General features: G+C 48.5%; 9 protein-coding genes and 2 long non-coding RNA genes across 28 annotated transcripts; 7 read left to right on the forward strand and 4 right to left on the reverse strand.

The window, feature by feature from the left end:
- Window positions 1-652: 652 nt before the first annotated feature.
- On the forward strand, window positions 653-34,399 carry CTBP2 (C-terminal binding protein 2). Its single transcript, XM_032490688.1, is given in 10 exon segments — window positions 653-1,399; window positions 1,401-2,340; window positions 20,787-20,941; window positions 21,298-21,442; window positions 26,268-26,474; window positions 28,997-29,211; window positions 29,790-29,920; window positions 30,454-30,581; window positions 31,013-31,130; window positions 32,930-34,399. Coding segments are annotated over 10 exon segments (2,952 nt in total). The 5' UTR covers window positions 653-667; the 3' UTR covers window positions 33,111-34,399.
- Window positions 34,400-34,603: 204 nt separating this feature from the next.
- Window positions 34,604-89,341, reverse strand: ZRANB1 (zinc finger RANBP2-type containing 1). Of its 3 annotated transcripts, XM_032490689.1 has the most exons (11): window positions 89,210-89,328; window positions 71,454-71,628; window positions 69,340-70,190; window positions 48,393-48,580; window positions 44,312-44,465; window positions 42,143-42,214; window positions 41,450-41,648; window positions 40,765-40,885; window positions 39,374-39,503; window positions 39,049-39,278; window positions 34,604-37,809 (listed from the first exon to the last, which is right to left on the reverse strand). In XM_032490689.1, the coding sequence occupies exons 2-11, from the start codon at window positions 71,492-71,494 to the stop codon at window positions 37,591-37,593; spliced, it is 2,205 nt and encodes a 734-aa protein (XP_032346580.1). In that variant the 5' UTR covers window positions 71,495-71,628; window positions 89,210-89,328; the 3' UTR covers window positions 34,604-37,590. The 3 variants fall into 3 exon arrangements, with proteins under 3 accessions (XP_032346580.1, XP_032346581.1, XP_032346582.1); XM_032490690.1 differs by lacking the exon at window positions 71,454-71,628 and having other exon boundaries at window positions 89,210-89,341; XM_032490691.1 differs by lacking the exons at window positions 71,454-71,628; window positions 89,210-89,328 and adding an exon at window positions 54,213-54,335 and having other exon boundaries at window positions 69,340-69,477.
- A 29,194-nt stretch (window positions 89,342-118,535) lies between these two features.
- LOC116666936 lies at window positions 118,536-121,417 on the forward strand. Its single transcript, XR_004323739.1, has 3 exons — window positions 118,536-118,661; window positions 119,057-119,140; window positions 121,235-121,417. It is a non-coding gene; the product is annotated as an uncharacterized LOC116666936 (long non-coding RNA).
- A 17,772-nt stretch (window positions 121,418-139,189) lies between these two features.
- ABRAXAS2 (abraxas 2, BRISC complex subunit) lies at window positions 139,190-162,496 on the reverse strand. Its single transcript, XM_006188727.3, is given in 11 exon segments — window positions 139,190-141,264; window positions 141,266-141,357; window positions 143,261-143,360; window positions 143,362-143,376; window positions 144,981-145,065; window positions 145,600-145,719; window positions 146,551-146,741; window positions 152,289-152,355; window positions 154,715-154,751; window positions 158,555-158,645; window positions 162,373-162,496. Coding segments are annotated over 11 exon segments (1,293 nt in total). The 5' UTR covers window positions 162,490-162,496; the 3' UTR covers window positions 139,190-140,886.
- Window positions 162,497-166,135: 3,639 nt separating this feature from the next.
- On the forward strand, window positions 166,136-181,565 carry EEF1AKMT2 (EEF1A lysine methyltransferase 2). 2 transcript variants are annotated; one of them, XM_006188740.3, is made up of 6 exons: window positions 166,136-166,293; window positions 167,410-167,475; window positions 167,973-168,087; window positions 174,723-174,830; window positions 177,020-177,236; window positions 181,167-181,565. In XM_006188740.3, the coding sequence occupies exons 1-6, from the start codon at window positions 166,184-166,186 to the stop codon at window positions 181,259-181,261; spliced, it is 711 nt and encodes a 236-aa protein (XP_006188802.1). In that variant the 5' UTR covers window positions 166,136-166,183; the 3' UTR covers window positions 181,262-181,565. The 2 variants fall into 2 exon arrangements, with proteins under 2 accessions (XP_006188802.1, XP_032346584.1); XM_032490693.1 differs by having other exon boundaries at window positions 166,218-166,293; window positions 167,973-168,091.
- Window positions 181,566-194,786: 13,221 nt separating this feature from the next.
- FAM53B (family with sequence similarity 53 member B) lies at window positions 194,787-305,363 on the forward strand. 4 transcript variants are annotated; one of them, XM_032490696.1, is made up of 6 exons: window positions 194,806-195,056; window positions 228,016-228,100; window positions 229,065-229,323; window positions 238,186-238,240; window positions 251,491-252,269; window positions 301,252-305,363. In XM_032490696.1, exons 3-6 carry the CDS (start codon window positions 229,246-229,248, stop codon window positions 301,612-301,614), a joined length of 1,275 nt encoding a protein of 424 aa, XP_032346587.1. In that variant the 5' UTR covers window positions 194,806-195,056; window positions 228,016-228,100; window positions 229,065-229,245; the 3' UTR covers window positions 301,615-305,363. The 4 variants fall into 4 exon arrangements, with proteins under 4 accessions (XP_032346589.1, XP_032346587.1, XP_032346586.1 ...); XM_032490698.1 differs by lacking the exons at window positions 228,016-228,100; window positions 301,252-305,363 and adding an exon at window positions 257,575-258,196 and having other exon boundaries at window positions 194,787-195,056; XM_032490695.1 differs by lacking the exon at window positions 228,016-228,100.
- On the reverse strand, window positions 209,707-232,378 carry LOC116666941. The gene is made up of 3 exons (XR_004323743.1): window positions 229,615-232,378; window positions 210,794-210,807; window positions 209,707-209,716 (listed from the first exon to the last, which is right to left on the reverse strand). It is a non-coding gene; the product is annotated as an uncharacterized LOC116666941 (long non-coding RNA).
- A 3,386-nt stretch (window positions 305,364-308,749) lies between the features above and the next one.
- On the reverse strand, window positions 308,750-433,965 carry LHPP (phospholysine phosphohistidine inorganic pyrophosphate phosphatase). 4 transcript variants are annotated; one of them, XR_004323742.1, is made up of 8 exons: window positions 433,772-433,965; window positions 416,348-416,535; window positions 412,717-412,870; window positions 405,949-406,012; window positions 404,946-405,038; window positions 391,795-391,886; window positions 366,978-367,174; window positions 308,750-310,109 (listed from the first exon to the last, which is right to left on the reverse strand). XR_004323742.1 is itself a non-coding variant. In XM_032490700.1 (7 exons), the coding sequence occupies exons 1-7, from the start codon at window positions 433,894-433,896 to the stop codon at window positions 310,013-310,015; spliced, it is 813 nt and encodes a 270-aa protein (XP_032346591.1). In that variant the 5' UTR covers window positions 433,897-433,962; the 3' UTR covers window positions 308,750-310,012. The 4 variants fall into 4 exon arrangements, 1 of the variants encoding a protein (XP_032346591.1); XR_004323741.1 differs by lacking the exon at window positions 366,978-367,174 and having other exon boundaries at window positions 308,750-308,963; window positions 309,292-310,109; window positions 433,772-433,962; XR_004323740.1 differs by lacking the exon at window positions 366,978-367,174 and having other exon boundaries at window positions 308,750-309,134; window positions 309,292-310,109; window positions 433,772-433,962.
- Window positions 433,966-446,180: 12,215 nt separating this feature from the next.
- NKX1-2 (NK1 homeobox 2) lies at window positions 446,181-450,393 on the forward strand. The gene is made up of 2 exons (XM_032490699.1): window positions 446,181-446,394; window positions 448,051-450,393. Exons 1-2 carry the CDS (start codon window positions 446,181-446,183, stop codon window positions 448,773-448,775), a joined length of 939 nt encoding a protein of 312 aa, XP_032346590.1. The 3' UTR covers window positions 448,776-450,393.
- Window positions 450,394-466,758: 16,365 nt separating this feature from the next.
- Window positions 466,759-484,116, forward strand: OAT (ornithine aminotransferase). The gene is given in 13 exon segments (XM_032490694.1): window positions 466,759-466,851; window positions 467,936-467,997; window positions 471,260-471,331; window positions 472,897-473,124; window positions 475,829-475,998; window positions 476,000-476,054; window positions 476,156-476,251; window positions 478,288-478,415; window positions 479,085-479,207; window positions 479,854-479,982; window positions 480,884-480,997; window positions 481,775-481,919; window positions 483,037-484,116. Coding segments are annotated over 10 exon segments (1,320 nt in total). The 5' UTR covers window positions 466,759-466,851; window positions 467,936-467,997; window positions 471,260-471,331; window positions 472,897-472,925; the 3' UTR covers window positions 483,198-484,116.
- A 5,447-nt stretch (window positions 484,117-489,563) lies between these two features.
- On the forward strand, window positions 489,564-505,657 carry LOC116666942. 9 transcript variants are annotated; one of them, XM_032490703.1, is made up of 5 exons: window positions 489,570-489,692; window positions 499,117-499,343; window positions 500,745-500,908; window positions 503,389-503,464; window positions 505,365-505,657. In XM_032490703.1, exons 1-5 carry the CDS (start codon window positions 489,584-489,586, stop codon window positions 505,398-505,400), a joined length of 612 nt encoding a protein of 203 aa, XP_032346594.1. In that variant the 5' UTR covers window positions 489,570-489,583; the 3' UTR covers window positions 505,401-505,657. The 9 variants fall into 9 exon arrangements, 5 of the variants coding, with proteins under 5 accessions (XP_032346594.1, XP_032346592.1, XP_032346593.1 ...); XM_032490701.1 differs by lacking the exon at window positions 505,365-505,657 and adding an exon at window positions 503,783-504,032; XM_032490702.1 differs by lacking the exon at window positions 505,365-505,657 and adding an exon at window positions 503,864-504,032.
- Window positions 505,658-573,902: the final 68,245 nt, after the last annotated feature.

Raw genomic sequence — 573,902 nt, forward strand, 5'->3', positions numbered from 1 at the left:
TTAATTTGTTCTTAGCCGTGTGCAGTGGATTAACTTCATCAGGGTGGATTAAGATTGAATTGACATTAAAACAGTCTTTTTCTTGTTTTCCTCCTGTCACTTTTAGGCAATTGGGGGCAGGGGGTGGGGGCACCTTCGGGAGAGGGAGGCAGCGCTCATCCAAAAAGTACCCTGGTGAGGACGAGGGAGATAAGCCGTAGCTTCAGTGTGAAAATAATTCCCAGCTGCAGGTCGGGAGGCCTGGATGGAGCCCACAGCCGGCTTCATCAGTCTAACGAGATGTCACATGGAACAAAAGCTTTAGGGGTTTTATTTAGCTCCTAATCCGCACGCTGAGAGAGCAGAGGTCCGTGTGAGTGCACCAGCCGGGAGGGGGGCCTGGCGGGCTGGATGCAGCCTTCTTTCTGGGACTGAGCCGTAAAGAAAAGACCTGGTGCTACCGTTGGAGAGTGAGGCAAAGTTACCGTGAGTGTTGTGTTTTGTCTACTAAGGTTTCGGAGGATTAATAATTTAGGCCATACTTTGAAACAGAAAAACCCCAGTTGGTTGTTCCTGCTGTCTTGGAAGGGTTAGAATACAGCCAGGTCTGGTTTTGATGTATGTAATTGAAGATTTATAAAGAAAAGCTTCCTCCTCTGCTTCGGCCACTTTTTTTTTTTTTTTTCCAATGCCGGTTCCCAGCAGGCATATAAATATTGGCCGATCTCAGAGCTGGGATGCTGCCGGGTGGTACGAGGGCCCCTGGGAGATCGCTGAGGCTCCAGGGAGGAGGAGCTCCCTGACAGATGGAGGCGGAGAGGGACCTTGGTCCGAGCAGCTGAACCCCGGGCTTCAGGATGTCACCATGCCAGGGGCTGCAGGGCCCTGCCTCTACCGGGAGGCCCTCTACAGCTCCATGGCCGGAAGGAAGAGCTCCGTTCCTGACTTCACCTTTTACGACAGCAGACAGGCGGCGATGTCAGCTCGCGGAGCCCTGCTACCGCGGGATTACTACAGTGATCCAGCTGGAGCCACCCGGGTGCCCAGAGAGCCTCGGCACCATCGCAACCTGGGAGTCAGCCAGCCACTGCCCGGTTATGGAGCACTGGGCAGCAGGATGACGTGGGATCCAGTGCAAGGCCGGGTCCCTGCCCTGCAGGACACCGGTCACCTGTACCGGGATCCCGGTGGTAAAACGATCCCTCAGGGGCAGCGATCGCAGAGCAGGGCCTCGTCGCCCGCGCGGTACACAGGGGAGCCGGCCGACAGCAGGTACGGGGTGGAGGCGCCCGTCTACCCCGCCAGTCAGGTCTACAACCACGTGGGCGAGAGATCTGTGGATTCTGCCCCTGCCAGGCAGGCAGCCCCCACCTGCCTGGTCGTGGACCCCAGCATGGCTGCTGCCTCCGGGGTTGGCACAGGGGGCAGCTCCAGGCACCCTGAACCGAGGCTACGGGCCTGCCCAGGAGAGTGTCCACCCCAGGATGGCTTACGAGAATTGTGAGGCCGACCTGTCCGCCTTCCAGGGGCCTGGCGGCGGCAGGAGGAGTGTGATGCCTGAGTTCCTGGCCTTCCTGCGGGCGGAGGGCGTGGCAGAGGCCACGCTGGTGGCCCTGCTGCAGCAGGGCTTCGACTCCCCAGCCGTCCTGGCCACGATGGAGGATGCCGACATCAAGTGCGTGGCGCCCAACCTCGGCCAGGCACGCGTCCTGAGCCGCCTGGCCAGCAGCTGCAGGACGGAGATGCAGCTGCGCCGGCAGGGCCGGACACGCTCTAGCAGCTTCAGCCACCGGAGCGAGCTTCACGGTGACTTGTCTGCTCTGGGTGCCCCGGCCTTGCCGCCCCAGCCGGTGGGACCCTTGCAGGCGGCGTCCCCTCGGACTGGAGACCCGGCTCGCCGCCCCTCCAGTGCGCCATCCCAGCACCTCCTGGAGACAGCTACCTACTCTGCCCCGGGGGTGGGCACCCAAGCCCCCCACTTTCCGTCCAACTCTGGGTACAGCTCTCCCACTCCGTGTGCCCTGACAGCGCGGCTGGGCCCCACGTACCTGCCGCAGGCCGGAGTGCCCTTGACTAACCCGGGCCCTGCCGCGCCACTTCACCCAGGCCCCAGAACAGCCTATTCCACCGCATACACGGTGCCCATGGAACTGCTGAAGCGGGAGCGCGGCGTGGCCGCGTCCCCCCTGCCCAGCCCCCACGGCAGCCCCCAGCTCCTGCGGAAGACTGGTGTCCCCGCGGAGCCCTCCACCCTGCCGTCAGCCAGCCAGAGCCTGCACTCGCCCCACTCGCCCTACCAGAAGGTGGCCCGGCGGACGGGGGCTCCCATCATCGTGTCCACCATGCTTGCACCGGAACCAAGTAATGCACCCCTCCCTGCCTTTCCCTGCTTGGGGCGTTGAGGGGACGGTGGGGGCAGGGGCTTGAGCACAGGACAGTGAGTCCTTACATTCTTGTTGCTCTCTGGCCAAGCCTAGAGAGACCAGACCCACACCCCAACTCGCTCACACATACACACACACTCCGCCATCAGGGCACGTGGCCAACTGCCGAGGATTCTCTTGGGTGGAGCAGATTTGCAGTTCAGGCTGACCCACTGGGATGACCTTGCCTTGCCTTTCTCAAATTGAGCTCAAGTTGATTTGTGGGGTTCCCTTCATGGTGAGGACACAACCGTGTTTATGGGAGAAACCCAGAAATCATTCAGAGCGGGATAACACCCTCGGTTCCTGAGGGGTGGCGTTTGCAGTTCACCTTTGCTGGCTTTGGAGAAGGTGGGCTCCGCATCCAATGCCTCCCGTAACCTGGGCATCGTTCACTTGCCATTAGAAGTGTGTCACCGGGTGGAAACTATCGTGTAGGCTCTGAAGGATCTCCACGGTGTCGGAGGTAGGACTGATCCCTGCAGAGCTGAGAACGGGTGTGCTTCCAGACTTGTGTGTTAAACAAAGCAAGATGTTGAAATCCCTTAGAACTCCCTGTTTCAAAAACAGACTTAGTCTCGCATATTGGAAAACACAGTCGGAAATTGTGCTTACTTGTAGGGAAGAACATACTTCCAAGTTGAGGAAAGGGAGCCATCCTCGCTGATTGTCTTCAAAATGTGAGACAAGTATAATTGAATGCATAATTGAATGCATTCATTTATAATTGAATGTGTTTTCTTGGGCATTTGGATAAAGTTCCAGGTGGACATCTTCTGAGCAGCATTGAAGAATTTTTATTTCAACTCTAGAATCTTTACTGGCGATTTAAGCTGTAAACTGGGTTTCTCCTCTTTCCCATTGCCTCCCCAAAATGACTTAGAAAACGGAATCCTTTTCAAATGAATTTTTTTTCCCTAGATAACTAGCAGTACGGGGTAGAGATAGTGGGATGAAAATTGTGGTGAAGATAAGATGTACCTTTTTGAAGATACCCCTTCAATTGTGGGTGGGGACTGGGGGCCTGATCTCGCAGTCCTGAGATGCTGCGTCTGTTGCACTGGTGGAGCGATGATGATTTGGTTACTGATAATCTGCAGTGGCCGTTGGTGCTTTGCAAATTGACCTCCACACAGATTTCTTATCTCCAAAAGGAGACTGACTGGTTGGATTTTTCTGTTGTCTCTCACTGTAGATTCTGGTTTTGTCTCATATGAGAATTTTTTTTTAAGTCTTATAAAATTTTATTTTCTTTTTTTTAATCATTGTGTGACAGGAGAAAAGTAAGATAATGCTTCCCAGGGCCTGCGCCTTCTTCCTCACAGACAAACATTCTTTCTTTGCAACCAACTGATTTGCATGGCGATGACATTTGTTGCTTCAGTAATTTCATCTGATAATGGCCGGGCTGGCAAAGCGGATCTGAAAACATATTCCTTAATTATGTGTTGCTAAGCAACGGGAGGGTTTGGTCATAATCACAGAAAGATTATCTCCGCACTGAAGTCCTGGAAAGGTTTTGCTGAAGGAGGACCTGTTAAATTGCCTTATTTTCTTCTTTTTCTGTTTATTTTGCACTGCCTTCTAACAAAAACAGTCACTGTTATTTGGGCATAGGGTGAAGGGATAGTATTTAAGTTGTTTGCAGTGTGATTGTTAACACACGGTTTTGCAGACCAAGGGATATTGATTTTTGTTTCATTTGCATGGCAGCAAGCCAGTGCCAAGGAAGTCTGCAGTTGGAAGTCTGCCAGCAAATAAATTTCTCTGTCAACCGATCTATCCTGGAGCAGGGGCTCTCCCCAGTCCTCATACCTTCGGTGTGTCATGATAGCCCTCCCCCCCATAGCAGTGTGTCCAGGACTGGGGAGGGGTGGGGTAGGAGCTAGGCTTCCCCGGAAGCTTTCAGCCTGTGTACAGGGCATTTTGTGTGGCAGGCTTCGTAAAATTAGCAGCCTGATTGGGATCTGTTGGAACCTACAGTCACGCTCTGGGCCGTTGTTTTGCCCCCAAGATGATAACATTTGCGTTGAAGGAAAGCACCACAGACCTCAGATCTAGAAACCTGAAGCTCCCGGGGGCAGCCCCACCACCTTGGCTGCTGAGCTGAGCTGAAACGGGAGCTGGCGATCTCTAAATCTAGATCAAGCCACTACGGTCGTTTGTGGCACAACCAGGATGAATAAATCTTCATTCTGGTCTTCATTTAACTCATGTTTCCCTCTGGTCTGGAGGGGTAGGGATGTCCTGTGACTCTCTCCCCTCTCCCTTTGGAGGGGTGAGCTGAGTGTTTGCAGCAGGTTGGTTGGTGGTTTTTAAGTGCCTGTTTTTATGTGCTTTGGATATTTTAATTTTTTTAAAAATATTTTTTATACAATTTTTAGAGGTAACTTTTCCATTTACAGTTTTACAAAGTATTAGCTATATTCTCCACGTTGTACAAAACATCTTTGAAAGTGGGTATTTTAATTTATCTTTGCTTTTCTCGGTCCATGAACGGCTTCACCTTGGTTGGCTTTATTGGTGTAAATCACAGGCTCCTGTTTGCCGTTCTGTGGAACGGGCAGCGGAGGGTGCCCAGGTGAGGAGAGGCCCCGGTGCAGCCCCCGGCCATGCGGGATTAATGGGGTCACACGTCAGGCCCGCGTGAGCGGCGGCCCCTGGCGGAGCTGCTGCCTGCGGCACAAGCTGCAGAACCTTCTGGCAGTGGCTGTAACCGGCGACGCCCCTCCCCCACATCACATGGTGTCGACCACGGCCCAGGATTTGCTGTTGCCCGCATCGTCCAACGTGTGCCAGATGCAGCAGGATGCATCCTGCAAACGGCAGTGCTGCAGCTCATGGTTGTCGTCGTCGTCGTCCCCCCCACCCCCCAATGCAGCAATGCCCAAGTGCTGTGGGGTGCTCCGCAGAGGAGCAGACCCTGCGCCCAGAGCTTCAAATGTGAGAAATGCAGCCCCAGCCCACTCTCTCTGGGCCTTTTCTGTTTTCTGCCAGGCACTTTTCTGGATGCAACTCCATTGATTAAGTACATTTGTGACCTGCAACTAGTTGCCGGGGTCACTGCCCAAAGACCCTTCAGCACAGGACAGGGTGTCCGTGCTCAGCTTTCACTGGGGCTGTAGGAGAGGCTGGTGGTGTCACAGTGTTCATCTGTCACCAGAACTGGTCACTCAAGTGGCAGAACTTGATGTGGTGCTAACATCGTGGGACTGGTTTCCAACACTGCGGGTGGACACGCCAGGTCTCCTATAGGAAGTCCCATCAGAATCAGAATAGAGGATCATTTGTGTTGGGCCCACGCACACCTGGTGATTCCTCCCAGGTTCTTGATTTTGTTGGAAGGACCCTCTGCACGTGTAGATCTGTGCTGGAGAACGGGGGTCCAGACGATTCACTGGTTTTGAGGGTGATGACCCTCAAACCATCAGCCTGGAGGAGGCCACCCTGAGGCCCCAAAGCCAACTGATCCCACCCATTCCCCTGCCTCCAAAGCAAAGGCCGCCCGAGAAAGGTGGGCTCAGCCAGCCCCCTCCGTGTCAGTATCCAGGAACTGGTGTTGGGACCGTGCGCCTGAGCTGGCCCTACAGAGCCGGGGGGTGGTGACACCACCTCTTCTGGTGAAGAGCATTACGTTGTCAAGATCATGCAGCCTGGCTGGGGAGACGTGTAAAGGAAGGAGGACCGCAGGACAGGGTTCCTGAGCATCGCTCCCCCCTCCCCCGCTGTGTTCCAAGCCTTGGGTCAGGTGTTTGCCGCTCACGGGCAGGTGCACCCCAGCCTGGTCTTCAGGTGCTTTTACACCCCGCCCCCATTCATACATAAAAGGACAGTTGCTAGGACATAAAACAAGGGCCTGGGTAGGGACACGTGTTGGGGAGCCGCAGCACGTTGTGGTCAGGCCAAGGGCAAGGACACTGCCCAGACCAGCTCAGGGGTGATTGTGTGTGTTTGGGGTGGGGGTGGGGGGCAATGTGGCCAGTGAGGGCCGCTAAGGTTCTGGTGGCTGTCGCCCTGTGACTCCCTGGGCGTCTCCCAGGCTTCCTTGCGGAGTGACGTGTACCTCTGCGGTCAGGAAATCCTGGCCTCGTGGAGCTGGAAGGGGGCTCACCCCAGCAGGACTCTCCTCCAGCTCTGGCCGAGGCCCTTCGCCCCCTCAGCCTCCCTTCCACATCGAGCTCTGGGGAGGAGCAGAGTACTTCCAGGGGGCTGACAGCTAGGCCATTCCAAGTCAAACACCTGAAGCAAGCCCAAGGTCAGTAGAATCGACAGGCTTTTGTCTTGCTTTTGTGCTTGGTTGGTCTCCGGGGCTGGCGCGGGTGAGTGGGTTTGGAGGCAGACTTTGCTCTTTGGGTCACTGTGCTCCTGTTCAGGGCGCCCCCTCGGCGGGGCCTGCTTCCACCCTCGTCATTGTCTCTTGGCCACTTCTCAGGCACTGGGCCTGGGGCTGGACTTACCCTGCAGCTGTGTCCCTCAGCCACCTCCTCTGACCTTCTGGGTGTGGACTTGGCCCTGCTGTGCCTGCTAGGGCGGAGGGACCAGTCATAGTGAAGCCTGATGGCCCGTTCACTGAACCAGGGGTCTGGGCATTTCTGTAAACTCACCTCTTCTATCTCCCCCTCCCCCCTCCGCCCCAGCTCAGACCCCCTCTGCAGGGGAGGGGTGTCGGTGATTGTACGAGGAGTGTGGTCTGTGGGGAGGGTTTGAACCGCAAGTTCTGTGCCTAATGAGCTGGCAACCCCCCACCCCTTTACCCCCTGGTGAAATGGACTCCTGGCCACTCGCAGGGCTCCGAGGTCACTGTGGGTTTTCTTCTGCCCAGTGCGGTGTGAGCCCCAGAGAAGGGCATTAGTGAAACTAGTCCTTGCTTTCCTGCAGGTTAGTTCAAGGGAACTCGTCTGTGTCCTCCCGGGGGAAGCTGGGGCCAAGGCTACTGCTGGACGGTGGCCAGCTGTGCCTGAGTTCCAGTCACCTGACCCTCTCCGTGGGTCCTGGGCAGGCCCCCAGCTGCCCAGCACAGGCTGGACACGCCTTCTCGTCTCTAGATGAGCATGTGTCATCCAGGTGTAGAAAGCAGCTCCACGTAAAAAGAGTGGGGCTTCGTCCACCAGGGCCTCCCCGGCCGCTGCCTTCGGGAAGTAGCCGTTGGGCATGGGTTTGGTTTCTAGATAATAGTCTTGTATCTGATCTCCTCCCGGTCTCAAGCTCCTCCAGGGGTGACCGCCTCTGAAATCTTTAAAAGACGTGGCAGTCTCGTCCCCGGTGCCAGTCAGATTCCAGGAAGATCGCAGAGCAGGGGTCACAGGTGGCTGAGTCCAGTCCAGAGAGGAGCCTCAGTGCGGTTCTCTGGCCGAGACAAGGCGAAGCCGATGCTCCTTCACCACGTTACCCTCTCACGCGCCTCTCGCTCTTGAGTGTCCAGTGTGTCGTCCCCCTCTCTGGGGTTCTCCAGCTCACCTTCTACTGGGTGGGCCGAGGGGCTCGGGAACCAGCACCCTAAGTCCTCACTGGCTCTTGGTATCAGACACCTGGTTTGCAGGTATTTTCTCATTCTCCGATTGCCGTTTCACTTTCTGGATGTTGTCCTTGAAGCACAGGGGGTTTTAATTTTGATGAAGTGCTGTTTATTCCCCGCCTCCCCCGGGTGCGTGTGGTTTTGATGCCATCATCCAGGGTCATGAAGATTTGTGCCTCTGTTTTCTTCCTAAGAGTGTTGTGGTATTAGCTCTTTTTTCTTTTTTTAAGGAGGTACTGGGGATCGAACCCAGGACCTTGTCCGTGCTGAGCAAGTGCTCTGCCACTGAGCTACACTCACCCCGCCCCTAAGTGTTAGCTCTTACATTTAGGTTCTTGAACCATCCTGAGCTGACTTGAATGTGGGTGAGGTGGAGGGGTGGGTTCTACTTTGTGCAGACACCCAGTTACCCCAGCACTGTTGGCTTTGCTGTCGGGGAGCTACGCTGGATGAAGAAATTGAGACATAACCTTGTAAGGAAGATTGATAATTTTTAAAAAATCGAAAACCAGCGAATTAATATGGAAGATTTTCAGGTGCTTAGAACCTGTTTCTTGGCCTCCAGGATTATATGAGGCAAGAATTCTAAAGTGATTTCACAGGTTCTTTCCTAAGACAAGATTTTTTTTTTTTAAGTTTGTGAAAGGGAAGTAATGCTTTCATCCATAACTGCTCAGCCCACGTTGGCAACACGGACCCGCGGTGCCATTAAGTCCACGTGCTGCTCCTGGGTGTGTTGCCCCCCCGCACCCCCCACGCCCTGGAGGCTGGCTCACACAAAGGACTTTTTTAGTTGTGTTCCATATAAAGGAGAAAAAAAGAAAAACAAGACTGTTCACTTTTCCTCGCTCCTTTCTGCTCAAGGAGCAGAAAGGTACAAGGCAGTTAAATTTAGCCAAACAGTGGTGCTCAGCAAATGAATAAAACACCCTTTGCCAAATTGTTAAGAGAGCCTGAAATCAAACCTGTAAACGCTCGTCCCCACCGAGAGGGTGGGTGATTCCTGGGGATGTGTGCTGCCGAGAGTGCTTGAGAACTGATCGCAGGAAGGGTTTGCAAACGTGAATGGAACAACTCCTTCTCTAAATGTGGGAGAGCTGGGTGAGAAAACTCCTGGGTGGAGTTTGTACTAGTAAATAAGGTCTCAGGGCTGCGCTCCTGGGGACGGGAGGAGAAGCACAACTCTCTTGGGCGCTTGTGCTCCACACGCAGGGGTGTGACGTGGTGGTGGGGCCGGTGGGGAGTGAGTCCCCCCAGTACGGACTTCACAGGAAAACGTCGCCCCCAGCAGGGCGGGGGGGCTCCAGGCCCCCCTGCCCCTGCTGTGCCTCTTGCCCTCTGCCAGGACCGGGGTTAGAGGGGCCGAGAGTGAATCCAGGGCTTACCCAGCCCAATAAGTGATAGTAAATGGCACCGTTCTGTAGAATTTGACCAGGATTATCCCATGTGAATTCCCAGGAAGCATCTCACCCTCACCCTTTCATTTTAAGATGAAAAAATCTGAGGCTCAGAGAGGTTAGCACTCTTCCCCAGGTCACACAGTAGGGCAGGGACTTCAAGCCCGCCTGTCTGACTCCAAACTTTTGCTTGGTCGCTGTGTCATGATGAACCAGTGAGCACAGCACGCTAAGACAGCATGGGAAATTCTACAATGGTAGAAAGTTGGGGAAGGGGATGCCAGCCGGATCTGGAAGCCTAGGTCCTTGTCAGCAAGAGGAAGTAAAGTGGGCGATTTCAGAGCAGGAGTCCCGAGGTCTCCAAGGCTCACTTCCCCAAGTGTGACATTGGGGTGATGGGCCCCACTCACCCCCCAGAAAGCTCCAAGGACCACATCACCTGGGCGGGCAGGCTTTGCACATCTGCATGTGTGGCTCCAAGGGCACCTACTGGTGCTTGCCTGTCCCCAGCTGGTGCCCTGCAGGGCTGCACAGGGACCCATGCTGCTCTGCTCTAGAGCCAATCCCCTTTCCTCTGTACTGTGCTACCTTCTGGGAGAGTCAAGGAAATTAATTCTTCCATGTGATTAAATGGAATGTAAAATGTTCTTTGATCCTAAGAGGATTTAAGGCTGGCTATCAGGAAGGGCTCTAACACACACACGGGTAAAGCTGAGTAAATGAAAAAGTAAGCACAGGAAAAGATGAAACTGGGTGATAGGGCCAGAATATGGAGAGCACTCCTATGCATGAGGACAAGTGGGAATTTCACCCTGAGCTTCCTAGCAACCAAAGTAAAGAGGGAACTGAGATCACTTGAAAGGCTCACATTTGTACCTAAGATGGGACCAATGAACCCATCTCTTAGGAAAAAAACTTTTTCTGAGCAGTCGGGAGCGGAATTTCTCCTGCCCTTGACCAGATGTCCAAAGAGTCGGCATCAACTCTAGATTTACAGTGTTACCTCCCCATGGTGCCCCAACTGCCCCTTCCTGTTCACAGGCTTCACTACCTAGTGGCAGCTTCCTGCCTGTCTCTCAGTGTGTTAAGATTTTTACTAGGGCCTCATCCATTGGAAGTTGCTAAGCTCGCAGGCACAAGTTTGGAGCCCGGCTGGGCTTCCTCTGCAGCTGGCAGCTGACTTCCTCTCCCGGGTGTCTGCTACTTCCTCAGTCCAGCCCCCAGTGGGCATTGCCAAGTCCCGGGGACGTGGCAATTCTTCCCAGTTGCAGGGGCTCTGTCTGGAAGGTTGAATGCTGTCACCAGCAGCAGACAGCGTTGACCAGTCCGTCCCCTCTCCGTCTGCAGTGCTTAAAGCTGACCTCTCAACCTAACCAGCTTCCCTGCTGGGATTTTTCTATTAGATGCTTTTTCTTTGAGGGAATAAATATGACTTTGTGATGGGTTCTGGTGTTTTCCTGTGAACTGGGCTTTGAGCCTGGAATACTTTAGAAGTTGTTAGTTTTTTGTTTTTTTTTTTAAAGTCATAGAGGAAAAGAGCAGGGCGGGGCCGTCCGACCAGCTGTCGTGCTTGGGAAAATTAGCTTCCTGGCTGCTCTGGGGCCTGAGGGCAGCGCACTTGGCCTCCGGCCCACCGGACAGCAAGCCTGTTAGAGGGTCCTTAAGAATCACTTTCCTTTTGGGTTTTAGGGCCACGTGAACAACTGAACTAGCTGCAAGCCTCGGCCTGCCTGTCTCCATCCCGGCTTGGTGGGTGCCGCAGCCAAGAAGCAGGGCGATGTTCGGTTTTTCGGGGCCCTTGGCCCAGGCAATACAGTCAGGAAAGTAAGCCTGGGTCTGCCAGGCTCTCCACGGCCCTTTAGCGGGGAGGGCATGTCGTCTGTTCCTCGGGGCCGCTGGTGGAGTCGGTCCATCTGATTCCAGGGGACAAGCCAACCACAGGGGCCGCAACCCAGGAGCGCCCCCTGGGCGCTGAGCCCTCCTAGTGACACGTCCGCTGTGGCCCCAGCAGGACCTTGGCCAGGTGAGCCCACAGGGCAGCGTTGTTCCACAGCTGCTCCAGGTTCACAGGACCCCAGGCACCTGCCCTGCTGGCTGCTGCTGCTTCTGGGGGTTTGGCAGGAACGGCCCTTCCAGGCACCAAGAAGAGTGGGTGTCCTCTGCCTGGCTGCAGTCCCTCCAGGGGTTTCCCTGGCCTCTCTATCCCGACTGTGTCAAAGCCCATCCGCTGGGTGCCAGGCCCATCTACACACTCGCCTGGAGCGGGGTCGGGGCAGGTGATTCATGCCGTTAGTGGGCTGACCGCGGTGTCCTGCCCGACGTGGGCATGCAGCGCCTGCCTTGAGACTGGTGAGGGTGACGGGGCACGGACACTCAAGACCAGGAGCCACCCTGGAAAGGGCCCGTCCAGTGCAGCAGGGCAGGGGCATCTGGACTTGGAGACGGCCAGCACGTGAGTGTCTAAGAGAGTATCGTGTACAAGTGATAAATGGTTCTTGGTTTTGTCTTTAGGCTCCGTTGGGAAAAGGAAGAGCATCTGTCACTTTGCTCTGTTCAGTCCCGGGGTAGTGTGGGCACTGTGCAGTTCAGGCTGCCGGGACAGGTTCCCTGCGTTCCTCTAACAGACTGGTTCAAACAACAACGAATCCTTGTCTTTCTGGAGGTGCAGAAGGTGTGCTTTTTTTTTTTTTTTTTTTTTTTTTTAAACTAGATGATGTGCTTCCCCCAAGTCTAGACCTCTGCTCCACTGCAGGAGCTACCTCGCATGTGTGCACATGCGTGTGCACAGACACACAGTTAGCAGTGGTCACCTGGCAAGCGCCGAGTGTGGAGGGGACAGTAGCCTGGGCACTCGGGAGCCTGTGAGCCTCCTGCTTGGGCAACTCTCCGTCCAGCTGTTACCTGAGCTACAAGGGAGGTGCTGAGTGCGTGGCACTTGAAGGGCCATGACTCACTAAGACCCATGTTTTATTTAAGACTAATCCACTTACCAAGGTGTTCCCATGGCCCGAGCCTCCAGCTGACTGTGCAGAGGACAGTAAAATTTAAGCCACTGAAGAGTGGCTTAAAACCAGACCCCCTGGAGCACACTCAGCTAAGTGTAGGGCGCCCCCAACAGCCCAGCCCCTGGGTGCGTAGAGGGCCTGGTGAGACCAGATTTGCCCAGACTTGTGTTTTTTCTTAATAGCTTTATTGAGATGTAACCCAGACGCCTATGCCCTTCACCTCCCAACGTGCCAGTGCGGTGGTGTTTAGTACACTGACAGCTCAGTGGAGGAGCCCGACTTTGGGAGACCAGACAGCATTCAAGCTGCTGATGGTCCTAGTGTAAGGGGAGGGCTGGATGCGCCATGATCGTGCTGAGCTTTCTTCCTGCCCGGCTGTACCGCTCACCACGAGGGAGCACGCGAGCGATGCCTGCGCGGGCATGCTCCGGAGCTAACTTGGGTTCTGTTCCGGACCAGCGCCCTGAAGTGAGTGTCGCAGATAAAGCAAGTCCTGAATTTTCTGGTTTCCCAGTGCGTGTTCAAGTTATGTTGACACCATATTGTAGTCCGTTGAGCATGCAATAATAGCATTATGTCTTTTAAAAAAAAATACATACCAGGGTCGGGGTATAGCTCAGTGGTAGAGTGCATGCTTGGCATGCATGAGGTCCAGGGTTCAATCCCCAGGGCCTCCGTTGCGGGGGCAGGGGGGCATGGAATACACACTTTAATTATAAAATAATGCTTTGGGGGAAATGGTGCCAACAGATGTACTCCGTGCAGGGTGTCACAAACCTTCCATTTGTTTAGAAAGAAAAGAGCACGGTATCTGTGAAGCGCACTACCACAAGGTCTGCCTGGTGCACACAGCGGTGGCACAGACATCGCTTTCTTTAGAACGTATTTCACCTCTTTTATTCCCAGCATAGGACAGCAGGCCAGGTTGTTCTGTCTTGTTCGTTAGTCCTGCTGCTTTTCTAGAATGTGGCTTGGAGACTAGCCCTCAGTCAGGGTCGAGTGAAATCATTTTCTGCCGGGCAAGGCTCTAGATGGCTTGGTGTGGTGACGCTGCAGAGCTCAGGTTAGCTGGCCTGTGCTCACTCCTCAGGCGCCCCACGGACCCTGTCCCCCGCCCGGGCTTTGGTGCCCTACCTGCAGAACAAAGAAAGCTCCCTTCCGGAGAAGGGGAGATGACACAGGGCTCCCAGTGACCAGATCATAAAATCTAGCATCAGATAGGGGTTCTAAGGTGTTCCAGGGGAGACGTCTGAGAGCTACGGGTCACAGGTGGTTGCGGGACAGTGCCAGGCACAGCCGAGCCCCTTGCTGTGAGGAGGTGGGTGTGAACCGGGAAACCCGCCACAGGGTCCAGCCCCACTCTGAGGCTTCTCTCCCCTTCCTCCCCAGAAGCCCACCCTTTTCAGCAGAACAGACAGCAGTCCTGGAGCGACTGCGGAGGCCCAGCTGCACACTGAGGGCTGCTCCTGGCTTGGGGAAGCGTCTCTGCGTCCTTCCCCTGGGGCATCCCTTCGTCTCTCTGCTTCTTCCCAGGCTCACAGTGTTGGTGTAATGTGTGGGACGTTGACCTTCACCTTCCTTTACCCTCCAAGAGGGGATTGGGCTCACGTAAGCATGGCCAGCAGATTTTAACGAGCCTTGTAGGGCGGCCTTCTGAGCATTGGGGTCAACGGGGACTTTAAGGCCAAGAGTGCTGGGATCAATTAGTGATGCCTGCCATGAGCACAGGAGGAGAAAAGTGGTGGTTCATTTGTATTCCTCATCCAGGTTTGCTTTACTTTCTCCTCTTCTTCAGTCCTGAATACACCAAGGTTCGTTATGGCCATTCAGCGTCAGCCTGAATTGAATTTTGAGATGTTCCAATTTAACTTATAGTTGACTTCCGCATCTTGTCCTGATTCAAACTGACTTGGTGTTCCTGATTTTGAGGCACCTGGAGGAAAGCTATTTCTTCCATAAGCCAGATTCCCTGTGTGTTTAGAGCTACCTGAGGGAGTGACCACACCTGGTTCCTCTCTGGGTCCCTAGAACCAGGCCCAGTGCCCACATGTCAGAGTTTGGCAGTAAGGAACTGGAAAGGAGTGAGGACAGATCGGACCTTAGGGTCCACTTTGGAGAGGGCAGCCTCAGCAGCCAAAAGCCATGGGCCAGTGTCCACCTCAGTGCCTGCCCTTTACTCCTGCCTCAGCCAGGAGCACGCTGTGATTTTTATCTAGCAAGACCTAAAGCCAGAAAGCGCTCTCGGTCCTGAGCGCCCAGGCTGTAGGTGCATCGTTCCCGGGTCATCACCTCCATCCAGAGCTGTTTCTGCCCAGGATCTTGAGCCGGCCAGAAAGGACGTGCCTCCACGCTGCTCAGGGCAGGATACAGGGAGGAGGATGCCTCTTGGGGGCGTTGGGGTGCTTGTTGGGTGCAAAACGAGGCAATCTGAGAAGGATCGGGTTCTCTGCTGTACAAGGAGCACACGCATCTCTGCGCACAGCCAAGTTTCCAAAATCAAACTGGCCCGGCAGCATCCGAGGCCAGCCTGGAGGTGTGGGAAGGATGTGGACACAGCTCCCTCGTCCTGGGAGAGCTGCAGGGACACTGCAGAGAAAAGCTTGTTTTCCAGATGAAGAGGCAGATAGTAATATGGAAAGAAAGGCGAGATCTCCAATGGTAACGACATTTTTTTTTTTAAACCTTAAAATAGTGCCAGGCTTAGCAGCACATGTTTGATTACGAATCACTGCCTTGCAGCCGCCCTCTGACCCAGGCCAACCCGAAAGGTGAGGGGAGCTCCTGTGGGGGTGGGCACCTCCCGGGATATCCAGGGACAGTCACTGCCTTTGCTCACTTTCCAGATCTGCTTTCTGAATAAACTCCAGCCAACTGCCGAACATTTGTTGTTGACAGTTTAGAACAGTTTTTATAACGTGGATAAACATGTTTACAAAGCAAGGGAGGCCTCTCACCTCGACACAAAGCTCTGCGGCCTCCTTTTCCAGACAGGGTTCTGCCACCCCGGGCCCCGGCTGGACGGGTGGACCCTGCAACAGAAGTGTGTTTGCGAGTTTAAAGCCGAGTCTCAGAGAGGGGCTCCTGGTTTATGCCCCAAGGTCAGCATCTGATTCCCCGTTTGGCTCCAGTCGTAAGTTTCAGCTTCCAATTGTGGGGCTGCAGGCCTGGGAACTAGGCCGCTTCTCAGACCCCCAGTCTGATTCTGCGTCTAGCCTTCGAGAGATCGGGGCTGCTGAGTCCAGAAACTAAGGGTTAGGCCATGCTGTGTGGCGGGAAGTGGCCTTTTAATTGGGGAGCAGCTGCATTTAAGGGGAAGCTGTTCTTGGTGGGGTGGGAGACGTGACCAGAGCCTTGTAAAGTGGTCCAGGCTAGAGACCTGCAGATGCGGGGCTGCTGAGGCCCTGCCCCGCCCAACCCGGCCCCCTGGGCAGTGTGGGCTGTGCCTCCCGCCCCCACCCTGGCCACCTGCACGTGAGGAAGGGATTTAGGTGTGCTGCCTTCTCCCTCCAGACACCTTGCAGGCCCTGGGGGCTGTGACCCAGTTGGTTGATTGCTCCAGAGCGTCCTGCTGAGAATGCAGGGCAGTGCATTTTTGTCTTCGGTCTTTCTGAGGCCTGCATGGGTCTCCTGTCTGTAGACCTTTCCAGGTCCTTGTTCTGATGTCAGCTGTCAAGACAACTGTTGTGCCAACCAGAGAACCCCAGCAACTGCCTTTGGGACCCAGAGGCTCCCTGCTGCATCCCACCTGCAAGACTGTGTTCTCTGACCCCTGAGCAGCAGTGCATTTGGGCTGCTTGGCAGGTCCTTTGCCCTCAGGGTCCCAGCCCCATGTGTGCATCCTGTGGGGCCCTCAGGGGGCAGCCCCACCATACTTGGCCATCCCCTGCCCGGTGAGCAGGGCAGTGACCCTCACAGGCGGGGCCGTCAACCCTCCCTACCTGTGACTGTTACCCCGCGGTCCTGGCCAGTCTAGCGTTGGGGTTTTGAGGCTGCTGCGGTGTTGGGATGCTTCATAAAATCTGCTCGGTTGTTAAAAGGGGCTTCTCTGCCCCCTGGGTCAAACACCATTATTGCAGCCACTGTCCTTTGGGGTAAAACTGCTCAATTCCTGAAATTCGGAAGCAGCAAAATCATGTCCCTGAGACAGTTCGCTTCTTGAGTTTCAACAGAAACCATCTCAGACCTTGGGAAATGATGTGTGGTTCTGTGGAGAAGGTGTCGACTGAGCTCACACAGTGTCCGGAAAGGTCACAGGGCGGCTCTGCGTGCCCGGACCACATCACCCATTTGGCTGCTGCAGCCCCGTTGGCCTGTGTCCCCTGGGCAAGGAGCAGCTCCCGCAGAGAAATCTGGTGCTGCCATCCAAGTAAGGTGGCATCAAGGTCGGGTGGCTAGAAAGCTACCAGTGTCCTCCCTGGGGACCTCCTCTTTCCAATTCGTGAGGCCTTTGGGCTTGACATCCCCTGGACCACTGGCCACTCTTAAACAAAACTCTAGCAACTCAGCTTGGTGTTTTCTTTGTTTTCCACTGAGGGTCTCTTAATTTCACAAGTACTTGGGTGCAGCTGCAGCTCTAAGCAATACGAGGCCCGGGGGCAAGTGTCAGAGCCGGGCTCGAGCTGGGGCACTGCACCTCGGCTTGTGCAGAGGCAAGCCTGAAACCAAGCAGGTAATTGGCGCCAGGGGAGTCGCCTGTGTTTTCTGCCCTGCAAAGTTAACGCTGGACAGGCTGTCCGAAGCCGTGCACCGATACAGTTCTGTGATGTGCCTGCTTGCAGCTGCAACGGTTCTAAAATGGATAGAACAAGTTCATCAGTGGGAAGGGAGGCTGTACAAAGGGAACGGTCATTCTGACCAGAGGGCCACCAAGACCCTCTGACCCTCATCAGCAGTTGCTTCCACAGACTCAGCTGGGTCCCCGGTGCTGTGTAATTGTTCCCCTTTTGTTCCTTGGTGTGGGATGTGGTCACTGGGAGCTTGTCTCCCTAACTGCAAAATGGGAATGAGAGCAACACTGATTGAGTCCTGGCAGTCTTGAGTTCTGTGGAGTTTGTTCCTTGGGGCTGTGCTGTGTCTAGTAGTTAGTAGCCTAGCTTTTGATAACAAACCCCAGTTCTTAGTGAATTCTTGTTAAACATTGTGTCTTGCCTTTCTCCCCTAAATTCTCCTGACCATAGAAGGAATAGAGCACCCCCTCCAACCTGGGGAGCCAGCCCCCGAGTTGGCACCCCGTTTTCCGTGGTCTCTTTTAAAGGGCCACTTGCCATCTTAATCCATAATGTATCAGTTGTATCCTAATAGACTTAAAATTGTTCATATTAGCGGAGGCATTGAAGGGTATGTTGATTAATGTGAGGTGAGATAAAATGTCTAATTGCAGCATCACCTTCCTGGCATTTCCCGGGGTCTTCTGGGACCCTCTGCCTCTGACTCCAGTGAGACCACAGGGACAGATGAGGGTGCTGGGCATGGTGGCTGAATTCACCTGGATTCCAAGATGTGTGGGTGGGTGGGTCCCTTCTGGGACTGAGGGAGCGTGTGTGATAGCACAGCCCCTTTCTTTATAGAAGCGAACCTTGGCATTGGCTGGCTAAGCTGTCTCAGCCTCAGTACTGGGGTCTCATGTGGCCCCTCAGAGCCCGTCCTCAGCAGCCTTACACTGTGGTCTCTGCCCCTCATGCAAGACACCTGTGAGTCTCATCTGCTCCCACCCCCCCCCCCCACCCATCTGTCCCCACTCAGCATCCTTCCCCAGCCCGAGCAGCCCGAGCAGCATGATCCCTGCCACATCTCGTTTCCTGCCTCACCATAAAGAGCTTACAGTCGGTACCCAAGCCTGGGGCCTCCGTGGGGAAGCCTGTGGGTCTCGTGGACCGGCCTCAGCGGCGTTCTGCGTGCCCAGCTGGAACGAGGGCAAAGGGTGGGTTTCGCCAAAGAAAAAGGCGACCCAAGTCGGGGAGGGAGGCGATCGCTAGGCAACCTGGAGTTTGTTTCCCAGGTAACGAGATGCGTGCGTTGATGCTGTAGATGGACATGTTGTGGTGACGGCCCCTCCGCTTCTCCAGATGCCTGCCTTGTGCCCACTGTCGTTTTCCTCTGTGGTTGCTTTTTAATTAACAACTCAGATTTCTAGTCGTGGGTGAACTTTGCAAACATTGTCTGATTAACCCTCTTGCTAGGACCCCCAGGAGTGAAGTCAGGGTGTTCTTCACCCTATGGGAGGGACAGCCTGGGGCAAGTGAGTGTGTCTGCCCACACAGTCACCTTGGGCTTCATAGTGGGTGTGGGGAGAGGAGGAAGACTCTGGCGGAGAGAACGGGTCCTTCATGGTCATCGTGGCAGAAGGGGAAGAAGTAGGAGCTCCCGTGTGTGGACACTGAGTTGGCACCTGCTGCCCCACTTTGCAGCCTCTTCCTCCCGTGAAGTACTTTCCACCTTATTCCTCTGTTTCCTTGTCTGTCAAAGAGGATGGCAGTGTTTTCTCGTGGTGAAGCGAGAGGGTGTAGCGCTCCATGTGAAGTGACTGCTCCCCCACTTCCTGTGCTGGGGGCTTAGGAGGGGGGCCTCCAGGGGTCCTGTCTGAAGACATCACCCTTGGTCTTTGGGGAACCTTTTCCCCATTTGCACACAGCACTTCACCCTCTCGTGGACCTGTCAGTTGGGCAGAGGGATGCTAGCAAGGGACCCCAGTAAACAAACAGCCTTGATGCCGTGTTCCTCGCCTTCTGTGTGGGTTGAGAACTAGTGAGGACGTGGGTAGAGGAGCCCTATTCCTGCTCGGGACAGAGGATGTTGGGGCTCCCTGTCACCTGGAGTCCCCAGTTTGGGGACCCGGGTCCTGAGGAGGCAGTAGGAATTCAGCTGCCCCTCACAGGCTTGGAGGGACTGTCATCACCTGCGAGCCCCAGCCCAGAGGTGGCCTGCTCCCCCAGCCGCCCTTGCCCGTTCTTCTGAGACCAGGACAAAAAAGCGTTTTCTCTGCTCCGCATTCAAAGAGATGATTGTCCCACGATGCTGCAGCTGAGTCGCGGGAGTGCCGCTCCGGGCAGCGGGCGTGCGGGTGCGCAGGGGCCTACCCCTCCGCGGGCATCGCTAATGGGAACGTGCCCACAGCTCCAGACTGGGGGTGGGGGGAATGGGGGTCCCTCTTTCAGCTTCTGTCCCCAGTGTGTGGCTGACTGGGTTGTGAACTCGGGCAGTTCTGGGCTGGGAGGCGGAGGCCCCGCAGATGAGCAGCCGGGTTATCAGCTCCTCTTTGGCCCGTGGGAGCCCGATCAAGCCTGGGGGCCACGGCGGCCACCAGAGAAGAGGACGAGTAGGTTCCGTGCGGGAGGAAGGACACAAGATGGGCCGAGCCCCGCCCTGGTACAGTGGCCACGATCGGGGTGTATTTGAACATCTGACAGCTGTCCTGTTCTGACTTGTAATTTGTGACGTCAGAGACACTTCTGATTCAATGAGAAAATGGGAGTTGCCCTGTCCCGGCCAACTCGGTGTTGCACTGTCTCCAGAAGTCCAGGGTGGTTCTCACGTGCCCAGGGGGTGGATCATGGTGATTCGACATTGGGGCCAAAATCTGAGACCTTCCAGTGTGAACTTGAAAGGAATGGTTTTCTTAGAAAATGCTGCTTCCCGGTCACCGAGGATGAGCAGCCCGGGGCTCAGGCTGCTTCCGGGCCCCTGTGCGCACCTCGCGGTGGGTCCACGTGTCAGGGCAGACGCGCTGCCCTCCTTGTTTGGGCTGGAGACCTCGCAGCCACGCTGTCTGCACTGAGGCAGCCCCTCCCCCCCAGAACTAGACGTGAACTGCCCCTGGCTGGTCTCGGTAGCTGACAAGCGGTGCTAGTCGTGGTCCTTTGAGAACTTCCATTTGCTCTTTGAGACCCCAGCAAGCCCCTTGCCCTCAGACACACTCACCTTCACAGCTGCCTCAGACTGGCTCCTCACCTGGCCCAGGTGAGGGGGCGCCTGTTCCCCAGGGGTTTCCTCCAGGGAGCCCCCGTGGGATGCTGCCACCTTGTCTTGTCCCTGCCTTTTCATTTTAGCCCCTCGTGCCTGTCTGGAGGGCAGTGGGGACAGCTGGGGACGGAGGCACAGCGGTGGGGCCGAGGGGAGCCTGCTTCGGCTTCAGGCAGCCGTGGGCCAGGCCCCCTCGGGTACCTGCAAGGTCTCTGGGCCTTAGTGGTCTCGGGGCGGACGGGCGGCCACTGTGCTGCCCTGGTGGCAGGAGCAGTTGGGCGCGATGGGACTCCTGGGCCTGAGTCCCAGATGGCAGCAGAGCTAGAACCCCGGCGCTTCCCAGTGGGCTGCATGTGTGGCCACGTACGGAGGCCCAGCAGACCGCACCGTAGCCTTGTCCCAGAGCTGTCCCAGGAGGAGGTGTGTGGATGGTGGGGTGGCAGTACCTCACTGCAGGTGGGGGGCAGTCCACTCTGCACACCCACCGCTTCCTCCTCCCTCCTCACAGGTATCCGCCCCCAGATCATGAACGGCCCCCTGCACCCCCGCCCCCTGGTGGCGCTGCTCGACGGCAGAGACTGCACCGTAGAGATGCCGATCCTGAAGGACCTGGCCACCGTGGCCTTCTGTGACGCACAGTCCACCCAGGAGATCCACGAGAAGGTGGGCCTCTCCCCGCCTGCCGGGCCTGGTCCCCCCCGGTCAGGTGGCAGCATTTGGCATCCAGCAAGCACGTGCTTGGTGCCGCCGCTGCCCTGACACTGCCCCTCTTTCTATCCTCAGGTCTCTGCTGGCCAGTCCCTCTCACCAGTTAGCCTTCCCTGACCACGCCCCCCCTCCCCCTCCCCCTTGTACCACCCAGAGTCACCAGCGAGCCCCCAGAGCACAACCAGGGGCCACCCACCTGGGGGAAGCTGTCAACACAGACAATGGCCTAGCTGGTTTTTGTCCTGCTGAAATCTGTGCCAGGTTCAACGGCGTGGGGGCCTCCAACCTGCACTCTCTCCACCTTGTCACAGGTTTTAAACGAGGCTGTCGGCGCCATGATGTACCACACCATCACCCTCACCAGGGAGGACCTGGAGAAGTTCAAGGCCTTGAGAGTAATCGTGCGGATAGGCAGCGGCTACGACAACGTGGACATCAAGGCGGCAGGCGAGCTCGGTGAGTGCCCAGCAGGTGCCTGGTGGGTGCCTGGCGGGGCGGGGGGCAGGGGTCAGCCCGAGCAGAGAACAGAGACCACGCAGTGCTGGCTTCTGGCTGTAGGAAGGTGCCTGCTTCCAGGGGGCATCTTGCCAGGCACACCTCCAAATAGTCCTGCTGAGTTTGGAGGTCCTACCTTGGTGCCTGTGCAGCTGGGCTGGGTGGTCTCACTTGGGGAGGACCTGAGGCTAGATGAGCCATGGGCCCATCGCTGCAGAGGGGATGGTGTGAGTAGCCACACACCTGTGTTGGCCGGCCCGGACCCATCACCCTGAAATTACCCGTGCTGGGTACACAGCTCCAGGTTCCCAGGGCGGGAGGAGGCCCCATGTCTGGGTCTCCTTCAGTCCTGGGATGGAGCCATCCCCTCAAGGGCTGCCATCCACACAGGAACCTTCCCAAGGTCGTGCCAGTGTTGGCGGACCACCGCCCAGCACCTCCTGCCCAGCCCTTGCCACCACCCCAAGGCAGGGCTCCCAGCTGCTTTCCACACCTCTGGTTGCCAGCACCCTGAGAGAGGGCCTTGGCGTGGTGGCCTCCCTGTCCCGGCACCTGGTGTGGACTCTGAGTGCAAGGTGCCTTTGCAGGGGCAGCAGGGGCCAAGCTTCGATAGGAAAGGTCCCCAGGCTGCTGTTCTGTCTTTGGAGGGGCCAAGAACGTCCTTCTAGACAAGCCCCTCTCTGGTCACCATCCTTGCTCTGATTTTGAAATAGCTAGTCCTGCCCCCTGCACCTGGTGTGGAGGGCTGTGGTCTGCCCGGTGCCCTGAAGCCATGAGGCTGATAAGAGGGGCGGCAAAATGGCTGGGAACCCAGGCCTTTATGCCCCGGCCTGCCCCACCCCTAGTCAGCTCCTCAGCCCTGGGGCTCCAGGGGCAGGCTTGGGTATGCAGTGCCTTGCACGGTCAGCTCAGCATCACGCCTGAGCTCGGGCATCGACAAGCGTGTGACCTGACAGTTCTGGCCACAGCCCACAGACACCTGCCTGCTGCCTCTTCAGCCGCAGGAACCCCGCTGGGCTTTGGCTCCTTCCTGAGGTCCCAGCCTAGGGGATGGACTGAGGGGCAGGGATTTGTGTTAGAGGTCTGTCTGTTCCCTGCCTTGCACTGGGGCCGTGCTCACGTACGTGAGCTGCAGGGTGAGTCTTGTGAGCACAAGCAGGATGGGGAGCCGGGGCCATGGTGGGGCCTTTTCTAAGTGGTGCTGAGTCCGGTCTGGTTCTTGGTGATTGGGGCCCGGCTGCTCTGCGAAGTGGCAGGTGGTCTGGGAACGTGGCTGCAGCAGGTTGGGGTTGCCCCCTAGGGGGTGGGGGGTGGTCATTGCCCCGAGGGTGCTGTTCCTCCCCTCCCCCATCCTGGAAGTGGGGAGCTGTGCAGCAGGTGGCTCAGGTTGATCCCAGTTTTTCTGGGTGCCCCCCTCAGCCAGACCCCATCATGTCAGCCCCACCAGGGGTCGTCTGGCCCTGTACGAGAGAAGGGGTCACACTGGATTCCAGACTCATTACGGGGTCTGGGGTAGTGGTGGCTCCCTACGTCCAGCCCTAGCCTCTGCTTCCAGCCCCGGCATCACTCTGAGCCCCTCTTTGTTGCCACAAAGAAACTTCGGAGGACGTGAGTCTTCAGAAGCATGTCTAATATAAACTAAAATTTTCTATTTTTTCCTGGCACCGAAAGAATGTTTTTGTTTGAAAACAAATGTTCTTTGTGCTCTTGAGCTGAAATCCCACGTTCCAGCAGAGACGGAGAATGTGGCTTGAGCACCAAGAGACTCTCTGGTCCTTTCCCTTCACACACCTCCCGTCCCCACAGCATCTGCCCCTTGCGACACCCCAGCCTGCGGTGTTTGTGACATCGGACTTCCTTCCCGGGACCCCACCACTTCTCTCTAGGGAAGGATGGGAGGTGCTGGCAAGTGAAACTTCCTGTCTCTGCAGTTGCAGAAGCCGAACCCGCAGGCAGGGGCTGGGCCCGGGTCAAGGAGGCCGGGTTCCCAGAGTCCACCCACAGAGGACAGCCAGTTTTGAAAGATGTAAACGGCAAGTCTGCGGTGGCCTTTTCACTGACTCTGTTCCAGTCTGATAAGGAAGCTGTTTGGGGGACATCTGCTGGGCCATTTTGAAGAGCAGTTTTCAAATGTGGACTCTGTAGAAGGAAAGTGGGTGTCTGTCTGTCCAGCCATCCTTGGTCTCCAAATGCCCTTCGCAGCTCGTTCGGTCGGCTGATCCGTAACGAGGACAGAAGAGCAGGCGACTCAGGGCTCTGCCCCTCCTGACGAGGTCCGGGCCCGGGCTGTGTGGCCCAGGCGGGCAGCTCCCCTCCAGCGCACGTGGGCCGTTCATGAAGCCATCGGGGCCCAGGGCCACCTGCCGCGGGTGAGGACGATGCCTGGGCTGGTAGAGGATTACCCTGTCTGTGATGTGACCCCAAGGCCCAGGAAGAAGCAGCGGGAGGTGGAAGGTGCTAGAGAGAGCCAGGGCCCAGGACACGGGCTGAGCATTCTCGCTCTGTGAGCCTTTCGCATTAGTCTGCTGTCCAGTCTGGTCCAGTTCAGAAGGCGTTGGAGCAAAGAGCAAAAGCGTGGACTGAGAGGAAAAGCAACTCGGCTGTTGGGTATGGACCTTGGGGTCCATGCGGGCTGCAGCGCTGCTCTGCGAGCGCTGGCAGCTGGTCCTGATGGTATTTGGGGAATCACCTTGAAAGTATGAAGACTGAATAGGAACCCCCTTCGGCAGGGTGGGCTGGCCTCTGGCGTTTCTGCCATCAGGGAGGAGGTCCCAAAGGAGGCCGGCAGCGCCCCTCCCAGTCCTTGTTTCCCAAGCCCGGGTACCCGCTCTCCCAGACCTTGGTCTCAGGCTCCCCACACAGAGCCAGGAGCTAAATTTAAAACCTCTAGTGTGAGTGATGTCTCCACTCAGTTCCTCATCTGCTGGGTGGGCTGATCGACACTTCATCTCATGGCCCCGAGGATTCTTTCATTGGCTTCATCGCGTCTTGTCCTGCCTCCCAGGCGCCACCAGTCCCCTGGGCCCAGGCAGTTGGCTGTGTCTGCAGTAGACGGTCCACACTCGGCTGTCCTACTGGTGGACCTTCCCCATGGGAACAGATGGATCCCCATGGGGGAACGAAAATTGTCCCAACTGCCAGAAGATTTTCTTAAACCTCTGGTGTCTGCCTGCATCTGTCTAGTGATCCCGAGATTTCTAGTCTAGCCCCGATTCTGTGCTTGGTGATTTCAAAGCAAGTGGGTGTTCGTAAGATGATTGACCTCCAGCTCATGGAAAGTTTGTCCACCTGGATCTCAGACACTACCCCCTGGCCCGTGGCTGTGGCCAGGTGGGGCCGGGGGGGCGCTGTGCTGGAGGAGCTTGCCCTCTGAGAGCTGTCTGTCCTCCTGAGGGTGGCCCTGGGACTCTGTGCCTCTGGGCACCTCGTAAGGGGGACGGTGCAGCTCCTAGAAGGGATGCTCCGCACGGTTGGTCTGGTTTTCTGTCCAGGGAGCTGCAGGTGATCTCTGCCCCGACCCCTGCCCTGAGAAGACAGTGGAATGCAGGGCTGCCTTACAGGTGGCCTGGCCCTGCGTCCCTGGGTGTCTCTCCCTGGGTCCCAAACCTGGGATTAAGAGGGAGCCTTGTGAGCCGGGCCACCACACTGCCTGGACAGCAACGTCCCTCAGAAAGTTGCTTGACTGGCAAACCAAATTGCCCCCGCCATGCAGCCCCATCCCTGGTGAGGGGCTAGCTAGACCTAGGCGTGGTGGGCAGCAGGAGGGGACTGTCCCCAGCCCGGCCCTCTGTGTGCCCACCCCTCCCACATCTGGCAAGCATTCCCATCCCTCCCTAAAACACCCCCCCACTGAGGAAGGTCAGCGCCCGGGCCTTTCCTGCCTGAGACTTGGACCAGTTCTCCCTGCAGCCCCTCGGCTTCAGGCCCCTGTTCCTCACACAGCCGGAGGGCTCATCTCCACCAGCTGCTCTCAGCCCTAAAGTCCCTTTCAAAAAGCAGGGCAGGTACCCTGTCTGCTCTGTGTTCTTTCTTCCTGAGCAGGATGGTGATTAGGGCTGGATTCAGACATCAGCTCCATGCTGTGCAGCCCACGGGCCCATGTTGGGGTGAAGGTGTTAGCTTCTAAATTTTCTCATTCTTTTAAAAAACAAGCAATGACATATTTATTGCATTAGACTCTTAAAATACCATAAAACACTTAAAATACCATAAAACAAAGAGCCAGTCTCTGTTACCCCAGCCCCACCCTGTGGGGAGGACCCCAGACGGTGCATCTCAAGGAGTCTCTGGGCTTCTGGACCCCATGGCCTGTCAGGGGGGAGCCCTGTACACTGGCCTCCCGCCACTCCAGGACTGAACGTTGGGGTTCACAGGTTTACAGCTTTCCTGGCACTGGGTGTGGGTGGTGGTCAGAGCTGGCCGCCTCCCCACTCCAGTTGCCCTCTGCTTGCTTCGCAGAGAATGGGGTCCGGAAGCACTGGGTGGGCAGGACATGGGGTCAGTGGGAGGCTGGGGGCTGAGCCACACGTTGTTGTTTGGGAGGGATGTTGGGGCTCGAGGCCCCTGAGCATCAGAGTCAGAGGGTCTGTGTCCCCCTGGTGACAAGCAGGCGTCTGGTGATAAGGGACCCTGACCTGCCCAGGGCCACACCTGCAGTTAGTGGCCGAGTGGGCTCATTCTGCCCCGTCCCCCGTCCCTCGTCCCTCAGCTGCGTGGACTGGGAGCCCTGGAGCTTCCCCTAGAACTCCAGGGGATTCTCATCCCGTCTTCGCCCTTGTGTTTCCAGGGATCGCCGTGTGCAACATCCCGTCCGCAGCAGTGGAGGAGACGGCCGACTCCACCATCTGCCACATCCTCAATCTCTACCGGCGGAACACGTGGCTGTACCAGGCGCTGCGGGAAGGCACGCGGGTACAGAGCGTCGAGCAGATCCGGGAGGTGGCGTCGGGAGCAGCCCGCATCCGTGGGGAGACGCTGGGCCTCATTGGCTTCGGTACGTGCAGCTGCTCCGCCCCGTCCCCCCACACCCCCGGGGCTGCTGCAGGGACCCCTCAGGGGCAGCAGACCCCACCCAGTCCTGCCCCAGAGGAGCGCAGGGATGGCCTGACCGGGGAGGTTGGGTTTTGCATTAGAGGAGGGCTAATGCCCCCCGCCGAGCTACATGGGGTGGGAGGTCGGAGGTCCAGACTGATCAGCGAAATCACCTAGAGGTGGGATCTGGGCTGCTTTTGGAAGAATGGGTCTGGTGTGGCTGGGTAGAGGGGATGCAGAAGGAGGGCCTGCCCAGTGCCCGGGCAGAGGGGGAGGGGCAGGGCGTGTAGAGGTGTGTGGTGGAGAAACAAGCAGGCTGGGGGCTGAGCGGTGACCTGGGCAGTACCTGGAGGCCCTCATATGCTGGGTGGGGGTGGCAGCAGGGAGTCACTGAAGAATTTTGAGCCAGCGGTGGCTTGGTCAGGCCATCACCTTGGAAAGCTCACCCGAGGGGAGGGGGCAAGTAGAGGTCTCCTTGGATTCGGCTGTTGTCCACATGAGACTCAGCTGGCGACCCTGGGAGGGCCTTGGGCAGCTTACCCAGGAGGTGAGCCGGGTGGAAAGCAGCCTGATGGCGCGGCTGTGGACAGCACGGGGGTTGAGTCGAGCCCCAACACTGCAAACAGGAGGGGGCCTTGCTTGTTGGTGCCGGATCTCAGCCCCCCTTTACCAGCTCTGTGACCTTGAGTGAAGTCCGCAGCCTCTCTCTGCCTCAGTTTCCCAGTCTGTAAATTGGGGGCCACATGGAGTGAGTTGCGACTGCTGGGCTTGGCTTCCAGGAGGCTCCTCAGCTGTCACTCAGCCCTTTGCTTGAGCTCTGTTTCCAGTTACCTGAGGGGCAGGACTGCTGGGATGGCCACAGGGCCGCCGCTTCCCCCACCGAGTCCCTGATCCAGAGGCCGGGTGCCTGCTTGAACAGGCAGGAGCTGGACTCCTTCCAGGAACGCACATCTTTCCAACACCCAGGTCTGAGCTGTAGAACCCAGGTTTCAGGAATGATCATATGTGGGAAGCTAATCTTTTAAATCTTTTTACGAAAGAGTCTGTCTTCATATTTCTGGAGTGGACGATACAAAATAACTAAGAAATGCCGGTGCTCTTTGAGCCACAGCGCCCTCTGCTGGTGCTCACCAGACCCCCTGCTGCTCTGGGAAGCGGTTCTCGGAGATGGTTCTTAGAACATCGTGCGTGCCTGAGCCCCTGCCCGGCCCCGGGGGCCTCTGGCCAGGATGCAGAGACTCAAGTTGTGCGTGGCTGGGCCACGTGGCAGAACACGTTTCCACGGCTTCTGGTGGCAGCCACTCACTGCGAGTCCTTGGTCCCGAATATCAAGCACATCAGAGGAGGGTCTTTAGTCACTGCCGTTCTTCCTGCCCTGTCCCCGTCTGTTGTGCTTGCCCTCCGCAGTGTGTGGCTGTAGTCCCTGGTTCACTGTGTCCAAGTGGTGACACTGAAGAGGGATGACATGAGGGGTAATGACCCGCTGGTGACCCTGCAGCTGTTCCTCTGGATCAGAATGGCCTTAATAAACTTTTGCCTCCAAACTCAGGCAGTTGTCTTGGTCCTGCCCAATCAGGTCACAGTTCAGTAGGAGGGCGAGATGGTCCACCAGCAGGCACCTGGTGTGGGCTTCCTTTGGGGAGGTGCCTCTTCCCTTAGTCCCTTCTTCCCCCACTGCACATTGGAGCAATGGTTTTAAATAAAGATTTATTCTGTGTACGTCCCAAATCAGCCCATTCAAGCATTACTCAAACCACCTTGTGTTCAAGCTGAAAATTGCTCTGGGATCAGTGGACTTTCACAAATGACGGCCACTTGGGAGTCGGGAAGGCCTTCATGTCCTGTTAGGTGACATCACTCTCTAACTTGCTGGAGGCCCGGCCACACTCCATGCAGGCTCAGAGCCCCGCCTCTCAGCCAGACTGCAGTGCTGTTTCCATCATTCTGCCCCTCACGAGCAAACCCAGTGGTAATTATGCAGGAGAACAGTCCCTGTTAGATGCTGAGAGCAATAGAGAGGCGAAGCCCAGGTTAGGGAGACAGCTGTATGAACAAAGCAGGGAATGGATCAGTACAAGTCGGGTGACACTGGTGATGTTTGGGAGCGGGGGCAGCGGGGACAGGCACGAGGACTTCACTGGCATGCTCTCTCTAGTTGTGTTTATGTTTGAAAATGTACGTAATAGGAATTTAAGGGGAAAAGACGCTGGTAGCAAGCACAGGAAGCACTCTGCAGTGGTCACCCGGGAAGCTTGTCCCCCGACCCCACGCTTCCGCCCCAGTAACCCGGGGAGAAGTGCTGGCCTTGGGTGTCACCAAGCTTTGGGCACCCGGTTCCTCCTGCAGCTGCCACCAGCTGGGTCCAGCTGCCAGTGGGGACGGCTAGCGCGGGCTCCAGTTCCCAGAAATAATGAAGGCAGCAGGGCCGGGGCCAGGGTGCTGCGAGGACAGGCTTGCTTACCTGGACGCTCTCTTTCTGCACAGGTCGCACGGGGCAGGCGGTCGCTGTTCGAGCCAAGGCCTTCGGATTCAGCGTCATATTTTATGACCCCTACTTGCAGGACGGGATAGAGCGGTCCCTGGGCGTCCAGAGGGTCTACACCCTGCAGGACTTACTGTATCAGAGCGACTGCGTCTCCTTGCACTGCAATCTCAACGAACATAACCACCACCTCATCAACGACTTTACCATAAAGCAGGTAAATTGAAAGCACATGTTTTTGCTTGTACTGTTTGTCTGCTGAGGGGGAGGTAATTAGGTTTCTTCATTGATTTCCACTTGGAGGAGGTACCGGGGATTGAACCCAGGACCTCTTGGGTGCTGAGCATGTGTTCTACCAAAAGCAGGTAAATTGAAATAGATGGGCTCAGACCCTGGAAACTTCTGTCCAAATGGAAGGGGGATGGGAAATGGGCCATGGACAGACACACCAATGAGGAGGGAAGAAAGTCCCTGAGACATCAGTGAGGAGCTGGGTGAGGCCACCTCCTTGGGGTGGGCCATGGTGAGCAGGGAGGGACAGGGAGCTGGCCCAGGACCCAGCAGGTCACAGCTCCAGCCTTCCCACCTTGTGGCCCCCTCTCAGGATCTCAGGAGCTGACCCCTGGCCTCCAGCTGTCCTGAGACTCTGCCCTCCCTTCCCCCCCGACCTGCTGCACATGCATTAAATAGCCAGACCCACCAGCCTCCACTGGCCCGCGGCTCCACCCCCACCCCCACCCCGCGCCTCCCGATGCAGTAGCATCGGTTTAACCAGCTTCTCTTTCTGCCTCGCAGATGAGGCAAGGAGCATTTCTAGTGAACGCGGCCCGCGGCGGACTGGTGGACGAGAAAGCCTTAGCCCAAGCCCTCAAGGAAGGCCGGATACGAGGGGCGGCCCTCGACGTGCACGAGTCGGAGCCTTTCAGGTGGGTTTGATGAGGTGGCCAAGACGTGTGTAGTCGCAGCTCAAGACTTGCATGGGAACTTACAGGACCCACCTCTACTCCTGACCCCCTACTTTGAACTTGGGCACCTTCCCAGACAAACAGGTCTAGGATATGAAACTGGAGGCAAAGTTTACAGCCTCCGTAAGGGTTGTGCTGTTTTCTAACTAACTGTAAAAGGGCTAAAAGTTCCCCAGAGATCATCAGAACAGGGAGAGGCAGGAAATGGTGGTGGAGCGGAGCAGGATTTGTCTGTACCCTGGACTGTGTGTCCTGGTTGGAGGCCAGGTGGTCGGCCCCCCATAGAATTGTTCCTTCTGAGTCCCTGATTTCTCCTGACGCTAGTTACAGAGCAGCTTTAGAGCATATCCTTAGAGTCCCAGCCCTGCACAAGCCCCTCCAGCGTGTCTGTGGCTAACACCCCCCACGTCCAAAAGCTCCTTTTTGAGGAGGAAGACGGGGAGTGAAGTGCATTCACCTTTTCTCATTTACCGTGTTTTCATACATTCATCTAGCTTTGCTCAGGGTCCCTTGAAAGATGCACCGAATCTCATTTGTACGCCCCACACGGCCTGGTATAGTGAGCAAGCCTCCCTGGAGATGAGGGAGGCCGCTGCCACGGAGATCCGTCGGGCAATCACAGGTGAGCCCTCCTGCTGCCCTGCGGCCTCCTCTAGTCCTGCTCACAGACTCACGCAACGGGTTCCGGGGGCTTTGTCTTTAGGGGTCACGCTGATTAAATTTTGAATGAGTCAGACCCTGTTTATTTCAGAGGAAACCAATTCCCTTTTGTATTAGCCAATGGACGTTTTGCAAACTGTGGGAGGAGGATGAGCCTGGGGAGGGGAGAGGGGGGTGCTCCTTTCTGTCTGCTTGAAGGCAGTGCTGCTCCGGCCCTGGAACAGTTCAAATTTTGTGGAAATCTAAGAGCCCACCTCTCCTATTAAGAGTAAGAGACTTGATTATGAGACCTGTTTTGCAGCTTGTCCCTCCAGTGGCAGCTAAGTATAATATCTTAAGTCAGTGGGACCTTAAAAAAATACATGTGATCTAATTTCAATCATCTTATTCCAGGTCGCATCCCAGAAAGCTTAAGAAACTGTGTGAACAAGGAATTCTTCGTCACAACAGCTCCCTGGTCAGTAATAGATCAGCAAGCAATCCATCCAGAGCTCAATGGTGCCACGTACAGGTGAGGAGAGGAATGGGCTCCGCCCAGCTGAGCCCAGAGGGAGGGATGAGAGGGGACAGCAAGCCAGCCTGGGCACTGAGGAAAACCCAGCCCTCAGTCTTCTCTGTGGGAGCTGCATACATTTCATGCCTGAATTCCACGGAACACACGGAACTTTCGAGACAAAGCCAAGAACTAGAATTCCAATGGAGCGGGGGGGATTGTGCATTCCCCAACGGGTCTGAACACCGCGAGGAATCGCCCTTTCCAAAGCCACTCCCAAACCAGAGGGTTTCTAGGTGAAAGGGTACAGAGAAGACCACCAAGGAAAAGGGCCCGATTTTGCTTTCTGACTCAAATCTTCTGCACAAGGGAAGTATCCCGGCCCAAGTGCCCGGTCGTTTGGCTGGGAGCGGGTCCTTGCACAAGCCTGTGTCTTCATGAAGCAGAAAGTTTGACAGTGGGGATGTGACGGAGGATTTGAGTGTGACTGAGGCAAGAGAATCTGCACTGGGGACATGAGCCAGGACCCCTCGGAAGGGACCAGGGTTGTGTTTGTGGTGGTTTTGTATGGTTCTCTTGCCCCAGCATGGCGGGTTCCTCCAGCATAAAGGAGAGAAGCTGCAGCCCAGAATCCCAGAAGGAAAGCCGTTTTGCTTATCTGACCCGGGGCTGCCCCAGCACTCACATGCTGAGCCCAATCATTCTCTCGTGGGGCCGGGCCTGGGCACTGCAGGATGTAGACTAGCAGCCCTGGCCCCCGCCCACCAGAGGCCAGTATCAGCCTCCACTCCCAACCGTGACAACCAAAAATGTCTTCAGACTTTGCCTAAGATTCCGTTTTGAACCACTGCTCTAACCACAGAGAACGGGGGGACTTTGTGTAATAGGACCCACTTATAAGCATTTTCAAGCATCACTTGAGCCCATCACAGCACCAGACCGGATTCCCATTCATTCATGTTGGTGGTCTTTAATTATTCCTTCAGACTGAGCAAGGCTCCCTGGCCCCTTGGCATACTGCTTGTGCTTGAGAGGCAGCTCACAGGGACCCCTATCCATCAGCCCTCCTAGGCAGTCCCTGAGATTTCTGACCAGTGTCACTGTAGGTCGGGGGTGGGGGGAGCACAGCTTCCACAGGGAGGGACTGTCCTCTTTACCAAAAGTGTGAAGGGATAAATAAATTCGAGAGTAGAAGACTTAATCCTAAATTACCTAAAGTATGTTTCATCCTCAGAAAAATGTTTATCCTGAATCACATTAGTGCATAATGTACGTACACACACACACCCCAACTCATGCCTGAAACGAGATGAGCCCACATTCAGGTGCCCTCCAGGCGTCTGTCCTCAGAGGGCAGACATCCAGCCCATCACAAGCTCACCAGTGCCCCTGCTGCCCGGTCCCCTTTCCCATCTCGGGCTGTAACTAACCAGCCTAGGACATCACATGGTACCAAAGAGTACTTCGTGCTGTCAGGAAGTTATTAAATCCATTGATATAACTGATGAATACTTACTCAGGCAACCAGAAAACGTGGGGTCTATTTTGCACAAAAAATGTTCTAAATGCAACACAGTTTGCACAGGCGTAATTAGTATGGGCTGTTCCTATTGTCTGAAAGCTACAAAATTAGTGTTTTGATTGAACTAGTAGATTGGCTTTGCTGTTTATGAATTTGACGTCAATATTTAAATTCTTTGTGTAGATTTCTCCTTGACAAACTGTCCCATTAAAAAAGATCACAAGCGGGCAAAGTCAAGAGCCTGGCAATTTCTGGCCCTGGACTTAACTGTTCCCTTCTCTTGTGTGCTCCCTAGATACCCGCCAGGCATTGTGGGCGTGGCTCCGGGAGGACTTCCTGCAGCCATGGAAGGGATCATTCCCGGAGGCATCCCGGTGACCCACAACCTCCCCACAGTGGCACATCCTTCCCAAGCTCCCTCTCCCAACCAGCCCACAAAACACGGGGACAATCGAGAGCACCCCAACGAGCAATAGCAGAGGAGGATGAAAGGTAATCACTTAGATACACCTGGGACCAAGAGACAGTGAAAAATAGATGAACTAAGAGAAAAGGAATTTGACAGCCTTTTTAACTGATTCTGGACATATGCATCATTGACGTTGCAGTGTTAAAACTACAAGAGCTAGAAGCCGAGACGTGGGAAAACTGAAGATGGCGTCTGCTTACGGAAGCGCTGAAAAAGACTAGGACGTGATTTATTAACGACCAACTTCTGTTATTGTGTGTTAAGTTTTTCATCTGTGCATCAAATCACAAAGAATAAATAGATCTTTTTCCTTTATCAGTCCCTTGGGCACAGCAGGTCCTGAACACCTTGCTCTAGAATGTTGCATCAAGAGTTCTAAACATCAAAATAAAAAATATTAAGAGGAAATCCCCATCCTATGACTCTAGTCCCTTCGGTCCACGGGGGCTGGTTACCTCTTTTGCTGATAGGAAGAGTAAATGACTACGGAATGGGGAGAAGACTGTCTGCCGTGTGAGACGACCAAGAGCACAGGCCTGGAGACAGTACCAGCTCCCATGCAGAGAAGTCGCTCCCACCTGAACTGCACACCGAGCGGGCAAGTTGGCTGTGAGTTCAGTAATACCCTCTGATGATGCAAAAAAAAAAAAAAAAAGTATTAAGTTTCACAAGCTGTTTGTACTCAAATATATTTTCTCAGTTTCAGATCCTCAGCTATTTTATTGAGTGGAAAGTCTTGAACTGAAAGGGTTCAAGAATAATGTTGCATTTCCTTATGTCTCAGGAAACACTTTTTATGGTAACTTGTCAGATTGTCTATGAACAAACCCACTTTTTTAGACATTATTGATAAAGTCTTCTTTTCTTCACGTGATATTTTATACAAGAACACTTCAGGTGTGTTATTAGATGTGACTGATTTTAACAAATCCTATTAGATTTGTATCAACTAGTTACATGTTATATTCATAGTCTTTTGTGAATCATCGCCTTTTTGTTTAAAAGATGGCCTATTTTGAGCCTTTGTATAGGTACATTCCTGTTTTTGTGACAAAAAAAAAACCTTTAAAATTGTCCCGAACAGAAAAATAATGGCTATCAGAAATATGTTTTGTTTTAGTGTGAGTTACCGTTACTGTATTTGTTTATTGTAAAGGTGGACATTTAGCGTTCAGTGCAGTTTTCAATAAAAAGTAATAAAAATTTCTGTTAAGTTTTGAAATTCAAGTACATCTCACTAATGTAAAAGTTCTCTACTTGAGATGTTTAAAGGCAACTGCATTTTCAATTTCCCAATTTCCAGTTCTTGTTATTCCAAGGGTCAACGATTAACAAGACTTTCCTATCTGCCTAATCCATAACCAGACTCGAGTGCTGACAATTACTTCATGTGAGTTTAATTGAAAAATCAAAAACTTCACGTAAGTCCATCCTTAACAAAATCATGCCATCCTTAAGATGAACTAGTGGGTTAGAACTAAGTCACTTCAAGAAACAAAATTGGTCAAGTTTTGATTTTAATTTACCCAAAAGCAAAATTACCTGGCTCAAGCATCAATGCAGGAAGGGACGTGAATTTCAATTTTTTTAAATGATATTATTTACAAAGAACTGTTGCAAAATAATTAACATCAGCCATTTCCATATGTTAAGAACTTTCAGTTGATTTAATGGATCCTCCTTTTTAAATAGCATTCAACCCCTTACCACTAGTGACAGCTGCAAATACCAGTTAAGCCCAACAATTCCAGGTCCAGAACTCCTTTAGTCACCACCCCCTCTTCCAATTAGGAAAAAAAAAGTTCATGGCAACTTAAAGCATCAACCTCCTCATCTTAAGGTGGTGGTCCCATCCCCCCCTCCCATGAAAATTACATGAAGATCACTGCACTTGTATGGTCATGGAGCACGTGGTTACTGACCTGTCACTCCAGGGAGCAGAGCGGGAGGTTCATTATCACCTTCATAACCACCTGACAAACAGCAATCCACGAGGGGCTGACACACACGAAAAGGAGACCCCAACCACCTTACACAGCAGGATTCCCTGAACACACATTCTGTCTGGGACACGACAAGCCTAAGAATCAGAAACAAAAATGTAGGTCCAAATCCACAGTGCGCCTGGGTTTTAATTAGAACAGAAAACACCACACCGTAGTCTCCCTAGAAAACCACGAAGTTCAGGTAGTCCTGTCCAGAGCCAACCACGAGACACACAGTATCAGTCACCCCGTCACGTACAGTCTGAGAAGGGGCTGCACACTCTAGCTTGGGACAACAACTATGGCTGTTTGCTTGATAGTTCAAGAGCTTCACACAGCATTGACTCACCCCCAGATCTGGCTTTCACCAGCCAATCTGCTGTGAAGACCATTTAAAGCCCCATCCCTGTCTGGAGCCTAGGAAACGGAGTCATACAGTTCTTTCCCACAGGGAAGAATGCTGTACCTGTTAAACTAGGTGTGGTCAGGGTCGCTGATCCATAAATAAGTAACGAGGCACCTCAGGGGAAGCACCGCTCAGCAAGACACAACACACAGAGCCTAAACACCGAGCCTGCAGCTTTCTGGCCACCACGGACTGATGGAGACCCTCGCAACTAGACGCTTTTCCCTCAAACACTGCTCTTTGGCTTCTTGAATTGGGAGGGTAGTTTCTGCTTAACAGCAACTAGTACAGGATGAGGATGTCTGGCCACTGAGAATCCTTCCTACATGTGGAGAAAAGTTTATACGGGTGCTATATGCTATGCTAGGTAGTCAAGGTGACAGCGTTCTAAAAACTTGATTAATTACTGTCCAAAATGAAAGCAAAGAATTGACAGAGTCAATTTGTAAGAAAACATTAACCACTTGGAACAGTAATGTATACCATTATTATAATGTATCAAAATTCACTTATATGGAATCAAATTGCAAATTTTTTCCTGCAAATGTTAGCATGCAGCAAAAGCGATCCTTTCATCCTGGGAACACCTTTCAATGTTCACAGAGGGAAGAAAGAACTAAAAACATGACATCTCACAGGCATTTTTCTGTTTTTAGTATTCCAGCATCAAATCTGAAGTTGTGCACGTTTCAATACCATCTAAACAGAACTTAGAAGCAGCAGCAAATATGTAAAGGTTTTCACAGCCTTTTCATCAGAGGGAAGAAAAGAGTGTGTGAGTGTGTGTGTGTGTGTCTTCAAATTCCTTGCCACACCAATAGTCTACAAAGTGCTTATCAGGACACGAAGTCTTTTTGTGTTCCTGAGATAGGTCTGAAATTTTTACCCAGTATTCAATGTATACCTGAAGTGGTCAAATACTTTATAGAAAGTTTTCTACCTAAGATTATAGTTTTAACTTTAAATAAGAATGGCCACAATTAACCAACATGCAAAAATTCTCAGACTACTCACTGAGAATTCATTATACGATGCACTTACCACCTTACTGCATTCTTAAATCTTTATTCTGTACTGAACTGATATTCCCAATTAGCCCAAGCAAAGGCATCCCTTTCTAACACGATTTGCTTAAAGCAGAGTTGATGATAAAAGACAGAATCCAAAGACCCTCCCTCTGCATGGCAACTTGGGAGTTGTCATAGGGTCAAGTGAGCAAATTTCACACGATTGATTCATTCAGTTGCAAGTGGGCCCGCTCCCCAAGCGCTAATTTACATCCACAGAGTAACTCCTCATGACGAGCCTGCTGCCAGAGTAAGGCAGAAGAACCCTCACTTTAAGGGCACTCTTCCAAACAAATAAATACAAATACTGAAAAGGGGCATATCAAACTTTAAAAAGACAAACTAGCAGAAACCAAAACCCTTTCCAAAACAAGGGAACGATGTCCATGTGAAGTTCACTCAAAAAAAATCCTTGCTTTACTTACAATTTGTTCCTTAAAGATTTGATTTTATTTTATTGGGCATGACAGGAACTAAATTATTAATAAAATAAAAGCTTGTTTTTATTTTTACGTTTTGTTGTGGATAATTTGTACAAAAAGTTTCCAAATCTCTAACAAGCTCTAGTGAGACTTAATGTAAAATGGATCTTTTAAGATGGAAGTAGAAGGCCGGGTTCTACTTAAAAAAGAGCATCTCAAAGGAACAAAGTCACCTGCCATGTGCTTTTGGAGGTGCCCATGCTGGAAGCAACTTCTCAATAATATGAAGATGCTGGTACAACTTTTCCTATTACACAACTTCTTACACAACCACATGCGTTACATTTATAGACAGATTTACAATTTGGAAGGAAAAAAGTTCTGTCTTAATAAAATTAGTTTTTACAAACTGTAGTCCAAACAAAGTTTTCTGTCTCCTCACACAGCAGATGCATAACCTCCAGTGGGTGTGGATCAGAAAAAAACTCTTCCGAGCAGATCCTGCCAGTCGCTTCATCCCACGCCCCGCGCTCTGCCTGGAGCACCACACTAACGTTGGGGTCACCACAGAGCTGATATCTTGGTCTTCTGCTCTTTGATTTTTTTTTCATTCATCTTCATCATCTTCATCTTCCTCTCCATCAGACAGGGATGTACAAGGCCGGATCTGTCGGTAGCGGTCGAGCCATTTTTCTACCATTTGCGTGACCAGGGGGTGATTTCGCCGCCGAGAGCTTTTCTGCATGGCAACAAGAACTCCCCCCTCAGTCACACAGCAGTCCAGCCACTCCCTGAGCAGTTTTTCTTGCTGTTCCTCATTACCTAGCTTTTAGAGGAATGTGAAGAAAAGGGGAAATAATACAACAGATCAGAAACTGGGTAGGAAAAATGTAACAGAAACCTACAGCTGGTACGATTACTAATGAAAAGGCCAGAGCAACATACTGTTTCAACATGGTTTCAACCTCTCGTCAATTTTATGATTAAAACCCAGTTTCCTATGGTTAAATAGGAAAAAACATAAATGGGAAAATTTGCAGAAAAACCTAGAGGGAAGAACAGTCCAGTAATAAGTTAATTTGTTTGATACAATAGCAAAAAGCAAATGTTATCTAATAAGCTGATCCTGGCAAAGAAAAAGCTAGGAAGAAAATTCCAGCTTCAAACAGGACAAGGTAAGTTTACTCAGAAAGTTATGTATAGTCTGAAGTTACAAAAATTATGGTCTATGAATTTTTTCCTTTATGTCATGGTTATAAAATTTCATAATAATTACTGGTATATTAAATAAAAGACCAATAATTTTCTAAGAATGTGGGTTTTCTGAGAGTGTTCTTTCACACATCCTCACCACGCCCCCTGCCTGGTCCACACCACCCCCCTGCACCCACACGACCTGTACCTGGCATTCTGCTCCCGCTCCCGCCACCGCCACCGCCCAGGCATCTGGTCTCAGCTAAGCAGCCAGTGCTCCTCTTCTGGGGAAACTGGCTGCGGGCTCCCCGGCTCACCCGCAATAAAAGCAGCACCGCTGGGGAGCCCCCGCCACCCCTCAGCCTCCCTCCCCCCTTGCCCAGTCCCCATCCCCACACTGGCCTTGCACTTCCCTCTACCTAGAACTCTCTTCCCACAGATTCTGCAAGACTCCCTCCTCTTTCAGGTCTCAATTCCTCTCATCCTCAGCGATGCCTCACTTTGCCACCCTACGTAAATCACAAACCCCATGGTCCCCTGATCCCCCTCCCTGCTTCCCCCTCATCTTTTCACTTTTTCTCCTCAGCACTAATCACTACCCGAGGGCAAGGACTTTGGTCTTCACTTCACTGCTGTATCTCCACACAACACACCCCACACAGCAGTTCTGAAAGGGTAAATTTCAAAGTCTGACCCATATTTACAGAAAGTGACAAATTTTTTTTTAACATTTGGAAGTGACAATTACTACAACCAAGTTCACAATTTGAAGTGACAGTGCAGACACTACCACGCCTGAAAGACACACCAGACAGGGCCCTGGGGCAGCGCTGCCCCCTGAAGTGGGCAACAGGAGCAACGGGCTGCTCACCTCCTGAGCAGAAAGGAAGTGCACGTGGAGTAACTTCCTTTCACTGTCAACCAGAGGCAGAAACGTGATGGTGACATCGTCGTCGGTGTTCAAGTTAGCACCAGCACCTCGGTTACCATAGCCATCATTCTCCATGGCAACCAAAGCAGAGAAGTGGCCCCTTGTATAGCCCAGAGCAATCGGACTTTTCCAACAAAAACTCTGTTCCCACAACAAAGGCAAATAAACACCTGGAAAGAAGGAAGAATGGGATTTCAGGACATGGCTGCAATGTGCACTAAAAAAATAAACAAAAAACTTCCAAACACTCATGAGAATGGCTTACCTTGAAACCGAGTATATCCTAAAGTTTCTCCCCGGAAACTTTTATAATATTTCACTCCATAAACTATAATTGGTCGTCTAAGAATATGTGCAAGTACAAAAATGTGAGTCTGTTCCAAACTTGCTCCAGGCTACGCAGAACAAAATAAAAGAAAGCAAATTCTCTTTAGAAGATTTATCACCACTCTGGAAGGCTGCTGTGTGCAACACAGTGCAACCCTCCTTCAGTACATCTCAGCTCATTAAAATAATATACTACTACTATTGTCAAGCTAAAGCAGCATTTGATTCCTCAAATAGCAAAGTCCAATGAAAGCAAACTGAAACATTTACGTACAGGTATCCTTTACTACCCAAACTCAAGAACTGAGCGGGTGTAGTTAAATCAATCTTAATCTCAGGTTCAAGAGATTGAGACAGCGAAGGGAGTTTGGTTTATACAACTGTCTTCTAGTTAAGTTACCTGTGAAAGTACTACCTACAACAAGGTCCTCTCAGAGTAAAAAGATTTATTTCGTATGAACATAACGGCTGCAAATTGCTCTGTCAGCTGACACAAGGACACTCAACAGGCCCCCTTCTCCCACAACGACTTTGAGAGCACCTTTTCAGAGGTACGTCTCAGATGTAGAACAGTCACTGAACCCTGCCCGCATGGCCCAAAGACAGAAGGCACTTCCTTCACAGGGCACTAGTGAGTTACAGTGCTTTCTGCAAAGAAAAGGAGTGGTTTGTCGTGCATATATTTGAACTTTACAGTTTAGTACATTAATACGCTTCACAAAATAAAACTAGCATGGGTCTGAGGGACAACCCTACACAATTAATTTATAAAAGCTCGTTCCCAGGTTAGCTAAGCACTCCTGCCCACGGCACCTCCTCCAGCATCTCCTCCGCAGCCTGCAACATGACACAGTCTCGCTACCAGGGAGCCTTATGAAGAGCACACCCTGACCGTCAGGGCCTCAGCTCGGCACCAGCACAGGACAGCCCACCCCAGCTCAGTGACTCTGGGGAGGTGCCCCTTGGACACTGAATGGCAGCTAACCTGTGGGCAGGTAGAACAGGTATAAGGCCACCTTTCTGAGAGGAAAAATATTTCTTCAGATTGCTCTTCAATTAAGTGCTTAGAACCATCAAGTACAATTTTCAATTTTGACAGCTTTTTAATCACTTAACATGAGAAACACACAGCCCTCTCTGTTCTGCAGTGAGGATGTGCCTCCGGTCACACAGCTGAAAGACTGCAGTCACAGCCAGAACCCGGGCAGGGGGCCCGAGTCAAGCACTCTTGCCTTCCTACCACACAGCCTCCAGCATGGTCTTCGCAAGTCAAGGGATTCAGACCACGAGCCTTTCTTTTCTCACAGAAGCCGCAAGAAGAGCTCTTACCTGACTAGCAAGAGAGAGTATAAATGCCCAGTCTTCTTGCCACTGCTCTTCTCTCAGGGAAAAATGTAAACCGAAGCTCTGAGAATACCAGGATTCCCAATCTTTCCAACGAGTATAAAACCTGAAAAGCAAGATAGTAAACAAGGAAGCCTTTTATAAACAGCACATTTAATGTTCCAGTCATGTATTTAACGTGGTCTTTAAGCAATTCACATGAGAAGATTAACATTTTATTAATTTCACCTGGCTTGCAGTATATTTTTCAAATTAAAATTAGCCTCCATTCTGCAGGCAGACATCTTTTAACACATCCTCAGACACAATCTGATTCACCACCCATCAATTTTCATCAAAACTTTAAACACTAGTAATGAGAACAGTTGATTTCAATTGGTTACTATTGGTTTACAAATTAAAAAGAAAAGCACACAAAAGCAACTAAGACGTTGGGTAAAATCAAAGACACTGCATTTCTCCATTAATGATACTATTTTATTTCTATTTTAAAGCTCAACAAAAATATGTAAAAACCATTGAGATGCTTAAAGTGTCTCAATGTCCGAAGTCAAAGTTGTCTCCCCCCAGCTGCCACAGAAAATGTAGCAGACGAAAAGCATCCCACCACTGTAAGGCAATGATTCGGCCAGCGTGCTCCTGGATTCAAAAGGGAAGGATGCCAGCTCACCAATGGGAACAGTCATGCAGGCTGTCATGCAGGGCTTTCCGAAGCACCGAGTCCTTGTCATAAATGCCCCAGGTGGCTTGTAGTACTGAATCAAGTAAGCAGTCTCCTGCAGTCCGGTTCCAAAGTGCATACAGTCGACTATCCAAACGTGTAGCCAATTCCAAGGACCAGTTTATAATTGGAGATTCTTCTTCTAACTCTATGAGTAATTTAAATAACATGTTCATTTTTATGCCTCTACAATTAAGAAATATTCAGTGAAGAAATAACCTATCCTCTAGATGTTAACAGGTTTATATGTAATTTACTAATAAAGACCTAAATAATTCCGATCAACTGAAATATAAACCTTGAGTAGCTGAAACATCTTGAGGCTCTAAAATAATTTACTGAACTCTTAAATTCCTTATAATTTATTTTCTCGGAATGTTTAATATGAAAATATACTCATTCTAGAACAGGAAATAGAAAACCAAGGTTTAAAAACTTTTATACTGTCCTTGTTTGTTCACTCTCACAGGAGATGTGAATGAGCATTTTTAACAGCACACTATTCTTAAAAACTTTACATTTTCTATTTAAAGTAAAAATAAAACATGTTGACCATACACCAAACTACTTCAAACCTTCCAAAGCAAAGCAAAAAGTTTATTGAAATCAATCAAAGTTAAATTATACTAATTCCATGCTTACCTTTTTGAACATCTCTATCAAGCACCTCATCAAATAATTTTTCTTGGACTGATGGAGGCAAGTCTTCAATATCTACAAAGAAAAATCAGATTTAAAAGATCTTCTCATGTCTTATAACAAAAAAATTTGATACCAGCATCTAACAGTAACTTCCTCTAAAACAACACCCTTTCCACTGAAGGCTGTCAAATAGCTTCTTTTAAAAAATATGCATGTATATTTTGTGTGTGTGTAAAATATTTCCTTTCTGTACTTCATTATCAAAACTGTGATCCATCCAAAAATAATGAAAAGAGATCAATAATTATGCATAGCTATCACCAAAAAGAGAGAACAGATGTTGACAAGAATGCAAAGAAAAGGAAACTCTAGTGCACTACTGGTGGGAACTATAAACTGGTACAGCCACTGTGGAAAACAGTATGGAGGATCCGCAAAAAATTAAAGTAAAACTATCATATGATCTAGCAATCCCACTTCTTGGCGTATTGCCACAGGAAATGAAAACAGGATATCAAAGATATCTGTACCATCATGTTTATTGCAGCATTACTCACAATAGCCAATACACGGAAACAACCTAAGTGTCTATCAATGGATGAATAATGAAAGGTAGATGTGATCTATCTATACAATGCAGTATTATTAAGCCACGAGAAAAAAGAAAATCCTGCCTTTGCAACAATACGGAAGGGCCTTGAAAACATCACGCTGAGTGACATAAGCTCAACAGAGAAAGACAACTATTACATGGCATCACCTACACGTGGAATCTTAAAAAAAAAGTGGTTGGCAAGGGTGGTGGGATAGGGAGAAACAGGTAAGGGTACAAACTACAGGCTGAGGATCTAACGTGAAACATGGGGACAAGTCAGTAACACCGTAGTGTACAAATGAAATTCGCTAAAAGAACAGAAAAATGTTCTCACCTCCATCAATCAATCAATCAATCACTCAAGCAATTGGATGAATAAATGAATGTGAGGTGATGGATGTGTTAAGTAACTACATGGGGGAAAATCCTTTCACAATGTATGTGTGAATCAAATCACCATGACGCATACTTTAAATATGTTACAATTTTCTATGTCACTGATAACTCAATAAAGTTGATATAAAAGCAAAAACAGAACAGGGCTATCTGATATTCAACAACAAACACATTTTTGTCTGTTCCTCTTCCCCCCACACTCTCAACCTCTGCTCAGACTTATTCATTTCAAACTTTAGAATCCTCTTATAAAAGTTAATTCATTTTGGTACACAGATCCCTATTTTTGTCATCTTCCTCAAATTCTCTATGCTGTATTCAGTTTACTAATTGAGTGGTCCAGATTAAGAAGTTACCCTTACTAAAAATGTTTTTAACTGCGAAACCAATTCAAAATAAAAATCTAGTCATCATTTGGGGTATTAAATTTAAATACATAAAGTGCATTTCAAATTAAATTTGATTCTAAAAGTCTTAGCTGTTATTTCCTACCATTTGTAAATATCCCTTTTACATCTGAATATAAAAAAGTCCCAAACACTCAGAACCAAAATGTAAGTTTTATTTAGAAACTTTTGGTGTTGGGTCCATTTATTCAATGCTAACGGATGAAAAAACATCCTGGAAGACATTTCCACTTGTCATGGAATTTAAAAATGAAAAGTTGACTCACAGATACAGTAGAAATTGAAATAATGAGAAAGAAAGTAATAACATTTTCAAAACAATGCCAGTATCTCTGATTCAAATAACTTGACTACCCATAAAAAAATCTATGTTCTGATATTATCTTCTAGTATCAGGTAACCAACGGTTCTCTAATTTAAAAACAACAGACACACATGAAAAGAAAAAGAAAAAAAGCAGACTGATATTCTAAAAAAAAAAAAAAAAAAGGAAAAAGAAAAAAAGAAATGGGTAAAATATTTTCTTCTTCTTTGATATCTGAGACCCACAAAGAAGTCAGTTACTATCCACTGTGTTCCTCTCAGATCTAAAACATTAGTTTATGAATGGCCCTTGGACTGGTCACCCCCAGTATAAATAGGATAATCAAGTAATTTAAGATCCACACATAATACCTAAGGTATCTGTTTTTTAACAGAAAAATTTTCATTCAGACATAAAAAATTTATAATAAAGTGGAAATTTATTTTCACACTGAGATTCGGAGTTACCTGCTGGCAATGTAAATGTTACAAGGTCAGTCAGAAAATAGCAAGCGAAATCGCCCTTTCTCTGATGGAGAGAGGCAGCTATCTCCCGCCGGATCTGCTCTGTCAGTTCAGGACACACCATTGCCGGGATACACTTTGCAGCTTGTTGAGACACCTTAAATACAAAACAAACTTTCCTCTACATCTCAGTTATCATCAGTGCAAGCAGAAAACAACAGTATTTAGAAGAAATGACCAAAGTTTCCCAGTAACTCAAGGTGTTACTGTTTTAAATAGATGAATGAGGTATTGGGTGTTAGCCCCTCAACAGTGTACCTGTCAGTACAATTTTCCCATAAAAGAGCAATAAAAATGCTTTACCCTCTGGACTCAGTAATTCTACTTTTTAGTGGAGTTTATCCCAAGGAAATATACAAAGATAAAAATTTATGTAAAACAAAGTTGTTCACAAAGGTTCATCATAGAAGGGGAACGGAGAACGGAAAACTAAGTAAGAATAGTCATCATCATATCCCCAATTAAAAACATTTTTAAACAGGGAATTCCAGCTCATGGAAAAAGAGGAAAGTACAAACCACCCTTCTGCTCTGTTAAGAATATGTCAAGTACCCTGACTTAGAATAAAGAAAGCATGATATCTTTACAGGGTTTGTTCCCAGTGACCTCAAATCCCTCTGCCGTATTTGTTATAATGACGAATTTTTTTTTTAAAAAGCACTTGGCTTCTCCAAGTGTAGGACAGACAACAAACCTCTGAAGTAGTACAACCCGACAGGAATGAAATCTGAGCACTGGTGTCGTGAGCACTACAGAGAACCTCCAAGCCAGACCTTTCCTGTCCTTTTTAAGTAATGAATACAACAAATGATGTGAAGATATTTATCTTAAATATAAGATAATATTTTGATTCTGAAATCAAAGTTGAGAGGAATTGAGTCTGGTGTGACCTCAGTGAGCCAGTCAGCTCTGTTCTCTGCTGTCCCTACAGACTGCAGCCACTCACCTGAATGACTTTCCTGAATGCAGACTTCCAAACTGCTATTAAGGTAAGTAAACAGTGTTTCAAAAACCCTGCATACCCAACACAACCATCAGACATGCTATTCTGAAAACCCCTACACAAAAATTCAATTCTCCTAAATTTACTGGCCAAGATTACCACTAACAATGAAATTATCACCACATCTTAACTCCATGAACCCAATCTAAGCAACACTGAAATTATGGAAAGCCAAATATTAAATATTTTTAGAATATAACTATTTCTCAAGTAACAGCGTTAAAATGGAATCCAAAAGTAAATTTAAAAACAGTTTATTCCAATCTGCTACCCCTCAGCCCCTTTCCAAAAATGTGGGAAAGATTTTTTTTTCAAAAACAACTTGGACTAAAACCCAAAACTGCAAACACCGCAAGAGAAACCTTACAGCCAGTGAATGGTCTTTAAGTTTCCTCCTTCCCCCACCATCCTCACGCATACACCTCTCATCTTCCAGTATTTTCAACCCCACCACCTCCTTAGACTACTGGTTCTTAACTTAGGGCCTATGAACTTGGGAAAGGGGTCCATGAACTAGAATAGGAATTTCAATTAAATTTAAATCCTTCCATTTTCACTAACCTCTTGACTATATTTAAAATGCTGTTTCTTATACATCAGAAGTTTATATTTTGATAACTATATTTCAATACAATCTCCTTGTATGCATAAAATAATAAAGTGGAAATTTATTTTTTATTTTATGCATTTAAAAATAGTATTTTGAATTTTATGCATTTAAAAACTTTATTTTATGCATTTAAAAACAGTATTTTGAAAAGTCCGTAGTTCCATCAAACAGGGTCCATGATCTAAAATTCAACTGAAATCCTTGCCCCAGATACATATTTCCAAAACGTAATGTTCTCTTGTTCTTATCCCCAAAGTACTAGGCTCTGTGCCCTTTCTACAAACACATCTCTTAGCCCAGACTCGTACTCTCTTCCTTCCTATCTCCCTACTGGCCCCTTCAGTTCTGTTCTTTGGAGAGCCTACTCCACTGAAACTAAATTCCATCACCAATTTCATTCCTTGCCTAGAACAAGCCTCCTTTCCACCTCCCCATGTTGTACCAGGGTTGGTCTATGTGCCCCATTAGAATATGGCAAGAATGACGGTATATCATTTCCTAAATTAGGCTGTATACAAAAAACACTGCAGCTTCCACTGGAATCACTCTCATACACCCTCCCTCTCTTGGATCACCAGCTCGAGGGAAACCAACCGCCACATCACAAGGAGTTCTGCAGAGGGCCTAGGCGACCAGGATTTGAAACTTCCTGCCAACAACCACATGAGTGTACTTGGAACCAGATCCTCTAGCCCCAGTCGAGCCTTCTAACAACTGTAGCCCTGACAGTTTGTAACCTCATGAGATCTTGAGCCAAAATCACTCAGCTAAGCTGCTCCTGGATTCCTTACCCTCAGAAACTATAAGGTAACAAGGGTCTGCTGTTTTAAGCTGCTAAGTTTTGAGGGGATTTGTTACACAGCAGTAAATAATAAATACACTGGCGTTCTATTGTCTTCCTGTTGCTAGTCCCCAGAATGCTCTTAGGAGGCAGTGACTTATGCCAGCCCTTCCAGAACCTTCTCATAGTCCTCTTACCTGATAAGGGGAACCTGTGTATACCCTAAAGACTTGAGCCTTGGTTCACAGCTGCCTTCTCTCTCATCTCTGGCTACCACCAGCAACTATAACTCCACATGCTGTCTCTTCCAATTCACAACTGGGCATCACAACATTAACGCAGCAAGACCTCAGACACTACAGAAGCTGCCTCTGACCGCTCCATCTCACGTTCCAGAACTCTGGTCCCTCTCATCGCACGGCTGCTTTTCAAACAGTCCCCTTCTCCCTTACAGTCAGTAAGTCTGCCCTTTCTTTTCAGTACAGCTAGACAGCTAGTCTCTCAAGCCCTCCCCTTCCTGAGTCTACCAGGTGCCCCTGGCTACACTGGACTCCTAGCAAACTAAACACAATGGCTAGCCAGCTCAATCATGCTTTCATCTTGCCTTCATAACTCTTAATCCCCCCTCACTTCGTATATAAATGTTCTCAGATACTGGTGAAGTTGAATATGCAAATAAGTATACGCAGAAGATGTATACTGACCAAACCAGATTTGAATCCACAATTGATCTAACTCTCTGCACTTTTACCCTATTTCTCTTATCATTAAAAATTACCTGGCTGATACAATCACATCCTGAATGGACTCACTGCAATCTCTTAACATTTGTAACACCGATCTTATTTAACCCAGAAAGCCTAGAATCAACTTTGACCCCTATTTCACCATTACGCTGCATATCCAATCTATCCACTTAATTCTGACTACACCACCAGCATCTCTCTCAAACCAGCCCACTTCTTTCCTTTTCCACTGCCACCACTGTGCCCGCAGGACTCCTGCCAGCACCACCGCCGCGATCTCCTAAACCATCTTGCCCCTCTCTTTAATTCCCAGCAGCCAAAACACTCTGAACTTGTCACTTTCCTGCCCCTCTACCTAACCCCTTTCAAAGCCTTTTTACTGCCTTTAGCTAAAATGTTACATGCTGTGGGTCAGAAGGTAAGATACCTCAAAACTTGTTCTCAAGCTCTCCCCACAACCTCTGGCACGTACATCTACGAAAGCACGCTCTACAGAATTACTGTACCTGTTTCCCACCTTTTCTGTAGACTCAGAGACGGAGGAGCCAACTGAATTCACAACTATTGTTCTTTTTTGCACAGTGCCTCACACACAGTCGATACTCAATAAATGTTAGTTGAATGAATAAATGAATGACAGATATGTCCCAGTTTTTTTTAATCAAACATATAAATCAAATATTGTGGCAAAATGCCTTGTTTTAAAAACATATACTTCTAAAAATTATATACTTTTGTTGAAGTCTCTTAAGTTTAATGTCATTTTTACAAGAGGATAGAAGAATCAAAAACATACAAGAACTGAGAAACATTATATCAAAATGAAAACTAAAGAACAAATTTCCTTCACATAAAAGAATGTTTAATCAAAATGCCACACTCACCTCTGTAAGCAATATTGCTAGCATGTCCTGCCTCTGAAAACGGATAGCCAGATGCACCAGAGTGTAGCCAACGTCAAAGGCAGAAGGACGGTTCAGCAAGCGCACTTCATCCGCCGTGAGCTGACGGGCGATGTCTCCTCCTGATGATTTGTACGCTTCTATAGCAGCTAAATCACCTTCTACAACCCCTAGGACAAGCACCAAGACAAAAAAATATTTAATTCAATGGTTCTTCAAAAATCATACACCTGTAGCATTCACTCTAAACTCTGATTCTCTGTGCTTCCTGGATCCCGAGCCATCATTTAAATGTCCTAAAGAACATAAGGAAAATTAGAGAGGGTTCCTCTCCCTTTCATTTCTTTCCAGAACCAGAACTGCCTAGTTAGGCACTTACCATCACATCAGTGCTGGCTCCAAGCTCTTGGTGAGGTTTAGAGAAATTATCAGAACATATAATTGAATCAAAGATCAATAATCTAGCAGTATGAGCAACTAGACTTCACAAGAGACACGAAGCCCTGCTCTGACCCCGCTCTGCAGAAAGCAAGCGGACAGGGGTGTGCCTCCTGCTGGTGCTGGGCTACTTGTGCCCCCTACACTGCATTTTTAAAGGGGCATCAAAACAAATGCGGAGACTTCCATACTGCTGTTTTGTTAGCTTTGAAGCAATTTAGGGCAGTTAAAACCATTTTTAATGTAAGTAAAAGTTAGCAATATTTTGATTTCAGAATTTCTCTTAGCCAAGACTTCCTTATGCCCACTATTATTAATACAGTAAAACTTAAACTATATGATTTTGAACAAAAGTATGCTAAAATAAAACTTTATAAACCAGTTGGGGAGTAGAGATGTAAAACAAGTATTTTTTCCCAAATCTATAACGAACTTTCTGTTCCTACTGTTATTCATCTTCACACAAATTAATGTTAGGTTAAGACAATAATTCTATTTACTAAACAGTACAGTACATCTATGAATAATAAATAGCCTTGGGGAAAAAAATGAAAGTGTAGGTTAGCTTTAAATTTACCACAAATAGTTAAACACACACACACACACCCCCGACTGTAGGACCGACTCATTTTAAGTGTTTCCTAAATTACATCAAGAAAAATCTGTTACAAAAAATGGTAATACTAGCTTAAAGTTACTGTACTTTAAAAAAAGTATTTTTAATTGCTATTAATTCTGATTTAGGAATTAGATATATAGGAGCTATTCCTTAGAGTACAACAGACTGGAAAATGCGACAACCCCCACCCCATTACTAAAAGTAGCAAAGCATTAAAATGATAATTCCCATGTGCACCAAATACCCACGGCAGGCACAGCGACATGCCCGGCAACGTAAGAAACACAAAGACAGTAAAAACATGATTCCTATACTCAAAACCGTCCTTTTTCATCACATTCGTGAGCTATAAACTCTGGGGTCAAAGATTCCTTCTGCAAATCTAGATCCTGTCCCCAGAAAAATGAATCCCTGTCCCTGAAGCATGTATTTTTCAGGTTAAGAACCCATGATTTCAAATGAGAATACCTTCTTTTTAGAAAATTTTACTTACAAAGCAGGGTAGGGCTAACAGAGTCCTCAATATACTGAGACACCTAAGGACAACTGCAGTCCCCACCTCCAGTACATAAAGACTTCAGCACACCATGATGAGGTATCGTGCCCTGGAGAAGCCATCAGGGCTAAATGTAATATGGCTGGCATGAGACAAGGGAGGCGAATCTTCTTAAAAAGGCAAGTCTTAAGAATAGACACAAAATATTACTTGAAATGAAAACAAATCTATGGTCAAAGAGCCAAGTACACAAAGAAATCTAAAATTTCTGCTTAACTTTTAATTTTTTTCTAAGTGTTAAAAAAAGTTCTTTTTTTAATTGAAGTATAATTGCTGTACAGTATTATGTAAGTTACAGGTATACCACAGAGTGATTCACAATTTCTGAAGGCTGTACTCCACTTACAGCTATTGTAAAATATTGGCTATATTTCCTGTGTTGTACAGTATATCCTTATAGCTTATATTATACCCAATAGTTTTTTAAATTTTTATAACCATTTTTTAAATTGAAGTATAGTTAATTTACAATGTTGTGTTTCTGCTTAACTTGTTTTAATCAACAGATGAGAATAATCTAGTAAAGCTCGTAACTTTCTGAATAATTTAATGTTTATTTTTTTTAGAACTGAGCATGCCCTATTCCATTTCTTTTTGTGTATACAGTATATCCTTATGAAAGCAACTACTTTCCACTTCAGTCCTATCAAAACTATGACTATCTCCAGGTGCATGCACTATCACCTCACCTTTAGTTTTCAGCTTTAATCCAAAAATACGTATTTATAAAATTTCTTTGTATGACGTAAGAAATATTCTAAGCCCTTCCAAAGGCAACCCAAGGACCAAAAACTCTGCCCAATTTACCTAAAAGATAAAGAGGGAGACCTGCACAGCACGTGTATACGCGCACGTGTTCATGTGTGGGTGCGTACATGTAAATTTTTTGTTTCCCAAAGATAAAGATGACGTAATCTAAAGCCAAACATCAACTAACTTCATTTCTGGTTATAGAAAAGGGAGATCTTCCAAATTCCTGTCTTCACTATTTTTCGCTAACTCATCACATAGCTGAATCTCATCTTACAAATATCTGCTTAAGAATTCACTTCCTGGGGGAGGATATAGCTCAAGTGGTAGAGCACATGCTAGTATGCAACAAGGTCCTGGGTTCATCCAGTACCCCCCTAAAAATAAATAAATAAACCTAGTTACCTCGCCTGCTAAATAAAAATTTTTTTAAATAATTCATTACCTCTGCAATGCTTCTGAAGGATTCCTGTAATTAGAAGCTAATTAGTGCAACCAAAGGTGGGGAGGAGTCCAGACCAAACAGCACAACAAAGTTAGCAACTGTGCCTTGGAACTACGGTTTCCAGTTTGCTTTCAAACTAAGTGTGTTTAATACATACAGAACTTCTAATGATGAATTACATGGTATGTGAATTTTATCTCAATAAAGCTGGTATATATGCACACAAAATGGATTTCTATTAGGCCTAATCCCAGATATCAAAAACAATCATTTTCCCTAACCATAAGCTCTTCATTAAACTGCAAATAGGGAGTGCTGCCCACCCCTCGCATGGAATATACACAGGAGGGCAGAAAACGAGAGTGAACTAAACAGTCTGTTCTCTATTCTTCACAGCATATAAAACTCCAAACCTTCCAGAACATGAAAAACACAAATTTAAAGTGATGCAAGGGGGAAATTTACAACCAAGAATTCTCCATCCAGCAAGGCTCTCATTCAGACTTGATGGAGAAATCAAAAGCTTCACAGATAAACAAAAGCTAAAAGATTTCAGCACCACCAAACCAGCATTACAACTAATGTTAAAGGACCTTCTCTAGTCATCAAACCATAAGAAAAAAGAAGAAAAAGAAAAAAAAAAAATCTACGAAAGATTGCTTTGGCTGTTCAGGGTCTTTTGTGGTTCCTTATAAATTGTGGAATCGTTTGTTCTAGCTAGTTCTGTGAGGAATGTCACTGAGTATTTTGATGGGGGTTGCATTGGATCTGTGGATTGCTTTGGGTAGTGTGGCCATTCTGATAGTGTTAATTCTTCCAGTTCAAGAGCACAAGAAATCTTTCCATTTCTTTGTGTCATTTCGGTTTTCAGAGTATAGGTAACCTCCTTGGTTAAGTTAATGTCTAGGTATTTTGTTGTTTTTGATGTAATGGGAATGTCTCTGCCAATTATAAAATTCTGGTTTTTGAAGTGAAAAAAAAAATGAAGGGCCACAAATGGCAAAAAATAACCTTTTTTATAGGTGCGTTGTATTTCATTACATAAATATACATGTGCTGCATCTCCATTGTTTATTCAGCTGTTGGTGTGCACTTGGGATGCTTCCATATCTTGGCGATTATAAATAATGATGCTGTTAATAGCAGGGTGTATGTATCTTTTTGAGTTAATTTTTATTTTGATTGGCTTTACTCCTTTGGTAACTATGTAAGTTTAAAAAGCTAAAGCTCTTATGTTCTTAGAAACAATGAACAGTACATATATGTAAATTAAAAAATACATGTGCAGAAAAAAAAAGATCAAGCCATGAAGGACACAGAAGAAACTTAAAAGACATATTACTAAATGAAAGAAGCCAGTCTGAAAAGGCTACAAACTGTATGATTCCAACCAAATGACATTCTGGAAAAGGCACAGCTACAGAAACAATAAAAAGACCATGGTTTCCAGTAGTCTGGGGAGGGGGGGGGAGAATGAATAGATGGAGCACAAGGGATTTTAGGGGCAATGAAATTACTCTGTATGATACTACAGTGGCTACATGTCATTATGCGTTTGTCAAAACCCATAGAATGTGCAACATCAAGAGTAAACCCTGATGCAAACTATGGCCTTTGGTTGATGATAATGTGCCCGTGTTGGTTCACTGATTGTACCAAGTACGCCACACTGATGAGGGATGTTGAGGGTAGGGGAGTATGTATGTGTGGGTGGGGAGGGCTATGGGCAAACTCTGTATTTTCTGCTCAATTCTGTTGTGAACCTGAAACTGCTCTAAAAGAAATAAGACTATTAAACACACACACACACACAAATTTATAGGGACAAAATAATACTTTTAAAAGTTTATTGTCTAATGATTTTGGGAATATATAATTCCATTCTTTTCATTAAGCATAAATAAGAGTTCAGAGTTTCAGTTACTGTTGAGTTTTCAGCTATGAAGATGAGTAAATTTACTACAAATCAAATTTCATAAGAATGTCACTGTGAACTGTCCAGATTTTTGTTGTATCTCTGTTACATACTGCTCAAGGGGAGCTAGTGATTAAAGTTTCTTCACAGGTGGGTTTTCATTGCAAACACAGTATTTAATGGATCTGGCCTATACTGAACCATTTTAGCTACAACATGTTTTCTACTTGGGGGGCGGCGGGGGGGAGTATTAGATTATACGCAAAATAACTTAGAAAATGTCTTTGAGTTCTTCACTTTACATTACATTTTTACCACCTTTTAATAATAGTAGGTAAAAGGAAAGCAAGAAGGTAAAAGGGTTGGTAGGTAGGAAAAGAGTAAATAAATCTAAGTGGTAAAACATCACTTAATAATGTAACAAAGACCAGGAAAAAAAAAACCAGAAAAGTTCCAGCAGAAGAGAAAGAGGTGATGTACGTATGCTTCTAGGTTACTGACATCTCACACTATCTCCAAGAGTAACTGAAGCATCTTTCTCTTTACACATTTTTGGAAAATTTAACAAACGTATGTAGTATCCATTCTGTCCCTTCCTCCTCCATCCCATGAAGGCAAATTAAAAAGACAGCCGAAGACATTCTGAGAAAATTAACTTTATAAAACTAACCTGCAGTATCATTATATATTCAAAACTGACTGAATGAAATACACAACTAGCTAAGTAGCGGTATATACAGATAAAGGAAAGTTAATAAACTTTTAAAAACATGAAGACTTAAGAGTAAATGAAGTTGAAAAAAAAAAAAAAAAAAGCTCATATTGTTCTGTAAGTTGGGCCAGAAATAGAACTTAATGTATTTTGAAGCCACAGGTCACAACTCACTAGGGACTTCACAGCTACTATGGAACTCCGTTGGTTAGAGTATGGAGCTGGCTCATAGATATTTAGAAAACAGACTTATTTTTTCCCCCATGTATGGCACAGTTTTCAAAGTTTTGCCTTATTTTGACATAAAATCATAACGTAACTAACTTTGAAAAGAATGCCAAATGGTAAAAAAAAAGCCAGGACTTACCTGAGCCCACATGGGCCAGCTCAACACTACCCTGGAGTTCTATGGTAGCTGTGACATCACAGCATGGTATATTGCTGTGGGGTCAGGGTGGACTTGGAGTCAGCTGGCACAATTTCAGGAGCCCTTAAAGAGAAAAGTTAGTTTTAAGTGGTAATGTTCAGAATGTCCTTTTCCATGGTCAGTAGAAAGATGCAGGTGTGCCTGGCTACGATGTCTGGGTAGTTCTCCTCTACTCAGAGTTTAATTAATTAAACTGGTTTTGCATATTCAAGAAGAAACTACACCGCCCAGCAATACTTTTCCTTCGTACTCTTAACCACATGGCTGTACTTTAATGACGAACCTGGCTTACTCACAGCAATCTCTTTCAATACTCAACGTGAGATGCTTTTTAAATAAAATGACCTCAATATTTCTAAGTACATCTTAAGTAGACATAAACTCAATGAAAATCTCAAAAACAGTTTAAGCAGACCAAACAAATCACCTCCGAGATGCATTTTTCACATAATAACCAATGGCAACAAGTTAAAATCTATCATTTCTATTCCTACAATAGTGCTATTGAACAATAACCTTTCCAAAAACCAAGAGATGAAAATCACAAATTGGAAATAAATTCATCATCTAATCTAGAGTTTATCAAGATGAGTTTCTATTCAATTCATTCAGTAAACTCACTCCATTATAAAAACAACCTCTTTAGAAAAACAAAAGATTCAAATAGGGAAGTCAAAATAATCTCTAATTAAGGGCTTTACATTTCTATAATTAATCATGACAAACTAGGCCAAATTATACCTGCAGCTCTTACCTCTCCTTACATCTCTGATCAGATTAACACCTGAACTGCTGTGGAAATATAAATCCCCAAAGTCATGAAAAAACACCTGAACTGACAGATACCTGCGTAAGAAAGGTCATCTTGTCATTCGGAAGTTACCGCTGAAAGCACAATGGAAGGATATAAAGGAACGTGCCACAAAGTAATCTTCGGGAAGGTGGTTAGAGATGAGGACCAACGTTAATGGGTTAAAAATGAATGTAATTTAAATTACAAAGGTTACTTAAAATATCGCCAAAAAGTCAACTGAAGTGATATAAGTTAAGGTTTTTAAAAATCTGAGGTTCCAGTCAAAATACTGTATATGTCGAAACCACATTCGGCACTGAAATCAAGTCCTCAAAGGTTTTCCGACTTCAAGTAAAAATTTCATCTTCTATACTGTCAATGTATCATGGCTGAATTTGAAACTAAATTTTAGACTTTTAGAATTATACTATTTAAGCCTGGGGCAGAGGGACTGAATAGTCTAGCCACTCTCTTTCACAAGTGAGAAAATTAGAGGGTAGATGAGCATTTTAAGAGGGGCAGAGGCAGTGGGGGGGAACAGATAAAAGCAAAACCTCTCACGACATGACTTTATACTATTACTATTACATCCATATAACTCTTCTTCTAGCCAAAAAATCCCGACAGAATTAAAACAGAGAATCATCAAATTGGAAGAGATATTTCAAAGTCCATCATGATAAGATCCTCAAGTAGAAGCACAAAACAAGAAAGTCCTTGTAACTTGCTACTGCAAAACAAGGTTCTACAGCTTCAGTAAATGTTCGTGGCCCCACAACTATCCACATAAACTGCACGGTCAGTTTTCCCCCACACAAGTTTCAGGCCCATATATCCAACAACCCATTAGACATCCTCACTGTGTATCGCGTCTAACACTGAGCTTCATGTCTTCTATGTTTAGGGAAAATGACACTGCTATCCAGCCCAGGCATCCAAACAAAAACCTGCCTATCTTTTTTAACTTCTTCTCCCCTCAGCCCCAATATCAGTTCTTTTAAGTTTTCCCCATCCTATCTTTGTTAAGCCTTTCTCCAATACATCTCCTTTACCCCAGTCTCCGCTGCCTCGACCTAAGGTCAAGACTGCACCCTTTCACACCTGGATCGAAGTTATCTCCTCCTAGATGGTCTGCTCACCTCCAGGGCTGCACTCTCCCAGTGTCGCCTCCAGGCTATGGCCAGAGCAAGCTCCCTAAACTACAAATCAGATTAAGGCAGTCTCCTTCCAAGTGTTTACCACTGCTCTTACATTAAGAGCTAAAATCCTTAACCAGATTAACAGGCCTAGGAAGGTCCAGGCCACCCTGCAGCTTCTCTCTCACAGCTCACACCCTACACTCCAACTCTACTAACTTCTTGCACTTACAGGACCATGATCTCTTGCTGCTGCGTTCTTAAACAAATACACTTCCCTCTTGACTCTTCCCTTTTCTCTCTAAGGTTTTGGCTTAGATGTCACTTCTTCCTGAAAGCGCTCTCCAAATCTCCGAAAGAGATTAAGGTAAACAGTCCTCCTCTAGCACCCCACACTTCATATCCTCAACTTATCACACTGTATAGACTTGTTAAATTATTTCTTCACCAGACCACAAGTTCAATGAGAGCCACGGATTCTTTTACGGTGCTTGGGAGCACACTCAGTTGTGTGAATGCATAAATGAAGGGATGAACAAATAAGGAAAATGTGAAAATAAAAACAATTTTGCAAAGCAAGGGGACGGTGAACCAAGATGTACATTTGCCTTATGAGATTTTAAGATATCTAATAAAGCCATAGTTATTTAAGCAAAAGTGTGATACTGACATAAAAAACAAACATCAAAATAAAGAGCCTCAAAACAAATGAAGCAGAATGATTTTATGTATGACAGAACCACCCAAGTCAATGAGGAAAGAAATTACCTAATAAATAGTATCAATGGAAATTATTTGGAAAAATATTTTAATCCTTTGTTCAATCCAAAAAACTATGAAAGACAAAGTAAAGTGTTATAATTCTCCCCACAGAAAAAGGGAAAGAAAATTTGCAACAAACATGACTGGTACAAACTTTCAATACATGTATTATTTATATTCATATAGACTTCATATAACTTGATAAAATCACCAAAAATGGACAAAAGATATAAATCAACAATTCACAGACAAAAAATTCAAATGACTAATTAAATGAGACAGCTTGCCTCCCTTAAAAACAAATGTAAGCAAAGATACAGCTACACAGATACTCTGTTATACTGATTATGAGAATGTAACTGGTACAGGCCGTCTAGGCAGCAATTTACCAATATGGATAAAATACCCTTTAACATGTTTATATCATTTGATCCTATTATCCCATTTCTGGGAACCTAAGAAAATCATTAGAAATGCTGACAATTTTGTTCATCAAAACACTATCAGAATAAAAAATTTTCAAATAACCCAGAGGCCAATAATAAGGAATAGGTTAACTTAAAGGATGGCAACTCAATGTCATATTACACATTTTTAAAAGATGAAAATAATTTTAATTACTTCAAAATTCAACAACAAAAAAGAAAGTATAATTTATTTCAATTACATAAAAATAAATGTAAAAAACTGAAAATACAAAAAAATGAGAGATTTCCTCTAGATAGTGATACTATAAACTATTTTTTTTGGTAGTTTTTCTTACCTCTGACATACTCTACAATGAGTATGCTCTGCTTTTATCATTTAAAAATGAACTAAACTCTCATGTTACAGGAAGTCAGTATATAATGCCAAATCTGATAAAACAAGAAATACTGTTATGTCCATCAACAAATGAATTGATAAACAAAATGTGGTATATAAATAAAATGGAATATCATTCAAACTTTAAAAAGGGGAAGGAAATTCAGAAGTATGTTACAACACGGATAAACCTTGAAAACATGACACTAAATGAAATAAATAAGCAGTCACAAAAGGACAAACACTGTATAATTCCACTTATATAAGGTACTTAGAGTAGTCAAATTCAAAACAGAAACTAGAATGGTCGTTGCCAGGAGCTGGGAAAGGTGGAATGGGGAGTTATTGTTACTGTGTACAGTTTCAGTTTTGTAAGATGGAAAAGGTTCTGGAGATAAATGGTAGTGATGGCTGCAAAGCAATGCGAATATACCAAAGCTACTGGACTGTACACTTAAAAATAGTTAAGATGGCCAATTTTGTTACATGTATTTTACCACAGCTAAAATAAACCTTTAAAAAAGGAAAAAGCAGTAAAAGGACATTATTCAGAGATACTAGAGGTCCTGCTTTAGGAGCAGTAGTGCAGTGCTCCTCCCTCCCTGCAAAAAGAAAAATGTTTAAATTTCATCTAATCACATCTAAATTGAGGCTTAGTCTGTAAAACAAATGGCCTGGCTTCTGGTGTTGTTAATGTCATGAAGAGCAAATGAAAAAACAAAAATAAAAACAAAAACCACCTGTGGCACTGTTTAGATTAGAGGATATTAAACAGACAAATAACTAAATAAAATGTATAATCCTTGACTGAATAGGGTTAGAGCAATATTACTGACACTATAGGTGAAACTGAATATAGACTCCAAATGTTAGACCATCTGGATAATTATACTGCATGATTACGTAGGGAAATATGTTTTTAGGACATAAAATGCTGAAGTATTTACTTAGGAGCAAAATGTCATGATACCTGCAGCTAACTCTCAAGTGATTCAGGAAAAACTCATACAGAAAGACACAGACAAATAGAGACAGAGCATGCAAATACTGCAAACTGCTAACAGTTGGAAAATCTAGGTCAAAGGCATTTGGTGTTCAATGTATTTTTATGTTTTCACCTTTGTCTAACAACAAACATTAGTTTTTTTTTAATTTATTTATTTTAAAAAAAATTTTTGGTGGGGGAGGGAGGTAATTCGGTTTATTTATTTTAGAAGAGGTACTGGGGATTGAACCCAGGACCTCATGCATGCTAAGTATGTGCTCTGCCACTTGAGCTATACCCTCCCCCAGGTGTTCAATGTATTCTATCTAACTTTTCTATAGGTTTTTAAATTTCTCAGAATGAAAGGTTGATGAGGAAGAACATCTCTGCACAGCAGCACTGAAGGTGGAGATTAGAAAAAGAAACTTGCTTTTCTTTATGAACTCTTTATAACCGCTTGATTCTTACAACCATATGCAAAGTTTAATAAATGTTTAGTTATTTCATGGTAAACTAAAGTTTTCTATTGTATAAACACATCTTTTTACACTTAGTATTTAAACAATACTTTTGGATTTCATAATTCAATGTGTTCATTTATTATAGTGCTTTTAAAAAATGAAAGCCTTTACTAAATCAATGATGCATATTCAAACTTAGTATCATGCAGTCAAGAATCACCAGGTACATTCCCTTTCTCAGCCTAGGAGGCACATTATTAGTTGGCAGGCCTGTGTAATCAATCATTCCTAAAAGCCAGGAATTAGGTCTCAGACAGACTAAAGGCAACCAGAACACTGCCAGAGCTCTATTTCAGGCTCACTGCCATCCATTTGCCTTGACACACTCGTCCCTGGAAGATTTTTTTTACCCCAGGTGTCAGGAAGCTCTTTCAAAAGTCAGACTGAACCAGCCAGGGAAAATAAAATGTGTGTGTATTACCTACAGATTAGAATTTCTTATTGCTGTGAAATAACCACAATATACTTAAAAACCAAGACATAAAATACTATTTTAAATCCAGAGTTCCAAAAGCATAAGGAAATCCTTTGAAACTTGAAGAAAATCAAGACAGAAACCAGCTGAAGATAATACTCCTTTCACAGTGCTAAAAATAATTCTACTACCACCTGTAATATCAACTACCTTGGAGAGGAAGGAGATCCACAACCAAGAATGTGTATGGAGTGAAAAGACACCACAGTTTTCATAGCTACACACACACATCCCACGTAAGAGTATCACACAAAGCTAACCAAGGACATACAAGGCATTGCCAGCATTCTAGCAGCTTACTTTCCTTTTATGGATGCAGTGCCAGAGACTTGCTGCAAGGAGTCTGCATATATTTTGGATTCTATTAAAAGCTCTTAATAGAATATTTCAACTCAAACCATTTTTGTTTTAAAAAAATATTTAAAAAATGCAATCATTTTAAATGTGAAAGACTGAAAAGCAGTTTTTTTCAGGCTCTGCAAACATTCATCTGTAAAGCAATGTATTACAGGAAAGGGGACATTAAGAGCACCTTTCAGTAGAATGGTCTGGTGTCGATATAAAATTGAGTTCTTAATAAAAACAAAATAGTCCATTAGCATCCTGGAATAAACCCAGCATTGAAAAAATAACCATAACTTAAAATAAACCTATCAAAGCAGTTAACAGATTCATTAGCTTCCTCTAACCTCCCAGAAGGTGATCTCTAAAATAAATATTAGAACATAGATCTGCTACTGGGCTACCAACTCGGAAGCGGTGATTTTGAGAAGCAATTCCACAGGGCAGGAAAAATTCTAAAAATGGAGAATAGACCGTCCAAATAGCTGCGGTATACCAAATACAGGTAAACACAAGCAAAGCAAACAGAACAACTACTAGAGAAATGCCATACAAAAACTCAAGTTCAAATAATGTGACCTAGCCACAGAATGCTGAGGAATATTAGCAAGTAACAGATTACCCTGAGACACAGCAATCAACTTCATATAGGCATACATACTTAGCTGACCTGGAAAAAAGGACTGAAAGTATCAGTATTTATAGGTATCAGATATCATTCAAAAGTTCCAGTAACAGTACTCCTTTCCACAATATCAAGCAAAAAATACACTATGAATAAGAAATATTAGTCTTCATCTACTGTTCCTGGCACATTACCCTTGTAGTTTCCTATATAAGCTGTAAAAGCATCTTCTGTTGTAATATTTAGTTTTGTTCCTAGTTCCTAAATAGCTCCAGGATGGTGAAGATGAAATAGGAGTTATTTATGTTATTCATAAAACAGCAAGCCTCTTTCAACTGCCTGAGTTTATGTTAATGAAGTGACTTTTGGAAAGCCCCTAAGGATGGAAGCTCGTTGCCTGAGGAACCAACCCTGTGTCCAGAGGCTTGGAACCTCTGGGGAGGGGAGAGGGGCTGGAGGCTGACACAATCACCAGTGCCCAGTGATTTAATCTATCTTGCCTCCATAAAAATCCCCAATATGGGATTTGGATAGCTTCCAGATCAGTGAACATGTGGAGGTACTGGGAGAGTGGCAGCCAAGAGAGGGCATGGGAAGCCCCTTCCTTTGCCCTGTGCATCTCTTCTACCTGGCTCTTCCTGGGTTATATCATTTTATAATAAACCAGTTATCTAGTAAGTAAAATGTTTTCTGTGAATCCTTATAACAAACTAATTGAAGGAGGAGGTTGCAGGAACCTACAATTTACAGCTGATAATCAGAAACACAGGTGACAACCTGGACTAGCCAACTGACATCTGAAGGGGCAGGGGAGACAGTCTTGTGAAACTGAGTCCTTACTCTGCAAGATCTGATGCTATCTCCAGGTAGACAGTGTCAGAATTGAGTTAAATTGTGGGACACCTAGCTGGTGTCTGGAGAATCTGAGAATTGCTTGGCTTCGGAATCTGCCCCCATCCACTCCCATATTCACACACATTTGGTGGCCGTTAGTGCTATGAATGTAGTGCAAGGCTAGAGACACACAGAAGTAAGTTTTCCCTTACAAACAACTTATAATCATCTTTGTCCAGAAACAGATTAATAACATGGCTACATCATATTCAGCAAGTCAGTAATCCTCTCTATGCCTCAACTTCCCTCATTATATAACAAAACAGTGACTCCTGTTTACTCACTGAATCAGCGAAGGTTAAGTTAAATTTTTCTGAAATTGTCATAGATGCTACAAGATGCTATCTGTAATTTTTTTAATGTTATCTGTATTAATTTCCTATTGCTGCTTCTAACAAGTTACTGTAAATTTAGGCTTAAAACAATACAATTTTTTATCTTAAAATTGGGAAAGGTCATTAGTTCCACATGGGTCTGACTGGGCTAAGATCAAAGTATGCTCCATGGGGAGGCGCTAGGGGACCCTTGTCATTTCTACCTTCTAGATGTTGCCCACATTCCTTAGCTCATGACCTCGAATCACTAAAACCTCTGCTTCTCCTTTGTGACCCTCATCCTCCCATCTCTTTCACTTACAAAGAACCACATGACTACACTGGGCCCACTTAGATAATCTGGATAATCTCTCCATCTCAAGGTCCTTAACTACATCTACAAAATCCCTTTTGCCATGTAAAGTAGCATATTCACAGATTATGGGAATTAGGATTTAGACATCTTGGAGGGCCAGAGTATGTCATTCTGCCTGCCACACTATTTAAATCAGCCATGTAAATCAGAGAATACCCAACGAAGGTGGGGAGAGGCACCTATAAGGAAGTCAAGTACTGGGCAAGAAAATAATACAAATTTGGAGATTAACTCATCATTAATAATTCACTTCTCAAGATACCTAATGTTTTGTGTTTTCAGATAAATCATCAATAAAATACCTGTGGAGTAATTAATAATTTTTAAGGCTAAGGAGTACTTACTGAACTAGAAAATAGAAGCCTCTATTTTTTTCTTTACAATAATTTATATCCTAAGTCTCCTCTAAAGCTAAAACGTCAGCCACAAAGATGTCTGAATAAATGGATAAAGTCACTATTGTGTCTTATGTCAAGGATTTCTTTTTGTTTTGATGTGGTAATTTTCTTGGTATAAATCACCCTATTATCATTCCAGTGTACAGTACTACCATTTCTCAAAAACTAATCTTACATGACCTTTTCTTGCACTGAAGTTAATTTAATTTTGTTTGGGTTATTGTACAACACTCCTTTCATCTGACCAGACACTGTATCTCAAAACTAGGAATTAGAAAAGTCATCGTAGAAGATTACAAACTGCAACCGATTTGTTTTTTCAGATGCAATACTGTGATTTATAGGAAACATCATTCAGATGACCAAATATATATATATATATTTGGTTTTCATCCCCAGTTCTTGGCTCAAAGCTCCCCAAAAATCCTTAAAATTTCCTGAGTGATAAAAGCAGTAGGATAATATTTGGTCTCTGGTCCTTAGTCCCTGAAAGCATTTCAGGGGAGGTGACTTCTGGATCCCACCCAAGGATGGGGGCTAGTTGCCAGGGGGGGCCAGCCCCTTCATAGGGCAGGAACTTTCAGTCCCACGCCTTTCCCCACCTAGACCTCTAGGGAGGGGAGAGGGGCTGGAGGTGGAATCAATTGCCAGTGGCCAATGATTTATGTGATGAGGCCTCCATAAAAACCCAAAAGGACAGGATTTGGAGGGCTTCCAGGCTGGTTAAGATCTGAAGAGAGTGGCACTTGGAAAGAGCATCATGGAAGCTCCATGCCCTTTCCCCACACCTTGGCCCTCTACATCTCTTCCATCTGGATGTCCATCTGTATCTTTTATCATATCTTTTTATAATAAACTGGTAATCCAGTAAATAAATTTTTTCTCTTAGAGTTATGTGAGGTGTTCTAGCAAATTAATCAAACCCAAAGTGTGAATCTCTGACGTATAGCCAGTTGGTCAGAAGCACACAACCTGGGCTTTGCAACTGGTTTCTAAACTGGATGGAAATCTTCTGGGACTGAGCCTCTTCAGCTGGGGAATCTGATTCTATCTCTGGGTAGACAGTATCAGAATTGACTTGAATTCTCAGACACCCTGCTGGCCTTTGAGAACTGGTTGTTGGTGTGGAGAAGCCCATCCCCCCCCTACACACACACACACACACACACACACACACACACACACACACACTGTTGTGTTGGAACTGGGTCTGGGAACGCTTTTTCAGAGAAAGAAAAATAACACTAATACAACCTTAATGGTTTACTTCCTTGAGAAAAACCATCCATAATTTTTAACACCAATACCAAAATAAATATCTAAAATTGAAAATATCTAAAAATGTAATAAGCCTATATATTGCTAATTTTTGTTAAAAATGAAAAAGTATTACTGAAACCAAATAGACAAATACATTCTGACATATTTAATAGTGTGCAAGTTTTAGGTATTTCTACAGCTATATCTGACACTCTAGAGAAGACAGGTATATTTGACACTGAATACAGGTTTCCAGCAGGGGGGCCAAAATACAACTGGCATCAATACAGAAAATAACTGCCACAAATAATAAATTTTCAACACAAGTTATTAGAGGGGGGGAGAGCAAATGTAACATATTTTTGCAGACAACTTGCAAGAAAAATTTAATTCTAATAAATTTCCTATGTTTTCAAAATCTTAAATTTTTAGACACACCAAAGTTTTGCTCAATAATAAGGCTACAACCCTCATGATGCCATTTCAACATGTTTCTTGATAACAAGGTTCTGGGTTAGCTCCCATGACAGTGATTCTCAACATGGTACACAAGAACACACTGGAGGTCATCCCAAAGCTAGGGAGCAATGGGAGATGGTAATGATGTGTATGTAAGGCCACTGCATGAGGCAACTGAACATTTCAGCAACAAAATTCCAGTTCCAACATGTACTTATTATACAAGCATGATTCTCTTCCCCCTATGCCTTCAATACCACTCCCCTCCCACCGTCCCCAATATCAAGTCCTCCCCAGCTTCATCAGCAGGGTCACTAGACAAGCTAACCATAAGAAACACACAAGACGAAATGCCAAGTAGGCAGCAACAGGTCCAGTGACAATTGAATAAAAATTTTTCGAGTAAAATTGGATGATTTTTTTATACATTCATCAAATTATCAAATATTCATCAGTAAAGGAAGAAAGATGGAGAAATTAAATGTAAAGAGATTTGACTTCAGACTTTCTATATCCATAGACTGCCTCCTGATAAAGTGACACCTCTCTACTCTTTCCAATAAAACCCAATCAGACCTACTGGACCTACTTTCTCTGGCTTCACCTGACAGAAGTCAAGCTGGCTCCCAATGGGTTGAGCCCCGGATAGTCTGTAAGGAGAAAAATACAGAAAACTAGAATTCAGGAGAGAAGCAAAAAGGTCTATTTGTAGAAATATCTATTTGTCCAGATTCCAGTTTCCACAAAAGTTTATTTGTTGATTAATTAAACAAAAATCTGAACACCTGCTATGTGCCAGGCACTGTTCTGGGTATTAGGAAGATACAGCTGTAGAAAAAAAAGACAAAATTCCTGGCCTTCATAAAGCTTAAATTCTAAGAGACAGACAGACATACAAAAAGTGATTTCTGTTAAGAGTATTAGAAGGGGACTACTGCTGTGAAAAAAATTAAAATTGGGGGAAGGGGCACAGGACAGGGCTCAAATTTGAGATGTAGCAGTCAGAGAAGACTCACTGAGAAGGTAATGTGTGAGAAAAGACCTGAAGGAAGTAAATTAGCTAATCCCATCACCTACTGGAAACAACAAGTATAAAGTCTTGAATCTTATCTGCAGATGAGAAAGGTAACTAGAGTGGCTGGAGTGAAAGAGTGAGGCTGAAAGCAAAAGATGACGTCAGAGGAAAACTGTGTGTGAGTGTGCATGTGCATGTGTGTGCACGCGCGCCCCTGTAAATAAAAATGGGGAAAGGGGGTACGGGACATAGAGCAGAGAGCACCTATAAAATTGGCTTTTCCTCTGAGCAACACAAGGAATCACTGGGGGATTCTGAGCAGTTTTAGAAGAGCAGCCCCTACGCGGAGAACAGTGTGTAAAGGAGGACAAGGACAAAGGGGATCGTGGCATGGACCAGAGCGGTGAGAGGTGGCCAGATTCTGAATATATTTTGAAGACAGAGCCAGTAAGAATGGAGTGTTAAGAGAAAAAGAGGAATATCAAGGATGACCAAGGCTTTGCGCACAGCAAGTAAAACAGTAACTTGTGAATATGAAAATGAATATACGTATGTTCATGTATGACTGAAGCATTATGCTGTACACCATAAACTGGCACACTGTAAACCGACTAATTTTAATAAAAATACACATATACAAAAATGATAACTTGCCATAGACAAAGATGAAGGAGTGAGAGAACAGATTTGAGAAGAGACCTGTTCAGTTGTAGCCTGAGTTTGAAATGAGTTTGAAATACTAATATCCAAGGGAAGATGTTGTACAGACAACTGGATATAAAAGTCTATGGTTCAGGAATACAAGAAGTTATTACACACATTTAATTTGGGATTCTTATCTGGCCCTGGATCTTGGGGTCATAAATTTAAATGTTCTTCTAAAGAGTAACTGATTCAATACAACAGCGAAACTAAAGTGGTGTGTTAGGTAGTGCTGCCCTATTCTCTAGGGACATAGCATTTATCCAGACTATGATTTGTGCCAACATGACCTCCCAGAAAATAACCTGGCACCACGCTGTAGACATTCCAGAGACAACTGCACACGTAAATTCACACCTCTGCCTTTACTGTTTTGGCTCCCCTTCCCAGATCCCACTTTTATTGGTGTCAGGTTTTGGCACTGCTGTCCCCAACGTCCTCTCACCACATAAGATAATACGACTTTTGTGAAACTTATACCCAGCAGTCATGTAAAAGATACTTGCTTAAAAATGTTGAAGCTTTATCTTACTTTCGCCTCCTCAATACTGAATCTTCCTCATTCCCATTTTACTAGCTACAAAGCTGGCCTGAGGTTAAGATTTTTTTTCTCAATTTCAAATAGGAAACTCTCACATTTCATACTTAGTGTATATACTTTGGGGATGATTTTTTTAGTACACGTGCTGCCAAAGTGAGCACTGAGATGGTTTTTTTTTAATGTCTAACATAAATAAACCATAATATACCACATCTAATGAAACCTGGAGCACATAAGGCAGGCAGAAAGGAGAAGTAAAGATTAATTTTCAATATATGTGGGCTTCTGTTAGTTAAGCAAATATAATATAAACAACTAAAACAAAGTTTTTAACATATCTCAGTGATGTTTACAAATCAGGATGTAACTACTCAATAAAGACAGGTCCGTTATCTTTCATACAACAGTCCAGAACCATGTTATGTAGTGCACAGTCAAAAATATTTGCTAACAGGAAAGACATAATCCACATTACCAAGAATCAAATACAATCAATCCTTGGCCCTAAGAACCTAAAACTCTGGAGTATATGGGAACAGGGACTTAATGACAAAAACTGTTCTGCAAATGAAACAGGCCAAATCTAATACTGGTCCTGCTAAGAGGAGTTCTTGTTCAGCTATTAACATGCAGAGAGGTACAAGAATGATTATTCAAAAGAAGCAGATATATGGAAAGTAACAGCAGCACCAAGAAGACAGGTAGTCACAGACAAGAAGTAACAGGCATAAAGACAAAGTTATATTGATCAATCTAACTCGCGTGTGTCAAAGAGAAAAAATATTTCAAATCAGGGGTTCTTATCATAAGATCTACTAACTTCAACAAACAGTGAACCTCTGATTCCTGAAAGATTCTATGACCCCAAAAGAGGTTAAGAATCACTGCAATGTAGTTCTTACCATCTATAAACTTACACATACTAAACACCACTTTGTAGTAAATGAATACATAGTACACTACTGCCTGCAAAAATGATTCTAAGAGTGTTCCAAAAGGCATACAGGTAATTAAAGGACAATCACACCCAGATACAAAAGATCACATAACGTAAGATTCCATTTATATGGAGTATCTAGAATAGGTATATCCACTGAAACAGAAAGCAGACTAGTGACTATCAGGGACTCAGGGTAGGAGAGAATGTGGAGTAAGTGCTTAAATGGGTACAGGGTTTCCTTTTGGGGTGATGAAAATGTTTCAGAACTAAACACGATGGTGGTTATGTAATACTGTGACTGCACTTAAATGTCACTGAATTGTTCACTTTCAAAATGGTGAATTTTATGTTATGTGAATTTGTCCTCAATTTTTAAAAATTTGTAATAAACAAACCCTTTTGTATCTCCTGCTTTAAAAAAAAAAAGACATTCACACCATATGTGGTACCCCAATTTGGGGAGAGAGGAAAAATATCAGTGGGATGTAATGGTACAACACAGCAAAGACAGCTCAGCGCACTTTCATCCCTTGTCCTCAGAATAGGAGGAAACTGGAGCTAACAGTTACTAAGTGCCTACTGTGTTTGGTGTTCAGAAATCAACTGGGACATTTTTTTTTCTGCCAGGACAAAACTAAAATAAAAAACTGAGATTTCTTGAAATCTACTCTTAAGACTTGCAGTTTCATATAGTTATGTATTCCATATTCTTAGGGCTATATTCAGGGAGCTAAACAAAAGGAATTAGCACTAGAAAAAACATATACATACAGCTAAACTATGTTTAAGAGTTAGCTGTTGTTCCATACAATATTTAACTTTAATAGTCACTCAAAATTTTCTTTACAAAATTGAATGTCAAAGCAAGCACCCCATCCAAATAATTTAAATCATACAATCCAAATAGCTAATGTACTAAGAAAGAAAGAAAGAAAGAAAGAGAGAAAGAGAGAAAGAGAGAAAGAGAGAAAGAAAGAAAGAAAGAAAGAAAGAAAGAAAGAAAGAAAGAAAGAGAGTCAAATAACTGCTTTTGTGAATTACATCACAAATAATTAACTCACAATGTCAGTAACTGGAGAAAACCCTGCTCTCACATAACATGTCTCTGTCCCTTAACAGCTCTGAGCCAGTAACTGGGACCAATATCCAGAATTTCCTTAGGAATGCACTAAAACACAAAACACACAAATCATAATTTGTACTATGGAATCAGCTGGCCACGTGAAATCAGTTTCATTAAGTTTGCAAATATTCACTACATGACATTCATGCTAAATTAACATGAATATTTTCAAGGTCAATATTATGTTGGTTCAACTTCTTGGAGTCACACATTTTTGTGATATTTTTAACATCTGACTAAAGCATCTATCATCACAAGATGCTCATACTGTTTGCAAACACTCTGAAGCAGCAGCTGGTGTTCCTCAGTCACTTGTTGTAATAAACAGAGTAGCAGTTTTAAACTCCAGGTATATATTTTACTACTGATATGTAAAAATTTTGCTTTAACTTAAAAGTGTTTCTCCCTAAAGATGGAGAGACACATGCACAACGAAATGGGAGGCAATTTAGGACAAAGTTATGACAAGATCAGAAATAGATTCTTACGCATGCATACTGGGAGGATAACGATCATGCTGAATGAACTAAATGCTAAATAATACTGACCCTCCTTGTACCTTGTATCTTCTCCCATCCCATTCAGAAAATGCAAAAACTTACCCACACAAGCACTGAGGAATAGCCAATCAGTCTTTTTCATTCTGTTTTTAATTTGTTTTAGTTTTTTGAAGTCCACTTCAAGTTCCTCCTTGCTGCCAACAGCACCAGCCAATTCAATCCTCTGAAAATCCATTTTCATCTCAGAGTCCCGTTTCGTAGTAGGTGGTGATCTTCTTTGGCTGTTACCACTGCTACAGCTTCCTCTCCATCGAGCCCTGTCTTGCTCATTTATTATTGAAGAAGCCTCTTCAGTCTCTGCCAACTCGATTGCTTCAATATTATTAGGTCTGGGATGATCGCAAACAACACATTTTTTAGCCTTGGCCCAGTTTTCATATGTGCAAATAGAACAAGTCCAATGCTGGGTCCTTGTGTTCAGTTTATTTCGATCATTGTATTCCTCGCACGGATCAACAGAAAAAGCAACTGGTCTTGAACCAGATCCTGAGGATTGAGGAGATTCTGTGGGACTCCTGGTCCTACGCTGGGATAAGCACTGAGTGCATCTGATTGCTCTTGGCCAGTTCAAATATGTGCACATGTGGCATGACCATTTATTTGCATTTTCTATGCTGTACGAAGACTTAACCCTTGGTCGTGCACTAGAGTCTGGACATATCAAAGGACTACTGCCCCCTTCGGTGCTGGAAGGATCCCAATCTCTACCAACATCACTTGAACCACTTTTAAATGGATCTTCTGTAATAATTGTTCCACTAGGTCTTTGGGCACGGCACATAGTACACTTGATTGCAGATGGCCAGTTTTCATACGTACAATATTCACAAGCCCACTTGATTCCACGTTCTGACATTGTGCACTTCTTGAAGTGAGTTATGTCAGGCAGGAAGCTATAAATAATTAGGACATGGTTATTAAAACAGTAACTACGTAATCTCACCTCTGAAAATATGTCCAAAATATAAAAGTACCCTTCAACTTATAAAACATCAATTTCTCAAAAGATGCAAGGAACATTTCATACTGAACTACTCTTTTCTTAAAATTTCCGGAGATAAGTTCTCAAAGAAAAATCTTAGACCTGGGGATTTAATGAAAAACTATACTTTAGAGTGCAAGAGATAGGTAGAAGATAAAGGGAGGTTTGTTCCAAGAGGAAAGGCAGTTAAATCAGGAAGGCTCTAATAGAAACATTTAATTTCAGCCAGGTCATCATCATCAATTTAGAAAAATAACCAATAGTTTAAAAAGATTCGCAGGGAAAGGACAAAACACAAATCAAACATCTTAAACACATAATCATCCTAAAATTATGAGCAACATAGATGATTATGCTATCTAGGGAGAGTATCACAATGTTTGATTCCCTAAAGAACTCAGAAGATCAAACAAAGTCAATTCTTAATTCTATCATTCTTGCTAAGGGAGAAAAGCAGCCTGAAAGTGCTAATTATCCACTGCTTTTAATGAGCACAAGTAGCTTACAATTAACAAAGTAACACTGTGAAATAGGGATAAAGTTCCTTGATGGCCTATATCCTCAAAATCTCGTCCTGTCTAGAGTACGAAAAATAAAAACTGCACATCACCTATACTTGGGGCAAACAATCGACGGAACTAGCATAATCACTCCAATATAATTTTGAATATTTATACTCAAAATACTCAATATTTAAAATGTACTAAAAATTCAATGCATATTAAAAATGTATTCACTATTTAAAAGGCTCCTAAGAGCCACCCTGGGCTTTACTAAGACTACACTACAATGAATACTTTAACATTTAATGACAACTAATTTATAATGAAGCAACTTACATAGCAAATTTAATAACGGTTTTATTTAATGGCTTCAATTTAGACACTGGCCACTAAAGTAAGACTCCATTTTCTTAAATCCCTTCTCAACTGAATTAGTATCATCCTGCTATCTGTACTCAGAAAAGTGAAAGAAATCCTAGGCAGAGGAATAGAAGCTTTTCCTTCTCTTCCTCAGGGATTTTTCCTGAACCTGGAAAGCAGAATCTTTCACTTTGTAAGTGTATAATTAGGTCCTTGCTTACCAAGTCCTCTGTTTATAGTGTAAACTGTGTTAAGAGGACAAACTATAAGAAAGGCTACTGTTTAATAGCTAAAATAAAAATCACACTTACTAAGATTTTAGTTTCCATGCTATAACCTCCACCTTGCACATGTTAGAATAAAAGTAAAGTTTATAAATCAGACCAAAGACCAGATTCAGGCTTCATGCTGGCTCAGATTCTGACTTCCTCAGGAGGTACTGCAAAACGTGGTAAGTGGTGCTGTATAACTGTGAATAGCTTATTCCTGTAAAGGAGACCAAAACTGGATTTCACTTGAAGCCTGCTACTTTATCCAAAAGTATTTATTTTTTTTAAAAGGCTTTATTTTAATAAATTCTCTATTTTAACTCTACTCATTTATTTTAATAGTGGACTACTATATTTGGAATTTTAATTTAACACAGCAATAAAATTAGTTAACTGATTTGGCTGGTCAATCAGAGATAGGAAAGGCATTTTTCCCTAAAACCTTAAACATATGTGTATATGCACTAATATCATCATTAATATTAACTTGGTAGGACTAATAAGTCAATTTCTACCTGTATTACTTGTTATTACTGAAAGGGGAAAGGTGGTATAAGCCAAGTAAATAGAAAAAGCAAAAAACATTGCTTGTATTTAGCTTTGAAATATTTTTCTCCTTCAGCAACTGTATTTTCTTCTAACCAGGTAATTTATATTTATCTTGCTTAGATTTTTAAATTTAGTTTGTGCGCCCTGATTACACATAATCTGACAGCAATCCAAAAGTGTGCTGAAGGGCAAAGACTATAATAAACGCATCCATAAAATGCACAACTGAGATTTAATGGCAACTTTCATATTCAATAGGCAGTTTCTTCCTTTAGCTTCTCAGAAATGAAATATAAATAAATTACCTGCTCATGCTATTAGAAATTAAAATAAGTAAAAACTTATCATGACAAGAACAAATGACATAATGAACATATTCAGGGCTATACTACAAGTAATTTCAATATTTAACTTAAAATACTGACATTCAGAAATTCATGCTTGCTTTCTTATATCTTACTTTGATGTAGGTTCAACTAAACACTTTGTGGCCTTACATTATCTTAGCTAATCTTCATGGAATTACTGTGCCAGCATAACCTAGTTAAGTGAAGGTCTGACCAAAAAAACAAGCAGAAAAAAAAAAAAAAAATCCTGCCACTGAAAAATAAAGAATCACTGTCATACATGCCTGGTAAATACCCTACCCTTCCCCCCACCAAAAAAAAAAAAAAAAATCCAGGTAGCTAAGCAATATCAAAATCAAGCTCAAGTGTTTTAAGGTAAGTGCATTGTAAGGGGGGAGGGTACAGCTCAAGTGGTAGAGTGCATGCCTGGCATGCACAAGGTCCTGGGTTCAATCCCCAGTACCTCCTCCTAAATAAATAAACCTAATTACCTCCCTCCCACAACCAAAAAAAGAAAAAAAAAAAGAAAAGATAAATGCATTATATTCAATAATGATGTATGTAGTATCCACTCAATTGGGAAATTGAGACTTCGCAGGAATACTGTTTTTCATAACTGAAAGCTAAAATTCACTGAAGGGGATTATCTGAGAGAGCCATCTTCACGTATGGTAATTACTAAATGGAATGGAAGAGTAAAGATAACATCAATTATGTGATTTTGCATTATTGAGATGAAATTAACACTAAGTACACTTTTTCTATCAGATGTCAAAACATCCGAAAAACATGAAATTTTTAACAGCAACCAGCTTTGAGTTAATATTATACACAAAAATAAAACTGTTACCAAGTATCTTGCAAATTAACACACATTCTTACACCCAAGTAAATTTAACTTATAAGTCTAATTTTTCATAAAATACAGATTTCCAAATTCTATCCAGTGAATCGTATTTCAATTATTCAATACACAAAGCAACAATAAAACCTGTAAATATGAATCTTCTTTAAGGGGAACTAGACACAACTATTACTCTTAAAACAAATTATTTCATGGTTCAAATGCAATATTCCTTGGTTCAACTGCAATACCAGCAGTTGCGATCTTGTAGACCAAAAAGTCCATGAATCTATTTGCACATCAAGCTCTACTTGTAGACAGACTGAGTAACATCTCCAAGTATATCAGCCACTTTCCAGTATTAAATTCACAACTGCTTTGGATTATATACTTCCCAGTTCAAACAACAAAGACACAGGTATTACAGTGTTTGGATTGATAGCTGGGGAAAGGGAAAGGTTCATAATGGAATATTTTTTATATCTGCATGCTTAATAATGAACTCTTTAGGCCGTATTTATGAAACATTACTAAACACTGTAGAAGAAACGTATCTATATTTAAGTCAATTCCTCAAAATTACAGCTATACTACAAATTCCTTCAACGACCTACTAAAACCCTCTGGAGAACTAAAGAATGATCCTCACCAAGTAAAAACTCCTTAAGAAACAAATTGAGAAAAACTCAACTGCCAGTTAGTGTCAAATGGCAAGAAGTTATCCAAAGGAAGGACTGGTATCTCTGAGGTTTTGTATTAGCTTTATTAATATGTCTGTATTTAGTAATACATTAACTTATTAATACAAATTGTTGATATAAATATTAAACAACATAAATCTGTGGAGATTTACAAATGCTCAGAAAGCATCTTAAGGGAATCATGATGAAAGCTAAAACCAGAAGGATATTCCAAGCATGCTGAATTTTCAGATTCTATTAAAATACTACAAGTTAATTCTGAGCTGTAATATTTATATAAATAAAAAGTACTGCACTTAACTCTTAAGCCAAAAATCCCACATAGTCATTTCCTCTTTTCTCCTCAGCATCTTTCTGTATCACTGTCTTCCTCACACCAGTCAACTGAAAAAACAACTGGTCTTGAGGATAATGGTGAACCCTGTATCTACAAACCTACCTCATTTCAGGGCTCCAATAGCTTATCACATCTTACATTAAACCTCTTATCTCCCTCCCACAACAAACCCCTACCCTGACTTCTCCAGTTTCCATTAAGGACACCATTAATACTCCTGCACGCAGCACAGAAACTCAGGCTCATCTTGAATTCTGCCTTCTCCCCAAAGATTCTCTCTAATGGTTTCTGTCCAATCAGCTCTTTTCTTTCCATTTCAGCTGCCATCAACCTTTTCTCAGCTCAGGTCAGTACTACTGTAATAGCCTCCTAAGCGCCTTCCCTTTCTAAATCCATCCAACTCACCGCTACCAGAATAATCCTCCTAATAACAAGTTCCTCCTTCTAAAGCTCTGCTGTTAACAGTACAAACTTTCAACTCTTTCCCGTCACAGAAACACAGCACACACACCCTAGGCTCATTTGTGTACCACCACCCCTCCCTGATACACACATGAAGGCCTTAGAAACAAGCACAACAGACACATATCCTCACTTCTGGCATATCCTACCCATTCTTTAAGACTCAGTTCAAATCTCATTTCTCTTGTGAAGTTTTTTTCAAATCACTTGAAGTACACTCCAAGCAACCACACTTCTACTGACATCTGGCACTTACTGTATCAACTCCTGAGGCTAGCTTCTAAACCACTGATTTGTGTGTTTTCCCTGTATAATTTCCTCCCCTCAGTTTTCAATCAGGTAGTCAAGCTTACAAAAACTCTGGCTCAGGGATTCTAGTGGCATGGAATGTGGACCAGCCCTAAATTTAGTGTAACTCAGAGAAGAGACCACACCAAGTGACCTGAACAAAATAAACACTGGAGCTCTTGAGCCACCTCAGGCAAAAAGGAGAAATTCTAGAGGACAGGGTCCATTCTTATGGCACGATCTCTTTGCCACTAATAACTAGGTGACAAGCCATAGGCACTCATGAACTGGTTAACTATGCAAGTCCTGCAGTATCAAGGACACTAGTCTGCAAACTTTTGTGATCATTAAATATCCACTGAAAGTACTAAATCTCTGTGAAATTATGTGTAGATAATCAAGAATCAATAGGTCTCAAAAACATGCTGACTGTCCTCCCACTCACCGATCGCTGTTATCTCTGTTATCTGTATCTAACAAAGAAATCTGAACTAAACATACTTGCTAAGGCCCTTTCCCAGGAATGTGTAGGCAAGATGGACATAATAAATCTAGTTAAAATAGTTAAATAACTATCGTAGTGAACTTGGCCTTATTGGCACTATGCCTTAATTAACTAAGGCAATTACCAGTACAACCAATACATCTAATGTCATTCCAACCAAACCTAAGTCCTTAAAAATAACACAGAACATAAAGTTTATATTTCAGTAAGCCAACATTACATTAATTAGGAAAAACTGTAAGAAAAGTTACAATGCTAATGGTTTTCCTTTTAAACCACTGGATAATTAGCAATCCACTGATTAGAATGAAAAAGATATACCGACACAAATCTCACACGAAACAACAGTAACGCTCTTTTTAAAAAATCTATCTTCTAGTCATTTCAAAAGGAATTCTAACTCTTTACATATTAAGGCTTTATCTGTAATTTGGCCAACTTCCCTCTGTATGCTTCAGTTCCTAGACAATACCAAGAAAGGAAGGAGGAGTAATAAATTCATATATACATATATGTATGTACATACACAATATGTGTGTATGTGTGTGTGCAAATAACCAGATAAAATATTTTCCTTCTGCTCAGGACACCTGCAATTTAAATAGATGAAAGATGACTACAGTTTTCTCAAACACAGATGGAAGTGGGGAGATTATCTCCAAGAGTGCATATCAACCCAGCATTTAAAATACAACAACTGTTGCAAGAGCTGTGAACATACTATCTCATTCAGAATTTGATTCCTTTCCTTACCTTATCCATTCTCTGTTCACACTGAACAGATCAGTCCCAATTAACAATATCCACAGGAACTGAGAATCACTACTAAACCTAGCCCAACTAAAGGCGATCATTTACTGTGCACTGTTATGTTATCTGCGTGACAGAAGAAGGAGGTGTTCAAAACTTTTAATCAGTGAGTTCTGATATAAAAGAAAGAAAAGAATTGAAAAGCAGAGAGAACCAAATGAATGAAATATTCCAAGGCAAAACCAACTCAGAGCTAGTATCTTGTCCAAAAACATCTCTTTCCCAACACAATTTTGTTCAAGATTGTCATTTTGCCTTACTTCCAATCATAAAAGTTATCTAAATAAAACACTTACTTTATAAATATAAGATATTTATGAACAGTATTTATTAATAATGTGAAGTCATTCAGTTGGATCACTTTTCTAATAATTCCTACTGTGATGAATAACAGGAAAATGGGGTGGGGCTTTTGTGAGTTGGATTTTCACTGCAGGGACAGAGAACAAATAGAGGCAAAGGTTTAGCAAAGAACAACTTGGCAAGGAATGCCACAGACAGCAGTAAGCTGAAGGGACTGCTTACCCAACCATTAGAGGTGGATGAATATCTAGGTGAACTTCACCTATTTCACAATTTTGCCAGGGTCAGCCTTATCCAACTTAGAAAACAGCTAAAAATTAAGGATTTACTATATGCCAGACATTGTTCTAGGCACTGTACATATACGTAACTAACCATCAGAACCCTATGAAACAGGTACTATTACCACCAATTTTAAAGATTGGAAACAGGAAAAGAGAAGTGGAGTAACTTGCCTGAAGTCACAAAGCTACTAAGCGGCAGAGCCAAGATTTGAACCGGGGCATTCTGGCTCTGAAGTCTGTACAATACTGATGATGTAATAAATGTACATTTATACTGCAGCCCATGGTCACCTACTGCCATTATCCAGAATTTGGATTATTCGTAAACTACACTGAGTTTGACTGACTAATCTCTTGCCAGATGACTAATGACAAACAATATTTAAACAAGCAAACTTAAAAAAAACACATCAACACACATTTTGCTCAAATTTTAGCTTTTTAAAATTGAGTAATATCTTTCCAAAGCTTATCTAGATTGAGAACCATTGCAAAATGCCTAAAAAGTAAGCAGGACCCAGAAAAGTTATTTATAAAATAAGATATACTCAATTTTACATCTAAAATTGAGTGAAAAAGACAACTTGAAGTATTCACCACGGTTTGAGACAATAAAATATCTTAAGTATTTTTTAAAATTTCTTTTAGGGGGCAGGTAATTAGGTTGGTTTGTTTGTTTTTAACGGCAGTACTGGGGACTGAACCCAGGACCTTTGCATGGTAAGCACGCACTCTACCTCTGAGCTATACCCTCCCCCAAAATACCTTAAGTATTTTTAATTTTGGAGGCAATTCCTCTGGAAGAAAATATTAATAAAAATCAGTTTGACTTCTCTTAAACCAATACACTAATCCAGATTACTAAAGAAACCACAGCACGTCAATTAAAATAACAGAAAGCCTTTCATTTCCATTCAGACAACTGAAAAAGGGAAAAGTCTCCCCATATGACAGGTGTGTGTATAAATTACACTAAATATACAAGGCCTTGTTTTGGGGGGGGGGGGAGAGTGATTAGGTTTATTTATTTATTTATTTATTTTTAATGGAGCTACTGGGGATTGAACCTAGCACCTCATGCATGCTAAGCATGTGCTCTACCACTTGAGCTATACCCTCCCCCGCGCATGGCCTTGTTTTATAGGAAAACAAAGAGTGACTGTAAGATAGTAAACAAGTAATTTTTCTCTTAGAGCTTCAATTTTCTCATCTGCGAAAAAATGAATGAGTTAATAAACAAGATGAGCTCCAGAAGCTCCACCTCGAATACTGAACTCCAACTCGCAGTCTCACATTTTTCTATGTAAAGACTCACTTTAAAATCGTTTATTAAATTTATTTTGCAAATGCTCTATTTCCAAAGACAATGAAAACATTTTTTAACTTTTCCCTGTTCCATTTGTGACAAGTACTGATAATTTTAAAATATATACTAAAGTTAATGATCGCTTAATAGAGCTAAGCATTTAACACAACATTGTAAAATGACTATAACTCAATAAAAAGTTAAAAAAACAGATCTAAGCAGTATCAAAATCCTATTTTTGAAATAAAGCTTTCATACATACATACATCATACCACTTATGAATTATGTGTGCCAAATAATAATAGGTGTCAATTTTGAATGTGATCGAGCTTTCAGATCTAACTACCAGTTTACAGGATCACAGGGGACAGAGGCACAAACTGATTCCATGGAGATGCAATCAGCAAATCCCTATGGGTTTCTGTGTGTGTGCGTGCGTGTGTGTGTATGTGTGTGTTAAAATTAACATACATGTTAAAAATTAATTTGAACACTGATTTGATATTAGAAGCTATTAAAAATATAAGGCGTGGTTAACAGTATGGTACGTATGCCTTTTCAAGAGTTCTCTTAAGACATACATATTGAATTATTTACAGTGTTATGTCTTGAATTTCCTTTAAAATAATCCATTGGGAAGAAGAAGGAATATAAATGAAACAAGACTAGCCATGTGTTGATAACTGGGTGATGGATACACGAGAACTCATTCTCTTAGTCCCTCTCTCTCTCCCTCTCCCTCCTTCTCTCTCTCTCTCTCTACATATGTTTGAAATTTTTCATAACAAGAATTTTTTAAAGTATATCAAGAAGGTAACAAATGCTGTTCTAGACTAAGAATTAAGGCTTACATTGCTAAGACTGGAAAAGGAGCAGGAAGCAGTATACTATATATTGTTAAGATTGCTTCTCAAAATTTGGTCCAGGGCCCTGTGATATTCTATGAACTGTTTACTAATCTGTAGAGAAATTGAGAGTAAGCACTTACAAACTTTTATAGGAATTTTACAGAATAATTTTATGACTGTTGAATCTACTAAAAAAAATCTGCGCTTGTGTTCGAGAAGCAATGTTAAAACACTGAAAAACTTATGAACATAGCTTCTCTCTACGACTTGCAGGTACAGTTCATAAAAGAGAGGAAATACCTCAAAATATGAACCAAAGTTTATTTCAGACTAAACTTGCAGATGATTATCACACTTCAGAAAACTAAGAGACTTAAACCAAAGTGATAAAAATCTGTCTTTTCAATGTTTCTCATGATCACAGATGCAAAAACCCTCAACAAAATATTAGCAAATCAAATTCAACAAAAGAATTACACACCACAACCAAACAGGGTTTATTCCAGATGTACAAGGCTAAGGCTAGTTCAATGTTCAAAAATCAATTAACAGAATCCATCATATCAATAGGCTAAAGAAAAAAAAAATCACATGATCACCTGAATACATGCAGAAAAGGTATCTCACAAAATGTAATGCATGATTCAAAAAAAAAGAAAAACCTCTCAGCAGGCTTCAGGGGAACCATCTCAATGTGACAAAGAGCATGTCAGAAATTAGAATCCTTCCAGCTAGTATCAGTAATAAAGCAAAGATGTCCCCTCTCACCACTCCTTTTACATGTCAAAGTGGAAATTCTAACTAATGCTGTAAAACAAGGGGAAAAAAAAAGAAGACAGATTGGGAAGGAAAAAAAATCAAACTGTCTTTACTCGCAGAGACATGATTGTCTATGTAGAAAACCCAAAAGAACTGACAAAACTCCTACAGCTAATATGTGATTATAACAAGGCTGCAGGACACAGTTAATATAAATAAGTCAATTGCTTTCCTATATACCAGCAATGAACAAATGGAATTTGAAATTAAAAACATAGCACCATTTACATTATCACCCCCCAAACTGAATTACTCAAGTATAAATCTAACAAAATATGTACAAGATCTATATGAGGAAAACTATAAAACTCTGATGAAAGAAATCCAAGAACTAAATAAATGGAGAGCTACTCTATATTCATGAATAGGAAGTCCTAATATTACAAAAATCTGAATTCTCCCCAACTTAATCAAAAGATTCAATGCAACCCCAATCAAAATTCCAGCGAGTTATTTTGTGGGTATAAACAAAATGATTCTACAGTTTATATGGAGAGGTTAATACCCAGAATAACTAACATACTACTGAAGAAGGGGAAGAATAGTCAGAGGACTGACTACTCTGACTTCCAGACTTACTACACAGCTACAGTAATCAAGACATTGTGTGGTACAGGCTAAACAAACAGATCCATGGGATAGAACAGAGTCCAGAAATAGACAAACATATACAGAATCAACTGATATTTGACAAAGATGTAAAGGCAATACAATTGAGAAAACAGTCTTTTCAAAAAATGGTGCTGAAACAACTGGACATCTACATGTAAAAAATGGCTCTAAACACGGACCTCATACCTTTCACAAAAATTAACCCAAAATGGATCACAGAACTAAATGTAAAATGCAGAACCATAAAATTCCTAGAAGATAACACAAAAAGAAATCTAGATGACCTTAGCTATGCCAGTAATTTTTTAGGTAAAACACCAAAGATGTGATTCATGAAAGAAATATTTGATAAACTAGATTTGTTAACATTAAAAATTTCTGTTCTACAAAGACACCGTCAAGAGGATGGCAAGTCAAAAATTAAGTGAAAATACTTGCAAAAGAAGTATCTGATAAAGGACCATATCCAAACTATACAAAGAACTCCTGAAAGTCAACAGTAAGAAAACAAACAGCCCAATTAAAATATGGGCAAAGACCTGAACAGACACTTCATCAAAGAAGATATACAGATGGCAAATGAGCATGTGAAAAGATGCACAACACTGTACCGCATTAGGGAATTGCAAGTTAAAAAAGCAATGAGACACCACTACACATTCATTAGACTGGCCAAAATCCAGAACACTGACAATATCAAATGCTGACAAGGATACAGAGCAACAAGAATTCTCATTCACTGCTGACAGGAATGTAAAAGTGGTATAACCAAGTTAGAAGTAGATTTTGGCAGTTTTTTTTAAAAACTAAACATATTCTTACTATATGACCCAGCACTTGTGCATCTTGGTATTTACCTGAAGGAGTTGAAAATTTATGTCATGAAAAAAAACCTGCATGTAGATATTTACAGCAGCTTTACTCATAACTGCCAAAACTTGCAAACAACCACAGTTCAGTAGGTAAATGGATGAATAAACTGTAATACATCCAGACACACCATTCAGCACTAAAAAGAAACAACCTATCAAAGCCATGAAAAGACATGGAGGAAACTTAAATGCATATTACTAAGTGAAAGAAGCCAATCTGAAACGGCTATATGCAACATTCCGGAAAAGGCAAAACTATGGAGAAAATGAAAAGGTCAGTAGTTGCCAGGAGTTAGAGGGGAAGGAAGGGTGAACAGGCAGAGCACAGAGGATTTTTAGGGCAGTGAAACTCTTTTGTATGATATGATAATGGTGGGTATGTGTCATTATACATTTGTCAAAACCCATAAAATATACCACACCAAAAGTGAACCTTAATGTAAACTATGGACTCTGGTTGATAATTACCTGTCATGGTATTCATCAAGGTAACAAATGAACCACTCTGTTGCAGGATGTTGATAGTGGGAGAGGTTATGCATGGGTGGAGGGAAGGGGTAAAAGAGATCTCTGAACTTCCTGCTCATTTTGCTGTGAACCTAAACTGCTCTAAAAAATCAAGTCTATGATTAAAAATCTGCTTCTTAACAATGTTTTTTATTCACTAATATTCAAGAAACATTTTCTTTAAAACAAACAAACAAACAAAAAACCTATCAGTTCTCAAAGAATGATGGAAGTTTTTAAAAGGACATGGGAACTTTGGGTGTGAACCTAAAACTGTTCCAAAAAAATAAAATAAAATCTGTAATACAGTCATACTTATCATTTTAAATTAAGGAAAAAAAAATGCAGAAATTAGCAAAAAGGGCTCCCACTGGCCAAATCTGGATCAATTCAAGCATCCACATAAGTAACAGTAAAGGATTTTAAAGGACTGAATAAAGCAAAAATCCGTAAGTCTACACACATTGATAAACACACAAATAATGGAGAACACTTTCCTTACAATAGAAATCCAACTAATACATGTGAAAATATCAGACATGCCATATTAAGAGACTTTCTACAAAATTACTAGTCCTATATTCTTCAAGAACACCAATATCATGAAAAACAAGGACTTTGTTGTTCCAATTAAAAGAGCTTATAAAAAACATGGCAACATACTGCAACTCATGATCTGAGATCTTTTGTCTTTATAAGGAACAGTAATGGAACAACTGACAAAATTTAAGTAAGATTTATAGAATCTTATTCTTACAAAAACTAATCATGAAATGTTAATTTCCTGATTTTGATAATTGTATTGTGGTTATGTAAGAGAAAGCCCTTGTTTTGAGGGAATACACACTGAAATATTTAGAGATTAAGGGGTATCAAGTCTGCAACTTACTATTAAACAGTTCTAGGGGGAAAAATGTATTTGTATTTATATATATCAATATCTCTACACTAGAATATAAATACAAGTAACAGAGACTTTGTCTTGTTTGTAGGAGTATCTCAACATCTAGTACAACTGCTTTCTAAAATACTTAACAACGAATAAGCCATTACTAAATGTTTTAACTCAGTAGCCTGTCTAACAGTATTTTATGTAATCTAGTTCTTGAAAACCCTAAACAACCTCAGCACATGGCAAAAGCCCAACAATTATTAACTTAATTTGCTGAATGGATTTCTATAAAAACACCTTCAGATTTTAAACTTTATACAAACATCCTCAGCATATCTCCCTACACAGACAGACACACACAGACACACACACACACACACACACACACACGGAGAGAGAGAGAGAAAACGCTTCCCTCTTCCCATCTGTAATGATGATCCACAATGAAGAGGATCACTCCTCCTCTCCAATTCCCAGCCCCTTGACAACACCTGCTCTAGGGGAAAATGAGGATCATGGCCTGGAGAAGGAATAAGGCACTCATAACCAGGTGCTAGGAGTGCCTTTCCAACCACATCTGCATCTTTAGCCGTACTGTACTGTCTGCTCTGCCTTATATACGACATATAATTTTCACATCTCCATGCCTTCACTTACGTGACTGCTTCTGCAGAGGATGTTCTCCCATTCTCACCTTGGTTTATATACCTGGAAACCTGTTACTCCTTCCAGAAGAACTAGCTCCAACGTTGCCACCTCTGTAAAGCCCTTCTTGACCCAATCCTAATCGTGTGCTAAATTAATTCAGTCGTTTCTTCACCACTTCATAGTACATAGTTTAGTGGATTATGGTTTGTTTCTAACCATCAATCGTGAAAAATTCACTTTTATGTCTCTATAAACACTGTTATCCAAGAGTTGCTCGCTAATCATTTAGTCAATAAAAAGCAATTTAATATTCTACTGGTGTCAAAGGATAGTATTTCAAGCAAAGATCAGTCAAAAATAGTTCTGCAAACTGCTATAGTTTCCCAGTTTAAAAGCAAACTTCAGCTTTACCAAATACCAAAAAATGAAGTTAGTTACCCATCCCAACCAGAAAAGGGTTTAGAATTGGCTTGTTAAAAATCCCAGAAGTGTCTTGCCTTCAGAATTCCAATCACAAGAGTACTGCTGCAACGTAATGTGCAACACTAAGTAGAAATCCTTTTCTTCATGGGCAAAGAAAGGATAATTTCTTCATACATCCAGCAAATGCTGTATTGCAATAAAATAGTTGAGCATAAGTATGTTGTTAAAGCTAATTAAATTTCAGCAAATGGTGCTGGGACAACTAGATAGCCATCTGCAAAACAATTAAGTTGGACCCCTACCTTATACTAAGTACAAAACTTAACTCAAAATTATCAAAGGTCTGTAAGTAAGAGGTAAAACTGTAAAAATTCTTATAAAAAAACACAGATGCAAATCTTCACCTTGGATTAGACAATGGCTTCTTAGAGATGACACCAAAAGCACAAGTGACAAAAGACAACAGATAAATTGGACTACATTAAAATTAAAACCTTTTGTGCTTCAAACGATGCCATCAAGAAAGTGAAAAGATGACCCACAGGATAGGAAAAAATATTTGCAAGTCATTTATCTGATTTGTATCCAGAATATATAAAGAACTCTTACAACCCAACACTAAAAAGGCAAATAACGCAATTGAAAAATGGGCAAAGGATCGGAACAGACATTTCTCTAAAGATATACAAATAGCCAATAAGCACATGAAAAGATACTCAATGCCAGTAGGCCCTGGGGAAATGCAAATAAAAACTAGGTGATGCCACTTCACTAAGATGGCTACAATAAAAAAAAACAAGTGTTGATATGAGGATATAGAGAAATGGAACCCTCATACCTTGCTGGTAGAAATGTAAATGGTGCAACCACTTTGGAAAATAGTCTGTAAGTTCCTCAAAGGTTAAACACAGAGTTACCATATGACCCAACAATTCCACTTCTAGGCATATATCCAAGAGAAATGAAAACTCATGTCCACACAGAAGCTTGTACACAAATGTTCACAGCAGCACATTTCATAAAAGCCAAAAAGTGGAAACTACCTGTCCATCAATTAGTGAATAAAAATTAACAAAATGTGGTATATATCCATATATAGAATATTATTTACCCAAAAATAGGAATGAAGTACTGATACATGCTATAACACAGCCAAAACTTGAACATGCTATGCTAAGTGAACAGACACAATAGGTCATATACTAAAACTTCCAAAAAGCAAAACCTGAATTTACATGTATCGACAACTATTTACATGGCATTTATACTGCAGTAGGTATTACAAGTAATCTAGAAATTAAATTATTTATATAGTATACAGGAGGACGTGCATAGATTATGTGCAAATATCACGCCATTTTATGTAAGATACTTGAGCATCCCTGGATTTTAGTATCTGAGGGGGTCCTGGAACCAATCCTTCACAGGTACCAAGAGACAACTGTATTGTATGATTCCATTTGTACAAAAAGTGCAAAACAGGCAAATCCATAGGGACAGAAAGATTAGTGGTTGCCAGGAACTGGGGCAAAGGGGGAATGACTTCTCATGGATGGTACAGGGTCTCTTTTTCAGGTGATGATAATGGTGATGGTTACACAACTCTGTGAATATACTAAAAACCAATGAACTGTATACTTTAAAAGAGCAAATTTTATGTTATATGAAATAAACCTCAATTAAACTGTCATTTTTTAAAATTAAGTTAAGAAAAAACTGGAAAGATACGCAACTGATTTCCAACAATGCCTCATCCATTCCAGTACTTTTTATTTATGTGAATTCAACCCGCATAAAAATCTGACTTGCCAAAATGTAAAAAATAAAAAACCAAAATTGTGCTGTGAGAAGGGGTTGGACAATTTACCCTCAATAAAGGAAAGTAGCTTTTCATTACTAAAAAGTTAAACTCACTAGGCAGCTGAAAATTTGTTAATTTTATATTCAATTTACCTGACCAATCTCCCATTTTAAAATTCACACTAATGGCTCTTGTCAAAAATTTCATCTTAACCAAAATACCACCTCTCCCAGAAAGCAAAGAATGTTTACTGATTCAGATTTCTCAAATGGTGAAATTACTGGTGTAATTCTATGAGAATGTCTCTTATAAATGCAAGTAGCCTAAGTAAAAATGTTTAGCATTTCCGAAAATTAAACTGATTTTCACTTCCATTAAGCTAAAAAGGTTTCTGATGCTTAAAAAGAAAAGGGTTTCATGTAAACCACTTTCTAAAAATCAGTCAATTTCAAGAGAAAAAATATTCTGGTGAACTGGAGGAAAAGCACAAGTTCCCATAGACGCAGTGGATAAATCAAGATGGTTTACTGCCAAGAGACTATGTATCCATCAAACATTAGGCCTCCCACTCTGACACACAACAGAAACACACACACCTATTTTCCAACTACATCAGCAACCACCCATGTACTACATAATTACATGCATTATCCTTGATACACAAAAATCCTGTAGACTAGCCTGTTTGTGTTTTCTTCCAACAGTGTTGACAGGTAGCAGTGAATCACACATTTTCCTGAGTCTCATCTACCTCATGATCAATGACACATGCTGCCAACATCTGAGGTTAAGGATGCAAACAGACTACGGATTATTTTCTCCTGCCCATGATGCTAAATGTTACCTATGGAATTAATACAAATATGGAATAATCATCTTAGTGTCACTAGTATCAAAGTCAAACTGAAGTAAAACTGTCCCAGACTCAAATCAGAAGTAAACTACAGACCTACGGTACTTGTATTTATTTGAAATAAGACATGATCATTATCAAAATGTTGAGCATCCTCTACAGAAAAAGAACCACTCTCATAACAGATATAAACATACAGACCAAAAAAAAGTTTTTGAGACATCCCCACTTTCAAATATTTTGTCTCATAAAATCATCAAAGTCCCAGAAACTCCAATACTTACAGTACAAACTGCATATTCTAGAATATCTCTATAACCAAAAATACTTTGTCAGACCATGTATCCATATTTTCAGTGCTGAATATACAGTCTTCATAGATACAGGGTTTAGAGTTCATACCCATTCCTCAAAGGTCCCAAAACTAGTAACTGGGAAGCAGAACAAAACATAAAAAGATAAACTGAAAGCCAGGATAGCATATGCTAAGGAAAAAAAAAAGTCCTAACACAAGAAAGAGGTGAACAGACCCCTTGTGGTTGAAGTAGTCAAAAAGGCTTCTCAAGAGACAGGACTCAACTGGACCCAGAGTACAGAGAGTATCCAGAAGAAGGTTTCAAACAGAAATAAAGGCACAAACAATGGCCAAGGGGAGGGACTTCACAGAACAACAAACATTAGTATGGCTGAAACTAAAGATTCACAAATAGAAGAAATAAGAGTTAAGAATGAAGAATGGATCAGGGCCAGATTACAGAGAAACCTGAAAACCAGACCAAGGAGCTTAAATTTTACTTTGCATGTAACAAGGAGTGTTTTCAAAGTTTTTACTTTGTGATGTGAGAAGGTGAGTGTTAAAACGTGCAAGATATTATTCACCCAAAGCATTAGCAGAGCACAAATATTTCTGATGAAACACCGCATCACTGGGAGAAAACGTGTTCGAAGCCCAGGCACAAGAGCTTATTATTAGGAAAGGAGGAAAGCAAGGAGCAATACTCAAATAATAACACTGAGCCAAGTTAAATAAAAAGCTACAGTGGTCTACTTTTGCAGCTCCCATTTAGTTTCCATCTATCATAAAAGCAATGCAAGTATAAAGCACATTGAACAGTTCTCAGTGTATCAATAACACACATGAAGTAATTTAACTCCAATATTGTACAACTGGATCATAAGTTCCAGAACTATAATAATCTTCAGACTTTAAATGTAATAATCCATAACCCTTATAGTGTACAGAGACCTTAAGCTTAAAATATACTACCATGAATGAGTCCATCATACTAACCCAAGCACATTTCAGAGTAAATAAATGGGTGTCTCAGTGCTCTGAAGCATTAATAAAAGGTGTTGAAATATCAACAGAAATAAAAATCCCTCATGACATTCAAATAATATCTTCCCCAAAGACTAAAATGTGCCATCACTGTCCTCTTAGTCCCCCTAATAGCCCTATAAAAACAATGTCATGAAATTTTTAAGTATAAGGAAGTGACTGCAAACCTTGTTATAAGATCCAAACATCAAGGGGAAAGCAGGGTTCCAAAGTTCTTTAGAATTATTTCATTTAATTAATAATACTAATAACCAGGAGAAGAGATTTCACAAACGTAGTTTAGATGACTTTCCCAAGGCCCTTGGCACAAGCTAAGATCAAAATTCCTTATGGTTTCTCCTGGCCAATGGTTTTAACACTGAGTCATCCATGTTTGATCAAAACATGGGTACCCCTGAGGTCGCACAAGTGATAAAGAAGTCAACTAAAAAAGAGACCACTCATTATATAACGTTTCAAAGAGCTAAAGATTTCTCTCCAACTGTGTTTCTCAAACACTATTTTTGTACAATAAATTTATTGACAACAATATAAATAGATCATACGCGGGGGAAGCAAACCAAAATAATGGGGAGAGGGGACGGCGTTTAACCTGATAGTCTACGGAGGAATGGAAAAGGGGAATCAATTAACTGAAATACGAAATTCTCAGCAAGAAAGTTTCAAAACACCAGTGTATCTCAAAGATGATGGACCGGTTCAAACTTCCAGACTAAACCTAAACTGCTGGTCCCTTGTACTTAATGCCAAGTATTCATTACAGATCTTTTGTCTGTGAAATGACACACACCAAGCCACAGCGGATAAAATAACAGATACTTGCACTGAACAATCGTTATTGCAAGCGAGGGGTAGACAATCTTTCCACTAGTTCCAGCTCTTCCCCCCTCCCCAGTCCCACTCTCATCGCCCCCCATCTTTATTTTCTTAGACAGAAAAAGCAACAACGAGAGGCCACCCAAGGAGGTGGAGAGGAAGCAGCCAAGGGACCGAAATACAAGTTTGGAGACCAGCACCAACTTGTGGCAATGGACCCAAGTATTTAGGGCCTATTACAGAGTGGGAGCAAACACCCACTCACCCACCCGTAGGTGGCAGGAAAGAAGTTGGGAGGGGGGAGCAGAAGGGGTGAATGTGGCGGAAAAGAGGTGGCAGGGCAGGCGCCGCGTCAAGCCGAGGCTGATCGATGGTCCGTAAACAAGCCGGGCGGACCCACCCTCGCACAGCCCCGGGCCTGTCCCCGCACCCGGAAAGCCCAAGATGGAAGCGCGGCGGGGCCAGACCATGCCCCCTCCCCTCTCCTCGCCTGCGACGCCGCCCTGGGGGGCGCGGGCGGGCGGCCCGGGAGACCCAGGGGCCTGGGCGCCGGCTGGGAGCGAGGGGCCAGGCAGGCCGCGGCGGGGCCGCGAGAGGCCTGCAACGGGGCGCCCTCCCTGGGCCCGGTTACCTGGCGGTGGCGGCGGCTCCTCCTCCTCCAGCTCCTGCTCCTCCTCCCCGTCCGAGGCTCGGAGCCCGGCGGCCGCGGCGGCGGCGGCGACTCCCCGAGCAGCCCGCGGTGACGAGCCGAGCCCGGCCCCTCTCCGCCTCCCTCCGCGCCGCCGCCCGCCCCGCAGCTGCCGCCTCCGCCCTCTCCCCTCAGTCAGGACATGGTCTCCACGGGCCCGCGCGCTGCTCCCGGCTGCCGGAGGCGGGGGCAGAGGGGCGGAGAGCAGACGCGGAGGCGGGGGGACGCCGGGGGGAAGGGGGAGAGAGGAAGGGGGACGATCTCGGATGCTGCGGGTTCCTAATGGCGGCGGTGAGGGGCCCCGAAGCCAAATAAACCCTACGGCAGACAGCACAACGTCAAGGCCGGACCCCGCCGCTCGCCGCACTGTCATTGGCCCCGAGGCCGCCAGCGGAGCAGCCAATGGGCGGCCGCCTCTTTCCAGGCGCAGAAGGCGGGCCGCGGAAGGGTGACGTCACACCGGCGCCCGGCCCCGATTGTGAGGCGGCCGCGCGTGCCCGCCCCCACGCCCCGCCCCCTGTGCGGCGGCGATCGGCCGGCGGGGGCTGCGGGACTTCTGCGCCGTGCGGGGGATGCCGGGAGGTGACGGGGCGGCGCGGCGTGCGGAGGGCAGCGGGACGCAGAGCGGGTGGCTTGGAGGGCGTTCTCGCGGCTGCGCAACGCGCGGTGTGTCCTCTGCCACTGATTCACCAGATTTCCAAGTCAACCCCCAAGTCTCACGTCTCCCAAGTGAAGTTCTTAGTGATGTTCTGCCTCACTTTTTCTTACACAGTTTCAAACTCTTGATACGACACCAGGGAAGATAAATGTTTAGGTAGTGATAGTTTAATTTTTATATATCTGTTTTATTTACAATGTCTGTTTTTTATTCTTGCCTTCGATACGGCTATCCATTGGTATGTGTGTATGTGTATATTTATAATGTATATATTACATCATATATATATGCATAATGAAAAGCCATGGAGTTGTATGCCAGTTATATCTCTATAAAATTAAATTTTTTGAAAAAGTCTTGAAGTCTTTGCTTTTCGCTCTCTCCTACTACTTCTAGCTCTAGTTTGGTGTGAACTCAGTTTTCTTAAGGTTGCCTTTTCTGTAAATTGTAAATGTAAGGAAGAGGATAAATTAACAGCCGTGGAAAAATACTGCCGGGAGAATTCCCAGAGCCCAAGTTCTAAAAAAGAATATGTTATATGGTGATGCGTTTTGTATATTTTTATACTGTAAATATAGCCAAATAGTCTAAGTCATTTAGTCATTTACTAAAACTTCATACATATGTCATTTTTTCCAACTAGACAGCTTTGCTTTTCCCAGTGAAATTTTGCCTTGCATATTTCATACTTCAGATTTTATTTCAGGAGTTTGAATAACTATAAAATGCAGCAACTCTTTAAAAACTGTAAGCCTTCACTATGTCCACTGAAGAATAAAATCTGTATTGTTTCCTCTCACCAACAACCTCTTTCATAATTGTTGGTATATTTTATCTTTGCAGCCATTCCTGTGATGTAGAGATTCGTAGATCGCCTCTTCCCAGAATAACATTATTTGCTCAAGGACTCATCAGTAAACTGAGTTTAAACTGCAACACTCATTTGCCTACAAAACTTAATATGCATTCTCAAACATACAATTAACACAATTGTTGTTAGATTTTATCTAATTGTAGATAAAATTAAACGACGTTATTATGTAAGAACAAATGGCTCCACCAACATTTCACTTTGAAAATATTTTAAGAGCCTCTAAGAACCTCCAGCCTCCCCCTCCTGAACTTCAGCTGCAAAGCGTCTCACCTACAATTTAGCAAGAACTGTAGGATTAGGTGTTTTTGTTTAGTTTGACTTGCAGTTCATTTTGTTAAGGAAAGGGGATATTGTTTGAGTAAGCTTATTAACTCTTCACTTAGTTTAGCAAACTTTAAAGTACCATGTGCCAGGGAGTAACGAGCACACACGAATGAGTAAGACAGTCTGTGTTTGAGGAAACTACAGCATAGGAAAGAGGGCAAGACAAAAATAACTATAATTATAATATAAGGTAGAATGTGCTAAATAAATTCAGATGAAAATCATCTTGCAATTGAGAGGAAGAGCACATCCAAAAATGACTCTGTCAAAGCTGAAAAAGTACTTGATACCAGGCAAAGTGGTTCTCAGCCCTGGCTACGCATTAGGATTACCTGAGGAGCTTTCCAAAATACACACATCTGGGCCCCACCCAGACCTGCGAAACCATCCCCAAGAGGAGGGCTTTGTTTTAAATACACTCCCCAGGTGATTATAATGTGCAGCCAACCACAACATTACCCTAGCCCCATGGTTTGCAGATGTGGAAACTAATGCCCAGAGACTGTAAGTGACTTAGCAAAAGCCAGACCATCTAGGTCTAAAATTAGAACACAAAGCTCTTGATTCCCCAGTCAAATCTCCTTTCCATCACACCACATTTGAGTAAAAAGGATGTCGGAAATACAGCAGACAGCACTGTCACAATGAAGGAGCTGATCTGTGCTGTTTGGCATAGAGATTAAATTATGAACCCTCCTTACATATATTCTGAGAAATAGTTGATTTGGGGAAAGATGTAGCCACCGTTAAAAAAAAAAGTTCTTTTTCTCAGAACCCTTGTACCAAAGTGTAGGGACATTATAGATTTGTTGACAATTGGTTGGTTTTGAGTTTTATTTTAGGTGTTTTTCAAACTACCTAAAGAAGATAAAATTCCATTTTACTTTTCCTGCCTTGTTATGAAGATCTTGAATGCCAAATCATGGGTCTGTACTTAACTTCTTTACTAACAGAAAACCATGGAAAATTTTCAAGCCAGAAAGTGCCATTACTTACACCTTAACCTGGAATGCCCATGGAACAAACTAGGGTAGAACTAAACAGGGACAGAGAAACCAATGAAGAGTCAAGGACTTAAAACCAAACTAGCTATGGAAATGGAAAGGAGGAGACAGAGCTAGAAGTGAAATAAGGTCACAGTAGGACGTTCAGGTTTTGCCAAGGTCTGAATCTGGGACAGGAAAGAATCAAAAGTCAGAGTCAAGGGACATTAGGCTGTACACCCTGAAATTGACACATTGTAACTGACTATACTTCAATTAAAAAAATAAACCAAATTCAGTCAAAACACAGGAGAGGAACTAGATAAGAGATGTTGCCCACTAGACCAGGTGTGCAGAGAAGCTGGGCTCAAGAGGAGACAGGTAGTAAGCAGGGGAAATGCTGAAAATTTGATAGGCTGGCACTGGAGATGAACATCAGGGAGTCATCTTCAGTAGAAGTTCCTTTTGGAGCCCACAGGAGTTGGAAGGAGAAACTACCAAAGGAAGAGAAAAAGATCAGTCAGAAAGATAGGAGATGAAAAGGTATTCTGGAAGCTGAGAGCGTGGTGAGCCTCAAGAACATGGTAATAAACAATGTCAGATTCCACAGCCTTAGGAATTAGAACAGAGAAAAGGTCACTGATTTTTGACAAACAAGAGCCTTAGTGACCTTCCAGAGAACAGCTTCTCAGTAGGATGATGGGGCTAGAAGCCAGATTTCAAAAGCTGAAGGCATGTGTGGGCATTGAAGCAGTGATTATGGACCAGTCCAAGATGTCTGGCAATGAAAAGGAGGGAGGAGATAGAAGAGTAGACACAGGGAGTAACAAGAATGAGGAAATGGTTTTGTTTTCTTTTACATCTTTTTTTAAATGAGCTTATCTAACCACTTTTGTAAACAAGGAGAGAAGATGGAGAGGAAAAACAAAAAAAAAGGGTCCAAATTCAGGAGGGAGGTGATCCAGAGCAGACTGATGTGTCTTAGCTTGGGGGCGGTGGGGAGTGGGAAGAGGGTATTTTCTTTCCCAGAAACAAGAGAAAAGGAAGATGTGAAAAATAGAGCTGCAGAGAAATTCTGATGGGAGAGACAGATGATGGAGCAGACTCCTACCCTTTCTCCTCTTGGGAGGAATCACGAGGTCTGGGGGCTGGGAGCTGGAGGAGACCAGAGGGACTGTGGGACAAAAGTTGTGGCGAAGCAAACCAAGAAGAGCAAAAGAAGTCACTTTTTCCAAAAAGGTTCAGCAGCCCAGAGTCAGGCCTAGAACAAGGGGGCCAGACGGCAGAGGCAGCCGAGAGGTGGACGTTTCCAAATCAGGAAAGTTAAAGACACTTTGCTGAAGGAAGTGGCAGCAGGGCTAACTTGCTCCGGGTCTGTTGGAGAAATCTGTGCTCTTATGAAGCAAGTTGTACAAAATTGGTGAGCTTCCGTCAGAAGAAATGCTAGAAAGTTCAATTGTTACAAGAACAAATTCTCAGCTTTATTGCAGGAAATGTCAGTTCTATAAACTACAAAATATCCTCCACTTACTGTACGTGATTATACACGATCTCTCAGTGGAAAAACCTCTTTGCAGTAGAAAATGCAATATAATAATGTTGCCTGATCCATTCTCATGCAATAAATGCCACTGTTTTGTGGAATATAGGATCCTCCTGTGACTTTTCTGGATACCAACCCAACTGCAAATCTCCCTAGGACAAAATCTCTCATGAAAGGACCAAGTATGGGTGTTAGGTATCAGACTACAGCTCACTTGGCTTATCCAGGTCCTGGTCTGTGCTAGGACTGGTCTCATCCGGATGGGTAGGAATTTGTGCTCATAGTAACAAGATCACCCTACATCTAGATTAAAAATTGTCATAAACCTTCCACTAGGTGTCCTGTAAACTAGAGTTGCTGAGTTATGAGAGAATTGTTGAAATTCTATTGAGTCCTTTTAAGAAGTCTGGAGACATCAACTCTCTGAAACAACTTCACTTCTGTTATTCTCTGGTCCTAGAGAAGTTTTGTAAGAGGCAACGCTATGAAGTGGCAAGAACATGAACTTTGGAGTCAAACAGACCAGAGTTTAAATGCTGCTCTGCCACCTAGCCATCCTCTGAGTTCCAGTTTCCTCATCTGAGAAATGTAGGGTAATATTTCCCTAGCAGTTAACTGAAGAGTCCGTGAAATAAGAGGTGACAAGCCCTGGCAATAATCATAAGTTCATTTCCCTGCTTCTGTTTCACTTAATTCAGATGTTTGTTGAGGAAATACTCTATGGTAGGCACTGTGCTGAGTGCTGGCTGTGCAGACCAAAGAAAAAGTGGGGGGCTGTCTCTGCAGCAAGGGGCTAACAGTCTAGTGGGGGATGGTTCTTAACCTGGAGTCCCCATGCCCTCTATGGGTCTGTGACCTCAGATGGGGAGAAAATAGATCTTTATTTCCAATAACTTTGAACTGAAATGTAGTATTTAAATCAATTATCAATGCATTCAACAAACCACAGAAGTATTAACAGACCTGGTGACTTTGGCACTGACAGAAATCACATCTCTTAGACCACACTATAATTGTAGCTATCTCAAGATAAGATTTATGCTCATCAGGACTGCAAAATCATGGTGGACGTTAGACCTGCCACTAACCTGTTATTTGAAAGTACTTAAATTAATATTATAGATTTTCTTAATATTTTGATAACTGTATTCAATTCAGTTGGTCTCTTTATCATCTCATTTATTTCACACATTTAAAAAATTATTCTGAAGTTACCATCACACACACACACACACACACACACACACATACACACACAAAAGCTGAGACCCTAATCTAATTAGTGGACAGTTCAATTTTCTATGTCTCAGGACAGAAAGGTGAACTTCATGTAAAATAATCAGATTACTAATATTGCCATATAGAGCACAGAGCAGCAAGTGATGCAAGTCCCTTGGAAAGCAGGAATGGGAAGTAAAGGGCGTGTTTTACAGGTGACTATGATTTGCTGAGCAAGGTGAGAAGAGAAAAAGAGGCAGGAAATTGTTCAAAAGTTGGGTGACTCAGTGAGGGAAAAGATGCATCTCAATTAGGAAAGGCTGAAAAATTGAAAAGCTGGACTGATACCCAGTCAACCTCGAATATGCTTCAGTCTAACCCCATGTGAACAACCTCAGAGTTTTTTGTTTATTGTTTTTATAAACAAACCTCTTCCTATTTCAGTGCTGACGTGTGCTCCACCACCACCCCCAACACACACTCACAAACTCTCTCACCCACAGGAAAAAAAAAAATTCTGATGTAGAATCTAATACTTCATTACATGTCTTGTTATATAATGCTCCTGGAATTGAAAATATTCTGCCATTTTGCCAAACACTAACATGATATATAATCTAAAAAGTTAGGAATGCCACCATATTTTTCATTCTTTTCCTTCCAATCATTTCAAAGACCACACAGTCTAAAAACATTTCAAAATATTTGGAAGTATTCATGATGTCATTCAAGTATTTCTCAGATTAATTAGAGTGAATCATACAAATGATTTCATTTGCTGCAAAAACAGTATGTTAATTCAAATTGTGGACAATTGTATGGTGGCTTCACAGCAAGAGGAAACCATGAAGTTCACAGTAGTTTGTTACTTTCAAGGTGGAAGATTTATTGTAGCTATAAATTTAAAATGTAGAAGCCAAATGTTAAAAGGGGACTAGTCAGACAGAAACATAGTTTTATGAGCGATACAAAATTATTCAGTTGTTCCACAGTAAGGAGTAAAGCATGGATTATTCAACTAAGTGAACTCATTGGCTGCTAGGATTTGTACATTACCCAGAGCTTTCACAGCTCTAGCTATGAATGGAAAGTGCCGTCTTTCTATTTTAGACATTTTGACTGATTCACTAATGTATCCTGAGCACTTAGGATGGCCCTTGGCACATACAAGTGCTCGAGAAATATTTATCAAATGAATTAAATCACTTTGCTTTCTTGGTTTTATACCTCAGGATCTTTTCAAGCACCATCATTCTAGTTCAGTAACCAAACGCATTTAAATTTTGCTCAAGAACCGAGAATAGTTTGATACTTCCTTTTGATTCTTCTTTTGGTTTGTAATTTATATATCTTGTGAAGAATTTCAAATGTCAAGTCTTATACATGAATGCTGATGAAAATTATATCTAACACTTACATTGACTTTTGCATTTAGCAGTCTTTAAAAAGAAAGAGATTTCATGAAATTTCATGAAATTTTTCCAGGGCTTGACGGGTTTCAGGAGAGCATGGATGCCTTGAAATTGTAGAAGAAAATCCTCTGATGGCTTATAACCTCTGGAGAGAGAGGGTCTGTAGCTTTCATCAATTCTCTAAAGGCAGTCATGACTCAAAAAAGGTTAAAAACCACTGTTTCAGACTACATCTTGTAATTTTTTTTTAGGCAACAACAGTAATCTGTCTTTAAGATATTTAAATTTTCAAAGCACTTTTCTATCCACTACCTCATTGTAGCCATGTCAGTTTTTTCAGGCAGGTGTTGTCGCCAATGATGGAAGGGAAAGCCGAGGAACAAAGAAGTTACAGGACTTTCTTTTTAGGAATTAGAACACAGATCTGAATGTCAGTATCATAACCCAGTGACCCTTCCCCCAGGCTTTTCCATCTACCTAGCCGGGACCCAGAAGACACACAACTTACAGACATTTCTATAAAAGATGTGTGGATTAAGCCTAAATATCAATGCCTTCTCTAATTTTAAGATTTGTTTTTCAAGAAGCAGTCCTTGCTAACAGAATTTATCAGACAATCACAAGTTACTGGCCTCACCAAACTTGTGAAATAAGAGGCAACCATTCCAATTATGGGGAAAAAGAGAAATAGCGTAAGTAGCCAACTAGAGGCCAAACTCACTTAGTGATGAACCTGAAAAAGGAGTGGGTTCGAAATGAATTTCTCACCCAACATTTTAGGCCAGGTGATTAGCATCAGTTTTAGAGCACTTTGTTTCAGGAGCTTTGCCCGAGTTCCCTTGAACTGTTAGAGTCGGCACTCAGGGCGGTAACGGGGTCAGGAAGCAAGCAGGTAAGGGAATTAGCAGGTGGGTCTGGGAAGGAAGATGCTGCAGGATTTGGGCCCACTCAGTACCACATTCATCTGACCCTGGGCCACGGTGGTAAGACCACCACTCAACACACCTCTGGGAGCTCTAGCAAGATGTCAGCAGCCTATCTTGAGAACTGGGTAAAGTGTACCGATACCTTGCAGAACTACCTCCTTCCTCTTCTATATTGTGTGAGAATGTAAACAGTTTACAACTCCAGTAGAGAAAAACAAACAGCAGGGAAAGCTTAAATGGTCCAGGGCCTTGCTTTACATTCTACTTGTGATGAAAACATCTCCAAAAACAAGTCAGAGGCAAAATAACCACTATCTCCATTATTAGAGGTTGTCATTAGAAGACCTGCATATCAGTATCCCAGGCAGAAATACATAGCACCCACCAATGGGAAAATCAAAATTCTTTACACAGGTGTAGGCAGTGTGGAAGAAAATCAACAAGGATGGTGAAACAGCCCTGAGTTGGCAGTAACTGCGAGCCGTTACCAAATCCTGGAGAGAGAGCAGTTGTTGCAGGGAAGGCCACCTGGCAGGAGCTGTGGCTTTGCTAGAGAACAAGCCAGAGTAAATATCCTAACCCCTCTCCTCCCTCCAGTCTCTGCCAGGGCCTCCCATTGGCCAAATCAAACTGACCATCAGGCTAGAGAGCCACTGATGTAGTCCTTGCAGGTCAGTCAGCCCCGGGGGCACAGAGCAAGGGGAGAGCAGGTCTGGAGAGACAAACGGAGGCTCTCCAGCCAACAGCAACTCCAGCCGAGCAAACTCAAAAAATGGATATTTCCAGAGCTTTACTTGGAGGAAACCACGCTTGCCACTTTGTATCCCTTTGTCTAAGCAAAGATTGTTCCACCCAAAGATAATGTATTTTGAGAACATATGAAGTTTCCTTTTTCTACTACAGCATGTTTTTACGCTATAAAAAATAATTATACTAGTCCATTGTACAGCTAAAACTCAGAAAAGATGGATGTCAGAGGCGGCACAGAAGCATTCCAGTAAAATAATGAAGAGTCATCAAGAAAAACCTTCCTAAAGCAATAGGAAAAGAAGCTTAAGTCCATAAACATAGGTTATCTCTTCAGCACTGTCTCCTGGGAATGAAATGATTTATTACAAAAGGGAAGATTTATTGGAGCCTAGATTGAATTTAATGCCAGTCATCTTCGTACGTTAAACATTAAACTGTATTTCCACAGCTGGGGGATATAACAGACTTTTCTTTCATGATTTTGTCGTAGAGTATAGCTCTGAGTCTGCAGGATTTCCATCACTGAAATCAGGATTAGAGACAAGGACTCTTATATTATTAAGTAGGAAAGAATTATGTAAAAAAGCCAGCTCTAACTCAGAGATAAATCTATTTTAATAAAGCAGAGAGAGTCACAAATGACGTGTAGTTTGGTGTTAACATAATATTCTCAAAAGCTTCTCTAATTATAAAGGAAAACCCCCCACAAATAAAAAATTAGCAGTTTAATCCCTGGGTCACCATGCACAAAGGAAAGCTGACATCATCGTGGCCCAGAGCCGTTGGAACTGAAGCATGACGCTTTTCTTGTGTTGCTATGCTGGCAGACAATGTCTGTCATCATTCGAAAGATGGAAAATGAGTCTTTAAGAGGAAGGCGTACTCTTGCTCAAGAGCCAAGAAAATAGACCTCTTTTTTTTTTTTTTTAAGCAAAAATACATTACCTTTCCATCAGAAAGCGACTCATACTGTACAAAAACTGCCTGAGCAGATAGTGCATTGTGGCCTGGGTCAACAAGGGAAAGATGCTTCTTTGTTGGCAATTATTTTCAACAGGAAAGAAAAATGTAAGATGTCCATTTGGAAATGTTTTCTTTAAGAGTGCAGAACTTAAACTCTTACCATGACAATGAACCTGTTACTATTATTTCCTTTTTCAAATGCATGTTTGAAAAATTATTTTGTCAAAAAAAAGGAAGAAAAAAGAAAAAAATCATTTTGTCCTAAAAAGCACAACAGTGAAATCTTCTTTCAATTGACTGCTTATCTGTGCAATTCCAGGTGAAATGGCATATAATCCAGCAATCCCACTGCTGGACATATACCCAGAGGGAACCTTAATTCAAAAAGACACCTGCACCCCAGTGTTTATAGCAGCACTATTTACAATAGCCAAGACATGAAACAACCTAAATGTCTATCAACAGATGACTGAATAAAGAAACTGGGGTATATTTATACAATGGAATACTACTCAGCCACAAAAAATAAAATAATGCCATTTGCAGCAACATGGATGGACCTGGCGATTGTCATTCTAAGTGAAGTAAGCCAGAAAGAGAAAGAAAAATACCATATGATATCACTTATATGTGGAATCTAATTTAAAAAAAGACAAACGAACTTATTTACAAAACAGAAACAGACTCACAGACATAGAAAACAAACTTATGGTTACCAGAGAGGGGAAAAGGGTGAGAAGCAATAAATTGGGAGCTCAATATTTGCAGATACTAATATATATAAAATAGGTAAACAAAAAGTTTATACTGTATAGCACAGGGAACTATATTCAATGTCTTGTAGTAACTTATGGTGGAAAAGAATATGAAAACAAACATATGTATGTTCATGTATGACTGAAGCATTATGCTGTACACCAGAAATTGATACAACATTGTAAACTGACTATACTTCAATAAAAATGTATGTGTGTGTGTATATATATGTATATATACCAAAGCAGGTGAAATGGTAGACTATTGAAGAAATGTATACAAAAATAAAGATGACAGAATCTAATTCCCCATTGGAGTTTTTCATCTGAACTTTAACAAGTTAGAATGAGAACATTTTAAAATGTAGTTTCTCAAGGCCCTAGGAATTACGTATTGATTTTTTCCCCTAAGATTCATAGCCTTCATTAACTTAAAAAGAAAGTGAAGCTGGTGAGTGTGGCAGAACTTGCTAGAAACTCTTCCCAACATCCACTCTCCTCTCCCTCCCAAGCAACAAAACATCAGTTTCTAACAAAACTATCACCCAGCTCAATACATTTACTGATATTCCAAGTCTCTGTTACAGGTAGGTGTGGCCGTGTGACCAAGTTCTGGCCCATAATGTTTCATATACATATGGAACAACAACAACAACAACAAAAAAGTGGAAGTGTTGTGAGCGATTTATGACAGTTTTCCTTAAAAGGCAGGGAATGGGCCATTCTGCTCACCCTATCTTCCGTCCTAGAGTCTGAATGTGATGGCTGGAGCTCCCGTAGCCATCCTGGACCAGGACGTAATTTTGAGGATGGTAGAACAGAAGGTTGGGAACCTGCAGCCCTGATGATACCCCGGAGCCACTGCACAGGTCATGCATGGACTGCGTTCCCCTCAGACATCTTGCATGCAGGAAAGATACATCTGTCTTATTTAAGCCACTGTTATTTGGGGATTTTCTTTTTCAAATACCCTGATAACGTAATACTCCTTTTCCTGATGTGGAGGATTCGCTCTTCCTTTCTCTTCTTCCTGTAGTTTTACATTTTTATTACTTAATACTTTTGTGAGAAAAAACCCTGTAGAACAACTAAAAGAATGAGTGGGAAAACAATCACTGCAGGAAGTGTTTAATCTTCAGAAGATGCCAAAGATAACTTTCCCAAGTCTCTAAAAATATGACAATCAATGAAGTATCTGCTTCGAAGGAAATTAAATTCATAAACACTTCAGAAAAAAAAAGATTTCTAACCAGCATATTTTTAATATGACATTTCCAATGTTTAAAACAACTTTTACTAAAATTGGATGTTATGCAGGCAAATTTTGACTGAAAAGATGGTGTTGTACAATAACTCAGAAATCCTCAGGGCTCTGATCAGCCCTTAGGTAGCATTTACAAGGAAGAGAATTCGGAGCAAAGGACGAATGTGCTACCTGGTGAGGTGACCTGCTTAAATGTCACTTTCCCAAACCCCAACATCAAAAATTCTCCCTCGTCCCCTGTCAGTGCCACCCCCACTGACACTCTCTCCCTCTTTAACTTTTCTTCTTGGCACCTGCCACTAACATTCCAAAGTACATATACATATATTTTTAAATTTTTGTATCTTATTCATTGCCTCTCTCCTGTGCCAGAAGATTTGCTTCTTGAGGGCAGGGATCTTTTTTGGTATTTATAACCCTTATACCTAGTAGACTGCCTGGCCCATAGGATTTGCTCAATAAATACACAGTGTGCCAGAAAGAGCAGGACTGTGAAACAAACCTCTCTGTCTGGACTGTAAGCAGACTGTAGCCCCCATGGTGGGCAGAACATCTACAGCTCCAGCCCAGGGAAGGTTCAGCCTCGAGGAGGCCTGATGGCCCGGGAGCTGCCTGACCCCAGGGCCAGCTGCCAGGTGTGCAACCAGGCAATCGCCCAGGGTCATGCACTCAGGAGACCCCACACTTGGGGTCAGGTGCTCCAAGGTTGCTTGCTGTCTTGAATTTAATTTATTTTATCTTTGAAGTTGTGTTTTGTAAGTGAAGTTTGATGAGTCAAGGGAGTGTGCACCAGGGACTCAGAGCCTGGGTTCACCCAGGGTCTCAGTTCTGACTGCCTTCCTGACTCCCCAGGATTGGGGCTCAGCCACCCACTCCCTTGTGTTCCCCAGTGACAGCTGCTGCCCTCTCTCTGGGCAGAGTCCTGAGGTCGGGTATCCAGGTGAGCCACATACACCCTGTGTGCCAAGTCATCAGGCAAGACCCCAGGTGACACTAGGATATTGGGTTCACCCCACAAAAATCCCCATGCTCGAGAGAACATGACATTAGGTAGCAAATAAAGAACACCGGGTGGAGAAATCTCAGGCAAAGAAAGGAAAGGCTTGTCTCTAGGTTTCCAACAAGGAGCCCACATTTTCATGCTACCCGGTGCCCTACAAATTATGTAGCTGACTGCACCTGGCACAGAGGTGAAATGGGCCAAGGAAGAGACTCTACCCTGGACCTGTGTCCAAGCTTGTCCAGCCTTGCTGCAGGAGTGCCAGGTTCTCCTAGATGCCCTTGAGGCACTGCCCACCCCACCCCCACAGGTGTTTACCAGGGGATGCTGAGCACAGGAAACAGCCACTAAGCCCTTTCTGGTCCCTGTATCAAGTCAAGAGGCCCGTCCACCATCCATGCCTCAAGCTCACCTTGATGCTCTTTTGAACCAGGCTGGGTCTAGATGTAAATGCCTGGAGGCAGTGGTGTGCAGGTAAATGTGTAACAACCAGCTCTCTGGGGATGGGAGCCTTGGTTTGTAATGTTTGCTGATTGCCGTGGTATAAATATTCCCACCAGGGCCAATTCTGAGCCATCAGTATATGATAACCGGTTGGCAAAATTCTTGAAAATTTAACAATTGGCTCTCATAAGCTAACACAAGCAGGCTGCTGCACATTACTGCTCGGAGGGAAGAGGAAAGAGAACTCGCTGTGATTTCATCTATAACCTGGAACAATATGAACACATAATTCACAGGAAAAGCCCTGAAGGACAGGCAAATTCAAAAAATATGCTCAAAGTGATTAGGATCATGCGAATGAAAACAAAGAGGAAATAGGCCACTTTAAAAAAATCGGATTGATAAAATTGTTCAATCTCAAGTTTCAGAAAGATACACAACTTGAGGGAAATGTCATTTTGTTCAGACACTTTGGAGAGCAACTTGAGAATACCCAGTAAAACGTCCTTGTACGTAAGCCCAGCGGTTCCTCTCCTGGCTTAGCTGAGCACAGTTCCCACGTGTGTTCAGGGGCGTTCACTACAGGATTATAATCATGAGCCCCGACCCAGCATCCAGCTTCAACAGTTATCAACTCATGGCCAGTCTTGTTTCATTTCAGCTTTATCCCCATCTGCTTCTCTGTTTTCCAGACTATTTTGAAGTTAATCCCAGACATCATATCATTTTATCCATAAATATTTCTGTATCTCTAAAAGTTTAAAAAAAAACAACAAAGAAAAGGCCTGGAGTGGGCTTTTATTGGATATGAGGAAAGAAATCCCAGCAGAGTAACTAGGGAAGGGTGGATAAAAAGGCAAAGTTATTTTTATGAGCCCTCTGGAGTTTGGTTACTTTAAAAGTAATGTTTCAAGTGCATTCCCTGAGGAAATTGTCCCTGTTCCCTACCAGATACAGCAGGCTGAAGGGACAGCCTTCTGGTGCTTGGCAGATTTTGAGGTCAAATGGAATCTGCACTAGCTGATCAGCTTAGTGGATAATAAACTAAGAATTGACATTTGCACCATACTTAACAAACGTCCAATGCCTGGGTTGGCTCATGTTACCATGTTTCCCTTGAATATTCACTTCATCATCATTATTTGAAAATATGTGCCTGATCAGTTATACCCAGTAAATAAAAATACCAAATGTGCAAATAACCACAAGACATCTCTAAAATGTCAGTGGCCTTTGATTGCTAAATTCATTCCCAGGTCTAAAATTTTGTCTCAGTGTCATATTTCATACTGTTCAAGTCATGCTAACAGCAATGATTTTTTCCAGGTGGTTTACCAACACTAATCGATATAATCCCCCTTTCCAAGTTGCTGCTTTGGTCTGTGCTTTGTGGACGGACCTTTAGAATTTTGTTTTAATCTGAAAATAAATCGGCCAGAGATTGTAAAGTAGAAAAGGAAAAATATGAGGCACTTTTACATTTTAAGGGATGCTGTATCAAAATCTTAGTAAACTGCTCCATATTTAGTTTTAGTTAAGTGCTAGAAAACATCCAGAATACAACAAAGGACGTTATCAACCCATGGAACGCAGTTCCGTAATTCTTACACACTTACCGTAATTCCCCCAAATTGTTCCCTCACTCACTTTCATTCAGTAAGAATCATTACCGACTCATGAGATTTTAAGCAGGAAGCAGCTGGTGGGGCGGGCGGAAGAAAGAAAGTGCAAAATAAAACAAGTGATTGACTGGATTTTTTTTCCCCCTGATTTCTGATAAGACGTTCTGAAAGCACAAGGATCTGGCTAGTTTTTCAGTTGTGGTGGGTCAGCGCCTCACCCTGAGGCCTGTGCTGGTCCCAGATTGAACCTCCATCGAGAGCCATGGCAAGGCTGAAACATGAAATGAAAAACTGGGATGGAACATCCTTAGAGGATGAACGTCAGCTGGGAGCAAGACGGGCAGAGCTGTGGCATCCACGTCGGCAGAGCGAGCGGCAGGATCCTCAGCCACCTCTCCCAGCCACGCCTCTAGCCGGTCAGCAACCTTGTGACTTTCCTCTCGCGGTAATCTGTGACTCTGGCCCCACTTTTATAAGCCCCAGGAACTTCTCTTTATTGATGCATTTAGTTTACTTATAAAGACAGTTGTTTTATTTCAAAATGTTATCGTTGCATTTAAAGCCAGGAGAAAATCTTATATTTTATAGAAATTGATGCTTGTCATTTACCCTGGCGCCTCTCTTGGGGGTGGGGAATGGGACTGCTCCTGGTAGGATGGCTCTCCCTTCCCGGTTTCTGCCTGGGCAGCGACGGTCAGGAGCCCGGACTCTGACTGCCCGACACCATCTTATGATATTGAGCCAGATGTTGTGTCGAGCAGCCTCTGTTTACTCAGCTGTAAACGGAATACCAATGCACCCACCTTGTAGGGCTGTGGTGAAGACCCCGTGGGAAGATGCATGTCACTCTACCTTAGCAGCGTGACGGAGAAGCTAAGCACTGGAGGGACTGTGCCTCAGAGAAGCTCCGTCTTTTCTTCCTCAAGCCCAGACTCCTCCCCAAATGCCTCTGCCAGAGGGCCAACCAGCCACTCCTCTCTAAGCCTCTTTTATAAAATAAGTGGGTTAGACAAGATCATAGATAAATTCCCTTTCAGGCATAAAATTCTATCAACTCCTTGTGAAATGACTGGCCTACCACAGGGGAAGGAGGAAAGGAGCGCACAGCCTCTGAGCTGCCCGGCGCGCCAGCGCTGTGTGAGTGGAGCCCCCGCGCCCCCGCCGCCAGCACAGTCCGCGGATGCGGAATCTGAGCACTGGGAGGCTCTGCTGGGCCTGACCTTCAGGCAAAGCCGGCAGGGAGAAAGTCCTGTATTCTGAAATGAGAGGAGCGTTCTAGGCAATCACGGCATCAGTCTTCTCCTACAAGAGAAATGGTTAGTGTCTCAGAAAGTTTTCTTAAATTCAGTTTGTTGACTGCTCTGAACTTGTCTTCAAAGGATAAAGCTTGCCCTTCTCTACCCCAGCGGTCTGAGGGACAGGGACAGGTTGTATGTAGGCAGCAGTAGCCATGGAAATAAACCATCCTCGGAGCTGCGCGTCATCTGAGATTCCTGGAGAATCTCAGGAGGCCGAATGCCCACAGGCCTCTCTTCCCAACAAGATCCTAGGAGCCCAGTTCTCCTGAAGCTGTCCCTTCTGCTCAGCCAGGGTCCTGCTCTCCAGTGCTGTCCTAGTGGCCTTAGGGTGCAGTGGTTGCCGTCTGTTACTATTTGCATGTGGTTTCTTTTCAAAGAAAGAAAGAAGGAAGCAAGGGAGGGAGGAAGGGAAGGAGGGAGGGAGGGAGGAAGGATTTAGCACAGGACCTGGGACCCAGCAGGTGCTCCCTTGTACCTGTCACTCCACCCTCTGCAGGGAAGAGAGGGGTCTTTCCCAGACAGTACATGTTAACACCCAGGCAGGAGGGGCCCCTTCCATGTGCCTGATACATGACAAACACACACGCAAAGGCCGTGGATTACAGGGTCCCATGAGTGTTCAGCGCCAGCGCTGCACAGGTGGTACCTGCAAATGTCCACATCCAGGACTAACACTTGTCAGGGCTCAAGGAAAGATTTCTCCACAATTCCTGGCCTCTGTCCTTGGGCCCAAGGTGTCTGTGTCTAATCACCCTGGAGACTTGTGGCTGGGCTGCTATCAACATCGGAGACGGGCTGCTATCAACATCGCAGACAGACTGCTTCCCAGGATTCGGCCAGGGGGAGATCTTAGGTAAGAGAAGGACAGATAGACCAATTTGCCAAATCCTGACATAGCATAATTGTAGTAGATTCTTATACAGAGAAGCATCTCTTCCCAGTAGTTCTATGTGCCATTTTTTCCCTTCCCTTCATGTTCTGATTCGAGACTGGAAGGTATTCACAAAGGAGTACAGTTTTCACAACAGTTTCACATGGGAGCCAAGGAACACTGCAATGTTACACAATTCATATTATTCTCAAATGTGTCTGTAAGTAGATCTCGTTGTAATAGGTGTGAAGCATCATGCCAGTTATTCACTCCGTTACTCTCTGGATCAAGATATTGCTTTAAGAGGTGGGGAAAACTGCAATCCAAGTGATAACAATTTATATGGTAAAATTCAACATGCTGTTATATTTCCTGCACTAGAGACAATTTGTCACATATCAGAGTCAAGCACTATAATGGGGTTGCATATAAATCCATGACTCATTTCTGAGTCTAAATATGGCTTTAATAATTTTACTGACAATTCTGGTTGCTGTTGCTTCAACCGACTCAAGTTTCTCCCAACTGAAATTAATAAGAAAAAAACTATCTAAGACCTACAGTGACTCAATAAAAGTTGTCTATTTCAGCATTGCTATCAATAGAACACAAACTAGCCGAACATGTTGCCTGTAACAACATAAATCGTGACTTTGCTGAAATGCAGGAAAGAAACATAAATATAGTGGCACAAATATAGGGATGATTTATGAGTTGTATGTGTCTTCACTACTCACACAAACATCACCAGCCCATTCACAAGGCACCTTGACATTCACGACAATAATTAAAGTCAGTTGCCTTTGACATTTTGCTGAAAACAAAAGCTCACAAATAGATGTATCTTATTGCTTTCTCATTACAAAGATGTATTTGTCGGGGTAGGAGGATAGAACATATTTCTATATATCAGTCTGGAGATTTGATTAATGATTTTTCAAATGCCATGTGGACACATGGCACGTGGGCCTCCATGCCCACTCCTGCCCTGGGCCCTCCAGTGGTGGGGGAGGCTCTGTTTGTCCAGGCCTCCATTTTCGGCACATGCAGAAAATGAGGGGGACAGCGCCATTCTAAATCACAAGGGCTCTGATGGCATCTCTATGGGAGGCACCCCTTTCTTTGGTCAGGGGCAGGAAGAGCTACAAGAGCCCACCCCTGGGGACACAGAGGGCAGACACCACGCCCCAGAAGACGCATTGTTTCTGTTAGTCCCTCTCTTCCCTCTGAGTCTTTGTACAAGTCACTCCAAGGCCCTGGTTACTGGCCCTGGGTCTTAAGAAAGAGTTGGGCCAGGAATTGGCCAATGAGGGGCTGGCCAGAGCTAGGAGGAGCATCCTGGAGGGGTGTAGGGGGTATGATACCAGGGAGGGCCAAAGTGGAGTAAGTGGATGGGGAAGTCCAAGTAAACATACTCCGGGACCTGCCCAAAGGAGATGCTAGGGGGACCTGACACTCTGCAAGCCTCAGCAGCACGAGCAAGGGTGTCCTGGGCTGGGGATCGGGGAGCCAGGAGAGGACCTGGCTGGAGAGGCTCACAAGAGCACTAAACCTAGACACGGCCCTGGGGCCATCTAACTCAGGCTTTGGTTGGAATTCTAAGGGTTCAGATCTGCTCAGCAGGCATGAAGCATCCCGTTCAATCACCCTTGGCTAGGGGTGAGATCATTGAAGCAGACAATGAGCATGTCATGTAAATACGGGGCCACTTCTTTTTCTTTAGGCTTCAGGCTCAGGGTTTAAATCCCCAGGTGTTGTGCAAAACGGGTTGCCAATATACATATACAGCTACCTAGCTCCACCTCCTTGAACAGGGCCTTGTGGCCATGAGGGTGACCCAATGAGTTCATAAGAAGTGTGTCTGTGACAAATGGCTGTCATTAACAGGTGACAATGCATCCTTGGAGATTCACGGTCACCAGCCCCAAATCCGGAGGGACTTCTCAGCTGACTCCCAGCAGCAGTAGTTCGTAAATGCAATGAAAGACCAAGGCCAGAAAAAGGGCAACATCTGGCAGCTTGGAATTCAGCATCCTTTTACCAAATGGGTTATTTAGCTGTTTTAACAATTGATTATAACTCAGTCAGTTGACAAGAGTCAAGAGTGTAATCATATTAGAATCCGAAGCTGATACAAACCACCAAATCACAGCTCAGACGTCACTGAGCAGTCCTGATCTACACGTGACTAAAATCTACACACGACACATCATCCTCTCTCTCAGGCTCCAGCGAAATCGCAGGATTTCAGCATTTCCAGGCCATTTTCAGCTCCATGGCAACCCAGACTGCACAACACATGAGAGCATCTGGAGATGCTAAACCCCGAGCCTGAGGCCAGAAGAAAAAGAAGTGGCTGTAGCACTTCGATGACAAGCTCATTCACTGAAGGAATTAAATTTTAAAATGTAAGATACAAAGGCTTGATGAATTATTGACTTGACAGTTCTCTCTCATAGATTTCAGAAGAGGAGACAAAAGGGAACTAACTCTGCCTCTCGTCTTCATTTTGACCAATGGGAGGGACTGACACATGGCAGAAAAGAAACAGCATCACCACCCTCTTGAAAGAGAAAGAGAGAGAGAGAGACAGAGATAGAGACAGAGCCACTGCAGGGTGGCCAAAGACACAAGGTCAGGCCCCGGATGTTTATCCTGGGTCCTTAAAAAGGCAACTTTTAAAAGGTGGAGAGAAAAGGTGCATGTGTCTCCAGGGTCTGGAAGATTCTGACTTCTGCTCCTACATCCTTCCCACGAAGAAGAGTGATGGAGTCCAAACGCAACAAGGCCACACCAGGTCTGGAAGCTGAGAGCCGCTGCCAGGAGGAAGGGGCGGAGGAGGTCAGAGGGTTACGGTGAGGCTGTGTGCCTAGGCCTCGTCAGTTTTGGGGCCACTGCGGGGCAGAGGGGAACCGCAGCAGTCTGCCCCGAGCTGCCAGCCAGAAGGTGCTCCACTCCTCACATCATCTCTCTTCCCTGGGCCTGGGTGCCTCTGGCCTTTCACCCCGCAGCTCCTGCCACTGCCTTCCCGTTCTCTGTCATCACTGGGTGACCTGGAACCCATGCTTCCTACATCCCTCCAGGCTGTGGCTCTTTGAGGCTCTGGCACCTGCTGCTGTCACTATTGTGAGTCCCAGAGGTCACGGAGAAGGAGACCCAAGGCAGTGTTAGTATTACTGTGGTTGTGTTTTCCAATGTGTTGATGATTGTAAAGTTTGTCCCCATCGGGTTGGTACACTAATAACTCCGATCCTGTCCATACACAAGGCTCAGGCTCCCTCAAAGCCCCTGCTGCTCCCCTCTTGTCTGCCCAGGGCATGATTACACACTCCACCTCTGACCTTTGGACTTCATCTGGTTCTCTGAATTCGCCCCAGATTGACTCTCTTGCTAGCCTCTTCCAGCTGATGACGTGTCAGAAAGATTATCTGACTTCCCTCTGTGCCATTTCCCCACTACCCTGCTTTCAGACTGCCTTCTAGGGTCCAGGGGGGCAGCCCGTCCAACCCTGGTTTCTCAGGGACCACCCCCTGCTTCCCTGGGAGGAGAAAATCTAACAAAGCTAATATTTATTTCTTTCAGAAGACCTGGAAAATACAGGAAGGAATAAAGAAAATTCAAATTCCCCTTCTACCCTAAACCAAGAGAGACAATCACAGATAACATTTTAAGGAATTTCCAGAAATGTATTATTTGAATATATCATTATTGAAGTTGGTGTGTATGTGCGTGTGTGTATTTATGTATATATTTTACTCACATTTATCATTTCCCTATATAATTATATATGTATGTAAGTGTGTGTGCACAGAACATACAAATTCCTTGAAGGCATCTTATTAAAAAAGTATATAAGATTCTGTTTTATGAACATACCGTAGGCTAGCCATTCCCCTACTGCTGGACCTTTAGGTGGTTTCTGAACTTCACTATTGTTTGGAAGAAAGATTATCTACATCCTCTCCCATGTCCTTGTCTGGACATTCACAGCAGGGAGGCTACACAGAGCTCTCTCTCCACCCCCAGCACCGCCACACAGAGAAGGAGTGGCTAATCTCACTGCCAGGGTTTGACCCTAATCTGGATCGAGGTTTTACCAGCAGTCGGGGTGACCGAGCCTCCCAAGCAGGCAATTCTTCTTTCACAGCCTGGTTCCAACCTGGAGGGGCATCTTGTCTGTGCTGCTCCACCCCGTCCCTGATGGAAAGACATCTGCCACTGTCATGGTCATTGGGTAGTTGCCGGGAGGAGGGACATCAAGTTGGTCCTACCTTATCTAGTCCCGTATCTGGATTTGACAGAGAGGGAAGAGGCCTCCTTCACCACAGGCCTAGACAAGATATTAGCAGAAAGCTCTGCTTTGGGGTTATAGGCTGATTGCCTAGAGGAGTCATTGAACAAAATGTTTTCAAAAAATTTAACACACACACACATATATAAAATTATGTATGGAAATGATAAATGTGAATGAGGAAAAGCAGCATATATACACACATACACCCCCCTCTCCAGGTCCTTACCACTCAGAAACAACAGTGAACATCTTTGTGCTAAAATCTCCCTCCAGAGCTCAATTTTAAATGTACTTTATCGGCACACAAACACTGTGTTTATGACTCTGCTCGGTCAGTGCGTCCACCCCTTGCCCTCTGGACAGCCCGATGGGCAGCAGGATGTCACAGAAATGAACACAGAATCTGGAATCAGGTTCCCGAGATGGTTGGCAGCAACACCGCCTACTCCCTGTGACTTATACAAGCCATGTAATGCCTCTGTGCTTCAGTTTCCTCACCTGTAAAATATAAATGAAGGTCATGATGACATCTGCCAGGCCTCCTACACGTCATGGGGTTGTAATGAGAAGCAAACGAGATCCCAGACGTGAGAAATTCTGTATGGGTGAGCCACAGGGCAAGCGTTGCTCTGCGTCAAAAGAAAGCATTTCATATGTTTTTCTCTATTTTAGCTCCGAACTTTGGTCTCTTGGAAAAGTGTAAAATGACTCAACACAAAGGGAAAGAAGTCCAAAAGCCAAGATGAAGAATTGTTCCCCTTTAATTCATAGGACAATGGGAACTACATAGTTACATATGAGGACACTTAATAAACAGAATTGAAAAGCCCTGTGTTTTCCTAATCTTCACAATCGCTAACCTGCTCTTGGCCATTCTTGATTATTAAGTCGCCATTTCCTGATAAATCATTTTGCCACATGCGCCCTAACTTTGATTTACCACAAATAACCGGCTACTTAGCACAGCACAGGGAACCATGTTCAGTATTTTGTAGCAGCTTACGGTGAAAAAGAATATGAAAACAAATATGTGTACATTCATGTATGACTGAAGCGTTGTGCTGTGCACCAGAAATGGACACAACATTGTAAACTGACTAGACTTCAATCACAAAAGTTAAAAAAAAAAAAAAAGGCTACACCCCTGTATTTCACATATGAAAAACGAGTCAGACGAACACTCTTAGTCTTCTGGCTGATGGTCTGGGATGGGTGGGGTTCTTTCTTCTTCCATCAAGTCTATTTTGATGGTTTTGCCAAAAAAGTACAAGAGGAGCAGCCTTGCAGTCTCAGGTCTTATTCAACAAAGAATTCTTTTTGAAAAGTCAGTTGTAAATGTCTTCTTCAGACAAAACGCAGGGACGACGGTCATTGCCATTTCAGTGGAACTTGTATTTAGATGATCCTGTACCCGGGCCTGCCACGCTCATTTCTTTTCATTCATTAACAACAAACATTGCTGAGCCATCCACGCCCAGCCCTCGAGGCCCTTGGGGTCCGGATAGCACCCACGTTGCAGAGTAAGTGGGTGCATGAAGGAGGGGGGCCCGTGGGCTGTGAAGTCCTTGTCCAGCGAGGCTCCTCAGAGGAAGGACAATTGAGCTGAGTTTTGAAGGGTAAGTAATAGGAGGCTGGAGGGATTTCTGGTACTTTCTTTCTTTTATTGAAGTATTGTTGATTTACAATATTATATTAGTTTCAGGTGTATGACATAGTGATTCAATATTTTTATAGATTATACTCCATTTAAAGTTATAAAATATTGGCTATATTCACTGTGCTGTACAATATATCCTTGAAGCTTGTTTATTTTATGCACAGTAGTTTGTTCCTCTTAATCTCCTACCCCCATCTTGCCTCTACCCTCTTCCCTTTCCCCACTTCCCCCCCCCCCAATTTGTTCTCTGTATCTGTGAGTCTGTTTCTGTTTTGTTATACTCATTCATTTTCTTTTTTAGGTTCCACATATAAGTGACATCTTCACTATTTGTCTTTCTCTATCTGACTTACTTCACTTAGTATAATACCCTCTAGGTCTATCCCATGTTGCTGCAAATGGCAAAATTTCATTCTTTTTATGGCTAAGTAATATTCCATTGTATATAACTATACCACATCTTCTTTATCCATTTATCTGTTGATGCACACAGGTTGCTTCCATATCTTGGCTATTGTAAATAATGCTGCTATGAATATTGGGGTGCATCTGTCTTTTTAAATTAGTGGGTTTTCTTTTTCAGATAAATGAGGTTGCTTTAATAGCTGTGTAAATAAAACACAGAGGAAAGCAGCCCAAGGTGGAGATTCCACATAAGTTTCTGTGCCTACATGATCACCAGCCCCAGAATTCTGTTCTCAGCAGCAAGGGAGTGGAAAGAGTCAAGTGGGCAGTGCTGAGCGGGAAACCTGTCCTACAGGTCCCACTGGATGGGAGGGCTGGCTGGAAGTGACCAGGAAGCTTTGTGCCAGGACTTCCTGGAGGCAGGGAGCTGCGGTGAGGTCCTGCTGTGCCCGTCCCAGGATTGAGGCAGGAGGTGGAAGTGCTCCATCTCTACCGAAGCCCCACTAAACAGTCCTGGTTCAGGCCTGGTACACAGCAGGTGCTCAAGAATTTTTTGAGGTCCACATTAACATTACTATTCAGACAAGAGAAATTTCCATGCCATATGCTACTTCCAAGAAATTTCATACAATCTTTTGAGGACAAAGCAAGATTTTTTTTTCCCCAACACTCTGAAAATGAATTTTGAAACAAGGACATAAAAGATTCAGTAATGTTGCGATAATATTTTACAACTCAGGGGGCAAGCCTTGCATTTTAAAATCCTGCTAGATTTGCCATATAATAATAGAAGAACAATCAGGGCATCATGTAAGTTTGTTCTTTGTTAAGCAAGTGAAAGATAGAAAGAAGACTTCTGGGTTGAAATGGTGGATTGAACATACGCATCTAACTTCCCTGCCTCCTGAAATCTACCATAAAAGGATTAAACCAACAAACAAAAACAAAAATAGGAACCAACAAGGACGAAGAGAACAGGAGAGAAAAACAGCACCAACATTTCAACTGGAAATCAGATGAGGTGGTGGTGACTGATTTAGAAGACCCAAGGAAGCCAGTTCCTAGACCAGCAGTGAGGAAAGCTGGGAGCCCTCAGTTTACACACAGAACCTTGAAGAGGCACAGGAGCTGACTACCCAGGGCTTCTGGACCTGGAGGTGGAAGGTGTGCTAAAATGAGGAGGGCTGGGTGGAAGCTATTTGATAATCACTTGGATTCCTAGATGCCCTCCCTGTGTGACAGCCCCACCTCCAGCCCCATCTTGGTAAAAACAATGTATCTAAACTGGGGGATGCCAGGCATGGTTGAGGGTGTGGGCACCATGCCAAATGCATGTGAGTATCAGATGTGATCCCAACAGCCCTTGCCTCCTGCTGTGCTCCACAGAGGCTGACAGCCAGGCTGTTTTTCTCTAGCAGGAGATGGAAAGACTATGTCCTGGGGATTCTGGCTAGCCATGAGGAAGTGTCTCTAGTTATGGACAACAGGAGTTCCCCCATACGTGCTCCATCTGATTATCCTACAGAGGGACATAACGTCAGTAAGTCCCATTCATGTGCAGAGTGTCCAATAAAGTTTTTAGTTCCCATTTCATAATTATGACTAGACAAACAAGGATTATTTAACATCCAAGAAAACAGATTATCTGAGGACACCAAAAGAAACAGAGAAAAAGAATTTGGTAGAAACAAAGACTATGTAGAGAAAAGAAAATTAAACTAAAGGAAAAAGCTATCAATGAGAGATAAGAGAAGACGTTGCCTTAGGAAACAAGAATTGGATGTTATGAAAAAGTTATATCCTGAGAACAAAACCTCTTGAAAACATGGGTGTAGCAATAAAAACACAACAGAGTTCTAGCAATGCAGTAAGGCTAGAAAAAGAGGTAAAAGCCATAGAGATAAAAAGGAAAAAAAATGTATTTGTAGAAAGCATGATTGTTTACATAGAAATTCATAAGCAATCGATAAAAATATTATAATAAATTAATTTAAACAAGAATACAAGGACAAGATACAAAAAATAATTGCATTTCCATACACTAGCAACAAATAAATTTAAAAACTTTTAAATAATACACACAAAAAAGGGCAAAAGATCTCAATAGACACCTTACCAAGGATGATGTACAGGTAGCAAATAAGCGAATGAAGAGTTGCTCAACATTATGCCTTATTAGGGAATTGCAGATTCAAATGATGAAATGCCACTACACATCTATTAGAATGACTGAAACCCAGAGCACTGACACCACCAAATGCTGGTGAGAGTGTGGAGCTGCTGGAACTCTTGTTGCTGGCGAGAAAGCAAAATAGTCCAGCCTCTTTGGGAGACAGTTTGGTAGTTTCTTGCAAACCTAAATATGCTTTTACCGTACAGTCCAGCAACCACAATCCTTGTAATTTACCCCAAGGAGTTGAAAACTTATGTCCACACAAAATACTTAATGACTGCAAAGGGGAAATCAGTAAATTTACAGTGAAGAAACCCAGCAGATACCACTTCAGCCAAGTGAACAAGGTTAACATAACACCGTGGGCTCGCGATGCACCAGAAGCTACCTCGCTCCTCAGTCTAATCAGGAGAAAACACCAGACAAATCCAAGCTGAGGGACATTCTACAAAATATCTGATCAGCACTCATTAAAAGTGTCAAGGGCATGAAAAACAAGGAAAGACTGAGGAACGATCACAGATGGGAAGAGAGACCAAGGAGACAAGACAACTAAATACAAAGAGGAGTCCTGAACTGGATCTTGGACCAGAAAAAGGACGTTAGTGGAAAAACTGGTGAAACACGAATTAACTTCAGTACTTTAGTTGATAGTATGTACCACGCTTAACTCTTAGTTTTGATAATGGTACTATGGTTATGTAAGAGGTTAATATGAGAAGAGTCTGGGTGACGGGAACATGGAAATTGGATTACCTCTGCAACTCTTCTGTAAGACTTCAGCTCTCTCAAAATAAGGCTTTTTAAAAAAGGTGTTTGTATTCTCTTTTCTGCGAACTGTCTGCTCACGTACACTCACTTTTTAAGTTTGGGTTTTTTTCCCTTTACATCAAAATTTCTAGGAATTCTTTCGTACATTAGGGAAAATGGGCTTTTGTCCTATGTGCTGCCTTTTTCCTGTCATTTACCTCTGATTTTGTTTCTGGTAAGTTTTAAGGCAAAAAAATTATTTCCTTTTTATATGGACAAATTGATTAGCCTTTCCTTTATGGTTTCTGTCTCATGTCTAGAAAGTTCTTTCCCACTTGGAAAATTTCCTTCTAATATTTTTATGGGGTTTTTTGGGTTTTTTTTTTTTTTTTTTTTTTGACATTTAAACCTTTTGTCCTTCTGGAATTTACTTTGGGATTTTTTTTTTTTTGACTATCTAGTTTTTTCAATATTTTTACTAAATTATATACCTTTTTTTCTCACTGATTTGAAATACTACCTATATTATGTACATAATCATTGTCGATGCTGATTTTTTAAAAATTAGACAAACTGCTTCTGAGGCTTCGGTGAGTAAATATCCAAGAATAACCAGAAACATTCAGAGAAGGAAGTATTATGGAGGTAGAACTAACCCAACCGGGTATTAAAGTGTGTTATAAAGTTACTAGTAATTCTGAAAACTTGTTTCCTAGGCTGTGAGCTCATTAACCGCAGGACTGATTCATCTGTGTGCCTAGCACAGCCCTGGTGAGAGCAGGGAATTGATGTTTGTTGAATAACTAACTGACTGACTAAATGAATGAAGAGATTAGGAGAGATGAAAGAAACAATGTTGTTGACAGCCTACTGTGTCTCAGGTGCTTTACATTTGTGTTCTCCTTTTACCTCCATTTTTTACCCTGAGTCTACTCCTGAGCAAACAGGCTCATTATAGTCAGACCAGGACACTCAGCTGATGATAGGGTGGAGCTAAGATTTGGCCTGGACAGATGGCTCCCTGAGCTCCCAGAGCCTTGGAGAGGCATCACCTGCCGCTTGCCCAAGGGGGCCAGTTCCTCTAGCCTGGCCCAGGCCTAACGGAGCCAGTGCTTGTCTGGGGCTGGGTCTGCACCTCCAGACTGGCTGCCCACCCTGCTACAGAGTCTGACTTGGGCCAAGTCCCAGCTCTGCTGACAGGGGCTGGACCCTGGCCCAGGAGTCTGAGCCCAGCTGTCAAGGGGACCATGCCCCAGGGGGCACCCAGGAATTTCTGTGGCTGCACCGGAGCCTCATGAGTCAGTCCTGGAAGCCACAAGACACCAGGTCTCAGATGGGCATGGACCAGGGGCCGGGCAGGTGTGGTTCTAACCCAAGCCCAGCTTCTGTGAGTCTCCAGTAAACCCTGAACCTCCCTGAGCCTTGTCTATACAGCGGGGATGTTTTCCTTTATTGAGCTAAAATTTACAAACTGTGAAATGCACAGACTTTAGCACAATTCAATGAGTTTTGCCAAAGTATAACCAAAACCCAAATCAAGACATAGAACATTTCCATAAGTCCAGTGAATTCTCTCAGTAAATTCCCCGACGTTCAACCCCTTAGGCACTCATTGTCACCAGAGACTAATTTTGCCTTCTTGGGCTTCCTATTAATGGAAGCCTAGAATACACACTTTTCCGCGTCTGGCTTCTTTCTACAGAGTATTTTTGAGACTCATCCACAGTGTTGCAAGCCTGCATCAGCCCTTCATTCCTTCTGAGTCATACCTGCTGTTGTCTGGACAAACCACTCACATTCATGCATCCACCCATCTATGGATGGTTGGGTTGTTCCTAGTTGGTATGATTATGATAAAGGTGCTAAGAGCATTTTTGTTTAAGTTTTGGTGGATGTATATATCCTTTTCTTGCAAGTTAATACTTTTGTGCCACAGAAACACTCTGCTTGTGTCTCCTCTGAGAAAGTGTGCTGCTGGAGGTCCAGGTGGCCAACACCCCAGCACCATCCCTCGGGACCCACCTCCCCTAGCTGCTCCCAGCCAGTGACTGAGCACAGAAGAGGGAGGCAATTTGCATCTGCCCATTCCTGCAGGATGCAGGATGTCCCCCTGGGAGCTGGGGCTCAGGGACTTTAGGGACTTTAGGGACTCTTCTAAAGCTGTGCCAAGAGCTGAGGCTCTTCCGAGCTCTTCTGGGATGCACTGTGTCCCCCCAAATCCATGTGTTGAAGTCCTAGCCCCCAGGACCTCAGAATGCAACTGTATTTGAAGATAGAGCTGTTAAAAAGGTTTAAATTAAAATAACGTAATTGGCATGGGCCCTAATCCAATCTAACTGATGTCCTTCTAAGAAGAGGAGATTACGGCCCAGAGATGCATGCACAAAGAGAAAGGACCAGGTGAGGCCACAGAGAGAAGGTGGCCCGTGCAAGCCAAGCTCGAGAGAGGCCTCAAAAGAAAACCAAACTGCCAACATGTTGATTGGGGACTTGTAGCCTCCAGGACTGTGAGCAAACAGATTTCTGTTGTTCAGCCCACAGTCTGTGGCATTTTGTCCTGGCAGCCCAAGCAGACCAAGACACTACCCAACCTTCCTCCTGGCCCTTCCCTGGGCTCAACACTGAGGGCTCCCCACCCTCCAGCTCCCTCCCCCGCATCCTGCCCACGCATTTTCTCCCATCACTCTCTGTGTGTCTGACCCTGCCCCAGGTCTGCTTCTGGTGTCTGGCACAACCTGGGTTATGCATTACCCACATTTTGGGAAGGTCAAGGAATGAGGCCATGCCTGGCACAGGGTGGGTCCTCTACCTGGCAGGGTCAGCTGGGATTCTGGTCTAGCCGGGCAGGGAGGTGGTGTACGAGGCTCCTTTGCAGCCTGGAGGTGAGGCCAGATCCTTCCTCTCTTGCTGAGGCAATGCTGCCCTGGAAGGAGCAGGAACTCCCTGATTCGGGGGCAGCCGTCGGGGTCTCCTCCCCTCAGCCTGGGACTTGCCCCAGCAGCAGGCGAGAGCAGCAATTGCAGAGCAGGCAAGGGCCTCAGAGGAGTCTCTGGAACGTGGAGAAACTGAGGCCAGGGTCAGGGCTCTGTGATGGAGGTCATCGGGCACACAGGCCTTCACGTGTTCCTCAACGGGCCCAGCCTTGGCCGACATGAGGCAGAAATAACACCCCCAGTGGCACTGCTCACCTGAGTTTGAGGTGGCCCTGCAGGTATGTGAGCTCTGGAGGCTGCGTTCAGCTCCATGCCCACCACCACGCTGCTTGAGCTGGGCCTCACCCCCACCAGCCATGTCCTTTAAGGCTCAGGGGAGCCAGTCCCCAAGCAGGAAGGTGATGCTGTGGGTGGGAGATGCTCAGCAGATGCTGCAGGGCTGGCTCAGGGATTCTCCGAGCTGCCATTGGGAGAGAAAGGTGGAGAAGCAGAGGCTTCCCCCAGAGGGAAGCCGGGGTCAGAGGCATTGCTGTCAAGAGTGAGGAGCGCAGGGCAGGCAGGAGGGGCGAGGTCTGAGGGGCTTTAATGGGAGAGAGAGAGAGGAAGGAAGGGAGGAGGAGGGAGGAAGAGAGGGAGGAACTTAGACACTGACAAATCATCTTGCTCTTTACAGGTTATGAAACACTTTCCCACACATTAGCTTTCTGATCTCACAACCACCCTGTGAAGAAGACAGACAATCACCCCTCATTAGCAGGTAAGAAACTGGGGATCTGGGGGGAAAGGTTTGGCAGCCCGTATGGGTCATCTCAGGTCCTCGAACTCCAGCCTCCAGCCTGTCCAGCTTCTAACCAGGCCTCTGTCACACACGCCGGCGCCCCCACCCACAGCGGGCTCTTCTCACCGCCACGGGCTGGTTGGGAGCCGCTAGTCCCCACTGTCCACGTTTACTGGCCTTGCTTCAAAATGCTCATGTTCTGGGCTGACCCCAGCTTTACAGAGGAGCCCAAAACACCAAAAGCATCAAGGAAGTTCTGACATTTCTGAGAGAAGAGTTTGCTCCTAGCATCCTCCAGCCCCTACCCCAGGGTGACCGTGTTTCCAGGGCTGTGGCCCCGCATCTCACGCCAGGCCATTTGTTCAGTCATTCCTCTTGAGACCTCACTAGGCACCAGGCATTTTGCTAGACCCCAGGAACCTGTGGTGACCAAGACCAGCTGGACAGAATAAAGGAGCTGGGCCCACAGCCCAGGCCCAGGGCTAACGCAGAGCCCCCGCCCACTGGGCCATCCTCTCCAGACTGTACAGCTGACACTTGAACAACACGGATTTGAGTTGCACGGGCCCACTTATGTGCAGATTTTATTCGATAAATACATCGGAAAATTCTCTGGAGATTTGTGACCATTTGAAAAACTCACAAATACCAAAAAAATTAAGAATAAGTTAGCTATGTGGTAAATGCATAAAATACATGTAGATCTGGTCTAGCCTTACCTTGGCATAAGGTAAGTGAGTTTTTTTTCTTTATTAAAAAATTTTTCCTTCGTTCCAGTTTTATTGAGATATAATTGACATACAGAGCTGTATACTTTTTGAGGTGGGGTAGGTAATTAGGTGTTTTGTTTATTTTCTGAATGGAGATACTGGGGATTAAACCCCAGACTTCATGCTTGCTAGGCACGCACTCTACCTCTGAGCTGCACCTTCTCTACCATGATATTTAATATAGAATTAATAATGTGTTAGTTTTCTTACTGTTTTATAACTTGGCTTTCCAAGAATTTCCTTATCATGCAATCTGCCTTTCTTGTAGTTGAAGAAACTGTTTACCAGCCTATTGTCTCAGGTAAGTGGTTTAAAAAAAAAGGTTTAAAAAACAATATTTCCAATACTGTATTATGAATAGCACTGTAATACTGGATGCCATGAAAATTTGTTTGTTTCTTTTTTTAAACATAGATGAAAATATTCTCATCAAAATATTAGCAAACAAAATTCACTAATACATTAAAAGGATCACACACCATGAGTAAGTGGTATTTATTCCACGGATGTAAAGATGGTTCAATATCTATAGATCAAACAATGGGATACACCACATTAACAAAATGAAGGATAAAAATCATGATCATCTCAACAGATGCAGAAAAAAACATTTGACAAAATTCAAACTCCATTTATGATAAAAAAAAAAGAATCTCAACAAAGTGGGTATAGAAGGAACATGCCTCAAAATAATAAAGGCCATGTAAGACAAGCTCACAGCTAGCATCGCGCTCCATGGTGGAAAGCTGGAAGCTCTCCCTCTCAGATCAGGAACAAGACAAGGAGGCTTACTCTTGACATTAATTCAACATTGCATTGGAAGTCCTAGCTAGAGCAGTTAGGCATTCAAAAGAGAAGAGGATGCCATAAAAATTATATAACGATTCATTCATTAACGTATGGGCCAGGCTACCGTGACACAATCACATTGATTACACTAGGCGGCCACAGAGCATCCATATTACTGCTTCTCATTATCAGTGCAGGAATCGTTATACCTGTAAATAAATGTGAATTTCCTTTTCACATTATCTTTTCATTTTGGGGGGGAGGTAATTCAGTTTTAATTAATTCATTCATTTTTTTAGTGGAGGTACTGGGGATTGAATCCAGGACCTAATGCATGCTAAGCATGGTCTCTACCACTGAGCTAGACCCTCCCCACCTTTATCTTTTCATTTTTGATGTCTAGTATCAATAGCTCCTTAGGCACTCTCTCCCCAGTGTTTGGTCCTTCAGCCTCTGATGTGAATGGGGGGGGTGACATCATTTCTGAGGGACCCTTAAGTCCGATTTTCTCCAGCTCCAGGTGCCTGAGCCCCACATGCCCATCATGTTGGAAGCTGAGTTTGACCATGTGGCATCATCCATCTGCCCAGGATGCTCAGGCACAAAGCAGGATGCCAGCCTGCTCAGGAAGGACAGAAGGACAAGGCAGCCACACATCTCCAGCTGGAATTTCCTCTCATGCTTGTTCTGTGGTCACGGAGTAAAAACACTCCATTTTGAAGGTAAGGTCTTCACTCAATCAATATTTTCACAGTTGTTGGGGACGGTATCCATGTGTGAGCTTCAAGGCGACCATTAACCACTGACATCGACCACGTAAACTGGGGCCCCCCCAACTAACGAAGAAGTTAATTCCACTGCTATTTCAGCAGCTGACTAACCGGGCTAATAGGGGGCATGTGGTCACATCATGACTCTCGACACCAAGGAGCCCTATGTCTAGAATAACAGGCTGTAAGGAAATGTGTGAGCATTGTAACAGCCAGAGTTTGGGAAGAATCTAGAAGGGATTTTCTTCTACCTTTTTGAATTTTCAAAATTTAGTGCATATGTATTACTTTTCTTATGAAAAGTTCGAAGCAATACTCTGCCCTGTATGATGTTAGAAACACAATTTTCCAACTGTTCTTTTATCTCTATATCCCACCAGTGTTTGGTTGATGGGGTTATTAACCCACTAGTCATACCACATTTGTTTCATTTGCTAGTGTTCTTAAGGAAATGTTCTTAAAGTCCTTGGCTTTCATTTAGTCGTTTTGAAAAGCTTCATTTATCAAAATGACACACGTCTATTATAAAAAAAATAATAAAGAAACGTTCCAGGAAGAATGGGGAAATTGTCCAAATTCCTATACCCAGAGATAATCTCAGTGATCATTTTGGTGAATATCTTTGGTTTGCACAAACCCAGTCATTTTTCAATTGATTTTATTACATTTTTAGTGAATTATTTCTTGAACTAGTTATACATTCATAAGGTTCAAAATCAAATTTCAAAATATGCAAATGGATATACATATGTGCAAAAACTGAAAAGTGCATCTTCCTTACCAATGGATTTTGTTGCATTTTGGTAAATATGTAGATACACCTGGTTCTTTGGAAGGCAGGACCATATTCCATGGTATGGAGGTACTATAATTTATTGAACGCATCCTGGCTAAAAGATGTTTTGCCGAAATAATTTCACTCCTTTCACTCTGAAAGCACACACCACATGAGGAGCTTTCTGAAGTACACCATCAAGGCCTTTGCTTTGAAACTGGCCTGAATGAGACCCTCACCCTGTCCATGTCCTGCCCTCCTTGGCTTCATCAAGCCCAGCCTTGTGCATTTCAATGAAACACTATCTTTTGTAGGACCTTGATATCTGCTTTCCAGTTTTGCACAATGTTTGAGTAATAACTTGGCAAGAAGGAAAACTTCATCATCTACACACATCAAAGAGTTCTTTTCTCTCTCAATGTCTTGCCTCCCCATGAGGTTAAGGCCCTTACAAGGCAAATCCAATGAGCCGCACCTCTCACTGGTCTCACAGATGGTAAGATGTACACCTGTATTTTGCAAGTCCGAGACAAACTGAATGGGAAAAAAAAATCCATTTGGGCCTGGGGTGCTTGAAATTGTTCAGACACCTAGCACATTAGTAACAATCTTTTTTGGACTGTTGGCTCCCTTCGTTCAGAAGAGTAGTCACTGGCATGTGATGTTGTGGCTTTGACCTTTCTTCAGCACCCCCACCCCCGGAAGCAGCAATCTTGAGTCCGTTTCCTTGGCTAAATATTTCTCCCTCTCTTCCTCAAGGGCACGTGTATCCACACACATTTGTATTTGAGGGCCTGGACCGGATTGATTGTGGTTTGGAAAGATCAAATTTAAAAAAAAAAAACGATAATTGCACATCAAAGGTTCCTTGAACTTTCTGGAGCTGATAGAAGAGCTGAAGGGGCCTTGGATACCAGACAAGGTCTCCCGTGTGGCAGGCACAGGAGAGGTGCCCTCGGGTCCAAGTGCAGGACCAAGGGCAGGGATGGAGCTGAGTAAGTGCCTGGCGGAGAGACAGGAGGTGGCAACCACACGTCCACATCTGCTGACACTGGTGATGTGTGATGTGCCCACGCTCTCACCACTCACACTTCCTGTCCACGCGAGGGGCATTTTCCAGAGCAAGCTCCTCCAGAGTCACAGGGAGGACAGCGCACAGGTAACCGGCCCTTTTCAGGAGGAACTGGATATTCAGGGAATTAGTCATTGTTATTCATCACAGGTTGAACCAGGAACCAGGTTCCCTGCCCACCTTTTCTGAAGGCAGTGAAACAGAAGTCAGGACACATCCGGGCTTGGGGAGGGAGTTCACGCTGTTTTGGGGAAGGCTGTTTCCCAGCTTGGATCAGCTGGTATTTCTCAGGATGGCCCCATGACTTTAAAGAAATGGCAGAGTGACTCAGGCTACAGGTTTAGAGCTAAGCCACCCGAGTTCTAGTCCTGGTTCCACCCACCACTTAGAAGTCCTGTAGCCTAAGTTCATGCCAGTTAATTAATCTCTCGGTTTCCTTCACTGTACAGAGAGCTGACAATAGTAGCTTCCTCCTAGGCTGGTCTGAAGGTTAAATGAGAAAACTGCATGCCCTACAAGGCCGACTGTCCATAAGGGCTTGACAGATGTCTGCCATGGTTCTTACCCTGAGCATGCCACCAGGGACTGACCAGACTGGTCATTACCACATGCCAGGGATGAAGCGCGCAAGAGATCTCAAGTTTAGATGTGCTGTTCCTGCAGATGCCGGAAGTCAGAACCAGAGGGCCTTGGCGGTCAGCTGGCCAGGAGTTCAGAAGAGATCGAAGAGTTTCAAAGGTTAACAGACCAAAGAGCCCTCCGGGGCTCCTGATGGGTGGCCAGGCTAGTAGACAACAACGCTAGTCCAGTCCCCTCCCTGCACAGCTGGGGGATGGAGGTGCAGGGCAGGCAGGGGCTGGTCCGAGGGCCCACAGCCAGCTGATGCTCAGGCTGGGGCTACAGTCTGGTCCTCAGAGCCCCCAGGTCTCTTCTTCCCCAGGGGCGTCCTGCAGCCATGAGGCCACGTGGGAAGACCAACAAGGATGCCTCGTGTCCTTCGAAGCATTTTTTTAACCCAAAAGGTAGAAGAGAGTATTTCCCGCCAGTATACTTAAACACTTTCCTGTAAAAAAAAGCAAGCCTCATGATGTTCAGATGCACCTGAATCTGAGTGGGAGGTGAGCCTTGCACAGAGGATCCACTGGTTGCTGGGCTGCGCAGAGACCTGTTGAATTTAGAGGATTATTTCTCTTCAAATCAGGAGGATGTGTGCTCAGCCGTCTGTTTAAGAATTCGCTTATTTTCAGAGGATAAATATCAGCCTGTCGTTTTGAAAGGGAACATATGGGCATCAAATGACCATCATTTGCTTTTAACAACAGACACGTGTTAATGAATATGTAAATATCCAGAGGTGAGGCTGGGAAAGCTTGGCCGTCACTGGGCAGGATTTTGTAGTATTTTTTGTACGAGGACCAGATGGCATTTGGACTTCCAGAGACTGAGGGTCAGAGGAGTAGTCTCTACCCCTCTCTCCTCATCCTCCAGGGGCAGCCCCAGGGAGGGGCTCTGTTGTCTGACTTCTGTGCTCGTGGGCCTCCCTGGAAGGGAGGGTTAAGAGGACACACACAGGCTTCCGTGTTGGGATGATTCCTCCCACGTGGCCTCGGCCAAGTGGGCCTCGTTGTCATCACCATGGGGTGTGGGTGATGCCATCGATGTGACGCCTGTCAGGTGCCCAGGGCCAGACAGAACAGGGGACATGCCAGGAGTGACAACAGCTGCGGTCACTCAGGCCTGGACTCCACCCACCGGCGTGCCCTGGTTTAGGGCTGGGATGCTGGCTCACTGCCATGCTGTGCTCTAAAAAAGGGAATGGAGTGTCAGGCCACAGCCGCAGAGTGGCCAGGGCCGGAAATAGAGCCTGTTTGCCACCCTGTCATTACTGGCCCAAGTCTTCCCCCGAAGCCTGGACCGAGGTGCCCGGGAGCCCCGCCTGCCTCAGTGGGCTGCATACGTGAATGGCCATGCCAACTGCTCGTTACAGCACCAGGTGAGCTCCTAACTATACCAGTGGCCCCAGCCCCACTCCAGACCAGGGAGATTCGCACCCCGGCGCTGGGGCCTGGTGTTGTTACAGCTAACACTCCCTGAGGATTAATATAGAGTGCAGCCAGGGTGGAGAACCATTGATAAACGTCCTTTCATGGAATTGATAGTTTGGATTCACAAATCCAAGGCCAAATGCTTTCAGGTGTGAATTTGGTGCCGCTGAGCCAACTAGCTCCATCCCTGCCACGGGGCCAAGTTACAGACTGTTTCACAAAGGCAGGACTTCAAGGCTCAGCCAGCAGGCCCTGCACTGCCTTAGACTGGAAGAGGTTGGGCACTTGCCCAGGATTCTGTTTTGGGTCAGAGGTCAAGCCTTACCTGGGCTGTGATCCTGGTAGGGCTGCCTTACACGTGCCCACAGGCCGTCCCTAAAAGGGTCCTGGTTCAACAGCACGCCTGCCCATGGCCTGAGAAGGGCAGCCCATTGCAGGATGGGACCAGCCTCATTCTGGCAGCTGGGCCAGCCAGGCCTCAGCCCTTACAGGTCTTTGGTGGTCTGGAAAATGCTGAGGATTGAGGTGTAGTGATTTTAACAATTTCATTATCATCCGTTTCTTGAAGGCTGCCTTAGAGTCTAACCAGTCCTACCTACTTCACATGCATTGGGCAAATTCTAGTTCCCACAGCATCCCAGCGAGGCAGGGGGTATGGTCCCTATTTCACAGATAAAGAAATAAGCTTGGTAGCTAGCTCAAGGTCTTACCGAGAGTAAGATTGCTAAGACACAATTCATTCCCTAGTCTGATGGGCCCAGTTGCTCCTGATCCTTCTGCCAAACCACCCTGCCCCCTGCTCCGCGTGTGGGCCCGAGACCACTGGGTAGCGAGCCCACTGCCCAGACTTGCATCTTGTCGGGACAAGTGAAGCTGGGATTCAAGTTCTTCACGTTTCATTTTTTCAGCCACTTGCAGCAAAGCTCAGTCTAAGAGATGGTCAGAGAATTCTGCTTCCAGCTCAAAGGCAGTAGCGTTTTTCCCACTGGAAACAACTAGAAAAACTGGGCAAAACCGACACACACAGACACACACACATACACACTCCAGGTCCATCTGGTTTCACCAGAGAATTCTTTCAAACAATGTAGGAAGACATGACTCCAGTCTGGCACAAACTCTTCCAGAAAATAGAAATACATGAAACACTGCCCAACTCATCTTGTAAAGCCAACATAACCTTGATTCCAAACCTGATAAGGACATTACAAGAAAGGAAAATTACGAAGGAATCTTTCATGAACACTGACGCAAAATCCCTTAGCAAAATATTAGCAAGCTAAATCGAGTGATATATGAAAAGGATAATGCCAGACAAGAAAGTTTATGCTACAAATGAAAGATCGTTTCAACATTAAAAAAGATCAATGTATTGTACTCCATTAAACTAAATAAGGGGTAAAATCACACACATTTAATAAAATTCAATCTTTATTCACAGTAATAAAAACTCTCAGAAAACTAGGATTAGAAGGTTATAGGAAGGTAAGAAAACCTCTTCAATCTGATGGAATATCTGCAAAAAAAGCACCTTAGTAAATGTGAAATGTTGAAAGCTCTCTCCCCGAGTTCAGGAACAAACTCAGGATGTATCCTACCAACGCTTCTACTTAGCATTAGCATTACCTGGAGGTACAGGCAAGAGCGAAAGGTAGGAGGAGTAACAGGTATGCAGGATGGAAGGGAAGAAATATGACAGTCATTATTCACAGGAAGCATGATTGTGTGCATAGAAAATCAAAAAACCTGTAGACAAACTCTTAGAATTAATAAGAGATTTAGCAAGATTGCCGAATACAAGGTCAGTATCAACAAAAATCAGTTGTATTTCAGTACACTAGTGACAAACCAGTAGAAATAAAATTCATAAATACTACTATTTATAATATTATGTGTGCAAGCACACCTCCCACACACACCCCCCACATCAAATGCCTTGGAATAAAACTAATGAAAGATAGGCGAGATGTCTACACAGAACGTTGTCAGTGTTGCAAGAAATGAATAAAGCCCTAAATAAATGGATGGGTGCATCTGGCTTGTGGAGTAGGAGACTCAGTATTGTAAAGATGTCAGCTCTTTCCAACTGATCCATAGGATCAAGGTGACCAAAATCCCAGCAAGATTTTGGGGGGGATGTGAATTCTAAAGTTTAAATGGAAGCGCAAAGAGCCAAGAATGGCCAAGAAGGACAAAGCTTAAGGATCTACACTACCAGATATCAACTGTGAAAACAGACGAAAATTCAGACACACTACATGCATTTGACTTATGACAAACAAATGTGACAATGGGATGTTATGGGGAAAAGATTATTTTTTATTACTGGTGCTGAGTCCATGGGTTATTCATAGAGAAAAGATAAATTTTGACCCTTAGGCCATATAACATATAAAAAGCTTTGACCCTTACTTCACACCACAGGCAAAAACCAAAATATGAAAAGTAAAACAATAAAGCTTCTAGAAGAAAACTCAGCAAAAACTTTTCATGGCATTGTGATAGGTAAAGTTTTCTTAAACCAGATGCGAAAAGCACTTAACCAAAGAGGAAAACAATTGGTAAATTGGATTAAATTAAAAATTTAAATTTCTGTTCAGCAAAAACACCTTTAAGAGAGAAAAAGAATAAGCCATTAAGCTGGAAAAAGAAGATAGATGGTTGCATATATGTGTGTATATGCATGCATACCACACACACATATATTTTTACTGCGTGTCTGGGATATATATGAACTCTTACAAATCAAAAAGAAAAAGGCAAACAACAGAACAGAAAAATGGGCTCAGACAATAACTTCAGAAAAGACGTTATTCGAATGGCCCACAGACACAGAGAATCATGCTCAAACTCACTAGTTTGGAGGCAGCGAATTTCAAACCACAATGATTGCCACTCACACTAACCACAAGGGCTAAAATGTTTTAAACTGACAATAGCAAGTCTGGGGTGAGGGTGGGGCTCCTAGAACTCTCATACTTGGCTGCTGGGAATATGAATTGGGATGACAACACTCAAAAATTGTTGGCTGTATCTACCAGAGCTGAACAATTACAGACTCCATAACTAGCAATTCTCTCAGATACGTACCCAAAAGAAATGTGGATGTAGGTCTACCAAAACACATGATGAGGGTGTTCCGATCTGCATTATTTGCACACCACCCCCGAGAAAACTCTCCAGCACCCATCCACAGTTAGACAGTTGCTGCCCTCAACAACGTGGATGAATCTTACAAATATAACGTTGAATAGACAGGCTTATAAACACACAAAGTTAATGTATGGTAAATTAGCTTATGGTGTCAGCTTTGGCGGCTCTAACAGAACACCATAGACCGGATGGTTTATAAACAATGGAAATGTACTGCTCACAGTTCTGGAGCCTGGAAGTCTGAGATCAGGGTGCCAGCATGGTCAGGTTCTGCTGAGGATCCTCTTCCTGGTTTGCAAGCGCTCTCATGTCTCCTCTTATATAAGGACCCTAATTCCATCACAAGGTTTCCACCCTCATGACCTAATCTAACCCTAATCATCTCCCAAAGGCCCCACCTCCAACTACTATGCCATTGAGGATTAGAGTTTCAACATACGCATTTTGAGAGGACACAAACATCCAGTCCATAACGGTGAGGGGTCAGGAGAGTAGGCGTAGTGGCTGAGAGGGGCATTCTAAGGTGCATTTTTTTAAAAAATTGGGGTATAATTGACATATGACATTCTATTAGTTTCAGGTGTACATCATGATTCACTATCTGTACCTACTGGAAAATGATCACCACAATCTGAGTAGTTCTTTGTGCTGATTTCATAGGAACATTTGCTTTTGAAAATTCAGCAATCCATACATTTATAATGGTGTCCTTTTCTGTATGTATGTTACACTTTGATAAAAAATTTACTCAAACAATAGAGAAGGGAAGGGGGAAGAGGGAGGGGGTGGAGAATAAAAAAAGAGAGAGGGAGGAAGGAGAGAAGATGCCACTTCCCCCAACCACCAAGGAAATGGGGCGACAATTGGTCCCACCAGGTCTCCAGGAGCCTGGAGCACAATTTCCCAGCATCGGCAAAGCACACTCAGGCTGGATTTGGTCGGGAACAGATGGCTGGAGAAAGGTGCCAGCGATCTCGCACCATCCCCCTTCTCCTGAGGGCTTGGATGTCACTCAGCCTCACTCGTCACTCCATGCCCACTCTCCCTGGGTGGGTGGAGATTTGAATGCCAAACTCCGGATAAAGAGCGGGGATTAATTTGATCCTCCACCTGCGTACCTCTGAGTGGGCAGGCCTAGGGAACGGGCAGGTGGGCTGTGTGCGTGAGCTGCAGAGATGTGGCTGACCTCCACCTTGATCCTACCCTTCCTGTCCAAGCTGGGGCAGGGAAGGCAGGTGCGGGTCCGGAATGGGGTCACCGAGATCGCCGCTGCCCAGGGGAGGTGCCCTGATCCCTGCCCAGCTCTGGCCCGCCCACATCTGTGGTGCCAGGACACCACAAAGGGCATTGCAGGCCCAGCCGAGGACAGCCAAGCTTCCTGTGCAGGGTGCCAAACCCCACGGGGGCTCCCGAGTGAATGCTCCAGCCTGTTCTTTGTTTCCTTCAATCTGGGACAAATGTTGCCTGAGCTGATCTCTTACCGAGCTGACATTCTGAGCCTGCGATGGTCTGAAGCAGACACAGCTGAAAGAGGAGGCAGGAGGCCTGGTTACTCTGCTGCTTTCACTGGCTTTGTGGCCTGGGGCCCATCACAGGGCTGCCCTTGCCTCAGTCCCCTCTTTAGGACACAAGGGGTTAGTGTTTTGTGCTGCCCAACATGGTAGCCATATATTGGCATGTGGCTGTTTAACTCTAAATTCAAATTAGTTAAAACTAAATAAATAGAAAAACCCAGTTTTTTTGGAGGGGGGCAGGTAATTAGGTTTATTTATTCATGATTTATTTTTAATGGAGGTACTGGGGATTGAACCCAGGACCTTGTGCACGCTAAGCATGCACTCTACCATTGAGCTATGCCCTCCCCCTCCAAAACCCCCAAAACTCAGCTCTTCCATCGTGCTAGCCCACAATGTGGCTAGTGGCCACTATATTGGACAGTGCAGATGCAGAACATTTTCATTATCACACAAAGTTCTACTGGGCAGTGCTGGGCTAGACCAGTCTGTGGTTTCATGACCTTTTTTTTATTACCCAAAGACCAATGTAGTCAACAGATAAACTGAGAAAGAGGCAACCAGAGCCCCCTGAGGGTCTTCGTATCTCATTGTGTCTCCCAGACTCTTCCATGGGGGCCCCCATCTGTGGAAATGCTCCCAGCACCAGTGCATGCTGATGTATTATCTGCAAACCTGCATGTCTGGGATGAAGACGTAGTTTGAGACAACTTTAGTCACAGGTTATCAGTATCTGTTGCCTTTGGGGCTTTGTTTTCAGGATCTCATATACTCTGACTTAATCCTCCTAAAAACCTTGTGAAAAAGCTGTTACCTTTTATCTCTACCTACAGATGAGGCTCAGAGAGGTTGAGTAACTTGATCAGGGCACATAGTTAAGGAATTCAAATACCAGGTGATCCTGATTCCAAAGACCACCTCATGGTGCTGTTTTAAGGTACTTTCCAGGCCTAGGAGAGGTGACCAGAAAGCCCCTGAGGTCACTGCTCCATAGGAGGGGTCTCCATCACCACCACACAGGGAATGAGTTTGTGCAGCAAGTCTCAGTGCTTCCCTGGGCCAGTTGGTGTGCTGGGGGAAGGGGGCTCAGGAGAGAAGCCAGGACTGCATGGACGGGAATCCTTCCAGCTGGACCAGAGCTGATGGCCTGGACAGATGGTGGGGGAAGCCGAGGGGAAGGCAGAGAGGGTGCCTCTGTTCCAAAAGGAACAAGAATGCAAGGGTCACTCTTGAAGAACACCATGTGACAGGCGAGTTGGTCCTGATTACCTGGCGGACCCCGACTGGCAAAAAACATCCCATGGAGGCAGGACTGGTCTGTTCACTCTCCCATCCCACCCTATGCCCAGTGGATTTCTCACCTTTGGTTTTTCTTTAACTGATGTCACTGTTCATCAAGGCACGCTCATTTCTTCTTATCTATACAGCCTACCAGTGGATACATTCAATGTAGAGTTTTACTAGCCCTGATTGGCCCGGGATGTTACCAGGCTTTGCAATTTCCCCCCGGGAGGAACAGGCTGTTAAAGTAGGCTGGGAAAATCACCAGGGATTTTGATCCTACAAAATCACCAGCCCATAAATACCATTTAGATCCTTGAGTTCAGTTTAGAGACCAGTGGTAGGGGGAGCAAACATCTTGAGAAGTTTCCAAATGTGGGAATTTCAGCGCTAAAACCGGGAAGTCCTGGCAAACCAGGATGAATTAGCCAACCGAATTAGTGGCAACCCTCCAGGAACTACTCACCTTCTCTTTCCCAATGCTGCTGGTCCCAGGGGACTTCAGCACCTGACGGCACTTGGAGAACTGTCAGTGACGGGCCCCTGGGCTTGGCATGCAGGCTGTACTGCCACCAGTGTAGCCGGAAATGCCCACCTGGGAGCTCGGAACCTCTCAACAACGTGCAGTGGCTGAAACAGGAGCAGAAGGATGGGATCGCCAGCCACCGAGTAAGAGAGGCTGGCTTGGGAATAGGAGGCCCTGTGCTTCTGTTTTGAGAGGATCCGGAAATACTCTTTGACCTCGGGTGGAAAAGGGACGAGGAGAAAGCCCTCAGGTAGACTGTGTCCCCGGTTGAGTGGAAGATGTTTCATCTTTCTCACCTCTGGAAGGGAATCTGCTCTGGGTTTTGACCAGAAGAAACCTAAGTTAGAATAGCATTCCTCTAAATAACGGAGGCAGGGGCAGGTGGGGGGGGGTGCTTACTGGGGTAGTAATGCGGATTTTCTGGGGGCAGTGCATAACAGTTCACAAAGACCTGTCTTGAATCCTCTCAGGTAATTCTCATGACAACCCTGTTGGGTTGGGTATCTGTATCAGCCCATTCTAAAGGTGAGTAAACTGAGGCTCAGAAGGTTGCATAGCTAAGTGATGGGACCCAGTACACCAGTAACTTGCTCCATGTGTGGTTTCTGGCCTCCTAAAACCAAGACCCCATCCTCACATATCTCCCTCAAGATGGACATCCCTCTGTGGGCATCTTGTGACCTCTAGACCAGCTCCCATGCACTATGAGGAAAGCATCCATGTTCCAGCCACAGTGGGCCTCACCTGCCACAATTTCCTCCCTTGCATACTCAGTCCCAAAACTACTGGTCACCTGGATTAATAAACTCTGGTACCTCTAGACAATTAATGAACTCTGATACCCTCTAGGGGTCTTGGGGGACCTCTGTTGGGTGCTTTCTGGTGCTTTTTGGAATTCTAGACTGGAAATTCCTTGAAAGTTGTATATTAGCAAGGATTTTATAGTTGCAAGGAATAAAAACTAACCTTTTCTAACTTTGGCAAGAAAACAGGATGCACTGGGAAGATTCAGGGCTGGGCTGGGCAGGAGCTAGGACATCTCCAGGAATCTCAAGAGAAGGAAAACCTCGAGGCCTCTCTCCAGCTATGGCCACCAGGTGACTCACCAGCCACCTTCCAACTCTGTACATCTCTACTCAAGACAAATTTCTAGATTGGCCTAGTTTCGGTCATGTGCCCATCGCCGTGATTGGGGTGTCCTCTGAGAGCCCTTCTAGGACCACAGGGAAGGGGAGGGGGCAGGAAACAACATGTCCACTAACAGAGGGACTCTGTCTGGTGCACCTAACTCTGCCTGACACGGCAGATGCTCAAGCAGTTGTAGATTCACACACATGAATGTGTGACTGCACAAAAATTAATAAAATTTAGCCACCTTATGTGACATTCTGACAAAATATTTTCAAGACAGTTGATAGTAGAGAAGTTGACTATATAAAAACTTTTCTATGATAAAAGCAAGAAAAATTCCAAAGGTAGGCGATTTGGGTTTAGCTGAGAGAGATTCCAGTGTCCAGAGCAAGTTGTTAATGATAAAAGTGATTCTCTACTTAGACGGTGTGTCACCCAACCGCTATTAGTTTGGCAAGAAAACCACTGGAAAAGTTTGATGCAATTTCTAAGTCAGATGATGGGTCAGATCATGGCCCAGACAGGGGCGCCATTTAGCTAGTGACAGATGTGCCAAACAAAAGATCACACTGACGATTTCTAAACATCAAAAAATAATTTGGAAATTGTTGGAATAATGGGGTGAATAATTTATATGACGATATGTACCCCTTCGTTTCATATATGTGAAGTATCTTTATATATCTTAGGTTATTTTAAGAATAAAAGAAAATACATTAATTGTTGATTTTATATTTATTCATATTCCATGTCAGTCATTGAATATTTTTAATATCATCCTGCCTGTGAAACAGTGAAGTAGGCATTATCACCAGCCCTGTTTTATTTTTATTTTCCCCCAGCTTTTTATTATGTAAATTTTCAAACAGACAGAAAAGTAGAAGGAATACTACAACAGACACTCAGATACCCATCCCCTAGGTTCAGTAGCTGCTACCCTTTGCCATATCGTCTTTCTCTGTATATGTGGTTTTTGAGCCATTTGAACGCGAGTTGTAGACATCATGACTTTTCACCCCTAAACATACAGCCTGTATTTGCTAAAATCCAGGCGATTCTCTCACATAGCCATAACATCATAATTGTGCCTAAGAAAACTCACAATAATTCTCTAGTATCATCTAGCCCTGTCCCTATTCAAATTTCCCCTAATGTATAGTATTTTTCAAAGTCAAAGCCAATCGAGGTTGCTGTGTTTCTATAATCTCTTTTAGTCAGAATGGTCCTTCCACCCTTTTTTTTCCCCCACCATGGCACTGACTGTTTTGAAGAAAGGAGGCCAATCACCTTGTAGAATGTCCCACGCTCTGGATCTGTCTGATTGCTTCCTCGTGATATTGTTTAACTTGATCTCATGTATTTCTTGTAAACTGGAAGTTAGACTTAAAGACTTGATTTGATTCAGTTAGAAAATGAGTAAGAATACTTCATAGGTGACATGCACTCATAACCAGGAGGCCCAAGATGACATTCTGGGTCCCTGTTAGTGGTGTTAAGATTAGTCACTTGATTAACAGGTGATAGTGAGATCTTGCCACTGTAAACAAAGATTTTGGAGACAACCAAGGACATTGGAACATGTGCAAAGTACTTGATAATATTAAGGAATTATGAATTTCATTAGGGGTAATAACGATGTGATTATGTAAGAAAATGCCCTTATTTTTTAGATATACACACAGAAGTATTTACGAATTGGCAAAAGGATGAGATGTTGGAGGTATATTTCAAAAGAACATGGCAATAATTACTTTTAAAAAAGCGGTAGGTTAAGCAAGGGTGTCAAATTGATAATCCTTGAAGGTGAGGGAGGAAAACAGTGCTTCATGTTATTCTATTTTGTGTATCTTTAAAACGTTCATGTTAAAAAAAAGAGAGAGAAAAAAATAAAAAAGAATGAGTGAATGATTTGGAGATGGTGAAGTCAAACACAGCTAAACCCTGAATATGTGTTGGCAACTAGTCCAAACCCAAATCCCATAATTACTGATGGCGACTTCACAGCACACCAAGCACGTGCCAGCGCAGCCAACTTTGTAAAACAGATCACAATATTTTCACAACTCATTTAAAGGGTAAAATACTTTTCTGCTATCTTAACTTTCTAAGTTCACTCACACTCGTTTGCCCAAGTGAAAGTTTATAAATTATTTTCCGAAACGGCTGAAGGACGAACTTTAAAACAGCAGCTGTTTCTAAACGGTAGCACCTTTCTGTCCTGCTGCTGGAGACAGTTGCGGGAGCCACTTTGGAAGCTTTGCCTTCACATGTGGTGGGAGAACCCCATCCTGGCCTTGGAGGAAAACACCATCAGTGCTAAAAACTCATGGGACTGCTTTCCTGGCCTTGTAGGTTTCTCCAGGGGACTTAGCACGACTCTCTTCAAGATGGCCTTGGCCTCTCAGGGCACTTTACCTGGGAAGATGTTAAAATGAGATCTGGCCAGCTATCATGTAATTGCTTCCGTGAGGCTTTACAGTTTACAAAGGCTTTTTAAAATGTTTCTCAGCTATTCTCTTAACCACCCCGCAGGGCAAGCAGCATCACCCATGAGTCCATTTTACAGATAAGATAATGGAGGCCCTGAAGGGAAATCTGGCTCTCAGTCATCTATCTTGCTCTAGGCTCAGCTGAGCTTGGGCCTACCCTTGGGCACTGGGTAATGGTCCCAACAGGCCTAGGCAGGAAACTGTCAGGAAGCGTTTCATAACAAGGACAGTTTAAAGAAGTCAAAATTTTTACTAGTAACCTCTCAGATGATAATCTCTGTCTTCTTGCCTAATTCTTCAAGAATTAGTGTATCTCTGGTCAGTTTTATTGGATCCCCCTCCTTCATTCAACATTCAAGCAACAATTATTTATTGACACCCACTCTTCACCAGGCCTGTGCTGGTGCCGGGAATTCTGAGATGCCTGAGTCCTTCTCCTGCCCTCGAGGGCCTCATGTCCTACTGTCAAGTCAGACACATGACCTGTAACTCCCTATAATGTGCTGAGTGCTATGCCAATGTATGTGCAAGATGCCAGACAGAGGTTTGGAGAAGGTACTCAGGTTGTGTAGTCCTTCCAGGTGAGTCAGAAAGGTTTCCTAAAGGATGTGACATTTGAGCTGGGCCTTAAATAATACATAGATTGAGAAGATGCAGAACTTTTTAAGGATTCAAGCTGCATAAAATCAGCCTCAACTGTCCGTCTCACTGTGCCAGGGATCTACCGTGGACTCACTACAGTCATCCCTCAGTATCTCAACCCCTCCCCACTTATACCAAAACCCAAGGATGCTCAAGTCCCTAATAAAATGGTAGTGTTTGCATATAACCTTTGCACATCCTCCTCTATACTTTATTTATTTAATTAATTTTTTTGAAGGGAGGAGGTAATCGGATTGATTTATTTGATGGAGGTACTGAGGATTGAACCCAGGACCTCATGCATGCTAAGCATGCACTCTGCCACGGAGCTATAACGTCCCCTCTCCCCTATACTTTAAATCATCTCTAGATTACTTATAATACCTAATCCAATGTAAATACTATGTAAATAGTTGCCAGTGCATGGCAAATTCAAGTGTGGCTTTTTTATTTCCAGATTTTTTTTAGAACTTTCTAGAAATTTTTTTTCTGAATATTTTCAATCTGAGATTGGTTGAATCCACAGATGCAGAATTCGCAGATATGGAGGGCCAACGGTATCTCTAGAGAGTGGTACTTATCGTCCCCAAATTTCTCCAACATACCCATACTCAAACTGTCTGAAAGGTGTTTTGGATGATCCACATTTTAGTACAGCTAAGCCACATCTGTTTGTAATCAGTCAAGATGAATGACTAACAGCCCCGAGCTCTATAAAGCAGTGCCCACAATTGGTTGGCCACAGCAAAAGTCCCAAGCAAGCATATATTTGTTTTGGAATCAAACACCTCGTGGACTTGTTTTTATGTGGACTGGACTATCAAGGGTCTACCCCTCCTAACACCTAACACAATCTAAGGCTCCCGGAGTAGGGAGGGCACCCTGTTAAGAATAACAGCAAGCAGGGACACATGAATGTCAGAGTCATCTTCAAGACCAAGGAAATCATTCTTACATTTTGAGACTCCAAAAATCCCATTTTGTAGTGAGCACTGATGCCTTAGAGAAATAGCATTAGTGATTGCTTCAGTTTGGAACCACTTTCAATCTCAGAAAGCATTTCTTAAATGCTTCTTGGAAATTTAGGAAATGGATTCTGAACTAAGAAAGTTGGAATTGGCTCTAGGTTTATTAGGGGAAAAAAATCAGTGTCAATGCGAAACAAAGTGTAAGTACATGACTTCATCTGGAAATAAAATAAAAGTTGGATGCAGGGAAGTTAGCAGCATCAACAAGGCTGATCTTACATTGGCCACAAGTCTAAAAAAACTGATGTGTGGTGGTGACGAGACCCAGAGAACCGAGCGTTTCCAGAGTCACCTCGAGGGTGGTGGGTGTGAAATAATTCATGTAGCCAATGACCCAACATCTCTGAAGTCTTTTGTTACACACTTATTACAGAAATATTAGAAAATGCAAAAAAGTGAAGGATGGAAGAATTGCCATGATCTAGGGTCAACGATGATACCACTTCAGTGAATCTGTCTAGATTGTTTTCTATCAACAGGAATATTATAATACACATTTTTTCCCACCACAAAAATCAGATCATACTTTACATACTATCTGGAAACGTGGCTTTCTTCATGTGGTATCTAGAAATCGTCTTTCCATGTCAAGAAATCTTTCTGACTTCTGCCCCAACATTTTTAGTAGCTGCAGACTATTTCTTCTGTGTGAGTACCAAAACTTAACCATCCCAGTATCATTAGCATTCATTTCCAGTTTTTCGCTATTAAAAAATGCTGTAATGAACTGCTTTTTGCTAAATCTACACCAACAGAAGGCCACTTCCAAGTGCTACACTCTGGACCCCTGGGCAGCATATCGGGACATCTCCCTGTGGATGTTCCAAAGCCTCACTGCTAGAGGGCGCCCCTCCCCCAACCTCTAGGGATCAGCGCAGCCCCAGAGTAAACCCAATTTGGATGGACCCTGTGTCCTGACTCTCCTGTCTTACTTACAGTATCACAAAAATCACTGTAAGAAAGAAGGCAGTTAAGTTCCAGAGCTTTTCCCAAATCTGTTTGTCATAAAGTTGAAAAGTAAACATTTTCCATTATTTATTAGCACCACATTTGCAGAACCGGTTGCCTTCAGGCACTCTGTCTAGCAGAATTAAGGTTTGCTGTGGGAATGGATGAGGCAGAACCTTGTAACAGAGTGAAGATTTTAGTAACTGAAATGAAATCTACAGTCAAGGCAAATCAGACCCAGAACACAGTTAATAACCATTACTTCTTTCTATTGTATTTTAATTTTATTATTAAATTTTATTTTACTATTTAATTTTATTCTTTTTTTTAACCTCCTTAAAATACAGATTCAGAAGACGGTCAAGTTAAATCTTTTTATTAAAGCAGTTATGGTCACTGCCCTACAGTGTCTAGAATTTTAAAATATATATCCTTAGGGTTTGAATGTTTGGGGACGAGATTTCTGTTTTTACTTCTCCAGAAAGACCAAGTACAACATGTTACTAAGCACTTCCAGACTTCTAAGTAAGTTAAGAGAATCCAGTCTTCTTTTCTCTAAATTAGTTGGAGATACAAAGCAGGATCCTAAAAGGCTACAACCCACGTTTTAAAATCCTGGTAAACAGACTATCACCTTGGATTCTGGAAGAGATACAGCACTCAACTAGAACGGCCCTCGCAGAATTCAGGACATACTTGTTAGCCAGCAGACGCTCATTCTGAAGCAATTCCGTAATTCCAAAGGCACTCTAAGGGCACCCAATTCTACAATATCTCAATCCTTAGGTGATTCAGGCTAAGGAGACTCTTCAAACAAGATCAGTGCTTATGTGAAAGGTACCTTTTGGGGACTAAGATTCCATTTTACACTCAACTGACACTCAGTTCTCTTGGTAACTTGATATTCAACACATTCTTGAAAACAGAAACGTTTTAGTAAATTGTTTTCTTGGATTTTCCCTGAAACCAGCGTGACAAAAAAAAAAACAAAACCTGTATGGAGATGAGTTTTCACACCTTTTGACTAAGAACTGCCAGAATGAGTAAACTGAGGCAAGACCTTGTCGGGTGTTGAGACAGACATTAAAACAATGGTACCATGATTAAATAAGTTTTTATTGTCACATTTAACTGCTTTGTCAGATATACATTGTAGGTTTCGGTATGGCATAAAAATAAAAATATTTTCCTGAATGTCAAAATCTGAACAGAAGAGATGGCAATGGCACTTAAAAAAAAATTAAATTCACACTGGTGCTGAAGCCGCTAGAAGGTAGCTGATAAAAACGGGAACACATTAGCAGATAAAGTGGTCTGCAACATTTCAAATCAAATGGCAGTGGTCTAAGGCCAACAGAACTGGAGAGCAGGAAGGTCCAGACCCCACAGAGCAGACGTCTGAGAATGGCAGTTTGAGCGCTCCATTTCCAGTCAGACTAAACTTCTCTCCTACAAAATGAAACCACTGTTTCAAAACCTGGATTTTAAGCCTCTTGAACAACTTCCTTCTTCCTACAGGTTTTAACTAGTCCAAAGGAAAGGCAGTCATACTCCAAAGTATTAACTTCATGGGCTGACCTCCTCATAAATGCGGGGAAGGGATGGGGGGCTTGTCATTTCCAAACCAGGAACATACCACACTCAAGAATGTCTTCAGTGGTTTCACACATTCTGGGCAAAACTAGAAAACAAGCAGTAATTAAATAAAAATGTAAGTGCACCCCAACAGTCTTTACACATTCTGCAGCTATCTTCCAAATGGCAACTTGAAAAAAAAAAAAAAAAAAGTATGGTGATTCAGATTTAAAACGAATCTTTACTCACCATGAGATTCCCAGTTCATTAAATGTCTTTCTTCTGCAAATAAAACTAACACTAGGATTTGTCAGAAGATCTAAACGGGTTATATTCCTTATGTATGAACTTGGCTAAATCCACTGTGTCTGGAATCTGTTCATCATAAAACTCAGGTCTGGAACATAACTCCTTTCTGTCACCCACTGCTGTGTGTCCTTCATTTAAGACTCCAGAACAGAGACCATAAATGTGGCCAGTGCAACATAGCAGTCACTGTAGTTCCCCAAAAGAAAAATAAGTCATTTATTTCATGACATACTTATTTGGATGATTACTTACTGGTAATTAGTATTTCTACATTTTTTTTTTTTAAAGGCAACCATTTTAAGTGACAATACATATCAGGCTAGTAGAAAAAAGTTGAAACAAAGCCCTCTCTTTTGATCTCACAAAGCCATGCAGACAAAAGAAGGTACCTCTGATTTGCTCCAATCAGGCTTCTTGGAATTATCAAAATTTCTTTTCTGGCAAAGACGAATTTGGCTCATCATAGAAAGAAGGTTCTTTGAAGGCTGCTGCTAAACTAGTTTCCCTTTGAAAAAGTAAATTTCAAGGCATGACAGTGCAAGAGGTAAGGTTCTGATTTATAGAACGTTTATAGACTAATTGTGCTTAGTCTCTAAATTCCAATTTATTTTAAAGAACAGAAACTACGTTGATAAGTTTATCTTTGCCTAAATTTACCAGTACATCCACGAATCGCACCAGAATTAGGACAATTTGATTATCTTAATGATTCTGTCTTGAAACCTACACACTGCGTCCACAGGCGAGGGCCCGCGGGTGTGAGGCTCCCACAAGTTCTGTGCCCAAGGACTCTCATCTTGGGAGTCCAGGGGTCGGAGAAAGCCATTCTCCCCCCAGATCAAGTCCTCAAAAAACTCCCAATAAGCGATTAAGAAAAACAGTGCTAAGTGGAGAGTTTCTTTGTTTAGTTAAATCTGGGAGGTCTGAGTGTTCCTGGAGCCCCCGTCCGGATGTGCCATGGGTCGAGAATCCCTCGAATGTGAGTACTCGCTATTAGAGGGCTCTGTAGGGTCAATCAAATTTTCATAATCACTGTCGTCTGATTCCTCCGCGCTGTCTCCAGCTGCTGCTTGGGAAGGAGGAGGGTCTGCCCCACTTCCAGGATACTTCAGTCCGGCACTGGTGGAAGCGTAACTGGAGGAGCCCACGGCTTGAGGTCGAGGCATAAAGACACTAGTTTCCATGCGAGAATGGCTCAAAGTACTTTCTTGATTATTTGGGTGAAGATCAGAATAAGGCGGAGGAGGATCAGAGGCTTCTGCATCTCCGAGTGTACTTCTTCCCTCCAGCTGCGAACCCAGGATAGGGCATCCGAGGGCTGAAGGCCGGTTCCAAACTCTCAGACGTCATCTGTCTGCTCATCATTGCCTGCTGCAATCCTGGGTGAAAATATGAAGAAAACTGTCACACTCTCTGTATTTTCACAGCTTTGCATTTCACTACATTAAATGGTCAACCTGACTTCTGGAAAACAGCAACAACGCAGTGAAATTTATTGTTATTATTAATTATTTACTTTTGCATAGTACTTCATAATTGACAAAAGACTTTTCGATACATTAATTCATTTAAGCCTCAAAGCAGGCCTCTGAAGTATTATTGTCTTCCTTATTAATATTGTTGCTTCCATTATACACAGAACCAGAGTTCAGGAAGAGTACGTGCCTTCACTAAGAGGACAGCGAGAAGTGGGGGCCCTGACACTCATAACACAGGTCTGTTAGCTCCAAACCTGGCGCTAGTTCCCTCACCTGCTGTGCACTGTGCTCAAAGACTGCGGGGACAGAAGGATAAAACAGTCCTTACCACCCTTGATGGTCATCTGAATGTGAGTTTTTCCTCGACAGGCCTCACATCAAAAGACATACTTCTTGACAACTGCCTGTCACAATATTCTTAAACATCTCTTTCTCCTTAAAAGTTCAAAGCCCTATGTTAAATAGCCAGTTTTCCAGTTTTTAGGCCGTAATTTTACTGCATTTTTTTGGTGGTAAACTTGAAATAGCCCCATATCTATGAGTCTATGGCCTTTAAATTGTTTTTAACTACATTTTAAAAATATCATAAAAATGATACTCACGTACAAAATTTAGAAAAGAAAAAAGTAAACAAAAGTCATCCACAATTCTATCATCCACATAACACTGTTAAAATTTTGGTGAAAATAGCACAAGATTTGGGGTTTAAAGATGTAACTTTAGGTATCAGGCTCCCCAGTTTTTCCGAATTCCAGTTTTATTATCCACCCTTGAGTGTGTGTTTGTGTGTACAAGTATTTTAAACAGAGCAGAGATCATATGTTTATACCATTTTATATCCTAGTGTTTTTGTATAAGGCTATATATTATCTCGTGTCATTAAAAATTCACTTCAGTGGCTGCACAGTATTCCATAATATAGATACACCAAAATGTACTCAATTATCCTGTTGCTGTTTATTCAACTGCTCTAACAGGTTGTTTCCAAGATTTTGGAATTATAAAGTTGTGATTAACTAACTTTCTTATGCATAAATCCCTATCTGCATTTCTGATTATTTCTAGAAAAATGTTAACAGTAGAAATGAATCAGACATCATTTACCTGGAAATATAAACTACATCTTAATTGGTTTGCAAATATTCCTATTAAATGAGAAAAGGTCGGTTATACCCTTATCTCTTTTACACTTGATATTATTTGCCATACATTTTATAGATTTTACTTACAAATGTTAAATCTGGTGGCATTACAGCAAATGTGTCTGTTACCATGCTGGAATTCATATAACAGACTCTCGGGCCTAATTCTTACTCAACCAGCTGGTTCCTTAATTTAACGGTATCCAGTCATCCACCCCAAATCAGACAGTTAAAGCCTTCACTGGGACCCTGCTTACGAATCAAACATAAAATTAAAATAGAATTTTCAGTAGCTCTTTTGTTTGGCTCTAATGAACACAGGACACAGTTCCTACCTGCTGGGCGTGCCAGGGTTAACCTAATGAGAAATGTCACATCCACTGTAAATAGATCTTACCACTTCTTGGGATTTATTCTAACTTGCTTCAGCCTTTCTACCCTTTGGTCTTCTTTTTCTTCCAGTTGCAGAGACTTGAGAGAGATACCATGAAGAACAGTACTTCTCTTCTGGAAAAGCCTACAGACAAGTGAATGCTCTCTCCCAAAAAGCCTCACCCAGGGCTTGATGAGTGTAGAAGAAGTCACATAATTTATCGTATAATTTGATGTTTAAAACCAGACATTTCCCTGATACTGAATGGTAAAATTAATAGGAAACTTACTTCTTTCTTGTTCCTTTTCATTCTTTCTCTGGGTAATTTGTCTTCTTAATTTGTTCACTTCTGCCTGACAGGATTCAACAACTCGCTCGCTCTTTTCTACAGTCTGCACACACTGCCTGAGGGAAAAATGACAACAAGAACAATTAGTTTCAAATCCAAGTACGAGGCATCTCATGAGACAGCATCGGTCACAACCCTAGGAAGAGCCCGGAGACTTTATCAGGTAAGAAAGCAGACACCTAAGGCAGATCAAAACCACGAGGGTCCAAGAGACCAGTATTACTGTTATCCATGAACTGCTTTCTTAATTTTGTTAAGATGATTATGCTATTTAGGGAACACATTCTTCAAAGAGGAGGGTAAGATGGGAAAGACTGCATCTCTCCCCTTGCTGACTCATCTTTACTGACATGAAAAGGGAATATCTGACACCAGTCTAGTGTGGGGGGACGAACAAAATACAGGAATGAGAATCTTTCAACTTTTATTTATAATCAACAATCAAAAATCAGATGACATAAAGTTTTTTTTTTAACAGAAACTATTTCTAATTAGGGAAAGTTGAAAAAGAAAATAAGCTTCAAAGTCAAGATTTAATAAAAGGTAACTATTTGAGACCATATCAATGCAATTTAACCATTCCTATCAGGGCACTGATATGATATTGGTGTTTGCAGGACAGGCCTTATTCGACAGGCAATGAATGTGTAAGAGCCACTTTGAAGCCTGCCAGACAGTGCCGACAGTCTGAAAATAGCATGGTCATGAATTCAGGACAAAAAGCTGTTTTTCACCGCACGTTCCTCCCATAGCAGAAATACCAGACACCGCCGGCAAGGAGGCCTGGTCACAGCGAGTGAGGCTGTATGGAGTCCCTTCTGCGGCTACAGTGTACCGTGACCCTAACTGGGAACACTAACACTGGAAACTGCCCTCTGCGCGCTTTCTTCTTCGCCCCAGGCTGACCTCCGTCTGCTCTCCTCTTCCTCAGTAGCTGCCTTCATCCCTCTCTACTCCTTGGGGCTGTGCTCCTCACGCGAGGCTTTCTCCAGGCCTGGGACAGCTTCTTCAGCTCCACTGCTTTCCTTCTCGTCCTCAAAGGCTCTTTTGTTCTTAGGGCTTTACAGCAAATGACTCCTAAGAGTAACTTCGGGGGTGATGAAAAGAACGTGGGAAAGTCCTGCTAGCACCTAGTTCAGGACCTGGCTTGCAGGAGATGTTTCCATAAATATTTGTTGCATGAATGGCTAGGAATGAACAGGCTCCGCTGCATCCTCCCACTTGGGGGAGGCAGGCTGGGGGCAGGGTGAGTGAACTGGAATTAGGAAGCAGAGCGTTACGGGTGCCTCTGGGTGCGGTCTCCACTTAGAGCACAACTTAAGAGCATGGCTGTGTTCTCAGCAGTCCTTCTTTAAACTCAGAAATACACTTCCTTAGAAAAGACACTATCATTAAAGAGGTCACGAGTATTTGAGTATTTAAAATACTGATATTAATACTGGACCTCAGAGTCTCAACTTCAGGCACGCAATGAGGGAGACAGGCTTTTGTAGGCTGGCATGAGTAACTACCCCACACATCTGATACTATTTTGGGAAAGCACATTCTGCTTTTTGGACCACAATTCATTTGTCAGTTGGGAGATGATTAAAAATTAAAGTACAATTAAAAGCATTTGGGCAATATAAATAAGAGGAAAATTAATAAACAAATCAGTTACCTGCACTTTCTCCTGAAGTGCATTATAAACCTGATAAATCGCCCTGATGTCTTTCATTACTCCATCCTTGTCAAAAAAGTCAGTACTAGAAGACAGACAAAAAAAGATTCACAAAGTGATTAGAACTGCCACGAACTGGAAGACACTTTCTCATCATTTCTACCTTAATCTTAATGCTACAACTCCAAGGTGACAGCGTTTCAGCAATAATGCCCAGACCCCTAGAATTACAGGAGAAAAATAAAAGAGAACCCAAGTTACCAAGACAACTGAAAAATAATTTAAATTTTTATTTTTTCCTAGTTTGCTCTGAACATTTTCAGTGACCACAGTAAGCTTTTAGATCCTCAGAAATACACATACCCTATCGAAACTTTTGTATCTACTGCAAAAAGAAAAAAATTGTGGTAAATGATTAAAAAAGTAAGTACGGGTAAAAGTAAACTTCCTCTCAGTAGGCGTTAAGATTTTGACGCACAGTGGTGGTGGGCTAGAGAATCACCTTGCTGCATTTTTCAGTGTTAATCATATCAAACGACTTCGCACTTCTCTACAGACCTTTTAAATACTGTTAACAAAAGAAAGGAAAAAAAAACATTTATTTTACCTTTCAACTTACCCATGTTCTTTAATAACTTTGGCATAACTCTGAGAAGTATTTGGCACTGAAGACACTTTATACTCTTGCTGGCTAGTGTTGCCTAGATTGGGAATAGCAAGGGATATCCTTTGATTATACCTGTGGGGAGGATTGAGAGAGATCATGTTAAAAGCACTGCTCTGCTAGAAGGACAGGTCTTGGCAATAGGAGTCTGAGCCCCCACACTGGTGAACTAGTAACAGGTCTCATGGAGCACCTACTTCCACACCCACCCAGGGATACATGAATTAGCAATTTTCTCCCCTGCCTTAAAGTAGAAACTTAACTGTAAACTCCTTGAGGGCAGAGGTAATGTCCGATGCATCTTTTTAATCTCCACAGCAACTGACAGAGTGCTGAGGAAGTTTTAAGTGCTCAAGGACCTACTGATTAGTGAAATCTCACAAATGGCTATTTAACAATTAATAATTATTTTCACTGATGGTGATTTAATTTATTCTACTATGAGTACATTTCTGGGGGGAACCCTTTCTGTTGTTTACAGACACCATGATTTTTTTTTTCTTTAACAAGTTCACAATGCAAAACCCTCATTAACCAGTAGGTGGATCAGTTTTACAATTTTGTCTTTGAAATCTATGTTTTAAAATTACAATCAGACTTTGAGAGCAATAAAACTGTATTTCTACATAATGTATTATGGAGAAGCAAATGACAAATTTCCAGCTGTTTACTTCTATAAGAACTGATGCGTAATTAACATCTTGCTAATACCTCTTGATTCAAAAACAATTTAAATTATGTAACTGACAGGAAAATGCCTACTCTAACCACAAAGAAAACTAGCTAAAGGAGAAAAACACTTTTCTTTAAAGATGCTATAAAATGTACGTTTTCCAAGTCATAAATCTCAGTTACTTGTATCTGCATCTTTCGTTTACGTGAGGCTGGTGGGAATGCTTTCCTTACCTTCGATTTGGTCTAAAGAGAACATATTCTAAAGCGTGAGTGGAATTGTTGGCGGTGGAGATGAAGCTGAAGAGAAGGAATACGAGGTCAGGCACCCCGAGGATGCGCGTCAGCTGCTTATGGATAACCTGCTCTCTGTAAGACATCTGCTGCTGCGTGTTTCGCCGGAATCTGTACCACCCGATAACTTTCTACAACAAAAACAGAAGGAAAAAAAGTATTAAAGGTTGCGTGAAATCTTACAAATTTAATTCTGAACGCAGCCACACAAACACCTGTACACAAATGTTCGTAGTAGATTTATGTGCGATAGCTCAAAACTGAAAACGACCTAATTGTCCATCAATGGGCGAATGGATAAATAAACCATGGGGTATCCACACAGTGGAATCCTGCTCGGTAATAAAAAAGAACAAATTACTGACATATACGACACGGATGGATTCCAGAATAATTATGCTGAGTGAAAGAAGCCAGACCAAAAATAATAATAAGGGCATGTGCTATAGGATTCTATTTCACATAAAATTCTAGAAAATGAAAGGAAATCTATAAGTGACATAAAGCAGTGGCTGCCCAGGGAGAGGAGAGAAGGAGGAGCTAAGAAAAGGGCATGAGGAGACTTCTGCAGTGATAGGTGTGTTCATTATCTTATTTTGATGATGGCTTCATGCATGTAGATATATATCAAAATGTATCAAAGGTCTAAATATACGCAGTTTATCACATGTCAGTTACACCTCAATACAACAGTTTGTAAAGTTTCGCTTTGTCAGCTCTGACTGCAGCATACTTAATTGGTCAGCAAATTAAACTGACATGCACTTTGGAAGAGTACCTTTCACAGTGTGATCTGCTGGACATCTGGAAGACAGATGATGTAAGAGACATCTGGGAGTTCGCTACAGTGCTCCTGGGCCCCACCCACACCTGCAGAATCAGAATCTCTAAGGGTAGAGCCAGGAATCTGAATTTAAGATAAGTTCTCAAGTTTCTTCCCAATGCACATTGAAGTTTGAAAATCTCCATTGTAGAGATAATTAATTTTATCCTTTATAAGAAGAATAATCTTCATATAGCTTCTTTCTTGCCCCCAGCTGGCTATTACAAATATTTTTACTAATTGTCACAACAACCCTGGGAGATGGGTAATGTTTTCTCCACTGAGTTCATATCTCATGCAAGGAACTACAGGGAGCAAAGAAACAGTTCCTGCCCTTAGGGAGTGCTACTGAGAATAAAGCAATTATATTAAAGCAATTAATTCTGATATTCTTTAAATATAAAGAAAACCCAAACATTTCTGACAGTGTAACTCTTTTTTTCAAAAGAGATGTTTCGTCCAAAGTCACAGAGCTAATGAGTGACAGCCAAAATCTGGAACCTGTCTGCCTGTCTTTTTCCACGGTACTCAATAACTTTAACATTCCACATTATTCACACAATGGTGGTCATGAAAGAGTGAAAAGCAGTTTTACTTAAAAAAAAAAGTGAGTAAAATTATCAAGTGGCTAGAGTTGCTAATGTCAAAGAACATGGCTTATTTCACACGGGGTCTCAGCACTCTCTATTTTATGTTGGATTAGCTCCTCTGCGGGACTTGACGCATCTCAGACCCACGGCATCCCTGCAGAGGCCTGAGCAGCACTCAGCACATGGGCTGTTCTTATGAAATACTTACTGATTAACAGAATCCTGCAAGTGGCTGCTGGATGAGTACTAACGCTTTTCATTTATGCTGATTCTAATTGTTTCATTCCATTTGTATTTTGTGAGAAGTGGTGGGGGGGCTATAAATTTATTTTGGATATCAACTGATAGTAATCAACTTACTCATTTGCTATTGGCTAAAAAGATAAACCCCTTCATTCTGATCAATGAAAGATGAGATGCCAAAATAACTCATATTGGTGACATCCATGATTTTACCTTTTAGAGCTAGCAAGCTGGTTGCAAGACCACTGAGAAACTAGGTCACTGATGTGGAAGACCACACTTTTGATAGCTGTGTTTGGGCCATGATAAAAAATTATGAATATCTTTCCTTAAAACCTTATTTCTGCTGAAGTTTCAGACAATATTTCACAAAGACTTTCCACTCTACTCTGCGCTAGACATTCACTTACATTTTCTGGAGCCAAAGCAATTATCCCCAATACTGGGCACATTTGTCATGTTTAGGTTGTGTTCTTTTTGGCCTCATGATGGTATGAAGATGGCAGTATGTTTATCATTATCATTTCAGAGCAGATGCTTCCAAGAAGGCAGAAATTCTCCTCTCACTTGCTTTTTTGGCCTTAGCTCAAAATCCGAGGCTCATCAAAACTTCATAAACTCAATAAGGATTCTGCCAGAGCAGTAACTGAGCACACAACCACGCTGCACCTACTAGGGGATTTTCATAGCAAAAACATTAGCCTCTATTTTAAGCCTTAAAAAAAAAAATTCTTTCAGCAATGTTGTGCAGTTTCTATATTTAGGAGCCACACATTTTTTAGTAAACATATTTCTATGTATTTTATATATTACTATTGTGACAAAAATCTTTATTAGCTTGCATTTTCTAATGGATAATTCTAAGACTCAAGGAACTTTTAAAATTATTATGTGCTTATTTTATAAGAGTTCAACTTACTAAACTTTTGTTCAATTCTTAGGATTTTGAATTAAAGATTAGATTTGAAGCCTGACTAGCAAAGAGTCAATTTTTGAAGTTTCCATCAGTACTTTCTTAATAGTCTTTTTTTTTTTTTTTTTTTTTGGTTAAGTGGAGGTACTGGGGACTGAACCCAGGGCCCTGTGCATGCTAAGCATGCCTCTACCACTGAACTATACCTTCCCACTTCCATCAGTACTTTCTTGGAGAGTTAAGAATAACTAAAAATATTTTTATATATCAGATACTGTTTAAAGTACACATGTATTTTTAAGCCTAACATTTTAAATGCAACTTTGTAGGTAGTACCATAACCCTTCGGAGGTGAAGATACAATTTTGTACCATTCCTGGGGGAAAAACCCCAAACTAGAAACAACTATAAAGCTTTTCAGTCTGAATGCTATATATCATCGTTGCTATGGGGCCAAGAATTTGGATTTTGAAAAAAACCCTTAACAAGTTTATATTATGTATAAAGTGCCACAGGAAACACAATGAATGTAAAATACGGTCCCTGCCTTTACCAAATACCATGGAAAATAAAATAATTTCCAAGTCAACTGAGGCAACAAATTCCTATCTTTAATTGCAAAGGAAAATATAAACATTCGTTTAAGCACAAAGGTCTACAAAATTAAGACTGTAGATCAACTTTTAACTGTTTTGAGAATCCTGGCCCCAGGAAAAGCAAAGTTCACTCCAGTTAACAACCTACCACTGGTCTTCTGTGTCTCAAAACAGAAAACCCAATTTTAAAATCCCCAAATTGATTTGGAAATGTGTCCCTATCACCTACTGAAAACACTACATAGTAGAGTCCTTTTCTTTCTCAGTTTATTTTCAACGTCAAATACAAGTTTAAAACCCTCATCATGTGCAGTCTCCCCTCAGCAGCAGCATCTCTGCTCCACTTCCCAGAGTCCCTGGTTGGTTTCCTTCCAGATCTTTTTCTGTACATGTAAACACTCATTCAGACGTTTGTTTTTACAAAACTAGGTTCAAATTACAATACTATTCTTTTCACTTAACTTCAAGATCTTTTTATGTCACATTACATGCGAATCACCCTCTCTTTTTAACGGCTGTTTCATATCCCATAGTATGGAGGTACCAATTTAATTTATACAACCACCCCCAACTGGTGGACATTTAGATTGCTCTCAAAATTCTCACTATTAAGCAAAGATGCAACAACATCTTTGTATGCTGAATTAAGAGGCCAGACTGCTGGGTTTAAATCTTGGCATGAACACTACCTGCTGGCAACCTTAAGCAAGTTACTTATCCTTAGTTGCCTCAGCTGTAAAATGGGGATGATGGTAACAGCCATTTACCTCACAGGCTGTTACAAGGATTAAATGTGTCAATACGTGGAAGGTGCTTAGAACATGGCCTGGCACAGAGTTAAAGTGTTCAATAATGCCAGCTTTTCATCTTTGTGCCTAGATGCAATTATTTACTTGGGCCAGATTCCTAGAGATGAAACTGCATATTTAAAATTCTGTTATTGCAAAACTCTCCCCTTAAATGTCTGTGTCAACATACATTCCACCAACTATAGCTTCCCCATTTCCTGTGACCTTGCCAACACTGGATATAGAAATCCTTTTATACTTTTGCCAATCTAATGGGCAAAAAACCAGTATTATGTTTTGATTTACATTTCCTGATTGAAGATGAACACCTTTCCATTTACTTCTTGGCCATTTGTGGATTTCTTTTCTCTTTTCATAGTCTTTATTCATTTTTCTCACTTTAAAGTTTTTTTCATTTATTATAAAAATATTTCCTGGTACTTTTACTATGTAGTGAGTGCTCTAGACAACTGTGTTTCAGTAAGAATTCTCATGGAATAAATTTTAGTTTTACGAAGTATAATAAAGGTTCATTATCTAAAATATGAAACTAAATGGAATGAGGAGGTGAGGTGGTGGTTGGGGGAGGAAGATGGACTAAGACGCCAGAATATATGCTGCAGGCGAGTCACTGAAAATGAGAGAGCTCGACCGTCGCCTGTGGCTCCTCTAACCCACTTTCGCAGTTGGGCAGGTGACTAGGTTAGACTCTCTGCCAATATCGAGCATGTCCTGAGCTTGTTATCATCTGAAAAGCCATTTGTCCTTTCCTCAAACCTACCCCTCACACTTCCCAGTTTTCCTTTTATCTTACCCGCGTCTCTTTCTGCCTTTCCGCCCGACAGCGGTGCTGGGGGAGTACACTGGAAAGGCTGCTGACCTGCTCTAACTGCACTCAACTTCTGACACCTTAGCAGTCCCACGCTGCCAGGATTATTTTTATGCACAGGTAATCTTTGAAAAGCTTTTTTATAATACATGCTTCTAACAAAGGCATTTTGTTTTCGTTTGACAAGTTGAAAACTTTCATTGGTACTTTTTTCCCCTCAAGTGATGTTTTAGTAACCAATCTATTTTTCTGGGATTACTACACCAAGGTGAAAAAGTAAAACCCTCACATAGTACAACAGAGTAAATTATAAATGAGACCATCAGATGATGGTGCAGCAATAAAACTTTGCTTCACTGTCAGTTCTGTTCAGACTTGCTTCCCAACCACAATCAGAACATCATATGCATGTGTTGACAGAAATAATAAACACATGACCTTTTGGAAAAGCATCTATATTCAACATTAATTGAACTTGAAAGAGTAACATATCCAAAGATATTTAACTGCAACTTACATTTTTTAGAAGTATTTTCCTGATTATAAAATTAATGCATGTATATTAAATATTGGCAAAATTATTTTTTTAATTACAAAATAGTAAGATAGAACCACCCAGAATCAACTCAACTATTGGTATCTTTCTGGATTATAGTTGTTTTTTTTTACTTCTGATTTTTACATAATGGAATCATATGTCTAAATTTTGTTCTATTGCTATACTGTACACATTGTGTCATATCCACAATTTACCTTTAAAATCTACTTAAGTTAACAGAACTCTTATATTAACATCAAATCACATTGTTTCATCTTATATTCCTTTCTGATTTTAAGTTAGGGTAATAAGATAAGGAGTGATTTCCAAATCAGACTGGGCGACAAACAGAACGTACCTTTCTCCGATCTTTAAGAATCCTGTCCAAACTCTCTTCATTAACTTTGCTTGCATAGTCATAAAAACTGTTTTTTTTAAAGAGAAAAAAAATATTTTATTAAAATTACATAGTACTTTTACATGAATATGGTTAGCAACATGTGTCTATGGATCATCTAACCCTAAAAGTTGGTACTAAAGATGTAATTGTTTCTCTTCGATAGATATATAAAGAGAAATCAATTTAAATGCCTTAGTGATATGAGGCATCTTTTGTGTCAAAGAATACTCAAGAGACTGCTACATTCAAAGCAAGCAATTATGAAACGTGTGGTTTCAAATGGATGTGACATCTTTTCTTTGTTTCTAAGTATCAATTACCTATGGAAAAAAAACACAGAAGCTCATTTTCTGAGAAATGAAGAAGGGAAATGAGTATTTGTTGAATCCTTAATAAGACACTCAGCTGCACGCTTCCTCATGTCAATTCCTTTCATTCTTGCCTAATGCTGGGAGGTAAGTACCAGTTCAGCCCAACAAGTCAAGACGTTTTATTCCCAGATAAAGATACTGAGGTTAAGTGACTTGCCCCAAATCATAGAGCTGGTAGATGGAAGAGCTGGGATGTGAAGCCAGGTCTGGCTAGTTTCAAACTGAATGCACTTCACCCCTAAAAGAGACCAGTCTGCCCAGGATGCTGTGGTGAGCAGTCTGGGCATAACGATGTGTGGGCTTCTCTACCACTGGTCATGGTTTTAGGAATGCCACCCTTTCTCCCCTCCCCCTAACACCAGAAGTCCAGGTCTTCTAAGGCAGGCAGGAGTTCACGATATAGTAAAAACACTGAATTAGGAGCCAGGAGATACCAGCTCCAGCTCAGTTCTGCTCCTCACTGTGTGATTTTAGGCAAGTCACTTTAACCTATCTGGCCTCCATTTCCTGTTTTGCAAAATAAAATTTGGAGTAGACAGAAGATTTCTAAAATTTCTTCCAGCTCTCAGAATTATCAGTCTATGATTTGAATTACAAGTTTATGAGTCTATGTTCTGGTACTACTTTGCTGACAGTATTTTAAGGAACCCCTCAGAAGGACAAGGCGGGGTATGCCTAGCAAAGCTTTGAATAGTCAGGGCCAAACAGGACCCTCTCGTGAACCAAAGGCTGTGTGTGGGACCAGGGCCTGACTCATTTCATTTGCTCTGAGATTCTTTTCAAATGAACTGCTGGTTCCTTGTTTCATTTCCTGCTCCTCTTTTTAGTTGTGTGTAAATCTAAGAGAGAGGAGGTTCTAAGCTACCCTGAGGCTTTGTTCACAGACAGCGGTCTTGCATGGTGACAATCCTCTGAAATAATGGGTAAGTGTGTGCGGGAGGGATGGGGGTTAGGTGGATGGCGAACATGACATAAGTCCCCAGGGGTTCTTGGGTGCAAGGGGGCTGGGTGTTCGGGGCAGCTGAGAGTGAGAGAGGGGTCAAGGTAAAAGCTGCAGGGAACACACAGCAGGAACAGCCAGGCACAAGGGGTTGGCAGGTGTTAAAGAAGGAAGTGCTGACCAGGAACGCTGAGTTGAACTAGCACGGGCAGCACTGCAAGGGAAGCCCTGGCCTGGATTTTGGGGAAGCAGAAGAATAGGACATCGGAGTTTTCAGAAACACAAGAGTTGAAATCATCACACCAGCCATCAGGTGGAAGGGCTTGGGGCTGAGAGTGAAGACAGAGGCTGGACTTGCGGTTTGGGGAGCAGAAGTCCAGTGTGTGGGAGACACTGGCTTTTTTCTTCCTCGCTGTTTGCCCTCCGTATGTTCTCTGTCATTTGCTCTCTCCCTCTGAATGTGTCTCCTCCCCTTTCTTTCTCTTTCTGTCCTTCAGTTGGTCATAATATGCAACTGGTGTGTATTAACCACAAAAAAGTAAGTTTCATGTTCCCTTTCCTGAAGTTTTAAAGTTGAACACTGAACATTTTTGTTTTTTGTTTGTTTGGGGGTTTTTTGGTGGGGAGGACATAATTAGGTTTATTTTTTATTTTTTTAATGGAGGTACTGGGGATTGAACCCAGGATTTCATGCATGCTAGGCATGTACTCTACCACTCAGCTATACCCTCCCCCCCTACAACACTGAACACTTTTTATTCCTTTTAAAAACATTAACTATTTTCATCTGTATGTATCCGTGATTAACTTCCTTCTCTACGGTTGAAGAGCCCTTGTTAGGGAAGCTGGCAGAGACTTCCATTCTAAACTACTGAGGCCAAGATCTACACTGTCCCCCCACCCTCTTCCTAACTTAACACAGTGCCACATACACAATAAATGAGTGAATTTGGATGCCCTCAGTTATACTTCTAACTTTATAGCTATAATCATATACTGGTCCAAATTCACTAGTTTTTAATCAATTAATCTTTTAATAAGGACAAAAAGCTACAAAGAACAATGTGGCTTACCTAAAAAGTTTTGAACAAGGCTGATGATTATGAATTTCTGTAATTAGAAAGAAGAAATACATCTCAGTTAGTCATGTAAGATACACACAACTATAAAATAGCTCAGGATTAAAAAAAAACTTTAACCAAAATTTCAGACAATAAAAAGACAGTTTTCCTCTCCCAAACAGTACGTGCACTAGTGGAGGCAGTGTGTCTTTTTGACACTTAAACTCAGGGACGCATTCTCAGAACAAAGTAAACTGGAGAATGAGCATTCTGTTTCCATTTGTCCATGTGTGATGAGCACGCATCTGAAAGCTTTTATTCAGGAACATGCGCTACTCTGTGCCCTTATTCAATCTTACCTATTTAAACAAAGCCTAAGAGAAAAAAGTAACCACTGACTGGAAGCTATTAATCAAGGTGGGTAAAAGCTGTGAGCACAGTTCGGGGAGAGGAGGGCCTTAACCACCCTGCTGCCATCAGTAACCTGCCAACGACACAGGACAACTGGGCAAGGTGTTTTTAAGTGGAAGGGAGGAAAATCTCCAAGTTTATTAACCCTTTCAAAGATTTTCAGCACTAAGGGAAACAGTCATTTATAAGGCAGATCCTAATGGCTCTGAAAAGACTTCTGTGATTAACCATACTGAACAATGTCTTCAAGTCATCAGGGGGCTTAGGGTCTGGGTGGCTTTATAAGACTATGAAACTAATTAACCACGCAAATCTATTATTAACATTCTTCTAGACAGTGACTGTTGTCACCTGCTGTTTATAAAGCCACAGCCACAGAGTTCTAGCTGCAACTGTAGCTCAATTAAAATGAAACCACCACTCTGAAGGTCATGAGGCCGGGCCCATTAGCTTCTGTCCTGATGTCAGTGCTGCCAAAACGCACGCAGAAATGCCAATTCTTTCACAGGAAAGAAAAGTTCATGTGCCTGGTATAACTGCGGACACAGGGATGCAAATAAAATCTCATCTAGAAATAGTTCTTTCTTTTATCATCAAAGATGGTACAGTACACCATCATAAGTTATTTCAGAGATACTGTTAGTGAAGTAATTAAAATGCGGAACGTTTGTAGTAAAAACGATAGAGTTCAGGGAAAAGGCAAAAAAAAAAAAATCCCCCATCTTCAACTTTAAAGGAAAGAATATTTTGCTTAAGAAAATCCCTAGAGTAAATTCTGAGCTTTGCATACACACTCCTGTCATCAATCCGCCGCAGCGGGCTTCTTCCATGATTTACACCCTGGATTAGAGGCACACTGCAGATACGCTCTAGATACCATGCGGTATTTTCTAAAGGAAGTTAAAGCTTTCCTGTACATGATTTTTGCAATACCTAACAAAGCACTCCGTGGACAAAACAGGGTGACGGTCTCAAACACGAAAAGCTGCAGACTGGAAGGAAGCTGGCGGGCACGGCAGCTGCCAGGTAGGTTTCTGGAGGCAGGCGGAGACGGGGCAGCCTTGTAGGGGATTCTAGAGTGTTCTCTTCCTGCAGAGCTCGTCCACACGGTAGACGCCTCTTCCTGTACATGTGCCGTCTCTGCAGTCATTTCTCTAGAAATCCCACTGGGACACACTGCTGGGCTTGCTCATCCTGCCGGTGGGTGAGCTTCACAGCTCCCGTGCCGCTCCCTTCCGCGCATGGCCCCGTTAACTAAGGGAGCGCTTCTGCTGCTGCCTCCGCCCTGCCACTGCCAGCACTAAGGGCGGACAGCGCCGCTTAAAGTGAGCACAGCTTTAAAAACTAATACGTATTCAAAACAAGAGGCAGATACTTCGTGCTCAAAATGTGATATTCTATGCAAAGCCCTCCTTGCTATATAGTCAGGTAGGGTGTCTGTGCATGGATTCAGACATTTTCACCAAATGAGAAATTTGGCCAATTTATTTTATTGAGAACACTTTATTCTGGAGGTTAAGCTATGCCAGAAAATTTCTTCACACTGGTGGTATGGAATCACAGCACGTTACCTAATGTTTGGCCTTTCAATCCAGGTTTTCCAGAGGCCCTGGTTTACATTTTCTAATATGCATTTATTTTTAAAAGAAGAATATTACAGTGATAACAATACATTTATGATAATACTAGCAAATACTTTGTTCATGAGATCCATGATGGTTTCAAACAATGAACTAAATGTAGCTAATAAATTAAACACTGAACAGCAAAAGATGGTTGTCATGGCACTGTGCTAGCTGGGACCTCTACTGATTGGTGATTCCCCGTATCTACAGTCCCATGGAAACTGGCATTTACTGCAAGATCTCAAAGGTTTATGAATCAAAGATACGGTATACTATGCTGGAGAATTTGCATTACTTTACCATTACTATTTCTTTAAAGATAAATGGCCAAAACACTCATCAGAAGTGCTACTTCTGTGATCATGCCAGGCAAGAGAGCTCTTTCTTGCATGGTTTGCTGTCAGGTGTATCTGGCATTTTAGCCTTCATATCCCAAACTGCTTTTGAAAACCCAAGGGCAAACAATAAATAACTGCGCAAATGGCCAAAGAAATCTAATTTTCTATTTTAGGACTTTAAAGAGTTAAGCAAAATAAGACACAAAAACAAAACCTCAATGGAAGAATAGCTATACACAGTATGTCAAGTGCCAAGTATTTATATAACAAGCCAATATTGTGGGGAGTGGTTTTTAGAGTTCTGGGCCTGTGGGAAACAGCTGTCCCTCATTTTGCCCCAATCCTGAGCACCTCAGTCCCTTCCCCTGGCCCCTGACCCCAGCACTAGAGGGCTGTGGGGACAGGCTGAGACTGATGATCCGGCCTCAGCACAACCGAACCTGCCACAAACCACTCACCTTCAATCATTCTGTTTCCGTCACACAGGAACACGCCAGACTCCCTGCATGTTTTACGCGCTTTGCTCTGTGATCTCCTGAACTTACCGCCCACTTGCCCTAAGTTCACCTCCTTCGTGGCATCTCTACTGATTTAACCCACTAGTAGTTTTTTTTCTCAAACTCATGAGATTCTCTGTTTCCTCCTTACAGCTCTCATTGTGCACTCTGGCGTTTTCTCTGCTCCTCTCATCCTCGCCCTAGTCCTGGAAGGCAGGAAGGATCCGGAAACCCTTCTCACCGCCAGCAAATGCCTCGCACCACGGACGTCCTTCCATAATTGTTGGCTGCATGAATGAGTGAAATGTCCCTTGCTTTGCTTTGAGCGTCAGGATATGCTGTTTGATGATACGCTCAAGGTGCAGCTGAAAGGACTACGACCCCTATTTATTAAGAGGAGACTGATCCAAAGAGAGTGGATGCATCTACAAATATTCCTTCATTTTCCCCAGCAACCTCCCCCAAAACCAACTGTTCGGCTTATTTCTTGGAAGGCTGGGGAGGGTTAACAAACATCTCACATAAACAAGCATAAACATCTCTGCCGGAGCCCTCCAGGAAGGACCAGCACAGCACAGTCTTTCATTACAGTACGAGGTGATGCTGACAATGGGCAGAGCCCAGGGTGCAGACGTGAAGTCCACGGTGGTTGTGGAGACAATCAGCACAGCACCGCATGGCAACCAGCCGGGCTGGCCCCCTAGTGGGTGAGGGGCAGCTTCACCGAACACCTCAACTTCCAGCCACGCACTGTGAGTTTACACGGACTTACAAAAACATGTCCTATCATTTAGTAATGCAAATCATCGGCACTATGATTTGAGTGGCTTTCTATGTACTCTTTTAATCTATTATTAGATTAAAAATCAAAGGCCAAAATTAATTAAAAATTAATGAAAATAATTAAAAATTAAGGGCCAAAGAACAAAACAAGCAGCATATACATGAGAAGAGTATTTCTAAGGCCAGTGATAAACTCACCAATTACTTGCAGAAATTCTGTGTTGCTGATTTGGGAGTCACTGATGCTGAAGGTTTCCTCTTGTCTTACCTCTCCCAGCAAAAATCCTTCCTAAAAGTAATAAATGAAAATAGTTGTGACTAAAAGTAAAAATGACTTTTACTGGAATTAAGAGGAATTGAGGACATAATAATTTTAACAATAATCCAAATAAGCTTGCCATGTACTATTCCATAAGCCAACAAGTAAGACTAAAGCAATTTGAGATATAGCTATTAACTGGATTATTCCAAAAAAGGATTCTATGACAGGATGAAATATTATTTTAATCCCTTCCCCCAAAACTCTGGTTTTTTTGAAGTGAAAATAAGAAGAGTAAATTCATCACCTAAATCCTACTAAATGTAACAACCAATGTTAAAAAAGTTTAGAAAGCAGAAATATTCCAAGGCTGTTTTCTTAAAGCAGCATGTAATTTATTTCTCCTTGTTATAAAATCACTGCTAATGACAAAAGGATAAAGAAGTTAATACAATGCACAATTAATTGCTCTTGTATAGGCTGGTATGGGAGCTTAGGATCTCATCAAATAAATTTCTTATCACTCACATGAAAGTTTTCTCTCATAAATGCAGTGGTTAACTGACTTACACCCCTGGAGGACACACACCACTACCATCAAGTCTGGATTACTCAGCAGCATACAACCTACTGTTTGAGTACTTGCTGCAGTGTTCACCACAAGCACAGTTGGAGAACATACACTCTAAGTGTCAAAATAACTTCCCTGCAGGTGGTGAACTAATAGGCTGTCCTGGACTCCCCTTCCCGGAATATCCACGTGACTTACTCCTTCCCTCCATCCAGCTCTTCACTCTTCTGGCACTTATCAGAGAGCCCTTCCCTGGCCAGTGTAACAGAAACAGAGCATGCCAGACACGCTGTTCCCTTCACCCTGCATCCCTTTTCTTCTTTGTCTTCTCACTATCTGCCATGTTACATATTCATATGTATTGACAAATGCCTACTCCCAGTAAGATATACGCTCCATGAAAGCAGGGACCCTGTGCTTGTTCACTGTGTATCTCAGCACCCAGCACATGAGGTGTCAAATAAATGCTGGTCGAATACATTTGTTGAAACAATGTCCTTTCTATTCTAGGTTGACCCTTCGAATCAATGAAAGAAGTTTCCTTGTTTAAAAACATTCCCAGTTGGAATCAGTGGGAGTGAGGAGGGAGAGACAGATGCTTTACAGCATAGCTTTGTATTGGATTAGGGGTGTGGATTATCCTAACATCCCAAATACCATGTACAGGGCATCTCTCAAATGTGAGTAATATATAGATCCCCTTAAAAAAAAATTCTCTCAGACTCAGAGTGTCCATGACTACTAGTCTTGAAAAACACTGACTAAAGAGGCTTGTTTTATCCTATGGAAGTCTTTCAATTATGAGTTCTCACTACAAAAGCCAAGCTTTGTCTTTGTAACAGGTTAAAAAAATTTTTTAATCAATGTGAAAAATACAATTTAAGATTCCTACAGAACTTTAGACTTCAAGAACATAACTACACCTAACTACCTCCCTCCCTCCTACTAAAAAACAGAAGGAAAAAAAAAAGAACATATCTACAGATTCCTAGTGTTGATTAGTTCAAGGTTGTCAGATTTAGCAAACAAAAATGCAGGACACCCAGAAAAATTTGAATTTCAGATAAACAATGGATAATTTTTATGTAATAAATGGGATATACTTATACTGAAAAATAATTTACTACTTCTGAAATTCCAATTTTTCTGGGTGCCCTATATTTTATCTGGCAACCCTACCACAAGCCTCAGTTTGAAAAAGTCAACAGTGACATCAAGACATTCCAAAGCCAAGGAAAACATAAATGTTTATTTATCTACTGGTCTGGATTATCTGGGCTACTGTTACTTTATAACTGCAGGCAAGCTATGGTGTGTAGGCTAAATCCAGTCTAATGCCTGTTATTGTATGGGATTACAAGCTAAGACTCATTTCTACACTTTTAAATTGTTGAAGAAAAAATAAAAAATAGGAATAATATTTCATGACAAGTGAAAATTAGATGAAATTAAAATTTTCAGTGTCCATCAATAAAGTTTTGTTGCAAACAGTCATCCTAATTTATTGTCTATGGCTGCTTTCTCCCTACGACAGCAGAGCTGAGTAGTTGCTAATGAGACCACACGGCTCACGAAGCCTAAAACATTTACTGAATGACCCTTTACAGAAAAAGTTTGCTAACTCCAGCTCTACTGAAGAATGAGTGGTTTTAAACGAATTCTTGCCAAGACAAAACAAGAATGTACTACAAAAACTAAGTTTGGTTCTTCAGCTTCAAAATATATGAAATTAAAATTAAAGTATTCCACTTCTATAACTGTAGCAGGGTTACTATAAACAGGTATTTTCGTGTAAGATACAAGTTGCAAACTACTACCATTGGTGAAAATTTCTATGAAGTCTAGCACCATGCCTGGAACAGCATAGATAGTAAAGAGTCATCTCTTGAATTAAATTAATAGCAATCTAAGTAACATGGCGATCTCAACGCAGTTTGTAAAAAAAAAGATCCATTTCAACAGGTTGCTTATTCTTACAGTAATTTTACCTTATACACAAACTGTGACATTAGTAGGCACTCCAAGAACTAGAGAGGTTAAAAAGCATTATTGAAACCATATTTAATACTTCCATGGGGCACCAGGAGTATCACAAACCACCTATACATGAACTGCATTACATTATTAAATAGCTGGCTGCAGTATCAAAGGCCTTAGTATCCAGAGACAGGAGCTGCCACTGGAAAAACCCATGCTGTGCATATTCGTATCATTAATCTCTACCGTCAAACTGAAGAGATGAAAGGTGCCATCCAACTTACTAATGGAATCACCTATGAAATCAGTTTTTATTAATGGACTTTAAGATTGCAGACATCAAACCACATCCAGTTCCTTCTTCTGCAGTGTATCATTTTGCTTTGTAATGACAACCACAACACCCTCCCCACGTTTATTTAATGACTTTGAATAATCACTACTAAAATCATTGAAAACAATCCCTCAATTTAGTGGGCAAATACTTAAAAATAAAAATTACCTAGTTTCACAAACAATTTCCATCCAGAGGCCAATAACATTAAAAATGCATTTCCTATCACTCATACGCAGGCCTGTCACTTCCCTATTTCACTGCGACTAGTTCCGTGGTGTTAGAACATTCGCCAAAGAATTAAACATGCAACTTCAAGGCAAGTAGACCCCACACCTAACACTCCGGGTTACATTCTCCATTTTCCACGAGGCGAAGAAAACACAGGATCGAATCTAAAAGTATGAATAGTGACAGCCATGGTTTCCCTTGTCGCACCCCACAACAACCTGTCAGACCAGCGGGCGCGGCTGGGTGCCTCGGCTCGCAGGCTAAAGCCGGGTCACTCGACTCCTTCCCGACCCCGGACGCCCCTCACAACTCTAAAAGCCTGACTCTTAGGGAGGGGCAGGCGCTCGGTTTCCACTAAGCGACTCCTGACACTACCGGCGGCCGGCCGGGAAAGCTTTGCTACATAGGAGGCTGCTGTCTCGGGACGGACAGGCGGCGGAAGGCACCGACCAAGGGGGCCCATCTCGGGGGCGAAGAAGCCCCGGGCAGCAGGGGTTCGCCGGGGGCGGGAGCCTCCTGGGTCACCAGTTCCTCAGGCCAGCCCGAGGGGCGAGCCGCGAGTGATCCCGGCTTGGCCGCAGGCGCGGGCCTGAGACCGAGGCTGTAGGCCCCCCAGCAGCCGCGGCGGGGGGCCCAGCACCTACGTGGTCGGCGTTGCTGTTGGCGCTGTGGAAACACACAGCGCTGAAGGTGTAGCCCGAAATGGAAGCCGCCATGATGGAAATCTCCAACTCCCCCATCATGCCCCGCGGAGGGTACATAGCCTTCCGGCTGGCCCTGCCCCTTGGCATCCTGGGAAATGAAGTCTTCGGAGGGTGAGGTCAAGGGGCCTGAGCGCCTGGGAGACCAGAGATCAGAATCGATCCCAGCACTGTACCCTCCGCTTGGGTCTCAAGCGCAGCACATCCCAGACACTGCCTCTTCTCTACAGCTCTTTGTAGTTCCCCAAACAGGTTTTTCTCTCGACAACCGAGACTTTTAGTATTAAAAGCCAGCATTTGCCATGTTCAAGGATAAAAGGATGTGATTTCAATTTTTACTTGACCACTCTGGCTTTAGTGTAGAGAAAACAGTGCCTGGAAGGGAGAGCAGGAAAGGGAGGCTATCCCAAATAATCCAGAAGTTGGATGACAGTGGTTTGGAGGTGGTTAGCAGTGAGATGGTGGTAGCAATGGAGGTATTAAGAAGCAATTGGTTTCTGGGTACAAAAGAAGACAAATTTAATGAAAAATCATGGAAAGAAGATAAAAACAACAAATAATAATAACATAAATAATAAATAACAGGGAAGATGAACTACAACCAGCTTCAGGGAAAAACAGTAATCTTTCTAATCATTATTCTTCAATTTGTTCAGTCTTTCAGGTTCAAAACTGGGCTTTTAATCTCTCACAAAGCTCTTTCTGTCACACTTTTCCCAAGCTCACCAAACAACTGTATTCTGACAGCAGCACAGGCCAACAACCTTGGAATATTCTCGATGTTTTCCTTTGATCAGTCGGCACAGTCTTCAAAATATATCCAGAATCCTACAACTCACCACCACCAGCACACATATCACAGTGGTGCAAGCCATCATCACAGCCCCTAACTCAAGGGGTTTGAACTGGAGGCAATTTTGCAGCTTGGGACATTTTGCAAAATTGAGACATTTTTGGATGACACGACTAGGGGAGGGTCCTACTGGTTTTTTACTGGTTACGGGCCAAGGATGCTGCTAAACATCCTACAATGTACAGGACATCCCCTTACCACAAAGAATAATCCCACCCAAAATGTCAATTAAATGAGGTTGAGAAGCCCTATCTATATCCCCACTTCTGCCTTTAACCCTTTCCCTGCCAAGTCTATCCTCAACATACTAGCCAAAATGGTCATGCCAAAGCTTAAATTTAAATCATGTTGCTTTTTGGTCAAATCCCAAAACTTACAATGACCTAACTCCTTTGTTTCCTGCTGCTGTCCCCTTTGTTCACTCTGCTACAGCTACACTAGTCTTCTTTCTGCTTCCTGGATATCCCTATCTTGTTCTACCGCAGGCATTTTGGACTCACAGTTCCTTTTGCCTGGAACACTCTTCTCCCGGAAAGCTGCAAGGTTTACTCCATTATCTCTGCTCTAGATGTGGTGATGTGCAACCCAGACCTCCCCTTGCAGGACTGACTGAATTATTATCCCTGCTGCTGGGGAGGTTGTCCTCTCCTGGAATTATTCTTAGTGGAAGAGAGTCTCATTGCCCAAGGTCAATCCTCCTTTTCTGAGCAAACAAGCATTCAATGTCGGGTCAGTGTAGGTGAACAAAGGCCCAGATCCTGCAATCCAACTTGGGAAAATTCCAAAGGATCATCCCAGCTTCACAGTGCCCTGTCAGGGGAGTGGGTGTTAGCTAAGGCTCTGCTGTGATGGTCCCCCAGCCTCACAACTTCCTCTAATTCTGCTTCTTTCTCTTTCACAACAGGTGGTGATCTTGAGAGCACTCCCTAATAAATTTCTTTCATGTTCATCTCATTCTTACACTCTGCTTCCCTGGGGACATACCTTGTGACAAACTCTTTCAGGTTTTCACTCACCCTCTCAGAGAAACCTTCTCTTATGACCCAAACCAGGATTGCCTGGAACTTGATTGTTGTTTTACCAATTGCGAAGCATTTGAGAACTCTTGAAAGCATGGTTTCAGAGAAGTTGTAGGTGAGCAGGGTTCCAGGCTGCAGGGATGCACAGAGTGAGAGGGACACAGGCAACGCAGGGTACTCTCGGAGCCTCCCTCTGCCTCATGTAACAGGCACCTGGTGGGAGGGACTGTGTTACTTGGCACATTCCAGCTTCTCCCTGGTGATGGGCAGTTCTGTTGGGATCAAGCTTCTTCACACCCCTCCCTGCCCCAAGAATCTGTTACCCTGGGTAATCAGAGGTGGTGCCCCACACCGCCTTCAGGACTAAACAGCCAGAGCAATCTTGGAACCAGAGAAGGAACTCTGTATAAACTGTGGTTTTTTTCCAGGGCTCCATACCAACAACTGTTTATAGCATTCATCACACACAGCAAAATCAGCTTAAGTGTTGGCAAGACATCAGATTGAAGACGGCTTTATCTTTCATGGGTGCTTCTTAATGAGAAGCTAAAACTTTTTAATACCTATTCAGTCACATTCAAGCTACTCTCTCAAGCATCGAGTCTAGAAAAGATCAAAACAACCATTTGCTCAGGGCAGCACTAATTGGCTGTGGCATCCGCTGGTTTTATTACTCTGTAATAAGGTTACTTACGCACTTTCTTGAGTTCTTTAATCACCATACACATAGATTCCCATCTGTCTTTTACCGTATTCTATCACCAGCAGTTGCCTGAAGATCTTGGAACATCTTGCATCAGAGGAGATGCATATGCGGTCCTAATCGGGGTTTCTGTGCTCTGGAAAGGCAACTGTTGATGCTGGTTACCTCCAGGGACTTGTTACTGGGCTTGTCTGCCATGTCAACGGAAACGTGGCCTAGGAAACAGACGTTTTCGTTGGAAGGCAGCCTTGCTGGGGGCCTTTGAGATGCTTGCCTAGGGCATTGGACTACCAGTATTTCATTGCCACTACAGAAGTCCCCCTAGACCTTTGATGGATAAGATCTCTGGCATTATGCCGCAGAACATCCAATATCAGTCCCACCAGGCAGCGTATGCATTTTAGGCTCACAGGTTGGAAGCAATCTATTTCCTGTGAGGTGCAGGTGAGGAAATTGAAGCACACAGAGCTTAGGAGTCTCGGACAGGGCCAGGTGTCTGGTTAGGGGCAGAGCTGAGACCGGCTCTTTCTTCCCACTTAGCACTCAGATACCTGTGATTGGCCTACTGGGGAGGGCGCAGGGTGTGTAGGGCATTCATTTCACCGGGCATAAATTTTCTTGTCCACTTGTGACATCAAATCAGAAGAGGCTAGAGTGCTATTTTCAAGGCAGAATGCCAGCCACAAATGGAATTACCCTTCGGCAGGGAAGCCAAGTAATGCGATGAACTGTCCCAGCCATTTCTCAGATCTGCTCGCAACGTGGCGAGATGAGGTGATCTGTACACTTGGGTTCAGCAGTATAGGCTTAGGTACTTAGTGTGGCTCCCCCACCGCTAGCCTTTTTCCAAAATACAATACCTTGAAGAGTCCCTTAAAAACGGTAGTTCCCAAATACAGTGGCAGTTCGAGGAAGGGAGTGCATCTGACGCTGGCTGGAGGGAGACTGGGGACCAAGGCGAGGCCCGGCCCCGCCCACGCCTGGGCTTAGGACCTGGGACTCGCGACCCGGGACCAAAGCGGCGCCGGGAGAAGCGCAGAAAGACTGTGGACCCCAGCAGGGGCCGGGAGCAGTAGAGAGGGCGGCCTCCCGCCTCCTAGAGGCGCCAGCCCGTCCGTCCGCTCTGCCCGCGCTTCATCTCTATGACGGTCCCAACGGCCGTCCGGGGCGCTGAGCGCGATGAGCGAAGGCGCGGACCACGGCGGCGGAGCTGGGGCCGCGGCGTGGTCCCGAGGGGGCAGTCCCGGAGGGGATGGTTTCGCCCCGTCGGCGCTGGGGACCCGCGAGCAGTGAGTGTAGGGCAGGGAAGGGTGAGCGGCGCTGCCCGGACTGGGCCCCGGGAGGGGACGGTGGGATGGGGCCCCGGGGGTCGCGAAAGATGGAGGAAGCCCAGGGGGCGTGACGAGAGGAAGCCTAAAGGGACGCCTTGGGAAAGGGTCCGGGCGAGCGTAGGGATGGAATCCCGAGGGACCACGCTGGGGGCGGTAAAGAGGTATTTCAAGGGGTTGGCGTCTAAGGGGCTCGTGGGTTGCGGGACGGGCTCTAAAGCTCTTGGGGACGCTTTTTAGGGGGCTTGAACCTTTGGGGAAAGGGAGAGGAAGGGCTGACCAATAGGGCTGGTGGGCAAGAGTAGGAGGCCGGAGGAGACCTGTCCGGCAGGGATCTAAAAAAGGATAAGGGGATGAGGACCGAGACGTGGAAGCTGGAAGCGGGGGAGTGGGAAGATGGCCTCAGGAGGAAGCAAGGAGATAGTGGGCATCTTGGGGTAGGAGAAAGTGATTTGACCTAAGGCAGACGCTCAGTAATTATTTAATGGATTAAAAGATGGGTGAATGAATGACTGGGGAAAGGTAAGGATGAGAGATAACTTGGAGGGGTGAGGGGGAGCAGAGATTCTAGAGAGCTGAAATAGGAAGAGAAGGCAATTGATGGGGGAGGGAGAACTGTCCCTAAAAGGAGTAAGTCTTAAACGTAAAACTTAACCCTTTAACGAGAGCTTATCTTTGGTGAATTCCGTGAGTAACCACCTAATTGGTAGAAAATCCTTGTGTTTGCATATTTTAGACTGAAATGCGCTGTAATGATACTACGACTGTATAGTCAAGTTTTGGACTTGTGTTTGGGACTTAGGCATCCTTGGACAGATACTTCTTTGTATTTTTTAAGCTAAAACATATAGCATTTTAAATATCAGGCATTGTTGTAAGTGCTTTACATGTATAAATTTACTGTCTTTCATTCTTTTAACACAGGGATGTTAAAGAGATTGAGCTATGTGCTCAACTTATCAACACTAATGTTTTAAATTTCTGTGGTAACTGTCCCAATAATGTATTAGAAATATACACTTAATTCATAATACGGTTTAATTCACTAATTTGCTTTGCATTTGATTATTTTTATAGTTGGGATGCTGTCTATGAGAGAGAACTGCAAACCTTCCAAGAATATGGGGATACAGGAGAAATCTGGTGAGTTAGAAAAAGTAGTAAGATTATGATCCAGAAGATTGTGTTAAGTGTGTGTGTCTTTCAAGTGCTTACCCTAGAGAAAGCCTGACAATCTTGGGAACCTTGGGCTGATTCTGGCATTAGTGGTAGATTTAAAGAATCTCTCTCTTTTAATGGCCCAGATTTAAATTTGTTGACAGTATTAGGAAATTACCCTTACCCTATAATTGTCCTTTTTTAATAAGCAGTGCAGTTTTGAGCCACCAGCATGTACAAGTGTCAATGCTGTTGTAGATAAACATTGATAAGTAACATACCAGCCTTATCTGTTTTATTCTTGGGGGTGTTTTCTCTTAAATAATAGTGGCGATGCAGATTAACCGGTTACATATATTACTTCTTACTGTCAAAAAAGACTTAATCGAGCATACTGAATAAGCTCCTTAAGTGGAATATAGTTGTAACCTTTGTTCTATATCTCTCTCTTGTTTGATTAACTGATTCTCTGTTTCTAATAGGTTTGGAGAAGAGAGTATGGCTCGACTAATAAGGTGGATGCAAAATCACAAGATTCCATTGGATGCTTCAGTGCTTGATATTGGAACTGGAAATGGTGTTTTCCTGGTTGAACTTGTTGGTACTTTTAGTATTCATGTGTTACAGCCAAATTTAAAAATGAAGTTAAGAAAAATCTTGCAATTGAGGCTACTAGGCATTAAATCTAAAGTAGTAAAGCAGTCATATCACGTACGTTGAGAAGTCACATGGTACAAAGGGGAGGCTGCATGGATTGTGGGAAAGCACTAAGTGAGAAGCCAGGGGCTCTGAGTCCTAGTCTTGGACCTTCTTGCTATATCCTCGACCTTGAGCAAGCCTCTCTTTGTTTCCTGGGCTTCAGTTCTTTCCTAAAGATTTTGACTAGGTGATCTCTATTGGTTTCTTCTAGCTCAAAACTCCGGAAATCTGTATGTATAAAAGGAAGATGGTTTTTGCACTTCCACTAGGACATATATCCCTTTCCTTAGGTGAGCATATGGTTTGGAGAGTGTTTTGCATATGGTTTGGGAAGAGCATTTTGCCTGTAGTCTATTCACTGCTGTGCCAAGTGCTGTGGAGGAAATGTAAGCCTTAGGCTTCATCCTAGATGGTTTTACTGTTTTAATTTGTAAGGATATATACATAACGGTGAAATATATTAAGTGACTGTCACAGTGCCAAGCCTTGTGCTAGGCATTGGCAATAAGAAAATTCAGATCTTGTGCTTGATTTGTTGACAGTACAGTAGAGAATAGACTGATATAGACATTAATAGCTAATGCATATTTTGGTGCGTGCGCTAATAGATATACTGAGTGTTGGAAGGGGAGTGATTAACTTTGGGAGAGAGGAATAGGAAGGGTTTTGGAGAAGCTAATATCCAAGCTGGGTGGAAATTGTGTTGAGTGTGGGTAGAGTATAAAAAGAGAGAATTTCAAGAAATGGAATCAAATATCTAAAGGCATGAAACAGCATAACATGTACTGGCCCTATAATTTGGTAAATTAGAGTATAAAGTGTGTGCAGGGGATAAAATGAGGATTAAGTTAAAGATAGGAGCTGTATACACAGGCCATGCCTAAGAGCTTAGATTTTACTTTTAGGCTCTGGGGAGCCACTGAGTAGTGTGAAAGCAGTGGAATATGGTTAGAAAAAATTCCAACAAACTTTTTTGAAACATTGAGGTGTAGCATATGTACATTAAAGTGTGCAAATCAAGAGTATGGTTCGCTGAGTTACCACGAAGTGAACACACCTATGTTACCCTAATCATGAAGTAGAATATTACAGAGCCTAGAAACCCCCCTGAACTCCTTGCTGATCCTCCCAGAATCCCCGCCTCCTTCCTTTCAAGGTGACTGGTGTCCACCAGCCTGGAGAAGCTTTAGCATTGTAGATTAATCTGCCTGTTTGAAGTCTTCAGTAATAATAAAGCAAATCAATAACTCAGTAATAATAAATCAAAGTCTTCAGTACTTGTTCTTTCTGGTTCTTTCACACAACATTCTGTGATAGTCACTCATCTTGTTGCACATAGCAGTGCATTTTTGTTGCAGTATGTGATTCTTTTATATGATTACACCAGTTTTATTTATTCAGTCTTCTGTTTACCTGTAGATTTTTTTTGGATTTTAATAGCTTACTTGTAGAGGCTAATGATGTATCTTTTGAGACTAATAATTTAACTATAGATTGTTTTACATTTTCTGCATATGTAATTATGCAAACTGAATAATGGTAGTTTTATTTCTCACTTTCTAATCCTTTGTAACGTTTCTCCCCTTATTGCACTGTTTGGGACTTTTGGGAGAAGGTTTAAAAGAAGTGATGACAGAAGGCATTCTTTCTTTTCTCCTCTTCAGAGAATGCATTCAGTGTTACACTCTTAGGTTTGATGTTACCTTGTAAATTAGTTTTTTGGTAGATACCTCTGTTACCAGACTAAGGAAGTTTCCTCCTGTTCCTCCTTTGCTAAGGGTATGTGTGTGTGTGTGTTGTTATTGTTGCTTATCAAATGTTTCTCCTGTGTCTATTAAGATAATCATAAGAATTTTGTCCTTTAGTCTATTTGTGTAGGTGAATTACAGTGATCATTTTCAAATATTAAGTGCATTTCTGGAATAAACCCAACTTATATATGTTTATTGGGTTCAGTTTGTTAATATTTTGTTTAGGATTTTTGCAGCTTTGTCCATGAGGAAGATTGTCCTGTAATTTTGCTTTCTTGTCGGGTTTTGATATCAGGTTATGCTGGCATCATTAAATGAGAAAGATTTTGAAAGAGTTTGTTAACAGTTGTTGTTTTTCCTTCCTCAAATGTTTGGTAGAATTCCCTGGTGAAGTCACTTTGGGAACTTTTTTCTTTTGTGATGTGAACTTATTAAATAAAGTATAATATGTATATAGAAAAGTGAACTAGTCCTAAGTGTACAGTTTTTACAAGCTTTGTGTAACTCACTGACCTGATCAAGAAGTAAAATGTGATTAACACCATAGAGGAAGCCCCCTTGTGCCCTCTCCCACTCATTGCCTTCTGAAGGTAACTACTATATTGACTTCTATCATCATAAGTTAGGCTGTTTTTGGTATTAGCTGTACTGGTTTCTAATTGTGGTTTTAATTAGCATTTCCCTAATGACTAATGATGCTGAGAACCTTTTCATGTACTTATTAGCCATCTGAATATCTTTGGTGAAATGTGTGTTCAAATCTTTGGCCTATTTTTAAATTGGGTTGCATGTTTATGTATTAAGATTTGAGGATTCTTTATGTATTGTGGATATGAATTCCTTGTTATGTGATTTGCAAAAGTTTTCTCTCATTCTTTGGCTTGTTTTTTTCATTCTCTTTAACATGTATCTTTTGAAGAGCAGAAGTATTACTTTTTTCTTATATGGATTGTGCTTTTGTTGTCACATTAAAGAACTCATTGCTTAACCCAAGATCACATAGGTCTATACTCTATATTTTCCTCTGAAAATGGTAAAGTTTTGCATTTTAGATTTAGAGTTATTATTTGTTTTGAATTAGGTTTTGTAGAAGGTTTGAGATACTGGTTGGGGTTAATTTTTTTTTTTTTTTTTTTTGGCACTTGAATGTTGAATTGTTCCATCTGTCATTTGTTAAAAAGATTATCCTTTCTCCATTTCGTTGAGCTTTGCCTCTTTTTGACTTGGTGTAAATGGTATGTATCACTGGGTATGCACTTAATTTTTTTAATATGGCTTCTTTTACTGAACATGGATTTGTGAGGCTTATCCACGTTCTTTCACGTTGTGTGTAGCACTAGATTGCTTCATTTCATTGTGGTTAGTACCATACTATATGAAAATACCACAGTTTTATTTATTGATTTAGTCATTCATTCATTTATTCATTCATTCTCCTGTTGATGGACATTAGCTCATTTCCAGTATTGGGTTATTATGAATACTGCCAAAGAATTTTCCAAATTGGTTGTACTGGTTTGCACTCCTACTGGCAGTGTGTGAGAATTCTGGTTTCTCCATGTCCTGGCCAACCCCTGCTCTTTTCAGCTGATCCAATTTCAGTGATTCTGGTAGATGTGTAGTGGTATCTTAAGACTTTATTCTCATTTCCCTGCTGACTAAGGATGTTGAGCATGTTTCCATATGCTTTTTTGGCTATTCTTTTTTGTGATATGCTGTTCAAGTTTTTGCTTGTTTATAAATTGGGTTGCCTTTCTTTTTCTTACTGATTTGTAGGAGTTCTTTGTATATTCTGTTTATATAACCTTTGTATCACAAATACCTTCATCTAGTGTGTGGCTTGTCTTTTCACTTTCATAATAGTATCTTTTGATGAACAGAAGTTCTTTAATTTTACTAAAGTTTAATATATCATTTAAAAATGATTAGTGCTTTTGAATATTGTAAAGTAAATCTGCCTATCCAGAGTCATGGAGATATTTTCTTATGTGTTCTTTTAGAAGCTTTATTGTTTTCCTTTTCACATTTAGGTCTCAGTTACTGTGTATGTTGTGAGGTAGAAGTCGAGGTTTATTTTTTTCCCTATGAATATCCAGATAACCCAGCACCATTTATTGAAATATCCATCCTTTTCCCCACTGCACTGTAGTGGTACCTCTGTCATAAGTCAAGTAATGGTGTATGTTTGGGTCTCTTTCTGGATCCTCTATTTTATTCCTTTGGGTCTGTTTATCGTTATGCCAATGACATGTTGTCTCAATTAGTGCAGTTTTATAAATCTTCATGTTTGGTTAATGTACTTTCTCCAACTTTGCTCTCTTTTCCACTGCTGTCTTGGATGTTGTTAGTTAGCTCTCTGTATATTTATTTAAATTTTAGAATCATCCTATCACTTTTCAGGAAAAAAAACCCTCTGATTTTGATTAAGATTGCATTGAATTTATAGATCAATTCAAGGAGTATTTACATCTTACAACATTGAGTCTCTGAATCCATGAACATAATGTATTCTTCCATTTATTTAGTTCTTAATTTTCTCTCAGTAGTATTTTATAGTTTTCTCTGTAGAGATCTTATATATCTTTTCTTGATTGATTCCTAGATTTTTTATTGTTGTAGTTCTTATTTTTATGCTTTTAAAATTTCATTTTCTAATAGTTTATTGCTGGTATATAGAAGTACAACAGATTTTTATATATATATTTTTAACAGATTTTTATATTGATCTTGTTTCCAGTAATTCACATATTAATTCTAATAGTTTATTTCTATTCTTTTGTGTTTTCTATATAGACTGTAGTATCATACATATGTAAATAGTAGTTGTATTTCTTCTATTCCATTCTTAATACTCTGTTTATTAAAATGCTTTGTACTCTCAAGGTCAGTGTTGAATAGAAATCGTGAAGGCAGGTAGCCTTGTAACACTGCCTGTTATAAGAGGAAAGCTTCTGATATTTCACAGTTAAATGTGATGTTAACCCTAGGTTTTTATAGATAATCTTTATCAGATTGAGGATGTTCCTTTCTAGTTTGTTAAAAAGTTTTTAATCATAATGGGTGTTGAATTTAATCATTTGCTTTCTTGGATATCCACTGAGATGATCAGATGATTTTTCTTCTTGATTCTTTTAGAGTTGATTGATTTTGGGGGGAGGGGGGCTCAGTTTTTTAAATGACTTCTTTTTTACTTTTAGTTATCTTTCATTATGTAGAATTATTACAGTTCGACTGCACATACACATTATATTGCATGTATATACGTATATACAGTATACTGCACTTTTTTTAGTTTACATATATGTACTAATTATTGTTTCTAAGAATAGAGTAGATCTTTGACTTTTTAAACTTACATAGTTATCAAAGGAATAAAGCCAACTTCAAAATAAGGATCAACAGAATGCAGTAATCCAGTCATAAAGGACAGTCAAATGTGCTTACACATTCAAGAAATCAAAGTAATAGTTCATTTGTGTCATTAATGTTGTTACTGTTATTTAGATTCTTCATATAAATGATGCCTTATGGCATTTTTCTTTCTCTTTCTGGCCCACTTTGCTTAGAATGACAATTTTCAGGTCCATCCAATTGAGGCAAATGGCATTATTTATTCTTTTTTTTTATGGCTGAGTAGTGTTCCATTGTATATATGTACCACATCTTCTTTATCCAGTCATCTGTTGATGGACATTTGGGTTGTTTCTCTGTCTTGGCTAGCATAAATAGTGCTGCTATGAACATTGGGGTGCATGTATCTTTTTGAATTATATGTTTCTCTGGGTGTATGCCCAGGAATGGAGTGGGATTGCTGGATCATATGGTAAGACTATTTTTAGTTTTTTACAGAAACTATACTGTCCTCCATAGTGGCTGCACCAATCTACACTCCCACCATTAGTGTAGGAGGGTTCCTTTTTCTCCACATCCTCTCCAGCATTTATCATTTGTAGACTTTTTAGGGATGGCCATTCTGGTTGGTGTGAGGTGATACCTCACTGTAGTTTTTGATTTGCATTTCTCTAACAGTTAGTGATGTTGAGCATCTTTTCATGTGCTTGTTGGCCATCTGTCTGTCTTCTTTGGAGAGATGTCTGTTTAGGTCTTCTGCCCATTTTTTGATTGGGTTGCTTCTTTTTTTGACATTAAGGTGTATGAGCTGTTTGTATATTTTGGAAATTAGTTCCCTTGTTGGTCGAATCAATTGCAAATATTTTCTCCCATTCTGCCTCGGCAGGTTTTTTAGAGATCTGTTGGAATGTATGAAATATTTCAAAAGCAAAAAATGTGTAGTGGTTAGTAATCACATGGCTAGTGGAGAATTGCAAGATTTAAATTACACTGAAGGAAAAATTTTAAAATCAAGAACTTATTACATGTGCATTTATTTAACTTATTCATTTAACTTAATTGTTTTAAGTAAAATGTATGACAGATTATATATGAATTAGAGCGTATCAACATCAGCAGATTTTAATACTACATTTTTTGCTTTAGGGCAGAAATATACATATGTTCTCACTGTCTTTGAGAAAATGAATTTTCTTTTGAAAAAGAAATCAAATGTTATAAAAGCAAATGAATTGTCACACTATACAATTTAAACTTTCAGTTTCTATTTAGATTCTACAGTAAAACTTAAACATTGTAGATTATTGGATGGTATATGTCATTTGATATATTTAAAGCAGCTGCAGTTCCAAAGGAGTATTACAATTCACAGTTAAAACGGTAATTAAAACTTCTAAAAACTAAAGTATAAAATTATTTCTCTGTCTCTAGGCAAAATTTGGTTTCTCTAATATTGCTGGAATTGATTACTCTCCTTCTGCAATACAGCTCTCTGGGAGTATAATAGAGAAAGAAGGTTTATGTAACATTAAGTTGAAGGTAACTATAGTAACTTACTTTTATTTATAATAAAAGTTACAAAGTTTAAATGTTTCTGAAATATATAATTTGCTGACATCTTTGAGCTCATATAAATTAAGGATCAATCATAAATAAACCAAAATGATACATTTTTTAAATAACTGTATTAAAATTTTCAGTTTAGTCAGTTTGGGGAAGTTTTCTTTTCTTTCTTGTGTGCAAGTGTGTTCATTCTGTCTCTCTCTGGCTCTCTCTCATTTGCAAACACACAAATAATAGCCAACTTTAGATTAACTAGATCAAAAAGTTATGAATGTGTAAACCGGTATACTGCCACCAAAGCACTTAGTGTACTTTTGTGCCCTTGATCTGTGACGCTTCTGTCACGCTTCTTTCCCATCTCGGTTAGTGACACCACTGTTGATTCATGTGTTGAACTAATCCCAAATACAAGGAGTCATCCTTGATTCTTTTCTTTCCTTAAATCCTGTATCCAGTTTTATTGGTTTTATCTTCAGAATATATCAGGAATGTGATCATTCACTGATATTTCCACTACTACCTCCCAGATCCAAGCCACCATCATTTCCTGCCTAGATGACTATAGTAGCCACTTACTTGGCCTTCCCGTTTCCACTCTTGCCACCCTGCTGTCCATTACCACAGGGCAGCCAGAGTGATTTTTTAAAATATAAATCAGCTTGTGTCACTTCCTTGCTAACCAGCCTCCAAGGGCTTCCCTTGCATTCAGAATGAATCTGAACCCCCACCCAGTCTTACAAAACCCCTCATTTCTTACCTCTTTCCTTCTGTGTCACCAATGCTCCAGTCACACTGGCTTGCTTTCTGCTCCTGATACATGTCACCCTATTTTTTTCCAGTCTTTATACCTGCTGCTCTCTGCCTAGAATGTTCTTGCCCCAGATCTTAGCTTGTTTGGCTCGTCATTCAGATCTCTGCTCAAATATCACCTTCTTGAAGAGGTCTTTCCTGACAAACTTTTCCAGAAACATTCCTCTGCCTAATCACTCACTGTCTTCATTACTCTGGTTTTATTTTCTTCATAGCACTTTGTCTGAAATAATTTGATTAGTTTATTTATTGTTTGCCTCTCCTTTTAGAGAATATAACATATATTCTCATACAGGGACCTTTTCTGTTTTGTTTGCAGTTATATTAGGGCCTGAAAAGTTCCTGCATGTAATAGGAGTCTATGAAATATTTGTTGAATACATGAATACTTGTATAAAGGCATTTAGGATAAGAACTTCTCCAAACTCGACTCTTAAGAGTGGTAGTCATTATTTTGCTTCAGGTATAATGAATATTTGGATGTGAGGCAGGGGTAGGAAACCTATGTTCAAATGTATGTAAACATACAATCCACACTTTTAAGTCAGACAATAAGAGATTTTTAGATAGAGATTTTTATGATTTTTTTAAGTTTATATGAATAATCACGAGCTAACTGCTTAATTACTTTTTTAAAGTAGCTTTCAGAATTAAGTTCATTGGCAAATTATTTTGAATATTTTGTGGAATTGAGGCAGATCACTATTTCAAATGCTTAGTTACTGAAGTTACTGAAAATGGATGAGATGCTGACATATGACTTTCAAAATCTGAAGTGCATGATAATTATAAAGTTAAGTAATTGCAGTGTAAATAATCCTTTAATTTCTTAAGCTTTGTGCCATGTATCCATTAGTTGCTTCCTAAGCTACTGAGTCAAGGCAGAAGAACTTTTGATTTACCGTGTTTATTTTAGGTCACACAACTAGTAATATCAGCTAAAAATCATCTTATGTCCAGTGACCTGTTTGAGTTCCAGTTTTTTTTTTTTTTTTCAGTTTAAAAAATAGTCAAATATTCTATTGTTCAACAGAAATAACTTTTTCATAAGCCCGACTTGTGTGCTCCATTACGTGCTGGTATTATTAGGCAATACACCTGGCTTTGATTTGTTTCCAAATTTGTAGAGATTTAGAATGTCCAGGAAACACTGTCAGTCTCACTAATCTTAGCTTTAATGATCTTGGAATGAAGCACATAAAAGTTGGCTATAAAATTGAAACTATGTTTATTCTATATAAAATGCCATCATAGTTAGTTGGTCCTTTTATCTATAACTTTTTACAGATTGTCACTTAAATTCAGTACAGATTGTGTGTGAATTGTTCTCACAGAGACATTGATTTTTTATATAGGTAGAAGACTTTTTGAATCCTTCCACAGAGCTGTCTGGATTTCATATTTGTATTGACAAAGGGACTTTTGATGCCATAAGCCTTAATCCTGACAATGCAGTTGAGAAGAGGAAGCAGTATGTGAAATCTCTCTCCAGGGTGTTGAAAGTAAAAGGCTTTTTTCTAATAACCTCATGTAATTGGACCAAGGAAGAGTTGCTAAATGAATTCAGTGAAGGTAAATGGCTGTATGTTGTTTAAATGTGTGTTTACCTCAGATTTAATGCACTTAAATAGTTTTTTTTTATTGGTGTTACGGAGTTTTACTTTTCTATTTGTGGGATTTGTCAGCTTTTCTTCTTTGTTAATAACCATGGTAATACTTTTAACTGTATATGCAAAGAACAAAGAAATAATATTGGTTGAGATCCAGAGTCCTTTTTAAAATTTTCCAAGAAATCCTGGCAGTTAAGTACTAAAATTTATGATCCTGTAAAAATCAAGTTCTTTATTTAAGATGTTTAATCTATTATTTAGAGAATCAAGCAAAGAAAAGCACATATATTGTGCTTCTGACTTCAATATACTGTTATACTGGTGATTAGTAATAATAGTAATCATAATAATGCAGATGGTAGTAATGTTTTTTAAAGTCTTGTAGGATGAGAGTTTTAATTTTATAGCTACTTTGTCTTGCCTAGTGGTGATTTATTTTAGGATTTGTCTTCTTATTTTCAGTGAATATAGAACAATTCTTTTTTAACATTGCACAGAAATAAAACGTAGGAACTTGATAGAAGAAGTACTGCCTACTAATTTTTGAGGAAGTCTCTGCTTTTTGCAAGATTTTGGTGCCAAGACAGGATCCTTTTTTGCCCCATTAGCAAAGTATAATTAGTGCTGTGTCTCCTAAGCGGGGGTCTTGTGAGAATTGAGAATCTAACCTAAACACAAATATTTTGAGTTCTTTGGCAGACTGTTCCTTGTATGTTTTAAGGATCATTTTTACCTATCACTTTATTCATGCTCATGCAGTACACAGGCATTTCTGAGAAAGTACCATGAGAATCTATAACTAGATATTTGCTTATTCTTCCTGAGACTCCTTTTCCGATTAGTATTAAGTTTGTTAAAGGAATGGGAGGAATTTTCAGAGTGGTATGTTAACAAATGATATGGTACTAAATTTGTGGTTAAATTTTGAACCTCAGTTGTCACAAGCTAATGTGAAATGAATTTATAACTATATTGCACGCACTTTATCTTAGAGTTTGTTTTCTTTTTGGTAGTAAGGGAATAGGCAATAGGAGGGAGAACACTTAACACATGTCCTTTTGTGTGCATTCAATAGCTTTGGCAGCTGATATAATGTAAAACCTAAAGTGTTTGAGACCTGAAACGTGAGCTTGTGGCTTCATTACTGTTGCCTCTGGAAAACAAGAATTATGTGTGATTTATTGTCTTTTATTTCATGCCATTAGTTTTATTATCTTTTATGTTAAATTTGCTTCCTTTAGAACTATTGAGGCTCCATATCAATAGTCTTTCTTCTTGCAGCTTGACAGTTTTAATAAATGCTCAGAGTTCCACTGTGTAGGGCAAGTTCCTTTCCTGGTTTTAAAATACAGGTGTTCTCTTTTACCCCTGGAACCACCAGACAAAAACATATTTGTCTGTCTTTGATAATGAGGAACAGACTTCAGCCTGGTAAAAAGTGCTTAAAAATGTGTCTGTGTCTGAGAACTACTTAACTTATATTCAGTTTTAGAGCTTAATGTAGAATTTAGGTAAGTGAAATGTTACAAGAGGAATTATTAAAGAAATAATTATATAAAATTGAAGACATTTATAGGCATGTTTCTCTTAGAAACTGGTTTTTGGAGTTAGATACAGGACAGTAAGAGAATACACTGCCACACACCACTGCTGAGGGCTTGTCATTAGCTTTTTAGATTGGCTTCTCTGGTCCTTTTTGCAGAGAATAAAGCTTGCTTCACTAATCTTTTAAGATTCTTTGCTTCTTTCCTTATTTGAAATGTAAATGTTCATAAATCTGTTGAAATGAATCTTTCATTTTTCCTTTGTAGCCCTATTTATATAAATATTTTGTGTCATCATTTGTTTTGGTGAGGATTACTTGAATCATTTGCCACATACTAGGATATTCTAATTTGATGTCCAAGGAACTTGACTTTCTTATAACCAGTGAATTAAAAAAAACCAAAAACCCCAAACCTATCTTACTACAAAAGTAATCCAGATTCATTATGAAAAAAATTTTAAATATCAGTTACCCCAACACATAAGCATATAGATTAAAATAATTAAAATTTAATAATCACTTTTAACATTTTGATGTATATATACTGAAATATAATAATTTAAATTCTTGAGGATTAGTCCAGGGATTTAAAAGATTAGTCCTAGAAAATTCAGACAGCTCTATTTTCTCTTGAAAATTTTTATTATAAAATATTTTAAGCATATGTAAAATTTCATAAAAAAATATAGGTGTATACCCATGTACCCGCCACAGTGGCTCCATTTTTTTTTAACAGCTTTATTGTGGTATGGTTCCTGTACAGTAAACTACACATATTTCAAATGTACAATTTGATGAATTTTGATAGATGTATACACCAATGAAACCACTACCACAATCAAGATAGCTAACATTTCCATCGTTCCCCAAGAGGTGCAACTTTCGAATTATCAATTTATCCCTTCCCACCCACTTCAGCCTTGGGTAACCATAAGTTTGTTCTGTATGTCTGTGAGTCTGTTCCATTTTTGTAGATATGTTCATTTGTGTCCTTTTTTTTTTTTTTTAAGATTAGTGGCTCCATTTTTTAGCACCAACATATATCATGTTATTTAAAAGGCTTGGCCTTCTTTGGGAAAGTTATGATCAGTTTTTAATGAGCATTATAATATTTAGTTATAAAGATTTGGTGAAATTTAAGAATATGAATTATGAAACAAAATATAAAAGACCAATTGATACAGTAATGTCTGTTCTTTTAAGCATTTTTGTTTACAAGAGTTATTTGAGCTCAGGCTCAAGGCATGGAAACTTAGAAAATGGAGACACCTTTTCCCCCAAAAGAAAAATAATTCTCCCAAACTAATAAATAGTTCCATTACTGAGGGAAAACCATGGTTAACTAAGAGTGACCTTCTACCCTCATTTGTCTTATTTTTTTAAAAACAAAATTATAAAATATTAAATTTCCATTCTGTTTTATAGTTTAAGAGAACATCACGTTTCTGCATTTTGATCTTCACAGAATCTCTGAGTTAGATAGGGGCATTGATGCCTGTAACCTCCTTGCACAGACACTGAGGATCCTGGTTAAGGTAAATTGACCAGCATATCTTTCACCTAGTAAGTGGTAGAACTGGGGCTTGAACCCAGCATTTCTGAATCCATTTTAGTTAAAAAAAAAAAAAAGTCACCCTATGCTGCTTTCAAAGTTACTACTTCCTTGTCCCCAAGTTCGGTTTAGTTTGGGTCTTGATCTTTGGTTACAAATTCTTTTTTATTGTGGTAAAATATACATAACATAAAATTTACCACTTAGCCATTTTTAAGTGTATAGATATGTGGCATTGAATACATCTTCCTTGTGCAACCATCTTCTCCAACCGTCTCCAGGACTTTTTCATTTTTATTTCCATGTTATTTGACCTTTCTGTATTAAGCGCTTTTATGTGTGTGATATGGATTAATTGAGTTACTGCATATAAAGCACTCAAAACAGTGCCTGATCCATGGTAAGACCTTAACACATGATAGCTGCTTCCTACAACTAGAGGTAAAGGAGGCCAGTGGAGAAGACACAGAGTTGAAGGGATGATAAGCAGGAAGTGGAGGAAATGGGGGGTAGATGGAAAACCTCTTTTCTTCAATTTGATTTTGTGTGTTCCTTGTTCATTTTATAGTGTTTTTGGGTGTATACACATACTGTGTACACATATAGTAGAATTGAAAAATTGTAAAGTGAGATTTAGTCACAATTTAGAGTTTGGAATTACATTGTTTTATACAAGGTTCGAAAGTACATTGTCATTCCCCCTGCCCCAAAAGTACGTTGTACGTTGTTAATACAAATATCCCGTAACTGTGGGATTCTGACCCTAATAAAAGTATTTTAATTTTGTCTGACAGGATTTGAACTCTTCGAAGAGCTGCCAACACCCAGGTTCAGCTTTGGGGGCAGATCTGGAAACAGTGTGGCGGCACTGGTTTTCCAAAAAACATGAGACTTTCTATTGGACAAATTCAGTTAGCTTTTTAAAGAAGCTCCACATCAAAGTAAACCTGACACAGAAAATGCAAGTGCAAACAAATGTTTAGTAAGTACCCAGGATGCACGTGTTGAATAGATACAGTGGGTTGGTGAAAAAAAATCATGAGTGTAAGTGGTTGGGTTTTTGAGATCAACAAAGAATACTTTAAAATTTTCTTTTGTATTTGAGATGTAAATTTTTTTTTTCTGATTTAAAAAAAATTTCTGTAACTTCTGAACAGTTAAAAACTTTAAAGCAGTAAATGAATTTACAGAAAGCATGTATTCTTGATTTTTGTGCCTTGGTAAAGTTGAATTGAATATAGCTATTCGTGACGATTTGACCAAGCTATTCCAGGGCCAGAAATAATAAGCCAAACAACATTCTTAAGGTTTTATTAGACTATTAGAAAACATAATAAGTATAAAATTTTGGGTTGAATGGTGAGTTTTTAAAAAAGTTGTTTAATACCTAAGGAAATCCCCTAGCCTTTATGTATATAATTAAACAAAGTCAGATAAATGTATCAGTTGATTAAGAAATATTTATTGAGCTTGTATTTTGTGGCTGAAGGTCTTCTGCAAACTGTGAGGGATAAATAGGCAGTAGAATGTAAAGCAGCTAAGAGTTACTGTTAAAAGCTGGCACTCTGTTAAGTTGTATTGTCTTACAAAGTCATTGAATCCCCTCAATATCTCCTTGAGGCATGTATTCCTTGTTCCTGTTTCTGTACATTGGATGGCTAGTCAGAATGGAGTCAGGATTCTTCTCTGGGTCTGACTCCAAAACCTATTCTCTCCGCCTGGCATATCTGCCTTCCAGGTGTAAGTCTCTGCCTTTATGGCACTTAACTGTTTAATTGGGAACTAGGGCTGGTACGTAGAAAATTGTGTTAGAGAAGTTGGGCAGTTATTTTTAGGAGCTCTGCAGCTCTTTCTTAGTGACTGTTGATCTGTGGACTGTGAGAACAGTGAAACATCCTTCATTACTTTTCACCATCTCCCTACTTGTCTTAGAAGACTTGCCTAATCAAGAACTGAATTGTGCCATTCCGTGAATAGTGGTTTAAGTTTTATATATATATACACACACACCTTCAGGAATATGGGGACGAAGATGTTCTAGTTAGGGCCTGATTAGCAAAAGAGAAATAGTTTATTTAATGTTTTTGAAAAGATAAGGTTTATTAATACTTAATGCTATTTTGTATTTTGGCTAGTATTTTAATATTGAAGTCACAATACAGGTTTTTTAAAAAGTGATACAATTTTTATGATTTTCAGCTTTGGGGGCCTGTTGGGTTTAAAAACGAACAGAATTTTTGTTTGTTTGGCAAATGTTACTCCTGTACTGAGTAAATCTAGCATTCATCCTTTTTCTTTTCATTTTTGCCCCAGAGCTGGGCAGGGGGAGAAGGGTGGTTTGATTTAGATCAACATTAATCAACCATTAAGATTATTCTCTGCCTTGCACAAGTTAACTGAAGGCGTTTACATAAACTTTCAGCACAAATTACATTTTTGGAAAAGCTTTAATTTTTAACATGTAAAAAGTGAAAAATTATTTTAAAATATATGTGATTTAAATGTGTAAAATTATAGATTTTATAAACTGGACTTGGGGTCTTAAACTATAGAAACATATAGTTTTATAATTTATTGAAGAGATCTTGTCTTTGTTGTTTTTTCGCATTAATATTTATTGATTTTAATGATTTTTTTCTCTTGTGGTTTGTTTGTTTTTTTTTAATGAAGGGGAGGTAACTGGGTTTATTTATTTATATTTGGAGAAGGTACTAGAGATTGAACCCAGGACCTCGTGCATGCTAAGCATGCCCTCTACCGCTTGAGCTATATACCCAACTCCCTCAATATTTGTTGATTTTAAATATGGTGATACTGTTTAAGTACATTTTTAGAATTCTGAGTTGTTTAAGTATATGCTATTTATTTATTGAAGTATAGTCAGTTACAATGTGTCAGTTTCTGGTGTATAGCACAGTGTCCCAGTCATGCATATACACATATATATTCATTTTCATATTCTCTTTCAGTATATGCTATTTTAAGGCATCAATGGGACAGAATAGGCTTTCTGTGCACCCAGACTGAGACATTGGATTTGATTCACTGATGGCTTGGAGTGGGCCTCTGTTGAGAAGCTCCTTGAGTTACTATTGTGGGCGTATGTGTGTTCCATTTGTAAAGATGTAGGACTTTCGATGGGGAATCATGGAGCTGTCGATAAAGTTAGGAAAAGAGAGTTGCCATTTCTTCTTACCAGGTTTAATCCTGCTGGAAGCCAGCCTCTCGGAGGTTGAAATCAGAACAAGTGGAAGGCAGAAAAATGCTAACAATAAATTATTAGTATTTTCAAATAATACTGTACTTTAAAAATCAGGGTGATAAGTATCCCCAAGTTACTGAAACAAGTCATAAATACATATTATTAAACTTAGTTTTGTTAGGTCATATAAATATGTGGGTAACTGTGAAATTATGCAGTTATAAAAGGACCAGTTAAGTTATGTAGTGAATGCTGTTTTATCTGGAATAAGAAGCTGGAATTGCAATTTTATTTCATCAAAAGACACCCTTATTTTGAGGAAACTTGTTTGAAATGCAAACGAGATTTTTCTGTGGAGCCTGCACAGAATTGTTGCTTTTCATTATGATGTTGTTGCTGCATAACAGGCCACTTCTGTGTGTAGGAAGCGCGTGTGCAAGTCCAAAGGGATCTGAGGCCTGAATGGGTGAGTTACACCAATTAAAAAAATAGAAAGTTTTCAGAGCATTTTGTTTTAAGCCAGGTGCACACTTTGAAGTTGCTTTTTGGGACTGGCATTTTTGCATTTGAGAATCAAACCTGACACTACTCTTGACAGCTTGACTAAAGCCATTTTAAAATAAGTAGCAAAAAAAAGTACAAACTGTCCTTGAATGATTTTTTTCCCATTGTAGTAGCAACAACTTTGCCTTTCTTCATCAGTGATATGCATGCAGTTTTCTATTTATTTTGGAGAAAGAAGGGAGCTAAACATATATGAAGGATTTTTAGTCTTTGTATGAATAATGCATTTCAATTCACTTACTATTTATTTTTAAATTTCTGTGATACTGTAATGCAGTACTATATGTCAACTTTAATTCATGTTCATCCGGAGTAGAATAGAAACCTTAATTTGAAGGAACCTATATGACTAAGTTTTATATGACTTTGAAATAATTTCTCTTAAATTGATATGCAAAGAAATACAGTATTCCTGCTCATGTGAATTGACTTTGACTTGTGTTCTCTTAAATAATTTTGTTTTATATATTTGTAATGTGTGTGTATCTGGTAGCCTACAATGAAACTACATATAAACGTGAAAAATTATTTGCTCTCTATGTCAACATTCTACTGCTGTGGGGAGACCTGCGTTTGATTTCCTATTTTTAGCACTGTAAGCTAGAAGGGACAGCCTTCTGCTTTGAGAGCAAGAGACCAAGTGTCTTGTGTTCCACTGTAGTAACCTCTTTAGCTCATTGTGTGTGTGTGTGTGTGTGTGTGTGTGTGTGTAGGGTCGGTGTTGCTGGGGTTTGAGTGGAATCTGAAAGGAGTCTTGTCTGGTACACCTCACTGGAGGGATACTGCCTGTGACCTAGACTTTGTGGGAGATGAGAAGCGTGGTAGGTTGAAGGACAATTGCATAGTGGGAACAAAATTAGGAAGCCCTGTCATTTCTGTTGGTTAGGCAGAAAACAGAGATGTCCTCAAAAGAAGGGGGAGCACATGAGCATGTTTTATTAACAGTTAATGGAAGAAAATTAATGCTAATTTATTCTTCATACATACCATGCAATTTGTTAGAAAAGTAAAAGAATAGTTTGAAATTCTTTGGTCAATTGATGGATTCCTATGTTAGGGGCATAGAAATGAAACTCAACATTAAGCAGACAAATACCCCCAAGCCCACAGGCTATGTAAATGCTGAATAAAACTAGCTCTACAATGGAACCCTGAAAAGCGAGGGGTAAGAAGCCTAATGAATGATTGAATATGACCTTAGCAAAATCCCTGGAGTGTTGTTGAAAGATCATTCATTTCCAGCTTAGATGTCAAGATGGGCTCCAGTAACCAGAAAAAAAAGAGAGCTTGAGTCGGTACTTACTGAGTTTTAAAAATCTTTACAACACAGTGCATTAGACTAATCATTAAAAGGGCTTTTCTAACTGCATTTTGAGCTGTCACTGTATGGACCTGTGGTTTAGGCTCAGGGAAAACAAATTAAAAAGATAGGAATAAATCTCAAGACATGACTATCAATATCCTGCTTTTATGGAGTAAAACTTCAAAAACTGGGATGTAGAGGCTGGCAGAATGTACTTTTGTCTTGCTGATACCATTGTAAAACTTACAACCAAGAGATTTGCAAATTATTTGCCTAGTTTATTGGAGGAAGATATATTAAAAAAAGAAACCAAACTACTTTTTTCATTTTTAAGTGGCCCATTCTGAAGAAATGATAAATTCTTCTATATTATATTTTAAAATACTTATTGTTATTACTGCATCAGGCAATGATAAGTATGTTAGTGAGTGATTTTTACTGTGCATGCTATCTAGAAGCTTTTTAAAAAAAGTGAATCCAGCATTTGTTTTCTCAAATACCAAAAAATTTACACATGAGTCAGTCAATTAGCATATCCTGGAGATTATCTGAGGGACTTAGAGAGAAATATGAAAATACTCTGGTTGAATAAGAGGACCATGAAATGTATCTATCACTTGTCATTAGCATACTTAGAGATGAAGCGGTTTATCATCCTGTGATTACAGCAGAGTGGAAGCGCCACTGGGCTAGTTGTGGTTCCCCTGCTGCTGCCATCCTTACCTCTTCAAAGACGGAATAGCCAGGGTGAGGAGGCTAAATGTGGAAGAGAGTGGGTGCTGCCAGTTCACATTTTTCTCCTAACCCCTCCTCTAATATGAAAATGTCAGTCCTTTGTTCCCATCTAATTTTAGTACATCCTGGCTAAAAAAATGCTAGGATGATTTCCAACCGTGGAACTTGGAGGGGCGGGGTGGGAGAGGGGAGGAGTGGAGGAAAGAGCAGTTTACATTCCACATCCGTCTGCCTTTCTCTGACAGCATCTAGCCCCTGTTCTGTTGATTTTCATGATGAAATTAATTTAGATGCACTGGAGCAGTGCCAATTAGGTTTTCCTTCCATGTCCTTAACAAGAAGTCTAGTTGGAGTCTGAATGGGGAAAATCATAATATGGTATTTAATAAAACATACTGGGCTGAATTAAAGAGCTGTATGCAAGTTTTGGAAGAAAGGCCTGAAATTGTGAGTGAAAACGACATGTGTTATTTATAAATAAAACCTTTGAGGTCCATTTGTGATTCAGTGAAACTGCTTTTTTGCTGGTTTTTGAATGAGAATAATATTTGTTGATTTTTGAGACCCAGGCATTAGCAAAGCGCACAAGCCGTAACTGCTTTATTCCCTCTAGGACCCCGGACGGTCCAGGAGGGAAGCTCTGATTCCTGAAGGGAGCCAGCTGGGTCAAATCATTGAAAATATACTTCGTTCAAGAGAGAGGACACAATTCCATATGGCTTTGTAGTTGGAAGTGCCAATTGTTGTGGTTATTTAATTAAAAAGTATTTAACTGGATTAAACTATGAGGGGCATTTCATACACCAGACCTCACTGTGAAATAAGCCTGTTCTTTCCAAAAGTTTGTTCACTTAGTGAGGTGAGGTTTTTCTCTTGGAATCTTTGTATGATAAAAATACTACCTAGCCAGAAATAAGAGAGATCATTTTGTTAAGTCCATTTGATTAATGAGCTAATTGGCAACAAATGCAGTATCAGTTTATTTTCTGAACTTGAAATTTAATTTGTTTGGGGCTTTTTCATTTTATAGTATCTGATAATTTGTCTTTAAAATCTATTAAGTAATAGAATAAATATCAGAAATGCTTTTTTTAATACTAAATTTTGGAGAAAAAAATTATTGGAACCTAGGCAAGTCACTTTCCTTTCCTGGGCTTCAGTTTTCCTCTGTGAAACTGGGGTGCTCAGTAGGTGATAAAATTCTTCTCTACCCCTGTATTAGTCAGCTTGGGCTGCCATAGACTGGGTGGCTCAAACAACAGAAGTTTATTTTTCATAGTCTGAAGAATGGGAATTCCAAGATCAAGGGGCTGGCAAGATAGGTTTCATTCTGAGGTCTCTTCTCTTGGCTTGTAGGCAGCTGCCATCTCCCGTACGTTCATATGTTCTCTTTGAGCGTTCTAGTCAGGAGAGAGTGTGGGTGTGTAAGCAAACTCCCTTGTGTCTCTTATAAAGCTCTTGAGTGTCTCTTTTTGTAAGAGCACTAATCCCATCATAAGGGCCCCACCCTCAGGACTTCATCTATTATCTCCCAAAGGCCCCATCTCCAAATACTATTACTTTGGGTGTTAGGGCTTCAACGTAGTAAATTTCTGGGGGACACAGTCAGTCCATAGTAACTTCTGAAATTGATCTGAGTTTTAGAGAATAGCCTACAAAACAGATTTCCACTATATTTGGGGAGTTTAAATACTCTATTAGCTAAATATCAATTATTAGGTTACTTTATGATTCTTTTAAACCAAGGTATCCATGTATATGAAAAAAATATGTACGTATAATAAAACATTTGAAGCAATCGTGAGTGTTTTTCAGTCTAAAAAAATCTTTATACATTCGTGCGTTTGATAAACTTTAGATTTGAGTATTGTCTCTGATACATATTTGATAATTCAATTTGTATTAATTTGGCCATAGAAATGTTTTATATAAAAAACTCAGAAATTTACATCTAATTGTTTAGTTCCACTTTAATTTTATATAAAATTATGAAGGATCTCCCTAATTTGATTCTTCCCTACCCCCAGACACACACACTACACACTCACAGATGACCCAAATTACGACTTGAAAGGCCCAGGGCTTTGAGATTTCTACCTTCTCATGTTACTCTGAGTCCCAGGCTTGCATGTAGGACGTGGGTCTGCCCTTCTTATGTCTTGTACCTCTTTGGGCTACTGTCAGTCTGTCCTATCCCCTCACTGAAACTGAAGTACTTTAAACGTGCTAGCCAAGTGCCTACTGTATAGTGATACTCATTGCAAGCTGGCTTCCCTCCAGTACATTTCTTTGAAGCAGTTTGATCTAGTGGAGAGAAAAGCAGTTGTGTAGACTCCACGTAAGAGGGTTCCGAATAGTAAATGAGAAAAATAAATGTAGATCACCTTAGCATGATTCCTAGCATACACCAGTGCCAAATAAATATTCTTTTCTCCAAGGAAACCTTCCCATTGGAGCTAGTAAATTGAATTGTTCAGGATTTTGACACTCAGTGCTATCTAGTAAATGTATTCAGTTCCATTGTAAGGCATTTGTATTCCAGGAGTGATTAGATGAGTGAAGAGAGGAGGATGAGTAAGAGGGAAAGTTTGGAATTGGTGGGCCTTTAGAAACTTCTTAAAAAATCACACTGTGTAGCTCCTTCTTCTTTAATCTCTAGCTGGGCTGATGCTGAAAGCACCTTTTAATTTAGTTAAGAAATGAGGACCAGATGATATAATGCTGGATTTTCACGAAATGTCCTTTATGATATGTTTCAGCAGAATCTAAGAATACCCCTCAGGTTTAAGATCATTATCTGTTTAAGAGGTAATTATTTAGTAATAAATGTAGGTATAATGGGGAAAATGTTAATGTGGACGCATTTGAATTGAAAACAAATGGTCAAGGATATGGTGCACCTTCCTTCATTAGGTCTGAACGCCAAGGCATTGTTTCCAGTGATGACTCACAAGGGAACTGAGAGAGATCCCCCAGATCACCATGCCTCAGGTTTAATGAGTTATTGAGTTGGATTTGGGTCTTGTATTTAACAAGCTGTGGGCAAAGATTTTATCACTGATTTTCACCTTGAATCATCTAGATTTGATTTCTTTAATCATGTTCATTTTCCTTGCTGTAAGTTGAGTTAACAGTACCATTCACAGTGGCATTTTAAAATTTGATGTTGGGTAATGCTGTAAGTAGTTTATCTGAGTCAGCCTTGGTTTATACTAGAACTGACAGTATAGTATGTAAAGTACAGTGAATCAGTTGTTTATGCTAGCTTAGTAAACACTTGGTTTTCAGATTTGTTTATTTAACCTTTTTACTGATGGTTAAGTGAATATCTCAGTGCTTGGAGTGCTTAGTACAACTGTAGAAATGCTGGCCAGAGCAGTGTGACTTTCTCTAGGTAACTATCCTCAAAGAGCTTAAGTGTTTGAACCATTTAAAAAAAGTTCTACAGAGATGAGGTCAATATAATATGATGTACATCATCAGGACAGAACATAGTCAAAGCGTCACTACTTTCTATTAGGTAGTTGAACAGTACAGTGGTTGAATAACTTCGTTTTAATCAAGGTTTTTATTTTTGTTTTGTTTCCATGTGAAACTTAAAAGGAGATGTAAAGTAATATTTAAATAGCAAGCCAGCATCTCATTCATATCAGTTCTTTTCTGTTTCAGGTCAGCTGAATGGGGATGCTAGGACAAAACAAGCTATGCTGGTCCCTCTTACAAACAGTAATGGGTTTCATAAAACAAAATATCTTTGCTTTTGGTTAATATAGGAGATTGGCAAAATGTGGAGGAGAGTGAAGAAATTCACAGGCTAATGTAGGAAGTAGGGCAAATGTTCTTTTCATACTGCTCCCAGGGATGTTCTACATTGGAGCCAGAGACTCATTTTTTTTTTTTCCTTGATATTTTAAATCCAAAGAATTCAGTCTTCAGATTGGCTATTTAAACCTTGTGAAATCCCAAACTCTAGCTAGTTTCAGCTTCCCCTATACCTAATGAAAATGAAATTCACTTATTTTAATTTTTATGGGAAATAAGCAGGATGGTGGTAGCTTTGAGCATATCATGAGGGATGAGTTAAAAATAGATTTTTCTTGAGGCAGTGACTTATATGGCAGATAGTTAATAGAAAAATTAAGTTTGGGGCTTATATCTCAAATGCTAAATCTGAATTCCACAAAAGAATATTTAAGAAAAAAAATTGATACGGTTTTCATTTGAAGATGATAACATAAACATTTGGTCTGAGTGTACTGTTGAAATATTTTCTATATTAAATCAGTGTACAGCAATATGAAAATACTGTAACTTGTTTTTAGCTATGTTTTTGGTGGAATAACTGAGGCAAACTAGGTTACAGGTGACTAACCATGTTATAGTGATACTAGTTAGAGTCTCCTTCAGCTAAGATCATCAGTAGATCAGGGAAAGGCCAGGAATTGATTATGCTTTTGAATCTTGGTATTAAAATAGTAAAAATAGGTCTGGGAAGTTTTACACGTCGGTAACTTTGAACGTAGATAGACTTCACTACATTACATTATTTTTGCTTACTTACCATGTATAAACTTTTCAATGTCTTTTTTCATGCTTGAGTTTTCTTTTAGCACATGACACCAATGGCTACTATTAACTTTGCAAAGAAAAAGTAATACCAAATTAAAATAAGTTTTAACTGTTGCTCTGTTCTTTTTAGCTTACTTTACGCAGAGCTCTTCCATCCAGTGAGTTGCAAGCGTGACATTTGCTGTGTTTTCAGCACCTGCCAACTTGGAAACCAGGGTTTGTGCTCAGGACTTAGGCTTACAACCCACACTTTGTGGTGCACAATGCCGTCCCAGCTGGCATGCTTCGTACCTCAATGGTGCTAGACGTTCGGTTACAAAGCTGTGCAGATTCACATGCACTGATTTCAATAGGCATTCCCCTTCAAGCTGCTTTCAACTCTCATTTTGTATCAAAGGAGTTAGATTGGTATCATTAAATTCACCACTGTGCTTATTTTTCAATGAAAATAAATACATTTTATTTAGCTCTTGAATCAAAAAATAACTGTCTTCAAGAACCAAAGTGCCTCCTAAAAAAGGTGTGTGTCTAGATATGGGAGATAGGTTTATGTATCTTTATCTGTATGAAATTTCAGCCAGAGCTAGAACTCATTTTCATCATTGGAAGGGTTTCAGAGAAAAGATAACAAGAATAGAAAGGAAAGAACAGAAGGATTAGCGTGTCATAACATGCTTATGAGTTAGAGCCGTTAGTTGTAGCTAGATCATAGGTGTGGGAACAATTATAGAACTTATTTTTCTGAATAAGATCTGCATAAGAAAATTGCCCCCATAATAGGTTTGGGTGTTTGGCTTCTATCTATAACCAAAAACTTCCCAAATTTTTCGAAGAAGTGTATTTTGCTAACTTGTTTTCAGGAGCCAGTCTGAAAATGCGTCAGGTGGACTTGGTGATCTGTCTTCCCATCATCTATTATAAGCAATTTTAAAAGGTTCTGCTTTTAAAAAAGATCTTTTCATATGTAGAAAGGACAGTGTGAAATGTGAATGACTGGCTTTTAATACAAGAGTTGTGACAAAGAGGCAGTGGCTTTTGGAAGCTGAATAAAGGGGTTAATACACATGCATCTGCATGCTGCTGTTGGGTCCAACGTATAACATGTTTGAGGTTTGTTTCACTCACATTGTTAGTCTGAAAAGAATGTTATTCCCAGAGACAAACCGGTTTACCATTTTTCAGTGGTGAGCTCTTTTTACAGTCATAGTTACAGATAGATTTGATGGGGAAAACTGAACAATGTTGATTGGTACTTGCTCAAACTTCAAAGCTTAGCTCCTTGTTGTTTGAACATCGTATTTATCTGGTTCTAAAAGCACGAAAATAAAACACCCACTAACTACCAAGGACATTGCTTAGTGCATATCAAAACCCAATCTTTACCCTCCTCTGCACAGGAATGCTTAGGTGAATACTTATATTAGCTTGTTGATACAAGTTATAGTTGGTTACACCCTTTCTTAATAAAATACACCCTTACTCTCTCCTGTTGCTTAAGAGCTTTAAACTTGGAATGGGGGAACTCTCTAGTATAGAATGATACTCAGTTTCTATCTCCCAGGCAATGTTGAGTGGATGTGTGGCACCTACCATACACACAGGCATTCCCTCATTTGGTAGTTCTGCTTTGAGGGGAGCCCGGAGAGCCAGTATTGCTGTGTTTTCTCCCTGGGTTTCATATATTGGTCTTGGAGTGAGACTGTATGTAATCCCTACATTTTCTATTTCCCAGGATGTTCTGTGGCTTAACTGGGTTAGTGTTGGTCCATGATAACGGGAAAGTTACAAGTGATCATTTTTGGATTATTTATGGATTTATTCCTAAATTAGCCTATGAATTTGCATTTAGGTATCTGGTTGTGCTCTAAATCTGGTTTTGATTTAGTTTTGACCTTTTAGGATTGAACAAAGGTAGACAGCTTAGCTTCTCCTTCCCACAGTTGCAGCTTACATTGTTTTAAATCCAGAGTTGGACTGAGTTCATATTTACTTTTCTGAATTGAGCGACTCTAATATACAGCCTTTTGGGTAGGACTTTTTTTTTTTTAATAATAAAGAACTATGTAGGATAGCCCTAAAAAGTGGAAGTCTGTTATATGTATAGGACTTACTATTACGTAATGTGGGAAGGCCCATAGTATGGAAGGTTAAGTGACACAGTCCTCAGTGTATGTATTTTTAGCCTTTGGACATTCAAATCAAGTAAATGAGAAATAGCTGTTTGTTGGTTAGTAGCACAGCTCCTAAACCAGGTATTTTAGTTCTGTATACTTTCAAGAAAGCCTCAGAACCAGAAAAACAGGCTGCTTTAGGTTGGAAAGGAGGCGTTACAGCAAAGGAGGTCGCCATAACCACAATCCTTGGAGTTTTGTGAGACTAAAATCATCCTGAAAGCAACAAGAATAATGGTTGCAATAATTGTTTCTAGGCTTGGGACCCCTGCATTTTGTTTTTTAAGTTGACCTGATGAACTAGTAATTGCAGGAATAAACTGAATATTTGCCAGCAGGAGTCACTCTAGGCCTCGTAATAAAAAGTAGATTAAACTATATCCTTAAAGCTCTCAAAGGCTGAGGTGACACTGATAAGATGGCATCAGGGCATTGTGGCAGCATTCTTAAGTTATCCCTCACACCTTTCTTTGTTCAGTCTAGGAAGGCTTGGTTCTTGCTCTTTGCAAAATTGGCCTTTGATAAATTTTCTTAAAGCAGTGTTTATGGATAAGGAAATCAGTACCTTAGTATTCTGCACATTCGCTCATTTTGGCTTTTTAGGCTGAATTGATTATATCCAACATCATCTACTTGAGTGAATGGGACTCACATCCTTTTGGTTGTTGTACATCCTAATCTTGCAGGAGAAATCACTGGAGGAGCTGTAGTTAGTGCGAAAGGAGATGTTAGCTTGTGGTTTTCTGAAAAAGAATGGGTTCAGTGTGATGAGAAACTGAAATATTTTAGCAATAGCCATGAAATATAATAGTTTCCCAAGTGCACACAAGCTCAAGAAGTTAATTGTTCATTTACGTTTGATACTGGGATTGAAACATTGGATTAAAACCAATTAAATGTTCCTAGAAGCAATAGAAAAAGTTTCCTGATTTATGAATAGAACCATTCAAATGGCGCAGACACAATCCATGTAAAGTAATGAGGTGTTTTGTTTTTTTGGCAAAGGAGAACACAAAACAGGCATAGGGAGTTCTTTTTCAAAAACCTCTTTAAAAATCTCTTTTTGGATACAAGGTCAATAAAATAACATATACCAGTAGGAAGGAGTAATGGGAAATCTGGGGCTTCACTTCACAAGGAAAACAATCCCCCTCCCCCAGGTGAGCAGCACAATGAAAATACTCTGCTTATTCTATCAGGGTTACATTCCTGAACTTAAGTCAACATCCTAAGTTACAGAACTAAACATGCTCTGCTTCTGCTTAGCAACCACAAATCCTTCCTTCACCAGTTGCATATATTTTGGATGTGGCTTCCGAAGTACACATTCCTTTATTTCGCTCAGCGCCCCGCGTCGGAAAACAGCGCTTTATTTTCCCAAAGTGTGACAACACTAACACGGTCCCCCCCTCCCCTGCTGCCCAGCACGCCACTGAAATGATCGTTTCTTTAAAACCTCAAAACCCTAACAACCCGGAAGCTGGACGTCTGAAGTCCACGCGGCCCGGGGTTTTCATCCCGGCCCGTGCAGGGGGCGGGGGGAGGCGGCCGCGGGGTCCCTGGCTCCCGGCCTGGGCAGCGGCGGCGGGGGCGCGGCCCGGGCCCGGGGCCGCTTCCCGCGTTCCGGGGCCTCGCAGGCGCGAGCTCGGCGAGCGGCGCGCGGCTCGGCTCGCAGGACGCCCTCTAGCCCCGCCGGCGGCGCGCCGCGACCCCCCCACTCCCCGCCCACCGGCGGCTGCGCGCACTGCACACTCGCCCGCCGCTGCCGCCGCCGCCGCACGCCGCCCGGCTCCTGCACGCCGCCGCCGCCGCCGCCGCCGCCGCGCCGAGCGCCGGGGCCCGCGACGCCGCCCGCAGAGCGCCGGACCGAGCGACACGCAGCCGCGGTCGGGCGGCCCCGCGGCGGCGGCGGGCGCGGCAGGCGCAGGGGGCCTGGCCCGGCCGGTTAAAGGGACGAGTTGCAAACAGTTCAGGAAGTGACAAGTCGATTTCCTCCTCCCTGGGAGCCGCTCGGTACAAAGCGCTCGGCGCCGGCAGGAGAGCGTGCGCGCGGCGGACGCGCGGCGGGCAGCCCGGACGACTTGGCGAGCGCCGGCAGCGACGGCGCGGAGTCCGCGCCCGGAGCGCCCAGCCGCGCACAGTAAGCGACCCCGGGCTGGGCGGCGGCGGTGGCGACCGGGAGGCCAGTCCCGAGCGGAGGTCCCTGCTGTGTGCGCCTTGGCCACCCGCTGGAGGGATCCCGGCTCGCGTGTGTGCTGGGCTTGCCCTTTTTTATTTTTATGTTGCTGGTTTCCTTTTTTTCCTGCCTTGCTTCTCGTTGGGTCGGGTGTTTTCTCCGGGCGCTGAGTGTCGCCACTGGTGCAGGCGTGAGACTTGTCAGAGCGCAGCCAGGGGAACGAACCAGCCCGGCCCCTGCGGAAAACTCTGCGCTTCCCGGGGCGGGCACGGGGACTGCTGCGCCCGGGGGGTGTCCCTCTCTCCACGTCTCAACTTGAGCCCTGGCTCGCGGCAGTGGCGAAGGCGCCGAGCCCCGGGACCCGGGCGTCCCCGCTCGCCCCAAAGTTCCCACAACGTTTGCAGACAACTCTTTTGTTCGCGGAAGTTTGCGTTCGCCACCCCCGGGATGCGGGCACGCAGCGGTAGGCTCCGTGGCTGCTGGACCGGCCGGGGCAGTCACGTTGCGGTTGAGAGGGCGCTCTATTCCGGGCGCGGGAAGCCCCCGGGGTGGCCGAGGTGGGGGCTTGCGGAAAGGGGCGCGGGGGTGGGGGCGCCGGCGTGGCTTTTGCACATGGCGAGAAGGGTTGTCCGGCACGGGCACACCGGTGGAGTCACATTTTTGCCAATCCTTGATTTGCAAGCCCGTGGGATTCGGCTTCCCCGCTCGGGCTTTCTTTTGGTGGTGCGGGGACGAAGAAGGGGAAGGACGTCCAGAGTCCGAGGAAGGCCCTAGGTTTGCATTGCCCCAAGTGGCTTCTGGGGCAACCCCCAGTTCCCCACCCTCGCCCGCAGACTTGGGGAACAATGCTTGTGGCTCCGGATAGGGCGGCGGAGCACCAGTGAGTCTCCAGAGCCGGCTTGCTCGTGTCCCTCGCCCCCGGACGCCCCCTGAAGTCAGGCTCCCTCCATCTGACCGCCCGGGTTCATTAACACGTACTGTACTTCGTACGATGGTGAACAAAGAACAGCTCTTTGTAGCATTTGATGAATGGGATTCTGCCTCCTATAGGCCACACTCTGAGTCTTCCATACGTTAGTCTCCGGACTCGGTGGTGTTGGGCAAGTGGCCCCCGCGGTGGGCTGCATTCCGGGCCGGGACCCTGGGCAGGGTATTTGTGCCGCTGCCGCCGCCTCCACGCTCGCCTTGCCGAGAGCGGCTGCAGATGGAGCCAGGCTGACGGTTGTTCAACAGAAACAAATGTTTGTTGAATTGTTGGATGGTGGAGACAAGGGACTGTTTTCTATTGACTGCTGCAGGAGTTGGAATGGCATTGTTTATTGGCCTCAGAAGCCAGGCAAGCGTCTTGTGCTGCTTACAACATATTAGCAGACTTCCAAATGACATACTAGCATATGTGTTCCCAGCAGTTCCCACCGGCTGGAAGGGGGATCCCTCCTTGCTCCAAATCTTGGACTCTGGGTTAAAAGATGCCACCAGGTTTGAGGACTTGGGAAGGAATGGAGTTAGTGGACTGGATGAAACTCACTGTTCCTGACTTGGCCAGGTTTTGGTTTCATTTTAATTTATCCAATTAACAGTAACTTGTCTCAGTTACAGTTTTGATACTGAATTGCAGATATGTAATCCCCGCCCCCCCGCCCCCTTTTCCTTAGCTATGGACAACTAGATAAACAGAAAACAGCTACTTGTCCCAGATGATAGGCCGATGTTAGTGGGAGACGGTTTGGGTCTTAAGTTCAGGATTGGTAGCCCTTGACCCTGTGTCTGTCCTTGGTGAGGGTCTGGATGCTGACGGCCATGCTGCAGACCTAGGAGCCTGGGAATCCAGCTCCCAGGGCGCTGTTCCAGTCCAGAAAATGAAGGAGAGGCATGAGGTAGGTCTGTGTCTTTCTCCCAAACGCCCCATCCAGAGAACAAAGTGGTTTTAAGACCAGTTCAAAAAATTTTGCCCAAGGACTTCTTTTCCCCTGAGAAGGTGATACTGCTGTATAGCCATTTTAACATTGAAGACAAGTTGTAAATGAAAGCTAGCAATGCAGTTGCTGCAGAAGTGGACTTGAATGTCCAGAGGCTGGCAAGTAGAGCATTCCACTGTTTTGATTGATGATGTTTTTAGTCAGTTTCTCCCGTCTGTTTTCAACATATTAGGGTATGTTGCACGTAGTAGCATTTTGGAAGTTTACAAAATTCTTTGGAAGAGAGCTTCAAGATACCTTACTATAATCGTGATGGCTACACTTAATTGACATTTTATGGGAGGCCCTGTTGTTACTTCTTAGACTCTTTCTCACCACTCCTCTTAGTCTTTTTTTCCCCTGTTGATTCCTTCATGATTGCCTGGCCTCTCCATCTCCCCAGTTCTGTAAGAGCCTAGTGGGCTGGGTGTCCCTTAAGTGGGTTCAGGGAGCAGGCACATGACCCATGATCGAAGCTCAGGAAAGGCCAGCCAGCTCTCCTCCCCTGCAGGAGGCTGGAGTGGAGAAAGCCTTGTGTAAAATCTGGGAGCTGGCAGCAGAGGACGCCTCGGAGCAATCTGGTTCTGGTTTATCTTTGCATTGCTCTTTAAAAAAAAAGCACACCCTTCTTACCCACTGCTTGATACAGTGGGACCTTGAGACTGAGCCGTGGACCCACTGTTGGATTGTTCAGTTGATGTTTCATCCAGGCAGTGTGACTTTTGCATTGCATGCTCTGCGGAAAACTTTGTTCTTGCCCTTAAAAAAAAAAAAAAAGACTGAAATAAGCAAATACTCAGATCAGCACAACCCCCATCATTACCACCACTACACACACCTCTCTGATGTGTAATAAAAGAAACCTGCAGGCATAATTTGTTATGTAATATGCTGATAATACAAGTTTCGGTTTTAGATGGAAACCAGATGTGGAGGGGCTCTCTCTAATTGATCCAGCAATGAGGACACTTTAGTAGATTAGCTAGCCCTTGCAAACTCCAAAGGTGATTTTTTTTTTTTTTTTTTGACTTGAGGGGAGGAATCTCAAACCCAGGGCTTTTTTGGGGTTTTTGCCTCTCAGCTTCTCCCTTTGCTGCAGCTGTCCTTTTTGTCAGACTCTTCCTCTCTTGAAAGAACCGGTTTGTTGCCAACATGAAGCACATGGCCGGGTCTGGCAGGGCTCAGCTCAGCTTGACTCTGCTGGGCTCCAATGCTCCTCGCCTCGACCAGCTGCTGTCCTGCCCTCCACCCTACAAAACAGGGCCTGGCCAAGGGACTTGGGTGCTGTGAAAATGTTGACTGGTTTCCCTCAACTCCTTTCTGAAATGTCTGATCATCCAGGGAGGGTTGCTGTTTAAACTTGCCCAATGAATAAACTTTCCAAAATCATTGACTCTCCTTCTCTGATTAATTTCTATGTTTGTTTCCTGCCTAACTTTACGAGGGTTCTTTCTACACGACTGAGTCACCTTTATTATGGCCCAAGGTCGGGGACTGCACTGTAATAGCTGACCCCATTAACAGCAGTTTCATTGCGTGCCGGGATGTGAACTTTGGAAACAAACCCAGAGGCTTAGATATGCTGATGTGCCCGGAGACTTGCTTAGAAATTTTTTGTTTTAGCGCAGTTTACATTAACATGATTAATGACCGCGCCACTGAAAAGTCTATATTCAAAAGCAATTTACCGTTCCCTAGGGTTCTTCTTATGGTGAAGTAATTTTCTTTGCCAAACAACTTTGTTTTAAGGTAACTTCTTCTTTGATGTTTAATCCAAACCTCCTGTGCACACAGTTTTGGATCAAGGTTTGGACTTCAAAAATTGTGGGTTGTGGTTTTGGTGGTGCCTGTCTTAACCCTCCTGAACTCTGGTCAGGGGGCACCCAGATTCTCGTCTTAAGAAAGTTCTCGGAGACTCTGAGCCGCAGCAGAGTTAGTGTCATGCTGGTCAGGATGGGAGGAAATCTTCCAGAGGAAACTTGGCTTCAGGGTGCCTTGGAGGAAGGATGCGGGGAGGCTGGAGCGGAGGACAAGTTTTTTTTTTTTTTTTTTTTTTTCCCTTGCAGCGACTGGAGATACTTGAGCTTTTTCAAAAAACAGAGACGTCTTTGCTGCAGCTGCCTCCTCCTCCTCCTTCTTTTTCCTCATCTTCTTTTTTTGTTAAGTGTGGGTTGATTGAGAGGGGAAATGCTGATGGGTGGGTCTGAAAGCAGCCTTAGGAACCCGAGAAAATAAAAACACATTTGAAGGACTCTGGAAGATTTTGCATTTCAAAGGGTCTACCTTGTAGAATTTCACATCACGTCAGGGGTTACGGAGAAGTGTGACAGGCACCCTGCTTCCTTACGGTTCTCCTCTCTTGCTGGGGGGGGGGGGGCTGCACGGGAAGCTGCCTTTTGCAGGGGGGATGGGGGCAGCTCGGCCAGGCGGGGCAGGAATATCACAGAAAACAGCACCCCTTAGGTGTCTGCAGTCCCTGGATGGACTTTCCATGGGGCCTCTCAGGAAGTTAACGCAAATCATGTCAGTAAACAGCCCGTTTGACCCCAGAATGCAGGGGCAGGCCAACTCCTGGCTGCTCTTGCTCTGTTCGCTCTCCCATGAAACAAAGAAACAGCTTCTTCTCCTGGGCTGGTATAATGTGAAGATCCCAAGATCCAGGACCAAGAAAAGTTGGGTGCAGCAAGATTTCACTGAAATGAGCATGGACCATTCAAAGAAGAACAGGAGTTGGTTGCTGAAGGCTCACCCTTGGCAGTGGGCTTTGCATGCAGTCTAATTCTCAAAGTAGTCCTGCAGTTAAATCTGAAGAAACTGAGGCTCAGAGAGGCCAAATAACTGGCCCAAGGCCACACAGCTGGAAGCCAGAGCAGCTGGGAGCTCTTATTCAGGTCTGTCTTCAGAGCATGCTTGCTCTCATACACCATGCTATGGGTTGGTGTGTTCTTAAGACAGCGGCACTAGGTTCTGTTTTATCTCAAAGCATAAATTTTGTTTAGTCTTGTTAACACCACAGGGAAACTTAGAAATTTTAACTGCCTCTTTCCCTTGCCCCTCCTTTTCCTACAGCCTTTTTTTTCCCCCCTTTAAAGGAGTGATTGGATTCTGTATGTACCATAGGACCAAAGGCAGTGCCTCACTTGGGAAGACTGAAATGTTTTGCTTCATCCTTGCAGAAGACAGATTCACAAGAAAATATAATTATTCCCAGTGACCTTCTGGGGGAAATGGGAAATAAATCTGGCAGCTCACTAGAAGCATCACCATCTATTCACATCCCATTTTCCATTCAAAGAGACTGTTACAAGGGTTTCCAGCATTTTTTTTCTCTTTTGCATTTGTAATTCAGATGTCTTAAAGTAAATCATTTTGTGGTGCTTGCCACCCCAGGTTTGTACAATATCACATTTTGTTTACATGCCTAAAGTAATCAAATAACTAAACACAATTGCACATCCTCCACCGTGTGGGCCCTTGGTCCACCCCAGCCAGGGCCGGGCAGAGGTCCTGCATTCTGTCTCAGACGGATGGCTCTTTGCAGGTTGATCCTGGTTTGCGTGTGGGGGTGGGAGCTGGGGGTGGGGTGAGGATACCCGTCTCCAGCAAGGCCTGCCCGGCTGAGTCTGCTGCCCTTTCTGCTCCTAAAGAGTTTGTGAGAGAGGGCTGGGACCCCACGCACCGAGTCTTTAGAATCCACCTCAGTGGTTCTCAGCCTTGGCTGCATATTAGAATCACCTGAAGAAGTTAGGAAAAAAAAATCTGGATGCCCAGACAGCATTTAGGACCAGTTACACCAGAATCTGGAAGAGAAGGGGGAGGACTCAGCATTGGTGTTTTTTTAAGCTTCTCAGTTGGTTCTGTGGTGCACCTGAGACTGAGGAATGAGGGCTTAAATAGACAGACCCCACGTATACCTCGCTTCCCTTAGCAGGGGATTAGGGACCTTCCTGTTCAGGAGTGGAATAAACCTATTGGAATTTTCCACTGCTGCCATGTCTCAGTGAAGGAGGATCTGAAAAGTACCCACCCCTGGGCGAAGTGCCTGCTGCCCACATCATCCAGGTAGTTCCTGTTTCTGCTGGGCCAGGTCGTGAGTGCACCTCCCTGCACAGGACTCGGTACAGCCCCTCTGAGCCACCTTCTCTCTGGGACGAAGAGGGCAGGTTTAACTCAGTCTGTTGTCTCAGGGTAGTGCTCAGGCAGGCCCAGCATCCGAACCATCCTCCTGGTCTTTTCACCTTCTTGTTCCTTCTGGAGGTTTGGCACATGGTACCCCTTGGGGGCTCGGGGAGGGAGGATGCGGTTTGGATCCGGGTTGTGTCTTGGTGATTCTCAGTGGGCTTTGGCCCTCTTCACCTCGGCTTGCAGTCAGTGTCATGCTGTCAGCCACCTGGCTGTACCTAACGGCTGGGAACTTGTCCTCCTACATACTTGGGCCCACGCTTCGTAGAATTATGTTTAGGAAGGCCAGGTGCCGCGGAGAGCAAGAGCTGCTGTGGCCTGCTGATGTGATCTTACAGAAGAGAAATCCCACCCCAAGAGATGCGGTGACGTTCCCAAGGTCACAGGTTCAGCACACAGAGGGACCAGAACCTGCGTCTCCTGGGTCCCCTGCTGGAATGCTGCCTTCTCTCCTGTGAGACAGTCCTTGGTTGCAGGACAGCACGCTGTAGCCCAGACCTGTAGGCGGTGTGGTCGTTGTTCAGAATTCTTCCCCCTAGTGAGACACGCCTTTGCTCTTGGTCGACTTTAACAGTCCATCCCATACTTCCTCCCACGCTGCCTTCACAGCAGGAATCACTTAGGTTGCTGCAAGTGTAGGCTCCCTGAACCCTCAGCCAGGGAAACTGAGTCCTGGTGGAAAGGGCTGAAACCTTGAGCTGGATGGAAAAGGGTTTTGGTCACTTTGGCGAAGTCCGTCTGCTCTCCTGCGCGTTAGTGGTGGCGGGTAAATAAGGGCTCTTTCTCCTGTGCTCGGAGTTGGTTTGGGACCAAATGAGGTGGGGGAGAGGGGGCTGTGATTCCTGCATTCACTGAGCAGACATTGACTGGGCACCTACTGGGTGTCCCTCGTGGAGCCGGCCACTTTACTTCGTTAGTTCCTGTAATCCTCAGCGCAGTCCACGGCCGAGGGACTAGCTCCATCTATTGCTGAGAACACTGCTGCTCAGAGAAATTACTCGCCTCGGGTGAGAGGGACAGTGAGGTTTCAGCTCTTTCTGGCCGGCCTCGGGCCTGTGTTCTTTCCGCCACACCAGGCTTCCTTTTGGTCCAGTGGCTGCCCCAGTGCGGTGGAGGCGCAGTTCCTGCTGTAAGCAGGGGGCGTCGTCCGGGGGTGGGCCCTGGCAATTACTGACTGAGCACCACACTGCTACTTCCCAGAGGGGCTTGGTGGCCAGGCGGCAGAGCCCGCTGTGGGGGAGCCTGCGGGGCCCTGGAGAGCAGGGTCTGTCTGGGGTCTCCCTGGGTCCCGGCAGTTTGAGCAGCACCCTGGGTAGAGGAGGTTCCTCATGCGGGTTCCGGCGCTGCTGCCTGTCCGTCCTCCACCCTAAGGAGGCCGCCCTCCTTCCCGGCTGCCCTCTGGCTGGAGTGCCCTGACGGACAAGGCCCAGCTGGGAGAGGCCTCGGCTGCGCCTGGAATTCCCCTCGCTCTGGCATTCATGTTGGCCAGGGGCCTGGGAGTGAAGGGAGCTTCCATCTGCTGGCTGAGAGCAGCCTCTCTGCATGTTTGGAGGTGGAAGGGCAACGTCCTCTGCAGTCGGCTGCCTCCGCGCTCTGGGTGAGGAGTGGGGCCGGGGGGACCCGGGTGTCTGTGGGGTATGGAAGACAGGGCCCCTCTGTGGCCTGGTCCTGGGAGCCCCCCTCCTGCCAAGGCCCCGTAGCCGTCAAGTGATGGGGCTCCCCAGGTGTCGGGCAGCGAGCACGCTACTACTCACTTGCTGGACCTCATTTGCTGTGTGACCCTCTGGGCCTTGAGTTTCTCGTCTTGCCAGCCCTGCCTCCCCCATAGTCTTAGGAGGATCAGGTAAGAGCCTGTCTGAGAAGCTCCTTGTGCAGGGTGCGGTGCCCCTGGGATGTGAGCTGGGAGACATGAGCCGGACTGGACGGGCAGAAGTTCTGCGAGGCAGTCCAGGGCAGGCAGCCTGCCCGTAAGAGAAGAACCACAGAGGAGCTTTGGGCAGAGTGGAGGTGAAACCCACGTCTGTGTCATTGAGGGCAAGGGCAGCATTCAGCTCTGGCATTAGCACCTGGGTTCAAATCCCCAGTCTGCCCTCCACCGACCATTCGCCCTTAGGCAGTTGACTGCTTCTCCCACCTGGGCCCCCTCATCTGGACTCTGGTCATGCTGACAGCACCCAGGCCATGGGTTTGGGGCACCAAGCGAGACCATAGGTGGCGACACTTAGAGCCCAGTGAATGTTGGTGTGCAGCCTGCGGCAGGCGCGTGCTATTCGGGAGGAGGATGGAGGGCTGAGAGTTCGAGGGGAAGGACCAGGGCAACTGTCCTCATGGCCCCAGTGAACAAGAGAATGCAGGGACAGAGCAGAGGGGCCTGAAATGTGAAGGGGGCTTGGCTGGACAAGTTAGACTGGGGCAGGTGGAGCCTTCCTTCATCCAGCATTCTCTGTTCTCAGATGTCTTATGATTGGAGGCAGGGAGGGTTGAAAGCATGTGTTACAGTTTAGTTTGCAGTGTGTATCTTTAACAAGAGTTAAGACTGGTGAAATCTTTTAAGCTTTCTCTTTAGGAAACAAAATCTCTGTTTACCAAAATTGACTTAATTTGGTCCTAAACATAGAAAATTAAATGCATCCAGGTGTCATGATGTGGCCTCAAAATCTTGGCTCTGCTCTCGACAACTTCTGTGAACAGATTCTTTAGAAACTCAGTGGTCGCGCACCTATCTGAACTGAGTGGGAGATCTAGTTACTGCCTTTAAGATTCTTTTTCGATTCTGCAGCTGATGTCTTTATTTCGTTTTGCCCCTTTTGAGTTGGCGAGTGGCCTTTCACAACTGCGATCAGCATCCTCCTGGTGCAGGTTATGTGGCCCAGCCTGGCCACCTTTCACCAGCTCCTGGGGTGTGATTCCGCTGCCTCTGGACCCCTCTGCCACCTGGACATAGCAGCAGTTTCTCCAGGAGCAAGAGCTCATCTAAGCTCATCAAAGCTTTTGAAACGAGCTCGTGCCTGGGATGATGGAGGAAAGGGCCTGTCCCCTCCCCAGTGGTTGCTGGCTTCTCTTGGCCCAGGCCAGTGATTCCTGAGTCTCCACTCCCTGTGTCTTCTGAGCATCACCCCTCGTCAGCCCCAGCTGGGCGTCCTGTGGGGTGAATAGGGTGGACAGTCTTGACATGAGAGATTACCTGCTATGCTTTGGGCAGCTCTGGGGGACACTCCTTCGTCCAGGGGTGCAAAGACTCTGTATTATTTACTGGGTCCTGGGTGGGTACCCTGACTCCAGGCTGCAGCAGCCCCCTCCCCTCCGAGGCTGGCCCAGGTGGTTAGGGCTGGCTTTACAGTGCTCTCTCCAGACGACCCGCCGAGGTGGCTGGGTTTGAGTAGGCTTAACACAGACCCTCTTCTTGGATGTCACGGAGCTTGGTGACTGAGGGGCTGTGTGAGGGAGGTAACCAAGGTATCTGGGCTGCCTCCGGTCTTGGTGGATGTGACAGAACTCATCTTCCTTGCCCTCTGTGCCTCTTCAGATATGTCACTGTTTCTATGGTGACCCCAGAGCACTCAGCCATGCTGGTGGTCCCCCAGGCACAATCCAGTTCAGTCTGTCTGGTAAGCGCCTACTAATTGTGCCAGGCCCTGAAGAATTCAGAGACGAGGAAACCAAATCCCTGTCCTTGAGGAGCTTGTAGGCTGGCATCGTGGACGCTCAGACTGCATCTGTTTTGTTCCGTTCCTGCCATGTGCCAGACACAGTGTAGTAAGTGTAACGGAGGTGTGGGTACCCAGGGTGCTGGTGAGTTCACAGTCCCGTGGGAGTCACAGGAGGGGCACTTAAACCAGCCAGAGGAGGAGGGCTGCGAAGGCTTCCCGAGTCTTGAAGCATGAGCAGGAGTTTAGAGAGACACAGAACTGGGAGGAGGAGATGTTCCAGACCAGGCCCCACAGCACCAGACGGTCGCAGGTGGTGGAGGATAACCAGGCTCAAGGTTAAGAGTGCTGATGGGCTGGCAGCTCGGCTGGTCCAGGTAAGGACGGCAGTGGGTGCTGGACAAAGGAGTCCAGACTTTATCCCCGAGGGCTGGGAGCTGGGGAGCTGCATGCTGATGCTTGCACTTTTGAAGGCCCAGCACTTAGGGAGCGGTAGTGCAGAGGGCGGGTTGGAGCAGAGACCTCGGAGACCACAGAGTGACCCAGGAGAGGGGTGGTGAGCTGGGGCAGGGCCAGGGCCAAAGTGGGGACTGGACGGTTGGTTGGTCACCAGCTGGACACTGCTGAGGAAGGAGGAGGAGAAGGGAACTATCTTCTCCAGCGGCCCTTACTAGGGGCCACCTTCCGGGGAGACTTCTCAGGGGCCCCATCCTTTGACCTTGGAGTGACCTTGGAGAGCAAAAGACTAGCTCCCTACACGTGGAGTTTTCATCAGATACCATCTACTTGGCCAGAGGGATGTGCTCTTTGTTTATCTTAGTTGAAGCTCTTTCTTTCAGAGGGGGCACTTTGGATTCCCAAGAGATTCCGGTTTCTTGCCTGTGCCGGCCCCAGAACTAAAGAAATCAAAACGAAGAAAAGCTTTTGGCATTGCATGAGTTGGAAAAGTCTAATTCGGTGTAAAACTGCCTTTTTTTTTTAACCCCTCTTAAAGGAAAAGAAAGTCACCATGCTGGTGTGATTGAAAAAGGAGTCTGGGTGCCCTGTGGGCTTAGGTGTAGCATGTTCTCACTGGTGTTCTCAAAGGGTGTGGGAGCCGCTGACACAAACACGCGAGAATGTTCTGCCTCGATCACCTGACTCCTGGCTCCTGGCGTTCCTGCGGACTGCACACCCTCAGATGCCAGCCCAGATTCCAGGCCCCGTTGACTGTGTGGCATGTGACTCCAGCTCAGAGGAAGCTAATGAAGGAAAATAATGAACCTACGAGGCTGGGCGGTTCAGCAGCCCTCTCGGCTTTTGGGGTGTCTTTACTGAGCCCTGTGGGGTTTGGCTCGGCAGCATTTAGTCTTGAGGAGAGAAGTTAGTAAGTAAGTAAGCTGCATGTGGCTGTGAGTTTGGCTGTCAGCCTCCTGTTCATCTGATTCCCAGGGAGGTTAGCAAACGCCCTCACCTACTGGAAGGAGAAGTAAAAGATCGGGCCTGGCTGAGGCTAAACAGGCCGGAAGGTGAGCTGCAGACTGAGTGGAAGAGCTGTATCCAGGGCCGGGGGCCCAGACCCGGGCTGTCAGATGCCTGGGCTCCTGAGGGCGTGCAGTGGATGGTCTGTCCACAGGTGAATGGGTTCTAATTTGCTTTATTAAAAAAATCAAGTTTTTTTAAACTTGTGTGAGGTTTGGGCACGTCCTCGAGTGCTATAGAAGGGCAGAATCTGGGACAGGACTGAAGACAGTTGGAAAAAGCCTGAGAGGCAGAGAGACTAGGGCAAGGAACCAGGAAGCGGGAACCCTGGGTTCTAGTCCTGCCACTTTATTGCATTTGACTTTGACCCAGCCACTTCTCCATAGACTGGGAATAATCGTGCCCACTTCACAGGAGAGGGAGGAAGCAATAGGATAGCGTTAAGTCTGAGCACCCAGTATGTGTCCACTTTTGCCCGCACGTGCTTCTTGAACGCCCACTCTGTGTTGGCCTTGTGCTAAGTGCAGCCTCCCACTTAATCCTTATAACCACCTTGAGAAGTGGGTACAAGGATTGTTCCCTTTTTCTAGATGAAGAAATTGAGGTTTAATAAGATGAAGATGCCCAAGGTCATCCAACTGGTGGCCAGTAGTCCTGAGATTTGAACTTCAGCTCTGTACTCTATATCAGGGTTGGCAAACTAAGGCCTCGGGACAAATCTGGCCCATGGCCTGTCCCTATAAATAAAGTTTTATTGGCACACTGCCATGCCTGATTGTGTATGTAGTGGCTGTGGCTACCTTCGTGCCACAACAGCAGAGCTGAGCAGTGGTGACAGAGACCATACGGTCTACAAAGCCTGCAGGATTTACTGCCTGGTTCTTTATGGAAAGAATGTGCTGACCCCTCCTCTGCAAGGCTGCTCTGTACTCTGGACCTGTGCTGTCTGACATGGTAGCCATTAGCCACATGTTACTGTCTAAATGTTTTCTCCCAGCTTTACTGAGGGATAACTGACACAATTTGGATTATTTAAATTTAAAGCAAAATGGAATTTAAAATTCAGTTCTTCACTTGCACTGGCCACTCGTCACTTGCACAGTAGCTGTGCATGGCTCCTCGCTGTCCCGTTGGACAGCGCAGATACAAAACTTAGCTAGCGTCACTGGACGTTCTGTGGGGCAGAAATGCGCTAGACTGTCTCTCAGTGTGTGGAAGATCCAAATCTGGGGAAACCAAAAGTGTAGAGGAGGCATTCCAGAGAAAGAAAGGATATCACTTTCCTGGCCCCAAAACACAGAATTGAAAATGAGTTCATTGACTCAGAGGTGATGGAGAAATGTGTGACTTGACAGGGAGCCTGGGTCTAGAGTGAAGAAGCTGCCCCCAGACCCTCTGTGTGCCCGTGGGTAAGCCACCCGCCTTGCGCAGGCCACAGTCCCCAAATGCAGGGTACCAGTTGCTACCCTCAGCCCTGCTGCTCTCCAGCTCCAGCCTGTGGCCCCAGCTCCTCTCCCCTGGCTCACCTGAGCTGGTGGCCTACATCAGCTCTGCTGGGCCCAGCACTCCCCCTCCCCACCACGTGAAATCCAAACTTCCGTGTATTCAGATCATGCTCTGTTCTGGACCATCTGGACCCGATGGGTTGTACCACTGTTCCTACCGTGCTGGAATGGAAACATTTTTGTTTTGATGAAATGGCCGTGTTTTCCATGGGCAGCAGATAAGGAACTAGTTTATTCATTCAGAATGGTGGCTACTGTGTGGCGTGAGGAAGGAAGACGAGTTCCAGGCCCCTCAGCTCGCTGACATCACGTGGCTTTCTCCTTAAAGTGCCATCAGCTGTGACACTGAGGTAGTTGCCCAGCTTGGAGTGGGCTGGACTGTAGCGCTTGTCTTGCTTGGTTCCAATATTATCTGAATAGGAATCTCTTTGGAAGCTAATGGGGGTGAGGTCATTTTGAGGTGTGAGGCGAATGTGGAGAACATGGATTTGAATTCTGTTCCTTGGGTCTGTCAGTGCATCAGTGCCGGAACCACCTGCCCCCCGTTAGTGCCTGCTGGACTCCGAGTGTGGAGGGAAGCTGCCTGGCTGTTTACCGCTGGGCCGTCCTGGGCTGGGCTGGCTGCATTAGTGAGATGCTGTGTTTTGTCAGGGGTCTGGTCCACTCCTGCTCTTGGGAACGGCTGGGCCTGTCCATGTTGGGTTTAAATGGGTGCAGTCTGCACAAATCTCCCCATCTTAGACAGTGCCACTCCCTGTACAATCAGGATGAAAACATTTCCAAAATGCAAGACTAAGATATCAGGAGGAGCTTTCAGGACCTTGGGCAAGAGTATAACAAAGAGAAAACCAGATAATCCCTGGTGGATTTAGCCATAGGACAGTTGCATGAAAGAAGTGCTTGGTAAGGAGGAAGCTGGAATTCTGAGCACTCACACAGAGAGGTGTGTTTTTTTTTTTTTTTTCCACTCTTGCTTTAAAAAGGAAAAGGAAAGCCCTAGAAGCCCAGACTTGATTGCCTGCCCCCCTGTTTCTCTGCTTGCCTCTAGCAGCCACTCCCAGAATGGGCTCCTGTGTCTGCCTCGGGTAGCCAGTGGAGGGCTGAGGTCACGGCAGAGTGGGGTCCTAACAGGCAAGAGCCTGGCTTGGACTCCAGTTCATCTGTTCCGAATCCCATCTCTCCTCAGTGCCCGGTGTTACCGCCATCGTGGACCATGCTGCCATTTGAAAGAGGAATCTCTTACTCCCTGGTTGGGCTCCCCACTCACATTTTCATCATGGCCTGTGGGCAGAGAAGTAGGTTGCTCTGTGGGTTGACATTTACGAAAACCTGCTTCACGGAGCTTTCCCTTTGAATCTGTTGTTATGGTACAAGAAGTCTTCGTTTGTCCGAGCGGTTCTGAAATAAAAGGCAGGAAACCCCCCTCTCACTTCGATATCTTGCATAGAAGTCATCAAAACAGAATCCTGTGTTCTGTGCAGGAGTTGTGATTGAGGAAGCAGCTGTTCTGTTCACGATGACCCAACCAAAGCCAGCCATCTGTAGGCGTCAGGGATCCAGAATTGTCTGTTCCATCTGCTGGGTTTACTTGCATTTGTTTAAAGTATTTGGCATAGAAACTCCTTCCTTCCCGAACATCACACCGTGGGAGAGGCTCAAGGAGAGCTTCCCTGGTGAGGGCAGGGCGGACCCCAGGCCCTCCTCTGCTCCCAGGAATACTGCAGCTCACCCTATAGAGTAAGTGCATGCCAGGCAGAGAAATGAAGCAGGTCACCCATCTCTCCAAGTGTGTGCGTGGGAAGGCAGGCCTCCACTGTTTGGGATTGGGAGTGTCACAGCACTGCTTTGATGTGCTCAGGGTTTCAGACTGTCTGTGTTTTCTGGTGCTTTTTAGGCCTCCAGAATGAGCCAGGAGATGGACAGATGGACATGGGTGACTGTAGGGTGCTCAGGACAAGGAAATCCACACGGCTCTTCAAACCAAGATGAAAATGCAGTTGTCCAGGTGATTTCAGAGAGCGAATAGTCAGCATCCATTAGACACGAGGTTGTACACTCACACTTTGGGGGCCAGATGTGGTCTTCAGGCAAGATTGGTTTGACCCCCATGATACTTTATGCATTTTTGCATCTCTTGACAACATTTAAAAACCAGGATTGTACAAAGAAGTCGAGATTTTCAGCTTTCCTTGACACATCAGAAGGTCTTGACTGTCATCCTGGGCCCTCCTTCGCACATCGCCGCCCCGTGTTAGGCACCCACCCTGTGGGGCACGCCCTCTGCTTGGCATCACAGTTCCCACCCAGCATGCTTCACCCATTTGTGTTCCCTGCTTGGCTGTGGAAGGCGTTTGAGTTTGAGGCCACAGGAGTGGACGAGGCGTTAGGAAGGCAGAGTCAGGCTTTCTGGCCCTCCGGGTTGCGTGGTGCAAGGTGGGCAGCTGCCGGTGGAGAGCCCTGCGCTCACGGTCATTCCCTCCATGATCCTGTTGTCCCACCTATAGGGAAACCCACAGAGAAACGCCGGACTCAGAGCAGGGGACATGCTTTGTTCATCTCCGCGGAGGGTTCCCCTTGCTGCCCCCACTATCACCGCTGACACAAGGCTCGCAGTCAGCTCTGCAAACACGGCCCTCGACTCTCAGAAGCCGGTCTTAGCCCAAGGTCCCTTCTACCCGCAGGTTCACTCCGGTTGCCCTGCGATGCCGAGCGACCTGGGGGCTCCCTTTGTCTCCCCAACCCCCATAAAGTCACTCAGGTGCTCCACCCAGTTTAATCTTTTTAATCTAAAATCATTTCAATGATTTTAATGGATGCTGCAGAATTTTTTTTTAAACAAAGGTTTAACCTCTACATTATCTTGACAGGCAGGCTGGCTGCCATGTATCAAGTACATAACTTCTGCTGGCGGTAGAAGGAGAAGAATTTCTTAGGGTGAATGAGAACACGCTTTTCAGATCTCCTAGCTGCTTCTTGTCGACAGAGACACAGTGAAGCAAGTGGAAGTAAAGAAAAGAGCCTCCAGATGGCAATTTATTTTTTTTTCAGGAATTGAGTTTTTCTTCTCATATTCCTCCAAGTGTTTAATACCAATCACCCATTTCCTTCTTTTTTATTTTTATTTTTTGCTCAACCCCGTTTTTCCCTCCTCTTCTAATTCTCACACATTTCACTACCTGGTCAACCTTTGGGCAGCTTTGTCATTCCGGATTCTTTGCTGAATTAGAGGAATGTGGGCCAGAAGTCCCATTGCCTGAAAGCCCTTCTGCCCCCTCCCCCGCCCCGCCCTGATCTGCAGCAGAAATGTGGCATCCTTGTCTGCGTGCTCCTCCCCTGCCAGCCAGGCCATTCCGACCCTGGGGGCTTTGTCCAGCCCTGATTCTGCTGGGCCAGAGCTCCTGAGAAGGGGCCCTAAGGCCCTGACCATGCTGGTGTTCTTGAGTGCATTCCAGGACTGCTGGGAACTCCTTAAGGACAAGCACTAGGTCATCTTTTTCTAGATCCCCAGGTGCTGGCCTGGGTGACGTGCTGGGGGTGGGGCCTAGGCCTTCCACCCCTTTCTGACTTTATGGCCTTTTGCAAGAGACTCAACCTTGATGGACCCCTGTTTTTCCATCAAAGCCGGGAGCAAAATTGTACTTCCAAGTATCAGGGTTCCAGGTACCAAATCCATTGAAGCATTGTTTTTCAGACTTTCAGGAGCACCAGAATCACCTGGAGGGCTTGTCAAAACGCTGAGTACTAGACCCCTACTCACAGAGCCTCTGATTCAGTCAGTGTGGGGTGGCGAGTGGAACCTTGCATTTCTAACAAGTTCCCAGGTGAGACTTTGCTGCTGGTCAGGGGACCACACTTTGCGAACCGCTGCACTAAAACCACATTGTTAAAGCAGGTGCCAGATGCGCCAGTGTTTACCCCAGCAGGGGTGTGGGTCCCCGCCAAGGACTTGAATGCCTCCCCTGCCTGTGAGCCTGACCTCCCTTTTAATTTTCCCCACTGTGAATAGGCGCACACTTACAAAGCTTAGTATCTTACCTTCTGGGAAACTTCGCCTGTCATCCAAAGATGGTTCATTTTCCATTCGCTGTGGGCCAAAAGACTGTGTCCCCTCCCCAGATTCGTATGTTGAAACCTAATGCCCAAAGTGACGGTATTAGGAGGTGTGGCCTTTGGGGGTGACTAAGTCATGAGGGTGGAGCCCTCGTGAATGGGATTAGTGCCCTGATGAGAGGGACCCCAGAAAGAGCCCTCGCCCCTTCCACCATGTGAGGACACAGGGAGAAGATGACTGTCAGTGAGGAAGAGGCCATCAAGCCCAAGACCATGATCTTGGACTTCGCCGTCTCCAGGACTCCAAGAAAGACGCGTCATTTATGAGCAGGGCAGTTGGTGGTGTTTGTTAAAGCAGCCCAGCAGACGCGGACACCAGCTGTTTTTATGGAAGCTGTCTTGTCTTCAGACTCTGATTGCAGTAGCTGGAGAAACATTTACTTCCTACCTTTAGGTAATTCTTTTTCTAACCCACTGTCTGCCCCTGCCTCCATCCCCCCTTAATCTGGACCCTGGATATCAGAGGAGGCAACATTGATGTTTGTGAGCTTGAACTTTGGTTTCCCAGATAGATTTATTTTACCCATTCTCGCCAAAGAAAGGCCCCAGGTGGGCTGGGCTGACATCTGGCAGGGAGACGCTGGGCGGCCTGCCTCCCCTCGGGCAGCTTGTTCCCCTCGTGGTGCCTGTGCTCTCTGGGTGCTTCCCGAGACTTTCCACGTGTCAGTCTGAGGCTGAGGTGCCCTTTGACTCAGGCGTCCTGAAATCAGTGTCCCCATAGTGGCGGGAACTGGGGTGCTGACAATGCCCAGAATCAAATGCCCTGTCCCTTCTTTCTCTGACCTGCCAAGAGACGAGCCCAGCTTGGGCTTCGGGAAGTGAAGGAGTGAGCCCTTGTCCCAGCTGGGCAGCTGGGGCCCAGAGCTCAGAAGTGAGGTGCCCGAGTCCACAGGGTCAGCCAGAGGGTGCACACATCCGAGCTGTCAGTGGTGGGTGACTGCCTGCAAAGATGGATTTCATCTCATTTTTGGTTTTCAGTTGTCCAGAGTGGACCTGAAGTCACTGCTTGTCTCATGTCTTGAGCTTAAGATGGAATAGCTGGGAGGTGATGGCCGTCAGTGGTTTTGCCCAGCTTTGCAGTTTTCCTTGCAGTTTTGTTTTGTAAAGGAGTGTCCTCTCTTCCACTCCCGCTCCTTGAAAACTAGGGGACAATAAAGCAGTCATGGTTTTGAATGCAGCATTTCTGTGGTGTTTTTCTGACTCCGTTCTTGTTGCCCCCGTCCTCTGCCGTCCCCAGGCCCAGTCCCCGGCGGCTGAAGCACATTGTGCTTTCATAGCCACACCAGCACGTGGTGAGCGCGTGCTGGGCACATGCCCTGATCACATATTTGTAACTCGGGAGTCCGAGACGATCGTGACATTCTCGTGTGGGGCTGGACATGGCCACTCCCCCTTCCCAAGAGGGAACATAATTACTGTATTGTCTGTTGGCATTCTGGGTTAGCAGCATGAGTCAGAGCCGGGGCTCCTGGGCCACTGGGAGATAGAAATAACTGTTTGCGGCTGTGTACCTTTATGCTGCCGTTTTAGGAAGGGCGTGGTTTGGGACACCCTGTCAGGATCCCCTGGGTCGCCTGGGTTGTTCAGCTGAGTAAACCACCAGCCTGTTCCCTCATGGCTCAGCTTGCTGGCCTGGTGTTATTGCTGGCAGAGGGGAGAGCAGGACAGGTGTGGTAGGGCAGAGCCCTGAGAGCTAGGGAGGAGCCGGGTGAGGTGCGGCTGGGCTGGAATAGGCCTGAGGCCGCCCTGTGTGGCGGAGCCCCCACCCGCTGGGCCTTGTGAGGGGTGAAGTTGGACAGGTGTCCAATTGGGTGGCCTGGGGTTGCTTTTACCCGAAGCTGGGAAGAAGTCTTCACCTCCTGGCCCCCAGCCTGCTGGGGTGTTGGACACATCGCCGATTGACTTCCTCTTGGGATTCCCTTATCCTGTCTCTGATTGTTGAACTCCTATCTGTCCGGAAAGCCCGACACTCATACCACCTCCTCTAGGATGCCTCCCCAGATCTTTACCTCCCTACTTGGGATTATAGCTCCCTCCTGTCCTCTGGCACATGTCCTCTCCTCACACTTACTGTGCCTTGTGTGTACCTGTTTGAACACTTGGTGGTTTGTGTGAACTTGGTGGGATCATCTGCCTTCCTTCCTCAGTCCCTGACACAGCCAGCCCCGGGAGTGCTGGCCTAGGTGGCGGGGGTGGGGTGGGGACGGGACTCTGACACCATGAGGAAACAATGACGAGGGAAACAGCACAGGGTGTGTACAGGGTCCACCTGCTGCATCAGAGTCTCTGAGAAGATACCCTCTGTTCACGTGCACATTTGACTTCTCTCGGATGATACTGTCCCTGGACCCTCCTTGCTCATCATGCAGGCTGCCGGATCCTCGGGCCTCCTTGTTCTCAGGGAACACTGGCCCACGGGGTTGCTGCAGAGGCCCGGCTGCCTGCAGGTGCTGCCTCCCAGCCAGCCCCGAGTGCAGCCCGGCACTTCCTCCTAAAATCAGAACTTGGGAAACAAAACCTTAGGGAAGGACCCTGGATCGAGGTTTTCCTGGGATTGGGTGTGTGAAAGGCTGGCTACCCGGCTGCCCAAGGAGCCTCTGCTGAGTATTTGCAAGTTTCCAGGAGGTGTGAGCGCTATCAGATACATTGATTTTGCACCGACCCCAGTTTCTGCTTGTGCTCTGCTGCTGTGGAACCCAGACAGCTCTGAGCCCAGCCCCTCTGTGGACCAGGAGTTAACGACACAATTTTGATAGCTGTGGGAAACCCCACAAGCAAGAGAGGTTTCAGTAGTTTTTGGCATCCAGAAAGTCGAGACCTGACTTAATGTAACGAATGTACTTTTTGGTTCAGCAAACATTCCCTGAGCTGTTTTTTTGTGCCAGGTCCCGGGACTCAGGGGACCGTGGTTAGGTTCGTGCCCTCCCGAAGCTCACAGTCTGTGGGGGAGACAGACACACTGCCAGTTCATTTCATGCTTCTCTGATTCACGCTCTGTGGTGTGGATGAGGCCTTCCTGGAGGAGGAGGCCCCCCCCCAGCTGAAGGTAGTTAGCTCAGCTGGAGGCTCAGGAGGCTGAGAGGGGAGCAGCGGGAAGCAGGGAGCAAGTTCTAGCCAGGAGGACGAGCGTGAGCAGAGGTCTGGACACACGGAATACACGGGGCGTCTGGCGAAGTACAGGCGGTGTGTGTGTGTTTAACTTTTAAGAGCAGGCAGTATAGGCACTTGGTGCAAACTCAGCTGTGAAAATTAACTCCCCCGTCCCTGTCCCCCAGCTACACTGCTCTTTCCCTCTCTGGAAGAACACCTGTTTCCATTTGTTTGTCTTTTCTCCTAGAGATAGTCCATTCATCTGCAAGCACATCTAAATATATGTAATTTGATTAAAAAATTTATATTTTTTTTTGCAAAGGATTTTAAAATGAACACAATGGTATTCCTTGAAGACCCTGTTCTCACCTCTGTTTTTAGCCACCTACTTCCTCTCCCTGAAGACCTTTGATGTTAAGTTTCTTTTGTGTCCTTCCAGAGACTTCTATAGTATTACTACATTTATTTAGTTTTACCCAATAGGAGCTTACTATGTCCACTGTCTGTCTTTGCTTCTTCCACTTAACAGTAGACTGGAAGATGGTATCGTTTTGGTACATACACTTGATAGTCTTTGAGAAAGCTGCATTTTGTCCTTTGTGTGGCTGTCTGGGCAGTTTGTTGTCCTGTCCTTACTTAGGCACTAAAGTTGCTTTCCGTCTTAGCTGTGCCGAAGGTGCGCGTTTATTTGCACATGAGCAGGACTGTCTGTGGGGCAGATTCATTAGGCATTTGAAGTTCACACAGTTTGAGGGGAGAGCCGCCAGGGTGGCAGTAGAATGGCACAGAGATGTTTGGCCCAGTTATTTTTTTGGCTTGCTCTCTGCAGAAGTTGACTTGTTCCTCTTTGTGAAAGGCAAGCAACTTTTAAATTGGGTTCTGCTGAGAGCTTTGGAGAGAAACTGTTTTGCTCTGTTGCTGCCTCCTGTCACTGACCCCTCTGCAAAAGGGGACCCACTGTGGGCTCGAGAAATGCCAGTCACCCAGGGGCGTGGTCAGCATTGCTCAGAGGGACGCCCCTTGGGCACCGGTGCCAGGCCTCCTCCCACGCACGGTGGCCGGGCGAGGCCAGCGCAGGGGCGGAGAAGCAGCCTGCCCCGTCTTCTGGGGCCTGGTGGACCTGGATGACACTTCCGGACACTTGCCAGTCTTTGTGCTTCATAAACATCATGGTTCTAGTAAATGTTTTGTTGGTTTATTAATGATTTGTGTGAACAAGAATCTGCTTAGGAAGAGAACCCTCCGAGAGGTGAGAGGGGGAGACCCTAGCAGAGCTTTGCACCCACCCTACTCAAGTTGTGATGCCTGTTGTGGAAGTGTCAAAGGCCCAGTTACGTTATCATGCTGTTTGTCTTTTAAAATGTACTCTGTCTTGTAGTGCACTTTATTTTACTGATGCATTAGTTAATAATTCTTCCTTCCTTGGGCGGAGAGCCTGTGGCTTACATGTTTTTGTCTTCAGTGCCTGCCACCATCCCTGCAGGCAGGAGGTAATCATTGGATGTGGGCTTGTGAATGAATGAGCACAACTCTTGTCCCATCAGGCTTTTCAGGGATGCCAGCCTGCTGTTGACCCTTCACGCAGAGCACCTCAAACTTGGTTTTGGTGTCCAAATACTGACCTTTGACCAGTACCTGTTACGTTTCATCCATTCTGATCTTGTCCCCGTAACTTACTCTGCTTTTTTAATAAAACTTTATTATTGTTACTTATAACTCTGAGATGGTTGATGATTGGTGCCCCCTCCCCTGGGCTCACCCCTGGCTGAAGAGTCAAGTGCTGCTCGTTTTTCGTGAGCTTTCCTGCTCTTGTACGTTTGACAGCTTCTCCAGATGAGCCTCCTGACCAGGTGAGTCCCCTTCGATGGGAGGCGAAGGCCAACCCGCGGGTGGATTTGGGAGGTGCTCTGAGGCCTGGCTGTAGAGATTCGCTGCTGACTTAGTGAAATGAGCTTCCTGAGAGCAAGACAAGCCTGTACCAAAACCTGGCTCTGACGGCTGCACGGGGACTATGATAATAACAGGACAGCAGCGGCCGCCGTGGGCATGTTTGATGGTATTTCAGGGTCTTGGGTGTGTTGTGGACAAACAGTGGAGTGAACCTGTTTCTTCTGGGGCCTGGGCCATTTCTGAATGAGGAAGATGCATGCTCACTTGTGGAAGCTGGGCTCTCTCTCTCTCAAGGCTCTTTGAGTCTTGCTTAGAGCTGTCAGGATACCCAGGGACGGCTCTGGAAGAGTTCAGCAGGGCTCTTACCTTTCCTTTGAGCTGGGTGAATCTGGTTGGCCGCGTCATTTCCTATTTAGCCCCCTCGAGATCTTTGCTCTGAGCAGCAGGAGGCCCGGGGTTGTCATATCCAGAGTGCTTAGAAGGAAGTGGAGATGGTTTGCAAATGAGGCGCCCCTCCCTTCTCCCGCCTCCACGCCCTGCCAAAAAATAAAGCAGGCGCCCAAGACACAATAAGCAGCTGCTCCCCCAAGCTCCTTCTGTTCATCCCATGGCCAGTTCTAAGTAATTCAGAGCAGAATCCCTGGGCTTCACTTTGAATTAGGACCTCAGGGAAGCCCTTCTTACAGGAGCCTCTTTCTCTTCCTAAAGAATCAGCAGTCTGGGGCTGTTGTGGTCCTTCTGCAGACAGATGGCTGTTGTTACACAAACAGTGGCTGCCTCGCCACGGCACTGCCACTGATGGCCAGAGTCCTCTTTGTAGAGTGTCCTGCCCATTGGAAGCCCCCTGAGAAGTACCAGCGAGGTGGCTTTGCGAACTTGACTGAGGGGTGCCGTGGGGTTCGGGTGCGCCTGCTGTTATGACAGACCTGTCTGGCGGCAGAGTGCCTCCGAAGAGCTGTGTGTTGGCAGACGACGGCATTCTTGAACGTGTGGCAGAGCTTGCAGTGGGAAGGGGGTGGGGTGGGGGGAGAAGCCTAATGTAGCTTGGTTAGCCTGTCCAGTGCACCTCTGCACCAGACCCTGTAAGACAGGTTGGGAGAAACGACTCGGTTGGATCAGGAGGGTGAAGTCGTCCTGGTGTGTGAGCTGAGGTCAGCCAGGGTGTGACCTCTGAGTGAGTGGCAGATGGGAAACCTGGTTCTCCTGTCCCTAACTGTTCCTGCAGAGCTCTTGTCCCCTCCTGCGTCACCTCCAGTGTGCCAGTGTGATACTGTTTGGGGCCACCAGCCTCCAGGCCCCTGAGATAAAGAGATGGCTGCCCTCCCAGCTGTGTCCCAGGTGCCAGCTGCTGAGAGATTATGTCCCCTCTGTGTGGCGGCCTGGGGGTTCGCTGAGATCAGCCCTGGTCTGGGGGTCTGGGGAGAGGGGTTGGAACAGCAACACTTCTCCTGCCCGAGGAGCTTCCGGATCCAGCTGGCGTGGATGTGGGCGTGTAGCCTGGGCTGGGGGTGGATCGTCTTGCAGGAGGAAGAGGAGGTCGCTGTCTGTGGGCCCTAAAAGTCCATAAACATTTTGGAAAGGAAGAGGATATTCTTGTTTCAGGAGGGAGGAGGTGAAAGTGTGAAACCTGGTGAGTGACTAACTTGCTGGCCTTCCAAGAAACTCCTTAATTCAGAATGTTGTTTACGTTGCCGAAAGACACCAAGGTGCCCCTGTGTGCTTGAGGAATGATCTGGGAAGATGCACTTGTACAAACACCCCCAATTTGCCTCCAGAGGTATGTAAGGGGGGGCAACCCCACCTCCCCGACCCCGGAACCCAGGTGTTACCTGTCCCCAGAGAACAGCAGGGTGGCTTCCTGCTCCCCGCTCGGCTGTACAGAAGGTCACAGCTAAGGCTCCCGGTGCAGCGACTGACACTTTAGTCTTTACTGTCATCCGGTTTCCTGGGACCTTGAACTCTGCAGGTCTGTCTGAGCAGGACCGGGAAGGCTGGCAGACACACGGCCGCCAGAGCAGTTGCTCCAGGACGGGCGTCCTCAGCTCTCCTCATCCTCTCTGACCTCACACGTCACCTTCAGGTCACCTTCAGATCCATCACCGAGTCTCAGGCTCACTCGAGTTCCCATTTGCATGTCACAGGTGAGGACACTGAGGCTGGGAGAGGCAGCCCCACCTGGCCTGAGCCTGCAGCTGGTGTGTGGCTGCCCGTGGACGCTCATGAGGCAAACAGAGCCCATCTGTCCTGGCCTTCCACTTGTCAGGTGAGGGAACCAGGGCCCAGAGACGGGAAGTGACTTGTCAGACGGGCCAGAACCCGTGTTTCCTGAGTCCTGCTCTCTGCACACAGGCCACCCTGCCTCTTGTTTGGCCTTCTACATTTTCATTTTTGGTTTTTCTTTAACCCCACTTCTCTTTGGGGTTTGAATCATGTTTTGATTAAACTCACTGTGCTGTAAGTAGGTCTGACTGAAGGACACGTCATGGGCGTCTTAGGCTAAGTGGCTTAGCCTTTCAGTAGATTATCTCTGGGGCCCTGCCGTGTCTCCCATCCTCTGTTCTCTGCCCTCCTCTCCCTCACCCTGGTTTGGAGAAGGCGGTGTCTAGTCTGTGCTCAGTAAGTACCGGTCCTCCTCCCCTCCCTACCCCCGTCCTTCGTTTCCTTCCTTTTGCGTTAGCTCAGCAAGTTCTTGTCCGTGGTGCGCTCTTCTTTCGGAGTCTTTGGTGGGTGAAAACGACGGGAACGGTAGCGAGAATTGCGGGAGTGCTGATAGGAACCTCGCCTGTCAGTTACTTCTCGTTGATAAATGAGCTCTTGACAAGTCATGCATGCAGTTGGCTTCAGTTTCAAGAAGCAACACAGGCTGTCTCGTTCCCATGTTCAGATTTGTTTTGGCTCTGGGTCTCAGCACTTTCATGTCCCTGAATAATGTCCTTCCTCCCCCTCCTCTTGAAATGTTATTTGCTTAAAGAAACAGAAGACCCCTCCGACACTGTGAGAGTGACTGTGTGAAGTCCCAGGGCACAGAGTCCCAGTTTGGTTCAGCAGCTCATTTTACTGTTTTGTTTTGTTTCCCTCCATTAAGAACATCTTACAAGGGAGCCTGGGCCACTTTGTTCAGCCCAGGGCACAGGGTGGGTCCCTTTCTAGCCAGGTAATGTGACTGCCAGTCCTTCCCTGAGTTTGGGCCTGACCTGAAGGTCTAGTCCAGGGAACGTCTGTTCGTCCTAGTTACTGAAGAAAACACCGCCAAGGATGCACCTTACTCGGGGTGGGGGCCAGCGGGTGGGGTGAGCGCACCTCCTCTAAGCACAGCAGGGGCTTTATTCTTACAGCAAGAATGTATTGCACCCTCCAGAGTCCAATGCAGCCACGCGTCAGCTGTGTGACTTTAACCAGGTCATGTGCCTCTCTGAGCCTAGTTTCCTCACTTGTCACACGCAAACGGGAACCCGAGCGAGCCTGAGGCTCGGTAATGGATTTGACTGTCCAGCAGCCACACCTGGTGCTTGGAGGATGACAGGCTCATTCCCTGCCCACTCCCAGCAGCTCTTGCTGGAGCTGTGGAGACATGATCTCTTAGCCAGTTTGCAAGCACTTAACAAGGGCCTGCTGTCTGCTGGAAACTGTGCTCACCTGAGGACTTAAGTACCTCTAGGCACCTCTTCAGGTGCTCTGCCTTACTGTCTTGACTCCCTTAACTTACCTACTTAACTGTAAGTATTTGATTGCTCAGTTAAACTGACCAAACGCTGAAGCACAGATGCTAGATTTGCAACGCACCCCTTCTCTCCAAGCTGCCCCTGCGGCACCTCGGGCCACACCTCAACCTCCTGGACGTAACACTGCACTTGGGGTTCCACAGGCAGGGAGTGGGGAGGCGAGACGGTGGGAGTGAAACATAATGTCGCTGCTTTCCGTCCCTAAGGGTGAGGGTGGGCAGCCGGGCGCCATGTGAGGAGAAGTGCTTTCCAGGAAAGCCAGGGTGCTCCCAGGCCGGGGGGAGAGGCACTGGCTTCCTACTACATCAGCCAGAATCTGCATCCATCGGCCCCCGTCTCCCTGGGCCTAGGCCTCCCGCTGCCCCTCCACCGTGGCCCACCCTATCCTTCTCTGCAAGTCCATTCCCAGGGTGTTCACGGGGAGCCCTCCACACGTGTAGTCTGGGTGTGGACCTGCCTCAGTCCTCTGGTCACTGCCTGTTCCCTGAGTCAATGACAAAAACGGGGGCGAGCACTGGACTCGAGGTCCAGAAGTCACGCTTCCATTCCCAGCTCAGCCCGGACGAGCTGCGGCACCCTGGATGAGCTGTTTAACTATGCTCCGCGTCATGATAGGATAGCAGTTATCCTTGTTCTGCCCACCTTGAGTGGAAAGTTAAGGTTGGTAAGACGGGGCACCTTAAGAAATGCCTGGAGGTACTGAAGTCCTCAGGTGAGCACAGTTCCCAGCAGAGCTTAGGCCCTTGTTAAGTGCTTGCAAACTGGCTAACAGATCGTATCTTCGCAGCTCCAGCAGGAGCTGCTGGGCGGGGGCAGGGAACATGCTTGTGAATCCTACAAGCACCTCACTGGGGTGTGGCTGCTGGACAGTCAAGTCCATTACTGAATCTCAGGCTCACTCGGGATCTCGTTTGCGTGTGACAGGTGAGGAAACCAGGCTCGCAGGGGGGAATGGCCTGGCTAAAGCCACACAGCTGATGTGTGTAAGATCCTTATGACAAAGTCTACAGATCCTGGCGTAGAAGCGTTAGTGGTCAAGACAAAGACTTTGGGACTCAGCAGATGTGGCCTGAGCCCTCGTTTTACCCTTCACAGCTGGGCGACCTTGGGCCTGGGCCTCCGCTTGCCCCCCGTAAAGCGGAGTGACAGTCACAGGGATGCTCTGAGGGTATGGTCCCCACAGGGCCTGGCACTGCTGCTGTGACCAGTCTTTTGCTCGTGCTTGTTGTCAAGTAGACTCCATGCCACCCGTTACCTCTGCAAATAAGAAGATCCTAGGAAAGTGGTGAACAAAAATGTGTTATTTCATTTTCTGGGTACTGCCTCTCTTCTGGGGTTTCCTTAAATCAGTAGGGTTTGGTATTGAGCATGTCCATGGTGTTCAACTGTTGACTTTTAAGAGGTTTCATTTGTCTGTTTCTCTGCCGGTGTATTGAAGGTGGTGAAGGCAGAGCCGTCTTTGTTCGGTGAACTTTTAGTAGGACCTGAAGACTCGGGAACCTGGGCTGAGGGTGTTAGTTTAAAGGTTCCACTGCAGTCTGGGAAACACATTCTCTGGGCATGTCCTCTTACTGAAACTCCAGACTCTCTTTCCAATATCAACTCGGTCTGGGAAAATATGGGCTCTTGATAAAGTTCCTAGGCAGCGTTTAACTTTTATCCTTTAAACTCAGATGACTTAGCTGTACAAACAGCAAGCAAAAGGCGTCCCGAGGCAGATTAAATTGCCTTTTCTTGGCAGATATGAACCTTGACTCCCGACCACAGGGTTCCTCTCTCCTCCCCACCCTTCTCTGGGTTTGTCACAGGACCTGGCAGGACGCAGCATGACCCACCGAGAGATGCACTTCCCCAAATGTTCAATCAGTTTGCTTCTAGATCCTGCCCACAGATTGCGTCGGTCACACCAACAGCTGAAGTTATGAAAGTTTCAAAGTGCATACGGCCTTCCCGAAGACCTTGTAGGATTGCTGTTTCCCTCCCATTTCCTTTGCTTAATGGGAGGGGGAAATGGAAGCTCTGAAAGGAATGGCTTGCTCGCGCCATCAGGAAAATCACTGTCAGTGGCCAAGGTTATGTTTAGGTTTTGCTCTGGGTCCTGCGTTTGGGGTGATGAGATGTTCTTCTGCTATAAAACTAACTTGTACAAGTAGTAAACACAGGATAAGGATATTAAAAGGAGGAAACGTTTAATTGCCGGGGCAATTTCCAGTGTGGTCAGTTTCTTTTTAAGGGGTAGCTCTTCCAGATGCATTACAGAAGCATTTGGTAAATTCCTATAATCTTCTTAAGAGTTATATAGAATTTTAGACTTTACAACACTTTTCTGCATATGTAAAGTCATTTAGTGTGCACCAGGCAGGTTTCCCATTTGCCAGATACAAAGAGTCTCGACCACAGTGATATCAGACAGCTGGGTTCAAGGGCTGCAGACGAATGAAGGCACATTGGAGACGGCAGAGCAAGAACAAGATAGGAAGGACTCGTGTGAGAAAGTTGTCCCCTGTCCCTGCAGTGGTCTGAGGAAGCAGACCTGGGTTCAGATCTTGCCCTCACCCCTGCTAGCTGTAGGACCTTGGGCAAATGCTTGATTTATTTTCTTGGAGCCTCAGTCTTCTCATCTGGAAAATGGCAATACTACTAACGACAATGTGTGCTTACAGGAATTGGAGAGATGAAATGAGAAGAGCCCATAGTTGGTGCTCAGGGAGGTGGGAGGTAGAGGCTGGGAGTGCAGCTGGGTGGAGGCTCGAGGGGGCGGAGTGTCAGGGGGTGGATGGAGGCCTTTCGCTGACTGCGGGCAGTGTCACTTTGCACCCCTCAACCATCTGTCTGGGCCCTCCCACCCTGCAGGCCTGGCTCTGGGCACAGTGCTGAGATGCTCATGCTGTCATTGGGCAGACATACCCCTGGGGTAAGGACTGGGGCTGTGGACAGGGCCCTCTGCCACCACGTCTGCACCCAGGGGCTATGAAGGTATCAGGGGGTTAGGGTCACTGGTCAGTAGAAAGTCTGACTTTGCCTTTTGCTCTTCCAATGGAAGTCCTAGGGAGGATGAGCCACTGAGTGGGCTCCTGGCTCACAGCCGGGGAGCGTGTGTGCCCTGAATAGGCTGGACACCTGCTGAGGGGAGACCCTTGCCGAGCCCTCCTCCAGCAGACAGCAGGCACCTAGATGTGTGTGGAGGCCGAGCGGGGACCCTCTGTCTGCCATCAGCGCTGAGCAGGGATCTCAGTGGAGAGGTGGGAGGTAAATTCGAGGACCGGGAAGTGACAAGGTTTAAACAGACGCCAGGGAGACTGCCGTTGTGGAGGGATGATGTTGGCAGGCAGAGATGCTGAGCACAGTGGCTTCTTGTGCAAAGGGGAGTGGATGCTGGCGTCTGGGGCCTCCTGTGTGCTGAGCTCTTTGTACACATTTTCTTACCGCCGTCTCCCAGCAGTCCCCAGAGCGAAGGTGTTCTCTCTGTCATTTTAAAGATGAGGAAGCCAAAGTCAGGCGACTTTCAAAGTGACATCGAAGCTGCCCAATGCCTTCGGACGTGTCCTTGCCCCACCTTGCACGTGGGCTTGTGGGTACAGACAGCGCCTTGAGGGCTTTTAAAAATAAATTGTATATGTGTGTGCGGTACAGTTCACTCTTCGGTGTTTAGTTCTGTTGAGTTTTGACAAATGCGTAGATGGAGTGTGCTTCTTAAATTCAAAATTTTTACACAGAAATTTTTTTCTGTGTCTTTAATTTTGTATCTATATAAGATGACAGACTACACTTACTGTGGTCGTCATTTCATGATGTGTGTGCGTCGGGTTGTCACGCTGCACACCTTGAACTTACACAGTGCTGTGTCAGTTATGTCTCAGCAAAACTGGAAGAAAAATTAAAAGAAAATTTGAGGTTGTTATAAATTCACACAAAGACAGTGGTTGTAAGAAATAATAGAAATCCTGTGTACCGTTTACTCAGGGTCCCTCAACAGTAACATGTTGCAAAACCGTAGTATGAATGACGAGCAGGAAATTGACACTGATGCAGATACAGAACATTTCCATCTCCTCGAGGCTCCCTGCTGCTGCCTTTTCCTAACCACGCCCTCCTCCCTCCCACTCCCGTACCCCCATCCCAATCCCCCAGCCACTACTCGTCTCGTCTTCCTTTCTATAATTTTGTCACTTCAAAAATGCCATGTAAATGGAATAATGCAATAATTAACCTTTGGGGATTGGGATTTTTCTCTCAGCATAATTCCTTGGAGATGCATCCAAGTAGGTACCAACAGTTCATCCCTTTCTACTGCTGAGGAGTGTTCCATGGTGTGCTTGTTCCGCAATTTGTTTAGCCAGTCATCCGTTGAGGGACATCTGGGTTGTTTCCTGGTTTTGGCTGTTATGAATAAAGCTGTTATGAACATTCATGTGCAGGTTTTTGTGTGAACATAAGTTTGCGTTGCTCTGGGATAAATGCCAAGGCGTGTGCTTGCTGGGTTGTACGGTAGTTGCTTGTGGGGCATTGAAGGATGTGTTTGGGATGGAGAAGCAGGTGGGGTTGGGGGTCTTGCTGCAGATGGGCCCGGATGGGACGTACAGGCCTGGGGGCTCATCCCTGACACCCTGGGTGTGTTGCTTCACCTGCCTGTGAAATGGGGATAATTGAACCTGTCATGTAACTCATGCATATGAAGGTACACAGTAGGTGCTCAGTAGATGGAAACAGTTGTTAATATGAGTTAAGAGAAGACCCACCAGGCCAGGGCAGAGTCTGTGCCCCAGAGGTGGCCTCAGGAGGCCATTACCTTGCTGCTGGTGGGCTCTGGGGCCTCCTTTTTCCCTTGGGCAGAGCTGTGCACTCAGTTGTCCCTCAAAGGCCGAGTTCCTGGCTTCTCCCTGAGAAGTCCCTGGCCCCGTTCTCAGACTGGGCTGTGAGTCTCTGGACGTGCACTGGCATTCCCCAGTGAGCCTGGCCAGGCCCATGCCATGGATCAAAGGAATCCCAGGGAATTCCAGATAGTGCCAGGTTCTGCTGGTCTGGATTTGCCTCACAGGGTCTGGGAATGTGCCCAGATCATTTCAGATGTTGCTATGATTTAGCCTAATTCCAGAAACGTGTGCAGCTCTTGCTGTAGTCAAGGCCCTGTGCTAGGTGTTGCAAAGGGTTCGGAAAAAATCAGTCTTTCAACAGATCGACGCAGCCAAATCCAGCTCTTTGGGGAGCCTGCTGTGGCCTCATGGTCAAGTCTCCATTTAGTCTGGCATTCAGAGCCTTTGGTCTGGTGGGAATCTGTCTTTTGAGCCCCTTGTCCGGCTGCTGCCCCCTTTCCACGTGCCCTGGGTGTCCACCACCAGTGTGGTAACTGCCCCCCGACGCCGTGTTCAGGCCGGGCCGCCATGCTTTGCTCACTCTTCCCGCTGCCTGGTGCCTCTTCCTTTCCTGCTGCAATCTTGCCTAGTTTCTTTTTAATAAAAAGGTGTCGCAGGCACTGGTTGAAATACTCGCACAGCGTGTGCGGGCAGTGAAGCTGTACCGTCAAGGTGCCTCGTCCCGCTGCAGGGCCACGCGGCTGTGGGGCCACGCGGTACTGCCTTCTTGCTGTTTTCATATACAGTGTATCTTGGAGAGTTTTGTGTCTGTACCATTAGAATCCCCTCAATAAAACCGTGGTGTGGGTGGTGTGGTATTTACCTAGCTACACCAGGGTTTCTGTAACCAGTCCCCTCTTGATGGCCATCCAGGTTGCCGCCACTCCTGGGCCCTTACAGGCAGCGCTGCGTGTTGTTGGCCCCTGTGCAAAGGGGTCTGTTTGCCATTCAGCTCCAGTGCCCTCCTCCTGTCTGCCTTTGGCAGCTGTGGTGCCTGCACTCACAGTGCTCTTTCCATGACTCCTGAGGACAGGAATTAGTGGCAGACCGTCTTCCTCCTTCTAGTGCCTGCCATGTTTGCTGACCCCCAGTTCCCGGGAGCGCATGGTGCCCCAGTATTCACCGGCCTCAGCGCCCTGGCCTTTTGTAGGGGTAGGGCAGGGGCAGAGCTGTGAGAGCTGGGTCTCCTGCACCACTTCCTCTGTTTGGCTTCATGCTTGGTACACAGCAGCTGCATCAGATGGACTAATGTGTTTCCATGGTGATAGACTTCCATGGCATCATTCTTACTGGTTCTTACTGGCTGCCTACTGTTTCACCAGAGGCTTGGGCCGTAATATAGCTAGTCCCTTCTTGATGGAATTTAGTTTTGGAAAGTTTTGGTGGAATTTTCCTTTTAAAAAATTTGAGAGGACAGATGCCTGGGTGTCCATTGCTGAGAAAAGATGGGGGCCCATGGGCTCCCCTGTGACACTAGTGACAGTCACTACTGTTGACTGAGTACTTCTTCAGATGAGCCAGGCTTCTCCCTGAGCCAAGGGCCAGAGCTTGGTTTCCATAGGGTACAGTCAGCTGAGGCAGGCACTGCGGTCCCTATTCTGTGGAGAGGGAAGCCGAGGTTCAGAGAGTAACAAGCAACTTGGCAAAGGTCACTCGGACAAGACGTTTTAAGAGCTGGGATTCCAACTCAGGTGTGCTCGACTCAGGGCCTGAGCTTGTAACCACGAGCCCTCCTGCCTATTAGGGAAGAAGGGGGTAGGAGGAGGGCAGGTCACCCCCGGGCCTTGGGGCAATGGCTGGCCGCCCCAAAACTGAATCAAGGTTGCACCCAGAGGGAAGACGGCTGCCATCAGGCCTCGCCTCTGTCTCTGAGCGGCACAAAGGGTCCCTTTGAAGAGAGAGTCCACAAGCGCCCCTCGGGGCACTGTCCCGCTCGCATGGCCCAGCCCCGCTCCTGAGCCAAACGTCCAGGGGGCTGGCGAGCATTCCTGGCTCAGCTTTCTGGCCAGACTCGGAGGAGTGATCTGAAATTCTTTGCTGGGGCAGATCATACTTGGTCAGAACGTGTCACTTCTATATTGATGTGGCTTTGAAGCTCTGCAGGTCTCCCAGTGTGACCTGGGAGCCTGTTGTCTCCACCGGGCCTCCCCCCTGAACAGTCAATCCTTTGAAAATGTATTGATTTTCCTCCTCCCCTTCCCTGCTTTTGCACTTTGGATGAACCTTGTTTTCGAAGAACAGTAGAAGGTAATTTTCCTGTGCTTGCCAGCTGGCCCGTAATTGAGCAATTTCAATAACACCCACTGTAAAGTCTAATTGAAGTAAACAGGAAAATATGATTTACAATCTGGACAGCAAGTAAATACCAGGGTGCAATTAATTTTTACACAGAGTAGCAGATTCTAGAACATTTTCCTGCACTGACCAGTTTGTTTTTAATTACAGGTTGGGAACGGCCTTTTTATTTAGTTTTTACTCTTATTATCATTACTTTTTACTTTTTAGGTTCCTTGGACCTATCTGGCTTTCTCTGCAGGCGTGACCACAGATGAGTGGGAAGGAAACAGGATCAGAGAGATTAATTTATAAGGTGTGATTTTCCCACCCTGAACTGACGGCCACACTCTTTGGGCGTCTGCTTGGTGGGAGATGATGGTAGATGAGGGAGATGCCCTGGGCTGTGTAGAATGATGGTACTGGTCACTCCTGGGAGCTCAGAGAGGTGTGCGCAGACCCTGCAAGGGCTGTGGCTTGGTTTGGCACATTCTGAGGAAGGGGACAGAGCTACAGAGGCCCCCAGTGTTGCAAATGTGTCATGGTGGAAACGTGGTGCTTCCAAGGATGGGAAATATGTGCCTTTAAATGGACCCTCCTGGTTCTTCCAGAAGCTTCTGTTCAGACCTGGGTGGACAGGAGCCACCTTGCTGGCTGCCGAGCTCTGACCCCTTGGGTTTTGACTGCAGGGTGAGCACATATCTGGCCTCAGCCAACCTTGGGTTGTCTGTAGAACCAGCTCAGTGTAAGAAGTCAGACAACTTGAGGACACTTTGGGGACAGCATACTGAGGAGCCCAGACCTGGAGATCTGTCATAAAGCTTCCACGTGCAGTTACTAACTACTACATATAAAAAAGATAAGCAGCAGGTTTCTACTGTACAGTGCAGGGAAATATATTCAATGCCTTGTAATAGCCTGTAATGAGAAATAATATGAAAAGGAATATTTATATACATATATAAGTGAATCACCGTGCTCTACACCAGAAATCAATGTAACATTGTAAACCCACTATACTTCAATAAAAAAATAAAAGCTCCATAAGGCTGAACTGAGATTCACTGTTGTGCACATCAGCACGTTGGCTTTAGGTTGGTGTAGGGGATGGTGACTCAGAAAAGGTGACTCTGGCCTTGGTGGCCCTCCCATGATGCTTCTCCAGGGGGAAGGCAGTTCTATTCCCAGCGGGGTCCCAGCGTGGAGGGGAGTGGGCTGCTCTCTCTGGGCCCTGGTCTTCCCCAGTCCTGAATCTCTTTGCCTTTCTTTTGTCTTTCCAGGGAGCTGACGACACGTGGCTGTTTCCTGGAAGAGCCCCACCCCGAGGGTGAGTGGCTGGGAAGGAGCTGCTTCTGCTGACGACGTCACCTGGAAGGCGCCCAGGAGGTCTACCCGAGTCTCCCGACCTGAAGATGGCTCGTGCCCACCCTGAGCTGGCGCCCAGCGCCTGAGGTCCTTACCATGGTGATGATCCTGAGTCAGAGCCTCGACAAGCAGGGAGCTGACCCCGTAGCATGCAGGACCTTCAACCCTGAGCTGGTAAGGACCCAGTGGGCCTCATTTCTCTGATGACCCTTTTGAGGCCCATTGTCCAGGTGGGGCTGTGGACTGAGCAAGCAGGTTAGCAGACCGAGTCCAGAGGGCCCACGAGCGGAGCTCTGTGAGACATGGCAGGTGGGGTGGTGGGGCTGGCGGGGCCAAGTCACCCAGGGCCTGGCTGTGTCCTCACAAGAAGGAAGTAGCCGGTACAGAGTGGAGTCCTCTGGTGAGCGAGGAGGGAAGGCCAGCGCCCTGGTAAATAACACCAAGCCACCCCTGTCGGGCTGAGACCGACATTCCTCCTGGTCTCCACCCGGTAAGGGAGGTGGTTTCCGGAAGCGGGGTGGTAACCGAGTTGGGGCTAAGATAAGGCCGTGCCTCCAGAGGGCGGTCAGAGTTAGAGCTGCCACCTCAGGAATGTCAAGAGTGGGAGATGATGGCGAAGAAGGTGTGGCCCGGTGGCCAGGGTGGTGACGGCCCCCACGGATGAGCTGGGTGCAGGGGCAGCCAGTCTGTACTTCTGGGACCGAGAACAAAGCGGCCTCTTAGCCCTCCTTCCAGCCTTGATTCCTCAGGAGCTAGTGGGCTGCCCTCCGAAGAGGGAACAGGGAGAAGTCCCACTTGGGCATTTTGCACGTGGGCTTAGTCCCCAGGACTCTCTGCCGCTTCTGTGTCAGGGATTCGTCGTCCAGGGTCACACTGCCTGGTGCCCCTGCTGGCTCCCCTCACAGCCCCTTATGGGAACCCACACAAGCACCTCGTGGGCTTCCTCCCCCGACCTCACACCAGCTTCCACACCAAGAGTGGGGTCTCAGGTCCTTGTAGGAGCTTGTGAAAGCCACCGAGACCTGTGTCCACCCTGCGGGCCTCACAGAGTGCCCTGGGTGTGTCAGGCCCTGGGCTGGAGGAACTCCAAAGATGAGCCAGGTCTCTGCCCATCGCTGCTTCCTTTCCAATTTGCATTGACTGTATATCTGTAATTAGATTCCCTCTCACCATCCCCACTGCTGCCACTCTGGTGCCACCTGCATCCTCTCTTGCCTGGATACTAATGGGAACTGGTCCCCTGCCTCTGCTCCTTTAGCCTGTTCTCCACCCAGCAGCCAGAGGGAATGCAAGTCAGACTGTCCCTCCCCTGCTCAGAACCTTCCACTGGCTTCCCATCTCTGGCTGAGCAAACACCAGAGCCCTTACTTGGAGGTAAAGGCCCGGTGTGCTCTGCCCCTGACACCACTCTGTTCTCTCTCTGCTCTGCCACTCACTTGGCTCAAGCCAGGCCGGCCTCCTTGCTCAAACGTGCCTCAGGGCATTTGCACTTCTTCCGTGGCCTGGAACACTCCACCTTAGCAGGGTCTCTCCCTCCCTCCCTTTCCATGGCCACCCGGCCTAAAATCTAATCCCACTACCACCCCCACCTCCATTCCTTGTGCACTCTGCGCTTTCCCCATCTCCTTTTCCCTCCAAGGCACTTAACCACTTTTCTGACATTTTGATCTTGTTTCTTGAGTGACTCCTGCACTGGAAGGTGAGCTCCACAAGGCAAGGACTTTGTCTCGTTTGCTTCTTGCTGAACACCTTGTGCCTGACCCTGGGCCTTGCACGTGGTGGGCGCAGGGACATTTGTGCAGCGAATGAGGGTGGGTTCCTGTAGCCCAGCTTGTTGGCTTGTCCTCGTTTTAGTCCCTTCTCTGCTGCTCAAGTTCATGGCTGGGAGGTGCCAGGATGAGTTGCTCTGTTTTCTGCTGTCTTGGTGTTTCCCTGGTGAAATTAGAGCGCTCCTGTAGAGCAGCTCTGACCAGAGCAGAATGGCTCTCAGGGGCGGACCTCCTGGAGCTCCCAAGGGAGGGTCCCTGTCTGGGTCCAGCTGTACTGGTGCCTTAGTTGCCGCCACTGAACTTGGTTCCATCTTGGGGCGGGCCTGGCCGGGGCTGGCCATGGAGCTGGTTCCAGGGCTCATGGGCCCATGGTCATCTGAGACAGGGCCTGAGCCCCTGCCAGGAGGAGGGTGGCCTCCCAGCCCTCACGGGGAAGGAAAATCATCTGCTCAGAAAAGAAAAGGAGAGAAAGCCAGGGGAAGCAAACTGTCCTTGAAGGGGGCTCTGGGGCTTGCCAGGCCAGGGTCTGCCTTTTCTTCCCACACGCCACCCCTCCCCTTCTTGGAAGGGCGTTTTCTGTCTTCCTCCTCCTCTTCCCATGCCTAGACTCCCAGATGGACAGGCCAGCTGTGGGACCAGCCACCTTTGGAGAGGAGCCTTCTTTGTCAGTCTGTGGGCATGTTCAGGTTGGCAGCACATCACAGGCCTGACCTGGTTCTGCTCACGGTGCAGGTGGAAGCAGAGCGTGGGCAGGCGTTGTCTGTATGGGGCCTGTAGAGGTCCCCCCCCCACCTCTCCTGCAGCCTCCCCCACCTGCTGAGGAGCAGGGATGCCTCTTTCTCTACCTGCTGTATAGACAGGAAACAGAGAGCCCAGGGGACGGACGGCCCAGGTCACACAGCTGGCGAGCAGGGTGCCAGGTTGCAGGCCTCCAGTGCAGGCCCTTGTCCACTCCACCGTGGCCCTCACGCACGCCCCCACCCGGCTCCTGAGGCTGCAGTCATCCCTGGACTCCGCTAGGCCTGGGGGAGAGGCACGGGCTGTAAACAACCAAAGAAAGACCCAAAATAAGATCAGCCTAGCGATGGCATCCACGAGTCAGAATGTAAGATGAACTGATTAGAGTTTGCTCCGAGCAGCCAACAAGGTTGAGAGGAAGATGGGGGTTTTGCTTCAGCTTCCTAAACTGGTAACGGCGTCCTTACGTAAATACCATCAAGATAATAACAGGAAAGATGGAAAAGCTTTTCTCTTTTGTTTTCGAACCAGACTAAGAAGATAACAGAAGTGGGGGGTTTAGATTAAAAAAGAAGTCTTGAATCACCGCAGGCCATTTTGAAATTATGGGAGCCGGCGGCCCCGCAGTGCAGACAGAGCCTCAAACTGTAGGTGAAGGTCACCTGGGGGCCCGGACGCACTGGGAGGGGAGAAACATGGATGCCCCCGGGCCCTGGCCACCCCTCCCACCCCCGCCTGCTGAGGGTCACTGTGATGGTTCTCTTGTTCTCCTTTTTCTAAAAACTAAGTGCCAGTGGCGACGTGACTGCCCTACTCCCGAGAGAGAGGTGGGAGGACAGAAGAGGGGCCGAAGAGCTCGGTCTCCCCGTCCCCCGGGGTGGGGGTGGTGCCCGGCCCCAGCTCGGCTTGCACAGCGCGTAGCGATGACTCTCGGTTCCCCTTTCCCCCACTCCACCCGGTCGCTTTCCTTTCCTCTGCCGAGCGGCTCTTCCTTCGAGTGTTCTAACATTAGCTGCTGCCGCTGGAAGGCAGCCCAGACTTTTGACCTCGGGAGCAGCGTTCCTCCGGCTCCTTCCCGCACACCCACGCTCAGGCCAAGAGCCCGTTCTCTCTCCCCACAGTGACCGTCTTCCCCGGCCAGGCCGACCTCCTCTGCCCGGAGGCTCCCGGCCCTCTCTACAGTCCAGAGACCAGCGGGAGTTGGGGGTGCTCTCCTCCAGGGCAGAGGGCAGGCTGCCTCACTTTCCTCAGCCTCGAGGTATTTCCGGCAAAAACAGATACCGGTTTTTGGAGCAGGTGCTTCCTTCCCTGCTTGTCAGATGAGGATGCCAAGGCTAAGTGACTTGCCCCACAGAAGAGTCAGTGACTGCATTAGGCTGGGCACCCGGGGTCTTCATCCTCCTGGTCACCCGGAGTTGGCATTGGGCTCAGCAGCCCCAGCCAGGATCCCTGGCCGGAATCCAGAAATGCGCAGAGTCCAAGGCAGTCTGATGCCTTTCCTCCAGCTAGCAGGGACACCAGGGCCCGCCCTGCCGTGGCTAACCCTGCAGCCCGGGGAGCCAGGGCCCCCACCCTATCTCCATCAACATCTTTGAGAGCCTCCACCCAAGGGTGCTCCTCCCTTCTCAGCTTCTCTTCTTGGGCCTGGCTCTCCCTTCTGCTTTCCATGGCTAAGGTCTCACCGTGTTCCCTTCCGGAGGCTGGGGAGCCCCACGTGTTCCCCTCAAGTGTGAGTGTGGCTTCATCTGCATGGCGCTCTGGTTCCCCATAACACACAGCAGGAGAAGGAAAGAGTGACACAATTGCTTTAGTCAGTAGTCTGCAGAAGAACGTTATGAAGAAGCGTGATTATGGCCAGAGATGAGCTCGGCCATTTTCTGTCTGAGCTAGTTCCTCATTAAATAATAACCCGAATTGTGTCTTTATTTAAGTCAGGGTTTCTTGTCTTAGTCAGACAGATGGTCCCTGAAACCTCAATTCGATTTCTAGCTCTTGCCTTTCCTATAGGAGATCTGATCCCAAAACCTTCTCGGGTGATCCAAGGAACCTGGGACACCAGGCTCTGCCATGGGGGAGGCTCAGGAAGCGAGCCTTCAGAGGGGGAGAAACGCCCAGGGGAGCTGTGCTCATTGTCCCGTCGCGCTGCAGACACCGCCAGGGCCTGGGCGTGCACTTGTGTGCGTACACTGCGTGTCTTGTGAAACCTCAGATGGTGAGAGTTTCCCTGGGGGCCTGTCAGGCCTCACCACATCGTCCACATGGTGATTGGCTCATCCTTCCCACAGTGGGTGCAGAGGGCTCGAAGGGTCAAAGAGTTGGCTGCAGAATGGCACAAACCAGTGGGAGTGAAACAGCTCTGGACAACCTGGAGTGGGAACCTCGGGGTTGGACCCAGGGAAACTTGCCAGCGGTCAGAGTGTGCCAGGGGCCTGACACCCTGGGGAGCTGTCGGTTACATGGTATTCTGGCCTGCCCACCATCCACCCAGCCTCAGAGTTGGGGCTCTGCAAGCAAGATAAAGGCTCTGTCCCATCGTTTTGTTTTTTTTTTTTTTCCCTTTAGCTACCCCAGCAGGAGGCAGAAAGCCCAGGGGAAGTAGTTGGCCCGTGATTATTTTAGGCCTTATGTTTGACCTGAAAAAGCTGCTGCTGTCCGATCAGTCAACATTTCTCCATAATTACTTTGATAGAATTTCTCTACACACTCCAATCATTTTTACTGAATTGAGCATCAGGAAGAGGACAAAGGAAAAGAGAGAGGAGAAAGGTGCGTTTTGAGTCCACTCTAGTATACATATCCTGGCAGGTTTTTTTTTTTTAGTATTTTTTTTTCTTAAGCAGATTTGACTTACACATTATATTTCCTCTTGGTACTGGAAGCCTCTGCCCAAAAATCACCTTGAGCGGCTGTATGGTGTTCCTTGGAGTAGCTGAGTCCTGGCCTTCACCATTAGCCTCTTGACATCCGGCACGAAATTGGCCAGGGTTCCTCAGTTATAAGCAGCAGAGACCATTTCCAGCTGATTTACGCCAACAGAGTATTCACTGGAGTGACAGAGAGAGCTATAGGCCTGGGAGAGTTGGTGAATAAAGCCCCAGGGAGGGCAGGGACAGGGCAGCTCGGAGGATCGTGGAGGCAGGGGCTCATGGCAGGCTTGGGGCCTCCCTGCTGGGTGAGCCTGCCCAGCACCCCCTTGGTTCAGGAGTCAGAGCTCCGGAGCGAGGAGTGCCTGGTTGGCCACACCCTTGCCCGTGCCTACCCTGTGCCGGCAGGGATGGAGGCACAGTCCCACCAAGATATGATCTGGTGGTGGAGAGGAGGAGTCCCAGTGCACAACTGGGGTGCAGTTAGCAGAAGAAGGGTGTGCATCACCAGACTGCAGTTTCACACGCTCAGCGAGGGGAGTGGGGCTCACCCAGGACAAGGGGCACGAGAAGGTGTTCCTTCAGGTCATGAGATTTTCGTGCGAGCGAGCGATCGCTGGTCTGCGCTCAGCCCTGGGTGCAGAGTCAGAGGCTGTGTGGGGAGCCCAGGCAGCTGGGGGTTCCATCTGGACTTTGGCTGGTGCTCTTCCCCCTTCTACACCAAGCTTGGACTTGGCATAAGCCCAATGACAACAGGTTCTGTCCAGTGAAAATCTGTTTCCGTTGGCCCTACACCTGCCGGACGTGTGGCAGCAAGAGCAAGACAGGCTTGGGCTGTCAGGTGGTCATAGCAGTCGGTCAGCAGATAGTCACAGGGCACCTGCTCTGTGTTGGGGATTACTGTGGACAGGACTGCACCCTCAAGAAGCTTGGTTTTGAGGGGAGCAGAGAATGACCCTAAGAATGAATGAACTGATAGTCACGGGGCAAGTGTTGAGCAAGACCCTATAGAGAAAAGCACGGATGGGGAGGGTGCTTTTCAGCCAGGATGGTCAGGGAAGGTCGCATGGAGGTCACATGATAGGAATGAGCTGCAGAACAAAAGCCCTGAGGCAGCAGCGACCTGGGCTGGTCCGTGAACTGTGTGAGTGAGGACAGGATGGATGAAAACTTGGCTCACGTGGGTCCAGTGGGCTGCGGGAAAGGGGCATAGCCCGATTCTATCCTGGTTGCTGTGGGAAGCTGGACGGTTGTAAGCAGAGTAGCCACGTGGGCTGGTCTCCCTGGGTCTGTGTGGAGGATGGAGGATGGGCTGGAGTGCAGGCGGGAGACCAGGTGTGGGGCTCATTTGGTTCCTCAGTGGAGGGTGGCGGAGCTTGAGCCGGGCAGTGAGGGGAGTGAGAAGCACTCACGTTCCGAGCGTGTGTTGTCCAACCCAGCGAGTGGGTCTCCGCAGATGCAGATAAGTTCTTGCTGGGTGAATGAACGAGTGAATACATGAGTGACTGAGGCTCGCCTCCGTGGGCACAGACCCCAGCATCCCTGATGCCCACTCACAGGCCTGCATTCCTGGGGAGGCCCCGAGGTGCACATCTGGGACCCGCTGGCTCTGTGGAAGCGAAGGCCAGTGAGCAGCGCTCCCCCGACAGTCAGCGGTCGGCTGGCCAGTTTGGAGGCCCACTCCTTCCTCGGTGGCCCTGCGTGTCTGTGCAGCCGGCGCGGGGCTCCTGCCTGCTCCAGCTCTCCTGCTTTCCCTGGCCCGGTCCTGGCTTGGTTTCTGTGGGCTCCCAGCCTGGGTAGCTTTCCTCTCCTCCGGGGTGGGCGGTGAGGGCTTTGGCTCCCAGTGGGTGTTTGCTCTGTGCCCTGTGCTCCTGCAGTGCTGGGGCCATCGCCCTCAGCCGGCCAGGCCCAACTCCTCTCTCTCTGAACCTTCCCCAGGCAGCGGGGCCTGCCTGGCTTCCACAGGTGGCACTGCAGGGTGTCAGAGCTCTGATTGTCACCCGCTTTCCATTCAGTGACTGTGGTGTGAGCTGGGAGGGTGACAGAGGCAGCCGTCTTTAACTCTTTCCTGATATTTCCCGGGTTGGCTGTAGATTGGATGGAATCCAGGCGGGAGACCTGTCCTGGAAACATAAGGATTGTTTTAAACCCAAGGAGGGTGGCAACTGGAGGAGGACTGCCCTTCCCCACTTCGCCCTCTGCTGTAAGTTCCTTCAAAACCAGCTCTGTTTCCCCCAGGAAGCCAGCCCTGACCTCCGGCACCCACCGCCCGGCTCATCACCCCTCTGGTCCCACTCTCTGTAGTGCAGTGGTTGGTCTGGGGACTGTGGCCTCTATGAAATGTGAGCTTCCTTAGGGCCAAGGTTGGGGTCTTTCCCCTCTGTGCTCCAGGCTGCTTAGTAAGGACCCTTAATAACCTGATTGAGTGAACACATAGCTGACCGAGGGCAAAGATCCCCAGCTGCCCCAGGGTGGGGGAGCCAGCGCCAGCGGCTTGCTACCCTCCTATCTGGGTGGGCCAGGTGCTCCTAGTCTGCCCCACCCTTCTCCTTCCAGGCCTGAAAGAGCCAGGGCTCGGCTTCCTGCCCAGGTCTTGGACTAGAAGCCTCGTATGTCCCTGCCACTTGGGGCTCCTCTCAGAAGTTAGAGCCCTGTGTGACCGGCTGACCCCCCTGGAGCTAAGAGCTTCTGTCACCATCCTGTGCTCAGCTCTACCCCCGCCTGCACGTGACTGCTCACCGGTACCTACGTGTTGGATGGATGAGTGAATGAGTGAGTGAGACCCTTCTCCCTGGGGCTCCGATGGACAGTCTCCTCCTCACCAGAGCTCAGGACACTCCTGTTGACCTGGCTTCAGCTCACGCAGGGAACCCTCGGAATGTTCCACGCTCAGGTTCCTATGTCGCCGTGGAGCAAGTGCCTGGACTTGGGCTTCTTCTGGCCTCCCTGGCTTTTCACCCAGTGGCCACAGTGTTCAGCTGAGGTTAGGTGTGGGGTCAGAGGGAGATGTGCAGTGTTTACAGTGGAAAGGGAAACCACTGGGGAGATACGGTGCCAAGGAGTTCAACAGCCATAGCTGTGTGTTGAGACCAAACATAACCTTTGAGTTTCTGTTTCAGTTTGAGAGGGTGCCTGGGGGGCCTCATAGCTGCACAGCAGCCTGCAGAGCGAGGGCCACCTTCTTGAGCTTTATCTGCACCAAGAAGGGAGAGCTGTTCTCTCTGTGTCTTGAAGGGAGGGCTCTCGGGGTGGCAGGTAGGCCACTGCCCTTCACTTGAGGCTCTTCCTGTCTCCATGGTCAGGGAGTCTCCCCTCTCCTCCTGGCCCAGGCGGTGGGGGGGGGAGGTGAACTGTTTACACCACATCTCCTCCTGCGCCCTCCTCCGCATCACTCACATGGAAAAATCCCCTGGTGGCAGAAGTCATGGGGCTTTCTTGTCTGTTTTTAAAGTCCATTAACTTGATGGACTCCATAACTCACCGGAGACTCCGGACAGAGAGTCCAGACCCAATTATGGGCAGATGTCTCTTTGAATACTGTTTTCTCCTTTCCCTAATCTGACGTTACCCCTTTAATTGTGACTTTAGCAAGGGATCAGTGCAGGGTCATGTGCAGACGTGCTTCTTATGACTTGAAGAGTGATAGCTTTTCTGGTTGTTTTCAGCACACGCCAAAGAAGATGAGTCAAGGAGCGACACTTTTCTCTTGTGGAATTATGGGTGAGTAACCGAGGTGGCTGTGAGCAGTCCTTTCCTAGTCCTTCCAGCAGGGCCTGAGTCCTCCAGGGGAGACGCTGAAAGCGTCTCTGGACACAGGCACAGAGCAGCCGTGGGGACGCTTCTGTGTGTTCAACTGCTTCGGTCCCAGTGGTGCTGGGCTGGCGCAGGGGGCTGCTGGGGCTGAGTGAGCGGCTGGGCACTGGCGTGCAGTTTACAAATGTAATTTCCAATAATGACGTTGAGAGTTTCTGTCTCATTATTAAAGTAATCATGTTCACTTTTTTTAATTCAGAAAATGCACCATAGTGGAAAGTATAAAATTGAAATCTCTCACAGCCCCAGTACCCAGTTGTAACCACTGTTAATGTCTTGGTGTGTTTTATGTTCTTTGTATTTTTTACATAGCCAAGTTCATGATGAACATATGATTATACAAAATTTTATATTAAAATTTTTTTTTCACTTAGTAATAATTACCATCATTTCCCCACAGCCTTAAAATTGCCTATTCCATGCATTTTAATGAGTGTGTGTGGCTACACTGTGTGGCTGATCGAGGATGTAGATAACGATGTAACTGTTTCTTGGTTGTTGGGTAGAAGGGCTGTTTTGTTTGCCCTTGTGATTAACAGTGACTAAGTGTCTGAATCTTGCTCTGCCTTTCGGATTATCCCTCAGGATAGTTCCCAGGAGTGGCATGGAGAGGCCGGAGGGCAGGAACGTTTTTAAGGCTCTTGCTTCGTGTTTCTGACGTGCTTTCCAGAAAGATTGTCTTGGTCCCCTGCTCCCACGCAAGTGTGAATTACCATTTTTTATAAGGGGCTGAAAAGATGACTGTATTGATTGCATTGATTTCTCCGAGCGCTGGAGGGTGGGGCAGTTTCTCCTTGTGCTGTCTCTCCCCGACTCCTGCCTCCTACCGGGACGCCTCACCAGATGAGTTTCTGGAATGTCTTCACTGAGGCAGAAGCCAGGCTTCCATGATGGGTCACCTCTGCGGGCTTTCAGATTTCACATTTGTCTCTGCAGGACCGTGTAGTCTCGGTAGCCAGCTGGCTTGGCCCTTTCCCTCTGGGCAAGGCGTTTTCTTTTTCTTCTTTAGACCCAGTTCCAGGGGATGTGGTGATGGGGGTGGAGCCGGGGGTGTCGCAGGGGGCATGGTGCTGTGCAGGGGCCCCATCCTGAAGGATCTCCTTGACTCTGCAGCTGCTTTGGGGGCGGGCAGGGGCTCCACTCACATGTGGGGAAACTGAGGCCCCAAGAGGTGAACACCCCCAAGGCCCCTTGGTGGGCAGAGTCGGGCCTAGGGCAGGTTAGAAGGACGGTTGTTTTCTTGTCACTCATAAACCACAGCTCCGTGGGAGAGCCCGGGCGGCCCTCTTGGTGCCACCTCCCAAAGGAAATGGGAACAGGGTGATCACTGGCCTTGGTTCACCCGTGCGACACACTTCTGAGGCCTGTCCCCACACCAGGCTTGACTGAACACCTCACTGGTGGTTAACGGCTTTTGACAAACCCTCAGCGACCCACCTACGTGGCCCAGAAGCCAGCCTCTTCGTCTGCTTCCTGGGCCAGACGCACAGTTGAGCTCCGGCTGGGCTGCCTTCCTTTGTCATGAGCAGGAAGGAGAGAGAGGCTCTGGGACAGCCTTTAGCTCTGAATCGGGCCAGACTAGTGACCCAGACGGTGGGGCTGCTGGTCTTTATTTCAAGGCTGTCCGTGCATTGGGCTTTCTTGGCCTTTGCACCAAGCGCATCATAATAAGTTGGAGCTCCTGTGGGTTTGTGATAGGCGGTGCTGGCGCTCACACAGCCATTCTGAACTACATACCTTTTCTAATCCTCAGTTTCCTCATCTGTAAAATGGCTCTTTGATAGTACCTGCCTCGTAGGCTTGCCATGCGGACTCTGTGAGACGTTCCTATGGAGGTTGGCACAGCTTGAGCTCCATAAATAATAGGTGGAGGAGAGGGCTGAGGCCTAAATTGAGAATCCTGCCCCTGCAAGAGGCCTCCGCGCCCAAAGGGACCACCTTGGTTTCCTTGGGGCGGGGGTGTAGGTGAGAGGGTCACTTTTAGGGGGCAGATCTTCAGGCCCAGGACTAAGGCAGAGGCCCTGGATGGAGGTACGTGGGGAGAGGTCTCTTCCGAGATTCCCAGCAGAGTGGATCTGAACCCACATAGCCCAGCGGCCTGCTTTCTGCTAGGGGGGCCTCTCCCTGGCTCAAGGTTTCCAGGATGACCTGTGCTGTTCTCCTCCAGGCTCCTGTTGGCAGGGGGCTCTTCAGGCAGGGCTCTGGAGCCTCCCTTGCCCGCAGGCTCTTCCCTTCTCCAGGGTCCTGTCTCCCTCCTGCTTTGCGGGCTGGCGCTGAGGCACTGCCAGAAGGAGGCTTGGCGGGGCAGCTGCACTGCTGGGGCGCTCTGTGCACTTACCCCCGCCTTCTCGGCTTCTCTCTCTCCTACGTGCTTGTCTTTCTGTTCTCGACCCCTGCTTGATTCGGGAGACCCTGCCCCATCTGACAGCATGCCCTACCAAGGCTTTTAGAAAAGCTCATCACGGTTCGTTCAGTGGCGTGTTCCGGTAGGTATTTACTGAGTACCTACTATGTGTCAGGCACTTGGGGCAGGGACGGAGTGAATCAGCCCCTGCCCTCAAGGGGGTTTCTGTCTAGTGGAGGAGAAAGACCAGGGAGCAGTGGATGAGGCCAACTTCCATGCTCCACGCCTGCAGCGGGGCCCTCAGAGCTGCGGCACGTCAGCCCGTCCTCCTGAACCTCAGTTTCCTCATCTGGCACAGTGCAGGTGTTTGTGGGATTTAAAGAGACAGCGGCACACAGGAGGTGCCAGCTCAGTCCCTCTCCCCTCCATTCCTTTCCTGCACTTGCTGAGGCGGGACTGTCAGTGGCCTGAGGCCTCCCCAGCCTATGTGCTGGTGGAAGCTCCGGGGGCTGCTCCGTCCCAGTGAGCCCGTGAATCGAGGTGCAACCTCTCCCTGCGTCATCCTGGGAGGGCATCTCAGCAGCGGCACCTCGTCTTAGTCGTGCCTACTTGTCAGTACCAGGGAAGAGGACACCCAGTGGGTCCAGGCAGACTTTTCAAGAGGCCTTTTTGGGCCATTCCAAGGCTGCACGATGCTCAGTGAAGATAAAATGTCCAAGTATTATAGTCACCAAAACCCCCTACCTGTCTCCTGAAGATAAAGGACTCTTTTCTGGCCCTGATCTGTGGAATTCTCCCGTGAGAGCTCGAGAGAGCTTGGCCCTGACTCGGTGCATTTCCCTCCTCAGCTCCCATGCAAGGGTCCTCAATGGACACTGGGCTTGAGTTGAAGTTTCGTAAATATTCTTTTGTTGTTGTTGTTGTTGTTGTTTTATAATTTATTTGATTAGGATCTTACATATTGCCATTGGGTGATAATGTCTTTCAAAACTGCACCCACTCACCCATTGTAAATATTCTTAAGAAAATCTGGGCAAGTGGGTTAGGGTGGGGAGTGCAGCGGCCTGTTTGCTTCCTCTTCAAAGGCCACCCTTGCAAGTAGCTCAGCCTCTTCTGCACCCACTGAGATAAAATGCTTTACAAGGCTCACAGCAATGTTCTGTCTTTAAGTACTTCATTCTCAGTTGTTGTGAGCCGGATTCCAGGCCCCTCCCCACTTTCGGCCCCACACCACCCCACCCAGTTTAGGAACTTGATACAAAAAGTGGTTTTGTTCTTTTCCAAAGTAGGGGGCAGAACAAAGGCAGCGGGAATTGCGGATGGGAGAAGCAGGCCAGAGCCGAGCCGGGCTGCTGGCCTGCCTGCTCTGCACCAGGGCTGACTGCTCCGGCTAGGCTGCCCGCCCAGCCTGGGCACCACAGCACTCCTTCTAGATTAGAGACGATGCTGTGCCTCTTGGCTTCCTTTCTCACCTCCCAGACCATCCTCAGCACACCTTCTGTGCTGAACCAGAATTTCCTCTGCAAGCAGCTTCTCTGGGGAAGAGCCTTGCACATGACCAATAATTGTGTTCTTTACACAGGAAACCTGGGTCAGGTGTCAGCTTCATGGGTGTGGCCCGCCCATTGGTCAGCTGGTCCAACAGGAGAACCAGTTCCCATTCCTGGCAGTGATTTTTAGTGGGTGCAGACGATCCCAGCTGTGCCTGAGAACCCTTCTGTGCTGGGGGAGGCAGGGGCTACACAGGGAATCCCCAGAGCATGGCTCCCTCCAGGTCCTCCACCACTTGCTGTGGGACATGCTTCTTCACGCTAACCCCGGGTCTCACGTGTACTAGGGGAATGATTTTTGGTGAAACAGGGCAGGTGAGGTGAGAGTGGCCTCCATTCACCACTCTTACGGGCTAATCTCACCCCTTAACTGGGTTCTGTGTTGCAGGGACACTGGACACTACACACTCCATTTTCCTCACCACTCAGGCTAAGAGAAGGCCTGGAAATCAGACAACATGTGAGAAAGTGCATGCAACACTGGTTGTTTCCAAAAGGCCACTAGGAAGAGTCGTGTAAATACAAGTCAGTGGACAGAGAACAAAACAAATCATATGCTCAAAAAAAAAAAAATTGGGTGGAAACCCATAATTACTTTAGGAGTTATGGTAATAAATTATTTATTAATGTAAATTATTTCACAGGCAAAGAACATAGAGGAAACTTGAGCAGAAGGATCATACATTATGTATAAAAAGGAATTGTAAAAATATTATAGCAGCCCTCCTTGTGACTCTCTGGTTCAGGTTTGTCAGCATTTTAATTATAAGCCTTTACTTTCTGTGTTTAATTACTTGGCTGTTAAAGTCGGCTCTGCACATTAAAGGGCTTTTCTTGGGGGGCATCCTCTGTATTAATTTCTACAGGGTAAACCAGTTGGCGGGGTTGAGCCGGGCAGGACGAAAAGATTTCAGTCTTTTCACTCCACCGCCGTTTGTCGCTGGAAGTGGGATGTGATCACACCACGTACGGAAAAGCCTGCTGTTCGGAGGCTGATCATTTTAGGTTTCCGAGAACAAGCAAACACGTGACTGAAACAAAATGAACGGCAGTGATAGCAGCCAGGCTGCTCAGGCCGAATTTCTGGCCTCGGCCGCTTTCTCCCGTCTCTCGGAGATGGCCGTCCTGCACATCATCATTGGGCCAGGGCCTCCTGTGAGAAACTGATTATTAACCAAAATGGGCTAGAGTGAGACTTGCTTTCATTTTTTAACGTATACCCATATACAAATGTGCATAGGTGTGATTTTTTTAACTTGCTTTTAATTACTTATTTATTTAGATTTATTGTGGTCATAGGTGTGACTTTTCCATCTCTAAAATAGGGCAAGATTTGTTCATACAGAGTGCTTCCCATTTTTTCTTGCACCATTGATTGGTTTTAGACAGTGTTTCTGAAATAAAGTGCAGAATGGAGGTAGGTGCAAAGTGTCGTTGGCACATGATGGCTGTTTACGGTGACAAGTGAAAAGGAAGCCTTCTCACCCAGGCTCGCCTGCCATGGGCTGGGGAGGGGGTCCTAGTGGTGCCAGAGGATAGGGAATGGCGGCTACCAGACTGGCCTTGGGCACCCCCGCTATGCTGCATCGCCAGCTTGCCTTCCACGTGGAGAAATGGTCGTCAGGAGGCAGCCTGGCCCAACTGCAAGGGCACGGCCTTGGGACTGCAGACTGCCTTTGCCCACTGTGTGTCCATAGGTGAGACATGGCGCTGTTTTGAAGCTCGGCTTCCCCACCAGTCACTCGGGGAGTGCTGTGACGCCCCGTGAGCTGAGAACTGTGCTTGGGATATCTGCTCATGCTCTTTCCCAGCTTCAGCAAGGATCCCAGTGGGGTGTAAGTTAATTAACGGTTAATGCGAATTTATTGACAGTTTCCTGAATAGCTCTCCCAGCTGCCAATTTTCTGATGTGTATAATGGCGCCCAGCTTTGCTGTGCATGTTGGTTTAGAGGTGGATGGCAGGCAGCTGCACATTTCCCATGCTCCGTGCGTGCCCGCGGCCCGGGTTGGAATCCGAAGGAGATGGATAAAACTGACCTTTCTGTCTCCTCAGAGTTTTTGTTGCCATTGTGAATACTAGCTTTTTCCTGTATATTTCTGAATGCCCCTGGAGGTCAGGGGTAGAGCAGGGAGTCTGTTCAGAGCTGAAAGGGCCCCAGTCTATGCTTCCTCAGATTGGGAGACTGAGGTCTACACTGCCAATGCTCAGTCTGGAGGGTTTTTTTTTTTTTTTTATACCTCTGTGCTGTCTGTTTGGGGATCCCACTGTGGGCATCTTTTTATAAGAGCAAAGACTTCGCAGAAGCATTGGTAGCTGACATGGGCCACCCCCACCCAGCTGGTGACAGCAGGACCCTGGCAAGTACTCTGAACTCACCAGGCTCTCGGGCTTCTCCCATAGCCCCTCGAGCCAGCCCTCCCTCAGTGGGGCCAGTGGAGTGTTCTCTCCAGCCATCCTAGACCCTTGTCCTCATGCCTTGGCTCAAGTGCTTGGTGTCCTGTGCTGCTGTCCCTGAACCCAAGATGCAGCTGGCATTTTATGATTTATTGCAGGTGAGAGGGCACAACCAGAGGCTGAACCTTCAGCAGGCAAGGCCCGGGAACCTTGTCTTCCTGACACAGCTGTGAACTGAGTCCCCACCCTGGTGATCCAGGAAAAGAGACACCCCTGTGGGCCAGGGGCTGTACAGTTCATTTCAAAGTAGATGATGCCATTGTGGGGCAGCTCACGTCATTGCCCTGTACGTTTTCCCACCTGCGTTCTTTTCGTAAGACCAGTGTAATAAAGCTGCCTTCAAACAGCCACCTCAGTGCTCTTGAGTTTCCCATTGAAAGGGCTGGTGAGCTTCTACCCCGAAATCGAGCATGGAGTCCTTGCAGCCCTGAGGCCGAGCTAGCAGAACCCAGCCCACAGGGCAGGGGAGGCAGACTGATGTCAGCACAAGGAGACAGGTGTGAAATCTAGGAGTGAGTCAGCCAGCCTCGATCTGGCTGGAGGCCTGCTGCCCTGGCCTGGGCGGCTGCAGGAGCCTTGCATCTCGGGTCTGTGCTTTAGGTGCTTAACCTTTTCTAGAAACCACATTCTGCTGTGGTTATGTCACCATAAGGCAGCCTCGAAACACAGCATAGAGAGATCCGAGGCTGTAAATCTCCTCCATCTTTTGAGCGTAAGAAAGCTTGTAGTCCACTCAGAATCTGGGCCCCTGGGAATTTCCCTTCAAGTTTGAGGGCAAAAATGGAAATAAGAACATTTGAGGTCAAATGCTATTTGTGCTCTTCTGGGCGTTTTCTTTCTTTGAGCTCTAGATCTGTGCACCCAGCAGCCTTCTGTTCCCCTTTAACCAAGGAGTCGCAGGACCAAAGCCTGTGAGTGCAGTCGGGGGATCTGAGTTCCTGTCCCCGCCTGTGTGGGTGTCGTCGGCTTCTCCTGTGTGCCCCAGGCCAGTAGAAGTCTTTCCAGAAACTTCAAGCTCAGACATGGAGCCTCAGCTTTGAGAGACCCCTTGGAGGTCATCTTGTCAGTCCATCTGTGAGAGACTAGATGGTGTGCATGTGATTTTTGTATATTTTTGCCAGGTTTTCTCTCTCCTTTGTAGTGAAAGCCCCGTGTGTGTTTATACTACACACACACACACACACACACACACACACACACACACACACTCAATCACTCTCTCTCTCTCCTGTGTATAATCTCAAACTTGTGAACTAGGCTCAGCAGGGAAGTGGAGAAACTCTGGTTGCTCCTGAAGGTTAATAAAGTAAGGGGGACTGCCTAGAACTTCTGGGGCTGATCCCAGTGTCCCTGGGCCATACCACGTCTGCCAGAGTCTTGGTGCTGGGAACCTCCCCGAGAAGCTGTAGGCCACAGCGTGTCTCACACTATCCCCTTCATGTAGACTCTTGGCTCTTCTCAGGCCTTTCCCACTCGCTCTCCAACCAGAACATACTGTGCAACCCACCGCCTCCTGTGAAAATGGACCTTGAGGTACCTGAAGGGCAGTTGTCCTTCTCCATAATTCTGCTTTGTGTTACTGGCCCCAGGCAAAACGAACACTACCTTTCAGTGGTGTTCTGAATCCAGATTTGTAGAGACTGGGATCGTCAGCGCTGCAGAAGCTTCCTGGTGTGGCTGGACGGTCTGATGGGGCTGCCACAGAGGTGTCTGAGGGCCCAGGCCCCTGTGTGGCCTGCAGTCCAGAGCAGTGGTTCTCAGCAACTTTGTGTTAAGATAACCTGGGGAGTTTATTAAAATGCAGGTTCTTCCCCCTAGAGATTCTGTTCATTAAGTCAGGGACTGGGCCTGGGACTCTGCATTTAGCTCCCCAGAGGCTACTCCTGCAGGTAGTCCCCAAACTGCACTTTTAGAAGCCCTCGTGCAGAACACACAGCCAGATTGGTACCTGCTTGTAGAAGGGCCGAGGCGCACCTACCCAGGCCTTCTCCAGTGTTGTCACACTGTGGCTACCGTCGCTGAGAGCTCGTTGTGTGTCCCCTCAGGCCCTGTGCCAGGCAGCCACTGGGTCCTCAGAGTAGCTCTGCAAGCTGATAGATGAAGAAACTGAGGCTCTGAGAGAGTCAGTAACTTTCAGAGCTGAGGCTCGAACCCAGGTCTGCACCCTTCCCACACCAGCGAGCCCTGCTCAGTGGACTCCCTGGGTCCACGGCCATTGTCACTTCTGAAGGAGTTATAGTTGTTTGTACAGAAGTGATGTTGAATGGAGGGGCGGGGGCGTCCGGTATCCTCTCCTCGGAGCCTTACCGGGGCCTTTTGTGCAGCGTGACGACGGGCCGAATGCTCAGGGCGGTTTGCCACTAAAAATGAGCTTCTATTCCTGTTTCTTTTGTCTGGTGACCTGACCCAACAAATCGCCTTCTGTTCCCTGAGTGAAGGGGGAAAACACAAGGGCTAAACATAGCCTCGATTGTTTTTACTTTTCATATATTGTACTTCTTGAAGCGATGAAGATAGAAACAATTAAAATATTCTCTGCCCCACAGGCAGACCAAGTGGCCACCTGGCTGGTGTTGACGCACAACAGCAGTGCTCCGTGTCGGGCAGTGTGTTGTGTTTTCAAAGGGTCTTAGACGTTGCTGTGCCGGCCAGTGCCCTGGCTAGTTCACACAGCCATCCATGGCTCCGGTGGGGCGGGGAGTTGAAGACACAGCCCAGGTTGGACCTGCCTGGCCAAGGAGTGATTACCTGTGCCAGGGGCAAGAGACAGGCAAGACCGAGTGAACCCCCACCGTCTGCTCTGTTGTTCTCCGCACTCGTCTTCACCTCCTTCCTCCCCCCACCCCCGCCTGAGGTCGGCTGTGTGCCAGGCTCGGTACTGGGTGCTGGAGAGTCATGTCGGGACTGTGTACTAGAACTTGTAGCTCAGTAGAAGAAGGAGACAAGTAAACAGATAATTAGGATTCAGTTAACACGAACCATATGATTGGAAGTCTAGGCAAAGGCTGGGGGTGCCCAAGGGCCTGTGTGTGAAGACATGTCTGCAGAGGAGGTGATGTTTGAGTTGGGTCTCAAATGGTGAGTAAGAGACTGGTAGAAGGATAAAGCAGGAGGATTATATTCCAGGCCTCTGCAAAGGGGTGAAGGCGAGAAGCACTGACATTTGAGGGGAAGCTGCAGACCCACTGCCGTGCTCATGTTTAACCCGTGGACTGAGTTGAGAACTGACTGTTTTAGTCCCCCCTACGACAGAGACATCTTATATACTAAGGTCATAGAGGCTTACTCTTTAAAACAGAGTGGAGTAGTTCCTGTAGGCAAGTAGGAACACTGATAGAATTAGCCCTCCGACCCCGGTCCCACTGGGATTTGATAGTTAACCTAAAAGCACGTTGAATACACAGCCCTCTGCACGTAGGCATCACCTGTGCTCCTTCCTCCAATCGATTTATTAAACTTCAGTTTCGCAAAGAATTGCTGGTGCAGAAGAGTCACTCTTCAGGACTGTGTACACAGAACCAGGAGGAGTGGCTTTATGGCCTCAGGCATTTTCAGGGATGATCGTGGCTCTGTCTGATTCTGGGCTGACTCTTGATGTCACGGCAGGTTGGGTGTACCTGGAGTGTAGGGCCTGTGGGGGGACCATGAGTAGGCGGGGATCTGGATGCCAGGATGAAATGTCTGCATTTTTTTGAGGGGGCAATGAGAAGCTGCGGGAGGGGATGGACCACGACCTCAGAAAGTTCTCTGGCTGCAGAAAGGAGTTGGGACTGGAGTAGGGAGGCCCAAGGGGTCCAGTCAAGAAGCACCGAGATCACAAGATGGCCACTAGAGAGCGATGGCACTGCTGAATGAGGGAGACAGAACGTCCGTGCTTGTAAACTGGCTCCCAGTTGCCCCTTTGTTCTCCCTTTGTTCTCCCCTGGAGATGGGGAAGCTTCCAGGGCAGTGAAGTAAAAATGGAACAGAAAGTGGTACCTTCTGAGGGTGGGATCAATCTCTTAATTCCCCGGGTTTCCCAGGGCCTGGGAGAGAGACCTTCTCTAGTGGACTCCAGTTGGGAGTTGGGGCCCTCACTGCCCTTGGTTGGGTCCCCTGGTTCCTTCCTCAGTCGGCCACATTTGTGGCCCATCTGGCGCCTCAGTGCCTGGTCCAGAAGGAGAAGTTGGTGGCCAGCGTTGTTTGATGGGAACTTCCTGAAAGACCAAAAGAACAACCCCAGAGAAGGATGGTTGTGAGCCTGGCCCTGAGCCTGGCACAGCACCCGTGGGCTTGGTGGTCAGGTTCTCCACATAATTGTCCTCATAGAAAACACAGAAACTCTCGGGAACCAAAAAGAAAAATCAACCAGCTCTGGGCCGATCGGCCATGAACATTTAGGTTTATTTCCTTTCTGTCTTCCCACACAGCATATGTGTTTTACTAAATAAGAATCATGCTGTCTATACAGTTTTATATCCTGTTTCTTTACGCTTAGTATTACATCATTAACATTTCCTCACATCATTAATATTCTTTGAAGCTGCTTTTTTCATGCTCCATGTTATTCCTTGATACTTCATCTAACCAGCCCCCTACTGTGGGACATTTTAGTTGTGTTTACCATTTTGCTATCGCTCATATCATTTTGAAGAACATCATTAAACATAAATCTCCACTTTTTCTGAGGATAACTTTTCTTCTAAATCAGATAACAGAGTTGGTCGCAACTCATTCGATGTGGGTTTATATTTTTAAAATTTTTACTTTAGTATTACTTCAGTGTTTTAATTTAGTATTGTGTTAGTTTGCTGAACTTTCAACTGCTGGCAAGATACTCTTTTAAAAAAGAATGGCGAATATTCGAGGAGTAGTGGATAGTGAAGGCCTGTTTTGAACAACATAAATGCTATTTGCAAGAAGGTAACTTCTGGTAATGATTTGTCAAATTCAGTTGAAGGAGCACGTCTGGAGACTTGCCGTGCTCCAGGGCCTGGGAAGATTTCAGGGATGAGATGAATTGGACGTTTAGTGACAGACCTGCTTTGTTCCCAGCTGGCCTGCTGGGCTTGAGGCAAATCTCTCTCCTGCATCTCCAGCTTCTAAGGCCCTCCCGTGGGAACAGCCTCTGGACCACTCTTCCCATGTCCCCGGCCCAGGGTCCCGGCCCCCTCAGGCTCTGCGCGTCTCATGACTGCAGACGGCACAGGGCGCCCTGGAGGAAGGTGGTCACATGCAGCCCTGATTTGGCATTTCCTTGGGCTTGTGAATCTCCTTTTGGGCCTCATCGGTCACTCCCTTTGAACCTGTCATGTAGCTGCTGCTTGTGACACTCAGCCTGGGGTCGGTCCCTTGGGTGTGTCTCTCAGTGCCCTTGGAAAAGTGGCCACCGGTAGGGGAGCTGGTTCTGCAGTCCCAGCTGCTTGGAGCACTCGTGTGGGTGACGTCACAGGTTCCTGAGACATGGCTTGTCTTGCACGACTGGTCCCTGCCCTGAGGGCAGGGCCAGTGTCAGGCTCCCCTGTGGCTCCCTCGGTGCTGCAGTGAAGTGAAAACAGCTTGGACTTCGGGTTGGGCCAGTCCCTCATCATTTGTTAGCTGTGTGGCTCTGGGCCGCTTACTCAACCTCTCTGAGCCTCACTCGCCCCCTCTGGCAGTGATGGCAGCCACCCAGGGCGCCCCTGGTGGACGCACGGTAATTGCGGTGCTGAGAATCAGTATGCGTGACATACCTTCTGAATGTCATTTCAGGTTTCACTGCTCTCCTGCTACCGAGACTGACTCAAGTCATACTTCTCTCTGTATTCACATTTGCACCGTTTATAAATATGTATAGAATAGAAAAAAATCGAAACATGCTAATACGTTGATCTCTGGGAGCATGGCGTGTTTCTTAAGTTCGCTTTCGTATCATGAACTTGAATACAAGAACCATGTCAAATTTATCTTTGCTCGCCCAAAATGCTCAGCGTAGGAGAAAAACAATAAACAGTTATTGAATACGTCTCTAAAACAGAGGTTCCAAGTGCCGAGTCAGCTTTTCACAGCAGGGTGGGCTTATTTATTCCTGTGCTCAGGTCAAGACCCAGATAACGTAAGTTTAAATTGTTCCCTTAAGTCTTTGCAGCCCAAGGCTTGTCCCTGTAGATTTTAGCTGCTTTTTTCCTCTATTTTGGCAAGAAAGCAAGTGAATGCAAGGAAAGTCTTCAGTGATTGGCAGCTCTTGTTGGCTGCTGATGTTGTGGAGCATTTTGGTGGAGGGGACTTAAATCAAGGAAATACTCAGTTTCTGTTGTCAGCAAGTGTTTTCAAGATGGGCTTCAGATGAACTAACCTGGCAGCGCCTCCAGCCCCTAAAGTGCGGCAGAGTCGTCTTTGGTCATGGCCTTCCGCCAGGGCACCGAGTCCCAGCCCCAGAGCCCTGACACGGGAGGTCACCGACATGTCACCCGACTCTGCTGCCGGCTGGGTGGGGGGGGGGGTGGGACAAGTCAGTTTCCCTTCTAGAAAATGAGAAGCATTTTGGGTGAAAAATAGTGACGTGGACTTTCCTGGGAGGCAGGACGGTGCGTTGGAGAGAAAGCCGTGCCAGGCATCCTGGGCAGTGCTTGGATCCTAGGCCTTGCTCTGCGTCTAACTCAGCACCTGGGAACTCACGTCCCCGCTCTGGGCCTCAGTTTCTCATCTGTAAAGCGAGGTCGGCCTGGATGGCTTTTAAGGGCCTTTCCAGCTCTAAATTCCTGCTTAAGACGGGTTCTTGGTGAGGAGATAGGGGACTGGCATGAAGGCCTTCTCAAATCCTGTTTCTCTTTGTCATTTATGAACCAGAAAATGACAGATGGCGAGACCTGGACAGGAAGTGCCCTCTTCAGATTGACCAGCCGAGCGCCAGCATCTGGGAGTGCCTGCCTGAGAAGTGTCAGGACAGCGCTCTGTGGCACCGGGAGGCCGCCACCACCTGCGCGGTCACCAACCTGATCAAAGACCTCAGCCTCAGTGACCACAACGGAAACCCCTCCGCGCCCCCCAGCAAGCGCCAGTGCCGGTCACTGTCCTTCTCTGACGAGATGTCCAGCTGCCGAACATCATGGAGGCCCTTGGGGTCCAAAGTCTGGACGCCTGTGGAAAAGAGGCGCTGTTACAGTGGGGGCAGCGTCCAGCGCTATTCCAACGGCTTCAGCACCATGCAGCGGAGCTCCAGCTTCAGCCTCCCTTCCCGGGCCAACGTGCTCTCCTCGCCCTGTGACCAGACGGCCTTTCACCACCGATTCGGTGGTCAGCCCTGCCAAGGGGTGCCCGGCTCGGCCATCTGTGGGCAGGCGAGAGACATCTGGGGCCCTGACCCGAGCCTGGTGGGTGGGGGCCGGCTTGATATGCAACGGTCCCTCTCCTGCTCGCACGAGCAGTTCTCCTTCGCGGAGTACTGTCCACCCTCAGCCAACAGCACGCCTGCCTCAACGCCAGAGCTGGGGAGACGCTCTAGCGGGCTCTCCCGCAGCCGCTCCCAGCCGTGCGTCCTCAACCACAAGAAGGTCGGTGTGAAGCGGCGGCGCCCCGCAGAGGTGCAGGAGCCGAGGCCTTCCCTGGACCTTGCCAAGATGGCACAGGTGAGAGCCCCAGAAGGTGCTGAGAGGCGCTGCCGGTGCCTGTTGGAGCCTCTGCTGCTCCTGGCCCATCCCAGGCAAGTGCAGGGGGTCAGTTTCAGACACGCCCAGGAGTGGGTTAATTTCCTGCTTTTTAAAACCCTATTCCGAGAAAGAGAAAATCAAGCCCCACTTTGTAAAGGGTCTTTTTCTTTCCATTTAAAATCAGACCTGTTCTTTCCCTGTGAACCCAGCGCTAGTGGTGTAAAAGCGGACAGATGGGGACAGACAGGGCCTTGGGCAGACCAGCATCACCACACACTGGTTACCCCCTTCCTGGCAGTTCTCTGAAGCCTCTCTCCCAGGAACCTATCCCTGCAGCTGCCCCAAGAAGTGCTCGCACAGGCCGGGATGCAGTGTCACTTGGATTACGCTGATCCTGAGGTCAGGGCCCTGGGTGGTGGTTTTAGAGAGCGAGAAATGGTGGGAGGCACTTATTCTTTTGGTTAAACTGCCGAAAATGTGAGACCACCAAGAGGTTGTGATCACTGTCGTCAGTGGCACCTGTGTAATCATCCTCGCTGGTCACTATAGGTGAGGCCTCCGGCCACACGCCTCTGTCACATGCACTTTATCCTCAGTCTCGGACCCCTGCCTCCTGCTAACACTGATCTCAGGTACTGATTTGAATGAGGAACTTGGAGTTAATGCGCCACGATCAGGACAGTCTCCTCACCTGAGCGTTGCCTGTGTTTGGTTCTTTACTGGGGAATCCCAAGGATGAGAGCGTGTGATGGTGAGGCCCAGGGAGCAGGGCTGGCCCTTGTGGCTGTCCACCCAAGGACAGGTGGATATGGTGGGTAGAATGTGGCGCTCTGGGTCCTGTGTCCAGGAGGCCCTTAGGTGCTCAGGGCCACGGTTTGATTATCGTCCTTTCTAGTCTTGTTACATGAGCATCAGTCACGGCTGGGCTGGAGGGGCACGGAGGGCGGCTTGGTGAGAGGTTGGCCTTGCTCACGAGCACGTGCGCACATCTGGGCAAACAGGCTTGTCACGTCCACTCCTTTTCAGGTGGGCTCCACCACCTTCCTTCAGTGGCCAGTGCTTTTTTTCAGTCAGGCCTCCTTTTAGAATGAAAATATGGCTTCTGTCTATGGAGTTTCCTTCTCTTTCCTCTTGGTTTTCCTCCCAGCCTTGAGGTCCCCCCAGAAGAAGAGGTGCAGGTATCTCCAGTCTTGAGCACACCTGGCCCCTGAGTCCAGGCTTTCTGGCCACTTTGCTTAAGAGCCCAGGCCCTGGTCTGGGGCAGTCGGAGGACCAGCTGGTGGTGCTCCCGCCTCCCCTGGGCCGGTGGGGTTCGCCTAGGGAAGAGCCTGCAGGAGGACTGGGCAGACTCCACCCTCTGCCCTCATCTCCAGTTTCCCTTCCTTCTATCACATGGCTGCCCCAGGTGTATCCCTTGCTTTCCCCTGAGTGCTTGCCTAGCTAGACGGCGATTGAACACATTTCATGGACATTGGACAGGCGAGTGGAATTTTCCTTCTTGGAGAAATTTAAATAGGTAAAAAGGCTGGAGAGGTGACAGATTTGTTGACTTCTGAAAGGAAACCCAGAGTCTTGAGTTCTGGGTGCACGAGAAAGGGCTTCAGTTAAATTTTTAATGCTGAGCTTATTTTATTAGCTAATAAGCTAGATAGGTAATAAAAACAACTTACACGTGTTATTATATTTTACTAGCCGCAAGTTGGAATAACACCCCTGGCATCACTGGAGACATTTCCCGTCCTCACTTGGGTAGAAACCATTTAAAGATATATTGCTCGGTGGGGCTGTGCCCAGATGTATGGATTGCTCCATCAGCTCCAGGCAGGCCTCCAAGAGCCTGAGGAGGCTGCCCTGGTTCTGCCTGCCTTTCCCTGGCTGAGGCCTGGGGAGGGCAGAGTCTAGGGAGAGCGGAGAAGGGGCCCCTGGGAAGCGTGTGGGCCGAAGGGCTGCGGGCAGCGCCCTGGGGATGGGTGGACCCTGAGCTGCCCCCCTGCCAAGCCTCCAGACCCAGCCAGCCGTTTCCCGTGGGCTCTGCTTGCTTTGGCTCTCCCCCCCTCAGATGAATTATGGCCTCAGGAGATGGGCCTTGCTTCTCTAGGAGCCTTGAAAGCCAAGCCCAGGGCAACCTCTACGCATTTGAAAGGAGCCCTGAATGTAGCCTGGAACATACAGGGCCCTGTGCCTGGGCACCCCGTGAGCCGGTGTCACTGGTTTGTAGGGACCTGCTCGCGGCCAGATGGTGGCTGGTATGAGACTAACTGTCCCCAGACCTTAGCCTCCACATGGCTTTACCTGCATTTGCAGCTGCTGGGAAACGAGTGGGTCTGCAAGTCTGGAAAGGTTGGCTTGTGTCGAGAGTTGGCACTGCTCCGTGTGTCCTCCAGCTGGGTGGTGGACTCTCTGTCTTGTGGGTCTTTTGATCTTGGTTTATATAGTCTCCTACCTGGGAGGAGGGCTTTCCACATGAGCATCGTCAGCAAGGTGCCCCTGTGTGCGTGGGCTCTGGGCTCAGGTGCATGAGAGACTTGGGCTGAAGGTGCAGAGTGAGTGCCTTCTCGGTCAGCCCTTTGGGGTGACGGGAGTTCTGATAAACCCTGGCTTCCAGAGGCACTGACCGGGGCTGGGATCCCCCGGGGTCGGTGTGAGCCCCAGCGGCACCCCGAGAGTGGCTGGTAGTCAGAGTCTCCCCAAACTTCCAGCAGAAAAGAGACCAGGGAAAGACCCCTGAGTCAGACTGGCAGAGGAGGCCAGCCCCTCTGAGGTCCTGGGCCCTGCCTCCTGCACACAGGGGGCAAGGGCACTGGGGTGGGCCCTGCTCTGAGGCTGCCTCTCACCCCTCCCTGGACCCTCTCCTCTGGGTGCCGTGTCACCTTCTTGAGCAAGCAGCCCCCGGAGGGTACAGGCCAGGCCTGCAAAAAGGGTCTTTATCACTTCAAGCAGCCATTCCCCACCTTTTGACTTGAAAACTTTTTTATTAAGTTAGTAGTTGATATTCATTGCAAAGCATTAAAACTTACAAAAAAAAAAAAAAAGCTAGAAGCAGAGGGTGGGAGAGGTACATGTGACCTCAGGCTGTGTCCATCCTGGCCCCTCCTGAGGAAATAGGCCCTTCTGGAACATGGTCTTCACCTTTAGATCTGCATCTGGGGGTATATTGATCAATCAGAAGGCCTCAGAGATGGTGCAGGAGGCTGACAGCCCTGTGCAAACTGCTTAACATCTCTGTGCAGCAGATAATACTACCACTGCCACCACCATCATCAACGTAGGGCTGTTGGGAGGAATAGGGGAGAATGTGTGCATGCGTGTGCATATGTTGTACAAGTGCGTTCACGTGTCCGTGTGTGTGCATGTATGTGTACGTGTATATCTATGTGTGGATGTGCATGTATAAATGTGTGTGTCCGTAATATCTGTTGATATGTGTATGTATCTTCATCTACACACACACTCACATGTGCACACTTCATCTAGTGCACAGACTGGCCCAGCGAGAGCTGACAGTTACTGGCTGTTGTGACAACTACAGGAATTGGGAGGGAGGGCGTGGGCTCATTCTGGGCGACTCCAGAGGCAGAACTGGGCCTCGAGGGTGACATTCTGAAGACGCCCCTTTTCTTTATTTGTCCATCGTTTCCTTCTGTATTTAGCCCCCCTTTTCTGTCCTTGCCATTTACTTCTTCTTGTTGGTTCCTCTTCTTGCCTCATCCTTTTCTTTTGAAAATGGAAAGGAGGCCTGCCCTATGGCTCTGCTGAGCCTGTGGTGAACTCGGGCTTGAAACAGGGGATTGTGAAATGGTGACAGAATCAGAATCGCCACCTGCCAGAGGAGGCCGGGTGAGCGTTCTTGTCTCATGTCTGTCACCCGTGGAACCAGGGTGGAAGTGGCCCCAGGAGTCCACCAGACGCCCCTCCAGATGTCCTGACCTCCCCAGCCTTGTCTCTGGGGCACCGGTGTCCAGCTGGTGGCCACAGCGGCTCTTGTCTCTCACAGCAGTGAGGCCACCGACACACAGTGCCCGGGAAGGGGTTAGAAATTGTTTTTTGGTCTCCTTAAAACCCGAGTGCCTAGCTCACGGGCAGGGAGCTGGGTCCTGAGTGAGGGAGGGTGACTGCACGGAGGAGAGCCCTGTGGGGAGGGATGACGCAAGGACCTGGCTCAGAAAGGCCCTCCCTCCCTGTAGCTGCATCTGCGAGCACTGGGTCCGCAGAGCAAGATGCCTGAAGGCGGCCCGGGGTCAGCCTTGCCCCATGCAGCCGGTTCTGACCCTGCTGACCTCCTGGCAGCTTTCCTTGCATGGTCTGTCGAGGCTCCTCCGGCCTGGTGTTTTATGTTAAACCACAGCCGCCTCCCTTTTGCAAAATGACAGCATGTGTCCTCGAGGGCAGGGCGCAGCCTGAGGGTGCGAGTGGTTTATGAGCGGGACTTTCACTGACATTATTAGTTACTGCTTTTTCGAGACCTGGTTCAACCACCAAGCATTGGTTGACTCCGGGCGAGATCTGGGCTGTGCGTGGCCATTTAGACACGGATCATGTGCGTGGGGGCCAAGATTTCAGAAGAAGCAACAATTAAAGATTACCATGAATGCCATGCCCCTGGGTGTCACAGTCCTTGCTGTATTTTTAACTCCAAGCCGGTCAGTTTGAAAGAGCAACAAATTGTATTTCTCAACAGTGCTTCAGACAGAAGGGAGACATTTGTGAGGAGGGGTCGGGATGCTGAAACAGAGGTTTGATTGATTGCAGCTGCCCACACACTGAGTCCCTGAACCTCCCAGAGCAGGCCTCAGAACAGGCAGCAACTGTTGTGTTAGCAGATGTCGGAGGGGCCCACGAAAGCTGGCCGGGTGCAGTTTGGGGTAGGAAAGAAGCGTGAGGTAGAAACTACACAGAGAGCTGTGGTCCAGCGGATGTGTCCAGGAGAGGGGGCTGGCCAGGGCGGCGGGGGCTCCAGTGGGTGAGGGGGGTCGATGCAGGAAGTCATCAGAAGGCTTGTCACCGATGCTCGTCAATAACTCGTGCCTCTCTGCTGGCAAGGTCGTCCCTGGGTGAGGCTCCCTCTGGTCAGCCTCCTGCTCTGTGTGCCAGGGGTAGGGGGTGGGGGACTGGCTTTAATGAGGGGTGGGCCCCCCAGCCACCGTGGGGTGACCCTCACTGGCTGCACTCCCTTCTCAGGCAGCCCTGGCCGCTGCAGGCCAGCTTTGCTTTCCCTGGGCTGGGTCCCTGGGCTCAGGCCCGGCGTACCCAAGCCTTTATGACCTTCTGTGCCCTCTGCCAGCAGCCGGCCACCTCACTTGCTCCGGTTCCTGCCGCCCTGCACCCTGAGCACCCTTCCTGCTGGCCTAGGGAACTGTGTTGGCAGCTAGCAGAGGAATTCAGAGGTGCATCGCCCTTTGCCGCACAGAACGCAGACGGATGTGAGGATCTCTGCCGGGTAGTCGTGGAAAGCCCTGGAATTCCAACCGGGGTGAAATGAATGCTAAATAAAAGTAAAGGCAAAAACCACGATAGGCCCATGCGGATCGTTGCTTCTGATGAGGAAACAGGATGGGCTTGAGCAAAGATGCCTCTAAGACCTGGGCCCTCAGCCCGTGGATGCCGAGCAGGGTGGCTCTTCCCAGGCTCGTGACGGACACTGCTGGTCAGTCGTGGCGCTCTCTCTGGTTGCACCCAGAGGAAGTCGTAGAACCCTCCCCTCGGCAACTAGAGCCTGCGAGTTGATCTGCCATCTCTGCTCTTGTTCCCCCCTCACTTGAGGGGAGAGTCCAGGGAGTTGGTGACTTGCCCAAAGCCACGTGGCTCCTGAGGAGGCTGGGAAGGCCAGAACCCGGGCCTCCTGACTCCGGGTTCAGTGCCCCACCTGCTGCCGTGATCCACCCCAGGCGCCCTTTCCAGGCGGCTGACAGAGGGTGTAGAGGTGAAAGTGTGAGCTCTGGAGTCGGAGGGGGCTCAGGTCCCCATTCTGCCACTTTTGAGCTGTGGGCCCTTGGGCCAGTCACCCTCTGTAAGCCTCCACATTTTCTTGTCTGTGAAATGGGAATGACAGTTCCTGTTTCTCACAGGTGAGGGGAGGAGTCGCGCAGTGTGGGTCTGCCCAGGGTGGATACTTTTACAACAGAGCCGCACCCTGCGGCCCGTCTCCTGGGTTCCAGCGGTCAGCTGGGCTCGCCGCCCCGGGACAGGCGGTGTCACTGCAAGGCGCGGATCCTGCAGCGGTGGAACAGGTGGGGCCGGGGCCGGGAGACTAGTTTCAGCCGTCTCCAGTCTTCCCTTTCTCTCAGAAAGAGGTGTGTCACTAGCACCGTGGAACCACCTGATGGGGGTTCTCATAATCTGAGGAACACCTGGATCACTCCTTGCTGTCGCCAGGCACAGCCACCAGGTTGCATAAGCTATCTGCTTAAGGTTGCTCGGATCAGGGCCGAGTGTTGACACAATAGCTTTGATCTCCTAGGGAAGAGAAAAATAGAAGGAGTTCAACTGGGGACATGCCAGGGAGGCAGCTTTTAATGCCACTTGGTGATTTTCCATGCTTTAATTGAGAGCCTTTCTGAGCTGAAGGGTGTTTGAGAAGATGTGAGGCCATGAAGCTCTGGGGGTACACAGGGTTTTCTGGAGCAGGGGCCTCTGCTTCGTGCATAAGCCAGTTGCCCAGATGGGAGCCCCTCCAGCTCCCTGTAGCAGCTCAGAGCATCTTGGCCCAAGTCTTGCACTGGGTGGTAGAGTGAATGACCAGGAACCTGGTGTGGCTGTCAGTGCCCTGCCTAGATGCTGTGTGTGCTGGGCGTCTCTGGTCCCTGGTAGCATTTAAAAGAGGCCAGGTTTCCAGAATGTTCTCACAGCACATTGGAATTGTGTGACCAGAGAAATAAGCCATTTGAGCTAATTATTAGAGTGTGGGTGGGGTGAGTGTGGGGGACGGCAAAGGTCAGAGTCAGGAAGGGGCTGGGAGGAGCCCCAGTGTGGCTGGAGCAGGGTGGGTGAGGGGGCCAGGGGGCCTGAGCACAGTGGGCCTTCTTGGTAGGTCCTCTGAAGAGGCTTGTCTTTTATCCTCAGTGCAGAGGGGCAGCAGTAGAGAGTGTTAAGCAGGGGAATGACAGCACCCCCTTCCCCCAAAGCTCCTTCAGGCTTCAGGGAGCAGCATGGACTGAGGGGTCTGGGGGAGGCGGGAGGCTGTTGGCAGACATGACGGTGAGCTAGACCAGGGCAGGGGCAGTGGACACACTGATTTCCTGTTAGGGGCTCAGACATTCTGGAGGTGCGACCAATAGGCCCAGCCAATGAGTTGATCTTGTCAATTAGCTTCCAAGTCGCCCCAGTCACAGACCTCCCTGGGCTGAGAATCCATCACCCTAATTTCCAAAGGTTTCTTTCTTTAAGTTACCTTGTTTTTAGAGTTTGCTGATTGTAAGTCCCTCTTGTTTTCCCTCCTGCAGCCCTCACTTTACCTGTATTTCTTCCTGATCTCCTTCTCAGTAGAATTGAGGTGTAGCGCGTCACCATGACTGACTTGTTTTCACAAATGTCCTTGAAACCGTCCCACCTCCGAACCCTTATTATACATGAGTGCTTTGCCAGCCCCGGCTGCCCTTTCCCACCCCGTGGAAACTCCATTCCTACCTTCCTCGTCACCCCCGTCTCCACGTGTCCGACTCCTTTGCTGAAGCTTCTCTGTCCTTCTGCACTTGACCCTGGGTCCCCCATTCTGGACTCGGCTGGAGAAGGCCGGGGCGGGCTGGGGCGCAGGAGGATTCTCTCACGGCTTTGAAGGCTTGTCGCGCTGGATCTGATCTCAGCTGTCCTGCGTCTGGTCTGTTTACAACGGCTGAGGCAGCATCTCGAGAAAATGAGGGGCCTGCAGTGGCCTCTGTGAATCTCCTAACGGAGCCCAGTGACCCCAGCCCAGCTTGGAAGGCTGCAGGAGAAGGGGAGGGGAGGATGTCAGCGTTCCCTATCTTACTCCTGCTTCCTTATTGGGGATGTCGGGCTGATGCCTCCGGGAAGGAGCTCCAGGCCCTTGGTGAGCCTGTGGGTCTGAGAGAGCCTCAGGGGGATTGGAGACAGGGAAGCATGGAGTGGGGTCACTGAGATGGACGTGTGATTAATTACGAGCCAGGCCCTGAGCCGACATGCCGGGCACCTGCCTGTGCCTTTATCCCGTGCAGACCGCTGGCTTTCCTGGGCACCCACACAGGATGAAATGAAGCCCGTTTTGCCTTTTACAAAAAGTCTCTGTTGTCCTAAGTGTAGCATCACATAGAGAGTCCGCTGTTGACAGGAGCCATTTATCTATAACATGTTTGCAGAATCAGCCATCCTTTCTTGCAGCTTCACGCCACAGTCGAGAACTAAAGAAAGCAAATGTCACGCAGGAGGGCAAGCCCTTTGCTGCCTCCCCAGGCCAGCAGGAGCTTGGTTCGACTGGACTCGGGGTGGGTGTTAGTTGCCTATTTACGGCGAGAAGGCTAACAGTGCCTCCTTTGAATGTCAGGCATAGTAGGGCCCTTGGGTAATTCCTTCTGGGGACAGGGAGGGGTAGCCTTTTCTTTTCTGTCTTGGAAAAGAAATAGTTGGTTCCAAAATATAATGCAACCGCCAGAAGCTTCATTTGTGAGCACAGCAGTGAGCTCACAGCAGTAATATGTCACTGAAGGCCACCAGGCCCTGCCCCTGCCCTGACACACTGCGGGTCCTGTAATGCGTTTAATCTTTATGGAGTGGGTGGTGGTCGTGGGGGGCTGCAGCTGTTCCCTTGCCAGAGCTCTGTGCGTGGAGAGTGGGGCAGGCCCCCTGGATCAGCTGGGGCCCTGCCAGGGGACAGAAACCACCCCATAGGTCCAGAGAGTTCAGTGTGGACAGTTGTTAACCAGGTTTCTGAAGAACCAAGAAGCCGAGATGTGAACACCAAGTGTCACGGAGGCAGCTGCTGCTGGAAGCTGCCTCCGCCTGGCTGAGGGCAGCAGTGGGAATCGGGGTCCTAACCCCTAACTATGCTGGCCTGTGCTTGTGGCAGTGGCGGGGGTTGCTTGTTCAGGGGCCCTCCCTCAGGTGTGTGGTCCCTCAGCCACCTGGGGGGAACCCTCTCCCTCCTCTTCAAGGAAGAAAATTGAGTGTTAGCTGCCTGCTTACTTGCCCAGGGGCAGAGCGGTGCCAGGAGCCCTGGCCACTCTTCAGCGCCCACGGCCCGTGGGCCACTGCCTCTCTGAAGGGCCCCTTCGGGGTGAGTTCACCACCGCTGGCGAACCGCGGGCCCAGGCGGGTCTGGGACCGGCTCTAGGCGTCGGGCTCCCTGGAGGTGAGGCGGGGACGGTGGCCTTCTCACCACTCATGGGCCGCTTTGACCAGAATGGCCTCAGGAAGCATAGGTGTTATTTATTGTACCCGCTGGGCCCACACCCTGATGAAGTAGCCTTGAAGTTCTAATGTCAGACTGCCTGAACAGGCTCATCCTTCTAGCCCTTGGACAGACTTCGCATTTCTTGAGCTGTGAGTTTTCTGCTTTGTAAACCAGGGCACCGGGGGCTCATAGGAGCCCCGTGGTTTGGCACCAGGGCCTCCCTGGAGATTGCTTCAGCTCTGCCCGAGCAGTGCGGCCAGCTGTCCTGTCCCAGGTCCGTCCATCATACACGGCTGGAGCACAAGGCGGAGCCGCCCTGCAGTTTGCTCTGCTGCGCCGTGGGGCGGCGCCCGGGAAGTATCAGTCACGTTCTGCAGATGGACGTAGCCACAATCTGGAGTAATCCTTTTAGTGCCCAACCCAGAGCCTTTGATGCCCATTTTTGTGATTTACTGGAAGATCTCTAAGCCCCTGGCCCCTGCCATCCCCCCTCATCCTGAGTGGCTCGTCTTGGCAGGTAGGAGAGGGGGTCACAGCCAGTCCTGCACTTGCCCAAGCCCAGGGCCTGGCCGCACCCCCCTAACCCCGAGCCAGGCTGTTCTGGATGCAGGCCCTGGGCCCTCGTCTCCTTTCCCTCCTGGAGTCCTGCTCTCCCTCCGAAATGATGGGCACGCCTGGGCGTCGGGGGAGGAGGTGCGAGGAGTGGGCCTGTGTGTCCCGGCAGGAAGATCCCTAGCAAAGCCCTCACTGGGCTGACTTGACAAATAAGGGGCAAGTTGGCGTTGAGGGTCTGCTGTGCAGGCGGCCCGGCCAGACCAGGGCTGTGCTCATGCTCACATGAGGGGCTCTCCTCGCCCTATCACCCCAGACTTCTTGTCTGCCTCTTTCTCATGTGGGAACCCCTGGGAGATAATGAGACTGGGGAGGGCCCTCGTGGGTCGTCTGGCTTGTCTTCTCTTGTCCTGCCATTCTGTCTTGGAGCATCATGTGTCCCCTGTGGAAGGACGGATCCTGCCCGGGGCTCAGTGCTGTGGTCCAGTCATCCAGATGCTTCTAACTGCTTCCAACTCTGGGCCAGGACAGCCTCCCCGTAGCCCCTTGATAGTGGGGACCAGCTTTAAGCAGGCCTAATCCACCTAGAGAAGTTCCGTCTCACTGTAGTCTGAAACAGTGTTGCACAGTGGAATTTTCCGAGAGTAGATGGCAAATACAAATGGGAACGAGTATGCAGGCGGGGAGCCAGTGGATGAAAAGACCCTCTTCTGTGGGGACAAAGCCACCTGGGCGGAAGCGGCCCAGCGCAGTGTGTTTGGGGCAGGCGTTGTAGCAGATGTGGGCTGATTGTGCAGCTTTCCCCATTTGGCAAGAGAAAGGAGATGGCACCTGAAATGGTGTGAGGTTGTCACTCAGCAGAGACGCCAGAACTTCAGCATGATGCAGCTGGGGAAGCTATGGGCAAATACGTGCGCCCGCGTCTGCCCCAAAGCTAGGACGGCAGGAAGTGGAGAGGTGGGCCTGGCCTGGGTCCCTCCTGGGAGGGCTCTGGGCTCCAGGGCCAGATGGGCCTGGCATGGAGTGTTGGTGTACCACTCACCAGCTGGGTGGCACTGGGCAAGTCACTGTCCCTCTCTGGGCCTGTGTGTCCTCTTCTGCGTGATGTGAGGATTGAACTTGTGAGAGCACAAGGAGCAGGCCTGGCGCACGGTGTGCACTCGGGGAACCGTGGCCCTGGGATGGATGTTGTCACCATTATCATCATTATGATTTTTTTGACTTATTATTATTTGTGACCTTGAAGTCATTGTTCTTAGCGTGATGGAGAGCCCAGTGAAGGAAGCAGCACTCTGCCTGGAGGCCTGAGGAAGGGCTGGGAGGCTGGAGCAGAGGGTGGGGAGTGCCGGGCGCTCCCCTACTCCACCCTCAAGTGGCCCTGCCCAGCCCTGGGGACCCAGGGGGCTCAGGGGGTGGCCTCTGACCACACAGGTGGCATGAGAGGCAGCAGCTGTGGGGCTGCTGACTGTTGGCAAGGGAGGTGGCAGCACATTTGCAGAAGGAACTCATCTATTGAACGTTCTCCTCAAAACAGCCCTGTGCGTGCATCATATCCATTTTAGAGGAGGTGACTGAGTCATGCAGTGGAAACAGATGTGAACTACAGAAATTTATATTTTCTAGCAGCCACAGTTAAAAAGAAAAAAGGAACGGGTGAAATTAATTTAATAATATCTTTTATTTAACACTGTCATTTCAACATGCAATCAATAGAAATCAATCATTAATGAGATACGTGCTTTTTTATACGAAGTTTCCAAGGTCGGGGCGTGTGTTACATTTGTAGCGCATCTCAGTTTAGACTGGCCACATTTCCAGTGCTTAGTGGCTTCACGTGGCTGGTGGCTCCTGTAGTGGACGGTGTGTTTGCCCAAGGTCACATTGCATTAAGTGGCTGAGCCGTCAGCCCCTGGAGCTCACAGCACAGGAAGGCAGGTAGGGAGGCTCTGGGTGTGGATATGAGGGGTGGGACCAGGACTCAGCCGTGGTTTGAGTGGCTCGGCTCTGCCACTTACTCAGACCCTGTCCTGCGCGAGGCCCTAGTGCCGGCCAGTAAAGGAGGGGCTGGCGAGAGGCCCTGCTCTGACGTGCGGGTTCCGCAGGGCTTGCTCTCTCTACCCGAGGACCAGCGTCAGGGAAGAGCAAGCCTGGGAGGCCTGAGTGATGGACTATTTGGAAGCTCTCTCACGGAACCTGGACATCCTGGTCACCTGCTGTGGCCCCTGTGGTCGGGGAGGGGAAGGGGTCGCCCTTATTCTGAGAGCCCACTTTCTTCTCTAGGGAGTTCTTTTCCTACTAAAGTTACTGGACATCTTCAGCCCCACTTTGCTTCATGTTCCTGGTGTGTGGCCAGGGCAGGGCTGGGGGAGAGGGGGTGGCAGTAGCTGGGGTGTAACGAGGAAGCAAGGCTGGCTCTTCTCGTGGTGTCTGGGTGGGGATACCGAGATAGGCTTTGTGGTGCCACAAGCCCTGGGTCACTTCTCCGTGCCGCCGTCCTGCACTCGATGACTGGGTGGTGCATTTGTACCCACACGTCCCCTGAGCAAGCACGTGAGCCAGGCCCTGCACAGCTGACCAGTTCTAGGCCCTGCCCTTGGTGGTGGGCCACGCGTCACCCAGAACTCGAGCAATGAGCTTGATCCCAGAGCAGAGCCAGGGCAGATGTGGAACAGCCGAGGCAGAATGTTGTTCCAGAGCTGTCCTGTCCTTGGGGCATGGCAGCCTCCTAGCCACAGTTTTTTCTGGAAAGTTCTATGTGTGGTTCTAGTTTGTGCCCCCTGCCAGGAGAGACTTACAGGAAGGTGGGGCCTACAGCTGCAACAGCCCGGGAACTTCAAGCATAACCCCGCTCACCACAGGAACCTTCTGGGCCCTCAGACTCCAGGCAGCAACGACGCTGTGAGCTGGTTCAAATCAGCATGTATTGATTGAGTACCACCTGTGTACAACTGCCTGAACCGGGGCCGCATGGGAGACCAGCGTGCGTGAGACCCTGTCCTTACCTTTAAGGAGCTTGCAGGTGACAGAGGGGTCGGGTGGGAGCACTGCGTCAGTGCCGCCAGCTCCAAGCCGATGGAGTGGTCGTGTCCTCCGAGGATCTGGACTCGTCCCTCCATTCGGCCACCGCTTACCAAGCACCGGCTGTGTGTCAGCCCCTGTGGGCTCCCAGGCTGCAGCAGTAGACAGGACCATCAGCTCTGGCCTTCTGGAGGCCGCAACATGGACACATCGTCACACGGAAACCTGGGCAGTGTGACCAGCACTCGCAGCTCTGCCCTCTGAGCCTCGTTCTCCTTACCTGTTAGGTAGGATCCAAGGTGGCCGTTGCTGGGGTTCAGTAAGAAGATGAAGGTGGGACAGACACGCACTGACACTTGGTGCCCTCGCCGGAGCGTTCCGGGAGTCTGGCAGCGGGGACCATGGGCACTTGGTGGGTTCTCCCTGACGTGTGCAGGGCTCGGCCCCTTTGCGGGGGTGCAGAGAAGCTCTGTGGTGGGCCTGGGCATGGTGCGCCAGCCACAGCTCAGGCTGCTGCCTCAGCTGGAGTGGAGAGGAGAGACATGGCAGAAAGATGATCCCAGGACAGGAAGCTAACCTGTTTGGCTGGATCGTGGCTGGGATGGAGTGTGACAGGCCTGAGAGCCAGCTGGAGAGTTGGGGCCTTATTCTGTGCGCAGTGGGGAGCCAAGGACAGGATGAACAGGGTGGTGGGGTTTGGAACCTGAGTCTGGCTCAGGGGCAGGGGTGCAGGGAGCACCCCAGGGCAGGGAGAGAAGGCTGTGTTCCTATATCTGGTGGCCCTCGGTGGAGAAGGCGGGGCTGGGAGCCATGCAGGCTGAACCGCTTGGGCCCAGAGACTTCAGGGAATTCCTTGCCTGGTTCCTGCAGGCCTGTAGGTCTAGGGCTTGGTGCAGACTGGGCGGGGGTGCCTGCTGGCTGACTTGACCCCTGTGAGGCCCCTCAGGTGAGCGGTCCCTCTCCCTCAGCAGACAGGGAAGTTAATCAGGAAAAAAGAGGATGACCAAGTTTGTCCTTAAGGAAGTGAACTGAGTCAGAAATGGCTTCCTTTTTCCCTCTTAAGAGCCGAGAAAGCCGGAGGCCACACTCCTGAGCAGTGAGACCATGGGGCCTTCTGCCTTGGTTTGGGTCACCTGCCTGGTCATCCTGCTGCCCACACTGTCCCTTCTCTTCAGGAATGAGGACAGCTTGGTTCATGTTGAGATCCCTTCACCAGAGCCCTCCACCTCATGTGGCCTGGGTCCCACTCCTTGAAACTTTGGTCAACATGTAAATGATAACACTGATGACCCTTGCCACGTGTGGCAGTGCACTTACACTGGGCCTGTGTGTCCCCATGCTCCCTTGCATTCTGGACCAGGGATAAGGCTTGTGTTTGTGTAGTTACATGTTGTCTTTATTACAATCCTGGAAAGTGAGGATTGCTGTTCCCATTTTGCAGAAGAAGAAACTGAGGTTCAGAGTGGCAGCCAAGCTCATATGGCTGGGTGTGGCAGGGCTCTGAGGTCCAGGCTTGTTCTACTCCTTGTCGGGGGTCCAAGGCAGGCCTTGGGGTACCAGGCCCATGCCATCATCTCAGGTGTCCACACAGGGGTCAGGGGCAGTGGAGGCAGGGGTCATGGAGCTGAGGATTGGCTAGGAGCGAGTCTTCCCTCCTTGGCTATGGTGGGTCCTTGGTGGGATAGATCGGACCTGGACACGTAAGGCTCTGAGGACAGAAAAGTGGCTAGGCTCAGGGGTAAGTACCCAGTCTTGGGGTGGCAGCTGGGATTTCATGTAACATCACCAGGAAAGCCCGATCTGGTCCCTGCTCTGCCAGCTGTTGGAGCTGTCTAGACTGTCTGAAGTGACAGTTGTCACCATTCTGGATGAAGTAGGCTAAAATTGGATTATTACCGAAATCTGAAACTTCAGGTCGAAGTCATGGCACTGAGCAAGTGCCTAAGTGGGGGCACTAATGGTGGCCTTGATGAAGCCCAGGGACCTGCATGAGGAGCCCCAGGCTTTTGAAGCAGTGCCTGAGGCTCAGCACGAGGGGCCGGAATGGAGGAAATGAAGGGCACCTCCCTTCACGGACCTTCCCGACTGCCCGGGCCCTAGAGAGACCCTGCCGTGTAGGCTTGGCCCAGAGCTGGCCAGCAGGGAAAAGGAAAATGCAGGCCGAGCATGGGTCTCACCCCAGGTTGCGGAATCCTTGTTGGGCCTCTTTGGAGGCTGGACGTCCAGGGCAGCTGGACTTGCCTTCGTTCTAGTCCGCTGGTCCCCTCTCTTCTTCCTCTGTGGTTTTAGGTGGGACAGAGAGGAGCCACGAGCCCCTCTCTGCCTGGGCCTCCCCTGACCCTCAGCCCTGTGCCTGTGCTGGGAGGGGCGGGAGAGGCCACGCTTGTCACAGAGCAGGACCTTGGGGGATCCAAGGCCCAGCGTCTGTTGAATTCTATATAGGATGTTACTTACCGTTTTATAATGATAGATTCAATATTCTAACTAGATCTCTGCCGAGGAGGCCCCTGGGGGTTCAGTGGAACTCTGTAGTTGTGGCCAGTGTCTTCCAGGAGTGGTGACAGCCATCACCTCAAACCATGTAGCTCAGAGTCGGGAAACCACTGTTAGCCTTTTTTGCAAATAAAGCTTGAGTGGCACACAGCCTTGCCTGTTTGTGTACTGTTCCCTGCGGCTGCTTTCGCGCTACCAGAGAGACACGTGGTTCTCAAAGCTGAGAATGTTTACTGTCGGGCCTTTTAAGAGAATTTTACCAGCCCCTAATATAGATGGCCCCGTGCCTCAGTTTCTCCATTTGGAAAGCAACTTGAATTTGTCTGCCGATTTCTCAGAGAGCAAGTCCTAGAAAGGGCTGGGCACCGTGATCCTGACGGTCAGGAATGTGGGGGTGATGTCACGTGGCCTGCCTAATTGTCTCAGGCTCTGCCGAGCCCAGCCTGGGCCCCTTTGCGGCTCTCCTGCGCTCCTCAATTGGCAAATGAGGAGGAGGTGCTGGCGGGAGCTGCCGGAGCCTGAGTTCTGGCTCACCGGGGCCCTGGTGCCAGGAGTTGCTCCACGTATCTCAGGGCACAAATGCACGATGCCTTTTTAAAATGAAACCGTGTTCTCCCAGCGGCCTTGCTCTGGAAGCGTTTGCTGGATTGCCTGTCCAGTCCCAGTGTAGCCATCCTTGGAGAATGTGGGCCAAAGTAAGGAGTGTTCCTTTCCTTCTGATTTCACTTCCTCCCTTAATTTTCTCCTGTGCCTCGAAGAATTTTGGTAGGGCTGTTCCACCCAGGACAGTAGAACAAAACTCAGACCCAAACTGCAGGGGCGGCCCCGGGGGTTCTCATCATTCAAGACCAACCCCTAGAGAGTTCACCCTGGCCAGGGATCCAGAGGTCTCTCTGCTGGCCAGATGCGTTCCAGCCCCCGAGGCGGACAACCAACTCGGAAGTTGCTAGAGGATATTAACTTTGTGGTAACAGAACTTGGCCCGACGAGGTGGTTTTGGAACAGCATTGTGAAAATAAGGGTGGGATGGTTGGCTCTGACGTTTAAAAGCCTCAGATGGCCGTGGTTTTTATCCTGCTCTCCACCTCGGACTCAGTCAACAGAGGCCGGCCTGTCCCAGGCCTGAGGCCGCCCCACGCCTGAGAAATCCGCAGGCACCAGAGCCAGGAGGCCGCGGCCCGCGGCCCAGGAATGTGGTCGGAAAGTTCTTAGTACAACCAAGAGCCACTTCCACCAGTGCTGTTGGCGTGGGCCCTGCTCAGAAGCTGGCGATGGGAGACAGGAGTGAGGGGTGAGGGGAGAGTGAGCCAGTGCGCGCCTCCCTCTAGAGTGAGCCGCCCCACTGGGGATCCTCTCCTTCCCACCTCGTCCGCGGGGGCAGCCGTACCCCGGGCACCCCTGCGCAGACATGAAGGATATCTGCGGCCAAGGAGCAGGAAGACTTTTTGCTGCTTGGGGGTTGAGGGGTGGATCACAATTTTCCAAAGGAGAATTTTAGCTTCACCGGCTGTGCATATTGTCTAAGTCCTGGCAACTTAAGCTGAGCTCCAACTGGATGCACGATGCTGGGGGTTAGGGGGTGTGCATCAGCCCCAGTCCTGGCCTGGGAGAGACAGATGTGTAAGTTGTTAGCTGGGATGAGGCACGTGCTAAACTGAGGTCCCAGGAGAATTCTGGGGTCCCTGGGAGGGACCGGACGACAATATGAAATTGCAGGCGCTTCTCCAACACTCGCTGTGCGCTGGGTGCCACTCTAAATGCCTCCCGTGTCTGAGCTCACTTAATGCTCATGTCACCCCCATGAGACAGATAGTTGTCGTTACGCCGTGTTACTGCAGAGATGCAGGGACTTGATTAATAACTTGCCCCAGGCCACAGAGCCAGACCCGGCAGGTATGGGATCTGAACCCAGGCGGTTTGGCTAGGAGTGTGGTCTGAGCCAGGGCACCGCACAGACTCGGGAGGTACAGGGAGCAGGGGCTGAAGGCTGGAGATTTTCTAGGCAGAGACAGAGAGCGTGGGTGGAGGTGAAGAATGCAGCCTGGAGTCCTGCCTGTGCCCTTTACCTCCCTGCCCCACAGCCCTGCCTCTGGCCCACTCCCACGAACTCCTTCACGCCTGTCTCCTGAGGTGGGCTGTGTAGACTCTGGTTCTGCTGGGCTTGTACAGAAGGTTTTCAAAGCTCCAAGACAGTTGAACAGGTCTCATTAAGGGGAGCTTCTTGGAGCCTGAACACACCTGCGTCTCCGAGTGGGTGGAGGAGAATGCAGCATTTCACAGGCATGCGTGGGGGCTGACCCCCTGTAAAGCAGCCTTTGAGAAGCACAGTTAGCATGTTATAGGGCTGGGGTTGCGGCAGTGGGCAGGAGGGGACCCGCTGACATCTGTTCTGGGCTCTATGGCCTGGGACCCTTGCAGAGGTGACCCTGGGCTTCTGGTGCTGATATGTCCTGGGGTAGCACAGTGTGGGGCAACCTGGAAGATGGCCAGACCTCCGCATTTGCCCAGTAGGATACCCATCTACAAACACACACACCAGTGTTTTCTGCAGTTTGATGTCTAGCAAAGCCCCGTCCCCGGGCTCCTGCTAGCCTGCGCCTTTCCCCTGCACTGGACAGTCTGCTGGGTGAGGCCAGGGACTGACCTGGCTCTTTGCCTGTGGGAGGTTAAGTCACCAGTCATGAACCAGACATGTGCAGATTGTCCACCCAGTCCTGTGTTCTCCTAATCATTTATGGTTAGTGTGGCATCTGCTTTCAGTGGCCAGATTAAAAAAGGAGCAGATGGAAAGGAGACCTCAAGTCTGTCAGGAGGCTGAGGAGCAGGCTGGCTGAGAGCAAGGCCTTTGGAAGAAGACAGAACTTGGTGCAGATCTAGCTGTAGACCTTGAGCCTCAGTTTCTTCATCTGTAAAATGGGTTGATAATAGAGAGTTAAATAAGATGACATCTGTCTCACAATCAGGTTATAATTGCATATTAGCTCTCAATTCATGGCACATAGCAGTGTTTTTGTTGGAACTGGGCAAACACTTGTATATCAACTTAAGTAATTTCCAAATTCATTATTTATTGTTCTGGTTACAAAATCAATGCATACATGTGAAAAATTTAAAGTTCAGAAGGTAAAAAAATTACAGTTCAGAAATGTAAAAACACAGAAAGTGAAGTTCCTCTGACATCCACCACCAGAGATACCATCATTGAGTGTTTGGTGTAGATCCTTGCAGTCCTTTTTCTAAACAGCTTTATCACTGAATGGAGACCCTTGACACCAGTTCCAGGCCAGGAGTCCATTGATTCTGTAGGTTTAGATACCCTATGTGTGGAATGAACAAGAAATAATTCATTCCTTTAAAAGAGAGAAATGAAAGAAATACTACTCATTAAAATGAAAAAAAAAATGACCTTAGCACTGGTTTTTCACTCTATCCAATAAGAAAAGCAGACATAGTTTTAAAAAAAAAAAAGTTACCACAAAATTCTTGGCCCTATGCAAAATAGAATTGAATTCTTTTAGGCTGTTTGGTCCAAGCTCTGTGGTGAATGGGTTGATTCTCTTGTATCATGAGTTTGTAATAATGCTGTTCTCCCTTCACCATCACAGAACACAATCCATCAGCTTGGACACCACGCCTCACATGATTTAATCAGCCCCACGTCCGTTCAAGGGGCTTGTTGGCCTGGGTGCAGGAGCTGAGTTGGCCTGGTTGCACCGAGCACAACTTGGCCAGATGTTTGCAGCCAGTCCAAGCAAGAGAGTCATTTCCAATATCAGCCCTGTACCACGGACTTGGAGCAGGATTGCCAGTGGGAAGGGCCCTGCCTTTGTTTTGGTTTTGTTCTTTATGAATAGTTTGCACATGAGTCCAGGGAGCTGGTCCAGCCGCATCATTTTCTGTACATGAACCATTCCATTTTAAGGCCCAGGAACGCATGCACACCCACCATGGCCCCCGTGCTCACGCAGGACACACTGATTTGTGGGGCCTGTTGTGCTCCCACGCCGGCCCTGCACAGCCAGGGTGTGCATTTGATGTCAGAAAACCTGAATGCGCCGCCTCCAGTGTCGGCATCCCCGGTTCTCAGGCCTCGCCCTGCGCCGAGGCAGAAGCTGGCTTCCTCCCTAATTTGTTTTGTTCCCATGTAGGGCCCATGTCCAGGGGGCTCTCTGTCACCTCCTGTTCAATCCAGCAACCTTCTTTGAGGACCTACTAAGTGCTGGTGCTGTAGAGTAGGAAAAACAGATGCAAGACCCCATTCCCTTCATCCAGATGGATCCTATTCATTCTGGGGCCACTGCTGTTCAGTGTGTACCTACTGTGTGCAGGCACTGCTCTCAGCACTGAGGATATGTGTGGGGCAGGATGGCCACAGGCCCTGCTCTCCGGAAGCTTCCCTTTGTGTGGGCAGACACATAGTCAGCAGGAGCAGAGAGACCAGGTCAGAGTCATGCTCGGAAGACCAGAAGTTTGGGCAACAGGGGAGAGAGGACAAAAAGACCTCCCATGGGGAGGGGGCATGAGAGACCCCAGAGGCTGGCCGTGTTGGCTGGGGCTGGGGACGGGGTCAGGCACTGGCACTGCTAAGTGGTACCCTGGGTGGCGGTCATCACCTAGAGTGGCCAGGTGCCTCCAAGGAGGGCCATCTCCCAGAGTCCCTGCTCCCTCTCCTCACCAGCTGGTGTCCTGCAATACTGTCCTCAGAGTCTATGGGAGGGAACGTCTTGGTGGGGGAAGGTGTCAAGTTCAAGGGCCATCGTTTTCCTAGTGACTTTTGGGCCCCTTACCAGCCCAGAGGGTCTTGGTACAAACCCTGGACTCATATGGAGACTCCCAGCCTCAGACTGGGCTAGCTGTCGGGGCAGGGGGCAGGGGTGTCGCCATGGGATGGTCCTGGGGTGTGGGCACGAGATGGGGGCTGACTGTCCTTGAGCTTCTCAGCAGCCCTGTCACGTAAACATGACAGGTCATGGTGGGCAGCCCACCCTGTCTGTCTGGGAGCACCCAGGGTGGCAGTGCAGTTATGAATGGGTGGCTGGACTGAGGGCCTGGCGGAGTAGTCCCAGGCCCTGCAGCTCGTATTCCATGCCACCATCAGCAAGCACGTGATTTCCCAGACCTCTGTGTGCCTTGGGCTCAGGTAACCTGGGCTCTGTTTGGGGCCTTTGGCTCATGTCAATCTTGACTATTGGCAGAGTGATCGCTGTGCCCTTCCTGTGTGTCTTCCTTTTAAAAGAAGCCAGATGACCTGCTGTGAACCTGCCCTTGTGGCTCCTCAGGCCAACCGTGGATGGGGAGTGGGCACCCAGGGCTCCTATGACATGGCTGGCTCGCAGACCCGCGAAGTCCAGAGCGGAGAGCATCATGTCAGAGCTGCAGGAAGGCTGAGCCACCTGCAGCCCCACCCAAAACGCACTGCCCCGTCAGCACTGACCGTTCTGGTAACGGAAGGGAGCGAGTTCCTGCCATCCCTTCTTTGCCAGGTTGGGAAGGAGGCTGCTCCTGCACGTGACCGGACTGGAGCTTTTCCCCCCAGGCTGCTCAGAGATGGAGTCTGCCTTCCAGTAACTCGCTTCTGTTTGTTCTGCTCTAAGTGGAAAATGAGCTCTCACCACCCTGCCGCCCCTACTGCCGTCCTCACACCTGCCAGGGACCAGAGCCCTGGCCGCAGGAGCGCCCTTCCTTCCCGTCCTCCCTGTGTGGCAGCCAATCAGAAATGCCCCTTTCCCGGAGACTGTGTTCCACTGCAGCCCCGTTCTGGTCCCGGTGTGGAAGGCATCACTGCTCAGACCCAGTGGTTAGGAGGGCCAGGCAGGCCCAAGGCTTCAGGTCCTTTGTTCCAAGATCTTTTCCTGACCACCTTAGTGCTGGATGCCAGGCACAGCATTTAGCTCACAGCATGTTTATCATTTAATGCTTCATAATTATTTCCTTTGATAATGATATGACGTGAGCCTTTTTCTTTAGGATTACACCCAGGAGTTTCCATTCTTTCCAAATAAGGGAGATGCGGCAGCCTAGCTAGTGCCTGGCATCCTGTGAGTGCCTTAACGGCTCTAAGCGTTCATCCTTCCTGCGTCCACAGAGTGACCTGACAGGCTGAGGCCTGGGAAGGGTGCTGACTGGAACTGCCAGAAGCCTGCCAGGTGGAACCCGGCCCCTGCGGTTTGCCAGCTGAGCCTCTGGCCAGTGCTGGTGAGTGTAAAAACGTAAGCCGGAGAATCCAGCCGGCTCTGGTCCTGAACTGGACAGCAGGTATCCCACCTGGCGTGGCCTGGACCCCTCCCATCCGTCCTACACATTAGAGTCACAAAGTGCATTCATGCAGCTTGTCGCGTTTCTTCCTCCTGGGATCCCTCTGAGATGGGCTCTGCTGACCCAACTTTTACATGAGAAGAGTGAGGCTCAGGGGTAGGGCCTGCCCAAGGCCACACCATGAGGAAGTGGCTGCACAGAGGGCATGGAGCCCAGGTCTGTCTGGCTCCTGGCCTGATGCTGTCACCTTAGTGATGGACCCACAGCCCATCCATCCTTGGCTATATTGGCAGAACCACTCGAAAGTAGAGGCTGGAGAGAGACGCCTGGCTGCCTGGGCCCCGGGGGTGCCCAGCTGTCTCTGGTTCCAAAGACGCCCCTGTTCAGTCAGCATCGGAGTCTCCAAGCAGGGCCCTTCTGCCAGCCCCTGCCGTGCCCACCCTTCTTGGCCTAGAGGAAGCCAGCCGCCCCGGCCTCAGGCACAGCTCTTTACAAAATCTGGAAATATCCTTTCCTGGCCACGAGCTTGGGGCTTCATCAGAGAAACTCACCGAAGCCTGTGTGAGCTGGAAGGGGGCTTCACTCCCCAAAGTGGACATAGAAATTATCAGCCAAAGTAGCTTCAAAGAGCAAAACAGGAGAGTGTGTTTGGGATACTGGGGGTGCAGACAGGCAGCCCCCAAGGCTCCTTTCAGCTGAGTTTTCTGCAGGGCCCTGGGGACCCTATTGGAAAGTACTGTCCTGGCTTCATGGGCTCATGGCTCCTCTTAGAGCTGCCAGCAGAGTCTCCTGGCAGAGGCACTGGGTGCCCCTTGGGAAGACAAGCCTGTTCATCTGCAGTCCCTTGGAAGTATTTGGTTGGTAGAGGCCACACCCACACAAGGCGTCCTGTGCCGGTGTGCAGCCATGGGCTGGAGGGAGACAGGAGGGGCCTGAGGCCAGGGGACTCGCCTGCAAATCTCAGCTGGAAAGAACATGTCTCCTCTCAGTGGCGGAGTGTTCCCCTGGGATTCCTCTGCTCTCCACATTGAGGAAATGGGCCCCGAGCTGGGGACCAGGGAGGGCAGGGGAACACTGCAGTTTCGGCCCTACGCCGCAGTATTTGTCCACAGCTGTGTGACCACAAACTATTCCTTCCCACTCGCACTGGACTCCTGATATTAACCATGGTGCCCAGAAACACCAAACATCACTGGCCTCCTTCGATTCCTTGACTGTGCAGGTGAAGCCATTAAGGCCCAGAAAAGAGAAGTGGCTGTGCCATGGTCACCCGGCAGCTTGTTGCCAGGGGGAACAGTCTGGGACCAGATTTGTGGGCAGCTTTGTACCAGGTTCCAAACTCCCCAAAGCCCACCGCAGAGAGGCCACGGCCACAGCCGCTGCCACTTGGCAGCAGTGTGCACAGGACACGTCCCCGAGCTGCCCAGGCTCCCAGGGCTGCCGGTGGACAATCTGTGTGAGTGATAAATCCTCTAAGCGCTGTTTCCGTTCAGACCAGTGGAGCAGAAACAGTTGGGAAATGCTTGATCTGTCCCTCTGCAGGGACAGACTTGGGAAAGTCTCAGGCCCTACATGGAGCAGAGGGCTAGAAATGAAGAACCTGGAGAAATAGTCTCAGCCTAAGAATTCTCATTCTTCCTGTACTTGATAAGTCCAAATTGTGCTGGGTTTGAAATTCTTCAGCCACATCCTTTGGAAGGGGGATCCTAGAGGGCAAGGACCATGGTCCCTGAGTCCATGGAGCTTAGGACAGCACCTGGCACACAGTAGGTGCTTCATCGATGCAGATGAATAAAGGAACCAGTGAGCGAAGGCCCCAGGGGTTAAAAATGGCCTCCAGGCTTAGCTCATCCTGATGGCTGGGCCTGGCATGAACATTCTAGGCTCAGTGGGCAGGGGCCGCATGAGGCACCATGTGTCAGTGTTGGAGAAGCCGGGGATCTGCTGATCTTCAGCAGGTGTCTTCAGCGAGGGTCACCAGGTGGCTCCAGAGTGGTCAGGCCCCAGGGCAGGAGGTCAGCTGACTGCAGGGCATTGCCCTGAGGAGGAAACGAAGAGGCTGCTGGGCTGGGATGTCTGCCCGGGAGGCCAGGCAGAGGAGGAGGCGGCGGGAGAGTCGGGTGCTCAGTTTGGGCCCTGGGCCTGTCTGCGGGCTTGTGCTTTTGTTCAGCAGCTGGGCTTCCAGTTGTGGGGCCTGTGGGTCAGGAGCAAGCCTGGGCCACGGCTGTGCCCTTGTACCGCTCACCTGGCAGCCCTTCTCAGCTCCATCCCTGCCTGTCTTGTGCAGCTCGGAGGCCACAGCATACCCAGGAGGACTCCAGGCAGTGCCCTCGGGCTGCTCTGCCCCTCCTGGCCTCCTACCCTTCGGGCCAGAGGGAAATGGAGCAGGGGATGTGAGCTAGGCAGTCGGCCTTGACTCCTGGTTGCAGGCTGACAGCAGGACCATCAGAGGCTCTGAAAGGGTGGGCCAAGGAGTGACCTTGCTCTGCTCCCTGTAGCACAGAGACAGAAACGGGCCGAAAAGGACAAAGGGTGTGCTTTGCCTGCGTGCTGCTGGCCTGCTCTGCCTCATTGCCGCCTTAACTGCTGCAGCTTTGTCTTTGGGGTGGTTTGGGTGGGAAGCAGCCTCTGAAGGGAGGTTGGGGAGCCCTTGGGGAAGGGAGATGCGTGAAGCCCAGCAGTCCTTGCTGTTCTTCCTTCCTTGTCACTCACGGCTGAGGGCAGGAGAGGGGTCTGGAGCACACTAGGTCCACTTTAGGATGAGCTCTTTCCTTTCAGATGAGCCTCTACCTCTTAAAACAAACACCAATGGCTGAGGGAGGCTGACTTGATAGGGGAACTGGGGATGTTTGTACTGTGGAGACAGAGGCTGCAAACTGACCGTCAGCAGAAGAAATGGTTCCTCATCTAGAGTAGGCCCCTTGGGGAGACACGAGATTAGAAGAGGAACAATGCTTTTGGAATTCAGTGGACCAATGTTTGAATCTCAGGCTCACCACTCTCTGGCCAGGTAACCACTCTGAGCCTGAGTTTCCTCATTTGAAAATGGGGATGATAACTTACCTCGCAGGGCTGGTGTGAAGATCACATAAGCCAAAGCATGAAAAGCATCTAGCACATCTGGCCACACTGTGGATGCTCAGCAGATGGTAGCTGCTGCCGGCAGTTATCACCACCCTTGTGGTCACCGTCATCATCACCGCCATCACCACCACCACTGTCATCTTCATCATCCCCGTTAGCACCGCCACCACCATCACCTTCGTCATCAGCATTATCATCACCACCATCACCTTCATCATCAGCATTATCATCACCACCGTCACCTTCATCATCAGCATTATCATCACCACCATCACCTTCATCATCAGCATTATCATCACCACCATCACCTTCATCATCACCATTATCATCACCACCATCACCTTCATCACCATTAGCAACACCACCATCACCTTCTTGATCATCATCTAGCATACAGAGTCCAGTCAGGACACTTAGAAGACAGCCTCATGCCTGGCTCTGTGAATCGTAGTGGAGGACACCTCTCACCTCTCGTGTACTACAATGACCTGGGCTTCTGCCCCTTCAAGAAGACTCACCTTTGGCCTGTTCCAACTGGTGGAAAGTTCTTCCTTATAGGGAGAGGCCCCAGTATTAGTGGCTGTCTTCTTAGCACTTACTCTGGGAGCAAGGCAGAGCCTACACTATCTTAAAATTATCCTATACCTAATTATATTACTAAGAATAAAATATCCTGGCTCCATTAGGGAGAAAAGTCATCTGGTAGATAATTATGTCATCTGCACACGTCGCCAAATTGTCTTGTTATGACTTTAGCTTTTAATGCTATAAATATCTCAGAAGGTGACTGGAGACCTGAGCGCACAGAGGAGAAGGAGCTAGCTAGGGGTCATCCCCACCTCTGTCGTCCACTGGCTGCGTGGTCCTGGGCAGGTAACTTCTCTGGGCCTCGGGGGTTTCTGTTTTTTTTTGTTTTTTAGGTTTTTTTGGTTTGGTTTGGTTTTGGCTTTGTTTTTCTTGAAAAATGGGGCTAACCTAGTGGAGGCATCGTGAGGACTGGAGATACACAGCATCGTTCACGGGGCAAATATGCATTCGGTAAATGTGCGTTGCTTTCGGAGCTGGAAGGAACAGGAGGAATAAAGTGCACACTCCCGGCGCAGACCAAGGGCCAGGAGAGCGCCACGCTGTCAGACCGAGCTCGAGGGGGCAGCTATCTGGTCGGGAATCCTGCCGTCTTCCAGTTGGGCACCGCTAACGGCAGGCGTCCTTCACACAGTTGTGTGAACATGGGCTCAGGCTTAATTTGGAGGTTTGTTTAGAACTGGCATTGTCCAAATCTGTGCAGTTGTTGGGATTTTGGCAGTACCCCATGGTATGCTCTGGAGGAAAAACATGTTGGGAGAAACAGCTGCTGACTCACGTGGAGGCGGGGCTGGCCGGGACCCTGTTTTCCGCTTCCTACCGCTGCCTTTGATGCCGGGGCCAACGTGCCGGGCAGCACCCTCTCCACCCATCCCCCTGTCATGGTTGGTCAGGTGGGTGGTGAGAGGGTGCCAGGTCAGTCCAGGAACAATGCAGGGACCTCTGCTGAGGGCAGTGTGCTGATGTCTACTGAGACGACAGTTTTTCCTCTAGGAAGACAGCATGAAAACTTCCAATAATCAGGGCAGCTTTCCTTGCTCCCAGTTTTAGGATGAAGAGATGCAGAAGGTTCTAGCTGGCACCCATAATTCTTGGAACTTAAAGGGACCTTCATCTAATCCTTTCCTTGTGCATCTGGGGGAACTGAGGCCCAGAGAGGAGAGCCCCTTTGCCCGGGGTCACATAGTGAGTCAGTTGGTGACAGGGCGGTGACTAGCCCCTGGTCCTCCATCGCTCTGTTGTCTGCCCTCCCCGCCTTGGCCCCTTCCGCAGCGGGCCTGCAGCTGTTCCTGCAAGTTGGCAGGGCTGGGCTCTCATCGCCCACTGGTCTCATCCTGTCTCCCAGGCCCGCACCCTGAGCCTCCAAGTTCCTCTCTTGTTGTGGCGAGCACTTTCCACTGGCCTCTGCAGTGACGCTGCACATTCCTCAAGGGCTGGTATGCTGCTCTTTCTTCCCAGGGCAGCTTCCCACGACGGCTAATCCTTGCCAGGCCTCTTTGCGGCTAGAGGAGCCCTGAGCAGGCAGGGCAGGTGGCTGCGCCCGAGTTCCGCTAGTGCGACTTTCGGCTCTAGGACCTCGGGCAACTTACTTAGCCTCTCTGAGCCTGCCTGCTCATCTGCAAAGTGAGGATAAGAAGAGCACGTTTCCAGGCTTGTCGCTGGTGGGGGTGCAGTCGAGGTCTCCACTGTCCCTGTGTTAGTGGCCTCTCCCTACCGAAGCCTCGTGACAATTACCCTTGAGGTCTTGTGGCAATCCCACCAGGTGAGCTGGCCAGAGACTATTATTGCCATTTCACAGATGGGGACATGGAGGCTCCAAGGGGAGAGGAGCTGGGTGATGACTTCATAGCAGGTGGTGTAGAGCCAGGCCAAGACACAGCAGGCTGACGCTCAGCCACCCTCCCCCTGGGACCCACCTCCCCCAGGCTCTCCTCTTCACGGAGACCATGGGCTTGGGGGTGCTGGGCACGCTGGTCTGGAGGCAGCCATACCCATCCGCCCCTTTCCGTTTTGGAGGTTTCCTGCCCCAGGCTGGGGCCTTTGCTGTGCCTTGGCCCGTGCTCTCAAACTCGGGGGTTTCCTGCAAGCATTTCCAGAGTTTTCAGCATCTTTGCTTCCCAGAAGCTTCGATGGCCCCAGTGCTCCCAGAAAGAGGGCTTTCTCGAGGAGGAAGTGTGTGCCATTGTGTCCTGCAGAGACGAGTGGATCCTCAACATGAGGAGAGAAGGCAGGAGTCTGGGGGTGGCTTCACAGGCAGGGTTCCCGTGTACTTCCTGGTGTCGCTCTCTCACCCCCACCCACTTCCTCTCCCACCCTCGCCCCACCCTGATCGCCCTGCTGGCTGGTAGCTAAGTAGCGACCAGCATGCTCCTTGTTTGCCTCCCTGGTGGTCTGGGCACTGCAGTAGGGAACCCTGACCCCAGTCCATGACCATCCCTGGGTCTGAAAGCTCTTACTGTGTGTCTCTCAGGAGTGCGGAGGCACTTCCCGGGCACATCCCGGGTCTCGCTAGGCACTTGCAGCCAGGTGCCAGGGTGGCCGTGGGTGCCTTCCCCCTCCTCTGCTGCGCCCCAGCTGGGACACTGGGCTCCCATGGCAGTGTGTGGGGACATGCATTCGTCCCTCCCAGCTGGCTGGTGACTCAGTTGTGTTCGTGTAAAGGATCCAGCACCTGGTGGGCCCTCAGCAGATTACCTTCCCTTCCTTCTCTGGCCTGCCCATTCAGAGGGCGCCCCAGTTAATTTGGGGCCTCAGAATGGACAGACACATCAGCATCCAGCTCGATGTCCTGAGGCACCTGATCATCGCGGTGTGGGGTTAGGAGCAGGAGAAACGGCCACGGCCTAGGGGCCCAGGCAGCTGCTCAGAGGGGGGATCTGCAGTGGCTTTCTGCCAGCCATTCACTCACATTGCTGAGGCTCAAATTCCCCATTGATAATAATAAAGCTGAGTATCTCAGGGAAGTGGTACAAATTAAATGAGATGGTATTTCAGAAGTGCTTGGCAGAGCGCCCGAGACCTTGCCCCCAGCGCCCTTCATCACGCCCAGCCCTTCCCGACTGGACTCCTCAGAGGCGGGGCTGGTCTCCGCCTGCTCTGGGCTCCCAAGTGGGGCTTGGTGCCTGCCAGGAGGTTGACCATGTCGCCCTGTCGTGGTCCCGGGGGCTGATTCCAAGGGTGCCTAGGCACCTGGGATCCTGTGGGTGGGGCCTCACTTTAGACCTTGGGAGAACGGCGTCTGTGCCTTCAGACCTTGGCTCTCTGCTTGTCACAGGCAGGTCTGCGGTGGGGAAAAGATGTCAGCAGTTCTCCTAGGATCCCTGGGCATCCGCCATGCCTGCTTCCAGCCTCCGATAACCGTGTGAATCACCCTGGTGTCACAGGCTGACGTCTCAGAAGGAAGGGAGGTCAGGGTTCATGGGAAGGGGGTGGTCCCTCCGCAGCAGGAGGAGACCTTGGGAGAGAGCCGCAGAGAGTGACCATCGCCACCTGGGCTGGAGGGCAGGGATGCTGAGTCACCCGGAACCCTTGTGTCTGTGGTGAGCCCAGTCTCGTGTCTTCAGCTCTTGGCCTAAGATCCCAAAGGCCCGGGGCTGGAAGCAAAAGGACTGAGGGAGGAAAAGGAATTGGTGGCACGACAGTGGGAGAGCCCCAGTTTGGGGCAGCTGCTCAGAAAGGTTCCGTTTGTTCTAGGATTCCTTCTGTGCATGGCTGTACAATTGCATATCTTCCTCCCTCTCTTGTCAGGCAGTAAAGACCTGGGGAACCCACTGGGGCCAGAGCAGATTTAGCTAGTCTGCACTGAAGTTGCGGTGGGAATGCTCTCTCAGGCGCTTAGCGAACGCCCAGGAGGACAACAAAGCCTCCGGGTCGGAGGGAGAAATGCTACAGTGTTGAGACTAGAGCAGTTTCTCAGCTTCAGCGCTGTTACATGTGGGATGCGATGATTCTTGGTTGGAGGGAGGGGAGCTGTCCACACTGTGAATCCCTGCCTCTACCCACAGATGCCCATAGCTCCCGCCTCCCCTGAGTTGCTACAGTCACCTGGAGGTGATGCTGTGGGTTGAGAGCTACTGACTGGAGTGAAAGAAAGATCTTGGCCTCCCTGGTGGCTATAGCCCCTGGGGCCCTGTTACATGTCTGGCCTCAAACAGGACATCTGATTCTTCTGGGCTGGGCAGTAGCAAGGGAGAGGTGCCTTCTCAGTGCCACTCAGCTCAAGTGCCATGCAGGGCGGGTGGGGCTGGGCCACGCGGCGTCCAGTTACCTAGAGATACGGGCAGTGCAGGGCTTCTGCCCCCGAGACGGCTTTGATAGCTTTGTTCTCCCCATCCCTAAATCTGTGTCCCCGGGGTCTGGGAAGGATGGTGACACTGTCTGATGGCTTCTCGGCCCACTTCTGCCGGCTCCCGGGCAATGCCAGGGTGTCCCCTGAGCCCCTCCAGGGAGGCCAGGCCAACAGGCGTTTTGCCAGACAGCTGCCAGCAGTGCACGTCGCTGCTTTTCATCAGAGACGGCGCCTGAGTCCCCTGCCAAGGCCCAGAGCCATCTTGCCCATTAATCAGGATTTCAGGATGCTCGGGGAGATCTTAGCAACTGCCTGGCACAAGCCCTCTGCGATCTACCGTCACCTGTCTGCCCTCAGAGCTGGCCCTGTCCACTGCCCCTCCGGGGAGCCCGCCTGGCAGGACACTGCCACACCAGGGCCACCCCGCCCCTGAAACCCTCTCAGGGACTAAGACCGCATCTCTCAGCAGGACCTGAGGAGCACTGGTTAGAATTAATGTGATTTTTATTGTAATTCTCAGTTTTCGATTTTTTGAAAACTTGAAAGAGAAAAAAGAAGCTGGACCAGTGGTCTCAGACATCCCCTTGAGGAAGACGCTGAGAACAGGAGAGGGGTGGCCACAGAGCCCGAGGTACACGGACGCCTCCAGGTAGCCCCTGGGCTGGCTGGCCCCAGCTGCTTGTTTCTGCACAGACGGCTCAGCCCAGCTCCTCGCGGGGCCCCAGTGCACCCTGGGGCTCCCCTGGGGAGACTGAGCCTGGTCACTATTCTGCTGGTGCCCCCAAAGCAGGGGACCTCTGCTGGGGTCATTGCCTGGCAGGCCTGACTTCTGCCCCACAGATAGACAGCCATGTGGTTCCTTTCCCTCTTGCTCAGAGAACGTGAGTGTAGGCTCTGCGGGTTCTGGGTACCCAGGTGGGGGCCACCCTCACCCACTCAGGGGCAGGCACTCTGGGCACGCCATCCCCTCTGTCTCCCCCTGGCCTCCTGACCAAGCAGGCTCTGGGTGGAAAAGCCGGCCCAGGCTGCCCCTCCTCTGCATCCCCCACACCCTGTTTCCATCACTGCTTCCTGCCCTCTTAGATCAAATTCCTGGGCTTTGCCAGTCTCTCCAGATGCCCCTTCCCACCGCCATCTGGGAAACCGGCATTCCCAGCCTGTTGGAGCAACCCAGGGAGGTGGCCTCCGGCCTCCCTCTGTGGCAGAAACCTTTGAGTGGTGCATTTCTGAGACATTCCTGGGGGAGGACCTCGTGCAGCAGCGCGGATACCCGGGTAATCTGGAGAAGGGCTGCTGAATGCCGTGCAGGTCACCCGGAAGTAACGCACATTTCGTTGAAAGAACAGAGTTGCCACCCACATCTTCGTCCATTGCTGTGCTAGGAGCTGTCCTGGAATTCTAAAGGGCACTGGAGAGGGAGGAGCGAGTGCAGGGAGGGTTCCATTTCTGGGGGTTCTGATTTGCCCTCATGGAGCCAGAGCTCCTTGGTTTGCTGGCAGAGCTTCTGAGGGGGTGGGGGCCACTTGGTCGTGCTGTGGTTAGTGGTCGCAGTGTCGGCTGTCTCCGGCTGAGGCTGAGTGTGTGCCACGCGCTTGCGGCTCTGCAAGGTCACTTTCCTTGTCACAGCTTCCCAGGTGAAATAGGCCCAGAGAGGCAGAGTGACTGAGCCCTGGACAAGCAGCTAGAGAGTGGCCAGACCTGGGGCCCTTCTTCCCCCTGACTATGACTGTCTCCAGATTGCTGTCCACTGGGCATCCTGGGTGCAGGCATGGGTGGTAAATTTACCCAGCAATACATCAGCCCGGAGCAGGTCTGTGAAACTGCAGACTGGCCCAGTCCCACCCACACCAGGTTTGCTCTCTCTTCCTGGGCAGGTTTGGAGGCCTTGGATACACGTAAGGAATGCTAGAATGTTCCAGAGACCCGAGGGGCCAGGCTTTTCTGGGCTGATGTCGGAGTGGGTCCTATTTCTTCCAGAGGCCCTCTGCCTCTGAGGATGGGGTGACGGTCTGAAGGGGACCCATCCTCCCAGACTGCCAGCCATCCCTGAAGAGTCCAGCATTCGCAGTCCGGCCTCGTCTTCTGAGCCTTCGGTCTTCACTCCTCCCCAAGAGCAGCCGGGGAGGGACCAGTCTTTTTAATTAGCCTAGTTTGGGAATGGCAGCTCTAAAGCCCTGGGAGGTGAATGCAGCGGCCCTGCTTTTGGAATCTGTTGCCAGTGGACACAATGTAGCTGTAGGAATAAAAAACGAGGGAGAGAAAGGCCCATCAGCTTGGGTTTTTAATTGGCACCATCCTCCCGGCCCTGCGCCCGCCCGCCAGCCCTCCCGGGGCTCTGTTTGGGCGGCCAGGCGCGGGCTTCGAGTGATGGAGCCTTTCACAGCTTCAGACTGATTTAAGTGGCCCTGTATGGATTCCTGCAGCCCTCGCTGGAAGAGCGCGGCGCGATCGCCACGCTGATAAACCCTGGGAAATTGATCGGCCACCTGCAAGCGGTGAATGGTGATAACCGCCCGGAGCCCTGCAAAGCGGCCGGGCCTCCCGTGGCCCCAGGGTCCTGCTGGAGAGAAAGGATGTTTCTAAAGCTGCAATTAATTTTTTTCCGCCAATCAATTGGAAGTTGCTCCCTTGTTTTCCTGGGTGAGTGGGGTGCTCGGTTCTGTGCTTCTCCGTTAACCTGAGCACTCCGACCATTGATGTTTTCTCTCGAGAGACAGAGAGTGGCTTTCTTTCTCCTCGGCCATCGAGGAAGGGACTTTTTTGTTTGTGTTTTGTGTGTGTCTGTCTCTCTCTTTTTCTTTCTCTAAGATCATCTCAAGCTAATAGTGAGAAAAAAGGCATATGTGAGCGATTCCGCCTCGACAGGTCCCACAATACCTTCAGGAATGTCAATTTTTCTTGCTTTCATGGAAACACTATGAGGTCTCACTTAGAGGGGACAATGGCAGAGATTAAAGAGGGAGGCAACGTGAGGGAAAACGGAGTAGAAAGGCGGTTCAGCCGAGAGCTTTATGCTGCAATTTAAAGGGGTTTATTCTGGATCCCCCCACCCTGCCGGAGTAATTTGGGGGAAAATTCTTGGCTCATATTTAGTTTTGCGGCGAGAACTAATTTAAAGTGCAAAAGAGAGAGAAGGCCACCCTTGTCCCACGTTTCTGTGAGTGCACATTGTGTGTGTGTTTGTGGCAGTACTGACCCAGCAGACTTCAGGGTCCTTGTTCCCTCAGGGGCTTTGCGACCACAGGGCATCAGGGGGCTGGGGTCATGCTGAGGGGGACACCTGCAAGCCTACCTGAGCGCTCGTCTGTTGGTCTGCCAGGGTGGGGCCCCACCCCAGGCCAGTTCTCCTGCAGAGAGGACGTGCCAGCCTTGAGAGGGTGGCATCTGGGACCGTCTGGGCTATGCCGGGCAGCCCTTCTGTCGCAGCAGAATCACTCTGCCCCTCCACCCACCCTTGAAGCTAACCTGCTTTGGCCACAACAGCCAGGAGAGGCGTTGGCATGAGAGGGGTACCTGTCACTGCTGATTTGTCCACATGCGTGGCTCCGGCTTTCATCCCCTCTTGTCTGGAGTCCCAGCCTCGTTAAGATCCCCTGACCTAAAAAACGAAAGATTCCCTGAGCTGCTTGCACGGCAGATTGCTGCTGAGCCTAGGCAGGGTCAGTGTCCTCGAGGGAGAGAAGAATGACGCTCTGTGTCCCGAGCCCACCCAGCACAACCCCTGGCTGCAGTTGTAGTGACCTGCCAGTAGGGCCCCATGGCTCATTTTCCCTCCAGGTTTCCAGGGTGGTGTGTGTGTGTGTGCGCGCGCAGGCAAACACGTTGCACGCACGTTTGCATGCACGTTTGCATGCCTGAGCCATTTTGTTCAGATGGAGAATGGCCTGAGGCTCCCGCTCTCACTTGGTGACCTTGGCAGGCACCTCAGCCTCCCGAGGCCTCGGTTTCCTTATCTGTAAAGTACGAGCACTGGCACTTGCCTCCTCGGGGTTCTGGAGGAGTGAGCAAGGTGCGTGCACATGGTAGGCAGCCAGGTCAGGGGAATGTGTTGTCAGCCCTGGTCTGAATAAGACCCGCCTGTCTGCTTGGCAGACAGAGGGCAGAGAAGGGGCCCTCTTCCTGGGGCCCAGGGGGCAGGGACCCAGTCTGTTGGGGGTGGACTGGCCTCAGGTCTGCTTCTCTCCTAAGGCCATGATGGTGGCTCCCCTAGGGATTTTAGAACCTTATCTCCCAAGGCTCCTGGGGCTCTGGGTGAACCAGGGCTTCAGCCACAGCACAGTGTCCTTATTACAGTAGCCATTTGGAGATGGAAAGTGAGGGACTGGCCCGTGTGTTCTGTGCTTTTTCCAAATCATCGGACATTTTCACAAGAGAGAAGTAGGCTCATTTCCTAACTTGGGGTCAGCCAGTGACGGTCTGAAGCCAAAGGCTTGGGCCCCAGGCCCGGAAGCTGGTTTCCTGGCGGTGGACACTTCCTCTGCCACCTCTGCTCCATCACAGCTCACCTCCTCCGTCTGGACCACGACAACACCGAGGGGTCAGAGTCAAACTGCATGATCATCAGTCACTGTAGGAATTGCAGCATCTTGAAGTGATTGCCGGGTGGCGGAGCTGTGTGCATGTGTGTGTGTGGTGTGCATGCACACACACATGCACGAATTTACATCGAAGAGGAAGAAGGGAGCGAGGGCCAAGCTGAGACCCTCGAGAAGACGCTGGGGATTCTGTGCGCACCGAGGCATTGTCACCGGGCACTGGCTGGTTTTTCTCGTTCTGTCTTGTTGGTTTGTCTCCTCAGAGCTTTCAGCATTTCTCCTGACACATCATTCATCACCTAGGGGTGACTCCAGGGAAAAGTAATATACTCGTGGCCTTTGCCCCTTTCTCCCATCTGGCTGGGGGCCTGGCCCCACGTGGGGTCAGCCTGGGCACACCCTCCCTCTGGCTTCTTGCCGGGCTGTTGCCCTGCTGGCGTTCTGCACGGGGGCGGCCCCCGTCCTTTCCCACTTTCTCTCCTTCCTGCACTCGGGCACTGGGTCCCGGGGTCAGACTGCCAGGGTCCAGAGCCTCCCCACTTGCTCCTTGTGTGGCCTTGGCTAGTTCCCGAACCTCTAGTGACGACAGTGCCCCGCGGCCCCACTTAGGGGACGTTGTGAGGGTTCAGTGGGACAGCCCTGGGAAGCTCCGGGAAAATGCTTAGTGTCCATTAGTCCTTGTATTATCAGAGCCTCATGGCTGCTGGGACATGAGAACGAACCCCTCGAAGTGCCCTGACTTGGTTCCTGGAACAACGCAGCATCCCAGGGGGTGAGACGGGCGGAATTTACAGAAGCTCAGCCTTGTGGGTCGGTTTTCTTTACATGAGGAAATGTCTGGATTTGAGAGTGATTTAGGGCCGCCCCAGCCCCTTCACATTCCTCGGGGCCGTCTTGGAGCCCTGGTTGTCACAAGGGCCTTGGGCCATTGTAGATGGGGGCACTTGAGGGGTAGAAACCAGGTCGGATCTCCACCCCGGGCTCGGGGGTTCCTGGCAGCAGTGAGGTGTGGCGTGACTGACGCGTGCCGGTGCAGACAGCCTAGGTGGAGCCTGGCCCGCCGCCGCCGCCGTGCGTGGGACCTCGGTCTCTGCGTGTCCGTGGAGATGCTGGCAGGGCCTGCCTCTTGGGATTAGATGGTGAGATAACGCAGGTGAGGGACTCACTGAGCGCTGGTCCTGGGCACCTACCTCAAGTGTATTGACTTGGGCTGCAAGGGCTTCTGGGTGCCTCGAGATGTGGGTGCTGTGTTTGCAAATCCTGCCAAGCATTTCTATGGTAATGAACAAAAGGGAAAAAATAGAAAAGGAAAAAATAAGCCTATCAGGAAATTCACAGTTATATTGAGGTGTGTCCCTGGGAAAGTCAAAGAAACAGGGACCCACCCCGGCCAACCCTTCCGGAGCCTGCGGTTTGGCCTCCAAGAGGCAAGCGCATGCTGTCGGCACTGAGGCCGCGAGCTGGGCCTTCCACATGCTCCCTCATGAGGTCAGCATCCCGATTCCCTCATGGCTCCGAGCAGAGATGACTTGTCCAGAATTGCTCAGAGCAGCAGACACTGTGCTCCTGTGTCTGTCTGGTAGCAAAGACCGTGTTCCAGACCACACTGTGCTGCTCAGGACGTGCCTCTGCAGTCTCCTTGGCCTCTCTCTCCAGTGTCTTTACAAAAATGTCTCCTAGGTGCCTGCTCTTGGCCTGGAATCTGGACCTCCTGCTGGGGTGGGTTTGGCCTGGTCCTGGTGGGAAATGCTGGGCCCCTTACCCCTGCGACCCAGGAGCCCCTGCACTAGGGGTTCCCTGCCAGGGTGGCCCTGGGCAGCAGAGACTGAGGAGTCGGGCTGGTGGCCATAAGCGTCTAGAGAAGTCCAGTGAGCACCACACAGATGCCTAGATTTCTGCACCCTCTGGTTCCCACAGGCGTCCCCTGTGGTCCCTTACTGCAGCTTGGAGGAACTGGGCTCTGAAAGGGCGTGAGACCTCAGGTCACCCGTGGGACACTGGGCAGAACTGGGACTCCAAGCCAGGGCTCCTGGCCCTCTGCTAGGCTCCCACCCAGCTACCCAGGCACCCTGAGATGCAGGCCCTGCTCTGCCACTGGGGGATTAGGTTGGAGAGACATGAGTGACATGGCTGAGGGGGCAGGCCACCCCATCCTCCAGCTAGGTGAGATAAAGCCCTCAGGAGAGGCAGTCTCTGCAGGAGCCTCCAGGGCTTAGGAGCACCAGGGCCCCACACAGCGTCCCTAGCACTTAGCTCTGGCTCTGCGGGAGGGACCACGGACCCACAGAGGCGGAATGTGCCCAGGAATGTCCTGCCACACCCGCCGCCAGCGGGCATATCCGTGGCCACCGGCCCTGCCCGGGCACGCAGGGACATGCTGGCCGAGCCCAGCTGGGCTGCCGCCTCTCCTCACCCCCCGAAGGACTCGGTGTCCAGTGCGGGCCAGCGCACGCCTGGGACTTCTGCTCTCACGGACAGCTTCCCGGTGGGACAGCAGTGGGGTAAACGGCTCTCCACTGCTGCTTCTGCCCGGAGCTGCTTGTGGCAACGCCAGCTCTCTCTCTCCATCTTGGTGCAGCTGGACACCAAAGTGGTGTGGAAATCCCGCTGAGCCAGGCCCTTTTCATGATCTCATTTCAGTCCCGTTACAGCCCCGCAGGGGTAGTTTTATTTCTCCATTTTACAGATGAGGAAGGAGAAACTCAGGTTGCATAGGGAGCCCAGGGGAACACCAGCCATAGTGGCAGAGGCGGGATTCCACCTCAAATGGGTCATCACGTTCAACTCTTCATTCAGCCACCCGACCCCGTGCCTCCAGGCATCAGGGAAATGCCCCAGGCAGACTTGTTCCCTAGCCGAGCCCCCCAGAACGCTGCCTGTTAGCCCACAGGTGTGGGGCAGGGCAGGGCTGTGACGGGAGAGAGAGTTTATTGAGGGGGTGATCCTGGCCGAGGGAGAGCATCTCCAGGAGAACTTCGTGCACCTGGGGAGCCTGAGTGGGCGGTGGGGGGGGCGTGGTGCAGACAAGACAGGGCAGCCTCATGCAGGACCAACAACTCTCGTTGTTACATGGGCCCAGGACTTTCCCAGGACATGCCTGGTGCTTGGCAGACTAGAGCCCAGAGCCAGGGGCCCACACTCCTTCTGGGGCATCCTGGACACCATACTGTCCTTGGGGCTTGCCTATTGTCTCCCACCTACTGCAAGGTCCTTGGGGACCACCCTGTCTCAGAACAGAGGACAGAGGGAGGCCTCAAAGGGAGCAGGGTCTGCCTAAGCCCCGGAGCTGCACCTAGACTTGGTTTTAATGCCCCAGGCAGGGCTGTATCTCCCACGTGAGCCCAGTGCCTCCCTAAGGGAGTCATTGCCCATAGACCCTTGAACTTGGGCCAAGTCACAGAGCAAGGGAGTGGGGCTTGTGACTTGTGGCATGCCCGGCTTTGCAGCCAATGAGGAGCCGCTCTGGATTTGGCAGGGGAATGCCTTCCCAGCCCCGATGCCACAGAAGTGAGTGCAGCCAGATATTTTGTACTGGCCCTACTGGGGCCTTTTCCCAGTGGCCCTGCCGTGTCCCTCTCGGGGACCTGGGCAGATCAGGGTGGCTTGTACGTGGTCCAGTCGGTGGGGAGAGGTCCCCTCCCTTGGGGCCTCTAGCCTGCCCTTCCAGTCTGGCTACGTCCCCGGGCGCCGAGCGTGAGGTGAGTGGGCGCTGTCTGGGACTGGCCAGGGAACTGGCTTCCAGGAGTTGAGGGCTGCTGGGATTGTCCTAAGATGGTTGGCATAGGCTCTCTTGGCCTCGGGTTTGCCTGGAGTTCAGTCTGATTGTGGCAAGTTTTATTTGGATTTTCCAGTATTTGGTCTTGGGAGATGGCCGAGGTTCTGAGCAGCGGACATGGGGACGTGCATTTCTTTTCCTCTCCTAGCCCTCTGGAGGGGCTGGTTAGCTGGGAATCCGTGCTAAGTGGCCACTGCTGTGAAGTCCACTCCTCACTGACGTCGGTATGGACACCAGAAGGAGCCTGGTGTGGGATGGACCCCAGCTATGCAGGCGGCCTCTGGGCCCTGTTCAGGCAGTGTCCTCCCTGAAGTTAGGGGCAGGAGCCTGGAGGAGTAGAGCTTGGAAGGAGTGGAATCAAACCAGAGAGGGCGGGAGTGAGGCTAGGGCACCCGGTGGTCCTTTCCAGGAGGAGGGGAGCACTTTGTCAACGGAAAGGGGCAGTAGTGTGTAAGGGACGTGGAGACTTTGCTTCTGGAGTTTTCATTGCTGAGGCCTGTTGGAGCAGATAAATCAGTCAGTTGTGTTTCCGCAATGTTTGCCTGCCTTTCTTTATGATTTATATTTTATTGTGGAGGAGGAGAGAAGCGACCCCGCTCCCCCCCCCCCCACCAAATAGAAAGGAAATCCAGCTGAAACTGACACTTTGAACTTAATCTCTGCTTCTCATCTATTCGCCAGGTGTAGAAATACGATGACAGGTGGAAATGGGGGCTCCGTGTTCACACGCACCAGAATTGCAGACACCTGGCCCGAATGTCTGTCCTTAGCACGTGTCGTTACTTTCCCTCGGCACCGAGGCTCTTGCAGACACCAGGGGGCCGTTCCCCCAGACCATTTCTGACAAACAGGTCACCCCCTTCTTGCCCACCACGGGCCAGCCCCCGCCAGGCCAGCCTCCGCCCAGGGAGCTGTTTTCCAGGGGTGCCCCCCTTCCTGCGTCTGCAAGAGCCCCTACCAGCCCCGCAGAGCCCTGCGTGGTGACCGCCCCGTGCAGATGCCCAGCACGCGTGCGGCCCATTTGCCGGTCAAGGTTGGCCCTTCCCGATGTTTTCACGTCTTGCGCTTGTGTGAAACTCAGACACAATTTGATTATTAAGTGCGGGAACCCAGTAGGATTTTTGTTTTTGTTTTTTTGGTCTGCACAGTTTTGCAAAGTGCCTTTTTTTTTTTTTTAATGCATAAGCCTTGTTCCTGCCAATAGAGAAGAAGGAAAGTCAAAAAGAACTTTGGTGGAGAAACATTAAAATGATTTAATACGGAGATGGATGCAGAGGCTTCTTTTTTTTTTGAAAATATGAGTGACCATTTGAATAAGATTTTTTGGCCTGTGAGTCATCCCTTTCTTCATTCCTTAGTGTCCCTTCCTCTTAAAATAAACACACACATTTTTTTTTGATAGGACATCCACATGTTCAGAAATTAAAACAATATACAGGGATAGGTCCCGTCCCCACCCCTCCCGTCCCCATGCCCTCTGGTTAACTGCTTATTTGTTTCTTGTGATCCTTCTAGAATTCCTTTATGCGAGCACAAACAAACAAAACTGTCATTCTTGTTTCGTTTCCCTGTCTTATACAGGAGATAGCATGCTAATATCTAGCTTTCTGCCCCTTGCTTTCTTAAATAACAGACCCTGGAGGTGTTTCCATGTCAGAGCCAAGCAGCCGCCGCCTTTTTTCCACTGTGGGAGGCTCTGTTGTGCATGTGGCCCCCTTTCTTTCCCGGGCCCCGGCCGGCGGACCCCCGAGCTGGGGACCGGCTTCTTGGCTGTGTACTTTGTTGCTGGTGAGCCCTTCAGGCGTGCAGGTGTATCCTCTGTGGGCACATCCTGCCCCTGGGGTCGCTGGGCTGCAGGTTGTGTAGACTTGTCATCTCAGAGGACGTTGCCCAGGTGACGTGAAGGAGCTGCGCACCCCGACGGATGCTGGAGGTGGTCCGTTTCCCCACCGCCCCCTCAACAGACACTGGTCACACGTGTGGCTTTTGCCAACCGGATAGATGAAAAATGGTTTCTCTGTGTCATTTTAGTTTGCATTTTTCTCATCATTTGAGCCTCTCTTTTTATAGTTAAAGGTCATTCATATGCCCTCTGCTGTATTCATTTGCCCTTTTAAAAAAATCGAGTTATTGCTCTCTTTCTTGATTGTGTGTTAGAGAGATTAGTTTTTGCCTGTACTGTGAGTTGCAAATGCTTATTTCCAAGTTGTTCTTTGCCTTTGCTTTGGGCATTCTTTAACAGCTTTACTGAGGTGTCATTTATATGCTATACAGTTCACCCATTTGAAGTGAAGAATTTTAGTGGTTTTTGGTATATTCACAGAATTGTGTAATCATCAACACAATCAATTTTAGAATATTTTCATCCTCCCCCAAAAGAAACCTCATATCCACTGGCAGTCACTGCCCAGCCTCAGCCACCCTCAGCCTCAGGCAGCCACCAATCTACTTTCTGTCCCTCTGGATCTGCCGTTGTGGGTATTTCGTACAAATGGAATCAAACAGTACATGGGTCTCTTGCTGACTGGCTTCTTGCACTGAGCAGCATGAAGTGTCCAAGGTTTGTCCGTGCTGTAGCATGGGTAAATACTGCATTCCTTTTTATGGCCCCAAAATATTCCCTTGTGCAGATAAACCACATTGTATTTATCCGTTTGCTAACTGATGGACATTGGGGTTGTCCCCACTTTTTAGGTACTGTGAACAGTTCACTGCTGTGAACACTGATGTGCGCGTTTTTGTGTGGGTGTGTGGGTTTCCTTTCTCTTGGGCATATACCTACCTAGGTGTGGTATCGCTGGCTCCTGTGATAACTGTGTTCAACATTTTGAGAAACTGCCAGTCTGTTTTCCAGAGCAACTGCACAATTTTACATTCCTGCCAGCACCTTTGGCATTTTTTGACATGTATATATTTTTATCAAACTTATTATTTCTTTTATTGGCTCTGAATTTTGCCTTTTAGAAAGGCCTTTCTGTCCCAAGATTACGGAGGAATTCTCCTGTGTTTCCTTCTAGTGTTTTTATGGTTTTATATTGCAGTATTTTGGTGTATGTGGAGTTTATCCTAATATGATATGAATACGGAGCCAACTTGTTTTTTTTTTTTCTTTTTTAATATAGCTACCCATTTGTTTTGATACCAGCTATTGAAAATTCCATCTTTTTCTCTCTGCTTTGAGATTCCACCTTTATCACATGCTGACCTGGGGCTATTTCAGAACATCGCTTTCTATTTCATGAGTCTCTGTGTGTCCTCATATTGTAACACATTCGTAACGATCGAGGTTCTAGAATATGTTTGAGCATCTGGTAGGACTGGTCTCTGTGAACTGTTCTTCACAGAGGCTTCCTGAGTCATCCCAGCTGTTTATTTTTCCATTAAAAACTCGAGAATCAGCTTGTCTTAAGATGGAGGGGGTTGCTGTTGATACTGTAGTTTGGGATCGTGTTAGACTTACAAATTAGCTTGGGGAGAATTCACACCTTTTTGAGGTCGAGTCTTCCTGTCCACGACACAAGGTGTCTTTCTGTCTGTTCTATTGTGTTTTGTAAGGTTTTCTTCCTATCACTTTTGCCAATTCTTACGTTTTTATTTCCAGAGATTTCACCTTTCATGTTGCTGGTATGTCTTTTTGCTCCTGAAAGCAAGTTTTGGGTAAAAAGGACAGCTGGGTATGACCATCTACAGATTCTTTTCCCAAAGCCGAGCCCTCCGACCCCGTGGCTGTCGAGTGCTGTGCACAGACAACCGCGGGCACACAATGTGATCCTGAGCATGGTGGGGTGGGTGGGGGCAGAGGGGGAGCTCAGGTTTGCCAAGCACCTCCTTGGGCCTTCTAGGTGCTCTCAACACAGTTAACCCTTCAGACAATTCTGTGACTGGGGCTCTATTTAACCTCGTTGTACAATTGAGACACTGAGGCTCAGAAGTTTCATGATTTGCCAAGGGCCTCCAGAGGACACACCTGAGCTGGGATTCCAGCCCAGGCTTGTCCAGCCTTTTCTAAGCCACTATCCTGCCTGAGGATCAAATGTTCTCCCGAGCATGGCCCAGAAGTCAAGAGGTCTGGTTGCACATCGGCCAGCTGGGTGATTTGGGGCAAGTCTCACACTCTCTCTTGGCCTCAGTGTGCCCATCTGCAAAGTAAGGCTGTTAGACTGGTTGGTAATTTGTACATTTTTTAAAAACCATTCCCTTTCTCTGGAAGCCAGTATCTGGAACAGAGATATAGAGCTGCTGGCATGGGGCCGAGAGGGCCCCAGTGCTCTGCAGCCCCGTCTCCTTGTGCCCTGATGGGGCCCTTAGGGCATCCAGCTCCAGGCAGTCAAAAACCAGTGCCCACCATCCCCTCTGGGGCCTCGGGCCCACCTTCAGTGCCCCCAGTCCTGGTGCTGAAGCCACCCCCAGGCACCTCGTGAGTCCCAGCAGCGCACTGGCCTTGGCCCCCCGCCAAGGCCCTGTGTGCTTTGGAAAGGTCCCTCGACTTTTGTCAGGCAAAGCATTCTCTTCACGCCAAGCTGAGAGCGAGGTGGTTTCACAAGTCCTGTCCTGAGTGTGCACTGGCCGGAATGCTCACCGCAGAAACAGAATGTTTGTTTTCCAAGTGTGAGAGTGCCGAGAGGCCCCCTGGTGTCAGCTCCCACACCTTCTGCATTCAGACAGGCCGCCTGTCACCAGGGGGGCTTGGTGCAGAAGCTGCGTTCGCCACAGTGTGGCCTGTGAGGCGCTGGTGGCGGTTGGGGGGGCTCTGGGCCACCACGGCCTGCTCTTACCCACAGCACCCAGGACTGCAGGGCCGCGCAGACACACAAGGTGAGCCTCCAGGGCTACCCAGGCGGTCCTTCCTTCCCATCCCGCTGGGCTGCACCAGCACCTTCTGTGCGCCGGCCCCGGGGCCAGGCAGTGGGTGCAGGGTCAGGGCCGCGGGGGCCCACATGGTGGGCTCAGGCTGGCTTCTGTGGGGAACGACGCAAAGCTGGGTTTCAGTGGACAAGGGGGGGCCTGCCAGGGGGACGGGTGCTCTGGGAACATCTGTGGCCTCTGCAAGAGTGAGCTGAGGAAACGGCACAGGAAGGCAGGGACTTCCTAGTAACTGCTAGGGCCATCCTTGCACCTCACAAATATTTCCCGCCCTCCCTGAGCTGTTTGGTTCTAGAACCTGTGATCCGGGAAGAGCCCCAAGTGTCCAGGGGCTGAATCGGGGGTGCTCGCTGGGCCCCAGAGGCTCCCTCAAGGCAGCTTCATTTTGTTTTCAGGCCTTGAGCACCCGGCTTCCCTGTCTGGGCTGTATGGCCTGAGGGGGAGGGAAGCGGTCTAGGCCTGAAAGGGCTGCCTCTTGTGGGGTCCAGAGGTCACCAGGTCACAGAAACGGGCTGGGCCTCGACACTGGCCCGCGTGCGCAGGAGGTGGAGCTGGGCTGCTGCCCAGGCGTGGTGATGAGATGCCTGGAGCGAGGGGCCGGCTTCAGCAGGGCTGGAGCAGCAGCCCCGGTGCGGGGCCGGCCTCGCCCACTGCCCTCGACCACTTCCAGCACCTGCCTGACACCAGGCCGACCCACCTTCTGACCCCTCGGGCCCTGGGGCCTCCTATGAGAGACAGTCCAGCCTTCATACAAAATTCAGATTTACCGAAGTTGGATTAAAGAGAGGCCCCAAATATGCTGGTGCCTCCTTCTCTTTTCTGAGATAGTTTAAAAAAAAACAAAACAAAACACACACACACACACCCCAACCAAGGAAACCGCATGCCTTGCCGTCTTGGTTGTCTCTGTGCCAACTTCCAGCATAAATGAGACTTAGAAAATTTCCAGGCCGCTAGCCGTTCTCATGGCCTGATGTTTTCTTGATACTTAGAGAATTCTGCTCTCGTGAAACCTTGGGTTTGGGGAGGAAATGCCTCTGCTTAGCCAGAGCCCCAAGCCAAGCAGCTCCCAGCAGAGCGGCTGCAAGACTCCAGAAGCCTGGGCCAGGCGGGGACCTAGTCTGATCATCTGGACTGGCTGGGTGGGTTCCTTTAGGCCCCTCTTCCTACAGGGATTTGGGGTAGTTCCCTAAAAATCTGGAACACAAATAGGTCCATAAAATTGGATTTAAAAGAGGAAAAGCAAATGTGCCAGCCTTGAAGGACAGTCCCGGAAGAGGGAAGTGGGAGGCTCTGTCATACTTCTTGTCTGAGACACGTGCCTTGGGGAGACGTGTTTTGTCCCAGAACGATGCTGAGAGGAAGTGTCATCTGAACACTAAGCTTAGGACATGGGCTGACCAAGGAGAGGTCCCCAGCAGCCACTGCTCCCCAGTAAACACAAGGCAGGCTGGTTCCGACAGGTGGACACCAGCGGGACCTGATGGTCAGCCTCTGACTAGGCCTGGCATTCCCGTTCTGCAAGGGGCAGCAGTAGTGATGGGCAGTTGTTACAAAGTGCTTTCGCCTCCCGTCTTGGGTCGGAACCACCGACGGGGATCTGGTCCCAGAGATGGGGAGGCTCTTGGGAGAAACCTGTAGGAAGTGAGGGAAGCAGGACAGGGAAGAAGCCCTCAGCCTAACCAGGGGGCGCCCCGCAGTGTGAGGAGCACCTGGGATTTGACCCCCATGCCTGCCGAGGCCTGTGGCGGCTCCAGAACCCGTATCAGCCAGTCCCGGGGGCGGGCTGCCCCCGGGAGGACGGGACAGGGGACTTGTTACAGCCAGAGCTCAGGTCAGGGACGGGCTTCAGTGGAGAGGCCCCAGGACCCCTGCTTCTCATCCATTTTCTCAGTGGGACCCTTGCATCAGCCGAGGGAGGCAGCCGGGCCAGCAACAGCTGTTCTGTTTTCCAAGTGAAAGGACTCTGTCAGTGAGCCCAGACTTTGGACCAGTCCCTCTGACCCCAGACCCTGCATCCTGTGCTGCTCCCCGGGGCCACACGCACCACACTCCTATGGCTTTCCCAGCCTTGGGGGCCAGCGGGGCCCAGGGAGACAGGAATGAGGAAACCAGCCTGTCCTCCTTAGGGTAAGACAGCCAGGAGAAAGGGCACCCCCACAGCCTTGCCCTTGGCCCTGAGCTGCCCCAGGCTGGCACAGGGAGCCCGGGCACTTGGGGAGGAGACAGAACTTGTGGCCAGAGGCTTGGGGGGAGGGTGGTGGTCAGCTTATGCAGAAAGGTGGGGCTGAATCTGTTGAGTTAACATGAGTTTCCTGAGGGGCGATTTGGTTTTCAGCTCGCAGCTAAGGTAGGGGTGCCGTCAGCTGGTGAGGGGCTGTGTCCTCTCTGGCCTCGTCACAGTGTGTGCGCACAGGGCCAGGCCCTCTGGGTGCTCTCAACACCCGGGTCTGATGGGCTTCTGTCTGCAGTGGGGGCTGCACAGAGTTCCACCAAAGGCAGGGACCTTTGTCTCAGTCCCCAGGATCCAGCCAGGGGCCTTCCACCCAGAAGGAGGGTATAAAAGCAAATATCTGTTCAGAAAGGCCACACAGAAGCAGGGGCCATTGCTCCTGGCTGTGAAGCCCTGGAGAGATGGGGTGGGTGGGCTGAGACTTAGCTGGCTGGACCTGAGGTCTGGCAGGTCTCATGGAAGCAACTTGACTTTCGGGGGCTCCATTCCAAAGTCACCCCAGACTGTAGGACTGGGGTGCTGAGTGGTATCTCCAGCCACTAGCCTGAGCCCACATGGATGGTCTCCTCAGAGCTTTGTTACCTGGGCAGGCCTGTGCCCAAGTAGGTGGCCCATCTCCGGGCCAGGGCTGGGCCTCAGGAGAACAAGAATTTGGCGTAGAGGGACTGTGTCCCGGAGCAAACACTTCACCCTGGAATGATGTGTTCACATAGTGCTTTGAACTTGTTAGCAGCTGTGCCGCTCTCCCTAGACATTTTTGAGGGCGCACGGGCCTCCAGGCCTCCAACAGGCCCGTGCAACATTCTTCTGTGGGAGCTGGGCTTTTTGGGAGTGAGAGCTCCCAGGAGAGGCTGGGCGGGACCCTGCCCCCAGGGCGTGGTGGGCACAAGGCAGCCCTGGATGTTGGCACAGGATGGGCTCACCGGGGATGGCGCCTGGGCAGGCCACACACTGCCCCACTGTGGCCATCACATTCCTCCCTGGCAGGTGAGGCGTGCCACCGGTTGGGACATTCAGCAGGTGGGTCTTGGTTTTCACTGTGGCTGAAACAGCTGAGTTTAGAGTCAACAAAGTTTTCAAGGTGACACTAGCTTTACAGCCCAGGAGCAGGTGCCTTTGAGGACTGTCAGAGGGTCGGGCTCAGTGGCATCCTGGGATTGGCTTGTGACAACATTCACCAACCAGACCTGGCAGCTTCTTGCCCTGCTGCAAAGCAGAAGGGACTCAGTTTTTCCAGACAGAGTGGGGGTGACCCAGGTGCCCTAGGCCCACCTCTTATTCGTCAGGTTGGAGGGTCTTGTCTGAAGCTGTCACACCCATGTGTGGCAGGCCTGTAACAACCTGTCTGGCCTCGGCCCTCTCCAGGGCACACTTGAGGCAAAAGTTACATCTCTGAAAGTTTGCAGCAAACTGGGGTTCCCCACACCCTGCTGCTGGTGTGAGTGATGTTTAACATGAGCAGTGCCCAGACACACACTCGTCACATCTGCCATGAAGTCAGGTGCCCCCACCCCCCTGCACCTTAGTTAATGCACAAGGTTGGGTAGGACGGGAGGTGAACACAGATTCGGGGGCACTTTCTGTTCAGGTTGACCCCAGCACTTCCCACCGTTTTCATGTTGCAGCTCACAGGAGACGGGGACACCTGCTCAGCGTTGTGGCCAGCCCCCAAGGGCAGAGCACGTCAGTATCTTGGCATCACCTGTGAGCCACCTGCACACATCGGGTTTATCCTGGATGTTAGTATTTGTAATAGGAATCACACTGCACTCGCAGAAATCCTTACAAACGCTGCTTCTAAGGGCAAGAAACACTGCCCAGCTGCCAGGGGCTGGGCTCTGCCTCCCTGGGCCTCGTCTGCTGAGGCTGGGGGTCGGCACCTTTCTCGGGCTGGGCCATCTTCCCTCCTTCTTGTGCCCCTACCTAGTTTTCCTTTTGTCCTGGCTCTGGTCTAGGCCAGTCAGGGGAGAGGCTGGCAGGCAGAGGGGCCTCAGAGACCTTCCCATCACAGGCATCTGGGGCCTCTGCCCGCCCAGCATCAGGTCTGTGTTCTGACCTGGGATCACCCAGGATCTTGGGGGCTGGTTTGCATGAGGAGCTGTCTCCAGCCCTCTGCCGTGGCAGCGGAGGGAATGTGCACTGTGCAGCCTGGGGCCTCAGTGAGCCCCATGGTAGCCCAGCCGGAGGCACCACAGGGGTCCCCGGTCTGGTGAGGCTGAGGCTTGGGCTCCCACCACGGCCTGGGCCAGTATCTCAGGTCTAACTGGTGGCCCAGCCCTTCTCTCCTCAATCCCAGCGCTTTTTCCCAGAGCTCCCCCAGTACCCCAGCCTTCCTTTTTCTGCTAATCAAAAGACTGCAAGACAAGCAAACCCATCAGAACAGTTTCCTCCTGGTGTAGTTAGGAACAGTGAGTGTGTGCACGCAGGACAGCCACCTTCCTCCAGAGAGAGCGCCTCTTATTTTCCATTTGCCGAGCCTGTTTCAGCAGCTTGTTTGCCATGACAGCTGGTGGTCATCTTTATTTCAAAGTGACATACAAACACTCCAGCCTGTGAAAGGACCCGGGGCCCTTGGGACAGGCCTGTGATCTTGGCATTGGCAGGCGTGCGGTGCTCCCCCGTGCCCCCAGCACCCTCCCCAGTCCTGTCCGGGGAAGCAGCCAAAGCTCAGATTCCTCCCTGCTGTCTTTGCCGCGCATCTCTTCTGTCTTGTCCTAGAGAAGGGACTGCATTGCTACCGGTCCTGTCAGGGGTCAGTGGGGCTGGGCCGTGGGCACTCTGTTCATCATAGTTCTCTGTCCCAATTTTGTGCTCCACTAGGAATGCAGGCCTTTAACTGAACCCGCTTGTGCACAGTGCTGGGCTTGCTCCCTACTATGAGTGGGTGGCCTCAAGCACCCTTGGGTCATGTTCAAGCTGCGCCTGCTGCTTGGACAGGCCCCAGGCTGCCGCCTCCTCCAGGCCGGCCCCACGCAAAGGCAGTGCTTGGCGGGCGGGGAGCTCTTTCCAGCCACGTTCTTTCACTGGGGCCTCCAAGGGGGACAGGCAGGACCATCACTCGCCTGCTAAAGATGAGGCAGTGGAGGCCTAGGGAGGCTGAGGGGTCTGCCTGCGGTCCCAGCTGTGGGCCTGACCTCTCCTCCAGCAGAGCTGCATGTCCCGCTGCCTGCGGGCCTGTTGAGGGCACAGGAGCCCAGGACTTGCATGGAGACCAGCCCACTGGTGGCCGTGATGTGCACCAGATTGGACGTCAGCTCAGCCCTCCTGGCCCATGTCCCTCTTGCCGTTGTGGGGAGAGGGTGACACGGGCACCATGCCCCTTTGTGCAGCAGTGCAGCCTGGCGGTGTTTCCATTTGCGTCAGCAAACCCACGCCTGCAGTGTTCCTTTACTGGCCAGAGTGCCTTCCCTTGTCTGCAGAGACATGCTTTACGGGATCATTATCACAGGGAATTTGGGTCACTCTCTGTTCTTTCAATTTAACGGTGTGGCAGGGAACATTCATGTCTCTGAATTTTTGCGTGTGTCCAAATTGTTTTCTTCTGATAAAAATCCTAGAAGTGAAATTGCCTGATGAAGGAATCAGACCCATTTTCAGCAAGGCTGTGCGTGAAGGGCCCTGAGCCTGCCCCCGCCCCCGCAGCGCCCCCAGACCTGGGCACTGCTCACCTTGTGCCGTTTGCCAGTTTGTAAGTGAGTAACTGCATCTTGCGTTTCTGCACTCACATGGTATTTGTTGGCCAGGGGTATTTCTTCGTGAGTGAGTTTCCATTAGCCCCTTTTCCTTGCCTCGATGGTGGAGGAGGCCAGTCTTCCACTGCCTGGTGGTCCCATTGGCAGATAGTTCCAGAGGCCTTGGCCTGGAAGGCGGGGTGCGTAGTCCATGGGTTTCAGGAGGGGAATGTGACTGTTGGTGACCTGTGTGTCTGTCTCCCCCACAGAACTGTCAGACCTTCAGCAGCCTCAGCTGCCTGAGCGCGGGGATGGAAGACTGCGGCCCCCACAGCCCCTTCGCCCTCCACGCCAGCAGCACCAGGTCCTGGACCACCTTGCTCTCGGCCTCCGGCACAGGGGGCAGGACCCCCGCCGGGACCCCAGTCCCCGAGCCTCTGCCTCCGTCCTCGGACGACCACCTCGCCTGCCGGGAGGAGCTGTGCTGTGAGGAGTCAGGCGGCTGCACCCTGGATGAGGGCTGCGGCAGGCGGGGGGAGCCGGCCACGGCCTGGCGGGACCGCGGGGCCGCCCGGAACAGCCCCTGCTCCCTGGACGGTGAGCTGGACATTGAGCAGATAGAGAACAACTGAGGGGCCGTGGGCTCTGGTCGGGGGCGGGTTGGGGGTGTGTGTTAGAATCGGCAGGCCTCCCTCCGGGCACATGGCGAGCCCTCGCAGGGGAGCCCCACTCCTGGGCCCGATCAAAGCTTCCTGGAAGACACTGGGCCAGGGAGCGAGCCCATGGCCTCCCGAAAACGCTGTCCTGCCCGCGGGGTCCTGGCCCAGTGCCAGCCCCCTGGCCAGGCCACGCAGTGGGGCGCCTCAGCCTCTCACCAGCACGGCAGCCACGGTCCACGGAACTGCTGTAGCCGAGAGAAGCTTCTTGGTTTCAGTCTCTTTCCCCCTTTTCTTGTGGGACCTGGGCACAAGCGTCCCAGCCGGCCCCGCTGGGCAGTCCCGTGCGCTTCTAGCAGGGCTGGCCGGCTCCGTGTGCTCACTCCCAGCTGGGGCTTCCTCCTGGGCTCAGGTCCATCCAGTGGTGTCAAGGCCCTCCTTGGCCTCCTGCTCAGGTTCAGTGCTGGGGAGTTGGCCCCGCAGCTTCCTTCTTCCCTCAGTTGTATTCCGTGCCTTCTCTCCCAGGTCTCCCTGCTTCAGGCTTGGGAAGGGTCGGGAGAGGCTTCCTTCCATAGTAACATCAGAACCATTTGGCCTTAATTCCAAGTGTGGAAGACCGAGGCCCTGGGGTGCCGGGGTGGCCTCCACATCTGGACTCTCTGGCGAGGGTTCAGGGAACAACTTGGGGTGCTCGTTAGAGGCCGTCTAGTTGGGTACAAATTTGGCGGATCTGTTGGCTGAAAAGACAGACCCACCAGCCCCTCCTGTGGTGTGGACGCCTGGCCCCGGGGTGCTCTGCCTCTCTGGGGGCTTCTTTGGCAGGGTTGGCAGCTGGCAGCCATATTCCATGACTAACCTGTCACCGAGCGGTGAGCTTGGTGGATTCAGGTGAGTGGAGAGATGTCCCCGTTAAAGGGTGATCTCTTGAAAACATCCTCAGGAAGCAGTTCTGTGCAGGTGCGCAAGCCCCGGCCCTGCGCATGTTTCTGGGAGGGTGTCTGCTGGCCGCTCTGGGGGTCCCTGCAGGATTCCAGGTATGTTCTCATTGGTGGGGAGTGGTCAGCTGGGGGAGCAGGGGCTTTTAAGGGCTCACACCCTACCTGGCTCCTTGAACCCCAGCAGACCCCCCAGCATCAACAAGCAGACTCAGCCCCAGAGATTTCACTCCCAGACAGCTCCTCTCCACATGGGCTCTGCTCTCTTGGAATCCGGCTTTTAGCAACTTGACATCTTCCGCGGACAATAGCAATTGGGTCGGCTTATGAGCAAGTGGCCCCTTCTCCCATGAGGCTAAATACAACTGCACTCTCTTGAGTTGGCTGCCTCGTGACAAAGGTCCGGGTCATTTTGCTCTTGCTCATCTCCCATTGGCCGCAAATGCCTCACTGCTGCAGGTTGAGTGCACACGGGTCCCACTTTCCACTAAAGAGAGACCGTATTTGGGAGACTTCACTTAAACTTTCACTTTTTTACATCAAAAGTGTGGTGGCTCAAGTTCTGATTTATAGTTGGCTTTTCTTAAAAATCAGCCATTAGATGCTTGCAGAAAACCCCAACACCATGGCCCCCCGAGATTGTGGTGACAGCCTCAGGTTATAGAGTGTAATGGGTATGGGGTGCTGGGCAGGTCCTACGAAAGGCATGTCCCCTGGGGACCCTGGAGAGCCAAACCAGGGAGCTGGAGGCTCCGGGTGGATAAAGACATCTCACCCAATCCCCACTGATGGGTCATGGAGACCGTGTCTTCTTAGAGCTGATCTGGAGGAGGCTGGGGCAGCTATTGGGTGGCATCCAGCAGCGTATGAATTCAGAGAGCACATGCTGGTACCTCACGGCTTCAGAAAGTGGTGTGGCCCACACCAAGAGTGGCCACGGAGGGAGCACGCCCTGGATAGCATCCTTCCTGTGGAAGGAGAGGCAGGGTCCCATCTCCCTCACCCATGGAGAGGGACAGGGGCTGAGCCAGGATGGACTTGGGCCATGGCTCCCAGCAGCCTTTGCTCAGGGTCAGGAGGGGAAGCACATGGTGGTGGGTGTGTGTCACAGGCCTGTGGTCCAGGTGATGCCCTGGGGCCGTGCCAGGCACCTCCAACCAGGCTGGTCCTATTGATCCAGAAACCCAGCCCCAGGGTAAAAAGGATCCCAGCCCAAGGCAGGGTGTGGCTCTTTCCAGCCTCCTCAGGCCTCTCTTGGCTATTCCCGGCCCCACGGTCCCTTCTCAAAAGGAGTGGCCTTCAGGGGGCTTCATGTCTGTCTTTTGATTGAAGAGAGCAGACCCCATCTAGTGCTGCACACAGCCTGAGGCCCAGCTAGGCTCTGCTCCCCTGGCACCAGGACCTCTGGTCTGGGAACTCTTGGAGGGCGGCCCTCTCTGATCCTGTGGGGCTGTCCCAGGGGCAGCAGGCAGGCTGGTGGGCTCACCCTGAGCCTCACTTAAGCTGGAGCCCTGCCTCTTGCAGCTGATGCCCATGAACTCCTGCCTCTGAGAGGAGACTGAGGAAGTTCAGAGCCAGGAGGGAGGGCTGTGCCGGGCTGTCTGCCTGCCCAGGGGCCCTGAAGGACAAGAGCAGGGTTGTGGCTCCAGGAGAGCTGGGTGGGGAGGGGCTCCCTGTCACGCAGCATCCCCGCTCACTCCAGAGGGAGCACCTGCTAAAGCCGCCCGCCTAACAGGCTGCTGCCAGTGGGGGCCGCACCGGGATCAGGGCCGCAGCCTCGCTGTTTACATTACCGCAAACCCTCTTGCCTTACTCGTGGTGGGGACCGGGCCCGGTGCGCGGCCCATAGGCAGACACAACATCCAGGCCACAGGACAGCTTTTCTGATCATATGTACGGATCTTCATTCTCAGAAAGCCTTACTTTTCAACAAAATTTTTGTAATAGGAAAGTTTTGTGAATTTGTACGCCGAAAGAAAATTTAAAGGAGAAGTCCCCGTTAGAAAAACAAACCCAGTGTCTGGATGGGTCTCCAGTGCAGGGGTGGTGTGGGTGTCTCCCCCTCCGGCGGGCGCTGCCTGAGCCCTCAGCACGCCGCACCCTGGGTGTCCTGCCCTGGGCCCAGCCGGCTGGCCTCCAGTCGTGTGCGTCCCAGCCTCGGGGCCGGTCACCTGAACGATGACCGCTTCAGGCTCTACGGCCTGGGGCGCGAGCAGTCCCCCTAGCGCTGGGGCGCAGCCCGGCCTGGCAGGGCCTCCGTGTCGACAGCGGTGCCACACCTTGCCACAGCCACACAGTTGGTGAGATCCCTCCCACTGGCGCCAGAGAAAACCATGCTTCTTTAAAAAAAAAAAAAAAAGAAAAAGATTTTAAAAAAACACAAAACTCAGACCGCAGCGGAGCTCTTGTAGCCTAGGTAGGATAGTCTGCCCTCCTAGCGTAGTCTCTTTGGCAGATAAATCGTGTTTCAGTGTGGGGGGGCGACGTCCTGGGGGCGCGGTGGCAAGGAGCTGGCTGCCCTGGGCCCTGTGTGCTTTCCCAGCTGTACCTGGTTGGCTTCGTGGAGCCTGAGGAAGGGTGGGGGCCAGGACTGGCAGCACTGGGCAGTCCCGCCCCCTCCACTGGCTCCGCCCCCTCCACCCGGCTCCGCCCACCTCCGCTCCCGCTCCGCCCACCGCAGCCTGTCCTCCGCGCAGGCCGTGACTGTCTTGCACTAGAGCCGCTCTAGTCTCTCAGGAATTTGCTTGTTACTTTTACTGTGTAAATAAAGCTTCCTGGTTCAGTACCCAACCAATGGGAGCCGGCTGTGTGGTTTCTGTTGAGTGTGGCAGATTGGCGGCCCCCCTCTGCCTGTGGGACCGTTGGCTCTGGGCTGGCCTGGGCCCTCTGTCCCCTCCGAGCCTCAGGGTCGGGTCGGGAAAATGGGGAGCACGGGCTATCAGGAGGCTCAGATGCAGGAGGCTGTGAGCGACTGTGATGGGAGAACCGTGATCTCGGGGTCCCCAGCACCAGGGCAGTCAGCATGTGTTTCGTGTGGAGGTCCCTTCTCCTCACTCCAGCCAGGAGCCAGGGACCCCAGGACAGCAGAGCCAGGGACACCCGCTCTGTGTGACTTCTGAGTCAGGAACAGTGGAGGAACCTGCCTGTCCCAAGCCCTCGTGAGGACATCAGCTCAGCCCTCAGCAACACTGAGGCAAGGGCGCCCAGCGGTTTGCCACAGGTCGTGCTGTTACAGACCGCCTGGCCTGGAGCCCCACGGGGCCACCTGCCCACCAGGGTAGCTGAGCAGGTGGCACAGGCTGGGACCCCACGCCCCATGGAGGGCAGCATGGCTCAGGTGTGCGCTGCTCGGGCCGAGGGGACGGCAGTGTTCACAGCCCAGCCCAGACTGGGCTCAGGGGCACATGGACCCTGCGCCTGGCCCCCAAGTCAGGGAGCCCTCACTAACCAAGCTCAGGAGACCAGGATTTTTGCGGCCTTGAGGACAGGCTTCGGGAGGCTTACTTAATTTCTGTAACCCAAGGTTGGCGCACATAATCTGACCACAGAGTTTTTGCCTAGAGATCTTAATGGTCCTGAGGATGCCCCTCTGGGAATGAGACTCCAGAGCGCTCAGTCCAGACTCTTCTGTTTGTTTTCTTTTTCAAACAAAATGGCCCCTGGATGTCTAGTGCACATAGCAGGTGAAGCCAGGCTGCTATGGCTGAAGCTGGGGGGTGGTGAGAGGAGCCCCTACCCCTTCCCCCAGCAGCCTTTCAGCCCCAAGGCCCAGGGGTCCAAGGCCTCATGTCCCCCATGACTGCAGGGGAGGCTCCCACATGCTGCCCACCTGTGGGGAGGACACGGAGTGGCCCCGATGGACCTGCAGCCCTCAGAGTCCCTCACCTGCCCCCACCCAGGTCCCTGGCTGGGCTCAGTCTGGTGCTGGCCCTGTTGTCGGGGTGCGGCCTGGGTAGAGCAGCCCCTCCCCGGCTCAGCTCACCCCGCGGTGTCTCCTCCGTGGCAGAGGGAGGCTGGCGCCTTGAGCCTCTGTGCCTAGTGCCACTGAGGGCCACCTGCATCTGACACGAGCACTGTCTGTGGGCCTCCAAAGCCTCCTCATGTGTAGACAGGACTTGTAACACTCAGGCTTAAATGAAGAGAACAGCTAAAACCCCTAGTACCACACTAGACAGTTCTGTCCAGTGTGTGTCAAAAACATTTATCTTCGTGTGGAAAAAGGGATGAAAGGAAACACTCAAATATTAACAGTGGTCAGGCTCTGACTTTTTGGTTCTTTTTTATAATTTTCTGTTGAATTTCCTACAGTAATACATATTGCTTTTATAATCTTAAAAAAAAATTGAAACTAAAGGAAAAAATGAGATACAAATTGACCCGTCTGTTTATCATCTAAGGCAGGGCAGTTCTGAGTGGGGAAGCTGGAGCTACGGGATAGTCACGCTGGGGTGGGAGGTGGCACCGGGGCACAGAGCAGGCACACACATGGGTCCCTCCTCACCTCTGTGCCCCTTCCCTCCTGCCAGCTTCCCTGCGAGGAGCATGAATGGCCCAGCAGGTAGGCGGAGCCTTTGGAGGGACCTTGTTCAACCTGATCTGGAGGGGAGAGAAGCGCTGACGCCACCTGGGCGCCGCGGTCGGTGTGCACCTGCTGGGAGGGCTCGGACCCCTCAGCCCAGCTCCCAGCGCCTGTCAGACGGTTGACAGCGTGGACCTCCCCTGCGTTCCCATCCCCCAGGTGCCATCCCCTCTCTTCTTGTGGGAGTTTGGGTGGGGCTGCCTTTGCCCTGTCCCGGGGTCAGTCTGGGAATTTCTTGGGACCCAGATGGACTTGGAAGTCACATGGGATGAAAAACTCTTGCTGGATTAACTGAGTTTGAATGGGGTTTTCACGCAGGCTGGTACAATTGTGGACCCTCAAGTTGGAAGATCTGGAGGTAGGAGAGGCCCTTGTGTCCCCAGCCTGCCCTCCTCTCCACCCTGCCCACCCGACCCTTCTGACAGTGGGTCTGCTGGGTGCCCCCCAAGCCTGGAACGTTCTGCTGGCCGTGTGGCAGATCTGGGTGCATCTCCTGACCACAGACAGGTCCTTAGTCCACTGCCTACCCCGAACTCCAGCCCCACCTGTGGTCAGTGGCTCTGTCTGTCCCTGGCCTGAGAACTGTGCCCGCCCTGCTTAGGGGTGTGGAATGAGGGTCTGCCACAGGCTGGAGCTGGGCAGCTGGAAGGACCCAGGGGTGAGGGAGGTCAGCCTCACTTCTGGGCAGCATGGCCACCCTGGGTGGCAGCAGGACAGGGGTCATCATCCCCAGCCAGGTGACAGGGCACCCTGGTGTGGCCTGGTCTCTGACAGCGCTTGGCAAACGTCCTGTAGAGGAAAGGGTGAGGTGGTTGAGGTGCAGTAGGGCTGGACCTCAATTCTGAGGAACATTTTGTCTCCAGAGAGAGGATACCAGTGTGCCAGCTCGCCTGGAAAGTCACAGCCACTGGGGCCACCACAGGCCACATCCCCATGGGGGGATTGTGGAAGGGACTAGAAGGGGCATCGGATATAGGGTCAGACCTTGATTCGTGCTTCAGCTCTGCCTTTGCCAGTTGCTGGGCCAAGGCAAGTCACTTTCTCTGCACCTCAGTTTCCTCATCTGTAAAATGGGGCAACAACAGTGTCCATGTCACTGAACCCATAGCTTGGCGGGGGTAGCATGTTCTCTGCCCAAGATAGAGGTTCTGTGCCTGCTGTCCCTCTGACACTGTCTCTGTCCACACTCCTGGGCAGCAGCCATCAAGGGGAGGCTCCACCTGACCACAGAGAGTGAGACCACCAGCCTCCTTCCTCCAGGGCTGCACCGCCCTGGCTGCAAGCCCCTGCCAAGGACAGCAGGAAGGGGCAGCCCACGAAAAAGGAAAGAAAGGGAAAAGGAAATAAACCAAACAGAAGGCTGCGGCCAGTCCCCACACAGTCACTGCCCTCCGGGCCCCGGTGCGCAGCCGCCCACTGCATGTCTGCTGACCGCCCGGCTGATCGCCTAACGAGCTGCAATTAGGGACTCCATCCAGGAGCAGGCGATTTGCATGTTTTCCAGCTAATAGGCCAAACGTCCCTCCTCCCTTGCAAGCCAATGACACCAGCCTGGTCGGTGGCCCCTCATTTTGATGAAAAGACTCAGCCACCATCATATCTTCCGAATCCTGATTTAATGGTGGCCGGAATGGCGGGCACAGCCTGGGGACAGCACAGCCCCCGCCAGCCCTGGGCTCCTGTTCCAGGGAACTCGGGTTCCGGGTTTAGCTTTTAAATTTTCGTCTGCCTTCATTTAATGGAAATCTTGTACGGAGGACTCAGGACTTCTCTTAGGAGGAGTCTCCCAAGATTTGTCAGTGGCTTCTGCACTGAATTTGGGGAGGAACAGAGCAATCAAGTTATCTGTTCTGCTGACTGATTCTGAAACCTGAAACCTGGGCTGTGAGTGAATTGGGGAAGCCGTGGCTCACTGCCCCGGCCTCAGGGCTGCTCCATGAGGGAAGGTCCACCTGGTCCCCACGGGTCCTCACTTTCCCCGCCTGTTAAACCAAGAGTTTGGGGCAGGTGAGGTGTCTCAGGACCCTGGCCCCCTGATGTTTAGAGGGTCAAGCACATGGCAGGAACAAGGACGGTGCCCCCTCCCACCCCCGTGCAGTCGAAGCCCAAGTCGCCGCTGGTCAGGGCAGAGTTTATTACCCGTTAGTGTCCTCCTGCGCACCCTGGGTGTGACACATTCGGAGTTGAGGCTCCAGAAAGTACTCTCTGCCTGCAACCTGGATTCTAGAGGTTACAATTCTTGCTCTGTAGGATGGTGGTCTTCAGAGTGCTCCATTTTGCTCCAGAGGTGACTTGGGATGAGAAAAGGGTGGCTGCATCAGTAGGGGATGCGTGGGGAATGCTGAGTGGCCACTCTGACAGTGGCTGGGGGCCAGGGCCGCTGGGCAGTCCCGGGGAGGCGGGCTCAGCTCTGGGCTGCGAGGACGGTGCACGGGAGGACCCTGCTTTCTCCAAGCACCTCCCTAAAATGCCAGGACGGTCTGATAAGAGGCAGTGGGCAAACACCTGAGTCCAATTCGGTGGAGCATTTAAAGGATCTGGTGGGAATGGAGAGTGAAAAGGCTCAGGGATTCAACAGGTCTGCCCCACCTCCTGACTCCACCAGGGACGCACAGGCAGGGGACAGGCCATCAGGTGGGGATCAAACTCTGCCCAGGCAGCTGGGAGGTGTGACTGGGGAGGGGGAGGGTCTGCAGAGGGAAGCAGAGGAGGGGCTGGTGGCTCAGGCCCAGGAACAGGGCAGCCCTGAACTGCCTGGCTGGCCCCTTTCACCTGCCTGTCCAGGGCAGGGGACAGGGCCTTGCGTGGTCTGGGCACAGGGGAGGGTGGCAGGAGGCTAGGGGCCCTCCCAGAAGGCCCGTCACTTGTCTGTGTGCTGCAGCAGCAGGTCCACGGCCTCCGCGAGGTTGTCCACGTACCCATCAGCCTTTACTTCTGGATGGTGCTCATCACTGGGCCTGGAGGGCAGGACCACAGGTCAGTCAGTAAGCCCATAGTGACCCATCTGAAGCCGCTGTCTCCCAGCATCTAGCACAGGCCTGGCGTTGCCCTTGGGAAACTTCCAGGCCCCTCGGTGCCCCGTCAGGCAGCCTGGCTTGTGGCCAATGGCTGTCCCACACCCCAGTCCCAGCCACCCTTACTTGGTCCCACACACCTCCCTCCTGACTGTTCCCTCCACCTGGACACCTCCCCTTCTGTTGGAAGCTTGCTCGGAGTCCTGTGGCAGAGTGACCACTGGCCCCTGCCCCGTCCGTGCCACCACATCCTTGATAGTAGGGCTCTGAGCTCAATCCTGCTCTGAGCTTCCTGCCCAGCAGAGGAAGGCTCCTTGCAAAGCTACTCTCTGGCTGGGATTTGAGGGGCTAGAACCTTCCAAATCCCTCATCCAGCCCTTCCAGGTATTTCCTGGGATCTGGCTGGATGCTGAGAACAAGGGGAGTGAGGCCACACGATACATGCAGGTGCCTGTGAGGTCCATGAAGCGCCAGGGGGACCCCGTGTGGGGGCTTCATGGAGGAGGGGCTGTGGGCTGAGTCCTGAAGTTGAGCAGGGCTCCAGGTGGACATGTTGGGGTGGGGAAAGGAGAACTGTAACGGGACTGCAGCCCTGGCCACAGGAGGGGCTCAGAGTGGGCTCCAGGGGACGTCCCTGAGTCCTGACAGTTGTGGGAGGAGCTGGGACCTCATCCCCAGGGCCGTGGGCAGCCTAGGGGGCTGTGAACCAGAGCGTGAGGTTCTGGTGACAGGAAGGGCCCTCCCCGCTGCTCACAGGCTGGAGCTTGGTGGGGGTGGGGACCGCCCCGTGCAACCTCCCACGCCGAGGGCCTACTGCTCGGACCACCCCACAGTCTGGCCGAGCGCCCGGGGAAAGCCCGAGGCAGCAGCCCGGCCACCGCCACGGAGGCCCCCGCCCCAGTCTGGAGGAGGCGGCTGGAGCTGGTTCTGACAATGTCCTAAAAGTCAAGTTGTCCCTTTTGAAGGCTTTGGCGTCTGTAGAGCACTTGACCTTAAAATGGCTGTCATGGGCAAAGGCACCTTTTCTTTCAAAGAGTTCTTAGCCCAGTGGCCTGGAGGCCACCTCCCCAGAGGCTGCTGAGGCGCAGGACCTGGGCAGGGGCTGGGGGAGTAGGGAGGGAAGTGGATGCTCCTGGTGACTGAGGAGGGCCCACCTTTGGCTCTGCCCTGTCCCCTGCCCCAGCCTGGGGAACCCCACTCGCTTGCCCACATCCCCGGGCCTTCACACGTCTCATCATTTTCTCCTTCCATCCTCAGGGAGGAGGCAGGTGCCCCCTCCGACAGGTGAGAAAATGGGGGCCCAGAGAGGTTTAGGACTGCTTGAGGCCATGTGGCAGGGAGAGCAGAGCTGGGATCTGACCTGGTTCTTCTGACTCTGGGCCATTATTCTGGGTGTCAGAGCCTCCAGGAACATGCATGGCTGCTGGACATTCCCACCCCTCCAGGAAGGTCCCAGGTGGGCAGCGCCCACGGACAGATGCCAGGGCCAGCGGACATTGGTCCTCCCGCCTCCTCCATGTGGCCACCCTGCAGCTCGTGGATCAACATACAGACAGGCACCCAGGGGGTGCATGACTCCCCCAAAGGTGGGGCCCCAAATGTAAGCCTTGGGGACAAGGGGACTAGTGGACAGGGACCCTCACCACCACCCACCGGATCAGCTACTCTCTCGTGCCAGCGGAGGTGTTTTAAGGGATTATTATTTCGCTCTTCCCGGACCCAAACAATTTAGTGAACACAGGAATTTAAGATCTCTGTTATTCCCATGTTAGTGCTGAAATACACACTTGTTAATATCAAAAGGTTGGTACATGGCACACACTCTGGAAAACCGTGTTGGTACCTACTTATGACCCACCAATTCCAGTTCAAGTATACAGCACAACAAAAATGCATAGACGTGTTCACCAAAACACAAGTACTAAAATGTTCCAAGCAGCTTCCGTCAGTAGCAAAAAGGCAGAAACTGCACAAATGTCCATCAATAGGAGAATGGAAAAACAAAGGATGGGATGTGCGCACGTCAGAACAGCCCAGGACACCACCATCCACAATGAACTCCCCTCCACTCTGCAATGTCTGTCCGCCGTCACCCATAGACACCATGACGGGCAGAAGAAGCCAGGCTCAAGGAACCCAAACTGGACAGCCTGTTTGTATCAAGTTCGGGAACAGGTACAGCCAGTCTCCAGTGCTGAGACCAGGAGATGGTTCCTTCCTGGGGGGATGGGATGGGGGTGCTGGCAGTGTTCTAGAACTTGACCGGGTGGTGGTTACAGGGGTGGCACATGGGGGAAAAATGCATCATGCTGTTCATTTTAGTTCACTTTATATGCATATATAACATACTCTTGAGGTATATTATACCTCGAAAATTTAATGAAAAAGTCACATTTAATCTCACAAATACAGGGTGTCTATTTCCCATCATTATGGCTATTTTCTATGGCCTTTGGGTCAAATCCTGCCAGCAGCCTGTTTTGGTACAGCCCTTGAGCTAAGAGTGGTTTTTATATTTTTAAAACTTTGTAAAAAGAAGAGTATGTGCAACAGAGACCACACGTGGCCCACAAGCCTCAACTAGATGCCCCTGGGGCCTCTGCTTGCAGACCCCTGGTTCTGGCGGTCTGCCCGTCGTGGGCACTCCCCTTCCGTCCTCCCAGAGGTGGGCGCCCATGGCCCCCAGCCGCCCAGGGTCTCTGTGGACAGCCCTTCCAATGGGAGGGTCTCCCTTATTGGGAACCCAGCACCCTCCGCCCAGGCCCTCCTGGTGTGCTGACACGCCCTCCCTGGTACAGACCGAGAGTCTCGGAGAGGGGTACCAGGTTACCCTGCGGCTGCTGCCTGGCCCCCAATCCTTCTGGAGGTGGGGGAGGGGATTCTTCTCTCCATCTGAGATGGGGCTGGCCTGGCTGGGGCACAGCCAGGGAGGCCGGCAGGTGGGTGGGAGGGGCCCTCTGAGACAGAGCACCCAAACTGGCAGGAAGTCCTCCCCTGGCAAACTGTCCTGCCTCAGTTTACTCATCTGTGCCCTGAGCATAGCATGGCTCCATCCCTGACCCACCTGGTGACTCAGGGTGAGCACCGCCCAGCTCTGAGTGGCGGCTTGTCTCTCTGGATGGAGGCAGTAACAGGACACACACACGGGCTCCCGTGAGGAGTGTAGGGGACCCGCGAGGCTGAAGGGAGCAGGCCGGGGGCAGGCGTTCAGCACCATGATCGTGACCAGAGAGGACTCAGCAAGCTGTCGAGAGGGCGCTGTGAACCAGGCTGGGGCTGGAGGCTGGCTGTGACCCGGCCTTGGACCCTGCCCTGGGCACAAAGGCCGGCAGGGGGACTGACAGATACACATCAGCATTTGAGGTACAGGGAAGACAGAGTGATTTTGGTGTGTGTGGGGGGTGTGGGTATGTGGAACCATAGGCTTTGGAGTAGGAGGGGCAGGGAGGCTGGGACCAGGACCCCAGGGGACATCCCAGCGGCCGGAGTGCCCTTGGCCTGTTCTGCATTGCCCGTGATGCGCCCTTGCAGGCTTCCCTTAGCTGCTCCTGGGGCCAAAGGACAGCCCCGAGGTCCTGTTCACCAACATGGGGGGGTGCCCCAGTCCCCACCTATGGGGGGGGTGCCCCAGTCCCCACTTACGGGGGGATGGTCGGGGGAGTGGGACGCCTTCAGGACATGCCTGCCCTGGTGCTGACACCTCTTGTCCCCACTCTGTGCCCCTCCTACCAGTTCCCATCAGATTCCTGACTTTTCTCTCCAGGACAGTGAGGTCAGTGGCAGCTCAAAGCAGATCAGACTTCCTCCAGCAAACACCCCCACCCTGACGCGTCATCCAAGTTCCTGGGCAGTTGGTCCCAGGACCGCCCTCCTAGGACCTTCACTGGGCCCTTGGGACAGGTTTACTGTCCACTCAAATGAACTTGACCCTGAAACGGAACAAGAAATCAGCTCATAAAAGAAGATGCTTTGTAATAAGATTCCAGGCAGCCACACTCGGCATACGGTACCGAGCTGAATGGGTACAGGACTAATTACGTTTAATTACAGATCATTTATATTCAAGAATCTATTCAAAGAAAGGACTGCGTTAGCAGCCGGCCGCTGTTTGCCAACACACAGAGGAAATCATGGACTTTACGTCTTAATTACCTGATGCTGCCGTGGGCCGCGGCTCTCAGGGAGCTGCTACGTGGAGGGAACTTGTTCCGGGCCTGCCCACCCTGAGGCCCCTGAGACAGCTCTGCTTGGCCTGACCGGGCAGGAGAGACCCTGGGCAGCTGGCGGGCTTTAAGCGCCCATCCACGCTGGCCAATGACTCGCGACCCATGGGGCCTCAAAGGTGTCACACTACAAGGGCTGAAGAAACCCAGCAAAGACATGCCCTTTGGCAGAGGGTGATGGACAAAGGAGCCGAGCGACTCCCTCCCGGCCTTGAGCAGGCCCTGCCTGGGCAGAGCAGGATAAGCGGGGAAGGGGAGCGGAGTGCTTAGCTGGGCTGGGAGAGGGGAAGACAGAAGGACACAGAGAGACACTCAGAGGAAGAGAGAGGAGGAGGGAAGGCAGAGACAGGAAGAAAGATAGAGGGGAGGAGGGGAGAGAGACGCAGGTAGAGGGGAGAAAACAGAGCAACAGGAAAGAAGGTAGAAGAAAGCGGGGTGGAGACATGGAGGGAGGGGAGAGGAGAGAGGGATGGAGGGACCGAAGTGAGAGAGAAACAGAAAGAAGGAGACAGGGAGCACACAGAGGTGGGGGAGAGAGACAGCAGTCTCCTGGGCAGAGAGTGGGCTGTGTCCCTCAGCAGGACCATGTGTGCCCGATTACCCCTCTGCCCCATTGACTTAGGGGAGGCTCCCTTTCCCTGCACCCACAGGGCCCCCATGGGGCTGCCCCTCCCCTGCCGCAGGCCCACACAGGGTGGGCTTTTTGCTTTGTCCCCAACAAGCTGTCTCTTCACCTCCCTGAGCCTCACTTTCCTTATCGGTAAGGTGGCCATGTGGCCTGGCTCTCAGGGCCACTCAGAATGAAGCACTTGGCACTCTGCCTGCAGCTGGGGGCCCTGCAGCCAATGTGGGCATCAGCCTCCTGCCCTCTGCCCTCCCAGGGCTCACCGTCCAGACCCAGACAGACATGACAGGGGCTGGGAAGGAAAGGAAAGGGCACAGGATCTAAGGGAATTTACGGGAGGACATGTGGGGGTCAGGGAAGCTTCCAGAAAAGGGGGCATGAGGCTGGGATCCCCACACCCCCCACCCATACATTTGAGCACAGCCCTCAGGTCTTTTCCTAAAGTTGGAGGCAGAGGCAGATTCCCTGGGCAGTTGTCTGAGGAGCAGTGGGTTCCTCTGCTCTCCTGGGCTCCTGTGTATGGGTGGTGTCCGGGTATCTCGGGCTGAGTCTGAGTGGATCCTCCCTCTTTCCTCTGCAGCTTCCACTTCTCCTGTGTTAACTCTGCTGTGGCTCCCTATTGCCCACGTCATAGCCCAGCTCCCCAGCAGAGTGGATGAGTCTGTCCTAACTGGGTACCCTCTCAGCCACCCTGCATCCACGGCCCCCCATTCTTCAGACATTCCATGCTCTCCCACACTCCTATCTGTGCTGGAATGCATGATCACTAGGTTTTGCTCCACCTGCAGACTCCTACTCATCCACCAAGGCCTCACCTACTTGTTCCCAACACCAACTCTATGCTCCACCTCACATGGCAAGTTGCTCTCTTTTCTGAGCACCCAGAAATTGCCCCTTATCCCTTGAACCATCTGGCTGGGCAACTGAGGGTGCCCTACCGACCTGGCTGCCTAGAGAGAGGGGCCAGGCTTCCTGCCCCTGGCGGCTGCCCACACAGGCCTGGCCCAGAGTAGGCACCCAGGAAGTGTCCCCCCATCGAGTGAATGAACAAAGGCCCCCCCTCCGCAAGGCACTGCCTATCATTAGTTATTCCGCCCCCTCACGCCCCATGAGCCGAGGGAAGGACGGAATGGCAGAGGCAGAGAACAAGGCCAATCTCTGCGCTGGCCTGGATGGCTTCACAGAGGCAGTCTTTGTACCAGTCCAAGGAAGGTAGTGGCCGGACACCCCAGCAAGGACTGTCTCCATGCCCACCTCCTCCACTCTGGCTCCTCTGTCCAGGCGACACAGGTGCAGCCTCTCCCTGAGAACTTTTCCAGGAGTCAAGTGCCACCCACCTGCCACTTCTCCACCCTGGTCTGCTCCAGGACAGGGCTGGACAGAGGCCCCTGAGGCCGCAGGCCACAGCACTGCCCGCACAGGGAGGGGCATGCGTCCTTATCCCCATCTGCTTCGCAGGGGCCGGCCGCACCCCTGGTGGCTGAGGGCTGGGCACTGGGGGCGGGCTGCCCAAGTGAATTCAGGGACCCGGGCACGGGCTTCAGGAGGATGACGCCACTGAGACTGAAGCCAACTCCAGGCTGTGCTGACGAAGTCGGAGGAAAAGGACAGAGGGCTCTGATTCATGGGGCTGGAGGTAATGAGGCTGGACAAAGGGTCCATCCAAGCCCCGGGAGTCTGAGACCCAGGGGCCTGCATGGTCGTTTCTAAGATGGTATGGGCCACAACATGGCCTCCAGCGAATGCCAGGAGGATGGCGCCAGGGCTCTGCCTCCACCCGCCCTCGTCCCCGCTTTTCTGAAGGCTGATTATGGGATTCCTGCCACTAACCATGGCCCAAACATGAGGCCTATGACCCAGGGCTTCCAGCCGTCCACCTGCTGGCCCAGGACCCTCGCCCTCAAGATACCAGCTTGCTGGGACCCAGAGGGCAGCCAGTGCTGCCCGGTCTGCGCTGGCTGTCGGCAGGGGACCTTGTACTGGGGTGGCCGGGAGGGCGCAGTTGGCCATGGATCCCAGAGGCGGAGCAGGGCGGGTAGGGCAGGCCCAGACTCGGGCAGACACCCCAGGCGCCTCCGGGAACCACTGGTCCTGCTGCTGACGGAGAAGCTTACGCAGGAGCCGCTTCCCCATGGAACTCATGCCTCATCCTGCCAAGGTCCACTGAGCCCTGCGTCTCAAGGGGACTCTGACACGATCCCTGCTGGCAAGGGGGTCACCCTGGAGACAAAGTCCCAGGCCCTGTGCCATCCTGCCTGGAATGGTCCTCAGCTCCAGCCTCAGATCCCCGTCCTCGCTCAGAAACCTGTTCAGGCCTCAGGCCCCTGTGTCTCCCACCACCCACCCTCAGTCACACCAGCCTAGGCCCAGCCTCTGCCTGACCCCTGGTACAGGCCAGCCTAGAGCCCCTGAGCCCCACCCAGGGACCCTGCAACCCAGGGCACGTCCTGCCACCGATGGCAGAGACCTGGCCTCCCCTGGCCCAACCAGCTCACACAGACGGGGCTTCGCAGGCTGCTTTAAAATCACATGGAGGGACAAATACTGACATAAAAACTCAGGCCTAAGATAGTCCTCACCTCAGGCGCCTCTGAGGACCATGGCTCCTTGGCCAGGAAAGAGAGTGGGGACACAAAACAGTTTGGGTGGCCAAGACCTCCCCTTGGGTCAGAGCTCTGCGGGGGGAGGCGGCTTGCCCCAGAGCTCCCTTTCCTGGCAGGCGCCTGGGTCTCCCCCATCAGTCTGGCTGTCTGCTCATCTGTAACGGGCAGGCATGGGGAGAGGGAAGAGGTAAGCTTCCCCCAGAGCACCCCACCCCATGGAGTCTTTGTGCAAGTAAGAAGGCAGAGGTGGCCCCGCGTGACTTGCGGCCTGGTGGGCCAGGCCCCTCAGGGAACTAACAGTGGAGCTGGGCGCCTGACTTAGGGGTGGGGGCAGGGCATCATAGGTTGGCTGCCTCCCACTCCCCGTCTCCAGCCTCTGCTTGTTGGAGGATCTAAAGTTGCGGGAGGGTCCTGTGCCCATCATCTGGGAGACACGCCCTCCCTGCATCTGCATGTGTGGGCAGGGGTGAGCCAGGGTGCCACCCAGAGAGAGGGGAGGGTCACATCTGTGTTTCCTACCTTGCAGCCTTCCCTACTGTCTCCTGCTGTCTGACCCTCATCTGGACGATGATGAGCTGGGGTGAGGGGCAGGGCTGGGCCAACTGGACGCCCCTTTCCTTCAGGCAGGTGGTGCCCCAGGGCCCAGAACCCCACCCTGGCTGACCCATCCTCCAGTGGGGAAGGACCAGAAGTCTCTCCCAGCAGAAGGAGGTGCTGGGACCAGTCCCAGAGGCTCTGAGGCCTGGTGCAGAAACTGAGGCAGGGGAAGATCTGCCACAGACTAGAGCTCCCAGCCAGCCAGTAGGCAAGTCCTGGGATGCGGGCAAAGCTCACCTGGCTCACAGGCGCTGCACCACAGGGACATGGGGACAAGAGGGCATCGGCCTCACAGCTGCAGTGGGCGGGCCTGGAGGAGCATTTCCCCTGTACCCTGCATGATGTCCCATGGTGGGCACCAGGAGGGGCCTGTTCTAGAGATGATGACACAGATGCCAGGTGGGGACAAACCTGCCCGAAGTCACAGGCAGTACATGGCAGTTCTGGGACTTAAATTCTGTGTGGGTTTAAATCCTGATTCATTTTAGTGATTCTTCCCTTGGTACATGGCACAGATTCTGCATCTGGGAATCACTGATGTGCTGGTCAACCTCCGGCCACGCTGAGAGCCCTGTGGGTAGGGGTGCACCTTCCCTTTGGATCAGCTCCAGGGCAGAGGGGGGCCCTGGAAATGTATGCAGGCTTCAGCTAATGCAGTGGGGACAGCACGGTACTTGTGAAAAACTGACAAGGAGCATGAAAGAAACGGTACAGTTCACACTGGCGCTGCACAGGGGGTCCCGAGAGCTGCACAGCCTTCCCCATGTCTAGGTGCCCGCCCTCCACCGGGCAGAACCACGGAGATGCCAGAATCCTTTATCCAGGCCTCACAGTCACCAACACCCAGGGCCAGGCCTGTTGCAGGCAGAGGGCAGTGGGGGCCAGAGCCCAGTGGGGAGGGATTTACCGTGGACCCTGGCACCCACCCTGGGGCCACTCTGTCCACAGGGAGGAAACAGGCCTGTTTACAGCATGTTTCAGCCTGGTGGAACCTGGTGGCAGCTTGTCAACCAGAACTGACCCCACGCATCAGCTGTTTCCTGTGTGGTTCTTACTGCTCATCACCTGCAGGCACCTGGAGGTGCTAAAACGAGTGGGTGGTGCCGCATGGCCGCCCAACGGCATGTTGGTGGGCTGCAGAGGCTCCCTCACACTGACAAACCCCCAACCCTGCCCCAGCTGTTGCCCAGTTCACAGGCACAGTGAGGCCAGAGTTGCACAGAAGCTGGAAATTTGGCTTCTTTTAAAAATCTAGAAGATTCAGTAACAATGGTCTGGAGTCCGCAGGCAAAAATGAGTTGTTACAGTGTGGCAGCTGCTCCCTTGAATGGGGCAAGTGGCTTCTAGTTTACCCCACTCCCCACCGTTCTTTAGTGTCTCCCTATTCTTAGACCAGTCCCGGTTCACTCCATTACATTTCCTGCCTGCCCCTGCAGGTCTGTGAATTTGCTGTCCTGCCCCAAAGCACTGGCTGTCTGGGACTCACGTCCCAAGGAACAAGTAACCTCCTCTAGGAAGCCCTTCCTGAAGCCCTTCCCCCAGGCCGCACCTCGGTTAGCTGGCTGTTCTGTGTTCCACGGCACCTGTGATGACCCCATCAGAGCACCTGTCACTCTACTGCAGTTGTCTGGTTATGGGTGCGATGCTTCCTCCAGACTGGGAGCTCCCCGAGGTCAGGAGCATCCCTGCAGTGGCCTCACGCTCCCAGCATAAGACCTTGGCTCCTGGCAGAAACAGGAACAGTTAGCCAACTGCCTGAGCAAGTGAGCAAAGGCCTCCTTCCCTCTGACCATCCAGCTGTGTCATCACTAGGCATCTGGCTTCCTGGGAGCCCGAGCTGTCCTAGAAATCTAGACATGGGGGCCAGTCTGTCCCCACAGTCAAGGGGTGATGGGCAGAAAGGCAAGTGTCTGAGCCTCAGGGCCTGGGAGCCCTGGCCTAGCCTCACCATCCCGTTCCTCCCTAGAGCCCAGGCCCCAGCATGTGGGGCACATGCACTCTGGGTCCCCACCTCCTTGGGGAGGCCCTGCCGCCAGGTCCCCAAGCACTGGAGCTCTCAGTCTGGGTGATGGTCCCAGGCCACAGAGATCTTCCTTCTGGAGAACCACTTCCCAGAATGAATGCCCTCTCCCCAAAACCAAGACTATTAGAAGCATGAAAATGCCAAGAGCCAGGCTGGGCCAGCCCTGTCTGTAAGCAGTGTAACTGAACCCTAAGAGGTGAGTCTCCCAGCCGGTGCCACCCAGGACTACAGAACTGGGCCCCTGCGGGCTCGGCAGTCCCCAGCGCCTGAGCGAGCATCCTTGCAGAACCGCAGGTGCTGGTGTGGGAAGCAGCAGCACAGGAGAGCTGGGGGCTGCACAGAAACAGCCGCGAGGGGTCTGAGGGGTCCAGGCGGGCACCCATCACCCTGTGGTTCCCACCACCACCAAGATTCAATCCAGTCTCCCTAACAGGGCCCAGGCGGCTGACCCAGAGCCCGCCAGCCACCACCACTTCTCCCCTCCCCCCGCTCTGGCGTTCATCCTGTCACGCTCCCCAAACTGTCCGTGCCAGTGCCTAGAAGAGCCTCGCACACCCACTCCCCTCTGCGAGGCCTGACTCAGAAAGCACCCCCCTCCCAGTGGTCTCCTGGAAAGTGGCACCCCATCCCCCCTTGAGAGGTGAAGAAACCGAGGCTTGGGGCCGGTGAGGAACTTGCCCAGAGCTCATGATAGAGCAGGGCTCGCACCCAGAACCTCCATCCTGTGTGTTAGCTCAGGCGGGGCTTGGGGACCAACGTGTGGTGCTCTCCTTCCGTGGACCATGCAGCCTGAGCTGAGAAGTGCAGTCTTGTCAGCTCCATGGCCTCCCAGGGGGCCTACATGCGACTTCTGGTCTACCAGCCTTTACCTACTTGCTGTGTGTGTTCCACTTAAAAGGGTCAAAACTGGCACTTCACAAACCAGGAGGTCCAGCAGCCACAGGGAGCTCAGAAAGGTGCTCGGCATCACGAGTAATCAGGGACAAGCAACCCCAGAGCAGTACAGCCCACACGCTCACTGGGACAGCCCCGAGTGCCGGCAGGACGTGAGCAACAGGAGCTCTCACCGCAGCCGGAGAGTGTGGAAGGGCGCAGCGTGCTGGAAAAACAGTTGGCACGTATCTCCTAATGCTAAACACATGCATTCACGTGACCCAGCGATTCCATCCTGGGTGTGTGCCTGACAGAAATGAGGCCATGTCCACCGAGAGACGTGGACAGGAACATTCCATCAGCTCTGTTCATGGTGACTCCAAATGGGAAACAACCCAAGTGTCCACCAACAGCAGAGTGAACAAATAAATTGTCCAGTCATACAATGAAACAACACACACCAGTGAAAAAGAACAAGCTTCTGCTACAGAGAACTATATGGATGAAATAAAGAGTCCCAGATAGCCTGGAAAGGCACACAATGATGTTTATACTAGGATAGTGACAGAGGCCTAGGAGTTTGAGCCAACAAAATTACCTTTGAGTTCCCTGGCAGTCAAAGCAAAGAGGGAAACTCTGTAGATTACACAGAAGCAGATGACTGCTCATGAGGGACAATCTTCCCAGCAGCACAGGCCATGAGGGTCTGGTACCTGCCTGTGTGAGGGCACGCGTGGACTTACGCATGGCGAGGATCCAGCAGAGGGTCTGCAGAAGCTCAGAAGTCACTCTTCCCTTACAAGCAAATCTCTGGCCATCTCACTCCAAGGTGGCTCTCACATGGCTCCAAGACTGGCTCAGCCCACTCACCTGACTTCCTAACATGTGACACAGTGGGTCTCCTGGTTGTTCTGCCAAAGTTCAGAACCAGCTAGTCCCAAACTTGCTGCCGAGTTCCCACCTGGCCACCCCTTGTTCAGAGAAGTCCCTTCTCTTTGGACTTCGGAGTCTCCACTCATAAAACCAGAGGCTTCAGCAGACCTTCCTGGCTCTCCCACTCCTTTCTCCCATCTGGGCATGGAAGTCCCACCCAGGGGCTGACAGGAGACAGACGGTACAGGGCAGGCGGGCCTAGGCGGGCTGGTGCAGAGAAGGCAAGCTGGGGGAGGTCCCAGAGCCAAGGGAGTTTTGGAGCGTGTGTTTAATGAGCCCCACGCAGGATTTTATTGTTCAGTTCCAATCCTGCACGTGACAGGTCTCAGAGGATGCCTGCGTGGAGGAAAGGGGCTGAGCCAATCCACCTGCAGGGTAGGGGGACTTGTGTGCTGGAGAAGTCCCCCCAGAGGTCAATGCGACGGCAAAGGGGGACCCTCACCCTCACACAGAGAGGGCTCATTCCATCATGAAGATGCAGCCGGCCCCATTACATGAGACAGCAAATGAAACATTTGATGTTGGGCACCAAGCACTAATGTGCTGCATTCTGAGGGTTCCAAGTTAATAGCCTGTTACTTACTAACCAGAATTAGGGGCCTCCAGTGCTAATGGGGAGAAGGACCCGCATCCAGCTCCCTCACAGCAGCTCCTGATGTCAGTGCCCTCCCAGAGTCGGCATCCCTGGTCCCATCTGCACTGAGCTCGGAATATAAGCTCCTCACGCACAAAGGGAGGTAGGGAGACCCTCCTGGCCCCTTGGAGGCTGGGGGGGGTGGCAAAGTGGGGAGGACCTGGAGGGAGCACTTCACATACAGGCCCTGGGCTGATGCAGCCGGGGTCCACATCCCACCCGAGCAGGTGACTTCCCGTTCTCCATGTGCTGACCAAGCAGGACAGTGAGCACTAAGCACCCAGCTGAGCAGGGGGCTCACAGTCAGCGCGGTCGGGCTGACCAGTGGTAGTCAGCATGAGCGCTCGGGTGACGAGGCAGCGGTGCTAACGGCCATCACAGACGAGAGGCCGGGGGTACAAAAACGATCTGATCGTCCTACGTGAGCACCGAGAAGTGCTTCCAAGGGGCTGCTCACTGAAACAGATGCACCTGTTCATGAGGACTGTCCCCCGCAGGGTGAGGCTCTTTGGTGGCACCCTTGCCTCCGGGACAGCCTCCCCGTCCCCCTGCACGTGACTCCGCAGCGGCTGTGTGGCCTGTCATCGTGCACCCTGCCCTGGGCGCAGACACACTCTCCTTGCTGTCCTCCACCCGGGGAATGCAAGCTGACAACAATCTATCGGCGGGTAATTTGGCTGTAGGTGTTAAGATCCATACAAAGAATAAAACAAGTTCTTCAACCCCATTCCTGGAAATCTTTCCTAAAGACTTAATTCTAAAGAGACCTCAGAGTCTGACACGTGGAAGGTTTTCAATAAAAGTTTGCTGAATTGAAGGACAGAAGCTAATAGGTCCAATAGAGATATTCACGACAGCACTATTTACAACAGAAAAGGAACGAATCCAGGCCAGTCCAACCACGGGGGAGTGATCAAGCCTAGTATGGTTTATCTGCTCCATAAAATATGATGCGGCTGTGAGCAACGGTCAGGGGAAGGGGGACGTGGAAGGCGAGAGTTGTACACGCACATGACCATGGCTACCGAAGGGAGCTGGCAGGAACCCAGAGGAGACAAACAGCGGTCTGAGTGTGGTGGGACAATGGGTAGGACCGACCTCTAAGTTCCCCTGGAGGCTGCAGTGCTGCTGTCTTAATGTACATCATAATAAAAGCCAACTTCCCGGTCTTATCTTGGCACCACTTCACCCAAGATACTAAGGGGGCTGAAAGTCAAGGTCATGCTCCAGCCTGGCCAGACACTAGAGGCACAGTGGCTCCTCCTAGATCCAGCAGTTCGCCAGCCATGGGAGGGGCAGTCCAGGCCAGCCCTGACCTTGGGGCCAAAAGCCCAGCCAGGCATGGCCAATGCCACCTGCTCTGTAGCGCATACCTATTCATCACAGAACACCCCCAGGTGAGGCGAGCTGACCCGGGGGCCAGCGGTTCCTGCAACACCACACAAGTGCCACCTGGAGACCACCCAGGGCTGGCCCTTGCCCCGGACCCTCTGCCCAACTATCGTAGTGTCAGGCCTGATCCCGCTGCCCTTGGGATGGAGAGCCCTGGGGGTCCATGGTAGCACCTCATCAAGGTCCACCTGGAGAGTGTCACATCTCGCCCTCCAGACAGGAGTGAGAGGTTTGCTTCAGGCCACATGTCAGCATGTGGCGGGGCTGGGACTCAAGATTCTGTTCTGAGTCCAATGCTGGCACCTTCCTTGTAGCCACTGAATAAAACAAGACCCAAACAAGGTACACAAGCCCCCAACCCAGGAGCTGGAGGGACTGCAGGGTACAGCCCCCTCATTTCTTAGGTGGGGAAACTGAGGCTCAGGGAGGGGCAGAGGCTGGCCTGAGGCAGCCCAGCGAGGCTGCACTGAGATGGGATGAGTCTGTCCCTCTAGAGAGCTAAGCCTGGCCATCCCCTGGCAGAGGCCGGAGCAGAAGGGGCTCCCGGGCTCCCTTCTTGCCAGGACTCTCCCTCACTTGCACTTACAACATGGGGGCCAGGCACTGGGGAGTGGGTGTAGATGGGGAAACTGAGGCACAGACCATAGGGCCTGAAGAGAAACAGCAGTTCTCCTCCGTATTTACTTAGCACCTTCTACCTGGTCGGGTTCCCTGAAAAGCTGACAGTCGCCACCTCATTCATCACAGTCCAGACGGCACCTCGTAAATGGTCAAAGCTGCCATTTTTGAGGGGGCCATTCATTCCGGCCCTCGGGGATGCCAGCCTGCTGGGGCGGCGTGCCCCACACTGGGCCGATTGTGTATGCAGGGACCCCATCCAAGCTGCCCTGGCTCCTGGCGGGCCGCCGCTCCCTGGACGATTCCTAGACGGAACCTTGTCTCCTTCAGTTTCATCTCCAGCCCAGGAAGACAAGCTGCTCCTCCAGAACATTAACTCAACACTGCTCTGATTTCCCTCAGACCCTGGTCCTGCCCCATGATTTACTGAGAAGCCATAAACTGGTCCCAAACCAGCTGGCCCTTTGGCCTCCAGAAAGCCCTGGAAGCAGCTCCCATCTGGCCCTACGGCTGCGGGTGGGGATGGTGGCAGCCTGTAGGTGCATTTGCTCAGTGATCCTCAGAGGGGTCACTGTCTTCTTTAGATGGAGAGACAGGACCGGAAGGAGTAACCGACCATGGGCCATGGTTTAGGCTCAGAATTCTGGGGCCAGGACATTCCCCAACTTGGGGACACTCCTGTGACTCATCTTCCCCCAACCCTCTCAGCCTGTTTCCCTCCAGTGACCTCTGGGACCTGAGCCCTAGGCTCAGTGTATTTTAAGGGCTCAGGTACATGGGGCTGCAGAAGGAGGGTAACCCGCCTCCTCTGGGTACTGAGTGGGTTGAAGATCTTATGGAAAGTAGGGCCCCAGATGCTACCTGCAATGCTAGTTCTTCCTGGGCACCAGATGCTGGGCAAGGGCCTGGCACCCTAGGATTGCCATCCCTCACTGATCCTTCCGCCCAGGCGTGTGCCAGAACTATACTGTTCCAGTGACTGAGGCTTTGTACTATGCTTAACATCCAATAGGGTCCCTCTCCCTCATCACCCGTCCCCCAAGTCTTCCAGCTATTTACTTATTTTTCTATACAAACTGAAGAATTAACTTGTCCAGAGTGTGTTACAAGGTGGGGGAAGGAGGGAGCAGAGCAGATGGCCCTGCTAGTATATTAAAATTGTCCCTAATCAAGGTTCTTCAGCAGGCAAAGCCTAATTTCCTCCTCAGAACCCCAGGAAGTAGACTGGAAAGTGCTGTCAGTTCCATTTTCAGAGGCCCAAGATCAGACAGGGGATGAGAATGCTGGTTCTCAAATCCAGCTGCTTATCAGAATCACCTGGGGGGCTTAGAACAATGACTCAGTGTGGTATCAAAGCTGCAGGGTGCAGCTAAAGCGGGACCCAGAGGGAAACTTATAGCACTAAAATGCTTACATAGGAGAAAAGATCTCAAATCCATCATTTTAGCTCCCACCTTGAGAAACCAGAAAGAGAAGAGCAAAATAAATCTCGGGCAAGCAGAGGAAGGAAATAATAAAGATCAGAGCAGAAATTGATGAAATTGTAAACAGAAAAACAACAGAGAAAAGCATTGAAACAAAGAGCTGGTTCTTTGAAAAGATCAGTTAGAAATGCTGATGCCTGAACCCCACCCCCAGAGATGTCACTTAGCTGGTCTGGGACTGGCCTAGGGGCTGGCTGGTCTAATCTGCCCTGGTGACTCAGTTTCCACCCCTGTAAAATGAAGGTGGCAGCACAATGCCAGCCACTGGCTGTGTTGTATCGGGCAAGTCTCTTTCCCTCTCTGAGCCTCAATTTCTATGTCAGACTTTTTCCTAAACCTGGCATTCTCCACCTGTTCTCCTTGAAGCCCCGGCTTCCCGGAGTGCAAGTCAGGCTGCCAGTCCTCCGGATGGGATGGATTCCACCCTGTCCCCCAGGCCCTGGGCCTATGAATGAATCCCCCCTACTCTGCTCCACCACCAGGAGCCCCCATGCAGTGCTATGGTGGCCTACGTGGCCCATGTCACCTGTGGTAGCCAAATTCACCTCTTTCCACAATTCTGCATGGACCTTCCTGGCATGGTCTTTTCTCCCAGTAAGCCCTGGCCCCAACTGGACACTCAGGACACACTTCCACACCAGGACGCCAACAGGATACTCACTGACAGGAAGGTGCGGGGAGCTGTCCCTCTTGCCCCACCTCCCCTTTAATTAAAGCTCAGAACCTGAAACAGCAGTGAACACAACATCCACCTGGCCCTCCCTTTGGCTCTTATTTTCCCTTGGGAGGCTGCTGACTTCCCCACACACAGAGCCATGGAGACAGGAATGTTCATGCTCAGGTCAGGTGCAAGCTTCACGAAAGAACAGTGATCTTGGGTCTCAGGACAGTTGAGACCTTTTCTATCTGGGGGAGGGATCCCGTTTTCAGCAAAGAGGTGGGGGACGGTGTTTGCTAAGAACTCCAGTGCCTTCTTGGACATTACAGGGCACAGCCAATGCCACAAGAACGTTCTGCCCCTCAATTTGTGCAGGATTATGATCTGGCTTCTATGGACCAGGAAGTAGGCTCAGAAAGGGGCTATGAACCCCTTGGTCCCCAACCAGATAAATGACAATACTGGGCCTTGGACCTACTCTATCTCCTGGTCCAGGGCACTCCCCTTTCCAGCTGAGTCACTGGGTGCATCCCTTGGGACAGGCCCCCGCATGCAGATGTGGGGGAGACCTGGGCAGATGAAATGGATGCTACCCTGCCCTAGCCTGGGGCAAAGTTCCAGTACCAGCACAGTGAGTGGCAAGGTGGGGGGGGGTCCCCCAACCCGTCACAGAGTGGCTGTCTCAGGGAAGGCCTGGAGATGCTCACCATCGCCAAGGCCCTCATCACACCTTGACTCAGAATTCTGGGCCAGGAAACGTTCTCTTGGCTCTGATGGTGCATTCAGAGCATGAGAAAGTCCCCCTGGCTGTGTGCGTCCTTCATACACTCACCACCAGGAAAGGCAAGGCCAAGTCCAGAGCCTGCACGGCGCCACCCCTCCCACCATGGGGAAGAAGTAGGCATATAAATATATAGATGGATTATTAATTAGGCCAGAGCTTTTTAAACAGCACAGGCATAAAGAGGAATGCCAACAGGGACATCCAGCTGCAGCACACCCCTCGTGGAAGGTTCCAGCACTTCTCTGTGGCCACCCATGGGCACCTCCATTCCCTGGCAGCTGGGCTCTTTCCTTTGCAGGAACCACAGCCAGTGCTTGTTCTGCACCCCCATCCCCGAAATGCTCATGTTCTATACTCTCCCAGTTCCATTTCATGTGCATTTGGAAGGAGAGACAGAGAGACAGAGACAGAGAGAGAATATTATGTGTATCAACAAGTGAGCGGTTCACACTATTCTTTGGAAAGAATGATGGCTTAAAAACCTGCAAAGCTAGTCAATTGCACATCTATTTTTCTAAGAGGAGGTGGGGTGGGGATGGAGAGAACTTTCCTGAAAGGACTTGGCCTTGAAACATTAAGTCAAACAACTGGATTTGGCAGTGGCCAACTTCCGAACACCGCCAGCCTGGAGAAACTGGCGGTCCAGGACGCCGCAGCAGGGTTGGAATAATGAACTCATTCAAAGCCGAGCCCAGGGGTTGGAGAGTCAGTGCATGCAGGGGGCCTGCAGATCAGAGGGGCTGTGGCACCAGGGACCCCTGGGGTCTGAACCGAGAGTTTGACCTCAGCTCTGCCAAAGCTGCCCAGTGGGGAACCCCATACATAGATCTGTCCCCACAGATGCAGGAGAGCTGATGGGTCTGTCGGGATGGGCAGGGAAAGGCATCGTTCTGTGCTATTAACACAGGAAAGAAGCGCCAGTGGATGAAAATTACAGGGGCCGATCCCTAACAGGCAATTAAAGTTCGAGGGGCGAGCCCTCCAGCCCCGTGGCCTTCCCTGGAGGGGGCGCTCATGTGCGTTAGGGGCCCAGCTCCTCCTGCTCATCTGACTCTGGGCAAAGGAGTCAGTGCTGAGCTGATGGGGCCACTGCCCACACCTTCTCCTGTTCGCATGTAATCCTGGGCCCACAGGATTGCGACTCTGCAGCTGAGCCACGTCACCATTTTGAAGTTGAATTTCAATTTTTGCTGATGGGACCTTGTCTTCGGAGGTGGCTTAGGAGCCAGAATAGTGGGCCCAGCTTGATCCAGCAGTTGGCAGCTTTTGGAACAGATTAAAAATTAAGACCTGCGATGCGTGCTCACACAACCTAACCGCCAGCCCACCATCCGTCTGCCTGCTTGGAGCAGCCCAGGTTCACACCGGACAAACAGTCCTGCACACACTGTCCTGGAGGCTGGATGGAAACCATGCAGCGCAGGAACAAGGTTTTGCCAGGGCCTGAATGAGGCTCAAGAGAAGCCTAGGTCCTTGCAGGCGGTGCCCCGTTTTCCCTCGGACGTTTCAGCAGAGGGAACACCATGAGATCATTTCAGAGTCCCCATTAGCTGCGCTGCTGGGGGAGCCTTGATTTACACTCTACCTCGCTCATAAATAACCACTTTGCTGGCAACACAGCTGGTCCAGAAAGCGAGGCTCTGGTTCCCCAACCTTTTCTCCTCCATCCTCGGCTCCCAGAGCACAATGCAACATGGCGACCGACCCGTGGGTGGAGGGTGCCCCCTGATCCCCCTCCCAGCTGGCCTCGGTGTGTCCCCCTCGGAAGGCAGACTTATCCCCTCTAAGCTTTGGTCACGACAGGTCCCCAGGCACAAGGACCCACCGATACGGATATTTCTGTGCAGACATTTATAAAAACTTCTTTTTTTTTTTTTCCCAATTAAAAAGCATAGCTTGCTGCTCTGGGGGCAATACTTCAGGTCAGCTGGACCCGTGGTCACCTTGGAGGCCAGGCTCTGGCTAACACTTACTGAGCCCCTGGCTTCTCTGGGCTGGGAATGCACGGGGCCCCTGAACCCCAGCACAGGGCCGTCCAGGGGGCCGTATTTTCTCAGCCTTTGGTTCTCCACACACAGAGCGCTTGTGGGTGTGGTTTGCTGGGGGTGGAGGGCGGCAGGACACCCCCTCGAGGCTGGCAGGCAGGGGGTGGCATTGCTGGTGTGAGACCTGTGGGTCTGGGATGCCCATCATTCAGAGCCTGGCAGCCCTGTCCCCAGCCTGTATCCTCACTCAGCCAGGGCTTCGACTGTGCGAGGTCAGTGCCAGACTCAGAAACGTCTCAGCAAATGTTTCTGGGCTTTTCTTTTCTTCACTCAGGGTGGGTTCCGGCCACTTGAGAATAAACAGCTAGAGCACAGGCCTTGGAGGCAGAGTTGGGGGACGGTGGTGAGGGTGGAGGAAGCCGGGCCAGTCAGGGTCACCTGCATCAGGTTTGAAGGAGAGGATGGAGAAGAAGGGGCTGAAGGTGAGAAACAGACATTCAGACAGAATTGAGGAGCAGAAGGTAAAGTTACGGAGGCCAGTGTGAGAGAAAGATGGCTTTGGCCAAAATGACAGGAACATCTCCCCCTGCCAGGTCATGTTGGGTCAGGGGAGCCTCACTCTTCTGTGGGGGCCCCTCTCCTGCCTCCCAGAGGCCCACGCCCTAGCCTGGGCTCCCATGGCACTCGGAGTCTTGAGTGTCCAGCACGCAGGAAAGACAAGGGCTGCCTGGGAGCCCTCATAAAGCTACCAAGGCACTGACAAGGGCCGCTCCAGGACCCTCCACGCCCAGGTTCTAGGAGAGATGGCAGGAATGGGCACTCTGCACGCTGGCTCCGATGTGGGCTCTGGAAGCAGCTAAGTCCTAGGGGCACTGCTGGCTGGGACCAGGGTCCAGGAGTCAGGAGCAAAGGTGTGGCTGTTCTCCAGATACCTGGCTTCTCGCCCTGGGTGTAATCAGAGTATCAGATGTGGATGGTGCCGGGGCAGAGTCTAGCAAATGCTCCTGCTGGGCGGCATCCTTACAGGATTGGGAATTCTTAGATCTTTCCACCTCTTCCTCTTCCCTTCTCTGCAACTCTCCCAGAACTCCTCCGCCCCCTTCACTGCTGGCTGCGCCATGCACTGCAGAAATTAGAGGACACAGTCTCCTCTCTGTGTAACCCGCATCCATCCCTCCTCTTTCCCTGGGCGACGTCAACACAACCACGACCGCGCCCTGGGGAGGAAGTCAGCTGATTCCTACATTGCTGGCACCAGTTTCACCCCAGAAGGAGTCGTGGGACCGCATTTTCTTCATGGGAACATACATTAAGTGGGTCGCACACAGCCGCGTGCTGCCCTGGTCTGTTCTGACCGGGCACCTGTCTTCCCAACAGCTCACTGGGTGACATCATGCTGGTGGCTCAAAATCAGCCATAATGGGAGTATTTATACCATGGAAAATGGCAAGCACTACCACCAATCAGGGTTCCCCCCGGGCCAAAGAGCTTGTTGTTACATTGAAAGTACACCACCTGATCTTGTTAATCCTCCAAGTTCCTCATAGTGAAAAACAATATCATGACACATGATTCATACACTTACATACACATAGGCTGGGGTTCACAGATACTTCGTAGGGCAATTTCCAAGATAATGACAATAAGCCTTAATTACTATTAATCCAGGGAAGGTCTTTTTAAATGAGAAAATCTCTAGTTTACAAAATTTTTTGAGTCACTAAAATTAGTATTAGCAGGGCAGAGGGCCATAGGAGAGCTGTGGCCTCGTTCTCACCTGTGGGCCTCCATGTAGATCATTTCCTCCGCTGGACAAACACTCTCTCTGCCTACCAGAGAACTTGCCTGTTCTTCAAGAATCAGGTCAAATGTCACCTCTTCCATGGAGCCTTTCTGGACTTTCACAGACGTTGCTGGCTGTGTTCCTCACTAGGCAAACTCAGTCTTTGGCATAGTGAGGTCCCGGACTTAGCCTTGCCATTCTGTGTTGAGTTAGTGTCTCTCTCATATGGGTAATAGACCAACAGTCCACACTGGTTCAGGTTTGGGGGGTGAGGGTGACTTCCCCTGGCCTTCTGCTCTGCTGCCAGGAGAGAGCAATATCAAGGGAACATTTCAGGCCTTTCCACCAGCCCCAGCTCTAGAGGGAGGACTGATCAACCTCACTGATCTTCCCTCCTCCTCCCTGCCTCTCATCTAGACAGAAAGGAAACAAGGCAGAGACTCATCCTCAACATCTGGAACAGCTGCTGGGCTAGGAGGGGGAGGGGCAGGGTCTTTCAGGACTTACCTGCTTCACTACCCGGGTCCTTCAGCATGTTAGCCTTGAGCTTAAGAAAAACTAATTCTAAAATGCTTTTTAATTAAAATGCAATTCCAATTATAATAGCATCAAAAAGAATACAATACTTAGGAATAAATATAACAGCAGAAATGCAAAACTTATGCTCTGAAAACCACAAAATGTTCCTAAAAGAAATTAAAGATCTAAGTAAATGGAAAAACATCCCATGTTCATGGACTAGAAGACTTAACATTATTAAGATGGCAAACTTGTCAGACTGAGCTACAGATTTAACACAATCCCTATCAGATCCTAGCTGACTTCTTTGTAAAAACTGCTGAGTTGATTCTAAAATTCATAGGAAATTGCAAAGGACCTGTAATAGCCAAAACAATTTTGAAAAAGAGAACAAAGTAGGATTCATACTTCCCTTTCTCCAAACTTAACCACAGTGCAACAGTAATCGAGTTGGTGTGGTACGAGGATGAACTTGAAGCTCAGTGGAATAGGACTGAGAGTCCAGGAGTAAAACTTCATGTGAAGATGAACTGATTTTCAACAAGGGTGCCAAGACCATTCAAAGGGGAAAGAACAGCCTTTTCAACAAACAGTGCTGGAACAGCTGGACAGCCACATGCGAAAGAATCAAGTTGTACCCATACCTCACGTCACAGGCAAAAGTGAACTCAAAATGGCTCAAAGACCTAAGTGTAAGAGTTAAAAATATAAAGCTCTTAGAAGAAAACATAGGGGTAAGTCTTCACGGCCTCAGATTTGTTAAAGGGTTCTTAGATATGGCACCTTTTGGTGAGCAACAGAAGAAAAAATAGATAATTTAGACTTCAAAAAAATTAAAAACTTCTGTGAGTCAAAGGATACCATCAAGAAAACAAAATGACAATCCACAGAAATGAGAGAAAATATTTGCAAATCATGTATCTGATAAGGGGCTTATATCCAGAATATACAAAGAACTCTTACAACTTAGTGATAAAAAGTCAACCCAATTTAAACATGGGCAATAGATCTGAACAGCTATTTCTCCAAGGAAGATACACAAATGGCCAATCAGAGCACGATAAGATATGTGACATCATTAGTCATCAGGGAACTACAAATCAAAACAACGACAATACCACTGTGCCACCCACGGAGCTGGCCAGAATCAAACAGTCAGATAATAACAAGTGTAGGCGACGCTGTGGAGAACTCGGAATGCTCACACACTGCTCGTGGGGATGGAAAATGGTGCTGCTGCTTTGGAAGACAGTCTGGCAGTTTCTCAAATGATTACAATTAATTACCGTATGATCCAGCAATTCCAGTCCTAGGTATGAAGAAGCCAGTCACGAGACAGCACATATTACACAGTCCACTCATATGTTTACAATATAGGGAGAGCTACATGGAGAGAAAGCTGGAAGTGGCTGCTTAGGGCTGGGATACGGGGGAGGTAACTAAATGGTGAGAGTGGCGCAGGGTCTTTTTTGGAGGTGATGGTATGTGAATGTACTAAAACCCACTACATTCCACACTTCGGGTGAATTGTATAATTATGGACGACATCTCAATAAAGCTGTTTTCAAAACGTTTTAAGGCACACATTTAAGGGGAGTGATAAAATATGGAAGGCTTACATATGACAGAGGCTTACATACAAGTCAGTAGGGGAAAGGGGGGCTACTAAAATATGGTATTGAAACAGCTGGTTATCCACAAAGAAAATAAAATTAAATCCCTGCCTCACACCATGCACGCACATCAAATTTAAATACATTTAGAATCTGAACGTGCGAAGAGCAAAACTTTAAAACTTCTGGAGAATTTCTAACTATGGGGAGGGGAGAAGGTCTTAAACCCGATACGAAATTCACAAATCATAACAAAAATGAAAATGAAAATTGGTTAGGTTAATAAATCTAATTATATTCAATTTAAAACTTTTGTTCAATGAGACACCATAAACAAAAAGACAAGACAAACCACAGGCTGGGAATAAATGCTTGCAACACAGACAACTGGCCAAGGATCAGGAGCAGAATGGGCAAAGAATTGTAAAGAACTATTTTTAAAAAGACAAGCATCCCATAGTAAAGCGGACGATGGATATGAACAGATAATTCACAAAGAGGAAACTTGAATGGTCATTAAGCACTGAAAAAGTGCGCAACCACACCAGAAGTGTAAAGAAGGCAGATTATATTAAAACAAGATATTACACACTCTTCAGATTTGGAAAAAAAAATTTTTTTTTAAACCTCACAGTACCAAGAATTGGCAAGGATGTGGGAAAATGGGATTCTTTTCCACTGCTGGAGGGGATAGAATTGGGCGCATTCACTCTGGAGTGATCAGCACATCTAACTAGTAAACTGTGAACCGTGCTCTGAGCCAGGTCTCCTGCTTCCGCATCAGGGTTTGGCTAAACTTCCCGATAACAGGAATCACTGAAGCACTGTTGCAAGAAAGAAAAGATCCCTGAGTCCAAGTCTTGGACCTGCCGGGGACAGAGCTGGTAATGTGTGTACTTAACAAGCTCTCCACGGTGATGCTTATTCCACAGCAAGTGTGGGGAAAATTGTCCTAAAGAAAATCTAGCACATTTTCACAGGAGGCATGCCAGCACCGTTCGCCGCAGCATGATTTATAATCGTGAAAAAATTGGAAACCAGCTACACGTCCATCAACAGGAAACTGGAACACAAATTGTGGGGCAGCCATACACTGAAATGCTACCACGTAACTCTGGCCTGCTTCCTGGCCGACACCTAAATGCTCACTTCCAGGGGCTGGCCAGGCCTCTAAACAAATAGGTGCTATGTACGCTCTTCCCCGGTGGTGCTGCGCGGCATGAACACAAGTCGAGGGAAACTGGAAGGCATTCAGAGCCGGGACTCTTCTACCTTTCCAGTAGCTGAGTCTTTCCATCAGGAGGCGGGAATGGTTCACACTTGCAAGTTCCACGGTGGCGGCGGCTGCCTAGAGCAAGAGGGCCTCCTGCGGAGGGCGCGACAAACCCTGGGGCGTGAGATGCTCCTGGAAAGAAGGGTTCTGCAGTCACAGCTGTCTGGGCATGCGGGCTGCTCTGCCCGTCTCAGCCAGTTACAAGGCCTGTCTCCTGCAGGCCCTGGTGAGACCCACCTTACAGAGACTCAGACCCAATGACAGCGTCTGGACATCTTCGGGAGACAGGCTGGGGCCAATGGCATGTCAGCCTAAAGCGGCCCAGCTTTCCCCAGATTACTTGCCTGCTGAACCCTTTCCACGTGATCCATTTTCCTAGAAACCCCTCTTGCCCTGGATGGGGACCCTGAGCAGCCAGACATGGGTGGGGCCCCAAATAAGTGACGCAAAAGAACTCTTTTCCCAGAGGCCAAAACCTAATTGTGTGAGCCAGGAGTGAATGTCCGGAGGCCAGGCTGCACGGGCGGTGGGGGCACCAGCACAGAGGGCAGAGGCCCTGCCCTCCAGTCGCTCACAGGCTTTGCTCAGACTCCACCAGCTTCAGACACACAGCAAAGCATGAGCTCCTCGTGGCCAGTGGCTGCGTCTGGGTCCCCTGGGGTCTGCAACCCCTGGGCACTGAGCACAGTTCACAGGTAGGACGCAGGAATGTCCTTCCTGACCACGTCCCCTCCTCACCCCTGCCAAGGTGGGGTCTGACACCACCCTGCCAAGTCCTCAGTCCCGTGGGACCCCGGGCCATGCCTGTGCCCTGCGGCTTACCTGTCAGGGCAGGGTCTGGCAGACGTGGGTGAGGCCCTCGCCCCCTGCTCAGTACACAGCCGGCAGCCCCCAGTGAAGTTATGTCCCAGGAACCAGGGAAGGGCTGGTGGGGAGGGGTCTGTGAGGGATTCCTGGGTGGGGGGAGGCACGGAAGGGCAAAGAGAACTGGGGGGAAGAGCAGCCCGATGTGTGCATCAGCTCCTGCCCCAAGGCCTGGGGGCCGGGGGCCGGGTGGGCCGCTGTGGTAAGGCCTCCAGGCCCCTCAGCTGGCCACCACGCGGGCACCGAGGAAGGGCTTGGTCCGGCCTCCAGAAAGTGCTCTGGGGCAGAGACTAACCACCTGACCCACCGAATCCTGGTCCACCGTCACTCCCTCAGCCAGCTGCCCTGGCTGGGCTGGTGCTGGGGACCAAGGCGGCCCCAACAGCTTGGCCTGGCCTGGGGACTCATATCTGAGGACAGGGAGGAGACATGCATGAAAGGATGTCACAGGAGCTAGAGCAGCTCATCACAGCATGAAAGGGGCTGCGGGGGAGGAAGTGTCAGCTGCTGAGAAGAGTATGAGGAGTGAAGGCCTGTGCGTGTCGGTGGAGGTGTGTGTGTGTGCGCGCGTGCATGCGTGTCCGTGTGTGTGTGTGTCCGTGTGTGTGAGCATGTGTGGCAGGCGTGTGTGGCAGCATGTGCACATGCAATGTGTGAGGTGGGGAGGAGCTCGTCATGGCGTTATGACGAGGGAGGCAGGGGGAGAGAGAGGCGACTGCAGCGCCATGTTTCGAGGTGGGGAAAGCAGGGCCAGGCCACTTTTCGAAGGCCACCTGGCGTCATCTGAAGAGGGAGGGACGAAAGTCAGACACAGGCAAGCATGCCTCAGGGCCTCGGCTCCCCAGGGCCCTGGAAACCAGAGGCGGCCCTCTGGTGAGTGTCAAGAGTGACAGTTTATGAACCTAATTGAGTTTTTTCTGTGGATCAATAAAATTTCAGGGTGGGCTCATTCCAGGGGATGCCTCTCTTTAAAGGAAAGGTTAGATGGAGGACAGGCTGTGTGGGTGGGCTGTGGCGGGGAGTGCCCCCCGGTGCCCAGGAGGCTGGGGTAGGGGGGCCAGGGCCAGCCCGTCTCTGGCTGGCTGGAGCCTGGGTGAGGCACCCTGGCCTTGGGCCTCAGGTGCCCACCCAGAGGCCCAGGAGCAGCCATCTGGTTCACCTCCTGGTCAAACACAAACCAGGAGGGTTGGCACCTCTCTGGGCCTCGTTCCCCCAGCTCTCAAGTGGGGATGACAATGGCACCTGCTTCCTAGGAGCGATTAAGAGAGCCGGCACCAGGCCTAACAATAGCGAGCACTCAGTGGGCACTGTTGTTGTTGTTGTTGTTGTTGTTGTTGTTGTTGTTATTATTATTATTATTATTAAATTTCCCTATCCTTAGAATGCAAATAATAGCACCTGCTTTGCCTCCTGTAGAGGTTGCTGGGTGGCCGGACGTGCACCCGAGCGCTCAGGATGATAAAAGGCCTGGTCACCTTGACACTGACAGATGGAGGCCTGACCTTGGTCTGGCGTTCAGCTGCCCATCTCAGGCACAGGCCAGATGGGGTGGGGTGGAGGCGGAGCCCAGGGGGTTGTAGGCTGCGGAAGGAGAGAGGGGGATGGCGGGGCTCTCCCCCGGGCAGCACAGACACTCACCGTGGGCGCCCGTCTGGGACAGGCCCTGCCCACCCTGACACCCCACCCTGGAGAAGCTCTCCCCGGTCCTCAGGCCAGGCTTTGCTCAGGGAGGAAGGAAGTTTGTGTGCGTGTGTGCAGGGGCTCCAGGAGACCCCTGCACCCAGGATCCTGGCAGGCCTGGGACAGGCCGTGGAGGGGGGTCTGGCCCACCACCCTGGCCCAAGCGGGCCCCCCACACCCCCTTGCTGCCTCACACTTCACACTAGCGCTTTATGTTCTGCCGGGTTCTTAGCGGTTTTTTAAATATATTTCTGGGAAGGCTGTATTTTTACTCTTGTCCTGCCAGTTTTTTTTTTCTTTTAAATATGTGTGCACGCCACTAGGCAGTAAAATCTCCACATGAAGTCACCCTCAGCAGCTAATAATCAAACCCTGGGTGTTCAGAGAACAAAGTGATTAAGAAAACCAGGCCCGAGTGCTCCGGACGATGTGCAGCTGGGGTCCACGTGGCCCTGCAGCTCCAGCCGCAGTTTCACAAACCACTGACAGCTGAACATCACAGCAGACGCCCAAGTGTGAGCCTCTCAGTGAGCCCGCAGGCCGCCCGGAGTCCTTGCCCGGCCCCTGGCCCTGATGTCCAGGCACGTCACCACTCCTGCTCACACACCCACCGCACCAACGGGATGGAACACTTACTCTTTTGGGGAGAATTTTACTCACTCATCTACACACGTGTCGGCTGCGGAGGCCAGAGTGTGGAGGAAGAAGACACAGCCCCCGGCCCCCGGAGCAGGTGACGCAGGAGGCAGTGGGTCTGGGGAATTTGGTGCCAGGGGAGGAGTGGACAGAGGGGGCCAGTGACACAGCGGAAAGATGGACACAAGACCTGGCACCTTTTTAAAAAAATTGAACTATAGTTGATTTACAATATTGCGTTAGTTTCAGATGTACAACATAGTGATTCAGTCATACATACATATACTCTTTTTTGTATCCTTTTCTCACTATAGGTTATTACAAGCTGTTGAATATGGTTCCCTGTGCTATATAGAAAATCCTTATGTATAGTGGTGTGTATTTGCTACTCCCATATTCCTAATTTATCCCTCCCAACCTCCCCACTTTGGTAACCATAAGTTTGTTTTCTATGTCTGTGAGTCTATTTCTGTTTTGTAAATAAGTTCATTTGTTTCATTTTTTTAGATTCCACATAAGTGATATCATCTATCTGTCTTTGTCCGACTTACTTCACTTAGTACGGTAATCTCTAGGTCCATCCATGCTGCTGCAAATGACAATATTTCATTCTTTTTATGGCTAAATAATATTCCATCGTCTATATATATAACACAGCTTCTTTATCCAATCATCTGTTAATGGACATTTAGGTGGCTTCTGTGTCTTACATATTGTAAATAGCGCTGCTATGAACACTGGGGTCCATGTATCTTTTCAAATTAGAGCTTTCATCTTTTCTGGATATACACCCAGGAGTGGGATTCCTGGATCATAGGGTCAGTCTATTTTTAGTTTTTTATGGACTCTCCATACTGTTCTCCACAGTAGCTGCACCAAATGACATTCCCACCGGCAGTGTAGGAGGCTCCCTTTTCTCCACAGCCTCTCCAGCATTTATCGTTTGTGGACTTTTTAATGATGGCTGTTCTGACTGGTGTGAGCTGATACTTCACTGTAGTTTTGACTTGCATTTCTCTGATGATTAGTGACAGTGAGTATTTTTTCATGTGCTTATTGGCCATCTGTCTGTCTTCATTGGAGAATTGCTTGTTTAGGTCTTCTGCCCACTTTTGTACTGGGTTGTTTCTTTTTTTGTTATTGAGTTGTATGAGCTGTTTGTATATTCTGGAGATTAAGCACTTGTCAGTTGCACCATTTGCAAATATTTTCTCTCAGTCCATAGGCTGTCTTTTCGTTTTGTTTATGGTTTCCTTTGCTGGAGCCAGCACCTTCTTAATCATTCTTCCCACAGATGCGACACCTTGATCTAGGACTTCCAGCCTCCAGAACTGTTAGGAGACACATGTCTGCTGTTGAAGCCCTGTCCGTGATGTTCTGTTGTGGTGGCCCAAGCAGACTAACACACGACATTTGAGCAGAGTGAAGGGAGGGAGCAAATGTGGCACTTCCCTGGGAGCATAGTGACCGTCTTGTAGAACGTCCCTCAATTTGTTTTTTTAACAGATGTATTGAGCTGTAACTCACATAGCATATAATCCACCTATTCAAAGTGTACAAATCAGTGGTTTTTTTGATATTACATTATTAATTTTCCTAAATTGTGGTAAAATATATAGAACATAAAACCTGCCATTTTAATCACTTTTAACTGTACAGTCCAGTGGCATTAATTATACTCACAATGTTGTGCAGTCATCACTGCTATCTTCCAAAAGGCTTTTATCACCCCAAACAGAAGCTCTGTACCCATTAAGCAATAACTCCTCATTACCCCCTCCCTCCAACCCCTGACAACTCTGATCTACTTTCTCTCTCTGTGAATTTGCCTATTCTGGATATTTTATGTAAGTGGAATCATACAATCTGTCTTTTTGTGTCTGCTTATTTCACTGAGTATGTCTTTAAGGTTCGTCCATGTTGCATCATGTGTCAGAAATTCATTCCTTTTCATGGCTGAACAATAGTCCATCGCATGGAATGACCACATTTTAAGTATCCATTCATGGGCTGATGGACATGTGGGTTGCTTCCGCCCTTCAGCTGTTGTGAAGAATGGTGCTAGGAACATTCGTGCCCGAAGATCTGCTGATTTCCCTGCTTTCAATTCCTGCCTCACTGTGGTGCGTCTGAGGTTTTCCCATGTTTACAGGGAAGGGCGTCCGGGGCCAAGGTGCCCTTTCAGTGCGGCGCCCAGAGTACGTGAGGTCTTACTGCAGGTGACATTCACCTGGATCACCTGGCTAAGGTGGAGTCTACCAGGATCCTCCACTGTAAATTTCCCATTTTCCCTTTTAGAATTGGTAAATATTTGGAGGGGGGATAGTTTAAGGCTATGCAAATATTCTGTTTCTGCTTAAACTTCCTCTGTTTTGAATCTGCCAGGTTGGAGACATCTCATGATTGGCAAGGACAGAGGTCACAAGGTTACTGATGTAGAATTCAGGAGGGCCAGCTGCAGGCAGAGGTCAGGGGAGCGTCCCCTGGCTGCATTTACGGCCACGGCCTGGGTGGGTTACTTGGAGGGAGAATGGAGGGGAGCGGTGGGTCTAGGCCAAGCCTACGGCATCTGAAGACCAGGAAGGAGAAGGCCAGCCACGAGACTGAGAAGGGGCCCTGGGAACGACCCTGTACGGAGCGCCAAGAGGAGATGCGTGGCCTCGGCAGGCAGAACACTGGAATTCATCCTTAGTTCTTCAAGAGGACAGGCCCAGCCAAGACATGGAAACAACCTAAACGTCCATCAACAAATGACTGTACAAAGAAGCTGTGGTATATATTATGGTGAAAAAGAATATGAAAATGAATATATGTATGTTCATGTATGACTGAAACATTATGCTGTACACCAGAAATTGACAGAACATTGTAAACTGACTATACTTCAATAAAGATATATATACAAAAAAAAGCAGCTGTGGTATATACATGTGTGTACACACACACACACACACACACACACACACACACACGGAATACTACTCATCCATAAAAAAGAATAAAATAATGCCATTTGCAGCAATATGGATGGACCTGGAGATCATCATTCTAAGTGAAGTAAGCCAGAAAGAGAAAGAAAAATACCATATATCACTCATATGTGGAATCTAAACAGAAAAAGAGACAAATGAACTTATTTACAAAACAGAAATAGACTCACAGACATAGAAAACAAACTTATGGTTACCAGTCGGGAAAGGGGGTAACATGGGATAAATTGGGAATTCGAGATTCACAGATACTAACTACTACATATAAAAATAGATAAACAGCAAGTTTCTACTGTAGAGTACAGGGAACTATATTCACTATCTTATAGTAACCTATAATGAAAAAATATAAAAACGAATATATGTATGTATATGTATGACTGAAACATTATGCTGTACACCAGAAACTGACACAATATTGTAAACTGACTATACGTCAATTTAAAAACAAAGAAGAAAGCATTAAAAAAAAGAAAAAAAAAAGAGGACAGGCCTGCCGCTGGGCCTGCCAGTCTTCCATCCCCTCCTTGCTCCGGTCCCTACACACCCTCCCTCTCACCCTACAGGGCCCAACTCAGGTGCTGCATCTTCCAGGACCATTCCAGGTGCCCAGCAGGATGTGACCACTCCTTTCCCTTGCCTAGACTCCTCAGGACTTTGGTTGAGTTCTTGGGACAGCACAGATGCTGGGTATCACTTCCTGTGAACCTGGATTCTCGGGAGCAGGTCCCCACGCCTGATTTTCCACAGTCCTGATAAACCCACCACTTCTGCACACAGGATACCTCATGAAGTTTAAAGTTAAGGATCAGCCCCAAGTAGCCCTCTGGGTCAGGCTGTGTGTGTGTGGCATTCTGGGGATCCAAGGTAACTGTGACAAGGTCCCTCCCTGGAGGGCCCTGCTCTAGGGGGACAAGTCCTGAGGGCACATTCCCACGGGGAGATCGTTCCCAACTCCCACTTTCCAGCAAACCTACCAGCACCGCTCTGCTTGTTTGGCGTAGCTGTGTGTCGAGAGCCATATGTCAAAAATGACTTTCTTTTCTGCTCAACAACAAATATTTTGGCAGGAGGGTCTCATCTACTCATTCTGCAGGTTTCACACATGTGCACACAGACAACACACATTGTCTGACGGAAAATGGAACTCAGCACTGGGGTTCTGAGTCACCTGTGGGGAATGAGGCGTGACCACAGACACAGTTCCCACGGCACCAGGGCTGGGTGGTGGACTGAGCCTGGAGTGTTCACGGGCTCAATGTGACGACCCCTGGGTCAGTGCAGCTGCACCAGGTACCTGGCCCCATGTGCCTGCAGGCTGCGAGGGTGGCTTTTTGTTTCCCAGGTCTCAGACATAAACCTGGACCTATCAAAGTCTCAGGGGTACGAAATCACCATTTGGGAATGCAGAAATTCAGTGTTTCAGGCTGGGGGTAGTACTCAGCTCTGTCCGGACTCTGAGATTACTCACTGCATAACTGGGAGCAGGAACCTTCCCTCTTTGGACCCGGATTTCCTCATCTACAAAATAACTGAGTTGGCACAAGTAACCCAGAGTCCAAAGTTCCATGATCTCACCCTGGTGACAACTCTCAGCAGCTGGTGAGGCTGGGGGCAACAGGACCCTCCTCCACTCCACAGGATGCTAACATGGCACCGTCTTTCCTGGGGACGATAAGGCAACAGGTACCAGGATTTAAACTATATGCTCCCTCTGACCCAGCAATTCCACTTCTGGGAATTTAGTTTAAAGAAATAATCAAACAAGTATACAGAAATACAGGTTTGTGGTGAAATCCAGATCAAGTCTGGAGCTTCGTTAACAATTTAGGTACCAATGTCAGTTTCTTAGTTGACAAGCGGACCGTGGAGAGGAGTGGAGGGGAGCCCTCTGCACTACCTTGGTGACTTTTCTGTGCCTATGAAAGTATTCCATACAGGAATTTTCACTGCAGTACTGTTTAAAATAGTGAAAAAGTAGAAACAGCAATGTCTACGAGTCTGGGAATTGTTAAGTTCATAACAGTACAACTGAGTCGTACATGCCTTCCAACTGCAAAAAAGAAGGGAGCTCCAGGTACAAAGACACAGACACCTAGGGCAGATGAAGGGGAAGACAAGGTTGCTAAGCTCTATACTTATGGGATAATCCCATTAAAGTAAAAAAGTATGTGTTTATATACACATAAAAGAGTCCAGGGGCACCTATGTCAAACTGGAACAGTGATGATTATCTCCAGGAGTGCAATGATGAGGTGGGTCCACTTTCCAGTGTACGTATTTCTATGTTATTGGGACAGAATATATGCTTTACAATGTGCTTTTATTACTTTGCACAAGGACCACTGCCTCTCGGTGGATTACTGCAGAAGCCTGGTAACTGGTCTCTTGGCTCCTGCCCTCACCCCCACTGTAGTCTCTCAACACAGCAGCCAGAGGGACCCCTTTGAAATCTGACATCAGCTCACGTCTGTCCTCCATGCAAACCTGACAATGGGCCACCCTGGCAGAAGAAAAGTGGAAACTCCAACCCCCTCACTTCCTCTACAGCTGCACCTGCACCCACAGCGCCCAGCACCCCACTCCTCTGCACCCTCTGCATGGTCTACAGCCCCTCTTGTCTTCTTACATAGAACATAACCTGTGATCTGCCCTCTGTTGTCTGCCTTTCTCCACGAGCATGAGAGTCCACGTGGCAGGGACTTTGGTCTCCCCAGTACGCTGATGGCTCCTGAATGCCCAGTATGGTGTGGACACAGAGCAGCCACCCCTTGAGCACTGGTTAAAGGAGTGAATGGCTCAACAGAAAAGCCATAAAAACTCTTCCAGCTATGAGTTCTTTGATTGCACTGATGACCTGGACCATGTTACCACTCACACATTACTTAACCTTTCCACGATGGCCACCCTGAAAGATTGGGCAACTCTACCTTGAGGTCTTCCTCCCGGGCAAGTCGGGGGAGGGGGAGAAATGGCTCCCAGGTGATGCTCATAGACCTTCAGGGCTGTTTGGGCTGAGGCTCCACAGGCTCCCATTTACCATGTTAACTAGGAAGTTTCTTGAATGGAAGTGAGTACATATAGTCTTTTCCTTACATATGTTTATTCAGTCTTTAAAAATGGCTGCTTGTTCCTCAAAATTTAAACATGGAGAAACCAATTGACCCAGAAATTCCACAACTAGGTATATATCCAAGACAACTGAAAATATATGTCATCATAAACAAAATGAAAAGACAACCTATGGACTGGGAGAAAATATTTGCAAACGATGCGACTGACAACTGCTTAATGTCCAGAATATACAAACAGCTCATAAAACTCAATATCAAAACAAAACAAAACAATCCAATCAAAAAATGAGCAGAAGACTTAAACATTTCTCCAATGAAGACATACAGATGGCCAACAGGCACATGAAAAGATGCTCAACATTGCTAATTATCAGAGAAATGCAAATCAAAACCACAATGAGATGTCACTTCACACGTGTTAGGATGGCTATTATCAAAAGACAAGAGATAACAAGTGCTAGTGAGGATGTGGAGAGAAGGGAGCCCTCCTACACTGTTGGCTGGAATGTAATTTGGTGCAGCCACTATGGAGAACAGCATGGAGATTCCTCAAAAAACTAAAAATAGACTTACCATATGATCCAGCAATCCCGCTCCTGGACATACACCTGGAGAAAACTCTAATTCAAAAAGATACATGCACCCCAGTGTTCACAGCAGCACTATTTACAAAGGCCAAGACACAGAAGAAGCCCAAGTGTCCATCAACAGATGACTGTATAAGAGAAAGATGAATAGATAGTAATTTTATCTTTTTTTAGCTTTTCTTTTTTTATTGAAGTATAGTCGGTTTACAGTGTTGTGTTAACTGGTGTACAGCATTATGATTCAGTTATACACATATATATTCCTTTTCATGTTCTTTTTCATTACAGGTTATTACAATATGTTGAATATAGTTCCCTGTGCTATACAGTAGGACCCTGCTGTTTATCTGTTTTATATAGAGTGGTCAGTATCTGCAAATAAAGTAGTAATTTTAATGACCAAAGGATTTCAATAAAAACATATACTTTATCCATATTCATAATATTAATCTTAACTAATATCTAACTGATATGTAGATAGAAAGTGAAAATATTGAAGAAATAAAAACAAATTATTTATAAAATAAAGTCATATTATTTTTCATTGCATCTAAAATATTGTTTTGAATTGTTTTTAACATTTTTCCATAGGTATCTACAGTTGTTATTTATTTTCATCATTAAAACATTATTAAATTAAAAAAAACAGATGATTGCATAAATAAGTTGTGGTACAAACACACACACACACACACACACACAACAGAATACTACTCATCCATAAAAAAGAATTAATGCCATTTGCAGCAACATGGATGGACCTAGAGATTATTATACTAAGTGAAGTAAGTCTGAGAGAGAAAAACAAATATCCTATGACATCACTTAAATGTAGAATCTAAAAAAAGGACACAAATGAACTTATTTACAAAACAGAAACAGACTGACTTGTAGAAAACTAATTTAGGGCAAAGAGGGTACAGCTCAGTGGTAGACTGTGTGCTTAGCATGCCCGAGGTCCTGGGTTCAATCCTCAGTACCTCCGTTAAAAATTTTTTTTAATAAATAAATCTAATTACCCACCCCCCTAAAAAAAAGAAGAAAAAAAAAGAATACCAACTTAAAAAAAAAGTTAGCCTTAAAAAAAAAAAAAAAAAGAGAGAACAAACTTGTTACCAAAGGGGAAAAGCGGCAAGAGGGAATAAATTAGGAGCTTGGGGTTAGCAGATACAAACTACTATATAAGTAGTTTGTAGTTAAGTAGATAAACAACCAAGTCCCACTATTTAGCACAGGGAACTATATTCAGTAGCTTGTAATAACCTATAATGAAAAAGAATATGAAAAATATAAATATGTATAACTGAATCACTATGTTGTACACCAGAAACTAACACAACCTTGTAAACCAACTCTACTTCAGCGAAAAAAAAAAGTCTACAAAAACCTGTACATGAAATTTCTTTTGTCACAACAGCCAAAAAGTGGAAATAACCCAAGTGTCCATTATTTGATGAATGAATAAATAAAATGGGGTCTATTCATGTGATGAAATAGTACTTAGCCAGAAAAAGGAATAAAGTTCTCATACAGGCTACGACATGGATGAACCTTGAAGACACCAAACAAATCAAAGAACCCAGTCACAAAAGGACAGATGCTGTATGATTCCATGTGTACGGAACGCCCACACCCAGCAGGCAAATCCAGAGGCTGGACGTAGACGGGAGGCTGCCGGGGGGCGCGGGGATGGGAAGTAACTACTACTGGGGACAGGGTTTCCGCTGCAGGGTGACAGAAACGTTCTGGAATTAGCTAGTGGAGGCAGTTGTGCAATTCTGTGAATAGTCTGAAAAACCCTAAAACCCCCTGAACTGCACACTTTAAGGGGAATTTTATGGTTTGTGAATTATATCTCCCCCCAAAAAATGGTTTAAACCTGGCTGCTATAGAGTAAAATCTCTGATTTCGGAACTAATTCTGGCCCCGTGGAACTCACTCAGACGCACCGCAACTAACGCGCTGTGCCCTGGGTGAGCGGGTGGGCGACCAGGTGCCGCCCACGTGGTGGGGAGATGGTGAGTCTGCGGGCAGCAGTGACGGGCCAGGAGGAGGGCTGGGGCTGCCCTGTGGTGCAAGGGAACCGGACGGGCTCTTCTTCCCGTCCTGGGGAGCAGACTGGGGAGTGAGTGACAGCTGAGCCTGAGATTTGAAGGGCAAGGGCCGGTTAGCTCAGGGCAGAGCTGGGTCTGGAGTTCAATCTTGAGAATAATCCTGGGAGCCACCAAAGATCAAGCCCCCCCGACTTGGCAAGATGCTCTTGTTAGAAATAAATCTTAACCCTAACAGTCAAAGTTTCCTCCAAGCAAAAGGCCCTCCTCACCCGCTGTGAGTAGCAGATCGAAGTGGTAAAGCTAGTCTAAATGCTGCAAGTCAGAACAGCGGTCACCGGGACTTGGAAGGGGCAGGAAAGAAACTTCTGGGACTGTAATGTTCCAAGTATTCATCTGAGGGGTGGTTCATGGGCGTACACGTGTGTAAAAATTCACCAAGGTGCACACATCAGACGAATGCACTTTGCTGTATACTAAAAACATCAAGGAAAAAAGAATAGATAAAACTTACTGGCGAAGGTCATTTATCCAGCAAGGTCTTGCTCCCCTCCCCCTGCCCCCACCTTTCCCTTCACTGCATTCGTGGCATCTGTGACTTCTGGGTGGGAGACGCCCACGAGGGCAGTGTCTTGGCTACCTCAATGCCCCCAGCAGGGAGACCAAGCGTGTCAGGCCACCCAGCAGATAGATACTCGTCAGCCAGCGAGTCACGGGTGATAAGCTGCGTTCTCAGGCTGCCCTGCCCTCCACATTCCTGCCTGCCTCGGAGACCTGGCTCTCACCAGCAGGTGTGTCCCCCTCACCAGCCTGTGATGAAGGGCGTCAGACGCAGAGGTCCCACTGCCAAGCACATGTCCAGCAGAAATGTGTCCCACGAGTGTGCAGAATGTGTAGGAATGTTCCAGGCCCCTGTTCCTAACGGCCCCCAACACCCACGTCAGCGTAACAGAGAAACAGCACAAACTGCACGGGAATGAGTAGCCTACATGCAGCCACAGGGGGGGATCGTACAAAGTCAGCGCTGAGCAGAAGTCAGGACACGAGAGAGCACGCTCACTGCACGGTTCCATCTCATAAAGACACAGAGTCAGTCAGGAACGTGGTCACCCTGGGGATGTGGGTGGTGACAGAGGGGGCTTCTGGGGGCCTGGGAACATCCTGTTTCTTGACCTGGGGCTGGTTACAGGGATACACTTGACTCTGTGAAAATATATCAAGCTGTGTGCTTACAATGTGTGCACTTCTATTAAGTCATTTTTTCAATAAAGTTAATTTAAAGAAATTTTGAGAACATGGGACATTATACAGCTACTGAAACCACGCTTCAGAGCAGCTGCGTGCATGTGCACATGTGTACACAAGTCTGTGCACGTGCATATGAGTACTCATGTGTGTACACGTGTGGTGCATGTACCCACGTCATGCATGAACGTGTGCACGTGTGTGCATGGGTGTGCACATGGGCGTCTAACCCAGGAGATGCTGCTCCTTCAACCACAGGAGATCATAAGCCACGGCTGCTAACACAAGTAGTCACCTGAGGCTGCCCTGGATGTCAACCAACAGTACTGTCCCTCATCAAGCCAGAGCACTGCTTTGTGGTCATCTAGGGATATTAAAGGACTCAAGACAGATCCCAAAGGAGACCATAAAGGGCATTTTCATTAATAACAATACTAGGTACTACACATTAAGTATTGCTCTGTGCAAGGCAATAGGCAAAGAACTTTACTTGTGTTCTGTTCTATGATTTGTGCCCAGTTACGAGTGAAGGAGACCAAGGCCGGGGAGGGGGCAGCCAAAGGAACATGGAGGGCAGTAAGTGGCTGAGCTGGATTTCAATCCACCTGCACCTCTGGTTGCCCACGAGCATGTGCCAACTCCCTGGATGCCAGTACCTCCACCATGGCTGACTTCAAGCTATCCACGTGATACGGCTGACCAGAGCTGGGAAGAATGTGCACCGCTGACTCCTGCAAGCTGGTCCCAGGTGTCTCCAACACTCCAAAGGCCTAGATTACAGTCAAACCAGTTACACACATCACCTAAGCCAAACAGCTTAGTGTCCATGTTGGGAAAACCAGGAGAAAGTAGGAAGAAGCCCTGAAGGGGTAGCTGGCACCTCAGGTCTCCTAGCTTAGTGCCCCCCAGGGGACAAGTGAGCCGTGTACCCCTGGGGGTATGCAAGGACACCCCTTCTGAGAGTGGGTGCCCCTAGGGAGCCAATGATGCTAACCAGACTCCAGGTACCAGGAGGGCACCCGGGCATGCAGAGAAGATAAGATGACATGTCCAGCCTCCAGAATCTGGCCCCTAAGAGAAACTGGAGAAGGTGCCACCCTCCAACCAGGCGGACTGAGGAACCACCGGGCTCAGTGCACCTGTCCCTGGGCCTTGCCTGCCAAGTGTGGCATGGTGACTGCCCACAACAAATAGGGCACAGTGACCAAGCCTGGCTCTGCAGCCACCCAGGGGCCCACCTCCCCAAGGGCCCTCTGAGGACAGCAGGGTACTCTCCACCTGGTGCCTTTGTTTTTAACAGGTTTCTGAAGGTGTAAAGTCCAATTTTCTCCACCACACATAAACGCAGAGGGGCAGCAGTGGTCCTCCAAGCCAGCTGGACCTGCTGTAACCTGATCCCTGGGCTGGAGCAGGGAGCTGGCAGCCACATCCCAGGCTCTGCCTGCCAACCTCTTCAGCTGCTGCCCGGTGACCTTGAGCAAGGCCAGATGCCCCAGGTCTGCAGCCGCACGCTGGGACAGGGGGAGCTGTGCTTCCTCCCCACCTGACAGAACCGGACGTGCCAAGAACTGATACTGGGAAAGACCTTGAAATTCTCGGATGAAGGTGGCCACCCAGAAAGCAGGGCACGGGGCCGCCTCACTTCCGTGTCAGGCTTCTGAGCCCCTTCCCAATGCCGGCCCCTTCCCAATGCCTGCTCCAAAGGACACGGGGTCAGACTGAGACTCAGCTGGCAGCTATTGATTTAAAAATAGTGCCCTTTCTAAAAATAGGTGCAAACCCCAGAAACCCAAGCTCAATGGTCCCACCCTCCCAAACTAAACCGTAACCCTAAATATAAATGCACATCAGCGGAGAAAGGCCAGTACATGACTTCTGGGGGACCGAGATCTGCACAACACCTGTGTTCTTTATCGCCCTCCAGTTAAGGGTGCGGGGAAGACTAGTCCTTACTTCTGCATGCAGTTCAAGAACAAGCACGCAGATAGAAAACCCTCTACCCTCAACCAAAAGTCACTTCCAAGGGAGGAAAAATGCCCTCCTCACACTTGCCTCTCCGCTTGCTGCGGGATGCTGCAGGATGCTGCGGGATGCTGCGGGATGCTGCAGGATGCTGCGGGATGCTGCGGGATACTGTGGGTTGCTGCGGAAGGGGCATTTGGCCCAAAGAGGGAGTATCTCAGGATGCTAGAACAGGTGTGTCTGGCCCGCAAGGCCCACCACCAGCCGTCTGATTCTGGGATGCCCTTGTGTCAGTAAGTGCAGGGGAAAGCCCCAGCCACAAAGGGGTCAGAGCAGATCCCAGCCCACCCCTACAAGTCCCTAGAACCCAGAGCTGTTGTCAGATGACTGTCTAGTAACGCAGCCCTGCTACAAGCTCCTTGAGAGTGGCTAACAGAAGGACTTCACTTTGCTCATGTTGCTCCCTTTTTAATATTATAACTTCTTCCATCATAAAAATTACTATAACCGTATCATGTTTGGAGCTTAGACATAGGAAAACATCATCTGTAATGCCACAGCACAGCGCACTACCCCCATCCCAGACTCAGCGTCCTCCACTCCAGCGGCTCCATTCCTCACCTGTCTCCCACCAGGGAACCAGGAAGGACCAAAGGAGACCGACGTTCAGACAGACAGACAGATAAATGACAGGTCAATTTCAACCCTCTAACTCAACCTGAGCATCTGCGTATGTTGTCTTCTAGTCTCCCACAATAAGTGTGCTTCTTCCAGAATTATCATCACTCAAACAAGAAAGTTTATCATCAGCTCCTGTCACTTCAGGTTATACCACAGGTATTTTTCTGGGTTGCTACATACAAAGAGCCCCACCCCCCATTTCATTGTTTTTTTCAGTAAACTTATTGTTTCGAGATAACTGTTGATTCACATGTGGTTTCCCCCAGTGATAACATCTTGCAAAACTATAGAACAATATCAAAACCAAAATACTGACATTCTTACAGTCAAAATAGAGATTTTCACCACCACCAGGATCCCTCATGCAGTTCTTTACAGCCACACCCCTCCCCTCCTACCCCAACACACTTCTTAATCCCTGCCAACCACTAGAATGTTTTCCATCACTGTAACTTACCATTTTAAAAATGGTATAACAAGAGATCAGATAGGACATAATCTTTGGGAATAGGGTTCTTTTTACCGGAGATTTATTCACTGTATCAACAGATTCTTTTCCTTGCTGAGTAGTATTCTGTGGAATGGATATAAACTTAAAATATTCACCCACTCACTTTTGAACATCTGAGTTGTTTCCAGTTTGGGGACTTGGAGAAAAACTGCTATGAACATTCATGTACAGGTTTTTGTGTGAATATAAGTTTCCATTTCTCTGTGATAAACGCCCAGGAGTGCCACTGCCAAGTCCTACGATAGCTGCACGTTTAGATTTTTAAGAAACGCCGAACTATTTCCCAAGTGGTACATACTGTTTTACATTCTCAGCAGCGATGTGTGAGTGATCCAGATTCTCAGAATCCTCCTCAGCACCTGCTGTTGTCGTCGTCTTTCATTTTATCTCTTCTAACAGGCATGCGGTGATAGCTCATCGTGGTTCTTCTGCATTCCCCTAATGACTAATAATGTTGGACATCTTTGTATGTGTTTATTTGCTATCTGTGTATTATCTTCAGTGAAATGTCTGTTCATTTTCTCAGTCTATTTTTTTCTTTTCTCACTGGGTAACCTCTACTTTTCTATCTTCATGTTCACAGATTGTTTCTTCTGTCCCCTCTAAGTTTTTTGTCTATTGTAGTTTTCAGTTCGAAAATGTTCATTTAGCTCTTCTTTATATCTTCTATTTCTTTGCTGAGATTTTCTATTTCTTTGTTAAGATTTTCTACTTTGTCATTTGTTCCAAGCATATTTGCAACTGCTTGTTGAAGCATTTTTGAAAGAGTTGCTTTAAGAATCTTTGTCCTAACATCTGTATCATCTTGGTGCTGGTGTCTATTGATTGACTTTTTTCATTCAAGTTGAGATTTTCTTGGTTCTTGGTATGATGAGTGATTTTTGTATTGAAACGTGGACATTTGGGGTATTATGGTATGAGACTTTGGATCTTATTTAAACTTTCTCTTTCAGCTGGATTTCTGCGGGACAACTCCAGCAGACCAAGGGGAGGTAGAGCTGCCTCGTTACTGCCAGATGGGGCAGAAGTCCGGGTTCCCCACGTGGCCTCTGGTGACACTGAGGTGGGGGAAGGGCACTTATTACTGCTGGCCCAGGGTGGGAGTTCCACCTGGCTGGGAGGAACAGAAATACCTCCCGATCGCTTCCCACATTGACTGTGCACGGGGGTGGGGGTGGGGGGCCTTACTGCTGCCCGCTGTGGGTGGAAGCACAGGCTTTCCAGTGCTCTCCACGGACACCCAATTGAGGAGCCCTCTTTATCACCCATCTCCTGGCTCCCTACCTACTTGGCCTTCTCTGGCACCCCCTACCCCAGTGGTGAGGGGCTCATTATAGCCTCAAGAAGGTGGAAGTCTAGTCTCCCCACTGGGCCCTTGCTGGCAGGGACTGGGACAGACCACAGTTTCTACTGTGGTACTTGGCTTAGTATAGAGCGGTTATTGTCTACGAGTTTGTCTTGCTAGGCTGCCTGATGGAGCCGGCTTCTGTGAAGGCTTTTCGTCTGGGGCCCATTGGTGTTTCCAGGTAGCTGGCCTCTTCAGCTCCAAGTCTGGGATCTATGAGGCAAAAAGAAACCCCAGGGAACTCACCACTGTGTCACTCCTCAGGTCCTGTAGTCCCTTGCCGGGCTGCCTTCTTCTCTCCACTTTTGAGTCTTATGTTCGTTTCACAGCTAATGTCCAGGGTTGTGAGTTGCACTTAGCAGGAGGGAAAGACACTTCTACTCCATCTTATCAGAAGCAGAGGTCTCTCCAAGTGCTTTTCATGGTCTAGTTTTTTTCTCTTGTAACCAGGGTAGGTCTTGGGTGAAGAACCAGTGGGTGTCTGACAGAAGATCCCTCAGCTCCCTGTAAAGTGTTTGCTTTGCAGAAGACCCTGGGGAGCTCTCAAGAGGCTCCTGAGGAGGGGGCTGGGATCCTGCACTCCTCCCGTGACAGCCCCTTCCTCGTCTGTGGGCTTGACCAAGAACACAGCATGCACTCTGCGTGCATAACCACCAAGTGCCTGTCAGGAGGGTCGCTCTTAGCCGCTATTCGACCTTAACTTTACTAGAAGGAAAATATAAAGCCATGCTGTTCCTTGTGCAAAGCCAAGGAGAAGGATATTTTTGGACTTCCTTCTTCTACAGCTTCAGCTGAACCTCAGCAATCTGGTCTTCTCTCTGCAGCCCATATTGAAAAGGCAGATGAGCCTATTTCAAAGCTGACAAGTACATGCTGTAAAACTGTACATAAAACACAATCTCAATTATGTTTAAAAATACTGGAAAAAAAAAGGAGGGAGCTGGAAGGAAACATGCCATAATGTTAACTGATGTTATTGGTGGATTACAAAAGGATTTTTTTTAGCTGCTTCTTTCAGATTGTTTATAACTTCCAAATTTTCCAATGTGAACATATTACATCTATAAAATTAAAAACAAATTTTTAAACGAACAAACAAAATTCTCTTCCCCCCGAAAAATCTAACTAGTGAGTATATGAAGCCATCACAGGCTGACTATCTCTTCTGGACCTGGGTTTATAACTTCAGACTGTTAGTTGTGGGCAAGACAGGACTCTGGTGCTGCTGCAGATGATGCAAACCAGATCCAGGACCTGGAAAGTGGAAATTACACCTCTACCCCGGGTGCCTGAAGCTGCTGTCTTGCCAGCCGCAAGGCTTCCGGTTTGACTGGCACCTCAGGTGGAAACACCACTGCAAAGAGTCGCTTTGCAGCTCTGACCAAAGATGGACCTTAAGGAACCCAGAGCCAGCAGTATGCACCTCACACAGGCACCCTCAGGCCCCGCAATAGGCAGTCAGTGCCACCAAAGGACCAAAAGTGTGGTAAAACCCAGCACTGCCAAGAATCAACCTCCCCGCACATGGTCTACACCAGACTTGCTGGAGGAAGTCCTCCAGGATGGAGACAAAAGAACTGTTCATTATTCTGCATAAAATAACTCCACAGCAAGGTGGCCTCCAGCCCAGGCAGACCAGGGCCCATGTGTGCCATCTTCCCCAGCAGATACATCCTTGGCCCGCCACCAGCCCCCTACCCCTGTAGCCTTGGTGGGTGGTCTTCATTTCAGAAGGCAACTTGGGTCCTGGCTTCCCCGGAAGGGTGTGGGCCCTGGGGAAGCCAGCCAGCACCCTGGCTGGGAGCCTGGGACCAACAGCCAGGCGAGTGCAGAAGAGTGAGTGCAGTCAGGGCCAGCTGGTGTGCGTCACCGGCAGGTGCCCTTGGACCCACCCAGATTCCTCCTGCAGATGGTCAGTGCTGCCAGAGAACCAGTGGGCAGTAAAGAACCAGCACTTCCAACCCCCAGGACAGACTCGGCAAACATCCTAAAAGCTCAAACACATCTTCAGTTGGCACTGCCTTGCAGGAAGTCCACTCCTTGGGCCTCGCGGGCAGTGTTCTCGGCCGCCCCTGTCTTTTTAGGCCTCCCCTTCTCTCTGCTATTACAGGGTGTGGAAACCTTTCCCTCTGTCCCTCTGCTCTCTGGAAACAATCGTTAACTTCCTCTCCCAGAGGCGGGGCCGCAGTGGGACCCTGTGCTCAGTAACATCTGCAGAGAAACCATCACGGCCAGTTGGGAGAGCAGGGCCAGGCCTGGCCATTGGCTGCATCTTTATTTATAACTTCTTTTACTTCCAGTGTTAAGGCCCCACAATTTCAAGCGAAAAGGTCGAGAGAAAAATGAACGCCTTGACATTTTTTCCAAACATCCTCCCAAAGAGCGCTTGGCAAGGGAACTCGGTTTTGCTGAGAGCATGAGACTGTCTGTGGCCGCAGGGCCCTCCTTGGAGCGGATCTATTTTTGTTTGGTGAGACATCTGTGCTCTGCTAGGCTCGACACTTGGGACTACAAAGGAAAAACAAAACATGTAAATGGAGACTAGAAGCTCTACCAAAATAAAAGTGGGTCCTGAACTGTTGTGTTACGTGTTCGGTGGGTGGTGGGGAGCCGTGGCGGTGAGGTCAGCGCCCCCCGCCTGCTGCCCGCCGGCCCCACCCCGGCTCAGGCACTGCCCCAGTGTTTTCCACAGAACCAGGGGGCTCTGTGTCTGAATTGGGCAAACCCAGGCCAGGCGCACCCACCCACAGGAGAGGCTGGAAGTCCCCACAACCAAGAGGGAGGCAAACCGAGTGGCTCAGAACACAGCTTCTAGAGTCAGCCTGCCAGGGCTGCACCCCAGCTGCCTCCTGCTGGTAGGACCTTGAGCAAGCGGCTTACACCTCCCACCCACCTCTTTCCCTCAGCAGGAACGCGGGCCGCGCAGAGTAACGGTGCACACACATGGACAGCGCACGGCATGAGCTGCATGGAGGCCACTGTGAGTGCGGGGTCGGTGGCAGCTCCCAGGGGATGAGGAGGCCCAACAGCCATGGGAGGACGTCCTCTAGGGGAGGACATGGGAAGCCTTCCAGCCACTCCCCAACATGGGGCTCAGATTCCAGAAGGGTCACCGTGCCTCCCTCCCACCAGAAAGGCTCTGAGAACACTCCCAGGAAGCTGCTGGGCCCATGCCCTGGGCCAGGTGGCCCAGCAGCTGCAGGGCGGCCCCCGAGGCAGCGGGTGCAGCTGTCCAGTTGCAGCGTGAGAACACAGGGCCACGTGGCTCCTCCCTCACAGCTCACGCGCCCTCGACCATCACCCAGAGTTGTCAGGGCACCTCTCTCCTGTGACCGCGAAGTGCCAGGGAAACAGGACAAGAAGGACAAGGGGAGAAGCAGGTGCAAGAGGACAGGCTCCACGTGAGCATCTGAGGTTTCAGGACATGCTGATGGCACGAGGCCGAGGCCACACCACACGGCTGCCTCTGTGCTTCCCCTCGCCCACCCCGTCCCCTTTCTAGACTCCCCGAGGTCTCACTTGTCCCATCAACGTGCTCCACCACTCAGTCCCAGGCTGCCACGTGGGACCCCTGCCCCTGGATCACCCACAGTCCACTCCTGTGTAGCTTCCCCAGCCCAGTGTGCTCTGTGCCCCCTCCCTACTGTCGCCTGCCTGGCCCAACGACAGCCAACCCAGGGGTGAGCCCACCAACTGGGTAATGACAGAGTCCCACGAGGCTTCGGACCCCAGTCCCACCCCAAGGCCAGTACCCCAACCCTCCTCCAGGAAATGGATTTTACAAACGGACTGTGACTTACTCCAAGACAGACAACATTTATTTACACAATCTCGTCCCTCCAATTCCTAGGGACATGAAGGTCTGAGTACAAAGTAAACTACATGAAGCCATCTGTTGACTCGAATTCTAAAAGCAAACACGGGGGCTGGTATGCACGCTGTCTGGGGCTGCAGCAAACACAGACCCCTGGGCAGCACCACTCACCCAGCAAGGGTTTGCCAGGCACTGCTGAGCACCAGCCCCTCTCAAGGCCCAGATCCGCCAGCATGCCTTCATTCATTCATTTGTCAGCTCAAAACTGGGTCTGGAGTGCAGTCCAGACGAGAGGACAGAAAAAGGAAGAAGCTCTGGCCCAGAAGTCCCAGTACTCTTCGGCTGGCTACTCCTCCCCACCTGCGCTTTCTCGGGCAAGTCATTTCCTCCCTGTGCCTCAGTTTCCTCATCTGCAAAACGGGGATAAGACAGCATTTACCTGAATGTGCATAACTATTAGTGATCATGGTGATACTACTGGTGGCAAACTGGAACAACCATCCTGCCCATCACTCAGTGGCAGGATTTCTCTAGTTTTTCTTCCTGCCACACCTTTGGTGAATCCAGGACCTTCCCAATGGCTTTTTTTTTTTATCACTCCCAATCTAATTAGCATACTCCTGTCCCAGCAGTGCTGGGGCCCCAGCTGGTTTGAGACAAGTTATTTAAGCATTTCATCCTTCCCTCATTTGCCTGACCTCTCATGGCACCAGCAGCTGAAAAACAGCCTCTCCCTTCCCGTGTGTCCGGCGCAGTACCAGGCCCATCCACATCCACCTAGACTTCTTGTAACACGCACGGCAGCCGCAGGGGTCCTCATTCTACAGCGCAGAGAGTGAAGGTTCTGCATGCCTGAGAAGCATTCCCAGGTCACAGTGCTGTAAGGAGCCAAGTGGGGATTGGAACCCTGGTCAGTATGACCCTAAATGGCCTCACAAGTTTGAGTAACAGGGATTAAAATGTCATCTTCTCGGCCAGGATCCTTATACATGCTGACTGCCAGTCTCACATGCCGGAAATTAATTTGCCAAAATCTTTTAGTCTTGGTATCTGATTGGATTAGGAGAACAAAAAGCAGCATCTTCTCCAGAGAATAAATGAGCCACAGACTCTGTGTTCCATCTTTGATGCAATGCAGACTTCTCATTAAAAAAAAGCCTTGGTTTTAAAAATATATGATAAAGAATAAGAAAGGATATAAATATGCAATTTCAGAAAGTAAAAAACATCAGTGACCGAGGAAGATGAAAAAAAACCTTTAGTCTCCTTAGCAATCAAAGAGGGTCCCCATTTTTTCTATCAATGGGGACAATTTTTTAAAATGATGATACTGTTCACTGGTATTATTTGTTGAAAAGAATGTGAGATCACAGAGCACTGTCCATACTGCAGATGGGAGGGCAACTCACGTTGGGACGCAGAATTCTGCAGAAGTCACAAAACCCGCCGATTTTTACATATCCTTTGACCCAGCAACGCCATATTCAAGAATTTATCTTAATGCAAGAAAACCACAAATGAGTGCAAGGCCCTGCTTCCAGAACGTTCAGTGCAGCCCTGTTTACACTAAGGAAGAGCTAGAAACAACGGAATACCTAGCAACACAGTGTGTCCGCCTGGAGTAGGATGCAGCCATTAAAACGGTGACACGGGGGGATGCCACTGACATGGACCGGCGTTCTCGAACTGATCGCTGAAGAGAAGACTTTCAAAAACAGTACGTGCCCCTAACCTCAGTCTTGGATGGAATACACAGCCCACGTACTCTGTTTTGGATGGAATACATAGCCCTCAGTTTTGGATGGAACACACAGCCCACGTACTCTACACAGAAAGTCTGGAAGGTGGACCCCAAAGATGTTCTCGGAAGTCACCTCTGGATAATGGGCTGGTCCGAGGTTTACTTTCTTTTTTCACTTTTCGGGTTTTCTTAAATCTTCAGCAGTGAACATGAGCACAGGTTAGAGAGCTGGATGGCCTGCGTTGGCAGTCTGCCGCTGCCACCTCATAGCTGTGGCCTTCAGAGGTGGTTGGGACAAAAGGAGCCAGTGGATGTAAGGGGTAGGGTCAGCCGGCCAGCATCCAGCCTGGTCCCACTTCGTCCCAGCTGTGTGACCTCCAGCAAGTGGCTGACCTCATCTCCAAGGGGAATAATGAGAGCACCCACATCGTGGGCTCAGCACGAGGGTTCAGTAAAGCAACACATGCGAGCAGCTCAGGGCAGAGTTGGGCCCAGAACAGGAGCTCAGGAATGCCCATGGTTTTATCAATCAACGAGAGAAAAAACGAATTATTACATTGAATTTTTGGGAAAATAAAGAGGCTAATGGTCATGATAGAGTGATTCTCCTCCCTTAAAGCAACTAGAAAATGGGATAAAATATGTGAAACAACAGTATTCAGGCCCTGGACAGATGGCAGTGCCGGCAGTGCAGGGTGGTGGTCCCAGAGGAGGGAAAGCAACGCGGCCGGTCCCCCAGCTGCGTGTGCAGGAAAAGGGGCTCTCCCACACTCTCCAAGGCCCCGCCCGCCCAGGCTGCAGGAGGGTCAGGTGAGATCCCACCGCTCCACTAGTGCCCCCACTCCCACGGGGTCCTCCAGGGAGGAGGTGTTTGGCTGACTCCCCTCCTCTCCCCACAGGCAGGGTCTCCAGGGTGTGGTTCTCATCCCTCTGGATTGGGCGGCTCTCCCCCAGCACCCTGCAGGCTCCTCCCTTGGCCCAACAAGAGGCCGCCCACCTTGCCCCAGGCCCCCTGCAGCCCTGCCCTGCCTACTCCTTCCTGTTCTCTGCATAACCCACCCCATCTCCCAGCCCCACTGCCCATCAGGAGAGAGAGTGGGTGGAGAGCTCGCCTTGGGAGGGAGAGAGCACAGTGGTGGTAAAAATGGCTGCATTCAAACCCTGGCCCAACCACCCCCTTACTGGACGAATTCAGGCCAATCACTCAACCTCTCTGAACCTCAGTTTCCTCATCCATGAAAAGGACTAAAATGCCAGCTGTAGCCAGCTGCTGCTGGAGTCAGTGACTGGGCCTGTGCGGCATTTAGCCCAGTCTGGCACACAGTGCGTACTTGTTAAATGATGACTGTTATTACGAGTTTCATCCCACCCCCCACGATGTGTGTGCCGCCCCTGACAACCACCTGGTTCCCAAGGAGGATTCCCCTCCACCCATTTGTCTCATTGCTCCATTAAAGAACCTGGTCCTGTCTGGAAATTTCTGCCAGAGTTGCAGAGTCGCAGAGTCTCTGGACAAAGACAGGAAGGTGTGGAGGAATGAAGGGAGAAGAGCCAGTGCCGAGGCCACCAGCACACCTGACCCAGGTCACATGGTGGGGACAGCAGAGCCACGGCTCCCCAACAGCCCCCCAGCCCTGCCCCAGCCGACCTGGCCCCACCCGCCCTGGTGTCCTGCTCCCCCACGTCTGGTGAATGACTGACAACAGCAGCATGAGCTGAGCACTGGGCACCAGGCACTATGCTAAGTGCTTTAAACACACTGTTTAATTTAGTCATCATCTTCCCGTTACATAAAATGAGACTTAACTGGGTTATATAACCCCTATCAGGCCAAGGTCATATCAGCTCCAAGTGGCAAAGGCAGATCTGAGTCCAGGCAGCCTAGGCTAATAATGGCCCTGCCACACTCCCTTCTATCTACGCCAGAATCCCTCCCAAAGGATGCATATGGTGCTGTCTAAAGGAGCACCCGGTTCCTGGAGGACAGGGCTGCAAGGACAACAGGACATCCCGTGCCTCCCGGAGCGCCACGGCTTTCCTGCGCAGGAAAAGAACAGATTCCAAATAGATTAGCCTGGGTAATCCCGCATGGACACTGTCTGCTGGGCTGCTGCTTATCTCCTGCTCCGGACGGGGTGAGGGGCTGGTGGGTGGGCCTCTGTGCAGCTCACCAAGCTGACAGTATGACCAGGAACCAGGCAACATACAGGAACAGGAGCCATCGGGCCCTAGTGTGCAGCTGTTGGACTTTTCCTGGGGTTAGACAGGGGTGTCAAGAGGAGAGGGGTGCGGTCTGGAATATTCTGTATTAGAGAGGGTTCCTTTTTCCTGGACACACAGATTTGGAGGCTCTGCAAAAGCCACAGGTGACCAAGGGCATCTGGGCTTCCTGACTGGCTCCCCTGAGCACTAGGCCACGACTGTGCCTCCCTGGTCCTTGCATGGGCTCTCCCCCTGCCACCTGCGGCCCCACGCCCACCAGGCCCGACTCTCCCTCGTTGGACATGCCTGGGGAGGGCCCGTGGGGACAGAATTCGGGCACAGCCAGGCCAGCGTTCAGGGCAGTCTCACCCCCACCTCACTCCAGCCCCAGGGCAGCGAGAGGAGCACAGGTGCAGCCCAGCTGCAGGTGCAGGACATGCGGCAGGAAGGAAGCCCAGGAGCAGACCCTCTGAACCCTGTGAGGCTGGGGAGGAGGAGCCATGTTCCCCCGAGTCTGGCCTTGCCTCTAGTTCAACACATGGATTTCTCATTCTCTTTCTCCAAACTCTGCTTTGTTGGGCTGAGTCTGTTAAGCCAGAACACAAGCTGAGCACTGGGGACAGCTGAGTCACAAGGATCTGGCTCCCCTGGTGCTACCATCATCAGCCAGGTGCCTGTCACAGAGCCCGGGGGTGGTAACGGAGGATGCTGACCACACCCCAGCAAGGTAAGGCGCAGGCACTTGGTACGCGAGGCCCAGTGTGCAGAATCAAAAGGCCCTAGGAGGCTGCAGAGCACTGAGCCTGGCCTCATTATCAGCTGGGAAGGCCAGCTTAAAGGATATTCCAGTAATTGCAAGGTTTTTTGTAAATGTTAATTACGGCTGTCTTAATTAGCTCTGAACCCATTGATCTATGGATTATATTAGGTTTATAAGTGTAATTACCTTAACAGGCATATGGATTACAATTATGCTCCAATTAAACCCCAAGCGTAGAGCATATAAATCAGCAGAGGGGGTCCTCCTAATTCACAGGGTCAGGCTATTAAAATGCTGGTACTTTAAGGGCCTTACACGGGGCTGGCCCTTCACAGGCTCAGGGGCACTTGGGAGTTGGGAGGCAGGGAGAGGGGAGGGTGGCCTACATGGTCTCCCTATCTCTTAAAGGCTGAAGGCCCCACGTCCAGTCTGGGCCTGAAGTAGAGATGACCGCAGTGGCAGGGTTGGGGAATGGCAGGGCCCCAGCCTGCGAGGCAGTGACCACAGGATTAAGAGCTGCGCCTGGCTTGGCCGCTCCTCCGTGAGGACAGCCCAGGTGCCCCCTCTTCCCTCAAGGAGATCAGGACACTGATCAGCCATTAATTACAACTCTCAGCCCCTCTGGGTAGAGACAGTTTTCTCTCCTTATCTCCGGAGAGGGGTGGCAAATATTATTAACCCCCTTTTCAGGGTGGGGAGTGGAGGCCACAGGGCCAGCGGGCTGTGGACAGCAGGAAGGCAAGGCCCCCTCTTCTGACAGTGGCGATGGAGTGCAGGGAACGCACACTGACTGCCTGGAGGACACAGAGGGTGGTAAGGGGGACTGCAAGGAAAGGCTTGGGAGGACAGCCCAGCAGAGCGGGAGAGAGGACAGGAAATGCCTGCGGTCAGTGGAAGGGGTGTCAAGGGTCTCAGAACACGGACCTGCTCGCAGAGTCTGTCATAAACCCCGCTGTCAGAAAGCCGGACGCGAGACCGCAGCCCAGGAGGCCCAGCACACTCTCTGGACATACTTTTGTGCCCCAGCAGTGAGCCCGGGCTCCGGGGGGGCCAGAGGAGGGAACCCTTTCTGGGCCAAGCTGCACTGCCCCCAAGGAGGCTGGCAGGGGCCCCGATGCTGGGATGGAGCAGCTGTGGGCCCTTCAAAGCTGAGGACTTTCTTTCTGTGGCTGCCAGCCCAGCTCGGAGCGACCACCAGCATCAGAAACCAGGAAGCTGTGACACTCTGCCACCCTGGCCAAGGCAGCTCCGGGCCCAGGGCTCCAGTCCCCTTCCTGCCTTGGCTCTTGTGGTTCTGAATCTCCCACTCCAGGTTGCGTCCCACCACCTGGCCCTGACGCCCCCCTGGTCAGGATGAGGGAGGAGCCCCATCCAGAACACGCAGCGTGGGGGCGGGACTCCACAACTCTGAGAAGAGGACCAGCTGCTCATCAGTGCAACCTGTTGCCCCTCCTGACCCACCCACCTTGGCCGGCAGGGCCAGGGGCAGGGGGCTCTGCCGTCTCAGGCCTCTGTGGGCTGGCGGGCCCCTCCCTGCTGCTCTGGCTTCCCTCACCCCCAGCTGGCATCCCAGAGCCCCTTTCCCAGATTCGGGGCCTGGACTGGGGAAGCGGGTCTTCTCCATGACCAGTCCTTGTGGGGAAAAGCTGGGCACAGACACGTGCACACGTGTCCACACTAGGACGGAAGCGCCCTGGACACGTAAACACGCTGTGTCTGAGCCACGGCAGCCGAACCACCCCCTGCACGTGAAACCCACCACACCCCTCCTCCCACAAAAGCAGCTGCACCATCTGAGCACAAGCACCAGAGTGGCAGTGGAGATGGGTCCTCTCTCCCGCAGCACAAGAAGGGGTGAGCGGGGGGCAATCATCCTCAAGCAAGGGCTCAACGACCAAGACTGGGGTCGCCCACGAGCCCCTGTCCCACCGCTGCCTGTGAGTAGAGGCCACGAGGCACAGGTTGGGAGAGGGCACAGAACTGATGGTGTTAACAACAGGCCAGGCTCCCCTGGCCAGGAGTGAACCCCCATCGCTGGGGGTGTTCAAGCCCAGGTGCAGGCAGGAAGAGGAGAGGAGTCCGTCCAACCCCTGGGGCTCTGAGGGGCTGGGAGCCGGGCCGTCAGCCTGACGGGCCAAGGTCAGGACATCCATGCCACCTGCTCCCTGCAAGGACAGCACTGCCGTCATGGCCAGCAGGTACCATCGCAGACGCTTTCCAGACACAACGTGAGGTGACTGAATCCTCCTGACACCTGGCAAAGTAGGCCTTACCACCCCCACCAACAGACAAGAAAAGCAACTTGTCACTTGCCCCAAAGCGCCCCACCAGGCAGAGACTGACTCAGGATTCAAACCCCAGCCTTTTGATTCTAGAGACCACGCCCTCTGATGCAGCCAGAGGCCAGCCTGCCTGGCACACTGGTCCACAGACGGAAGCACCCATCCCTGCAAATCACACTACTGGCCGCCGCAGGAACCCGTGCACGGTGCCCCAGTTAAGGGAAAAGAGGACCAAATGGTTCTTCTATGTATTTTTGAGGCTTTACAAATAAGACGAGGACTAAAAAAGAAAGCCTTTTTGCAGAACTAGGGCTTAGAAACTGAGTTCCTTCCTTCTCCTTAAACTTCTGAATTTAGCAGATAATATTCATCAAGGGGCTTTTGGATCCACGATGCCTTGCTGGGGAGTCATTCTGTAGGAAAAATCTAATTAGGCTAGATTTTCATATTAGAAATATTAGTTCCCGTTCAGGCCTAAACACGATAATCACCATTGCTACCTAAAAGTTACGAGAAGCCATGCATTCAAAGAGGCATTCATTTATTCCAAAATGTCCCCCTTCTCTGTTCTTTTCAGGTCTTTTCTGATCTTGGCCTCTGAGAAGGCCACAGTGGCAAGAGGTGACCTCGCTGTCCAGGGCCCAGGTTCCGGCCAAGGCTTTGCTGGACAGGATGTGTGGCTCACCTCAGCCCCAGCCCGCCTCTGACTGGGGACAGAGGCTGGTCTCTCTGCGCACTCAGACCTCCCCAGGGCGGATGCCGGCGTGGGCAAGCCTCGAACTTTTCCGGAAATTTTCTTTCCTCCACAGACTTAACATTAATAGAATTAATAGAATCTAAAGCCCAAACCATTAAGTGAGAAACTGGAAACAGTTTTAAACCATGAAAATAAGCTTAAGGAAGCATATCTTTTGTTTATCGTGGGGGAAAAAAGGAAATAGCCCAAATGTCCATTAACAAGGGGTGGGAGGAGTCAACAGGCGCGCCCGCACCTGGGACACGTGCGCAGCCACCGCAGCGCGTGGCAAGTGAGGGGCACGAGTCAGCCCTCCCGCCGTGGACGTGACAGGTGTCCAGGATGTGAAGTGAGGAGAGCAGTGTGATTCCACTGAAAAACAAATAAGACGCCCCCCCTGCCCCTTGTGTGCACATGTGCACGCGTGGGTGTGTACACGATGGAGCAGAGAGCGAGGCACAGCAGGCTGTTAACACAGAGTATTCTGGGATGGAGGTGGGGGTAGGAGAGAGGAGGGAGAGTAGGTAGAGAAAAACTTAAAAGACCACAGGAAAATGGAACAACATGCATGGTGTAATGTTAAGTGAAAATCCCGGACACCAAATTCTAACTATAAGTATCTAAAAGCTGTTATAAAGGAGATCTAAATATGCAAACAGAGCAGGAATGAAATGAGACAGGTGCAGGGATGTTTGGAAAAGGCGATGATGGAGGCGAGGTTGGCCAAAGCGGGGTTCATAAGGACCTGTGTTCTCCATGGGCCACGAGAAACCTGCAGGGTGTTCACGCCAGGAGAAGCTTGATCCAGTTTGAGCGTTAGCTTCTTCCAGCTCCCAGGCAAGATGAACTGAAGGGTGGGGGCGGGATGGAGACAGGGGACCAGCCAGCAGCCACTGCCAATGTCGGTGTGACTGAGCTCGGGGCACGGGTCGAAGTGCAGAGGAGGGATGGACTTGGTGACTGAGAAGGGGGACTACAGGACACAGTCTGGGTGAGCAGTGGCACCAACAAAAGTGCCCAGGGGGCAGGCAGAAGGGACCGTCCGCTCAGTGACAGGCATGGCTAATGTGAGGGGCCCTGGGTGGAAAGGTCATGGAAGTGCCATCCTGGATGGGGCACAGGAGTCTGGGGAAGGCCTTGAGGTCCTGGGGAGTGGGCACTCTCAAGCCCCAAATGGGCAAGGGCCCTTCCCTGCCGCAAACTCCAGCCTCCAGCCTCCAACCAGGTTTTTGGGAAGAACACAGCCAGAGAGCATGGCTCTGAATCCCACCCCACTGCCACTTGGCTCTGGGACCCTGGGCAGCACGCTCTGCCTCTCAGAGCTGCAGTCCCCTCAACCTACAAAAGAGAAAAGCAAGGAGCCCGCAGGGTTGTTTTCATGACTGGGTGACGCAGTGTAGGTGATCCCGCAGCCCCCGTGCCTGGCCCCGGCCAAGCACTCAGAAAACTGGAGCTGTGACAATCATCGTCATCATCTTCACCCACGCGGGAGCGGGCACCTCTACTGTCACTGCCGGCCATGTGATCCAACAAGTTACTCAACTACTCGGTGCCCAGGTACCTCATCTATAAAACAGGGGTTAAAGCATCGCCTGATCATGAGTTTTAAACGAGCTACATACAGAAGAGTGCCCTGCCCACTGAAAGTGCTCCCTGCACACCAGCTGCTGCCACCGTCACTCTTGTCAACAGCATCCCTGCAAAGGCCCTCAGGTGGAGAAGAGGAGGCTGCTGGGAATCCCAAGGTCAGAGTTTCTGGGGCGCAAAGTGCAAGAGGGGACTGGTGAGAGCTAAGACTGGATTGGCAGACTCTGGCTAAGAAAAGTCTAGTGGACGGTGAAGCAAATGAGTTTGGCCTGGCTTGGAAGGCAGCAGGAGCCGTGGAGTAGTCCTGGGCAGGGGAGTGGCACGTAGATTTGAACTAGAAGGCAAAGTTGGCTATTGTTTGAAGGACGGAGTGGGGGGTGTCATGGAGGCAGAAAGGCTGGCTTTCTGGCTACCCTAACCCCAATTTTGTTTGTGGCAGCCGTGAGCCCATTCTTAGGCAGAGAATCATGGCCGGCTACGCCACCAGTGACAATTCCACTGCCTTTTGCCTTGGCAGGCATGGTCATGTGACCCAGCTCCAAAGATACAACTGGAAGTCTGTTAGGGAAGGTGGGCACCACTGAGAGAGCTTTTGCATCCATTTAGAAGGGACATTCACAGGAGGCAAGCTTACTGGCACTGCCCTGGAGGTGACCATGACACCTGGTGCCATGGCTGCCATCTTATGACCATGAGGTGACAACATGCCACATAGGGGTGGATTTACCACAAAGCTGCTGACTCTTCAGTTTCAGGCCCCTCAGTGACAGGGGCACCTTCCCTGGCCCCAGAAGTATATTCACATAAATAGTCATTTTTTAATTGAGGTAAAATTCACATAACACAAAATTTACCATTTTAAAGTATACATTTCAGTAGCTTTTAGGGCATTCACAGTGTTATGCAACCATCACTGCTATTTAATTTCAGAACATTGCATCACCCCAAAGAAAAACCCTATACACATTAAGCAGTCCCTCATCATTACTGGCTACCCTGCAGCCTCTGGAAACCACTACCTAACCTTCTATCTCTATAGATTTGCCTGTTCTAGAAATTTCATATAAATGGGACCACACAGTATGTGGCTTTTGTGTGTCTGGCTTCTCTCACCAAGCACCGTAACGTTTCCAAGGTCCATCCATGTCATAGCACGTGTCAGCACCTCATTCCCTTTTATGGCTGAATAGCGTTCCATTGCCTGGATGTACCACATTCTGCCTATCCGTTCATCAGTCGATGGACATCTGGGTTGTTTCCACTTTGGGGATATTATGAATAATGCTGCTCTGAACATTCGTGTACACGTTTGTGTGTGGACATATGTTTTCAGTTCTTTCCAACCTAATTTTATATTCATCAAACCTAATGTATTCTTTTTCTTAAAGTGGCCCCCTCCTCCAAGTTGCCTAAACTTCAGGCCTCAGGAAGTCTTGGATTTACCTTGATATTAAGGCTGGTGAATTAAAAAGACAGACAAGATAACCCCTGCTGAAGCGCAGTGCCAACCCTGAGCCAGGATGGCTGACTGTTTTCCCAGGTAAGTAACTCTCCCGATGGTTGAAGCCATGGCGAGCTAGTGTTCCGGCAGCTGCAGCTGAAGTGGTCCTGACGGTACAGGAGGCGACCACAGGGATCAGCTGCAGGACACAAGGAACACAAGGAAGACTTTAGGATGACTCTGGACTTCTCAAGGTGACTTTTCGGGTACAGGTACGACAAAGTCATTCACGGCCTTATTATTTAGCCAATAACATGAGCGAATACTTGACAAGTACGTCCCAGTGCTTGGCAGGGGCCTAACACAGAGCAGACCTTTGATAGTAACACGTGAGTGGCTGACCGCCATCCTGGGGCACGACATGTACGTCACCCAGCGTGGCTCTGGGCACAGCTGGCATGAAGCGGCCCTTCCCACCCTGTCTGCTAGCAGCCACCCAAGGTCAGGACAGGGTGGCGGTCCAGCAGTGTGTCCCTCCCACCTCCCGCTGCTCCTACAGAGATGCCCCCTGTGACAGCCTGGCGGTCCCCCGATTCCAGCAGCATAACTGAAACAGAGATGCCCGCCCCCCATCTCCTGCCTCTTCCTGAAGTTCAGTCAGAGCTGTGGCTATCACTGTCCACGGCTGGACTTCATGAGCGCCTGACGTCAGCAAAGACGGGTGCATTTCTCCCTGACTGAACTTCCTGCCTCGCTCACAGCAGAATGATGACGTCAGCTTTTACAGGCCTGAATTACACCTGAAGATTTTACATTGATTTTTGGAAACAAAAGAAAATTGAAAAGCACAGGAGACATGTTTATAAAAGAAATCTTTCTTTATCCTCCAAGTGCACTTACACACAGACTCATGTGCGTGCACACACGCTCACACACATACAGACACACTCCCTCACGTACACACACCCTGCTGGGTCTTTCACACTGCCTGCAGAGTCCAGCCCTTCCTCCTGGCTACCTGGGAGCAGCTGTCAGATGCTTACATTTCAGTAAAAAAAGCCCCAGTATTCCTGACACTAACGAGATTCCAGGTTCCACAAAGACCCAGCAACTCCCTGACTGTGAACTAAAGATCAGAGCGTCAGGACTGAACACGTGGCCGGGCCACCAAGGGCAAAGGTGAGCGGCTTCTGAGTGGGCAGCGGGCTGCGGGGTCAGCGGTGGTGAGCGACAGAGAGGAGGTACAGGGCCCCACCTGGAGGCTGAGAGGCTCCTCACCACCCCCCCCCCCCGGGGAGGAGAGTAACTGGAGGCTGACCTGCGGCTGCAAGCTGGCCCCAAACAGGTGAGCTGAGATAACAAGCTGTTTGGAGGCAGCAGTGATCACCCGTGGAGCTTTGACCCCCACCCCCACCCCCAGGCCAGGCATGGTTCTAACTGTGATCCTGGGAGGAGGCTGGGCCCACCCAGCTCCCCAGAGACTCTGCAGGTGGAATGACAAGGGGGCTCCTCTCTCCAAAAAGGACATGATCAGTGGCCCCTGCAGGGTGCGAACCTGACCGTACTTGGTGGCACTTCTTGGATGTGCCTGGCCTCTGCCAAGGTCAGCACCCATCTAGGTCGAAAGTGCAGATGGGCCACTGCCCCTTCCTGCCCCACTGCCCCGCAGAGCAGTGCCTATAATTCCAGGGACACAGCGAATCCCACAACAGCCCCTCCCACAGCTCCTTACCCCAGCGCAGGGCCCATTTACACTGACTCTGCGCTCGGTCCCTGAAGCCCAGCCATGGTCCCGGGTGAGAGCTCTGCCCCACCTCCTGCTTTCCTGCCTGTCCACCCTCCCTGCCACCCACGTTTAGGCACTTAAGGCCTCATAAGGCACACTGCCCGCTGACACAAGTGCTCACTGTGGGTGATGGACAGTCGCTCACACCACACATCTATTCAGGGGGCGGTCAGAGCCAGAAAGGACCTCAGAGACCTCTCTAGCCAATTCCTGCATCTTCCAGTCCCAGTCACAGCAGGACCATGCACCCCATCCCCTGCCTGCCTTCCTGCTCCAGGCTGTCTCCCCTCCCAGAAGCATCTGCCTTAAATCTCAAGGTGGAAGAAAGGAGGTGGGGAGATGTTTTTGATCAGCAGTTTCATCCTCTCCAAGGGCTGGGTGGGCAATGAATGCCACTTTGGCCCCTGACCTGACTTGATCTGCGGTTTCCTGGTCCCAGTCTCAGCAGAGAGAGGGCAGGGGATGTGGCTGGGTCTGCATGAGCCAGGGCCCCACTGAGAAAACAAATGCTCATGTTCTGCCTTCTTCCTCACTTGCCTCTCCCCCAGCTCTCACCCTCTGGCAAACTCTTCTTCATCCTTTAGAACCTCACTCAGGCACCACCTCTTTCAGGGAGACCCTGACCATCCTCTGGGCTAGCTCCGAATCCTGGGGGCTCAGCCTCCATGCCATCCATCCCTAGAAAGGGAAGCTGTCCCTGCCTCATGGACTAAGAGTTTTCTGCAAAGCCAGGCCTCATCATCCCTCACATCGAGCCAACATCTGTAGGAGCAACACTCATGGAGTGTTTGCAGAGTGACTTAACAACCTTGCAGTTGGAAGTGGCATCACTGCCCACCACGGATGCCAGGATGACGCCACACAACCCAGCTACTGCCCAGAACCCCCTCAAAGAAGAGCATTTGCAGCCTGATTCCATTTTTAGAAAGTTCCAGAAGAGGCAAACTAACGTCTGCTGTTAGAAGTGGTCAGGGTGGTGGTTATCTCAGGGGACAGAGTGACTAGAAAAGACCTAGCGGGGCTTCTGGGAGGCTGGGGATGTTCTGCTTATACAGGTGGGTTCATGTAATCAAAACTTAAGCTACATACTTAAGATCTGTACACTTTTCTATGTCAGGTGGCAATAATAAATTAAAAAAAAAAAAAGAATCCTGACCACAGTAAATGAAACCCCAGCCCAGGAGCTCAGAGCAGCCAGGGGTGTCTGGAGGCCACTCACCACCCCATTAGCCCAGCCGACTCTACAACTCAGGGGTGACCAGTTCTTCATCCTCTGCCACTGTTGCCCATGGGGGTGCGGGCACAGGCCAGCCCAGGAGTAAGTCCACTGGGGCAGGTGGAGCCAGGAAAAGCTCGTGCAGACCCTCCCCCAGGATCTCCACACCCACCCCCCGACACACACATCCTCCTTGAACAATGTAGGTATGTGGTCACCCTGCCTGTCACCACCTGTCACATGCCCTTTCCACTGTCCTGGCCCCCAGATACCCAAGGCTGGCAGGCTTGCCCAGGGCCATGGAATATTCAGGAAGAGGTCACAGTTCCTCCTACACAAGGGTTCCAGAAAGGGGAGGGGTTTCCACTCACTCCCAGGAGACGCGACGGGACATCCAGCTTTACTCGGCACCCAGGGGAGGAGAGGCCTCCTGGGGGGTGAAGGAAGGGGAGGGACATGTCTGGCCCAGACCTTCTCTGCCTCTCAGGTCAGCCTGGGGCCGGGGCAGGGGTGCCTCCAGCCTGCCCTCCCACTCTGCTGGGCTGGTGGCCTCCAAAGCAAGCTCCACCCTAGGGGGCTAGGCTGGGAGGCGCGGGAACTGCGGTTCTGTGAGGGCACAACCACGTCCCTGAGATGGGAACACGCCCAGATGCAAGTGACTCTTGGGTCTGATCTTAAACCCCAAACCACGCCTCATAAATAACTGCATTTAGTACTTAAAACAAAAACAAAAACAAGCGGAACAAAATGCTAACAGTGGTCCCCTCTGGGAGGTGGGGCTGTGGATTTTCTTCTTTGTGCTTTTCTGGATTTTCCAAAGAGGGTATGCATTTCTGACATAATTAGAAAAATTACACTAATTTTTCAAAAGGAAAAAAAAAATTGGAGGCATTGTCAAAAAACAAATGAGGAGGATTAACAAAGTTCTTCAGGGTAAAAATGGCTTTTCCATGGGCTATTGTGCTGGAGCCCAGACAGGCCCAACTAAGCCCACCACAGGGCTGCCGAGAAACACAAGCTCAGCCCCAGCGTGAGCTGGCGACCTGCGGCTGATGTCTGTGCTGTGAGAGGCCCTGGCAGCCAGGACGCTCCAGCTTGAGAGAAAGCCCTGAGCCCAGAAAGACTCCATGTTCCCAGACTCCCGAGTCTCGGCCCTCGTGGGGCCCCCAGACCGCACCTTGCTGGGGCATCTCTGCAGACAGTCACCTGGCACCTGCTTGTCCCAGGGGTATGACACTTCAAGATGGGGGCAGGGTGACGGGGCCTCCGGCTGACCTGGGCGGGCAGGGGGCACCCATGGGCTGGATGACAAGCAAGTGTCTCCCTCAGGTGGGTCATGAATTCTGGTCCTTCCGAGGCCTGTGTCAGCCAGGGAGATGGGGACACCAGTGGTGGAAGGCAGGCACCCCACAAACGTGAGTGAGGGCAGAAGCAACGAGGCCGTCAGGAAAGTAGCATGTAGGGCAGAGAGCACGAGGAACAGCACGGAGGAAGGATTCTGGGAAAGACAGGCCTCCAGCATGGCTGAGCCCCAGGGGGTCTGGGGCTGGGTGGGGGCCAGTGGAAGACCCGCTCCCCCTAACTACAGGCTCCCTGAGTCTGGTACCTGACTTGCCCCAATCTCTGGTCCCCATGTCACAAGAGAGGGAAAGTCAGGAGAACTTCCAGGAGGGTGGGGGCCCCTGGGAGATTCCAGGTCCCCCTGGGCACCACCCGCCTGAGCACACAGACTGGAAACAGAATGCCAGGGTTCAAATCCCACTGGCTCCTGTGTGTCCTCAGGGGGTAATCCAACCTCTGTGCCTCAATTTCCTCATCTGTAAAATGGGGATGTATTAGTACTTTTCACTCCGGGCTGTTGTTTCATATTTGTAAACACATTAGTAAATCAATGGAAGTCACCCTGCAGCTGAGCCTCACGCAGGGTCACATCTGTGCTGTGGAAGGCACAGGCACACCTGGGCCACAAAAGGCATCCACACCTCCCTGCTGGCCCCCACACCAGCCCAGGGCCCCAGCTGCCTCTGATGCCCATTAGATCTAACTGCGAGTCACAAGGCACCACAATAAGGTCAGAAGGGCAAACTGAGTCACAGCAGCCTTTGGGGGACTCCCCACCACAGTCCCAGATATACATTGCTATCAGGCTGACAGACATGAGACTGGTGAACCGGTCTATTGTTGGAGCTGCTGGGTGGAATTCTTCGAGGTGGCCATGGTCCCCCCTCCCCATCAGGTCAAGGGCTAGCAGGGGCTGGCTCCTCTGTGAACCTCAGGGTTCAGAATTTCCATCATACGTGGCCATTCGGATCAAAGGCAACATTCCTGCAGGCCAGAGAGCCCTGCCCTGGCGCTCTCTCTGCAGAGCCACTCTGGATAAAAGTCATCTGTGTCACTTGATGGAGTTAAGCTCAGACCTAAACTACGACCTAAGGCTCCGTGGGCCTCATGGGCTGTCCACTCCCTGGGGGTTCCAAGCTCTCATCTTACAGTGGACATCTCCATCCTGGGGGTGGCTCCCAACCCATGGCCCTCGGGACTCAGCCTTGCGGGGTGGGCAGAACAGGCTCCACACACTCGGACCTGCCTGGGTGATCAATGAATTCAGAGGCTCCCATTTCCATTAAAAATTTTAAAAAATTCAACAGACTTCTATGAGTCTGAAAAATATCATATATTTCTGATGTAAGAAAAGACATTAAAACATTTTCTTTGACCTCAAAAGTTTGGGGATTTTTCCCTTCTTATTTTAAAAGAAATTAAAACACCCTCATAAGTCTCTTAAGGTATCATGGGCCCCAGGTACTCCAACTCCTGGCTTCAATTCCTGGAAAGATCTGGAGCCCTGCCTGCAGCCAGAACCTAGCCCAGGGGCTGGCAGAGGGGATGAGCGTCTGCTATAAGCCACCAAGCGCTCTGACCCGCTGGTCTTGGTACCGTACCTGTGCGGACCCTCAGGCCAGGAGTGAGGCCTGCTGGAGAAGATGCCTGCCCTTGGGCCCCTAGAGAAATATCCACTCAAACTGCCAACAGCAGAACGGAGTAAACAGAGCAGGCTACAAGGGGGACCACGTCGATGGGGTCTAGGGTGCCTGGTGGAAAGAGCCAGGTCTCCGAGGCACTGTGCTCTGTGTTGACAACTTCTCTCAGAACACTCCACGAGCAACTCCAGAGGTCAGTGAGCGCAGCGCTCCAGACCACAGGGAAAGGCCTTCCCAGTGAGGGCCGGTGGCCGCATGGAGGGGCCGGGGTGGGGCCACATGCCCAGGATGCAGCTCCCTGCTCAGGTGGGAGACCCCGGCCTCTGGGGATAGCACAGGCACAACTGCCCACCCACCGGAGCACCTCTCCAGACACAGAGGCTCACACAGCCATAGAATTACTGCGACACTGCAGGGACAGTCAGGCCCAAGGGCCTAGGATGTAAAGCCCTTCCCCTCCTCCACGGTTATCCTGGGCCCTGTTTCCCCAGAAAATCACACTGATGCAAACACCAGTACAAATAACAATAGCTAGTCTCTGCCAACACTCACTCTGTGCTGAGTACTTCCTGCACAATATGCCATTCTGATCGCCCTCCATTGCAGGTGGGGGGTTCGGTACTCTCATTATTCCCATTTTAAAGATGAAGAAACTGAGGCCTAAAATGACTGGATCAGGACATGAACTCAGGCAAGTGGCTCTGGCTGGAGATGCTTTGCTGCCTTTCCTTAAGCGTCCCTCATCCACACCCTCAGGAACTCAGCGAATGGGGCCAATGGTGGGCATTCTGGCCAGTGAGCCACAGGGAATACTCAGGGGGCCCTGAGTACACCTCAGGGGCATCCCACATTTCCTCCAACCATCCAATTGCCCCCAGAAAGAGGACCCCAGTAACCATCCTACACTTGAAGTCCATCTCCCCAAGCTGCAGCAAGCGTATCCCTTGATCCCATGGGCAGGCTAAAAATAATTCAATCCCTACAATATTTTGAGAAATAAAGTGCCTTGAAATACCACGGGAGGTAGCACAAACTTCTCAGGAAGTGCTTCCTTCCTCTGCCACGCCTCCCTGCAGGAATTAAGAGGCAGTCAGCGCCTGCCTGTGCAGACCCACGCCCTTTCTTTGGAAGCTTGAGTCAGTTTCCAAATAGCTGTGTAAACTGGCAAGTCACCAGCCACTTCTCTGTAGGATGGGGTGGGAGGGAAGAACCTAGATAACGTGGGGGCACAAACCACACACACTTGTCGGAGGGTGAACAAGCCCAGCAGCTTTGTTTACGATGCAGCCTGAATTACTCACACCCGGCCGATACTCCTCAGTCTTGGGTAATCACGTGCCCCGGGCGGCGGGCACAGAAGCAGGGCCCACAGGAGCAGGAAATGGAGAACCTGGCTCTTGGGGCAGACCCTCATGCTGGCCACCTGGCTCTCTGGCCTCGGTTTCCTCATCCGTGAAGTGGGGGCCGTGTGATGTGTGAGAAGAGGCCCTGCCATTATCTCTAATAGGCACGGCCTTTGGATGAATCTTTTGATGCACCTGTGGAAGGGCTTGGGGAGCCTCTGGGCTCCTGGCGTCTGTTTCAGGCCTAGGGCTGGGCCGGGAGGCAGAAGAGGCTCTGCCAGTGCCAACAGCCTTCAACAGGTCCCGGCCTTCCCACTTTGCCTGATTGCACAACCAGCTCCAGGCTGGGCGCGCCTGCCACCCACTCTCCGCAGCTCGATTCATGCCGCCTGGAGCCTCCCACCTGGGTGCCCACTTCTGGCAACAACAAGAAGCCCTGCCGCACAGGTAGAGCTCTGACACCCCCAACGTCTCCCTAGGCCCCATGATATCCCTGAGCACCGTCTCCAGGACCTCTCATGGCAGCCGGGAGGTGGAGAGGGCAGGTGGGGAAACTGAGTCTGGGCAAGCTGAGTGGGGGCTGGGAGGGCTCTGGTCAGACACACCTGGCTTGACTCCCAGGTCCACCAGGTTGTTTGTTACTAAATGTCTCTGATGCTCAAAACCCAGAGACACTACGTTTACCCTACCGGCTTGCTGCGCAGAGGAAAAGTGCTTGCCCTGCTTCCATCGAGAGCTGGGTTATCCTAAAAAGGAGGCTATTAGCCTAGCAGAGGTCAGGAGGCCTGAGCCACCGCCTGGCGGCCCAAAGAAGAACCAGGACCCTAGTCCAGGCACTCAGACCCTCACAGCTCAGTCCACCCATCTCTCAAAAGCGAAAGGAGGGCTGACAGCCAACATGACCCTTCAAGGGCCACTGTCCAAACCAGTCCTTTCCAGATCCATCTGATTCTCCCAGGCTCGGAGCTGCAGCCCAGGACTTGTTTTTAAATAACTCAGGTTCCCAACAGTCTTCAGCCACATGGGGCCCTCACCTGCTTCCTGCCTTCAGAGAGTCACTCCCAAACTGGCACAGGAGCTTTCCCTGCCCTTCTCCCTCAGCCTCACCAGCCATGGGCTCACAGAACCTCAGGGGGACTTCTACTACGCAGGCTCTGGAACACACCAGCCGGTCCCTTGGAGGCCCAGGTCTGTCCCTTGGCCTGCCCATGTCCTGCCCGCGACCTGCCCAGGACCCACAGGCCGGGAGGGCTCACTCAGGCCTGCAGAGAGGAGCTGGGACACTAGGAGGCGCTCATAAGCCTCCATCCGGCCCCAACAAGATTCGTCTGGGGCAGCCTGGGAGTTTATTTTAAACCATTTCATGTGGAAACACTGATGCTTCCTCTTTACTGGCAGGTTCCAAAGAAAGTTAACCTCTTCTTCTCCCTCCTGGCTGACTCTGGCCAGAACAAAACAAGGAATAACTTGGACACGTCGTCTGAATCCTGCCAGGCCCCAGACACGGCATCCGTGAGACCCACAAGGCCTCAGGGTGAAACACTCAGGAAGCAGCCAAGGGATAGGCCTTGGGGGGCTGCTCACACGAGCTGGGGCAGATGGGCCGGGGCGAGGGCCCTGGAACCAGACCCAGTGCCAGCCCCCAAGTCAGAGCCGGCCTCAGCTGCCTCACCTGTAAAAAGGGGCAGGGGTGGGGGTGGGGGTGTCTGGACAGCTACCCTCCTCAAGCTTTTAGATGCTTTCAAAGTAGAACTTCCGGCTCAGCCCAGTGGAATTTGCAAGGAACCCTGATACAGACTAGAGAGCTGCTGAATTAGGGCAGGGTCTGGGAGCTTCCCTTGGTCCCCCTAATTCCCTGGGGGACCAGAGCAGAACTGGGGCTTGGGCCTCAGCCTGAGGACAGACCCCGAGCCAGCTGTTTCTTACCCCTGGGCTCTGAGTTCCTTTGGCAGCTGTAAGCAGCTCCTCTTAACGCCGGCCCCCCACCCAGCAAGGCTCCACAGCACACATCCCTGGAGGTCAATGTGATTAAAAAATCCACGGGACTAACCTAAAACGGTGCAGAAACAAATGGAGAGGCAGTACTCACAAGTAACACTGCACACAGCAGAGCAGTTCAGAGCACCAGCTACGGAGCAGACTCCCAGGGTCCAAAGGCTGGCTCTCACCAGCTCTGTGACCTTAGGCAAGTTACTCAACCTCTCTGAAATAGTATCAGTTAATTGTCCCATATGGTTGTTTTGAGGGTAAATGAGCTAATGGAACAATCTCTGATGGAGTAGGTCCTGTGTCTGTCACTGTCACAATTAGTGACACAGAGAGGTTAAGTAACTGGCCCACAGCCGCAGAGCTGAGTACACGGAGGCAGCAGGTCCCAGAGCCTGTGTGCTTAACCACTAGGCTCCAAGGACCAGGGCACGTGAGACAATATCCAGATCATGTGAAAGTCTATACATAGAGCTATTTGCAAGTCCTAACTGCTACTTCACACAGCCAGGTCAGTGAGCTGTGCCCAGTCCTGTGTAAGCCAGAGCCACGCTACCAGGAGTGTGAGAAACCACGAGAGGTCTTCAGACAGGCACCAGGGAGGGAGAAGGCATGCCCCACGTGGCCTCACCTGCACCTGCCTGGCTCACCTGTACCTGCCTGGCTCACCTGTGCCTCACAGCATCCTGCAAGCGCAGCCGAAGCACCCGTATTTTACTGATGGAATGGAGCACAAGGAGGTACAGTAGCCCATGCAGGTCACACGCTGGCTAGATGGTGGCTCAGAGATGTCATCCCCTGCCCTCGACCCCAAAACCCAGGCCCATCCTCCAGCCCCCCTCCTGTGGGCCAGGGCCAGTCAGGCTGAGAGCTGCCTGCCCAGGCCTCCTGCCCACGCCACTGCAGCTTCGGACGAGCCAGTGCTGCCCCCTCCCTGCCATCGGCTCTCTTTACAATTTCACATACAGGAGACTCCAAAAATAATGGGAACATGCTCTTCCGCGGCAGCACCAGCCCAGGTGACACTCTTACACCATGTGGTGAGGCTTCCATGGGGCAAAGGGACAACCTGGACAGACACGCTGGCAGCTGCCCTGTAACACACTCACCAGCAAGGCGACCCTGAGCGAATCAGCATCTTCCCCAGAAAACAGAAGGCTTCCTCTGCCTGCCCATGAGCCTTGGATGAGAACCACAATGTGAAAACGGTCTGGGGAGCTGAAAGGGCCCTCCCCACGGGGAAGACCGCTGTCTCTCAGTTTAACAAACCAGAGTGTCTACCACATGCGGGGGCACTGTAGGGACAAGAAAGTGGCGAAACCCCAGCCCCTTCACTCGAGGAGCCGGGAGGGAGAGAGCAAGGAGACAGATGAGCCAGGAAGGTCTGGGGTCTCCCTTTCTTCCTTGTGGGAAGGCAGCCCGGGGTCCTGGCATGGGAGGGCACAGGGCTCCACATAAGCAGAGCTTTGGGCCTGTGCGTGGGATGACGGTCCAGCCGGGTTAGAGATCGGCTACCCAGGGGGGCTGCACAATTAAGTAAGAGAGAGAGAGTAATGAAAGCAGGCTTCTCCCTGTTGAAGGACAAGGGTACAAACGTGCAAAGGCATCAGGCTGCGGTGAAGCCAGTGGTGCTGGGCTGGAATCAGAGGTATCGGTGTGAACTCATGGTTTTCTGTGGATAAGAACAGGAGCAGAGACACACACGGATGGATGTGTGAGTTACATGTGTACACGCATACGCCGTTTTCCTACCTCTGTCCGTGGAGAGCATCTGAGAGCAGGGACACCCAGAGGCAATATAAGAACATCTAATCCCTGGTCTTCGATTCTAAGTATCCCTTCCCGCTCAAAGGAATTGGGGCTCCTTGGAGAAGCGGCTGGCTCCAGGGCACGAGGAGCCTGAGACATCTTTTGTGTCAGGAAGTAAGGAAGGGCTCAGGAAGGCGGGATATGCCAAGGACACAGAGCCAGCTGGAAGGGGCTGCCCCTGGCCACACCGGGGACCACCTGAGCATCAAAATAAATTATGAGAGTAACAGATTATAACCCACTGGATTAAACAGGAATCCATGGGCTCACACTGGCATAAGTAAGTGGGGAGAAGAAAACATTCTTCCAGAACACCAGTAACAAATGTAAGAACAAATGATGGAATTACTTGGCATCTGTTGCAGAAATAATTAACTCAAGAAGCAGCAGCGGGGGGAGTGGGTATAGCTCAGTGGTACAGCTCACGTGCTTAGCTTGCACGAGGTCCTGGGTTCACTGCCCAGTACCTCCATAAAAAAATAAGCAGCAACAGAAATTAAAACTAATGGATGAATGCAGGGTGTGGAATGGGATTTTACACAGTCTCAAAGTATCTCCCCACAAAGTTATTAACCACAAAGGGAAGAAAACCCATAACTTTACATAACTTTACAGCAGCCACCATCCAAATCAAACCATGTCAACATCACCCTAATACTTGGGCAAACTGACACTGCACACCTCCTGACATTACGCCCCGAGATGCATCACTTCTGTGATATTCTGGCCCCACATGCGAAACCTGGGTCACACCACGAGGAAGCATTAGGCAAAATGCCTGTCCTTGTCATCTTCGATGTCATGCTAGAAGAGGCAGGGCCTCGGGAGTGTCCCAGATCAAAGGAGTCTAGAGACAGGACCTCATGCTGCCTGCCCCGGACTGCATCTTCCTCTCTGTAAAGGGGTTCATGGAATAACTCGCAAGGCCCCAACTGGCGAGACCCGGACAGGGCCTGGCTCTAGGAGGACGAAACACGGAATTTGTCTTTTCTGGGAATCTCAAAAATGGTTTGGAAATAAGAAGGCTGTGGGAACTCAAGGGAGTGCTGGATAATTCTCCTGGAGGCAAGGTGTGTTTGGGGTACAACAGAAATGCCCTGGAGTGGGAGCCCCACAGGCCCCGGCTTGCCACGGGGTCCCCTTGACCTTGAGATGGCCCCTCTGCCTCTCTCAGCTCCCCATATGGAGCTGGGGGTCCCCTAAGGCTCTTCCAGGTGGGAGGACCCTGGGAAATCCTTCATCAGAGAAGGCCTTAAAGACAGCAGGATTCAGACAAACTAAGAAGAGAGAGTGGGGACAAGGACGGGAGGGGAGCCTGTGGGCGTGGGAGGGCTGCCTCCTCCATGGAGACATGGTCTCCCCAGCGCACACAGGAAATTCTGGGAGGCCCCTGGTCAAGAACGCTTGAAGCTCTCAGGCCACCCTCCTCTGGGCAGGTGGTGGCTGGAAAAGGAAAAAGGCACTGGCAAGGCTGACGGGGGCCACTCCACTGGCCTTGAGCCCTGGGATCCTGCTGCCAGGAGGGTCTTGCTGGCAGGAAGCCCCTGGGCCTGGCACCTCCATGTTCTCCACGCCTCATCGACTGCTCCCTCGAGGGATGGCGGAGGCGGGGTGTGGGCTGAGGGAGGGTGGAGGGCAGGCTGGGGAGGCCTGGCTCTCAGGGGCAGGAAACACCAGGCAGAGGGGGCGGGCCTGCAGTACGTGGGGGCCAGCATGGGGGCGGGGGTGTGGGGATGTGTGAGCAGCCCCACGTGTGTGTGAGGCGGCCTGCATGTGAGTGTGCTTGTCTGTGCAGGTGTGGGACCAGGCGTGGGCACCGGTGAGCATCCTGGCCCCTGTGCTCCCCGTCCCTGGCAGCAAGGTGCCCTCTAGCGGCCCCAGCTGAAAGCTGCATGAGACGAAGGGAAATGAGAGCTGACCCTAAAAGATCTGGAAAGAGGCAGCAGAGCCTGGGCAGGGATGCTGGACGGGGAGTGGGGACAGGAAGAAGGAGACAGAGGGGAGAACCTGGAGAAGAGGACAAGGCCCTGTGTGTCCTCCCCTGGGATCCACCTCAGGGCATGGCGAGTCTTGGTGGCTGACCCTCTGCCCAACCCTCTCGGGTCTTCACCAGGCCCCTCCTTCCTCTGGCATCAGAGCTGTCCTTTCAGTTGACAGGTGCAGGTGGGCTTGGACTGTACTCACAGAGCACATCCAGGCCAGCCTGGGCCTTCATCAAGGAAAGCCTTGAATCCATCCTCTGATCCCCTCTCCAGTGAGGGCTAACGCAGGCCCCTCTGCCCAGAAAGGCCCTTACCAAGTCCAGAGACACGGACCCTGGGCACCCATTCTGTTCTGCGGCAGCTGGGATCCCACCCACAGACAGCTACCCTTCCACAGGTCCCTGTGTGTGTGTGTGTGTGTGTGTGTGTGTGTGTGTGTGTGTGACAGAGAGTTTGTCTGTGTGTGCGCACGCACGCATGTCAGGGTGTGGGACCCGGCGGTGGGGATGCTGTGGGGATGTCACAGAGGCTGTGTACGTGTGGTGGCCCAGAGAAGGCACTGATTTCAGTCTCAGGGACCAGAGCCCCCACCCCGATCCTTTCTGGATGAAACACCTCAGAGGGTGCACACAGCTCCCCCGGCCGTCTTTGCGCAGTAGGGGAGGCAGAAGGAGCTGGAGTGCCCGCTCACAGGGCAGGGATGGAGCTCCCATTACAAGGCGGCCTGTGTCCAGCAACTCACAGTCTTGTGTGTGAGCAGGAAGCCTGACAGAGCCTTGAGGGTCAGGTTAGAGCTGTGCAGAGGCTCAGGGGCAAAAGGGTACTTGGGTTGGTTTCTGTTTTTAAACTAATGAAATTGTACTTTTGAGTGATGTTTCTTTTTAAGAATTTTCAAATTCACAAACCTATGGGAGGGGGGTGGTGGCACAAGGGTACTTTAAAACATAACCCTTGTTCTGGAAAGAGTGTTATACTTGCATCATGAAATATTTAGAAGACACCCAAGGATGCAAAGATATAACCAAATCATCTGAAACAAGTAGATGTCTTTCCTCCTGGTCTCTGCTACTTGTAAACCCCTACACCTGCATCTCTACCGCATCTCTATCTGTGGTTTTCACTCCTGGGCTCCAGCTCGGATGCTAACGGCCATGACCTGGACAAGAAGGTCCCAGACTGGTGGGATCAGGCTCGAACGGCAGGTCCAGCCAGAATAACCAGGTACCCATACCCCTGCCCTGTCTGGGCTTCCGTTTCCACATCTGCAAATAGAAGGTGACAACACTGATATTTCAGTGTCTGTCGGTGAAGATACAGGACCGGCCTCCCAGGGACCAGAGGTGCAGCAACGGCTCGGTGCCCACAGGTGCCCGTGAAATGCCAGCAGACTCAGGATGGGCGTGAGGCTTTACTGAGCCCCGGCCCCTGGCCCCTGCAGACCCATCTTCAGCCTCCCAGCCGGAGGTCCGCCAGCCTCCCCGGGTCATCCCCAGTGATGAGGACTCACCCCTCTCCAGGCAGCCTGTTCTATTTTGGGACAGCTCCGACATAACTTCATGGGCAGTTCCCTCTGAGGTTAAATGAGGTTCCTACCGGCACTTTCCAGAGGACAGAGACAGCCAGCAGTGGTGTGAGCTAAAGGCTGCGGGGGTCTCTATCTGCCCCTCAGAAAGGGCAGCATGGGGACTGGGGCTGGCACACCACACCACCCACAGGTGTAAAGAAAGCAGAACCCTGGGCAGGCTTCCCAGTGGGCATGCATCAGAAAGAAGCCCTGGTGGCCAACCAGCTGGGGAGACCTCAGAGACTGTTCACCCCAACCCTGAGGCACCACAGTGTTCCTGCGGCACGAACAAAAACATTAATTTACTGGCCCACTTGACTAAAAAGGCCAGAGATGGGACCGGCTTCAGGCAGGGCTAGATCCACGTGCTCAAATGACATAATTGGGAATTTTTCTATCTCTAGGCTCTGTTTTCCTGCTTCACCCTCAGGCAGGCTTTCCCCTGGGGGGACAGAGATGGCCACTGGTACTTCTCAGCTTGTATTTCACTGGCCACTTTCCTAAGGGTTCTGGAAAATCCTGGGCCAAGTCACTGACCCAGCTCGGATCATATGCCCATCACTGCAGCCAAGAGCCCTGTATGCTCCAGACTGGCCAAGCCTGAGTTTCATGCCCAGTTCTGAGACCTTGTGGCGGGCTGGGGTGGAGGAGGAGGACCCCAAAGGAAGGCAGGGACTACACTGAGAGCAGGTGAAGCAAAAGGGCCACCACCCCCATCCTGTTTGTGTAATTGCTAGGGCCTGTCACCCCCAAGAATTCTGGCCCCCTTGGGGGCAACATCAGCCCTCTGTGAATGAATGGGCTAAATGAGAGGGCCAGACACTGAGGTGAGGAGACCCAGGCCCACAGGCGAGAGCAGAGGGGACCACTAGGCCCAGCCTCACACCACCTGTCCCCTCGACCACCACCAGTACGTGAGGCGGTCAGCTCAGCTGCCCCAGGGACCACTGCCAAGCAGGGGCCACTGAAGTGAGGAGGGCTGGGTCCCAGTCTGGTGGGAAGATGGTCTGAGCCCAAGTCTCGGGGACCTTCTGAGGGACTGTTTCTCACAGGAGCTTCCTAAGAAAGGAGTCAGGCCCTGAGGAGGAGCTATGATCTGAAGACACTTGGTGGCAGGGGCAGTCCAGGCCCCAGGAAGGATGTAAGTGAGAGCAGACCTGAAAGGCTGCCTGCTTAGGGACCAGCTGCACAGAGACAGGTGAGCAGGTGGGCAGGGGAGGAGGCTGGCGGGCCAGTCAGTGCCAGGAAAGGGCCCTCCACTCTCTGGAAGGATCTTGCTCATAGGTTTATCCATTTGTTTACTGCTGCCCTCTCCCAACTAGAAAGAACAGCCCAGGAGGGCAGGGGGGCCCCTTCACAGTCCCCCACCCCGTGCCTAGCACAGAGCAGGTGCTCTGTAAACATCTGGGAGAAGGAGAGGAGCACACAGGACAGACTTGGGCCTCTTCCCACCGGCAGTGGGACCCTGGAGGTTTTAAAGGCAGTGGGAAGGATCAGGTATGTGCTCTGGAAAACCACCATGACCACCTAGCTGGGGTACCCATGGTGTGGAGAGCACCCCAGAAGTGGTGAGCCCAGTGGGGAGGCCCAGGGAGTCCAGAACAACAGGGGGTGGGGTACATCCCATCAGCTGGTCCAAGCAGGGCCAGGGAAGGTGACCTCGAGCCATCACCCCGGGGGGGACGGCGGCCTAACCCTCTCCTGTGCATCACACACACAGCTGGCATGTCCTCCCCAACACTTGACACATGAGGAAATCGAGGCCCAAAGAGGGTGAGCATCATGTCCAAGTTCACACGGTTGGCAAGTGTTGGAGTGACTGGGACTCACACCCTGCTCCTGGAGGCTCGGCTCTCACTGCCTTTAGACCACTCTGGTCAGCTGGACCAGACGGTCTCGGAGGCAGGAGCCAGGCCTCCCGGACTCCCTGTTGCTCTGGCCTCGGCACACAACCTCGTGCATGGTGAAGGCAGAGAGAGCCCTCTGGGGTCAGGTGGGTCCGACTTACAGGCCACAGCATCCAGCCAGGGGCTTTGGGATGAGGCAGGGGTGGGGCTTTGCCTCTGGCTGCCCTCAACCAGAAGACCTCGCCAAGGCTGGGGAGCAGCCTGAGATCACACAGGCACAGCCTGGGCCTGCCCACAACTCAGAGGAACCTCCGCACAAAAAAAACCAAGTACCCCATGGTTGTCAGAACTGATAACTGCGTCCAGATGTGTCTGCGGTGGCAGGGGGGGAGGGGTCAGGGGCCACTAGCCACTTTTCATTTTTCAGGAGAAGATGTAGAAATCAGAGACTCAGTCAATGGGTCAAAATATCCCTTCCCTGGTGTGCTGATAAACAGCAGAACAGTGAAAGCTCTGGGGATGCCCCCCAGTCCCGGGCAGCCTCACCAAAACACCGCAGCGAGAGGCTGTCCCCGGACCTCAGAGGTGCTCCCCCGGCAGGCAGGCTGTGACAGAGGAGCCCAAGTGGCCAAGGTTGGTATCGGGGTTAGAGGCCACTCTGGGCAGGCGGCCAGCCCAGCACAAGGCGGCTGGGCCACAGGTCCCGGTGCACCCTCAGCTCAGTGTCCCCTTACCCTGCTGCGGTGGCCAGACTGGCACCCCCTCCTCCGCCCCACCCCCACACAGGAGGCAAAGGGAAGGCTCAGGTTGAGCTGGCTTTAACCACAAAGCCAGCAAAAATGTGACTTCTGGGGCTGCCACCTGTCACCTCCCCCTGCCAGGCCCTGGGGTGCGGTAAGATGACCAACTCCAGAGCCAGGCCCTGCTCAAGTCACAGCTCACCCTCACGGGGCCCCTTTCCTCCCATGGGGCTGAGTGCAGGGTGTTGTGGGGGGGACAAGGAGAGCCCCATAAGTGCCCACTCTTGTTTGGTGAGACACGGCGCCGGCCCGGGGCTCCAGGGAGACTTGGCTAATGGGGGTCAGCAGCGCATGATTGTGCTCAGGGCACAGGCCTTGGAGTCAGGCAGAGCTGGGTTCAAATCCCAATAGGCACACCAGCAAGCTGTGTGGCCTTGGGCAAGCTACTCTACCTCTCTGAGCTTCCATTTCCACATCTATAAAGTGGGGTAAGCAGAGGAGCAGCCTCCAGGGAGGTTGTGGGGTTTAGATGAGCTGAAGTAAGATGCCTGTAAGCAAGTGCACAGGCTCCGATGTGGGGCACGCCCTCTGTGAGGCGCCACCCTGTTCCTGAGCTTCCTTGCCACATCGCGCAGCAGTGCAGGAGCCGTGACCCCGGCCCCCTTCACGGGCTGTCGTGAGGGTGAGAAGAGCGAATGTGAGCGCAGCCCCAAAGCACACACCTTCCGACGTCTGCTGAGGGACGCCTGGAATGTACCAGCCGGGCCCAGTGAGACAGGAGGGCCCTGCTGACCCTTCCTCCCCGCGCCGTGCCACCCCTCTGGAGCCTCCCAGGACTCTCCGAGTTACCTGCAGGTCCCCAGGAGACAAGTTCCTCGGGCTAGGAGGCTGCCAACGGGGGTCCTATCGGGGCCACCCCCGGGCCTCACGGCCTCACTCTGCAGCCACCTCCCGGCCTCCACCTGGGACGCCCTTTCTCAGCCCAGAGCCCGCCAGCCCTCAGCAGGCTGGTTTCTGCAAGGTGGGCGCAGAGCCCAGCAGGGCTATACACAGTTTGAAAACCTTTTCCCTCTTGCCCTGGGCACAAAGCAGCCATGGTCAGGGGCCAAGGAGGATAATGAGAGTCAGGTACCAGCAAGCACTACTGTTCCTTGTTCTGTCCCCCAGCCAGCAGCCAATCAGAGGGCCGGGAAACCAGGCAGGTGCGAGGAAGCTGACTCAATCCAGGCAAGGCTGCAGGTGGGAGGGATGGGGAGACGGGAACGTCGGGCCTGCCAATCTCACCCTGCCCTGCCCCTGCCCCTGCCCCTACCCCGTGTGCCTATCTCTCCCCAGCCCCAACGCCATCCCACCGAAGGCCCCTGGGGGTTCCTCCTCAGTCTCCCAGGATGAACAGGCCACAGGTAGAGCACGTGCGTTGATCCGGTTAGATAAAGGGCAGCACAGGAAGACCGGGCTCCACTGTCGAGGGAAGCAGACCCACTGGGGCACCACAAAGAACACCAGGAAGTAGCGGTGACCAGGGTAGCCCGTGGTCCCCACTGCAAGGCAGGGGTCTTCCGGGGAGCTGACCATGTCCTAGGTCTTGAGCTGGGCTGTTTGCTTCATTATTCATGTACAAAGTATATATTCAGAGTTTATTTTGTTTTCAAACGGCAAATTTTACGTTACGTATGTTTTACTATGATAAAAAAAGTTTTGGAAAATGTTTTTAATAAAAGTGCGACAGAAGGTAGATTAGTGGTTTCCCGGGGCTGGGAAGGATGACGGGGGTTCGGGAGCGAGGGCTAAATGGTACAGAAAGATGAAGTTTTGTAAAACTGACTGTGATGACTCTGAATATTCGAAACACTACTAAATCGTATGGCATATGAATTACTTCTCAATAAAGCAGTTATCAAAAAATTAGACATGTAGGTTCAAATCCAGGTGTGCCCCCCTTCACTGTGTGACCCCCGGTGAGCTGAGTGAGCTCTCAAAGCCCAGGAGTGCCCACCCACAACCTCCATCCACCTGCAAGACCGAGGCTGCCTGGCGGGCTGCCTGGCGGCTCACTGACGTTCCACAGTTGATTTCCCTGAAGATTTGTTCCCGGAGCCCTCCCGCAGGGAGCAGCCAGGACTGGAGCCTGGGGGACCCAGGGGGGTGCCCCCAGGGTCCCGTTCTCCCCAGTTGGGCCAGGTCTGGCTGCAGCCAGGCAGGCTGGCCATCTCGTTTCTGTGCCTGGCCTGCAGCCCCACCTGAAGCTACCTGGGGCCTCCTCCCCACCCAGGAGCATCCTCCTGGTGCCCGGAAAGTGTTCATCCACAAGGGCAGGAGGTCCTGCCTGTGCACATGTGGTGATGCCTCATGACGGGGCACCAGGATGGAGGGCCCCCGACTCCTGGGTCTGCTGACCCGGCCACAACCTGCAACCCCAGCCTCCAACAGCCTCAAGGTGACAATTGTGACTGATGAAAAATTAACACCCAGGTTCACTCGCTTCCCTCAAGTACCACCTGGCGCTAGAATAAAAATCTATTGCATTCCAAAGAGAAAGAAGAGCCTCCTCTTAAGAAAAATCTTTGAAGTCAGTGGCTACAAAGTCACGAGAGAGGCAGTCAAGGACCACACTTGAGCAGAGGCTGTTTCAGAGGGCAGGCAAGTCGGGCTCTGGGTGGTCTCACTCCAGCCTCTGGTTCCACCATCAAATTCTCTGCATCCCACATCCTCCAGCCATATGCAAAGTGGGTGGAATCTCAGATCCTCCGGCCACCCTGCTGGGTGGAAAGCACCCAAGGGCCCCCCAGCCCCAGCTGAGCTTCAGTGCAGATGGAGCCGCAGCCCAGGGACAGCTGGAATCCCGGGCCCAGGGAACTTTCCCTCTCGAGTCCAAAAGGGCAAACTGCTTGTCAAGAACATTCTGGGATCATAAAACATCTTCCAACCATGAGTAAATAACAAATAAGGGAACACCCAAAGCAGGCTCCACTTGGCCGGTTTATTTACACAGCACGATCAGCGTAGATTTTCGGCAATGACACCTGCCACTGTGCTGGCACACCAGGCGCGCCTGTTGTGTGGCATGGAATGGGGAAGACAGCGATGGGGGAACCGTTCAGGGTGTCCTTGCTCCAGTTCTGATGTGTCCCCAGGAGGAGGGATCGGGAGGGGATATAAAGAGGACCGAAGGGTCAGTGACATGTGCTGAGAGCTTCCTCTTCCAATGAGGACAGGCAGGGCACCTTGCTCCTGGGAAGAACGTCCCTTGCCTGAATTTTCCAGAATGGGGGTACACAGGGCCCAGCCCCCGCCCCCATGGAAGACGAGGCCTGTCCTTAGCAGAGAGGGGGGCCTACAAGGCCTGGGGGTGGGGGCAGCAGTCCTCCCAGCTGAGCCCCCATCATTCAGCCACAGAGCCCTGTCTGTGCCCTGAAGCAAGGCTGGGACTCTTGACTGCCAGCTCCCCAGAATCTGACCCCAAGGGCTGGATATTCCCAGGAGGACAATGGTGGCCAAAGCGCCCACGAGGGTAGGAGCAGGCTCCAGCCCAGCCTCCGCCAGACCTCACCAGGTGGCCTCGGGCACGGCTTCAGCCATCTCAACTGGAAAGGCCTCTGGCAGTGAAGGAGCCAGTGCCCTCGTCTCCAGGACTCCCTTGGGACCATGAGGACTTGCCACCCACGAGCACAGGGCCCCCGCGGAGTCGGGATGGGATCTCCAGGAGTCTGGAGGAGCAGCAGCCTCTTGGCCTCAGGTTCTGCCAGCAGGCCCAGTGCGTCAGACATGCCAGGAAGGTGCAGGTGGGGAGAACGCCCAAAAGGCCTTCACCTGCCAGCCAGGTGAGGGCCGCACCCTGGCTGGGCCGGACTTCTAAGCAGAGCAGGTATGAAAAGGAAGCTTTGTGTGGCTCCTTCTAGGGCCCCAGGCTGCCCTGCTGGGCGGGGGCGCATCTGCAAGCTGTCTGCCCTGGGAGCCTCTCTGGCTCCAAACGGCAGGGTTGCCAGAGGGGACCCAGCCCACTCCCTGCGGTGAGCCTGAGGCTTCCTGGCGGTCCTGGTGGGGCAGGCCCTGTGAAGCCCTTCTTCCTAAGCTCAGCGCCCTGCCCCTCCCCTGTGATCTCTCCCATCTCTGAGACTTCGCCCTTCTCTCATTTTGCGATAAAAGAAGAAAGAAGCCAGGGGAATGAAAACATGGAAGGTCATAGAGAGATCTCACGGCCACGGGCAAGTTCAAATCCCACACCCTCAGCAACGCCTCTGACACACAGTCTCGTGTGTGTGTGTGTGTGTGTGTGTGTGTGTGTGTGTGTGTGTGTGTGTGTGTGTGTGTTTGTGTGTGTGTATGTGTGTGTGTGAGCACATGTGTGCGCACACATGTGCACACTAGAAGGCATTGGCGCGAGGGGGCATCCTGCAGCGGGGCTGTCCAGTGGCCCTACGAGGCCTCCTCCAGCCTCCCTCCCCTTCCATGGCCAGACAGGCAGGGCCCTGCGGGATTCGGACCTGGCTCAGCCTCCCTAGCCTGCCTTTGGCCTCAAGCCAGTAGAGAAGCCACGTGGCCAGGTGTGAGTGCCAAGCTTACTCGCTTGTTGGCTCTCTGCCACCTGTATCCAGTGACAAGGCCATCCTCCACCTGTCTTGCTTCCTCCAATTCAGTCAAGGCTGGACCAAGGCCACCAACAGAGGACCCGGTGCACGAGGCCTTCCAATGCTCTGCTGACCCACCCACTGGCCCTTGGCTCCTGAGAGGCCACTCACGGCCACTCAGAGGAGAGGCCCTGCACACAGAAAGGACACAGACCCTGCCACTGCCTGGCTCATGTGTGGCGCAGATATGGGCCCTGATGACCTTCAAACTTAGCATTGCCTGTTCACAGAGGTAGCCAGAGGGGTGGAGAACTCCAGGCACGGGCAGGGCAGCTCTAGAAGGAGGAGCGAGTGCTGCCCGGGAGGCTGGGGGGAAGGAATGCAGGCCTAGTCCACAGGGTGCCAAGGAGCCAAGGCTGTTCATTGGCTCCAAGCCTGCCACTCATCTGCAGAGAGCACCATGCAAGGTGCCTTGGCAGCCTCTGTGCGCCGAGAGTGCCATCTGCAGGGAGAAGGGACAGTGCAGGGGCCCCCACTGTCCAACAGAAATGCGCTAAGCCCTGATTAGAGGCACAGAAGCAAGCTAGAACTTTCTAGTAGCCATATTAACAAAAATAAAACTGAGCAGGTGAAGTTAACATAAGACACCAGGATTGCAACAAGTCATCAGTACAAGACATTAGGAGTGAGCTTTTTCACATTCTTTGAAATGTGGTGTGTGTTTGCACTTTTAACACATCTCGAGTCGGACCAGCCACATCATAAGTGCTCCTCAGCCCCCGGAAGCTCGTGGCCACCGCATCAGACAGCAGGGCTCTGGACAGCAGCCGGCGGCAAAGAGGTCCTCCCCCTGCCTCGGTGAGCACAGAACCCGGCCTCCTGCTCCCGGCTCACTCACCACCTTACCTGTAGTGAGGCTCTTCTCTCTCCGCCCTGCTTGCTAACAAAGGCAGAGGTACATCCTTATAACAAACAGATCAAAGGGTCTGACTTCTTAAGTACCTTCAAGAAAAGACTTGCTAAGCCCCTGCCTCTCCACTCAGGTGGCTGAGGTACAGGTGAGGCTGTACCTGGTCGCAAGGTGACGTCACAACAGCACCATCATCACCTCTCTTTTGCCAAGGGCAAACTGGTGGCCACACACGAAACAGCACTTACCTGAAGTATTGCCTTAGGAATTTAAAATTAGGAAGGACAGCCATGGGAAGATGCCACAAAACATCGTTCAAGAAAATGTCAGATTGTAACATAATATACTCCCGCTTTTGTAAAAAGAAAAAACCTCAACACATTAGCCATATGTTATCTTCACAGAGAGGCAGTCCGGAAGGATTCTGCCAACTATCGATGGGATTTATCTCTCCGGGAGACAGGGGGATGGGGGACTCAGAAAAGCGCCAATCCCAGTGGTGTGAGGTGGGACACAGCCACCCGCACGCCCGCCAGCCCGTTTGTGAGCTTCTCGACTGTGTGTGTGGATGGCCCTTCCTCAGAGACCCAATGGCCCAGGAACACACTGGGGGCCTGGGGCAAGGTCAGTGCCTTCTCAGTTTACAGGGGCAGGGCTTAGACTAGCCGAAGACCCCAACTGAGGCTACACTGAATCGGAACAGACTTGTTTTTCCCCCTAAGACACCAGAAGCAGCAGCCAAGTGCAGAACACTTTATAGCTCTCGCCTTCCACCTCACTCTGAGCCACACCACTGTGTTCTCAGTAAGGAGACACCACTCTGGTACTCGTGTGTCCAAGGTGCTCACTGAGCTGTGCTGGCTCCTGATGAGATGGCACCAGGGGCTGGGCAGCACCATGTGGCAGAGCATCAACCAAAGGACACCCCGTCCCACTGCTCAGCAACTTTGGGGGAAGGGCAGTTGGGGACCTCGGGGCTCCAGGCTGGCCTCTGGGAGAGAGTGTTTACAAGGTTTTGACTGGGGTTTCCCTCACTCTCTCAGGCCAGACATAGCAGAGGAACCCCAGGAAACTCTCGTGTGAGGAAGAAAGGAGGTCCATATTTGAGGTGGCTTCAAGGTGGCCTCTGACACCCTAGGAGGTCCAGAAGAGGGCTGGGGGGAACTTTCTAGCCCCGGACCCCAGGTGCACTGAGACTTCCTCACTCACCTGCGTCCATCTACCCGCCCCAAACCCGAAGGCGCCCTGTGTCTCTCGAGACTGATATAATCCATCCGCACTCCCTACATCCAAATACCCCCGGGTAACCATGTTTTAACTAAGCCTCTCCAGCATCCACAAAATTGTAGTTTTTCTGAGTGAGCACAATCAAAACCATCTAGAATAAGGCAAGACAACACTCTGACGTCTGAAACACTCTCAAGGCTGAGCAGGCCAGACCTGGACACCGCAGGGCACTTGCACACGCTGCAAGCATCCTACCCCAACAGGCGCCCATCAGTGTGATCTGCCTGATGCCAGCCTGACTTCTGATCAGGTGAGGAAAACGTAGCTCCTCCAGAGACGGAGGTTTGGCTCCAAAGTGTCCCTGACTCATCCCTGACCACGGACCTGCTGTCTTCAGGTTCTCTGTCTCTCACTGAATGGAGACGGTGAAGGAAAAGGAGGGGGACGGTGACCAGAGGGGCTGGGCGCCCAGGAGCTGTAACCTCTGCATACAGTGGAGCATCAGCCGCGTTGCAGAGAGGAGCTCGGCCAAGTTCAGCCCAGCTCTCTGCAGGCAGCGGGCTCCACGGCCAGAGCCTTCAATCTGTTATCTCCGCACTAGGCTTGATTCAAATCTGTTTAGATACTCAGACCTTGTATCAAAAGCTGCTTTATCTACCACTTTCTGCTACAAAAAGTCATCCAGGCCCATCCTTGGGGGACAGTTATATAAACATCATCGGCTGCCCACATACTGCTCTTCCATTTGGAAAGTATAGCCCGTTTTATTTTGGAGAAGAAAAGAAAATGAAAACCTGGCCATCCCAGGAATCCACGGAGGCAGGCAGGCAGATGAAGCCGGCCTCGCGTGGGGCACTCACCTGTACTTCCCCGTCCGCACCTGCAGTGCCCTCATCCCGCACCGCTGGGCACCGCCGACGTCGCCCACGATATCATCTCCGATCATGATGGCCTGTCGTGCAGGGAGAGGCACTCAGAAATCATGTCGGGAGAGTTTTATTCCTTCATCTTTTTTGACACCATTAACCTCTTGATTTGATGTTTGAAACCACCATCATACAAATTAAACAAGGTAACACTCACTGTACTGATTAAAAGTCAACCCACCTTGAATATATCTCCCACTGCCCACCACAGGCCGAGGCTCTGAACGGTGCGTATCTGGGCAATTTAAAATCAATCAGTAGGTATCAAAGTGAGCTGGTGCCACAGGGACACATGGGGAGGCCCACACTGTCTCACCGCTACTTGAACACAGGCTGACTTTTACCTTCAGCTAAACAGTGTGTAACCAGGTTATTTTCCCAACTGTTGGTTCTGTGAAAACTAAGTGAATTTCTGGCAAATCTTTGTAGCCCAAGTTTAGACGGTTTTGCTTTCAATAGTGAAGATACAACTACAAAAAGCAAGATCTGGAAGGATCAAACTGTTTCCAAGTGCTTTAACAAAGAAAAAAGCACAAAAATATTTATGGGCATATAGAAAGGTAAAGTTCACAACGTCTGGCATCCCAGTTGAAAAATGATCAGACATGCAAAAAAAGACAAACAGTACACACAATGAAGAGGGAAATGAATCAAAACTGACATGGAACTGACACAGCTGTGAGAATTAGCATACGAGGACATTCAATCAGTTATTGTAACTGTATCCATATGTTCCCAAAGTAGAGACACGGAAGGGAAAAGAAAAGATACAAAAATCAAGGTTCTAGAGATAAAAACTACAATCTTTAAAAAACAAAACAAAACAAACAAAAAACACTGATGAAATTAAAGCCAGACTAGACAATGCAGAAGAAAACATTAGTGAACTTGAAGACACAGCAACAGAAACTATCCAAAATGAAACACAGGGAGAAAAACTAATTTCTAAAAAATGAACAGAGAAACAGTGAGCTATGACAGCACTTCAAAGGGCCTAGTGTAACTGGATGCCCTGAAAGTAAAATGAGAGAGGAAGAGACAGACACAACACTTGAAGAAATAATGGCTGAAAAAGTTTCTAATTCAACAAAAATGATAAATCCACAGCTCCAAGATTCTAATCAACACCAAGAACAAGAAACACGAAGAAAACTACATCAAGGCACAACACAATCAAATTGCATATGACAGTGACAAGAAAAAAAAATCTTAAAAACAACTGGAGAGGAAAAAAAAAGACATGTACAGAGAAACAAAGACATGAGACTTCTCATTGAAAACAATGCACATGAGAAAACAGCGGAACACCATCTTTCTGGAGCACCGTCTTAAAAGTACTGGAAGTGGGGGGAGTGCTTACCTAATACACCATATGCAGCAAAATTATCTTTCAAAAGCAAAGGTGAAATAAAGGCATTTCCAGACATCTAAAGCTATAAGACTTCGTCACCAACAGATCCACACACAAGAAATGTAAAAGGAAGTCCTTCAGGCAAAAGGAAAATGGTACTAAATAGAAATATGGCTCTACACAACAGAATGGACACCTGTGGAAAGGATGCCCCATGGGCACATGGTGACCTTTCTAGCCTGCTTCCCCCTCTTCTTCCACTGGCCAACTCTAACCATCTTTTGGGACTCAGCTCAGATGGCCACCACCTTTCAACCCCGAGGCTGGGTTCTGGGGCCTGCCCAAAGCCTCTGTGATTACCCCCTTGCATTGTGTGCACCTGCTGCTTTATAATGGTCATTCATCTCACTCCTCCAAGAGGTGTGAGCCCCTTGAGGGCAGGCTCTGTGCTAATCCTGGGACTCAGCTGATGATTGACACAAGTTTGTTGAGTGAGTCAGTGGTGGTGGAAACACGGTGAGTCACAAACATAGTCCCCACTCTCATGAAGTTCACAGTCAAAGGCAGGTAACTGCACAAACACATAGCCAGGGAGGAGAAGTGCAGGGGTCCGTGAGGCTTGACCTCATGGGATTGATGGTGTGGTCAGGGAAGGCTTCCTAGAGGAGGTGAGATTTTGCGCTTCAATCTCAAGGGCAAGAGAGGTCAACCAGGTTAGGGGGCTTAGGGGAAGGTGTCAGAGCCTCCCCGGCAGGAGATCACATTTGTACCAATGACCCAATCTGCCACCGTTAACCAGGGCAGGTCATACAATGAATTCCCCAAAGCACAGGTCAATAAGCTTGAAGCAAATGTCCTTGGAAACTTCTCCCCAGCAGGCCTTCAAATAAAGAGGAATCAGAGGAGCTTGTGGAAAAGGACAAAGGCTGAGCTGGGGCCGCATCAGGGAGGTAGTTTCAGGTAAATAGGAGGCTTTTCTAACAGTCAGCAGGGGATGCCTCAGAGGGACCAGGCCCCCATCACTTAAGGACACTCAAGCAGAGGCCAGAGAGGAGGGATATAGTTCAGTGGTAGAGCCCACGTGCACAAGGTCCTGGGTTCAGTCCCCAGTACCTCCATTAAACAAACAAAAAAACAAAAGAAACAGAAAGCAAAAAAACAAAACAAAACAAAAACAAAACAGGCAGAGGCCACAGGGCCTCCATCAGAGAAGCTACAGGGGGACTCTGGCCCCCGGGAGAGCTTGGGCGACACCTGATGCCCACAGTGCCGAGAATTCTGCCAGCGGCAAGGAGCCACACCCGCCGTGTGAGACGTAAGATGTACCTGAAATAAACTGCATTTCTTCCCAGTGAATATTCTAAACTTCATACTTTTCACTAATTTTCTCTGATCTTTCCTCTGCGTTAATGCACGTTCCCCCAAGTGTGTTATGCGTACGGGGCATACATACACTATTTGGTTTCAGGTAGAACAAGGATGTGCATCTTTAATGTAATCGTTTACATTTATTTTTAGAGTAATCTATTTATGGTAAGTGATTCTGGTTTTCCATTTACAGCAGTGATCAAAAGTTCCTTTTAAAATACATTGAAGTGAATCACCTTAAACCACCTTTAAGTAAATCCTGCCACTAAGGACGAGCACCCAGACATGGTAAAATTGGAATTTCTTTTTCCCTAGAATGACCGATGCTGGGGAAAACACTGCCAAGCCCAAATGGGGTTAATTTCGTGTCTACGAGCCCTCACACAGCTGTGTGGAAGTATCAATCACCCAAGCAGCAGCAGCCAGTGGAAACGCGTGTTCCCCGGAGTAGGGGCAGCCACAGAGACCACTGTGAGTCCAAGGGTACCTGCAAAGCCAGGGTCACCTGGGCGACCACACTGCTCACCTGACAGAGGGCGGGGGCAGGGGAGCACCTGGCTTAGGCAGCCAGGCCAGCCACAAGCCCCAGGATGGGATCTACTTTGCCTTTCTCAAGGAGTTGTCTTGACACTGCTGGGTCAGCCTCTGAACATCCACAGCGTTCCAGCTGTCCATTATTGGGGGCTGTATTGCTAGAGAGTGCCTTGGAAATGAAACGAGTCTTCCACTTATTAAATGTCATGCCTGGCATCCTCCAAGCTCTGGGTAAAATAAAATTTTGTGCATGCACACATGTGCTTGTAGCAGAAATTCCCAAGGTGGCAGAAATCCCTCCCGCTACAGAATATTGACTCCCAGGTCTTCCCGGGCCAGGACATTTGTCAATGTGGCCGGTGGAGACGGACCCAGAGAAATCTGGGCCCTTGGAGGAAGAATACAGAGCAGGAGCAGCAGCAGCAGTGGTTCTGCGTGACAACCGCTGCCCAGGCCGAGGCAGAGCCCAGAGCCGGGTGTGAGGGGCGGGGGCCAGGGGCGCCGACGGTGTGCAGCCGCCCGGCGCGGTGATGCCTGTCTGGCCAGCTTGTGGGCTCCGCATACCTAAACGCCTCGGGCCCCTGGGGATCTCGCAGATTTACTATCGGTGAAGGGCAATAATCACACAAGGAGGAGCAATTATTGCCAAATCATTTAGGATTTAAAAAATCATTGGCAAGAAGATAGAGGTCAAGAGGTGCGCTGTCGGGGGAAATAAAGAAACCCTACCTGTCAGGCCTGGGCTGCACTTCCTTTCTGACTGCAATATGGCTCAGGGAAGACGGAGACACACGCCAAGAGGTCGGATGGAACGGAGATATGAGAGCCAGAGGCGCCACCAGAGCCCTTCAGGTGGGTTTTCGGGTTTGGGTTAAAAAAAACATTCATTTGCCCTTCTTAAATACTGGTCTGTCTGCCCTTGTCTCCTCTTCACCATCCCAGGTGCCAGGGTAAGAACCCGTCCTCACAGGGGACGATGTTTGGAACACACACTTCCAGTGCCAAAGAGCTTTCCCAAGAAAGCCCATGTTTCCTGAAGTTTCTAGCCGTCCCGGGGCTCTGCCGGGAGGGGCACTTCTCCCTCCCACGGGGCAGCACACAGCAGGGCTGGTGAAGGAGCAGTGGGTTCAGCCTACACTTCAGCCCCGGGGACACACCCCCAGTCACAGAGGCCTCGAGAGGACATCTAGCACTGAGAAGAGCCCAAGACCCTCCGTCTGCAGGCTCAGAGCAACCAGGCCTTCTCGGGCACCTGGGGGTGCTCAGCACTAAAGAATTTCCCCCACCGTCTGACACGTTCATAAGGAGTAAGATCAACACAGCAAAACTCAAAGAAATTATTTTATAAAAAGTAAGAAACAATGGCGCCAGTGAAGATGCTGGGAAATGAGCACATGCATATATTGCATATACAGCTGGTAAGGAGGCTGAACTGACACCACGTTTCTGAAACAGAAATAAACAACGTGCACCATGGCCCGACAACTACGCCACTAGGATTTCTAAGATAATAATTTGAAATGCACAAAAGGATGTATGTACAAGGGTTATGTACAAGGCAGAAACTGGAAGTAATCTAAATGTCCAACAATAGGGGATGGGTAAAGTGCATTACGGCAGTAAGGATGGGAATACAGCCTGGTGCTTAAGAAGGTTATGGTCGTCCATATGACGAAATGCTATGCACGCACAAAAATTACTCTGTGGAAGTGCTTGCATTTGCACGAAGGAAACTGTTCCCAATACAATATTAAGGGGAGGGGGGGATCAGGTTTCAAATAGCAGGTACAGGATTATCCCAATTTTGTGTTAACAATGTATATAGACACCAAAAAAACTGGAAAGCTTGAGCATGATTTCTGTTATTCCAGATTAGTGGAAGGATGAACAATTTTTTCCCTTGTACTTTCTGAGTTTTATCCATCTCCTTTAACAAACAGGAGTCACTTCATAATCAAATTTTTAAGGATTTTTAAGGAGAAAATAAAATCAACTTTTCAAAAAAAGGCTTTAGGGGAGGAAATGTCTTAGGGAAAATAAAGACATGAGATTTTAAAGGTGCCTTATGACCAAGACAGAGCACAAAGGCAACCTCAGAGCTGGCAGTTCCTGGAACTCCTGCCCGTGGCTGGAGGCAGGGGGCTGCAGGAGTCACTCCTCCTGGCCCTCTCTCTCCCGGTGCTCACGGCAAGTAACCCTGAACAGACGCCCAAAGACCAAAGACCATGAACACAGCTTGGGGGTTGGATGGGCCAGGGGAGCATTCAGCCAACAAACAGGAGAAGACAAGCCTTCCATACACATACCTGAGGCGAAGGAGGCCGTAAGACAAATGAGTGGCCCCAAGTGGCCCCACGTGGACATTCATACCTCACCCACAGGCCTCCCCACCAAGGGCACAGGCTCTCTCCACGGCCCCGTAGCTAGAATCAATACCCTGAGAACCTGCGAGCGAAATGATGGAGCAGGTCCTTGTTTTATGCCCCGCTCTCTCTGGATAAACCTACAAACTTCGCCCTCTTTTCACCTCCATTTTTGACAGGCTGTCCTGAAGATGCTCACCCTCACCACCCAAAATCTTGTCTAACTTTATTTTCTATATTGGGCCAAAAAGATGTATTTTAATATTTTTCAAAAGAGAAAATGCTATTGTACGACTGAACCTAAACATTCTGGTATGTTGCTGGCCCCTCCTAGAGGACTGGGCACAGCAGAGACCTGGAGGGGACTGGGTCCTCGTGCCTCATCAGCAGCGTAACACTGGCTTCAATAGTTGGCTTTTCTGTGACTATTCCCCAGTGCCCTGGTTCTCAACGGGGGGGGGGGGGGGGGGGGCTTTTGTTCCCCTGGGACATTTGGTAATGTCTTGGAGACATCTGTGGTTTCACAACTTGGGGAGGAGGTGGGTACCTTCCACCACAAATAATGACCTGGCCCCAAAATGCCAATAGTGCGGGGCTGAGAGATCCTGCCTTAACCTTAAGATGGAAATGCAAGTACCTGTGACAGGGGATTGGAATAAGGATTTCATGAAATACCTGGATATGCAGGAGATCCCCGGGGTGCCCAGCACATTTGGTGTGCCAAGTATTTAAGGCCCATCCTCTCCAAGCCTCGGGCTCCTCATCTGTGAAATGGGTGCACCCAGCTTCCAAGCTGCTGCATGTTGGCTTCTGGTGCTGACCAAGCACTCTGGTCTAAACAGTCCCAATTTCCATTAAACCTGCACAACTGGCAACTGATGGAACTTCTTAGATTATGGAAAGTTGCCAAAACCTTCATATCATTGGGGCTTTAGTATGAAGCTATAAAACCGCCCACTGATTCAGAAGCCTTAAACCATGAGAATTAGGTATTTCTAGAAGCAACCTTTAAGGTATGTTATTCTCTGCCTTATTACTGAATCCTAGAAAGGGCCTGGTCACCTCTAGGAGGTTTGAATTTCCAATCTATTAGAGTAATACCAGCAATCTATTATTTCTAGGCTATTGAGGAAAGGTTAAAATGAAGATTGGATTTGGGGAGTTATATCCATTCTGACTGCAGGCTGGAAACTCCTCAGCTGCAAGAAGCAAGCCTAGGTCTGGGAAGAAGCAGTTACCAAGGGAAATGACTGGTGATAACTTTATTGATTAAAGCAGCTTGAAAAATGTAAGGTTTGCCACCGCCTGGCACTTCAGCAAGACAGCTGCTCACAGCCATTTTCATTAAAAATAGAGAAGCAGGAACAGAGAAGTATTACGTTGTGCATAAGACACAGTTCATTCAAAATGGTCTAATTTTGAAATACTGCTTTGAAATGTCTATACATCCTGAGGCTCAAATACCATTAATGAACACTGTAGAAAAACGGTGGGGTTGGGGTATTAAGAACACGCAACTGCCACTCAACCGTCTGTCAAGAGGAGAGACAGTGATGACATCTGAGGGCAAAAGAGAGAATGATAGTGTGGGAGGTAAATAAGATTCAGCTTTGCCACATGAGCTCAGAGCCACCAGAGAAAGCAATTCCTCAGCTCCCCAGAGCCACAGATGCTCGCGTTGCGGGACAGCACAGGGACCACCCAGTAGACAGCAGACCCGCCAGGAATCCAAAACCCTCAGCCCTGGCCGCAGACGCCCTGGTACCTGCCAAATGAGAAGCCTGATCAACTTGACCCCCGAAAGGGCCTCGGCTCCTTTTTGGGGTGTGGGGAGGGCAGTTTCTCATTCAGAATGTAAAAGATGCCAACCGTGAAAGTAACTGGAAAATACCCAACAAACAAAAGTCGGGGGGGGGGCAGAGGGATTAACCAAGGTCAGCCACATAAAGACAACCAGAGATAACGTCTTACTCTTCAGTTCCTCTGGTCTTATGTTCTAGGCAGTGACAGGCTTTTATTTTGTTTGTTGGGGGAGGCGTGGCATTGGGGGGTAGTTCGAGATGGTTGTGAACACAGTGCTTATCTAATCCTGAATATTGGTTTTTAAACTCAAATTCCAACAGTTAACCTTGCTTCCTCTTGATAACAAATTATCTTCAGAATTCATTCTCTCAAATGCATCCTATGAGTAGGATACAAATATATACACAGTTGTTGATATTTAAGAAATGGAAAGATAAGCCATAGTATTTATAAAAATGGCTACAAGGAGAGACGTGCCAGGAGGCATCAGAAGGGAAAGGACAGAAGCCAGACTTCCTGGAATATATCTTGTTTCGTGGATTTGATTTCAGACCTACGTGAAATTTTACATAACTATGAAAAAAAAATTCAAATACTGAAAAACCAGTCCCTTAAAAATTGGAAGAAAAGTGAATTTAAGGAGGGTCCTTTTGGTGACACACCACCCTCTGCCACCCAGAAAGGAAAAGAATAACCTTAGCTTGAAAAAACAGTATTTGGCTGAAAAATCTCTAGAAGGATATGCTCTAAGCAAACAAACAAAAAAACAAAACAAAACAAAAACTGTCAGAAAAAGAAATCTTTAACAGTACCGGTAATCAGCCTTTCTGTACTCACTAACCAGCCATCACAGAGATGCCGTGTCTTGCAGTCCAGCCCACGCCAGTCACACCACTATCCCAGTCTTGGTGGCACTGCCAGGACTGGTGGTGGCACCCACTCTTTTGTGTCTGGCTTCTTTCACACAGCATCGTGTTTTTGAGATTCATGACTCTTGTGCGTATTATGGGCTAAAACAAATGATTATGTTGGTATTCTACAGAGACAGGATTTTTGATATGAAGAAAGGAAACAGACATCTGATGGATGGAATCAAGTGAAAACCCACAGGCCTAAGTCTGAATCAGAAGTTTCAGTATAAACTCATGATGTACTTCATGTTTAAAGATACATATTTTTTTGACCCTTGTGGACTAATAAGGCTCGGAAATGATGACCAACTCAGTAGCGGTAAGAACCATTAATGTCCTGATTGTGGTTTCTAAATACTATTTTCCACTAAAGATAAGCATGGCTCCTTGGAAGGATGGCAGATTCCAGGCCTAGCACAGCGATGTGCAAAGCATATGGGGCTTTGATTCAGTCTGTCCGAACAGCTCATAACACCTCAGAGACCTCTGGGGTCAGGTCAACAGGACTCAGACCAGCTTGAAGAGGCTTCCACTGATCAAAGATACAATACTTTGAGCATGAATTATAATGGTAATGGATTGGAACACATCAAATGTGCTTTTATCCACTTATTTATAGTGATGTATGTAGTTTTAAATCTCCTTTGTTACCTTGGAAGGTGTTAGAGAATCAACTCATTATTTTGAAAACAAATAATAGGAAAGAAACAGGCGTTTATCTGGAGTTTCCGATATGAACTGTCCTTCAGGGGAATAGATAGTTAGTGAGGAATTTCCTATATGGAAGAAATCCAGAGAGAAAATGAAGAAGGGATGAGAGAATTCAGACATCCCATTCTGCAGCCCTTAATGAACGAACGGAGTTATGCACCGACCATCAGTAGCTGCTAACACCACAGAAGCAGACAACTGGATGCTCTGTGCCTCCCAGTGGGGGTCACACCACCCCTAGAAAGCAGTTGTCAAAAAACTGACACAGACTCTGAGCCTCTAGATCTAAGCACCCACACACAGGAAGCAGGGAGGACGGGAGCACGAGGAAGGACAGCACTGGAGTGCAATCCACAAAACCCAGGGAAACAAAAGGGAGATTGGGGGGGGGGGTAGTGCGAAGGGACAGATTAGAAATCACTGGAGAATCCCACCTACCAAGCACAGTGCAAGGACCTCACTTGGATCCTGATTCAAACAAATTGCAAGCACATAAATAATTATAAGACCATTAGGGAAATGTGAATAATGACTGGATATTTGATGAAATTAAGGCATTACTGTTAGTATTATTTAGATGTGATCATGACATTATCAACATTTTTAAAAAAGAACTATCTTTTAGGGACTTTAGAAATATTTACAGATGAAGTGATATGATTTCTGGGAGATGATGCAAAATAATCTAGGGGAGAGGAGTAGGTGGAGGTATAGATAAAACAAGCGGTTATTCATCTAGAAAGAGGTCCTGATGGCCAAAGATGGGACAATTTGAGCAACAAAATAACAATAGGAATGGACTGTGACTCATGGAATAAAACAAACTTCCTTGAGCCCACGTTGGAAAGAATAAAAAAGTAAATGAGAGAAAAAGGAAAGCTCTTCCTTATGGTAAATCTAATCAACAAATTAGAAGGAACGAAGGAAACAGAAATCGCCATTTTGGCAAACATGGTAATGAACTGTTTCAGGTAAGAACTGTCAATAGATGCTCAAGGTTGGAGGGGAAAGAATGACAGGAAAGAGCATATTCACATAGTGTCAACCTCCCCCGTCCCTCACCTCCCCCCCACACACGATACTGATTAGTCACAAATGGACAACAGTAACTCTGCAGTGGAGAACAGGCACCTCCGAAGAGGGTCAAGGAGACCATCACCCATCATGGGCAAAGCGCTCTCATGGGCCTCCCGATGGCACGGACCAGGAGGGCACAGCGCTGTGTCTGGGAAATGCACAACCAGGATTAAATGTGCCAGAAATGCATAACCTAAAATTACATCATGACGAAACGTGAGGGACATTCTACAAAAGAACCAGCCAGGACTCTTCAAAAATGCCATGGTCCTAAAAGATGAAGACAGACCGAGGAACTGCTCAGAGTAAAGGGCACTAGGGGGCGTGACACTAAACCAGCGTGGGGGTCCCTGGGTTAGCCAACTCCGTTTCAAGGCTAATGTCCTGATTTTATAATTGTTCTGCGATTGTCACGTAATATGTTAGCATTTGAAGAGGCTGGGGTAAAGGCACATGGGAATTCTCTGTACTGTTTTTGCAATCTCTTTGTACATATGAAATTGCTTCAGAGTGAACGGTTAAAAACGATTATTAAAAGGGCTAACTAATGATTACTGAAGCTCAGTTGTGGGTACCTGAGGGTTCGTTATGTTACTCTCTCAGTTTGCTCAGGTATTTGAAATGTTCCACGATAAAAAGTTAAAAAGAAGCGGGGAGGGTGTAGCTCAGTGGTAGAGCACATGCTTAGCAGGCACGACATCCTGAGTTCAATCCCCAGAACCGCCTTAAAAAAAAAGTTAAAAAGAAATGTTTAGAGACAAAACCACCGCATGTAAGGTATAAACCTTTCTGGATCTGATTTTAAAAAGAAAAATCAGAGTAAAAAAATATTTCTGAGACACCCAGGGAACTTTAAATAAGGACTGATACTAGATAACACTAAGGAATCACCATTGATTTTGTTAGGTGGGGTTTTTTCAATGTGATAAAATTTACCAACACAACCATTTTGAAGTGTACAATCAGTGGCATGAAGTACGTTCACAACGTTGTGCAACTGTCACCACCATCTACTTCCAGCCATTTTCTTCCCCCGAAAAGGAGACCTCACACCCCTCGGCAGGCACTCCCCACCCCTCACACTCCCAGCCCCCGGCAACCACCAATCCGTTTTGTCTCTACGGATTGGCCTATTCTGAACATTTCGCATAAATGTTAAATATATTAAAATGTGGCCTTTTGTGACTGGTTCCTTTTACTTACCATAATGTTTCCAAGGTTCATCCACACTGTAGCATTTATCAGCATTTCATTCTTTTTATAGCTGAAATATTCCTTTGTGACAATAAACCGCATTTTGTTCATCCATTCATTTGCAGATGAACATTTGCATTATTTCCACCTTTTGGTGATTGTGAACAGTGCTGCTATGAATATTCATGTATAAGTTTTTGTTTGAACACCTGCTTTCACTCCTTTTGGATAGACACCTAGGAGTGGAATTGTTGGGTCAAATGGTAATTCTATGTTTAATTTATTAACCCACCATGGAACTGTTTTCCACAGTGGCTGTTTTTCATAGTGGGTGCTCCACTGTACATTCCTGCCAGTATTCCTATATGTGGGTTCCAATTTCTCCACATCCTTGCCAACGTTCTCATTTTCCTTTTAAAATTATGGCCATCCAAGTGGGTGTGAGGTGGGACCTCACTGTGGTTTTGATTTGTATTTCCCTAAGCACTGATGACGCTGAACATCTTTTTGTGTGTTTGTTGGCCACTGTCAGGTGTCTTAATGCATTGTAATTAGGTCAGAAACAACCACCATTTTTTGAAAGGCATACTATAATTTGAAAGGATAGGATAACATTAAAGTATGAGGTTTGCTTTAAAATACAACAGAAAAAAAAAACCAAGTAAATTTTTAAAAAGAAAAGGGACAGAAGAAGGGAATATGACAAAATCTTTTCATTGTTGAGTCTGGGTGACAGATGTATGGGGAGAATCACCGTATCCTTCTCTCCGCTGTTGTGTATGTTTAAAGTTTGTCACAGTATAAAACAAATTATAAATGTTGTCACTATGAAATGCAGCCGTGAAAACCAGGTTTCTATCCCTGCAGGCTTCACTCATTCAAAACATAAGCCTCTCCTTCTCTACCAGCCTCACAGGGCATTTCCCGGGGATTTCTTGGGGAGCCACAAGACCTAGATTTTCTGACATCTGTGACTCTCAGGGGAGGTTTGGGTCCAGAGGTTCCAGACTTTGTGGCTGTGGGCTGTCTTTCTCTAAGTATCATGAGCAATTGATGTCCTAGACCAGAACACATGTGGGAAATTCGGGTCCAACAATAAAGGAGCACCACGGTGATCCTGGGGGTACCAGCCTTGCCACAGCATGTGTCCAAACCAGACAGCAGGGCAGCCCTGGCCACCAGCAGACATATGCTCATTGTTTCTTCAACAATACTGTCAGGAACCCATCGGCTGGAAGGGACCAACTCACACTACCTGGGAAGGGGAGGTGTGAGGATGGGCACTGTGGATACTAAAATCGTAACTGCTTTTTTCTTCCTTTTAAGATATATGTTTGGAAAGCAACCTCTCTCAAAAAATAGTTCGAATGCAAAGGTGACAAGATGCATGATTTTATTCTTACCTAGTCTTTAAATCTTGCTGTATATTGTCTTTCCAATGAAATACTTTTAATGTGCTGATAGAACCTGTCTATCATCCTTCCAGAGAAGCAGCAAAAGTCACTTAGAAAAAGCCACGGGTATTTCTGTTTCTCACTCTTTTACTGAAACTAATTTAACAGGTTGAAACCATTCTGTGCGCCTCCTTTGCTGTCTTTTTTCCCCCTTTCCAGTCTAATCAGATCTCATGGCAGGGTGGCGGTGGAAGGTCCCAACTGGGCTGCCTGGCCAACCTCAAACCCATCTCAGGCATGGAGGCGGCCTCGGGGTGAGCACTCTGGGTATCCCCCGACAGCTGCCTCTGCACACACACTTTGTGGGGAGCCATCCTACCTGGTGGGCCTCCACTCCCATCTCTTGCAGGGCAGACTTGAAAAACTCGGGAGAAGGCTTCCCCACCACCTCCGCTTCAATACCACAGGCATACTGCGAAAAGAGAAAAGGACGTGACGGTTGGGAACAAGTAACAGGTGAATGAACCACCTGAGCTGCAGGGAAATCCTGCCCCATGTGTGCACCCATGGGCCACAGGACTCCAAAGGGCAAGACAGACGGGGCTGAGAGATCGCTTTGCAAGCAAGTGTCACAACTCTACATCGGGCTGCCCAGGGTGCTCGGAGCACCCACCACCAGACGCCCTGCCATGTGCCTGAGCTCGCCAGGAGGCGGTCCACAGCGGGCCACCCCTGACCATGCTCTCACCTGCATTCCTGCTTCTCCCTTCCTTTCTCCCCCTGCCCACTCCCACCTCTGTCAAAGGTCCTCCAGGGAAAAGCTCCAGGGCCCCATCTGCAGCCTGTCCATCCCTCCCACCTGAGTGCACATAGGCAGGAGCCGATGTAGCAGTGAGGACGGGCGGTGATACAAGCTGACCTGGGCAGGAGCCCGGGCTGGGGCAGCTGACCGGGCACAGGTCAGAGCAGGAGCCCCATCTGAGCCTTGCCTTGGAAACTGGAGAAAGGAGTTGGGAAAGAGGCCAGTTGGGATACACTGAGCTCGAGGTGCTGCAGACAAGCAGGGTCAGGAATGAGGCAGGTGGTTTGCACACATACAGAAGCCAAGAATCTGAGAGGAGAGTGGCAGAGAGTGGGCGGGGAGGGCCAGTGGGGTCAGCAGCAGGTGGTGCGGTAGGGGGAACAGACTGATGACCAGGGCAACTGAGGGCCAAGCTACAGAGGATGGGGGTGCCAGGCTTGAAGCCTCAAACAGGGGGGTCTATTCTGAAAACATAAAAGGCAGTTTGAACATTGAGCACACCCCCTTCTCCAGAAAGACCAGAAACATCCCAGTCGGCCCTGAGATCTGAAGAGGATGTGGACAGACCCAGGGCAGGTACCTCAAGCGCCTTCATGTAGGGACCAACGTCCAGCAACAGGCCAGAGGTCTCCTTGTAGTAGCGTCTAGAAAAGAGAAGAGGACAAGGTGAGATGAGCCCAGAGGCCTAGGAAGTTCTGTCGGCTCAAGAGAGGGTGATGGTCAGTTCAGACACCATGCTGAGAATGACGGACGGAGGTCAGCAGGACAGAGCCCAGTGGTGATCACCACACCCGGCGCCCGGGCGGGAGGGGCGGAGGCCAGCTGCTCGCGATCAGAATGGCCCCTGCTGCCAGCCTCGTGGGGACCCCGCCGTACTGACTAACAGGGCAGCTGGGTCCAGGTGCTAACAAAGAGAAACACAAGTGATCTGTGTTCTGGGAAAGGACAGCAGGTCCACAGAGCACGTGGCGAACCCCTAATTGCTAATAATTAACCCCTCATGCTGCCTGGAGAAAAAAACTCCATTAGTTCCACAGCCCCCTGCTGCATCTCCTGTTACCCAGGAGTCAGGGCCCAGATGCTTCTAGGAGAAGACAACCTCACTGGTTCTTCCCGCCTCACTGGAGGCCAAGAGAGCTTGGCTCACAGGAGCTTGCCTTCTGAAGACGGTTTCATGTCTTCACTCTTGCGAGCGCTGTGCTGCGGTCCAGCTGCCACTGCCTCGCCCACCCCAGGCCACACACAGGCCTCTCAGGACACACGGTGGACCAAGCCCAGTTCCCTCTGAGCAAAGCCATCTGACTACAAAGTGGGGGGAAGGTAGTTTACTCTGTGCTGCTGTGAAGACAGGGTTAAGGGAAACCCAGGACTGTTAAAATGTTGTGAGACCCATCACATCAGGTACACGACCTTCGAGTTTGGGAGACATTAAACAACACGTATGTGGAGAACCAAAGAGAAGCAAAGTGAAGCACGCTGACTTTCCACTTCTTTTTAACTGTGGGACTCTGGGCTGCTTAAGCCCTCTGGGCCTCAGTTTTCTACTCTGTAAAATGGGCAAAAAGAAACTCCAGTATCTAACTCATACATTGTGAGGCTTGAGCAAACTAACACAGGCAAAGTTCTTAACGTGATCCCTGCAATGCAGAAACTGCTCCAAAAACGTCAGGGAAAATTGTTATAGACACCTATTCGCCCAGACTGAGATGAGCAGTAAGACAGGAGCCGGGGGAGAAAGAACGAACAGGGTCTTTCCAATTTGTGGGGGCTGAAACCTGTTCTGTGCCTACTGGAAATGGCAGAACTGAGCTCCCGGAAGCTGCCCCAGGGCTGTGCCCTTCCTCCAGCCCTGCCTGTCCCTCTCTGTACCCAGCTGAAGCCTTCCAGGATGCAGGAGCCTCACCGTCCGTGGTATTTACCCGGCGCTCAGGTGGACAGGCGCTCTCCTGACCTGCATTCTCCCCGGCTGGCCTCAGTAGCTTCAGCTAGGCTGCAAGGCTTCAGCCAAACCCCTGGCCTCGGCAAGGGCTGGTCCCCTGCCACTCACCCGTGTCAGGTGGATTAGAGCCCGTTTGCTGAAGCCATGGGGGCATCTCCCATCAGGATAGGACTCGGTCTCCAAGTGCACCCCAGGCCTCTCGAGCGGGGTCCGAGGCTCTGCACCCCAGAGGCCCAGCTGGGACACCGCACACTTTCAGGAAACCACGAGAACTAACACTGCTTACTGAGCCAGGACCTGCAAATGTGCCCCTTTTTAAAAGGTGATCCCAAAACACAGGCTTTGAGGTCCCTACCTGCATTTGTCTTAAATCTGGAATTCAGACATCTATTTTGCATTTATATAGCCTCAAAAAAGTGTTTCCTTCTCATTTTTCTCATTTCTACCATAAATTGCTTTGGTATGATATTTCCTCAGCGAGGTCCAGAGTCAGAAGGAAAGGCCAAGTAAAGCAAAATCTGGCCAAGAGGCAGAGGGATACACTGGGTGCTGGGGTCTGTGCTCACGGGGCTGCAGCTGGCATCTGTGAACTCAGTCCCTCAAACATTCAGGACACAGCTGTCCCATACCCCTTTGCAGGGGACTCTCTCAGACCCAGCATGCTCCCCAGGGATGCCTGGTCTGGTGGGGAAGCAGGCAAGTCCACAGACAAACACAAAACGGCAGGAAGTGGGCAGTGATAAGGGGGACCCTGTGCTCTGCGCACTCTGACTGAGGAGGCTGGACATGCTGGGGACGGGGAGGCAGGGAGGCCTCCTAGAGAAGGAAACATCAAGGCTGAGAGGGAAGGTAAAGGGGGCGGAATAGAAGAGTCCAGGCCCGGGAGCCTCTCGGAACCGGTACCCTGCTGGGGACCCTCAGACCAGATGCTCCTCCAGGTGCTGAGAGCCACCCTCCTCACAAGGGGGCAATGGGAGGGGGTGTGGGGAGGGCCTCTCTGAGGACAGGGCATGTGAGCCAGGCACGGAGGACCGAGGCGAGGAAAGAATGCAGCCGGCATAGCAGAGGCTTACTCAGGCGCCAAGAAAAAATTATAAAACAAGGCTGCTCTGTTGCAACACGCACAGCTCTGTTTGGAACTGAGGATTCTACGGGCCTCTGGCCCAGTGCAGCCTCAGCTCCGAGACGGCTGGAGGAGGCAGGAGCTGGTGCACCTACCCCAGGAAAGGCCTCCCAAGGACACCCCCACGGCACTGCTTCTGCCCATCTCCTCCTTCTCCAGGTCTTCCTTCCACAGTGTCGGAAACCTGCACTTTTCTTAGGTTTCAGTTTAGTCCTGATGGGAAGGAAACACTCAACAGGCCGCTAAAAGTACCCAATCAAAACCCTGTCTTTGGACACAACATTGTAAAATGACTATACTTCAATAAAAATATATATACACCCCTCCCCCAAAAAATACCTTTGTCTTTGTTACACTAATTTTTTGACCCTAAAGAAAAAATTGACTTCCGTAAATCAAAATTAGAAATCTCAATATTTCTTTTTTAACTGTACCTGGGCTTGTTTTTATAGTGCCCAGAATTTGTCTTTATTTCTTGCTCATTCAGGAAAACAAAAAGGCATCTTGAAGGCCATCTGTTAGCTGTAAACATTTTCAGAGATACAGTAAATACAAGTAACTAATCAATTTTTTAAAATATAAAGACCCAAGTTACTCTTGAAACACAAGAGATTTGATATATTTATCTTTTTTCACTGGTGTACTAAAAGCAACAGCAGGCCTGGCAAGAATGGAGTGTTCCAGCCACAGAGAAGAAACTGTGGATTCTGGAAAGACAGGGAAAAGCTGGGGAGCAGTCAGATAGATTTTATGCTTTATTCTTCTGCCCTTCCGATTATTCAGCACAGCCTCCCTTAAAAATGACCACTTGACCTCTCCCACAAGAGCCATTAACCTTCCATAGTCTGTCGCGTAAACAGCTTAATTTTCTGACAGCGGCATGACAGAAGAAATTACAAAGGCAATTCCCACTCTTGGTCCAAACAGATGCCAAATGTAAATCACTCCGTTTCCAGGAGGAGGATATTCTGCCCCAGCGCCTCCGCCATCCTGCCTCCTTGGGGGCACCACGCGGCCCTGCTCTGGTGGAGGACAGCCCCTCACCATCGGCAACCCCCACTCCGATGTGACAGCAACTCTTCGTGGATCCTTGGGCTGTCCCAAGAAGCTATAACCCAAGCCTGAAAGCTGTTGGTTCCTTTCTCTGATGTTTGATCACCCAACCTATAGCCCAAGCCAGAAGCCCCACCAGCTGGAGGCTCCACTAGTTGCTTATTTGGAAAACAAACCCTTGCCTTACTATTGAATTTACTGCAGAATCACAAAGCTAAAAGAAACCGATTCCGTATTTTTTTCTTTTTCAACATACCTATTTTGATTGCTATCCATAATCTGGAATTATAGCTTTTAATAATTAGAGACAATTTTAAAGAAAAAAGTTTTAACAGAAATGAATTACAGCAGAGCTTCTTAAATGTGTTGTTCTCTAGTGACAGGCTGGTAACTTTAGGGATGCAAACAGGACACAGAGCATAGCCAGGAGTGTAAAAGGGTTAAGCAGGCCAGGTTCTCTGGTTGGCAGGGACATAAACTGCAGAAGGTTGTTAGGTTAGAAAGGGACAGTGACAGTTAATTTTATGTCAACTTGGCTGGGCCAAGCTACCTAGATATTGGTCTAACAGTACTCTGGATGCTTCTGTGAAGATGTTTCTTAGATGAGATTAACATTTACAACAGTGGACTTTGAGTAAAGCAGATTTCTCTCCATAATGTGGTGGGCCTCGTCCAATCAGCTGAAGGCCAGACTGGAACAAAGTCTAACCTCTCCAAGCAAGAAGGAATCTGCCAGCAGACAGCCTTGGGATTCAGACTGCAACTCTTCCCTAAGTCTCCAGCGTGCCAGCCTACCCTGCAGATTTTGGATATACTTAACCTCCATAATCAACTTCTCTTTATATACAGATCTTCCTCGACTTACTATTGGGTTACATCCTGATAAACCTATCGTAAGTTGAAAATATAAGTAAAAAATACAATTAATAAACCTTACCTACCAAATACCACAGCTTAGCCCAGCCTACCTTAAATGTGCTCACTTATATTCGCCTACAATTGGGCAGAATCATCTAACACAAAATCTATTTTAGAATAAAGCATTCATGATCTCATGTAATTTATTAAATACGGGAACAGAACAATTTTAAGTGTATCAGTTGTTCACCCTCACGATCGCGTGGCTGACTGGGCTCTCCACCACTGCCCAGTATCACAAGAGGGTATTTACTGCATCCAGGAAAAGATCAAAATTCAAAATTCAAAGTATGGTTTTCACTGCACATGCATAGCTTTCACACTATCATAAAGTCAAAAAATCCTAACTTGAATCATCGCTAAGTCAGGGACTGTACATATATGTACCTCCACATCCTACTGGTTCTGTTTCTCTGGAGAACACTGACTAACACAGGACACTTCTCATTTACATGAGAAACACACTAGAATGTTTGTAGTTCCTAAAAGAAATATTTCTCCTCTTTCCTTTCTTGAAATCTCTCTCGTTTGCCTATTTTGAAACAGACATAACCATGCAAAAATATTTCTCTACTGTGAGAAAGACAAACAAGACGAATGGCAATCGACTCTGAAGCTTGGAGAAGGAGTAACAGGAGGTGGTGGGGTCTGTGGTGAACCAAGACCAGTGGAGGCTGTGGCTCCAGCCAAGCTGTGGTGCGCTCGGGAATGCGGGGCCAGTGCTGCCAGATCTTCTGATTTTTCAGAAGAATCCAGAAATTTCGTTACTTTATGTAAAATCTCCCAATTTTTAAAACAGGCTCAAAAAAAATTTAAGATCTTGTGTGGGCCAAATACCTGCTCTTGAATGTTGCCTAGAGGTGACACAGCACAGGCTCTCGGTGGCACTCTGGCTCTGCTGGCATTTATCGATGGTGGAACCACAGTTTACTTCACCTCCCTATGCCTCAGTATGCCCCATCTGTAAAATGGCAATGATACTGCCTACAGCTCATGGTGCTGTGGTCAGAAGTTAACACTGCGAACTACGTAAAGTGCTTAGCAATGGCTGGTGGCCAGATCAAGTCCCTCTCGTGTCTACTGGAACAGCCACTGTGTTCAGCAGACAGAGGTAGGAAGCTCCCAGTCACCAGGAGCACCTAAGCCAGGAAACGCTTCCTCAGAGATGGCCACAGAATTCTTGCCCCGCACGAGAAGCTGGGGTGGGACCCCAGTATCCTTGCAACCATCCTTAGAGCCTATGATTCTAAAATGCTAGTGCTGCTTCCATGGAGAACAGAATAAATCTGCTCGGCTTTCTGGAAAGCAACTTGGCAACATATGTCCAGAACCTCAAAAATACACATCATCCGAAATGCACGAAGATACTGATCACAGCCTCACTTTGGTAGAAAATCAGAAACAACCTAAGTGTCCATTAGTAGGCATCAGTTAAAAAGCTACAGGAGAGACTGTTAAAAAAAATTATAGGAATAGCCTTGCTGCAGAGATATCTACTTATTGTATGGAAAAACATTTACAAAATATTATTTGGTGAACAGTTAAAAACAGGCGAAGACATCACTGTTGCGAACACACCCATCTGTGATGATCCACCTGCACAGGGAGCCGCGGAGGACACGCACCAAAACGAGGACAGCTGTTTTCTCGGGCGGTGGGACTGAACATTCTTTTTGTTTTTTTCTTTTTGTTCATCTGTATTTTCTAATTTTTCTCCAATAAACGTGTGCAGTCTTGGTGGTAAAAGAGGTTAAGGAAAATAATCAACATGGTTTTTTAAAAGAGATGGTGAGGGCTGGGCTAAAGACTCAGACAATAATGTTGGTCACAAACTCATGACCTTACAGAGACCGTGCTGTGCAGATGTGGGGCCCAGAAGAGAGCATCCCATGAGCCCTTAAGCCTGTTTTCCACTATTAGGTGTCCCCTCAGCACAATCCATCCATGCCTTGTACTGAATCCTGTGGAAATGGACCTAAACTTGGGACAGTTAGCATGTGCCCCCTGAGATACCCAGGGGTCCCCTCTGCAGTGACCCTCCTGACCCTCCCCTGCCCCAGAGCCTCTCCCAGCCTCAGAGCCATGTGGAAGCTTGACTGGCCAGCTCCTGAAGATGGGGCATTCTAATAGCCTCAAAAATTATCAAAAGAGAGAAATGAAGAAATGAAGGAGGAAAAAAGAAAGAAAAAGGGAGGCAAGGGAAAGGAAGTCACTCCGTGCCCACTTCTCCCATCTTCTCTGAGGATTCTCTAAGTCAGAGATGCATGCAGCATCGTCCAAAGAGCCAGAAACGACTCTCCCTGCAGCCGACTTACCCTTTTCCCAGTGAGAGGAGCACAGGATTTTCCAGCTCCATGAGCACCTGGAAAGCTTTATTCATGTTGTGATAAGAAAAGCTTTCTCCTGCATCTGCAATTACGACACAGTTTGGGTTGGACGTGTCTATTTGATCAAATTCTGAGCGGACTCCTGGAAAGAGAGAGGAAGAAGGATGAAGCCAGGGGTGGCCTTCCTCCCATCGCCCACCAGCGACACCTGTGCCCGCAGTCTGCCTGTCCCTTTCTCAGGTGCTCTCTTCCATCCTCACAGCTGCCATGGGAGGTGGGCAAGGAAGGGGCATTACTCCCATTTTACAGATGAAGGAATTTTGGCTCCCCACAGTTAGAGGGCTTGTTAGGAGAAAGACAGACCTATCCCTGGGACCCCCACCCCAACACTAGAATCACCCCAGGAGCTCCCTTAATTCAGTATTATAGTCAGAATATCTGTAACTTTGCAACCAAGAAGGGAAATCTGTCTGGAAGGCACAAACTCCTAACTGGAGGGCAAAATGAGGCTGCTTGCAACCTTTCCAGAGTTGGTTCTGCTGGCTCCAAACTGTAAGAACCACTCTCATCTTTCAGCCAAACCCCACTGGAGACAGGACAGCAGGACACATGTGCGTCCTAAGTGTATGAACTCATCCCCGCCGGCCTCAGCACCAGCCCCCTCAGGAGTCTCCTCCTCCTCCTCCTCTATCCTCCCCATTTTAAATTAAAATAGGGAAAGCTGCAGGAATAAATCAAGTCACTGGCCTAATGTCTTAGTTCCTTGGAAGAAACATGCTCTCACCTCTCTTGGTATTAGATGTTGACCTTTCTGAATTAAAAAAAAACAAAACTGAAGTAGGGGGAGTATATAGCTCAAGTGATAAAGAGCATGCTTAGCATGCATGAGGTCCTGGGTTCAATCCCCAGTACCTCCTCTAAAAATAAAGAAATAAACCTAACTACCTCCCCCATTAAAAAAAAAAAAGAATTTTTTTAATTGAAGTAACCACAATGAGATACCACTTCATACCCACCAGAATGGAGAGGCTGACACCACCAAGTGCTGGTGAGGCTGTGGAGAAGCAGGAATGTAAAATGATACGGGCCCTCTGGGAAAGGGGCTGGCAGTTTCTCATAAAACTGAACACACACCTACCCTATGACCCAGAAAGGTCACTCCTAAGTGTTTATCCAAAAGAACTACGCAGGAATGTTCACAGCAGATTTATTCCTAATGGCCTAAACCTGAAACAACTCAGGTGTCTAGCAACAGGGGAATGGATAAACAAACCATGGGATGTTCACGCAAAGGAATACCACTCTGCAGTCAAGCAGAAGAGACCTGCCGGTACGTGCAGATGAACAGTATGCCGGGGAAGGAAGCCCTACACACAAAGAAAGGGGTAACTCGGCAGGCCTGGGCAGCTCACGCCCTACACGGCCAGAGAAAGGCGGTCTTCAGGGTGGGCCTGCCGTCAGCTCCCAGGAGACCACCTCCAAGCCCATGGAATATTCTGCCTGGAAGGGTGTTTCTGTGTGCCTGGGACCCCAGGCCACGCCGTATCAGCTGGTCACCTGCGGGGCTGGAGACTGAGTAGCCAGGGTCAGGCCCACGGGGGCTGTATGCCGTCCTGCCTGACCCTTAATAAAGCCCTGGGCACAAGGCTCCACTGAGCTTCTCGGGGTGACAGCACTGCACACGTACTGTCACACATCGCTGCTGGGAGACTCAAGTGCATCCCAGCACAACGCCACTGGACGCTCATGCCTGGATTCTCCTGGTCTCTGCCCACACACCTCTTCCCTCTGCTGAGTTTTATCTGTAGTCTTTCACTGAAATAAACCAGATCCATGAGTAGGACCAGTTTTCTGAGTCTTGTGAGTCCTTCAAGCAAATCACCAAGCCTGAGGGTGGTCTTGGGAACCCCAACAACTAGATGTGCTATGATTATATGAAATCCAAGACGTGGTAAATTTATTTATAATGGAAAAAATCCGAATAGCGGGTGCTTCTACAAGGGCTGGGGATGAAGACTGACAGGGAAAGGCAAGAGGGAACTTTCGGGGCGATGGTAATGCTCTGGGTCTTGATAGGGGTCTGAGTTACACAGATGTGTGCATTGGTCAAAACTCAGCAAAAGTACACTTGGGATTTTTGCATTTCATTAATGTAAATTTTACATCAAAAGAAAAAACTAAACAGCTGATGAACTCTAGATCATGATGTGAAGTGTTTAGGAGAAGGGTACCAATATCTGCAATTTACTTTGAAATGCATCGAAAAGATAAAGATGGACAGACAGAGGGAGGGATAGGTAGACACATCATGAAGGAAAAATAGCAAAATGTCCTTTGGTAAAATCAAGGTAATGGGCATACAAATATTCCAAGTAAAATTCTTTCAGCTTTGCCGCATGTTTGAAATTCTCATAATAAAACATGGTGGGGGGTGGAATTCATCAACAATAAAACTTAAAAAAAAGATTCAAAGTCTGAAAACACAGGTACATCCGTGGAAAACACAGGCGCAGAATTACAGGTGAAGGGCATCCGGCTTCTCCTAGAGTGACTCCTGCTCTAATATCTGCCTATTGGACTCACTGATTAATGTCACCTTCAAGGCAAACCCTGAGTTTCCCTCTCATTTCTGGTTGTCCCACCCTCGCCCCTCCCACTGCCCTGGGGAGGGGGGATTTTCTATCTTAAGTCTCTCTCTTTCTTTGAGGATCTGTTCTAAAGACACTGGCAAGGATCCTAGATCCCAGAGGAAGCATTTTGAGAAACACGATTTCTAAAGGCTGGGCATGTCACCCTTGACTGGCACCAGAGCTGTGCACTTGATGCCCGGACCTCCAGGGAGCTCCCTCCATCTCTGGGACTGCCCTCCCATCCCCGCTGCCGGGAGGCAGAAAAGCATGCCTGTCTCTGCCAGAGGTTTCTAAGTAAAAATACCAAGTGCAGGGGAAGGAAGGAGGGGGACTCAGTGAGACGATAGGGAAGTGCCCTGAATTCTGAGGCGTTGCTTATAGCTCTGCTTTTTTAAGTATTCAGAAGGCACCAGGTAATATTGTTCCTTCCTCTTCATTCCAGAAAAACTCCCCTCTGAGGGTCAAAGGACTCTTTTCTTGCATTCAGTCTAAAATCAGGAAGTAAACATGTGCCATCTGCCGGAGAGCGGGGCTGGTCCTCACAAATACAGTTCAGCCTACGGGTCCCATAACCCTTCAGACCTCAGTCCAGCTCTTCATCCGCTTGCTTGCTCTCTCTCTCTCTCTCTCTCTGACACACACACCCACCCAGAAGCTGAGATTTTGCCCCCTTGACAATTCCCTGCACTCTCATTCCACTCCAGGTCCCAGAGAGCAAACTCAGGGCCTTCTTCCGAGGCTCCATCTGGAACCTGCCTCTCAGCATCGTCTGGTATGAGGTTGGGGTGGGGATGAATGGGGCCAGGTCCCCAGCAGGGAGCCCACAGGTTTCCACCCTGAAACCCATGGGTGCCACCAGGAGCCAGGTGTTACCTCTATGTCCCTCCAGTGGTTTGGCGCAGGTGACAAGGATCCCCCCCACCGCCCAGCCCCCACCTGGAAAGGAAGCGCCTTCACCCCCACAAGGTCCCAGGGCACCGCAAGCCTACCGTCATGGACAAGCAGGTGTGGCCGCAGGCCTCGCTCCTTCAGGATCAGGCAGGTGGCTGGGGCTGGGGCCGTCACCTCGCCCTCAGAGATGTCAAAGCCCAGCCGCCGAAGCAGCCCCACCAGGTCTCCCCGGGACTTCTGTGACTCATTGGTGCAGAATCTCACCTTCAGCGGGGACCGCTTCAGTCTGGAAGTGGGGAGACAGGTGGAGGGGCTGTCAGTAGGTGGAGGGGCTGTCAGTACGCGGAGTACGTGGCCCCCTGGGGAAGGGGCTGGATGGGCACTCTTCCAAGGGCAATGGGCACGGTCCAGGGCAGACCAGGCCCAGAGCTGGGCCTCAGCTGACCCGGCGTGTTCAGGCTGGGGATTCTCAGCTGGAGCAGACTCCACAGCCGCCTTCTCACCCTCACTGAGCTTGGCACACCTGAGACTCCCCAGGTTCCCACCTGACCTCTGCCCAGGCCTCCCTGCCTACCTGGGACACATCCCCACCCCTCCACCTGGAATACGCTGCCAATTCTCCCACCTTCCAAGACCCACTCTCGACACCTTCCTGCACCACACCACGCCGCTGAGCCTGGCTGGAGGACACCTCCAACTGTCCTGGCCGCCCCTCTGGACCTCCCACCACAATGAGCATTTCCACTTAGCATCTGAGCTGAGTATGCCTCCCCTTAACTCTGTATCCCTATTTCCCAAAAGTACAAGGGCCAAGGGACTAAGCTGAGGTGTGTTTTCTCATCACTGTCACTAAAGAAAAGTGTGCAGACAGAGTTGTCAGGCACACAGGTGAGTTAACGTGACGTAAGCCAGGGATGTCGCAAAACACTGGCCGCACCGACATCCTTCCCGTCCAAGCTCACGGGAGGCTCCACATCCTGGCTGCACCCAGGCAGGTTCTCTGAACGAAAGGCTGACAAAGCAGATATCTGAAGATGCCTCCATGAAATAACACTGGACCTTCTACAGGCAGCTACTGAGCACCCACTGAGTGCCTGGCGGGGTGCACGGAATTGCAACAGTGCCCATGGGTGAGCTCTCTGTCCCCGGGACCCTCAGCAGGTGGGTTCAGTGGGAAACTGCACAAAGGAAGGAGGATTGGTGATGGAGACAGGAGAGGTGCTGGGAAGGATCAAATGGGAGAAGAGACAGGGTGGCCAGGGAGGGTGGGAAGGTCGGGGAGGCCTCCTCCGGGAGACAGCCCAGGAGCTGAGACCTGAAGGCAAGCAAGAAGGCAAAAGAACAGTGACCAGCAGAAGGAAAGGGGACCCGGAAACAGTCAGTGCTGCGGGCCTGGCTGCGCAGGAGAGGAGGCTGGAGGGACCCCAAGCAAGGCAACCAGCAGGCCGGGAGAGGTGGGAAGAGGTGGGCCAGCCACACAGGCCTGGCCCAGAGCACACAGCTCTCCCTGGATAAACCCCAGCCACAGTGAGGGAGCCATCATATCTTGCATCTGCAGAGAGCACAGTAGGGGGTCTTGGAAGATACCAGGCTGCAAGTCCAGAGGCTGGGGAAACCTTAGGGAAAAGGTGGATGGTCTGTCCAATGTCCCCTTCTCTGACCATCCTGTGTGATGCTGCCCCCGCTCTGTCTCTACCTTTTTCTTTCTAAGAAGAAACAGTATCTCCAATCATCTCATTTATGCATTTGTCCGTCATCTCTCTCCTGGACCCATGTGCTCCATGAGGTCAGGAAGGGGGTCCGTTCCACACTCCTCAGCATCCCCAGTGCTTCACACAGGGCTTAGTGCCAACAGGCCCCCAAAAAGCGTTTGCTGATGACTGAGTGATGGAAAATCCAGATGACAGCTGTGAGATGACTCCTTCCTTAGGACACCTACTGCTTCCCCTGGAGGGTATTCCGGGCTTGCAGCCCCCTCACAAGCCCCGATGGAAACAGACAGGATTCAGTGGTGAAAACATGCACTCCCACCTTATCACGAGCCTCCAGACCCTCCGAGCACTGGAGCCGGCAGGTGTGATTTGGGAACAAACTGATAGATCAACTGACAATGGGGTGAATGCAGACAGAGAGGCTGACAATGTCGGAATCAATAACCCAGGTGATTCAGTCCTTTCTTAGTATTTGTCTTTTCTAATCAGAGGGTTATGAATTATCAATTACGTTTAGTGCTTAATTGCCCTTCATAAAGACAGCTTTTGTATTTTTAAATTAGGCAGTTAATATATTGTAACTAATAGCACCACCTTGTACATTACGGACAGATCTTCACTGATTGGCACCCGGGATGTGTGATTCGCATCCAAGTTAATGGAGCAGTTGAGAGAAGAAGCGCAGGGGGTGCCGGGGGACTAATTATTGCTAATGGATTACGATGTGACCTTCTCAGAACAGTGAGCAATCGGTGTGACAGCGAGATGACAGTGCCTCACATCTGCTATTCCAAACACAACTTCCGTGCCCATAAAAAAAATGAGTAAATAACGGAACTCACTTCAGGACACCTGAGCCACTGCTCTCCCCTGGAACACCAACGTGAGTTCATCCAAAACACATGCTTTAAAACCAAAGCACTAGCTTTAGGATTGATTCCATCCTTGGAACACCCGGTGGGAAGAGCCTGGGGAAGGCCCCTCCCTGTGGGTCTGTTCATTCGTGCCCTGGCCGCAGCCTCTTTGGAGTTTGTGACCGCTTGGGACAAGTCCCAGGTCCTCTCTTCATTTTTCTTAATTACTGAAAATAGCACATGTTCATTATGATTATTAAAGGAGTGAAGCATGAATACGATATCACCCTGAGCCTTGCCTTGGGCTCCATGCTGTGATCTGATTTCATCCTCACTCCCTGAGGGCAGAGCCACAAGGTCTGTGTCCCCTATGAGCACCCCCAGGGCCAGGTGCCTGGAGCACAGGGGGTGTTGAGCATGTGCTGAGGGGGTGAGAACCATGATCCGCATTCCAGAGACAAGGAAACAGAGACTCCAGGAACCAGAGACCTGAGAAGGTCATGCAGCTTGTCAGGAGTGAAGCCCACAAGGCCACAACTGAGGATGAGGTGGCGGGCGGCGGGCGAGGCCCTGGCTCCCTGGCTCCAGGGAGCCAAGGCGCTGGCGCTTTCCCAGTACGGGAAGCACCGTGCCCAGGCAAGGCCCAGCTCCTCCTCGCTGGAAGGGAAACTGACACCACAGGAGGGGAGGCTGTGTGTGCTAGCAGGACGGAAAGTGTGAAAAGGTGGGTCAGCACTGACCGGGGGGCCCTGAATGGCCAGTGCTACGAGCTGAATTGTGGCCCTCCCACAAAGTCATATGCTGAATCCCTAAGGAGGTAAGGAAAGTTCAATGAGGTCATAAGGGTGGGGCCATGATATGATGGGATTAGTGTCCCTACAGGAAGAGACACCAGAGCTCTCTCTGCCAGCACAGAGAAGAGGCCAAATCAGGACAGAGCAAGACAGCGGCCCCCTTCAAGCCAGGAGGAGGACTCTGGCCAAAAAGCCGCCCTGCTGGCACCTCGATCCTGGATGCCCGGGCTTCAGAGCTGCAGGAAGGTGAACTTCCGTTGTTAAGCCCCCCAGGCTGCAGTAGTCTGCTGCAGCAGATGAAACAGGAACCAAGCCCTCGGCATCTCCTGGAGGGGTCTGCTGCCAGATGTCAGATTCAGCCTAGGGAGGCCTGGAACACACAAATTCAATGTCAGGAAAGCCCAAGCCAGGTGTGGCTTCAGCTGTGACACGGCCTGCAAAGGGCCCCCCAGGGGGAGCGAAGTCCAGAGATTCTGGCATCGGGATGGGCCCAGCTCTGGGACAGGCCATGTCATCCCGAACCCCAACACCCAAGAACCCTCGGAAGAGGGGGCCCACCGCAGGGCCCTGGCAGTGAGGCTTGGGTCAGACGGCCCTTCTGAGACTACGGCCTCCGCCTCAGTCCACTGCACCCTCCCTGGGTCTCCAGAGAGGGTGGGGACTTGCCCCTACTTCTTGTGGCCACACCAGATCTTTGAACTGACCTTTACCTCATCCCGGAGGCCGGGACAAGCTCTGAGTGACAACGTCGCCTGGTGCAATTACCGTGCATCATATGAACCGGTCCCTTGCAAATCACCTCAGACCTCACACATCTGCTGGCTGTCGGCATCTGCCAGGGGCGCTCACCCGAAAATAATGGAAACCCTCTCATTATCGTTCCGTAGCAGGTAGAGTGCTAGGACGATTACTGGACATCCTGACTGACCTTGGCACAGCTCCACAGCCTGCTGCCCTCTAGGCTCGCCAAGCAGCAGCTGGGCAGGGGACAAGGAGGATGCCCTAGACAAGGCCCCTCCTAGCTGCGTCCGTCTCCCCACCCCACTCCAGCTTTTGGGAATCTGTCACCTTCATCTGACCCAGAAGGCCCTCTGATCACCTTGAGTCTTTGTCTTCACCCTCCCCTGTGGGCAAATCCTACTCATCCTTCAAAGCCTGGTTCATATGTCCCCTCCTCCAGGAAGCCCCCCCAGACCCCTTTCCCTACCCAGGCAGAACCCATCCACTTCCTGCTTGGCTGTCACAGCCCTTGAAGCACAGCAAAGCTTTTCTGTGAGAAGCACCTAACTGATCGAAATTCCAGCTGTGATGGGCCCGCCTGGTGATGGAACCAAGTTATTCTGGTACCCAGAGAACCTCGGGAAGAAACTCCATGCTCACTGCCAGTCCTGCCCATGGGCAACACTGCTTCACCACTGCTCTAGCGTCTGTCTCTAATCCTTTCTGGTGCAAGATTTCTAGAGAATTCCAGAGGAGAAAGCACAGTGAGCAGGATGAGCCCAGGCAGGCAGACAAGAGGATGGGCCTATACACACGATGCCAGAGCAAGGGACTCCTTTCTGCAGGCTGAGGAACAAATGTGTAAGAGAGGCACTCCGCTACTGAGCAGAGGGCCAGGTGGCCAAGTGGTGACCAGGTGCTTCAGAGTATGACGACTGTGGGCTGGGTCCCAGCTCTGCCACTTAATGGCTGTGGGACCGCCAGCGAGCTATTTATTCTCTCAGTGGCTCAGTTTCTTCATCTGGAAAATGGGGACGATAATAGCATCGATCTCACCCCGTGAGGCTCCCATGAGACCTGCAACGTGCCTGCTCGGGCCTGGCCCACGGGAGGTGCCTACTGAATGTGAGCTGAGAACACTTGCCAGTGGCTAGGCATCGTTCCCCACTCTACCTGCCCTATTTGCTCAGAGCAGGTTGGGGCGCTCGTGCACCTCACCCCAGCCACCTGTTACCAAGCAGCTAAAGTAGAGAGGCCCGCAGTTGCCAGGACCTCCCCTCCCTTGCACCCACCTGGGCTTCCAAGGAGCACCTGAGGGGGGAACGTGTGGAGGGTCTGAGAGACCAGACTAATCATGACTCCAAATTCCACGCTTCCCCCGCCCCTCAACGGGGGCGAGACCCTTACAGGACAGTGGAGGGGAGAAGGCCTCAAGTTGGGTGGGTTCCTGGGTGGGAAGGTAAGGCCACGGACTAGCAGGTCACACTTGAAGTGACAAATGAGGTTAGCGCCCAGAGGGGATGGGTGACTTTCTCGCCATCACAGAGAAAGCTGGATTTACCTTTTTTGATTTGCTCATCCCTGGGCTGGTCTTCAAAAGAGCTGTGTGAGGCCCACAGGCCCTGCTCTGGGCTGGAATTCTGGTCTCCTACCGAGGCCAGGGCCACCTCTACTTCAGTAACCTGGAACCCTCTCCTGGGTGAGAAACTCACCAAAAGGGAAGGGGAGTGTGGGGGAGGGGAGGGGTGTTTCCCCTCATTCCTGTCTCCCTGATCCACAGCCGTTCTGCCCCTGTGGCCACAACTCAGGATGCTACCTGGTAGGGTGGAAGGTCCCTGCTACTACCGAAAGGCCCAGAGCTGCAGATAAATAAAACTTTATGCCTTGGTTTTTCCAGGAGGGAAAGGACACCCACAACACTTCAGAGGGTCATTATGAACTGAAACGCAGGCGGCAGCGCTCAACCAAGATCCTCAGAGAACATTCGTCTCAGCCGCCCAGTCCATTGGTATCAAGATCTTGTCACGCAGCAGGGCTCCCGGGCAGCGCCAGCCGCTGCCTGCCTTTGAGATCTTCAGCTGCTTCCCTTTGAGAAAGCCATGGAGACTGAAAACACATATTTGGAAAATTGAAACTTGCATATTTGTTCCAAGAACCCAATTTTTAAACTAGAAGATCAAACAGGAGCCTATGAACAGAGCAGGGAAGGTTCTGCAGTAGAAAAATACAGTCATTCACAGAGACCAAGGGGCTCCCACGTTGATTCAGGGAGGGACCTGGTCCAGCTCCCTGTGTGCCCAGATGATGGGCATCAGCTCGGGGTCAGGGAGCTGCCTGTGGCTGCAGCAGCAACAGAAAGGCTTTTGCCCCTGTGAGAACAGGTCTGGCTCCCCAGCTGGGGTCCTGCACCTGCACCTGGCCCATGCCCTTGGCCGCACATCCACAGGCCAGACGCCTGGGGGTCTTGAGTCCTGCTCATGAAACGGGATAACGGTACCATGTAGTCTTCTGGCTCTCCAGGGTGGGGCACACAGGACACACCATGAGCCCCGCCACGTGCTAGCATCCCCACCGGACCATGCACACTGAGGGGCCTGGGAAGGGCCTCTGCCAGGAGCTCTGGCTGTGACTCCCCCTTCTTTCCACTGGCCCCACCAGAGCAGACCTTTTGGCTAGGCTGATGGCCAGCAGTGACGTCCCTTAGGTCCCGCCCCACTCTCCATCTGATACTCTGCTGGGCAGTGTGTCGTCAGAGTCCAGACAAGGAATGGAGTCCAAAGTCAGGACAGAGAGAAGAGAAAGAACATGAGAGGCAATGACGCACGTAGCTGGCCCTGGCTAAGCCTCTCAGTCCAGTCCAGGCCAGCCAACCCATGACCTTGGGGGACAACAATGAGGTCAAATACACATGGGGCAGACCCCAAAGCCAGGGCCCTTATGGAACACATGGCACACCCCACCATGCCCAGGCCGCCTGAGCTGTCATCTAGTAGCTTCTCTCTCTGACTTGCCTGAGCTTCTGAGCTCAGATCACAGGGACAAGCATTGCCCACAACGTCACTTTACTATTTATTAATAAACACAATTTAGAATCAAGTACATGGACAGCAAGGAAAACCATAAACAAAACAAAAGGACAGCCTATGGAATGGGAGAATATATTTGCAAATGGTGCGACTGACAAGGGCTTAATTCCTAGAATATACAAACAGCTCATACAATAACCAAAAAACAAAGAACCCAATCCAAAAATGGGCAGAACTAAACAAGCAATTCTCCAATGAAGACATATAAATAGCCAATAAGCACATGAAAAAATACTCACTATCGCTAATTATCAAAGAAATGCATATCAAAACTACAATGAGGTATCACCTCACACCGGTCAGAATGGCCATCATTAAAAAGTCCACAAACGATAAATGCTAGAGAGAGTGTGGAGAAAAGGGAGCCCTCTTATACTGCTGGTGGGAATGTAGTTTGGTGCAGCAGTTATGGAAAACAGTATGGAGAATCCTTAAAAAACTAAAAATAGACTAACCATATGATCCAGCAGTCCCACTCCTAGGCATATAACCAGAGGGAACCTTAATTCAAAAAGACACCTGCACCCCAGTGTTCATAGCAGCACTATTTACAATGGCCAAGACATGGAAACAACCTAAATGTCCATTGACAGATGACTGGATAAAGAAGTTGTGGTGTGTGTGTGTGTGTGTATATACATATATACACATATTATATATAATGGAATACTACTCAGCCATAAAAAAGAATAAAGTAATGCCATTTGCAGCGATATGGATGGACCTAGAGATAATCATTCTAAGTGAAGTAAGTTATAAAGAGAAAGAAAAATACCATATGATATCATCTATATGTAGAATCTTAAAACATGACACAAATGAACTTATTTACAAAATAGAAACAGACTCACAAGAGAACAAACTTATGGTTATCAGGGGAGAAGGTAGGAAGGGATAAACCGGGAGTTCCAGATTTGCAGATACTAACTACTATATATAAAACAGATAAACAACACATTTCTTCTGAATAGCACAGGGAACTATATTCAGTATCTTATAGTAACCTATAATGAAAAAGAATGTGAAAAGGAATATATGTACATATATGTATAACTGAAACATTATGCTGTACACCAGAAACTGACACAACATTGTAAATCAACTCTACTTCAATTAAACAAGAAAAAGAAAAAAGAAAAAAAAGGAAGAATCAAGTGCATGGGAATCTAGAAACCAGAGGAGAACTTCAAGACTGTCCAACCCAGCGGCTCATTTCACAGAGGGGGAGACTGAGGCCCAGAGCGACAAGAAGTGCCTGAGGACACGTTTCCAGGCATTATGGGTTCTTTGGACCACTCCTCAACCTTGGGAGTTCAGCCACTAGCCCGTCCTCCCCTGAGCGCGGTCACAGGTGGTCAAGTGTTTAAGAGCTGCAGGGGACAGAGGCCAGTCATTCTCAGGATAAGGTGGAAGCCTGCCCTGTGGGAGACGACACACGCACAGCACCTCTGCCACCTCCTTCCTGTGTGGCCAAGGCTTGTTACCTAACCCTCTCCAACCTTAGTTTTCACATCTGTAAAATGGGGCACTAGCAGTCACTACTTGATAGGACTATAGTGAAGCACCTGGTACACTGCAAATACTCAAGGAATGACAGTGAAGACGATGGTGCTGACAACGACAACCACACCTATGGTAAGCCAGGTACTGGGTGCTGGGGACATCGGGACCCTCTAGGCAGGTTGTCGGACAGGAAGCCAGACGCCCAGGGAGCCCAGGACAGCAGAAGGAGCCAGCAGGTAAGGGAGGTCTGCTAGATGAAGCCAGAGAGCCTCATCCAGGGGCACTGTTAAGGAAGAGGGTAAAGTTCAATCCAGCAAAGGGAGCCTGGGGTAAAAACTCAGGGCTGAACTGTCCTGGCAGACATCCCAGGGGCACCCAGGACAGAGGGAGCCCCCACAGTAGTTACAGCAGCTCCCCGTGAATGGCTGCCTCCCGCTGACCCCCATGTCCCTCACATGCTCATGATGAATCCTAGAGACGGACTGAGAAATGGGTCAATGTTCCCATCTGCAGATGAGGACCTGGGGTTTGGAGGGGCCAAGTGACTTGCCAGGGGCACATCTTGGACAAGAACCCTTTAATACTGCCCTCATGAAAATATATACAAATGAGAAAAATACAATTCCCTGGGCAGAGCTGAGCGATTTTGTTTTGAATTTGCACCAATTTCAACTGAAACTCTTCTTATCTTCTTATTCGTAAAGTAACCATCTCTTCACCATTAACTGACCCTTCAGGCAACAAAATGCTCCTCTGGCTCCCAGACGGGGACCAAGTAAAGTGTTGGTTTAAAAGGAAATGTCTGACTCAACTCTTACGCCCCATGACACAGGTGTTACAGGTGGGAAACTGAGGCACAAAAAGGCTGAGGCGCTTGCCTGAGACCATATTACAACAACAGGGCGGAGCTGAGGCTCGAAACCCAGGCACTCACCCACCAGAGCTGACATCTACCATTTTTTAGGGAAGGGTGCTGGCCCCCACTCTCCTTCCTCATGAGGTGGCTTTGGGCAAATCCTGTCACCTCTCTGAGCCTCAGGCTCCTTTTCTACAAACTGGGCAGCATCCTGCCAGCCCCAGAGTGGTAGAAAATCACCCTGCACAACCACACAGGCAGTGCCTGGGCAGGGCTGCACCAACACGGCTTCCCTGTACATTCTTGGGGCGCTGGGCAGGGGTCACAACTCCATTCGTGGACTTTATGAGTGATCCGCGCCATTCTCACCCCCTAAGTGGCCAGGGCCTTCCTACCAGAGGCAGCATCGTCGGGATAAACCAGTAACTCTGCTCCAAGATCCCCGGCCTGGCTGCCCTTGATTTCCATAGGCTGGCCCCTGCCCGCCGAGGCTGAGATCAGAAACAGCTCTTGTCACGACAGTGTGGCCATGATGCAGCCTCACACATCCCCCGACGTCCCTCGGTTTCCCTCCACACAAGTCAGGATCACAATTCTGTCATTACTGTACCCGAGGGTGGGTGTGTCACCTTTATCTTTTTGAACAAAAGTGGTATTTCACACACAATATTCCATAAACTTTTCACTGACTATATACAACATTCATGTCACATCAACTAATGTCAACTCCAAACAGAGCTACCGTGTTCTTTGTTAACAGCTGCGGAATATTCTGCAGTCGGGATAAACCATAACTTGTTCCCTCATCCCCTCCTGATAGATGGGCAGGTTGTTCAGCCACAAATACAAAATTATACACACGTATATACACTGTTGAGCTCTCTACTACCCCAGACTTCAGCACTGTTATTCATCAAGACACTTTTGTCATGTTCACTTAACTCGTAATCAATATTACATACTTGAACAGAGGAAAATATACACTATTCAAACACTGCTCTTTTATCTGTTTTTTAAAATTTGGGGGGTTCTGCCCCAGATTTCATTTAGGAGATAAACGCTCTGAGGCTCCATAACTGGAAACCCCTGGCTCGGGATATGCGGGGAACTCCAGCCTCCAGGGGCCTGGAGCATCAGGGCTGCCCCCGGAGTGTGGGGGCCGTGGGGGTGTGATGGGAAGACTATGAGGCTGGACCAGAGCCAGGAAGGGGAGGGGCTGCTTTTTAAAATCCTCTGTGCTTTTGGGGAAACAGAGGGAAAGGAGTGGAAGGAAGCACAGGGTCCTTCCTGGGGGAATGGGGGAATGACCAGGATGGAGCAGGTGACAAGGATTTGGACTTTTTACTTAGCACATTCATGCACAGTTGGATTGCTTACAAGAAGGAAGCCACCTGTGACTTGCGAAGCTTGAACTACAGATATTCTGAAACGAGAACTCAGCCTGGGAGGAGAGCATTGTGCCCTGCCACCCGCCCCAGACCCCTCCCCAGCTCTGAAGATGGCCTGCTCACCCCCGGAGAGCAAATGGCAGCCCAAGTGACAGGGCATTCTCAACAAACACCCCTTGTCCAAGGTCCAGGCTGAGTTAGGAAAGCTCCCATTGGCCGAAACAAACTCAAACAAACGGCCAGCCCTCTGAAATCCTTAAGGGCCCCCTCTGCCAGGTGCTGGGCCACGTGTGGAGGATGGGATGAGGCAACGCAGTGAGGTGCCTGGCTCTCCCGCAGTCCTGGTAGCCACTGTTACTGCTGCCACTCCTGGGACCTGCATCCCCAGGGCCCGTCGGTGCCTGGGTGGCCAAGCATCAAGGAGGGGGTTGGTCCTACAGCCGCACTTCAGACTAGGCTCCCTGGCCCTGTTCCTCGGTTCTAGGACCTGCTGGGCGGGGCCTGAGCTTTAACAAGGTCGAGGGCTTCCGGTGCACACTTGGAAGGAAGGGTCTCAGGTCTGTTAGTCCTGGGTGGGAATTGCTTTATGAGGCTGCCCCGGGCCGAGGCCGAGCCTGCTTCCTTCCGCCCGGCCGCTAAAAGGCTGGGCCGCACGGGCCCAGCAGATGTGCTTTAGTGTCCTGAGACAGGATGTAGTAAATGCCCACTCGCTTTCTCATGCAGATGCCTCCAGGGCTCCCCTTTGTGCCGACAAGCCCCTGGGACGGCCCCTGCAGCCCCTGCTGTGCCCAGCCCTGCCTCTGAATGGCTCCCCTGGGGGAGCCCAACTGCTCAAGAATAGACTCCAATAAAGGGCCTGTTGGGGGGGACCCAGGCCGGTTACAGCTGTCCCATGACCACGCCCGCCCACAAGTTCCAGAGCAGTAAGAGGGCCCCACCTGGCCAGCACCAGCCCCAGCAGCTCCAGGAAGGAATCAGCATGGCCCAGACCTTCTGTTCTCCCATCTGGGATGCTCCTGGCCCAGATGACAGCGTCAGAGCCCAGCTCACACACCACCGGGTCTGTGAGGCCGAGCCCCCCAACCCTGGCTCCGCATCTCCCCACCTGACACTAACCTTTCCCGAGCTCTGCACGCTGATCTCCCCTGACTTCCCACACTGAACCATCAGCTTCACGAGGGCAGGGACTTCCATCTGCCCCATTCACTGGGGCCTCCAGCAGTGTCTTCAGTATAAAAGCAGCACTCAGTAAATATCTGTAGGGTGCGTGAGTGAATGAACAGATGAACGAGGGCATCTTTAATGAGAAGCAGGGCAGTCCTGTGGGGGAAACTGGGGCTTGGAGTCAGGTGCATTGGGGGCTGGGGGTGCGGGGGACCCTGGATCAGCCACCTTCTCCACTTCTGCAGGTTTCCGAATCTCTCTGGCTCAGTCCTCATTTAGAAAAGGGCTGGCTGTAAAGGCAGTTTCTGTGGTCAAACACCTAACTGGGACCTTACAGGCCTCCCTCCATCACTGGTGACCGCTATTTTAAAAGGCAGAGTCGGGAAAAAAAAAAAAAGCAGAGTCGATACTCCCCAAGTGCTCTGTCTCCGCAAGAAGGTGGGAACCGTTCAGAAAACCTGAGGACACCTACTACCACAGAAAGGCTAGGGAGAGGAGTGAGAACCTGCAGTGTTGGGAGCCACCATGGAGGCACACGCTCCCCACGACCCCGGGACCCCAATCAGGCCGTCCCTCTGAAGCGCTGCTCTCCCCCAGGGGCTTCCTTTGAGCTCCCTCGAGACTTCAAAGCCAGCTCGCACATCAAGGAGGCACAGAGAAGAGGGGGTGGCTGCCCAGCGCTATTCACCTTGGCCCCCGGGACCTGTTCCGTCAAGCTTCCTGGGAGAGTCTATTCTTGGCTTAGCCACCACGACAGGGAAAGAGCCATATCCCCATGTCTGACATCACCACGGAAACGCCAAAAGCTGGCGGCTTTTCCCGGGGGATGTTCGTAAGCTCATTGAGGGTCTAGACGCCAGGCTTGAGGAGGGCATGTAGGGCTTCCTCAGGCCTGAGTGTGATCAGCCGGCCACTGGAGGCCAGGCCAGTCTTTCAAGAGCTGGCACAAGAGCTAAAGAGAGAAAAGGAAAGTGGGTGAGAGCCAGAGGGTGCCGCAGTGTGAGGGGCCCAGGCTCTGTGGATACTGGGGCTGCTCAGGGCTCTGTCAGTGAAAATCCCAGCCAGGAGTCTGTACAACTGGGAGCAAGGTGGTGAGGTGGGGGAGGGGGAGGGGCCACAAAGGTCACTTGAGAAGGCCCTGGGGAGTGGGAGGAGGGATGGGGACAGGGTCCTGTGGCATGCAGCCCAGGGGGGTCTCAGAGGGACCAGACCATCATTCTCCAGGCCTCTGGGCAGCATTATGATAAACTCCCCTGAGATAAAGAACGGTATGTTCCCTCCCTGAAAACAACCCCACACACTCCAGGGAAGATGCTTCTCCACTCCCTCAGCTACAAAACTGGCTGGGATGTATTTTAGGACTGTTATTACATCTCTGCTAGATTTATTCAGTGTAGCTGCTACCAGAAACACTCCAGCTAGATAAACCAGCTGAGTCAAAGCAAATCAAAACTAAAACTTGCTGGTGATCCGTTGGAAGATGCCAGCACAGAACCCACAGAGGTTAATGGACCCGGGACCACCCTCCTTCATGCATGCCACACCCCGGAATACGTGCAGGCTGGACAGTGTGTCGGGGTGAGGGAGGGGGAGCATCACCCAGGAAAGGCTGTTAAAGAGAAGCCCCTGACTTTTTAAAATGCCTGCCTCTCCTTCAAAGGACTCTACATATGGGTCCTGCACAGAAGGTAGGAGTCAGGCAGATCTAGGTTCCCATGATCCCTGGGCCATCCCAGCTGAGACCCTGGCAAGCCTTGAGCCACAGTGGCCTCAGCTGATCAAGGGAGATAACAGCCCCTCCCACTCCTGTGCTGTTAAGGGGGACTAAATGACATAGGCATGAATGCGCAGCACAGAGGACGTGCTCTTGGAGAGCACCCAGTTTTGCTGGTGCTGGGAGACACCTGGAGCCTCACCGGCCCAGGAAGGGTGCACATCAGACCCACGTGACTGACTGGAAAACAAGGGCTTACAAGCAGCCCTACCTATTCCAAGGCCACTGCTGAATCCACTCTGTGCTCCTCAGCAGACAGTGGATGCGGAGGGACGGAGGCTTTGTCCACATTCTTGACCTACTTTACTTTTCAGGTGTTTTATATACAAAAGTGACCCTGCTTAAATGCAAAGGACTGACAAACCCACGTACTGTTGAAGACATGGAGCAACAGGGACTCTCGCGTAAACCGCTTTGGAAAACGATGCAGCAGCATCTTCTAGCGCTGAATGTGCACCGATCTCGTGACCAGCAATTCCACCCCGAGGTCTATGCCCAGCAGAAGCGCATCCATGCATTCACAGAGACATGTCCCAGAACCTCATGGCAGCACTAGTCAAAAATAACTGAAGCAGGAAACCACACTCCCTCAATAGTAGAATATATGTGTATATTATTTTAATACAAAGTTGTTTTCAAGTGGCCCTCATTTTAAAAGAATTCAAGGCATATATAACAGGAATTTCTGTATTAACATAGGACGTGAGATTTAAACGTCATACTCATAGGGTCTATTGTGTGCCAGGCACTGGGCCAAGAACCTGACACGTGTCATGAGCCGTCATGACACCTGCCTGCATCCCTCTCTGCCCCACTCCATCCCCTCAGATGCTCCAGTCTGACACAAGAGTCTTTTGGGTTTTTTTGCTTTAAATTTTTTTTTGGTTATTTTTTGGGTGGGGGAGACAATTAGGTTTATTTATTTATTTACTTTTTTAAGAGGAGGTACTGAGGATTGAACCCAGGACCTTGTGCATACTAAGCATGTGCTCCACCACTTTGAGCTATACCCTCCTCACCGGAGTCATTCTTTATTTCATCTTCTCCCTGGTCCCCACAACATCCAATGTATCGGTAGGTTCCACTAGTTCTACTTCCAAAACAGCTCTTTAATTCACCCCCTTCTCTTCACCTCCATTGCCACCCCCCTAGTCCAAACCCCATCTTTTCTCCCTGGACCACACAATGGTCCCCAGGGAACTGGCTGTCCTGTCCCTGTTTCCTCTGGAGCCCTGCCATCTGCCCCACTGCCAGCCATTCCCCACGCTGCAGCCAGAGAGATCTTCTTAAAACATTTTTTGTGTATGTATAAATGAATCACTATGCTGTACACTAGAAATTAACACAACATTGTAAACTGACTATACTTCAATTAAAAAAAATTTTAAAACTTTTGGTGTGGTATTTTTTCTAGCATTATTGAGATATAGTTGACAAAATATTTGTAATTTATTATCTTGAATGGGAAATACATTCACATAGTTCAAAACAGTTTAAAAAATGTTTATATACAAAGCTACACAGTGAAGTCTTGTTCCCACCCCTCCCCCTAGCCACCCAGTTCTCCCCAGTCACTTGTCTCCCAAGTCTTTATAAAGGGAGTGAAGCTCTTCCCTCCAGGTTCTTTATGCAAACACACCAACAGGAATACATGCCTGCATGTCTGCCTTTTCCACTCAGGAGGCAGTACAGTGCACACCCTGCCCCGTGTCTGCCATCTTCACTGACGGTATGTCTACACGGCAGTCGTGCTCATCCTGTTTCATGCAGCGTGGTACTCCACCATACAGATGGAGAGATCATAATACTCCCCTATGGATGGACAGCTGAGCTATCTCCAGTCTCTTGCTATTTCACCTCGCATGTCATTTCTCATGGATGAGGTAGGACAAATTCCCAGAAGTGGAACTTCTAACAGGTAATGCCAATGCACCTTCCATGAGCAATATAAGACAGGGTCTGTTTCTGCAAACTCTCACCAGGAGGAAGCGGTCCCAAAGTTTTGGATTCTTGCCAATTTTCTCAAATGGATGAAAAGGCATCTCAGTATTGCTTTAATTTGCATTTTTCTTATTTAAGTAAGGCTGAGTTCCCTTCCTATGCTTTTCCTTTGTCCTTTTATTTATTTTTCTTTTCTTGTGAATGAATTATTTACATCCTTTGGGCATTTTTCTTTTGGGCTGTTGATCTTCTGTTGTGGTTTTCTAGATTTTGAGGCACAGCTGCAAAGGTCTTCTACTTCCAGATTTCAAAGGGAATCTCTCCTGTTTTCATTTGCTACGTATATGGTTTCACTTTTCACATTTAAATTTCCTTAAAACATAAATCAGATCACTCGGATGGCCCTTCTTACTCTCTGGTTCAGTCCCATACCTCCTCCTCACAGCTGTCCCTGGACCCTCTGCAGCACAGGCCAGCCTCACCCCTGTCACACTCTCAGTGCCCACCTTCCTCACATCACTTACGCCAAGCTGGTGACTTGGTTTACTCATTGGTGTCCAGGTTTACTGTCCATCTCCCCTCCAGACATGAGCTCTGTGAGGCCTTGTTTGCCCCAGTCACAGCCCTAAGACTCTGGCCTCCTACTCCCCCATACGGGGCCTGCTTCATCCCCAAAACACAGCCCAGTGCCCTCTGCCCCATTCCCACAGGTACAACCCACATAATGCTCTAGACTGTGACAGAGCTGGTCTTAAGTCCTGGGGTAAAGGAAGATCACGACAGAGGCCAGGAAGGCATTTAAACCTAGATTTTGACCCCAGGGCCGCCAGGAGTCTCCTAGGTCTGCCTTCTATACACGTGAGACAAGGCCTTGTCTCCCTTTCCTGAGTTCCTGGCTCCCCAGACACCCCCTGTGCTGCTATGCAGGGCAGTTTGGCTCCCATACAGACAGGTGTGTAGGGTCTCTGAAGAGGGCCAAGAGGCTCACTTAACTGCCAGCTACAGGTAGGTAAACTGAGTCCCAGCAAAGTCAGGCCACCAAGCCAGGGTTCCCCAGCTAGTGACCCTGGGAGGCCAAGTCCTGTGCAATTAACTCTGCCTGACAGCCCATCAACACCATGGCAGCACCGGCCTGCGATGCCAACAGCAATTACAAAGCGCAGGGTCCAGGGGATCCAAAGGTGGTTCTGACAGTGTCCTCTGTGCACAAGACCTAGGGGACAAGATACCCTCCTACCGTCAAAACAATCAATTCAGTCCAACTGAATTATAATGCCAGGTACATGTGTAATTTAAAGTTTTCTGGTAACCACATTAACAGAAGTCAAAAGAAACAGGTGGAATTAACTTGTTTTATTTAACCTAGTATATTTAAATTATTATCACTTCAATATGCAACCAATACAAACCAATACAATGAGCTCTTTATCTTTTCCTCATTAAACCTTCAAAATCTGGTGTGGATTGTACACTGACAGCACATCTTAACTCAGCCTGGCCACATTCCAAGAGCTCAGCAGCAACCAGCAAGGGGCTGCCCTGTTGGACAGCGGCGCAACTCTAACCAGCAGAGGCCGTGTGCTCGCACAGGGGCGCCGGGTCCCTGGTACACCTGGAGGCTGCAGCGGGGTCCTCCCCTGGGGCTACCCCTCAGCTCGCCGGGCAGCGGCCGGCGCGGGACCTGCTGAGCGCGGAACCAGGCGCCCAAGGCGGCAGCGCGGCCCACTCACCTGGCCACCGCCTCCACGGAGCCGGCGATCGGCTCGCCGCCGCCCTCACCGCCGTCGTACAGCACGCCCGAGATGTCGAGCAGCACCCCGCGCACGCCAGCCAGCAGCTCGCCCCAAGCCGCCATCGTGCCCCGCCGTGCGCCTCGGGCCCCCGCGTCCCAACCCGTAGCTGGAAACCGCGGCCGGGCTCGCCGCGCAGGGGCACCTGGGAAGTGTAGTCCCGCGGGACCCGACCGGGTGGGGCGGGGCCGGCTGGGAGCCGCGGGGCTGCGCCTCCCGACTCTGGCGTCACGCGCCCCAAAATGGGACCCTTTCCCCCTGCAGATCAGTGGACAGAGCGCGGAAAAAGCAGAAAACAACCCACTGGGAAACAATCAACCTCCCTAAAAGATCAGAGCAAGGCAAAATGGAACGACAAGGAGGCACCTACCTGTTAAAGTAGCAAACATTGAAGAGACGAGGCAAGACCTTCACTGGTGTTCTCAGCCTCTGGTCCGTCCGGTGACAGTCCTAAAAGCAAGTTGATAGTTGGGCCCATTGATGGGACAGTCCTGCGTGCCTGAGAAGCAATAATAAGAAAATGAACCTAAAAAGGAAAGAAAGAAAGAAAGAAAATGAACCTAAAGACAAGTCTGCAGTGTAAGCTGTAATTCCAGAACAAGCTGGAAAAAAAGTGCGTTCAAGGACCGGAATTGTTCAAGAAATTATAGGATGGCTACTGAGAGAAATATTATGCCACCAAAAAGGAAGACCAGGTTACAACATGGAAAATGCTCATGTTATGACATTGTATGAAAAAGCAGAATAGAAAATTGTATGTAGACCACAGTCTGCAAAAATAAAGATGCACAGGAATGGGGCTGAGAAGAAAATGGGAATATTGCAGTGTGTTGGCTCAGTGAGGTTCTGGATGAATTTTTACATTCTATTTAACGTTACAACATTTTTGTAACACTTTTATAAAAAACAGGTAGAAAAGGGGGAAGAGTATCCTTGGCTGCCCCTCTGACCCTTTCAAGTGTTTAAGTTGAAATTTGAAAAAAAATTGACTTCTCTTGTCCTGACTTAGCTTTAAGGTTTCAAAAGAAGACCATGTTAAGATGGCCACTTTGTTTCAGGCTCTTGACTCACAGATAGGACAAAGACTTCATCAGCATATTACAACTTTAATCCAGTTCAGTGAATTGTGCATGTCAAGTTGATAAGTTTACTGGAGAAACTGTGTGTACTCTGTTGATTATACAGGAAAAACATAAAATGTAGTTCCTGCCCTTGGGGGATTTACAATCTGGTTAGGGGAGAAACAAGCATGAGACCTTAAGTTGAGCATGGTTCTTAGTTGCAGACAACAGAAACCATACCAGCTAGAGGGGTATGTTTACATAGGGCATTAAGGAGCTCACAGACTTCCAGGAGGACTGGAGAACCAAGCTCAAGGACCACATAGCCAAGAGCCATGCAGCTATGAGAAATGGCCAATTGTATTGTTCTATTGGAAATAAACTGCCCCATCACTTGGCTCCTAAGATAACAGGGATGTGATAGTACAGCCCCCAAAGAACCAAATCTGCCACTGTACCTTCTGAAGATTCTACCTGTGGCCACCACCTCACTTTTATGATGTCTGGCTTGGTGGAACCTAATCCAACCTGCAAGGGAGTCTGGGAAATGCAGCTTTTAGCCTTCCAGATTCTATGGTACAGGAGCTGAGTGAGTCAGTCTGGATAATCTACCACAAACATCATGATCCATACATCATCCATGCATTAGGCCCAGTAGGACTTAGGGGTCCAAAAAGGTTTCAAGTGAGATCTTTGCCTTTGAGTCAAGACTGGACCAAAAGTGGGTACACTTTTAAGATGACTGACCATATGTGGGCCGAGTGCCATTGAGTGACAGACACAGCCAAGAGGATGGGCTCTGTGGGCCGTGAAGGGCAGCAATGGTCTCTGAGCAGAGGGGCAGCCTGAAATGCACCTTGAAGAATGACTGGGCTTTAGCTTCATGCCAAGGAAAAGGAGGAGAAAGGGCATTTCTGCCTGTGGTGGTGATTCCATGCACAGTTCTCCCTCCTCCACTAGCTGTACATGACCTTGGGCAAGTCACTTTCTACATCTAAGATTATGGTAGACAGAATAATGGCCCCTCGAAGATGTCCACATCCTACTCCCCAGAACCTGTGAATGTGTTACTTTACATGGCAAAAGGGACTTTACAGGTGTGATTGAGCTAAAAATCTTGAAGTGGGAGATTATCCTGGATGATCCAAATGGGTTTAATCTAATCACATGAATCCTTATAAAGGAAAAAGGGAGGCAGGAAAGTTAGAGTTAGAGAAGGAGACATGACAACAGAAGCAGAGGTGAGAGAGATTTGAAAATGCTACGCTGCTGGGCTTGAATACAAAGGGGCCACAAACCAAGAAATGCAGGTGGCCTCTAGAAGATGGAAAAGGCAAAGAAATAGATCCTCCCCTTGTAGCCTCCAGAAGGAATGCAGTCCTGCTAACACCTTGAGTTTCGGACTCCTTGACTCTAGAACTGTAAGAGAATAATAGGAAATGAATACAGGGACCCAGGTCCCTCACTTGAAGAATGACAATGATGGTCCAAGACAATAAGTCTCTAAGTGTGGGCTCAGACCTGACCCAAAAGTCCACGACCTTTCTTTGGCTGTAATAGGAGAGGAGCATTGTGTAAGTTAGAGTTGCATTTGGCTGCACATAACAGAAACCCACTCAGACAGAGTTAACTTTTTCTCATATATCAAGAAGCCCCGAGAGGAAGACAGCCCTGGGCAGGTACAACAGCTCCAAGGACCATCAAGAAATAGGCCACTTCCATCTTTCTGCTCCACCATCCTTAGCGTATATCTTTCACCCTCATGCTCTCAAGGTGCCTGCTGCACCCTCAGGCATTACATCCACATTTCAGGCAAGAAAAAGGGAAGGAAAATGGAAAAGGGTCTGTGACAGCTGGGTCTTGCCCTTTATACCAGGAAAAACAAAAGCTATCCCAGAATCCTGACCCAATAGATTCTTGTTATATCTTTTGGGCCAGAGCTTGTCAAGTGGCAGATTAACACTCCGGTGTGCAGGGATGCATATTTCATCAACAAACCTGGGCCTCTTGCATTTCCAATAACAAGTCTACAAATCATGTCTGAATTTCAGCTTAAACATGAATCCTTCCAATCTTCTATTGCTATAGTAGGTGTGTGTAACCCTTAAGGCAATGGTGGTAGGAGGTGGGGCCTTTGGGAGGTGATTAGATCATGAGGGTGGAGCCCTCACAAATGGGATTAGTGCCCTTATAAGAGAACCCAGAGAGCTAGCTTGTTCCTTCCACCATGTGACAACACAGTGAGAAGTTAGCAGTCTGCAACCTGGAAGAGGGCTCCCCCCCCCCAGAATCTGAACATGCTGGCACCCTGATCTGGGACTTCCAGCCTCCAGAACCATGAGCAATAAATTTCTGTTGTTTATAAGCCACTCATTCTATGGTATTTTGTTTCAGCAGCCCAAATAGAGAAAGAAAAGAGAAAGAAGGAAGTAAAACTGTGCAGGCAAAGTTAGCTGGTGCCTACTACCCACAGGGACTCTTTGTTCTCACCAAAGTCTGTCTTCCCTGGAAAGTGACACCAGACCAAGTGAGGCCTACGTGGGCCAAGGGGTCTTCTGTTTTACTGAGATGGGCCATAGTGAAAAAAAGTAGAGATCCCTTGATCTAGAAGTGCCTCTCCAGCTTTAGTGTGCATTAGAATCACCTGCGGGGCTTATTAAGCGAAGTAAGTCAGAGAAAGGTAAAAATCATATGATGTTGCTTATAGGTGGAATGTAAAAAAAAAAAGATACAAATTGTATTTACAAACCAGAAATAGACTCATAGACATAGAAAACAAACCATGGTTACCAAAGGGGAAAGGAGGGGATATATTAGGAGTTTGGGATTAACAGATATACATTACTATATATAAAATAGATAAACAACAAGGACCTACTGTATAGCACAGGAACTGTATTCAATTTCTTGTAATAAGCTACAATGGAAAAGAATCTAAAAATACATGTATTTATGTATATATATGTATAGAACTGAATTACTTTGCTACACCTGAAACTAACATTATAGATCAACTACACTTCAATAAAAATAAAATAAAATAAAGAATATGAAACAACAAACAAACACAGGTTTAGATTCAGGAGGCCTGGGATGGGCTGGTGAACCTGCGTTTCTGACAGGCTCCCAGGCAATACTGATGCTGTTGCTGTCTGGATAAGGACCGTGTTTCTCGAATTTTAAGGTGCATGTGAATTACCTGGAGACCTTATTAAAATGCACATTCTGATTGAGTAGGTCTGGGGTGAAACCTGAGATTCTGCATTTCTAACGTGCTCTCAGGTAGGCTGCTAGGGCTGGTCCACAGACCTTCCTTTAAGTAACCAGGGTCTAGATTCTAGACTCCAGAGTGACCTCTCATGCCTCTGGCAGCTCTGATAGTCTATGACCCTGTGGTTTTTTGATTTCCTAAAAAGAGATCACTTTGCAGGGGAACAGCATGTTCACAATATTGCCGGCATATGTGCATGTTGTTAATAGAGGTGCTGATTGTCCCGGTTGTAAATTTTGCTCCCCGCTGGCTTCTTCCCTCCTTCCTGTGGCTGCAGCACTGTCTCCAAGCAGACAATGCGGGGAGGCTCAGGATCTCTGCTCAAGTGCTTCTGAGTAACCTGAGCAAAGGTTTGTGGGCAAGGATACAACAAGTGATGCTTTCCTGGGATTTCCATTTTCCTTCGGCCTTTCTTTGGCCATGGAGCCACCTGTTCCCTGTTCATATAAAGAGTGGGGAGTTGGCAGCTTTCAATCGGTCTGCTGAATTAGGAGGATCTGGCCTCAAACCATCAGCACACTCCCATGAGACACTTTTTATTTACAAAGATGTGGGCAGGGGTAAGGGAAAGCTGCAAAGAACTTGTACTCGGAGGCTAGCAACAGCAGAACCTTTACCACCCCGAGGCCTGAGTTCTTACTACAACCATGTAAGACCTACAGCTGCACGAGAGCTGTGGCCTTTGGTACAGGAACGTGGCCGCTGACCTGTAGCTGGGTGGAGGGAAGTCAGTAGCCACTTTCCTCCCATCTCTTCTGTCCCTGCAGTTTTCTTTTGCAAAGAGCGTGGTCACCCAGTGTAAGAGCATAAGGTTGTTCCACAAATGCATGGGATTTTCCCTAAGGAAGTTGGAGCCATTGTAAAACCATACCTACATCTAAACATTTCTAGATCTTATTCTTATTTTCAACTTAGCCTGCACCACCTCTTAAGGTGGGGGGTTTCCAGTCTATCTTAATCAGACTGGGGAGCCTTGGGTTTATGCTGTTGGGCCACAGTTTATTCCTTTCAACTCTTCAACATGCTAAGCACCAGGTGCTAACAGGCTCAAAGACAAGTGCTGTGTGGCCCTGGCTTCAGGACTGTCTGAGGACCAGGCATTCTCTATCCCACACAGTGGGATAAAGGCTGTGGCGGTTAGGGAACTTTGACCCCGGCTAATTGAATTTCAGAACTGGGGAGGGGAGCAAGGGGAAAGTTGGGAAGGTCATAAGGCAATTTACAGAATCAAAGGAAATGCTCAGCAACCAGACCTCAGAAAGTACCAGAACCATGAGTTCCAGGAGTTGGAAATGGCCGATGGTTTCTTTCAGGCATTGTTACTAGATGAGGCAGCCTCAGGCCAGTGTCAGTCACTCTGCTTCAGATTCCGGGGCTGGGTGGGGGGCCTGATTGGTCCTGCAGGAGGCCACTCCCACCCGAGGCCCTCGATTGGCAGTCCCACCACTACTGCACGTAAGGGGGATATCTGAGCAAAGTAAAACTACCAGTCCCAGGAAAGGGGGTGAGGATGCCGATCCAGCGAAAGCAAGAGAAGTCCACCCAAGCCAGATGGACGCCTGTGGGAAGGAGCACCCGGCTCAGCCTGGACAGTCGGGAAGGCCTCACAGAAGAAACAGAACTTGAACAGAGGAGTCTTGAAGATGAAAGGAGGTTCCCAGATTGGCATGGGATAAAGAGAGCATTGCTGGAAAGACATGCACACAGGTCTGAGAGTGAGTTCTACCCAGGGCTCTTCCAACTGCCAGGATTAGAATGCCCCTCAGAGGTGTGTGGTGGTTAGTTTCATGTATCAACTCAGCTGGGCCATAGGTCAAATGTTGTTCTGAATATATCTGTGAGGGTGTTTTGGATGTAACTAATATTTAAACTGGCAGACTGAGCAAAGCAGATTGTCCTCCCTAATGTGGGTGGGCCTTATCCAATCAGTTGAAGGCCTGAATTGACCAAAAAGGCTAACCTTCCTCTGAGTAGGAGAATTCTTCCTGCCTGACAGCCTTCAAACTGGGACAATGACCCCCCTCCCCCACCCCCTGCTTTTCAAGTCAAATTGGAACACTGGCTGGCTCTTCCTGGGCTTTGAGCCTGCCAGCTCACCCAGATCTTAGGACTTGCCTGTCTTCATAATTGCATGAGCCAATTTCTTTTTAAAAAATAATCCCTTTGTATCCATCTCTATTTCCATCTCCATCTCTATCTCTATATCCTTTTGACCCGTTTTCCTTGTCCATTGGGCTCAAATACCCACCACTGGCAGGAAACATGCTCCGAGGGCTTAATTCCAACTCCTGGGAGAGGGATTTGACTGGTCCAGCTCAGCTGGTTAAGCTGGCTGCATAAGGCAGCCCAAGGAATAGGCTAGCCCATGGGTCAGGTGTCTATCCCCCCACAGCCTCCACCCAGCCCACTGCCCACTCACCAGCATCCAGGGGCTGGCCAGGGTCTCTGAGAAGGGAGCATGCGTGGGCAGGGGACCCACACACATCTCACCCAGAACACAGCCTGTCCAGGGACCAAGGCTGAACAGGCAGCTGGGTTAGATAGTCAAGAGCCTTGCATTCGGTGCTAACACCTTTAGTCTTTACCCCACAAACCACAGTAGCCATGGAAACACCGAAACAGTGAATCAGGTGAGCTCACTTGACAAATGCACAGTGGGGATGGCAGACTGCTGACCCACAGACCTGTTTCTGATAGCCTGTTTTTCAACATTTTGAATTAGTTACCAGCTTGAAAACTTTGGCGATGTCACATAAGAATTCAGATTTCCAATTTCTTTGGGGCAATACAGAGATCTGGCAGGACTGATCAGCCTTCCTGCAGGGTCACTGTGCACCGGGTGGAGGAGAAGCAGCCCCTCGAGTGGAATGAGGCCACTTCAGCCTGCCAGGGCCCTCAGCCAGCTGGCCTGCTTATGGAGGCGAAGGGCTGGAGTTTGCATACCTAAGTGAGGTGAAAAGCCTGTGGGCAGCAAGGCAAGGAGAACAGGGAAGAGAAGATTGAAGGCATGAAATCTGGGCACAGATGTGGGGACCAGAGGACTTTGTCACCTGCCTTGCAGGAGATCATCCAAGAATGATGGATCATATAGATCTTCATTCAACCAGGAAGCAGGTACTTCATACACTTGCCAAGTCCTGCCTTGCTCTCTTGTCTGTATTCTGCACGTGCCTCTCTTTGGAACAGAGCGTGAATGTGACATGTGATGCTCAGGGTCAGACAGAGCCCAGAAAGAGCCTGTATTCTGTCCTGACTCCTCTTGGCCTTGGCCTTCACCAGTTCCCTCCTCACATGGCCTCAGCTGGTCACTTGGCATTTTTTTCCACATTCTTTCTCCCAGTGGCAATTTTCTACTTTTCCAGATGCAATTTGGCTTGCCTGGCAATTCCCTCCTCTTGGACTCCTCCTGGGAATATCTTATAATGTTAGGAAATACTGAACACAAGAGCTTCCAAAACTGGATCCCAAAACCGGCACCACAGTATCCTCCCAGGCAGTGCTTGGGCTCAGTAATTTTCTCTGACGTCCTCTCCTTTATCCTGGATGTACGTAACTTTGAAGGAAAGCCATTTGATAAATATCTGCAACTGGATTTCACCTTGGGGCAGGAATGTGATTTCCTTGATAAGAACCTTGCTGAACCAGGCACTGAGATCTTGCTTCCTGGTTCAAGTCTCAGCTTCATCACTTCCTAGCTCTGGGATCGTGGGCAAGTTACTTTAGCTCTCTGAGCTTGGTTTTCACGACTGTCAATTAGGGATATAATAGTGCCTGCTTTGTAGGGTCATAAGGAGGGTTAAATGAAGTAACGCCAAATAAGCAAAAGGCTTAGCCAAGTGCCTGGTCCAGAGCAAGTGCCCAAGGAAGAACAGCTCTGATTGTTATTACTAATTGTCATTATCAGGATCAATTGACATGTATTCTACTTATCAATACTGCCCCCATTGCTTTATCACCTTCTCTGATGCTTCCTCCACATTTCTGAAATAAAGAAGTTGATTATTTTTTTAACTTGTTGATTTCCAAAAAGGAGTACTGATTCCTTAAAGCAAAATGTATTGCGTAAACATTTCAATTTTGGTTGCAGTCTGGGGACGGGTAGGAAGTCTACACTTTGAGCTTTCACAAATCAAAGTCTCTGAAGTAGGTTTTTAAAAGGAATATTTGCTATGCTTGGCAGCCAGAGTTCAAAGCCCTGGTGGGAAATGGTAAATGCTAGCCTTTAATTGTAAATGAACTCTCCAGCAACAAGGGGTATAAAGTCAAGCAAACATTTAACAACTGATTCTGCTGCTATCAGTAAGTAGTATCCTTTAAAAAGCCAGTGCCTCCCCACTCCCGTTCTGCAGACCATTTTTCGAGTTGAAGAAGTACATCTTGGGGAGAGCTGGCTGAGGTCAGGACTAATGGAGGTGCTCACACAGCTACACGCTGTTAACTTCTCTCCTCTGTCACCAAGCTGTGCCTTATGAAGCTGTCTCTTTGGCATCTATGTTCTACCCCATGGGCTGGCCCAAACTACAGGGTGTTACCTGGAGAATTTAAGTTGTATTTTATTTCAGGAACATAAGATTTTATCTAGGGTGCTTTAACACTGCTCATAATACTGCTCTCCCTCTGCATAAACTGTAAATTCTTTTCATTGTTAACTCTGGTCATGGCTCAGGCAGCATCTCCTCAAGTCTGTGCTGGAATTATAGGCCACTTTGTTTGTGGAATAGCACGGGAAGCTTGGCACCATTGATTTGCATCAGTGCCTCCAGAATAGCCTTTGCCTTCTCCTTAAAGATACTATCTAAACTGTGAAATTCATTAAATAGCCCCAGAAATGGATCAGGTTATTTAACACAACATCCCTAATGGCGCAATATCTCAGCTGTCTGCACTGATAGTGAACATTGTCTTGGATAGTGTTATCAGCCCAGGACACCCGCTATGAATATTGATCCCCAGCTTGTTACAGCCATCACTTGCCATCAGGACAGGTCAGGGATGGAACCCACCTAGCATCAAAGCAATTTAAAGACAGCACTCAGGCGGAATTTTAATGCCCACACTGAAAACACAAATCAACTCCATGCAGGGGGAAGGTGGCTTGCTGGATATGGATGTGGATCACTTATTATATAGGAACCCCTTGTGTATAAATACACATGGTAGATATGGATATATTTATCATATAGGAAGCCCTTGTGGATAAATACGCCCGAGAGGACATTATCGAGTCAACATGCCACCAAATTGTTCCTACAGGAAGTCTCACTGCCTTCTGGTCATTTACAAAGCAGGTGGCCAGAAAAACAATTCCCTAAGGCAGCCCCTCCTCTCACCAAATTGAAGGATTTAGCCTGTTCTTTGGGTGGGGCATTTCTCTTTAAGTTGGGTGAGTAAGAGGATGCATTTCTATTCCTTCAGTATTGATGGGAGACACTGTGATGTTTCCTGTGTCATCTGTCTCCAGGAGCCAAGTATTGAGTGCAAGGGTTCACATGAGCTTGTCCTGCACTGAACACACATATCAGAAATATAGGAAAAATAAAGGACAATGGGGGGAGAAAAAGATAATTAATAGAGGGAGCTCTGAAAGATTCAGTCTTAAAGCCATGGGTCTTATGTGGTCTTGACTTTCCAATTTTTGCTTCTCCTCTTTCTGCTCCCTTTCCCCCTATATTTAATACCTGTGGACCTCAAAGGACAGATATTTTTGGAGACAATTGATAAAGTGAAATGAAAATGATCTGGGTTTGGGCTGCCCCTTGGTTGTCTGTGGCTTCCCTGTCCCCCTGGGTTGGGAGTATGGGGTGCCCCCGGGAATACCGGCTCACCTTCCCGTGGAAGTGGCCTCGATATTTCTTACAGGAGAACAGATAAGAGAGGGGCCATGGGAAGCCAGAAATGTCCACCTGGAGCTACCTTAAAGAGGTCTATTTCTAGCTACCCTGAAGAATCTAAATGAGAAAACATGAATGTGGTGGGGAAAAGTAAAGGAGGGCTAGGATCAGTGGGGAGGGAGAGAGAATGAAAAGAAAGTTTAAAAAAAAAAAAGTCAAGTGAGAACTGGGTGAGAAAGAGTTGTCAAAACAAAAAATAAACTACCCTATCTGTGATCTGGAAGGTCCTGTGATTTGAAATCAAGGTTCCTGGGTGGGTATCACCGTTTAGAGCCACCATGACTTTCTCTGGTTTTGACAAGTTGTGCACTCCCTCTGGTGGGAGGTGGTCCGGGGGCTTGGGCAGAGCACTTCCTTTCCTGATTTCCTTTTAAAGCACAATCCATCTCGTCTTTAGGACTGGAGCTGGCATGAATTTCGGCAGGGCTTTAAAGTCCCCAGGGAATACAGTAGCCACCTCTGGGAGGGGTCCCAAGGTTTGAATGAAAAAAGCTCCCAGGAGCTGGCCCTTGAGGCCTTCTCATCTATAACAGATGGGATTAGCCGCGCCCCCCCACCCCGCCCCCTGCACTTTAATGAGAAGGGTTCTCCTCCCCTTCCTACTCCTACCTGCTTCGACAATGTTAATTGCCAAGTCATTGTTTGGAAACCCCATGGGGCAGGGAAGAAAGGAACAGCAGCCTTAGAGGTGGTTCTAGGCAGAGGGGTGGGAGAAGCCTCAGAATTTGCCGCTGAGATAAATGCTTAGCGCTTACAGACTGCTCCCCAAGTGACAAAAGGGAAAAAGAAACGTTAAGAAGGGCGTGGCAGGTGGAAGCTTCACCAAGGACTGATGGGCACTATCCCACCAGACTTGGTGGGCAGGTAGAAGCCGATTCAATCATCCCTGTTCTCTGACCTTAAATCCAAACCAGATAAGCACCTTTTAACCTTTTTTCTTTTTAGGTCAACTGGGAGGGTGGGTGTCAAAATGCAAGATTCCCAGGGACCCAATATTTGTTGCAAATGATCAAATCTGTGACTCTGAAGAATGCCTGAAGGGCACCTGGGACTGAGCTTGGTGTCTCCGCAGGCCGGGGCTGCCACCCTCAGCTGGCTCACCTGCCCTTACCAGGGCTTCTCACCTGGCTGTGAGACCCCAACCTGCCAAGGTTTCCAAAGCGGTGCGGCATTTTGGCAGGGGCTCAGACTTCTCTCCAAAACCCTTGCTGCTCCCTGACCTAGCTAGGCTCCAGGATGGAAGGGAAAGCCTCTGACGCAGTGCAGGACTTTCGCTGTTTCCTAGAGAGCAGAACGTACTGAAAAGAATATTGGTCCGAGAAGGGAGACCTGGGTTCGAATCCTGACTCTTATCACCAACCAACAGTGACCCTGGGCAATGGCACTTCTTATCTCACTTCTTATCTTTGAACCTTAGTTTACTCTTCTTAAAACGGGGCCAATAGTCCTGTCAGGCCACGCCCACTTCACAGGGATGCTTAGAGGACCAAATGAGATCGTGCAAACCGATGAGCTTTGTAAACTGCGAGAACACGAGAGCTTTTAAATCCAAGGTGACCAGGTCTGAGGCTACTACTGTGATTCACTGGCGAGGCATAAGTTCTGAACGTTACCTTGAAGTAATCACTGCTGGCCTCAGTCGCATCCCCAGTCAAAGGCGGGTGCACTGCGGGAGGCGAGAAATCCAAGCCCAAGTCAGAGTGCGTGTGTTGGGGGAATCTCCCAATGAAGGCGTTCGGACTTCCCTTCCTCGCGCACCCTGACTCCCGGCAGGTTGGGAGGAGGCGCGCGTAGCCGGCGGCGCTGTCCGGCCGGGCGCGCGCACCGGGCGCAGCAAGGCGCCCCCTCGCCTGGGCAAGAAGGCCCCGCAAGGCGCGGGGCAGTCTTGGGGCTGCTGCGGGAGCGCCCTGCACGTGGAGGGGACCTGGGTAGTGCAAGTGCCAATCCGCGCGCAGCACCCCGCGGCTCTCTCCCCGCTCCGCCTCCAAGCCCCCCTCCCCAGCTTCACTTGGCCGCCTCGACCTTCCTAGCGGCTGAGAGTTGCCGCCGAGTCACAGGCGAAGGCAAGCCTGAGCGAGGCCACCCCGGAACCCGCGCCGCCGGCCTCCGGCCTGCGGGCGGCGGGCATGCTGGCATGGCAGGACGGCGGGGCCAAGGCGGCTCCTTCCCACCACAAGATCTCCTTCTCCGTTCTGGACATCCTGGATCCTCAGAAATTTACCCGCGCTGCGCTCCCGGCCATGCGCCCTACTCCCCTGGAAGCCAAGAAAAGTTTGGCAGAGGCGGAAGCAGGGAACGACGCCAGCCAGGGGGACCCAGCTGGGCAGCGAGAGATGCCTGGTAAGGATGCGAATTGGCGCACAGCCCTGGAAAGCCCCAGCCTAGATGATGCGATGGTAAGGCGGGGGATTGGGGGGGGGACAGCTGTGGACCGGTGAGTAGCCCTTAGAGGCATCTTCCCCAACGCGAGAAGGCGTATAGGACGAGTCGTGAAGTGCAGCCCCTGTCTCGTAATTAAGCTGAGGTTAAAAAGAAGGCCCCTAGCATCACGGGTCAGGGATTTACCACAGAAGCCTGTCCCTGCTCACCTGCTAAGCGAGTAAGCAGTCCAGCTCTGATTTACTCTGAGTGGAAACTAATAGTTACACAGCACCCACCTTATCCAGGCTCATTCATTTATTGGGCATGTAATGCGCCTGCCACATTCCAGGACCTGGGCTAGAGACTGGGATGAAAGTCATGAAAAACTTCAGAACCTGCGAGGTAGACAGCATCACCTCCACTTTCTGGATCAGGGGGCTGAGGCTAAATCATGTGTCCAGGGTCTTAGCAGGCTGTGAGGTCCGGTTTAGAAACCCAGTGCCCACTTCCAACCATCCAAATACAGCTGTAGAGACTCCGCCCTACATGCTCACTCGCCCCAGATCCTGTCTTCGACTAGGCTGGGGTTGGGGTAGGTGGGGTGGGGTGATGGGATGCTTTTGGTCCTTTCTCCCGGAAACCCTTTTTGACTTAACTCCTAACTTCGGTGGACACCTGATGAGGGGTCCAGGAAAGTTTGTGCCTGAAAGGAAAGACAAAAGATAGCAGGACTCAAGCTGGGTAAGGCACGAAGTTCCCTGGAGGGACGCCAAAGGTCAGAGGCACAGATCTGGGAGAGGCTTGATGTCTCGGCCTCCCGCCCCGCTCACTTCTCCTCCCCAAGTTTTGTGGTGATTGTCTGGGGCTCTTGGCGCCTCTGGCGGCTGGGCTTGGGCCTGGATGGTCCGCCTGGTAATTGTTCGGATCGCCCCTCGCAGGGGCTGAGCTCCCCTTCCCCCACCCCCATGATCGATATTCTATTACTGGCGCCTGCATATCTCCTGCCCGCAGCTTGCGGGTACCGACTTCAAACCCCCTTTCCCTGTCTGATCCTAATATTGTTCGATTAAAACTTACCTTTAATAGATGACATCTATCGATCCGGCCCCGCACAAATCTGAAACTCTATTAACACGGCAGGAGAGAGAAGATGGGAAAGAGAGAATTTCACTTTAAAAGAGAGGAGGGGGCGCTTAATAACTTCATTTTTAATTGCTAGGAGTTCCAGGCCAAAATAGGCTTCTAGGGACTGGGAGATACAGCCCTAAACGCACTTGACATCTTGAGCCTTAATGTACAACGATACTATAAGGTTGTCCAACCTTATGGTAGTTATTTTTTCTTAATGCGGGGTGTCATTCATTCATTCATTCAAAATACACTTCTTAGACGTCTACTACCTGGTAGATGAGTAAAGGGACACTGCACCCCTAAACCCCAACTCCTGGGGAGGACTTGCAACTCCATGGGGTCCTGGGGATGGGGGGGGGTGGTAGCGGGTAGCGGGGAGAAGGGCAAAGCTGAGGTCTGGATTGGGGAGAGAGCTGCATGCTCTGAGGAGGATAAGGAAAGGTCTGTGGACCCGGAAGGGCCGGGTCGTTCCGGGCTCCTGATCACGGTCCCCTTCTTCTCTAGATGCTGCGGGCCGAGGCGCGGGCGCGGGGTCCCCCCTGGAGGGCTCGGAGGCGGAGGACGCGGAGGAGGAGGAAGACGTGGAGGACGTGGGGAGGCGGCGGCCGCAGCGGGCCGCGCGCCTGCAGGCGGGCCCCGCGCGCTCCCCCGAGGCGCGGGCCGAGGCACTGGCGGCGGCGGAACGCAGCACGTGCGGCCTCGCGGCCTCCCCAGGCTCGCCCGGCTCCCCACGGCCCCGGCGCCGGCGAGCCGAGCCCAACTGCGCCAAGCCGCGGCGCGCGCGCACCGCCTTCACCTACGAGCAGCTTGTGGCCTTGGAGAACAAGTTCCGGGCGACGCGCTATCTGTCTGTGTGCGAGCGCCTGAACCTCGCGCTGTCGCTCAGCCTCACTGAGACGCAGGTCAAAATTTGGTTCCAGAACCGCAGGACCAAGTGGAAGAAGCAAAACCCCGGCGCCGAGGGCGCGGCGCAGGTGGGAGGTGGCGCGCCCCAACCCGGAGCGCCCGGGGCTGCGGCTGGGGCGGGCGGCAGCGGCGCGGGGGGCAGTCCAGGTCCGCCCGGCCCGGGCGCGCTGCCTTTCCAGACTTTCCCCTCATACTCCACGGCAAGCGTCCTCTTCCCCACCGCCACCTCCTTCCCGCTGACGGCCGCCGCCGCCTCCGGGGGCTCCTTCGCGCCCTTCCTCGGGCCCTCCTACTTGACCCCTTTCTACGCCCCTCATCTGTGAACCCGGAGCCCCTCGGGCCCCACTTCGTCAGGACTCACGAGTCACTGGAGTGGACTTGTGGTCCCCACCCCGCGGAGCTGCACCGATGCGCAGGGACCGCCCCCTCCCGGTGCGCGGGTGTCTGCACGCCCCTTCCATTCCAAACTGCCAGGAGGCGCCGCCAGAGGGCCGGGAGAGGCCGCCCGCCGACTCCTAGCCGCGCGCCTTCCCGCCGCGCGGAACCCCTGAATCCACGCGGTCCGTGAGAGGGAGCCAAGGATCTGCCATCTTTAAGTGTCCAGAGACTGAGGCTGTTCTCAAGCCTTCCCGTTTATGGACCTTGTTCTTCACTTTTGGTCAGGCTTAATTCCGTTCAAGGGCTCTTTTTGAGGGCCTGGGTATTCCGCTCGGGGCTCACAGAGCGGCGGGGATGGAGGCACCCGGAGCCAAGCCCCGCCCTCCAGTTGCTCAAACCTAGGGTGTAATTTTCAAAGATTTTGGCTCACTCAGAGGGTAAGGCGCTTTCCCTTCTCAAAGCAGACTGTTTCCCATTTCATACTTAATTATTGGCCCAAACCCAGCGATTCCTCCCAAATACTGAACAAAGTTGGAGAGAGCTGAGTCTGTGAACCACACTGCCGCCGTGAAATGGACAATTTTTTAAATGCATAAAACTCTACATTTTTAGATCTTCATTTAAGATTCGGACTTGAGCGCAATTCTTGTTCCAAGCAGTCTCTCCACAGGCTATTCCTGAGAAAATGGGTACCTTATTTTTCTGAGAAGACCAGAAATTCGTGCTGGGAAATGCAACACCTATATAGCTAGACTTGCCTGCTAAAGTAGTTCAGCACCACTGCAAGTTTTGAGAGCAGCTTTGACAAACCACGGCAGTGGCCCCAAAGGCATAAAAATGATTAACAAAGGGACCAATGGCTCTGCTAAAATCTTGAGGTCTGTGCATGAGACTGCCCATCTTGATTTGCAGTATTTGATCCTGTAAAACTTCGGTCCTGGCTAATGTCTCTGTCCCGGTAAGTCCTAGGCTTTCAACAGTGATCAAAGCTGGGAGAGAGTTAGCTTCTCCAGCACACACGGCGTCATGAATTGGACTTTTATTTCTTTTTTTTTATATAAGCACAAACTCAACATTATTAGAGCTTCATCTAAGATTCTGACTTGAAAGATACTCTGTTCCACACAGACTCTCCGTGATGGTATGGTGAACAAGCAAAAGGTTGTAAGGGGCTGTGAAAGAAATAATTATTGGGTGTAACAAGCTACCATGGAAGTAAAAAGTATTTTCATAATTGATTCAACTGCAAGAACTTAATATATGGACGTGAATTCTGCTAATTTTATTATCTCCCTAAAGAATTAGTTCTATAAAATTCTCTTGCCAGCTTTGTTTGGAATACTCTTCCTTTAGTTTTTTATGTAAAATGATTTGCAGCCCATATCTCAGAAACCCAGACCGCCCAACTAGGTCATGTATGTTTCACTCTCACCTTTATTTGATGACTTGAGGCCCGGAAATATCTATATGGATACCATATTCCTTGCTATTTCTTGGCATCCCATGTCATTAATAGTTAAATTTAATGATCAATGGCTTCTTATAAAGTAAAAGCACACTGTTTGGTATTATGAACTTGAAATAGCTACTTGTATTATTAGGATGAGAAAATACCCTCCCTTTCTTACAAATTAAATGAAGACTTCATATTCATGTGACTCTCATAAGATCTGAGAATATGTATTATTTAATTATAATTTATTAATTAGACTCTTTTCCCTCTATTCTAGAGAAGAAAAGTGTCCCCAAACAAGGCATTATAATTTTCTAAAAGACAACGGATGCCAGATGTAGTAGAAAATATTATTCACTTTGCATGTTGATAAACACTCCCTCAGTGACTATTCCTTGGTTTCTCAAAAGCAACATTCCACGTATCATGAACAGGCAATTCAGGTGCACAGAGGCAAGATATGTAACAAAGAAGCCGAATTTCTGTAAGACATGGGAAACATTCCATTCCTCTCAGATACCAGAATCCAGGACTCCAGTTGAAGAGAGGAACTAGGGAGGGAAGTGGGAGGCTTATCTGTCTGTGGACTAGCATGAAGTTCTGTAATTCCTGACCTTTGTCGTTTCTACACGTTTTAACGAGTAATGCTCGAAGTATGTGACTTTGGACTTCTGCTGCTTTAAAAGGCCCAGTGGCTTTCCAACCAAATCCTGACACTCAGTCTATTGACGTGTTTGTCTAATAAATTTTGTTTGTAATAATTTCTGGCTTATTTCTTGTCCTCCATTAGCGAACCTTTTAAATAATTATATAATAGTCAGAGGTTGTATGCATGTATTCCCCCCACCCCCCTACCCCCACCGCTAGCCTTGAGGGTATTTCTACTCCAATGCTACTTTCTTAAGTCATCCTTTTCAGACCCTTGCTAGATACACACACAGTGGTTCCATTTGCAGGCAGTATACACAAACACATTTAGGGCCATTTTTCATAGCAAAAGCAAAGCATCTTTACAGAATTTTAACTAGTGGCTACAAATTAAATCAACACCAGATTTCTAGGACATTAACTTCTAGCTTTACTTTACAAGTTCTTAATACCCCATAAAGGCTCTTGCAGATAAATTTTCAGACTTGGGGCATCCACTGGTCATAAATTTTTGATGTTAAAAATGACCATTTTAGATTCCCACTTGAAACCATATAGCCAGGGAACCTCATTTAAAGGAGTGACTAGAAGTATTTCTTACATTGAGAGACCCCTATCCATTTTATGGGCACATATCAACTTAGTGTACTTGTTTTTTAAGAAATAACTCTTAGGAACCTATTTAACTAGCTTTTAAAGTTTTGAGTAGACTAACAGAAGTGCTTCAATAAATAATAAGTACATTTAAAAATGTAATTCCATCTTAGGTCAATTAAAGGCAAGCATCTAAGAGTCTACGAGGAAGTGGGAAGACACAAATTCAGAAAAAGAAAAACAGGGAAAGAGAAACAGAAAGTGCCCCCTCTTCCCTCCAGCGTGAGGAAAACTCAGAAGGAACGAGGCTGTGGAGAGAAAGGGGGAGACACTCAGTGGGAGATACCCAAAAGGGTCGCTTTTGCTTCACCCAACACCTGGTTCCCCTGGGCTGTGGTTTTCAAGGACTACAGGTAAGGTCCCTGGCCCCGGAGTGGCTGGGTTCAAAGCCACCTCCACCCCTCAGTCGATATGTGAACTTGGCAAGTTCCCCAGTGTCTCGGGCTCAGTTTCCTTACCATAGTGTCCGGCTCAGAGGACTGAAGAGAGGACTAAACGTGAGCTTGTGTGGGAGGCACTTAGCTTAGTGCCTGACACAATGAGGTAGTTATTATCCCAGCTGAAGCTGCAAAGGACACTAAAGATGCCGAACGTAGCCCAACCACCTCCTCTACAAAACTTTTATGGCAGTGTAATAAATGCAGAACTGAATATATCAGATGTGTACAGCTTGGTGTGTATCCACAAACAGTACCCAGATCAAGAACAGAACATTGCAAGCACCCTGAGCCCCGCCCCTGTGCCACCTTCCCATGCCTCCCTCCCCAAGGGTGACCACTATCCTACTTCTAACAGCATAGTAGCTAATGCCTGTTTTTTCCTTCTAATTATAAAAATTGAATCCTACAGTCTGTTCTTTTTTGTGTCCGGCTTTCTTTGCTCAACATTATTTGTGATTTTCGTCCATGTTGTGTATAGTTGTAGACTATTTATTTCTATTACTGTTGGCACATTACTGTAAACACCTGCCACAATTTATCTATCCACTCTACTGTTGATGGGTGATCAAATACATTTTGCCATTTTGATTAAACAGTCTTATACGTATCTTCTGGCAAATACATCTTCATGTTTCCTTTGGGAATACATCTCGGAGTGGGGTTACTGGGTATGCATAAGTCTAGCTTTAGTAGATACTGCCAATCAGTTCTCCAGTTGTTGAAATTTATGTTCCCACCTGCAATGGGTAGAGTTCCTGGTGTTCCACATCCTTCTAGGATTGACCACCTTTTTTATTCCAATGATTCTATAAAGCACGTAGTAGTATCACATTTGCATTCCAATGTTCATTTCCTGATGGGTAGTGATGTTTACTCTCTCTTCATATGCCTATTATTGGCCACTTGGTATCTGTTTTGGTGAAATGTAATCAGCCCTTCTGCCCACTGGTTAACTCTCTCATTTACTGGTGAATAAACTGAGTCAAAGAGAGGAGGAGACTTGCCCAAGGTCACGCATCTGGTAAGAAAAGAGCAGAGCCTGAAACCTGAGCCTAATAACCCCAGAGTGATTTAAATTGTATGTGGGGCTGCCAATCATGTAAAATGTTTGGTAAAAAAAAAAAATTGTTTTAAATGATCTGAGAGCTATTTGGCATTATGTCATTACAGGTCAAGAGTCAGTTTTGGAAAGAAAGGGCATCTGTTGTTGCTTCCTCACTCTCGTCCTTTCTTCCTGCCACACCCTGTCCTGAGCACCCATTTTGTGCCACCAACTGTTCTGGATGATGGGAATTTATTAAGGCAAATGATGTCCCAGGCACAGGGATAATTCCAGTTTGTGTATTCCTTTCCTTTCCTACGACTACAGTGGTTTGTGGAGTGAAAAGAGTACGGCCCTTTATTTCCTCTCTCCACCACATACTAACTCTGCAATCTGGGGTTGGTTTCCTAAATTTTTTAAGCTTCTGAGAGGCACACAGTATGTGCTCAGTAAATGTTAAGGTTCTTCCTGCCAATTTATAAACTAGTGTATTTAGGTAACTGCAGGGCTTGGAGCTGGGCCCCAAAGCGGAAACTGCATTTTAAATAAACCACTCTCCCAGGAAGCAGCTGATCACATGCAGGGGGCCTCCTCTGCAGGACTTCCCCTGGCCAAGAACACTAGGGGTAGGAGTCAGTCTGCACAAAAAAGCTGAGTGGGCTATCTTGTAAAATTACTTATTTTAAAAAATCAATTCCCTTCTTGGGACCTATTTTCTTTTATCTGTAGTAATACATTTACAAAAGGGGCTAATGTTCTCCTTGCTTCTAAATAACCTGCAGATCATAGAAAGTAGAAGGGGCTGGATCTGGGGGAAATTTAGACACCACTTTCAGAAGTCCATACTCATGACTAAAATTGTCACAAATATGCAGGAAGGTTTTAAAATAACTGTTAAAAGGAAAGTTTCATCACTTTTTGAAAGTTCTATTCTTTCACTAACGTATTTTTTTCTAAGAGGATCTAGTTTTGCACAGGGGGCTTTTTTTGGTACATCATCATGGCTGACTAAGTCCCTTTAAGTTCTCAGGAATTCAGGATACTTAAGTCCTCCACATCTCTACAGGGAGAATAAAGCTAACCAACTCTACTTTGATCCTAAAAAGCTCCTACTATCTCCAAGAAGGATTTTTTTTTTTCAAATTGAAATATAGTCAATTTACATATCGTGTTAGTCTCTGGTGTATGGTATGGGGATTCAGTTACACACACATATATATTATTTTTCATTAGAGATTACTACAGGATATTGAATATAGTTCCCTGTGCTATACAGTAGGACTTTGTTATCCAAGCAAGATTTTGATGGAATGTTTTTTAAACACGTTTGAAAAAAAAGGTTGGGGGAGGGAAATAGCTCAGTAGAGATGCATATTTAGCATGCACAAGGTCCTGGGTTCAATCCCCAGCACCAACATTAAAAATAAATAGATAGATAGATTAAAAAATTCAAGCTGATCTCCAATTTAAAGTTAGTTTCCTTCCATATAAGCCAATTCAGTAATTGGTAAATAGCAGCTAATAACAACTATTCTAGAAATAACAAAAAGATAACATGTCTTGTGTGATAAATTTATAAGCTGACTTATTAAAAATACCTTACACTTCCACTCATCAATTGATGTGCACTTAGGATGCTTCCATATCTTGGCAATTGTAAATAACATGGCTATAGGATTCCCTTTTCTCCACATCCTTGCCAACATTTATTATTGGTTCCCTTTTGGATGATGGCCATTCTGACAGGTGTGAGATGATATCTCATTGTGATTTTGATTTGCATTTCCCTGATAATTAGTGATGCTGAGCAACTTTCCATGTTCCTGTTGGCCACCTGCACTTCCTCTTTTGGAAAAATGTCCGTTCAGTTCTGCCCATATTTTAAATGGGTTGGTTGGTTGGTTGTTTTTAATTGAACTACAGTTGATTTAAAATGTTGTATTAGTTTCTGGTGTACAGCATGGATGGACTTGGAGGGCATTATGCTAAGTGAAATAAGTCAGACAGAGAAACACAAATACTGTAAGGTATCACTTACATGTGGAATCAAAAAAGTACAACAAACTAGTGAATATAACAGAAAAGAAACAGACTCACAGATGTAGAGAAGGAACTAGTGGTTACCAGTGGGGACAGGGGAGAGGGAGGGGCAATATAGGGATGGAGGATTAAGAGGTACAAACTAACAGGTATAAAATAAGCTACAAGGATGTGTTGTACAACATGGGGAATGTAGCCAGTATTTTATAATAACTATAAATGGAGTATAACCTTTAAAAATTGTGAATTACTATACTATATGCTTGTAACATATAATATTGTACATCAACTATACTTTAATTTTAAAAATATGATATTGTAAAATAAATACATAAATAAATTAAAAATTAAAATTAAAAAAATGGCACTTTTAACCACACCCAGGCCATCCACAGCACAGAATACATGAGCTCATCACATAGTCTTTCCAAAGTGCTTCTCAACTTCGTGTGGCGTTTGGGTGAATTGGATCTGGGTGAGGCTTGGCCTCTATATGCAATTTTGATGTTATCGTTCCATTTCTGACACGGTATTATCATAGCATTTTGAAAAAGGAATTTACATTCCATTCATTTCAATCATACAATAAATTTTACCTACATTAAGAAAAAACAAAAACTTACACTGAGGTCTGCGGCGGTGTGGTCTTCATCTTCGTAGTTCCTCCCCGCCATCGTGGGGTCTGCCCTTTGGCACCCAGCAAACTACAGAAGCAAGGACTGGCTCCTCAAAAACAAAAAACAAAACCTTATATTGAATCACACTTCTAAATCTCCCAAAATACTAAGTTTTTTTTTAATTGTGGAAAAAATATACATAAAATTGACCAGTTTAACCATTATAAGGGTTTGATTTAGAGGCATTAAGTAGATTTACAACCTGTGCCCACTGAGTAGTTACTATTTGTGCTGCTGCCCTCCTCACTCCCCCAACCCCTGGCAGTCACTAATCTGCACTCTCTATGGAGTTGCCTCTTCTGTATATTTCATATAAATGGGAGCATATAATATGTGGCTTTTCGTGTCTTCACTGAGCATAATGTTTTTAAGGTTCATCCATATCGGAGCTTGTGTATGTCATTGCTTTTAATGGCTGAATAACAAGCTAATTGTATGGATAGACAATATTTTGTTTATCTGTTCATCAGCCTGATGGACATTTGGGTTGTTTCTACCTTTTAGCTATCTTGAATACTACTGCTATGGACATTCATGTACTAGTTTTTGTTTAAACGCCTGTCTTCAGTTTTTTAGGATGTGTAACTAGGAATGGAATTGCTGGGTCATATGGTAATTCCATATTTAATTTGTTGAGGAGCTGCCAAACTATTTTCATCTGTATCATTTTACATTTCCTGCAGCAGTGTAGGAGGGTTCCAATTTTTCTGCATCCTCACCAATGTTCTTCTTCTTCTCCTTCTTCCTCTTCCTCTTCTTCTTCCTCTTCTTCCTCTTCCTCCTCTCCTCCTCTTCCTCCTCTCCCTCCTCTTCCTCTTCTCCTTCTGCTTCTTCTTCTTAAAGTTAAAACCATCCTAGTAGGTATCTCACTGTGGTGTTGATTTGTATTTGCCTAATAACTGATGATGTTGAGCATCTTCTTATGTGCATGCTGGCCATTTGTATATCTTCTTTGGAGAAATATCCATTCAAATCCTTTGCTCTTTTTAAATTGAGTTATTTGTCTTTTTTTGTTGTTGAATTTCAAGAATTTTTTCTATATTATAAACACTTATATCCTTTCCCCCGTATTTCTTTTGTACATTACCATAAATAAATGGTCCAAATATACCCTCCTCCCTTCCTTTGCACAAACACATATTGGGAGCCAGCTGTGTGCCAGGCAGTACCCTAAACTCTGGGAATGGAACAGAAAAACTCGAGTTGGACATGGGTGAGAGACACAGGTGAGGGAAAGTCACAGGTGGGTGTGCAGTTGGTGTAACAGAGTGTATAAAATGCCACGGCCTTCTCTTCAGCTATTTCTGTACAAAGAAACACTCTTCTTAGCTCTGATGTCATTTGGAATTAATTCAGGCTCAAAACAAATACATTTCACCTTTGCCATGCTTGTGTTATATAGATCTGCTTTGTGTTTTAGGAAGGTCTTTCCAGGGATTTTTAACTCCCAAAGTGTGGCAAAACATGACTAACAAAGAAGGTGATGGTATCACCAAGATAAGTTCAAAGGACCAGAGTTATTTGTTTTCCTGAGATGAATCATAACTTTTCCCCCTTATAAAGTTGTTAGCTCTCACAATGGTCTTCTAAAATAAGTTGACATAGCGTGACTTTCAGTGGTTTAGAGAAATCTCTGCCTTCCGGGTAGCAAGAGTCCATTTGTTTATGGAGTGTAAACCCATGTAACTCCTTCTGCCAGCTGATTCCTAATTTTTCTTTCAACTCTAGAAGGCAATACTACATCTGAATAACAACTTCACGGTAGGACAGATACAGGATATTTTGTTTTATCGCTCTCTCTTTGGAAGTTTAAATATGTAGCAACCACACCTGCAGAAGCGTCTGGGCCCTTGATGCAGGTGCTGATCTCCAAGGATGTATCAGAGCTCACATAATTCTTCTCTGCTTGCTCTCTGTCAGGCAGTGTCCCTGGGGGTGCAATGGTGACCAAGACACACTGGGCCCCTTCCTTCCACTCCTTGCACAGATTTAGTGCAGCAGTCTTTCAGCTCTTTTGATCTCACACCTTTCATAATAAAAATTAGTGAGCCTGCATGCCCAATATACATATCTGTTTAAGTTGAGTATGCATCCTGCAGTGCTAACAGATTATTTACGTTGCAAAATAAAAGGATTTAAAAGAATAAGACAATGTGTGTCTAAAAGGCTAAGATAATGAAATTAAATAGAATTTCTAACATTTTCTTCCTGCATATCCTTATTTCATCTTACACCTCCTTCTCACTTTTTGGAGATTGGTGTCCTGGCAGACACGATGATTGCTGACACATTGCTTTTTTGCTTGGGTGGCCAGATCCTTCTGTAAAAAGGTGAGGCCTCACCACATCACTTGGCACCTACCTCATTTTGTATTGTGTCATTGTCTACTTGTTTCATCTGGGAGGTCCCCTACCCTGCCCTGTCCCTGGCAATTCTTCTGTATTTTTTGTGAATCTTACATTTCCTACACCAGAATGTGTTGGTATTCAATCAACTGCTGTAGGCAGATGGGGCAGGGGGTCCCCAGTGAAAAGAACCAGACATAGCTTTTTGACTTAAGAGAAGCCATTTGGTCACCTAAGCCTGGCCACAATGTTTGTCCTTGAACAGGTCTGAGTAATTATTGATCTTAAAAGAACAAAGGAATATAGGAACAGAGGAAAAGCAGTCAAGAAACAATAGCTCAGCAATACAACAGAGTTCTAGTTCCTCCTCAAGGGCTATACATAACAATCTGATACATACCTTTGAGTTCTATAGAAACAAAGGCCCCCACCCAGGTGGAGGATGGTTAACTCCGTGCCAAGACCCCAGACTGGTCATAAGCTAAATAATGAGGACTTTGGCCTTTTCTGATCCGTGTGACTTCAATCAACTAAAGTTTGGACACTACCCACCTTTGCCCAATTCTATGCTGAATTCTCCTCTGCTCAGTCCCTCTTCATGAATCTGCGTGTACCCTCAGCTTAAAACTTCCCCAATTTTGCCGTTTAGGGATATGCTGCTTTGTGAAAGATTCCCAGTGTTCTCCTTACTTGCTTCAAGTAATCATTCCTTTCTTCTCCTGATCTTTGGCTTGCTTAGGGCTTTTAGCTCAACAACACCCATCAAGAGGTGAATCCAATTTTGAGGTAGCATTGCTGCTAAATGACTGAAATATGTTTTCCCTTTTTGGTTAGTCTAATTTTGTTTTACTCTTTCATGTTTAGCAGTAGTTCTATTTTTCAAACTCTTCAGAAGTTTGGATAGCAAACGTCATTACATTTGAAACGATTATAAAGGACAACTCAATTTTTTTAAATTTTAATTTTTGTTTTGTGGTGGGACGTAATTAGGTTTATTTTTTTTTTTAATGGAGGTACTGGAGATTGAACCCAGGACCTTGTGCATGCTAGGCAGGCACTCTACCACTGAGCTATACTCTCCCCCGCCTGAAATGATTTGAAAGGAAATCTCACCATAATAAAGAAGTTGTTTGTGATTTTGCATAACCATAGAAATCATTTTTTCTTTTCAGTCATCACAGACAGATAAAATCGATAAAAATAAACTACTTAGAAAAATGATCATACATTTGGATGTCATAGTGAGATAGGAAGGAAGGGGGCAGGGCACAACCATTAAAGGAATGACACAGCAATGAGCACCAAGATCCTGGACAAGTCAACTCCCAATAGACCTTGAGGCCCAAGGTGGTGGGAGGTTTGACTTCCAGTAGACCTTCAGCTTCATTATTTGCTCATTGTAATATATTAGCATGGTAAATGACACTCCAACAGGCTCCATGACAATTCCAAGGCGGACCATAAAAGGTCAAAAAGTGCGTGGTGGCTCAATTCCTGGGAATCCCTGCCCCTTCCCCAAAGTAGTTGGAATAATCCATAATCCTCCCATTTGTTAGCATGTGAAATAACTGAGCCCATTAAAAAACTCTATCTATGGAGTGTGCATCTACTTTTACTTTATGCCCCACCTTCCCATGCTCCGCGAGTCATGGCCTCTCTTGTCCTTCTGAGATGGCCTACAGAGTTTGGTCTATGGCGTGTGCATTTCCGGATAAACTTTTACTCTACTACTCAGCTATGGCTCGCTCATGAATGCTTTCCTACGAGAAGCCAAGGACCCTCACTTGACGGGGCACGTCCCAGGGACTCGTCTGGGACCTGGGACATGGCCATCCTCTCATGCCCCATTTCCCTGTATCAACAGCAATGGAAAGTTGCTCTAAGTTTTCTCCCTACTCTCAGTTTCTGCAACATCTCATCGCAGAGACCAGAACCAGTTCATGGGCACGGACTGAGTGGCCTGCTTTACTCTCCTCCGAGCCCTGGATTTAGACGTCTTAACCATGAAATTGGAGAATACAGGCCAGTCCTTTGACCCAGCAGTCCCACTTCTAGGACTTTACCCTACATTTATACCCTCATGAGCTGTCAGAGATGAGGTTATCTATTGTGACTTTGTTTGCAATAGCAAAAGACTGGAAATAATCCAAGCGTCCAGCAATATGGGGCTATTAATGCAGCTATAAACAAGGAATGAGGGCGATCTCTCTGTGTTGACACAGAGAGAGCTCCAGGGCACATTAAGAGGCAAGGTACAAAGAGCACATGTAACCTGCTGTCTCAGGCGTCACAAAGTAGAGACTCAAATAATGACATGTATTCATATTTACTTCTATTTGCGTGAAGAATAATTGGAAGGATAAACAAGAAGCTAATATAAAGGGCTGCCCTTGGTGGGGACAAGGGCTAGATGAGGCTGGGGCAGGAGGGAGACTTCTCAGTGTGTACTTTTTAATTTACTTTGATTTGTAAGGAAAGTAAATGTATTAACTACTTACAAACAAAAAGAAGTTGCTTGGGGGAGAAAATGTCAGAGAGGAAAGTAATTCTACAGAGAGTTATCTAAAAAAAAAAAGGAAAGAAAGAAAAGAAGAAAAGAAAAGATACTTTATGTAATCTGAAGGTTTCCAAAGTTCCTTCTAATATCAACCTTTGGATATTAAGGGGAGAATGGAAATCATCTTTCAACAACCTGCCCAGTAGTTCCCTGAATTTATCTCAAGCTTCATTTAGAAAATTAACACATGTGGGAAGGTGTTACCAAAGCTTGTCCATTGACCAGAAGAAGGCCAGTTCAGAGCTGAAGTTCCTAACATACAATCCGGCCCAATGGGGCTTCCCAGCCTCCAAGGAGAGGCATAGGGCCAGTGTGGGAACAGTTCCTGAGCTATCTGTGTGACACTTCAAGTAATATTAATTTTAAAAATTGCCTTTTCTACATAAAATGTACTTCTGTAGACCCCAGTGATTAAAATATTCTTGTGTTTTTAATCAACACTTCTGTTTTTCTAAGGGTAATATACATTATTTATTTAGATTTCAATAGGAATCTGTAGAAGAGGGAAGATTCAAGGCAGATGATGATCATGAGACTTGGAAAAGAACCTTTACTCACCATTGCCAATAAGAACAATAACACTACCAGATACTGAGCTGCTGGTTAGCTCAGGAGTGGCTGGATGTTTCAGAGTACCACATCTATCACTGATCCTCCAGCTAACCCGTATTACAGATGGGTAAGTGAGCCATAGGATCTTACAGTACCCAGGTAAGGATTAGTAGAGTTCGGACTGAGTTCTGGATTGTCTGATTCCAAAGCCTGCATCTTTGCCACTACCTGGCCTGGATGCTAGATGCTCTAGCACCCGGCTAACACATGTATCAGAGCACCAATCACAGTCAGACTCACACCTCAATCCTTTGATTTCTCTCAGAGCTCTGCACAGAGCTTTGTGAATTAGGAGGCACTGCAGAAACAGTTCAAAACTGATTTGAAAATGAGGACACCATGGTAGTGGATATCTTCTGGTGCTTTAATTTATATTTAAATTTAATATAGATATCAGAAAACAAGCGTAATTTGTTCAATCCATTGAATAAGTCAAACCTGAAGTGTCAGGGCAGAATATAATTTCTCATCCTTAATTTAAAGACTTAATTCATCTTTACCATTAAAATCTTTTTAGAGGAGAATTCAAGTCAAAAGAAAAGAGGACCATAAACCAGTTTTGAGGATGTGAGAGTCACAAACACAGAACATACTGGTGACTCAAATACCAGACTGGCGTTGCTCTCTGTGACGTGACTTTCCAAAATGGTTAATAACTCTTGGCAGAATTCAGAGCAAAACAAACACTAAGTGTCTTCAACAAAGATGAAATGATTTTATAATATATCATACTATATTTAATAACATTTAACTTTGAGATTAAAAAATCTTAAAATGACATTTATTTAGGTCAACAATGTTAGGAGAAAAGTTTGAATTACTTTCAATTAATAAATCAAGTTCTTTTAGGGAGGGTTTTTTTTTTTTCCTATAGTCCAACTAAAAAGAGTCAAAATTAAAATTCTCAGAAGAAAAGTAATAAAAGTTATCAAGTTTCACACTCAGTTGGCCTCTATGGAATCAATAAAAAAGAAATCATTGCAAATACACTGAACTTCTTAGTATCTGAACAGATAAGAATGTAAATATTTAACTTAGTACTTGAGGTTTCTCTTATTTTATTTTTTAATTGATCAGCTGTGTAAATACTTTCCAAATAAATGCTGCTGCTAATTCACTAAATTTTTGTCAAAAATTTTATTAAAATTTATTAAAATCACCAGAAACTGATACAACACTGTAATTTTTATTAAAATTTTTTTACTTTAACTTTTTAAGTTCTTAGTTGAAATTCTTACTTCTGATTAAGTGTCTCAAACATGGAACACGATGCGATGGAGCACCTGGCTTCTCAGCTATTTCATAAAGCTGGCTGGAGCCCTCTACCTTGGAATATTGGATTTCTCTGCCCTTAAAGTGCTGGATTAGGTCTTTAAGGCTCTTTAGCTCTAAAATCTATTACTCACTTATATCTCTTAATTCATATGTTTAAATAACGTATGTTTCAATATTGAGAAATAGCTGATTTTTCAACTCCGTGAATTGAGTCTCTTTTTAAACATCTGCTAGTGAGCTGATCTGAAATGATCTTCACCCAGCCTGGTTCACCTCCATCCCTCTTCTGCTATTTTCTGTTCTCTTTCCCTACTCAGGCTGGCAGGCATGCAGTGTCCTCCATCTGCAGGCACCTACCCCAAAGATGCTCTCTCAGAGCATCCCCTTCTGGACCCAGCTTGGTTCCAGATCTCATGCCCCAAGCTAAGAATTGGCCCAACCCCTTTTCTCTAGTACATGACTTTATAAACTTATCAGGCCCAGGTGACACTCCTTCAGCACTCAGACAAGTAGCAAGGTTTTAATGGACAATAATGGTTTGAAGTAGCCTTCCTTCAACCCAAGTTTCTGGGGCTTTGAATAGCTGTTACTGTTCTAGGAATGGGGAGGGCTTTGGGCCATCCAGGCTTTCAGAATCCCAGGATCGTGCTCCAATAATGGCCACTTACTCTGCCTCTAATTCCTGCCTACGGGGATAAAGAAGAGTTGGAGCAAGTGCAGAATAATAATTCCTACCAAAAGCAATATGGAGAGATGGGTTCTGGGAGGCTGTAAAAATCCTGCAAGACATGCTCTCCCTTCAAGCACTTATAGTCTGGTTGGGAAGATAAGACATAGGTTAGACAGAGCTAGAGATATGCAGCAGTTACCCAATGACCACAGGCAGTGCTATGACAAGTGGACAGGCAATGCTGAGGGAGGGGAGGACCCTTTTGACCTGCGGAGTCAGGGAGGGTACCACATGGGGAAGGACTGGAGTTCTTAGGTGGAGTTCAGCTACGGAGGAGAGAAAACAAGGACCCTGAGGAGGCATAGCCTCAAATCAGAACTGATATTTTAACTGCACAATTTCTGAATCTCGACTTCTGGTCCCCAGTTCAGATTTAAGTTTAGAACATTTATCAGCTATCTCCTTCTCTAAATCTCCTCACTGTTTTGCCTGACTTGCTCCCGCTAGATTCCTGCCACTTAAGAAGTAAGGAGGTTGACTTCTCCCCCAGATATAAACGCCTGCCCTGGCTCAGTGCAGTAGCAGAAGGAGGCATCAGTTATGTATGTCTGCTGAGTCTTCTGTTGAAAGACATCTTTCAGGGTGAATATAACCTGGGGGAAAATTTTCCTCCTGCTGGATAAAAGAATCACCTGAACATTTTCTGAGACTCCTCATGAGGCTTTTCTCCTTGGCTGTCGGCTTGGATTTCCCTTTTTAATCATTTCAAATCTATGTATATGAAGGCTATACTAATAATGAGTAATAACAAACTGGCCCATAAAGGAAGTAATGGAAAGCAAGAGGCTGGCATAATCCAGGAACTATTTTTCTGGTCACTGAGAGTTGCCTATATAAGAAAATGAGTAATTCTTTCCTTTTTTGTGACGCTGTGGCTTTTTCAGCTGGTCAAAGTTGCAAGAGTTCAGTTCACGCTTGTTGAAGGGACATTTTCTGAACTTCTTCCTCCCACATGCTCTTGCCTGATGTGAAACCCCTTGTAGGTCAGGCACGTAGGCACTCAAGGGACATTTGTTGGATGAACTAGTGAAATTAATTTAGGTGCTGGATAACTGTGACGGGGTCAGTCTTTTTATCTTCCAGTTTCATAGTTCCCATATAGTTAATTACTTGAATCTATGACTAGTTTTAGAGGCTTAAACGTCTTTATAATGTATGCTCTGTCCTCACGTGTTTCCACACTGTACAAATAAAATGCATACAAACAGAGCAGCTCTGTTTCTTGGTTGAAAACAAGCTGCTTTTGATACTAATTATTACATATAAAATAGATGAACAAGCAAAATTCTACTGGATAGCATAGGGAACTATAGTCAACATTTTGTAGTAACCCATAATGAAAAAGAATATGAAAAGGACTAAATGTATATATATATATATATATGACTAAAACATTATACTGTACACCAGAAACTGATACAACACTGTAAACTAACTATACTTCAATTTAAAAAAAAATTATCAAATTAAAAAAAAAGGAAAACAAGCTGCTTTCAAGTCTAGGTCTCCAAGGCCACATTAAACTGAAAAACAACTGCTTAGTTATTTTTCAACTAGCTAGAAAAGCCATAAAATATTTCATGCTCTGTACCTGTTGCATTTTTCTGATAAGAGAGAAGAGATAAAACTCAGACATTCTCAGCAGGTTTTGGCATGTGAACACTTTTTCATTAAAAAGCAGCTTATCTGTAAGGCGTTGCAACACTTTCTGATGTTACACTCAGATCTGGAGTGTCATGTTCCTTTCATGAACTCAGAAGTACCTGCTCCTACTTGCCGAGGCAGAACTAGGGGTTTCTGGGCTCTGTAAGTATTCTAAGAGTTGGGTTTGGCTTGCCACACCCGCCCAGGTTTGTAAAGCTGGACCATGGAGAAACAATTCCTCTCTGATCCTGTGGGAAGAACAATCTAACTTCCAAGAAATTAATCACACTGTGTTATTCAGGGTTACAGAGGGACATGAAAAAAATAAAAGGCAAAGTCCAGCACTCAGTGAGCTTTGTAGAGGGCATGGCCATAACACTCAGAGTTCGTGACCTTGGTCTAAGGCAGTGGGAGCCAAGGAGGACTGAATCCCTTTTGGTGTCTTGCTCTGGACATCTGCAGACATGCACTGTGCTGTTTACAGCTTGCTCTGTGCCCACACCATTTTCCAGCCTTTACTGTATAGCTTTGACTTTCTACTCAGCTAAGGGTTGTCTTAGTTGGTTACGTGTGTTGACTGAGTTCCATCTGTCCTCCTACCCCATCCTCCCCACCCTGCCCCACCCTGCCCAGGAGGCTGACCTGCAGGGACTGCCCTCGTAGGGCTCCCTAGGTCTCTGGCTTTCTAAAGGGTTCAGTCCATGGAGAAACCTGGCTGGAGCTGAGAGGTCAGGATGCTCATCACCCCAGCTCCCTTCCTTGGAGGTCACTGATGACTACCGCCCAGGCAGGTGGCCTCACCTTTCTTTTTGTCTTTGGGCTCCGGAAACAGCTCCCTTTAGGCTTATAGTTGACGAAGGCCCTCCCTGGTGCACTAGCCCCAGGTTACTTTCTACCCCTCGTGGTTTACATGTTCACACTCAATAATAAGTGTGAACAAATACACCTCAATTTTGATTTTAGAGTGTGCCATCACTTTACGGGTGGGACCCTGACGGATCGGGGTGCTCTAACGGAACATGGTGCTGACTTGCAGTCTTCTGTCCCCTCAGCTGTCTGCGACTGCCCTCAGAGAAGGGGGCGGCTCACAGGGCTCCCTCACCTGTGGGATAACCCCAGGTACGTCGCTCCCTCCCTGCCAGCTCTGTCTCCCCCAAATGGTGTAGACTAAACGTTGTCCTAGGCCCTCTTGAGTCTAGCATGAGATTCTCCTGGCCTATACTTTCTGAGTTCTGCGTTTTCTAACGAGTTGTGGAGGGTGGCGCGGACAGACTTACAGATTGTGTTGGCGCCATTTCAGTGTCCACCAGCAGCCACGAGAAGGTGGGCACTGATTCCTGCGGCAGTGATGCTTCTGGGGGTGGGTTCAGAGGCGCAACAACGCCGCCGCACACCAGGGCCGCGGCATGGGCGCCGCCCCTTGTCTGGGCCGGCGCCGCTCGGAAGGCTCTGCGAGGCGAGGGCCTGCGAGCGAGGCCGGGGGACGTAGGGCTGGAGGTCCAGCCTGCCGTCCAGCCCCGCGAGGCGGGGGCCCAATCGACGTTTCAACCCTTCGGACCTTGCTTTCCTGCTAGCAAAGGACAAGCAGTGAGCGACAGAGGAAAGGGCGCTGGCCGGGCGAGCGCCCGAGCGCAGGGACCTGACGGCAGTCCAGAGCAGCCGGGTCCCGGACGCGAGAGCGGGGCTCGAACCAGCGGTCCCGAGCAGAGCCGGCGACTCGCGGCGGCAGGGCGGAGGGCGGGCTCACGGCGACTGGGGCCTAGCCTTCCACTGCCAGCCAATGGGCGGCGAGGGCGTCCCTGGGCGGGGCACAGGCAGCGTCTTAAGCTCAGTGACGCGCTGCCGTCGTCTCTGCTGCTCAGTTGACTTCGCGTGTCCGCGGCTGGCTTCGGAGGCGCCCCTAGGTATCCGCGTCCGTGCCGTGGTGCTGGGGCTCGGGAGACTCCTGGGCGCCGCGGACTGCGGCGGGCGAGGCGGGCGGGCTCGGGCGGCTCCGGTCCGGGGATCGAGGGGGAGAGGGCTGAGGGAACGCTGGGCCCCGACCGGCTTGCAGGCTCCGCCTCCGAAGCCGGTTTACGCGGCGGGCGGTGGGCACCGCGGGGCCGCAGAGCCGCGCGTCCGCGCAGAGTCCCGGCGGGCAGGGGCGCGGCGCATCCTGGTCGGGAACGGGGGAGGCAGGAGAGAGAGGCTGTGGATGTGGCACCTCCGCCTGCCAGAGCGGGCGGAGCCGGGCCGGTCCTTTGGCGCGCGGCCCAGGGGAGCCGGCGCTCTGCCCTCCCGGCCTGCAGCCCCCGAGCCCGCGCCGCGGCCCCAGGAGCCGCGGGGTCTCTGCGCCTCGGAACCGAGCCTCTCGAGCGCCTCCGCATTTCCGGGGAGGAGGTGTTTAGGGCTCCGGCGCGTGGGGTGGGGGCTCCGGGCCCCGCAGGCACCCCGGGTTCCTGATGTCGGCCAGGAGGGCGCATCCTGGATACTGGCTGGACTGCTCAGTAAACGGTGGCTTTTGTTATGGGGCCAGGGACCCGATGGAGACTATTGAGAAGGGGTCCGAGTCCTCCCAGTCAGCTCCCAGGACCTGCCGCCAACCTGCCCATCTCTCCCCTCCCCCAACCTATCTCCTTGAACCTTCCAGCGTTTGTCCAAATAAAAAATTAGGGACGTAGAGCCTTACGTTACAGTAACGTGCAGGTTAGTTACGTGGTGTCAGGGGATGGGGTCAACAGGGCTTCAGCGCGAAGACTTCATCCCTTGAGCTTCTTTGGCAGCAGTGCTGAGCGTTAATAAATTCTGGTTCAGTTCGGTGGTACACTTGTCCTCAGTGACCTACAGTCTCTTCCCTTTGTCACTGTATCTCTCACCTTCTTAGTGTTCAGTTTTACTTCTTTGACAAGTTAAGGTGATAAATTAAGGGGGAAAAGGAGTGACTTTGGAACGAAGTGGCTTTAAGAAATTACTAAACTCCATTTTCTCAATTCTGAATCTCTTTTTCAGGTTTGTAAGAGTTTCTGAAGATAAACTATTTCTCTCGACCTGAGCCTGGAGCTGTTCTTTAGGTATGTAATCCAAATTCTTCGTCTTACCCATTTGGAAGAAACAATAGACTTCTTTCATTGGAATATCCTGGTTCTGTTTTCAGAGAATATGGTTCCTGAGTATAAAAAAGATCTAAGTAGGAAAGTAGAATCTTTTAAAAAAAACAGGACTTAAATAATAAAGCTTATTGTTTTGGATTTACAGATTTTCATGGTGTTCAAGATTAGTTTTGGATTTGTTCCCCAAAAAGAATAATGGTAAAAATTCTTGGAAAGGCACGTTTTTCCTCAAAGAGGACTGTCTTATTTGTATTTCCACCCATACTCTGCCTTTATTACAGTGATTTGAGTGCATATTTTATGCCCTTTACTGAATTCTTGGGGATGGGTGAAATCTCATACATTTAAAAGTAGTGATGAATGGATTTTGGAGGTGTGTGGAGGGTGTGAGCTAATAGAGCCAGTCCCTTTTCAGTAGTAACGCTTACGGTGTTTGCCAGTGACGCACTTGAGTTGAATTTTAGCCAGATTACGTAAAAAAAAAAACCCAAAAAGCTTTTGTTGGCAGAACTTTTCAAAAAGGACTGTATTTGTGAATGGTTACCTCAAGAGAAGTAAATATTTGACAGATGTAGTAAAACCAAATTTATTCCTCAAGTGGAATATTTTAAGTGGCTTTTTGATGAATTTACAGTTTTTTTCTTTTAAAGTGATTTAGAAAAACAGTATTTCATAGGGTATGCTAAATTAACTCTTCGCCATACAGCCTTGTATGGAATTCTGTTTTAAGTGTGTTCTAGTGGAGATAGGATGGATCAGGAGGAAATAATAGTAGTTTGAAGAAGGACTTTGTTAATTATGTGGATTCCTGAAAACATTCAGTGTTAAAGTTTTTACTGTCAGTAATTGTCCTTTTCTCCAAGACCTGAGCGTGTGCCTGTGTTAAATGCACAGCCTGGAGTGAACTAATCTAATGAAGTGAACTCTTGATGGAAAGATTATTCTTGGTGACGTCATGCTAGCCTCCTCTTAGATGCAGCTCCATGGGGGTGGTGGGTGATTTAATCATATCTGGGGCCGGCCTTGCTGTCTGTTGCTCCCTTGACTCTCTCAGAAGTCCTAAGTCTGTTTAGGAGTGACCTCGTTCTCTTGGCAGACAAGGAATGCCCAAACTTGGGCTAGGTTCTGGAGATGCAAAGTGAACTTTAAGACATGGTTACTGTCCTTTTAAGGAGTCTAGAAGGATTCTAGTAGGCATGAAAAGAAGTGTCCTGAAATATTAGGACTTGTGACAAAAATCTGCAGGTTTCCTGGGAATCTTCAGAAGGTCTTATGTGGTAAAATTCTATAGGGAAGGGTGAAATAAAACTAACATGTATAATATTTGTAGAAAATGAAAAGTTAATGATTACTATGCAGTTCCAAGTAATTTTCTTGTGTTTCTGATTTTTTATCTATAGAAAAAAAATTTTTAGAGAAAAAAAAGAAACTCTAGCACTGTTGATTTTTATGTTGCAGAAATTGGCTAATTCCCTTATGAATTTAAGGGAAGAGAGAACGATTTGAGTGGCCATTTTGTGCTAAGTTTGGTGCTAACATAACATTATCTCATTTAGTCCTCAGCCATGGCCTTGGATGGCTTCAACCTCATTTTACAAAAGGGGACATTGAAGCTGAAAGAAATTGACAAAACTGTCCAAACAAAGATACTCTTTAAGAGCCCGAGCTAAAATTGAAATCCTGGTCTCCAAACTCTGAGGACTTACTCTCCGGGTTTCCCAAGCCTTTTTGGAAGAGGAAATTGATGATGTTGGCTATTTTTAAGCCTATCTCATTTCTGTTCTAATATTTCTTATATAGTGCCAAGCACAGTAACTTGAACACAGAAGGTTCTTTAATAGAAATGTGCTTACAGGATTCTAGTACATTTGATGCATCAAACCACAGGACTTTCCCCAGTTGAATTTAAATATTCAGAGTTCATCTTTAAAAACCTTCAAGATGAGTATTAGTAATGTTTTGGATGTTCCTGTTTTGTCAGTAAGTTGTAATTATTTTTTAATAAAACTGCCTGAACTCTGCATGTAAATGGATATTTTGTCTCATTTCTGTTGCAAAGGAGCTGAGCAAATGTCTTGTATGAAAGGAGAGTGTTGAATTTAGGTAGTTTCAAAGATTACTTTCATTCACAGTATTGAATCAACTTGTTGATTAACTTAAAAGATGCTACTTAGAGAGTTTATAGTATTTTTTTTAATACCTCATTTTTTCAGAGCCTCTCTGCCAGCTTCTAGAGAAGTCACAGAGCTGTAGACTCTGATAGAAAAATCATCATAGAGAATCGTTTTCATTTTAGAATTTGCCCCATCCCTTAGAGATGACTTTTAAGACCTAATTGCTGTGTGTCCAGAAGTAGTGACTTCTGCTTTTCTTTTAACCACAATCCGTGTTCTCAGAGCTTCTCAAAATCCTCTTTTTGTCTTAGTTTGGTTTTCTTTGTTGTCTAAGCTTTCTCTTTGTCTAATGTGACAACTTAGGCAGACAGTTTCATTTTTAATAACTTTTTCTGATTATAATTGTAATTCTCGATCATTAGAAAACATGGAAAGTATAGAACAGTAGAAAGATAACCACAGTGAGCTTTCTTGTGTATAGTATTTTTTTGTAAAGTTGACCTTTCTGTATATATAGGATTTTATTTTCTTCACCTAAACATATCCTAAAACATCTCCCCGTGTCATTAAAATCTATAATTATTTTAAATGACAGTATATTGTGTATGTGACTATGTTGAACCATTCTCATATTACTGAACACCTTGTATTTATGACTATTTCTTCACATTCCTGAGTATTTCTTTAGGACAGAATCTTGAGAGTGAAATTCATGGTCTAAGAGCACAAACATATCTAAGGCTTTCATTGTGGTTACAGTTCTTTTCTGAAAGTGTTCAAAGAATATCTGAGTAGCACTGTTTTACTGCTAATTTGACCGAGGCAAAAATTAATTTGTTTTGATTTTGTAGTTGGTCAAATGGTATTAATTCTTCAAGAAATAAGGTTAAAATTGATGTTTTTGACTTAGCAGTAGTGTTTTGGGGAAGTTGTGTCTAGTATAACGGAATTTTTGCACTTTTGCTAGTGGCTATCTCCAGTCTTAATGATTCTTATGTAAGTTTTTTTGTTATTACTACATACTTCTTTGAAATAAAATCTAGTGGAAATTAGGGACTTTCTCCCTAGAAAAATTGCACTTATGCATATAATTCTGCTTTTTCTTTCAGGAGTTAGTGGACCCTCTGAAGACTGTCCCTGGGTCTGTTCTATCTGAACTGTGGGAAGAAAAAAGATAGTTGGTAAGTCTTGGCAAACCAGAGTGCTGGATTTGTTTAGCAGTTGGCACATTCCGTTGGATTTACTGGGTAGTGCCAAGTTGAAGGGGAAGCAAGCCAAGCTCCAAGTATTAGGTTCGGCTATTTGGCAGCTCAGATTGAGGGCCAGGAGATCATGCGTGGCATGACTTGTCATCGACAGAGTTCTGTTGAAACATGAGTTAGCTAGTTAACTAATTCTAAAAAATTAAGTATAGACATATTAAGTGTTTGGCAACTTTCCACTAATCTTGAATTCATCTTCAAAACAAAAACACCCCCTCGCCCCCGATGTGATTCCTATGTATTTTCCCCAATTTCCTTATTTATTCTTGGATTTTTCCATAGCTCAGTCTGCACTTCATGGCTTATGGTGACTATTAATGGTACAGTTGGATACAAAGCACGGTGGTGGGGCTGGTTTTAGGACTGCTGGTAGTGGGTGAGAAAAGCCATGACCCTGAAATATATAAATAGATTTGCTCAGTGATGTTTAGGTTTTATTACTAAGCTTCTTACCTTATTGTAGTTTGATGTTCTCTAAATTCTAATTGCCTTTTTCCCTCCTTTGTGGCACTTTTTTGGGGATTAATGTTATAGAAACAATCATGCTAACAGAGTAGGCTGTTTCTTTTGGGAGGTGCAGCTTTTCATCTCATATATATTGTTTTATTTTGGTTTTGGTCTGTTCCACTTATTGTAAAAGGTCTTCAAAGCCTATTTATTATAAATTACAAAACCTTTTTTTCCCTGTCTTTTTACCTTTCACATTTGTTTATGATAGTTTTGACCTGTGAAAGTTTTAGATATTTGTGGCTAAATAGCAGATTTTACCTTCTGTAGTTTCTGTCTTTGGTGTTACACTTAACCAAGCTCCTCCCATCCCCCAGTAAATCACTCTTCCCTCGCCACACCTAGTCCTTTTGCCTTAGGATGGTCCCTGGTATCTTTGTAGGAACCAAATTCTTCCTTGATTTCCTTACTCTTCAGGTGTAAGGACCAAGTCCATATGCAGAGTAGTTCTCAGTCCCTCTGTCCCCTCCCCCGTGGCTACTATGACTGGGGTAGGCAGCCTGCTTTTCTGATTTGGTCTCTGCCTCTGGGCTCTAGTCTGTAATCCATCTGAGTCTCACACCCCCGCATAAATACCTTTGGAATGGTTGCTCAGTCTCCAAGATTAGGTACCGCCTCTTCAGTCCCTCTGCGGGTCAGCCTTGCCTGACTGCCCCAGAGCGAGAGTGTGTGTGTGTCTTTACTATAAACTGTCAAGTGGCACAGAAGGTGCTCTGCCTTTCTTTGCTGTCCTTGCAGATGCCCTCGGGCTCCTAGCATGTAGCACTTTGCTCACACCCCGCTCTAGCACTTGTCAGGTTCCCTGTGACTGTTTACATACTTGTTCCCCCTGTTGGCCTTCAAGCTTCCCAAAAGGTCTTTAGTTCTCTTATTTTTCTGATTCTTTTGTCAGACTGTGGTAAATGCTCAGCACATAGTAAGTTGACCTACACCTACTCCGGGAAGATCCTTACCCTCACTGCCTTTTCTTTTCACAGGTTAGTGGTATTCTTCCTTGAAGGCCATCATGTTTTCCAAACTAGCACATTTGCAGACCATTGCTGTCCTTCGTCGTGGAGTTCATTCTTCAGTGGCTTCTGCTACATCTGTTGCAACCAAAAAAACGGTCCAAGGCCCTCCATCTTCTGATTCCATTTTTGAACGGGAATCTAAATATGGTGCCCACAACTACCATCCTTTACCGGTAGCCCTGGAGAGAGGGAAAGGTACATTCTAAACGCTCCTCCCCTCATTTGCTTTAAGCTTTTGTAGAAATTGCTTTTATATTTTCTCACTATACATTTTCCCAGATGCATTTAATTTCCATGTTGCCAATGTGATGAATTCAACATTGATTGAGTGTCTAGTGCTTGCTGTGTTAGGTGCTGTGGGAAACACAAAGGTGAACTTTTTCAGTCTTTGTCATGATGGCCTTGCCAGCAAGGGATGCAAGATGTGCAAATAAAGTTCTATTGTATTGCTATTATTTTTTTCTTTCACTTTTACTTTGTGTAATTTTAGACTTAAAAGTTCCAACAGTACAAACATTTTTCTTTTACTGCGATTTCTCAAGTGCTAACGTTTTACCACATTTGCTTAATCTTTTCTCTGCAAACACACACACATTTTTTTCTCGAACCGTTTGAGAGGAAGTTGCCAGACATGATGCCTCTTTGCCCCTATATACCTCTATACCCCTACTTGGTGTGTCTTCCCTGAAACACAAGAACTTTCTTTTACATAACAAATTGTAATGATCAAAGTCAGGAAATTGGCACAGCACCATTATCTAACCTATAGGCCTGATCCAGTTTTGTTTGTGTCCTGTGGAGCAAGAGAAAATCTCAGATGATGGGTTGTAGTCAGTTTTCAGGTCTGTTTAGTCTACTTTAACCCAGACCAACTCGTCAGTCTTTGTCTTGGCCTTGAAATTTTTGAAGAGTACAGGCCAATAATTTTTAGACTGAACCTCAGTTTGAGGTTGGCTGGTAAGGTGGTGTCTGCCAGGTTTCTCCACTGCAATGTGGCTGTTTTTCCCTTTTAAATATCTTACAGAGACATGGTTTGAGGCTGCAAATATCCTGTTACTCATCAAACTTTTACTCCCCCTTTTAGCATCTGTTAATGATTCTTGCCTGAATAAATGATGACTGATTGTTGCCAAGTGGTGATTTAATCCACATTTTGAAATAATAGCGATAACTGAATAAAACCAAAGTTTATTACTTAGCTTTGGGCCAGAAGATGATGCATAAGAGTATTCAACATTTTGTATCATTTGCCTGTATTTTATTTGGAACCAGTACTGTAATACAGATATATCCCCTTTTGAACAAATGAAAGTCGAGATTTGTATAGTTACAAATTTGGAAGCAGTTTGGTTTGCAAAAATATTCTGATAGTAGCAGAGTGTGCACTCTAGAATCTGACTGCCTGGGTGCAGGTCGTGGTTCCAAGTGTGCCAGCTTGGGCTGGTTAGTACTTATCTCTGCTGTAGGGGTGGTGGCACTCTCATGGGGGTTTTTGATGGGATAAGCTACAAAAGCACCTAACACAGTGTGTTAAGTACATGGTAAAAGTTAGATGTTAAGCCCCCAATATATTTTAATATCTATGGTCAACTAAAAAAAAAGTTGTAAAATATACATAATATTTACCACTTTAATCACGCAGTTGAGTGGCATTAAGTAATGTTTACAGCATTGTACAACTGTCACCTCTAGCTAGTTCTGGAACTTTTAAAAGTTACCCCAAAAGGAAACCCCATGCTTATGAAACAGTCCCTCCCCATTCTCTTCCTTCTAGAACCTGGCACTACTAATCTGCTTTCTGTTTCTGGGAATTTATTTGCCTATCTGGACATTTCTTATAAGTGGCATCAGATGATACATGACCTGTTGTGTCTGGCTTCTTTCACATAACAGTGTTTTCAGGGTCCATCCGTGCTGTAGCACGTGTTAGTACTTCATTGCTGCTGTCTAGGGTTGAATTACATTCCATTTTATGAACACACCGTATGTCTGTCCATTCATCAGTTGATGGACATTTGGGTGGTTTGCACCTTTAGGCTATTTTGTGTAGTGCTGCTGTGAGCATCGGCGTACAGATTTTTGTTTGAACAGTTGTCTTCCACTTCTTTTGTCTTCCACCTCTTCCTAGGAGTAGGATTGCTGGGTCATATGGTAATTTTCTGTTTAACTTGTTGAGGAACTGCCAAACTGTTTTCAACAGCTGCTGCACGATTTTGCATTCTCACTAGTGGTATGTGAGAGTTCCAGTTTCTCCACATCCTTGCTAATACTTGTTTTCCTTTTTAAAAAAATGATAACTATCCTAGTGGGTGTAAAATGCTATTCTTGTGGTTTTGATGTGCTTTTCTCTAATGACTGATGATACTGAGCATCTTTTCATGTGCCTGTTGGTCATTTGTATATTTTTGGAGAAATGTCCATTCAGATTCTTTGCCATTTTTTAATTGGGTTGTGTGTCTTTTTGTTGTTGAGTTTTAAGAATTCTGGATGTTAGATCCTTATTGGATAGATATATGATTTGGAAATATTTTTTTCCCATTCTGTTGGTTTTTACAATCAATCAGTTGTGACTTTTATGTTCTGCATAACTTACTTTAAATTCCAACTTTAAATTCCAAACTGGTTTTTCCAGGAATAAACGTTTCACTCTAGAATTTATAAAGTCTTTTCATGTTTTGCTATTTTTGCTAAACGTGTAATTTGAAGCTGGACAGGTAAAGTAGGATTCCTTATAAACCAGAGTTTATCATGCTTGTGCTAAAATAGGCCTTAACCACAATTCTGCATTGAATAGGGGTTCATATGTAGGTATTCAGAGGGCTTGCTAGCCATCTTATTAATCTTTGAACTTTGTGTAATTTAGTGATTTTTCTAAAATTATTTTCCTTATATATTTCAGGTATTTATGTATGGGATGTAGAAGGCAGAAAATATTTTGACTTCCTGAGTGCTTACAGTGCTGTCAACCAAGGGCACTGCCATCCAAAGATTGTGAACGCTCTGAAAAGTCAGGCAGACAAACTGACCTTAACGTCTAGGGCTTTCTACAACGATGTGCTTGGCGAATACTGAAGAGCATGTCACTAAACTCTTCAACTACCACAAAGTCCTTCCTATGAATACAGGTAAGATGCTTCCTTTTTCTTTTTTTGGTTATGTAGCCAAGAAAATACTATTTTCTGATATGTAAACATTTTTTAAAAGTGAAAAATATTCTCTTCTGTAGGAGTGGAGGCTGGAGAGACTGCTTGCAAACTTGCTCGTAGATGGGGATATGCTGTTAAGGGTATCCCGAAATACAAAGCGAAGATTGTTTTTGCAGGTAGGTGAAAGCCAGCATTAACTGCTGTGATTTAAACACAGAATATCATTTACCATTTTAATTTACTGATGAAATATTTCTAATATGTTTGCCTCATATATGTTATTTGCTGAATGTTTCATAGAGTTGAGGGATTTCCTTTCTTGGGTTTATTCCCAAGCATTTCTTCATATATGGGATTTTTTTTTTTTTCCTAAATAACTCCGTGCTCCTCCCGCCTTAAAATGAGTCACTGTTTGATTTGTTTCTCATCTGCTTATCTGGTTTTTTTCATAGCAGTTTTCTGGTTAATTAGGTGGTCTTACTGGTAGAGCATTTTTGTGACGTTGTTGGGGTTGAGTTATTTTAGGGTAGGGCCATGTCCTAGGTATGATATGAAGCTTGAATCTTAATATTTAATGTATTATTGTATCATGTTGTTAGAAGCTGTTGGAAGAGGAGGGCCAGAGTTGCCCTGGATATATTTCCGGGAGTGGTGGAGAGGGGTGACTTGAAAACTGAGTGGAGAGACCAACAGTTAATTCAGATGATACAGTCTAACTTTTGGGATCTTATAATAATGTTCAATGGCTAGGTTCTGACTTTTTAGAAACTTTGATTTTCGCTTTTAAAAACATAGAGTATGGATAAATTTGTCACTGCATGTGGTCAAGATGCATTCACCTGATTGTTGACATCATTAAATATTTTGCCTTGTGAACACATGCAAGTAAATTGTAAACACCATAATATAATAGAATCCAGAGTTCAACTGACAGCCAGCCATAGTTGGTATTTAAGGGAGTGACAGATTGCCTGTTTCTGAAGAAGAAAAAGTCTGTGCACAGCTCTGTGACCTGCCACTTTGGAATCTTGTGCCTTAGTTGTAGGACAACATCACTGTCTCTTGCAAACAAAATGGCCTTTCTGGTGATTTTCGTCCTTACGGACTGGGTCCAGTCTCTCTCATGTTAGCACAGGGTGCAGAGGTGTTTCAGCTGGGTATTGAAAGAAGTTGGTGAGTCAGTGGGTGGAGACTGTCCCCAGCTGCAAGTCCCTTAATCTGCAGGGTAAGCGGCAGAAAGGAGACTCCTGAGGCCACATGGAGGAGAGCGGAGAGAGAGGCTTATGGTCTGGTTGGTGCATTTTCTGTTAAACAAGCCTGGGCAGAATCAATATGCTTTTGCTTGTTGACAAGTCAAACGGGGATTACTCAGCAGCTGAAGAGAAGCTTTGCAAGAGTCATGTTTAGAGCTGCTGTGAAGCCAACTTTGAATCACTTGGTACTAGGTTAGTTGAGTTGCTGCTGGCAGAGGTGGTGGGAAGATACTTAAAAAAAAAAAGGGCGAACCTCCAGCCCTCTCTTATTCTACTTTCTTTCCTTCCTTGAATTTAACCACATTGAAATTATCTTGCCAGTCATCAATCTATCCCCAGCGCCTAGAACAGTGTCTAATATATGGTAGGTCCTCAAATGATGAGTGAAATAAATTAATGGGTAAAAATTGTTCCTGAGCAAAGGCAGATGCCTGCCCTTTAGCACATAACAGGTTATAATAGCAAGGAAGGCAAATTGAAAGTATTTGGACTGCCTGAGGATGTTTTATCCAAATGAAATTTAAAACTCATTCTGTACTGTAGTTAGCCTATAGTGTTGGATTTCTAAAAGGAAACTGCTAATTCTCTACAAAGGGTTGTCTTTTTCTCATATCACTGTCGTAAACGTGTCTAGAAAAACATGCATTGAATGCCTCAGTCGTTAGGGTTTGGGATTACTGAAAGAAAAGTCAGATGTTGGCCCTCAGGGGCTGTATATCAAGTCGGGAGGCTTGGTGGAGAAGTGCCTAAAATAGTCATTGCGAGGCCGGACGGTAGTGATCATATGAACCAGGGTGTTCAATGTCAGATTTTATTTAAACGAATGGGCTCCCTGGAGGCTCTCTAAAGCAAACCTTTGCTTTTTTAAAAATCAAGCTTCCTAAGGTATTTTTAGGGGACAGTGGTTATTAAATTTGCTGGTTTGTTTGAAATAATCAGTGTTTATTTCTTCTTTCTAGCTGGAAACTTTTGGGGTAGAACATTGTCTGCTATCTCCAGTTCCACAGACCCAACCAGTTACGATGGTTTTGGACCATTCATGCCCGGTTTTGAAATCATTCCATATAATGACCTGCCTGCCCTTGAGGTACCTCAGTGAGCACCATGGCCCTTTTGCCCGTAGTAAATAGGACTTAAATTTGTTGACTGTATGAATTAAAAACCAGAGATGTGGCTGTACTGAGAATCGGCTGTATTTAAGTTAGGCCAGGACTTCAGACTTGTTCTCTGTAATGGTCAGTTTCCAACATGGGGAAACCAGGTTCTGTGGTCTGTTCCTGACAACGAGCTTCTAGATTTGTCTCCTGCATAAGTATTAATTTGGGTATTACCTGTTAATTACTTTAGTCGACAAAATTAGTCAGTTTTCAGCTAGCTTTCTAAAATTACGCAGTGAAAACAAACAAACCAAACAAAAAACTAGGCAGTGGAAGACTTGTAAAATCAAAAGAGAACGCTTTTGATGTATCTATTGAATGGCTCTTTAAAAGGCCATTTTCATTAGTTTTTATTTATAGTGCATGTAAGTATGTATTAGAAAATGTAAGATGCGGTAGCTTAAAGCTGAAGTGTTTGGAACTTTTGGTAATCGAATGTCAGTCAGAAAAGGTATACTTTGAAGTTAGAATATAAGTTAGTGCAAAAACCTAAACTGTACACTGATCCTCTGTGGGGAAATACATGCATTATGTGATTTCAGGTTTCTAGGTAGGTTGGAAGGGAAGTTACTGAAAACATATCCATGCTGTTTTCGTAGCGTGCTCTTCAGGATCCCAATGTTGCTGCGTTCATGGTAGAACCGATCCAGGGTGAAGCAGGCGTGGTCGTCCCGGACCCAGGCTACCTCATAGGCGTGCGAGAGCTCTGCACCCAGCACCAGGTCGCCCACCTGCCCGCCTGCCGGCATCTGTTAAGGGTTCCACTGATGGGATAAAACACGGAGATTACATCCTCCCTCCACTAGAGGGAGACGCCATCTAAAAGCTTCAGAACCTTCCAGGGCGCTCTCTCTATCAGCAGCTTACCGACTGGGCCCTGACCCTGGTGCCTCCCCTCCACTCCAGCAGCCTCTGCTCTGATCCTTCTCAAACTCTTTGTCGTGACCCTTTGCTCCAGAATTTAAGCTCTCTTCCCCTTTCCCCACCAACCTAAAAAGTATTTAATAAGAAATAAATAGTTAATAAATATTAATGGAATGAGCAAGGGGATTAATTTATTCCCAGAGAGCAATTATATTAAAAAAAAAACAAACCCCACAAAGCCGTCACTTTGCATAAATGCTTTCCACTGTGTAGGACAGTGCAGAATGGGCCTCTGGGGAGACAGTGGCCTGACACAGGCAGTAATTAGTGTGTCCACAGGATTCTCATAGGACGCTGTTGAAGTTGGGTGGGTGATTCAGATGTTTTCACAAATCTGGGGGAATGTCAGAATGACAGATTTGTGCAGGGAAGAGTGAAATAAAGATCACTGCTTCCCTATGGAAATGAAAATAATAATTAATGCTGTTTTGTTATTTTCCAAAGGTTCTGTTTATTGCTGATGAAATACAGACAGGATTGGGCAGGACTGGGAGATGGCTGGCTGTTGATCACGAAAATGTCAGACCTGATTTAGTCCTTCTAGGAAAGGCACTTTCTGGTGGTTTATACCCTGTAAGTTGAATGTTCAACCTCTCTTTCTATTCCCTGCTCATGAATCCTTAAGATATTTTTATATTAGCTGATTGTGACGATAATGTCTTTCTGATGGTTTGGTTTTACTTACTGTGCTATGTATATAGGTCCCCTGGAATATGTGTAATAAAAATGTTTCAGAGTTCCGTGGGGTGACCCACTTAGTTAATTTTAGCTGAAGAATTGAGTGTACCTTGGGATTTGCTCCATGGCATTTGTTTTGCATGCAAACATTTTATCCCAAGAGTACTCCTGTGGACCCCTATGCTCTTCCCCCATTGTTCGGGAACATAGCATTGTGTTTCTCATTGTTTAAACTAATTGTTCAAAACCACGACGGACTAATGTAGAGGTTGGAAAACATTAATGTTTAATTGTAGTTCTTTCTTTGGGTTTGCTATTGAGAGCCAGTAATTGGTGCGGATCAGCGGGCCCTGAAGTGCAGTGCAGGACATTGTTTTCTAAGCAGTTAGGCAGAGCATTGCACTTTGAGTGTGGAAAGAATTCTTAATTATGTCGTTGCAGATACAGCTTTCTTTTAGTTACAGAATGCTATTCTGTGCCATCAAAGTGTGCCTGGTGTGGCTGTAATGTGTCAGGGCGTTAACTCAGTTTGTCACTGGTAGTTAAGGTGGCACATGTGTAGCTTTTGTTGGTTGGAACTTTGTCACAGTTAATTTCAGCTTCATAAATATTTGTGTTCCTGGTAAGAATAAGAATAGTTCATGTGATTGTGCTGTGCACCAGAGATTGACACATTGTAACTGACTGGACTTCAGTTGAAAATAAATAAATAAATAAAAATTTTTTTAAAAAGGAATAAAAAAGAGTAGTTTATCTGAGAAAAAACTCGGGCAGCACTGAATTCTGTGTCTTTCAGGTGTCCGCGGTGTTGTGTGATGATGAAATAATGCTGACCATTAAGCCAGGGGAGCACGGTTCAACGTATGGTGGCAATCCCCTAGGCTGCCGAGTGGCCATTGCAGCCCTGGAGGTGAGAACTGCTGGCAGCTGTAGGGTATCCAGTCCTTTTGGTGGCATTGAAGAGCCTTGAGTTTGAACCCACTGGTGAAATGAGAAATGTAGTAAGATCACCAAGTATTACAGGACTCAAAGTACAGAGGGAAGATTCTAGGGGCAAGACATTCTCAAAAAGTAATTTAACCTTGGCCTAGGAGACAGGAATCCTCCGTGGGCTTCCCAAGTTTGCGACAACCTGGGGCTTCGGGCCCGAAGGCCCTGGCTGGTCCTCACAGAGCTCTCACTCTGGCCAGGCCTGGCCTGTCGGGCTTGGCACATGTGGCTTTTTCTGTCGTTGTTGTTAAAGTGGGGACTTGAATGCTTTTAGACTTATTCCTTAAGTGCCTCTGAAAGGCATTAAATTAGTGTGTAATCTCTGAGGATGAACTTTTTAGGGAAAAAGAACAGAGGAAACTCTATTGCAGTTCAAAAATTAAAGTATATTAAGTCCATTCATTTATTCAGCTAATAAGAAAATACATCATTTGCATTAAACAAATTTTAATCCTCTTTTTGCCACGGAATCAGATTGACCATGGACTTGTGACTAAAGCCAGGCTCTTTGTCTGAGCTTGTATATGTTTGATTAGAAATCAAACTGGTACAGTCTTTGAAAAATAGAAATGAAATTTAAGTTACTCTGGTCTTTATCTGATCATGTTCTTCCTTTGCTCATAGTTCACATTCCTCTCCAAAGGACAACATAAAAAAAGGCAATCTTAACGTTTGTGTAATTTCTCTTTGAACGTAGGTTTTGGAAGAAGAAAACCTTGCTGGAAATGCAGAAAAAATGGGTTCCATCTTGAGAAATGAACTCATGAAGCTGCCTTCTGACATTGTAACTACTGTAAGAGGAAAAGGATTATTAAATGCTGTTGTTATTAGAGAAACCAAAGGTACGAGACGACGTTTTACCAGATACAATTTTTATAGGAAGAGCTAAAAACACATTTGATACTTTATCTGGTCGTTGGAGGTCTCTGTTTGTAACTCTGGGCTGGCCTCCTATTGACCAAGTCTTCCAGGCAGAGTATTACCTGATTTATATTAATGGGTTTAAAACTATAGTTCTTTCATACATTAAGGCACATTTAACTAATCCACCTATTGTTTATCCCTGTAAGTCATTTGTTACTCTGCCTCAGTTTAGTTATGCAGTGCTTGGAGATTTCAGTTTATTTTCTGTTCGTGAGTCTGCGCAGTGCACTTGCCAGTCCACTTGCTCTTTGCCAGTCTTTTCCTTCCTTACCTGAATACTTTGCACATCGGCAGAGGCTGTAGGAGCAGCAGTAATACGAGGGATGATGATGATGATGATGTTGATAATAAAAATAACCCCAGCTGCCACTTCATTGAATGTTTGGTGTTTAACACATCATTTGTAGCCCTTAAGGGTTCCTTGCTGGATTTTCTTGCCATAACTCTTCCTTTTAAAGCAGTGATTTTTAACCTTGACTGTATTTAGAATCACCTGGGGAGCTTTTTAACAAATTAATCCAAGTCTAGCCTTGGTGCGGAGACGCTGATTTGATGGGTCTGGAGTGGGGCCCAGGCACTGGCGACGGCCCTTTCATGATTCTGATGCAGCCGGGGTTGAGAATCATACAATGAAATGAAGAGAGTCTCAGGAAGCAGATCCAGGTTAGGAATGTGTAGGGTTCACTGGGTTTTGGGTACGGCTTATTCTGTGCCAGTTACTTATCTGTATCATTCCCCAGTTCTTTTGTACTGATTCCTCGTGTAATTAATGACATCTGCCTTAGCATGTAATTTTTTTACTTGGTCTTTTTCACTTACAAAAAACTAACAAAAATCATGTCATTCGAACCATTGCTGAAAAGTAACTTCATTTTGAAGAGTAAGAACAAAGCAAGCTTGCAGCTCGGCGCTGCCTTTCTTGAGTAGGCACTGGGAATTCTATCTTGCCAGGCCGCCCTTGCCCACACATGCTACAAGAGAATGTTTAAACATCTGGCTTTGACCAGCATATTATGTTTGACGTCTTTTCTTCAGATTATGATGCTTGGAAGGTGTGTCTGCGACTTCGAGATAATGGACTTCTGGCCAAGCCAACCCATGGAGACATCATCAGGCTTGCACCTCCGCTCGTGATCGGGGAGGATGAGATTCAGGAGTCCGTGGAAATCATTAACAAGACCATCCTGTCTTTCTGAGGGTGTGGACAGTTTCCAGTGGTGCCTGGGAGCCAGCCGGAGACGGGCAGTTCGTCGACATCCTGCGCAAAGCTCTGCGCTTCTATGCTTAGCACTTCTATGCTTAGCACAGACATACTCCACTCCCCCGGGTCAAGGGCTTCTTAAAAAGATATATTATTATTCAGTTCATATGTAATAGAATGACATTTATAAACATGCCGTTTGCTGTGTAATGTAACTCAGAGAGTGTCCTGGTATCTGTGCCTGATTAAGGGTTTTGTGTGCACATGTGCTTTCTGAGGTGCGATGCATCTCTCTGTATGTAGACGGCCTTCTAATCAAGCCTTTCAGCATAGTTTATATATGTTTTTATAATTTCCCTGCTGGTATAAATGTTTGTATTTGAAAAAGTTATATGAGGGTATTGCATAGAAGACTTATTACCTAACCTTAGAAAGTTGGATCATAATCATTGAATTTTAGGAAGTATTAGTGGTTAAGCTTATATGAAATATTGGATTTAAGGAGACTCCATATTGACCAACACCAGGGTGAATTCTATGAATGTCATTATTCTGAATTAAGAATTAATGTTTAACATTCCTAGATTATGTTTTAAGTGTTTGGTATCATTTGTAAAGAGTGCTTATTTCCAATCTTTCTTTAAATTTAAAATAAAGCTCATATTTAAAAAGTCTACCTTGGGACCAGTACATGATTACTTCAGTGTTAATTACCTCATATTTTTAAGCTCTCTTGAGAATGTTCTTGGTTTTTTTCATGTGTTTCCTAAGAACATTTGGGCGAATCTGGTAATCTCTAGAAAAACAGAAATTATAAAAAGAAAGTCTCTACTTTCTCCCCTATTAAAATAACTGCTTTTTTCCCATGTGTATACTGTTATTTACCATTTTTATTAAAGTATCCTTATTCATGGTTTTATGCAACCTTTTGTTTTGTTTTCTTCATCCAAACAGTATAGTTTGGATGTTTTTCTGTATCTGTAATTATATGTTTATCTCATTCTCTTGTTCATGAAAAATTAATCAGTCAATCTAAGAAAGAAATGGAAAATTTTATTCAAACCAAATTGAGGATTATAACACGGGAACAGCCTCTCAGAAAACTCTGAAAACCATTCTGCCTGTTAGAAGTCAACACAGTTATACAAGTTTTTTGAGACAGGGCTGTACATTAGATGGCGTATTATTGACAGTTTACACATTCTAGCAAGTGGTGGATCATGGGCCCCTTGTAAGAGTAAGAAGTTGTCCTGGTGGTGCTAGAAAATGTTGCTGTTTGTGGTTGAGCAGTTAACTTCTGCCAATTTGGGGAGGTTTGGTCGATGCAAAATGCAGATAAGCAACACACAGTAGAGGGGCGAGGAGACCAAAAGGCAGAGGAAAACTTTCATGTTTACATTTTTCTTGGCTTGCCATAAAATATGAATTTGATTTCACACTCTAATGAGTATAGTATTTCATCTTAAGTGAATATAATTTCACATCAGGGAACATTTGAGTTGTTTCCAGTTTCACTTTCTTTTAGAAGTGGAGCATAATGCTAATAGCATTGTCTTTTTCCCCCCAGTTTTACTGAGAAATGACATACACCACTGTGTAAGTTTAAGGCATACAGCAGTGATGGTTTGATTTACATATATTGTGAACAGTTTTTCACTTTAAACAAAGCTCCTTGTGGCTGCTTTCTGTTTGTATCTGTACAGCCGTGTGAGAGTTTCTGGAGTGGGTTGCTGTGACAAAGAAAACGAACTTTTAATCAGTAGTGCCACATTGCTCCCTGCCCACTCACAGGTTCTAGGGAGTCACCTCTCAGCAGCAGGGGAGTTAATGACCAGATCTGTGAGCCAGCGGTTACAGGAGCGTCTGCTCATACCAAAGGCAATGCTTATTGATTGGGCTGACCTGCCTGGCCCCTGCAGACGTTCAGTCTATATAAGACACATGGCAAACGAGTGTGAGGTCCCTCCTAAAATGTTCAGAAGCTGCCAATTCTCACCCCTGATCGGGAATATGGGACAGGGCTTATTCCTGGTGCTGCTCCCAGAATCCTCCCAGGTCACGCTGTGTCGGCACATTAGACTCCCCAGGGTTTCCCAGGCCTTCCCCGAGACCCGAATCCCTGGGGTAGCACCCAAGCATCAGGAACCTGAAAGCTCCCCAGATGGCTCTGGTGTGCAGTCAGCTGAGAACCTGTTCTAGGAGTCTCACGTAAATGCAGATTCTGACTCAGCGTGTGTGTGGGTGACAGGGAGGGAGATTCTGTATCTCCAATAAGCTCCCAGCAGATGCAGAGTCTGATGCTGCCTTGAGGCGTAAGATTATCAGAAGACAGTTTAACTTGCGTTCAGCAATTCTCACCCATCAGAGAAGCTCTAAAGCCTAGGTGAATTTAACAAATCAACAAGCTTCCTGCTAAATCCTTCGAAACTCCTAATGGTTTGAAAAAGTCCCTGTAGGAAAGCAGAGGGGGCTGTGGAGAGCAGGGAGAGCCTAGCATGCAGTAATGGCCAATGGTATTGGTGAGTCTGGAATCCTGGACAAGGAGGTGGGACTCTATTTGGTAAGAGTGGGGTCCCTGAGGGGAGGGAGTGCAGTGGAGAAATGGGAGGAGCCCAGTTCGGGGCTGTGAGTGTGTGGGCAGCGGAGAACAAGGCAGGAAGGCCCTCGCTCTCTGTAGTCTCCCTGGGATGAAGTGGGGGAGCCTGGGTGGTGGGGAGGCAGGAAGGAGGCAGGGCGTTGGAATGGAACTGGCGTGAAATGTCAGAGCTATTGCCACATCTTAGAGCCTCACTTTTCTCATCTGAGGAACTGGGACAATACCCCCCTTTCAGGAGAGGTCTGAGGATGAGGGGAGATGGTAGCAAAGCCTGTAGATGAGTGAATGAGATGCTCACCTAGGTGCAGATGCTCCCGTGTGGCATGTGGTCACCGTCAGGAGGCCCCGGCCCACACAACTGGGTGGGTGGGTGGGGGACCTCTGGATGAGGGTGACAGCCAGAGGAGGAAAGAAGGGGCTGGGTGTGCTCCGAAGGGGAGGAGTGGCCCAAAGTAGAGAACCACAGAGGGTATGGGATGCCCAGATACTGGCCCTGGTTAGAATCGTCCAAAGAAAGATAACCCAGGAGCTATTTTGTGCCCCATGTTAATCTGCTAGGGCTGCTGTAAAGCACCACAGGATGTCTTTAACAACGGAAGTTTATTTCCTCACAATTCGGGAGACTAGAAGTCTGAGATCCCGAGTCTGGAGGGCTGGTTTCTTCTGTGGCCTTTCGTAGGGATCTGTGTGTCTGCGTCTTAATCTCTTAAAAGGGTAACACTCATACTGGATTATTGGCTTAGGACCCACCTAATGACCTCATTTTAGCTTAAATGTCACTTCAAAGACCTGATCTCCAAACGCAGTCACATTCTGAGGTTTTAGGGGTTAGTACCCTATGAATGTGGGAGAGAGACACAGTTCAGCCCATAACAAACCCCAGTAATGATCTGATCTTTAGATTCTGACCGTCTAGGACACCTCATCTAAGTTAATCATTTCACACATAAGTTGGGGCAAGATGTCTGATATACCAGGATAATACATGAGGCAGAATTACAGAGGCGAGATTACGCTGTGTTTCAGGCAGTAGGAATTTAAAGTTCCCAGCTTCCTCCCATCACGAAGGGGATGCACAACGTGGGGACCATTTGTAGGTTTAGAGCCGTGCTTCTCAATGCTGGTTGCCTATCGGGGTCACCTGGAGTACTTAAAAGTCAATATCAGTGTCCAGGCCCCACCTCAAATCAATTCCAACAGAATCTCTGGGGAGAAGGCCTAGGCATTTGTGTATTAAATGCCCCCTAGGGCAGCCTAGTGTGCAGCCTTTGCAGGGCGGGTATTGGATGTGGATGCACAAGCGGATATTGACTGTAAAGCAGGATGTCATTCACTCAGCCTACCAGGCCAGGCCCTGGGCTTGCCCTGAGGACCCACTGTGAAAGAGACGGATGTGGTCCTTGAGCTCATAGGGCTCCTTGGTATGTTGCCAAGTCCAACCTCGTACCGCTTGCTGCCCGACAGGCCAGTAAGTTGAGAGACGAATTGTTGGCGCAAGGAACAGTGACTTTATTTTGAAAGCCAGCAGACTGAGAAGACAGTGGACTAGAGTCTCAAAGAGCCATCTTACCTGAATTTGAATTCAGGCTTCTTTTACACTAAAAGGGGAGGAGGTGTGGTTGGTGATGGCAAACTTCTTGGTGCTGGAATCCTTTGTTCTTTCAGCTGTGGATGAAGGTCACGATGTTCCTGTAAACCTCCAACAAGACAAATGCTTATTCTCTGTTCTGCAGCCTCTGCAACTTTTAATCTCTATGTGAATGAAAGGTGCTGTCCTTTAAAGGTCAGAGCCTTGAGAATGGGCTAGCCTGTATATTTCAGGTTATAGGCAACATTCTTGTAGCGAAAGCAATAGAATACAAAGGTTAAAGTAAAAGAAACAGATCCAGTGTGGAGTCAGATTTATTCTTCCCTATTACAAGGGGTTTATTTGAAAAACATGTGCCATATGGCTAGCCCCAGAGGAAAGGCAGTGGTTCCAAGAAATAGGATTTATTAAACAGTCTGCGCCAGGTGCTATTCCAGATATGTCAGGTTTCATCACAAGTACTAATATCTCCATTATTTTACAGACAGGGAAACCAAGGCTTAGAGAGACAAACTTGCCTTGGATCACTGAAAGAGTAAGTAAGTGGTGGAGTCCTGGAGCCCTGGCCACCGCGGGCTGGACCAGGCTTCTGCAAGGAGGGAGGATGCAGTCCTAACAGCTAGGGAGATGGTGGACAGCGCTCCCACTTGTCCCAGGAGCATGGCTGAGAGGCGCCAGGTACGGGTAAAAGCAATTCAATTTGTTTCTAACTTGGGGGATGGATTCTTAAAAATACTAGCAGGAGCCATTCAAATGAATAATAGATACACAAAAGCAGCTGAGTCCTTTTAGGAAAAACTCTTCCAAATATATTTCAGGACTTACTCTACTATTCTGTGCATGCATAATAGCTCAGAGGAGTTTTATTAGCTCTCCAGCCTTTATCTTGATTACCCTGGAAATGAGATCCCCCCCCCACCTTATGCATTGATCCAGTCCCTCAAATCATTAGTGAAATATCTGAGCTAATAGGGTTTTATTATTTGCATCACAGTACTTAAGTGCAGAGCAGATGGTAGCTAAAGATAAATGGGAGTGGAGCAGAACCTGGCTCAAAGCACCCTGTTCAGTAGGACTGTTGATGGCTCTGGCTCCTGAATAAATGGGCTCCTATGTAGGTCCTGGGTGCCTTCTGATCTTAGTGGCTTTCCCCTCAGGCCATCTGGGTGCATCTTCCTCTGTGAGATGGAAAGTGAACGATGCTCGTAAGGTCCACCAACACCTAATCTCTTTTCCTTTTCCTTTTCTTTTCTTTTTTAATCACAAAACACTTTAATTTAGTGGCTCCTGAGGGCCAAGCCATGTATATTAATGACCTGAAAGTAATTACTTCTGGGAATATTTTAAAAATACATATGCAAAGAGCACACAAAACTACAGGACTTCACACAGTGACCTGGAAGCTCAAACTTGGGTGAGGCTCTGCATTTACTCCAGGAATTCTAGAAGCATGGAGAGTCCACTGCCCACCATTTCATGTCAGAACACAGACCTGGGAGACTTGGAGAGGGGAAGAGACTTGCCACAGGACACACAGCAGTGGTGACAGAGCTGGGACTGAAGCCTCCTGGTTTGTCTAACTGTGGGATGGAGATGGGGGTGGTAGCTATGTTGCTGGAGCTTCAGTTTTGCACTTCCCTCTGAGGAGCTGTGTGACCTTAGGCAAGTCACTGCCAGTCCGTTATGAAATGAGGGGGTTGAATTAAGCCAATGTTTCTTAAATAGTGGTCACGGCTGAGTTGATCTCTGGAGGTGGAGTCTGGGACTGACCCCGGTGGCCTGAAACCCCAACCAGTGAGCACCCGGTTCCAGTAGTCCCTCCGCACGCCTTGTGAACGCATAGTGGAACTGCAGTCTGGGATCCCAGGCGGAAGGTTTCAAACGGTGATGGACAAAGACAACCACTGCATTATGTGCATTCTGCTTATCGGGTTTAAGATCCTCTAGTGACTTAGTTTCCCCCAAAGCTGGCTCCTCGACTGCGGAGAAGTGGCTTCGGGCTGCAGAGGGAAAGCAGGGCTTGTCGCCAAGATTCTGCATACCACATACCGCCTTCCCTCCAGCAAGTCAGCAAAGCCTGGAGTCGGGTTTGGCCAGAGCCGCCCACAGGCGCAGCGCGCCTCCGGACGGCAGGGGGCGCTGTCCGCAAAGCTTTGCTTCGGGGGCCAGACCTGAGAGCGGAGCGCCGCGCGTGCGCATGTGCCAGGGGCTTGGAGGCCGGGGCGAGGTGGGGCGGGACCGGGAGAGCGTGGCCTGTGCCTTCCGCGCCCGGCGTTCTCGGGACTCCGCGCTGCAGAGCAGGACAGGTAATGGGCAGTGCAGGAGGTCCAGGGGCCGCATGGAGCCGAGCCTCGCGGCCATGCGCAAAATGCAGTGTAATTTTGCAAATGTTGTTTACAGTATTATTATTAAATGTGCTCCCGGTAGGAAAATCGCAAATGTAGACACAGATCTCCCACGGCCGCCCACCGCAGAGACGGGCGCTGCTGCGTGGGGGCCCGGGTTCACTCTCGCCTACACGTGGCTCTAGCGCTCGGCTTTCTGGGGTCTCTGTGAATCGCTTGCACCCTCTGAAAGCCCAGGCGCCGCCCACTGTACCACTCTGGCGCCCCGTTCTGTTCAACCACGGCGCTGGGATGGTGAATTTGTTCTAGAGCCTTGCGGGCCAGCCTGACAAGTGATGGTCGCCTGTGCGTCCACTCGACAGGCGGCAGGGGGCGCACTGACCCTGTGGGAAGGGCCGCTCGGGACTTCCTGAAAGCTCCTTGGACCGCTGCAGTGGGAGGCATTTGCAGCCTGAGGTCCTGTAAGGACGGGGCATTGAGACTTGATAAATGTGCAGATGCCTGGGGCTCTGCTCGGTCAGGTGGGTGCGTAGGTCTGGATGGCGTGGGGTGTCCCCCCGTGGGAATACCTCTCCTGGGACCCCCACCCTAGAACTGAGCAAAGAGGTGCCAGGGTAGTGGGGTGTGGGGGCAGTACCCACTCCAGACTCGTTAACCTGCAAGGCTATGTCCAGAGTAAGGGATTTTAGTGGTTGGTGGAGAACGTTGGACAGGACCCTGAGCTGATGTTTCACTTAGGAGGTCTCATTGCTCTGAGGCAGTGAGGACACCCTGGGCTTGGACAGCCTGGGGGGCAGGTCCTAATCCTGAGTTCACTTGCTCAAGGCCTGGGTTATGACTTGTGTGAATTCTTCACTTGCCTGGTGCTTGCCTCTCCCCATGGGTCTTAACCTGATGAGTGAGTAGTGATAATGATTGTATCCTTCCTTCCCAATGGACCGATTCATGCTTTAGTTCACTAATCCCCAGAGCAGCCCTGCAAAGTTGGTAGTTCATAGACCAGTCCTGGCCCTCCCTGGAGAGGACCTGCCAGTTTGCCCTTTAGTGTAGATAGGGCTTTCTTCTGAGGTGGGAGGGGCTGTGCCCCTGTCTGGAGGAATGCTGCCTCGGTAGAGCTTTCTTTGAGCTGTTCTACCTCAAGGAGGGGGGTGCTCTGCCTCTTTAGGGAGCAGATGGGGTGTGGGGGGCATAGGGCAGCAGATCTCGGTCTCCCCTCTTGCCAGGCCTTGGCTGTTTGCGCTTCTCACCTCCAGAGCGTGTTTGGGTTGACACACCCCTGCCAACAGCCAGCCCCAGGCCTGTCTGCGGCACCAGGCCCCGCCCGTGGCCAGCCACTTTTCCAGAGGAAAACGCGGCCTCACAGGAGCCCGCACACTGCCTCATCACCCCTTTGAAGGTGGGAGCCAGGAGGTGAAGTCCAAATTGCACGGAGAGTAAATAGCTGAGGACCCCGTTTGGCCTGGTCAGGATGCTGGCCGGCTACAAAGGGACACTGTGAGGGATGCCCAGGGAGCAGAAGGGACCCATTCAGTCTCCCAGGATGGGATTTGCCTGCTAATGAAGTGGGGAGGACCCTAGCAGTGGGTGGGCTGCAGGAGGGTGGGGTAGGTGAGGGAGCTAGTGACCCTGTCGGGGAAGAGCCTGCTGGCCTGAGCAGCTAGAACTGAAAGTCCAACCTGGCCCTGCAGCCCTGCTGCTCCAGAGCTGTGCAAGGAGCTGCTTAAAGAATGGAGATGCATCAGGCGTGTCCCAGACCTCCCCAATGAGACAAGAAAGCCCTGCACTGTTGGGGGTTGGGGGGTTGCACAGACCCCTGCCTGGTGCTTGTTGGGGACCAGGCCTTTGGCACACTGCCCCTCAGCATCCTGCTGCCGGTGAGATGGGGGCCCAGCTCGTGGGTGGCTGGTAGGTTCAGGGGCAGGAGGAATCCCACAAGCAGCCTTGTATCTTTACTCAGTGGACTGTGCAAATATTTTCATGTTCTCCGTGTGCTATGTCCAGAGAGAGGTTGGGAAGCACCAGGTTCTGTCATTTCGTCTCATAGCAGGATGTGCTGTATCATCCCCATTCTACAGGTGAGAAAACTGAGGCTCCACGGGGTTAACAACTTGCCCAAGGTCACATGGTGCTGGGGCTGGGCACTTCCCCATGATCCTGCCTTCTGTGGATGGATGGAGCCTGGGTACATGATGTTGATTTCAGTGTGCATCCTGGTCGGGAGCCAAGGTCCAGATAACCTCTTGGTACCACTCCATGTGGCCTCACTGCATGTGGGACACACTTCAGGGCCAGTCAGTGCTCTGGGTCAGGGAGGTGAGGCAGAATTCCTGAAAGTGCTGATGGACAGCGTGAAGACAGGCCCAGGGAGGGCCCTGGGCTTCCTGGGAAAGGCACCCACTTCTCTGTGGGGATGCCCACCCATGCACTCACGCCCACTTCTGTGGTCCCACGTGGCACTGGTGGCAGCTGAGAGTCATTTCTAGACACTTGTGCAGATGCTGCTCTTCCTAGGACAGCACCACCTGCTTTGCTTAAAAATGGTCTGAATGACTCTTGGTGGGCCTCTGGTGGGTCATTCGAGGTCACCTTGCTTTGTGACCATCCTCTGTGCCAAGGGAACTCATTTAGGGCTTATTAGGAGTGTGGTTAATGGATCCCAAGGGCCAGACTGAGTGGGACGGCCAGCTGCCTGCTGCTGGAGATAAGGCCTGGGGCTAAGCAGGGCCTGGAGGTCCCGCCAGAGGCGGAATGTGAGTGGATCAAACAGGGCTGAGTGGTCCTGAGCAACAGGGGTCCTGGGCAACTCCCTGCAGTATGCTCGGGTCTGTGGCATGGTGTCTCAGTGGCCAGGTGCGGGGTAGCGATGGATGGACAGTGGATGGGGTTCAGGTTGCCGGGGCAGCCCGGGGCAGCACTTGTCTTTGGTGCTTGGCCCCTCCCTGTTGCTGACCGCGGTTAGCCAGGGAGGCTTGGGAACGGCCCTGCAACAGGCTTCTCACCCTCCTGGGCAGACCCCTGTGCAGAAGCCAGGGCTCAGTGAATTCCCGTGTGAATTATTCCTTGACTGGGGTAAAGGGAGACCTGTGATTCCCACTGTTCTCTCTCAAGGCTCTGAAGAAAGTGCTCAGACAGGTAAAGAACTGGGAAAGATTTGCTTAGCTAGCAGATTGTTCCCAAAGCAATTCACACTTTGGATTGAAAAGTGGGTTGCTTTTCTTAGGCTGTCCCTTGAGGCCCGATAGCCTTTTCGTTTCAGCTGGAGGCAGGAGAGGGAACGTGACTGGGGGCTGGGAGGTCGCATGGAGCCCAGGAAGGCCCCTAGGGTGTCCGGGACTCTGGGGAAGCTTACATCTGCGTCTGCCCCCCACTCTCTGCCCTGGTTTTGAATGAAGGATCAGTGGGCAGATAAAATTGAAGATAAGAGAATCTGGAAATAAATGTGACCTCCTTAACCCTAAGATCTTACTCTTGAAACTAGATGCTCTGAATTTAAGATCTAGAGAACTCTCCAGAGCACCAGGCACTTGAGAGCTGCTCAAGACACACAACAGCTTAGTAGCAGGAGCTGAACTTGAACCCAGGTCTTTGGACTTTTAACCCTGTGCTCTTTCTGGAGTTGGAATCAGAGCAAAGGGTCCTGGTTTGGGTCTATTCCCTTTTACACCCAGACCCTCATGCGCTCCATGACATATCCCGCTTAACATGACGAAATATGAAAGAAATTGAATTCATTTTCTATTGCCGTGTAACAAATGACCACAAATTCAGCAGGTTAAAACACGTGTACTCATTCTCTCACAATTTCTGGGGGGCAGGAGTCTGGTGGGCTTGGCTGGGTCCTCTGCTCAGGGTGTCCCAGGCTGCAGGTCACGTGTCATCCAGGCTGTGTTCCTTTCAAGGGCTGGGGACTTCTCCAGGCTTATGGGATTGTTGGCAGAATTTATTCCTTCTGGTTATGGACTGAAGCCTCGCTGTGCTGCTGACTGTGGGCCCCTCGTAGGCTCTCTTACAGCCGGCAGCTACTTCCTCGGGGCCAGTGAAGGGGCTCCCTCTCCTTTGCTAAAACAGAGTCTCAGATAACTTGATGTAATCCAGTGAATCAGCTGAGTGACTTGCCCATGTCTTTGGCATATTCTCTTGGCTGGAAGCAAATTACAGGTTCCATCTGTACTCGGGGGGAGTTTAGATAAGGGTGTGACTCATGGGGGGCCTGTCCACCATGGCAATGGAAGTCTGGACAAAGTAAAGGCATGAGGGCAGGTGAGAGTGATGAGGTGCTTTGACTCGGGGTGTCCTCACCCCCACCTCCCACCCCCACCTGAGCTTAGACTGTACTTAAGACCAACCACGCATTACTGGGGAAACACAGGTGCTGATATGGCCAGTGGGTTTGCTGAGATAAGAAACTGGACTTGCTGCTACGGGAGACTGAAGATGATGGAAAAGATGATTTCTTCTCTGTCGGCCCCTCTTCTTGGAAGAACAGCCAAGGCTCTATGTTCTGAGTCAGCCTCCTTGGCCCAGGAGGTAGATGAACAGTTTCCTTGTATTTCCAGGGCTACCCTAAAGGCAACAACCCCTCCCCATGACAGCTGTTTCTGGGGTCTATGGAAGGGAGGAACTGCGGCATTGGGGAAGGGTACCTTCTGTGCTTTGAGGGAAGGGCTGGAGTTTGGTTTCTGAGACTGGCAGAGACTGGTGCCCTGATGTCCCCCTGTTGAGAGACTGGCTGCATGGATGTTGAGGGGGCCACAGGGTTGGATACCAGGGGCTGTGACACCAGGAACAGCAGTTAGAGGCCCTGTGGCCAAGTTCATGGTCGATGTAGCAAAGGTGCAGTGGGAGTGAGCGGTCCACAGCTGACCAAGGGCAGGGCTTCTCTGCTGTGGCCCTGGGTTCATGCATAGCTGAGTCTTTGAGGAACAGAGGGAGGGCCCAGAGTTACTAATTCTGGGTGTCTGGTCAACCCTGGTGATGGGGTCTTGAAAGAAAACCCTAAGCACCCTAAGTTTGAGTGCTGAGTGGCAATGTTTTACTGTCAAGGGGGGAGTCCTGTCTAGCCCAGAGGCCGGGTGCTGGGGGGCAAGGTTTAGGAGAAGAAAAAGAAGGTAGGTCTTCCAAAGCCCAAAGACCTTGAACTGCGTCCGTCCTCATCAGGATCCTGGGGTCTCAGAGAGACTGCTGGCAGCAATACAACGGGCTGGCTGGAGATGACTCGCTGTGTGTGCAAGGAGTCGGGTGGCATCGTGGTGTCCAGCTAACTCAGCTGTGCCTGGGACAGGCCTGAGCTGGGGCTGTGGCACTCAGCCAGGTCTGCCCTCGGGTGGGCGGGCTAGGTGGCCACGGTGGGGTTTGTCAGGGGCCTTAACTAGATTTAATTTTATGTAGGAAAACTGTCAAATGAGCTGTTTCTCAAATCTGAGTGTCATGAAGCAAAGCCATGCTTGTTACACAAATAAAATAATATTCTAGCAGGCAGCTGCTCTGTAAGGTCTGCAGAGTGGGTTCCTGTGCCTTGGTGGACCTGTGTGGTCAGAGGGGTACAGGGTTTTAACTGCGTCAGTTTTATAGATGAGGAAGCTGAGATTCTGAAAAGAGAGTCTATAAAGTGCCCTGCACCAGCTTTAGAGGATTTCAGCGGCAGAGCTGGGGCAGTGTCCCCTGCTCCCCTGCAAACCCAGTGGTCCTGTCTCTGGACCCCTCTCGAGACACGTGGGAGGAGCCTTTACAGCACCCACACCCAGTTTGGGTGGGTCCACCTGCATCTTTGTAACAGACTTCCAGGTGCCTCTGATGTGCAGCTGTATTAAGAGCCGTTGGAACAAAGTTTCGATGATCAGACCCAGAAGGTTTGGTCAGTGATGAGCTGCAGAGGAACGTCGTCTACCCCCTGAGTAATGAATGATCTCATCCACACAGCTCTTGACAAATTTGTTTTCCTGGGGCTGAATCAGACCATGTGGTTGTGATTACATGTTCACTGCTGACCTGCTGCCAGTGTTGGGAGTTTAGAATCCGTAATTCAGTATCTTTATTGAGTAACTACTGAGAGCACCCCCAGAGACCAGGATGCCCCCCTTAGCTTTGCGTCATCTCTGGTTCTGCTTACAGGGGCCCAGCAGGGGTCCGTAGAAAGTGGATTAGGCTTCTGCGGCTCTGGGGGACACGGAGAGAGCGACAGGCGTGGGGGTTGCTGAGAGGATGGGACACATGCCACCACCTGCAGTTCTGATCTCAGGTGGGGCTTGTCTTCATCACCCTTGGGTGTCTGTCCTGCTCTGACACTGCTGGCTATGTGACCCGCAGTGTCTCTAGGTCTCTCCAGTCTGCATTCATCACAGCTCTACTCCTATGAATGCAGGGCATCGATTAAACAGGATCCTCAACAGGAAAAGCTTGGATTTCCCCCATTGGCTCTGATGTGTGGTTGGCATTATTGCCATCAACTTTCAGATAGTGCTCTCGAAAGCAGTTCCTGCCCTCCACCACGAGGGTGTCTCTTGTTTCTGGTGATGTATTGTGCTTACAACATTGATGTTCACAAGGAACTGCATATTTATCCAGGCGCAGAAATCTGCTCCCCTGAGTATGTACACGTGTGAAGGGAAAACAGATTCAGAGTCTGGGAGGTTTCTAGAGGAAGGGGAGAGGCTGGGTTCCTTTATTTTCCTCAGCACAGCTGCCCCGACCCGAGCTGGGCGTCTTGAATCAATTTATAGACAACTGCCAAGAAAAGCTTGAGTTGGGTTAATTTTGGAAATTGATCAGCAATTTCACTTTCAACCAGAGTTTGTAGGGTGCTTATAGGACCAGGGGCCAGAGGGCAAGAGCTAAGAGAAGACAGGTGGCATCTCAGGGTTGTGAGGTGGGGGAAAGACCAACACAGTAAAACTCATGCAAGTCAGGACGGAAGGGGGCTGGGGCATCAGAGAAGGAGAGCCGAGGAGCTGGAGTGTCAGGGAGGGGCCTGGAGGAGCTCAGGCATCAGGGGAGGAGCTGGGATGCCAGGGAAGAAGCATGGAAGAGCAGGGGCATCAAGGCAGGTGCCTGGGGGAGGTGTCATTTAAGTGGGTCTTTGTAGCCTGGGCAGGAGTGTGACTGGCAAAGGAAAAGTTCAGGTCCAGAGGCTTGGTAGTGGGATATGGGTGCTTCCTCCTGGCCACAGAGCAGGCAGAACTGATTGAAGCTCGCACCAGCTGACAACTGTCCAGGCCACCTGTCTTTAGGGCACAACAGCATCACAGAGAATAAACCTAACTGGCAAAATGTAAACTTAGGTTTGGTAGTTGGAGAGAGGTGAGCAGCCTCTCAGCAGCCTCCGAGGTGGTGCCTGAGTTGGAAAGTCACATACAAGGACATCTCTATTTTGTACACAGTGTAGGAAGTATTGGTTCCTTCCCTGAACTCAACAAGTAAATGTGAACACATGTATCAAGAGTATCAATTAGAAAATACTAAATCATCAGCCTTCTTGGGTGCTTGCTGCTCCTCTGGCCCTTAGAGTTGGGCACGTGCCCTGAGCTATAGGAAACCAAGTTTGGTTCCCAGTCGAGGGGTGCACATCCACGTGTCGCTCTGCCTCCAAGAAGTGAGGTGGTCCAGTACTGCTCTCCCAGGTCATGATTTGGAGTGGAATGGAATGGACGAGAAGCTGGATTAGACCTGCGACGTTCTTGGCTGGTATCTGGCTCCTCGGGCAAGCCTGTCACCCTCTGCAAGACTTTCTTGTCAGCCTTCATCCTTTGAAACAGTCTTTGTGTTGGGCTAGAACTTGGATAGGCCAGGGAGGTGATTACACACAGCACCTGGTGGGTTTGATACTTAAAGTGGGCAAGCCCCTCTCCCCTCTCCCTTTAGCAAACCTCGCCTGAGACACCTGTCCGCCAGCTCCCTACCTCGTGATTTCCGCTGACAATTGGCAAACTGTCAGGGAGACCAGAGATTGATGACTGAACCTGGTAGTCTTGTGCCTCAGATATGCCCTCAGTGTCTGAAAGGCTGAGAAGTGGCCCTGCTCAGCTACGGAAGGTTTCCGCGATGCCAGGCAGGCAGCATGCGTGCGGCTCAGCTCTGCCCTGAGCTGTCCCCTGCTGCGTCACCTGTTAAGTTAGTGGATCTGCTCTGAGTGGACAAGGAAGGGTGGGAAAACCTGACTCCACTATATTTGTTCTTTTTTTAAATTATAAAAGTAATATATATTCATTGAAAAACACAATATAGGGAAAAAAAAATAACCAGGAGGGCAGAAGAATCATCCATAATCCCCTCTCTCAGAGAGAATTCCTGACGATGTGTTAGCACCTCACATAACTATTCCTTCCAAGGCTGCAGCACCGTGCATAACACAGCATCTGGAAGGGCAGAAAATAATCTGCCGTCTGTGTTTACCTGCAGGGTCCCATCTTCGGTCTCCCTTGGTTATGCAGATGTAGAGCAGGCTGGCACACAGCTGGGGGTAGGGCATGAATTTTGAGCCTCCTGGAGAGAAGCCAGGGAATTCTGAGAGGATGCTGGGCACAAAGTCCCTAGTCCCAAATGCCCAGGGTTGCAAGTTAGGGAGAACTGTTGCCAGAGTGGGGGTAGGGGAGCAATGTGGCCTCAGTCTGGTTCTAGGCTTGGGGTAGGCTCATATTGTCTCTAAATAAAATCTATCTTGAGGAAAGGGGGCACCTAGACTGAAGAACTGGGCTCCACCGTGGGGCACAGTGTCCCTGTGGTCCACCTCTGGTCACTCTTGTCCACCAGGGCAGGACTGCAGTGTCCCAGAGGTCCCGAGGTCTCCCAGGGTAGTGGACATCTGTGGGGTGGATGTTTCCTAGAATTCCCTTCCCTACATAGTTCCAGGTTAGTGTGTGTCACAGGAGATGCTTTGCATTAGATTTTGAAGGCGGAAGTACAGTGGCAGCCATATTCCTTTACACTTGGGAGACTGGAGCGTGGCACAAGGGAGCCTGGCAGCTCAAAAACCTCACTGCTCACCTGTAGGCTCACCTGGCTGGCAGAGGCTGCCGCTGCTCCAGCCCCTGCAGCTCTCCTCCTTCGGCCTCTGCAACTCCTGGGCTGGGGGTGTGTTTAGCCCCGTGATGAAGGGCCCCATTACCCAAGCTCGTTTGAGTCCATCCTTGGGGGCTCTGCTCGTCCCTGACCTCCCCCACTTCACAACCACCTTCCCTTCTCTATGGCCGACCTCAGGCTGTGGCAACAGATACAGAAGGGACAGCTTCCCAGAGATGGTTTAATCAGAAGCTGGGCAACACCAAATCCTGATAATAAATCATATATATGTATTTATTTACATATACACATTTGTACAATAATCATGTAATTTTATGATAATCAATCATACATATGTATTTATCATATAATTCTTGCTCCTGTTTTAAAGATGTGGAACCACCAGGTCACTGTCACGTGGTGCCAGATGCCTGCTCAGCACTGGCCATGAGGAGCCCACAGTCCACCGAGGATGCTCTTCCCCTCTGGCCCGGAGTCTCCAGCCTCTTCAGGGAAGAAGCAGGAGAGGGAGTGTGCTCCCCTCCACTGTCTTCTTACCCACTCCCTCTTCTCCATTTCCTTAAGCTGAAAGTTCCCAGAGCCAGAGCTGGGCCTGGGGTCAGTTGCCATGAACACTCAGCGGATTCAGGAAAGAGAGTGGGCACCGGGGTGGAAGAATGGGGAGAAAAGAGCTCAGAAAGGAAAGGGCATTGGGACGGGAGGTCTTGAGGACTAAAGGCACCCACTCCCTGGGTGGTCTTCACCCCCAAAGAGGGCACAGCATGGGGGCGCTACTTGGTGCCAGGGGCCAGGCCCTCTCAGACAAGCACACAGCCTGGCAGGGAGCCCCTCTCCCTGTCCCTGTAGAGCCCAGGCAACAACCCAGAAAGAGGGGCAGGGCCACAGCCTCCCAGAGAGAGGGGTGGGGCCTCCCAGAGAGAGGGGTGGGGCCACAGCCTCCCAGAGAGAGAGGAGGAGCCACAGCCTCCCAGAGAGAGAGCGGTGGGGCCACAGCCTTCCCTGAAAGGGGTGTGATATCTTTATTATAGCACCTTTGGGAGAGGGCAGGAAGTGAGCCAAGGGGACTGGGACGAATTCACTTTACCTCTACAGAAACTCGAGTGGAGGGGCTCCCAGGGGACTGGAAGAGACAGGGCCTTAGAGGCCAGGTAGGGGACAGAGGGGGCACCTGTGGGTGCTCATTTGCTAAAGATGGTCTGGGCGTGGCACTCAGCTCCTTGCTCCCATCTCTGCCAGATCCCAGACACCAATTTCGGCTCCATGGAATCCACTAGCACCGGCTCCACCATGCCTGTCCTCATGTCCAGGTGTTTGGTGATTGAGCACAGGGCCCAGCATTGTTGAAGAGCTAAAGGAGGGCAAGTGATGTGCAGTTTGAGACCCACTAGAGATTGCTGGGTGTGGGTAGATGAAGCCAAAGTCCAGGGTTGCCTGTTTGTGAGATCAGGTCAAAGGATGCAGCTGGGAGGTCTGGGCGGGTAGAAGATTTAAGGATGATGGGGCGGGGTTGGGGGGCGTGTCGTACAGACTCTGCTGTGGACCGAAGCCTGAGAGGCCACCTCTGGACCCTCCGAAGTCCCTGCATTGGGAGTGCCCGGTCAGCTGTAATCAGATCCTAAGGTAGCCAGTCAGTGGGGCCCTGAGACATGTTCCGGGTCTCACAGCTAGTGAGTGACAGAGCAGGAGCAAAGGCCAGCTGTCTCGGCTCTACACAGAGCTCTCCCCCTCAGAACTGCCTGCCTTCAACTGGTCCAGGAAATGGGCTGCCCTCTCGGGGAATACACAGGTCTTTAGGCTGCTAAGTTCCACTCTGCCCCTTGGCGCCCGACTTTTCAGGCCCAAGTGTTCCATTTACCTCCACCTACCCAGGGCTCTCCCTCTTCACCAATGCCTTTAGCATCTCAGGTGCTGGCCTTCTCCCTTCCAGGGTCCCTTTTCCTCCAGGCCAGCTGTAGCACATGGTACAGGCCCCCATTTCCCACAGGCCTTTCTTTGAAGGGTTTCATGCTGGGCGCTCCAGGAACAGGAAGATCAAGTCCAACTCTAAAACAAAAGTTCCAGGACTGTCCTGGGTCCTTGGAGCCACTGCTCTGGTCTGAAGTTCCTGTACTCACCACCCCCAGCCCCACCCTCTTTGGACGTAGTTGCCGAAATCCCCAAAGGCAGGCTCTTCACCCTCTCAGTCCCGATGGGAGCTTGATAAACTCAGCCTGCTTAGCGCCTGTCTTCCCTTAGTCACCTTGACTTGTCTTCCCTTTGTCACCCTGACCTGTCTTTTCTTCTTTACTGTGACCTTGCCCTGGGAAGGGACCCAGCAGTGCCATCAGAGGGAACTGGAAGCTCCCAGTGCCCAAGCACTGCTGCTGTGTTGACCAAGGGGGTAATTTGCACCTCCAAGACCCTAGACTAGGGAGATGCTCCATTCATGGGACTTCTTGTCCCACACAGGACCTTTCCTCATAGGTACATGCAATTGTGCTTTGCTTAGATAGTGTCCTCAATGCAGCCAACCCTGATGTTCTTAAGGTGTAATCTGTGTGACGCTGGGCCCAAAATAATTTAGAATGTGCTTCTAGTGGGATATCTCATGGTGTCACACAGGAAGTGTCCAGGCACCAGCCGGAGAAATTACTTTTAGGTAGTACTCCCAGCAGGAAGTGGCCCTTCCCTCCCCAAAGGGTTTCATGGCTGAAGGACAGCAGAGGGTTTAGAGTCAGACAAACCCAGAGCACATCCTGCCTCCATCCTTTCAAGCTGTGCTGCCTTTGGCAAGTTGCAAACCTTCTTTGAGCCTCATTTCTAAAAGCGAGCAATTATCTTACCTATGCAATAGAGTTGTTGTAAATAAGACAAGTGCATAGAATGCTCACCACAGCACCTAGCCCACAGAGATCATTTCCGGCCCATTCCCAAAGCCTCCCACCAGAATCCCAGAGCCAGAGGGGTCGAAAGAGTTGTGTTCACGAAACTGCATCCATCAGGGAGCCTGGCTGCAGGGAGCTGAAGCTAATTCTGCTCATTAACGCAGAACAGAAATGTATAGAAGGGATTGAGCAGCTCACAGGATCTCTGTGTGGGTCAGACTACTAGGTCTGGAGGCTGCGCTGCCAGGAACAATGTTCAAAATCACTCGGCAGAGCTGCCGAGGGGAGACACCTGAGAGCTACAATGGGAACCGACACCTCCATGTGTGCTGGGGACCCCAGGGTGAATGAGCTGGCCGTTGCTGCTTGAACCCAAACCAGAAGCCTCTAGAACATGTGGGTGTCTCTGGTGCCCTCAACCTCCCCAGCATGCTGTCCACAGTCTCAGACTCTTTCTGTCACTGGCACCCATGTGTACCTACCTGGCAGAATCCTTCTCAAATGCCTGGTCCCCTGGCTGCAAGGGAGGCCGAGAAGGCAGGTCTCTGGCATTTCAGCCTCTGTAATGAGATGGGGTCCCTGCCTTCCTCCAAGCTACATGAAGCGGGGAAGGAGCATACAGAGATGCTGGGTGGCCAAAAAATGCTGGATGACATATCAACATATATTTGGTCTCATATGGCTGCTGTAACAAACTACTGCAAACTGGGTGGCTTAGGACAACAGAATCTTATTCTCTTACAGTTCTGGTGGGCAGAAGACCAAAGGCAAGGCGTCAGCCATGCTCTCTCTCCTGGTTTCTGGTGGCTGCCAGCAATGCTTGGCATTCTTGGCTTACAACTGCATCATTGTAATCTCTGCCTGTCTTCACCTGGCTGCCTTCCCTCTGTGGTCTTTGCCTTCGCATGGTATTGTCCTTGTTGTGTGTGCCTGTCTCTGCATCTCTTCTTCTTATAAGGACTCCAGTCATGTCAGATTAAGGGCCCACCTTACTGCAATATGTCCTCACCTTGCCAACTAAAACTCGGCACTTTCCATCTGCCTCTATGAAGATTAAATCACGAGCCGCTGCAGCCGCTGACCTCCAACACAGCCTGAAAGGAGTTCAGGACGGAGGTCAGGAATGAGGCGCTCTGTGCTCTGGGAAAACTGGCAGAACAGTTCTTCAGATTGAGATTTTCAGAAGATTTTATGAGCCCAAATTCTTGGGTCTCATATCTAGAAAGGCACTAAAAGCATTAATGGTGACATTTGTTCCTCGAGACTAGCAGCAGCCTCTGTCCAGGTGTGTGCTTGACTGCACGTCCCCGCTTCACTAAAATATATCTAATACTGAGCTCGCCCCTGCCTTTTTGGAGCAGTTCCTCAGAGCTTTCTGAGATGCTGTCTCCTGGGCTATAGTCCTCGTTTTGCCCCAGATAAAGTAACCTACAACTCTCACATTGTGTGAGTATATTTCAGTCGACAACCTTAACTTACAACTTAATTACACGTAAAGACCTTATCCCTTCATTGCAAAGGCCCCATTTCCAAATAAGGTCACATTTATAGATACCAGGGGTTAGGACTTCAACACATCATTTTGGGAGAGTCATAATTTAACCCATAGTACCCTATTTTGTGTTCCCAATATCTTCCCTGTGCTTCCGGGGACCACCTCAGAAATAAACCACCTGCACTCAAGTCCTCTCTGGGGTGTCTTTGGGGTCAAGATGGAGAGTAAGGATCCGAAAAGGAAAGAGAGAGGGGAGGGACAAAAGAAACTTATTCTCTTACAGTTCTGGTGGACAGAAGGCCCAAGGAAGGAGAGAGTTAAGAATAAATCATCCATTGGCCTCCAGATCAAGAAATGAGGTAAGGTTCAAGAAGACTTCTGGGAGTTGGAAGAGCAAGCAGAAAGGAGCTTCCTTTGTCAGAACTTGGCAGATGCTCTGTCTGGGGCTGGGCCATATCTGGGAAGGTGGGAGGAGAGAGGAGCTGAAGGTGGAGCCAAACTTGGGCTTGAGGACCTGGACTAGGGAGCTGGGACCTTCAGGCTGTGTCCTCTAGTCCAGCCAGCTCTGGCTCTTGCTGGGGAAACTGAGACCCAGAGATGGACCGCAACTCGCCTTAGCTCCCAGCAGAGACTAGAAGTTCCATCACTGGTCCTGTTTTGGCTCTCTTCCCTGGCAGGCTGTGACCAGTTGGTGGCCAGAAGGAGGTAGTCAGATCTGTCTGGACTCTGCTGACCCAGTCCGTCTCTGCTCCCACCAGGGTAGAGGAGGGCAGACTGCATGGCCAAGCACCGAAGCCCACCCTGGTCCAGGACCATCCGCTGACTGTTTTCTGTTGTATGGGCAGTTTGGGCAGTGTCTCTTTGGCTCTGCCTCCCCCTACTCCATGCATTTTCATTATGCTTATTAATAAATTATGGCTACACCCACCTGTCAACAGAGTCGATTTGTTATATTCATAGCTCCTGAAATCTCCCTCCCCAAAGCCGCCATTCCCCAAAGCCGCCATTCCCCAACCCTGCCAGGCCCCCTGCTTGGCCAGCAGCGTGCCTTTTCCCAGCACTGTTATTTCAGCCTGGCTCCTACGGGCCACAGCATCCATGGGCAGCGGCCAGCATCCAAACAGGTCTGGTTTTGTCAGAAAACACCTTAAAATCACTCTTTGAGAAGAAAATATGTTTCCCTGGAGGGCAGCAGGAAGAGACTGATGCTGTTTAGTGTAATTATCTATTTTCAGCTCCTTTATATTTTTTAAAAATTTTTAAATTTTTTTTATTGAGTTATATTCAGTTTACAATGTTGTGTCAATTTCTGGTGTATAGCACAATTTTTCAGTCATACATGAACATACATATATTCATTTTCATTTTCTTTTTCCCTATGCTATACAGTATAAACTTGTTTATCTATTCTATATCTACCTGTCAGTATCTGCAAATCTCAAACTCCCAGTCTGTCCCTCCCCACCCCTCTTCTCCCTGGCAACCACAAATTTGTATTCTATGTCTATGAGTCTGTTTCTGTTTTACATTTAAGTTCATTTGTCTTCTTTTTTTTTTAGATCTCATATGGTATTTTTCTTTCTCTTTCTGGCTTACTTCACTTAGAGTGACATTCTCTAGGAACACCCATGTTGCTGCAAATGGCATTATGTTGCCATTTTTTATGGCCTGAATAGTATTCCATTGTATAAATATACCACAAACTTCTTTATCCAGTCATCTGTTGATGGACATTTAGGTTGTTTCCACGTCTTGGCTATTGTAAATAGTGCTGCTATGAACACTGGGGTGCCAGTGTCTTTTTGAATTAGGGTTCCTTCTGGGTATATGCCCAGGACTCCTTTTTATTTTTTTTAACTCTTCACAAAAAGTAGAATGGAATTACCTGAAGCTTGTCTTTTTGTTTTTGTTTTTGTTTGTTTATTGGGGGGGGTAATTAGGTTTACTTATTTATTTATTTATTGGAAGAGGTACTGGGGATTGAACCCAGGACCTCAAGCATGCTAAGCATGTGCACTATCACTTGAGCTATATCCTCCCCCCGACCAGAAGCTTGTCTTCTAACTCAAGGAACGTTTAGAATCATTTTGCTCTGACCAACGGAGACACGTGTGTAAAATTTCCAGGGCACAGAGTCCCAGCTGGAATCACTCCCACCTGAGTAGGGTGTGAGAGCCAGCCTATCAGTTTCCTCTTGCTGCTATAACCAATCACCACAAACTTGGTGGCTTAACACAATACAAATTTGTTATCTTGCAGCACTGGATGTCAACTGAAAGAAAATGCACAACCTAAAAGCTGAGAATTATGTTTTATTATGTGGACTTTCTGAGAACTTCAAGCCTGAGAGACAGCCTCTCAGATGGCTCTAAAGGACTGCTCTGAAGAGGTAATGGAGGAGCCAGGATATATAGGATTTTGGCAACAAAGACCAGGTAGTCTGAACATCAAAAGATTTGTGTTAATTAAAGAAAACCAGGTATCTCCTGTTCAGGAATTTAGCACATTTCTCTGTGTGGGAAGATGCAAGAGTCTGGGCTCTTTAAAATCATTTCTTTGATCTGCACTTTAGCTCTCTAGGGCCAGTGTCCTGTTTTTTTCCCATCCTGAGTCCCCTCAGGGGGCACCACTGGGGGCGGCTGCAGTGGCCAAGGGCTTGGCAGCAGGCAGCCTGTTTGTCTCTATCCTGAGTTCTCTCTGGGGTCACTGTCTGGACGGTTATCAGTTATCGTGGCTTGATGGCTGCAACATCCTTTGCTTACTGATATGGCAGGCAACAATTTTTCATTCACATGGAGGCCAAAAGTCCAAAGGAGGGCTAAAGTCAAGTTGTGGGCAGAGCTGCTTCCTGCTGGAGGATCTAGTGGGGAATCCCATTCCTCCCCTGTCCAGTTTCTCCAGGCTGCCTGCATTCCTTGGATTGTGGCTCCTTCCTCCATTTTCAAAGCCTGTCACTCCGACCTCTGCTCCTATCACTCCTACTCTGACTCTGACCCTCCTGCGTCCCTTTTATATGGACCCTTGTGATTTCACTGGACTCATCGGATAATCCAGGATCATCTCCCATCTTCAGATTATTAACTAATTGCATCTGTAAAGTCCCTTTTACCAAGTAAAGTTGTTGCAGAAAAAACGTGTTACAGGTCAGTGTCATAGCTCAGTGTTACAGCTCGGTGTTACAGCTCAGTTGTGACAGCAACCTGGATCCAGGCGATAGACCAAGCAGCACTTGGAAAGTTGGAGAACTCAGGTTTATTACGCCAGCAGGCCCAGAGGAGTTAACACTCCAAGCTCTGGACCACAGCTGTACATTTACACAGGCTTTTATAGGCTGCCAGTTTACACTTTGCAACATCATATGCAAATAAGGTATAACAAAAGTTGACTAATTAGGAACACGCTTTGTAGAAGTGGACCAATCAGGAGAGAGAGAAATAGCCAATCAGGAGTGAGCTCCATGCAAATGAAGTACTACAAATGGACCAATCAGAATTTAGGGAAATGGACCAATCAGGAGTGAGAGAAATAACCAATCAGGAGTGAAGAAAATAACCAATCAGAAGTGAGCTCAGGGAACCAATAGAATTTTAGGTGTAAGTAAGCCATTTCAGAGGCAAAAAGTGAGATAGAGCCTCTGGGCCAGGGAACTGGATGGTGCTGGCTGGAGAGTAGTGGCCCTGCCTGGGGGTCCTGCTGGTCTTTTTATGGGGCTTCCCGCCTCAAAGTGAAATATTCACTATTCTGGGGAGTAGGATTGAACATCCTTGGGGCCGTTATTCAGCCTATTATAGCCAGAAAAGTGTTTCTGCAGCCTGGCCTCTCCAATACTGCCGCTGCCCTGTGTTAGAAGGAAAGGGGCCTGGGGGCCCTGTTTCATGGAGACGCCCAGAGGTGAAGTCACTTGCACCCGGGATTGAGCCGTGAGTGTCACCGCTGTGGGTGAAACCAGGGTTTCCCTGTTCCAGTGCCAACAGTGTTCCTGCCAGCTCCCACGAGCCCCCTGTCAACAGGCTCCTTGTGTGGAGACTGAGTGTGTGGATGTTTGACTGCAAACAAAACCCACAGTGGAGACCTGGCTCCACCGTTCACCTGAGATCACACAGTCATTGAGTTTCTTAACATCCTTGGATCTCTGTCTTATGGGGAAAATAACAGTTCTTATCTCATAGGACATTTGTGAGGATAAAATATAATTCTATAAAGCACATAATAAGTGTTGGCTCTGCAGTAGCTGTATCATTACTAATAACAATAGGGCAGAACCTCCAATCTCAGAGCCGCCAAGGATGTGCACTGCAGTGCTAGGATGCCCCTGGCTCGGGCTGTGCTCCCTCTACTCTTTGCTGTTCTCTCTCAGCCAAACCCTTTTCCTCGTTCTAGGCCCAGCTTAGATATCGCCACTTTCAGGAAGCCTTCTTTGATTGTGCCAGGTGGCGTTGGCCGCTGCTCCCCTATGTTGGCACCACGGTTGCCTCTTAGGAGGAGTGGATGCGGACAGGGAGATGGAAGAAGCCCAGAATTACCCTCGGCAGATCCGGGTTAGAATTCCAGGCCCATCACTTACCAGTATGTATGTTCTCAGGCTGTTCTGAACCTGATTCCTTATCTGCGACATGGGGTTGAGGATGACAAGTCACTTCCCAAGGTGCCGTGAGGCCTCAATGAGATCATTCATGAAGCCCTTCCCTGGAGTCTTGCACAAGTGAAGTTCTCAGTAAGTGGTAGCTACACACAGGTAAAACGTGGAAATCTCGGTTATCTGAGACGGAGGAACCCAAGTACCAATTCCCTCCGCTTTTGGCTGGAATCACATCAGTTTGAGGGCTTAGCTCATTGGACCCTTATTATGCCATCTCTGATTAACAAAAATGGAACATCCAGTCAATAGCCGTGGAGCACGTGGGCTGACTGAAACAATGAGGTGACTCGTGGGAACTGAAGATCTTCCCAGGGTCCTTGGTGCTGTTGGGGGCCGTGACTCAGAGGCCCTGCCACTGATGGTTTTTGTGTTTACTGGGGCTACGTTTAAACACTGGTAGTGGTGTGCTTCCTAGACCCCAGGAATCTGGTTATGATGCTGTGTGCACCACCCCCAGTCTGTGGAGGTGAAGGTCCCTTGCAGGGCTGAGTCGGGGCGGCAGGGTAGGGGGGTGCAATCCTGCACAGGGGGTGAATGGGCCTCAGTTCCCCTGGCCCTTGAGCCCGTCATCACAGGGCCTGGTGCTGACCCGCCTCTTTGCCCCCATTGTCTGGGCAGCCGCCCCATAAGTCGAGTGTTGGCCTGAGGTTGTCCTGGGGCCATAAACGCCTTGTAAAAATTGCTGGGAACAAGATACTTTATGTTGGTGGTGACTCCAGCCCAGGCCATTAAGTCTGTCTTGACTCGGGGTTGGGGCTTGCGGGGGCTCGGCTCACAGGTTTTGTGTAAGCCCCTAATTAGGGCCCCTGTGCCGCCGCCCCTCGCCCAACACTGCTGGGCTCTGCCCTGAGTCCTGGCAGGACTTTCTGGCTCCCAGGGCTGGGGAACCAGGGGATCTAATTTATATTGTTTAAAACCTTCTCCCCCCTTTCCTTGTCCTTGGTTTAATGCTCTCCTATTGCCATAATTTGTCCTAAAATTCTTAGTCATGCGGAAGAAGGGCCTGTGCTTGCATTTTGCCCTGCAGGTGACGTAGCTGCTCCTGGCAAAGAGGATGCTTTGTGGCCGCAGGGGAGCGAGCGGTACTCGGGGACCAAGTCTGAGCAGTGATGCTGAGTGTGCACAGGGAGGCGTGGACAGCGTGGGGCCCTGGGGACTGTCGTGAGAGCTTTGGCTCCCCTCTGAGAGAAATAGGAAGGCACAGGAAGGTTTGAGCAGAAGAGTGACATTATCTGACCTAAAGCATAGAAAGACCAACTTGGCTGTTGTTTTGAGAAGAGACTGCAGGGGTACAGCCAGGGAGGCCACTCAGGAGGCTGCAAGGAAATGTGATAAAGATGCTGGTGGCTCAGACTGGGCTGGGAGCAGTGGTGGTAGAGGGGAGCGGTGATAGCTGGGATATATTCTAAGGACAGAGCTGACGGGATTTGTGATGGAGCAGACGTCATCCAGGGGCTCTGGCCAGAGGGCTGGAAGGATGGCGTCATTATCACGGGGCTGGGAGAGGCGGGGCGGGGGCGGGGCACGTCTAGGGGAAGATCAGGAGTTTGATGTGTGAGATGTCCAGGCTGAAAGTCTCCAAAGAGAGCCGCCGCCAACTCCTTCCCTTCTGCAGCTCCTGCCCCTTGGCCATGATTTCCTTCTCCCTCTCCCGTCCTTGAATTAGGGCCGATTTTGTAACTTGCTTTGATCAGGAGAGTTTGGGGAAATGATACTGTGCCAGTTTCTGGCCTCCCCTTGAAGAAGCCGGCAGCTTCTGCTTTTGCTCTCTGGGAACCCAGCTGCTGTGCTGTAAGGAGCTGGGAGAGATTCCTGGAGGAGAAGCCCACGGGCCGAACAAGCAGCACCAACCTCCAGACCTGTGCGAAAGACCTTCTTCCACGTTCCAGCCCCAGCTGAGTTCCCAGAGGGATGTAGCTGTGGGAGTGACTCCAGCAGACATCTCATGGAGCAGAAGAACTGCCCTGATGAGCCCTGCCCAAGTTCCTGACCAAAAGAATCATGAGAAACAAGAAATTGTTCTTTTGGGCCACTGAATTTGGGGCTGTTTGTTATGCAGCCATCTATAACTGACATAGATACCTCCTAGACAGCCAAGAGGAAATGTGTTGAGTAGGCAGCTGGATACATGAGCCTGAAGTTCAGGAAAGAGATCCAGACTGGAAGTGTCAACTTGGGAATTTTCAACGTGCAGATGACATTAATGTCTTGAAACTGGATGAGATGAAGAAGATTGAGGGTGGAGCGGGAAGAGAAGAGGACCAAGGACTAAGCCCCCAGGCACCTGGATCTTTAAGAAATCAGGGAGATGGGGAGGGACCAGCAAAGGGGAGCAATGGGGAGACCACTGGACACGCACGTGCTGGCATCTCCATGCCAAGTGACCAGCTCCGGGCATCCAGCCCTCCCTCCCACTCTCTTTACTGGAGACCATCTTTCTAACATGACTCCCCTTGCTCCTGTCTCTTGTGAACACAAACGCGTTCAGCTGAGAGTGTCGATGGTCCTGGGCCACATCCAGTCCTGTCTTTCTCTGAGTTGAGGTCCTCGTCAGCATCCTCACTCGTCCCAGCCCATCTCAGGCCAGGGCGTGTTTCTGTCATGGTATTTTATAAGATACTCTAATGTTACATTTCTACTTAGAGTTTAAGAATTTTATTTCCCACACAACTTTTTGTAAAGTGTCCTACTATTTTGATCTTTTGAAACATGCTAAATATTCTTTCCTATTTATTTTATCAGTTGTATTGCCTCTTTTTATTAGCTTGAATTAAATAATTGGTTTTATGACTTAAAAAAGGAGAAGAGTAGGGGTGAGGTGGGCAGAGATGAGGCTGGTGGGCTGGGCAGGCAGGCAGGCTGGACACTCAGGCCTCGTCAGCCCCAAGGTCCTCGTAGCATTACAACAGGCAGGACACGAATGCCCCCAATGTTGCCCCCTTTGTGAAAACATCATTATTATGTTTGGTATCTGGGTAATTAAAAGCGGGGACCATTAGTATGTTTTGTAATGAGTTTTTATCCTAAATGGTTAGAATGAAATGACTGGTGTTTGGGGGAAGGTATAGCTCAGTGGTGGAGTGTGTGCTTAGCATGCACAAGGTCCTGGGTTCAATCCCCTGTACCTCCATTAAAAATAAATAAATAAACCTAATTACCTCCCCTGCCCCCCCCCCCAAAACCATTAAAAAGGCTGGTGTTTAAAGGATAAGTTTCATTTGCCCGGAGGATTCTAAGATGAGCTCAGCTGGCTACATGTTTTGATGAAACAGGTTTATTTCATAACCACATGTGTGCATGAGACATACTGTGTTGTCAGAGGGCCTTGCTCAGTGGGTGCACCTGCGACCCTGGGTTTGTTTGTACACCTGTGTGATCACTCGTCCTGCCTGCCTTCCTTCCATCCAACTGTCTTTCCTCCGTCCGTTTATTATCCTTTCATCCGTCCGCCCCATCATCCTTCCACAGCCTCATGGGCTCTTCCTCAGCACCTGTGCTGTGGGAGGGGCTCCAGCCCTGTCCTAAGGCCCTCACTGCTCAGACTGTCATCCTCACAAAGTTAATAATTGCAGAGAAGGTAAACCAATACCAGCCCCCGACAGTGCCCCCTTCCAGAAGGTTCTGGCATTTCGCTGCTGCTGCAGCTGCCGGGGGTCGAGGTCCACCCCTCCCCATCCAGGCACCCGTGGGAGTCCCTGAAGTAGAGGACGGTCATCGCTATCCTCTAACTCCACCATTATCAGGGCTGAAATTTAATTAACGAGCAATCACACTCAGCAGCATTCAGACAGCCCCTGAGACTGGCTGTCGCCAGGGCGTTAGCTGGGCCATCTTTCTTGGACTCCATGGCCCCAGAGGCCCCCGGGGCCCACTCTCCGTGTGTGCTGGGGTCCTTGGGGGCTTTGCTGAGAGGTGGCACAGCAGGGTGTAGAACACCCAGCCCCAGTCCAGGGATGGCCCTCGTAACCCTGGGAAGTTAGCTCACCTTCTGGCCTCTGGCTCCTCAAGGCGTCTCTGGTGAGGGGTGCAGGGCCGGGTGGGCTGGCCTGACGGCAGAGGCCTCGGAGGCAGGCAGAGAATGCAGGTGCTCTTGGCTGAAGCAACAGCCCAGGAGTCTGAGCTGTAATTGTGGAGGAAAGCCTGAGGGTGCGGGCCTGGGGCTGGGGGAGGGGAGAAGCATGGTTGGGGGTGGCTGGGAAGGTCCTGCGAGTCAGATCCAGACTTCCTCTGTCCCTCTGCAGACCCTGTTCCTGTGGAGAATGGCCCCCAGCACTGTCCTCCTGCACGTGTGTGGTACTGACATGTCCCAGAAGCCAGCTGGGGTCTCGGCTCTCGTCGCCGGTGGCCTGGGCCAGGCTGCACTTGGTTTTACTTACTTTATTACTTCCCCCTCATCCTCCCTTCTCACTCCTATTTCCCTCCTCCCAATAGTACCCACTTCAGTGCATTTAATTTACATCCTCACAATCTGGATGCCTTCAATACATCATACATTTATTTAAGTATAAATGACTCCTTGAAATAGATAGAGTGCCATTTTGCTTGTGTTTTAAAATCTGCATAAATAGTATTGGCCCATAAATCTCATTGTCTTTCTTACTTTTTTTTTTTCTGCCAGACATTAAGTTTTTGAGGTCAGTCCTTGTTGCTATATGTAAGTCTGGTTCAATACATTGGATGGCTGGCTGGAATTTTCATTCTGTGAGTATATTTATGCTATAGGCTGAATGTTTGTGCTCCCCACCGCCCCCAAAACTCGTACTGAAATTCCAGTGCCCAAGGTGATGGTATTTGGATGTGGGCCTCTGGGAGGTGACTAGGTCATGAGGGTGCAGCCCTCATGGATGAGATTAGTGCCCTAGTCAAAGGGACCCCAGAGAGCTCCCTCGTGCCTTCTGCCATGTGACATCACACCCAGAAGGCAGCGGGAAGCAGGCTCTCCCCAAACACTGAATCTGCTGGCACCTTGGTCTTGGACCTCCCAGCCTCCAGGGCTGAGAGAGAAATGTCTGCTTTTTATGAGCTGCCCAGTCTGTGTTCTGTTACAGCAGCCTCAGCAGCCTGAGACAACACACACACACACACACACACACACACACACACCCCTTTCCCATTCCTGATCTCTCTCCGTAGGGAGAAGAACACTGTGCCGAGCGCCCTTCTCCGTGTCTCCTGCTGGCCCCGTGGACGTGTCTCTGGGACACAGCTGCAGGAGCCACATGCCTGTCCCGGGTTGGTGCAGTTAGCAGTCTGCAATCCTCCCCACCCCCAGGTGGAGCCCGTTCCTGCAAGCTCACAGCTGCCCTTGCTCCCACTTGATCTGTTTTCCGTGACTCAGGTGGCCGGAGATGGTGTCTTGTTCGTGCATCTCTGGTGAGCAGAGAGGTAGAGGTCCCCTCATTTCCTCATCAGATGCTGTCTCCCCTTGTTAACCGTCTGATTATACTTAAGCTCATTTTCCCGAGGGGTTGACTCTTTCTCACTGGCTAATTTATAGGAGTTACTCGTATAATTTGCATAATAATTTAAAAAATCAGTTTCAGACTTTGAAGCAAAAGTTCTCCCAGTCTGTCACTCATCTGTTCAGTTTGTAGTATTTTTTATTGAACATAAATCTTTAATTTTGATGAAGTTGAATCTGTCATTTTTCTTCTCATAGTTTGTTCTTTTGGCATCTTGTTTAAGAAACTCTTCCCAACTTTGAGACCATGAAGCTTTTTCTCTTTTTAAAAAATTAGCTTTGTAATTTAACTTTCATATTTTAGTCCTTAAACTATTTGGAATATGTATGTATGTCCATATTATATTATATTGTATTATATTATCATAAGACACTACATTATATATATAATATTTTTCATTTTTATATTCTTGTCTTTATACATAATGTGAAGACTTTCCAAATACTATTGATTGTTGCAGCTAAAGAGCTTGAGCATTTATTTCCTTTCTTCATAACCTGCACTGAGAATCTAAAATGTCTCTAGTTTTAAAGGAAGTAAATATCCAGGGCAAACACTTCTTATACTTCCTTCCTTTCTTACTTCCCTGATGCTAATGTGTTGACATTGGATGGTAGTTGTTCATCCTGGGTCATTTACACCTGCATTGTGAGAAGCTGAATGCTCCAGTAGCATTCTTCTCTTTGAAGCAGCCTGACTATTTGCTTGTTTTAATTCAGTGTAAGGATTTCAAGAATCTGCTTTTCCTTTAGAAATTGCTTCTTTCAGCCGCTCTTCCATGCAGGAGATTTTGGATTACACAAGTGCTTAAGATGCATTAAACATTAAAAAAATATATAGCAAATGTATGTTGAAATTTTAAGACACACTGTGATACCCAGACTAATGATTGTCAAATAGGCAACATGATATTTAGGTGGTAAATGCTGCCTGTGAGTCAAGGTGTGGAAGGGATGTTGGGCCAATTTGCTTCATGTGGAGTCTAGTCTGTCCGTGGTAGGAGCCCAGACCTTCCTCACATGGCAAGTTACTATCTCCAGCATCGTTTCCTAAATAATTCATCTTTTCCTCTCTGAGTTTTCATGCCACTGACATCATTTTGGTATGATCTTGGAATTTCTATTCCGTTCCTTTGATTGTCTCACCTGTTCTGTTGCCAATACCACTTCTTTGATCTTTTTGTCTTTCATGAATCTTTATTTTTCAAATGAATTTTCAAGTCAATCCATAAAGTTCCTGAAAATGTGTTGCCGTGACTTTGATTGGATTGTCTTTGATTTACAGACGAGCTTGACTCTCAAACTGACCTTGGCAATGCGGAGTTGTGCCGTCCAATGGGCCACAGTGTCCTACTTTCTCACATGTTCTTTTGTGCCTTTATTAGGTTCCAAATTTTCCCCGTAGTGATCTTGTGCATTCTCTAATAGGCTAATTCTTAGATGCTCTCTCTTTTTTTTCTTTTTGCTATGATAAATGCTAATATATTTTTGGCTACATTTTTCCAGCTAGTTTTTTCTGGAACAGAGAAACACTGTTGCTTTTTGTGTGTTGATTATGTATCTGGCAGCCACACTGAACTCTCCTATTCCTTCTAATTGTCTGTCTGTTGATTCTCTTGGGTTTTTATTTTCTTCTGTGGCTATTGATCTAGTCAACTTTTCTGTTTCCTCCTGAGCCGGTTTTAGCACTTCATGTTTGTTTTTTTCAGAAATGTATCCATTTAATCCATTTAAAAACATTGGCTTGTGGTTGTGAATAATATCCCTTAAATATTTAATATCAAACTATTTGTTATATCTGAGCTACTCCATTTTCATTTTATATTTTATATATTTATATCTTGATTGTGCTCTTTTCTGTCTTGTTCTCAATCTTACTGAATTCTGCTCATATTTATTTACTTAGGTCTTTCTTATTACTTTTGTGTTCTTTTTTCTACTCCTTTGAGCTGTCCTCTTTTTAAAATTTTTTCTTGTTTTTTAATTACTATATTAAAGGGTTTGAATTTTCCTCTAAGAATGACATTAGCCATGATCCATGGATTTTCCCATGTGCTGTGGAAGAATCATTCCGTTATCACTTTTTTGGGGGTGGGTAACTCGAGCCACTTGGTATTCTGAATGATTATTATTTCCCGGATCTTTGTTAATCTTAATTTTTAAAGTGATTAAAAAAAACTTTGAGACTTTAAAAAATGATATCTTTAACTTGGAAATGACCTACCAGAATGACCCAGAGGTAAGCAAGGCTGGGAGAGGAGGCGTGAAGGGGGTGTGGACGGCATCTCAGGAGCCCAGGATCCTGACAGCAGAGTCACCTCCCCCATTACCCAGTCTGTGGAAGGTTTTCTGTCACTTGCAACCGAAAAACTTCACAGTCTGGGCTTGGGGAGAGGCTGCAGATACTGAGTGCTGGAGCCTGGAGCATCAGGTACAGCCCAGGGCAGCCCACCTGGGTCAGGGTCAGGGTCAGGCAGGGTGGAGCATGCATGGAGGGGGAAGGGAAGTGGGGCTAATGCAGGACAGGCCACAGGATTCTTCCGCATGGGAGCAGGAGTCTGGAGGATGACAGACCCCATGGTGAAACTCATCCAAGGAAGTCTTTTGTGTTACTAATAATAACAACAGTGGTAGCAGCAAAAAAACCTCTTAATGAGGCCAGTTCTGTGCCAACCACTGTCCGAAGGACTTTACAGATATTACCCCGTTTAGTCTACACACAGCCCACATTGTTGGCGCTGCTGTTATCCTCAGGTGCAGAGGCTGAAGCCCAGAGCAGTTAAGAAAGTTGCCCAGGGCGATCAGCCAGCCAGAGAATAGATCTGGCATTCATGCTGGGGAGGCAGAGCGGTTGGCCCTGGGTCCCTGCTCGTAACCGCTGCACCTCTTGCTCTCCAGAAGGGGCCGGGCCGACCTGACGCCTTTGGCAAAGCAGCAGGCTCCCCTGCTGCCTCTGTGATGAGTCCAGGTTCCTGGGCGTCTATTCCTTGCTCTTTAGCATAGGCTAACACTTTGATTCTCAGCTGGATGGAGGAAACGGACTGCTTTCTACTTATTTGGCTTTGAAAGAAGAAGGAATGATGCTCCTGGTTCTTAATATGCTGCGTGCTGTCTGGGAATCCAGCTTGTATCAGAAAGCCTAAGCCGAACTAGCTTCAGCAAAACATAGTATTTTATTGGTGCCTATAACGCAACTGTGTCACAAATAATTTGATCCGGGGCTCCAATCATGTAACCAAGATGTAGTTTCTCTCTATTCCTTTCTTGGCTCTGCTTCATTGATGTTACTGTATTTTCAGACAGATTCTTTCCTCATAGGCATAGAATGGGTGCCCAAACTCCTGGGGCTACATCGTTTTTTATCTGTGTCTAGAGGAAAAGATTGAGTCTTTGCTAATTGCTTTTTTATGGAAGAAGAGGTCTTACTGATTTTGATTGGCTTGGGTACTCATTTTTGAACCAATTATTGAGGCCAGGGAAAATAGACTTTACTGATTGGCTTACGAAAATAAGCCCCACCCCTGGATCAGGAGAGGACCAGAGAGGTGTCCTCTGTGAAGGGGGTCTGTCTCTGCCTGGCTAGTTAACATTCATGCCAAAAACACATGGTCAGCAGTGCTTTAGTTACACGTGTGCTTCCAGGTTAGGTGAGTTAGTGCATTTGTGTGTTTGGTTTGCTTATAGCCCTGGTTTTCGCTTCTTTATCCTTTCAGCTGCAAAACCACTTTGAACTAGGATTTAAGTGGCAGTCCAAAACAAAGTAGATGGGATGAGACAGATGAGATATGTCAGTGTTTTGTGCTCTTATATTTCCCCTCCCCTGTTCTGAGGGCCTCTGGCTGCTGTGTTCTCTTCCTTTGGAGCCACTTGTTGCCTGAAGACCATGCCTGTCCCTGGCCTTTTGTTCAGCTCATTGAAGGGACTGTGGGGGCCTCTCTGGGAGGGAGGCTGAGGATGAGGAGTGGTGAATGCGAGAAGAAGGGCTGGGATGGAGAGTCCTCTCCAGAGGGGCACTGTACTGCGTGCTCTCCATCTGCCCTCTCCATCCTTCCCTCCTGCTCTGGGCCCCTGGGAGGGGACCCTAGGGGACAGCCTCGGTGGCTTCCTGTTGGTTTGGCCAGTAGGAAGGAGATATGGGAGGGAGGACAGGGGGGATGGGTGGCTGTTCCTGGGATGTCTCCCTCTGGGGTCTCTGGGGGTCTCAGCAGTGTTCAGCAGCCCCCTTCAGTCTCTGTGCCCAGGTGCTGGCAGGTACTCCCTCCCCTCACTCCTTCAGTAGCCCTGGGTATCGTACTAGCTTCTCTATACTTGGTCCATGGCTTTGCAAATGGTCTCTTTTTTAACCTCACCCAAGTCACTCAATTCTATGGGCTAGTGGCCCCTGACTGATACAGGGATGGCTCATGGGGTCCTGACAGCAGAGGGCACCTAAGCTGCATGATGGCAGTGTCCTGAGAGGTGGCAGGGCTTTGCTTGGGGGTGGGGGGGGGGAGGCATGACCAACTAGTATCCCTGGTGCTTAGCCTTGACAAAGATGCCCCACCCCCCGGCCCATTTGGTATGGGGACAGGAGAGCTCTCTGCCCCGAGGGAGCCGTGTTGAACACAGAACTCGGAGACCTGAGGTTTCCCACTTGTTCTGCTGTACATGCCCTCCCTGGGGCCTTTGTAGAACCTTTAGAAGACAGAGATATGGTTGTCAGGAAAAGCATAGGACACCCAGATAAATTTGACTTTCAGATTACAGAATGAATAATATTTTAGGATGAGTATATCTCAGGTATCACGTGGGATATACTTATGCTAATTTCTTTGTCATTTCTTCAGGCATCCTGTATTTTCATTTCCTAAATCTAGCAATCTAGTCTGAGAAAGGACCCTAATATAATGACAGAATGAATTTGCCATCAACCCAGAGGGACATGAGCATAGGGTCAGATTTAATTTACTTTTGAAAAATACGAAGTGCCATTTTTGGCACCTTGGCCAGTGGAGTAAAATCCATGCTAAGCCCAGGTAGAGCAGGGCTGCCTGGTAGAGCAGGATGTGGGGGGGATGCCCTGTCTGCCCACATCTCCTCTCCCTTTTCCTCCCAGGGGTCCTTGAGGATCTCAGGACCATCCCTCCCCCCATCCCCAGAAGGGCTCCAGTAAGTCATGTCTGTGTTTCACGCAAAGAAGTCCAGCTGTCCATTACTTTATGATATTTTGCCTTATTATTACTAGAATTTTTTTCTCCCTGATTTCTGAAGTAACACATGGTCATGATTGTAAACTAGAAAATATAGAGAAAGATAAAGAGATCACAAACCGTGTATTACCCCACCAGTCAGAGATAACTGCTATCAGCGTTTGTTCCTGTCCTTACGTATTTCCTTATATTTATGTACGTATGTGCTACATCTTGAAGATAAAGCTTGGATCCTACTCTAAACACTGTTTTATCATTTGCTTTTCACTTAATAATAGAAGGGTATACTTTCCCATTACCATTAATTATTCTCCCAATCGTTAAGTTTATGGCTATGTTGTATTCCACCTTATTAGTGAGCCATGCTAGGTCAGTGGTTTTAATTTCCTTGGTCAAATAGAAGGTTTTAGTGGAGTCAGTTCATTCATTCACTCATCCAGCACACACTCATCGAACACTTACCACGTGCAAATGGAAGAACTTGAAGGTCCAAGGTGCCAACCTCTCTCCTTCCCCTCTCACTTTGGATGGATGCTTTCTTTGGCCCTGAAGTGGATGTGGTGCTCGGTAATCCACACCCGCACCCCCAGGGATTGTTCCAGCAGTGCCTTAACCTTTTGGACTCTACCCCCATCATCACCAATAATGAGAGCGATGAGCCTTATTCTTCCGTGTGTGTTTGGAGAGCCATAAAAACTTCACCATAAAAAAATTAATAAAAGTGATGTGATGATTCATCCCCCAGCAGAGTTTACACTTCCGACTTTTATCCCACAGCTGCCTCTCCTGAGAAAATAAAATACGCTTCTAATTAGCCGAGCTTTTAAAGAGAAAGCTGAGAGCTGGGCTGTTTAAGATGAGGGGAGGAAAGAGGCTGTTCAGAGTGGGGAACGGGCTGGGCTGTCTGTGTTCCTGGGCTGACGAGGCACATGGGGGCCTGTCCTGGGGATGAGCTGGCGGGGACAGAACATGACCTTCCTGCCCGCTGACCACCTTCTCGTCAATGTTGTGGACCCGATGGGACCATGTTACCTTCATGCTGCACTTCTGGGGAACACGCTGTTTCTTGTAGCTCTGCCCCTCTGCTTGGAAGCGCCGTGGTCCAGGGGTGGGGACATGAATGTGATCTTAGTCCCAGGGACCCAGGTTTGAATCCCAGCTGCACCTATCCCTGTGTGGGGACCTGGGGCATGTCTGAGACTCAGTTCCTGCATCTGAGAAATGGGCATAATAACAGCTACTCCAAAGGACCAGAGTGAGAATTACATGACATGTAAGTACCCTGAGACCCTAATTCTTTCCCACCTCCCTTCTTTCTCTCTTTGAGTGACTCCATACTCTTCCAACACCTGAGCCTTTGCCCTCTGTCTTGGTTAGACCTCTTTAACTCCCCTCTTGCCCTGCCTTCAAAACAAAGCAGATCCTGAGACTAGGACTGGAGGGAGTTCGTGTATCAGGGAGGCCATCGCAGACCAAACCAACAGGAGTAGAGACATGAGCTGGGAGGAAAGTTACTGCTGGAGAGTCTCTGGGAGACTCAGCCTGAGAGATCCCACCTGAGGGGTGAGGTTGCTAGGGCTTTCCATGCCCACCTCTGTCAGTCACTGAGCTCTGCTCCCAGGGGCCCCCAATTCCCAGAGTGCTCTGGGCTTGCTGTGCTTGTGGCCAGAACTGGTCCCACGACCCCAGGCGATCTCAGCAGCCTGCACTGCTGTGTCGTGGGGGCATCTAGGCATCCCCTTTACTGGCTCAGGGCTGGCTCCAATCTTTGCATCTTTGCTTGGCTTAGCAAAGAAAGCTAAGAAAGAGTTTTTAAAAAGACCTGGAACAGTAACAGGGGACCCCAGGAGCGAGGTGGGAGGAGGCTCATGGAATCTGAGGCCTGCTTTCTTGCTAAGCTGTGGGATGATTTCCTTCCACTGTCCTCAGCAATTCTTTGATAATTTGTCTGTCTCAGCAGAGCTCAGGAGCATAGGGAAAAGGGTTTTTCTTCCTGGGGCTGGAGTGTTGGCAGCAGTGGGGGAGAGCTGGGTGGGCCTGCGGCTGACCTGGTTTCTCCAGCTTAAGGGGAACCTCAGACCACATGCTGTGGATGCGCTGGGGGAAATGGGCACTCCTGCTCCAGGGACACTTGTGATGTCCCAGGGTGAGCCTGAGGCCTCCTCTGCCTCCTCCCCCCCTGCCTCAGTTGGTCTCTGGCTGCCGCAGGGAGCTTTAGGGGTGGGCATATGGTTTGGAGCCCAGAGGAACTGTACCCTGTGGTCTGGGGTGTTGGGGTGTTGGGAAGTCCTCCCTCCTGTACCTCTAAACCCGTGTGTGTGGTCAGAGGGTGCCCGCGCAGGGAAGGCTGCAGGCCTTGGTTGGGGCTTTACCTACCTCTGAGGTCAACCCAGACTGCATGTGGCCTTGGCTGGCCAGGGATGTCTACACACCCCAGGACTCAGAGGACTGTCCACAGCCGTCTCAGTGTTGGGTGTGGTGCTGGGACTCTTGAGTTCCTGGTTCTCCGGACCCCAGGGCCCAGCAGGTGCCTGACCTGGAAGGGGAGCTGGTTGATGGAGGGCAAAGTGGGCCTCGAGGGGGCATCTGGCAGGGGAGCCGTCTAAGGACACCCTGTCTGGACTAAGACTGCCCTGGAGACGGGCTCCCAGCCTCCAAGGGAGCCTTGTGAGAGGAGGGGGAGAGCTGAGGGGCTGGCTGTTTCCAAGAGCATCTCTGGCATGGCTGGGCTGAGGGAGGAGATCCCTGCTATCAGTGATCCTTGTCCAGGATGGGGAACCCCAGCCTCAGGTCAAACCAGGAAGGCAGCTGTGTCTTCTCTTAGATCAGGTGACCTGCCCCTGGTCACACTTACCTATGATTCATCTTGGCCATTCAACTGTATCTTAACAATCTCCTGGTCTTCCTAACTTGGCCGAGGAAGATACTTTGGTGTCCTAATGATAATGATGGTAATATTAACAATTCTGAAATTATCAACATGTAATAACAATGCTAATGGTAACTCCCCTTCATTCACATGAACTTCAGTCATTTGCAGAATTCTTTCTCATGAATTCTTGCTTAATCCTCGTAAAACCTTAGGAAGTTGGTATTCTTTTCTCTGTTTTTATAAATGCTGGCACCGAGGCTCAGAAAGGTTGAGTAAATTGCTCAAGGTCACATGGCATGAAAATGGCAGAGCTGGTGCTTCCTCCTTGGCGTGTTGGTGCCACTCCTTGAACAGTGTGTGTGTGTGTGTGTGTGTGTGAGACCAGTGCAGCTCACTGCGCCAGTCCACTCTGACTCTTCTGAGGTTCCAGAGGGAGCCCCTACCAGCTGGGTCCTGGGTCCCCTGGACACTTCCTGGTTGAGGGGGTACTGAGAAGGTGACTGCCAGCGAAGGACACTGAAGTCCCCATTGTCTGACCTGGAGACTTGCCTGGGCTGGACCCTGCTAAAGGTTTGTCCCTTGCCACAAGGTAGGAGATTTGGGCTGTCTGGGAAATGTGGGTGGATGGGTGTCTGACCACGTCTTGGCTTTAGGGCCAGATCCGGACCAAAGCCTGGGTCAACGATTACCTGTCACTTGAACGTGGCCAAGTGTCCTCCCCTTACTGAGTCTGTTTTCTCATCTGCAAGACAGAGGCACGTCTCTGGGAGGAAAGTTGCTGGGATCCTCTGAAGTAACAAATATGACAGGATTTGCTCTGGGAATCTACACGCAGGAAGGTATTGTCATCATTATAAAGTTAGACCTTACGAACTTCTCGTTGAAAATATAAAGTTTGAGGTGATCCTGCCCACGGAGGGGGAAGACAGGCTCTGAGCTGCCGGGTCCAGTGCCTTGAGCCATGGCGTGGAGGATGGTCTGAGATTCTGGGGAGGTTGGGGGCGTGGAGTGAAGGTCAAAGCAGCTGACGGAGGTGTGTGTGAAGAAACAGCCTGTGGAAAACTAATTTCACCCAAGGAGATAGTCTTTGAAATTTGTCTAAACCTCAGTTTGGGCGGCAAAATTAAAGAAAGCCAGTCTAGAAGGGGTGGGAAGGGACAAACTGGGATTTCAAAATGTGGAATAGATAAACAAGATTGTGCTGTGTAGCCCAGGGAAATACATACAGGATCTTGTGGTGGCTCACAGCGAAAGAGAATGTGACAATGAATGTATGTATGTTCATGTATAACTGAAAAATTGTGCTCTACACTGGAATTTGACACAACATTGTAAAATGACTATAACTCAATAAATAAAAATGTTAAAAAAAAAAAAAAGAAAGTCAGTCAGTCTGATAGATGAAGGCATCCGGGGGGATGGAGGAACTGAAATCCGCTCCTGGGTGTGTCCTGCCCCCACCCCATCCGATATCGGGAAACCTCGATGTAAACAGCCATTAAATTAGAGTGCGTGTGCTCGCTTTCCAGGAGTCTTGCTTTCCTGAAGAATTAAAAATGAGGTTTGATTTAGAAAAAAATGCGACTGATGACTTGCAGAACACATCTCGTGGGCTAAGTTAGATCTATCTACCTATTGATCCATCTGTCCCTAGAGCCAGCCAGCTGCCTACATAGCTACAAACATTCCTACATAAAGTATGTGGATCTATAGATGTGTAAAAATAGAATCTTTGCATGTAAATGGCAGAGGCTGGTGGATAAGTAAATAAGAGTCATCTTATTTACATGATGAATGTCATCACATTTTAAATTTTATTTATTTAGGCATCAGTTGATTCCAGAAAGGGTTGGAAGGAGGTGTATGCAGGGGACGTGACCTGATGCTCACAGTGTGGGGGCCTCAGAAGGCGAGTCTGGCAGCCGCGAAGAGGATGGTGGAGAGGGAGAGATGTGAGGATAGAGGAGGTTGTCCCTGTTTGTCCCGGGAGCCGGGGACAGGGGTGGGGAACTGGTCCCCCACCTAGAACTCCAGGCCTTGTCATGATGGGGAGCAGGGGTCAGAAGTCCCCCGGGGCTCACACAGTCCGAGGCTCAGGCCTGGTTGTGTGCGGGCGGGTGTTTGGACAAGAGTGTGTCAATCTGGGAATTTACCGCTGCATAATGACAGCTCCCGGTGAGGACTAGGGGACGGTTCCAGGGCCACCCTGGCACTGACAGTGGGTGGCCCGGCAAGGGTGAGGGCCTCGGGGGTGGGGCTCTCAGGCCTTCCTTGGCTGCCAAGCCTGAGGCTCCGGCAAGGCACTGCCCCCATTTCTGGCCTGCCCTTGGGGATGGAGGTCAAGGACTCAGGTGGAGAAATCTCTGTGGGTGTTGGTGAGGGTCTGCAGATCCACAGTTCTTGAGTCCTTCAGAGGAGGCCTGGACAGCCACTGCCAGAGCCAGGTCCAGAGTGGAGCTGGCAGCTGAGGGGCAAATCGGATCTGCAGCCCAGAGAGGGCTGGAGAGACAGTGGGTGAGGGTCCCTGAAGCAGGCCCGGGGGAGGGCACGCTCTGAAGAGGGATGGACTGTGAGGAAACCCCAATATGTAAGGGGCAGGCACTTGGTGCCCTGCAAGGGAGCAGCTGGAGGGCTGGGAGATGTAGGAGGGCGCAAAGTCCTGCAAACCCAGGAGGAGGCATTTCCAGAACCCCGGCAGTGAGTGGGTTGAAGTTCCTCTGATCGCTGGTGCTGGGGACTGTGAGCACAGTCCTCACTCCTAGGTTCTGCAGGACGGGCCTGGAGAGATTCAGGAGGGATTTTCTTGGCCTGAAGCGGCAGCAGCAGAGGTGTTCCCTTGTCTTCTGTTCCACCTGGCTCGGAGCAGGCTGCCTGCCAGTGAATCAGGACAGACATGGCAATGAATATGCATTTGTCCTGCCCGTACATCACGGCTTGGGAGCCTGGATCACCAGGCTTTCTAGGCATTTCTGAGGGACACTGAAGTCAGGAGGAGGGGAGGGGAGGGGAAGGGAGGGGCTGATCTCAGGGCCCAGAGGCCAGCAGAACCAGGGTGGCGGTGAGGACCATGCCCACCTGGAGGCAGATAATGACAGGGCTGGAGGAGCTGTGGGGAGGGAGCTGTCAGGATGCAGTGTGCGCGGCCACCGCTGCTGACAGCTGTTTTAGCACCGTGCTGGCCACAGGCTGACAGGCCCAGGAACCTGGAACCAGCTGTGCACTCTGTCTGGCCTCTTTCCTGGCCAAGGCTGGCAGTTTCCTTGCGAGTAATCCCTGTCATTATCTGGGACTGGGACCTCCTCCCCACCCTGGCTCTCAGGAGCTTTGAAGTCGAGGGGCAGCCCACCAAGGCCTGGTTACTTGTGGCTGCCTGGTGGCCCTGGTGCTGCCTTAGCCAACGTGAGGCTGTGTGTGCATGTGTGGGGGACGGAGGTAGGCCCAGCCAGGTTGTGAGTCACGGGGAGGTGTCTCCCCTGCAGAAGGGGGACTGAGAGAGCTGACATGTGAGTTCCTAAGGTCACTCCACAAAGCCCCGTGCCTGGACAGCGCCTGGCTCATCTCCATTTCTCTGGCGTGCACTGATAGAAATGTGTGAAATCTGTCCCAGCCAGTAACAGGTAGCACGGGGACCCAGGTGGCACAAATGTCCTGGGGTCCCTGGAAAAGGCCAGGGTTTACCTTTCCCTGCCAATGACAAAGGGCATGTAGCAAAAATTTGTAAGCACATATTACCAATATTGGAGAAAAACACTCCTTTACAGGGCAATTCTATAGTTATTGCTAAATTGATCTTCATTTATCACCTGCATCCCCATTTTACAGATGAGGGAACTGAGGCAAAGAGAGGGTAAGTAACTTACCCTGGGTCACACAGCCAGGGAGAGTTTGGGCTAGGAATTGAACTTGAGAGTTTGGGAGCCGTCCTGCCTGCCCAAGAGAGATTTGGTCCCATCCCCAGCCACATGGCCGCTCTGTGCTCCAGCGAGTGTACAGGTCTGATTTTGTCCCAGCTTGGTGCCTTGATCTCAGGAGCAATCTTCAGGAGTAGTTGAACTCTTGTATTGAGATTCCAGAGCTTAGGCTCTGCTTTGAGCTGCCTGAGTTGGCCTCAGAGCTGAGGAAAAGGACCAGGAGAGCCCTTCCTGGGCTGAGAGTGCCTGGCACAGAGATCAGACACGGGCACTTCCTGGGGAGCCACATCACTCAGGTTCAAAGTTGCGTGATCTTGGGCAAATCGCTTAACTGGTGTGTGCCTCAGTTTCCCCATCTGTGAAGTGTAAATACAGTAGCTCCCTCATAGGGCTGCAGAGAGAAATATATCACCTGTGAAGCCTGGGACTGGTGTAGGTAAGAGCTCACTCAGTCTTAGCTGGGATCCCACCTCGAGCCTTGGTGCCGAAGCCTGTGGTTGGAACAGCTGGCCCAGGCGGGCCACTCACCTTCGTCCTGGCCCAACATCTTCTTAGGGAGGTCTTCGCAGACAGAGGCTGCTCTGTGATGTTCTTTCTCAGCACACCTCTTTGTTTCTTTCGGAGCACTTTTCACAGCTGCTAAGTAGCTCAATTAGTGGTTGGTTTGATTTCAGTCTGTCTCTAAGCTGCAGAGGGTAGGGGTCTTGCTGTCTTTCACAGTTGAGTCCATCGGGACAAAATGAACCTTAGTTGAGTAAGTGAGTCTGGCAAGAGCCTGGGGAGGCCCTGCCCTGGGCCTCAGGTGGCCGACTGCCTGGAGGTCCCGCAGAAATGCTGCGTTAGGACTGTCCTCCTCTCCGGAACAGCCCATCTCGTTCCCTCTGCTCCCAGCAGCGAGCGTTTTCGCCCCAGGACGCATTTTCCCCGAGGATCCCGGGGCCGCTGCTCTCTGAGGTCAGAGCAGGGAGGCGCTCGGGGGGCTTTGCAGATTTTCTGAGAAGACTGTAGCCCTATGAGGCCTCCCTCCTGCAGACCCAAGAGCACACGCGGGACTTCTGTGTGTTCGGCACAGTCTGGGGAGGGGACCCTGTGGGGACAGATCTTTCCCAGGCACTTTGATTTCCCCTGTCTGCAGCCACCATTCTGGCAGATTCTGGCCTTCAGGGCCCGAGCTTCCGTGAGGAGGGTTCCCGAGGCTAAGATGGGTGCTGTTTCTCTAGCAGTTCTCTGACCTTAAGGCTTCAGTTGGGGTGCTCAGGGGTGAGGAACCTACCTCTGTGGTAGGCCTGCTGAGCCTGGCCCAAGACAAGGTGTGGCCAAACCATGTCTCTAAGCTTCTGGAGGCTGGGCTGAGCTTGCTGGAGGGTTGGTGTTACCCTCCCATTTTGAGGAAGCTGAGGCTCAGAGAGGGTGAGTAACCTGCCCATGGGCACAGAGCCAGATGTGGAGGCAAGATTGCAACACAAGCCCACATGAAGAGCCATCCTTGTGCTTCCTGACCCCCAGGGAACCTGGAAGCCCAGACAGAGACACTGCTTCCGGCCTTGGGAGCCCTAGAGCAGGAGGTGTTGGCATTTTGAAGTACGCACTGCTCACTCTCAGGTTGGAGTTTCTGCCGGAAGCCTACTGGTGGGTGAGAGTATTTGGGGCTTATGCAAAGGAGTTGGCTCTGAAGGCCTCGTTGGGGGCAAAGGCCAGGTCTCGTGGGCTGTCTTGTTTGAGAGGAAATGATCCCTGGGAGCAGAGTCGTGAGTGGGGAAGCATGTGTCCTGCCCAGTGGTTCGGTCCAAGGAAGGCGGCGGGACGGGAGGCTCTCCAGGTCGTTGTGCTCCTGGACCTGGCTGTGCTCACTCAGCTCTTGGTGAGGAACTTTCAGAGTTGACTCTAAAAATAGATCTGTAAAAATTTCTGGGCACCATTTAAAGTTGAAGTCCCAAGGGAGTCACATAAACCTTTCATGCTGACAGCCTGCGGGGATCTGCAGCTGGCAAAGTACACGCCCGCCTCACGGGGCTGGAGATGCTTGTGTGGGCGGCAGGGATTCTGGTGGGTCACTGGGCGTGTACGGCTTTGCTGGTAATATTTTCTCAGCTGCCGTCACCTGGATGCAGAAAACTCTCAAGAGGTGCCAGTGGTAGGGGTTGTGACTTGGTGATGCTGTGATGTGGTGACACTGTGACCCCTGAGGTTGTGACTCCCCTGAATGAGACCTGCCAGGTGTGGCAGTCCTGTGGGTTCCATCCAGAAGGAATTCAGTCTTGCTTTTTGTCTTGTTCCCCATCAGTTGCCAACCTGGCCAGGTACGCTCACCTCGGTGGGCACCTGGCATTCCATGTCCTCTGAGGCAGCCTTCTTAATGCCTTGGACCACCAGGTGCTGGTGGGAGGCAGTGCTTAGTTCTGTCTTGGCTTCTTTCTCCTGATTCTTCAGGGTGACTGTGTAGAAAGCAGACCGTTCTCCTGCTGATAAATGGCCACTTCTCATGGCATCACACGGATGTGTTGCTTTCATGAGCCCCCTGTGTTTTTGTTCTCTGACTTGCCCTTTGGGGTGAGGCTGGTTGTGGGGTGCAGTAGATGAAGGAAGGTGTAGGGGTGGACACTGTGCAGCCCCTTGGCCCCAGCGCCCTGGCAAGGAACCTCCAGCACGCTCATAGGTGGGGCCCTGCTCCGAGCTCCTGACTTTTGAGTCCAGGCTTTGAAGCTGATGAGCATTTTGTCTCCTACATCATCTCTGGTCCAGGGCAAACTTCCTCACCTCCCTTGGGCCATACCCTGGGGGTCTCCGATTACCCCCAAAGGATGCCCAAAGGCTGCCTCAGTTTCTCCATCCACATATTGGGCTTGCCCACCCTCAGTGCCCCCTGCAGGTGAAATGTGACAAAGAGCACGCAGTGTGGGGGAAGCGCTGATCCCGGCAGCGGCCAGCGTGGTGTCCTCACCGCAAGTTCAGGCTAATGCACTGTAATCATGTTCCTGTAATCTGAGATCAGCTTGACGCCATGGAGGCTCAGATGGGGAGGGGTGTGTGTGTCCCCTGTGGCTCAGTGAGTGCTTTCTCTGGGTGCAGCTGCCACACAGAGCGTGGGATATTCCTGCTCCATTCCAGCTGGATGCGGAGATGCTTAATAAACGTTAAGTAATATTTAGGTATATTAATTCAGCGGTTGGTGCAGGGGTCGGTGAGCCCTGCTCAGCCCACACGTTCCTAACCTTAGTGGCGACCAGAGCTAGCATTTAAGGGACACCGACCATTTGCCATGCACTGTGCAAAGTGTGCTGTCCTCACTACCACTTTGACCCTCACGGCAGCGCTGTGAGGGGCGTCTGGTGAGTACTGTCCTAAGTTTGCTGGTGAGGACATGGAGCTTTAGGGACTGCGTGACTCGCTGAGGATTCTCAGCACGTGCTCCCTGCAGCCTCTCCGCACTGCCTCCTTGGGAGGGCTTGTGTTTGGAGTGTGGGACAGCCTCTCCCCTGGGCTTGGCTATGTCTCAAAGCCCATGGAGTATAGGGGGCGCTCTCCTTCCTGCTGCTCTGGATCCATTCACTGAAGGCCACTTGGCCACTGTGGCCTCAGCAGGGGGGGCTGGACCATCCACACTGGGGACAGAGGTAGGGGTCAGGGGGGTCATTCTTGGTTGGCCTCAGACCACAGCCAGCATGATCACAGTGGGACCTGCATAGATACCCTCATGAGGGTTTCCAGCTGCCTGGCAGCCCTGTTGGTGTCACTGCCCTGGGCTGGCTGCTGTGACCTCAGCTTCCAGCAGGTGTGCCCCGAGGCGTGGACGCTCAGGAGAGTAGCTGTGGCCTGTAGCGTGCGTCTTGCTGGAAGCCTGGCAGCCTCAGCAGGGTATTTGCACTAGTGTGCCTAGAGAAACATAAATGTTTGGAAAGTAAACAATTCGATGCAGAAAGTGCACTTGGTCAAGACATGGGAAAGTGTCAGGTCACAGCACAAAATCGTTTGTGCTTGGCAGCTGCACAAGGGCGGGGCGAGATGGAAACGCGGCTCTACAGACCCAGCTTTGACCCCGAGCTCCCATGAAATTATCCTGTGTGCGGTCACAGAGGAACAAAGATTCATGCTGGAAAAATGGGAAGTGACGTGGGCAGAGGATGCGTTTCATGCAGTCCCCAGGCCCTGGGATTGGGACAGCTTCAGAGGCCAAGGGTGGAGCAGAAAAAAAGAAGCTCCTTAGAGTCTGGACTCGGACCTGAGGTCAGATCCCAACCCAAGCCACCACAGGACAAGTTACAGCCCATCTCTGAGCCTCAGTTTCCCAATCTGAAGAATGGGCTGTTAATTATACCTTCTAGGGGTGGCCCAAGGCTAGAAGTGAGGTTGCATGTGAAGTGTGTGCGTAGTGTCAGCCCCAAAGGCCCCTAAATGTTGCTGTCACTGTCATTGTTCACAGCTGTCACGAGATCAGTGCCATGTGGCTTCCAGAGGTGATACATGGGGCAGAGGGACCTCGGGTGCATCGTTTCACTGAGAGGCCACCCTAAGCCTTGTGCTGGCAAGTCTTGGTGCACAGGATGGCATCTGAGGGAGGTCCAGAAGGTCTTGGAGGCAGGAAGGGGTCCTTCTGACTCTCCTCTTTTGGCCCGCAGCAGCCTGCCCAATACTGGGGTCAGTGCTTAAGAACTGTTTGCTGGAGAAATGAACACATGCAGTAATGAATGCCCAGCCACCCGACATGTGTAAACCAAGCCTTGGGATGTCAAATCCTCTCTGTCTTCAGCCCGCTCCTGTGACTCCAGCAGGCTTGTTTTTAGCTCAGGACAGAAGGTACTGGCTCACAGGTGTGCCAGCTCGCCACTTTCTGCTCGCCTCCCATGGCTGTGAGACTCAGGGAGGTGCTGACCCCCTTTAACAGGAAAGGGATGTGTGAACATGTCTGAGTTAAAATAAGCAGGTTGCCTACCCAGGCCAGCCCAGCTGGAGAATTCAACTACGCCCAAAGGCTGGGGCTTCTGGCTCTTGTTTGGTATGGGAAGGGGAGGCACAGTGGCTCCTGGCCAGAGGGTGGCACTGTCACAGTGACTGCAGGGGACTGCATTGTGTTGCCCTCCAAATTCATATGTTAAGCCCCTAACCTCCAACATATTTGGAGGTAACTTTGGATATCTTTTAGGGCATGGGGATGGAGCCGTCATGAATAGGATTAGTGCCCTTGTAAGAAAAGACACAAGAGAGATGATCTCTCTCGACCATGTGAGGACACAGTGTGAAGGTGGCCATCTGCTAGCCAGGAAGAGGGCTCTCACCAGACACTGACCACACCAGACCCTTGGCCCTGGACTTCCAGCCTCCAGTCCTATAAGGAATAAACTTCTGTTGTTTAAACTAGCCTCTCTCTGGTATTTTGTTACAGTAGCCTGAGCTGACTGAGACAGTGGCCTTCTGCCCTGGCACTGAGGGCAGGTAGCGTTGCTCTGTCTGTGGGGTCTGAGACGTCATCCTTCCTCACCTCTCGGAGGGACAGAGGGCAGTGCCCTCCAGCAGATGCTGGCCTGCGCCTCCGGCCAGGTGTCAGACTAGCCTGAAAGGGGTTCTTGGTGACTGCTCCACAAGCAGGAAGTCCTCAGTCAAGGCCAGGTTGGGCAGAGATCTTGGTGAGGGGTGCCCTGGGGCATGGCAGAGGAGTGCTGTGATGATCGGAACAACTGGGACAAAGGATCCAGGAATCCCAAGGTGCCGGATGGAGGCGGTGGGGGGAGCACATGGATGGGGCCAATCGGGAAAGACCCCTGAACACATGGTGGGAACTATGAATCTGGGAGAAAGCTGCCTTCCTGTCAGCCAAACAGGGAGTTTAGACTTGGGAGAAATAACAAAGAACAGGCAAATAATTGGTTTTTAAAAATTTTATTTTACTATGAGATAGTTAGACATGCAAAAGAGCTGGCGAGGGGAATATGAGAATAGGATAAGTTAAAATATGACAATTCACATTGTTGTTACCAATATTCACCCATTTTTTGAATAAAAGCACCCCAGATTGCTGGTAGCCTTTGGTTAATTTCCAGAGATCCGAACAGTGTGATTCTGACAATTTCTGCCAGGGTTCTCATTGCCTGTATGGAGGAGAGGTTTTCAGACCCCCTTATTCTCTTATTTTCGTTGCTGTTACCCTCTCATTTTTGTTTCTGCATGAAGAATTTCCTTTAACATTTCTTGTAGTGCAGATCTGCTGATAATGAACTACCTTGGGCTTTGCATGTCTGAAATTTGCATGTCTTTATTTTGCCTTCATTTTGAAAAATATTTCACTGGATATAGAATTCTAGGTTGACCCCCTACCCCCTGCTGCCCCTAGCATTTAAATATATAATAACATATAATAAATATATATAAATACATAGTTCCATTGTCTGCTGCCATTTAAATTTGTGTTCCTTGGTACATCATGTGTCTTTTTCTCTGACTGCTTTTTAAGATTTTTTTCTTGCTGGTTCTCAGGAATTTGATTATGTTTTCCCTTGGTGTGGTTTTCTTTATATTTATCCTGTCTGGAGTTAGTTGAGCTTCTTGGGTCTGAGAGTTTATAATTTTCATCAAATTTGGAAAAAATTCAGCCATTATTTCTTCAAATAGTTTTTTCTTCCCTCTAGCTGGGACCCCAATTACACACATGTTAGACCACTTGCTGTTACTTCGCAGTCCTTTCTCTGTGCTTCACTTTAGATAATGTCTATCATTATGTCTTTAAGTTTCCTGGTCTGTTTTTTTTTTTTTTTTTTCTTGCAGTGTTTAATCTGTAGGAATGTTACTCTCATTCAATTTATTTGTCACTTGTATTTTTTTGTCTCAGGAAGTTTGTTTCTTTTTTATATCTTCCATTTCTCTTTTTATCATGTTCTTACTTTCCTTTATATACTTGAGTATATAGAGTATATTTATAATAATTTTTTTAAAATCTTACTTTATAATTAATGCACAGTAAAATGAGCTTTTGGGGGGTTATATATTTCTATGACATTAAGACATGTGTGGATTTGTGTAACTCTCACCACAATCAGAATACAAAACAGTTCAATCACCCCCAAAATGCCTCTTCATGTCACCTGTTTGTGGTGATTCCCCACTGCTGCCTCAAACCCCTGGAGACCACCTAACTGTACTCTGTCACTAATTTTGTAACAGTCTTTTTTGAGAGTTTTTTCTTTTTGAAAATGTCGTATAAGTAGAATCATAGAGAATGTAAACTTTTAATATTAACTTCTTTCACTCAGTGTAATACCTTTATAATTCATCCAAATTATTGCATATTATCAATAGTTTGTTTTTTTGTACTGTTAAGTACTATTCCATTATATGGCTTCACTAGAGTTTATCCATTCACCTGCTGAAGAACATTTGGATTGTTTCCAGTTTTTGGCTGTTACAAATAAAGATGCTATGAACATTCACGTACAGGTTTTTGTGTGAACATATGGTTTCATTTCTTTAAGATTTATATCTAAGAGTAAGATTGCTGGCTCATATGCGTAGTGGATGTTTAACTTTAACCAAAACTGCCAAAATTATTTTCAAAGTGTCTGTACCATTTTGTATTCCTACCAGAAATGCACAAGACTTCTGGCTGCTGCTCTCTCGCCAGCACTTGGTGTGGTCAAGATTTTTCCCTTTAGCCGTCTGATGTGTCATAGTATCTCATCATGGCTTTAATTTGCGTTTCACTAATAGCTCATGACGTTGAGCATCTTTTCATCTGAATATTTGCCTTCTGTGTATCTTCTTTGGTGAAGTACCTGCTAAAGGTTTTGATATATTCTGGGTAGAAGTTCTTTCTGGATATGAGATTTGTATATTTCTCCTAATCTGGAGCTTGTGTTTTTAGTGTCTTACCAATCCACGTTGAAGAGCAGAAGTTTTAAATTTTGATGAAGCCCAGTTTGTCATTATTGTCTTTTATGTATCTTGCGTTTTGTCTAAGAACTCTTTGCCTCATCCAGGTGATGAAGATTTTCTTCCATATTTTCTTTAAAAAGTTTTGTGTTTTACATTTACATTTATAGACCATTTTGTTTGTTTTGTATAAGGTGTATGTTTAGATCAGCTTAAAAAATTATTTTTTGCCCATGATGTCTAGTTGTTCCACACCACTTGCTGAATGGGCTACACTTTATCCATTGAATTGCCTTTGCACCTTGGTCAAAAATCTATTGGCCATATTTGTGAGAGTCTATTTTTTGATGCTCCATTTTGTTCCGTTGATATATGTGTCTGTCCCTTCACCAGTATCATGCTGTCTTGATTAAAGTAGCTTTTTAGAAAATCTTAAAATCAGGTAGTGCGATTCCTCCGATTTTATTTAATTTTTCAAAATTTTGGCTTTGTCAGTTTCTTGGCCTTTCTATTAGAATTTTAGAGTCAGTTAGTCTATCTCTATAAAAAGGATCACTGGGATTTTGACTAGAATTGTGTTAAATCTACAGAACTATGCAGGGAGAATTGAGATCTTAACTTTGTGAGTCTTCCAAATCATGACCATGGTGTGTCTCTTGATTTATTTAGGGCTTCTTTGGTTTCTTACATCAGCTTTTATAGTTTCTAGCATACAGATTCTATCCTTGTTTTATTGTATTTATGCTGCTGTGTGTACTGAACGGTCTAATAAGACGCCTTTTGTCGATATGACCCTTCCTTCCAAACATCCAGGGCACAGCAGAGGGAGCCTACACTCAATCTGCAAAGAGTGCTGGTGGGAGATCTTTGTGCTGGACTGTGAGCCTGGAGCTATAAGGCACTGGGAACATGAGATGAGTGGGATTTGGTCCTTGTCCTCAGGGAGCTCAAATATTCTACCCTTGAGTCAGATGCTTACTTTGTGAATCCCCAGAGTGATCTGTTTTATGGAATATTGCTGTGGGCTGGCAGAGCGCCCCTCTCTCCGTTCCCTAGGGAATATCAAAACCATGGTGGGAAACTGGCACTCCTTCCATCACATCTTATTAATAAGTCTAATTAACCCAAGGCAACATTTGCCAATGCTAATTCCACATTGAGAGCATGAAGTGCAGTGTTCTGGCAAATTCTTGGCCACATGACTCTAACAGCTTGCTCTCGATGGCCCCAAATGGGTAGTCTGTCTGTCCCCATGGGTTTTCCAACTGGTGAGGCTCACCTGCCCACCGTTCCTTCCTCATGTAGGCTCACTGGTTTGCAGGAGAAAATGCTGCTTTAACTCATCCTTCTGGGGTTGTCACTGTGCTCTTCCACAGAAAGGTTTGCACATCTCTGCTCTGACCCTCCAGCGCCTGCAAGCAGGGGCCTGGACATCTGACGCTGCAGCGCAGTCCTGCTCGAGGGTTTCCAGTCTAAATCATGGGCAGAAGCAGCGCCCTGCCTTCCTGGGCCTGACTGTGAGTGAGGGGCCGCTTCCTCCCTGGCAAGGCTCTGCCTGTGTTTCTCCTGGCTGCGCAGCCTGGCTCTGTGTATATGGATTGAAGAAAACAGTGCCTATGGTAACCCCAGAAGGCTGGCTACTGTTTCATCTCCCACTGAACCATTTCCAGGAGTCTGTTAGCAGATTTGACTTAGTAGTTTTAGAATCTGGGGATTCCATCTGGGCAGAGCCAGAGAGCCCACCAAGGGGCGCTAGGCTCTATGGAGGCCGCCTGGCTGGCAGGTCTGGGCTGCTGTCTTTGGGCGTGGAGAGTGCATAAAAGTGATGTGTTTTATCTGCAAGTGGGAATGTGCTTTCTGTGGGCGGAGAGGAGGGGTCAGCGGTGAAAGGACGTGTGATGTGGAGGGGAGAGGGCCTCACTGCTCTTTGAGAGGTGAATCCAGCTGTGATTGACAAGAAGGGAAGGACAGGGGCCCCATCTAACTGAAGCCTTGAAGGCTGCAGACCTGCCCCCACCAGCGTGTGATGCTGTGGTCACTCTGGCATCATCTAAGCCTCATCTGGGAGCAGAAACTGGGCACCCGCTGGGGCTTCTGTTTGGGATCCAAACCAACATGGGAATGAGCCCAGAGCTGGGAATCTGCACAAAGAGTGACGGCTGACTCCTCTGAAGGCTGATTCAGGCTGAATCAGTTAAGACTTTTCAAGTACCAACAAACCCAGCTCAAACTGGCTTAAATGGTATGTGAATGAGTGAATGTAGGAATAAAAGAATCTGGCCTGGGGAGCAGCGGGGCTGGCCTGCCGGGGCCCCAGGCACACAGCTGAGTCCCATTGGAGGAGAGGCCGAGCCTGAGCCAGGGCCAGCCTTGGCTGGGGCCAGGGCTGTGGAAGGCTCCAGTTCTGTGGGGCACCAGCCCGCAAGGTCTGGAAGCCCTGGAGTCGGGCTGAGGTGGTGCCCCACCCACTGCCAGGGCCACTGGGGCAGGAGAGAAGCTTGTTCATGCCATAGGGCTGCTGAGGGCAATATGAGCTGGGGTTTGGGTGACCCAGGACCTTGGGAAGGACTGACAAGCCCCACATTCACTCATTCATTCACTGGATGTTTTTTTCATCTTTTCATCCAGGCAACAGATATTTATGTAGGTGCCATGTCCGAGGCCATGGTGAGCTGACCAGGCCCCTGACTGGCTCTGTGGAGTTCATAGCCTGGAGAGGGGGACAGAAAAACCGACAGGCTCTTCCCTCCCAGAGTGCCAGGGGCAGCTGAGGGGGTGGGGAGGGCAGGGGGCTGTGAGAGAGAGGGGAGGGGCTTCTGTCCCTGTCTGGTGGTGGTCAGAGAGGGCTGCCTAGAAGAAGTGACACCCAGGCTGAGATCTGAAAGCCAGTGGGGCTGAGCAGTGCGAAGTGGGAGGGGAGGGGTGTCTGAGGTAGAGGGAACAGCTTATGCCAGACCTGGACGCAGGAGAGAGTAGGTGAGGATCTCAGAGAGCAGTGAGGAGCCCGGTGCGATGCTGTGCTTTGGGTCCTGGCCCTCCCCCGCTCAGGTGGTGGGCCCTCCTCTCCCCATGGCTGCTGACAATCTCTCTCCTGGTGCCGACGGCCTCGGGCCTGGGGCATCAGAAGCAGGGAACCAAGGTGGCCCTGACTCTGGGATTGAAATCCCTGGTATGTCCTGGAGGCTGTCTTGTCCGGAGCATCTGTGGCCTCTGGACAAGGTCTGGTTTTGCTGAGCCTGGAAAATACACCACACGTCTAGAAGGATGAAGGCAGCTGGAAATCACGACAGATTTCTGGGATATACATTTAAGAACCTAGAGATGACAGATGTCCTGCCTAATTCCAGGACAGTGGAGGGAGACAGGGAGATGCCAGCAGGGCATGCATGTAGGGTGCCGGTGGCGGTGGGGGCCTCTTAATGGCCCACCCCTCCTGCCAGCGGCTTCTGATGCAGAGGAGGAGAGATGAGGTTTACTCTCCTCCTGACACTCGGCTGGGGCGCTGATGATTCGACCTGCCTCCACTCCGCTGCGACCTCGGTGCAGATGAAAGAGGACGCATCAAACGTTAACAAGCTGCACGGCCTAGAAGTGGGTGCGCGGGCTGCCGTCGTCCTGCCCACGGCTCCTGCCAGCCTTGCAGCCTTGCTGGCTGAGAATCGAACAGCACGGACGCAGCCTGGGAAGCAGAGTGGTGGGCAGGGGCCTGCCCCATGCACACGGCCCCCACCCCAGACATGAACGCGAGCTCCGGGAGTGCCAGAGACTGACCACAAATCAATATTTCTCTGGGATAAGCTGCCTCGTGCCAGTGAGGTAAGGATGTTCTGATGAACGCAGGTCCTTTTCCAAGCAGGGAGGAGTGGTTTTTCCCATTTTCGCCCTCCTCTGCATCTCTCTGAAGCTTAAGGCCCACTGTGTGCCAGGCAGAGCAGAGGAGGCGTAAATGTCTATCTGATCATCCGCGGCATTTAGGGAGCTGCCGGCAGGAAGGACTGGGACCTGATGATGCTCGCTGATCCTGGGCTTGATGCTGGGTTGGCTCTGAGGGTCCTGCTCCCATCAGCCGCGCAGCCTGCCCATCTCCCCAGGGCCCTCCGTGGCCAGGTGGGCGGCTGCGCTTTGGGGACGTGAGCTCACATTTGCTTTCTTTTGCTATGACGCTTCTGAATGCTCGTCTGTGACTTTTCTTCTGCACCTGCCCAGAGAGGGTGGATTTGACAGGGGAGGCGACAGGGGTGTGTCTGCAGGTTGGGCACTGGGAGACAGCACATGTGAAGGGGCCCACTGGTGATAAATTTTGGACAGGGTCAGCAGCGAAAGGCGGGGACTTGCTTGTCGGGCACAAAGAGGGCTGGGCGAAGAGACGAAGAGCAGATCTCGGCCCAGGCGGAGCTGGAGGCATCTGGCAGATAACGCAGGCAAGAGGTCAGTCAGGGAGGGAGGTCATGAGGTCCAAGTGGGGCACCAGCTCTCTCATCTCCATCAGGCCGGAGCAGGGAGGTCTGGGGCATCTCAGGGATGCCCCGGGGAGCTGTATGCGTCTTGGTGCAAGTGCAGATCTGGCCCCGCCACTTATAAACTGAGCAAGTGGCCCAGGCAACTTGGGAGTGGGTTTCCCTATTGCGGGATTACACAAGGGAAATAATAACAGTGCCTCCTGTGCGCCAGGCTCTTTGCACACTCATCTCATATGCTCGTCAAGTTTATTAACTCCCCAAGCCCAGAGACCAGGTTTCTGAGCTGAGATGGTCTGGCTTTTTCCACAGCACTGTGTGGCTCTCCTGTGTGTGACCGCCCTTAGCTCTGCACTTTGCACACAGTAGGTATCCGGAATGTTAGCATGAACCCTTCCCCTCCCTCCATCCTCTACCCTCTGGATACACTTAGACAGTACACACCTGTCAAGGCCTCACCTGTGCGCACAGCTGGGGTCCCCTCTGCAGGGCAGCCCCGTTATGGGAAGAGGTTCCCCACCCAGTGGCTGCATTACCCAACCCCCCAGGGTGTGGCCACGTAGTGAGATCTTGTGAACAGAATATGTGTGGAAGTAACACATGTCATTAGCTAACATGGTTAAAAAATGTGTGTGTTGGGAGCAGGCAAGGGAGTTGTTCAATGGATGGTGTTAGTTTGCACGGTGAAGGAGTTCTAGAGATCTGTTGCACAAGATTGCCCTCCTGGACACTTGGAAATGCTTAAGATGGTACATTTGTGCTGCTAAAAAAATTATATTTTTTACCACAGTAAAAACAAACCCCCCAAACCAGATGTGCTGTCTCTATAGAGAGGACTCCAAGGGTGGATGGAGCCGGGGTCCCTGCATGAGCCTGTGGAAGGCGCCTGGGAGGGTCCTGCGGCAGGACAACGTCCTCCTGCGCCTGTTCTGGGCTGCAGCCCCTAGGAAGTGCACCGTTCCTCCTTGGACGTCTAACCTGCACGCTGGGCCCGTGCCCTGGCCCACCGCAGGGCATCTGATCACGCCAGCGGCACCGCCCAGCACGAGCTTTTGAGAAATGCACTCATAAGCACAGCTTTCTGGACCTGCTGGGGTGGCAGGATGCAGGAATCTGGGCGATTGCAGTTTGCACAGGTCGACCCTCAGACAAGCACGGCACCAATTATTTCTTGGTAAGCAGCTGTCCAGCCTTTTGTAGTGTAATAACAGGGAGTTCGCGAGCAAGCATCTGTGAAGGCTTTGGCTCGGGAGCTTTTTCAGCTGGCTCTGTCTTTGCCAGCCTCTGTCACTCAGCAGGCACAGGAGAGACCTCAGCCAGCTTCCTGGGGCCGGCTCAGAGCCACGCTGCAGCCCTTCCGCTGGGACTGTTCCCTGCCAGGCACCTGGCCTCATCTCACCCTCCCTGCAGCACTAAGATGTAGATGCTCTTGTCCCTTATGAAAGATGGGGACCTTAAGGGTCACAAGAGGCCTCACAGGGGTTGGTGGCAGAGCTGGAATTAAATCTGGGCACGTCTGACTCCCAAACTCCTCCCCTTCTGCTACCTTGTTGGACCCTGAGTAGTCAGGGATGAATGCCTTTTGTACCCAGTCCCCTGCCTGTCTCTTCCCGCTCATCCCCAGCCTCTGCTCTCTGACACCCTGTGTTGTAGATACATCAAGCTTACGTCTAGGAAGTGCAGAGAACACAAACTGGGTCCCTTACGTCATACAGACAACCAACACGTGCTGGAGGCTCATTCTGGGCCACAGTGTGCTAGGCTACAGAAATGGCCATGGAGTCTTCCCCTCCCCAGAGGCACACCTCCTTGCCATGTTACTTTGAGAGCCCTTTCATTCTTACTCTAGACTTGGCCGTGAACTTGCTTTGGCCAGTGTAACATTCACAAATGTCTTGCAGGTAGAAACGTGAGAAGGTTGCACACTGGGCTGGTCCTCTCTTGCTGCTCCTGACACTGCCTCCTTGTGAAGAAGCTTGTGCCATCCTCCTGGATGATGAGAGACCCACAGCCCACTTCAATCTGCTGCCTGGTGGACAGTCTGCCAACTGCCAGACAGGTGAGCGAGGCATCGTAGATCATCAATCACCAGCCAGCCACCTGCTGAGAACAGACACATGAGTGAGCCCAGGAGAGGTCAGTCGAGCCCGCCCAGAGCACCAGAACTGCCCAGCTGACCCACAGAATTGTGAGCTAAATAAATGTGTGTTGTTTTAAACCACTACATTTTGGGGTGGTTTGTTACTCAGCAAAAGCTCATATAAGACATTGTGTTTTAGTTACTTTTGCTGTATAACAAACCACCTCAAATCTAATTGCCTAAAACAACTGCTTTACCATGTTTATGGGTGTGAGTCAGGGATTTGGATAGGGTGTGGCAGGAATGACACGTCTCTGCTCTTTGATGTCTGGAGTCTCGGCTGGGAGCTCAAGGGATGACATAGAGTATTGAAAACTTGGGGGCTGGGGTCATCTGGAAGTAGACGCTGTCTGTTAGCTGGCATCCAGCAGGGGCTGTCCACTGGGGCAGCTACATGTGGCCTCTCCGTGTGGCCTGAGCTTCCCCACAGCATGGTGGCTTCCAGGTAACTGGGCTTTTGTGGAAGCCCAGGGCTCCAAAGGCGCGTGTGCCAGCTAACAAGCAGGAGGGGAACTGCCATTAGTTCCTTGTCTCAGAAGTTACTCAGCATCGCTTCTGCTACCTTCTGTTGGTCACAGGCCAGTCACAAACTCTCTGTTTCCCCCAGATTCACAGGAAGGGAATTAGACTCCACCTTGATGGGGAGAGGCAGGTTCTAGACAAGTGCATGGAGCAGGAAATCCACTGCGGTCACTTTGGGAAAATATAATCTGCCACCCATTGTCTCACCCAGTCCCTACAACAAGCCAGTGAGGTAGCTACTATCATCTCCCCTCTTTTCAGATGGGAAAACCGAGGCTCAGATGGTTGGTGATGTGTTCAAGGGCACACTGTCAGGGACGCGGGAGCTGAGTCTAACCATTGGCCCCCGCTGCCTGTCCTGGGCTGCCTTTCGGTGCTGGATCTAGCATCTCAGTTGACTTCTCCCTCCCCTCTCAGCTTCGTGTTTTGTCCGCACTTGAAAGGGGACCATCTAAGTAGCCGCTGTACTTCTCAGTGTCCCTCTCGCCCCTGTTGGGGGCCCCTGCCGTTTCCCTAATCCTCATCCAGAGGCCAGGGGTCTGTTATTACGGGGAAGGGGGAGGGATGGGACGTAAGTCACATGCTTGACTGACCGTTACCCTCCCTTCTTCTACAAAGACAGATAAAGCAGTGGTGCATATTGGGTAATATTACTGTATGGGACATATGTATGCTAAGATCTCATTTATCTGAAATTCAAATTTCACTGGTGTCCTGTATTTTATCTGGCAGCCTTGTTCCATTCCCCTGTTAATGGACATTTCGTAGTTTTCCGTTTGGGGTTCTCATGAGGAGAGCTGCTCTGAAGATTCTGGTGCCTGACTTTTGGTGAACATATGGACTCATTTCTTCTGGGTGTTTACCCAGGAGGGGAATTTCTGGGACATGGGGAATGCATATGCTCAGCTTGGTACACACTGCTGAAAGGCCTTCCAAATGGTACCAATTTACATTCCAACCAGCAGTCTGTGAAAGTTCCAGTTGCTCTGTATCCTCGCCAGTTCTGGGCCTTTTCTGCTTTTTTCATTGCAGTCATTCTGGTGGGTGTGTTTGGGCTTAATTTCCTTGTGGTTTTAATTTGCACATCCCTGAGGACTCCTGGAGCCGGGCACCTTCTCATGTGCCTAGTGGCCATTCGGGCCTCCTTCTTTGCGAATTGCCTCTTCCACTGTGTTGCTCTGTGTTTCGCTGCGTCGCCTGCCTTTTCCTTATTGCTCTGTAGGCATTTCTTACATAGCTGGGATCCAAGTCATTTGTCAGATATATGTCAACTATCTTCTCTCGGAGCAACTTAGGGAACAGCCGAGAGAGTTCTGGTCAGCCGTGGGTCTTGTGGGGAACTTAGAAGAACTGGGAGGGAGGAGGAGTTTGATGAGAATTCCTGTGGACAGTGAGTTGGATCTCCCCAAACGGCCTTCGAGAAGCAGACGCGAAGATGACACTGTGTTTCTGTGAATGCCTTACTCCTTCTGAGACTGGGCCACTTGGGGCCCTTGGATATATTCAGATCTTGGCATGAAAGTGCAGATAAATTTCCATTGTATTGAGTTTATAATGTAGTCATGGAAAATTTAACCTGGGAAGTTTAAAAGCACTTTAGGAAATTTATATATATCCCAGGATAGACTTTATTACATATTTCCACATTGTGACGGAAGAGGTCACCCTTAAGAGAATGGAGATCCTTATTTTTCCTAGAAGGATAAACCCCTCCAGAACACACACTGGGTAAGAATAAAATGATTACTATTTGAACACCAGCGGCATCTGAAAGGTGCACCTAATTCATAAATCAAGGCTGCACAGCACGTGATAACTTATGGCGATTCTTGCTGGAGGAAATACTAAAATTTGTAAGAATTGTAAACGCTGTCACACAAAGTGCTACAGCCACCGGTCGTAATTGATGACTTCCTCTTGGGTCTATTGAATAACTTAATTTCATTGCTATACAGATGACATTGATGTGCTTTTATAATTAATTTAGTTCTGAGAGATGCTTTGGGCGCCAGGATTTCACGGAGAGGGTAGAAAGCGGCTCAAGGGAAAAGGCGACACACGAAGACTGATTCTGAAATCAAACGACAGTAACGCTAATAGGAAGCAGCAGGCTTGGTGGGGTCCCGTCGTGAAGGGAACGCGCCAGGGGGAGTTGTTGGGAGGCGGATACTAAGGAGTGTTCCTGACGCCGCTGCGTTTGCATCGGGGGCCCTCGTGTCCCGAGGCTGTGGTTTACGAGCAGGGAGTGTGGAAGGCCTCCCTCTTCAGCAGGGGTCGCGGGTGCTTTTGAGACTAGAGACCTCCATCTGCAAGGGTGGCCTCACAGCAGCACTCTGAGGGGGTTCGGGAGGGTCAGAAATTTGCCAAGGATGCTGACTTCTTGGAAACCCGGCTCCTGCCCTGCCCAGTGCATTCTTTGCAACTAAACAACCAAAAAAACAACATTTGTGGGGCCCTTTCTTCTTGCCAGGCATGCTGTTAAGTTCTTTGCTTCCATTGTGTCGACAGGACTGTTTCTTTCCTCTTTTAAAAAATAGCCTTTGACTTGTTACAAAATAAGGCACATTTTGGGGCTATTCTTTAGAAAACAGAGTTCAACAGATGAGCCATGTCTTCTTCCCTGGGTGCGCTATTCCCAGCGCTCCATTTTGGGAAGGGCATTTGGGAGCTGGAGCCCATAGGCTGGTGGATGCTGAGCCATGGACTCTTTTTCCAACACTTTCCCTTTTCCTTAAAGGGACCCTCAAAATCTGGAGAGGTAGTTTGCCTGGAAAATCTTTTATGCTTCCTCCTCACCCGAGTACTTGAGTAAAGTATAAGACTTAGACGTGGCCCAACCTAAAAAGTCATATTTTATTAAAACCCCTCCAAAGCACGGTCAGTTCAGATGCAATTGCAGGAAAGAGAAATGATCTTTCTCTAACTCTGAGAAGCATGAGTTTAGGGCTCTGCACACATGCGGTGAATTCCCCAGGAGCTGATGTTAAACAACCGGAAAGGCTAATGGGAAAAAAGGGTGCCCAAATGCAATTTCCACTGACTTAATGTTTCATCAACGCAGTCAGCCCTGACCGAGCACCAGTCATTGCCAGGACTGGGAGGGTGCCGGTGGGGCTGCGTGGTGTGTGTGTGTGTGAGCACGTGCCTGTGCAGTGATGTGTGAGTGTGTGCTGTGGATGTGTGTGTAGGACTGTGTGTGCAAGTATATGTGGTTTGTGTACTGTGTGTCCTTGCATGTGGGCAATGGTGTACATGTGTGGATACGTGTATGTGTGGCGTGTGTTCATGTGTGTGTGTGGATACAAGTGCACGTGTATGAGATTATAACTATATGTGGGTTGTGTCTGTGTGACTGTGCTTGGTGCATGTGTGTCTGTGTGTGTGGTGTGGTGGGGGAGGAGGGCGTGCAGAGGCGTCCTGCCCCCAGGAGCCCGCTGTGGCCTGGCGGGAGAGAATGTGCGACGTGTGCGGAGCACCCTGTTCCTTTGTTATCCAGCGCCCCCTGGACCTCCCTCTCCTCCCCTCCTCCACTGCCCTGAACTCCTGCCACCCTGGATTGCTTGGTGTTCCCAACTCCCCATCTAGAAAGTCTTTGCTTTGCTGGGCCCTTTGCCTGGAACAGCTTCCCCTCTGTTCCTGCATCTCAGCCCCCCTGTCTGTGGGGGGACAACCCTGAAATCCTCACAGGCCCCACGTTTTCTACCCCCGTCATTTTTCAGCGACTCTGGGATGATTCCACCTGGGAGGCAGCCGGTTGCTGTGAGCGCGGGGGGTTGTGTGACCATCATGAAGGGGAAGCGGGTCGTAGGTCAGTGTCTGAGACAACAGAGAAGTGTGTGTCCCGAAATTGTTAAGCAAATATCAGAGGCTGAGGTAGTGGGGGGAGAACTAACCTGGAGAACACGTGAGAACTCTCGGCTGAGTTGGGGTCCCGAGTACCGGGAAGATGCATGGGAACGCCCCACGGAGAGGCTGGCCTCCGCTCGGGGGTGGTCTGCAGATCTGGGGACCTCGGTCAGGCTCCTGGTTATGGCTTCACACGTGAGACTACAAGCAATTGAGGGAGAAAAGCCTCAAGCTCGCCGCCTGGAGCTGAATCAGTGGACGGGACAGCGTCCACCTCAGAACTTGGTGAGGAGCCGCCCATCCGTCCCCTCGTGTCTGGTGAGCCCAGAGCCATGTGCACACGCCTGCTGTTGGGGGGGACCTTGATCTTTCAGTCACGCTGGGCAGCCTGAGAGGCTGGTGTGTTCTCCAGCCTTACCACTGTCTCCTTGGGGCTGAGGGAGGATAAACTGCCCTTCCGAAGCCAGGTCCCCCAAGCGGATGTGGAGCAAGAAGGTTACAGAGTGTGGAAGGCAGCCTCCAGCGTGGCCGCCTTCTGCTCCTCACGCTCGTGTGTGACCCCCTCCCCCTCTGGACTTACTGATTCCCTCCTAACAGTAGCATCCTGCGGGAAGGATGGGATGTGACTTCTGAGATTAAATGATAGAAAGCCTGTACTTCTGTCTTGGTGCCTTGAATCTCTCCTCTCTCTCTTCCCGATCGTGAACGACAAGCTTCCACGCTGTGAGAACATCCCAGTGGAGAGGCCCTGCTATGGGGCTGAATTGTGTCCCCACAAAATCCATGCCTTGGAGTCCTAACCCCCAGCACCTCAGAATGTGACTGTATGCAGACATAAGAGGCTTTCACAAGGAAATTAGGTTAAAATGAGGCCTTTGGAATCTTTGTGTAAGCCGCCAGTCAGTGGTACTTGTTACGGCAGCTGGCGCTGACTAATGCAGGCCCATAACCACATCAGCAAGCCTGAAGGCACATCCTCGAGGCCTGTGACAGCCACATGAGTGGGCTTGGAAGCGGACTTCCCAGCCCCAGTCAAGCCTTGAGATTTAACTGCAGGCCTGGCCCACAGCCTTACTGCTGCCTCACGGGAGACCCTGACCCAGAGACATCCTTCTGAGTCGTGTCTGGATTCATGTACAATAGAGTAAAATTAAGAAAACATTTCTCTATAGTGATTAACTGAATATAAAAAATAAAAAAGCAGAAAAGTGTACTTTAACCAGTTTCTTAAGCCAAGTCTGTCTCTGACCAATGTCAATGATATTACATTTTTTTCCCAATACGGGCTCATCATTTAAATTATTTTTTTCCATGAAATTTCCAATAATTCTTCTTTAAAGAAATATTTTGTGGTTAATAAATGTGAATTTTTTGACACCTTCAATTTACTCATCATTGTAGATTACAATGTTTTCAATTTGGAAATACTCTCTTTACAGGTGTTGGCACATCTGTTTGGCTCAGGATAAATGAAGAATGTTCTCAATGCTACTTTTTGGTATTAAAATGTGAAAATCCTTCAGCCTAAATACTTTACCAGATACTGTCTTTTTGCCTCCTTTTGGAATGAATACCTTTCTTCAACAAATATTTTTACAAGATAAAACTCATCAAACAAATTGTCTTTATGATTCTTTTGAATGCTTCATTAAATTTAGATGCTGCAAAATTGTAGGCTTTTTCCATCTCCTGCCCTTCTGGGACAGAATGTAATTTCTTCTAATTAAAATAGAAGCGCCATCAAAAGACTCTTCTTATAAGTCAAGATGAATATTCTGAAGTACCCTTATAGAATTTCAATGTTGAGCTCTCAATTAATGTGTTCCCTCTCTCCTTTATTTTTTAGGGATAAATTCCACTGGCTCTTTATTTGAAAGTTCTGTTTTCAATTAATGCAGTTCTTTCAGAGCTTTAGAAGCTAAAAATCCAGGTATTGAATAATCTTGGTTCTCTAATTTTTTGAACAACATGCATCCAAAATTTAGAGGGCTCATTTACAAAAATGTTCCATATTATTGTAAGACACTTAGATTGACTTCAAAAGCTCCAACTCTTCTAAAATCTGATAGATGGCAGGTAGCAGCGAGAAAGCACATTGAGCCATGAGAAACATGTTTTTTAATTTTTTATCCATGTTGTCACAAAATATTGGCATATACAGTTTTACTTAAATTGGTAGAGTATCAGCTTACTTGATATGAATTATATGTGCACCATCAACAATTTCAAGTAAATTTCTGCTTCATATGTTTATTTCTTTTTCTTTCCCCCAGCTTTATTGATGTGTAACTGACATAACATTGTTTAAGTTTAAGGTATAGAGTGTGGTTTTGATTTGCATTTCCTGGTGATTAGTAATGACGAGCATCTTTTCATGTACCTGTTGGCCATTCTCTGTTGGAAAAATATTATTCAGGTCCTTTGCTCATTTTTTAACTAGATTTTTTTTCTTTTTTGGTTTTGGTTTTTGTTATTGAGTTGCGGGGGTTCTTTATGTATTTTGGATATTAATCCCTTATCAAATATTTGTTTTGCAAATATTTTCTACCATTCCACAGGTTGTCTTTTCATTTTCTTGATTGTTTCTTTTGTTACATAGAAGCTTTTTGTTTGACATACATAGGTTTCTTAATTTAGTAAGAATGTTTTTACCATGACACTGTGCTCCACCGAAAACTATATGTGTATTATCACTGCAAAAACAAGCACTATTTAGTGTCAATGTCAATCGCACGATAGTTTTCATAGTAATCTCAGATGATGCACAATTAATAAAGAAAGCTTCCAAAAGCTTTATTCTGAGTCCATAACTTGGATGAAAAAAACAGAAACATTATTGAGACTAACTGATTCTTCTATTTGAGGAAACGAATTACACTTAAAGAGAACTCGCATTATTTTACTATTTGTGTAGCTCTCCTAATGAAGCCAACATGTAAACACTGATAGTTTCACTTTTTGTAAATGAAAGGACCGTTTGGGATTGAAAATGAGTGCAATTTGAGTCTGACTTTTATTAGGATATAGAAAATGGTAAAAGACTGTCTCTTCTGAGGAAATACTAAGAAATCATTGGATAGAAAATTTATATATTCTTAAAAAGCTACTGAAGACCTGTGGATACGAAGAAGTCTATATTCCAGGGAGAGAGCCATTCCTTTCTAGATGAGCAAAGATTGGTGACTGATTTTAGATCTAGGAGACATTAACTAGATAGCATATGGGTGGGCAGAGGAGTGAGTTTGCCGTAGATAAAGATACTTTGCTGGAATAAAATAAGCTTAACTTTTAATTACCATATAGGCTGGCACGAGGGATTGGAATTTAGAAAAGCCCCAAATGCAAAACTGATCTTTGCCTGCTAATAAGCTGAGTAAGCTAAGGTTGAGTGTGTGGCTGGAAAGCAGAGAGATCTCATGGTCTCATGATGCCTGGTTCCAAAGCTATGCTGGGAGGCACGGCCTGATTTCAACCACAAACATTTTGAAATCACAGGTAAATTAAAACTAATTAAAATTGCAACCCAGCTCCACCCAAGCTCAGTTCCTGATTGGGTCAAAGTAATCAACTCTTTAGCTTAGATGCTTGACAGAGGAAAGGATATGAGTTATCCACCCTTATCTCTAATTTTCTTTAATATGCAATGTCTACAACTTAATTAAAAATAAGTAGGAAAACGAGACTTATAGTTAAGAGAAGAAATAGTAAATAGAAGCAGATCTACAAATGATTCAGATGTTGGAATTAACAGACAGGACCTCTGAAATATCTAATATAAATGTTTCAAAAATTAGAGGAAAAATGGGAAATGTGATCGAACAGATGGGGAATTTTAGTAGAGAAGTGGAAACTCTAAAATAAAACCAAATGGAAATTTTAGAATTTGGAAAAAATGCAGAATGTGAAATAAAGAATTAATTGTTTGAGCTTAATTTACTACACTGAACAGAATAAAGGATTAGTGAACTCAAGGATAGTCAATAGAGAGGAAAAAGAACAGACTTTTAGAAGCTATGTTACTTGGTGTACATATTTTATGTATACTGAACTTAGTATCTCTCACATAACCCACTGACTTCACTGAGTGGTGGCCTGCCTGGCAGCTTTGTGCCTCCCACAGGCTGTGGCACAGGTCACCGCACACTTGGATGGTATACTAAGTTGCCAGCAAGAGCAGCAGGCTTAAAGACTTCTACCCCTGACCTGAGATTAGCAGGTTATCCCTAGCTGCTCATGTTCCTGTGGACTTTGTTTTATCAGCAAGGGCATTACGTAGTATCTTTGAAAGGGAGATGTTAGTTACCGGGACATATGGTCACCCTATTGTTGGCCCTTGATCTATGACGTCCAGAAAGTCTTTCTGACATCCTTTGTGTAATAGTCTGCTAGGGCTTTTTTAAGAGTACCACAAACAGTGGTTGAAACAGCAGACATTTACTACCTCTCAGTCCTGGAGGCTAGAAGACCAAGGTATTAGGAGGGCTGGTTTCTTCTGAGGGTTCCCTCCTTTGCTGTGTCTTCACGTGATCTGCCCTTTGTACGTGTCTGTGTCTGAATTTCCTCTTCTTATTAGATCAGCTATATTGGCTTATGGCGCACTGTAATAATCTCATTTTAACTTAATTACCTCTTTAAAGGCCCTAACTCTAAATACTGTCCAATTCTGAGGATTTTCTTTTGTTATATTCCATCGATTGCTCAAACTTTGCCAAATTGTATTTTCTTTATAATTAGACCAGGACTTTTTCTTTTTTTCTTTTCTTCTTTCTTTCCTAGCATTTCAATGGCCTTGTTTTTACTTTTTTAACAAAGAACTATATACCTCCATTATATCTTTAGGGCCTGGTCACTCAACTGTGCTCTTTGTTAGAGAAAATGTTTTCTTCTTGAATATTTACTTTCTTCTCAGAGTTCTCTGATCTTCGGTTACGATTTGGACAGGCTGTTTCCAGTTCTGCTTCTCAGTTGTGACACCAGGCTTTTCCCCTTGGATTCCTGGGTTAAGTCTTCCCTTTTTTAGAATTCCTGTCTTAAAAATTCCTGTATGGATTACTTTTTTATTTGCTAGTGAATATCCTGAGAGGATGTTTCCCAAAAAGAATATTTGGGATGTAAATTTTCTAAGTATTTTTATACCCAAAAGATTTGTTTTTGTCTGTATACTAATTAAGTAGTTTTTAAGAGGAAAAATAGAACTGTAAATTTAGAATTTTATCTCTTTAATAAGAACTCTGGGGTATTGCTCTATTGTCTTCTGGTTTCCATTGTTGCTGATGAGAAGTCACGAGTCAATGTGATTGTAATTCCTTTGCACAGAATCTGTCTGGAAGATTTTAGAATCTTCTCCTTCCTCTCGGATGTGTCTGGAAGTGGGTCTTTTTTCATTCATTCTTCTTGGTACCTGGTGGGTTCTATTGACCTGAAGATGTATCTGTTCCTTCGGTGTTTGGGGATATTATTCTATCATTTACATAATTTAGATATTTCCTACCTTTTATATTTTCCAGAATTCTTAGTGAATGGATACAGGGTTCCTTATATTGATCTTACATGTCTTGTATATTTTCAGTCATATTTTCCTCTGTCTTCTTGACACACATTCTGAGAGATTTCCTGAACTTTATTTCTATGGATTTTTCTTGTTCTAGCAATGACATTTCTAAGAACTCTTTCTTGATCTCCAATCATTTTAAGTACCACTTGTTCTCTTTTTAGAGATATATTATCTTACTGAATTTCTCTAAGGACTTTTAGAAGTCCTCTAAGGTCTTTTAGAAGTTCCTTCCATTCTCTGAGTTTGTCTGTTTGCTGCTTCTCGCCTTCTGTGCTGTGGGTCTTCCCCGACGCCTTGTTGGGCTGTCCGTGTGTATGAAGGGAGAACCAGGGTATGAACGTCTGCAGGTGGTGAGGGTTTCTTTGCCTCCGGGGCAGAGTCATTCTGCTTGGATTTCTGCTTGGACAATGGGCTCCATCCACCTGAAGATTTATACATTCCTTTGGCACTTGGGAATATTACTGTATTCCTCACAGAATTTATGCATTTAATCCATTTTATTAATTTTTTCCTCTAGAATTCCTAGTAAATTCTGACTTTGTGAGAGAGGAGGTTATGAGGCTTGAGGGAGCCTGGGATGGAAGGACGGGCAAAACTTGTAGGCTGACGGGAGAAGAAAGCATAAAACTGGCAGAGGGGCCAACATAGAACTAGAGACGTACGTTCGTGTGTGTGTGTGTGTGTGTGTCTGTGTGGTGGGGAGGGTGAAAGCTGGGCAGAGCAGAGTGGAGACTGCCTCCCAGACATGGGGAGGGTGAGGTGAGACGTGACTGTGGGGCATTTTCTAGCTGGAGGGCAGGAGTGCAGGCCTGGGTTCCAGCATCACAGCCAGGGAGGCTAGGGGCAGAGGGGACAACCAGCTTCCTGGGAGGGTAGAGGGAGAAGAGTCTGAGCACTGCCCACTCTGGGGCTGTGAGAGAAAGAGGGCGAGCACGGGGTGGGGAGCATCTGCTCCTTCCTTCCTTCCTTCATCCATCACACTGACTTAACGTCTCTGCTGTCTCAGTCCGGCTGGGCACCGAGGGGCACTGCAGGTGGACAGGTTTGACTTCCTCACCCAAAGCTACCTCTTTTTCCATAACCATGGCCCATGAGATGTCCTCTTTGTCCAAAGTGAGTGGCAGCTGCCCACCTTGTTGTCCCGCAGTAAAGGTTATGATGCCCCATCACATGGGTGAGCTCATATGTTCCGGGCACTTACATCCAAGTTGGAGCAAGGACTTAGATGTTACCCAGATGTGGGTGTGGCCTCTGCTTGCTTAACCTCTCCAAGCTTCAATTTCCGCATGCGCAAAGCTGAGACAATAACATTTTCATCACTTCACTTTTCTAAGCCTCAGGTGCATCCACGTGAAATAGGATCAGGACACCCACCTCCCCCGGGGGCTGTGAGGCTGTGAGGATTTGTGCAGTGTCCACGTGCTCATTGTTGCGTTCAGTTTGCAGTTGAGAAAATGCAGCCTCTGCCTCACTGATGGATCTGGGTTCCGTGGCTGTGGGTGGGTCTCGGTGCGGTGCCCCTTCTGTCTTGCCAGTTGAGCTGGATGTGTCCTGGCACAGCCCAGACTCCCTCCCCATGCTGTTCCATCTGAGTCCCAGCTCCTGTGCCCACAGGGCCGGTCTGCTTCCTGGAGAGAAGAGAGGAGAGCGTGAAATCGCCTTCCCAGGTGGGAACACGTGACGGTTCAACAGACACAGGCAAAGGCTCTCTGATGTGTTCTCACTCCTCGGCTGGGCTCTGATGGGGGAGAGGGGCTCCCTCAGAAGAAGAACTGGGTGACCAAGGCCAGAATAGCTGTGCAGGAGAGCTGTCACCAAAGACATCCACTGTTGGATGCCGGTTCCAAGATCTGCAGATGAGGATGGCTGTGGTCCCCGCACGTCCAGCCACACCCACCTTCTGTCGGCAGGAGGCTGTGGGAGCGATTTTGACCTCCGAGCACGCGCAGCCAGGCCGCAGGGAGCGATGCTTGTTTTATAGCCCAGCGGCCACTGGGAGGAACACGTTGTGACACTGAGCTTGCTGGGTGACTAAACACAGTTCGGACTCTGGCAGGAAATGGATTTTGTGTCATTCAAGCTCATCCAGAATTAAAACCAGCTCCCCGCTGTGCACTCCCTGCTGGTGACAGCTGCTCCTGCAGCTCCATGCCGATGCTGGCCGTGCTCAGGGTGCCCGCCTGCCTCTCTCCGGGGAGTGTGACGGCCCCACGTGGACTCGGGGGTCCCTGTTTACAGAACATTCTACCACCTGGCTTGCACGTGGCCTCCCCACCCCTCGAGGCCAGCAAGCCCAAGCACAGTCTGTCCATTTTACAGCAGAAACAGGCTCAGAAGGTTGATGCTCCTCTGCTGCCCTTTTGAAATTTTAATAATTTTATCTTTGAACTTAGGTTTTGTAAGTGAGATCTGATGGAATCATGGAGCATGCACATGAATGGAGCAGATCCGTGCAGGATAATGTCATGGTTCCTCCATCCCCACTTGCAGAGAGAGTTCTTGAAGCCCTGAGAGCACAGAACTCCAGGGGACCCTGAGGCACGGGGGTTCATTGTGACTCCAAGTGAGTACAAGGCACGTGTGTTACATCAATGGGGTAACACGACTGGGTGAGCGATGGCACTGACATCCCCGCGAGGCCACACTTTCCGTTCAAACCAGAACTGGCTTTGAATGCAGGAACACGAATGGCCAAGCAACCCTGTCTTATCCTTTCTTGCTCAGGTTACATCCATGTGCTAATCAGCTGCTGACACTGAAAATGATGACATGGAGGGAAACGGAGAGAGGACAACCACAGGCCCTTTTCTTTTACTCCTTGCTCAGCAGTAAGGCTGAGGCGCAGAGGGTGGGGAGAATGTCAAGGAGTGAAATAAAACCTGCCGAGTTCTGTGCAGGGTTTCCACTGTTCTGGTAAGGACAAAGCCACATTTGTGTGCATAAAGCACAAAAGTGTGTAATTTCAGTGATTCCAAATACAAGCGAATGCTCTTACATTTGCATTTAAAACTGGCATCGTACGGTACAATGATGAATGGTAAAATTCATGTTGTAATTAAAATTTTTAATTATTCTGTACTTAGAACAACATTAAATAGTGAGTAAAAAGACACCATGACAAGTCGAGAGACACAAAGAGAAAGACACACAAGGAAGACAGGAGAAAACTTTGAATTTTAGTAACTTTAATGGCACTGTTCCCCTGCTGTTTGAACGAGGGGCCCCACAATTATGAAGACAACCCTGGGAGAAGGGAAGGGGACTGAGAGCGCGGGAGGCCCATCAGGATCCCAGAGTGCTTCGGGGCTGAGCCAGGAGCAGAGGCTGGCCTCTGATGGAATCTGGTTGCAGGGTCCGTAGGGATGATGGCGATGATGGTGGTGATGGCGGTGAGGAGGAGGATGGTGATTGACATCACTGAGCTAAGAAGTAGCTCGCTCATCTTTGTGGGAATCCTACTAGCTCTGACGGCTTGGCAGACCACACCTGGGATCAGCCCTTGCCTTCGGATGCCAGAGGTGCCTCCTCCTCAGGGCCCCGTACCTATGGCCTGGGCTCCCTGCCTGAGGCCCTCCCCCGGGGGGGTGGGGGCGGGCTGGCCCCATAGCTCACGAGGGTGCGCACGGCTGTCTCGTTGGGATTCTAGGAAGGAAGGAGGGCGATCCGGCAGCAGCTCTTGGGGGGGCATGCAGTGTGCTCCTCCCTGTGAAGACCCTCCTTTGCAAACAAGAGGGTTGTGATGCTCACCTGGTGGTGGCTACTGGAGTCTAATCTAGGATGCTGGTAATTTCCCCAAAGCTCCTCCGAGACAGAGACCGGATGGCCAAGGCCGTATGCTGGAATCTGAACCCAGGCCTGCCTGGCTCCCAAATCCAAGCTCTTGAAATACAGGAGACGTTGTACCTGCAGCAGGAGGAGGACACTCTGGGTGGCCCTGCCCTCTCACACTTTTCCCGACAGCCCCGCTGGGAGCTTCGCCATTGCCATGGAGGCCAGGGCTGCTCTTATGGTGCATTTGGGCCTGGGACCTGGAGGGGGCGCTCCACGCTCTGGGGAGCCCTCCCCGCAACTTGAAGCCAGCCTCCACTTTTCCATAAGTTCGAGTGAGACCAGCCCGCCCTGGGCTCCCAGCCAGGCTGTGGCCAGACTTCATGAGATCACCCAAGAAGGGTGGTAGGAATGGCACAGACCTGGAGGCCTTGGTTCCCTTTTCTGGAGAACGCGAGCTGGACTTGATCATCTCCAAGACCCTGTGTCTGGATGGCACTCACAAGTCTGGTTCCCACAGGCTGGGCCAAGAGGCCAGATTTCTAGGTTAATCCAGGTGAGAAGCAGTTCAGAGTTTCACCCACATGCAGCCAGACCCCCTTAGGGTAGGACCGTGGGGATCAGGGCACTGGGTGGGAGGGAGGCGACACCCTCCACCCTGTGGGAGGCTCACCCATCTTGGCTGAGCTCTGGGGCCGAGGGTGGGGTGGGGGTGGTTCACCTCCCCAGTCACAACTTTCTGGAGCACTGATTTACCAGATGCATCAATCTATCAGATGGTAACTAATTTAAAACACCATTTTATTGAAACAAACTAAGATATTATGAATTAAACATGGAGTCTGCATGAACTCTGCATGAGATATCACAGAAATTTCATATTTTCAGAGAGCTGCTTTGAATGACTGCTCCTAGGAGCCCAGATTCAAATTCACCCTCCTCAGCTGGGGCTCCCCCCGGGCCAGCGGGAGGGCCAGTGATGATGGCTGACTTTAGAGTTTGCACGGGTGGGCACGTTTGTTCTCACTGCACATGGAGGTTGCCAGCATTCATTACCTGTATCCGCGTTTCACAGGCACGGAGAGGCGCAGCCGTTAGCAGCCCCGCCGCAAACCATACTCAGCCCAGATGGAACCCATATCTTCAGACACGTGCTACCAAACTTTTTCCTTCACTTGCTCCTTCCCGGGTCCTGTACTCTGGGATGCCGCACGGCTGCCTCGGGACCCAGGGAGGCTGGCCTTGGCTGCTTCAGGAAAGTCATGATTTGCTGGACAGCTGCATGCCCCATGGTCCTGACCAGGGACGAAGACTGAACTGGTCCACATAGTAGACTGGGAGAAGGTGGCCCTCTGGCCTTTGTTCAAGGACATTGCCACTTGGGTGCACATGGGTTGGGGGAGGATGCCACACGTTGCCAAAGAATGTTCTCCCCTCCTTTTGCTTATCTTGTACCTCTGTCCTAGGGCTCGTGTGTGCAGCTGGGAAGGAGTCTCATGTCCAGCCAGGGTGGGGGCTGGCCTGGTCTGTGTCACCCTGACCTACACCTTGTCCTGGGCACATGTTCCCTCCGACCTGGCCCACAGACTGCTTTCGGGGCATGGGAGGAGAAGGTGGGGGCTGGGATGGTTCCAGAAGAAGGTTGCACACGGACTTCCACTCCCCCTCTGGGGTTGAGGCAATGAGATGTTTGGTTGCTGAGTTGGCCCAGGTTATAAGTGGGCAAAGGGTCATCCCACATGGGATGAATTTGTCCTTCTCCCCAGCCAGGCAAGCAGGGTGCATGAGGGCAGACGGAGGCCTGTGACATGCAACCCCCTTCCCTGCACACCTCCTTTGAACCACAGACATGCTTTCCCACTGATTTGAAAACACTTGCAGCAGAAATCTGGTGAGGCTGTGGCAGTCGGGGGAGGCTGTTTTTAAGTCTCTGGGATGTTGTCAGCACACAAATCGTGACCATACCCTTGCTGGGAGAAGAGTCAGCTCCTTATTATGATAATAAGTGGCAGTTACTAATAAACATAATACTGAAAAAGTGGAAATAATTCACTGAATGTTCAGTGCCAGCCAGTGATCATAACTGGTCCTTCATGGTACCGGCTCATGGCAGTGATCTTATGTGTCCTGTTATTGGTCCCATTTTACAGATGCAAAAACTGAGTCTTTCCAAGGTAAGTGACTTGCTCCAAGTGTCACAGTGACTAAGTAGCAGCCCTGGGGTCTGAGGGTTCAGCCTCTGTGCTGTCCCCTGCCAAATCATGAACCTTTTCCCATGCCAGACCTGGTGTTCAGGCTCTGTAGACATCACTCCATTTTCATCTTGTAGTGACCTTCGGGGAGGACACTGCATTGATATCATCTTATAGGCAGGGGCACTGGGACTCAGAGAGGCTCAGTGATTTGTCCTAGTCACACAGCTAATGGGTGGTGGACCAGGCAATAGAACCCTGGATGGGTTCTGACTCTGACTCTGACTGAGAGCCTTTCCTCTTTACCACTGGGCTGCAACTCCATGGCTGGTGGGGGAGGGGGCTTTGGGGAAGGAATATTCTTGCAGGTAAGGGGCCAAATCAGCTGAGATCACAAGATAGGGGTGATGCACAGGTCATATGGTTCCATCATCCACCCTCCACCAGCCATGAAGCAGAGGCCACGTCCCCAGTGAGGGCTGCTTAGGAAAGGCTGAGCCACTGGATCGTGGGGGACAGAGCACGGAGCAGTGCTGGGCACCCGACCTGAGCTCATGTGTGGCTGGAGACTGGCTGTGAGCCTCTGGCTTCCTGTTGAGTTGAAAAACCATGTCTTGGCTTCTGCCCAGGCCTCCAAAAAAGTATAATAACCTAGGCAAGCTGATTTTTCAATAATTAAATTGTTACACTGTCATCCTTTCAACAGCAATGACATATTAGTATCTCCCTGTTCATCTAGAGATTTGTTGCACACCTGGAAAATGCAGAGCCAGCATGAACATTCAGGGCTCTTTTGCTTTGTGTGCGGATCAAATGTCCTTGCTTGGGGGCTGGGGTCCCCAGGCCTGCCCTCTGGGAACTCACCATCTAGGGGGAGATGCAGAAGTATTTTGGGCAGCTCTAGAATTAGGGCTGTATTGATTGATTAACTGATTAATTCATTCAATGAATATTTATTGAGGATCTATTATGTGCATGAAATTGATATTTAAATTATTCATATTTTGCATTCATTTATTGGTTTTAAAATTGGAAAGTGCCTTGTGATGTGTTCTATAAAAACCCAACAGACTTATGACATTTTTCACTTCTTGGACAATGATCATCTTCTACAAATTGAAAATTAGATTGAGGTTTTGAATGTGCCCTGTAATGTCATGTTTTGAGGGAGAGCTAGAGTCTCCCCTGATGCATCTCCATCCTGGCTACACATTTCAATCAACTGGGGAGGTTTTATAAAGGATCCATGCTGTTGTCTGGGCCCCACCCCAATAGATTTTGATTTGATAGACTTGAGGTGGGACCCTGGGGCAAATGTGTGCTTTTAAAAATCCCCAGGTGATTTTCATATGTAGCCACATTGTCAACCATTGGTTTAAACCAGCAGTTCTTAACCTTAGCTGCACGTTAGAATCTTCCAGGGAGTTTTTAAAAAGTCCCCGTGACCAGGCTGCACCTAGTCCACTAAATCAGAATGTCTGGGGGTGGCAGCCAGCTATCAGTATATGCTAAAGCTCACTGGTGATTCCAATGTGCAGCCAAGACTGAGAACCTTTGGTCTGCACCTAATTATAGTCATAAATGGGTTGGGAATGACATCACAGAGGATGTGAGATTGGAGCTGGGTTTTGAAGGATGAATAGGAGTTTGCTAGGATCCCTATAGGGGAAAAGGGGGACATTTTCATGTAGAAAACCCAGCATGGGTGAAGGCAGCAGAGCAGGAAGGAGAGTGGAGGGTTTGGAATGTAACGTGACTAGAGTGGTGGCAGGGAGGCCATGAGCCAGGAGAGGGAATGCCGTGAATCAGACCCCTGGCTCTGCCAGAGGAGACCAGGTGGGAAGCAACCGGTTCTGCTTTTGTTATGGACGTCCCTGCTGGTGATGGATGGCCTGGAGGGCAAGGCTGGAGGTGGAAGACCAATAAGGAAGGTGTTTCAAAAGCCCAGATAAGAGATAGGGAGGCCCCAGACCAAGATGGAGGCCAGGTGGTGAAGGAAAGCGTGCCTTCTGGAGACGCTTCTGAGATGGTGGATGGGTTTGAAACATGTGGGCAAATTCTATGACACTTTTCCCACGGAGAGGTGGCATTGATATCCCTCCGCTTGAATCTGGGCTGATCCTCTAGGTGCTGGATTGCAGTGAAAGTGACAGAACATAACTTCTGAGGTTAGGTCCTGGCTCTCGGCATCTCAGACATCTGTTTAGAAAAGTCTGACTGCCCTGAGGCTACCATGCTGGGAAGATGCCCAGGCCACATGAAGAGGCCACGTGTACATGCTATAGTCTGTCCAACAGTCGCAGCTGAGGTCCCAGCTGTTGTTAGTGTCAACTGTGTCAACTGCCAGTTATGTGAGTGCAGATGCCTCCAGATGATTCTAGACTCTGGTCTTGAGTCTTGCCGGCTGAGGCTCCAAACACTGTGGAGCAGAGACAAGCTGTCTGGAAGTCCTGCCTGAACACCCAGCCTGTAGAATCCAGTCCATGAATAAGATAAATGACTGTTTTATGCCACACAGCAACAGTGGCTGGAATAGATGCACTTGGTGAGCATTCAGATGCAGGGCTGAGGAAGGAGGCGTGGGAGATGCCCGCTGCTTCTCGATCACTCTGCGCCTGCTGGATCCGAGGGACCAGCGGGACGCTGGCTGGAGGCGTCCAGAAGGCAGAGGAGCTTCGTGGTGGCCAATGTCCGTCTCCCTGCCCCAAACACCATCGCCTCTGTTCTCTCTCGGAAGAGCTCTGGGTGTCCCTTGACAGTTGCAGTAATTCCCCGATTAAAGGGTGGTCCCTGCCCAGCAGCCTCAGTGTCACCTGGGGCCTGGTTAGAAATGCAGACCCTGGATGCCCAGCTGCGGTGTCACAAGCTCTCTACGTGTTTCTGATGCTGCTGAGGGCTGGGGGGCCCGCCTTCCCTCAGTGTGGTGTCTCAGCCTTCCCTGCGACTGGAGTCACCTGGGCTGCTTGTTAAACATCCACGTGCCAGGGCCTCACCCCCGACCCTCTGAGTGTCAGCGTGTTTGTGTGTGTGTCTGTGGGTCTCTGGGTGTCAGAGTGTGTGTGCATGTGTGCGTGGCTTCTCTGAGCTCCCGGGGTGTCCTGCCCACTGGTAAGAAGGGCTCTCTATCTGTTGCATTGAGCTGCCATCTGCCAGGCCCTGTGCTAAGTGCTCTACATGCCCATGGGTGACAGATGCTATGAGATTATCCTCGTGACATCTTGGGGGTGGACACTTGTATCATTCCCACTACCCAGGTGAGCAAATGGAGGACGAAGGGGCTCAGGAGCTCACCAGCCTCTCCGATCTGGCCGTCTGACTCCAGAGCCCAGTGCTTAGCCGTGCGCATCAACTCAGTGGTGTCCCCGAGCCAGCAAGGATCCCTGAGGAATTGCTCCTGGCCAAACACCAGGACCCTTGGTCCACATGCCAGTCCTGGAATCCTGCCTCAGCTGACGTCTCCCCTGCACACCTCCCTGCCCCTTGTGAACACCCTATAGGATGTGCCACATTAATTCACAGACTCAACGTGGTGAAAACCTCCTCGGGCGCCTTGCAACCACAGAGGAGCTGAGGGAGGCTGACCCCAGCAGCGGGGCCTCGTGCGGGTGAGAGTTACTACCCTGCCGAGCTAGGGATTTAAACGGCTGGCAATGCGTGGGCCTGATGCTTGCAAAGGTTGGCAGCCTGGCCCTGGGCCAGGCCTCAGTGTCCCTTCACCGTGGACACACCTGGGCCAACAGAGAGAGATGGAGAGGACTGCCAACTCCAAGATGTCACTTGGCTGCTGAAAAACGCTGATTTAAAAGAATCAAAGAGAGTGGTTTATTTATTGCCAAAGTCATTTCAAATAGAATTAGGAATGTAAATCAAATTTGCCACAGCTTCACTTCTTTTTTAACCACCTCCAGAATAGCGTTTCCATTAACCCTGTGTACATGCGGAAAGCTAGTCTGGTAGGGAAGGCTAGGGGAGAACCTCGGAGTCAGGCAATGAATCAACCTGTTCATTTATTGTTATTAAAGTGACAGGAATAAATGATAACGCGGTAGGACTGGGTGGGACTTCAGCTTCCCTGCAGCACATCTTGTGTGACGTGGTGTCAACCCTCCCAGGGGTTCTGGGAGCAGGCAGGGCAGGTTCAGCCGCAAGTTGCAGGAAAGGAAACCGAGGCTCGGACATTAAGGGATGTGACTGGGTCACAAGGCCAGGGACGGGGCCAGTCTGCTCCAAATCACCTTCTCCAATCTGATAATATTCATAAAGCCACGACTTTCATCCCTGCCGATCATCCTCCGTGGTTATATTTGGTCACCCTGAGAGTGACCAAATAGGAAGAGTGTGACTTTGGGCTCCAATTTGGGCTGAATTTCCACCAGCACTATTGGGAGTAGTGGGAGATGAGGAGTAGGGTTGCCAGAAAAAATAGAGGACACTCGGTTAAATTCACATTTCAGATCAACTGCAGATGCTTTTCCGGCTTCCTGAGAGGGGGGTGCTTTTTCCTTCTTTCTTTCTTTTTAATTGAAGTATAGTTGATTTACAAGGGGTGCCTTTTCTTGCTCCTTGTTCCCTCTCAACCTCTGGACCTGGACCCCATTTTCCAGGTCAGCCCTTGAGGGGTATGGACCCTGCACTTACCAAGCAGGATAGACTCTGGATCATGGAGGGGAGGCATGCGAGCCAGACGTCCTTTCCCAAGGGGCTCTGCAGATGTACATGGACTTGGCCTTTCTGGTCACATCTTGGTTGAACCTCTCTTCACCTCTGGTCAGTAGCCAGGCCTTGGCCTTGGGCACGTCTCTTCACTTTTCCATGCCTCAGTTTTCTCATCTGCAAAACGAGACTGATCACAGCGCCCACTCTCCCAGGCTGTCATGGGGAGCAGATGTGTCCATATTTGAGCTGTTCTTGGCACTGTGTCTGGTACCCACAGAATACACCGTCAGAGTATGTTAAACAGGATGAACCATAGGGAGAAGCCCATTGAACTGGCCATGGAGTGGGGACAGAGGCAGCCCCAGAGCACAGAACCCAGAGCCACACGTGGCCCAGGGGGAGGGAAAGGATGATGCAGGATTACTGCAGCTGCATAATGTCTTTGCTCCAGAAATACTTATATGTATTTTAAAAGAAACACAATACCACCTGTTTATCTGCTTATTAGAATTCTGGGTTTGGAGAGGATTTATTAGGATGGTAGCCTCTTTTGGGAGGAAGCATTGCTGTTGGGAAGAATGGACTTAAAAGCCCTTTGAGACTCTGGGATGTTACTTCAGCCCCGGGACTGGTCCCAATGTCCAGAACCCAGCTGGCTGTGAGCCCCTCGGGGCGGGGAGCAGGTCCGAGTGTCCCTGGATCCCAGGACTGGGCCTGGACATCTTGTGAACCCACCAACATTTGTTGACAGAGACTAGGGGGCAGAATGGGTGGTCTGAATGGAATCTGCATGACTTAGAATAAACCCCAGTGCAAAGCACTCCGCTGGAGGGAGGAGGCTGTGTCCTCCGTGCAGACATTCCCACCAGCTCCACTTAATTTTCTCTGACTGCCCACGATGCTACACAAATTCCCTGGCCCAGACATTATTGGACAGGTACATGTGTGTTTTTTTCTTTAAGCAGAGGAAACTTCAGCAGACATGACAGAAGGAGAGGTGGGGCAGTAGCCTTTATAACAAACTAGGCACAAAAATGGCACTTTTGGGCCATTTCTGTGTAATTACTCATATCATCCTCACAAGCAACATCTCAAGTGGGTTTTATTATTAGTCCCATTTTACACGTGAGGAAGCTGAGGCTCAGAGAGGTTAAGTGACTTCCTCAGGGTCACACAGCCAGCCAGTGGTGGAACTAGAACCTGAACCCAGGCCACCTTGCTCTGCAGGGTGTGCTCCTAAACTGCGGCAGAGCCCACAATTAATCCCACCAAAATATCTGTTTGCTGGCTTTGCACCAGGGGCCTGCCAATCCCAAACCAATGATCATTCCATTTAAAAGCCTTCTCCAAGCATCCTTTCCACACCAGGTCCCAGGATGGGCATTGGAGAGAGAAAGAGAATTCAGACACCGTTCCTACCCTAGAGGTGCCTGTAGGTAAGGAGGGAGACAGACAGGGATGGCTAGAGCAGTGGGTGGTGGGCACAGGTGGGCATCAAGGGGCGGTAGCAGTCAGGTCGCAGATGCCCCCCACCTGGGGTTAGGTTAGCAAGGGGACACCTCCCGTTGCCTCCTGTCCCTGGCCTAATGTCCACCCCGCCCCCAGCCTCCCCCACACCCTGAAGGCTGGGGCCTCGTCAGACTTGCTCATCTCTGTTTCCCAGCCCCTTCCTGGCCCGCTCATGCCGCCACAGCTGGACCAGCGGCCCCATCCGGCAGGGCAGCAGCAGGTCCCTGGCAACACATGACCTTTTGTCTTCTGGAACCAAAATCCCCCTTGAGCCTGTCCGCCAGGGACAACCTGAAGTTGGTGGTGTGTGCCCTCTACTCTTCTTCTTCTCTTTCTGTCTCTCAGTAAATGTAGTTAGATCATCTTGAATGAGATGTTTAATCCTTGGCCAAAAAGCCCATACCTGGAGGAGCGGAACCATCAGTAATCAAGAGATTTATCGCATCAGTTCCTGGGTTTGCGGGAAGAATGCTCAGCTTGTGGGGAAGCCCCACTAGCCCAGCGCAGAGACCCAGCTTCTCCCCTCCGGCCTCTTCCCTGGCGCCGGGAGAGCTGTGGCTGCCGTCTTTTCGAACATCTCAGGAGTTCCTCTCGTTCTGACCGTTCATCTTGGACTTGACCTGCTCCATCTTGAAGATGAAGGCTACAAGAATATCAGTTTGGGACCAGATGTGGTGGGTAATTTGAGGGAACATATTTCAACTTCAAGATGGATTATGATCAAGCAAATATTTGGAGAGCTTCATTTTGTCTTTAACATGGATTAAAGAGGAAATCTGGTTGCCATGGAGTGTATTTTAGTCACTTATACACAGCTATTAAACCGTTTGTCCATGTGATTTGCTGAGTGTCTACTACGGGCTGGGCCCTGTACTCTGTGGGGATTGAGACCGGCTGATATTGGTGCCTCCCTAGAGGCCCCCAGCCCAGCCAAGGAGCATCACCGGGAAGACCACCACAGCCAGGACCCGCTGGGTCCTTCCTGACTCTGATGCAGTGTGCGGTGGGGCCATCTGGAGGAAATGGTCCAGCAAGAGCGTGAGAGCCCAGCTCACAGCCCACGTGTTGGGTCTTCTCCCCACCCCCCACCCCCAGGAAGAGGTTAACAAAGAGCAGTCAGGAGCCTGGATTCAAACAGCCGTCCCTGCCACTTCCTGGCTGGGTGGCCTTGGGCAAGTTACTTCACCTCTCTGAACCTCAGCTTCTTTAGGAAAGCAGGGATAAGTGTCAGTACCCGCCTCACAAGGGGGTTGTGAGGATAAAATGAAACACACGCAATATAGCACTTCGCATGAGGCTGGCACACTGTGTGTGTGCAAAGGTCAGCGGACACCCTACTGGGTGACTGTTCACGCCCTCTGCACCTGCGGGTTGAATGGTGCGGTTTCATACGAGCAACCAGTTCTGATCAGGCTGCTGCCCAGCTCGGAGGTCGTAACTGCCCTCTCTGCTGCCAGGGTTCCCCTCCTGCCATTGGGAACTTTGCTGACCCCTGTCCCCAATCAGGGTGCCCAGACGAGGCTCTCTTGGCATGCACAAGGCTGCTCTTAAGCAGACATGGAATAAAACACTCCTGGAAATGCTCTATTCTTGGGGCTCCCTGCCCTGGGCAGCCTGTCCCACCCTTTGATACATCTTTTTTCCCTTAGAGTCTTCCTGGTCAGTCAATCCCCTCTATGCAGACACGTCTCAGGAGACGTATCATCCAGGAAGCCTTCCCGGATTTCCCCTCTTTCACAGTACATCACCTGTCCCTCCAAGATTCCTCTCGCCTCGGCTGATGAGCCCTCTGGGGCAGAGTTTAGGTTTTCCTGATCCTGTGCCTGACGCAGTTGGGCCCTCCTGCAACCGGAGGAAGGAGCAGCTGCTTCCACTTGCCCGTCTCTGCCAGCTCAGAGACCCGGGCTGGGAGAGGCGGGGCTGAGGCCCTGGGTGGGCAAGCAGCGCTCAAGAGGTGGAGCTGGTGTCTGGGTCTGCTGCCTCGGTTGTGTGTTTGAAGGAGAAGTGACTCCTGTTTCGCAGGATGCTCTTGGTGAATCGTTCCAGTTTTGCAGACACCGCAGAGGCGGGACAGCTGACCTGCGTGCTAGGCTGGAGGGCATTCCCAGCAGGCGGCCTCTGCCCTCCTGCCCGGGCTGCACTTTCCTCCTGGCTGCAGTGAGTGGGGCTGACCTTCGGGGGCGCACAGACGGAAGTGTCCTCTAGTTCGTGGTTGGGGGAGGCAGGACGGATGGATAGTGCAAGTTCAGGCGTCTCAGAACCCTCCTCTTCATCACGCCGACTCTGGGGTATTTCATCATGGTGTCCTCTTGTGCTAACCTCAGTCCCAGGGCCTGTGTGGCCAGCGTGGCTTATGGGCACCAGGCCTGCGAGACACCCCCGGGGAAGAGAAGCTTTGCCATCGAATGAGTCTGGGAATTCACGTTGTCTAATGAATAACGCTTTAAAGGCCCTTGAGAAGCCCTGCAGGGAAGAAGCATGTTTGACTTTATTTAAACCTGGGGTCAGCCACTTTTTCTGGAACGGACCAGATAGAAGAGATTTGAGGCATTGTAGGCTGTATCCTCTGTTGCAACTACTCGCTCAGCTGCTCTCCCATTGAAGAAGCCACAGCCAACACCTAAATCAATGTTCCAACAAAGCTTTATTTACAGACAGGATGCGGGCTGGATTTGGCCTGTGATTCCTGATTTAAACCATCATCTTCCCACAGTGTTTTTTGGGGTGCCTGGTACATGCTGAGCGCAGCCACTTGTTCGCAAGTCAGGGCGATTATGTTTCACGCACAAGATCCATTCTTTAAGCTACTCTGTGACGCCCACATGTGAATAATTCAAGACCAATTTCCCGCAGCGTGGACGGAGGACAGGGCATCATTATTCACGAGCTTTGGTGGAGCAGACAGGGCAGTACAGAAAGCCCAATTTTGAACAACTCGTTCAGCCGGCAGATTTGCAACTATGCAATTCATGACACATTTTAAACATTTGCAAGGGGAGATTTGCATTATTTCACATTTTGCACCTACGGAGGCTTTCTTAACATTTTGATGCCACGTTTTCTCCAGAGTTCAAATCACCCAGAATGCAGTGGCACCTGTCACACCTGTTAGCTCCCCAAGGGCTGTGGGTCCCGCGGCGTCCTCTTTGGGAACCGCACCTCTTTGATCTGGCTTCACAGGCGACAAAGCACCTCCGCAGCTGTGCCTGAGTTGGACCCCTGCTCCTGGGAGCTCCCAGCCGCCGGCCAGGGTGCGAAGTCCAGAGCTGGGTGAGCCCTCGCGCTGGTTGCTGCAGGGGGTGAACAGCCTGCTTTTTCCTGCTCTTTTCCGACATCTCAGAACAGCCTCGGGGGTCCCCAGAGCTGGGCAGGGTCCCAGGCCCTGAGCCTCTTGGACCCTTGAGCTAATCTTTGCCATCGATTTGCTGGGCAGGACTGGCTCTCCTTGCATTTTCACTATTGCTGAGTCAAGTGCCTTGGAAAAGGTTTAAGAAAGTCTCAGTATTGGCTTTTATTTTCTTTTTGTTAAAGTCTGCCAACAACTAAAGCAAAGAGGAATTGCTTTCCTGAAGTCTTGCGTCCTCAGTTCAGGTGCCCAAAGGGCTTTCCAGAAGCAGAGACACCAGATGGCTGACGATCTCTTAAAAATCGTTGATTGAGCTCCTGACATGTGCTGGGATGCTTCTGGGCCCCAAGATCATCTTCTTCTGCGATCCTTACTGCTATCCTACATGTGAAGTTTTGTTCCCATTTTCCAGATGAGGAGGCCAAGGCTGAGCACAGTTAGGCCACTTTCCAAGGCCACATGGTCAGGAAGTGCAGAACTAGGGAGGGAATGCAGATCCCAGGGCCTGCACGCTGCTTCCTGGCTCGTTCCAAGACTGGCGTGTCGTGATGCCAGGCAGTGGTGTCCTGCCAATCCCCTGTGGCCCTGGGGGTCTCAGCCTGGGTTTGTGGTGGATGCCACGCACACAGTGGTCTCCTATAGTAGTAATTCCCCTGCCTGGTAGAATGCTAAGCACTTCCACCTGGAAGGACAGCTAATGTTTCTACCTGGCCAGCAGCCATTGCTCATTCTTCGGGAATGGCTTCTCAAACCTTCCTTTGGGGAACTCCCCTCTTCTACTCTCAGACCTAGGCCTCTCAGATCACAGGGACTGGTTTGGGAATGAGGATGTGGCCCAAGCCTGACCAGTGAGACTCAAGTCCTGGAAGTTTTGCTGGAAGGGACCCCTTGCTCTGTAGGAGTTGCCAGACTGATGGAACCTAAGCCTAAAGTTCTGGGACCGTCCTTGCCACCTGTTTGAGAGTCTGCTTGAGAATAGAGCCTACCTGGGGGAAAGCAGAGTGAGTGCATCACTTGAACACCTGGATCCAGCTGTGCCTGAAGCAGAACCTTGGAGTTTTTCTTTTCATTATCCAAAGTTTCGTTTCCTTTCCTTTCTTTTTCTTCCTTTCTTTCTTTCTCTCTCTCTTTCCTTCTTTCCTTCTTTTTTTTAATGCTTGAGCTGGCTTTTTTGGATTTCTGTCACGTCCTTCCAGTGGAGTCCTGAGTCATCTGTTCTCCACTGTGAGGCACCATTGTAACATGGTGGTTAGGCCAGATTCCAGACCCACAGTCAACTCTGCTCCTTAATTGGCTATGTGACTTTGGGCAAGTTACTCCATCTCTCTGTGCCTCAGTTTTCTCATCTGTGAAATAGGGATTATGATGGTACTCTCTCTTCATAGGGCTGTTGTGAAGATTAAATCAATTGATACAAAGAAAGCTCTTAGCACTTGGCACATAGTATGAGCACAATAAATATTGGCTGTAATTATCCATTATCTTTCAAAAAATTATCCTGGTGGCCTAAGAGCAGATATGACCCTTCATATTTTATAAATGAAGTGCCCGAGGGTGTCCTGGGTCCCAGGGTTGGAGGCTGCAGGGCTGGTCCTGACACTCAGGCTTTGGGCTGGGCTCAGGGCTGGGTCTCATCCCGCCTGCCCTGATGCTCTAGTGGGGCTGCCCCAGGGGACCTCCATCCCCTCTGCCCACCCTTCTGTCCCAGGATCCAGAGCCCTTTCCTTGCACAGGCAGTCCCAGGATCCAATGAGGCGTCACATGGCTTCCTGCTCAGGCCCAGACCCCTCAAACTGCCCCTACTTCTCCTTTTCCCGTGCCCCAAAATACAGGGCCATCCCCTTCTTTTCTCCAGGGTCAGGACCAGAGGCAAATCTATCCCAGAGTCACTGCTAATAGGTCAGGGCTGGTGATGACTTCCTGTCCTAGGGACTATATTTGCATTAAGAAAAATCAAACTTATTACCAAAGTAATGCATAGACATAGTTTTTGCTTTTCAGTTCAACTAGCAGAAACACTTTTAAAATAGAAAGTCCAGGTTTCCCACTTCCCAACCACCCCCGTCTCATTCCCCAGAGAAAACCACCACTCAAAGTTTCTTGTGTGTCTTTGCAGATTTTCTCCTATGCATCGAATTAACTCCATGGCTCTGCATTTGCTTTTTTCTATTGCAAAGAGCTTTTTGAGAACCTTCACGTGGGCACATATAAGTCAGCCTCATGGTTAATTGCGTTTGTGTATGTGTGTGTGTGTGTTTTGAAAACTTTAAAACAATTTGTGGTAAAATACACATAACATAAAATTTACTGTCTTAACCATTTTTAAGTCCAATGTTCAGTGGTATTAAGTACATTCACATTATTGGGCAACCATCACCACCATCCAACTCCAGAACCCTTTCGTCTTCCCCGGCTGAAGCGCTGTATCCCGGAAACAGTAGCTTCCATTCCTTCTCCCCCAGCCCCCGGCGCCCACCATCCTACTTTCTGTTTCTGTGAATTCGAGTCCTCTAACTGCCTCATAACCGTGGAACCGTATGATATTTGTTGTTTCTTGAGTGGCTCATTTCATTTAGCATATTGTCTTCAAGGTTTACCCACGCTGCAGCCTGTGTCAGAATTTCCTTCCTTTTAAAGGCTGAATGATATTCCACCGTGTGGATATATCACCACTTTATTTATTCATAGATGGACGCATGTGTTGCTGCCACATGTTAGCTACGGTGAATGAATACAGTGAATTTTAGCTACTCTTGTTAACATGGGTATACAAATATCTCTTTGAGAACTTGCTTTCAAATCTGTTGGATATATATCCAGAGGTGGAATTTGATGGATCATATGGTAATTCCACTTTTAATTTTTGGGGGAACTGCCACACTGTTTCCCACAGCAACTGTACCATTTTACATTCCCACCAACAATGTTGAAGGGTTTGGATTTTTCCACATCCTCTCCAACACTTGTAAGTTTCTGGTTTTTTTTTTTTTTTTTGGATAGTAGCCATCTTGATGCGTGTGAGGTGGTATCTTACTGTGGTTTTGATGTGCACTTTCCTCATGAAGAATGATGATCTGTGTGTATTTAAAAATAGATAATTATGAATGTGTTCAAACATACTCCAAAGTAGAGAGAATAATACAATGAGCCCCTGAACAGCCATCACTCAGATTCAACAATTAGTAAGATGTTTGCCCTGTTTGTTTTCTTTGTCTCCTGAAGGATTTCATAGCACCATGTCTCAGCATCACCACAGAATCCAGGGGACATTTCCAAAACCCTGGACCTTCCCATACGGAACTGTGTCACTCTCACCCTAAACTTGGCCTTGGGATCACCTAATATCCAGTCCATAATCAGATCTCCTGGATTGTTGGATGAATATATGGGTTCATTTTTGACAGGGCCCCCAAGCCCAGAGATCCTTTATCACGCTCCTCTGCCAAAAGGTCAGTGACAAGGGGTTAGGAGCACATGCATCAGTCAGACAGACCAGGTTTGAAGCCTGCGCCGCTCTTGACAGGCTATGTGATCTCGGCAAGTTACTTAGCTTTCCTGGGCCTCAGTTTGTTCATCTGTATAATGGTAACCAGAGCGTCCATCTCATATTAAACGAGATAATGTGTGTATAAGCACTGAGCCCTGCATCTGACACACGATCAGTGCTCAAGAAATGAGAGCTGCTATCGTTACCATTAATAAATGTAATTTCCAAAAAGACTCACTCCAGTGACGGGTGCTCAGGCATCCTGGAAGGCTGGCAGGAACTGGCTCTGTACGGGGCCCTCCGTCACAGCCTGTGGAGGATGCCCCACCCTCCTGGGGGCGCCCTGTGTCAGGGCATCTGTTATTCTCCACCTGGGACAGAAGCGAGCTCCTGTCCACATGCTTGGCTGTGCTGGGCTTCAATTAACAATGATAAAATCTGCCAGCGGGAAGGGGATGACATTTTATTTGGAGCTCAAATACGTTGTGTTAAGATTGGTTTTTGCCATTTCCCCTCTCTTGAACTGCTGGCCTTCTCCTTAGTAATTCAGTAAGTGGTTACTTCAGATGATGACAGGCAAATGGGAGGCAGATGGGGAGAGCAGAGCCCATGGGGGACAGGCATTGTTTGAAATTGATTTATCCTCATCAGGTTCAGATCCAATACCTTTTAGACTGAAAGAGAATCGTGGCATGCCAAGGCTAAAGGCGGCAGCAATATCTGGTTTAACCTGCACAACTTTCCAGGTGGGGAGATGGAGGTGGAGAGAGAAGCTGCCCTGAGTCCATAGCCATTTACTGGCTGAGCAGGGACCAGAGCCCAGGGAGTCAGACCATCCCACACCCTGCCTAGGTCATCTTCGTTAGAGGACAGTGATGGCCACGTGCTAACTAGATGCGTAACACTGGACACTCTGGGACTCAGCTCTCCCATGGGTGAAGTGAAGAGATGGGATGAGGAGGGATCCAGGCAGCCTTGAACATCCTCTGCTTCCCTGCAGTGAACCCAGTTGCTGACAGGACCTTTCCCCTGCAAAGCGCCACCTTATGCTTGTGTGCTGGCTCAGAGCTCCCCTGGGTCTTTGGTGGCGTGTTGTTCCGTGACGAGGGGTCATGAGCATCCGTAATGGAACATCGTTCTTACCAGGTCTGTGCTGTTTGTGCCCCTCACGCTCCCTTTTTCTGTTTATGCCCCCAGATCTTTATCCAGAGGGGACACAAGTCCTGCATCCAGCTGGCTGTGGGATGGCAGGAAGCCAGTGGCTCTCTGAGCCCCAGTTTGCTCAGCTCTAAGGTGGGGAGGCACCCTGCGCAGGGGTTCACAGCCGAGATCCTTGGGCAGCTTGCTCACTTGTAAAATGGAATAATAATGGTACCTGCCTCAGTGAGCTGTTGTGGGAGTTACTGCTACACTACTGTCCCCCAGGCCAGCCCCCGGTGAGGGCCCCTTGGGGACTTACGGCTTTTCCTGGAGAGCAGAGGCCTGGCCTTCGCTGTGACTTGAACGGGGGAGGTCCCTGAGCCCTGAGCGCTCCTGGTGCCCTTCCCGGCTCCCCAGAGCAGCAGGCAGTGAACCAGTGGAAGGGTTTTGCATTCCTGGAGCAAGTCAGATTTCATTAACTGAGATTCCTATCTCTTCAGCTGCTCTGAGTCCTCAGAGATACAAAATTATTGCAATTGGCAGCCAACTGTCTCCTGAAAAATGGACTTGAACTTGCCTTTCAAAAATCTTGAGGGGGTGAGAGCAGTCAGGGGTTAGAGGGAAGTGCTGGTGACCGAGCCCAGGACGCTGTAGGCTGGGTCCCGTGCCGGGAGCAGCATGGCCTGACTCTGGCCTCATCTCCTCACCTGTGAGATGGGCTCATCAGTGCTTGGCCAGGAGCACCGCCAGTGCCTTCGTCTGCACTGCACCTGTAAGCTGAATCCCGGGAGGGGCTGCTGCTGTGAGTCTCTCTGGGGTATGTTGCCCTGGCCTGCTGGGCCTGGTGGACCCCTGAACAGGAAACGGGAGCCGAGAGGCAGGGCCTGCGGGGCACTTGGATGGGCAGCTGAGCACAGGGTAGCGTATTTTAAGGTCAAAGTGGGCTCAGCTTATTTGAAGATCATCCTTTAGGGAATTCGGAAGCTTCCTTTGAACTGGCCTGTGGCTGACACATTTGCAGGGAGAAGAGCGGGCCCCTTAGAGGCCTGTGTCTGGACCCAGTTCTCACTGGCCGTGTGACCTCCAGCGAGCATCTTCCTGTCCCAGACAGGTGCTTCTTCAAGCAAAGCTTCAGGCAGACTTGCTAAGGGTAAGGAGGTCAAGGAGGGCGTCTTTTCCCTCTAATGGACTTCCAGGGTGTCTGAGCACATCCCAGTAAGCCATTTATCAGTCTCCATGGCCCATATCTTTTATTTTAATTGCAAGAGAACACAATTTGTTTCTTCAGATTGAATTGATGTGTCCACATTTTAAATCCCTTCCAGAGCCCAGTGTATTTCTTGCAGTCTCAGTAATTTTGGAATTAAATGGAAACTAAGGAAATTCCATGGTCCTCCAGAAACAAATGGTACCCCTGGTGATGAACAGAGCTGCTGGGAGGCCGAGCTGGGTGCCTCACAGGGACACGTGCAGCCTCCCCTGCCCCCAGCCCACGCCTCAGGGGAACGTGAGACCTCTGAGGGTTGGAGCGCTCTGAAGGGAACAGATGGCTGTCTCCAGGCTCAGTCAGTCCCTTCCTCGGGAAAACCCCACGTCCTCTACTGGCCGGCTGCGGGCAGGATTAATGGCCCTCTGCAAGGCTCTAATGGATTCATAATTGGTTTGCTTCATTAGGGTCTGCTGCCTGGGGAAGTTAATTGTGCACTTGGAGATGCGATAAATGAAGCTCTGCTGTGGGGCTCAGAGATTGGGAGATAGCTTGTGCAGACATCAAGGCTGTGCCGAGAGTCTGACCATCCTTATTGCCAGAAACTTGACCATGGGAAGCAAATTAATATTGTTTATGTTTCATTAATCAGTGTATTTAAAGGCCTTAAGGAAATGACTCTTAATCTTTTCTAGGTCATAGACCCCACTGAGAATGTAAAAACTGCACACATCCGTGTAGCACCCCTTGGACACTGTATTTTATTGGGAGGGGGAGGGCTGGGTGTTGTAGACTCCTGGAGCCTACTCATGGCTCCCTTGGAAAGTTCATGGACCAGCACCTGCCCCTCCCAAATGGGACATCTTTAAGATGATCTTTTTGTTCGTTTGCTCATGTATCCATTCTCTAATTTACTTAGCAAATATTTATTGAGTACCTACTGTGTGCCAAGGAGATTATCTCTCTTTTGTGAAGTTTTGAGACAGCCCTAAACTGAGAGTAAATTTTTTAAGGAAATAGCAACTGTAACTGCACTTGTTCAGAGAATAGGTTTGCTTTCTCTTCCTCTCTAGGCAAAGCCGGGGAGTGAAGGGTGGGGAAGGATACTCGTGAACATTTTCATCCTTTCAAACTGTGATGTATCTGGTCACTTGAAAACGACCATTGACAGGGTATGAGTTCCTTCTGAGGCTAAGAGACATGGAGATGTCACAGGGTATTTTAAATATCTTCTTCCTATTATGAAGCGCTATATACTTATTTCAATCTAAATTCTAAGTTTCCAAATTCCACCAGCCTACAAGGATGTTAGACTAGCTCCTGCTGCTGCCCTGGTAGAAAGGGTCACCTGCTTTCCCACTTGGACTGAAGGATCAAAAGACAACAAATCCTTGTGATGACAATTCTTCCAGCCTCAAGTTTTTCAGAATGAAGAGTCCCGACTGCTATGGACCACTTGCAGAAGCTCAGTCTGTCATGTCTTAGGAGCCCGCCAACCATCACCTTGCATCAGCAATGTGGAATCCCAACACAGAACTTAAGCAAAAATGAGGAAAATACTATAGACCAGTATTTCTCATAATGCAAAAATTAACAATATTTTATCAAGTTGATGTCAACAATATATTAAAAAGATAATACATTATGACCTAAAGTGGTTTATACCAGGAATGCCAGGTTTTTAAAAGTTGAATACCTATAATTGTAATTTGTTCTATAAATAGATTAAATAAAACATGAGCATATCAATGGATTAAGAAAAAGCAGAATTCAAGATCCTGTATCTTTTGCTGATTAAAACTCTCAGAAACCTAGGAAAAAAAATTCCTCACTTGAGAAAGTCATCTACAGAAACCTATAGTTGGCATCACACTCAATGGTAAAGAGAATATTTTCTTTCCTAAGTTCAAGAACAAGTCAAGTTGTTCACTCTTACCATTTCCATTCAACATTGTAGCCAGTTAAATAGTCAGTTCTAGTCAGTGCGATAAGGCAAGAAAAAGAATAAATGGCATTCTGACTGGAAAGGAAGAAGTTAACCTGTGTTTATTCTTAAACAACATTCTTGTGTGTGTAGAAAGTCTTATGTGGTCTAAAAAAGAACTACGAGAATAGGTGAGTTTAGTAAGATTACAGGGTGCAAGAACAATATATAATAATCACTTTTCCTATGTACTAGAAGTGAACAAACAGAAATTGAACCATAGAAGTTTCCATTTACAATAGGATAAAAATATGAAATATTTAGGGCTTGCATTAGTTTTCTGTTTCTGTTGTAACAAATGGCCACAAACTTGGTGCTTTAAAACTAACAAGACACATTTGTTGTCTTACAGTTACAGAGGTTAGAATTTCAAAATTTGTCTCAGTGGGCTAAAATCAAGATATCAGCAGAGCTATGTTCCTTCTGGAGGCTCCAGAGAAGAATCCATTTCCTTGCCCTTCAGCTTTTAAAAGCTGTCCAGTTCCTTGGCTCACCGCCTCCCGTAACACTGATCTCTCATTCCTTCATCACACCTCCATCTCTGACTCTGATCCGCTGCTTCGCTTTTATAAGGATCCTTGTGATTACATTGAGCCCATGCGAATAACCCAGGAAGATCTTCCCATCACAAGATCCTTTACTGAATCACATCTTCAAAGTCCCATTTACCATGTAAGGTGACATATTCACAGGATTCTGAGGTTGGGACATGGGCATCTTTGGTGGCCAACATTTTGCCTACCACAATCTGCTTTTTGACCCCCAAAGATTCACATTCATCTTACATGCAAAATGTATTTACTTCATCTCAGTATCACCCAAAGTCTTGATACATTACATAGTACCAACTCAAAGCCCCAAATACCATCTAAATTTTATCAGTTCAGAAGTTCCAGATCTTACGATCTAAGGCTTCTAAATTAAATGCGGGTGAGACTCTGGGTGTGATCCATCCTGGGGAAAAATTTCTCTCTATATGTGGACCTGTGAAGCAAGAAAATATGTTATCTGCTCCCTAAATCCAAGGTGGTATTGGAGGGAGGTGGGGAAGACAAGCATA

Source organism: Camelus ferus, chromosome 11 (genome assembly GCF_009834535.1).
Source record: "Camelus ferus isolate YT-003-E chromosome 11, BCGSAC_Cfer_1.0, whole genome shotgun sequence".
In the NCBI taxonomy this organism is placed as follows: Eukaryota; Metazoa; Chordata; class Mammalia; order Artiodactyla; family Camelidae; genus Camelus; species Camelus ferus.

Coding starts and splice junctions, on each gene's coding strand:
- NKX1-2 (XM_032490699.1), top strand. CDS start 446,181: ATGCTGGCATGGCAGGACGGCGGGGCCAAGGCGGCTCCTTCCCACCAC. Junction 446,395..448,050: donor TGGGCAGCGAGAGATGCCTG/GTAAGGATGCGA, acceptor CTTCTTCTCTAG/ATGCTGCGGGCCGAGGCGCG.
- FAM53B (XM_032490696.1), top strand. CDS start 229,246: ATGGTGATGATCCTGAGTCAGAGCCTCGACAAGCAGGGAGCTGACCCC. Junction 229,324..238,185: donor GGACCTTCAACCCTGAGCTG/GTAAGGACCCAG, acceptor GGTTGTTTTCAG/CACACGCCAAAGAAGATGAG. Junction 238,241..251,490: donor TTTCTCTTGTGGAATTATGG/GTGAGTAACCGA, acceptor TTTATGAACCAG/AAAATGACAGATGGCGAGAC.
- LHPP (XM_032490700.1), bottom strand. CDS start 433,896: ATGGCGGCTTGGGGCGAGCTGCTGGCTGGCGTGCGCGGGGTGCTGCTC. Junction 416,536..433,771: donor TCCGTGGAGGCGGTGGCCAG/GTGAGTGGGCCG, acceptor CCCCACTTCCAG/ACTGAAGCGGTCCCCGCTGA. Junction 310,110..391,794: donor GTGCGGACGGGGAAGTACAG/GTGAGTGCCCCA, acceptor CCTGCCCTCCAG/GCCCAGTGATGAGCACCATC.
- LOC116666942 (XM_032490701.1), top strand. CDS start 489,584: ATGTGCCAGGGGCTTGGAGGCCGGGGCGAGGTGGGGCGGGACCGGGAG. Junction 489,693..499,116: donor CGCGCTGCAGAGCAGGACAG/GTAATGGGCAGT, acceptor CCTGTTTTAAAG/ATGTGGAACCACCAGGTCAC. Junction 503,465..503,782: donor CCTCCAGATCAAGAAATGAG/GTAAGGTTCAAG, acceptor CTTCCCTGGCAG/GCTGTGACCAGTTGGTGGCC.
- EEF1AKMT2 (XM_006188740.3), top strand. CDS start 166,184: ATGAGCGAAGGCGCGGACCACGGCGGCGGAGCTGGGGCCGCGGCGTGG. Junction 167,476..167,972: donor GGGGATACAGGAGAAATCTG/GTGAGTTAGAAA, acceptor TGTTTCTAATAG/GTTTGGAGAAGAGAGTATGG. Junction 174,831..177,019: donor TATGTAACATTAAGTTGAAG/GTAACTATAGTA, acceptor TTTTTTATATAG/GTAGAAGACTTTTTGAATCC.
- ZRANB1 (XM_032490689.1), bottom strand. CDS start 71,494: ATGTGCAAGGTGGAGGTTATAGCATGGAAACTAAAATCTTA. Junction 39,279..39,373: donor AGGATATACTCGGTTTCAAG/GTAAGCCATTCT, acceptor CCTTCTTTCCAG/GTGTTTATTTGCCTTTGTTG. Junction 37,810..39,048: donor ACTTCCTTTCTGCTCAGGAG/GTGAGCAGCCCG, acceptor TTCCTCTAAAAG/CTAGGTAATGAGGAACAGCA.